Here is a 576,716-nt window from a genome sequence, read left to right as displayed (position 1 = left end):
TTTATTTATTTATTTTTGAGACAGAGTCTCACACTGTTGCCCAGGCTGTAGTACAGCGGTGCAATCTCAGCTCACTGCAATCTCCACCTCCTGAGTTCAAGCAATTCTCCTGCCTCAGCCTCCCAAGTAGCTGGGACTATAGGCATGTGCCATCACACTCAACTAATATTTTTGTATTTTTAGTAAAGACAAGGTTTCACCATGTTGGCCAGGATGGTCGAGGTGGCACTTTAAAAAGAGCATCAGCTGTGGTAGTTTGGAGAGGATCAGGTGGAGGGTGGGGCCTAGAACTCCCAAGAGTATATGCCCTTTGTCTTCACCTACCAGGGTGGTTAAGGAATGACTATCAGGTTGTAGTAGGGCTAGGTATGTCTGAGTTCAGACTCTTCTTGGGCAGGTCTTGCTGCAGGTGCTGTTAGGATGGGGGTGTGGTTCCCAGGTCAATGAAGTTATATTCCTAGAAAGCTTATGACTGCCTCTACTGTGTCATGCAGGTTGTCAGGGAAGTGGGGGAAAGCTGGCAGTCACAGGCCTCACCCAGCTCCCTCACAACCCAAAAGACCAATCTTACTTCTATCCTGCCCCCCGCAATGACACTGAGTCTGTTTCCAGGCAGTGGGTGAACAAGGCTGAGAACTTGCCCCAGGCTACCCACTTCCCAGCTGTGAAAGCAAGAAGGGCTTTTGTGCTTCCCTGCCTGTGGAGTCTGCACACTGGATTCATCCCTTCCCCTGAGTTCTGGCCAAGAGTCTTCTCATTAAATTGGAATTGTTGCAAAGTTCAGCTAGAGGTTTCCTTCTCCCTGTGGCCTTTTCCCAGTACCTCAGGCAGCCTGCCCCAAGAACCCCTGTAAGGCAAGGCAGAAATGGTTTCCTAGGGACCTAGAGAGTCCACAGGTTGGGGATGAGAGTTTTTAAGGACAACTTGGTAGGTGGAGGGAAGCCAGTGATCCAGAAGTGCTGATTGGTCAGGTCAGAGATGAAATCCTAAAGAGTTGAAGCTGTCTTATGCTGTGTCAGTTCCTGCGTGGGGTGGGGTACAAGATCAGATGAGCCAATCTATTGATCTGGGTGGTGCCAGCTGATACATCAAGTGCAGGGTGCACAAAATATCTCAAGTACTGATTAGGGAGGGTCAGAATCTTGTAGCCTCCAGCTGTATGACCCCTAAACCATAATTTCTAATCTTGTGGCTTTCCTAAGGCAAGCAGGGAATTTGCCTTGGGAAAGACCTGTTCTTGTCTTTGTTTTAAACTATAAACTAAATTCATCCCAAAGTTAGTTCAGCCTATGCCCAGGGATGAACAAGGACAGCTTGGAGGTTAGAAGAAAGATGGAGTTGGTTGGGTCAGATCTCTTTCACTGTCTCAGTTACAATTTTGCAATGATAGTTTCAAAGGTACTCATTAACATTAGTCAACCGAATAAAAATTTTAAAGTGAAAGCTATCCTTGGAATCAGTTTAAATATGCATTCCTCAAAATTTGTCTAGATTGTTGCTTTTTTTCCATAATGCTTTCACTTTAAAATTGTTCTTAATATGTAATGTTCATATACAGAATCTTTTAATGGCTTTCTACTTCCTACTCAGTGACTTCATTTGGATTCTGAGGGCTTCAGCAATCTAACTTCAACCTGCCTTCCAGTCTCCATGCCCACTAACTTGCTTCTTTTTTTATAATTAAGACAGATTCCTTACTGACCCCAGAGCACACAACGTAGCCTATTCTCATTGCTTGACTCAAGTTCTCCACACCAAGTGCTCTTATATTCCTCTAAATTCATCAAAATCTCCCCTATTTTTCAAGGCCCAGCTCAAATTCCACCCTCTCCCTAGCAAATTTTCCTCTATAGCACTAGTCTTTACCTGTCTCTTTCTTCTCTGAAATCATTAAATGAGTCATTCAACAAATATTTAGATGTTAAGTGCCCAGCTTTCTGCTAGTATGGAATAAAAATATACTTTACCTGCTTGGTAGTCACACTGCCTAGATTTGATTTCTTTCTATCCAATGTACTAAGCTCTTTGACCTTGGATAGCTGCTTCACCTCCTTATACATCTATTTTCTCATTTTCAAAATGGTATAATAATACCTACCTTACTAGGTAGTTGTTATTATTAAAGAAGATAATTACTTAAAGCTTTGAGCAGGGTACTTTATTTAGTGATATAGTTTGGCTCTGTGTCCCCACCCAAATCTCATCTTGAATTATATTCCCATTATTCCCATGTGTTGTGGGACGGACCTAGTGGGAGATAATTTGAATCTTGGGGACAGTTTCCCCCATACTGTTCTTGTGGTAGTGAATAAGTCTCATGAGATTTGATGATTTTATCAGGGGTTTCCACTTTTGCATCTTCCTTATTTTTTCTCTTACCCTCGCCATGTAAGAAATGCTTTCACCTCCCACCATGATTCTGAGGCCTTCCCAACCATGTGGAACTGTAAGTCCAATTAAACTGTTTTTTCTTCGAATCTTGGGTATGTCTTTATCAGCAGCATGAAAATGGACTAATACATTCAGTAAAATGTTTGGTGAATGGTTGTTGTTGTTTTGTTATATGAGACAGAACTGTGAGCAGGCAATTCGATGTAAGAGTGCTGTGACAGAGTTGAACAGAGTGCTGTGAAACTGCATAGGAGAGGCATCTAATCTAACCTTATTGATCAGGACAGGCTTCCCGGAGGAAGGGATTTCTAAACTGAGGCTTGACGAGTGAGTGAAACACCTACATATGTCACAAAACTGTCTGTAACACTCTGTTGCATGCTTAATTTTGTATGTAACAGCATTTTTTCATAGATGTCTCAAGAAATGCTTTTTCTGGCATTGCATCCTTTTTAACTCATTCTTACCCATAACATCATACACAGAATTCTTCTCCAACACCCACCCTCCAACTCTCACCCAGAATTCTTCAGAATGCTTAAATACAAGATGGGTGATTTCACCATGAAATTATGAATTAGAAGTATGATTAAAATACAGAAATAAAATGTAACCTATTGAGTCCAATTTCACTTTGCAACACATTTCCATAATGGCTAAAACCTAATCTCATCAAATGGCTGAAAGTCATATATCTACTTCATAATTTCATGGTGAAATCACCTATCTTGTACTTGAACATTCCCAAGAATGCTGGGTGGGATTTGGAGGGTGGGTTTTTGGGGAAGGAATAGCATGTATGATTTTGTGTATAAGAAATGGGTCCACAAAGATGTAATGCCATGAAAATTCTCTTTTGAATCATTTGTTATTTATTATTTTTCTTTTTTTAAGACAGGGTCTCACTCTGTGACCTAGGTTGCAGGGCATTGGCACAGTTACTGCTCAGCCTCAACTTGCAGCCTCGACCTCCTGGGCTCAAGTGATCCTCCGGGCTAAACTTTCCTAGTAGCTGGGACCATAGGCATGCACTACCATACCTAGCCAATTTTTAAATTTTTTTGTAGAGATGGGATTTTACTATTGAACTTCTAGACTGAAGTGATCTGGAAATGTGAGTCAATTAAACCTCTTTCCTTCATAAATTATCCAATCTCATGTATTTATAGCACTGTGAAAATGGACTAATACAGATACCAGGAGTGGGGCACTGGTATAAAGATACTTGAAAATATGGAAGCGACTTTGGAACTGAACAACAAGCCGTGGCTGGAACAGTTTGGAGGGATCAAAAGAAGAGAAAACAGGAAGATGTGGGAAAGTTTGGAACTTTCTAGAGACTTGTGGAATGGTTTTGACCAAAATGCTGATAGTGATATGAACAATGAAGTCCAGGTTGAGGTGGTCTGAGATGGAGATGAGGAACTTGTTGGAAACTGGAGTAAAGGTCAGTCTTGTTATGCAATAGCAAAGAGACTGGTGGCATTTTGCCCATGCCTTAGAGATCTGTGGAACTTTGAACCTGAGAGAGATGATTTAGGGTATCTGGCAAAAGAAATTTCTAACCAGCAAAGCATTCAAGAGGTCACCTGGTTGATTCTGAAAGCAGTTACTTATATATACTCACTAAGAGGTGGTTTGAAATTAGAAAACCCCGTTTTCTGGGGAGAAATTCAAGTTGGCTGCATACATTTGCATAACTAAGAGTCAAATGTTATTAGCCATGCTAATGGGGAAAATGTCTCCAGGGCATATCAGAGACCTTTGTAGTAGCCCCTCCCATCACAGATCCAGAGGCCTAAGAGGAAAAAGTGGTTTTTGTGGGCCAGCTGCTCCACTGCTCTCTTCAAGGGAAGCCCTGGGACTTGGTGCCCTGGATCCCAACCACTCCAGTTTCAGCCATGGCTAAAAGGGGCCAAGGCACAGCTCAGGCCATTGCTTCAGAGGTTGAAAGCCCCAAGCCTTGGTAGTGTCTGGTGATGTTTGGCCTGTGAGTATGCAGAAGACAAAAGAGCTTTGAGAATCTCTGCCTCGATTTCAGAGGATGTATGGAAATGCCTAGATGTCCAGGCAGAAGTCTGCAGCAGGCTGCAGCAGGGGCAGAACACTCATGGAGAACCTCTGCCAATGCAGTACGGAAGGGAATGTGGAGCTGGAGCCCCCACACAGAGTCCCCACTGGGGCATTGCCTAGCAGAGCTATGAGAAGAGATCCACCATCCTTCAGACCTCAGAATTGTAGATCCACTAACAGCTTGCACAATGAACCTGGAAAAGCTGCAGGCAGTCAATGCCAGCCTGTGAAGGATCTGTCTAAGGCTTTGGGAGCCCACTCCTTGCATTGGCCTGCCCCGGATGTGAGATATGGAATCAAAGAGATCATTTTGGAGCTTTAAGATTTAATGACTGCTCCACTGGGTTTTGGGCTTTCATGGGTCACATAGCCCCTTTGTTTTGGCCAATTTCTTCCATTTAGAATGGGAATATTTACCCAATTTCTATACCCTCATTTTAACTTGGAAGTAACTAACTTGCTTCTGATTTTACAGGTTCATAGGCAGAAGGGACTTATCTCAGATGAAGCTTTGGACTTGGACTTTTGGGTTAGTGCTGGAATGAGTTAAGACTCTAGGGGACTGTTGGGAAGGCATGATTGGTTTTGAAATGTGAAAAGGGCAAAAAGGGCATAAGATTTGGGAGGGGCCAAGGGCAAAATTATAGGTTTGGCTCTTTGTCCCCACTCAAATCCGATCTCAAATTATAATCCCCACATGTCAAGTGAGGGACCTGTAATCCTCACATGTCAAAGGAGGGAAGTGATTGGATCATGGGGGCAGTTTCCCCCATGTTGTTCTCATGCTAGTGTGTGAGTTCTCACAAAAGCTGCTGGTTTTAATAGTGTTTGGCAGTTCCCCTTTTGTTCCCTCCCTCCCTCCTGTCACCTTGTGAAGAAGGTGCCTGTTTCACCTTTACCTTCCACCATGATCATAAGTTTCCTGAGACCACCCTAGCCACATGGAACTGAGTCAATTAAACCCCTTTTTTAAAATGAATTGCCCAGTCTTGGGCATTTATTTATAGCATTGTGAAAATGAACTAATGTCTAAAAGGCAAAACTTTTTCTGAATATATATCTAATTTTATTGTATATAATTTAACAATTAAATCTTGGAGTATCACCAAAATAGATAATGGAAATAATAGCTACCTGATACTGCTTGGGAGTTTCTTTCTTTTGGTTGACATCAAAATTCACAGTATTTTATCCAAGACCCATTAAAGAGAGATATTTCTCTGAGTTTCAGATAGAAAGCAGAATACAGCAGTTACATAAAAATCAACTTACACATTTTAAATAAGTGGCCTCAGTTAGATCTTACAGATCCACATTACAAAGGATGCTTGCTATAAATTATTTCTTAAAAGTAAATGCTATAATAGTCCTGCATTTGGAATCAATTGAAATGCACAAATGCCATTAGGTTGACTTTTGAACTCCTCTGATTTGTAGCAAAGATAAAAATAAATGATGGAATAATTAATGTGTGCACAAGTTTTAAAGTCTCTATATCTTGACAAGTTAATGAATATGGTAAATGGTCATTTCAAGCTACCTTAAGTGCATTAAGCACTTTACACTCTGTTCAAATCTGAGGTCCTGTCATTGATACTGGGGAATGTTTTCACCTTCTTAGTCTTCTTTGGGACTGTGGTCCCAAGTCAGGCCCTCTCTGATTGTCCATCTTGCTACAAACACTGGCTTGTGTTTATGTCTCCTAACCTTGACTCTTTGCAAGGCTGTGGCCTTGTTTACCTTTCTGATTAGAGACCAATTCCTTATTTCTATAGCTACATGTATATACATATATAATTTTATTTGTGGGTTTGTGTTTGCTGTCGTCAATTGCAGAGAAGTAAAACTAAGATGTATCATCTGCTTCCTGCTTATACTTTCTGTTAGGTACTTCTTTATTTTCTTTAAACTTTACTCCTTGTGAACAGAAAGTTTACTTGCAAAATGAATGTGTATGTAAGGAAATATACATATAGAAACAAATTAGGCAGAGAGGCCACATTAACTTATTCAAAGTTACACATATAAAAAGAGTAGATCCACAATTAATATGCAGAACACCATACCCTCTTCCAGAGATCATTTCTCAAACTCTACTTGCAACAGAATCCCCTCATGCACTTGTTTAAAAAGTACATTTGTGGTTTCCACCCCTGTCTCATAGAAATCTAGAGATGGATCCCAGAAACACTGCCCTAGTATATCCAGAAAGTTCATAGAAATGATAGATTTTTAAGTGATCAAGAAACACTGCAATAAAGGATGTGAAATCCCACTTTTCCACTTGAAGTGTAGTTTTATGGAAAGTGTCAGGCATCTGAATATAAGGGTTTATAGTGACAAATGTCTTTTCAGGATGATTATGGCGTTATACTAAGTTGATACCAATAAATCTTTTCTACAAAGCTCAAGTCTCAGTCCAGGCTGACAGTAAATCATTTTCCCTGGCACCACAGTTTCAAAAGGAAAGCCAGTGAGGACAATGTTATGGATGTTGCATTTTTGGCACTAGCTATCTAAAGATTAGTTGCATCGGAATAAATTTTTTCTCATGACCTATTTTTAAATTAAGAATAGAAAAATATAGTCATTCATCCACGTAGAAATAATAAAGACTGGAAATGGAGAAGTAAACCAGAGACTAAAACTCACAAAAGGAAAGCAGCATTCTATGCATTAAATGCAGTCTTCTTTTTTTTTAATGAATAAAATGAAGGTATACCACATTAACATTCAATGAGACACCAAAAAATGTTAATTAACAAATAAGACTTTATTTGTCTGCTAGTTAGCACTAATTTATGTTATTAAGAATTTCTAGATCAGAACAGTGGCTCAGACCTGTAATCCTAGTACTTTGAGAGGTGGAGGGAGGCAAATTGCTTAAGCCCAGGAGTTTGAGACCAGGCTGGGCAATATGGTGAAACCCCATCTTTACAAAAAAATACAAAAATTAACCTGGCATGGTGGCACACACCAGTGGTCTCAGCTACTCAGGAGGCTGAGGTGGGAGGATTGCTTAAGCCCAGGACGTCAAGACTGCAGTGAGCTGAGATCGTTCCACTGCACTGCAACCTGGGCAATAGTGTGAGACACCTGCCTCAAAAAAAAAAAAAAAAAAAAAAAAAAAGAGAATCTCTAGAGTTATTTGTATCAAAGAGATATGATCCAATTCTTTCTTTCCTTCACTATTTCACTTTGAATCTGGTTTTAAACAACATTGTGGGGAAAACCTACTACTTCCAAAATCTCAATATATGTAAGTGTGTGGAATAAATTCACCATTAAAGAAAGAGTACTTCTGCAAAGACAGTCAGTTAAAAGAAAAGAAAAGTAAAAGTAAAGTATAGTTGGCATGAAGAAGTCGATATCAACAAAAAACGGAGGGAGGAGGGAAGATGGTCCATGGATTGTAGTAAAATAACAATGTAGTTAAGTTGAGATGTTACTAATTGCAGGAAAAGAGAGAGTCTGATATCATGATTGATTCAGCCCCTCTGAAAAAAGCATGAGATGTACATAATCCTATAGCTTTTTCAACAGATTAGGCATAAGAGCCTCAGAGGTAAAGGAGGTTTCTTGATTAATGCTAATTGAAAATAATTATCTAATTAAGAGACATCTGTAATTCTCTTTTTTAGGGATGCATAGGATTAAACTATTCACTGTTAGTTAATATTAAAATTAGTTGGCACCTGGAAGGTCAAGGCTGCAGTGAGCTGTGATTGTGTCATGGCACTCCAGCCTGGTGACACAGTGAGACCCTGTCTCAAAAAAATAAAATAATAAAATAGGCCAGGCACTGTGGCTCATGCTTGTAATCCCAGCACTTTGAGAAGCCGAGTTGGGCAGATTGCTTGAGCTCATGAGTTCGAGACCACCCTTGGCAACATGGTAAAACTCCCCCTCTCTACAAAAAATACAGAAGTTAGTAGGCATGATGGTGCACACCTATAGTCTCAGCTACTCAGGAGGCTGAGGGAGGATGGCTTGAGCCCGGGAGGCAGAGTTTACAGTGAACCAAAATCATGCCACTGCACTCCAGCCTGGATGATAGAGCCAGACCTTGTCACAATTAATTAATTAATTAATTAATAATAAAATTAGTTGACCCTTGAACAACACGAAGGTTAGGGGCACTGACCCCTGCACAATAAAAAATTCCAGGTATAACTTTTGATTTCCCAAAAACTTAACTACTAACAGCCTGCTGTTAACCCAAAGCCCGTAACATAAACAATTAACACATATTTTGTATGTTAATGTGTTATGTATTGTATTCATTCTCACAACAAAGTAAGCTAGAGAACAGAAAATGTTGTTAAGAAAACCATAAGAAAGAAAAAATATATTTACTATTTATTAAGTGGAAGTGGATCATTACAGGCATTGATCGACTTACGACCTATGCAACTTACGACCATTAGACTTTAACGACCACAATCACTAGCCACGACTGCTCCGCATCTGGCAGCACAAACGTTGCCCAGCTGGGCCTACGACAGTGAGGACCAGCTTCCAGCAGCACTACCATCTCCGCGTGCACCATTTCAACTGTACATATAGCCTACTCAACTTACGACCAAATCGTGTTAGGACCGTTCCGCGGTCCCAACCGTGGTTGTTTAAGTCGAGCACTCGCTGCATAAAGGTCTTCATCCTCCTCACTGAGTAGGCTGAAGAGGAGGAGGAGAGGGTTGGTCTTGCTGTCTCAGGGTGGCAGAGGCAGAAAAGATCAAGGAGGTGGAAAGGGAGGCAAGAGAAGCAGGCTCACTTGGTGCAACTTTTATTGAAAAAAATCTGCATATATGTGAAGCTGCACAGTTCAAACTTGTTATTCAAGGGTCTACTGTGTGTTAATTTTTTTTTAACTTTTCAACAAATAGCCTTTCCAAATAGGTAACAGAATTTTATCCCATTCTGACAAGTTGGGGGTGCATGAGAGGAAGAGGAGAAGCCAGCCCTTCCTGGCTCACGTGGAAGGTCTGCAGCTGGGCTTATCCAGTTAACATGGAAAGGACAGATGACAGGCCACCCAGAGTAGAATACAAGAGTTTATTTTAATTAAAGGCTGTATCTATGAAAGAGGTGACAGCAAGGATGGAAACAGTCAAATAACTTGTGTGTTTATGTTAATTCTGCCGCCAGAGGCATCAAGAGAGGGCAGGAGTCAAAAATGGAAACACGGTGTAGTCTGTCAACCCTCACAGCTCCACTGACTCATATGGTTGCCTAAAATAGTGGTAAATGTCTCAGCACTTGTGTATTCTCTCTTTGGGGTAGCTTTCTATATTTCTTTTGATTGGATACTGCCTGTCGTAGAAACTCCAGGGAAATATGAAAAAAAGACAACTGCTGTAACCTGTATATAATATATGAAGACTTTCTGTAGCAATAATTCTATTAGAGAATCAGTTTATAACCCTCACTACCTACCCTGAGCAGTGCAATGAGACTCTCCTTACCCCATATGCACTAATCTGTCCTTTTCAATTTCAATGCCACTACTGATGTTCCTTTTAATGTGATTTTCTCTAAAGAAAATGCTAGAAAAGTGGCACATTATGGGATATTCCACAGGCCCTGATGATGTGGGAAAGGTGGTGTCTGGTCTTGATGGTAGTAGTCAAAATTCGAAACAAGAGTGGGCATCCCAAGCAGGATGTCTCCCTTGTCTAAGGACCAGCCACTAATGATTAATCCAGATTTGCTCTTGGCACCACAAGATTGCTCTTCTGGTCTTCTTTTGTTCAGAACATCCCTAAGAGAGTTGGTCTTTTTTGTAGAAAATCCAGAGATAGCACTTCTTCAGGGCAAGTGGTAATTAATTAATTTGTTTTCTTTCATTCAGACAATTGTTCTTCATTCCCAAGGCCTAAGGTGCCCACCTTAATATTTTAATATTTAGACTGAGTATCTGTGTTTAAGTTCATCTTTTGAAATGCCTACATGTTTAGCTTTTTAAAAAATTTGGTAATATGTCTGATTTTCAAAAAAGAAGTTATCTAGTATATATAATTGACATATTTTTTAGTTTACTCAGCAATATTTTAAGCATGTATTTTTGACTGTACATTCTGATGACAATTCAGTATGGCTGCCCTGATGTCAAATCAATTCTTACATTGGAACCAGTCATATTAAATTACTTTAGATATTGTTTTGTGATTGACATTTAAACATTTGTTTCTATTTAGTATTAAACGGAACAAGAATACGCCCATAAAAGTAAAATATAAATAAAAATTATAAATGTTTATGAATATATGTATGAAAAATCAATATTACCATTTTTCATAAAGAATAAGTGAGTACGGCCGGGCGCGGTGGCTCAAGCCTGTAATCCCAGCACTTTGGGAGGCCGAGGCGGGTGAATCACGAGGTCGATAGATCGAGACCATCCTGGTCAACATGGAGAAACCCCGTCTCTACTAAAAATACAAAAAATTAGCTGGGCATGGTGGCACGTGCCTGTAATCCCAGCTACTCAGGAGGCTGAGGCAGGAGAATTGCTTGAACCCAGGAGGCGGAGGTTGCGGTGAGCCAAGATCATACCATTGCACTCCAGCCTGGGTAACAAGAGCAAAACTCCGTCTCAAAAAAAAAAAAAAAAAAAAAAAAGAATAACTGAGTACAGGAAATATATTTCAGTGGCTCTTAGCATGAGCTTTACAGTCATACTGATCCCCACAGCTGTGCTGAGTACTCTGTGTCCCCTGACCAGTTTAAATCCTCAGTGTTTTAATCTGGTAAATAACAGTACCATCTCCTAGTGTTTGGTGAGGATTGGATAAAATAACATTTGTAAAGTTTTAAGTGTAGTGCATAACATATAGTGATAATACCTGGGAGTTATTAGACATTATGTTGATACTTATAGCTTTGGTTTGGTTTTGTTTTTTGAGATGAGTCTTGCTCTGTTGACCAGGCTGGAGTGCAGTGGCATGTCTCAGCTCACTGAAACATCCACCTCCCAGATTATTTTCCTGCCTCAGTCTCCTAGTAGCTGGGACTACAAGAGTGTGCCACCATACCTGGCTAATTTTTGTATTTTTTCTTTAGAAGAGATGAGGTTTCACCATGTAGACTACGCTGGTTTCAAACTCCTGACTGCAAATGATTTGCCCACCTCAGCCTCCCAAATTGCTGGGATTACAGGTGTGAGCTACCACACCCAGCCTATGTCTTTGTTTTTTGAAGTACATAATCTCTCTCTCTCTCTCTCTCTCTCTCTCTCACACACACACACACACACACACAGATGTGTTGTAGTATTGGAACTCTTGAAAAGCCAGATTATTAAGTATAAAATATCTTCCTTAGGTTAGTTTGATTTGAAAAATACAATACTCTGGAAACCAATAGATCTAATTAAAATAAATTGGGAGAAAAGTACTTAAACCATTAATGATAATAGAATCAAACTTAATATCCATTATGCCCCAAATTAAGCCCTTCTTCTTCACATTCCTACCCCAAATCTGCTTTGCTCATCATCTTCTTCATTTCAGTCAACAGTAAATTTATCATTCCAGGTACTCAAACTCAAAACATCTGAGTTATCCTTGACTCCTGTTTCTCCCTTCATATGCCTCAATCATTCCATCTACAAATCCTGATAGCTCTTCCTTCAAGATATTGGACTACTTATTTCCACCTCCTCTGCTATTTCAACCTGGTCTAATCTTAAACATTTTTTTTTAATCAAAGTTCACTTTGATTTACATTTCTTTAAATATAAATATTAAAATATTTGTTACTGCTTTTTCCAGTTTGCATTTTATATTTTGGGCATGACCTTCCAAAACTTCTAAGTATTTTTTAAATAAAATAAACCTCAAAATAAAGAATGCAAATTATTTTACTGCTTTTCATACAGTAATGCAGTTAAAATATGTCACAAAACTTTTACTCAAAAAAATCATGGTGTAAAAATGCAGTAATTGCAAACCTTTAAATTGTCATTTAATTATCAGTATTTAATTATCAGAGCAAGTTATATCACATTCAACTAGCAAGTTTTGTATCATTAACTGTGAGAGAATTCCGTATTTTGTCAGCATCATTTCTATATATTTTTTGTTTCATTGTTTGCTTTTATTCTATTGGGAAAATTATTAGGACCATGAAAATAAAGCGTCAAAGAGTAGGAAGAAGACATATGCTACTTGGCCTCTTGCACTGATCCTTGCTAACCCATGTTTTCATGAGCACCAGATTCGCCAAGTTTTCAAAGAGGAACAGCAAGTTTTTGATGATGAGGGAAGTTTGGATTTAATTTTCACTTTGAGACACATGGATAGTATTCCCTGAAAAAATGCTGGCATTCTGAAGATGTTCAAGTGCTCTTTCTCCAGAAGCCACCAACAACTTTAACTGTATGTGAGGCTCTGGTGGCTCTGAGCACTGTCAAATCAGAGATGTTAGAAACCAGCTGCCTCCTTCATTCATCCTGTAAGATCAGACAAAGGTGTTGCTGGACTTTCCTGCCACCAATCCTTAGAGCAGCAACTAGCACACAGAATTTGACCTTACAGAAAAGTGATTCCAATTATATGGAGAAAAATATCAGGCAGCAATAAGAAAGATAACTGGTCCTGCACTTTCCATGCACCCAGGACTATTTGAACCATATCTCATGTATTATTTCATTTTGTCCCTAAAATATAAACAAGCAGACAGTTGTGAGCCTTCTCCAAGCAAATAGCTTCAAGTAGAGTTATGAAGAACACCCTAAATCTTCAGGGTAGCTCAAAACTACCTTGCAGACAAATACAGAAAAAACTTAAGGTAGGCGCTTTATAACCACAGTCAATTGTGTATAGGAAATCCTTCATTAATAAATCATAGAAGCCCATTGAATAAACATTGAGTCCAAGATACTCTATGAGTATGAGCCAGAAGTGGCAATAATCTTGTCCTCACCATTGCTAAAATTGTTTCTTAACCTTATCCTTATTTGTCACATCAGAAATTTGAGATGTACTGGATTTTTAAAAAGAATTTCTGCATTATGTAACATTTGCCCTTTTCCATTTTTATGTGTATATTTTTATTTTCTTAGCCAAGAAAAAAATTTTCTGGCTAACTTTTCTTCTGATATTATAACCAACATTTTAATATTTTTCCCCTTAGAATTGGAACAATGATTGAGGTACCACAGATATTTCTTATATTCATTCCAGGGAAGGAAAATATTTAAACTCAAGTAGCTGCTCTTCATCACTAGCTCAGGTGGTGGAAGGAAAATATCACCCCTTACTAAGTGTCTCTTCTTCACCTTTCCATCTTTCCTTTGCAAGTTTTCTCAGTTCAGTCTTTGAAGTGGAATCCACTAACAGAGTTCAGATGATGTCCATTGCATGGTTCGTCTTCCTAAGACCCAAGTTACCTAAACCACAAACTTGAAGTGAAATAAGCAATCTGAAATATAAGCATGATATTCTGTGCATATTTGCTGATTCTAGTAACCTTTTATCACCTTTTGGCTCTCACATCCTGTTATCTTTCAAATGATCACTCATTACCCCTCCAAGCGGTTTATACACTTCAGAAAATGACACTACCTCATATCTATGAATGGCAAGTGTGGCTCAGGCCTAAACTAAATTGCATTAGTCTGGTTTGTAATTGTTTCAGAAAACAGCATGACCTAATTTAGGGCAATAAGAGTGAAGCCTGAGACTGTAAATCAAAGATTGAGAGAGTGGGCCAAATGTAGTATGTTAATGAGAAGCAACAAGGCTTGAGAACTGCTGGCAACAGTTTTCGAACAACCAGGAACAATCTTCTGAAAATTGAGCAGAGCTTTGGGTGGTTGCTTCTTACACAGCATAATCGCAGTGCAAACCTGATTAATACACCAAAGAAAGTAAGAGATCAGGTTACAGGTATCTGAGGTTGAATCTCTTGACTTACCCTCATGTTAGAACATTATAAGCAAAAAGTAAGGTAAGATGCACCAAAGCAAGGTAATGACATTCTTAGTGCTAGGAGAAACAAGTTCTCTTTCTGCTAGGTTGCTAAGCATGGAAAATTTGAACCTGGGACCAGTGACCATCTTCCCAGCCATAATAAAAAGCCTGTTTGCAGAATGAAGCTAAACAGAGACAAACTATGATGAGAGGCAGAGTTAGTAAGAGAGACAGCAAAAAGCAGTAAGTCATTGGGTGCAGTGGCTTGTGTCTGTAATCCCAGTGACTGGGGAGCCTGAGACAGGAAAATCACTTGAACCCAGGAGTTTGAGGCTGCAGTGAGCAATAATGATGCCACTACACTCCAGCCTGGGTAACAGAGTGAGACTCAACCTGTAAAATAAATAAAATAAAATAATAAGTTTTTTAAAAAGGTGAAAAAGCAAAAGAGAAAGAGTGTGAGTATAAGAGAAACAGGAGTAAATGAGCAAATAAGAGAGAAAAAGAAATGGGCCAGGCACCATGGCTTACACCTGTAATCCTAGCACTTTGGGAGGCCGAGATGGGGGATCACCTGAGGTCAGGAGTTTGAGACCAGCCTGGCCAACATAGTGAAACCCTGTCTCTACTATATACAAAAATTAGCTGGGCTTGGTGGCGGGTGCCTATAATCCCAGCTACTCTGGAGGCTGAGGCAGGAGAATTGCTTGAACCCAGAGGGTGGAGGTTGCAGTGAGCTGAGATCATGCTACTTCACTCCAGAGTGGGCGAAAGAGTGAAATGCCATTAAAAAAAAAAAAAAAAAAAAAAGAATTAGAATTAGTTTCACATAGACAAAAATTTAACTTTTGCAGACACATATTTTAGGTAACACTGACTCTGGCAATCATTTTTCAAACATGAAATAATGATAGAAATTACATACTTATTTTTTCAGCAATTCATCAGTGCCAGATACTGTTAGATGCTCTCATTGAAAATCTGCAAGTCAATGTAGACCTTAGGATTGTTAAGGTGAAAATAATTAGCATGTAAAAAATACAATGTATTGTATAAGAGCTGTTATATAGAGAGAGATAATAGGTGCTTTGGGAATATGAAAGAGAGAAAAATTAACTCTGCAAGTAAATGGGAATGATGAAGTAAATGGAAAAGAGTTCCTTTTAGAGGAAGCAAGAAAACAAAGGAAAATAAAAGTTGCCTGGTAAATAGATCATGAATGATGACAAGCGAAAGGTTTACATTGGTATCAGAGGCTTTAAATTTATATAAATTGGATTAATGTACTACCCCTGATTACCAACATCCTGTGTGCTTAAACAGGAAAATTAAAACCTGTATTCAAATGTCTGCTACTAATATAACTCACTGATTTCCTTCAGTCTTTTCATTTTAGTTAAAGGTTTAAATTATGCAAAACATAGTATTGTGAAATGGTCAGACTATGGATTTCTCTCAAAGTCAAAATAAAATCATCTGGTTTAAATTTTGCTTCTATCATTTTACTAGCTTTATGGCCTTGAATAAATACATTTTGAGTTGTCTCAGTTTCCTCATTTTTTAAAAATTTTAGTTTCATAGAGATGGGGTCTCACTATATTGTCCAGGCTGGTTGCCAAGTCTTGAGCTTAAGTGATCCTCGCACTTCAGCCTCCCAAGGTGCTAGGATTACAGGTGTGAGCCACGGTGCCCAGGCTGTTTCCTCATTTGTAGATAAAATAAATATATTTGCTTCCTATGGTTATGATGTATACATTGACTAGCACAGTGTCCATAGCCTGGTTAAACAACCAATAAGTGGTAGTTGTTAATATGAGGGTAAAGAAGAAGAGGTTTTTATTTGTTTATTGGTTTATTTTTGTAGCGAGAGCAATGCGATTCTGAACGAATAGAAAGCACCAAAGGCACACTTTGCTTTTTCTGTGCTTTTGCTTAGGACAATATGCAGATTTCAACTGCAATGTGGCATGCAGTAGTGGAGATGAGGTGCAAATGTATCCCCATGTGTCCAGTGTTTCTGGTGGCAAAAGATCACATGTAGTATATTAATGTTGCATCAACGTCAGATGATTCTTTCTGGATTTTTGCTTTTACTGACTATAACTTCTCTTCATATGACTAGTCCTTACAGAAAGAGGCAAGGGAACTGCACAGGCACTTCAGGCAAATCATTTTAAAGGTGAATATTTACAAATTCTGTATCCTGGACTACTTAGCAAAGCCATGGTTGCCAGCTCTTGTTTTGAGAGCAGTTTATGGCTTTTAAGTGATTTAAAAGGATTTTTAAAAGGATTTTTTAAAATCCTTTTAAAAAAATACATGTACAATGAGTACAAACTGAGCCAGAGTGCTTTTTTTTTTTTTTTTTTTTTTTTTTTTGGCATGATCTCTGCTCACTGAAACCTCTGCCTCCTAGGTTCAGGCAATTCTGCCTCAGCCTCCTGAGTAGCTGGGACTACAGGCGTGCACCACCATGCCCAGCTAAGTTTTGTATTTTTTAGTAGAGTGGAGGTTTCACCATGTTGGCCAGGATGGTTTCAATCTCTTGACCTCATGATCCTCCTGCCTCGGCCTCCCAAAGTGCTGGGATTACAGGCCTGAGCCACTGTGCCTGGCCCCATGAAACTGTTTATGGGACTTCTGACTTAGCAGTTTTAAACCCAATGTTTATCTTTCAAATATGAAATACTCAAATATGCTTTGTGTATTTGACAAGGTTGGTCTCTGCACTGCGACCACACCAAAATGTTTTTGGTTTCCTCATGCTTCCTCTTGGCCTCAGGCTTCACTTATGCTGAGCTGCTGGGAACCCTCTTCCTGCCCATGGCTTCTCAACTCCTAGTCATTATCCAGGTTTCAGTTCAATTACTTCTTCCTCCAGGAAGCCTTCCCTTATGCCTCAATTCTGAATCAGATGGCATAGATTCCTGTACATGCCTCACATTGCATTGTAATTGCCTCTCTACTTAGCTGAATTCTCTACTAGAATGAGTTTTCTGAGATTAGAGACACTGTTTTATTTATAGAGTGCATTAAGAGCTGGAAGGGACACAGTTACTTTTCAATAAGTTTGTTATGGCATATTTTATTTTTGTTAGTAGTCATTCTTTTTGTCCAAAGGTCAGTATATGTTCCCCTCACCCATTAGCTTTGTGTGTGACCCTATGGTTTGGTTTAATCAGTGGGATGTGAGCAGGTCGGCAACATGCCTGGGCAGAAGATTGAGATGCACTTGCATGGTCTGACATTCCTGTTCTCTCTGCTTCCGACACTCAGAAAAACATCTTTCCATTAGTGGCTACTCCTCAGACTCAGTTCAGACAGTGAAGACATGTAATGCAACCTGAGCCAAGGAGAGCCCCACAGAGTCCAGTAACATGAACAACAAGCTATTTGCTGCTGTAAGTTGCTGTAATTTGGAGATTGTTTGTTGCCACAACAGAAGTTGACTAATAAGTAAATTAGTACATAGAAATAAGGAACTACTGTGACAGCAACAACTCAGAAACAACAACGAAACTAAAATATATGGTATTCACACTATGGCTGTTGTAGAAGCTCAGATGTTTCATGAGGCTGAAAAATGACAACCTATACCTGTACTATGCAATGGTGAAAATTTTGGTAAAACTGTCACCTGAGGTAACTTGAAAGGCAAAGAAATTTTAAGATAGAGTGTTGGTAGCCCAAAATTGCTTTTTATGCACTATAAGAAAGAGAAGCTCAGAAAAGAATTGGCCTGTTTACAAATGAGAATGGAAGGGAAAAGGAGAATCTAAAAATCCAGAGACAGAATTGAAAGATACAGGTGTTTCTCATCTCTGTTCAGAGAACTATTTTCAAATTATGACACACTTCAGTCCAAAGACCAAGACAGGGCATGGCTAGTTGTTTTCTAGTTATGTGTACATTTCTTGTATGAAAAAAATTTTAATGATGTTTACTGAATTCAAAGCACATCAGAAATTTAGCAGCTTGAACAAATTCTGAGTATGAAAGTACCAGAGCAATATGTGAGCAATTTTAAGAATAATTTCAAATAAAGTTTAAAGAAAATATTGGGAGAAGTGGACATCTTCATTATCTATTAGCTTTTAGATGCCCACTATAGGAATCAGAAAGTGAGAGCACAGAATTCAAAGAGGTGAGAGAAAAAGTAAATAAATGAAATTTTTAAAAGAAAAAAGGAAATGAGCAATTGTGCAAAGTTCATTGTAAAGTACCTATGAAAACATTGTTAGCATCCCTCATAATATAAAGTTAATCTTTTCATTTTATTAAGGAATGTATACACAATTAATAATAACATCAATAATAATAAAGACCCAATCTTGGGGACAAAGAACAAATAAAGACTGTGATCACCACACCATTCATTAAGACCTCTGATTCTTTCAAAGTGGTCCCCAGTAAATCATTTCACTTGTACAATATGGCTCAGGGTAAAGAGAACATAGATTTGGCTCAATGGAAGCCAACAGAGTACAAATTGCCTGTAATTAAATCTAGAGGAATGTCTTCTGATTGTGGATCTGGCTACTGGCAGGAGGAGCTAACAGGAAATGAAGATATTAAAGAAATGAACAATGTTTTTAAAAGATTTGCAGTATCCAAAGTGCTGGCACTTTGAATTAAACAACTTATGACTGAGCAGTAAAACTACCCTTGAGCTCTCGACTTTCTATTAGCAGACTGAATGCACTCATCTTCTAAGAAGTACATTTTCTCCTAAAAGGCATATTGGAAAAAGAAGTATATCCCAGAAGGTGATGTCGAGAGCCATGAAAAATCATCGACTCTGAAACTACTTTCAGAAAACAAAACTGAGGACTGGTGAAACCGTTTCCTACTCCTAGGTTAGTGGACCTGCTAAAAATAGCTCAGTGGGACTCCAGAATTGCTGTTGACCCAGTAACTGCTAGGTTCTCCCATTCTTCCTGTTCCTAAATGGGACTTTGTAATGGTTTCCCCCAATTTATGTTGCGTATATGTGGTGCAAATAACAAGTCTTTTGGTTCATAGGATTTTGGAATAGGAATTTTCACCATTGTTTAACTACATTTGAGCCTGAGGTATTGTCAAGATCCTGGATTTCAAGTTAGGTGCTGTGATTGGATATGACTTTGGATCTTTGAGATAAAGTGGTTACATTTGATTTACACGAAGGAAGTGAACATTTGTTAAGAAGAAAGAAGGCTGTGGTAGATTTCACTACTTCACAAATACTCATTCCCTCCAAACCTTTGTCATCCTTCATGGTGAGCAGAATCTATTTTCCTGCCCCACTGACTTTGGCCTAGGTCATACTACTTTCTTTGGCCACAAGAATATCTGAGTCGAAGTTTTAAATGTGCTTGCATATTTCACTCAGCTTAGTACTCACTGTTGATTTTGTCCTGCAGAATGAGAACAGCTTGTCCAAGACAGTGGCTTACTCCTTCAGCCTGGGCCATGGAATGAAAAGATACTTGTCATGAAGCCAAGGTCTAACTCAACCAAGCTCAGCTAAACTGGGCAGAGCTACCACCCTCTCAAACTTGAGCAACTAATATGTTTGTTGTTATAAGTCACAGAGATATTAAAGTTGTTTATTACTATAGAAAAAACTGACCAACACAAGTCCTGAATGAATTTGTTGTTGAAAATAAAAAAAGAAGAATTATAGTGTCTCTAAAAATGCTTGGTTTATATACAAAACCAATTAAGGGTCTGAATGTACATAACTAAATAAATTCTTAGTCAGAATTACTTGTAGGTGGAATTTATGGAGATACTAGTTGAGCTACTTGGTTCTTTGGCTACTTAGGCAGCAGTTTCAACCTAAAGTCAAAAGGAGTGACTCTAGACTTAATGGAATACAGAAGATTTTGATTGGATGTTCAGGTGCCTTTCCTTTCTTTAAGGAAAATAAAACAAAAAATAAAAAGCCCAACGAATTAAGAAGTATCTATGGACCCAAAATCTAAAAGAAATACCAGTATATATAAGAAAATGGATAATTGATTCCAAAGATGTTGATACTTTAGGAAGAGCCCTGCAGATGAAAAAACAAAAATTGCCAAAGTTGAATGGTTGAGTTTGATGGCTTAATGCAGGCATCCCCAAACTATGGCCTGTGAACATGCGGCCCCCTGAGGCCATTTATCTGGCCCCCCACCGCACTTCAGGAAGGGGCACCTCTTTCATTGGTGGTCAGTGAGAGGAGCACAGTGTGTGGTGACTCTCCAACGGTCTGAGGGATAGTGAACTGGCCCCCTGTGTAAAAAGTTTGGGGACGCCTGGCTTAATGTATACAACTCGAGTCTTAGAAAGTTGCACTTGGCATGGAACTCAATTGTTTATTTTTTGTTTTTTGACTCTTCTTCATCCTATAGTAAAGATTACTTTTTAGGTGGAAAAATGACAAAGGACTTATGTTTAGAAATATATTTTGAATGATATCCATGCATCACTGAGAGAAGAACTGAATTGATGGACGTTGTGGTAACACCCCAGGGGATTATGAGTTCAGGAGTTAATTAGAAACTCCACATGCAGAAGGAAGTGTCTAAATAGGCTTACGTAGGAAGGTCTATCATCTGACTACAGAGTGACTAACCTCATTATTCATCTTTCTAAATATTTTTTCAATTGTGAGTGCTAGCATCATCAGTTATTTTAAAATTCTACAAAGACTTGGTTATAAGTACTAGTCCCATCTCATGAATTGCTAGTTTTGTAAACTTGTAAATAATTCATCACATTCATAAAAATAATAGAAATGAAAAGAGATTAACATATGTATGTCTACAACTGTCCTTGTTAAAGAATTAATGTCTTGAGGCTGGGCATGGTGGCTCATACCTGTAATCCCAGCACTTTGGGAGGCTGAGGTAGATGGATCACCTGAGGTCAGGAGTTTGAGACCAGCCTGACCAACATGGAGAAACCTTGTCTCTACTAAAAATACAAAATAAGCCAGGCATGGTGGCACATGCCTGTAATCCCAGATACTCTGGAGGCTGAGGCAGGATAATCACTTGAACCTGGAAGGCGGAGGTTGCAGTGAGCCAAGATCACGCCATTGCACTCCAGCCTGGGCAACAAGAGTGAAACTCTATCTCAGAAAAAAAAAAAAGAAAAAGGAATTAATATATTGAAATGTCAGTGAATCCACTTATTGAATAAGTATGTATTGAGTACCAACTGTATGCCAATCTATTTACTATGGAAGAGTATTTTAAAAAGGACCATCTATTCCAGGCACTCGTAATACAACAAGTCTGCCAAGATTCATGCTTGTGAAATGATTAACTAGTAAACTCATGGTGGTACATAATTCTTGTGTTAAAAATAATAGTTCTGGAAATAAAGTCTTTGGACACTTAAAGACAGATTAATAAAAGGAGGGCTACATAGAAATCTTTACAATCTCATAGGGGAGTTTGACTTAAGAGGAACTTGATCTTACAGATGAGTGAGATCTAAGAGCAAGAACAAAGGCGTAGGCATAGCTAAACAGTATAATAGAGTAACTACATTAGTATCTTAGGATACTAAATTGCTGAGAGGCTTAGTGCTAAAGGATATGTAAGTTATGTGAATATTTATACTTGAAAACTTCTGCATGTTTCAGAGACAGTCATGTTACAGAGACTATGGCTGGTACAAGGAGGATGAGGGTAAGTCTGTCTGTCAGGGTCACAGGGCCTCCAACATCTTTGGTATCTTTTACTAGCTCAGTGAATATCACAGTCAGCTAAAAAGAAGCATTACTGGGACTTTAAGGACTTGCCTTGATTTGAGGAGTTTGAGTAACTTCTGGTTGAGAAGTACCAGACTATGATATCCCATTGTATGAATGAAAATAATAAAATAAGTTTCATGAACATACATTGTCCATGTCTTCACTGACATTGAATACATTCTTTATGTGCTTGAATAGGTAATAAATTTGTAGGTACTAGTATGTTTTGGTTCTAGACAGAGCATAGCCACAATTCTTTAAGCCAATAGCTTTCTGCATTTTTTGACTGTGATCCGTAGTAAGAAATACACTTTAAGTCAAAGTCCAATACATACATTCATAACTATGTCTATATTAATATATACTAAGCATTTAAAATGGTTATAAAACAATAGTCACTTTATATTTATCTAGCTAGGAGTTAGTCTGTGTTTACTGTTTACTGTAGTTGTGGAGCCAGAGGTTGACATTTCCTTTAGTGTCTTTGCTTTTGCCTCCTCTGTTGTCTTTGAGTTTTCATAGCAATTCCTTCAGTAGGGCCTGAATCTTACAGTTCTTTTAATAATAATCCCCAAGGAAGGAAAGCATTTGAGTCCTGTGATTAAGTTTGTCTTACAGTGAGCTTGAGTTGAATAGTTTCTTCCTCCATTTACATTATGATTTAGAAAAACTCCAGCCATTTAGGATCTGGTAAATAGTGTCTTGAGGGTAAGTTTTGTTAAGAGGAACGGAGAACTCTGGATGTATTTCAAAGCAATTATTCTTCCCTCTTCCTGCATGAGGGGATTTTTCATCCATCTTTACAGTGAGAACATGGTAGGGCTCTGTGGAGGTAACACTCAAAAATGTGTGGGAGTCCCCTTAACATTGGATGCTTGAAATTTTTAACTCAAACCAGTCTACACTAAACTGCCAGCAATTCACCAATTACAGTTTAAAATGTACCTACCAATACTGGCTCCAGCTTCTGGCTTCTCTTGTTGAGTTTCTACTCTTGGTAAACTGTGAGTCTGTGTATTTATCTGTCCCTTTAGTTTTTGGGGGAAACAATTTACCTTTTCCCATCAATTCTTTGATGAATCTAAGAAGAGTTGATTTTCAGTTTGTGCAGTTCCATTTTCTTATTGTTAGTATGGGAGTGAAAACTTCCAAGCTCTTTTAATACTTACTTTCTTATGTGCAATTCATGCACATAATATTTTCTATTCTATTTTACTGTGTTTTCATATTTTCTATTCTATTTTACTGTATTTTATTTTAAAAGTTTCTACTTATGACCCTTTAAACTATCCACTCTTAAGGTTATATGAGTACTAAAAGAAAACACAATTGAATATTTCTATAGCCCGAAAGTGGGGAAAACTATGACTCCAGAAGCAATTAAAATAGTAAATTTGATTAGATAATAATTTAAAATGGTATAGTTAAAACAGGTAAAAATAAAGGCAAATGCCTAATTGGGAAAAAAATCCAACAAATGTTACAGATAAAGGGTTAATATTTCAAATATATATAAAACTTTTTGAAATAAAGAAAAAAATGACATTAGAATGAGCCAGAAATATGAACAGAGTTCATAGGGGAAATAAATGTATATGGCTATTAAATGTAAGAAAATATTTTATCACAAGTCATAACAATAGAAGTGCAATTTAAAACTTCACTGTGTTATTATTTCTTTCTTATCAGATTGGAGAAAATCCAAAAGTCTGATAACATATTCTGTTGATGAAGCTGTGATGAAACAGGCACGCTAATACACTGTTTATGGAAATACAAAATGTTACCACTCCTATAGAAGGGAATTTGCAAATACATGGCAAAATTATGCGTAATTAGCAATCCTGTTTCAAGGAATCTACCACAAAGATATACTGGCAAAAATTCACAAAGATAGATTCCTACAAAGATATACTGGCAAAAATTCACAAAGATAGATTCCTACAAAGATATACTGGCAAAAATTCACAAAGATAGGTTCCCAAGGAATTCACTGAAGTACTGTTTGTAATAGCAAAGATTAGAAACAAACCAAATGTTTATCAATAGGGAAGGGTTAAATAAAATCATCCTACATCAACACAATAGAGTAATTCACAGCTATAAAAAGGAATGAATAATATCTCTAGAAATTATGATCTCTAGGATAATCCAAGTATTAAAAGGAATGTTCATGATATGCTAACATCTATGAAAGTGAGGAAGAAACAACAAATTCTGGTGAGAATGTGGAGCAACAGGAATTCTCATTCCTTGCTGCTGAGAATATGAAATGGCAGACCCAAAGTCCTGTCCATACAAAAACCTTCATACAGCTGTTTATTACAGCCTTATTAATAATTGCCAAAACTTGGAAGCAACTAAGATGTTCTTCAATGGTGAATGGGTAAATAAACTTTGGTACATTCAGACAACAGAATAATATTAAGCATTAAAAAGCAGTGCACTATCAAGCCATGAAAAGACATGGAGGAAACTGAAGTACAATTTACTAAAGGGAAGAAGCTAATCTGATAATCTGAAGAGGCTATATGCTGTATGATTTCAACTATGTAAAACTCTGGAAAAAGCAACACTGTGAAGACAATGAGCAGTTCAGTGGTTACCAGAAGTTGGTAGATGGAGAGGGATAAATAGAGCACAGAGAATTTTTAGGGCAGTGAAACTTCTCTGTATGACATTTCTGTCCTGAGTAAAATGATGAGTGCATGTCATTATACATCAAAAACTCATAGAAGGTACCAAGAATGAACTACAACGTAAACTATGGGCTTTGCATGAAAATAGGTCAAAATAGTTTTATTGATTAAAACAAATGTACCATTCTGGTGCAAGATTTTGATAGTGGGCGAGGATATGCAAATGTAGGGCAGGAAAGATATGGGAAATAACTGTGCCTTCAGCTCATTTTTACCATAAACTTAAAACTTCTCTGAAAAAGAACAGTCTTTCTCAAAAATAAAGTCTATTTTTTAAAAAACAGAAAAATAAAGGCATCATAAACCACATAAATGGTTACCAACAACAGAAAAAGAGAATAGAGTGGAGAGGACAGAAATGGAAAATGAATTTCTTTGAAAATTCCTTACTATATACAGTTGATTTTGGAAGTATGTAAATATTTTACATAATTATATAACAAAAATAAATTTGGGAGGGAAAATCAAGTGGCTAGGTGCAGTCACTCACACCTACAATCCCAGCACTTTGGGAGGATAAGGTGGGAGGATCACTTGACCCCAGGAGTTCAAGGCCAGCCTGAGCAACATGATAAAGATGCCATCTGTACAAAAAAAAAAAAATTAGAAAAATAAGCCATGCATGGTGGTGCATGCCTGTGGTCCCAGCTACTTGGGAGGTTGAGCCAGGCAGATTACTTGAGCCCAGGAGGTCAAGGTTGCAGTGAGCCATGATTGTGCCACTGCACTCCAGCCTGGGTGACACAGTGAGATCCTGTCTCAAATAAAAACCTTAAGAAAGAAATGAGTCTAACATATGTAGTTTAATAACATAAATATACATGGAGGAACTATGTCAAGTATTTAAAACACAGTAATTTGACGTTATATCTTTCAGATAACACAGCCTAAGGACAAAGGACCTGCAACAAAAGATATGACATTATTTTATTAACCATAGTATGTGTAGCTAAATTTATACTATTGTTTTTATAGTGTACAAAAGCAAATGAGTATGTTGGCATAAGAGATTTTTTGCATAGAAGATACACATTAAGTTATAGAAGGTTAAGTGAAATCTCTCTAGTCCAGAATTTGAATTAAAAACATCAATATTAACTCATCTGTTTTTTAAAAAATATTTAAAATTTTTCTAGTTTTCTAATTGTGTCTACTACAAAATTTCAGAAACCACAAGCCTAGTGTCAATAAGCACCCTTAAAACACAGAACATGATGTTTTAGCACCATTTTCCAATAAAAGGAACTAGTGCTCCTTGGATAGATGGGTGATTTCATTCTGAAACAGGAAAAGTATTGATGAGCCTGCAACATCTTGTCAAGCAGACAGCAATGAAGTTATCAAAGACTGCTAGGTACTTGATAAAAGAATTCAGGGATCAGCTTGTCCTATTGACTTTGGGCCTTGACCCTCAATAAGGTTAATAACTTCAATGAATTGAAGCAAATCCAATATATTTAAATATATAACCTCAAAATAATATTTCTTAAAGCTTCATCATTAGTATTTTGAAAATAGACCATATATCAGGAAAAACAAATAACTGATGTCAAAAAGATTTGCTTTACAGAGGTATTCCAGCTGATAAATAATCGAATTATGATATCACTATTTTACAACTCCTAATAAATTAATAGATCTAGGCAGTAATCATCAGTGGCTGCTAACATCACTGGAAGTGAGACAAACTCTTGCTAAAATACCAAACTCAAATCTCATAAAGCTCTAGATCTAACTAACAATTTGCAGAAAATAAAGGGGTGAAGGAACATGTTGAATGGCATTATGGAAATATAATCAGAATGAAGGGAATTGGAACTCTACAAGAGACCATCTGGTTTCTTTAATAACAATATGAGAGGAAGAGAGAGAGAAAGAAGAAATCGGCAATAAAAATAATTTAAAAAGAAATCTATATTTTAAAAAGAGAATAGAAAGACATATCAACCAGTTATAATGTGTAGACTTCATTTGAATCCTTATTTATTATTTATTCATTTATTTACAGAGACAGGGTCTTTCTCCATCCCCCAAGCTGGAGTGCAATAGTATAATCACACTTCACTGTAACCACTCAATGGGTTCACTTTGCCCACTGCCCAGACAGAGCCAACTTCTCAAGACCGGGGAAGTGCAACAGAGAAAGAGTAATTCATGCAGAGCTGGCTGTGTGGGAAACCAGAGTTTTATTATTACTCAAATCAGTATATCCGAGCAGTCCATTCAGGGAGCAGAGTTTTTAAGGACAACTTGGTGGGTGGAAGAGAAGCCAGTGAGTCTGGAGTGCTGGTCAGAGGTGAAATCATAGTGAATCAAAGCTGTCTTCTTGTACTGAGTCAGTTCCTCAGTGAGGGGCCACAAGATCAGATGAGCCAGTTATTGATCTGGGTGGTGCCAGTGATCCATCAAGTGCAGGATCTGTAAAATATCTCAAGCATTGATCTTAGGAGCAACTTAGGGAGAGTCAGGATCTTATAGCTTCCAGCTGCATGACTCCTAAACCATGATTTCTAATCTTGTGTCCAATGTTACTCCTACAAAGGCAATCTAATCCCCAGGCAAGAAGGAGGTCTGCTTTGGGAAAGGACTTTGTTTTAAACTATAAACTAAGTTTCTGTCAAAGTTAGTTTAGCCTATACCCAGGAATGAACAAGGACAGCTTGAAGATTAGAAGAAAGATGGAGTTAATTAAGTTAGATCTCTTTCACTGTCTCAGTCATAGTTTTGCAAAGGTGGTTTTGAAGTCTTTAATTCCTGTGCTCAAGCAATCCTCCTGTCTCAACCTTCGGAATAGCTGGGACTACAGGTGTGTGCCACCACACTCAGCTACTTTTTGTTTTTGTAGAGATGGGGGTCTCACTATATTGCCTAGACTGGTCTTGAACTTCTGGCCTCAAGCAATCCTCCTGCCTCATTTTGGTCTTTCAAAGTGCTGGGATTATAGGCATGAACCACCATGCCCAGCCTGGACCTAATTTAAACAAAAAACAATTTTTAAAAATTATATTTGTGAGACAATTGAAAATATTTGTATGAATATTTCTGATATTCAAAAATTACTCGCTGAGATAATATTGAGGTATTTGAAGAAAAAATATGCATGTATACAAATATTCATATATAAACACACAGAAATATTTACAGATAAAATTACAAGAGACTCAGAATTAGCTTCTAAATATTTTAGGGAAGGGGTAGAAAAGAATGTGGGTATTTAGATAAAATAATATTGGCCATGAGTTGCTAACTGCTGAATTTTTGAAACTGGGTAATACATACTGTCTCATTTGTACCAAAGGGATTTTAATTTATGGAGATGACTAAGTGCTATTCCAAAAAGGCTAAAGACATTGAAAGATTTTTGTTACTTAATTTTCTGAAAGGAGTGGGCATGTCATGCCACACAGGGCCATAGGGGAAGCATCAGTGTGGTCAGGATGCAGAAGACAGGAGCAAGAGAAAAATGTAGCCAAGAGCCTTTATTGGGTTTTCCATGGAAAAGGCAAGATGGCAGAGTAAAAAGCTAAAGATTGGTCAGTTTGAATAATTCTGGTGGGCTCTGGGCTATAGAGATAGTCTCTAGTTGACTGGTACCTTGCCTTGGGGTGATTTTGAGCAGGGGAAGTATTGGCTCAATGCCTGAGAGATAAAGAGATGATCGGTTTGCATATGAAAGTCATGTTCCCAAGTAGGTTGCTTAGGACCTTTAAGAATTAACAGGTCTTGGGCCAGCATGGTGGCTGACACCTGTAATCCCAGCACTTTGGGAGGCTGAGGTCGGTGGATCACTAGGTCAGGAATTCCAGACCAGCCTGGCCAAGATGGTGAAACCCCGTCTCTACTAAAAATACAAAAATTAGCCAGGTGTGGGGTGGACGCCTGTAATCCCAGCTATTTGGGTGGCTGAGAGAATCGCTTGAACCCAGGAGGTCAAGGTTGCAGTAAGCCGAGATTGCACCATTGCATGCCAGCCTGGGTAACAGAGCAAGACTCCATCTCAAAAAAAAAAAAAAAGAATTAATAGGTCTTGGGAGGGGCAGTCTCTCCCCAAGTGTGTAAGGCCCCCAAATGCCAGAGTATCAGGAACACAGAAAATAAAATAAAATAAAGAAAGTTGGTCTGGGCTGGCATAGTGGCTCATGCCTGTAATCCCAGCAGTTTGGGAGGCTGAAGTGTGTGGGTCACTTGAGGTGAGGAGTTTGAGACCAGCCTGGCCAGCATGGTGAAACCCTGTCTCTAGTAAAAATAGAAAAGTTAGCTGGGTATGGTGGCACATGCCTGTAATCCCAGCTATTCAGGAGGCTGAGGCAGGAGAATCACTTGAACCTTGGAGGTGGAGGTTGCAGTGAGCCAAGATCACACCACAGCACTCCAGCCTGAGCAACAGAGCAAGATTTCATCTCTAAAAAAAAGTTGGTTCTGTAAGAAATGTATGCCAAATAGACAAAGAACCTAAGAAAACACGACATACATGATGCATGTTATACTGTTTTCTCTATTATTATATATTTTGAGATTTTTCATAATAAAAAGTTTTTATTAAACTAGGCAGAACATTAGGTAGCATGAGTTGACTGTGTTTTCAAAGAGCATTACAACAATAGCACCCTTCTCACACCAATCACAACAATCAACACAGAAGACTGTTAAAATGCGTGCTCTGAATGAAGAGACTTCCCCAAACAGGCTTTGTGTGAGCAACATGGCTGTTTATTCACCAGAGTACAGGTAGGCTGTCTGAAAAGAGAGTCTGCAAAGGGCGGTGGGATAGGAGTTGATTTTACAAGTTTGCCTTAGGGCGGTGTTTTGCAAGCTGGGAGGGGGTGGTAGGTTTGCAAGCTGGGAAGGGTCATAGGTTGATCAAGGTCGGTTACAAAGTCCAATGGCCTTATCAATTGGGGCAGGAATAATGAACAATAGAGAATGTCTTAAAGTTAAGTAGGTACCACAGGGTTTAATCATTTCTTCCCCTTTTCATGATCTTCCAGTTACTTCAGATTTTCCGGGAACTTATCTGGAGTGTCCATGCAGGTCACAGAGGTTAACATGGCATCCATGGGGCCATCAGTTGGCCTAAAAGACCTTACAAAGACTGCCATGATCAAATATGTGTGTGAGTTTCTCCCCTCAACACCAAGCAGCAGATACCAGCTAGGTGTCCTCCAATTCAATTCTGACACTGTTTACCTGGAGAGAGTGTCAGATCCCACAGGCTAGGTTCTCGGTTCACAAGAATACACCTGCTCCCTTCAGACACCAATCTCAAGTTGAGCTTCTGGAAATTCTGACCCACCAGCTTCAATTTGGGGTTCCCATGACCTCCTCTTTGGGTTCAATTAATTTGCTGAGATGGCTCACAAAACTCGGGGAAACACACACTTACATTTGCTGGTTTATTATGAAGGATACTACAAAGGATACAGATGAAGAGATGTGTAGGGTGAGGAATGGGGGAGGAACATGGACCTCCCTGCCCTCCCTGGGCCAACTACTCTCCAGTAACCCCCATGTGGTCAGCTATCCTGAAGCTCGCTGAACTCAGTTCTCTTGGGATTTTATGTAACTTTATGACATCAGCATTCCTTCCCCCAGGGCATAGGACAAGACTCTCTGAGGAGAGTCTTAAGACTAGACTTACAATCAGAAAGGCAGGGAAAGAGTAGAGTCCTGCCTTGGGGCAGGATAAAGGCAGGAAGGAGAAGGTCATAGGCCTGTCCCTCAGGTCTAACACACTCAAGGGTTATGGGGGTTAGGAGCCAGGAACTACAGATGAAAACCTATATATACATACAGGTTTATAGAGAGAGAGACAGGTATAGATATCATAAAACATACTCATTTGACATACTCTTTTGTAATGTGACTGCTGTGGTTTAAATGTCCTCGCTAAAACTTATGTTAAAATTTAATTGCCACAGTAATGGTATTGGGAGGAGGATTTTAAGAGGTGATTAGTCATGAGGGCTTTGCCTATTTTCTCTACCATTGGATATGCACTAGAATACCTATTGTGATCAATGGCAAATGTTATGCTTTGTGACTTTTGAAGCTGGGCCTTAAAAATTATTCTTATTCTGGCCGGACGCGGTGGCTCACGCCTGTAATCCCAGCACTTTGGGAGGCCAAGGCGGGTGGATCATGAGGTCAAGAAATGGAGACCATCCTGATCAACATGGTGAAACCCCGTCTCTACTAAAAATACAAAAAATTAACTGGGCATAGTGGTGCGTGCCTGTAATCCCAGCTACTCAGGAGGCCGAGGCAGGAGAATTGCCTGAACCCAGGAGACGGAGGTTGCAGTGAGCCGAGATTGTGCCATTGCACTCCAGCCTGGGTAACAAGAGCAAAACTCAGTCTCAAAAAAAAAAAAAATAGTTATTCTATTTTTACTGCTTATAATGCAACTTCAGTAAATTCAGCCACTGTGCTGTGAGGAAGCCCAGACAGCCACATGGAGAGAACTCTGTGAAGAAAACCAAGGTCTCTGATCACAGCTCCAGCTGAGTACTGAGTCTCCAGTCAGGAATTAGCAAATCTGCCACCACATGTGTGAAACTATGTTAGACCTCCAGCCATCCCATGTCATGAGGTGTCACGACACCAAGACCCCTCATGAAGAAGAAAAACTAACCAATCCTTGACTTCCTGATCCAAAGAACCATGGACAAATGAACTATTTTTTTTTTGTTTTAAGCAATTAAATTTGAGGTGATTGTTACCTAATAATAAATACTTGAATGAAAATTCTAAGACTATCTTGCAAAGATAATTATTTTTCTATGAGAAGAAAATGAATAACTTTAATACAAGTGTAATCTTTAAGCAAATTAATGAAAATAAAGAATTTCATTTAAACATACATAAAAATTCACTTCAAGATCCATGAAACTGTAGCAGGAGCAGCCATGGGAAATGGATCTCTTGGACACCGAATATAGGAGGAGAGTTTATTCGGCCAGGAGCAAGGTGGCATAGTTGCCTAACAGCCAAGCTCCCCTAACAAAGGAAGGTTCTGTCTTTATATAGGCTTATACTTTAGATGTTACACTTGGAAGAATCTTAGGTTTATAGCTTAACATATGAAAAGGGTTTCAATTTACAGTCTTAGGAATTACATATGAAAAGGGCTTTGGTTTACGGTCTTAGGAATGAAAAGGGGAAGTTTACAGTCTTAGGAATGAAAAGGGGAAGTTTACAGTCTTAGGAATGAAAAGGGGAAGTTGATCTGAGATGCCTGGGTCTCCCTCTTCAAAACATAAGGGTTCAATTTCATTCTTCTGCATATGAAGATCCAGTTTTCCCAATATTACTTATTGAAGAGACTGTCCTTTTCCCATTTTGTGTTCTTGACATCTTTGTCAAAAATCAATTGACTGTAAATGCATGGGTTTATTTCTAGACGTTTTATGCTGTTTTATTGGTCTATGTATGTGTTTTTATAAGATTACCATGCTATTTTGATGACAATAGCTTTGTAATATACTTTGAAATCAGGTAGTGTGATGACTTGAGCTTTTTTCTTTTTGCTCAGTTGCTTTGGGTATTTAAATTTTTCATTGGGTCCACAGATTTTTAGGATTGTTTTTTAATTTCTGTAAAAAATGATGTTGGAATTTTGGTAGGGTAGTATTGGATCTGTAGATCACATTAGTTAGTATGGACACCTTAATTCTTCCAGTTCATGAACACCAGATATCTTTTATTTATGTCATCTTCTATTTTTATAGTTTTTAGTATACAGATCTTTTGCATCCTTGGTTAAATTTACTCCTAAGATTTTGATTTAAAAAATATATATGGGTACATAGTAGGTGTATATATTTGTCGGCTACATAAGATATTTTGGTATGGCATAGAAAGTGTAATAATTATATCAGGGTAAATGGAGTATATACTACCTGAAGGATTTGTCATTTCTTTGTGTTACAAAAATTCTAGTTATACTTTTAGTTATTTTTGGATTTATAATAAATTATTGTTGACTAAAGATACACTGTTATGCTGTCAAAGACTAGATCTTATTTATTCTATATACCTGTATTTTTGTACCCACGAACCATCCCCACTTCCCCAATCCCACAATCCTTCTCAGCATGGGGTAATCATCATTCTACTCTCTATCTTCATGAGTTCAGTTGTTTTGATTTTTAGTTCCAACAAATGAGTGAGAACCTGTGATGTGTGTCTTTGTTCACCTGGCTTATTTTACTTAACAAAATGTCTTCCGGTTCCATCCATGTTGTTGCAAATGATAGGATGTCACTCTTTTTTATGGCTGAATAATACTCCATTATGTATATGTACCATATTTTCTTTGTCCATTCATGTGTTGATGGACACCTAGCTGGACTCTATATTTTGGCTATTGTGAATAGTGCTACAGTAAACATGGGTGTGCAGGTATCTCTTTGATATATTGATTTCCTTTCTTTTCGGTATGCACCTAGAAGTGTGATTATTGGATAATATGATAGATCTGTTTTCAGTTTTTTGAGAACACTTCAAGCTATCCTCCATAGTGGTGGTACTAATTTACATTCCCATCAATAGTGTATGAGGGTTCCCTTTCTCCACACCCTCACCAACATTTATTATTGCCTCTGTTTTGGATATAAGCCATTTTAACAGGCATCAGATAATATCTCACTGTAGTTTTGATTTGCGTTTCTCTGATTATCAATGATGTCGAGCATCTTTTCTTACAGCTCTTTGCTATTTGTCTTTTGCAAAATGTCTCTTCATATATTTTGCCCATTTTTTAATCCAATTATTATATTTTTTCCTATAGAATTGTTGGAGCTCCTTATACATTCTGGTTATTAATCCTTTGTCAAATGGATAATATGCAAATATTTTTTTTCCAATTCTCTGGGTTTTCTCTTTACTTTGTTGATTGTTTCTTTTGCTGTGCAGAAGCCATCTGACTTTATGTGATCCCATTTGTCCATTTTTGCTTTGCTCGCCTGTGCTTGTAGAGTATTACACAAAAATTCTTTGCACAAACCAGTGTCCTAGAGAGTTTCCCCCTAAGATTTCTTTTAGTAGTTTCATAAGTAAAGGTCATAGATTTCTCTTTAATTTATTTTGATTTTATTTTTGTACATGGTGAGATATAGGAGTCTAGTTTTATTCTTCTGCATGTGGATGTCCAGTTTTTCCAGCATCATTTATTTAAGAGACTATTCTTTTGCCAATGTATGTTATGACAGCTTTGTGGAAAAAAATGTTGGTATATAGGAATGCTTGTGATTTTTGTACATTGATTTTGTATCCTGAGACTTTACTGAAGTTGCTTATCATCTTAAGGAGATTTGGGGCTGAGACAATGGGGTTTTCTAAATATATACTCATGCCATCTGCAAACAGAGACAATTTGACTTCCTCTCTTCCTATTTGAATACACTTTATTTCTTTCTCTTGCCTCATTGCCCTGGCCAGAGCTTCCACTACTATGCTGAATAGGACTGGTGAGAGAAGGCATCCTTGTCTTGTGCCAGTTTTCAAAGGAAATGCTTCCAGCTTTTGCCCATTCAGTAAGATATTGGTTGTGGGTTTGTCTTAAATAGCTCTATTATTTTGAGATACGTTTCATCAATACCTAGTTTATTGAGAGTTTTGAGCTTGAAGGGATGTTGAATTTTATTGATGAACTTTTCTGGATCTATTGTGATAATCGTGTGGTTTTTGTCGTTGGTTCTGTTCATGTAATGGATTACATTTATTGATTTCCGTATGTTGAACCAGCCTTGCATCCCAGGGAAGAAGCTGACTTATTTGTGGTGAATAAACTTTTCGATATGCTACTGGATTTGGTTTGCCAGTATTTTATTGAGGATTTTTGCATCTATGTTCATCAGGGATATTGTCTTGAAATTTTCTTTTTTTGTTGTGTCTCTGCCAGGTGTTGGTATCAGGATGATGTTGGCCTCACAAAATGAGTTAGGGAGGAGTCCCTCTTTTTCTATTGTTTGGAATAGTTTCAGAAGGAATGGTACCAGCTCCTCTTTGTACCTCTGGTAGAATTTGGCTGTCTGATCCTGGGCTTTTTTTGGTTGGTCGGCTATTAATTACTACCTCCATTTCAGAACTTGTTATTGGTCTATTCAGGGATTCGACTTTTTTCTGGTTTAGTCTTGGGAGAGTGTCTGTGTCCAGGAATTTATCGATTTCTTCTAAGTTTTCTAGTTTATTTGCATAGAGGTGATTATAATATTATCTGATGGTAGTTTGTATTTTTGTGGGATCAATGGTGATCTCTCCTTTATCATTTTTTATTGTGTCTGTTTGATTCTTCTCTCTTTTCTTCTATATTAGTCTGGCTAGTGGTCTATCTATTTTGTTGATCTTTTTAAAAAGCCATCTCCTGTATTCATTGATTTTTTTGAAGATTTTTTTTTTTTGTATCTCCTTCTGTTCTACTCTGATCTTAGTTATTTCTTGTCTTCTGCTAGCTTTTGAATTTGTTTGCTCTTGCTTCTCTAGTTCTTTTAATTGTGAAGTTAGGGTGTTGATTTTAGATCTTTCCTACTTTCTCTTGTGGGCATTAAGTGCTATACATTTTTCTATATAGTGCTTTGGTCCCAGATATTCTGGTATGTTATGTCTTTGTTCTTATTGATTTCAACTATCTTATTTATTTCTGTCTGTATTTTGTCATTTACCCAGTAGTCTTTCAGGAGCAGGTTGTTCAGTTTCCATGTAGTTGTGCGGTTTTGAGTGAATTTCTTAATCCTGAGTTCTAATTTGATTACACTGTGGTCTGGGAGACTTTTTGTTATGAATTCCATTCTTCTGCATTCTTCAGAAAGTGGGTAATAACAAACTCCTCCAATCTAAACATGCTTCTTCAGCTTAGAGGAGTTTGTTATTACCCACTTTCTGAAGTCTACTTCTGTAAATTCATCAAACTAATTATCCATCCAGTTTTGTACCCTTACTGGCAAGGAGTTATGATCCTTTGGAGGAAAAGAGACATTCCAATTTTTGAAATTTTCAGCCTTTTTATGCTGATTATATCTACCTTTGGTCTTTGATGTTGGTGACCTTTGGATGGCATTTCTGTGTGGACATCCTTTTAGTTGACGTTGATGCTATTTCTTTTTGTTTGTTGGTTTTCCTTGTTGGTGACCTTTGGATGGCATTTCTGTGTGGACATCCTTTTAGTTGATGTTGATGCTATTTCTTTTTGTTTGTTGATTTTCCTTCTAACAGTCAGGCCCCTCTGCTGCAGGTCTGCTGGAGTTTACTGGAGGTCCACTCTAGACCCTGTTTGCCTGGGTATTACCAGTGGAGGCTGCAGAACAGCAAAGACTACTGCCTGCTCCTTCCTCTGGAGGCTTTGTCCCAAAGGTCTCTAGCCAGATGCCAACTGGAGCTTTACTGTATGAGGTGTCTGTCAACCCATGTTGGGAGATATCTCCCAGTCAGGAGGCACAAGGGTCAGGGACCCACTTGAAGAGGCAGTCTGTCTCTCTACAGAGCTCAAGCTCTGTGCTGGGAGATCCGCTGCTCTCTTCATAGCTGACAGGCAGATATATTTAAGTCTGCTGAAGCTGCACCTACAGCCACACCTTCTCTCAGGTGCTCTGTCCTAGGGAGATGGGAATTTTATCTCTAAGCCTTGACTGAGGCTGCTGCCTTTTTTCAGAGATGCTCTGCCCAGAGAAGAGGAATCTAGAGAGGCAGTCTGGCTACAGTGGCTTTGTGGAGTTGTGGTGGGCTCCACCCACTTCAAACTTCCCAGTGGCTTTGTTTATATTGTTTACACTCTAAGGCCTACTCAAACCTCAGTAATGTTGGATGCCCCCCACCAAGCTTGAGCATCCCAGGTCGACTTCAGACTGCTGTGCTGGATGCTCCTGCATCCAGCTTAGTGTCTGCCCAAATGGTGGTCCAGTTTTGTGCTTGAAACCCAGGATCCTGGTAGAATAGGCACCTGAGAGAATCTCCTGGTCTGCAGATTGTGAAAGACTTTAGGAAAGCGTAGTATCTGGACTAGAATGCACCATTTCTCACAGCACAGTCCCTCATGGCTTCCCTTGGCTGAGGGAGGGAGTTCCCCAACCCCTTGCACTTCTCAGGTGAGGCAATGCCTCGCCTTGTTTCAGCTTGCCCTCCATGGGCTGCACCCACTGTCTAACCAGTTCCAATGAGATAAGCCAGGTACTTCAGTTGGAAATATAAAAATCACCTGCCTAATGTGTTGATCTCATTGGGAGCTGCAGACTGGAGCTGTTTTTATTCCACCATCTTGCCAGGCATGTTGAACCATTCTTGCATCCCTGGGATAAATCCCACTTATCATGATGAATGATTTTTTAAATAGTTGTTTAATTAATTGTGCTATTATTTTGTTGAGTATTTTTACATCAATGTTCATCAGGGATATTGGTGTATAGTTTTATTTTTTTGACATGTCTTGGTTTTAGTATTAGGGTAATGCTGGCCTCATAGAATGAGTTTGGAAGGATTTCCTTCTCCTCCATTTTTGTAAATAGTTTGAGTAGGATTCATATCAGTTCTAATTTAAATGTTCAGCAAAATTCAGCAGTGAAGCCATCGGGTCTGGGGCTTTCCTTTGCTGGGAGACTCTTTATTACAGCTTTTTTTGTTGTTGTTATTTTGATTCTACAGTAAAAACAAAATAAACAGCCAAATGACTCAACTGCAGTTGTACCAGAGAGAATCTCAGGAGCCTAGCAGAAGATTACGCTGGGAAAAGTTCAGGGAGCTAAGCTGAGATTTTTTGCTGCCCACCACAGGTAAGAGAAATTTTGGAGTTTAAATCTAACCAAGTTAGATGGGCTTAATAAACACTTTAGGCTTTCCATTGGATTAGGAATGGAGACTACATGCCTCAAAGGAGCACCAAGACTAAAACGTAGACTTGTCTTAACAAGGAAAACCAGGTCTCCCAAGTTAAAAGCAACCTATCTGTAATTCAAATGCCTGCTAGAATAAGACTCACCACTTTTCTGAGGAAGATCTAGAGTCTCTGCAAAGTGTTACTCAAGGCATAACAATAAAAAATTACTAGACATGTGATGAAATGGGAAAATGTGACTTATACTCAATAGAAAGTGACCAACCAAGGACCTAGGTGTTAGAATTGGCAAAGAGAGACTTTAAAATAACTATGACAAATATGTTAAAACATCTACAGGAAAAGATGGATATAACATATAAAGAAATAGGTAAATGAAGACTAAAGATTGGAAAAGCAGAAATGAAACTGACTTTATTAACAGACAATATGATTCTATATGTCTCCAAAAATCTATTAACTCTAGTAAGTGAATTCAGCAAAGCTGTAGGATACAAAGTCAGTATTTCCATATTGTTTCAATGACAGCTAGAAAATGACATTTAAAAATAAATACCCTTTATGATAGTGTCAAAAATATAAAAATTCTAAGAATAAATTTAAGAAAATATATAAAAGATCTCTACTTTGAAAACCACAAAACAGAAAAAAGAAATTAAGAAACCTAAATAAATGTATGCGTTTGTCATGCACTTGGTTAGTTGCAAGACTCAATATTGTAAAGCTGTTCTTCTACCCTAAGTAATCTATAAGATTGACGTACTTCTAATTCAGAATGGGTTTTTGCTGGAAATTAATAATCTAACATGAAATATTATGTTATGTGCAAATGCAAGGACCTAAGAGTCAAAATCTTGAAAAAGGTAAAAGAAAAATGTTGGAGTACTTAGGATAACAGATTTTAAGACTTATAGCACTACATTAATTAAGATACTGTATTATTTGCTTAAGAAAAAGCAAATGGCTGAATTACACAAAAAAGAGAATCCAGAAATAGGCCTTCCTATATATTCAGCCAATTGACAAATATATTGGCAACTCAACAGGGGAAAGAATATCTTTTCAGCAAATGATGCTGGAATAACTGGATATCTGTACATTTTGACCTGTATACCACAACATATTAAAATTTTACCTAGGCCAGGCACAGTGGCCCATGCTTGTAGTCTCAGCACTTTAGGAGGTCCAGTTGGCAGGAATGCTTGAGTCCAGGAGTGCAAGATTAGATGGGCAACATAGTGGACCTTATCTTTTAAAAAAAAATAGCCTCAAGTGGACTGTTAACCTAAAAATAAAAGAGAAAATTGTAAATTCCCTAGAAGGAAGCATAAAGAAGCATTCCATCTTTGCAGTCATGGAATAGGCAATGATCTTTGGTATATAAAAACACTAACCATAAAAGAAAAAAAATGATAAAATGGACTTTATCAAAATTAGTAACTTCTGCTCATCCAAAGACACTTTTAAGAAAATGAAAATGTAACTCACCACCAAGGCTTAGCAGAATTGTATTACATAGGTTGGATGTAATGAGGAGATGGGTTTAATGAAGGTCTCTTCATTTTAGATTCTTGCAGAAGAAAAATAAATATGATAAATCTAAAAAGTTTAGAAGGTGAGACTTGAAAAATGGGCAAAAGGGGTGAAAGTTTGAATAGTAATGTTAATACCATCTTACTCACATGAAAAGTGTAGAGATAAATCTGACAGTTGATGTTATGAATAAACAGTAGGAATTTCAGTATAATAAAGCTAGAAAGTAAAAAATAGAAATCAAGTAGTAATATAATTATTAAAACTGATAGGAAGGAAAAAGAAATAGGAAGTAAATGAGTGAACTAAATCTTTACTCTCTATAGCTGGGAGTCAACAAATGATATTCAAAGTTGGTAAACCAAGACAATATCAGTAAAATCTTGTTATTTGAAGTTATCTGTATAAATAATTGAGTGAGAAAACAAACATTTAACCTCTGGAAAGCTGGATTAGGAATGGAAAAGAACAGAGAAGGGAACTTTGCCTTTTGTTTTATGTCATTCTCTAATAATTAGGGTTTTTTTCCCCATGCATGTGTATTTATTGACTTTTTAAAGACAAAGATGGTAGATAAATAGATAGTAGGAAGGGAGGAAGGATAGGATGGAGAGAGGAAAACTTACATACCTAGAAGTTATCACTGCATAGTGAGATTTTAGGTGATTTTTTTTCTTCATTATATCTTTTTGTATGGCTTGGATATTTTACAATGAGTAGGTAATATTTTTGTAAACATAAGAGGAAAATAAACTGTTTCCTCCTTGTAAAAAAGAAAATCTTAAATTAAAACAAAAATCAACCTTGCTGAGTATTTTATTGCCTCCTGGAAAATAACATCTGGTGGTTTTGGAGCTATCTCGTGGGAAAACACTTTTCATAATGTCAAAGTATTATTAACTTCTTGATTTACATCAGTATGTTACATTGAATACAAACCACTGTTCTTTCAGTGGATGAAGTCTGGAGAGTTCTCAGCCTCAAAGTGCCAGGTAGGACTGAAGAATAGTTGCCTACTACTTGAGCAGAAAGTTCTCATGATAATAGAGTTGCTGTCAAATAACATGAGTTCTTTGCAATTGCTATGGAAGAAATTCAAAAAATACCCTTATGGTAGTGTCTTTACTATTTGTACTGACATAAGCTCTTTTGGGATTCTTCTCTAAGATTAGGTTTACACCCATAATTATGTCATCATCTATGCAGAAGTGTCATTTTTTTTGCTCAGTTCATGTAACTTGTTTATAAGCCTGGAAGAGCGATAGCCAATGGTGATGTTCAGAGCCATCTGCCACTTAGATACCAAAACCTGTTGTAGTGTTCCCACAAGAGCTGTGACGTTGGTTCATCTATACCTTAAATTAGGTGTGTAGGGAGTAAATTACAGGCCCATAGGAATGCATTTTACAGCAAACAGAGTAGTACTCCAAAAACTAGTCATCAGGTTATCTTGGCCATTGTAAATTGAGCACATCTGGGAATTATTCCTAGGAAAACGTTGGGTAGAAGCTCTGACTAGTGGCTTGAACTTTGTTTACTACTGCAAGGACTGGAAAAAAAATAAAGCACATATAAAGCTACAGTGTGTAATCTACCAAAGTTAACCCCAAGATATTAATACTGAAACTTTGTTCATGAATTTTCATTGATTTTGTTAGATTATATTAATGGGTTATGATAGACTTCTTCACAAATGGCATTAAAATGTTTCCAATTCTCCAATTTATTTAGTCACAAATCTGGGTCAGGTCTATACAAGACAATTTCTGCTACAGATGTGCATTTTTAAAAATTGGAAGTTAGGATTCTCTAAGAACCTTGCTTAAAGAAATATAGCAAAATACTTAAAAGGAGGGATTTTGAGGTCAGACTACCTGGATTTGAATCTTTTAAGCTCCATTTGCTGTAGGACTTTAGTTCACACACTCAATGGGAACCTTTTTCTTTACTCCCATTTTCCCATTTATAGATGAGTTTTCTCATCTCAAATGGGAATAAAGTATAACTTATAGAGTATTATAAAATTAAATGTAATTTATCTAAATCACCTAGGGTAATGATTCCCAAGTTTTGTGCACACAGGATTTGCCTGAGGAGTTTCAAAACATATTGATCTCTGTGTCTCATCCCAAGTGATTGTGCTTCAAAATTTTCTTAAGGTCCTCAAGTGATGCTACTGTGCAGGCAAGTTTATGAATCCTTGACCTAGTGTATACTACTACCTACATACAGATGCATATGGTCCAAGTGTTTTATAAACCTTACCTAATTTAAATTTTTGTAACAACCCTAACATGCACCATATTATTCTCAATTTCCAAGTGATAAACTGAAATTTAGAGATATTTGATAACATTTGCAAAGCCAGATAGCTACTAAAAAGCAGAGTCTACATTTATAAGCAGTTCGTCTGAATCCAAAGTTCAGACTCTCAGTTATAATGCTGTCTAGCCCCAAAAGAGTTTCCTATTCGTAAATTTCACACACTCAACTGAGGTAGAATATATTGACAGTATCAGCTTCAGAAAAGGAAAAGAAAAATTCTGAGTTGGTAGTACCTACTCAGTAAGTCATAGAAACAACCAACTTTTTTTTTAATATTAAGTAATTTAATTAATAAGTTTAAAGTAGTATTTTATATACATGTTGAACTTGGTATCTTACAGAGAATACAACTTTTCAAGCACTTACAGAATGCTGACAAAGATCATTCTCTAGGTCACAGAAAAACCTGCAACAATTTTTTTTTTATTATTATACTTTAAGTTCTGGGATACATATGCAGACTGTGCAAGTTTGTTACATAGTTATACACATGCCATGGAGGTTTGCTGCATCCATCACCCCATCGTTTACATTAGGCATTTCTCCTAATGCTATCCCTCCCTAGTCCCCAACTCCCTGACAGGCCCCAGTGTTTGATGTTCCCCTCCATGTGTTCATGTGTTCTCATTGTTCAACTCCCACTTATGAGAGAGAACATGAGGACAAACCAACTTTTTAATCACTTTTCACAGTGATCTCAAGCTAATGGTCAGCCTGAAAGAATGGCAAAGACTACTGAAAATTGTTGGCAGAGGAATTGGATAATAAGATTAGCTATGTTTCTCATTTATTAATGTCATTTCCTTTTACTAAATAATCCTCAATTCTATTGAGTTTTTAATGGACTTTTGCATTAAAACTCCCTCAAGTTTGTTCCTAGATGCTTCAGGGACTCAAAAGACAAAAATAACTTCTAAAAATTATACTCAGCACTTAATTTCATGTATCTATTCTATAGTAATTAGTATTTGCTGTGAACTGAACTAATATGGGGTTCCAACCACAATAATTGACACATGGTCTATGTTCAACAAAGCCCAAGATACAAGTAATAAAACATCACCATCTTTTACCTGTGAGCACATCCCTCACAGAACCATCTTGAACTGAATTTTTGATTCCATCTTCTCAGGGCCAACTAGAATAACTGAAAGATAAACATCTTTTCTATTCTCTGCCATAATACTTGGATAACCAACTAAAGAAGAAGAACAAAGTTGGAAGACAAATACTATCTGGTTTCAAGGCATGATGTTACTCAAGATAGTACAGAATTGGCATAAAGACAGACAAACAGATCAATGGAACAGAATAGAGAACCCGGAAATAAACCCACACATGTATCGGCAACATTTTTGACAAAGGTGCAAAGGCAATGCAATGGAAAAGAATAATTGTTTTCAACAAATGGTTCTGAAACACTTGACTATGCATATGCAAAAAACCTACTCTGATTCGTACTCTTTACCATATACAAAAATTAAAATTTATCAAATATTTAATGTAAAACCTTAAAACTAAAAAAAGACTTTTAAATAACAACATACGATAAGACCTTTGAGATATTGGGCCTTGGGTTAGACAAATATTTCTCTTTTTTGAAACAGGGTGTCACTCTGTTGCCTAGGCTGGAGTGCAGTGGTGCAATCACAGCTCACTGCAACCTCAAATTCCTGGGCTCAAGTGATCCTCCTGCCTCAACCTCCACAGTACTGGGACTACAGGCATGTACCACCACACCCACCTAATATATTATTATTCTTTGGAGAGACAGGGTCTCACTATGTTGCCCACATTGATCTTGAACTCCTGGCCTTAAGCTCTCCTCCCACCTTGGCCTCCCAAAGGCACAATCCATAGGAGAAAACAATAAAATAAAACTTAATATGTGCAAATCATGTATCTGATATGTGATTTATAGTCAGGATATAAAAAGAACTCTCAAAACTCAATAATAAGAAAACACCCCAATGTTAAAAAAAAAGAGCAAAGAGTGTGAACAGATACTTCATCACAGAAATATATGAATAGGAAATCAGCATATTAAAAGATGCTTAATAGTATTAGTCTAAGTGCAAATTAAAACCACAATGAGATACCACTGAACACCCAACAGAAAGTCTACAGTGAAAATAACTGAAAGTTTACAATGAAAATACCAGGTATTGGTGAGCATGTGGAACAATTGGAATTGTCATTCACCACTGATGGAAACTGAAGTGTCTCAGCCACTCTGGAAAAAATTTGGACAGCTTCTTAAAAAGTTAAACACACATCTACTGTATGATCCAGCCATTTTACTCCTAGGTATTTACACAAGAAAAATGAAAACATATGATAGAGCAGAACCATACAAAGATTTGTATACAATTATTCACAGCACTTTTATTCGTGATAGCCAAAAAGTGGAAATCATACAAATGCCCTATGAACAGGTGAGTGGATCAGCAAATATAGTGTATCTATTCTTCAGGAATGAAAAGTAATAAACTACTAATGCATACAGTAACATGAATGAATCCCAGAATAATTATACTGAGTTAAAAAAAAAAAAAGCCAAACAATAAAACAGTAAATACTCTAAGCATAATTTCATTTATATAAAATTTTAGACAATGCAAACTAATATATAGTGATAGAAAGCAGATCAGTGGTTGCCTGGCTGGAGAAGGGGAAGTAGGAAGAGTTAAAAAGAGGCATGAGTATTATCCGAAGCAAAATTAATGCAGAAACAGAAAACCAGATACCACATGTTCTCACTTGTAAGTGAGAGCTAAACAGTAAGTACATATGGACACAAAAATGGGAACAATTAACACTGGAGATTCCAAAACAGGGGATAGTATGAGTGGGGGAAGGGTTGAAAAATTACCTGTTGGGTATTATGCTCATTACTTGGGTGAACAGCTCATTAGAAGCCCAAACCTCAGCATCACACAATATACACATGTAACAAACCTGCACATGTCCCCTGAATCTGAAAATTATAAATAAATAAATAAAAGAACATGAGGAAACTTATAGAGGTAATGGACATGTGTTGTCTAGCTTGTGGTGATAGTTTTACAGAGGTATGCATACATCAAAACCTATACACTTTTTTTTTTTTTTACTTTATTGTGGTAAGAGCACAACATGAGATTTACCCTCTTAGCAAACTTTTAAGTGTACAATATATTAATATTGACTATTATATACTTTTTATGTACTCAAATAAATGCAGTTTGTTTGTGTCAATTATACTTGAATAAAGCTGATGAAAGTAAAATTTTAAAAAATACTCTTTTTTGGCCAGGCATGGTGGCTCAAGCCTGTAATTCCAGCACTTTGAGAGGCCGAGGCGGGTGGATCACGAGGTCAAGAGATTGAGACCATCCTGGTCAACATGGTGAAACCCCATCTCTACTAAAAATACAAAAAAGTAGCTGGGCATGGTGGCACATGCCTGTAATCCGAGCTACTCAGGAGGCTGAGGCAGGAGAATTGCCTGAGCCCAGGAGGCGGAGATTGCAGTGAGCCAAGATCGCGCCATTGCATTCCAGCCTGGGTAACAAGAGCGAAACTCCGTCTCAAAAAAAAAAAAAAAAAAAAAAAAAAAAAACAAAAAACAAAAAACAAACTCTTTTTACTTAAAAACTTCATTAGCTTAATAGAGGAAGCATTGGCAAGTATGGTGAGGATATTTTTGTTTTATATTTGTTTCTTTTGATCATAAACTGCAGTGCTTTTTGAAAGAGATTTCTCATTTTTCAGCAATAGAAGATTACTGTGTTAAAAGCCTGTTTTATTATTTAAAGACACTACAAATATTTTAATGAATTGTCTGGGAGAAAATAGAGACTCCTTCTAACTCAAAAAGAAATTAGATGTACCACATATCAAAGAAGATTGCATAAAATCTTATGATGCCAATTGTTTTAAAATTCAATAATTGGCAAGTGTATTCAACAATTTAAAGATTTATCTCAGATACTCTGACCCATTTATTAAATCAGGCAGTTATAAAACAGCACCCCTGGTGAAGACATGCATTCTCATGAATAAAGATATATCCACCACACTCAAGTACATTTAATATCAGAGCTTCAATTTCTGAAGTTTCGTTTGTCCTTTTTGGCCTTTCTTTTTGAAAGGTAAATGGCACAGCAGATTTTTTTAAAGACAAAGTTACATTTCAATAAGCTACTCTTGGGATTTGTTCATGTTCTGTGCTTACAGTTATTTATTGCTGTATAAAGGTTACAGGTAGGTAAATATGGCTAAAGGTCAATAAAACAGAACATTTACAGAGCACCCTATTGGTTTAACATACTAAAACTTTTAGCATTTAAAATTATTTTAAAGGATGAATATCTTAGAATTATGAGACCAAAGATATTCATAGCATATCTAAATGGGAATAGATGTTTTTCAAATATTGACAGAGAAGATTCCATAACTTGCTTTTGTACTCTAGCTTATGGTAATTCTACCCTAAAAGAAAGGTTTAAAAGTAAAATCCTGCTTATTCAGAATTTTTAGTAATGAAATTATAATAATTAAATACTGTAGCTTATAGGAATTGCCATATATTATATATCTGGATTTCAAATTTTTGAAATAAGTCAAATATAAAAGGCACTAAAGTGAGACTCTACAATACCTAAAAAATTTTTGGAAAAAAAAGATGAAGTGAGAGGAATCACTCTACCTCAATATGAGACCTAATACATTGCTATGGTAATCGTCATGGTGTGCTATTGATTGAGGAAAATATGGGTAGTTTAATGGAACAGAATAAAGAACCCAGAATCAGACCTATCCTACATCAATAGCCATAGCCTGGTTAGTATATTACAGTTTTGCAAGCTATTGCCCTTGGGAGAGACTAGGCAAATGGTACAAAGGATTCCTCTGTATTATTTCTTAAAACTGAATATGAATCTCTAATTATCTCAAAATAAAAAGCTTAATTTTAAAAAGATAACAATAATAAACAAAATATGTTTCTGATTTGTTTTAAAATAAAATACAAGATTTTATGGTTTTTGTTGGGGCTTTCTTTATGAGGACGAGTTATACATAGGACTATAAAAGAAAAAAAACATTTTTTTTTTTTTTTAGACAGTCTCGCTCTGTAGCCCAGGCTGGAGTACAGTGGTGCAATCTCGGCTAAATGCAACCTTCACCTCTTGAATTCAAGCAGTTCTCCTGTCTCAGCCTCCCAAGTAGATGGGATTTCAGGTGCATATCACGCCTGACTAATTTATTTATTTTTTTTTATTTTATTTTATTTTATTTTATTTATTATTATTTTTTTTTGAGACGGAGTTTCGCTCTTGTTACCCAGGCTGGAGTGCAATGGCACGATCTCGGCTCACCGCAACCTCCGCCTCCTGGGTTCAGGCAATTCTCCTGCCTCAGCTAATTTTTTGTATTTTTAGTAGAGACGGGGTTTCACCATGTTGACCAGGATGGTCTCGATCTCTCGACCTCGTGATCCACCCGCCTCGGCCTCCCAAAGTGCTGGGATTACAGGCTTGAGCCACCGCGCCCGGCCATTTTTTAATTTTTAATAGAGATGAGTTTCACCACGTTGGCTAGGCTGGTCTCAAACTCCTGGCCTCAAGTGATCCACCCACCTCAGCCTCCCAAAGTGCCACAGTTGCAGGCATGAGCCACTGTGCTCAGCCAGAAAGGTCTTATTTGAAATTTCTAGTTAATTGGGTTTTCAATGAATGGGCATTACCATACATATAATTACATTAATAAAACCTCTGGTAGTTCCAGCAATTACCCTGTAATCTTTTCCAGAAGCCAGGAAGGTGAGCCTTAGTTAGTTGTCAAACTGGAAAGCTGCTGCTGTCTTCATGTGCAACCCGTGTGTAGGTCATCTGTACAGTTATCATGTAATATGGTAAGAAAAAAATATTCTTTATCACAGCACCAGAATACTTAGATTTTGCCTGTATCTGTTCCATAGTCTTGAAATATACAAGAACATTGTCAAGAATACACAAAATGGAAACAACTCATTAAAATATTTACATGAAATTACTTTTGCACACTGTGTAAGCAAGTAATTCAACCTGAAGTGTTACAACGGATATTTGTGAAGGTTTGTTTTTTCTCTAAAGTAAGATCTTTCCTGTGTTTTAGAAGAGATTAATATTATAATAGTGAGCTGGTAAAAATGCAGTACCTTTTGAATTAGATAAAACGTTTTCAAACATAATCTCATAAACTTTTAGAGCTTTGGAAGCTTACAGATTGTTGGAAACATTTCACAAAATGCTTTTTCAAAACAAAGTAGTAAATGTAAAGAAGATAAATAAAAGTTATCATTTTTTTCTGTCACTCCATTCCCATTGCAACCATCTTGATTCATACCCTTACCTCACTTGACTTGTCTGAACAATTTAAGCAGCTTAATGATTGTTTTGCCTCTGACTTATTTCTCACCTCTCACCCCTAATCCATCCTCCAGATAATCCTGAGTGATTTTCCTAATAAGCAATCTGCTCACACCCTCTCTGATGGAAAACTAGTCATTGCTTCTGATTGCCTAAAATACAAAGTCTTAACTTTGCTTCACATTTGAGATTCTCTGAAATCTAGGCCCAGCTTACCTTGCTCGTCTTATATGTGCCAATCCTAAATGCCCTCCCATACTCTATGCAGGCCATACTTTGTCTTCTCAGAACACACCATGCTTTTCCTTGTGCAAGTTCTTCCATCTAGAATGTCCGTCTTTGTCTCTGCCTGGTTAATTATCTCACTTCCTCACTGAAGCTGTCCTCAACATCCTAAGACAGTTCATCACTTCTTTCTGCTCTCATAGGATTTTATATGGAATAATAACTACTATTTATTGAGTGCTTACTAGGTACCAGGCACTGTGCCTAACTAAGCATTTTACAGACGTGATCTCACTTAATCTTCCCAGCAGCCCTGTGAGGTAATGTGGACTTGTAATTGTGTCTTCTCATTCATTGTTTTCCTGTCTATATCCTCATTAGAAGAGACAAATCTTCCTCATCTTATCTGAACCACCTCCTACTATAAAAGTCTGATCAAATTAGGCACTCAATAAATGTTGAGTGAGTGACTGATGGAATGAATTTAGTAAAATACATAAATTCAACAGGGCACTCTAAAAAGTAATGTGTTAGAGAAGATTGAATTTACCATACTCAAATGCAGCCAGAACCCTGAGAATATGCTTCCTAATCCAAGTAGCTCTCTCTTTGCCTCTGGCATGCTGCTTGAAATCCCCACAGTTCTCAAAAATGCCTTCCATTTCTTTATTTTCTATTCTTACTGCCACCAACCTATATTAGACCCTGTCTTTTCTCTTACTTGATCTACTCATTGACTTTCAGAATCTCTTATCTTTATTACTTTATATCTTAGAAAAGGTATAAAGCAATACCTTAGAAAATGTATAAAGTAATATCCTCCTAAATACAAGTCATATTATATATTGCTTAGCCGTGGGTGGTGACATGTACCTGTAATCCTCATACTTTGGGAGGCCAAGGCAGGCAGACAGCTTGAGCCCAGGAGTTCAAGACCAGCCAGGCAACATGACCAAACCCTGTCTCTGCAAAAAACACAAAAATTAGCCAGGCATATTGGTGGGCACCTGTAGTCCTAGCTATTCAGGAGGCTGAGGTGGAGGTGGTGAGGTGGAGGATCACCTGAACCTGGGAGGTCAAGGCTATGGTGAGCTGTGCTTGTGCCACTGCATGGCAGCCTGGGTGACAGAGTAAGAGAGACTCTCACTCAAAGAGAGAGAGAGAGAGATTATGTATTTATCTTGCTTAAAAACATACCTTTTCTAGAAGGAATCTTTCCTCCCAGTCTGAATTTCAGAAATCTCCACAGTCTGGCCCCAAATTTATTTCCCACTACATTCTAAACTGTATAGTCCAATCAACCTGAGACAGTCCCCATTCTTACCTCTGTGCCTTCATTTATTGTAATCATTCTGCCCATCTGGGCTGCCTCTTTCTCCACATTGTTTATACAAATTCTATGTCTTCCATTACACTTTTCTAGAACACACCAGTCAGATATAACCTCTTTTCTCCCCATATGCTTATTCCACTGACAGCTTATAAGAGACATTTTGAATTTTAAAGTGTTTGCCATAGGCAAGAGTTAGCTCTTTGAGCAATCAAGTAGACCTTTTCGTTAAGTGCCCTCCTCATAAATGATCTTCTTTTGAACGTGTGTTCTTCCCCATACCAGGTGAGTCCTCTGCAGCTGTGCTTCTACCAGATTAGCCTCTTTCTTGGAACATATTCAAGTTGATCGTGAATGGAAACCTAATCATGCTGGGCTAGCTAGATTCTCTCTCCAGAGACTATGTACTTGGGACTAAAAAAAAGCTTTTTAAGTGTGTCTCCTAAATGGAGGAGCTGGGAACGAGAGAATTGTTGCCCATAACCAGTAGTGATAAACCTGTGAAGGTGGGTCCCTCAACACTGACCTCTTTGCTTACATTAGTAAAAGGCAGCCCTGGCCAGGTGCAGTGGCTCCTGTCTGTAATCAATCCCAGCATTTTGGGAGGCCTAGGCGGGTGGATCACTTGAGCTCAGGAGTTTGAGACCAGCCTGGGCAACATGGGGAAACCATATCTCTACAAAAAAATGCAAAAATTAGCCTGGTGGGTATGGTGTCATGCACCTGTAGTTCCAGCTACTTGGGAGGCTGAGGTAGGAGGATCACTTGAGCCCAGGAAGTTGAGACTGCAGTGAGCCGTATTTGCACCACTGTACTTCAGCCTGGATGACAGAATGGGATCCTGTCTCAAACCAAACCAAAACAAACAAACAAACAAACAGCAAAAGGTAGCCCTCTAGGTAGGTGCAGCTTCAGATGGTGGGCTTAAATGTATAATGTATGCAGTGACCTTGGGTAGCCATAGCATTGTCCTTTATAGCTAAACAGGCAGAGAAAGGATAGACCAAATATGTGGGGGCAAAAACAAAGAATAGGCAGAGAGAGGGAGAGAGAGAGCACATGAGAGTGCAATGCTGTGGGTTCCTGTCAGCTTTTCTGATACTAGGTTAGACCCTATAGAAACACCATTGCTTGTGTTTTTCTTGAGGAAATCCAGTTTTCTTTCAGCAAACTCCGTTTTAGGTTCAAGGGCAAAATACTTATTGTTTTAGGTGTCTAATCCCTCAAGGTCCAGCATAGCTTTTTAGAGTAACTAGGAATGCCAGGCACCTGGTGGACACATGCTGAATGTAGATTGGACCACTGGTTTTTAACCTTGACTATACATTAGCAATACCTGGGATGCTTTTAAACCTACCCTTGGCTGCATCACACTGGAGACCAATTGAATTCAAACCGGGTTAGGTGAGAGGACACACCCACTGGTATTTTTTAAAGCTTCCTTTAACCCACTTGAGATCAGGGTTTATCTTCATTTGGTTAGATGTTGTAAAACTATATATACTGAGGGGCAGCTGGTAGCATACTAAGCCATTTTCATTTAGTAACTCATTATCATTTACTAACTCATCTATGTTGCATCAGTGATCAGATTACATCATCTTGAGAAAGAAGTGAATAGTTAGGTTAAGGACTGCATTGGGAGTGGTGGAGGAAAGTTTATAAAAGAAAGGAAGGACATGCATTGAGTTTAGTACATATTTGTACCAAATAGCAAATTACCAGGGCACAGGAGTAGCTGCATAAGCCAGCAACTGATCAAGCAATAGGAAATGGGGTTACCATGGTCTATTTCATTTTAAAAATATTAAATTTGAATTTTTTTCTTTTTTTATTGAAATTTGAATTTCTAAAATATTTTATTTTTTAAAAATTTGCTATAATTTTAGTTTGAAGGTCAAGCCAAGACAATGTAACATCCTAGTAAGATCAGCATAATCTCTAAGTCAGCGTTAAAGCCCTATGTCTAATTATTAGTTCTATATTAATAATTTAATGAGAAATGATATTAGGAGGCAGCATAAACTTCTAAGAATACTAAAATGTGTATTTCTAAGGCTCTTTTCTTGATTTTTCCACACCTCTCTCTGAAAGCAAATATGACTATATCCTGCTTAAAATGTTGGTACTATACCAGCTTTTCAAGAAAGCATTAGGGACACACATTCTTCTCATCTTTCTGCCTCTTCTGTCCTAAGTGTTTAGCCTGTCACTTCATGTTCACAAATTACCTGCTGCACCTCTAGGCACTGCATTTGTTACAGACAAGAAGGAGACAGGTTCAAAAGATCAAAAGGGGTTGGGTGTGGTGGCTGACGTCTGTAATCCCAGCATTTTGAGAGGCCAAGGTGGGAGGATTGCCTGAGCTCAGGAGTTCAAGACCAGCTTGGGCAACATGGTGAGACCTCATCTCTACAAAAAATACAAAAATACAACAACGAAAATTTAGCCAATTGTGGTGGCACATGTTTGTAGTCCCAGCTACTTGGGAGGCTGTGGCAGGAGGATCACATGGGCCTGGAAGTTAGAGGCTGTAGTGAGCTGTGCAATTGCACCACTGTACTCCAGCCTAGACGACAGAGCAGGATCCTGTCTCAGAGAAACAAACAAAACGAAACAAAAAGACCAAAAGGAGCATTCCAGTCCAGTCTATCCTAAAAGTTTTCCTTCAGTCTCAGCCAATAACAGCTCATTGATCAGAACTAGACACATGATATCTCCTGGGCCAATACTGGGAGATGTCTAGGAAGAAAGAAATTATGGATAAGGGTTGGGTCAGCCAGAAACATTGTGCCACAAGGTTTGATTTTAATTGGAGCTGAAAGGAATATTAAAGATTACTTGGCACCCCCTACTGAGATCTGACAGTTGAGAAAACAGAGGCCCAGAAATGTCTGAGATCCATAGCCAGGTGATGGCAGAAGAGAAACTAACCAAAGATGCAGTTATTATAATTCCTAAGCCATTTCACATTCCATATATCTGTACATGGACCATTAGAAGTACCTATTTTGGAAGCTAAAATTCATTTCCAAAGACAGAATTTAGAACATTGGAACTTTATTTCAGATGTCTGCAAGATAACCTTCCCCTTCCTATAAATCTTCAAAGCAGCAAATAGGAAGAAAGATCCTTCAGTCTTTTGACTTGAAAGATGGAAAAATAAACTGCTCAAAATTTCTGTAGGACATGTCCTTCATCAGTTGTCCTCTTGCTCTTTATAATGTGAGAGATTGTTTGTAAAATCTCGAATGCATAAGAAATTCAATAAACAATGAAAATCCAAAAGTGTTCAAATATAATCCCAGTTTTCTCTTCTTCCTTATTATACACTGCCATTTTTTTTTCCTAGAAATTTTTTTTAAAAACTTATTTTGCTGTCAAATGACTTTAATCCTAGTCCTTGGCCAAAAATGAAACAAAAAAGCCTTTGCTAAGTGTATACCATTGCAAGAATTATCAATCATAATTTTTCTGTTTCCCTAAATGACTGGTTCTAACTCCCTAGGCATGATATTCACATTGCAGCAAGAAATATAAAAATGTATCTCCATTTTAAACAACTAATGTTCTACAAAAGTGTTGATTATTACTTCTCTATAGCTACGTGATTTTTATCATTATAAGTGTTCATCAAGTACCACTTATACATCTTTCTTTGGGAAGTATGATAGTTTCAGTTCCTATCCTTTAAGAGCTTACAAATGATATGTCAGAAATAGAAGCATGCAAGCTAAATTTAAACTGGGCATAGTAGAGACTCTATATAAATATGTCATTGGAGGCTTTCCTAATACCACCATTTTAGGCTATCACTGTTATAATAAGCTTTTTTCATCATAGTAAAAATGAGTCAATAAAGTGAGGTTCATACAACTAAAGTTTAACGCTACTCAGACCAAGGTTCACTTCCCATACTATAGACCAGGATGACTTGTTTCTCTGAGATCAGTTCTCATCTATAGTGGTGGTAAAAATAAACGGCTCCAGTTATTGAATTACAGCAAGAATTAAATAAAATAAGCTTAACATAGTTTCCCACAAATAGTAAGTGCTGAATAAGTAATAGCTATTGTTAAGTTTAGGTTGATATAATTAAACAGCAAGACAGTAGTACATGTCTTTGAAATAATAAATCATGTTAAAACAAATAAGTTGTATTTTTATCATGTTTAAACATATTTGGACCTAGATTTTGTGGACTTATAATTTTTCATAAATATGTCAGTAGCCTTATACATATGTGTTTAGCATATATGTTTTTATATCATTCATCCATCTGCTGCAATGTGCAGCTATTTTATATCACTTTAAGGATTTATTCAGCAATAATCTGGCTACCACCACCAAACTCTGTTAGGGAGAATGGTTTCTATGAAAATTTTACTTCATAGGCTATCACTTTAAATAGAGGGAGGTGCAGCAAAAAGATGTTTTATCATAAATTTTGTAATAACCCTACATAGTTTCCCTAAGTCAATTTTAATCTGTTTGGGGTGTGTAGTTTATCGGTTATATTTCAGTTTCCATGGCAATAGATGCAATCATTGCATACACATTCTGCAGCTGGGTAGACAGGCAGTCTCCTCTGAGACTTCAACTTGCAAATAAAGCCGTGTGTGAGTAAGAGGCAAGCATTCTTCTCCAGGAGACTTAGCACTGCACTTCTAGGATACAAGGCTCAGGTGATAGCCAAAGCAAGGCTTCCAAATACAACTCTTTCTCCAGTTTTCTCATGGAACAATTGAGATGTCTTTAACCAGAGTATAAAGACACTTCCACTTCTGCTTTTAGAATTTGGTACTTAAGTTAAATAAAACACAATGAAAAATCGTACACTAAGTACCTGGTTCTAATCCATCTCTTAGGATTTCCTGTGTTTCTGAAGTGGAAATTTATAAAAACACAGTTAAGCCGTTCTGAAAATAAAACTTAGATGGTGAAAAATAAAATTATAGAAATCACCACGAAAAAGTAGGAACCAAAGAAACGTCTGAAACAAAAATTACCTAAGATTCTTTGATGATACTGTGAAACTGAGATTCTGTATTCATTTGAGCTACTTCTTCTAAACACAGTGAAATGTTTTATACATAACTGATGCCATTAAAAAAAATTTTAACTTTTTGTTGTGGAAAATTTTAAACATACTCAAAATTAAAGAGAATAATGCAATAAGCCTTTATGTACCCACCTTCCAATTCCTCAATTATCAATATTTTGGCACTTGTTTTATCTATATACCCTGCACAAATTTTTTGCCAGATTATATTAAAGTAAATCATGTAATTTTATTCATAAATATTTGCATCTCCAACTGATAAAGATATTTTTAAAAAGTAACAATTATGCTGTTATCTATAACAGCTAAAAAGTGAACAATACCTAAATATTTTAAAAGTCTATTTTCAATTAATAATATAAAAGAGATTGATGTTGACAGTTGTATATTATTTTAAAGTCTTATAAATTAACTACTTCCATAAAAAATTTAAATCATTTATTTTTCCCATGGAGAGCAAAATACTTTGTAAACATTCTTTGTTGTCCTGAGTTTTTCTCACTCTCTTTCTAGGGGAGACATATGTAAACTTCTAGTTAGTTCCTATCATTTTACAATAATAAGGATACTCATTAAAGAAGTTAATCTTTGTTAACTGACATAAGATTGGGGTTTCTCTGATTCAGTCTTCAGTTCCTCTTCAGTTGGCCCAGAAATAAGTACTGAGAAGTTATCATTTCCATGTGTCTGCCATTGCTTAAAACTAGCTAGTTTGAGCAGGATGGTGGCCATGGAAGTCAAAATCTGCTAAGGAGTCTGTAACAACCCACCTGCCAAATCAACTGGAAGAAGAAAAGAAAAGAGAAAACAAAAAAGCAAAACTTGCTAGTACGTTCATGAAATCTGTCTGTTTCATTAAAGGCCATTGACCAAGCTATTTTTCATGAAAACCTTTCTCTTAGAATGACTCTTGTTCCATTTGTGATGTACCAGTCTGTCTTTGCCTTTCCACTTATCAACTTCTATGAGGGTCTTTCTGATATTTCCCTTGTCAATTTGTTTGTGGCTTCTCTGCCTCTTTCTCTAGCTTTGGGGATGTCTTTACCTGCCTCATTTTTCTTTTTCTCCATTTTCATCTTTTGTTTCTTCTCTAATCTCTCTGCCTCTCCTTCCTACTTGTAAAATTTATGGACTATACGGTGATATTTCCTATTCTTTATTTTAAAAATAGATGACCGAGGATAACAGACCTAAATGTAAAATGCAAAACTACAAAACTCCTAGAAAATAAAACAGTAGAAAACTTAGATGAACTGGGGTATGGCAATTACTTCTTAAATATAACACCTAAGGCACAATCAATGAAAGAAATAACTGATAAGATAGACTTCAGTAAAATTAAAAACTTCTGGTCTGCGGAAGACAATGTCAAGAACCTGAGATGACAAGCCACTGAATGGAAGAAAATATTTGTACAAGGCATATCTGATAAAGGACTGTAACCCAGAATACACAAAGAACTGTTGAAATTCAACAAGAAACAATCTGATTTTAAAATGGACCAAAGACCTTAACAGACACCTCACCAAAGAAGCCATATAAATAGCAAATAAGCATATGAAAAGATGTTCCACATTACATGTCATTAGGGAAATGAAAACTTAAAAATGGGGTAACACTATATATCTATTGATATGGCCAAAATTCAGAATACCAATGACACCAAATACTGGCAAGTGGAGGAACAGGAATTCTCATTCATTGCTGGTGGGAATGCAAAATGGTGGAGCCACTCTGGAAGAAAATTTGATAGTTTCTTACTAAACAAGCTTTACTATATGATCTAATAATCATAATCTTTTGTATTTACCCAAAGGAGTTGAAAAGTTATGCCCACACAAGAATATTTACAGAGATATTTATAACAGATTTATTCATAATTGCCAAAACATGGAAGCAACTAAGATGTCTTGTAGGTGACTAGATAATTGGTAATCTATGGTACACCCAGACGATAGAATAGTATTCAACACTAAAAAGGTATGAACTATAAAACCCTTAAAAGACATGAAGGAAACTTAAAACACGTATTACTAAGTGAAAAAAGCCAAGCTGAAAAGGTTGCATACTGTATGATTCCAACTGCATGACCTTTTGGAAAAGGCAAAACTATGAAGACAGCAAAAAGATCAGTGGTGCCAGAGTTTGTAAGAGGAGGGAGGGATGACTAGGTGGAGCACAGGGTATTTTTAGAGCAGTGAAGATTCTCTGTGGTGTGGGATACTATAATGATGAATACATATTATCAGACATTTTTCCATAGAATGTATAACAATGAGAGTGAATCCTGGGGCTTTGGGTGGTTGTGGTGTGTCAATGTAGGTTCATCATTTGTGACAAATGTTCCAGTCTGATGTGGAATGATGATAATGTGGGTTGTGGTGCATAAGTGGAGGTAGGAAAGTGGAGGAATTTGTATAAGAGATCTCTGTATCTTCTTCTTCATTTTGTTGTGAACCTACAACTGCTCTGTAAAAGTCTTTAAAAATAAGAAACAGATAAAACGAAGTCCTTTAAAAAATTAATTTAAAAATAAATGAGAGAAACATTTCGGGCTTCCCTAAAAGAATATAAAATTGGTTTTTGCTTAAGTTTTTTTCTTCTTTTAGACTGGTAGCTCTCTTAGCATGTTTTTTTTTTTTTTTTAGAATACATATTTAAGCATTCTAATAGCTAGCTATACATTGTGTGTTTACTGAAGATGATTTCCAAAGAGTTCTAAGCAGTTTTGTAACTGGGAATTTTACTAATTCTCATGGCATGCATGCTCATAGGATAAAATATAATGATGCTCTGAAATTTGGGAAGGGTCATATGGTTTAGAGAGCTTCAAAACATCACTCAGCAGACCACTTGCTAGTGCTCAGTTTTACCTAGAAAATTTATTGTTACTCTAACTGGATTCTGTCACTAAAAACAGATTTTGTCAGCCTTGTGAAAGCTTTAAATCTAGAAGGCATCTTAGAGACTAGCCTAAAATTCTTTCATTTTACTCATTGGGAAATTAAGACTAAGGGAGGCCAAGGGTTGCCTAATAAGTTAAACATGGATTGAAAATTAGAACCTCAGTTTCCTGACTACCACTCCAGTACTTTCTAGAACTTTCCCTATAATTTCGGGAAATAAGGACTATGTCACGTGGTGTGAGGGCAGTGCTCGCTCACCTCAGTATAAGATACTCTGTGAGTTGTTTTTCCAGGGTCCCTGATCCTTCCACACTCTTTGAGTCAATGGGATCTAGAACAATGGATCACATTAGGACAGTGGCTGGAACAAGAGTATGATGAAAGAAGGTTGAATTGGCTTTTATTGGCATCAGTGATTCAATGTATTTGTTGGCTTAATACAGTTCCTGTCATTTTTATTCTATTTCATTAGTAAGTTCCCAAAGAGCTTGTCACTAGATTTGATTATATGGTGACATGTAAATGAGAACATATGCCACATTCATTTTTTGTGGATAAAGTGCCTTGCTAATAATGATGATTGGAAAAATAATAATATGCAGGCCCTAAATACTTGTCGAAGTGCTTTAATGCCAATGCCTTTTGCTCTCCAAAAGCAACCTCAGGACATATGTTTTGGTTTTTCAACCCTCAAAATGGTTAAGTTCTATCTTAAGGCATTATTAGCTTTATTTATTATTATCTCTTTCTTGCATGTATTTTCAAAATTATTAGCTTTATTTATATTTATGTTTAAAAGAACTCCCTCTAATAATATCATTTAAAATATAAATACAAACATAATAATAATAAATGATACAGTTTCTTTGAGATAGTAAACAGTCAACAATTCACTGTAGTTTTTCAATGGTTTAGAATTAGAATTACTCATGAAAAACCACTGTTCTTCATTCTGTGTGTCCAATGAGAAAAACAAATCAATATTAGAAAATGTCACTTTGGTGAGGTTATTAACAACCTTAAATTACAGGGAGGTTCCTCTAAAGAGGAAAAAAGGATGATAAAACACATCTACTTGAAATGGCTTCATAGTTTAAGCAAACAGCATAGCCAGAAAATGTCCCACCCAGCAGGAAATGGTAACAGCCTTAAAATATTCCAGAGAAATAGACTGTTTCAACAAAAAGTTAGGGGGAAAAAATTCAACCCACGACATCAATTGAATTTTAACTGAGACTGTCAAAGACTTGGGCTGGAAAAACATAACGCCAAGGAATCTAAAATCCTTAAACAGCATTGGAAAATGCAGACCCTTGAGAAAAAAAATGTAGGATAATGCATAAAAATAAGGTATGGATACTGATCACATGTTGTAATTCAGTGTTTTTCTCCCACATTAAGCTTTAAGTATAAAACTGAACAATGTCACAATATAGCTAATTACTACATTCAATCTAACCAAAATACACTCACTAGAACACACTTCCAGATCTTTATACTTCACATCTAACTCATGCTGTGAACTACTGCAATTATTTTTACAAAAACATCCCTGACACCCTGAAGAATGTTTGTACTAGCCTCCCCCTTCCATTATAATATCAAACAACCAAGAAATAAAAATAGTATGTAGTCATAGAAGTTGATATAATTGAAAGAACTGAGAACTTGAAAGTTGGTTTAAATGTTTATATCCTAGTTGCCAGTCCAAGGCCTGGATAGGCTATTTAGCTTCTCTGAGCCTCAATTTTCCTTATCTATCAGGTGAAACTAAGAATATTTACCCTATTGGGTCTCCTTTACCACTTAGGCAAGATTACATATATCTTAGTGCATGGTAGATGCTCAATTAATGTTTATTTCTTCCATTTTTCTGATTAGGATGCAGCTTGAATTAAAACCTAGAATTTTTTTGTTTTTGTTTTTGAGATGGGGTCTCGCACTCTTGCCCAGGCTGGATTTAAGTGGCATGATTTTGGCTCATTGTGACCTCTGCCTCCTGTTTTAAGTGATTCTTTCCCCTCAGCCTCCCCAGTAGTTGGGACCATAGGCAGCACCACCACACCTGGCTAGTTTTTGTGTTTTTAAGTACAGACGGGGTTTTACCAAGTTGCCCACGCTGGTCTGTAACTCCTTAGCTCAAGCCATCCGCTGGCCTTGGCTTCCCAAAGTGTTTGGATTACAGGTGTGAGCCACCACGCCCAGCCTAAAACCTGGACATCTTAAAAAGCAGGCCAGTGCCCTTTCTCCGCGGATTACACAAACTGTTGTGATAAGCTGGAAAGTTACCCTGGGAAGAAGGCTGGGGAATAAAGATTTGTCTAAAGAAAAAGAAGTCCTAATAAATTTTAGACTGTTGAGATGGATAGTGTGATAAGCAAAAAGAGGGCTGTGTATGTACTAAGCGTGGAAATGATGTGGCACCCCCTCTGTCTCTGATGTCTAGTGTATCATAGGAATCTTGGTGGGTACACAAGTATTCTAACACACTGGGCTGAATTGTGTTCTGCATTGCATTTTAATCTTTTCTTGCAAATCTCAATTTTTCTCAGTGAAGCCTGGTAACTCTTTTTTTCTGGGGTTGGGGGAGTCTTTAGCAATTTAATTCTCAATACATACTGTTGTGACATTTGTTTTACAAAATGTACAGGTAACAGTTAAGGTACTAGTTAGCATTTGTACGGAATACCGCCACCTTTTGGTTAGATTTCATTGAGAAAGGCAGATGCTTGAAGTGAACCCTCTAAAAATACGTTTTTATAAAACTGATTGGGTCAGGCAAGAGCTATATCAAATATATTTACTTCTATTTAACAATTTTATTAGTGGTTGGCTATAGTATTGTCTTGTCAAGTTAGGAGTGTTCCCTCTTGTTTTCTACTTACTCAGTTTTCTGAAAGTGCTCTGAGAATGCCACTCTTTTGGCAACAACTGGGCAAGTCTAAATTCATAGTTGTTGTCCCATGATATAGAAGGTTAAAGTCACTGAGGATGGCCATTCCTACTTAAAAGATGATGTTTTGAGAAAACTAAAATATCCTCATCAGCTAACTGAAGCTTTACCATACTTAATGCATGTCATCACCCAGACATTTCCATCTGAGGTTTGTATTTTTTAATTTTATTTCTGGGCCTATCTTTAAGAGCTTGCTTTACATTTATTACCAGCTTTTTACAGATGAGAAAATTTCAACTTAGGTTAAACACAGAAAAAGTCACCGCTTGAATGGGGCAGAGGTGTCCTGGAAACTGTCTGATCACTCCAGAAATCATTCTCAGAAGACTTACACTGTATTCCTGAAATAGGAAATAAATAAATAAAATAAATAATTTATTTCCCCTGATGTCAACTCATCTTCTAAAGTAGAAAACAAGAACTGCCATGGCAAATCAGCAGGAGACTGACCCTATATTCCGTTCTTTATTCACCTACCCAACTCTGGAAATTCCATGTCTTCAGTGACTTCAATCTACCCACTTACTCATCCTGCAATCCCTACCTTAGCCTAGCTATCTCTCTCTCTCTCTTTTTTTTTAAGACAAAGAGTCTCACTGTCACCCAGACTGGAGTGCAATGGCATGATCTTGGCTCACTGCAACCTCTGCATCCTGAGTTCAAGCGATTCTCATTCCTCAGCCTCCCCAGGAGCTGGGATGACAGAAGTGCACATGACCACGCCCAGCTAATTTTTGTATTTTTAGTAGAGACAGGGTTTCACCATCTTGGCCAGGCTGGTCTCAAACTCCCTAGTTCAAGTGATCCGCTATCTGCAGCCTCCTAAAGTGCTGGGATTACAGGCGTAAGCCACCGCACCCTGCCCCTTAACCTCTCTCTTAAATTCAGACTCCAAACCTACATCACTGACTTCTGACTAGCATATTTCATCATCACAGAGATGAAACTTGACTAAGATGGGTGCTCCTTTTTCTGAAATAATTTTCCCTTTCAGACCCTCCCTAAATCATTCCTGATTTTTCCTTCTTCCTCTTTCCCCACATCATGTCAATTACATCCAATTAGTTGGTTAATCGATTTAGGTCTTGAATATTTACTGGATCCTCATTGTGTTCCCAGGCACAGGGCTGGGAGCTAAGAATTTATCAACATAAATCCTTGCGCTTGAATGGATTTCAGATTCTTACTTAATGTCTTTCACATTCAGTATTTTCTTTCCATTCCCACTGGCAGCGTTTTAATCTAACTCGCAGTCTTGTCAGGCCTGGACCCCGTCAGTAGTTTCCTGGCTGGTGGTTTATCTGCTTCTCTTCTCCCTGCTTGTCCCCAGGCTCGAAACTTCCTCACACAGTATCTAACCTTCCTATTTGTTACCAGCAGGAGACTCTTTTTGAGCCCTGCTTTGCAATGTTCTTCTTTGCTCATGTGCTGTTAATTGTTGTTATTGCTGGCAGAATTATGTTCAAACCTATTAGACTTTGTTTTAAGGATTTTTATAATCTGCTCATCCATTTTCAGCTCTACTGCTTACCATAGGAACAGTTCTTAAAGCATGGTCTTAGATTCCCTCGATCAGAATCGCATAGGTATCTTACTAGAGACACAGATTTGTTGTCTGTCAGTGAATCACTGTCTTGTGTTACATCTGAGAAAATGGAAAGCAGTCTCTGACATCCAGGAGCTGGCCGGGCTTCACAGTGAATCCATGGTGTTCTTCTGTTGAACACAAGTAATTTCACAGAATGCCAACATTAGACAAGGCTATTTGGTGATCATGATGACCCATCTGCAACCAAGAAGAAACAGACAAAAACAAGAACGTTGTACAAACCGAAAGAACAGACCAGTATCCCCCAACCTGGCAAGTACAACTGCCTGTTGCTTCTTTACCAAATACAGTTTTAACATTTTTTGGTTTGTCCCCACTTCTAGGTAAAAATTATTAAGGTAATCATAGAAGCACCTCTGCTTCCTACAGCACCTAATCCAGAGCAAAAGCCTGCTTCCTTGGATCCTCCTCAAGTTCACCTGGCACAATTCCAAATCCTTTTTAACACCTTTTTACGAAGACACTCCATGGGTTCTCCATTGTATGTAATTTTTCTCTTTGTAGTTAATCCTTCAACTACATATATGTTCCTAGTGGTCTTTGACTGGAGGGTATTTGACAGATCACATGAATTTTCATTTTACTGAGCTCCTAAACTAATTCTGAAGCTGCGATTGAGAACACTGCTATAACCAAGCTGTTGTCTATGTTTTTCTATAAGCAAGTTGTATGCATTCTTACTTATCTAATCCTTCTAGTCTTCAAAGATAACTTACTGTTTGTTTTGTTTTGTTTTGAGACAGGGTCTCACTCTGTTACCCAGGCTGGAGTAAAAATCATGGCTCACTGCAGCCTTCACCTCCCAGGCTCAAGCCATCCTCTACATCAGCCTCCCAAGTAGCTGGGACTACAGGTCTGAGCCACCAAACCTGGCTAAATTTTTAATTTTGTCTTTTTTTTTTTTTTTTTTTTTTTTTGAGACAGGATTTTGCCATGGTTCCCAGGCTAGTCTCCAACTCCTGGGCTCAAGCATTCCTCCCATCTTGGCCTCCCAAAGTGCTATGATTACAGGTGTGAACCACCACGCTGTGCCCAAAGATAACTTATGTCTTCCTTCATCACTGAGGCTCCCTGACCTGCCATCCCACGTCATCTCCCCTTCACTGAACTCGTACCAGTGACCTCCACTTGCAACAAGTACAGATATTCTATTGCTCCTCACCCTTTAACATTCAGTGCACTTCCTTCCTCTAAAAACCTATGACTGTTCAACATCAGACCTTCAGAGAACAAGCCGTTCCAATCACTATCAATAGAAGAATCTTCTGAACCCTGCTTCGCAGAGTTGCTTTTTTGTTCATGCGTCTTTTGTGATTGCTATTGCTTTCAGAATAAAGTTTAAACATTTCAGCCTGTTATGAATGAGCAAGCTGTGTTGTTTAATATCAGACCCTTCAGAGCAAAAGATAAGAAAGAGAGTGAGTTCCATAAATACTGTCTCTCTGCCAAGGCCAAACCTAGGAAGAGTCCCCCAGGAAGGTTCCAGAAGATAAACAGGAGAGAAAAAAGTCTGACTTTGATGAATATGAAGGAGAAAGGTCATACGTGAAGAAATGAATGAAAAATAATTAATGAATGCTTGTGCTCCTCCGGACCTAGTGAATTATTTATCATCAGACAAGCTTAGCACTACATGCTGATTTCATTTCTTTCAAGTGTTTTACATTTTAAAAGAAATCATGTGTGTAATAACTGGGTTGGTTGGTTGGTGGTGGTTGTTGTTGTTTAATAACCCCTTTTCACCTCCATTTACTTACTCCTTCATTCATTCCACAAATATCTGTAGGCGACTTTTCATGTGTGAGGCACTGTGATAGGAACTGGCAGTACACATTTAATCAAGAAACGTCACTGCTGTCATTGAAAGCCCAGAATTTTTTAGTGGAAATAGATAATTAATTATGGAATTACTCTAAATTGTGTTTAAAAAACAACTATTCAACTACATGGGAGGGACTCCTGGAAGAAATTACTTTAAAGGGACACCTAATGAATTAAGCATTAGTAATTTTATAAAATTGTAGTGAATCATATTTAAGATTTGTGTTAAGGTCTTTTTAAAATATGCAGTATATAGCCACATGTTCAAATGAAAATTTTTAAAAACCAAGGTTTTAGAAGTTATTTTCTAAGGTCTTACCTCCCTTCGGTATACTGTGACAATTGCTAACTGCCTGTTTTTAAGATACTGCATTTTTGTCTCTCCAGCATTTTTGTGCTTTGAATCCTTTTATGTGAGTGTATTTTTCTATTTTGAAAAGCATTCTACATAAGAAGATCCTATGGAGTCTTCTTTAGTAAGGAATATTACTTACTGCATAGTCTCAGATCAAAAAATAGGTAATCCATTGGGCAATATCATGACACATCACTGGTTTTGCCTTCAAACAATTCCGGAAGATGCCACAGCTTAAGCATACTATTGTTCAATTACATTTTTTTCTAGTACTGTACAGACTATGTGAGTAGAAAATAAGTAGAATGCAGAATCCTTGTCTATCTATTCCATGTCAGCATGTCTCTCCAACACATAGCACCATTCCTTGCACCACATGGGTAATATTCACAGCATCAAAAAAATGACAATACATCTCCATGAGAACTGGAAAGAACATAACTGATAGTCTAGAGAGGCAGAGGAGGGTAGAAGCAAATAACAGAGGACCCTGAATCTCACCAAAGATAAGACGGTGGCAACTTGAAATGATTCGTGCATGGTGATCCAAAATTCTTGTGGTTTCAGAGAGATATACAGAAATAATTCCGTATAGACTCACATTTCAAATAAGAATAACTTGTGGTTGGAGGGGGATTATTGAAGGAGACATGATCCTTTCCTTAAGTAGCCTACAATCTAGTTAGGAGACAAGACTAAAGAATGAGAAACAACCTGGTAGCAATTAAGGGCTAAGCACGAGGTGCTGAGAGCTCAAGCTAGGCATTGGCAGAGAGAATGATGAGGAGGAAGAGGAACATGCTTCTAGAATCTGGAGTTAAATCCTTTTATATGCTTGCCCATATCAATGTATCCATTTAAAATATTTCCAGAGGGTAGTAAAGATGCATATTTAACTGATTGAATGCTGAGAACTGTAACAATTTCCACATAATCTATCTTATGGAGTGTCCCAATTTGTAAGGTAATTCTAGCTTCTCTCTACCTCTGTCCATGCAAACTTTAAGATTAAATACTTAGGTATCTTCTAAAGGGTGCCAATTTTGCTGGCTCTCTGATCCTGCAGGACTGACATGCTGGCTATTAAGACCTACTTTAAGTGACCCACTTAAACATAATATGTTTCTGTCTAGTCCTCTCACTGAAGTGAATCCCTCGTTATCCTTTCCAGGATGGAGTGCCAACAGCTTAGTTGTGTGGTTCTGGTTCAGTCTATCATGAGTCCACAGTCAAACTGACATTTGGGGCTGCAGTCATCCAAAGGCATGAATGGGCCTGGAGGATCCACTTCTGAGATCACTCACATGGCTGTTGGACAAGAGGCCTCAGTTTCTCAATCCGTGAGCCTCTCCATAGGATTGCTTATGACCAGGCAGCTGGCTTCCCCTAGAGTGAATGATCTTAGAGACAAAAATGGAGAGAACGAGAGAGAGACAGGGAAGGAGAGAGAGAGAAAGAATATAATTCCTTTTATGACATATACCATTAGTTCTGCCTTATTTTATTCATTCAAAGAAAATAAGTCTAGCCCACGCTCCATAGAAGGGGATTACACAAGAATGAGAATACCAATAGTCCAGGACCACTAGGAGCTGTTCTGGAGGCTGTATACAAAACACCCTTTATAAAGTGACTGTTCAATTATTTATTTGAAGTCATTACCTTCATTTTCACATGCATTTATTAACTCCCTCGTAGAGTTAGAGTGAATGCTAATCTGTCTGCATGTAAAGCTATATGAAATTAACAGTTTATACTTTAATCTTAAAATAAGAGTTTTTCCTCCTACTGACAGATTTTACCCTTTTGAAAATGAAAATATACTTGTCTTTTTCCCCACTTATTATCTTCCACTGAAGGCTGTAGGTTACCATTTCTTTCTTATTTTGATTTGTAAGGTTGTAAGGATAACAGCACAAAGCATTCCTTATACTCACAATGTCAGAAAGAAAGTAGAGAATTCTTTCTCCTCCTTACTGCCAACTGAAAATATTCATATCCAAATCCCTCGCCACTCAGTCAACAAGCCAAACCCAATTCACAGTAGAAGTGAACAACTGCCAACAGTTTATTCATTTACTTGTATCAAATAAATAAAGAACTATACTAACCTGAGCATTGGTTTATTTCTTAAATAACTGAAACAATTTGGTGCTTGAGTCTTCAGTGTTTAAAGGAAGCAAACATTCACCAACTAAAACATAACTTATTACATTTTACCATGGTTTGACTCTGGGCACTATTTTTTTGAAGCCAGAAAGAAATTGGATATGGGAAGTCAAGGTCATGACCTCTGCCACGCAGGAGTTTATAGTCAGTGAACATATTAGAGTTTGGTTCCTGAAACCATAACTATTGTCAGTAAGAAAGCAAAGACTGTTGCTTAATACTTTATTATGAAGAAAGAAAGCAAGAAATAAACCGAAGACTGGTCTGTTAACACTCCTCATGCCTTCAAGGAGGCTGTGTAGATTTTGTCCTTTCTTAAATGCATGTGTCTACTTTGACAGCACTGAAAGAATAGTCTGATGAAGAAATAATGCTAAAATACCTATTATGGAATTCTCAGGCACACCTCTCCTGTGTTTATAGATTTTACTTAGAGTCAAGTATATGAACAGATTGAAGACAGAACTGTATTCCATTCTCAGTTCCATCGCAGATGTGCTTACTTTGGCAACATCTCTGAGCTTACTTTCCTTAAGAGTGAAATGAGAATAATAAATATCTGTGCTTGCAAATATATTTTGATGATTGAAGTGTATTAAAATACTAATAATGGGCTGTCACATAGTAGATATTCAAAAAATGTTGCTTTTTCCTTTTGTATCTTATCAAAATGTGCTGAAAATAATTCTGCAAGAGAGATTTTCACGTAGCTGTTGCTTCATTTTCTGGCTCTGCTGGAGAATATGGGTATGGAGAGGAGCTTTTCTACCTTCTGCATCAGGACATTACATTGTTAACTGTATTCTGAACACTTAAAAGAGAATTGGGCTGAATATTTTAGTACTCCCCAAAGTCAGTGCAAGATTTAGGAAATTATGTATATTAGAATGTTATGCTGCAACATGATACATTAAGTCCCAGTGAAGCTGTGGTTCCTAATTCAGACTGTATTAAGTTTCTCTGCTTAAATTTTATTATAGTGTAGATCATCGATATCAAGTGAATCAAGCCAACTATGAAAGCATCGGTAATAAGAGAAAAACATTTTAATGTATTAAGAAACCACTCTGAAATTTTAAACAAAACACACTACTTACTTCAGAGACATTTGCTAGAAAGTTGCTAATGTTGAGTTTTATACTAATTTATGTTTACCAAATGCTTTGCAATCACCTTTATTACTCATCTTCAAAGACTTTTGGCAATGGATCAAACCAAACTACCAACCTGGAGAAGCGATTTTGCTAAAGTGGAAGACACCATTACCCCACATTAAAATTGAAAATTTAGGATAACTTGGTCTACAGTCTTTCATAGAGCCCCTTTCACTGTCAGAATCACCAAGCATAGTCTTGAACCTTTTCCCAAACATTCTTTCTGTCTCCAATTAATTGAAAAACCATATTATATCCTAAATTCCTCTTTGCCCACAGAGCTAGGAAGAAGATTCAGCACACTCTTTACACTTTCTGCTCCTTCCAACCTATTATTCCACTGGAAACTTTCACTCAAATGCTGTTCCTACCAGAACTTAATGTAATCCTCTGCTTGTCATACCATCTTGGTTTCCTTGTTACAGCCATGCTTGGTATATTTTTAAGCAATAACCCCAATTCTGCTCAGTGTTCTTTATCTCACATTACTCAAATTCACAAAGGAACAGTATATAAATCATGGTTCAACCTTTAAAATTCACAATGATACATATGACTATAAAGAAAACAATTACTTATTTTAAAAATTGGGGCATTTAGTCTATACATACCGATTTATAAAGAAGCCTCCGTAGAATCACAAGGTTGTTTGGTGTACATAGAAGCTGAGTAGGTAAATTAGTTAGATGGTATTTCTAGTTTACGTCTTTCAGCTATAATTGTCTGGCACACCTCTTCACTAAGGACCATGCTACTAACTAGACTGGATATTTGACCAGTTTATCAGAAAGCAATGTTTTATAACTATTCTGAAGGTACACAAACTTCTATAGTACTTTTGCCTCCCTCTTACTAGACCTCATATGCATGCTTGAAAATATGTAATATATTATTTAGCTATACCTTGTCATATTTTTTTTCTCTTTCTTTCTTTCTTTTTTTTTTTTTTTTTTTTTTTGAGACAAATTCTGGTTCTGTCACCCACACTGGAGTGCAGTAGTGCAATCCAGGTTCACTGCACACACTACAGCCTTTCACTTCCAGGCTTAAGCCATCCTCCCACTTAACCTCCCAAGGAGCAGGGACTACAGGTGTGCACCACCATGTCCAGCTAATTTTTGTTTTGTTTTGTTTCGTTTTTTATAAAGACGGGATTTTGCCATGTTGCCCAGGCTGGTCTTGAACTTGTGAGCTCAAGCCATCTGCTCATTTCAGCCTCCCAAAGTGCTGGGATTATAGGTGTGAGCCACTGTGCCTGGCCATTATTTCTTTTTCAAAAATAATTTACTTGATTTTAAGTTCAGAGGTCCATGTTCATGTTTGTTACATGGCTATATTGTGTACTACTAGGGACTGGGCTTCTGGTCCATTGTACTGGATAGGTAATTTTCAACCCTCCTCCCCCTCACCCTTTTCCCTTTTGGAGTCCCCAGCGTCTACTATTTCTGTCCTTATGTCTATGTGTGCCCATTATTTAGCTCCTACTTATAAGTGAGGACATGAGGTATTTGGTTTTCTATTTCTGACTTAGCTCACTTAGAATCATGGCCTCCAGCTCTATCCATGTTGAGACAAAAAACATTATTTCATTCTTTTTATGGCTGCATAGTATTCCATGGTATATATACATACCACACTTTCTTTATCCAGTCAACTGTTGATGGATGCTTAGGTTGGTTCTGCGACTTTGCTTCTGTGACTAGTGCTGTGATGAACATAGGAGTGCAGGTGTCTGGTTTTTCTTTTTGTTTGTTTATTTGTTTGTTTTTTGTAGGCAGAGTCTTGCTCTATCCCCCAGACTGGAGTGCAGTGGTGTGATCTCAGCTCACTGCAACCTCTGCCTCCCGGGTTCAAGTGATTCTCCTGCCTCAGCCTCCTGAGTAGCTGGGATTACAGGTGCCTGTCACCATGCTAGGCTAATTTTTGTATTTTTAGTAGAGATGGGGTTTTGTCATGTTGGCCATGCTGGTCTCGAACTACTGACCTCAGGTGATCTGCCCGCCTTGGCTTCCCAAAGTGCTGGGATTAAAGGTGTGAGCCACCATGCCTGGCCAGTGTCTATTTTATATAATGATTTCTTTATGTTTCTTTTCCTTGGCTGGATATCCAGTAGTAGGACGGCTGGGTTGAATGGTAGTTCTGTTTTTAGTTCTTTGAGAATCTCCACACTGTTTTCCACAGAGGTTGAACTAATTTATATTCCCACCAGCAGTGTGTAGTATATCTTGTCTTTTCTTGGAGTTAGGCATTCTTACTTATACTCACCTTGATAAATCTTGCATAGTGCTGTATCACCTTAACTATTCATTTGCAGGTAACCACATCTATTGATGGTTATGTCGTGTATTTTTAAAAGATTCATCATGACAGAGTGTTGAGACACCTCTTGTGCCCTACCTCACATCCTGTTAAGGTATTTCTAGCCCAGTTGTTGCTATGACAACCAGCTGTGCAAAAGTATGATGTGACAGCACCTTGTCTCCACTGCAGTGAAAATTTCTTGTTTTCTACATCAGGGAATTTTTGTTGTAGCACCTGTGGAAACCTGTTCAGCTATTTAGACTCACACGCAAAGTTGAAAGTGTGAATGAGTTAACACAATGAGGGACAAGATTTCCCCTCATCCATCCCATGATGGATAATGCTGAGGTGAGCTCCACACAGCTCCTCAAACTGACTCCATATAATAAAACCATATTGGCTGATTGCCATATTTCTTAAGATGAGTGTATTTTTCCTCAGCTGAAAAATGTAGGATTTAGATATATTTTTATGTCCATTTTCACACTGGCAAGACGTGCCATCACGACTTTTAGAAGTGTTGCATCAGATTTCAAATCAATATGAATATTTTTCAAAATACTTAAGCCAATATAAAATATTTGGGCAATTTAAAACATAAACACAGCATGAGAAAAAATTTACTGAGAAAAATAAGTAAATTGAATGTTAAATTATCTACATAATTCTCTTTTGTTCAATGTTTTCACATAAAAAAGTGAAAAAATTGGGAGATTTGCCCTTAGATATTTTTCTCCTTTTAATTTATAGAAACATGTTATAGAAATTAGTCACAAAATAAAATTACTACATTGTAAATATAAAACATATAAAAGCCATAGTACATGACATAGTCTTTGAATTTGCTTCAAGATGATTTTCTATTTAATACTTTCCCTTAAATATTGATAGAAAAATCAGAGGTCAGCCAAGCATCTTGGCAATGCTAAGAAATTATATTTTAAATACAGTATGTAAACCCTCATTTTCATTTTCTAACCTTAATTCAGAGAAGATGGAAAATACAAGTATTTCAGTCCCCAAAGAAATATTAACTCCTCAAACTGGGCTGCTTTGGAATAAAAGTCCTGCATGTGCGCCCTGTGAACTCAGTTAATATCACTATGAGTACTGCAATTTTTGCATTTCCTGATTTGTACTAAAATTGCAAGTATATTGATTTAATATTTTATAGGGGTTTTTTAAGACTGGTCTTGAAATTTTCAAGGTATAGGGTTGTCATTTCTCTGGAAGGAAAATTTCAGCATCTGACAATAATTCTCTGTAATCTTTCACTTGGCTGAAGGCTCTGATTGGTTATAGCTGTGGCTTTTCCTCACACACAAATTGAACAATTTCACCGGAGGTTCACTTTTGCTCAAAATAGCAAAACTATATGACATACTATCCCCTTGTCTTTGTCCTTGTTTCACAAAAGTAAAAGGTCTAATCCTAGGTGTCTTGATAGTTACCCCATCACCATAGTTACTTTTAAACAGGAATAGTTTTTATCTGAACACTCTACTTGGGTTTCATGCTCTGCAACAGTTCTGTAGACCTTATTCTTTGTTCTGTGTGTTGTGGTTGTTTGTATTTTGATTTTTTTGGTTTCGTGGCCCTACACACCCACAGGGCATTCTGGTATTGACTACTGACAAAAGTCTGGTCAAATAATAAACCTTATCATACTTCTAAATTGTTTGGCGTGGAGGGGTGGAGGATAACAGGTTTTTATTCAGAGTTATAAACTGGCTTATATAACCTCTTCCCTCCAAAACAGTGTATGTAACTACCTTTTTCTTTAAGGTACCTTCTCTCCCTCTCTCTCTCTGTCCCAATTATAGAAAAACATCCTAAATAGCATCCATATTTGCAATCTTTACTTTCTTTTCTCCTATTTCAGTCTTTCATCACCTCCACTCCACTGAAAATACATTCTTCAAGGTCATCAATTCTTTTTTTTTTTTTTTCTTTTTAGAGAGAGAGACAGGGCCTAGCTATGTTGCCCAAGATAGTCTTGAACTCCAGGCTCAAACAACCCTCCTGCCTCGGCCTCCTAGAGTGCTGGGATTACAGGCATGGGCCACTGTGCCTGGCCATCATTTCTTCAGCTGGACAATGGCACAATCACAGATCACTGCAACCTCCAACTCCCAGGTTCAAGAGAGCCTCCTACCTCAGCCTCCCAAATAGCTAGGACTATATGTGTATACCACCATAGCTGGCTAATTAAACTTTATTTTAGAGATGAGGGTCTCACTGTTTTGGCCACGCTGGTCTCAAATTCCAGGCCTCAAGTCTTTTTCCTGCCTCAGCCTCCCAAAATGCTGAGACTATAGACATGAGAAACTGTGCCCAGCCAAGTTAATTAATTCTTACTGAATCTATTAGTCTATCCTCGTCCTTAACTTATTGTACCTTTCCTGGAGCAGCATTCCATAATAATTGATCAAATTCTACTTCTTGAAATGCCCTTTTATTTTGGCAATATTACATATTTTTGTTTTCCCTTCCCATAATTGACCATTTCCTTTTTGGTCTCCTTTTCTAGCTTTTTTTTTTCTCTTCCTGGCTACTAATTTTTTTAAATGCCCTAAAGATTGATCTTCACTGAGATTTAAGGTTTCTTTATTATTGTAGCATAAATCTCTGGGCACTATGGATCTAGAGATTCTGCTTTCCAAAAGAGAACATTTCCACTAGGGATGCATCAAGAGTCCAGCTGAACCATGAGACAAAATTAACTACTTTTAAAAAAAATATAAATCACCCAGTCTCAGGTATTCTTTTCTAGCAACACAAAAACATATTAACACATATGATATTTTATGTGGTCAACAATCAATCTCTATCTATATAAATGTTTGTTTGTTTTTTAACACACAGGGTCTCCCTCTGTTGCCCAGGCTGGAGTGCAGTGGTACAACCATAGCTCACTGCAGCCTCCAACTCCTGGGCCCAAGGATTCATCCCACTTCAGCCTCCCAAGTAGTTGGGATTACAGGTGTGAGCCACTGCACCAGGCTTAACAAATGTTTTAAAAATGAATGAATGATACAGAGACAGACTTCTGTATGTCACAGGCAAATATGTATGTGGTATGGATTTGAAAATATGGATTTTGGAGTTAGACTGTTCTGGAATAGAGACTTACCTCTATATTTAACAAGAGCTTTATGAAATGACATTAGGCATATTTCTTAACCACTCCAAGCTCATTTTCCTTAGTTAAAAGATGGAAAGGATTTTTCATAAGATTGCTATAATAATTAAAATAATACTCATAATGGACATGTTATCATTAAATATCAGCCTCATTTGCTGCAACAGGCAGAAGGCAGAATGCTGAAGACTTACCTGTAATTCTTATTCAGTCCTACAAACAAATCTGATAAGTTGATGTTAATTTCATGAAGATTAAACAACAAACTTAGACTCACAGAATTTATTTTACTCATGTGATGATACAGCATGTTAGTTCGTATAGGTTATGCCAAGATGCAGTAATGAACCAACCCTAATATTTCAGTGGATTAACTAATAAAGGATTGTTTCCAACACACCCAAAGTATGCTGTAGGTCTCATGGTTCTTCTGAGTACCTTCAATCCAACTTTTCTTCAGGGATCCAAGGCTGCAGTGTCTTGCATCTAGACCATCTCAAACACATGGTTCTAGTTCAGGGAATGAGTGACCTGGGGAATTGTATTTGGCTTTTACATGTATCAGTCAACTGCCACACAAAGTTCTAAAACCTTAGCACTGACCAGAACTAGTGAAATGGCTCTGCCTAATTTTAAGGAAGCTGCAAAATGTGGGGGAACCTAAACCTATTTAGTGAATAGTAAATATTTCTGCCACACCTGGCTGGTAGACTGGATTCAAAATGGCAGTATATATGCTTCATATCCTCCAAAGGTATGTTTGCCAAATAAAATACACAACACCCAATTACATTTTAATTTCAAATAAATGATGAATAGTTTGAGTATGAGTATATCCCATGCAATGTTTGGAGCATACTCAGAGTAAAAAATAAGGTGTTATCAGAAATTCAAACTTTTATTAGCTAAATCTAACAACTTTACCCAAGGGCCATATGTTTCATATGCTACTAAAACCTGTTGCTAATATAAAGTGAAGAATTATTGCTCCTACCTAAAGGTATTTACAATCATATTTTAAAATTTCCAGCTAATGGGAGCACATCTGCAGATTGAACTTTGCTAGCCACTTGCCAATTCAGCTCACTATATTATAAGGGCCTTTTTAAAGACCCCAAATTTAAAAAAAAAAAAGACTTTCATCTCCCTAACAACCTCCATCACCAACTGAGGATATAGGTAGTCTTCTGCAACTTACTTAGGTTGCCTAAGTCACCTCTTTCTTTATTTGTAAAATTTGCCTTAAAAATCATCAAGGATAGCTTCTTCCTCATAAAATCTATTATCCTATGACTCTATTGTGTTACTTCCTAGTATCGTATCAGGATATTAATAAAAACATACTACAAATAACACTCTGAGTATTCTCTTTTTCAAAGTAATCTCCTCAGGGGGCTACATGCTTATTCTGATGATTATGCTCTAGCTGAAATTATTTTTAGAAAATGTAGCAGCATATTCTTTTGAGTATCTTCCTCTGGTGGCAAATTATTTTTCCATAAAAGTAGACTTGATTTTTGGAACCAAACAGAAGTTACTCAAAGTCAAGACTAATAAATGGTCAACTTGAAAAATAAATGTACATTATGGAATAAAAACAAGATGAGTTTATCAAATAAATAAAACTGATTTATTTTTGAGACCCTTTAAAGCTCCATTTAAAAGCAGTTAGTTTTAAGGCAGAAGTTTAAAAGTTAGTTTTGAGCAATGATGACATCACTGGAATAAGTGCATTGCTTCTGCCTTTGAAGGACTCACACTCAGTGGGTTAGTAGTTCTATTAGTTGGTTACAAAAAGTAGCCCTCTATCAAGAAACCAGTGATAGATTGCTATTCATGATAAAGTATTGAAAATACAATTACACATGATTTATTATCTAAATGCTCTTGAAAATGACTTTTATTCTGGGACAAAGCTCTTTTCTGGTGAACTTTTCTACTATGTTTAAGAAAAGAAATACTCCATACTGGTGGTTTTCCACCTCCCAACAAAATACATACATATATACACATGTATAAAGCTTTTCTGATCTTATTCATGAATTTTTTAAAAATTCAAAAATCCATATGTCATAAAGGTTATGTGACAAATTAACAAAGCAGAAAAAAAAAGTTTTTTTTAACATGGAAATGTTAATTGGTTATAATTGAAGATTAATTATTTCACACCAAAATACAAATATTTAAAAAATGAAACATATTTCTAGAGAGAAACAGACAGATATAAGCAAATAAATCAAAACACAAGTTTAGCTATTTCTCTGGACATAGACCAATTAAGATATGTTTTATTGAAACCGCTAGTAATAGTACTTAGATTATCAAGGACACCTCTGAGAGGGTCCTACCATGGTTTTTCTCATTTGTCCCTAACTCCAACTTTCTCTTTCCTCTTTGCTTTCCTTTTTTTATTTTATGGAGGCACCTATGTTATTGCATGGCATCTATGCATTTGCACACAGCACACACATATGTTTAAGAGCATTAAAAATTCTATTCAAAGTCATTTTGGAGCACAATTCTAAAATATTTGTCTTAATATGTTTAAATTTTACATACCATGAACTAACCATTCTTATTTTAGGAATTTATCTTCATAAAACTGTAGTGGGCTAATTGTGTTCCCCTAAAAGATATGTCCATGTTCCAACCCCAAGAATTTGTGAATGTTACCTTATAAGGAACAAGGGTCTTTGGAGATATCATTAAGGATCCTGGGATTATTAGATCATCCTGGATTATTTGGGTGGGTCCTAAACCCAATGACAAGTGTCCTTATAAGATTAAGGCAGTGGGAGATCACACAGACAAATGAGGAGGAAGCAATGTGAACAGAGAGAAGATACATCCACAAGTCAAGGAATGCCAACAGTTATCAGAAGCTTGAAAGTGCAAGGAACGTTACCTTTCCTTGAGTCCTTGGATTAGTGTGGCCCTCCTAGATTTCAGATGTTTAGCCTCCAGAGCTGTAAGAAAATAAATTAGTTTTTTCTACCCATCAAATTTGTGGTACTTTGTTACAGCAGCCTCAGGAAGCTAATACAGAAATTATCCATAAAATTAATAAATATAATAGGCATAATTTTATTTATAATAGCAAAATGAAAATGTCTACTGTAGAGACAGCACTAAAAACCATACTATAGATATAACAATATAAATCCTGTAGTAAAATAATATATTCAATATATATACAATGAAAAAATAGTTTGCAAAACAGCCTGCAAAGTATAATTTCATTTGTTTAAAAAGATATATTGGAAGGGTTAATATCCGGGACACATAAAGAAATTCTACAACTCAATAACAACAACAACAAAATAGCCTGATTAAAAAATGGGCAAAGGACTTGAACAGGCATTTCTCCAAAGATGATATACAGTGCTCACTTTGGCATCACATATATCAAAGATGACATAAAAATGACCAACAAGCATAAGAAAAGATGCTCAATATCACTAATCATCAGAGAAATACCAATCAAAACCATAATAAGACATCACCTCACACCCATTTGGATGTCTACCATCCAAAAAGAAAATACCCAGAAAATAATAAGTGTTGACAAGGATGTGAAGAAACTGAAATCTCTGTACACTGTTTGAAGTAGTGGAAGATGGTATAGTCACTATGGAAACAAGATATTTTCTCAAAAAATTCAAAATAAAATCACAATATAATCCATTGATTTCATTTTTTGATATATTTCCAAAAGAATTCAAAGCTGGATCAGAAAGAGATAGCTGCCCACCCATGTTCATTGCAACATTATTCACAATAGCCAAGAGATGGAAGAAACCCATTGTTCATTGATAGATGAAAGGATAAGCTAATTGTGGTATGCACATAATGGAATATTATTCAGCCTTAAAAAAAGGAAGGAGATTCTGACACATACTGCAACATTGATGAACCTTGAGGACATTCTGCTAAGTGAAATAAGCTAGCCACAAAAAGATAGATACTCTATGATTTCTCTATCAAAAATAGTCAGTTCATAGAAACAAAAAGTAGACTGGTGATTGCCAGAGGCTGAGGGGAGGGATAAATTGGTTGTTGCTAATAGGTAGAGTTTCAGTTATGTAAGATGAAAAGTTCCGAATATCTGTTACCCAACAATAAGAATATACTGAACACTATTGAAATGTACACTTAAAAATAGTTTTTGAAACTTACTAAATTGTATATTTTAAATACGTGGAGTTTATTATATCAATTACGTATCAGTAAAGCTGTTTAAAAATATATTGGTGGCTGGGCATAGTAGCTCATGCCTATAGTCCCAGCATTTTAGGGGGCCATGACAGGAGGATTACTTGAACTCAGGAGTTCAAGATCAGTCTGGGCAACATAATGGGACCCCATCTCTACAAAAATATCTTTAAAACATTAGCCAGGCATGGTGGTGCACACCTGTAGTCCCAGCTTCTTGGCGGCTGAGGTAGGAGAATAATTCAAGTCCAGGAGGTTAAGGCTGAGGTGAGACAAAACTGTGTCACTGCACTTCTGCCTGGGCAACAGAACAAGACCTTGTCTCAAAAAAGAAAAAAATATATATATACACACATATGTAATTGTAACCCTAGCAATTGGTTAAGAACAAAAACTTCAAAGTCAGACTGCCTGGCCTCAAATTCTAGCTCTACCATTTACTAGTGGTATGACCTTGGATACTTTATTTAACTTTGTTTCTCCACTTTGTCCTCTGTAAAAATGGGTTTATAACAGTAATACCTAGATGAGCTAGTATTCATAAAGCAAGGTCTGGTCATAGTTTGTGCTAAATAAATGCAATGACCTATCATTCTCACTCTTGATGTATTTTTAAAATACAGATGAACCCTGACTTATAGTGGTTCAACTTATGATTTTTTGACTTTACACTGGGTTTATTGGGATATGAATTGCATTTTTGATTTATGATATTTTTTACTTATGATGGGTTTATCAGAACATATTTGTCAGGACATACCTCTACTGTAACTTGGTATTAGTGATTATCTCTAAGTGGCTGTTCCACTAGAGACTTTAATTACATTCTTCTCAGCTTATCTTTTTATTACATACATGTGTGATTTTTATAATAAAAGCTATACAAGTTTCTTATGCATACAAAGTAAGTCAGATAATCCATCTAGCATAGAAATTTGTCTCTTTTGGTGATGCTAATGGAATACTATCTGGACAAATGGGCCATTTATTATATTTCAGAAGTCCTTCTAATATTGTTAGTACTATTATTGAAAAAGAGAAAGATGTTACATTTATATGAGGAAAACAGAGTTTATAAAGACAACTGCAACTGTTATGAAAATTATGGTTGACAATCTCCTGAAATTTTATAGTATATCATTAACTATTATACTCACTTTCTAACTATGTGTAAACAATAGACTGGGTGATGGAAGAAGTATTTCATATAGATGCCTTATTGATCCATTAATTTTGTAACACTGGAAAGAGCCGTGGTAGAGTTGATGTTGATCCTGTTTTTCCCTCCAGACAGGGCCAGCTCTGGCCTGCTCTATCTCTCATTACTGTGATGATGGCTGTATCCAGATGCTAAACACTCCAGAGACACTCCAATGCAGTGTTAAAGACTCTGAACACTTCATCTCCAAAGAATGTAGCATTCCAAGAGAAAACAGGCCTCCTTCTGATGCTAGTAAAATTGTGAAGGTGTGTGATAAATCAGGGATCAAAATGAGAAGCCACAAATTCTCTGAACCTTAGAGTGAGTCCTGCTCTTCTCTTTTCAATACAGTAAGTCATATTTTAAAAATAATAATAATAAAGCTTGTACAGACACACTAATGAAAACAATGACAAAATATATTCAAAGTAAAGTGTTAAAACAATACCTAGAGACTATTCTAGATGGGAATCAAAGAATAAATAGCTGGGATGTAACTAAGGATAAAAACATATGAAATGTCTTGGGCTATTTGAGGGCATTAGTTTTGAGAGGGTGGGCAGGAACAGTTTGTCCTTAGGACAATGGTTGCTTCCATTTTCTCTCCTTCCATCTTTTCTTCCCTTCTTTTTCTTTCTTCTTTTTTCCCTCTCTTCCTCATTTCAGTTCCCACCCTTCCTTCCTTCTTTCCGTTCTTTCTACAAAAGTTTGAATTTCTTCACAGTCACAAAACAAAGACTACAGGGTGTTGAAAGTAACATTTACTTGACCCAACAACCTCCTAAATTTTAAAATGTTTAAAATTTAAAATAATAAATGTTATGTATATCAAAGAAAACAAAATTGTGGCCAAAAATTTTTGGCTACAAATTAGAATTCTTTTTTCACTAACAAATCAAGTGTTTAACTCAAAACTATGTGCAAGATTGTTTCTAAAATGACCACTGCCCAAGTCTGCTAACAAAAATGTAAAACAATCTACTTCAGTACAGTAGAAATACATAAATTATAGCCACAAGTGTTCATTTAAAATTTCAAAACAATAAGTTTATTTGTTTTGTTAAAGCATTATGTAATTCCTAGCATTTTTGTTTCTTCTTGCTTTTTAATGAGATGTCATTTATATAAAGTACACAAGTGTACATCTTGATAAATCTTTCCATAATTTACAGCCATGTAACCACGAACCAGATCAAGACAGAGAACTCCTCAAAGACAGTGTTTCCAAGTTGAGGCATCTAAGACTCTCCTGAGGATGATGTTTAAAATCTGGATTCCTAGGTCACAATGCCAGAGGTTCAGTATCAGTGGGTTTAGGGTAGGGTCTCTGAGACTGATTATTTAATAAGCACTTCCACTTTTGAGAAACTCTGCCCTAGAAGGAAAACTAACTTAAATCAATGGCTCTAGAAGTTCTATTATTCTCTACTTTAAAGATAATTTATTGTGAAACCTAGGTGCTTTCCTACCAAGGAAGAATATATATGACATTTGCTATCCCTATGTAATTTTAACTTTTAGCATTGTTTTTTCTTTCTTTGAGCCAGAGTCTCCCAATTGAAGTTTCCACCAGTCAACGGAAAAATGAAAATTAGCAAGTTATTCATAAAGGTAGATGCTTCTAAAGAATTGTCATTTATTTTCAGATTATGTTCTTCCTACTTTCAGGACTTTCAAATGCTCTATTCTTTACAAAATGATTCTAACAGTAAAATAGTAGGGGCTTTTTCCCTATTAATTTTGAGAAATTAAGAGATAGAAACACTATATTGTTCAAATTTGAAAAATCTGGGCTACCAAGCCTTCAGGTCTGCTCCTGAAATTTGAACCCATTGCCATCAGGGTAAGTAGAATACTACAGCCTATATGATTTCAACTGTAGGGGCATTTTTTTCTTCCAGAGCATGTTAAATTTAACTGCAGATTTTCTACTACTATCTTGTGTCACTTAACAATGAGGAGAAGAGGATATATTATGAGAAATGTGTCCTTAGTCTAGTTCATCATTGTGCTAACATCAGCGTGTACTTACACAAACCTGGATGGTAGAGCCTACCACACACTTAATGCTAGATGGTATATATCAGGCGTCCCCAGACTTTTTACACAGGGGGCCAGTTCACTGTCCCTCAGATCGTTGGAGGGCCACCACATACTGTGCTCCTCTCACTGACCACCAATGAAAGAGGTGCCCCTTCCTGAAGTGCGGCGGGGGGGCGGATAAATGGCCTCAGGGGACCGCATACGGCCCTCGGGCCATAGTTTGGGGACGCCTGGTATATATAGTCTGTTGCTCCTAGGCTATAAACCTACACACTATGCTATTATACTTAATACTGTAAGCAGTTGTAACACAGTGGTAAGTATCTGTGTATCTAAACATATCTAAACATAGAAAAAGTACAGTAAAAATATGGTACTATAATCTTAGTGGACCAGGTATACTATATGTGGGTTTGTCACCGACCAAACCATCATTATGTGGTATATGACTGTACTCTGAAAAACAAACTTACCTTCTTTTCTCTCTATATAAGCAATATATGGTCTCTGTAAAAAACTTCCAAAGAATGGAAAAAATTAAATCAAAACCATCAAACCATTGTTAATATATTTATTTTTTCCCAATCTTTTTCTATGTACAATTTTTTTAAACAAGTCGGAAATGAAATGAAGATAGAAAGATAGATCTATTACCACCTGATATTTTTCTTCAGCAGTTTCCAATGTCATTAAAAATCCCTTCAATGTAGTGTTGTCTGTATAGTGTTCTATCTCAAGAATGCATCATTATTTATTTATTTATTTATTTATTTATTTATTTAATTTTTTGAGACAGAGTCTCACTCTGGCATCCAGGCTGGAGTACTATGGTGTAATCTTGGCTCACTGCAACCTCTGCTTCCCGGGTAGCAATTCTTGTGCCTCAGCTTCCTGAGTTGCTGATTATACAGGCATGCACCACCATGCTAAGCTAATTTTTCTTTTTTTTATATATATATTTTTACTAGAGACAGGATTTTACCATGTTGCCCAGTCTGGTCTCAAACTCCTGGCCTCAAGTGATCCATCTATCACCTTGGCCTCCCAAGGTGCTGGGATTACAGGTGTGAGTCACCACACCTGGCCTCATAATTTATTTTATTAACAACCTTTTACAATTTTTAAATTTAGAGGTTGTTTCCACTTTGAAAAGATGTAAGCTGGGCACAGTGGCTCATTCCCGTAATTCCAGCACTTTGGAAGGCTGAGGCGGGTGGGTCATTTGAGCTCATGAGTTCAAGACCAGCCTGGCCAACATGGTGAAACCCCGTCTCTATTAAAAATACAAAAATTAGTTAGGCATTGTGGTGGATGCCTATAATCTCAGCTACTCAGGAGGCTGAGGCAGGAGAATTGCTTGAACCCAAGAGACAGAAGTTTTAGTGAGCCAAGATCATGCTACTGCACTCTGGCCTGGGTGACAAGAGCAAAACTCCATCTCAAAAAAAGAAAATGTAGACTGGGTGCAGTGGCTCATGCCTGTAATCCCAGCACTTTAGGAGACCAAGGCGGGAGGATCACTTGAGCCCAAGAGTTTGAGACCAGCCTGGACAATAAAGTGAAACCACATCTCTCTATCTATTTATATTTTTAAAGTAAATAACATTGCAAGGAATATTTTTGTACTCCCTTAAAAATAATATTTTGAATGTATCTTTAAGATAGATTCTTTTTTAGAGGAAACTGGTACAAGGGATATACAGATTTTTTAAGGCCTTTGATGTATTGTAATTTAATGACCCGTTGCTGTTTAATAAAATTTCTGCAACTTAGTGGCTTTAGTATCACAGCCTTCATGCCTTTCTAAGGAAGTAGTAAAAAAAGAAAAATAAGTAATAGCTATATATTATGTCTCTGTATGATGTTGACTGGGGTCACTCATGCAGGTGCTTCAGCTGAAGGCTCAACCAAAGCCGGATGTCTAAGATGACTTCACTCACATATCTAGCACCTTAGCTGCTATATTAGTCAGTTCTTGCACTGCTATAAAGAAATACCTGCGACTGGGTAATTTATAAACAAAAGAGTTGTCTCATGCCTTTAATCCCAGCACTTTGGGAGGCTGAGGCAGGCGGATCACCTGAGGTCAGGAGTTCGAGACCAGCCTGACCAACATGGTGAAACCCTGTCACTACTAAAAATACAAAATTAGCTGGGCATGGTGGTGCATGCCTGTAGTCCCAGCTACTCAGGAAGCTGAGGCAGGAGAATCACTTGAACCCGGCAGGCAGAGGTTGTGGTGAGCCGAGATCACCCCATTGCACTCCAGCCTGGGCAACAAGAGCGAAACTCCATCTCAAAAAAAAAAAAAAAAAGAAAGAAAGAAAGAAAAGAAAAGAGTTGCCTCACAGTTCTGCTGGCTATAAAGGAAGCATAGCAGCTTTGGCTTCTGAGGAAGACTCAGGAAACTTATAATTATGGCAGAAAGTGAAGAAAAAGCTGATACTTCCCATGGCTGAGAGCAGGAGGAGGTAGGGGGAGGTGCTACCCACTTTTAAACAACCAGATCTCGTGAGAGCTCACTCACTATTCAGTACCAAGGGGTTAATGGTGCAAAACTGTTCATGAGAACTCTGCCCCCATAATCCAGTCACCTCCCACCAGGCCTCAGCTCTAACACTGGAGATTACAATTCAGCATGAGACACAATTCAGGGACACAGGTCCAAACCACATCAGTTGGGATGATTGGAATAGCTGGGAGCTGACTTGGCTTCATCCTGCATAGACTGTCATCATTCAGTAGTCTAGCCTGAACGTACATATAGGGCAGCTGAATTCTATGAAAGTAAACGTAGAAGCTGCCAGGATTCTTTAGACCCAGACCTAGAAGTCAAAGCAAGTCATGAGGCCAGCCCATATTTCGGGGAAAGACAAATAGACTCCACTTTTAAATGGAGAAGATACAGATTCAGATTGCAGAAGGAGACTGAGGTAAGAAGAATTGTTGTGGTCATCTTTGGAACGAATGGACCACCTATCACCGTATTATCATTTTATATAACACCAAATAAAAAAGTGTATGCAACATATACTTTCATCAGAGTGGCATGAATTAAAAAGTGTGTGCAAGGATATGTAGCAACAATAACTCTTATATACTCCTGGAAAGAGTGTAATCTTGAATGCCCACTTTAGAAAACTGTTTGGTATTAACTGCCAAAGTTCATAGGTATATACCTGAAAAAATGGATGCACAGGTAGACTAGAACATATGTACAAGAAGGTTCCTACCAGCATCATTCATAGTTCAGTACAGCCCAAAACTAGAAGCCCTAAACTTCATCGAGTCTAAAATTGATTTTGTGGAAATGTGAAATATTATAAATCAGTGAAAATGAGGAAACAATACATTCAGCAACATGAATGAATCCTTTTTACATAATGTTGAACATAAAATTCAAGTCACAAAAGGATGCATACTGTATGTTTCCATTTATGTAAAGTTCACAAACAAGCAAAACGAAACCATGTTGTTTAGAGATGCAAACAAATAATGTAACTATAAAGGAAAACAGAGAAATCGTTATTATTTTAAAGCTAGAATAGTAATTTGCCCCAATAAGGGGGCGGGAAGATGGTGAGGAGAATCTAGGTAGAGAAAACAGCATAACTGGATGATGGAAAGGAGCTGGTTAAATTTAAGGAAATTAAAGAAAGCCCGTACTCAAAAAGAAGAATAGGAATTTACAGGCCAATTTAAGGATTTTCAGGTTTCATGCTAAGAACAACAAAACGCCATTGATTGGTTTTAAGCAGAAGATAATATAATTAGGTTTTCATATTCAAAGAGTAGTTTTGTTTATCCGGTGTAAATTGATTATAGAAAGTCAAGAATGGATACAGGGATATAGTTAGGGATCTATTTGCAGTAGCTTCAGGTGAGAAATGATATGGCTTCAACTGGTGTCATGATAGTGGAAAAGGTGAGAAAAGAATAAATCTGAGGTAAACTTGGAAGGTGGGATTAACAAGAGCTGATGTTTGGCAAGTTAAAAAACAGAATGAGTTAGTGTGAATTCTATTTTCTGGCATGATCAAAAATTCTATTTTCTGGCCATTGATCAAGAAAGGGCACACTAGCAGAGGGCTGGACCTTGATTTTGGATTCCTGGGAGACATGCAATTGCAGATGTTACTGAACAAGCTGAATAAATGATCTGGTGCTCAGATGAGATGCTTGAGTCAGAAAGAGGAATTTGGAAGTCATCAGCACTGATATTTTTCTCTTTTAATATACCATGGCAGTAGATGAAATAGGGCATAGCTAAAGTACCAAGAGTGGTAAAATGACTCAGAAAGGACAGGTAGAAGCAAGAAGCAGTGAAGATATTAAGATTATCTATGTGCAAGGCACTGTGTTTGATGCTGGGGGCACATAGATGAATAAGATATGGACCCTAGTTTATTGCCAAGTAGAGGAGATGCACATTTTAGCATATCACATGTATCTTACTTGGTAAGTGACAGAATAAAGATAAGTACAAGAGACTGTGGGAACTCAGAGAAGGGCAGTGAAGCCTGGAAAGTCCAGTAAGAATTAACCAGAAGAAAGGTAGGAAAGGCATTTCAGGCAGACATACTAAGACACACAAAAGCACTGAGGTGTAAAAGAATGTCATGTATGTACACAATCGCAAGCAGACCAGTACGATTAATGTACAGAGTTTGAAGGCTAAGTGACAGGACATCAGAGCAAAGAGAGTGAAAGACCCCAGTCATGGCGATCTTGCATGCCCTGCCAAAGAACTTGGTATTGAATCAGTAGGAATACAAGTGACGTGGTCGTATTTGCATATTAGAAAGATTACTTAAACTGTGAGTGAGGGATGAGGGTAAACTGAACACAGCTGAACTGGTTAGGAAAGAAATAAGTGGCTGAATGGGGGTGCTGATAGTATTTAGGACTGGTTTTTAATTCAAAGAGCCTTTCCAGAAGGTCATAAATGGTCATTTCTAGTTTGTCCCAGTTTTAAAAGCAGTTGACTGGATTTGGGAGACACGACGGTGGCCCAAATTGTCAATCTCTGAATTCCACCCCCTCCCCCCACACACAGCGCAATTAGATGGCAAAGCCAAAACACCTAAGCAACATTTATAATAAAGCTAGGGGACCTTGAAATACAAGCAGGTGGTGGTAAAGTCCCTCCCCACCGCCATTGCAATCACAGACTGTCAGGGTCTGTGCAGGAGGAAGAAGGTAGCCGTTAAGCTGAGCACCCAGATTGCTGCCCAGAGGTGAGAACAGGGGAGGGCAGTAGTGCCAGCAGCCATGGGCTCGCAGGCAGCCTGTTAGGAGGGAGCACCTTGTCCACTTGGCCAGGGTGGCACTCCTGCTGGCAGACTGCAGGCAACAGAGCAGTCTAGCCTGCCTGTGACTCCAAAACCTGTGACTAGCAGCTGCTGCCTCCCATCTGGGACATGGCCCACCCTGAGAAGAATAATCTGCTACAAACAATCCAAAAAGGCACTGGGACAGATGGGATAAAGGAAAGTAAAGGTGCAGTGGAGAGGGTTCAGGGCCAGGGAATCCCAGAGAGCAAGCCACTGACGCTTTGACCGCTATGGAAAAACAACAAAAGGGGGAGCTTCTTAAAGTCAGAAAATATTTCCTCCATTCCACCCCAATGTAAAAATTGTGGGAAAACTAGAACTGAACACCAGGAGAGTATGGAGGGAAAATGCCATACACAATTATTATTATTATTTTTTTTTTTAAAGGAGCAAATGAACATCTCTACAGTCAAGGAAAGCAGGCCAGGAAGATGTGCCTACAAAACAGCTCAAAATAGTAACCTCCCATTTTAAAACAAGTCTAAGAACATTAAGAAAATTATTCAAGGTGTTTTGTGGAAGAACATCATAAATTGCAATCAGAAAAGCTCAGCATTGAGGGAACAAAACAACAAAGAATTAGAGATAGAAAGAAAATATTATTTCCAACATAAAGATGAAATGAAAAGGAATACCAGAGAAAATAAACACAATAGATAATGCCTGAAAAGAAACAGGAAGTAGCCAGGTGTGGTGGCTCATGATTGTAATCCCAGTACTTTGGGAAGCTGAGGCGGGCAGATCACTTGAGGTCAGGAGTTCAAAACCAGCCTGGTCAACATGGAGAAACCCTGACTCTTCTTAAAAAACATAAATTAGCTGGGCTTGGTGGCATGTGCCCATATTCCCTGCTATTTGAGAGGCTAAGGCAGGAGAACTGCTTGAGCCCAGGAGGCAGAGATTGCAGTGAGCTAAGATTGTACCCCTGCACTCCAGCCTCAGAGCAAGATCCATTTCAAAAAAAAAAAAAAAGGAAGTGAAAAAGGAAATTTAAAAAAAAATTTAAAGCAACCTTTTTAAAATAGAAATGAAGAGATAAAGATTGTTAGTGAAGCAAGTATTATAGATAAACCTTTTCCAGCAGCTATAGACAGAGCTCTGCTTTGTATCTGTTGCTGCCTTAAAACCAACCTCTTGGCTGGGCGCGGTGGCTCACACCTGTAATCCCAGCACTTTGGGAATCCGAGGCGGATGGATCATGAGGTCAAGAGATCGAGACCATCCTGGTCAACATGGTGAAACTCCGTCTCTACTAAAAATACAAAAAAATTAGCTGGGCATGGTGGTGTGTGCCTGTAATCCCAGCTACTCGGGAGGCTAAGGCAGGAGAATTGCCTGAACTCAAGAGGCAGAGGTTGCGGTGAGCCAAGACCATGCCATTGCACTCCAGCCTGGGTAACAAGAGCAAAACTCTGTCTCAAAAAAAAAAACAAAAACCCAAAAAACAAAAAACTAACCTCTTAGGCATCTTTGTATCTCTGTGGCCTCACTTAGTTCTTGTCACATGACAAGAAGGTGATGAGAAACTAGGGAAGCCATTCTACATAGGAAAGTCAGGGAAGACTTCTCTAACCATATCCATAGCCTCACATTATCAGATTAGTTTGATATGTTAAATTATTCAAGCACCTTCCCATGAATCCCAGTTGTTCCCCTGTGAACTACCTACAGGCCTCCTTTCCTTCCTCTTTATTTCTTCCAAAAGGTGCATGGAGTATAGTTACAAATACACCTAATTCCAGACCTCGTAGAACTCATAGTTTAGTGGAAGGGATAGATGGGTAAGTAGATAAATACAGCATGACAAAGGGCATAGCACAACTCTGAACAGTATTCCTGGTCTTGTTAACTCTTCTGCCTTGGGCCTCTGAAGTCCCTGGAAAACCCTGTTTTCCTGTTTGAGTTCCAGGCTGAATATCTGCCTGGCTCCCGACATCATTTCAATATTTACTTTTTATTTTTTGGCTAGATCAGTAACTTGACATGCATGCAATACTAGCTTAATTCCCTCATAGCCAGTTGATCATAGCATTGGCTTGAGATACAGGACTTAATTTAACATGACAATTTTATTTTAAAATTGCTTTCTTAAAGAGTCTGTATTTACCCCACCAAATATTTCAAATAAATGCTAAATAAGATTTTTGGCCAGATAATTCAAACTGGCTACTAGCCAAGAGAATGTGTTCACTAGGTAACTGTCATTATTAGAAACCTATGCTGCATTTCAGTATCACTGTATTTCTATCAATAAGCACGATCACCAACCACTTAGTCTGATAATCAGGCAGGGAGTGTTTATTTGTACTGCAGGAATTTTTAAAGACAGATAACACAGACAGAATATTCTATAAGAGACACACAAAATTAGAAGTATTTAAACAAATACATAGGTATTTAAATTATGTTGTGAATGGGCTAGCGGTTTATATTAGCTTGTCAACTCTTCTAGCTTCACCACAATTATTTTAGATTCCTCTGAGATACTCCCAGTTACTGGAAATTGCTACTTTCCACCCAAGAATGGGATAGCCACATTCCAGGGCCTAGTGTTGGGGACAGATGAGAAAGAACAGTCACGGTTCCCCTTTCCCAATATCCTTCACTTCACATGTTACGAGGCCTCAGAACTAGAGTAAAATTAGCTGTCAATCCTAGCTTTATATGAGGTGGTAAGTGAAGAAAGAAGGGGATTAAAGTTCTCCAAAGGCACCTTCTCTCCATGTGATTCTTTAATGAGGATGACAGCAGGATTGAGGCTTCTGGAAATTCTCATGCAAGCATTAGGTGTAATCATAGGGAGTTCCAATAAGGTCCCTCAAGAGCAAGAGAATAAGGTCAAGAAAAAGTCATCTTCTAAAGATATACACTCCAATAAACAGTAATTATTTTACAAAAAGACATAGAAAACACTTAGATGTAAGATATGTCTATATTTTCATCTAATTAAATAACTCTGTTAATACCTCATATGCATCTCTATGGTTGTATAATGTGATAACATTGCAGCAGAATTCTAGGTTTTTACATATCTGTCCCTTCTGCCTACCTGTGAGTTCCTTTACAAAGGAACAGTATTTCAGTCATTTTTTTTTTTTTTTTTTTTTTTTTTTTTACCCTGAGAAATTAGCACTGTGTCTGGCTCAGAAGAGGGAGGAAACAAATGTGTGTTGACTAAATGAACTGGAAATATAACCAAGGAAGGCAGACATTGAATTGTAATAGGGATCTGCATGTAGTATACAGGAAAGGTTATCTGATTAAAATGTTAATGTTATTTAGAAATATCTGAGATATATGGAATCAGCAGACATGAACATTCTGATAGCTAAAATATGTGCACCACAGTACTGGTGGGTATTCATTAGACTATTCCAAAACATAAGCCAATTTCTTTCAAGAACACATAGTTCTAGATATCCAGGTTTTGTGCATATTCATTTTTTTTCTATTTAATACCTTTTAAAAAATTTTATTTATTTATTTATTTATTTAGAGATGGAGTCGTGTTCTGTCACCCAGGCTGGAATGCAGTGGCACAATCTCAGCTCACTGCAACCTCCACCTCCTGGGTTCAAGTGATTCTCCTGCCTCAGCCTCCTAAGTAGCTGGGATTACAAGGTAGACACCACCATGTCTGGCTAATTTTTGTATTTTAGTAGAGACAGGGTTTCACCATGTTGGCCAGGCTGGTCTTGAACTCCTGACCTCATGATAAACCTGCCTTGCCCTTCCAAAGTGTTGGGATTACAGGCGTGAGCCACCGTGCCCAGCCTACTGACTACCTTTTATGTGCCATGTACTGAGATGGGAACTGTAACTATAATAACAGATATTCATAGTCTTTGTTATCAAGATATTTGGTAGGAGGAAACAACAATAACAAAAAAGATGAACTAAAATGTTATAGCCTCTGCAGCCAGATGCTGTGGCTCACGCCTATAATCCTAGCACATTGGGAGACTGAGGCTGGCAGATCATTTGAGCCCAGGAGTTTGAGACCAGCCTGGGCAATATGGTGAAACTCCTGCAAAAAATATAAAAAATAGCTAGGTATGGTGGTGAGGGCCTATAGTAGTAGCTACTTGGGAGGCCAGGGTGAGAGGATCACCTGAGCCCAGGGAGACCCAGGCTGCAGTGAGCTGTGACTGTGCCACTGCACTTCAGCCTGGGCAACAGAGTGAGACCCCATCTCAAAAACAAAGCAAAACCAAACCAAACCAAAACCAAAAATAATGTTATAGGCTCTGAGATGAAAGTTTGCTGCCAGTAGAGAGTGGTAGAAGAAGAGATTGATTACTTCAGATTAGCTTTGCTAATGGGAAATACAGAATAAGGATGATGCTTCATCCAAATCTTAAAATATGACAAGGTGGTCAACAGGGTGAGGACAGAAGGGCATTTTAGCCTGAAGGAGCTTTATTGGAGAAACAATAAACTTGGTGGCTTATTTGAGCAGAGCTTACCATGGAAGGGTTATAGGATTCCAGAGAGATGAGGTCCCAAAGAACTTTATTTCATGGGCTAAGAAGTTTTGACTTTATATTACACAAAATAGGAAGTGACAGAGTATATTAAATGCTAGAGCCACCATAACCAAATGCCACAGATTGGGTGGGTAAAACAACAGAAATTTATTTTATCACAATTCTTTAGGCTGGAAGTCCAAGATAAAGGTGTTGATAGGGCTGTTTCTTCCAAGGCCTCTCCTTGGCTTATAGATATCTGTCTTCTTCCTATGTCTTCACATGGCCTTTACTCTTTACACATCTGTGTCCTAATCTCCTCTTCCTCTTAGCACATCAGTTACATTGGATTAGGGCCCACCCCAATCATCTCATTTTAACTTAATCACCTCTTTAAACACTCTACTTCCAAATACAGCTACATTCTGAGGTAGTGGAAGTTGTGACTTTGACATATGAACCTGGAAAGAACATAATTCAGCCCTTAACAGGGTTAGATCTAATTTAGATCAAGACAGCAGTGTGGACAGATGCAAGACCAGGGCAGCGAGACCTTTTGGAAGACTGTTGCAGCATTTAGTCTGTATAGGTGATGATCCCAAGGTTTGTTTTGTTGTTGTTTTTTCCCTGTTATGGCTGATCATCTGAATTTTGAACAAAAGACACAGTGGGAAGCATGGCAAAGGAAGAGTCAAAAGGGTCAACAGGAATGCCGTATTAAGAATCACTATCCTGCAGGATAGAATTCAGACTCCTCGGCATAGTCCACAGGCTTCAGACGATTTCCCTCTGATCTTTCAGTGCAGCAGACTCTTGTCCTGCCACTTAACACAGTGCACACCCTGCCCTCTAGCCGTAAAACCTCATAGTCTCTAATCACACTAGGCTTTTCCTCAAGGCCAAGCCTGTGTGCCTGCTCTGCCCTCTGCCCTCTGCCCTCTGCCTGAAATATTCTTTCTCATCTTCTTAGCCAAACATCTATCTATTCAACCAGAAATAGTCGAATGTTGCCTTCTTCATGAAACTCTAACGTTCTCTGGCAGCAAGGAACTTCCTCCCCTAGACTGGCAGGAGCATTCTCACTGGACACTCTCATATGGGGCTATGATTAGTTTACACTTTACACACTTGCTAATCTGACTGAACTGTAAACTCCTTGTGGGCTGGGACTTGATTCCTTTGTTTCCCCAGAGCTCAACATTGTGATCAGCAAATGAGAAAGTCTTCAATAAATATTTGATAAATGTGTGAAAATCAAAGTCTACATTTGATACCACCTAGACACTACCAGGTAAGGCTTTGGCTGTGCTTTCTCTGTGATATCTCTTTTTATCTAAAACACTAGGAAGAGATTAAAGAAAGTTAGATTTTCCATATTTGGGGCTAAATCTCTCTTATAAAAAGAAACAAGATATTTTACAAACCAGCAAGGAAAATTCCAGGGGAAAAGCCAGGGGAATCAGCAGAGTTTCCAGTCTGTCATCACTTTAATCCATCTTGTAAATCACTTCCAGTTTAATTTTAAAGGACAAAACACCATTGTCTTCATGTCTTTTTCTATTTAAGAATTTAACAAGTGGCTCCCTTTGCCTATCTGATCAAATCCAAGTTTCCCTGTCTGGTTTTGAAGACCTTCCATGGTGTGGCTTCATTTTGTCCGTCCAATCCACTGTCTACACAACTGTCAGAATCACCTTCTGGAAACACAGACAGGATTACTCACTCTCATACTCAAAAATACTTTAAGGCTCCATATGACCTAAGATAAATCATCTCAAATTCCTCACACTAGTTTTCTACTCTAGTAAGCCCTCACTTAACGTTGTCAATAGTTTTTAGAAACTGTGACTTTAAGCAAAATTAAGTATAATGACACCAAGTTGTTGGGTTTATTATCCTCATCAATATTATAAGGAAGCAACCTTGAATTTAATGACATTATTGGAAGACCTGCTGTACTTTGTTTCACTTAAGGTAGCAGTTTCCAAGAACCTATCAACAACATTAAGTGGGGAGTTAATATACTTGGCCCTGGTCTTTCTTGTCCAGGATATTCTCCCATATAGACTCCAGTCATCAGCTCACTTCCCGAGTTGTCCTTCACAACTATTTCTTACATTTTCCTGTTTCTGTGTCTTTACAGTGTTCAAGTTGTTTCTGAACCACCTGTACTGTTCTCTTCCATATCTGTAGTACGAGTTAGCAGTCTTAATACAAAATACTTCCAATCCACTAAGCTTTCTCCATCTGCTCTATCTCCATTGATAATCACTTTCTGTTTGGGGTCAGTCTTGAACAGAAATTCTGTTCTGTTGCACCATCTGACATAATTAATTGCTCTTTGCTGCTTGGATCACTCTCCTCCTTTGGCTTCTAGGACACTACTTTCTCTTCCTCCTCCTCTTCTCTCTTCCATGAACTGGCCAGTCCTTCTTTAGCTTTTTTATTTGATATGAATTGTCCCAACCTATCCAAGTTGAAGTATCTAAGATTTAACCCTCCTCATCTCTTTTCTAAATATGCTCATACTCAGATTTCATCCAGTTCCATGGTTTTCAATTTCAACAATAGGTTAAAAAAAAATAATTTTCTATCTTCAGCTCTATCTCCTTTCCCCTGATATATATTCCAGTGCCTAATCAGTATCTCCACATGGATATCAAAAGGGCATCTCAAATATAATATGGCCAAAACTAAATTATTTATTTCCCTCTTCCCTAAAACTTGCATCTACATATCCTTCCTCATCTTAGTAAATGGCCCTCAGTTCCCCTAGATCTTACAATCATCTCTGACTCCTCTCTTTCTCATGTAATCCATTAGCAAATTTTACATTGAAAATATGTCCAGAATTGCACTACGTCCACAACTCTTTCACTGCTACCACTTTGGCCCAAGCCACAATTATCTCTCTTTTTTTAAAAATTATTTCAGTAGCATCTTTACTGATCTCTCTGTCCCTCCACCCCTAACCCTCAATGTGGTCTTTTTAAAGCAGAACACTGATTATGTAAACTCTCTGCTCAAAACCCTCTTAGTAGCTTCCCATCTCATTTAAAATATAACCAAAGTTGTTACCATGGCCTACAAAGCACAATGATATCTGACCCACCATTGCTTCTGAGTCCATTTGTTACTACATCTACCCTTAGCTCTAGCATTTCTAGCCTCCTTGCTAATTCTTACAGGACTCCAAGCACACTTCTGCTTCCATATCTTTATACTTAATATTCCTTCACCAGGAATGTTCCTCCTCCAGATAGTCACAGGCTCTCTCACTTCCATCAGGTTCCCTTTTAAATTCTACCTTATATGTCTTGGTTTAGTGGCTTATGCCTGTAACCCCAGTACTCTGAAAGGCCAAGGCAGGAGGATCATTTGAGGCCAGGAATTTGAGATCAACCTGGGCAACACAATGAGAACCTGTCTCTACAAAAACTTTTTTTTAAAAAAAGTAGCCAGACATGGTGGCACATGCTTGTAGTCCCATCTACTCAGGAGGCTGAGGCGGGAGGATCACTTGAGTCCTGGAGGTCAAGGCTGCAGATCAAGCTGATACCATGCTGCTGCACTCCAGCATGAGTGGCAAAGAGAGACCCTGTCTCCCAAAACAAAACACAACACAGCACAACAAAAAATTCTACCTTATAATTGAGGCTTTCTCTAACTACTTTATATACATTTGCAACCTTTCCCCCATCATTCTCTAGTCTTTACCTTATTTTTCTTCATATCACTTATTACCACTTAACAAAGTATATATTTCTATGTTTTTATCTACATTATTCCACTTGAACGTAAGTTTCTTTAGAGAATATTTTCTTTCCTTCTGTATTCCCTGGACCTAGAATAGTGCCTAGCATGTTGTATGCATTTAGTTTACATTGAATAAAGTAATAATTGTCATCGACAAGACTAAAAGCTCCTGTGGCCATGGACCAACTCTTATTTTTATATATTCCCAGTAACACCTACCTTAGTACCTTGCATATGGTATAAGTTCAGAATGTCTGTCAAACAGAATTGCTTTTTTCTCTCTGCTTCTCAAAGATGCTCTCTGTTCCTTTTTGGCAAGTTTTCATACTGCTACCTGCTTCCTCCCTTCCTATGCCCTACCTCACTTCTGCCTTCTTTCCTGTTTATGTTTTAATACAACTTCTTGGGATTCCAGGAAACTTCAAGTTACAACTGTTATTTCTCAACTCTTAGAGGCCACACAGACTATGCCCCACAATTTAGCAGCTTATACTAGCATGTATCCTCTGCTTCATGGGCATTCAGCCTTGCTGAATAATGGAATGAGCATTCCATTAACAAAAATATCCCTGCTGTTGCCTGCCAGTCTCACTTCCCTCCCACCTCACATCCTCCTTAACCCTTGGCAATCACTAATCTAGTTTCCATTTCCACAGTTTTGTCATTTCAAAAATATTATATAAATAAAAACATTAACTGTGAAGCATTTGGGAACTTTTTTTCACTCAGAATAATTCCCTGGAAATTCATTCAGGTTGTTGTGTGTATAGCTAGTCTCCTCTTTTTTATTGCTGAGTAGCATTTCTAGATATTATTTTGATTTTTACTCTTCCTTATTCATCATATCCAGTCTAAGAGCAAGTCTTGTCAGTTCTACCACCAAAGTCCATCTTGGTTCTTATCTCTTCTATTTATATGAATATATTTGTCTATACCATCATTAGCCCTTGCCCAGTCTGAGAACATCAAACTGATCCTGCTGCCTTCACTCCTGCCCCTTCACAGTTAATTTACCACATAATAGGCTATGTTTTAACTAAAAATCTTTACATCACTCTCCAAAGGCCTACTTCCTTCTTTCAGCCATATGCTCATTCAAAAATATTTATTGAGTGTCAACTATATGCTGGTCATTGTTTAGACTTTGAAGAAGCAGTTACTATATTTTAAAAAATGACAAAATCCCTGATCTTGTGGCATTAATGCAGTAGTCAGGGGAAGCCAAAAATAAAACAAGTAAAATTCAGTAAAACAAAACAATAAAATAAAGCAGGAAAGCAAGATGAGAAGTTTTTGTCGGCAGGTGAGTTAAACTTTTAAATAGACTGGTCAGGGAAGGTCTCACTGAGCAGATGACATTTAAGTAAAATATGAAGGAGACAGAGAAAGAGCTACACAGATAACTGGGTGAAGAACATTCCAGGTAGAAGGAATACCAAATGTAACAGGACAAGATGAAAGCAGGGTGGATTTATCTGAGGAACTGAAGGAAAATCTGTGTGGCTGGGGTCAAGTGAGCAAGAGGGGAACATTTAGGACATGAAGTCAGAGAGGTAATGGGTCCAGATGATCTTCCGGCTTTTTAGGCCATTTATAATACCTACTACAGCATTTACTCTAAATGATAGCAAGCTTTGGAGAGTTTCAAGCATAATTTGACTTTAATAAATTCACTCTGGCTGCTGTATCAAGAATAAAGCACAGGAGGAAGAGGGGAAGCAAGCTGATTAGTGAAGAGATGATTCCAAAAATTAAAGCAAGGGATGGTGGTGGTTTGCAGTAGAGTTGTAACTTTGGAGGTGGTGTTAACTGATTGAATCTGAATATGCCTTAAAAGTTAGAATTGGAGGGTTTGTTGGTAGATCTGATGTAGAGTGGAAGAGAAAAAGTCAAGAATGACTCTAAGGTTTTGAGTCTGGGCAACTGTATGATGGAGTGACCCATTCACTGAGGTGAAGAGTACAGCCAGAGCAGGTTTGGGTGAGCTACATGGGGAAGCTTGGTTTGGAACAAGCTTATGTTGAAATGCTGGGTACATTTGAGTCTAAGGCTACTAGTCAGTGTTGCAATAATTTGGGAGTTGTCTATGTGCAGACTGCATGTAAAGCCATTAGACTAGATGTTATCATTTAGGACATTGGTCTAGATGGATATGTCCAAGATCTCTGGGGCTCTTCAAAATGAAAAGGCCTAAAAGACGAGAAGTAACTAGCAAAGAACACCGCAGAGGACTTAGAAAAAAACCCCACATTCCTTACTATAATCATGACCTGGCCCTTGTAAAACTCTTCAACCTTACTTCCAGTACACAGGACACTCAGTTTTTGAAATGCACACACTAAGTTCCTTCCTGTCACATGGTCATTGTCTTTGCTGTACCTTCCAACAAGTATTTTTACCCTGGCTCTAGTTTTAATGACTCAAACTAGAAGAGTTCTCTTACTACAACTCTCAGCTAACTTGTTACTCTATCAGACTTTTCTCTCATTTCCTTAATTCCCACCTGAGTTTTCTCTAACCATCCTAATTAGGCCCAACCCAACTCTCCACCAAATTAAGATTCTTACTATATCTGAAAATTTTTTCACTTATTTTCTGCCTAGAAACCCACTCTCACTTTAACGATAGCTTACGAAATGATTAGTGCATGCCAAATGAAAAAGCCCAGCTACTCCTCCCAGTATGCAACTTCCTGGAGAGCAGGGGCCCCCTCATCTTGTCCTTTGCCGCATCCCAATGCAGTCACATTGCCTGAGCAATCAATTCTGAGCTTTCAATAGTTATTAACGGAATAGTGTGGAAGCCACTGACTGTTGATTGAAGACCAGCAATATAAAGAGGATACCGACAAACGTACACACAGAGGAAACTGCTTTCGGTCACTCGCGCCCTAACGCAGAGGGAGGGTCAACCCGCGCGCATGCGTCGTCGTTCTCTGCTCTCCAGGCTGAACCCGCCCCTTTCTGTAGGCCAGTTTTACCACTGCACATGCGCAGTACGGGATCCGTCTGTTCGTTTGTCGGCGCTACCAATAAAGTTTTGGTGAGCACAGACTCCCTTTTCTTTGGCAAGATGGCGGAGTACGACTTAACTACTCGCATCGCGCACTTTCTGGATCGGCATCTAGTCTTTCCGCTTCTGGAGTTTCTCTCTGTAAAGGAGGTGAGGAGGTCTTTGAGCGCGAGGAAGGCGTGGGAACCGGTGAGGTGCTGAGTGAGGCCGAAGGGCGGTGGCTGTAACCCTAGGCCCGACACGTGCGAGTCGGTAGCGAGTTTGGTTCCTGGACTGACAGCAATGACCTTCTGGTAGTTTAGCGTCGTCCCAGTTAAGAAGCACCTCAGTATTCGGCAGTGAGGAGGAGGGAGGTTACGGAGAGAGAAAAGACGTCTCTTGTTTTACTTACTGAGGTGTCAGTGCCGGAGGGACGTTCGCATCAGTTCCTCTCGGAAGTTCGCTGGTTTCGCTAGAGAACCTTAGATCTGCACAGGCCAGATTCTAAAAGCAACTTGTAGTGTTGTTAGAGTTTTTGATTTTTCTTTTGGGAACTGTGGGAAGCCGGGGTTTGGCTATGGTTCTGTGCATGTCGAGTCGTTTGGAGTGATTATTTTACATTTAAATTAAGTAGAGCTTTAATTTCCATGACTTTGTGAGTTCTTTGCGTTGAGTTTTCCTTGTCTTTGATAAGTAAGACTTTCTAGAACAGCACATTTTGTCAGATGGGGACGACGTTTCCCCGCACCCCCTCCCAAAAAACCCCCCACAATCTTTAAATGTCTTTTTCCAGTGTCTGTGTTATACTGACTTAAGGTGATTTGAATGGTCGTTAATGTTCAATTACCTACTCAAAATATCGTGAATAAATGTGAAGTTCTGGAACTTCATTTTAAAGCTTATCCCACTCAGTCTTCAAAAGTTTTATTGGACTTGAAAGTTGGGGCTAAAAGAAAATTGAGCTTAATTATGTCTTGAGTTTATTGGGAATTTGATGGATTTTAATAATTACAGTAAAGTACTTTGCTATAATGAAGGAATTCGGATTTCGGCCAGAAAAATAAGTGGAATTCTTTTTCTGGAAGCAGATCACAATGTAAGTCTACTTAGGGCACTCTATTTTGGGGAGTGGATTTTGTGTAGCAAAAACCAAAAAGCAATACAACAACGTCCTACAAAACCAGCTTCCAGGTGGTTGGGGCTCATTAGACAGGTATAGTCTTCATATTCATTCATATGAACCTTTTCTGAACATAAACAACTCAAATTATTGATGATAGGAAACCGCTAAGATCATTTTCAGTAAATGTCCAAGAATGTCTTGTCATGTAAAACTTAATCTTCAAAAAGATATGTTTTTGCTTTGATTATTCTTTTTTGTATTTTAGACCTGGAGCAAAACATTCCCATCTACATTGTTTTCTTTCTGGAAAAGTGAGGACAAAAGATCTAGTAAAAGTGCCACGTTACGAAAGTTTTTTGACTTTTGAAATGCGGCACTTTTACCAGCTACTGGTAGAAGTACTTCTGAAGTAGCTGAACTTTATATATTGTGTGTTCTTTATACTTTCATTTTTTTATGGCAGACAGAAAAGGAGAAATATGTAAATGTAAATTAGATTTTCTTAGGGCTAGACGAATACTATTAATTGCAGGCAGTTGAGAATCAGTGGGAAAAACTGCCCAATACCCACCTATTTGTAAGACAGCTGTCATACACCAGGAGAAAGACAGGTGCTGGAGTATTTACTTAGCAGTTACTAAGTCCATTTGACTCTTGGACAATACAGGGGATAAGAACACTGACCTCCTGCAGTCAAAAATGCATGTATAACTTTTGACTCCCCCAAAACTTTACTGATGCCCTAAGGTTGACTGGAAGGCTTAGTGAGAACATAAACAGTCCTGTTTACTATGTATTATATACTGTATTCTTACAATAAAGTAAGCTAGAGAAAAAAATGTTCTTAAATCATAAGGAAGAGAAATTATATTTACTATTTAATAAGTGGAAGTACATCATCATAGAGGTCTTAATTGGCTTCATATTGAGTAGGCTGAGGAGGAGGAAAAGGAGGAGTTGGTCTTGCTGTTTCAGGGGTAGCAGAGGTGGAAGAAGTAGAGGAAGTGAAAGGGAAGTCAGGAAAGACAAGCATACTCTGTGTAACTTTTATTGAAAAAAAATTATATAAATGGACCTGTGTGGTTCAAACCCTTGTTGTTCAGGGGTTACTTGTATAGGGCCAGATAATTGTGAGAAAGCCAAGATAAAACCCAGACATCTCACCACTAAAAAAACTTATCTATCCTTTAGAGTTGAATTTTTGTTTTGTTTTGTTTTTGAGATGGAGTCTTACTCTGTTGCCAGGCTGGAGTGCAATGGCATGATCTTGGCTCACTGCAGTGATTCTCCTGCCTCAGCCTCCCGAGTAGCTGGGATTACAGGTGCCTACCACTATGCCTTGCTAATTTTTGTATTTTTGGTAGAGGTGGATTTTCACCATGTTAGTCAAGCCAGGTCTCGAACTCCTGACCTCCTGATCCACCCGTCTTGGCCTGGCTCAATGTTTTTGATATAAGGCAAAAAGTAATAAATGTTGGAGAGGTACTAGTAGAGTGCTGTCAAAATTGAAATTCTGTTATCTTCAGCGAGCAAAAAGGACTTTGAGGAGGTGAGGCTTTGAGTCTTGAAGGCTAGATGGTTAGGATAGAATCAGTGATCCTACTATGTGAGGATACAGCAGCCCCCCCCCCCCCCACATACCCTTAGCAGTTTCAGTTTCTGCAGTTCCAGTTAATTACGGTTCAAGAATATTACATGGAGAATTCCAGAAATAAGCAGTTTGTAAGTTTTAAATTGTGCCTGGAAAAGTTAATTGTGTGTATTTAAAAAAAAAAACAAAACAGTAAATATAGGACTGGGGCTATCTGCTGTTTCAGGCATCCCCTGGGGTGTCTTGGAACATGTAGCTCATTGATAAGGAAGGGCTATTTTGCACCAAGAGAAAAACAAGTTCATCTGTTTGTAGTACGTTGGAGAATATAAGCCTCTTGAGAGGGGAAGCTTCGTTGTGCTCTCAGCCCATAAAATGGAGTCTGGCATAGAGGCTTTTATACTTCTTAATAAATGATTGCATGAATACATGATTGTGTCTCACTGTTCTTTACTTTCGTGTGAGGCAGAAGACCAGATAGTAAAATATTTAGGACCTTTGAGCTCTGAATTGGACCCTGGATTAGAATCGTGTCTCTGTCATTTAATACCTCTGTGCTGTCAGAGCAGATTTTTTTACCTTCTTAACCTTTTCTCATGAATAAGATGTTAATACTACCACCATTTCATGGGGTTAGAAAAATTATGTGAGATAATTCGTGTAAAGCACTTTGCTCTTCTGGGATAGAGTGAGTACTCCTAAATGTTTTCTTTTTTGAGACGGGATCTCGCTTTGTCACCCAGGCTGGAGTGCAGTGACACAATCTTAGCTTACTGCAGCCCCGACTTCCTGGGCTCAAGTGTTTCTCCCACTTCAGCCCTCCAAGTAGCTGGGACTACAGGTGTGTGCCACCACTCCTGGCTTATTTATTTATTTATTTATTTATTTGTATTTTTTTGTAGAGATGGGGTTTTGCCATGTTGCCCAGGCTTGTCTCGAAATCCTCAACTAAAGTAATCTGCCCACTTGGCCTACAAAAGTGCTAGGATTACAGATGTGAGGCACCACCCTGGCCCTAAATGGTTTTTATTTTTGGAAGATTAGGGCATTCTATATTGGTATGGGATGAGAGAGGGAGACAGTGAGGGTTTTGATGAGTAAGGTAAAGATTGAAAATGATCAATAAGAAACTGATCAAAGAAAAATACAAGGATTCGTTAAGTGTGGAGGGTCCAATTGAGATTGGAATCATACCTTATAGAGCTAATAATGATGGTCATTCTCAGGGCGGGGAGTGGTAGAAGGCTATGGGAGTAGTACAGAAGTATTTAGGGGTAGGCTTGTACAGAAATGTCATTTAGAAAAGCACAGATGTGATCAAATAACATTATTGCCTAATTTTGAAACATTTTTTAGTCTTCCTTAGCCAGAACCTAGAGTAGATGACTTTTTTTTTTATAGCTAGTTATTAACACTACATTTTATATAGTTGGAGAAAATAGTTTGAAAGAATCACTGATAGAGCTAAAGGGAAAATCTTTGAAATAGCTAAAAATAATATCCAAATTAAGGTAGAAAGTGGCATCAAAAACGGTGTTACAGGAATTGGAAAGAGCAGAAAGTCTGAGGATGATGAAGATTTTAATGGTAATGCTGGGAGGGGTTGTCAGTTTAAGTTGGAATTCTTGGAGATGAGATACTTGAACGTTGTTATAATTTGTGGGATAAAGGAATTTTAGTGCTCAAGCTTTTAAAGAGTCATCAATATGGCATTATGTTTGTGTAGAATGACAGCAGAGGAAGAGATGGCAAAAAAAAGATTATTAATCTGTTAAAAAGTAGTATGTTTTCAAGAGGTTGATAGACCAGGGATCAGCAAACTATAGCCTGGGAATCAGATAGCAGCCTTTTTTTTTTTTTTTTTTTTTTTTTTTTGTGGTTTTGGGGATAAGAATAGTTTTTAACAGAGGAATATTTGCAAACATTAGCAGTTATAGAATATTGACTTTATACCCCAATTAAATGAAATGTTTTCTCCTAAAAAAGCATTCTATTCTTCTTAGTAGACCTGTATTACAAAAATTTTTACTGTTACTATTTTTGTTTCAAAATTTTAAAAAATCGTGGAAATTTTATTTTCCTTTTTCATGTGAGTACTTATATAATATTTTCAATTGTTGCTTCTTGATACACAATTTAAAGTGTGTGTGTTCTGCCTATAAGGCAGAATTGAGAGGCAGGTGTAGATTTGCGAACAGGCCTTCCTTCACACAGCATTGTCTGTGAGTCATGTTTTTAGGATAGCAGTAGTAGTTCATTGATTTTTTTGGTGAAAATAGCCAAATGTTAAACTATTGTTTGTATGCTGTAGTTTTCTCATTTTAACATTGATAGACGTGGCTATTACAAATAGTGCTCCTGTGTACATTTTTGGAAGTGCACTTTGAATATATGCACCCATTTCTTTTGGGTGCTTGGAACAGAATTGTTGGATCACAAACTATGTTTTGCTTTGGGAGATAAAAATCGTACAAAGTGATTGTGTTGTATTCCTGCCAGAAGAGTGTATGTTCCAGCTAGTCTACATTTGTACCAACACTGGTATTGTCAGGATTTTTAAAATTTTTGTTGCAATTTTTAATCTTCATTTCCTTTGTGATTAATGAAGTTGGGAATCTTTTCATGTGTTTATTGCCCATTTGGTTATCTTCTTTTGTGAAGTGCCTATCTTTAGCCATTTCAGTTGGATGATCTGTCTTGTCTTAGCTCTGCATGTAATTTGGAAGGTTCGGTTTTGCTCTCATGGCTAAATACCATTTGACCACTTTCATCTTTACTTCTTGCAGGCAGTGAAGTATTGTGGCATTTTCCTGGATTTTTCTTTCCTTGAAAAATTAAATTCAGTACAGTAATCTTTTCTTTTGCTGAAGCATTTCTGTCCCTGAATATTGTGTAGAATCCTTACATGTTAGTCAGTACACTGTAGGTTTATGTGAGTTTCTGTATTTATCTATTTGCTCCCTGTACTATAGGTTAAACTCTGTTTCGTGGACTCTTTGCAAAGCAAAAACCTGATGTAACATAGTTGGCTTAAAAAATGGGTGTAGTTTTGTTTCAGCGATGTGGATGGAGAAGCATATAAGAGTTTATTCCTGATGACCTGATTATGGAGAGGTGACAGCTATATGTACTTTACAGAAGAGATGGTGTTGGTTTTGTTTATTTATACACAGCCTTGCCTAGAAAGGGTAAGATATGATTTTTAGGGACACGTGAAAAATAAGATCGTATAAATCAGAAGTAGGGGGGACTGACTATAGTAATTCTCTTCATTTAAAATTTTCAGGTAAGTAAAATATTTTTACATCTGTAGGTTGGTTACTTGCTATATTGCTTGCCATTATTATTACCAGAGGGGGTAATTAATATTTTATAGTGTTTTATAAAGTATTTCTTGAAATATATTTCCAGATAAATTAATCTTAGTATTAATCAGCTTATTTGGGGAACTTAAATATATTCATTAGAAAGTTATTTTCTTTTGCAGATATATAATGAAAAGGAATTATTACAAGGTAAATTGGACCTTCTTAGTGATACCAACATGGTAGACTTTGCTATGGATGTTTACAAAAACCTTTATTCTGATGATATTCCTCATGGTAAGTTTTGTCATTAGAACTGAAGCTTGTCTTGTGACTTGATGATGTGTGTATTAAAGTTTTATGATTTATGAAAGAGCTTTAGCCAAAAGGTTTAATTATTATTTGAATGTTAATGTTTTTTGAGAGAGGTTATATAAAGATCTCATGTATTCTAAAGTATATTGTTTTCTCCTTGTGAAAGATGTGGAACTACTTTAAAATATGGTCATCAGATGCCTTCAATCATAGTATATATCATTAAAGTTGTGCTTATGACTCACATTCCTTACAGTTATCTGAGAATATTTCAGTTCTTTGGTTGCTAACATTTTCAGTGAGTGCATTGTGTCCCTTAGAGATCTTTTTTTTCATTTTGAGGTATCTAGTGTAGACATTGTTCTCCAAATATTGTTCCCCCGAACCAGCATCATCAGTTCACCTGGGAAAGCTTGTTAGAAATGCAGAATTTGGGCCACACACTAGAACCTACTTAATCAAAACTGTTAAGTGAGGCCTAGCACTCAAGTTGAAGAATTACTGTGGTACGATGTTTTCCAAATCCTTGCTTTCTGTGGTAGTAGATGTTCCTTAAAAAAACAACAACAAAAAAGTGGTCCCATAAGTTTGGGAAATAATTTTGTGTGTCATTTCTTCTACGCATATTACATTTTTAAAACTTCCAAGAACTCTGGCAGTAGAGAAATACGGTATACTTTGTTTAAATTGACATTTCTCAAAATTTAATCATAGATGATCTGTGTTTGAGAAAGACTATTATAGAATATTCTTTAAATATATAATGCAGAAATTATTACATTAAACATAATCCACCTGTTTGACTTACAGTTCCCTGCAATAACAGTGGCTCTTCATTAATTTTAGTTTGTCATGAAGAAGTAAACAAAAAGGAAACTTTTTTTTTTTTTTGAGTCAGAGTCTTGCACTGTCACCCTGGTTGGAGTACAGCGGCACCATCTCTGCTCGTTGCAACATCTGCCTCCCGAGTTCAAGTGTTTCTCTTGCCTCAGCCTGCTAAGTAGTTGGGATTATGGGCGTGCACCACCATGCCTGGCTAATTTTTGTATTTTTAGTGAAGATGAAGTTTCACCATATTGGCCAGGCTGGTCTGAAACTCCTGACCTCATGATCTGTCGGTGTCAGCCTCCCAAAGTGCTGGGATTACAGGTGTGAGCCACTGGGCCCTGCCAGAAACTTGTTTCTTAGTTTCTTAATAAAACATTAAGTTGTTACTAGGGTTCGCTATGTGCAAGTTTTCTCTACCTTTTCATAATACAGTAAAAAGGAATGATAGAATTTGGATGGAAAGATTATAGAGCTGGATTTATAGTTAAAAGATTATTATTAACTGAATTTAAATTCCATTCAACCTAGTTGATAACCTGTAATAGTAATTTGTAAACCCCTCTGAGTTTTTGTTCAGAAACTCTGGGATAATATTCATCTAAGAAAATTAAATGGGAACAAATAAAAACTCTTGGAATGAAGTCTCTGCAATGGAGAATTAAATGAAAATAATTCTGTCCTATCCCTACTTTTTTTTTTTTTTTTTGCCTCCCTACTGTCACCCTAGGCTGTATATTCTCCAGTTTCCCTTAAGAATAAGAAAAGGATTCAGAAAAGGATTACCTTTTCCTTTTTGTGCCTTTATATTATTAAAAGAAGAAATTAGGGATCTGGGGACATTACTGAGTTAGTAGCCCCTGGCATATGAATATATTGGGGGTAAATAAATGTATATATAGTTTAAATGGTTCAAAAAATTTCCAGACATTCTCATGAATGAGAAAATGTAGCTGGACGTGGTGGTGTGCACTTCTAGTCTCAGCTACTTGATGGCTTGAGCGCCGGAGGCAGAGATTGCAGTTAAGTCAGTACCATACCACCTCATTCCAAAGTAGGCGGATGTAATGAAACACAGTTTAACATTCCTTAACATTGTAGTACTCTTCTGCATTTTTAATTAGCTTTGAGAGAGAAAAGAACCACAGTTGTTGCACAACTGAAACAGCTTCAGGCAGAAACAGAACCAATTGTGAAGATGTTTGAAGATCCAGAAACTACAAGGCAAATGCAGTCAACCAGGTAAACTCTTCTTAATTTTGAATTCTAAAAATTCTCTTTTCTGGATTAATACAAATGTTAATTCAAACTTGATCCAGTATCCCATAGTAAAAGTTCATGGTTTAAATTAGTGCTTTATTCATTTTTAAATTTTTACTTATCCTTATTTCGTAGGGGCCTGTATTAATATTAAGACTAATTTCTTTTTTTAAAACTTATTTACCACTTATCTATACTGATTATGCTACAGAAATTTCGTCTCCTATTTTCCCCTTCCCGGGGACATTTGGCAGGGTTTGGAGATACTTTTGGTTGCCATAGCTGGAGGGGTGCTTTTGGCACCTAGTAAGTAGAGGCCAGTTATGCTGTTAAACATCCTACAGTGCGTAGGACAGCACCCCTCCTGCTACTCCCCAACAAAGAATTACCCAACTCAAAATGTCCATTAAGAAACCCTGTGCCAGGCCGGGCGCGGTGGCTCAAGCCTGTAATCCCAGCACTTTGGGAGGCCGAGGCGGGTGGATCATGAGGTCAAGAGATCGAGACCATCCCGGTCAACATGGTGAAACCCCGTGTCTACTAAAAATACAAAAATCAAAAATTAGCTGGGCATGGTGGCGTGTGCCTGTAATCCCAGTTACTCAGGAGGCTGAGACAGGAGAATTGCCTGAACCCAGGAGGCGGAGGTTGCCGTGAGCCGAGATCGCGCCATTGCACTCCAGCCTGGGTAACAAGAGCGAAACTCCAACTCAAAAAAAAAAAAAAAAAAAAAAAAAGAAACCCTGTGCCGCTGCATTATGGCTCATGCCTATAATCTCAGCATGAGATTATAGGGAGGTGGAAGCAAGCAGTTCCCCTGAGCCTACGAGTTCGAGACCAGCCTGGGCAACATGGCGAAACCCTGTATCTACCAAAATAATAAAACCTACGAAATATTAGCTAGGCATGGTGGTGTGCGCTTATAGTCTCAGCTACTTGTTACTTGGGCGGCTGAGGCGGGAGGATGACTTGAGCCCAGGAGGTGGAGGTTGCAGTTAGTTGATAGCATACCACTGCATTCCAAAGTAGGCAATGTAATGAAACATTATTTCGAGGGGAAAAAAAAAGAAAGAAAGAAATCCTGTGCCCGGGCAATACCTAAAGCCCTAGAGCACATGGGTATCTCCTTATAAGAGAAACCTGAGCTCACTTTATCACCGGCTACATTCTCTCATATTCTTCCAAGCTCTATTCCCAGCCCAAGGAGTGTAGTTTTGAGCTGATAAGATTATTTTATTCCTAACTTCCCTTTAGCTAGAAACAGACTTACTGTTTCATTTACAAAGAAAGCATGTGCCTACTTAGTCTTAACTTAGTACATGTTACTGGTGGAAGCCCTTTGGGTTATTAGAAACATTTAAAAATAAAATCTCCTACTAAAATTGAATATTGTCATTTGAGATAAATTCTAGCCACCAGTAAATTGCTTGAGGAATTGCTGGATATTTTGCCATGTTATACCTTTAATTTCTGTGTGTTCACACGAAATTTTGGAGATTGACTCTTAAGTTTTCCTTTGTGATTTGAGAAGGTATTACCAGATATTTTTAGAAAATCAGTAAATACAAAATTACTGTGACATATGATGGCATACTATACTGTACTATGACATATAGTACATATATATGCAGATATAAATGCAGTCAGCTGTCTGTTCTGCATCTGTGGATTCAACCAATTGCAGATTAAAAGTATTCGGGAAAAGCACCTACAAAATAACAATACAACAATAAAGAATAATACAAATAAAACTATAGTATAACCACTAACAACTATATGATACATTGCATTAGGTATAAGTAATCTAGAGATGATTTAAAGTATATGGGAGGATGTGTATAGTTTACATACAAATACTAAGCTATTTTACATAAGGGACTTGAGCACCTGCAGATGTTGGTATTTGAGGGTGCTGGTGGGTGGGGGATGGGCGAGGTCTTGGAACTAATGCTCTGGGGATACTAAGGGATGACTGTATACACGTGCACACGCGTGCACACACAGATATATATACACACATTGCATGCATAGGCAGAGCTATATGTTACGCTAAATTACTTGGATGCTTTTAGAATAAGTAATTCTAGATCTTCAAGTCACATGTAGGTGATTACCAAGGGACAGCTGAAATAATCCAGATGTTAGACTACAACAGAGAATTTAGAATGCTGTAGTTTAGTTACTCAAAGACTGGGAAGTAATGGGATCAGAATATGAATAAAATGAATGTAAATGTGTTCAGCAGTTAGTAGAAAAAGAGAATCTTGTAGCTTAGGAGGCACTGAATTTGAGATAAATGAAAAGATCATGTGTTAAAAACTTGTAATCTTACTATACTTACAAACTACCTATTTTTGGCATAGAAACCTTTTTCTGACAATTCCCCCTTTTTAAATTTCATTGAGCATATTGTATTGTACTTACATTTTCCCAGAAATAATCAGCCAGAGGACAATGATTTATACCTGAGTGATGAAAGTACTGCAATACAAAGTTACTCACTGTGATCCACTGCCAGCGTTCAGTTTTTGTTGAAATTATTTTATGTTGGAATTTCATGTACATTTTCATATTCAGTATTGTAATACACCTATATTAATTTTTATGGGGCCATATCTTTGCCCCATGAAATCAAGTAAAATTATTCTTCCAAAGACACATTACAGCATATTTCTTCTTGTGAGAAGGATAAGAAAATGTTTTCATTTTGGAAAATGCAGTCGGATGCAGTGACTCACGCCTGTAATCCCAGTGCTTTGGAAGGCATAGTGGTGCATGCTTGTAATCCCAGCTACTTGGGAGGCTGAGGCAGGAGGATTGCATGAACCTGGAAGGCGCAGGTGGCAGTGAGCCAAGATCATCCCACTACACTCCATCCTTGGATGACAGAGTGACACTCCATCTCAAAAAACAACAATAACAATGAAAATGCTCATAAGGTGGACAACTATATTCATATATCACCTGTCCCTTGATGTCTTTTTTTTACCAGTCTGTCAACATCTCAAAATAATGCAAAGCTAATTTAAGAAACATTAAATTTCACAGTTAGTTACATGTAATGATTATATAGTGTATGTAGCATAGCTGTTATGTACATCAGATATTTATTTATTTATTTATTTATTTTTGAGACAGAGTCCCACTTTGTCACTCAGGCTGGTGTGCAGTGATGCCTTGGCTCACTGCAGCCTGTATCTCCCAGGTTCAAGTGATTCTTCTGCTTCAGCCTCCCTTAGCTGGGATTATAGGCATCTGTCACCATGTCTGGCTAATTTTTATATTTTTAGTAGAGATGCGTTTTCACCATGTTTGGCCAGGCTTGTCTCGATCTCCTGACCTCAGGTGGATCTTGGCCAGGCTTGTCTCAAACTCCTGACCTCAGGTGATCCACCCACCTTGGCCTTCCAAAGTGCTGGGATTATAGGCATGAGCCACCGTGGACAGTCAGGCATGGTTTATTAATCTTGTAAGTTGGATTTTTAAAGTTTGTAGTTCCCTTTGTATACTTGTATTCAAAACATGTAGTGTCCTGCTTATTTTATTCTGGAAGTCTTACTTAAAGCATTTAAGTATTTATTTAAGGTGGTTTTGTGTAGGTAATGACTTAGAAGTTGGATATGCTTATTTTGTTTTCTATGGCCTTTAAAATACAATTTTTGTTTTTTATTATTTAGGGATGGTAGGATGCTCTTTGACTACTTGGCGGACAAACATGGTGTAAGTGTTTTAAAAATATTTCAGTGTTGTCATGTTTTAATAATGCTGACTAAAGACTGGTTTGTACAGATTGGCTCATGGCTTGGCTTACGAATATAATTTCCAGATTAATGTATTATAATATCTCGTTATGTTTTTAAAACTTCAGTTTTTATAAATTGTTGCTGATAGGAAAATATATGTTAACAGCTCACCTTTAGATAACAGAAATTCTCAAAGCTTTCATTTATTCCAAGTCATAATAGTTGGCAATAATTGTTGGCATTTTATATTCATGTCAACAGCAAGCTAAGTATCATAGGGCATAGGATGCCTTTTCTTATGGATTAACAAGTAAGGCAGACAGAATTAAATTTGAATTAAAAATGCTTTAAGCAATAAAATTAAGTAATATTTTGGCTGCTTCGTAGAACACAATAGCCTTTGGAATTATCAAGGTCTTTATAAATCTCCAAATTCACAAATAAAGAAATGTCATAAGCTTTCCTAATTGAGATTTCTCTCAATCTCATTTCCTTCATGTCAACTCAAAGCATGAGTGTTTTCATATAATTAATTATTTAAGGGATTCCCAACCCTCAGGTCATGGAATAGTACCAGAAGGCCACAGAGCAGATGATCAGGTGAGCAAGCATTACTACTTGAGTTCTGGCTTCTGTCAAATCAGCGGAGACATTAAATTCTCATAGGAGCAAAAACCCTACTATGAACTGCACATGGAATTCATCTAGGTTGCACACCCCTTATGAGAGTCCAACTGATGCCTTGATATCTGAGGTGGAATAGTTTCATCCTAAAACTACGTCCCATACCCCAGCTCCCTTTAGTTTACTTCCTTAAGTAACTCCAGAGGTCACTTTAGAATAGTCTCCCAAAAGCTGCCACCAAAAATCAATACCATAATCAGAGATAGGTTTGATTTGTAAAATACACATTAGATTGGTGCATTCAACATTCACAGTTTTGACCTCAAAGACTTATGAATTGCAATGGAATTTTAAGACTCTAACAAAGAGAACTTAATCTTTTTTTTTCTTTTTAGTTTAGGCAGGAATATTTAGATACGCTCTACAGATATGCAAAATTCCAATATGAGTGTGGCAATTACTCAGGAGCAGCAGAATATCTCTATTTTTTTAGAGTCTTGGTAAGTATAAGTACTCAATTTTTTTGTCTTTTGTAGGATTCCATTGGTTCTTCAAAACATGTCTATAGATTTGGGTCTCTGTAAGTTTTCAGCGGTCATTGGCAAAAGAGAAAAGAAAACCTTCCCACTCAAAAACAGAAACCAGAAACCTTGTTTCAGGGTCTCAAAATTTGGAGGTTGATTTAACTTGTCCTTGAAATCTAAAGTAGGAACCGCAAATTTGTTGTTTTTGGTATAATTTTATGGTTTTTAGCATTAGCAGTATCTTACCATGTAGTGGATTTATTATCATACAAGCACAGCAAATGGCACGTTGTAGGTGCTTAATTAATATTGATGAGTAAATCCATTATTCCTGATTTATATATATATATATATATATATATATATATATATATATATATATTCCTTGAACTTGTTCTAAACAACTGTGGAATCCTAAGGGTGTGTGAAATATTTTTTGCCTTAGCAGTAACTTTTTTCCAGTTATGCCTGCCTTCAGCTATTAGAATATAGAGATCAATGGTTTCTTCATTACATGAGGTGTAGATGAGTTTAAATGGTACTGTTATAAAGTATCCTGTTACCTTATATTTGACAGGCTTCCAGATTTAGCGCTTTAGTTAGAGAAGCAGAGTTGTGTGAAGCCAGATTAGAAATTAGACATTGGCTAGGCACGGTGGCTCACGCCTGTAACCCTAGCACTTTGGGAGGCCAAGGCAGCGTATCACCTGATGTCAGTCGTTAAGCCTGGCCAATCGTGAAAACCTGTCTCTACTACAAAAATTAGCCAAACATGTGGCATGTGCCTATAATCCCAGCTACTTGGGAGGTTGAGGCAGGAGAATCACTTGAACCTGGGAGGTAGAGGTTGCAGTGAGCCGAGATGATGCCACTGCACTCTAGTTTGGGTGACAGAGTGAGATTCCATCTCAAAAAATAATTGAAATAAAATAAAATAAATAAAAATCAGGCCTTCATATTGATGTACTTCTTTCTTACTCTGTCTTCTGTTTAGGAAAGTGTATTAGGTGCCTTCTAGAGTTATCAAAACATTCTTGTATTGACTAGCCTCTCATTTGAGAAATTGTAATTTGTTACTCACCTTTGACTAGCAAGTAGGTACTGAAAATCTTTTTTTTTTTTTTTTTTTGAGACGGAGTTTCACTCTTGTTACCCAGGCTGGAGTGCAATGGCGCGATCTCGGCTCACCGCAACCTCCGCCTCCTGGGTTCAGGCAATTCTCCTGCCTCAGCCTCCTGAGTAGCTGGGATTACAGGCATGTGCCACCATGCCCAGCTAATTTTTTGTATTTTTAGTAGAGACGGGGTTTCACCATGTTGACCAGGATGGTCTCGATCTCTCGACCTCGTGATCCACCCGCCTCGGCCTCCCAAAGTGCTGGGATTACAGGCTTGAGCCACCGCGCCTGACCCTGAAAATCTTTTTTTTTTTTTTTTTTTTTTTGAGACAGGGTCTTGCTCTTATTCAGGTTAAAGTGCAGTAGTGCCATCATAGCTCACTACAGTGTTGAACTCCTGTGCTCAAGAGATTCTGTTGCCTCCTAGGTAGCTAGGGCTGCAAGTATGCATCACCACACATGGTTAACTTTTAATTTTTTTCTGCGTTGGAGTCTTGCTGTGTTGCACAGGCTGGTCTCAAAATCCTGGCCTGGAGTGATTCTCCCTCCTCAGCCTTTCAATGCTTTGGGATTTATAGGCCTGAGCCACTGCACACTGCCTGTCTAAGATTTCTCTAGTTAATCATAGAAGTTGGAAAAAGACCATAAAACAGAGACTTTTTGTCTTCCAACCTTGGAAGAGTTTGTTTGTTTTTACCGTTATTTTCTGCTGCTTTTTCTTCACTTTTAGCTCCGCATGTCACAAAATAAATTCTTATGGCTGCTGTCTGTGGTTATTTTCTAGGAAATTAAATTTTCATTTTTTGGGGAGGGAGAGGTTAGTATTACTGATTCAGGTAATTTCTACATTTAAATTACATAGACAACTTCACTTTTTGAAACTCCACTGACCAATAAAGAAAAAGATTTTATGTTTATTTCCAACTTTGCTTAAGAAAAACAACTTTTTCTCTTGCTCCCATTTGTAGATGAATTCTTAATTTACAAATTAGCTGTGGTTCACTTGCAAGTGCATTGAAGGTAATCAGTGATGCTAAACTTGTAGTAACTTATCAAAAAATTCCATCAGTTTTACTTTTAATATCACAAGGGATTTAGGAGAGCAAAAGTTGATTACTTTGGAAATGTAAACAGCTTAAACCAGGATTGTAAAGTCAGAAGCCTGGTATGATTACAGGTATGTGAAAAGACTTGGTTATTTATATCATTTGTTAATGCTGGGAGTGAATTTTGAGAATGAAGATTTAGTGTCATGTTAGAGTTCCAGCACAGTAAATTTATTGTTGCTGGCCAATGAGTGAATGTGCCATTTTGCTAAGACATGGAAACTTAAGGTAACTGCTGAAAATCCAGATATTGAAACTCTTCTAGCATATCCACCCTTGAAAGCAGGTTGGTATGAAGAGCCAACTGTAATGACATGGAGTTTAGCCAGAGCAGTACACATGAACCTTTTGAGGATTGAAAAACTTGCTACACTGTTACAAAAAACTTTTATTTTAACACATATAACACATTCTAGTGTTGATAGTATCATTATATTTATGTAGTATGGTTTTATAATTGGTCTGAAAATTTCTGCAACTGACAGGTTTGTACTTAAAAGTTTGGTGAATTTTTGTTTACTTCTTTAAAATAAGAAGATACAAGTTAATTCCCTATCTTAAAAAAAAACTGGGGGGTTAATTTTAAGCTTTTGCATTACCCCTAACAAATTTTATACTGGAACTCAAATGATATTTTAATTAAGTGATTGAACACTATGATATAAACACTAAATTAATATGTTTTACATCAAGAGCAATCAGCATATAGTTATTTGAAATTCTTAGAAGTTACATTCAATTCATTTTAAAATTTTTGTCGCATCTTGTGCCACAAAACATTTGCATTAGGTACGAGTTTGTTGCTTCTTATTGGCATATTGGCAGGCTAACAGAGCCAAGTTTAAAAGAATAGATTACATTACTTATCTTTTTCTTTTGATTTGGATAGCCAGTACCATAAGATCTGTATTTGTCTGAAGTTTTGTTTAATAGCAAATCTAAAAATCTTGTTTGGATTTGTGATGAAAAATGTCAGTGTTTTACTTTAGTTAATTAATTTTTTGCAGTGGCCTTTTTAAAATTTCTAAATACTTTTCTGGTGGTTGATTATTCTTTGAAATCTATGGTTAGGGAAACATAAGCTATGAAAGAGCCATTGTAACTATGATCTGAGATTAGAATTTGACTCTCTGAATGACCTATTGTAGGTCAGTGTTGTATAAATTAAAGCCATGTGACCCTAGAATCTGCCCCTTTAAAAAAAAAAAAAGACTGGGATTTTAGAATACATTGAGGAGTGTTTAGGTACACTGGTTGTGAAACTTCTTTGATTTATAATCCAAGAAATGTGTTAATTGAAATAAAACGATGAAGCTGGTTTGGTGGGAATTTTTGAACACTTTTGTTCTAAAAGTTATTAGTACTACTGATTATTTTGTTAAAATTTTCCATCATTGTGGCCTTTGATCTGGCTCCAAAATATACCCCATTCCCTCATTCAGCAGCATTTTGAAATAAAAGTGATTTTAGTTCATAGGACTATTTGTTGTCATATTTTTGGAGCTATATCTTTGCTTCCCTCAGGATATAAAATGTATTTTCTTTTAAAAATTTTTTCTTTGAGGCTCAAGATGGTACGAATAATGATAATTTTTGGAGGCATTAAGATCTTGACTGAAATTTTGGCTCTGATGTACCCTGACTGTAAGAATTGTGCTTTTAATATTGATTTTCAAGCATAGTTTTTCATATTTTAACATCTGAAATCAGAAAATGTCTTAATTTACTAGGTTGTTTTTGGTTTTAGAAACATAAAATAATTATGTTAAAATTGATGGCATCTTTGACTTTATTATATATTTTAATATTCAGATGTCTTATAAGAATTAAACATTTTATCCTTTGTAATTAAAACAATTATTTTATGGATTTTGATATATCAGTTTTTAAACTTTCAATGAATTTTGAAAATCTTGTATGTTTGTGTGGCTACCATTAAATCAAGATAAGGAATATTTCTGTCACCTCAAAGACCCTTTTAGTCCTTTTTGTGGTCTGACTCCACTGATGGTCCTGGGCAACCATTGACCTGCTTTCTGTCCCTATAGATTAGTTTTGCCTGTTCTAGAATTTTATGTATGTAAGTGGAATGATGTAGTAAGTATGTTTGTGTTTAGCTTATTTTTAGTAGCAAGTTTTTGAGATTTATTAATGTTATTGTATGTATCAGAAGTTAGATTCTATTTATTGCTCAGTAGTATTTCTGTGAATATACCATGGTCTGTTTCATATATTCATCTGTTGGTGAATATTTGGATTACTTTTAGTTTTTGTCTATGAAAAATAAAGTTGTTATGAATATGCATGTATAAGTTATATTGTGAATATACATTGTGATAATAACTAGAACCAGGAGTATCATGGGTATGTTTCAAAATTTAATTTACAAATCTAGTCCCTGTATTATTTGCCTGCTCTTAGCGTGTGCCAAATATTATTCAGTACTTTGAAAAAGAAGAATCTCAGTATAGGCTGTTGTATTGTAGTCTCCAATGTTTAGATTATCTATCTGTAAATATGTATATAAATGTACCTATATATAAATCTATATACGTATTTCTGTGATGGTTTTCATCATTATTTCACTAACTGATATTTACCAAGTTCTTTACTGTATCAGGTGATAATTGTAATCTCTGCATGTGTTATGTCACTTAAACTATATAACTGAGGTGGGTTCTATCCCCATGTTGCAGTGAAGAGGCTAAAGTATAAACTCTAGTTGTTAAATGGTAGAGACAAAATTCTTTATTGGATTTCTGACCCTTGTAATTACCTTGTAATTACGATAGCTACACTATTATGTAAAAGTGCTTTTGTGAAAAATTAAAATTGAAATTTCATCTTGAGGTGTAGAAATGTATTCTTCCCTCGCTACTACCATTACTTCCTTCTACTGCTTTAGTACATCTGATGAGTTCAGAGTCAGTTTACTCACTTCTACTTTGTTTTGAGGGAGTCCAGCATTGCTCTTTGTTATTAGCCTGATCTCCTTAGATGTTTTGAGTTTGTGACCCTCTTTTACTAGTGCATAGGAGTGTTAAGGATGACCCTTAGTCTCCTTTTTTAGGTTACGATTGTGGTATAAAATTTATAGCTTTCATGATTAGAAGTGTAATTTGGGGCAAGTTACAATTTATATGTATTAGTTCTCCTCTTGAAAATGGGGATAAAAAATGGGGATAAAAATTTGTTAGGATTACAGGTAAACACTAACTTGTATTGCTAAGTACATAATTTATCAATAACTATTAACTGTCATTAACCAGTTAGCCTGTTTTTTTCCCTGTCTCCGTCTCTCCATAACTTCCATTTGTGTCATAATTTGGAAATATTTTTTGGTTTTCTACATAATTTTTCATTATACTGTAAATGAGACTCACAAGTCTTGATTTTCCACATCTTCATTCTAGTGATTTTAGTGACAAATTACATGTGAATCTAACTTGGTTTCTAAAGTGTTAGGTGCCTGAAATTTGATTAGTTGTGTATAAATTATCTGAAGTGGGTTACAGTAAGACGATGCTACTGTTTTCTAGTTATAAAAGTTATCCTTTATTTTCTTACCTAGACTGAATATTGAAGACCTGAATATTTTTAGCAAATTAAGTTTTTGGAAACAAACCAGTGTGGTCCAATAAGGACTTAAATAACTACAGTTTTGTGTAGAGAGCTATAGGTCTTTTAGTAGGCTAGAGGGGTAAGGTGGGTATTAAACATACACTTTGTTCATTCTTCAAGAGTATTCACAATATAATTAATTATGGTTTCTTAAACAGGTTCCAGCAACAGATAGAAATGCATTAAGTTCACTCTGGGGAAAGCTGGCCTCTGAAATCTTAATGCAAAATTGGGATGCCGCCATGGAAGATCTTACACGGTTAAAAGAGACCATAGATAATAATGTGAGTTAGAGTTTTTCAGTTATTCTCTGAAGTATCTATGTATCCTTCATATTTTCTGATAAGAACAAACTATGCATTGGGGAAATAAAAAAAGAATGACTAACAAAAAATTTTAAAATAGCTTTGGTTGACCTTACAAAAATCATAGTGGATTAGCGGGTTGACTAGTTTGAATCTCCTTAAAGGAAATTGTCAAACTTCATTTGACTCTTAGAGAAAAAACATAGCCTTCATTTCTGTTAAGCTACTGTGCCCTTTTTTTCCTATGCCAGTGAAAATGAAACTATGCTGTTAGTGCCATCTTTTATTGCAGAAGACAGTTTTCATCTGCAATTATCTAATACTTACTATGAAATGTTCACTTTAATTCTTTTAAAATGTTTTCTGAAATGATTATAATTTATAACTTCTGTGAGAGTTTATAAATTAGAACGTCTTCAGTGAACATCATTGAATCTGCCTCTAAGAACAGGGTAATAATTTGGAATGTTGAGGGATTGTGCAGAGAGAAGGCATAGAGGATCAGACTTGGATCATAATGACCAAAGTCATGCCTTAAAAGGGGCCCATTTTTAATTACAGTTTGGAAGTTAGTGATGTTTGTCCTCTTGCCTCTTTCTTGTATATTAATATTTCTTATGTATACCTTTCTGAATCCTTCAGTCTGTGAGTTCTCCGCTCCAGTCTCTTCAGCAGAGAACATGGCTTATTCACTGGTCCCTGTTTGTTTTCTTCAATCACCCCAAAGGTCGCGATAATATTATTGATCTCTTCCTTTACCAGCCACAGTAAGTTATTTTACTGGGTAATTTTGACTGTATTTAGATAAAATTATATGAAATTGTTTAAACTTAAAATATACTTTTCTTTATCATTTGAATTTGTTGTCACCTGTTTTTTTTTCTTCGTGTAGTAGATTTGTTATTGAAAAGCCTGCATGTGACTCTTAAGTAAATTATTTGACAAAGTGTACTCTAAGCCTTTTAAAGTACAGTCCCTGGGCCAGCAGCATAGGCATCATACAGAATCTTAAGACTCACTCTAGAACTAAATTATAATCTACATTTTAACCGGAGCCCAGGTAACTCATTTAAACATCAGAGCTCTAGAAATAAGGCTCTAAAACATGCTACTTGAAAGGATATGTGCGTCCTGGGAAAGAATCTTTTTATATCATCTTTGCTCTGTCTACCAACTTTTTGTTTAATCTTTTAGTGATGTGAAATTCACTGCTTATGAACTGGACTATTATGTTGTTAGCTAGAAATTATTTTGTAAAATTTACTCTTCCAGTGGAACTCAAGTACTTCTGAAACTTCTGCCTGTTATTTCTTGTTTGTTTGGAATGACGGGAAACAAGACTGCTTTATGGGAAGTCTTTAGGTGTTTGAAGATAACTTTTACTCCTCTCTACTTCCTTCAGGCTAAATATCTCTAGTTTTATTAAATATAGTTTTTCAGACCCTATAGTATTTTGATTGTCTTTTTAGATAATTTCTATTTATCTTCATAATTGACATTTTATTCTAGGATTGTCATCTAAACTTTATAGACTACAGTGGCAGTGTTAGCTCCTATTATTTGTACATATACTTTTTATAGCCTAAGATTGCAATAGCATATTTTAACAATTGCTTCATGTTATGAGTTACATTGTATTGACTATATTATTGGGAAACTTTTACAACACTTTTTTTTTTTTTTTTGAGATAAGGTCTGGCTCTGTTGCCGAGACTGGGGTGCAGTGGCGCTATCTAAGCTGACTGCCACCTCTACCTCCCTGGCTTAAGCCATCCTCCCACCTCAGCCTCCCAAGTAGCTGGGACTACAGGCACATGCCACCATGCCCAATTAATTTTTCTCTTTTTGGTAGAGACAGGGTTTTGCCATGTTGGACGGGCTGGTCTGAAACTCCTGAGCTCAAGCACTCCACCTGCCTCAGCCTCCCAAAGTGCTGAGATTACAGGCATGAGCCCCTGAACCCAACCCTGCATTAACACTTTTGTTTCTTTTATTTTATTAATTGTTCATCTGAATGAAGATTTTTAATATTTTCAATACATTTTATCTTACAGAAATGGAAATGGCTTCATATGACAAATGAAATGATAAAAATTTTAAATCTTGACTGATATCCTCCAAAATCTGAAATACCCTATGTGCCATTATCAGATCAGTTACTTGAGGGAGGATTGGTGGGCGGGGGGGTTGCTTAGATTTTAAATGATTCCATTTAAAAGGATTTTGGGTCCTGATGAATATATTGGTTAGTTTTTTAAAAGTATGAGTATATGGGAATATATTCTAACTTTGTGGCACCAAAAAAACCCCTATTTGAGCATCCAGTAAAGCCTTCCTCCTCAAACATTTAAATTAGATATATACCGAAAAGCCATTGGATATTTAGAAGGAAGAGAAAAATGACATTAAAATTATCTTTGGGAGCATATTTACAGGCCAGTGGTTCTTAAACATTTTGATCTTGGAACCCATTTACACTATGAAAAATATTGAATGTAATTTTCTTTGCATTGGTTTTGTCTCTTGGTATATACAGTAAGTACTCAGTGTTGTCTCTATGCTAGAAACTGCAACTCTAAGCAAAACAATGAATAATGAAACCGTTTTTTTTCCTCATCAGCTTCGTACTGAAAGAGTGTTATTTGCTTTTAAAGTTGCGGTTTCCAAGAACATACCGATGATGTTAAATAAGGATTAAACTGTATTAAAAATAAAAACAAATTAAAAATTTGCTCATTAATAAATGGTAAATTAATTAGATTTAGCACGTGATAGATTTTTAAATGAAAATAACTTTAAAAACAAAATGTGCATTGTGTGACAAATTTAGTGTGACAAAAAGAGTGACATTGCTTTACATTTTTGCAGACCTTCAATTGCTGGGTTAATTGACAGCTGGGTTTTCATGAAATCTGTTGTGATGTGTTGTTTAACTGTATGACGAAAACCTAGCTTCACACGTATAGTTGGAAAAGAAATGTTTGTTTTGTTAATATCCTTTTCTGATAGTTGTGAAGATTCTCTTTTGAATATAGTAAAACTCAACAAGAAGTAGATACAATAAAACTCAACACATAGCCGGGCATGGTGGCGCATGCCTGTAATCCCAGCTACTCAGGAGGCTGAGGCAGGAGAATTGCCTGAACGCGGGAGGCGGAGGTTGCGGTGAGCCGAGATCGCGCCATTGTACTCCAGCCTGGGTAACAAGAGCGAAACTCCGTCTCAAAAAAAAAAAAAAAAAAAACAACAACAAAAAAAAAACTCAACACAGAGTAGTTTATTATTGTTATTATACTTTAAGTTTTGGGTTACATAGGCAGATCGTGCAGGTTTGTTACGTAGGTATATACGTGCCATAGTGGTTTGCTGCATCTATCCCCCTGTCATCTACATTAGATATTTCTCCTAATGTTTTCCCCCCCATTCCCCACCACCTGCCGACAGGCCTCGGTGTGTGATGTTCCACTCCCTGTGTCCATGTGTTCTCATTGTTCAACAACCACTTATGAGTGAGAACATGTGGTGTTTAGTTTTCTGTTCTTGTGTCCGTTTGCTGACAGTGATGGTTTCCAGCGTCATCCATGTCCCTGCAAAGGACATGACCTCATCCTTTTTTATGGCTGCATAGTATTCCATGGTGTGTATGTGCCACATTTTCTTTATCCAGTCTATCATTGATGGGCATTTGGGTTGGTTCCAAGTCTTAGCTATTGTAAACAGTGTTGCAATAACATACATCTGCATGTGTCTTTATAATAGAATGTTTTAGGAAGTAGTTTTTTAAAAGATGGTTTTTAATATAGAATCTGAAGCCATGTCGTTAAAACTTTTTATCCTGCCGGGCGCGGTGGCTCAAGCCTGTAATCCCAGCACTTTGGGAGGCTGAGGTGGGTGGATCACGAGGTCAAGAGATCGAGACCATCCTGGTCAACATTGTGAAACCCCATCTCTACTAAAAATACAAAAAATTAACTGGGCATGGTGGCATGTGCCTGTAATCCCAGCTACTCAGGAGGCTGAGGCAGGAGAATTGCCTGAACCCAGGAGGCAGAGGTTGCGGTGAGCCGAGATCGCGCCATTGCACTCCAGCCTGGGTAACAAGAGTGAAACTCCATCTCAAAAAGAAAGAAAAAAACTTTTTATCCTAAGCTATACTGATATTCTAGACAATATTGAACTATCTTGCACTTGGAATGGATCTTTTACTCACGCATGATTTTATAGCATCATTCATTGGTTTGGGAAATATTTACTGGTCTAGAGAGTTACGCAGATATTCCAGTGCGTTGACATTATACACCACCAGAAAAACCACATTCATTAACATTACTACCAAACCCATTAGAATAGGCTTTAAGTTATTGGAAAGCTTTCATGCTCCCAGTAGCTGATACAAATTTTCCAAAATTCTAGTTTTTCTTGAAAGCTCTAATGTTATCATTTGTTTTTCTTGAAGGACAGTCTCACTTCATTTTCTCGAAAAAGTCTGCCAAATTCCCAACTCTGAATGTCTGAATAGCTTTGGTTTGTCTGTCATTATTTGAAGTAAAAGTGTTCTGTGAGAAAAGCGGCTGGTTTGTCCTGTTTCTAAGTTGCACAAGTGCTTTTCCTTAGGGACAACCATGACACTGAAGTACAGATACACTAGAGGCACTTTATGAATACTTCCCATTTAGTCACACAAAATATGAGAAAGATTAGTACTTACAGGTTGAAATTTTTTAAAATTAGTAATTTGTGCTACTTGATTCAAGGACATAGTTGAAAGTTTTTGTGTTTTTTAAAACTGCAAAAGTGCGGTGGTGAAAAATATAGGGACTGCTACTGTAGTTTGATGTCACTACTTTGATTTACTCTGATGTCCAAGAAGAGTTTCTTTGTTTATAATTTAGTAATTATTAGTAACAAATCAGTTTTAGAACATTTCTATTGCCCCAGTAAGAGCCATCATGCCTGTGGAACTAGTTTTTAGAACAGAAACAACCTTTGGAAACGAAAACTATTCAGTAGTATGATGACTTTTAATTGTTTGCAAAAGTACTGTGTTACTATTTTCACTTGCTATAGAGTCAGATTGCTGTCTTATTTTCTGTCTTGTTAAGTCGTCTTAATTTGATTTTTGCTTGATTCTAACTTTTTTCCTAATGGAAATATACCCAGTTCACTTGACTGATCATTGTTACACCCATTTCCAGGACTTCATGTTCTTTAAGTGGGAGAGCTGCTTACTGTTGATATTGTGTGTAATCTGCACATGTATGTCTAGAATCGGTATGTGTTTTTCAGTTGTCTCTGATAAAGATTTATGAAGAAAGTATTTTTAATTTCTTTTAGCATAGTATGTGGTTGGTTGACATCCAGTGGATATTGAATTGCACACTTTTTTTAGAATTTATTTTTTATATATATTTTATGCCTCTTTGTGTTCTGTGGTACATGTGCAGAACATGCAGGATTGTTGCATAGGTACACACAACACATGGCAATGTGTTTTGCTGCCTTCATCCCCCCGTCACCTATATCTGGCATTTCTCCCTATGTTATCCCTCCCCAACTTCCCTACTCATCGCTGTCACTCCTCTGTTCTCCCCCAAAAGACCCCAGTGTGTGATGCTCCCCTCCCTATGTCCATGTGTTCTCATTGTTCAGTACCCACCTATGAGTGAAAACATCGGTGTTTGATTTTCTGTTCTTGTGTCAGTTTGCTGAGAATGATGGCTTCCAGATTCATCCATGTACCTAGAAAGGACACAGACTCATCGTTTTTTATGGCTTCATAGTATTCCATGGTATATATATGCCACATTTTCCTTGTCCAGTCTATCATCGATGGACATTTAGGTTGATCCAGGTCTTTGCTCTCGTAAACAGTGCCACAATGAACATACGTGTGCAAGTGTCTTTACAGTAGAATGATTTATAATCCTTTGGATATGTACCCAGTAATGGGATTGCTGGGTCAAATGGAATTTCTATATCTAGGTCCTTGAGGAATTGCCACACTGTTTTCTGCCATGGTTGAACTAATTTACACTCCCAGCAGCAGCGTAAAAGTGTTCCTATTTCTCTACATATCCTCTCCAGCATCTCGTCTCCAGATTTTTTAATGATCGCCATTCTAACTGGCATGAGATGGAATCTCAATGTATTTGATTTGCATTTCTCTAATAACCAGTGGTGATGAGCATTTTTTCATATGTTTGTTGGCTGCATAAATGTCTTCTTTTGTTTTCATGTACTTTGCCCACTTTTGAATGGGTTTGTTTTTGTTTTTCTTACAAATTTGTTTCAGTTCTTTATAGATTCTGGATATTAGCCCTTTGTCAGATGGGTAGATTGCAAAAAATTTTTTCCATTCTTTTGGTTGCTGGGATTGTTTCTTTTCCCCATTTGTCTATTTTGGCTTTTGTTGCCAATGCTTTTGGTGTTTTAGTCATGAAGCCCTTGCCTATGCCTATGTCCTGAATGGTTTTGCCTAGGTTTTCTTCTAGGGTTTTTATGGTGTTCGGTCTTATGTTTAAGTCTTTAATCCATCTGGAGTTAATTTTAGTGTACGGTGTCAGGAAAGGGTCCAGTTTCTGTTTTCTGCACACAGATAGCGAGTTTTCCCAACACCATTTATTAAACAGGGAATCCTTTCCCCATTTCTTGTTTTTCTCAGATTTGTCAAAGATCAGTTGGTTGTAGATGTGAGGCAGTGCTTTTCAGGCCTCTGTTCTGTTTCATAGGTCTGTATCTTTATTTTGGTACCGGTACCATGCTGCTTTGATTACTGTAGCCTTGTAGTGTAGTTAGAAGTCAGGTAGCGTGATGCCTCCAGCTTTGTTCTTTTTGCTTAAAATTGTCTTGGCTTTGCGAACTCTATTTTGGTTCCATATGAAGTTTAAGGTGGTTTTGTCCAGTTATGTGAAGAGGATCACAGGTAGCTTGATGGGGATAGCATTGAATCTATAAATTACTTCGGGCAGTATGGCCATTTTCACAGTATTGATTCTTTCTAACCATTAGCATAGAATGTTTTTCCATCTATTTGTGTCCTTATTGCCTTGCGGTCCTTTACATCCTTTGTTAGTATTCCTATGTATTTTATTCTCTTTGTAGCAATTGTGAATGGGAATTCACTCATGATTTGGCTCTGTGTTTGTCTGTTATTGGTGTATAGGAATGCTTGTGATTTCTGCACATTGATTTTGTATCCTGAGACTTTGCTGAAGTTGCTTATCATCTTAAGGAGATTTTGGGCTGAGATGATCACGTCTTCTAAATATACAATTATGTTGTATGCAAATAGAGACAATTTGACTTCCTCCTTTCCTAATTGAAAACCTTTATTTCTTTTTCTTGCCTGATTGCTCTGGCTAGAACTTCCAATACTATATTGAATAGGAGTGGTGACAGATGGCATCCCTATGTAGTGCCAGATTTCAAAGGGAATGCTTCCAGTTTTTGCCCATTCAGTATGATAATTGGCCATGGGTTTGTCTAAAATAGCTTTTATTATTTTGAGATACGTTCCGTTGATACCTAGTTTATTGAGAGTTTTTAGCATAAGGGGCTGTTGAATTTTGTCGAAGGCCTTCTTTGCATCTATTGAGATGATCATGTGGTTATTGTCTCTGGTTCTGTTTATGTTGTGGATTACGTTTATAGACTTGCATATGTTTCACCAGTCTTGCATCCCTGGGATGAAGCCTACTTGATCGTGACGGATAAGCTTTTTGATGTGCTGTTGCAGTCGGTTTGCCAGTATTTTATTGAAGATTTTTGCATCTGTGTTCATCATGGATATTGGCCTGAAATTTTCATTTTTTGTTGAGTCTCTGCTGGGTTTTTGTATCAGGATGATGTTGGCCTCATGAAATGATTTGGGAAGGATTCCCTCTTTTTGGATTGTTTGGAATAGTTTCAGAAGGAAGGAGTGGTACCAGCTCCTCTTGTATGTCTGGTAGAATTCGGCTGTGACTCTGTCTGGACCCGGGCTTTTTTTTGGTTGCTAAGCTATTAATTGCTTTTTTTTTTTTGGTTGGTAGGCTATTAAAAGCTATTTTTTTGGTTGGTATTAATTACTGCCTCAAATTCAGCCCTTGTTATTGGTCTATTCAGAGTTTCAACTTCTTCCTCATTTAGGCTTGGGAAGGTGCAAATGTCCAGGAATTTATCCATTTCTTCCAGGGTTACTGGTTTATGTGCATAGAGTTATTTGTAGTAATCTCTTACAGTAGTTTGTATTTCTGTGGTCAATGGTGATGTCAATTTTATCATTTTTTTATTGCGTCTATTTGATTCTTCTCTCTTTTTTATTAATCTGGCTAGCAGTCTGTCTGTTTTCTTTATCTTTTTTGAAAAACTAGCTCCTGGATTTATTGATTTTTTTTTTTTTTTTTTAAGAGTTTTTGTATCTCTATCTCCTTCAGTTCTGCTTTGATCTTAGTTATTTCTTGTCTTCTGCTAGCTTTTGAGTTTTTTTTTATTTTGCTCCTCTGGCTCTTTCAATTTTGATGATAGCTTGTCAGTTTTAGATCTTTCTTCGCTTCTCTGGTGGGCTTTTATTGCTATAAATTTCCCTCTAGACACTGCTTTAAATGTGTCCCAGAGATTCTGGTAAGTTGTGTCTTTGTTCTCATTGGTTTCAAAGAACATCTTTATTTCTGCCTTGATTTGATTGTTTATGTAGTCAACATTCAAGAGCCAGTTGTTCCGTTTCCATGATGATGTTTGGTGCTGAGTTAGTTTCTTAATCTTGAGTTCTAATTTGATTGCACTGTGGTCGGAGAGACTGTTTGTTATGATTTCCGTTCTTTTGCATTTGCTGAGGAGTGATTTACTTCCAGTTATGTGGTCAGTTTTAGAGTAGGTGTGATGTGGTGTTGAGAAGAATGTATAGTCTGTGGATTTGGGGTTGATGTTCTGTAGATGTACATTAGGTTTGCTTGGTGCAGGTCTGAGTTCAGGTCCTGGATATCTTCGTTAATTTTCTGTCTCATTAATCTGTCTAATATTGACAGTGGAGTGTTAAAGTCTCCCCCTATTATTGTGTGGCAGCCTAAGTCTCTTTGTAGGTCTTTAAGAGCTTGCTTTATTTATCTGGGCACTCCTGTATTGGGTGCGTGTATATTTAGGATAGTTAGCTTCTCTTGTTGCATTGATCTTTTTACCATTATATATTCTTCTTGTTTCTTTTGGTCTTTGTTGCTTTAACGTCTATTTTATCAGAGAATAGGATTGCAACTCCTGCTTTTTTTTGCTCTCCATTTGCTTGGTAAATCTTCCTCCTCCCTTAATTTTGAGACTATGTGTGTCCTTGCATGAGAGATGGTTTTCCTGGATACAGCACCCCAGTAGGTTTTAACTTTTTATCCAATTTGCCAATCTGTGTCTTTTGATTGGCACATTTAGCCCATTTACATTTAGGGTTAATTTTGTTATGTGTAAATTTGATCCGGCATTTTGATGCCTGCTGGTTGTTTTGCCCGTTAGTTGACCCAGTTTCTTTATTATGTCGATGGTCTTTACCATTTGGTGTGTTTTTGGAGTGGCTGGTACTGGTTGTTCCTTTCTATGTTTAGTGCTTCTTTCAGGAGCTCTTATAAGGCAGGCCTGGTGGTGATGAAATCTCTCAGCAGTTACTTGTTCTTAAAGGATTTTATTTCTCTTTTGCTTATGAAGCTTAGTTTGGCTGGATATGAAATTCTAGGTTGAAAGTTCTTTTCTTTAAAGATGTTGAATATTGGCCCCACCCCGACTCTCTTCTGGCTTGTAGGGTTTCTTCTGAGAGATCAGCTGTGAGTCTGAAGGATTTCCCTTTGTGGGTAACCCAACCTTTCTCTCTGGCTGCCCTTAGCATTTTTTCCTTCATTTCAACCCTGGCAAATCTGACAATTATGTGCCTTGGGTTGCTCTTCTTGAGGAATATCTTTGTGGTGTTCTCTGTATTTCCTGGACTTGAATGTTGTCCTGCCTTGCTAGGTTGGGGAAGTTCTGGATATTACCCTGAAGAGTGTTTTCTAGCTTGGATTCATTCTCTTCTTCACATTCAGGTACACTTATCAAATGTAGATCAGGTCTTTTCACATAATCCCATATTTCTTGGAGGCTTTGTTCCTTTCTTTTCAGTCTTATTTTCCCTAATCTTGCCATTATATTTTATTGAATTGGACTTCAATCTCTGATATTCTTTCTTCTGTTTGTTCGATTCAGCCACCGAAACTTACTTGTGTATGCTTCATGAAGTTCTTGTGTTGTGTTTTTCAGTTCCATCAAGTCATTTATAGTCTCCTCTAAGGTGTTTATTCTCGTTAGCATTTCACCAAACCTTTTTTTCAAGGTTCTTAGTTTCTTTGCATTGGGTTAGAACATTTTCTTTTAGCTCAGAGAAGTTTGTTATTACCCACCTTCCGAAGCCTTGTTTCTATCAATTCATCAAACTTATTTTTCATCCTGTTTTGTTCCCTTCCTGGTGTGGAGTTATGATCCCTTGGAGGAGGAGAGGTATTCTGGATTTTGGTGTTTTCAACCCTTTGTACTGGTTTCTTCCCATCTTTGTGGATTTATCTACCTGTGGTCTTTGTTGTTGGTGACTTTCTGATGAGGTCTCTGAGTGGACGTCCTTTTTGTTGATGTTGAAGTTATTCTTTCTGGTTTTTAGTTTTCCTTCTATCAGTCAGGCCCCTTTGGTGTAGGACTGCTGGAGGTCCACTCCAGACCCTGCTTGCCTCGGGATCACCTAAGGTGGCTGCAGAACAGTAAGGGTTGCCTTCAGTTCCTTCTGTTATCTTTGTCCCAGAAGGGTACCTGCCAGTTGTCAGCCTGAGCTCTCCTTTATGAGGTGTCTCTTTGGATATATGGGGTCGGGGACCTGCTTGAGGAGACAGTCTGTCCCTTATAGGAGCTCAGGTGCTGAGCTGTGAGCTTCATTGTTCCATTCACAGCTGCTGGGCAGGTGCTTTCAAGTTCATTGCAGCGGAACTCCTAACCACCTTTCTTCCTAGGTACTCTGTCCTGGGAAGGTGGGGCTTTATTTATAAGTTTCTTACGTGCTGCTCCCTTTTTTTCAGAGATGCCCTGCCCAGCAAGGAGTTAATCTAGTCACAGTCTGCCAGCAGAATTGCTGCTGAGCTGCTGTGGGCTCTGCCTGTCTGCTGTGTTAACTTCCTTGTGGTTTTGTTTACAGAGGTACCATTAGAACTGTCTTGGTAATGGTGGTCTGCCTCGGTAATGGTAGACAGTCTCAGTAATGGTGGACTGCCTCAGTAAAGGCGGTTGGCCTCAGTAATGGTGGATTGCCTCGGTAGTGGTGGTCTCCTGGGTGATGGCTGACAACCTTCTTCCCACCAAGCTTGACTGTCTGGGGTCCAGCTGCACTTGCTGTGAAACTCTCAATCTAGAGTGTTTCAGATTGCTGGTCACTGTGGGTGTGGCACTCACTGAGCATGATCGCCTGGCTCCCTGTTTCAAGCCCCTTTTTTTCAGTTGATTGGGTAGCTCTGTCTCCCAAGCATTCTGGGCGTCAGTTGAGACCGCCACCCAGATTCGTGTGTTTTTGTGTGGAGACCCCTGGTGCGGGCTGAAGTGCTGGAAATTTGTGGTGGTTTTTGGCTCTGGAATCTCCTGGTCTGTGGGCAGTAAAAGGTCATTTGGAAATGTGGTGGTTACTAATCCTCTGCATTGTTCTCACTGGGAACTGCACTCCAGAGCTGTGCCTATTTGGCCATCATGATTTTTTTCTGAATAAGGGTCTTGCTCTGTAACCCACGTTGGGATTGCAGTGGTGCAGTTAGTCACAGCTTATTGCAGCCTTGGCCTTCTCGGCTCAGGCAATCCTCCACCTCAGTTTTGTTTTTTTTTTTGTAGAGACTAGGTTTCACTATGTTGCACTACAGATATGTTTTCACGCTTAAATTATAGTTGCAGAAAGTTTTAGACCTCGTTGCAAATACAAAGGAAATTTCATTGAAAGTGATTAATCTGTTATGTGATGATATGCTAAAAGACAATACCAAAATTATAGAATTGTACATTTACAAATGCCTTTTTTTAAGTGTGCTCAATTAAAATAATATGCATGTCAATTGATGTTTGATGTTTGATGTAGGCATTTACTACTACTGTCTGTGCATATTTTTACATTTCCTTTTTTTTTTTTTGAAGATGGAGTCTTGCTCTGTCGCCCAGGCTAGAGTACAGTTGTGCCATCTTGGCTTATTGCAGCCTCTGCCTCTTGGGTCCCTCAAGTGATTCTCTTGCCTCAGCCTCCAGAATAGGTGGGATTACAGGTGCCTGCCACCATGCTCAGCTGATTTTTGTATTTTTAGTAGAGACGGGGTTTCTCCACATTGACCCAGCTGGTCTCAAACTCCTGACCTCAGGTGATCCACGTACCTCAGCTTCCTAAAGTGCTAGGATTACAGGCATGAGCTACCATGCCCTGCCTACGTTTTCTTATTTTTTTCTTTTTTTTTTTCTGAATCAGGGTCTTGCTCTGTAACCCATGTTGGGATTGCAGTGGTGCAGTTAGTCACAGCTTATTTCAGCCTCGGCCTCCTCGGCTCAGGCAATCCTCCACCTCAGTTTGTATTTTTTTGTTTGTTTTTTTGTTTTTTTTTGTAGATACTAGGTTTCACTATGTTGCCCAGGCTGGTCTTGAACTCCTGAGCTCAAGCATTCCCCCCACCTCGGCCTCCCAAAGTGTTGGAATTACAGGTGTGAGCCATAGCTCTTGGCCGTTTTTACATTTTCAAGGACTAAATATGTAAAATCTTATTACAGATTACATTATCAGAAAAACATTTGCAATACTTTTTAATGATACAGACCTCTATATTTGAAATTAATTAAGAAAAATTATTCCCAGTGAAGGAATTCCACTGGTCTCATTAATAGATCTATAGTTTGGAAATTTGTTTCCCTTCTTTTTATAGAAGTATCTGGAATAATATTTTGAATTTTGTCTCTTGCTCAGAAAGCCAAACATATTTAGTGTCTGGTTCTTTACAAATATTTTACTAGCTTCTGGAATACACTTTCAGCAACAAGGAGTGAATTTCCCAAATAAGTAATCCTCCAGTAAAAATTACGAATATATATATGGTGCAATGGCGTAAACTTAGGATAAAGTAAAAATAAATATGAGTTGAACACTCTATACAATAAACCTATAGAAATATTTGTGTATAAATTGAGTTTAGATAAATTTATCATGAGTCTCATAAATGCATACTAAAATTACCTACTTCAGCTCAGTGCAGTGGCTCACGCCTGTAATCCCAGCGCTTTGGGAGGTTGGGGCGGGTGGATCACTTGACTTGGCAGTTCGAGATCAGCCTGGCCAACGTGGTGAAACCCTACCTCTACTAAATATGTAAAAAAGTTAGCCAGGTGAGGTGGTGTGTGCCGGTAGTTCCAGCTACTCAGGAGACTGAGACAAGAGAATGGCTCGAACCCGGTAAGCGGAGGTTTCAGTGAGCCGAAATGGCACCACTGCGCTCCTGCCTGGGAGAGAGAGCAAGACTTCTTCATCTCAAAAAAAAAAAAAAAAAAAAAAAAAAGAAAGAAAGAAAGAAATAATACAATTACCTACTTTAAAACTGATATTAAGAAAAACAATCATGCTTTCTTGTGTTTGTGCATGATGTCTCTGGCAAGAGAAATAATTGCATTACACATTAAAAAATTTTTCATTTGAAACTTGAGCTTAATTTTTCAGATGATATAACTTGGCCAATGTGTTTTTGATGTCTTTTCTTAGGAATTATTTCATTTTTGAGTGGATATTCTTTTTATACTTTGCCTTGTTTAGAGGGCATTCAAGGTAGGCTGAGTGGGACTATATAGTATTAAGTGTTTGATTCTAGGACCCTGTAAGAGTTTAAGCAATGTTTTATGGGAATCTATAATATAATAACATATAGATTTATTAATCATTGCCTGGGGGAACTTAGAAGATAAGGTGTTGAAGCTGGACTTTGAAGGATGGCTAGGATTTGGGCTTTTAGGGATATGAGCTTGGGAGACCAATCTGTGTGCAGTGAACTTTAAGAAAAGAAAGAGGGAGCTGTCAGTGGTAGTGCAATGGGAGATGGAGCTGGATGGGTAGTTTGTGGCTTCAGTTTTCATTCACCTAAGAGAAAGGGACTTTATTGACAAAAAATTCTGAGATTGGTATAGTGTCTGACACTCAGAGGTGCTAAATTAGTACTTTTGGGTAAATAAATAGGGAGCTATTTGAGGAAATTGAGCAGAAGAAAGAAACATAGGGTAAACACCTAATTACATAGGATGGTCCCAAGTTGATCATCACAACAGCAAGATTTGCTAAATATTAGCCAAGGCCCTGTTAACATTTACCTAACATCTATTCCTTCCTAATTCGTATTAGTACCACTTTAACCAATGCCTTGTAATATTGTAATATTCCTTCTCCCTATTGCTTCCAGTCTTCCATCCCCTGAATTATTTAAGTGCCTGATTTTGTGACTAGTATGAGTGCTTTGCACATAGATTCTCACACATTTTTTCTAATGGGTGAATGAAAGTCATCACTTAGTAGTCTTTTGAAACAGAGTGACAGTATGTGTATGAGCCTTCCAAAATCCTTTTTACTCAAAAATAATAATAGGAAAATTAGCCTCTTGATTGAGTCTTCGATTTTACTCCATGTTAAAGAACTAGTGGCTAGCATTCTCATTTGGATTCCTGAAATTGAATTCTGTTTTTAAATTTTCTTAGAGGAGATGCTCTTATTAGACACTCATTCTTAAGTGTCTACAGTCTTAAGATTAGTGAAATAGTACAATCCAATGGCCTGCTTGAGGGTTTTCTTAACTCACCCTGGGTTAAGTTATTAAATAATTTTTATATTTTTTTCTTAGGTATCTTAATGCAATTCAGACAATGTGTCCACACATTCTTCGCTATTTGACTACAGCAGTCATAACAAACAAGGATGTTCGAAAACGCCGGCAGGTGCTAAAAGATCTAGTTAAAGTTATTCAACAGGTAAAACTAAAATAAATACTGGGTGTTTTAAAAAGCACCTAAGCTTTAGGTCTAACCTCTTTTTCTAAAGTAAGAGTTAATCTTAAGGTAAAAATGCTTTTAGAAATAGGTGGGAGGAATACATGAAGTTTAGAAGAAAGAAGAGCCTCAAATGGGCTTTTGTTGTCCTTAAGTCCAAGATACACAAGTTGGATATGGAATGATTATTACCGTCTGCTAGATGAACACTTAATATACGTTATGTATTTGTGTTTTTATTATTGCAAAGAGTGAAGAAAATCTGGAACCTGGAGGTGGGGGTTCATTACCTGTATCATTATAGATGGCTGAACTTTATATACAATACAGTTTCAACAGACCCAAGTTGGGCAAAAGGTTCAGGCAGCCATGCTGGTTTACATTTAGTGAGCTTATCAGCAAAACCCATAGATTGGAAAAGTAAATATTTAAGAATGAATTAAATACAAAGAAGTTATTGTCATTCAGTAGGGATTGAATACCCTTATGCTTGGGGAAGATCTTTGCTGTTTACTGACTAAGGGAGACTTTTGGTAGTAGGGGAATTTGAAAGGTTTCAGAATGCTTCTTGGATGAGAATTTAAGAGAACTTGGTTTGAAAGACATTATAAGCTTAAGATGTGGTCTGGAATCAAGATAGGGACAAAATTGCTTTAAGAAGATGCTAGGTAATTTGATTAGAAATTAGTGATAAGGAAGCAGAAAACAGGAAGATTGGGAAATTCTGGGGCAATCTGCTAAACAGTGTTGAACCACACCTGCCTTGACCTTTACTTATTTTTACAGGAGTCTTACACATATAAAGACCCAATTACAGAATTTGTTGAATGCTTATATGTTAACTTTGACTTTGATGGGGCTCAGAAAAAGCTGAGGGAATGTGAATCAGTAAGTATGAGTTTTTTACTTACAAATTTAAAATCCTAAATTTTTGGATACTTTAAAGTTAATCTTGCAGTATCTTCATTAAAATAATGAAGTGTAATTATAACAGAAATATGTTTGTTAATCTTAAAATGGCCTGAATGGCTTGTTTATTAACCCTAAAATGACTTAAATGGCTTATGTTTATTAATCTTAAAATAGGAATGTACTAGAATAATGACTTTTTAAATGTTATTGCCATGTGTTTATCCCTTCTGTGAGGAAAGTTTGTTAAAATATTGCAGGTAACTTAAATTCACAGATATATCTATAATTCCACATCTTACCTTGAATGAGTAAATATAATATTTCATATGTATAAGCAAAGTCACTTTGAAGTGCAGTATATGGAGTGTTTTTAATTTTGTTTCATAGGTGGGCTTATCTTTAGAATTTTTCACATGGTTGCATTTGACATTTGTGATAAACCAGTCAATTCATTGTAGTTACGAGTTTTATAACTGCAGTGCCTCCTGTTGTTTAACAACTGTGGAAGAGTTAGATTATAGTTGTTTTCAATAATTAGTTTACAAGTTTGAAGAAACCAAACTAAGAATTTTACCTGCTAAATGTAGTCACACTTACTAGATTCACAAGTTACTGGTCATCAGTTTCATCCTTTGAACCAAAATTGTAGCACAAAATGGGCAATTTTTTAACAAAGATTTTATTTCTCCCAGAAAAAAACTGATGATGCAAATATCATTCCCTGGTGATTTTCAAACATTAGATGGAATAGAAAATTAGAATCCAGATGGTAATTTGTGTTTTTTGTAGTCGTTTCATTATTAAGGTAAACACTGGTATATATTCATTATGCTAAATTTCTAGGTTTTGCTGTTAAAAGACCTAGAGGGCACTTAGTTGCTGTTCTTGAAGTTAAAATGTTCTCTTTTAATTATATCATCTATGGCATAGGAGCCACCTTTCGCATTCTTTTCCTTTCTGATTTCTAAGTGTACTTAAGGTTACAGAAATACTCAGGGCTTTAGTTCATTTATAACTGTTTTAAATAGTTGGAAAAGATTATGTTATCCGCTCTGATTTACGTAGAATAATGGATAGTACCAAACTTTGTTGTCAGAAGGCTACTTTATTACTTAAAGTTATCAGTAGAACAAGAAAACATAGCAGTTTTTAGGTTTTTATTTTGTAGCATTCTTTTACTACTTATCTAAGTCATTAAAGATTCGAAAACAGTATTCTAGAAAGTGCTGTGATATAGAACTCATGATATTAGAATGGAAAAATAAAGTAGACAAAATATTTGATTCAAGTTTCAGGCAGTTGCTTGTCAGCATCATTAATTTTCGTTGTATTTGTACATATAGGTGCTTGTGAATGACTTCTTCTTGGTGGCTTGTCTTGAAGATTTCATTGAAAATGCCCGTCTCTTCATATTTGAGACTTTCTGTCGCATCCACCAGTGTATCAGCATTAAGTAAGAACACCGTGATTTGATTTGTATTTTCTACTTTAAAATTCCTGGAAATTTCCATTTATTGTGTATTTACACTTAATAGAATTCCAGTTAATTGGATTTTTATTTACCTTTGCTTTCAGAAGAGCAATGAAACAATTTGGTAATTTATTTAAAAACCTAACTTTTGCTGCAGGCTCAGATATTTTTAGCTTGTATGTGTATGGCATTTTTCAAAGTCCTAAGTTGAAGGCAATATATGGTTGTCAGTTACCTTCTTGAAGTATAAATACTGTGGTACCTTTACATGAGAAAAATGAAGTAAACATTTCTAAAATGGTTTTCAACAGCAGTTCAAAGGAGATAACCATTAAATCGGAAATTCTGTTGAAAGACCACTACATTTGGTAGACCTTTCCATTTAGTTTGTATTATTTAATTACATATTTGAATTCTCATATAGTAAACTACTATTACATCTTAATATGTTGTAAGATGGAAAAATTATGATGAATTTTAGTTTTAATTTCCTCTGTTCTGTGAGAAAATTACTGGGAAAAAATGTGAAATGTACATAACCTATTAGAAATAAATTGTACACATTAGAGTTTTAAGAATAACTAGTACCCTGTGGGCACAGAGGAAGTCAAACAGGAATGTTTAAAAACCTACTGCTTTAATGTTTGCCTCTGAGGAATAGTGCGTAGAACAAATTCTTTTTCTTTAATGCCATTTGTTTTGCTTATCCATACTTGGCTGGCCTAATTTTAGCGGGTTGTCCATTGAAGTGGTTCTCCAGAGTTAGAAGGATAGTATAATTATGTGATTTTTCCTATGGGAATTGAATCCTTGACTTCAGTTTTATTAGCACTTTACTATAGCTTGCAGACAGGATTTTTTAAACCTGATTCTCTTACAAATTACGTGAAAATTCCTAATACTAGTGTTGGTTGTGAAATAAAGGTATATAGGTACATAATATGTGGGGCTCCGGTGGACAGTGGGTAACTGAATTCTTGGATTGTTTGTTTTTAAGGTTTGTAATTAGAGCTTATGAAAGAGGGATATTAGTATTTTGGTTTCCCTTATGGAATTTTCTCCATTTCTCATTATAATAAGGTCATTCAGGAGTTTTTGGTCCAGAACTGATTTAGCTATGAATGCTGTTGTGGGCCTTTTGAAAACTGACTGTTTGTTTTTTTTTTCATCTTTAGCACCTAGCATACTAACTTTGTAGCAGCTAATATTCTTTGTACAGTATAGTGTGAGAGGATACAATATAAATATTTAAGTAAATTTCTTCTGCTCTTTGTATTAGTGAACTTGGCATTTTTGTCTATAATGCTTTTCTGCTTTGGTACTTGCTTCCAAGGTCAGCAAGATTTTTTCTAGCTCTTTTCTTTTAACTCTGCAACCATGGATTCATTATTTTCTTTCTTGGGATTTAGTTTATTATCTTTTATCAGTGAAATAGATTAAGTATGTGTCCTCCTTAGTGAAGAGAGATGTGCAGCTCAAAGAAGTTTATAGAGTGGGAATGTTTCTATATACTTTTATGTGGCATTACCTAAGAATTTTTCAATTTTTTTTTCTTTCGGTGTAGATTTTTATTATTTCCTTGATCACTGTAGTTTTCTGCTAGACAAAAATCTACAAAACATTTTCATACTAAAGTCCTAGTGACTTTCCAGAGTCCAAAAATATTTTTTTTCTAGTAGTAGCATTTTCTTTCGCTTCAGTTCTTCGATTTTTTTCAAAGTTTTATTAAGATGATTAAGAATACATAGATCAATAATGTGTGTTTTTCTTTTTCTTTCTTTCGTCTTTTTTTTTTTTTTTTTTTTTTTGGAAGCAGAGTCCTACACTGTTGCCTAGGCTGGAGTACAGTGGTGCAAACTCTGCCTCCCGGGTTCAAGAGATTGTCATGCCTCAGCCTCCCAAGAAGCTGGGATTATAGGCATGTGCCACCATGCCCAGCTAATTTTTGTATTTTTAGTAGAGATGGGGATTCACCATGTTGTCCAGTCTGATCTCAAACTCCTGGCCTCAAGTGACCCACCTGCCTTGGCGTCCCAGAGTGCTGGGATTACAGGCGTGAGCCACTTGTGCCCAGCGTTTTTTCAAATACTGTGGTAGAATTTTCAGTCTGAAAGAAATCTTAGGGATCTTCTAATCCAACAACAGAGTTACTTTTCAGTAGAATTTTATGTTGTGATGGAAATATTTTATATCTGAAAATGTATTTATATGTGTTCAGTAGGGTATACTTTAAAGGTGGCTCACATTTCAAAATCTTGAAGCATGGCTTCCAAATCTCTGTGTGTGTGCTGGACTTATTTTCAAATGCAGTATTGTGTATATGAATATATGTATTTATATATGCATATAAGCCGATCAAAGCAGAGCCCATTCGCCTTGCCTATCCTATAGCTCTGTTCAGCTTTTCTCCTGACTACTAGGACACCTCTTTGGAACACAGTTTTACAAAACACTGACTCAGAATAACTGCATTGTTATGTAGCCAGAAAACTTAAGGCTTGAGGACAGTAAGGTGCTTAGGTCTTGATAGAGCCTGGACTAATAGGTATCTGACATTGATTGGACTGTACCTCATTATAAATTCCTTTTTTTTTTTTTTTTTTTTTGAGACGGAGTCTTGCTCTGTCATTTAGGTTGGAGTGTGGTGGTGCAATCTCTGCTCACTGCAGCATCCACCTCCCAGATTCAAGCGATTCTCCTGCCTCAGGCTCCTGAGTAGCTGAAATTACAAGTGTCCACCACCACCACACCTGGCTAATTTTTATATTTTTTTATTAGAGATGGGGTTTTACCATGTTGGCCAGGCTGGTCTCGAACTCCTGACCTCAGTGATCTGCCCGCATTGGCCTCCCAAAGTGCTGGGATTGTAGTAGTGAGCCACTGTGCCTAGCCTATATATTCTTTTATATTGTGAACAATTTATATTTTTAGAAATGTCAGGTTTAGATTAATTTGTCATTTAGTGTATCAGTTGAGTCAGAGGATAAGGATGAAAACACTAAGTCAGTATAACTCTGTTTCAGAATCGCTGTAGAATTTGTTTTACAAACCTCTTGTAGCCACCCTAACCCTTTGAATCAGATTTACTGAGTAGGCTATGCTATGATTTGCAGCAGGGCTGCTGTGCTGTATCTTGAGGGTGGTTATTCTGAAGCACAGCCAGAATGAAAAACCACTGCGTGAGGTCACCATTTTTTTTTTTTTTTTTTTTTAAAGATGGGGTTTCACCATGATGGCCAGGCTGGTCTTCAACTCCTGACCGTAGGTGATCCACCCACCTTGGCCTCCCAAAGTGCTAGGATTACAGGCGTGAGCCACCACAACTGGCTAGGTCACCAATTTTTAAGGTATGTAATTACAGCCTGCTAAAATGAGTGAAAAAAAATCAGTGATTTAATACCTTTGTTGTCAAATGAATTAAGAAGGTAAGCTTCTTGATGTTTTTAAAGATGCTTTAATGGGTTAGAAAGACAGTGGCTGGAAATAATAAGTATTTATGTTGGTACTTGATAAATATAGCTAACATTTTAATTTGGACTCCAAGGACTTGAAATCTAAAATAATGACTAACAAGATCTCAAAGTTACCTTTAAACAATACATAGGAAAAAAAGTACTTGTTCTCTGATCCCGAGGTTTTAAACCTAGCTGTACATTGAAACCATCTGGAGAAGTAAAACAATGAGAATTTAAGCTTAAAAATAATAGATTTCCTGGTTTCGTCCCAGACCTTCTGACTCAAAATATCTGGGATATAGACTTGAGAATCTGAGATTAAACTTCAGGTGGTTCTTTTGCAGTCAGCCTTGGGGAATCATTGCTGTAAATTAGTGATTTTGTGGTACTGACAACACATTAGAATCAAATGGGAAACTCTGCATACTCAAGTAATAAAAAATACTGGATGACTGAGCCTAACGGTTAAAAAACAAAAACATTCTCTGGAGGGAGACCCCAGTGACTTGTGTTTTCAAAAAGATCCTCCAAGGGATTTTGATGCAAGATCTGGCTCTTTTTTAAAAAAAAAAAAAAAGTTAAACTTTATTTTGAGATGATTTCTATCAGCTTTAAGAAATAATAAAGAGACCCCGCCCTGTGTTCTTTACTGTTTCTCCTATTAGTAACATCTTGCAAAACCACCGTAAGATACAGCAACCAGGATGTTGATGTTGATACATTCAAGATATAGAACATGTCTATCACAAGGATCCTTCAAGCTGCTCCTTTATAGTGGTATTCCATTCCCTGCCATCTTCTCCTTAATTTCTGGCAAACACTCATTTGTTCTCCAATTCTATATTTTTATTACTTTAAGAATATGTAAAACATTTTCTAAAACTTAGTGTTAGCTTCCTAAAAGTTAAATATGGTACGTATCATGATTAAGGTGTAATTAATTAATAGCAACCTAACTAGTAGTGTAGCTCTCCAAAGAAAACATTACAGATGTTAATGAGTGCCTCTTTTGGCCAAACACAGAGTAGAAAGAAAGTTATGAGTACACTTTCAAAGAGCTTAAAATCCAGAAGAAGCAGCGGATATTAAATAAGTAGACAAATAGAAAACTACAAATTATTGAAAATATTTGTAATTTTGGGAAATGTCAAAATTTTATATTTGAAATTAAACATTATTGAAAATATGTCCGTATCATTCTCTAGTCACTCTGCTTTGAAGAGCAATGAGAAGAAAATCAGATAGGTTCAGTGAATCCTGATAACTCTTTAAATGGAATTATCTTTAAACTCCAAACTAGACTTTTTACACTGAATACTAACTGTGACAAATTATTCCATTCACTTGTTTATGCTGGCTTATTTTTACCTCTAGTTAAAGTTATTTGATGCTTCTGTCTTTTGGGGGATGGGGGAGGGGAAGGATATGTCTCAGCTTTTTTTTTTTTTTTTTCCCACCAAAGGACACATTTCAAATGCTGAAAATAGTATTATAAAACTCATAATTGATTATTAAACAACTCCATTTGTGGTTTAGAACATTCTCTGTTAATAGATTTCCTGACTGAATGCCTGTAAGCACATGTGATAATCATAGCTTTATAAAAATGCATATTAAGAATTTTTTTATATAAGCCTATAGATATGTAGGATAAGTTACAAATCTGTTTACCATAAAGTATGCAACATCTGTCAAAAAAGATTACTGTGGTGGGGTTTAATTTAGTTTAGCTGAATAGTTTTATCAGCTATGGTATGTGTCTGAAATTTAAAAGCTGTTGTTCTAAAATAATTCTTGGACCAGTTTTCAATTGTAGATAAAAACAAAGTATGGAAGTAATATTTTGAATGTATATGATAAACATGTTGGAGCATACATTAATATAATTTCCCAGTGGGGCTTTCTTTAAGTTTTGAAGTTATTCTACTTTGCTTATTTTGTTAAGTTACATTTTAGGTCTTAATATTTGTTACCTCATAATAATTTATATTTAGAATTACTTACTGATAGTTGGCAGAAATAGAAAGGTATGTTTCCAGATGGAGATAAACAGTTTCAAAGGCCATTATCATTGCATTTTTGCATTATCAATAAGATTTAGTTGATTATAAGATTATAAAGAGATGTTGGGAAGTTCAGTGAGAATTTTCAGTTGTCCCATAAGGATTTAGCATTTCTCAGTTTTCTCCTATTTTCCTCGCAATCATACAGTTAAACAGTTTGTACTTAACACTTAATCTTTAATTAGTTATCTTTAATTAGAAAAGATTTGGATTACTTTTCTTTGGATATGCTGAATAGTTGGCCAACAGTTTTCAGTAAAAACTAGACCAGTGGTTCCTATATCCTAATTGTTAAGTCAGCAGTATTTTGAAATAAATTGTGCCATCATATAAAATTTGGAAAGCCAGGTTATTCAAAGAGGTAATTAATAAGACAGGTGAAATATAGGTTCCCCAGATCCTTATTTTTCCAAGTCTTTGTTAAGAAGACTTTTGGGGGATGGGAGAGGGGAGGGAGGATGGTGGCTATGGGACGGTTCAGAAAAGGAAGACCATTTAAATGATTAGGCAGTGAAAAACTGACAGAAAATCTAGAGTTGAATCAGTTCCCTAAATCAAGACATATATCTGTGTCCGTAAGTGGGATCTCTGGTATTTTTTACTTCCTGAAAACAAAAAAGTATTTCATTTTGTGCTAGAAGTATGAACATGTTTAATTAAATTGAACTGAGGATGAGTTGTTTTGGTTTTTTTTTGACTATGGCTTTTGAAGTAGCCCTTAAGAATTCTCTGCATATCTTATTTAACATATTCGATATTGTGTTTTTTGTGTGTCACTTGAGTAGGAGAGCTACTTAGGTTAAAGATATTTATAAGGGATTTACAGAACATATTTAAATATCTACCTTAAGCTGCCTACAGACAAGGTTGAGATTTTTAATGTAATCTAAATAATCTAGAAATCTTGGCATTCAAAATGTGGATTGAACTAGGTAGGTATTTTTCTCAGAAATTCTGCATGTTGTTGGATTTTGTCTTTTAGTTTGTTGATAAATTGAATTATATTCAGTAACATGAGGTAAGCATTTTTGTCTTTTTTTTTTTTTTTTTTAATTGTTTTTTAAATTTTTTTCCCCCAGCCACTAGACCACCAGGGGGGCAACTTTTTATCTTTTAAGTTTTGATAGGACATTACACTTTTATTTAAAAAATCTGTACTATTCTGTATAAAATTGCTAGATTGGAAAAGAAGTGTAGATTTTGATTATTTCTCTTCATAATTTTTTGCTTTTTGTTTTTCTTTGCTTTTTGTAGAGACAGGGTCTTGCTGTGTTGCCCAGGCTGGTCTCAAATTCCCTGGCTCAAGCAATACTCCTGCCTTGGTCTCCCAAAGTGCTGGGATTACAGGCCTGTTAAATACTTAGTTTCTTTTACTTTGTTTATTTTCATGTTACTTAAAACAAACTAGACTAGTTCCACATTCTTTAATTCAGAGTGATAATCAATAGCTTAGATGAACTGAGATGCCATAAATAATATACTACTATTCCTTGACCCTTATTTCAGGTTTTTCTTTGACTTGATTCACTAAGTAAAGGTCAACAAATAAGTGATCAACAAGAACAGTGCAAAGATCCTACAAAGTATGGATATACAGAAAGAGGGAAGATAGAGAATTCTAGTTGGAGTTATTACATAAGGTGGAATTGTCTTGTCTTTTTTTTTTTTTTTCTTGGAGACAGAGTTTTACTCTTGTCACCCAGACTAGAGTGCAATGGCATGATCTTGGCTCACTGCAACCTCTGCCCAGTTCAAACGATTCTCCTGCCTCACCCGCCGAGTAGCTGGAATTACAGATATGCACCACCACGTCCAGCTAATTTTGTATTTTTTTGGTAGAGACAGGGTTTCTGCATGTTGGTCAGGCTGGTCTCAAAGTGCCGATCTCAGGTGATCCACCTGCCTCGGCCTCCCAAAGTGCTGGGATTACAGGCATGAGCCACTGAGCCTGGCCTGCTTTTTATTTTTTATGGAGACACAGGAACTTGTTGATCTTGTTCTGTCACCCAGGCTGGAGTGCAGTGGTATAGTCATAACTTACTGCAGTCTCGAACTGCTGGGCTCAAATGATACACCTTAACCTCTCGAGTATCTGGGACTATATGTAGGTGCAAGTTACCAAGCCCGTGTGTGTGTGTGTGTGTGTGTGTGTGTGTGTGTGTGTGTGTGTGTCTATGTGCACATGTGCACAGAATCTCACTGTGTTGCTCAGCCTGTGTGTGTGTGTGTGTCCATGCACACGTGTGCACAGAATCTCACTGTGTTGCTCAGACTGGTCTCAAACTTCTGGCCTCAGCCTTCTAAAGTATTGGGATTATAGGTGTGAGCCACACATCCAGCCTAGAATGGAATTTTCATTCTACTGTCTTAAAAATCTAAGAGTAAATACCATTTCCTTAGATAAGCTGTTCCCAAATCTCCAGCTTAGAACTGGTAGACCTTTTTGCATCTCACATAGATAGTTCCTTCCACTTCTTCTTTTTCTTTTTTTTGTTTTTTTTTTGAGATGGAGTCTCACTTTGTTGCCCATGCTGGAGTGCAGTGATACCATCTCAGCTGACTGTAACCTCTGCCTCCCAAGATCAAGTGACGTTTAAGTCAAGACCCCCTTGACTTAAACTCCATAAAGGCTGGCAACAGAGGATATTTTGTCAACAGCATGTAACACAGTTTATATTTTGTTGAGTGAATGTTAGCAAAGGAAAAGGATTGGTTTGGCTGGCATATTTATGAAAGAGAATAATGAGAACTTGGAAAATTAAAAGTATTGAAAGGAATTTGGGAATAAACTGGGTGTAATAGTACCCCTTATCCAAGGGGTATGTTTCAAGACCCCCAGAGGATGCTTAAAACCACAGGTAGTACCAAACCCAATACATACTGGGTTTTTCCCTTTGCATACATACCTATAATAAAGTTTAATTTATAATTTGAGCACAGTAAGAGATTAACAACAATAAATAGAACAATTATAACAAAATGCCAGAATCACTACTCTTGTAATTTAGGGCTGTTATTAAGTAAAATAATGGTTCCTTGAACACAAGCACTGTGATACCAGGACACTTGATCTGTTAACTGGGATAGCTACTACCACTGATGGGTGGGTAGTGTATACAGCATGGATATGCTGGACAAAACAATGATTCAAGTCCTGGGTGAGACAGTAGGACAGCACAAGGTATCATCCTACTACCCAGAACAGTATACAATTTAAAGCTTACCAATTGTTTATCTCTGGAGTTTTCTATTTAATATTTTCAGACTGGGATTGACTGCTGATAACAGAAACCAAGGAAGGTGGAACTACAGATAAGTGGGAACTACTATAGTTGGGTTGTAGAACTAATCTGGTAGCTATGTAAGATAGATTGAAGAGACTCAAGAGGTAAAGTAGTTAGAAGACTAAGAAATAGTAATGGAACCTGAGCTAGGGTAATGGCTAGAATAATCAATCAGACAGTAAAAATTTATTGTCTTCTGTGTACAAGGCATCATGCTGCTAATTGCTGTACATAATGGCAATGAATGAATGAGGACGATACGGTACATGCAGTTTGTTTACATGTATACAGTTTACCTTGGAAACAGATACTCATTAAAACCATTACAAGTGACTAGAATAGGAAACAGTCAGACAGTAAATATTTATTGTCTCCTGTGTACGAGGCATCATGCTACTAATTGCTGGACATAATGGCAGTGAATGAGGAGGATATGGTGTGTGCACTTTGTGTGCATGTATGCAGTCTGCCTTGGAAGCAGATATTCAATAAAACAACTACAGCAAAAATAGGTGCTATGAAAGCACTCAAATGATGTATCACAGATGGGAGAGGTGTTTTAGGAAGTTTATGGAGGGTCTTGTGTTAGCTGAGACTTGATAGTTTCAATGAAGATAAAAGACAGTGTGTATAAACACACATGTATACATGTATTTATACTACATACTCTTGAATATTATACATGCATATGTAGGTACTCTTCCATCAGCTGAACTGACAACCTACTAAGACTGGTGTGTTTTTAATTCTGGTAAATTAAGCATTGCAATGGCCTTCTTCAACCTGATCATAAAATTGAAAAAATACAAAATGCAGATTGGTTGATATCAAAGAGTATTTTACATCAAGACCTTCATGGTCTGGTCCTTTCCCTCTATCTCTTTTATCTGAAATTCAGTGGCCATATAGGCTATATAGTATATAGCTCCAGGGAGTGCCCCCACAGTTTATAGCATAAACATACACATTGCCCCTGAGTTTTACTTATGTTTTTCCTGAGATTATACTTATAACTGATGCTCCTTATAGTAGGTTTACTTTTTCAGTAGCTTTTGGGATACATATGGTTTTTGTTACATGGATGAATAATATAATGGTGAATTTTGAGATTTTAGCTCATAACTTTTAGCTCCCACTTATAAATGAAAACATAAGATTTTTGATTTTCCACTCCTGCAATACTTCACTTAGAATAATGGCCTCCAACTCATCTAAGTTGCTTCAAAAGACATTGTTTTCTTCCTTTTGATGGCCGAGTAGTATTCCATGGTTTATATATACCACATTTACTTTATCCACTTGTTTGTCAATGGGCACTTAGGTTGGTTTCTAAGTGAATTTTGAATTGTGCTGCTATAAATATGTGTGCAAGTATCTTTTTCATGTCTTTTTTATACAAAGGTTTACTTTGTATAACCATTACATAGTTGTCCCTTAGTCCTTGGGTGACTTGTTCTAGGACCCTCCTGGATGCCAAAATTCATAGATTCTCAAGTGACTTAAATAAAATGGCAAAGTATTCGCATGTAACGTATACATATTATCTCATACTTTTAATCATCTCTAGGTTCTGTTAAAAATGTAAATACTATGGGCTAGGCGGGGTGGCTCAAGCCTGTAATCCCAGCACTTTGGGAGGCCGAGGCGGGTGGATCACGGGGTCAAGAGATCGAGACCATCCAGGCCAACATGGTGAAACCCCATCTCTACTAAAAATACAAAAAATTAGCTGGGCATGGTGGCGTGTGCCTGTAATCCCAGCTACTCAGGAGGCTGAGGCAGGAGAATTGCCTGAACCCAGGAGGCGGAGGTTGCAGTGAGCCGAGATCACGCCATTGCACTCCAGCCTGGATAACAAGAGCGAAACTCCGTCTCAGAAAAAAAAAAATGTAAATACTGTGTAAACAGGTATTGTATTGGTTTTTCATTTGTATTATTTTTGAATGGTTATTTTTTATGGTTTGGGTTTCTTTTCTTTTTTTTTTTTTCCCCACAAATATTTTTTATCCATCGTTTGTTGAATCTGAGGATGCGGAACCTGTGGATATGGAGGGCTGACTTTTAATATACCCTTATATAGAGGAAACATCATAAAACCTTTTTAATCCCTTAGAGCATTACTTGTTGAGTATCTGGTATAAATGTAAAGTACTGTTCTAGAAGCTGGAGGATTTCTGTAAATACAGAATATAGTATCCTCCCCTCAAGGATTTTACAGTCCAGTTAGTGAAGGGAATAGGTCATGCATAGTACAGGTCAATAGGCAGAAGCATATGAACGAATCAGACAGTAGGGGTCATGATATGTAAGAGAAGGGTGATCCAGAAGTACCAAAAAGTCTCTGTGCAAAGAGTGAGTCAAGACTGTGTACACAAAACTAAGTTTTTGGGCCCAGTTAATTAACATTGCTGTTTTTACTTTTTCATTAGCATGTTGGCGGATAAACTGAACATGACTCCAGAAGAAGCTGAAAGGTGGATTGTAAATTTGATTAGAAATGCAAGACTGGATGCCAAGATTGATTCTAAATTGGTGAGTATTATGTTAGCGATGCTGTATACTGTCAGTTCCTGATTTTACTTTTAGGAATTCCTAACTAGGACCTTTTATTACCTCCTTTAATAATTTATTTTGTTTAAATGTAAAACAGTTCTTTGAAGGCAACAGCAGCCTTATATTTTTTTCTTGCTTGGTAAATATTGTCATCTCTATACAGTGCATTAAAATATATGCAAAAGTTATGTCATGCTCATTACTTACTGAAAAAGTTATTAACATTGTAGGATCTGTTTCCCTGTTTCCTTTTAGGGTCATGTAGTTATGGGTAACAATGCAGTCTCACCTTATCAGCAAGTGATTGAAAAGACCAAAAGCCTTTCTTTTAGAAGCCAGATGTTGGCCATGAATATTGAGAAGAAACTTAATCAGAATAGCAGGTCAGAGGTAAGAACTACACATTTTCTATTCTGTCTGGGATTTAGCAACCATGTAATTGTTACATGAAGTTTGGAAATCTGTCAATGAGTTGTAGCTGATTTTGTTTTTCCCTTTAAAGGTATGAACATTTTGTTTAAGAAATTACTTAACAGAGATGAATTTTTTCTTAGCTGTATTATATGGATTAAACATGGAAACTGAAAAAGAAATTGTGTTCTAGTTTATTATAACTATTTTTCTTTTGCTTTTACTCTTCCTGTGTGACTTCATTAACTCATTTCCTCAGGGTTTTCAACACATCATTTTGATACTGGCAGATGATAACTTACATATGTAGCCCTCTTTCAAGTGTTCAAAATGTGTATTCTTTCTAAATCTAAAGAAACAGTTATGTAAAAATGTTGATCTTATTATATGTATTAGTCCTGATCTTATACAAATTTCATTATCTTTCATCTGATACTCATATCAAAAATTAATCACCCATTTTGGTAGAGACCCTGCATACTAGATATTAAAGAAACTTGAATGACCTTATAATTTTGGAATCCTAAACTATCTTTAATGTTGTTTAGACATTATGAACATGTGTAACTGGAGAGTGGGAAGTCATTAGGAAACAGTTGTGGGATATGCAGAAACCCTGTTTGACTGAAATTTTAGAACAAATTTGTGTCCGCAGAATAGTCCTTTAGTTTGAAAGAGAGGATGCATTAGAATGCGAATTGCATACTTTAACCATGTTTGGAATAACTGAGCCTGGTAAATAACTTTCATATGAGGTTTTTTTTCTGTATGCTTCAGGATTTATTTGTATTTTTTATTGTTTTAGTATTAATGATACTGTTATTGCTATACATTTTAATTGGCCAAAAACTATATCAGATAATAATTTTGATAAGTTTGTTTTGTCCTCAGTGGAACATCCGACATCTATCTAGTGATCACAGGAGTTGAGATCTTGCAATGGTTTGGCAAGAGTGGTGCTAAAGTAAACGCTTTGTCACTTTCTTCTATGTTAGTTTTTTCCACAAGTATTTTCTTTTTACCCTGTTGATTTCTTTTTGCATATTTTAGGCTCCTAACTGGGCAACTCAAGATTCTGGATTCTACTGAAGAACCATTAAGAAACAATGAAAAAACTGTAAAGGAAAGATGATATAATAAAATTATTATGTAAAGGGTGACCTACATTTTGGAAACAACATATTGAGTATAAATTTTGAAGAATTGGAATAAAATTGACATATGATTCATTTTATCTTGCTGTCAGTTTTCTTGCATGTGCAAGTTTGTGGGGTTTTTTCTTTGTTTTTGTTTGTTTTTTACTTTATTTTGGAATAATTATATATTCAGAAGAAGTTTCAAAAATAGTGCAGAGAAGTCCATGTAGGCTGAACCCAGTTTCCCTCAACTTTTTCATTTTATGTGACTGTGGTACAGTATCAGAACATTGTATCAATGTCAACATTGATGTATGTGAATCTACACATGTAATAAAATGGTATGTGAATAGCTCCATACCAGTTTATTACATGTGTAGATTTATGTACATCACTGTAGCCAAGAGAGAGAACTATCATCATCATGGTCTCCCTTATGCTACGCTTTTGTAGCCATACCTACTCCCAACCAGCTCTAACCCTAGGGATCACTCATCTATTCCTCATCACGATAATTTTGTCATTATGAGAATGTTATATAATTGGAATTACATAATACACAACCATTGAGATTAGATTTTTCATTCATCACAGTCCTCTTGAGAGCCATCCAAGTTGTCATATATATATGTATACACACACACACATATATATGTATATACACATATATGTATACCCACATATATATTTGCATCTACACACAAAATCAGTAGTTCATTTCTTTTTATTGCCAAATTGTATTCCATGGTATTGATTTACCACATGGTTTAACCATTTACCTATTGAAGGATATTTTAGTTGTTTCCAGTTGGAGACCATTTGTTGCTTAATTTCTTAAAGTGGCTCCTCAGTCACTCACTGTATAGTTGTGGAGACTAGGCATGAAGGTTGAATTTTATAAGTGTCTCCCTAATTGTTAAATGCAAACACATCCTGTTAACTGGATACTTGAGGCATTTAAGAGATACAAAGCCCTCATGGGGTCTCTTTTACATAGAAGTGGCTTGATATTTCACTTTGGTTGTTGAACTGACAGCTAGTCAGATGACAGAAACTTGTCACTGTTCTCAAGGAGGAGGTTAAAAGATAAAAAGATACATATATATTGTTCTTTTATTTGATATCTGATCAGGCCACCTTCCATATTCAGTTAAGTTTGGAGACTACAGTAGTTAAGTTGCATCTGCCATTGAAAGAGCATGGAGACCTCCCAATACTAAACTTAGCATGGGGGTCTATAAACTTTTTCTGTCCAGATATTAAGTCTTAGGCTTTGCAGGCCATATGTTCTCTGTTTTAGCTATTCAACTCTGTCATGTAGCACAAAAGCAGCCTTTGTATGTAAATGAATGCTTATGGCTGTGTTCCTGCAAAACTGTTAACAAAAGCAGGCCAAGGGCGTTTGACCTGCTGTGGTTTCCAACCCTTGGCTTGGGGTATTGGTGCTTCTAAGCTTTAGTCTAAGGATTCTGAAACTAGGAAGATTATTGGTTAGGATAAGCCAAGTGCTAATTTTTTATTCATTTGTAACCAGTGTTATGAAAATGTTAAGTATAGGACAGGAAAAAATACAGAAATATAAAGAGGACTCAGTACAAAATGGTGCCAACGTGTGGCGTCAGTAACAAGACAGAACAGACTCTCCATATTTGTAGCAGCTAATTCCGTGAATTATAAGTTCCAATCTTTATTAAATAGAGCCGTAGTTATACAGAACTATATAAAATTGCATAATTACTCAGGCTATGTGTAATTGAGAAAGATGTTCTCAGTTGAGAAGGAAGGAAACAAGACCTCCTCTGTGTTTCCTTCTTCACCGGTAACCAAAGGGCCAAAAGTTATTACCTGGTGACATCATTAATCACCGCTTAAGACTATAGCTCAACCAAGCCACATTAATAGCTAACAAAGGTTTCTGGATGATTACATAGCTCAGCAGTTAAAAACAGTTATTAAATATGCCCTAGTGGACTAGTAAAAGCCCCAGGTAAGAAGAATAGAAAGCCAATAGTAAGTATTTGTTGTGTGTCATAGGAAGCCAGTAGTATTTATCACATGTCAGGCTTTTTCATGTCCTCTGTTTCTCTAAATAAGGAGAAGGAAAGGAGCCTTAACATTTAAATGCCTTGCTTAAGCCTGGAAATACTAAAATTTAGGTGATATTATTTATATATTATTGATGAGGAAGCATGCTCAGATGGTTACCTATGGCAGGAGTCCCCAGCCTCTGGGCTGTGGACTGGTACTAGTCTGTGACAGCATTTGATTCTCATAGGAGCGTGAACCTTATTGTGAACTGAACATGAGAGGGATCTAGGTTGCACATTCATGAGACTCTAATGTGGCCTACTCCCCATCTGGGGATACATCGTCTTCCATGAAACTAGTCCCTGGTGCCAAAATGGTTGGGGACTACTGGCTTAAGGCAATATGTAGCGCAAGTTAAAGTAAGGAAAACACTCTTCAGTTATATCACACTCATCTTCCTTACATCATTCCTTGTTGCTTTATAATTTGAAATTGCAAAGAGTTAAGGGATACATATTTAGTAGGCTGTGTGAATGGATCTTGATCCACCAAACTCTAGGTCTTGCAGCACCATTATCTTCCAGTAAGAGCAAAGGGTACTCTATTTTTCTGCTGGTATAATCACTGGATACTAGTGGCCCCTTACACACAAAACCTATTGGAACATAGAAATCTCTGAAGAACATCTCTTTGATTTTTCTTTTTTCTATTTATACTCTGCTTCTTCAAAATTATATATTTTATTAATAATTAATGCTCACTTCTACTAGTTTTTTCTTTTCACTTATTGCCACTCTTTGAACTTGGAAGATGATGCCACTATGGATCACTAGTATTAATGAGAAAAAAACTACATACAACTAATGGCTATTTTTGTACATTAACAACACTTTTTCATTGTTAAAACATATTTTTTAAGTTTCCATAATAAAAGTTACTTGATTTGGGGCTTAACCTTAAGTTTTGATAACAGGTAGACTGTTCCAGTAAAGTATTGAGCACCAAATGAGTACTTACTAATTTTTTTTTTTTTTTTTTTTTTGCCATTTTGTAGCTAGTACATCCTCCTATGTGTTAGCAGCTTTTATAAACACTTCAAAGAACAGCATTCATGAAACAAGTGAAAAAGAAAAGTTGCTTTGAGTCCTTTAAAATTTTTTCTATGCATTCACAAGCATATGTATTTATCCTTTTAAAATATGAACTATACAAAAGTATATGCAAATGTCCAGTTTTTTTTTTTTAAAGAAAAAATGCATTTGCCCAATACCAGTACTTCCTTTCTGAGCTTAAGAAATAGAATGGTCCTAGTAACTGAAGAACCTCTGAGCCCCTCAGTAATTGTATTTTCTTCTTTGCCCCTAAAAAGTAAACACTACCATAACTTTTGTTTTAATAATTTCTTTGTTTTTATTGCCTTATCGCACACACACATACACATATGCATACCGTATAAACACACCGTTGACCCTTGAACAACAGGTTAGGGATGCCTATTCTCCAGTAACCCAAGAATCAAAAGTTATTACATGAAGTCAAAAATCGGTGTATAACCTTACAACTCCCGCAAAGCAACTAATAGCTTACTGATAATTAATTAACAAATATTTTGTATGTTATATACTGTATTTTTACAATAAAGTAAACTAGAGAAAAGAATGAGGAAACAAGGAGGAGAAAATATGCTTAATATTCATTAGGTGGAAATGGATCATCATTATAAAGGTCTTCATCCTTGTCTTCACGTTGATTAGGCTGAGGAGGGGATTGGTCCTGCAATCTCATTGGTAGCAGAGGAGAAAGTGGAAGAGGTAGAAGGGAAGGCATGAGAGATAGGTACACCTACAACCTTAAGGAAACATTGTAATTCGACTTTTTTGGTTTTTCATTTCTCTAAAAATATCTGTATGTGGTACTCATCCTTTTTCGATCATTTGCTGTAGTTTTTAGTGCCTGTATCAGAGGGGTCTATGCTATAAACGAAGTCAAAAGCAACCGTGAATATTCGGAAGCCTTCTGTCAGATACCTGACTTTAATTTGTGTTCTGGCACTGTTGGTTCTACATTGGCTTATCATCTGGTGTGGTTCAGAAACACATCTTCATCAAGTCGTGTTCTGTTAATTCCTATGGTATGGTGTCTTAGCTCTTGAATTTCTCCAATAGCTGTATCTTGAAACCCTCTGCCCCCCACCTTTTTGCCATATCCATAACCTCTTTCATGATTTCCTTGATTGGTTCTGTTGTAAATCCTGTGAAGTTTTCCAGAACATCTGGACATAGTTTTCTGCAGCAAGAATTTATTGTTTCGGGCTTGATGGCTTTCACGGCTTTTTTTTTTTTTTTTTTTTTTTTTTTTTTTGGTAACAACAATGGTATCTGCAGTGGTGTAATTCTTCCAGAGTTTCATGATGTTCTCTCCATCTGGATTGTCTTTCACAGCATTGGCAATTCTTTCCATAGAGTAAGTACCATGTGCATGGAGCTTTAAAGGTCCTTATAACCTCCTAATTGAGAGGCTGAATTAGAGATAATGTGTTTGGGGGCAAGTAGACCACTTGAACACCTTTAATGTTGAGCCTACAGATTTCTGGTTGGCCAGGGGATTGTCAAATATCAAAAAAACATAAAAGACAGTCTCTTACTGGCAAGGTACTTTCTGAATTCAGGGAAAAAGCATTAATGGAACCAATCCAGAAAAAGGGTTAAAGTTGTCCAGTCTTTCTTGTACAACCAAAAGACTTGCAACTGGTGTTTATCCTCCGTTCAAGCCTCAAGGGTTAGCAACTTTATTGATAAGGACAGTCCTGATCATAAATCTGACTGTATGTACATAAGTCAGTAGAGTCGGCTTTATTTCTTGCTGCCTTAAATCCTGGTGCTCACTTCTCTTCATTACAAATAAGTATACTTTTTTCAAGAATAGGACAGTTTTGTCTGTAGTTATAAATTATTCATGCAGACATTCCTTCTCTTCAGTGATTTTCTTAGTGTATGGGAACTCATCTGCTGCCTCTTGCAGCGGAAGCTGCTTCTCCTATCTTGACACTTTTTAAGCCTGTCTTCTTTAAAATTATCAAACCATCCTTTGCTGGCATTAAATTCTCTAGCTTTAGTCTTTCACCTTCCTTTGGCTTTAAGTTGTCATATAATGACCACTGTCTGGAATCATATTAGACCCTATGACTATGCCTTTCTTACAACAATTCTATACCCACATAAAAACTGCATTTTCAAAATGAGATAAAAACGTATTTCACAAAAGTACAATATTTCTGTACTTGCTTGCATAGCTGCAGCAACTGCTTCACACATTTTCTTTCTCTCTCTCTCTTTTTTTTACAGTAGTTCATATGCTAGATTCATTTATCTTGGAATGGCTAGCAATCCAGCTGCACACCTCAATTTACAGCATATATCAAGCAATTCAACTTTTTCTTGTAATGTCATGACTTCTCTGTTTCTTTGGATTACTTCCACTACCACTCGTGGCATTTTGTATGGGCTCCGTGGTGTTATGGTTTTGCACTAAACATGAAAAACATGAGAACCATGAAAGATCACTTTTTATGGCACTATACAATTTACTGGAGAGATGAACTGCTCACACAGAGATAGCATCACATGGCGTTTTAAGTGGATACTCACAAGACCTCACTGCAATAGGAACAGGGCGTGGCTATGAAATTATGAAGTGATACAGTATTAACTACAGTTAATTTTATGCATGTGTGGTTTAATATTGCATGTTTACATTTGTTTACGTTTCTCTTGACTGGGAATGGGACTATGTCTATAAGTGTGTAAGTTAAAATTGAAAAATTTTAACTTTTTATAATAGATTTGTTTGTCTGAATTTTATGGTAGTAAATGATAAAATAGACTAGTATCTACATATTTTTATATATTCTTGACACCTTTTTCTTAATTTGGTCAATATTTTTAGGCTACATTGTTGCCTGAGTTTTTTCAAATTGTGGTGTGTTCAAGAGTTAATTGTAGTTGGTCAATTCCTGTCCTAGACTGTCATTTTCGTTTATGTATGCTATCTGTCTGGTTCACTACAGAGTCGCTAATGTCTGGCTCGTATTAGGCCCTCAATAAATTACTGAATGAATGAATCAGTGAATGTTCAGAATGGCATAATGGAACAAAAATTGGACTTGAAGGTGAAAGATTAAAAACTAAATGTATCTTTCATAAAACTTAAGTTTTCTTTTCTTATCAGGTGATCATGACCAAAATCATATATTTCTTATTCTCTAATTTCCTAGTCTGTCAAATGGCAGTATTAACTGCTTTGTGTGCCTGGCTATTTAGGATTAAGTACCAATAAATAAATTTTAAAAACCACAAAAATCAAAAACATCACAGCTCTTTCTACATGAGTTCACAGTTTACGTCTGGAACAGACACATGAGCATGAGATAAAATAATAAGTACTACTGCAAGTGAAAACACTTAGACTTATGAAGTGCTTCTGTAAGATACATTTTTTAAATGGTTAAAGTCAGTTGAAGACTTGTTAAAATCATCAAGATACCGCAATGTATGAAAAGTTTCATAAAAATTATCTTTTTCTTGGTCTTGTTTCTGTTTTGGTAATGGTGAATGTAACAATGGAGAGCGGCAGATGCACTAATTATCTCATATGTTTTCCTTCCTCTCAACTTCCCAGTTGTCAAACAAAAAGCTGGACAGCATACAAAATTATTGGACTTAGAATCTTACAATATTCTGACCTTATGTGGTTTGCCAGCCTATGATTGATCATCACATATGACCACTGTTTGCTTTCTAGCCAGTGACTTTGTGAACAAAGCATAGCAGTACAGATATCCTCAAATACCCTCACTCACATACCTTGAAGAGGTCACATAGGTAGTCAACCCTGTTGGTTCTTGTGCCAGTAATACAAGAGCAATTGAGACCCTAAACTGTGTTTGCCTCAGCAATAGAGTCCAGTAGTAAAAACTCAGCCATAAAGACCAGCAGTAAGAAAAGTAGTCAAGGTCAGGGTCAAACTATCTGCTGGAGTGAAATGTTAAAAGCTTCCAATGAAGCTTTAATTAGACGAAAAAACAGCTCGCTGTTAAACTGTTTTGTGTTTCCCATGCATAATTTACTCCCATGCATTTTTAATTCTCTCAGTGATCAAACGTCTTCTGGAAAAGTGCTAACTTCCTGGAGAGGTAGCACAAACACTGTTATGTTTCGTTAATTTTTCATCTCATTTATTTAATAAACAGTTTGACTGTTAGAATATGCAAGAAATAACATTAATCTAAGGCATCTCCTATTTTGGTTCTAAAACCATGACTCTTGTGCTGACTTCCATTTAGTCTGCTGAGACTGGGAGAACAATGCCAGATTGATTCATTTTGTTTTTAATTGTTGTAAGGACCATTGAGGGATAAGGAGAATGTTGTTTGAATTTGACGTTTTGAACTGGGAAACAGCTTGGAAACGTAGGCACAATTCCAGGTAAATAAGCTAAGTATACTTATGTTTGTATGTATATGTAAGTCTAATTGCTTAAAGGTATACCTCTAAGATTCCAAATTGATTGATGCTAGAAGGCAGTTGTTTGAGGACCAGAGGCATGGCTTATGTACAAAGTGATATGGAAAAAAATATAATTGGATCATAGAAAGACAGTGTTATTTAATCAGGATTTGAAATCTGGCAGCTTTCCTAGGAGAATAAAATACTATTGGATTGCATTTATTTGTGGACATCTTTTATCTTTCCTCTACATTGCCCTTAGGCACTGTAACTCCCGGAACAGAAGGCATAATAATAGTTAACTTGGTAGATACCTACTTGTTCACTCTCCATTCATTCATGCAGGTAGACAGGTGATGTTTGGGAAGCATCAAGCTGCAGTCTGGCAGAAAGAACCTGACAGTGATTCACTCTTCTTTCCTATACTGAGGGAGTATGGAGCTTTTCATTTCATTTTAGAGACAAATGATCTGCATAGGAAGGAAATACATGGGTAGCTGTGTCTTTGTTCATTTGGCTAACCAGGCCAGAACTGTGGGTCCATCTCTGCATAAGCCACTTAGTGTTTCTCTACTCCTAACCACAGGTTTGCACTTGAACCTTTGCCAGCTGTTTTCCAAGTGCATGCCATTGGATATAAGGGGGACCTGAAATGAGTGCAGATAGGTCTGCTTAAAACCATCACAACTTTTTCAAACAAAACGCATAAAGCATGAAGTGCTTAATGGCAGATCAGAAGTTTTATCTTTTTGTATTCAAAGGTCAAAACATTTGTAACACATGCGCTGCTGTCAGAGTAAATGCTGTATGATAGGAACAAAACTTAAGCTGTGACAAACTTGAATATTAAGACTTTTGTTATCATTTTAATCTAAAAAATTAAATTTTTTGCTGACAAGTTAGTATAACCAGTCCTAGAAAATAGTGGTTGGAATGAGAATGATCTCATTGATTCAGAAATTGCCAAGAGGTCTACAAAACCAGTATGCCTCCTGTCTTAATAGAGGACATAATTAGAGAACATTCTTAGTTGTCTAGCTTTCTTGCCCTGGGATTTGTGCCTAGTTGTTTGAGGATTTGTAGGACTCTGATTTCCCTAACAATCAACAATCCTTTTTATTTTCTTTATATTTTCACTTTTAGTTAACATCCATCTATAATCATTTATATAATTTTAAATGATCTTGAGAACAACCTTGTAATATAAATCAGGCATTAGTCTTGAAGTTTACTTGGTTAGTCATTTGGTAACCTGTTTTTATCTGACCGTTAGTGACTTAAACAACTCTGAGAAGAACAGTTGACATAAAGTGAGGGGAAAAAAAGCATAGACCTATACTAACAAAATGAATTCTAAGATACTACATTCTCTTATTAGGAAACTGTGTGAAAGTTTAAATATCATTCATCAAAGTTTTTTTTAAAAGTTATACACTACCCCCACCCCCCCCTTCTAGAGTATCTAAGGAAAAAAGTAAAAGAACTCTCTCTGGCATCTCTGGACAGTTGAATAGACAAGGAGGAACTGTAGTCTTTTTTTTTTTTTTTTTTTCAGCTAAATTACCCTAAGAACACTCTGCTCCAAGATAGGAATGCCATGGAACAAGAGATGGTAACACAAGATACACCAGGAGACTCGAGGTTTTGTGTGTTTGAAACTTATATTCTACTATAATGACTAAATTGTAGAGAAGCAAAACTAATGTGTGTGTGTTTTTTTAAGATTTACCCAATGTTTTTTTGGTTCTGTCTTCTAGGAGTGAACAAACTCCTTTTGTTTTTTGTTTGTTTGTTGTTCTTAAATGTTCACCCTCAAATTTTATAAAACATTATAAAATGAGAAAAATTTAAAGTTATACCATATTCAAACTTTTAATGTTTTTATTATATGTATTTGCTCAAAATAGAAATGCCAAAAGCATATAAAGGTACAAAGTGGTATGCAGTTTATGTCCTACATAACTTCTTTAAATTGGTAGGACTATTTTTATCTTTCAACTTTTAATTTTCTTATGAAAATCAAGTAAATACAATTATTAGCTGAATAGCAGATGAGATCTCAGTATTTAAAAGAACAGATTTCTTCTCATAAACTTGCTTTTGATTTTAATTCAATAATAATTATGCTGGGTTCTTACGTATGACTGGAGGAAAAAGCATGTGGTTGTGTGTTTTGGCATGTGTTCCTCTAGATTTTTCAGTGATGCTCATGATAACCAACAAAGAAAACTTAGATTGTAAAGCCTTCTTCTATACCAGATTCTAATCATTGCTCTAAGAAAAATTTCAACACCTATTTGTTACTTTTGCTTGAAGATTTTATGTGTATACATGTTGATGACTTTTAGTGGTGAATAGGGATATGGAATTCAGAAGAATAAACTTTTGGAACACAATCAAATAATACCTGCACAATCTGTGTTTCTTTCTAGCCCTATTGCTGTTGCTTGAAAAAAGATTTGGGTAAGTAATTAGATATTGATTAAAAGTATAACTTTTTTTATAACAGACTTTTCCCCCCATCATTCATGTTTATAGCTGTCTCCTGAGAGAAGAATTAAAATGATAAACCATGGTTTTAAAATGTATTACTACTATAAAGGATAAGAATGGTTGGGCATGAGTACATATCCCACCCCCAACACTTATAGAAAAGTCTAGGTTTTAGTATCAAACAGAGATGTGGGTGTTGTGCAATCAACAAAGCACTGTTGTGCAATAATTAAGGAATTTTTAAACTGAAGATTAAATTGGAATGTTGTTATAAACATAAAGGAAATGGCCAACATTTTTCTTTGTATCAAAAGAAAACTCATTTCTAAAAATAAGCACCCTCTTAGTGATGACCCTTTAGAATAGTTTTAAGTGATTACATCCACAGATGAGCTTTTGGCTCTGCAGTGCTTTGCCATAAGTGCTTGCTCTTTGATCCTGTAGCCTTTAATCAGGTGTGTATCTGAAGAAAGCACTGGCATGGCGGTATCGCCAGCCAGACTTGAAGTCCCTCTGAAAGTGAAACTGGCATGAGTGAAACATGCTGCTGGGTCCTGAAAAGTCTCTTTGGCAGATGAATTTAAAGAAATGAGGCTTAATTTCCCACTTCTAAATTTTATCAAATTGAAACAAACATGGACCTTTCTAAAGTTACCAAATATAGAACATCTCTTGGTGAAAAGATAGAAGAAAGAAAAAGGAATGTGTTTTTGTCATCTTTTGTTTTTCACTTAACTTTCCCAGAAATCGGAATTAAGTGAAAGGAAAGATTGAGAATGTTACCTAGTCTGTTAAGTGGTTGTTACTGACCTTTAGCATTCAATTCCTTTGCAATGAGACATTGATTCAGTGTAACCTAAATGTCCCAATTTTCTTTATTTATTTTTATGAATATTGTCTTTTTTTAAACCCCAAAAGAAGCAGTTTAGATATCATCTGAAGAAGTACAAACACCAAAGAATTATTTCTTTTCTCTTTTTACGCAGCTTCCCCTTTGACTCAATCCCTGTTTCTTATCACTACTGATTCTGTCCTCTGTGAAGACTCCAGGCCTTGCTCTTTTCTTCCCTGTCCTTTTGCACCCCCTATCTAAACAGCCCTAAGCACTGTCTTGGGTTTTTTCTGCCCAGCAATAATTTGGTGATTAAGGACTAGGCTGGAATCCTTCTTCGCCACTTATATATTGGCTTTGGAGAAGTTACTTAACCTTCTTAAAGAATGTTTCCAGTACCTACACTGTAGGGCTGTGGGATTAAATAAAAAAATTCACATAAAGCATTAACACAGTGCCTGCCTTCCTCCTCCGCCTTTTAGAGTAAGTGCTGGATATAGGGTAAACACTCAATAAAGTGGTAGTTTTTATTGTTGTTATAAAACTACTGCCTTCTCTCCACTAATCAAGCCCTCATCATTTCTCCCCTAGAATATTCAAGTTAATTAATTGTGTCACAAGCCCTGTTTATCAGTGTCCTTCACAGTAAAGTTCTGGATCCACCAACTTGAATTACTAAAAGTACAGTTTGTATGTCAACTCATGCATTTAGGATTGGGAAATGAAATATTGCAAAAAAAAAAAAAAAGACTGTATTATCATTTTACTTGCAGATCTAGTTACTATCATCTATATTTAGGTGCAGTCATCATAAATAGATTTATTTTGAAATAGATTTGTAAATAACTTTGAGAATGTATATAAATGATTTTACTTAAGATTTATCAAGGCTTTACCACGTATCAGGCACTGTGACTTAAGTGGTTTCCATACATTATCCTATTTAATTCTCAGTAACCTATGAGATAGTTACTATTGTTCCTATCCAGTTTATTGAGAAGGAAGCAAACGCTGAATGAGCTCAAGGTCGTAAAGCTAGTCAACCGTAGGAAAGGATTTGAACCCAGAGAGTCTCATTCCAGAGCCTGTGCCTTTTAATACTAATCTATATTGTCCCCACACTTCCAGGAATAAAATGATTTAGTAAAGTTTATCCCTGAACTAGAATTTTCTGGGTGCTGGAAGAACAGTTCTTAGAGATTCACTTTTCAGAATGAGTAAGACCTACTCTTTGATAGCACAACAGAGTGACTATACTCAATAATAACTTGAGTGTATATTTTAAAATAACTAAAAGAGTATAATTAGATTGTTATAACAGAAAGGATAAATGTTTGTGGGGACAGATACCCCATTCTCCATGATGTGATTATTACGCATTGTATGCCTGTAACAAAACATTTCATCTGTCCCATAAATTTACATACCTACTATGTACCCACAAAAACTAAAAATTATTTTATTTAAATTCACCTTTTAATATGAAAAAAAAACACACCCAACTCTTTTCTGATAAATAGTACTGAGTCTGAGAATTAATGTTATCACTGGCTTTTCTTCTTTTGTTGGATGATCAATAAGGTTTTCTCATTCACTGATTCTCTGAAGAAAGGGAGTGTGTCTGAAGGATGGCATCTGAGTTGAGGAGAATCAAAATCATGACGTATAAGAAACATTTGAAAAATCTGGAGATATTTAGCCTTGAGAAGACCCTAGGGGAACTAAAAACTTTTCAAATAGTTGAAGGGTTTAGATATGAAGGAAGGGTTAAATATGCTCTATTTTGCCCAAGAGGACAGAATTAGAACCATTTGTTAGAAGCAATTGATGAGAACTTTATAACAATTAGGGCTATAACACTATGGAAACTCTTATTCTGAAAAATACTAATCAGGGTTTAAACTATTTCTACTTATCTCTCAGCTCAAAGATCTCACATTTTCAGGGAAAGGAAAGGTAGCTCATTTTTTGTGAGAAAAAATTATCTGCCCGCCTTGGCCTCCCAAAGTGCTGGGATTATAGGCATGAGCCACTGCGCCCAGCCTCTTTTTTCTTTTGAGACAGAGTCTCACTGTCACCCAGACTGGAGTGTAGTGGCACGATCTCAGCTCACTGCAACCTCCACCTCCCAGGTTCAAGCAATTCTCCTGCCTCAGCCTCCTGGGTAGCTGGGATTACAGGCGTGTACCACCACACCTGGCTAATTGTATTTTTAGTAGAGACGGGGTTTCACTGTGTTGGCCGGGCTGGTCTCAAACTCCTGACCTTAAGTGACCCGCTCACTTTGTTTGTGGTAGTTCTTAAAAATTTACTTTTTATTTGAGGTAAAACATACACATGGTAAAGTATGCAAACCTAAAATGTATACAAATAACACCACAAAATTGTATACATTTACACACACATACAGACATAAACACACATTTGTATAACAACTACCCAAATCAAGATATAGATAATTTACAACAGGGGTCCCCAACCCCTGCCCAGGACAACTACCAGTTGGTGGCCTGTTAGGAACTGGACTGTGCAGCAAAAGGTGAGCAGAGGTTGAGGGAAGCCTTACCGCCTGAGCCCTCTCTGCCTCCTGTCAGATCAGCGGTGGTATTAGATTCTCATAGGAGTGTGAACCCTATTGGGAATTGTACATGTGAGTGATCTAGGTTGTACGCTCCTTATGAGAATCTAACTAATGTTTGATCATCTGAGGTGGAACAGTTTCATCCTGAAACCATACCATCTCCACCCCCATCTGTGAAACCAGTCCCTGGTACCAAAAAGTCCCTGGTACTGCGGATTTACAACATCCTAGGCAAATCTCTCCAGAAGTAATCACTATTTTGATTTGATTATCTATTTGATAATGTACTTGATTTGATTAAAAATTATTTGACTAATAATTTGTATAATATTACCTTTTATTTTTCTCTTGTGACTAGTTTTAGAGAACACTTGTCCTTTTTGGTAACTGCGTCAGTTTGCTAGGGCTGCCGTAACAAAATGTCACAGATTACGTGGCTTAAGCGACAACAATTTGTTTTCTCACAATTGAACACATTAAGGTGTCCACAGATTTGTTTTTTTCTGAGGTCTCTCTCCTTGGCTTTTGGATGGCCTCCTTCGTGCTGTGTCCTCACATGGCTTTTTTACCTGTGCACACAAATGCTTGGTGTCCCCTCATAGTACAAATTTCTTCTTCTTACAGGGACACCAGGCAAATTGGAATACAGCCTACCCTAACAGACTTGTTTTCACTTAATCTCCTCTTTAAAGGCCCTGTCTTCAAATACAGTTACATTCTGAGGTACTGAGGTCTAGGGCTTTAATATAGGAATTTTGGAGGGACACAGTTCAGTCCTTAACAGCCACCCAACAATTTTGACCACCTTTCCTGTATTTTGGGGAGTTTCCCACTTCAGGAGTGCAGGCCTTGAGAAGGTAGGATCCAGAAATTGACATTTCAAGCATATGCCAGAACTCTGCAAAACCCTATGCTTGTTCTGTACAACTTCAGAAGATGGCATGCACATAAACCACAATGAGAAGGATTCCTTGCAGGGTTCTGCTGTGTTCAGCTTGTCCAGCATATGACATAGACCCATTGTTTTTCATAATTTTTAAACTGCTGTCACAAGGCAGATATTGCAGCTGGGCTCACTGGGCAGTGGACATAGTCACTCAAATCTCTGCTTCTAGAAGTTGCACAGTCCTGCTCCCACCAGTATTGACATGGATTTCTGCCTTGTGACAGTAGTTTCAAATGGATTGGTAGATGTAAATGTTATTATCACTGTGATTTTAATTTGCATCCCCTGATTTGTCAATAGATTGAACATCCTTTTAGTTAAATGGTTCATGCTTCTGTAAATTTCATTTTTTTCCATTTTCTTATTAGGTTGTCTTTTGAAAAATGAATCACAATATTCTTTTTAATATAATTTCAACTTTTAAGTTCAGGGGTACGTGTGCAGGTTTGTTACGTAGGTATATTATGTGACATTTAGGTTTGGTATTTGAATGACCCCATCACTCAGGTAGGGAGCATAATTCCCAGTAGGTAGTTTTTCAGCCTTTCGCCTCTTTTCTCTCTCTCCTCTAGCAGTTCCCAGTGTCTGTTGTTCCCATCTTTATGTCCATATGTACCCAGTGTTTAGCTCTCACTTATAAGTAAAAACATACAGCATTTGGTTTTCTGTTCCTGTTTTGATTTGCTTAGGGCAATGGCTTACATCTGCATCCATGTTGTTGCAAATGATATGATTTTATTCCTTATTATGGTGGCATAGTATTACATGGTGTATATATACCACATTTTCTTTATCAAATTCACTGTTAATAGGCACCTAGGTTGATTCCATGTCTTCGCTATTGTGAATAGTGCTGCAATGAATGTACAAGTTTATGCGTCTTTCTGGTAGAACAATTTATTTTCCTTTGGACATATACCCAGTGATAAGATTGCTGGATCAAATGGTAGTTCCATAATATTCTTTATACATCACTGATTCTTCATTGTTTATATATTTTGCCAATGTCTTTCACTTTCTTTATGGGGAGTTTTCATAAATACAAGTTTTTAATTTTAGCAGTCATATTTATTAAACTTCCTTTGATATGTACTTTCTGTGTTTTATCTAGGAAATCTTTTCCAATATGAGACCATAAAAATATCCTCTTATCTTGATTTCTAAAAGTTTTACAATTTGCTCTTCACATGTGACTGTGAAATCTACCTGGAATTGACTTTGCATGTAAAGTGAGGTATGGGTGCTTTGCAACCCCATCTCTGTCATAAAGCAAATGACCATAGAAAGATCTCTGTTTACAGGTTCTTTTGACACTATCTTATCTCACTGATTATTTTGTTTTGGTCATTCCCAGTCTACTTTATTTCTGTTATGGAGCTTTTTTATTTCTAACGTTTCCTTTTGATTCTTAGAGTTTCCATCTCTTGGGTTACACTATGCGTCTGTCCTTGCAAGTTGTCCACTTTTAAAAAAATTAGAGCCCTAAGCATATTAATCATTGTTATTTTAAATTCTCAGTCTGTTAATTACAAAATCTCTGCTCTATCTGTGTCTATCTCTGATGCTTGTTTCTTCTGTTCAGATTGCTTTTTGTTTCCTTGTCTGTTAGCATGACTTGTGATTTTTTGTTGAAAGCTGTACATGAGAAATCTCAGAATAGGTAGTGAGGTAGGTAGGCCTTTAGTTTGAGATTTTATGATTATCTGGCTAGAAGTTGGGTTGTATCTACTGTTTACTATAGTTGTACATGTCAGAGGCTTCAATATTTTACAATGATTTTGTTTTGTCTTGTTATCTTTGAATTTCCCTAAAAACTCTTTCTTAAGTAAAGACTAAGTTTTGTAATTCTTTTGGCAGTAATTCAGTGTTGTCATACAAGAGTCCTATTGATATGATGATAAGCACAGAGATAGTGACATTATATAATCCTATGAAGTCTTCGTTTTTTTAGTGGGCCTTTGCCATTAGGCTGTGACTTTCACAAATGCTCTTCAATCTTTCTCCCCATTATGTGTGATAGGAAGACTAGAAGGAAGGATTTGGAATTGAGTAATTTTTTTTTTTTTTTTTTTGAGGCAGAGTCTTGTTCTGTCGCCAGGCTCCCGGCTAGAGTGCAGTGATGCGATCTCGGCTTACTACAACCTCTGCCTCCTGGGTTCAAGCAATTCTCCTGCCTCAGCCTCCCGAGTAGCTGGGACTACAGTTGCATGCCACCACGCCCAGCTATTTGTATTTTTTAGTAGACAGGGGATTTCGCCATGTTGGCCAGGATGGTTTCGATCTCTTGACCTCGTGATCTGCTCACCTCGGCCTCCCAAAGTGCTGGGATTACAGGCGTGAGCCACCGCACCCAGCCAGAGTTGAGTAATTTCTTATTCCTCAAGTCAGATTCATTTCTAATGAAGTATTTTCCCTTGCTCCATACACCTCTTTGGTGGAGAATGCCCTGAGCCTATTTCAAATGGTTATACTCCCTCCAAACCTGGATGAACACAAGTGTCAACAGTAAGCCTTTAGTCATTTATTAAAATTACCATTTAAGTGTTTCTACCAGTTCCTGTCTCCAGTGACATCTGCTTTGGGTAAGCGGATCTATCTATATATATATATTTTGTCTCTCCAGTTTTTTAGGATGGTGGTTTGTCCTATGGCTTCAATTCTTTGAGGGATGTAAGAAAAGTCATTGATTTTCAGTTTGTTCAGCTCTTCTCTTGTGAAGATAGGTGAGATGACCTCCAAGATCTTTAATGTCAGGGTAGCAACTGCAAGTCTCAACTTTGCCTTTTGACCTTTTGTTTGAAATTTTCATTTTATCATTTATTTTTGCTTTAAAGTGCTTTTTCATATTTTTATTTATCATTTTTAATAACATACTCTGTTTAGTAATTGCAGTAGCTTTTCTTATCCTTTTCCCTCTGAGAAAGTTGTTTGTAGGTTTTTGTTTGCTTAAGTTTTCTTCTGTTCTTTGCTTTCTCTTTTTTGAGGGATGGTTTCCATTCTTCTGTTTTAATGTTGTTATCTGTTCGCTTTTGCTTTTTTTAAAAAAAATTATTTTACTTGCCGAATAAATGGTAAGTGAAACTGTGAGAATGGATGAAATTGCCTAGCAACAGACTGAGAAGAGAGCCTAGCCCTGAGAAACATTTAATAGTTTGATAGTGAAGGAAACAGCTTATTTTTATGGCTTCTTGAATTGAATATTAGTTTATTTACTTTTATTCATCTTTAAAAAATAATAGCAACTATGAATTTGTTCCTTTGGATAGCTGACTGCATTCCATAAACTTTGATCTAATACGAGAAGTACTCTTAATTTTCAAGCTGTTGACGTTTTTTGTTTAAATTTCTATTATTAATTTGTAAGTTCATTGCTTTTAATTTAGTAATTATCCTGATGTATCTTACTTTTGTGGAATATATTTAGATTTTCTTTTTGGCCTGCTGGAGGTCAGAATATCAATTTTGCTTGGATGCTTTAGAAAACGGTATGAAGCCTTTATGGCATGCATAGATACTTTAATTTTTGTTTTTTAGAGTTTTTTCTTTGAGGCATAAATGACAAAACAGTTTACGTTTACAAGTATATATGTAGCTCTCTCTCTCTATATATATACATATATATATATACACATATATATACACACATTTATATATTATATATACACACATACATGTTTATGTATTTTATATATATACACATACATTGTGAAATGATTACCACAATCAAGCTATTTAACATATCTATCGCCTAATACAGTTTTTAAATATGTGTTGAGAACATTTATCTATCATAATCATGTACTATAGATCCTAGAACTTATGTCTAACTGAAACTTTGTATATTTTGAACAATACTACTTCATCTCCCCCATATCCTGAGCCTTTGATAATCACCATTCTGCTCTCTCTTATTAATTTGACTCTTTTAGATTTCACACGTAAGTGAGATCATAAAGGAAATGTGATTATTAATTAATTATTCACATTTCTATGTTATTTGCTTTTTCTATTTGATATGACATAGAATTTATAGTGGCACGTCAAAATTTTCTATATAAAATTTATTCCTACATATTCCTCATATATTTTAATAATCTTTACTTTTTATATTTTGATTCTGTATAATTTGATTCACAGACATTTATAATTCTTATTGCTTTTTGTAATGTATTATTCTCCCCACTCACACACATGCGTGTGTATTTTTTTTCTATTTAGTACTTTCTTCCTTGAATTCTCCTTTTTGTTAAATTAATGTCAACATTTATTTTGTTTACCTAATATATTTTAAACCATCTGTTAACTTTAAACTAGTGTGTAATTTTTTATTTGCTCCTCTTACCTAAAGAATTAGTCTCTTATTTTTATCTCATCTGAAAATCTGTTTTTGGAAAAGTTAAGAAAGTTTCAGTGCAGTTTTTTAAATCTTTTTTTAAAATTTTTGTTTTGGTTTTGGTTTACATAGATTTTTATATAGTTGAATGACTACTATGTAATTTTTTTTTTTACATGCTTCTGGTTTTACATTGTAACAAAACAGTTTTCCTTGTAAAAACTTCTCATAATTATAGTGAATGACATTGATGTAGTATAATTTACTATAATTTTTCTATTGTTAGACATTGGGTTCTTCCTTTCGTTTTGTTTCAAGAAATTCAATGAATTTCTCTGGGTTTTGATTTAGAATAGATTCTCAGAGGTTGAATTAATGAAAAACATTTATAAGGCTTTTGATACATAATTCCACTTTTTATTAAATTTAGTCTTCTGCCATTAGTGACTGAAACTGAATTTAAACAAATATGCCGGAGTTTACACATCCTCTTTGAAGTGTTCTTTTGTACAGATAATTGTTTATATAAAATGCTCCACTGAAAATCTCCTTTATGACTTGCCAGCCTAAAACAACCTTTCACAATTTTCACTGGTGGTAATTTTAACTTTTTAGAATAGATTTGATTTTCAGAAATAGAAGTCTTTTGAATTCATGTCTTACTACTTAGAAGTCAGAATAAACTGGATAAATTGCCTTTAATGAAAGTCTTAGTACATATCTACCTGGATGAGGCAAGATTTTGACCCACATGTGTCTCACTTCCAAGCCCATGTGCTTAACCACTAGGCTTATAGTCAGCAGACAAATATTTATGTAGTACCCACTATATTCTAAGCACTGTGGTAGGTACCAAGCATAGAGTAAGGGCCAAAACAGACATGCTTTTGGTTCTTACACTTCTAAAAGACTAGCTTATAAGAAACTTTCTTCTTTCAGTTATACTCTTTTGAGAATATAAGTAATACAACTTAAAAAAAATTCATCTTGTTAGTTGATAGTATTTATATACATTATCTTGTGGTGTTATTTTCTTAAAAGCATAAGGCATTACTTATTTTTGTCTCTCAATTGCTATGCATTTAGTATTGCTTAGCTAGTACTTGTTCTAATGAATGTTTGATTTTATACTGATAGCTTTGATTCAAATTCATTTTAAACAGAGCGGCATTATAAGTTGCCATCTAAGCTGTAATATCTAATTGCCCTAAATTTAGGTGGTGTGTTAGAGAAGGTGTTTTGACAGGGCAGTATACAGTTACTTTGAGGATACTTAAATGGTAATAAGAGGATAGAAAAATTAATCTGATTTTAGAGGACCTCAAGGTAAATTTCTATCTGTGTAAAAAATCTTGATTAAAAAAAAGTGGAGGTTTAATAAATATTTCTTAGGACTTCTTTTATTCTGCCATTTTTATTTTATTACATCAGAATTGGATACTTATAGCCATGTCTTAAAATACAGATCAATCTTTTTTTGAATCCTGTACAGTAGTAGTATTGCTTTAAACATTATGGAAGCAGAAATTGGTCCTGGACTTACAGAAATAACTTTGTCATAAGTTTGGAACCTCCAGAAAGAAGATGGGCATTGGGCATTTTCTGCCTCATTTCTCTTGGCATTTATCATACATACTAGGGTAAATAAACAATTTAATGTTAATAGCTTAGATGCTTAAATCATTTTTTTGATTTAAAATGTCCTATTTTATTTTTCTCAAGTCAATGTGAGTGTATGAATCAATCACCAATTTTAAAGGACATCTAGAAAACATTTGGTATTTCCTGAAATTTCCATAATTTAATTCAATTAATTAGTTATTATTATTTATTATACTTTAAGTTCTGGGATACATGTGCAGAACGTGCAGGTTTGTTAACATAGGTATACACGTGCCATGGTGGTTTGCTGCACCAATCAACCCGTAATCTACATTAGGTATTTTTTCCTAATTCTGTCCCTCCCCTAGCCCCACCACCCTCCAACAGGTCCCAGTGTGTGATGTACTCCTCTCTGTGCCCATGTGTTCATTGTTCAGCTTCCACTTGTGAGTGAGAACATGCAGTGTTTGGTTTTCTGTTCCTATGTTAGTTTGCTGAGAATGATGGTTTCTAGCTTCATCCGTGTCCCTGCAAAGGACATGAACTCATCCTTTTTTATGGCTGCATAGTATTCCGTCGTGTATGTGTGCCACGTTGTCTTTATACAGTCTATCATTGATGGGCATTTGGGTTGGTTCCAAGTTTTTGCTATTATGAACAGTGCTGAAATAAACGTACATGTGCATGTGTCTTTATAGTAGAATAATGTATTATCCTTTGGGTATATACCCAGTAATGGGATTGGTGGGTCAAATGGTATTTCTGGTTCTAGATCCTTGAGGAATCACCATACTGTCTTCCAAAATGGCTGAACTAATTTACACTCCCACCAACAGTGTAACAGCATTCCTATTTCTCCACATTTTCTCTGATATCTGTTGGTTCCTGACTTTTTAATGATTGCCATTATAACTGGCATGAGATGGTATCTCATTGTGGTTTTGATTTGCATTTCTCTAATGACCAGTGATGATGAGCTTTTTTTCATGTGTTTGTTGGCCACATAAATGTCTTATTTTGAGAAGTGTCTGTTCATATCCTTTGCCCACTTTTTGATGGGGTTCTTTGTTTTTTGCTTGTAAATTTATTTAAGTTCTTTGTAGATTTTGTATATTAGCCCTTTCTCAGATGGATAGATTGCAAAAATTTTCTCCCATTCTGTAGGTTGCCTGTTCACTCTGATGATAGTTTCTTTTGCTATACAGAAGCTTTTTATTTTAATTATATCCCATTTGTCAATTTTGGCTTTGGTGGCCATTGCTTTTCGTGTTTTAGTCATGAAGTCTTTGCCCATGCCCATGTCCTAAATGGTTTTGCCTAGGTTTTCTTCTAGGGTTTTTATGGTTTTGGTCTTACATTTAAGTCTTTAATCCATCTGGAGTTAATTTTTGTATAAGGTGTAAGAAAGGGGTCTAGTTTCAGTTTTCTGCATATGGCTAGCCAGTTTTCCCAACAGCATGTATTAAATAGGGAATCCTTTCCCCATTGCTTGTTTTTGCCAGGTTTGCCAAAGATCAGATGATTGTAGATGGGTGGCATTATTTCTGAGGCCTTTGTTGTGTTCCATTGGTTTATATATCTGTTTTGTTAACAGTCCCATGCTGTTTTTGTTACTATAGCCCTGTAGTATAGTTTGAAGTCAGATAGCATGATGCTTACAGCTTTGCTCTTCTTGCTTAGGAGTGTCTTGGGTATACAGGCTCTTTTTTGGTTCCATATGTAAAGTAGTTTTTTCTAATTCTATGAAGAAAGTCAGTGGTAGCTTGATGGGGATAGCACTGAATCTATAAATTACTTTGGGAATTATGGCCATTTTTATGATATTGATTCTTCCTATCCATGAGTATGGAATGTTCTTCCATTTGTTTGTGTCTTTTCCTATTTCCTTGAGCAGTGGTTTGTAGTTCTTCTTGAAGAGGTCCTTCACATCCCTTGTAAGTTGTATTTCTAGGTATTTTATTCTCTTTGTAACAATTGTGAATAGGAGTTCACTCATGATTTGGCTCCCTGTTTGTCTATTATTGGTGTATAGGAATGATTGTGATTTTTGCACATTGATTTTGTATCCTGAGACTCTGCTGAAATTGCTTATCAGCTTTGGGAGATTTGAGGTTGAGACAGTGGGGTTTTCTAAATAATCAATCAAGTCATCTGTAAAGAGAGACAATGTGACTTCCTTTCTTCCTATTTGATTATCCTTTTTTTCTCTCTCTTGCCTGATTGCCCTGACAAGAACTTCCAGTACTATTTAGGAGTAGTGAGAGAGGACATCCTTACCTTGTGCTTGTTTTCAAAGGGAATGCTTCCAGCTTTTGCCCTTCAGTATAATATTGGTTATGGGTTTGTCATAAATAGCCCTTATTATTTTGAGATATGTTCCATCAGTATCTACTTTATTGAGAGTTTTTAGCATGAAGGGCTGTTGAATTTTATCAAAGACGTTTTCTGCATCTATTGAGATAATCGTGGTTTTGTCATTGATTCTGTTTATGTGATGGATTACATTTATCGATTTGCATATGTTGAACCAGCCCTGCATCCCAGGGATGAAGCTGACTCAACCATGGTGGATAAACTTTTTGATGTGCTGCTGGTTTTGATTTGCTATATTTATTGAGGATTTTTGCATCTATGTTCATCAGGTATATTGGCCCTGAAATTTTCTTTTTTTGTTGTATCTCTGCCAGGTTTTGGTGTCAGAATGATGGTGGCCTCATCAAATGACTTAGGTAGGAGTTCCTCTTTTTCTATTGTTTGGAATGGTTTCAGAAGGAATGGTACCAGCTCCTCTTTGTACTTCTGGTAGAATTCTGCTCTGAATCTGTCTGGTCCTGGGATTTTTTTGGCTGATAAGCTATTAATTATTGCCTCAATTTCAGAACTTGTTATTGGTGTATTCAGGGACTCAACTTCTTCCTGGTTTAGTTTTGGAATGGTGTATGTGTCCAGGAATTTATCCATTTCTTCTAGATTTTCTAGTTTATTTGCATAGAGGTGTTTATAGTATTCTCTGATGATAGTTTGTATTTCTGTGGGATCAGTGGTGATACCCCTTTATCATTTTTTTTTTAATTGTGTCTATTTGATTTTTCTCTCTTTTCTTTTTTATTAGTCTGGCTAGCAGTCTATCTATTTTTTTGATCTTTTCAAAAAACTAGCTCCTGGATTTATGGATTTTTTTTTTTTTGAAGGGTTTTTTGTGTCTCCATCTCCTTCAGTTGTGCTCTGATCAATTAGTTATTTCTTGTCAAATACAAAAGCCAGACAAAAACATTATAAAAGCACACAACAGACTGGTGTCTCTCATGAAGCTTATCTCAAAAATCCTCAACAGTATATTAACAAATCCAGCAACGTACAGAAGGATAATATATGACCAACTACGGTTTATTCCAGGAATGTAAGTCCATTTCAACATGCAATATTCAATCAATATAATTCACAGAGTGAAAAATGAAAACCATATAATCTTCTTGGTAGTTATACAAAGAGCACTTGGAACATTCAACAACCTTTCATGATAAAATTTCACAACAAACTAGGAATAGAAGGAAACTTTCTTAACTTGACAAATGGCAAATACTAATACTAAAGCTAACATATTAATGTCAAATGACTGAATGCTTTTCCTTTAAGGTTGAGAACAAGTAACAATATCTGCTGCTATAACTCTTACTCAAGATTTTTCTGGACATCTTTGTTAATACAAGAAGATAAGAAAAAGAAATGAAAAAGAAATAAAATGTGTACAGGCTGGAAAGGAATAAACCTAACTGTATTTATTTAAATGAGTTTATCAAGCTGCGAGATACTAGGTCAATATATAAAAATCCATTTTACTTGTATATACTATCAATGAACGATTGGAAATTTTAAAAACTTAAATGTATCATTTACAGTAACACTGAAAACAAAACAAAATACAATAACACTGAAAACCAAACAAAAAAATGCTTAGGTATAAGTCTAGCAAAATATATGCAGCATCTATACTCGAATTATTTGTGAAAGAATTCAAAGAAGGCCTAAATAAAGATATAAGCTGTGTTTATGGATTAAAAAATTTAATATTAAGATGTCAATCCTTTCCAAATTGATTTATAAATTCAATGCAATTCTAATCTATATTCTATCATGACATTTTACAAATCTTGACAAACTAATTTTAAAATGTATATGGAAAGGCAAAGGATCTAGAATAGACAAACAATTTTTAAGAAGAATAACATATTTTGGGAGGCTGAGGTGGGCAGATCACAAAGTCCAGAAATCGAGACCATCCTGGCCAACATGATGAAACCCCATCTCTACTAAAAATACAAAAATAGGCTGGGTGTGGTGGTGCATGCCCATAGTCCCAGCCACTCAGGGGGCTGAGGCAGCAGAATCACTTGAATCGGGAAGGCAGAGTGAGCCAAGATCGTGACACTGCACTCCAGACTGGTGACAGAGCAAGAAAAAGAAAAGAAGAATATTGCAGGATCAACGCTACCTGATTTCAAAGCTTTCTTTAAAGCTGCAATGCTCAAGACTGTGGTATTTGTGAAAGAACATATAAATAGATCAATAGAACTGAAGAGAGTCTAAATATAGACCCATACATATATGGTAAAATGATTTTTTGCCAAAGATGTTAAGGCAAAAAAATAATTTTTGTTTTAGCTGGATGAGGTCTGAAAAATAATCTTTTCAGCAAGTCCATTCTAACACTCAGCCATGTATATGCCAAAATAATTCACCTTGACATATATCCAAAGCTTGATACCCATTTTACCTTAAATTGTACCATAGACATAAATGTAAGAGATAAAATTATTAACATTTTGGAAGAAAACATAGGAGAAAATTGTTGTGTCTTAATTTTAAATTTGAGCAAAAATTCCAGACACACACACAAAAAAACTATTCATAAAAAAATTGACATTGAGCTTCACCAGTATTAAACATTTTTACAGTGTAAATGACACTGTTAAGAAAATGAAAACACAAGCCATAGACATGGATAAATTATTTTGAAAATCTCATATCTGACAAAGACTTTGGATCCAGAATATATATCAACTTTTAAAACTCAAAAACAAGAAAACAAAGAATCCAATTTTTAAATGGCCAAAAGATTTGAACAGACAGTTCATCAAAGAAGGTAAACAGATGACAAATAAACACATGAAAATATGTTCAACATAATTGATCATTAGGGCTATACAAATTAAAACTGCAATATAGCATCACTACTCATAGATTGGAATGGCTGAAATCGGAGACTGGCCATTCCATGTACACTGGAAGGATATGGAGCAAGTGGATGTCTTACACGTGGCTATGCTAATGCAAACTAGTACCCTGGGAAAACAGTTTAACAATTATTTGTAAAATTAAACATACATTTATATATTACAATCCATCATTCCACTCATAGTCATTTAACTAAGTGACAAAAACACTGACATTTACGTAAAAAACTGTATGTGAATGTTTTATAAATGTTCCTACTCACCAAAAACTGCAAATAATACAAATGTCCCTCACCTGGAGAATCGATAAACAAGTGGTGGTACATCCATGCAATGTACCATATACCAATTTTACTCATCAATAAAACACATCAACATGAATTAATCTCAAATTCATTATGCTGAGATTAAACTAGATTCAAAACATGATATTCCATGCAATTCCATCTATATGATATTCTGGAGAAGTGAAACAATAGGCAATGAGAACGGACCAGTGGTAGCCAGGAGCCCAGAACTATAACTCGAGGAATTTGTGGTGGGGTTGATGGAACCATTTTGTATATTGTTTGTGCTGGTAGTGAAACAACTCCATGCTTTTGTCAAAACCCATAGAACTGTTCACCAAAAAGAGTAAATTTTACTGTTTAGAAATTAAATAGAAAAAAAGTGCATCTGCGTCTCTAGATTTTTAAACTTGTACCATACTCTGGTCGTTTCTGTGGAGACTTTTTTTTAAATATTAACTTTTAAACTTCTCCACAGATGATTCATAAAGGAGCTTGTCAAGTGGAACCTCTATTCTCTCAGTTTACAAATTACTTTGCAATAATATAAGCAACAAAACAAAACAAAACAAAAACCAGGTACCATTTTGCAGGCTAAGATTTAGCTACATTTGATCATTCTTACTAAAAGTGTAAGATTTTAATTATTATGTTATAACCTATGAAAATAATATTGAATTGTGATTGTAATTATGCTTACCACACAGTGGTTCAAAAAATATTGTTTTGCTTTCAACAGTTAGAGCAATGAATGTAGTAGCAGAGAGAACAGAGAGAGATCTAATTGGTAACTTCTACTCTCAGGAAATAAGAAGTGAGTCATCTGAAGGACTAAAGGGAGAAGAGAATATCTTGATATTTGCCAACGAGTTTTCTGAACAGGGCTATTAGCCACATTCTATTTTTCTTTCTGTACTATATCCAGTCACTTATGGTGACACAGAGAACAGGATAATATGGATAAAAAAATTCCCATGGTGCATCCTTTACCGTCACTTCAACCGGTGATGACTCTTTTTTCTGAAGATCATTGCAATTTGAAAAATCAAACTTCTTAGCTTTCGTTTCCCATCACATCCTGTAATGAGAAGTAATAAAGAAAAGAAAAGAAATTATAATTTAACAAGGAAAAGCATCAACATCACAGCGATGGTGAAACCTATAGAGAGGCAGCATGGTATTACAGCAGGACACAGATGTTAGGATTGTAAATACAGTATTTAGGTTCAAATCCTAGCCTGTCACTTACCAGCTATTTAGGTAAATTACTCAATCCCTATGAGCCTCATTTTCTTCACTTTTAAATTGGAAAAATAACACTCATCATAATAAATTTTGGGTGAGAATTAAGATCACATAATAGATTGAATTCAGTATTTGGGAATACAGAACAAGAAATAGTTGTTAGTATTGGCTGTTATTATTTATAATTATACATTTCTAAAATCACTATGGAGTAATGGAGTTGACCATATTTAAGTTTCTATCATCCCTTCTATTTTAACACTTACTAACTGTATGACTTTGAGCACATTATATAATTTCTCTGGCCTTAGTTTTCTTATCTGTAAAATGAGGATAAGTGTAGTATTACTTATTTCATAGTATCCTTATAAGGATTAAATAAATTAACACTTCTAAAGCTCTAGATAGACAGTGCCTGGCACATGATAAGTATGCAATAAGTGTTAGCTATTACTGCTACTGCTATTATTATTATCGTTATTGTTATTATTCTCAACCAAAGATTAACAAATACTAATTGAACACTATTATAGTGACAGTGTTGGTAAAAGAAAAGATTTGTGAGTTATACTGAATATTAAACTGCAGTATTGACTCTAAATTTGTAGAACTAAATGCTCAAAGTAGTTGACTGATTACTCAATGTATGCATTAGCAATTCAGAAAATGGACTGTGAACTAGTCATTAGTCAGGAATAGTCAGAAAGAACAATAGTCAGTATTTTAGGATAACTGAATACATGGGGGAAAGAAAAGAGTTTCCTAGGCTGGGACAAATAGAGCAAAGTGCATTTGGAAAAAAACGTGTCCACTATCAGTAAGATAAACACAAGAGATTGCAAAATAGTAAAGTGATATAATGGATTTCTATACAGCAGAGAACATTTACTAATTATACCTACATATCAATGTGAGAAATCTCACAAACAGAATATGTAGTGAAATATACACATCACAAGAGAAAAATGATATTATTCTACTATAAAATTCTAAGGCAAAATCAAACTACATTGTTAAGGAATAACATGTAAATAATAAAAACTATTAATAATGATTATCACAAAAGTTAGGACAGTAATTACTTCTGGGAAAGAGAAAGGAAGGGAAGAGAAGGGCAGAGAATTAGTTTCTAAGAATATTAACAATGTTAATTGTTCTATCATTTCAGTGTGTGTGTGTGTGTGTGTGTGTGTGTGTGTGTGTCTGTGTGTGAACTTGAGTATTTGCTTTGCAACTGTTATTTTAACAAGTAAAAATGTGAATGAGGTCCAGGAAGTCAGCAAACTCAACCAGAGGGTACAGTATGCTGTGGAGTAGCAGGCATTAAAACAAATAAGGTGATACTCAATCCATTTCTTTGTTACTGCTGAGCAGCATCCAATTCGTTGCTCCCCCACCCCTACCCCCAGTAAGCTTAAAACTCTCACCTTCCTCAAAATCCAGAGATAAATAATGAAAGTCATCAAACAGAGTCAAGGGATCACCAAGGAGGGTATTGAATCCTCCAAGAGGAATGCTACCTCTGACACCTAGCTAGCTGGGCAGGGGTATCCGGCACAGGGTAAGAGTGAGGTGTTGATAGCCAGAGGTTGTCTATCAACATTAAGGGCTTCCCCCTTACAATCGAAGTCCTTATTCCAGTTGACAAATGACACCTCACTGAAAAGGACGATGGAATTCATTTTGCTATCGAGGGTATGGCTGAAGTAGGTCTGATTAGTCCTCAGTGGGGAAATGGAAAAGATCGAGTGAGGATAAACCAAAGGAATGTACTTTTACCGTGGAGATCAGAATGAGACGCAGGCTGATATACGTGCAAGTTTATCTCCTGTGCCCGAAAATCTGTCCCAGACATTCCATTGCTCATTGCTGTCTTTCTTTTAAACCTGTTGTCAGGGAAATAAGATGCAAGCTGAGCAGGTGGGAACAAGAAGCAAAAAGTTTAATACTGTATTTGAATGCTGTTAGAATCTAGTGAGCCACAGAAAGATTCATTCTGAGCTCTTATTATCTTTTAATGGCCAACCAGGTAAAAACTGGATATTTGTAAGTATTTTTGTGTTATTTGAGTTCAGTTAAAGCCAGTCTGTCTCTAATAATTATTCCAGGAACAAGGTAAATGTCCAAGACTAAATAAAAGTAGAATACCATAGCAGGTAAGTCTTGCCTTGTTGTGAGACTTATTTTATTATTGATGATGTAGTCTATAAAGTGCTAGATACTTTACATAACCCCTCAACCACCTTGAAAATTTTAGTTTTTAGATAAGATAGCAGAGGCTTTGTGAGGTTAAATAACTTGACTAAGAACGTATAGTGAAGCAAGGAGCTAAACTCAGTTCTGTGTGAACTCAAAGCAAAAACGAGAGGTGATAGCTACTTTCTTAAGAAGAGAAAGGAGATGACTTTACACGGAATCTTATCCAAGCTGGTCAGAAAGGTTAAAGGCCAATTCCCAGAGGGATTCCTATATTTAAGGAAAGTCTTTCTTGACTAGTGAAAGACTGGAAGATGATGCTATTTACTGGGAAGAACAAAGTTGCGACAGCTTCCTAAGAGATAAAAAAGATACAACCCTTGAAAGCACTGGGAGAAAGTGGTAGTGGATCCCCAAACTGGAAAGACTCAATACAGTATATTTGGATAGTCATCTGAGATTTTGATTATGGTCCCATTTTTGCCACTAAATTGAACTTTGGGCAATCACTTCACCAACTTGGCAAATGTAAACTGCAACATACTACAATGTATTGAAGTTGAAAATGTAAGATAGGGTACCTAGCTTAGATCCATATCAGCCTGGCACATGGAAGGAGTAAAGATATCACAGCAAGCTAAATTTAAATGTTTATATGTCTTATTTTAATTTATTCTTACCAGATAAAAATGAACGTAAAAAGTAATGCTAACATTTTCTTCCTGCACTTCATTGTATTGTTTTACCACCCCATGGCTTTCAGGGACATGGGCTGAATGAAATAAATGATAAGGCTTGGAGAATGGCAGTTCCAACTGGAGGCCTCTACCTTGGCAAAAGATCAGCCAGGTCAAATATACTGAGAAAAGTATTGACTTTAGAAATACTATAAGACAGGTGGTTAGGAGACAGAAATGTTACAGTTCTGAACTATAGCTCTTCTGCAAAAATGCCCTGTACTTTTGAAATGTAGAAACCTTTGTTTTGGCCAGGCATGGTGGCTGACACCTGTAATCTGGGCACTTTAGAAGGCCGAGGTGGGAGGATCACTTGAGCCCAGGAGTTCGAGACCAGCCTGGACAATATAGTGAGACCCCAATTCTACCAAAAAAAAAAAATTAGCCAGATGTGGTGTTTACACCTGGTCCCACCTACTTGGGAGGCTGGGTGGGAGGATCCCTTGAGACCCAGAGACTGAGGCTGGAAGGACTGTGACAACACCACTGCACTCTAGCCTGGACAACAAAGCAGGACCTGTCTCAAAAAAAGAAAAGATGTATCTCTATCTATATCTGTATCTGTCTATCTGAGTATAGCTATGATGGACACTACAAACTCAAATTCATAAAGTGATCTCAGTGAATAAAATGGGTTGAATGAAAATGGCCACCCAGTCCTCTTGTTTTCTCACTTTGATAGGGAGTATGATTCTACTATACACCACAGCATGCACTTAAGAAGATGTCTGGCATGGAACACTCAGTCTCAGTGCAGGACAAGAGGGGAATGTTGTGGATGATGTGAACTGGAAACCGGGGCAGTGGCTACTCATGTCTTGTTGATGGTTGTAGTGTGGGATTTAGATCCAGTCTTGCTAAATTTCTTATTTTTCCGAAGAGGCCAGAAATCCAACTATTAGGTAAAGAAAAAGTCTTAAAAAAAAGACTACCTTGTGACTAAGTTTTTGTAAAACATTGTCTAAAACATCGTAGGGGCCACACAAAACAGGCTATCAGCCTGATCTGTTCTGTAATAGTCAAATGGTTTGCAGCCTGACTTATTCCAGTGCCAGAAACCTGGGCTTGCAAGTGGTTTTCCTTTCCTCCTCCAGGGGACTGACTAGCTGTGACTTCCTCAGGGATGGCTTCCCAGCCAGGTTGGCTATCCCAGTGGTATTTTCTCTAGTCCTCTGTGCATTCCCATCCTTCGTCTCTACAGACTGTTTTTTAATTACATGTTTGATGCTATTTGTTCCTGCTAGCCTGTAAGTTAATGAAGGAGGAAACTATTTCTGTGTAGGTTATTGTCATTAGGTTTCCTGGAATCAGACAGTAGTGGACTGGGAGTTATGTGAAGAAGGTTTAGTGGGCAGTGCTCTTGAGAACACTGGGTGCGTGAGGGAACGGGATTGGGCTGGGAGAGAAGTGGTTTGAACAGCTTTTTAGAGATACAACCTGGGACATAGCCATACATAATATAGAATAAATAATTTGTGTGTTATGATTTCAACATAAACATATTTAAATCGGCATATCTTTGAAATTGTATTAAATTTTGTATTACTTACTTTTCTGATATAGAATTGCTGTCATTTAAGCCAAAACAACGTAACTAGTTAACAATGGCAATTCGTAGTAATTAATAGTAGGACTAATTTTAAAAATCATGGTGAGGAAGATTTAACAATATTTTATAATATTTCTTTCCTCTGAAACAGTGATTTAATTCTTGTCATCTCTTTATTTGATAGTAATAGATTTAAGACTGTATTAGTGTGTATTTTATGATCCATACTAATTAAACATGTAGTGGTAATAGTGAGTAACAGTCAGATGCAAAATTCACTTAGCCTTGCACCACTGCTCTTATCAAGCCCACAAATACACTGATTCGTGGTGTCAAGCTACTGTGATGACATTGATGTAAATGTATTCTCAACAAAAGAATTTTAGTATTGAATACCTTGGGATTTCACTCACTAGCAACAACAGATTTTAGACTTGTCAGATTTGTCTATTCACTTAGTGTCTGCAGACTTGTTTTGGTAGACCAGCTGCTTATCAGTCAGGTTTTTTGCATCTAGAAGTTAATCATATAGTTTATCCATGTCTAAATTGTCCATCAGTCTTAAACATTCTTAAGCACATTGGACATTATCATAAGTTAAACCTCTCTTTATCTGGAAAAAATGATTTTAAAGAATAGAGGTAATTTTAACTTGTAAAATTGAAGATGAATTCCAAATAAGGTGTAGTTTTAGTAAAGAAATGAGAAAGCTCTGTTTAACTTGGCTACCCTTTTTTGAGTTCTAAAGAAAACTTATTTTATTTATTTATTTTTTGAGATGGAGTTTTGCTGGAGTGCAATGGCGTGATCTTGGCTTACTGCAACCTCTGCCTCCCAGGCTCAAGCAATTCTGCCTCAGCCTCCCGAGTTGCTGAAATTACAGGTATGTTCCACCACACCTGGCTCATTTTATGTTTTTAGCAGAGATGGGGTTTCTCCATGATGGTCAGGCTGGTCTCGAACTCCCAACCTCAGATGATCCGCCTGCCTCGGCCTCCCAAAGTACTGGGATTACAGGCATGAGTCACAGCACCTGGCCTAAAAAAATCTTATTTTTAATGAAAGGAGTCACTTTTTTTCACTGTATGAAAAAAATATGATGTTGTTGCAATCTCAACAGCTTTGAGCAGTAATGGCAGTCAGTTCATCCTTTGCTATCACCTCTTCAAAGGTCATTGGTTTTGAAGAGACAACATATAAGTTAATGTTTTACTATAAATATTTTTCTCCATCCTCACCCTCAATGCATTTTCAAATTAGAGAAGGACATTCTTCTTGTCCCACACTTTGGAAATATAATTTATGGCAGGCTAATATTTTAACATCTTTTTACAGCTGGCAACAATGACATACATCTTGTAGCCCCTGTCTAAAGAAGCAAACTCCCGTTCTTTTCTCTAAAGTAAAAAGTCTCATCAGATGTTTCTCTACATTTTGAGGAAATTGAAAAGTATTGAGATTTTTATGATGAAAGCCTCAATATTACACGTAAGCATGCCACTCCTCCTCCCTCTTTTCAATAATGTTGTGTACAAGGCATGTAGGACATTTAGCAGGTGGGAGCTTGTTGTTTTCTTTGATAATAAGTTTACAGACAGTGGAATTTTCCAAAACTTACATTTGCACAGAGCTGAATCTGTAGATAGATGAGCAAAATCTGGTTTTATGTGGACAAGATAACAATCTTTTGTATTTTCTGTAGTCTCATTGAAATCTTCATAGAAATCAAGAAAATGATTTGAAACTTCACTTTTCAAATTAAAATTCCTAAGAGTCAGAGGAAACATTTCTTTTCTTGCCATTATTCAATTAATTACATATACTATAGAAACCATGATCACTGGTAAGATCTGACAGAATCAACTCTACTAACGGGCCAACACGTGTTATCAAAATTCCCCCTTTTGTTTGACCACAAGACATTTCAGTAGGAACCTCTGAATCAGGACGTGTAACTTGACTCAACGTCATAAAGCAATTAAGAGAATGACATAAATGTGTGTTTATGGAGTATGCCCAAGCTAATTCAATAGCCACTGTTTTCTTTTTTTAAAAAAATAAATTAACTTTAAGTTCTGGGGTACATGTGCAGGACATGCATGTTTGTTACACAAGTAAATGTGTTCCATGGTGGTTTGCTGCACCTACCAACCCATCACCTAGATATTAAGCCCTGCATGCATTTGCTATTATCCTGATACTCTCCCTCCTGCTGCCTCATACCCACCATGACAGGCCCCGCTGTGTGTTGTTCCCCTCCCAGTGTTCTCATTGTTCAGCTCCCACTTGTAAGTAAAAACCCACAGTGTTTGATTTTCTGTTTCTGTGCTGGTTTTCTTAGGATAATGGCTTCCAGTTCCATCTGTATCCCTGCAAAGGACATGATCCCATTCCTTCTTATGGCAACATAGTATTCCATGGTATATATGTACAACATTTTCTTTATCCAGTCTGTCACTGACAGGCATTTAGGTTGATTCCATGTCCTTGCTATTGTAAATAGCGAGGCCATGAACATACATGTGCATGTATCTGTTAATAAAAATAATTTGTATTTCTTTGGGTATATACCCAGTAATGGGACTGCTGGGTCAAATGGTGTTTCTGGTTCTAGGTCTTTGAGGAGTCACCATACTGTCTTTCACAATGGCTGAATTAATTTACATTCCCATCAAGAGTATAAAAGTGTTCCTGTTTCTCCACTGCCTCACCAACATCTGTTGTTTCTTGACTTTTTAGTTTCTGACAGGTGTGATATGGTATCTTATTGTGGTTTTAATTTGTATTTCTCTAATGGTCAGTGATATCGAGCTTTTTTTCATATGTTTGTTGGCCACATAAATGTCTTCTTTTGAGAAATGTCTGTTTATTTCCTTTGTCCACTTTTTAATGGGGTTGCTTGTTTTTTTTCTTGTAAATTTGTTTAAGTTCCTTGTAGATTCTGGATATTAGACTTCTGTCAGATGGATAAATTACAAAAATTTTCTCCCGTTCTGTAGGTTGTCTTTCACTCCGATGATAGTTTCTTTTTTTTTTTCCTTTCTTTTCTTTTCCTTTTTTTTTTTTTTTTTTGACAGAGTCTTACTCTGTCACCTGCTGAAGTGAAGTGGCACAATCTCGGCTCACTGCAACTTCTGCCTCCTGGGTTCAGGCAATTCTCCTGCCTCAGCCTCCCAAGTAGCTGGGATTACAGGTGCCCACCACCATGCCTGACTAATTTTTGTATTTTTAGTAGAGACGGGGTTTCACCATGTTGGCCAGGCTGGTCTTGAATTCCTGACCTCAGGTGATCCACCCTCCTTGGCCTCCCGAAGTGTTGAGATTACAGGCATGAGCCACCATGCCCAGCTGATGACAGTTTTCTTTGCTGGACAGAAGCTCTTCAGTTTAATTAGGTCACACTTGTCAATTTTTGCTTTCATTGCAATTGCTTTCAACATTTTCATCATGAAATCTTTGCCTGTGTTTATGTCCTAAATGGTATTGTCTGCGTTTTTCTCTAGGGTTTTTATAGTTTTAGGTTTTATATTTAAGTCTTTAAAATCCACCTTGAGTTAATTTTTATATAAGGTATAAGAAAAGGGTCCAGTTTCAATTTTCTGCATATGGCTAGACAGTTTTCCCAATACATTTATTAAATTGGTAATCATTTCCCCATTACTTGTTTTTATCAGGGTTGTCAAAGATCAGGCAATTGTAGATGTGCAGTCTTATTTCTGAGATCTCGATTCTGTTCCAATGGTCTTTGTATCTATTTTGTACCAGTATCATGCTATTTTGGTTACTGTAGCTTTGTACTATAGTTTGAAGTCAGGTAGCATGATGCCTTCAGCTTTTTTCTTTTTGCTTAGGGTTGTCTTAGCTACATGGGCTGATTTTTAGTTCCATATGAACTTTAAAGTAGTTTTTTTTTTTTTTTTTTTTCTAATTCTGTGAAAAATGTCAGTGGTAGTTTGGGAATAGCATTGAATCTATAAATTACTTTGGGCAGTACGGCCATTTTCCTGATATTGATTATTCCTATCCATGACCATGGTATGTTTTTCCATTTGTTTGTGTCCTCTCTTATTTCCTTGAGCAGTGGTTTGTTGTTCTCCTTTAAGAGGTCCTTCACTTCCCTTGTTAGCTCTATTCTTAAGTATTTTATTCTCTTTGTAGCAATTGTGAATGGGAGTTCATTCATTATTTGGGTCTCTGCTTCTTGGTGTATAGGAATTCTTGCGATTTTTGCATGTTGATTTTTGTATCCTGAGATTTTGCTGAAGTTGCTTATCAGTTTAAGAAGCTTTTGAGGGGAGGATCCAAGATGGCCAAATAGGAACAGATCCAGTGAGAACAGTGCATAGTGTGAGGGCTCACCACATTTCCAAACAAGTTTTCACTGTCCACAGACCAGGAGATTCCTGGGCTGAAAAGCACCACGAGTTTTCAGTATGGTGGTTTCAGCCAGTGCTGGGTCAGCACACAGAAACTCACCCAAGTCTGGGCAGTCATTTTGACTGGTGCCTGGAATGCCTGAGAGACAGAGCCACCCATTCAACTGAAAGGGAGGGGCTGAGACAGGGAGCCAGGTGATCTGGCTCTGTGGGTACCACCCCCACAAAAGAAACAATCTGAAACGCTCTGGATTGAGAGTTCTGCAGCAAGCACAACTGGACCCAGGACGGTCCAGCTTAGTGGGGGGATGGACATCCTCCACTACCGAGGCAATCTGCCACTACCGAGGCAGTTCACACTGCAGCTGCGCAGAGCCTGCGGTAGCTCAGCAATGCCTCTGCTAGCAGACTGTGACTAGACTACTCTGTGCAGGGCTGGGCATCTATGAAAAAAGGCAGGAGCATGACAGGAACTTATAAATAAAGCTGACCTTCCTAGGTCAGAGCACCTAGGAAAAGTGGTGGTTATTATTTCAGCTGCAGCAGACTTAAAGGTACCTGCCCAGCAGCTCTGCATGGAACAGCGGAGCTCCCATCATAGCACTTGTGCTCCTATAAGGTACAGACTGTCACCTCAAGTAACTCCCCAATCCCCAAATACACAAAGAGACACCTCATAAAGGAGAGCTTAGGCTGACATCTGTCAGGTACCCTTCTGGTACTAGGATAGCAGAGGAAGAAACCGGTGGCAACCCTTGCTGTTCTGCAGCCCCTGCAGGTGATCCCCAAGTGAGTGGGTCTTGAGTGGACTGCTAGTGGTCCTGCAGCAGAGGGGCGACTATTAGAAGGAAAACTAAGAAGCAGAAGGAAATCGCTTCAACATCAATGAAAAGGAGGTCCACTTAGAGACCCCATCTGACCAACTACAAAGACCACAGGTAGATAAATCCACTAAGATGGGAAGAAACCAGTGCAAAAAGGATGAAAACACCAAAAACCAGAATGCCTCTCCTACTCCAAGGGATCACAACTCCTTACCACCTAGTGATCAAAGATGGATGGAGAATGAATCTGATGAATTGACAGAAATAGGCTTTAGAAGGTGGGTAATAACAAACTTCTCAGATCTAAAAGAACATGTGCTAACCCAATGCAAAGAAACTAAGAACCTAGAAAAAAGGTTAGATGAGATGCTAACTAGAATAAACAGCTTAGAGAAGAAAATAAATGACTTGGTGGAGCTGAAAAACACAGCATGAGAACTTTGCAAAGAATATATAAGCTTCAATAGCCAAATCAACCAAGCAGAAGAAAGAATATCAGAGATTGAAGATCAACTCAATGAAATAAAATGAGAAGGCAAGACTAGAGAGAAAAGAGTGAAAAGAAATGAACAAAGCCTCCAAGAAATATGGTATTATGTGAAAAGACCTAATCTATGTTTGATAGGTGTACCTGAATGTCACAGAGAGAATGAATCCAAGCTTGAAAACACTCTTCATGATATTATCCAGGAGAACTTCCTCAACCTAGGAAGGCAGGCCAACATTCAATTCCAGGAAATACAGAGAACACCACAAAGATATTCCTCAAGAACAGCAACCCCAAGACACATAATCATCAAATTCACCAGGGTTGAAATGAAGGAAAAAATGATAAGGGCAGCTAGAGAGAAAGGTTAGGTTACCCAGAAAGGGAAGCCCATCAGGCTAACAGTGGATCTCTCTTTAGAAACTCTACAAGCCAGAAGAGAGTGGGGGCCAATATTCAACATCCTTAAAGAAAAGAATTTTCAACCTGGAATTTCGTATCCAGCCAAACTAAGCTTGATAAGCAAAGGAGAAATAAAATCCTTTATGGACAAGCAATTGCTGAGAGATTTCATCACCACTAGGCCTGCCTTATAAGAGCTCCTGAAAGAAGCACTAAACAAGGAAAGGAACAACCAGTACCAGCCACTCAAAAAATGCACTGAACAGTAAAGACCATTGAAACAATGAAGGAAATGTATCAACTAATGGGCAAAATATCTACATAGCATCAAAATGGCAGGATCAAATTCACACATAAAAATATTAACCTCTCCCAGCACTTTGGGAGGCTGAGACAGGCAGATCACGAGGTCAAGAGATCGAGACCATCCTGGTCAACATGGTGAAACCCTGTCTCTACTAAAAATACAAAAAAATTAGCTGGGCGTGGTGGCACATGCCTTTAATCCCAGCTACTCAGGAGGCTGAGGCAGGAGAATTGCCTGAACCCAGGATGCGGAGGTTGCGGTAAGCCAAGATCACGCCATTGCACTCCAGCCTGGGTAACAAGAGTGAAACTCCGTCTCAAAAAAAAAAAAAAAAAAAAAAAAAAAAAAAAAAAAAAAATTAATCTCAAATGTAAATGGACTAAATGCCCCAATCAAAAGACACAGACTGGCAAATTGGATAAAAAGTCAAAACCAATCAGTGTGCTGTTTTCAGGAAACCCATCTCACATGCAAGGACACACATAGGCTAAAAATGGAGGAAAATTTATCAAGCAAATGGAGAGAAAAAAAAAAAAAAAAAGCAGGAGTTGTAATCCTACTCTCTGATAAAATGGACTTTAAACCAACAAAGATCAAAAGAGACAAAGAAGGGCATTACATAATGGTAAAAGGATCAATTCATCAAGAAGAACTAATGATACCAAATATATACACATCCAATACAGGAGCACCCAGATACATAAAGCAAGTTCTTAATGACCTACAAAGAGACTTAGACTCCCACACAATAATAGTGGGAGACTGTAACATTCCACTGTCAATATTAGACAGATCAATAAGACAGATCAATAGAAAATTAACAAGGATATCCAGGACTTGAACTCAGATCTGAACCAAGGAAACCTAATAGACATCTACAGAAATCTCCACCCCAAATCCACAGAATATACATTTTTCTTAGCACCACATCACACCTAATCTAAACTTGATCACATAATTGGAAGTAAATCACTCGTCAGCAAATGCAAAAGAACAGAAATCATAACAAACAGTCTCTCCGACCACAGTGCAATCAAGTTATTCTGAATTCTCAGAATTCAGAAACTAACTCAGAACCACACAACTTCAGGGAAACTGAACAACTGGCTCCTGAATGTCGACCGGATGAACAATGAAATGAAGGCAGAAATAAACATGTTCTTTGAAACCAGTGAGAACAAAGACACAATGTACCAGAATCTCTGGGACACATTTAAAGCAGTGTCTAAAGGGGAATTTATAGCAATAAATGCCCACCAGAGAAGAGAGGAAGGATCTAAAATCGACACCCTATGATCAAAATTGAAAAGAGCTAGAGGAGCAATGTCCCCTATTGACCCACGGCCCATGACCTACTGACCCATGAATCGGCCCGGCCCTCCAGTACACCATGTCTGGCTCCTTCAGCATTGCCACTATGAAGAAAGTGGTTCAGCAGCTCCAGCTGGAGGCCAGGCTCAATAGTGTAAAAGTTTCCTAGGTAGCTGCAGACTTGAAACAATTCTGTCTGCAGAATGCTCAACATGATCCTCTGCTGATTGGAGTATCTTCAAGTACAAATCCCTTCAGACCTCAGAAAGTCTGTTCCTTTTTGTAGTAAAATGAATCTTTCAAAGGTTTCCCAAACCGCTTCTTATGATCCAGTGAATATTCAAGAGAGCTCCATTTGAAGCCTGTACAAAAGCTTATTCCTGTAACACTTGTGCCATAATATACAAAATTCTACTTCTGTCAGTCCTTAACATCTACCTCTCTGAATTTTCATGAATTTCTATTTCACAAGGGTAATTGTTTTATATACACTGGCAGCAGCATACAATAAAACTTAGTATGAAAGGGAAAAAACAAAAAACAAACAACAAAAAAACCTCAAAAGCTAGCAGAAGACAAGAAATAACTAAGATCAGAGCAGAACTGAAGGAGATAGAGACACACACACACACACACAAAAAAAACCTTTAAAAAATAGATAAATCCAGGAGCTGGTTTTTTGAAAAGATCAACAAAATAGACCACTAGCCAGATTAATAAAAAAGAAAAGGGAGAAGAGTCAAATAGTTGCAATAAAAAATGATAAAAGGGATATCACCAACCAACTCCACAGAAATACAAACTACAATCAGAGATTACTACAAACAACTCTGTGCACATAAACCAGTAACCCTGGAAGAAACGGATAAATTCCTGGATACTTGCACCCTCCCAAGCCTAAACCAGGAAGAAGTTGAAACCCTGAACAGACAAATAACAAGGGCTGAAGTTGAGGTAGCAATTAATAGCCTACAAACCAAAAAAGTCCAGGTCCAGAGAGGTTCACAGCTGAATTCTATCAGATATACACAGAGGAGCTGGTACCATTCCTTCTGAAACTATTCCAAACAATCCAAAAAGAGGGAATCCTTCCCAAATCATTTTATGAGACCAGCATCATCCTGATACCAAAACCTGGCAGAGACTCAACAAAAAAAGAAAATTTCAGGCCAATATCCATGGAACTTAGATGCAAAAATCTTCAATAAAATATTGGCAAACCAATTACAATAGCACATCAAAAACTTATCCATCATGATCAAGTAGGCTTCATTCTGGGGATATAAGGCTGGTTCAACATACGCAAGTCTATAAATGTAATCCACCACATAAAGAGAACCAAAGGCAATAACCACATGATCATCTCAATAGATGCACAGAAGGCCTTCAACAAAACTCAATAGCCCTTTATGCTAAAAATTCTCACTAAACTAGGTATCGAAGGAACATATCTCAAAATAATAAAAGCTATTTATGACAAACCTACAGTCAATATCATACTGAATGGACAAAAACTAGAAACATTCCCTTTGAAATCTGGCACTAGACAAGGATGCCCTCTCTCACTACTCCTATTCAATATAGTATTGGAAGTTCTAGCCAGAGCAATCAGGCAAGAAAAAAAATAAAGGGTATTCAATTAGGAAAAAAGGAAGTCAAATTGTCTCTATTTGCAGATGACATGACTATATATTTAGAAGACCCTATCATCTCAGCCCAAAATCTCCTTAAACTGGTAAGCAACTTCAGCAAAGTCTCAGGATACAAAATCAATGTGCAGAAATCACAAGCATTTCAATACACCAATAACAGACTAACAGAGAGCCAAGTCATGATTGAACTCCCATTCACAATTGCTACAAAGAGAATAAAATACCTAGGAATACAACTAACAAAGGATGTAAAGGACCTCTTCAAGGAGAACTACAAACCACTGCTCAAGGAAATAAGAGAGGACACAAACAGATGGAGAAACATTCCATGTGCATGATTAAGAAGAATGAATATTGTGAAAATGGCCATACTACCCAACTAATTTATAGATTCAATGCTATCCCCATCAAGCTACCAATGATCTTCTTCACAGAACTGGAAAAAAACTGCCTTAAACTTCATATGGAACCAAAGAAGAGTCTGCATAGCCAAGTCAATCCTAAGCAAAAAGAACAAAGCTGGAGGCATCATGCTACCTGATTTCAAACTATACTACAAAGCTACAGAAATCAAAACAGCATGGTGCTGGTACCAAAACAGAGATATATACCAATGGAACAGAACAGAGGCTTCGGAGGCAGTGCTGCACATCTAAAACCATCTGATCTTTGACAAACCTGACACAAACAAGCAATGGGAAAGGATTCCCTGTTTAATAAATGGTGTTGGGAAGACTGGCTAGCAGTGGGCAGAAAGCAGAAACTGGACCCCTTCCTGACACTTTACACTAAAATTAACTCCAGATGGATTAAAGACTTAAACATAAAACCTAACACCATAAAAACTGTAGAATAAAACCTAGGCAAAACCATTCAGGACATAGGCTTAGGCAAGGACTTCATGACCAAAACACCAAAAGCATTGGCAACAAAAGTCAAAATAGACAAATGGGACCTAATTAAACTCCAGAGCTTCTGTACAGCAAAAGAAACAATCAAGACAAATGTACATGTATGTTCATAGTGTCACTGTTTACAATAGCAAAGACCTGGAATCAACCCCAATGCCCACAGATGATAAACTGGACAAGGAAAATGTGGCACATATACACCATGCAATACTATGCAGCCACAAAAAGCAATGAGTTTGTGTCATTTGTAGGGACATGGATGAACCTGGAAACCATCATTCTCAGCAAACTGACACAACAACAGAAAATCAAACAGTGCGTGTTCTCACTCATAACTGAGTGTTGAACAATGAGAACACATGGACACAGGGAGGGGAGCATCACACACTGGGGTCTGTTGGGGGTGGCCCAGGGATGGAGAATGGGGGGGTGGGGAGGTCAGGGAGGGATTTCTTGGGGAGAAATGGCAGATGTAGGTGAGGTGGGGGATGGAGTCAGCAAACCACATTGCTATGTGTGTACCTATGCAACAACCCTGCATGATCTGAACACGTACCCCAGAACCTAAAGTACAAAAAAAAAAAAAAAAAAAAAAAAAAGAAGAAGAAGAAGAAGAAGCTTTTGGGCTGACACAGTAATGGTTTCTAGATACAGAATCATGTCATCTGCAAACTGAGACAGTTTAAGTTTCTCTCTTTCTATTTGAATACAATTTATTTTTTTCTCTTGCGTGATTGCCCTGGCCAGAACTTCCAATACTATATTGAATAGTAGTGGCATGAGAGGGCTTCCTCATCTGTGCCAATTGTCAAGGGGAATGCTTCCAGCTTTTGCCCATTCAGTATGATATTGGCTGCGGGTTTGTCAGTGGTGATATACTCTTTATCATTTTTATTGTATCTATTTGATTCATGGCTATTTTCTTCTTTATTAATCTATCTCTCTATTTTATTATTTTTTTTCCAAAAAGCAGCTCCTGGATTCATTGATTTTTTTTTGGAAGGGGTTTTCATGTTTCTATCTCATTCAGTTCCACTGTGATTTTGGTTATTTCTTGTCTTCTGCTAGCTTTGAGGACTGTTTGCTCTTGGTGCTCTAGTTCTTTTAGTTGTGATGTGAGGGTGTCTATTTGAGATCTTTTTAGCTTTTTGATATGGGCATTTAGTACTATAAATTTCCTTCTTAACACTGATTTAGGTGTGTCCCAGACATTCTGGTACATTGTTTGTTCTCACTGGTTTCAAAGAACTTCTTGATTTCTGCCTTAATTTCATTATTTACCCAGGCGTCATTCAGGAGCAAGTTGTTCAATTTCCAAGTGGTAGCATGGTTTTGAGCCAGTTTTTAAATCTTGAGTTCTAATTTGATTGCACTGTGGTCTGAGAGACTGTTTGTTATAATTTCTGCTCTTTTGCATTTATTGAGGAGTGTTTTACTTCCAAATTATGTGATTGATTTTAGAGTAAGTGCCATGTAGCTCCAAGAAGAATGTATATTCTCTTGTTTTTGGGTACAGAGTTCTGTAGATATCTATCAGGTACACTTGATCCAGAACTGAGTTCAAGTCTGAATATCCTTGTTAATTTTATGTCTAATATAGACACTAGGCTGTTAAAGTCTCCCACTATTACTGTGTGGGAGTCTAAGTTTCTTTGTAGGTCCCTAAGAACTTGTTTTACGAATCCCAGTACTCCTGTATTGGGTGCATATATATTTAGGATAGTTAGCTCATCTTGTTGAATTGATTCCTTTACCATTGTGTTTTTTGACATTTGTTGGTTTAAACTCTATTTCATCAGAAACTAGGATTGCAACCCTGCTTTTTTTCTGCTTTCCATTTGCTTGGTGAATTTTCCTCTATCTGTTTATTTTGAACCTATGTATGCCTTTGCATGTGAGATGGGTCTGTTTAATACAGAACAGTGATGAGCTTTGACTTTTTATCCAGCTTGCCATTCTGTGTGTTTTAATTGGAGCATTTAGCCAATTTACATTTAAGGTTAATATAGTTATGTGTGAATTTGGTCTCATCATCATGATGCTAGCTGGTTATTTTGCAGACTGTTGAGGTAGTTGCTTATGGTGTCATTGGTCTTTATACTTTAGTATAAAGACCAGCTTTTGCAGAGGCTGGTAATGGTTTTTTCTTTCCGTAATTAGCGCTTCCCTCAGGAGCTCTTGCAAGGCAGGCGTGATGCTGACAAATACCCTCAGCATTTGTTTGTCTGAAAAGGATTTTGTTTTTCCTTCGCTTATGAAACTTAGTTTGGCCAGATAGGAAATTCTGGTTTGGAAATTCTTTTCTTTAAGAATGTTGAATATTGGCCCTCAGTCTCTTTTGTCGAGTTTCATCTGAGAGGTCTGCTGTTAGTCTGATGGGCTTTTCTTTGTAGGTGACCTGGCCTTACTCTTTGGCTGCCCTTAACATTTTTTCCTTCATTCCAACCTTGGAGAATCCGATCATTATATATCTTCGAGTTGATCTTGTCATGGAGTATCTTATTAGGGTTCTCTGGATTTCATGAATTTGAATGTTGGCCTGTTGAGGCTAACATATCATCTTGTCTCCTGGATGATATTCTGAAGTTTGTTTTTCAGCTTGTTCTGTTCTCCCATCTCTTTCAGGTACCTCAATCAGTTGTAGGTTCAGTGTTTTTACCTAATCCCATAGTTCTTAGAAGTTTTGTTCATTCGTTTTCATTCTCTTTCCTCTAATCTTGTCTGCTTGTCTTATTTTAGCAAGATGGTCTTCAAGCTCTGAAATTCTTTCCTCTGCTTGGTCTGTTTGGTTACTGATACTTGTGGTTGCATTGTGAAGTTCTCGTGTTCTGTTTTCCAGCTCCATCAGGTCATTTATGTTCCTCTCTAAACTGGTTATTCTGGTTAACAGCTCCTGTAATGTTTTATCATGGTTCTTAGCTTCTTTGTATTGGGTTAAAACATGATTCTTTGGCTCAGTGGAGTTTATTATTACCCACCTTCTGAAGCCTACCTCTGTCAATTCATCCATTTCAGCCTCCACGTAGTTCTGTGCCCTTGCTGGAAAGGTGTTTCAATCATTTGGAGGAGAAGAGGCACTCTGACTTTTTGAGTTTGAGTTTTCAGTGTTTTTCGTGTGGTTTTTTTTTTTTTTTTTTTTTTTTTTTGCTGATTCTTTTTTATTTTCTTGAGTTTATCTAGCTTTGATCTTTGAGGCTGCTGGCCTTTGGATGGGGTTTTTATAGGGACTTTTTTGTTGATGCTGTTGTTATTTTCTGTTTGTTTTTGTTTTGACAATCAGGCAGGTCCTTCTTCTGCATGAATTCTGTGGTTTTTCTGGGGGTCCACTCCAGACCCTTTTTGCCAGGGTCCCTCCTATACCTGGAGGTTTCACAAGTGGAGGCTGCAGAACAGCAAAGATGGCTGCCTGCTCCTTCCTCTGGGATCTTTGTCCCAGAGGGGTACTGACCTGATGCCAGTGGGAATGCTCCTGCATAAGATGCCTGGCAAACCCTGTTGGGGGGATCGCACCTAGTCAGGAGGCATGGGATCTGGGAACTGCTTAATGAAATACTGGCTGCTCTTGGTGGAGGATGTGCACTGCGCTGGGGGGAATCCCACTCATCTGACTGTCCAGATTCCTCAGAGCCAGCAAGGGGAAAGACTAAGTCTGTTGATCTGTAGAGACCATAGCTGCCTCTCCCCGCAGGAGCTCTGTCCCAGTGGCCACTGTTTTCCACTGAGTATTGGTGTGTTTTGGGAGATGAAAGAAACATTTAATTAATTTAGAGGTACTTGGCTGTTTCATTCTGGACTTGTGAGATTTAGTCTCCACATGTGCTTTAACTTCTCTTTCTCTACCTGTCCAGTCTCAAATTCTTCTCTGTACATTGTACTGGTATTGTACGAACCGTATGCTGTTGGTTATTTACCTCCCTAAACCACTTGCCTGTATGCTTTCATCTGTCATTTAAATAACACAGTCATTTAGCCTTATTTTTTCAATAATGTCTGGATTACACTGGAGATAATGTAATCAATCTCATTTCTATTATCTGACCTCTTGTTACAGTAGGTAGCTAGTCAGGCATGAGCAGGGCAAGAGTGGTCTCTCCCATACCCCATCAGGAAAGTCAGATGACCATCAGCTGATGGTCAGGCAGATGTTAACTGTCTCTCTAAAATAATAATTGATTATTATTTTAGCACCAGGGAAAGGCAGTTTCCCAACGGGTGCAAACACCTGAAACTGATAATCAGCAGCTTCCCCAGAAGATCTCAGGAACTGGGTGAGTGGGCTTGAGTATGCTCATTAAGAGGCAAAGTGGTGGGGTTTAACTGGTATATGACCTTCAGGGGTCATTCCAGCAGGACAGGGAAGAACACCTCAGGTGAGCATGCAGACAACTCCAGTAACACCACGCATGCTCACCTCCCAAGTGCTAACAGGCCACTGTGCATGCAGGCAGCTCACCCTAAGGGAAGAGTCAAGGGAAACTGGATGCAAGATGCTGGAAGTAAGCCTGCATATAAAACCCTAAGTCTAAGTTCAAATGGACTTTGAACAAGATGCCCACTTGTTCCTCTTCCAAGTGTAATTTATTTTCCTTGCCTTCCTGCTCTGAAGCTTTTTAATTAACTTTCAGCCTGCTCTAAAACTTGCCTTCATCTCATCTTCAGCCTTATGCCCCTCAGTCCAATTCTTTATCCTGAGGAAACAAGAATTGAGGTTGCTGCAGACCCATGTGTATTTGCTGCAACACTCAGAAAATAGAGTCACAGTATTCACAATGTTAAAAATTAAATTAGCAATGCCTTGATACAAAGCACAACAGTTAATCCACAAAGTTGAAAAAAGACTGTTGTTACTCATGATTACAACCCACTTAGGTTTCATACTTAAGTAGTACCTCTTGGAGTGATATGGATTATCTGTGAACCTCAAATTATGGTTGCCAACGTCAATGGTTGTGGGAGAGAACAGTGACAGTGATTAAGGAAGATAAATAATCTCTGCTGTCTGCATTTGGCACTAAAAACAATGTTGCTTTCAGACCCCAGTTTTTGGGCTGCTGTGTGAAGTTTGTACTTTCTCCTCAACTATCTGGCTCCTTTGTCACTGATGTACTTTTGGGGACTTCAGTAAGATGGTTTTCCAGGTTGTATTTCTTTTTCCCCATGAAGGTTTTGGCCCTTGCACTGAAACAGTGTTTCTTACTGCCCTCCAGAGGTACTCCATTTGTGACCCTTAGTCAGAGACACCCAGGACCAGCACCTCCTATTTTTCTATATTTGTATCTTTGGTGCTGATATTGGCATGTTAGTTCCCTCCCTCCAAGAAGGTTCTTAGCTCATTGTGAGCATTGGTGTCTGCTAGTTAGCAAGGAGCTGAGCTCTGCCTCTTATTGGACAATGTAAAGAATCTTTCCCTTGGAGACCACAGTACTTTCCATTGCCCTTAGACTGGGGCAACATCTTCTTCCCAGATCTATACTTTTATAATTAAGTCATCATGCTCAAATGATTCTTCAGTTCAAAAAAAGAAGTCTGAGGCCAGGCGCAGTGGCATATGCCTGTAATTCCAGCACTTTGGGAGGCCAAGGTGGATGGATTACTTGAAGCCACAGTTTCAGATCAGCCTGGCCAACATGGAAAAACCCCATCTCTACTATAAATACAAAAATTAACTGGGCATGGTAGTACATGCCTGTAGTCCCAGCTACTCAGGAGGCTGAGGCATAAGAATCACTTGAACCTGGAAGGTGAAGATTGTGCCACTGAGATTGAGGTTGGCACTGAGATCGTATCATTGCACTCCAGCCTGGGCAACAGAATGAGCCTCTGTCTTAAAACAAACAGAACAGATCTGCTGTGTGGTGACTTGGTGGTTCTTGCCTTTATGGATCTTTGTCTGGCAGTTTCCCTAAATCCAATTTAATTTCTATCTACTACAAGTTAGGGTCTTTGAGGACATGCATGATGTTCTTTTATCTTTGTAATTTCTATTACCTATACATATTTCTATCACCTATAATAGAAGCTCATAAATACTTGATAAGTGAAGTTCGTGTAGTCTACAGATGCCTTCATATGGATGGCAAAACAGTATAAAACAATATAAAGGTATTTGAAATATTAGTACAGAGGAAAAGAAAATATTTATCAGTTTATTTCTTAACCGAAAACCTAAACTTTATTCTACCCTTGATTTTTCTGAAAGTGTCTGAAGAAAGGTACTATACCTACTAATACTATAAACTCAGACTCTGTTTAGTCTAGGGTTACAGATGACCAGACAGTAACTGTGTATACCATGTATACCTCCTTTACTGGTATACCTCCTTTACATAACTGCCTCCTTTACATAACTTCATTGGACAGTTCATTTCAAAGGGTTATTTGCCTCATCTCCTATCTTCGGTGAAATCTTACGTGTAATTGTGTGTATTTAGTCCACCATGGGAACAGAGAACACCTGCTTAGCGTTGCACTTTAGACTGGTGTCTGTTTTATTAATACAGCTTTGCCACAAATTCTCCTTTATCTTTTAAAAATGTTATAGCTTTAAATTATGACTTATTTTGACTGTGAAATAAATACATGAATAAAAAATAAATAAAATAAATTATCCCTTACATTTTTAAGGGAGATAAGACCACTTGTTACCTGTAGAGAGAAAGCACACATTAAGTAAATAACAGAGTTTAGCTGAATGCTAGAAGAGCAAGACACATATAATGTAATGATGAACAAATACATTTGATGTATTAGAAGAAGAAAGAAGGGCAGTAAGGCACATGGGGTCATCTGGACAGTGAGATACTGGCACACAAGGGATAAGAGAAAGGCAGCCAGACAGGACAAGTTAGGAAAGAACACTTACTTGTTACATGTACAGTCAGTTTCCAGGATGCAAACCAATGGTAAAACCCTCCAGTATTTAAACTCATGCATCAGACTCTAAACCACTGAGGCCATAAAACATATTGCTTTGTAGCCCTGTTACTCTGCATGATGCTGAGCACCAACCAGCACCTTGATGAGTTTGCTGACACATTGAATGGGGACTCTGCCTTTGTCCTTGCAGGAAACTCTCCCTAGAGCCCCCTCCTTTTGGTCTGTGGAATTGTACCCTAGGACCCAATAGCACACATCACTACCTAGGATGTTCATAAAGTACTTCTGACGATATTAAAGCCGAAGCCTTGAGCTGTATTTCATACCCCAAGGCTCTGACTCAACATTTCATCTTCAATTGCTTGATAGAGTACATTCTAATTTTTAGAAAACCATTCAATTTTCCTATATACCACAGGATGAATAGGAAGATCTCCTGCAAGGGAGGCCCTAAGTGGGAATTGCAGTGAGTCCTGGAGTCACTCAATACAATACAATGGAAATAAAAGTCAACTCCCTTCTGTTGTTCCGTTTCTCCTTTTGCATGAGCAAATGGGAAGGGAATCATCTTTAGGGCATTATGTATTCATTGAGGGGCTGTGACCTTAATCCATAAAGCTCTCTACAGTTTATGCTTTGATTACCTTAAAGCCTGCCTCCCACTATACTTGTCCCAGACAATCAAAATCGCCTCACAATGTGCCTGCTAAAGTTCAGTTGCAGTGGGCCCAAGACCAAGCCATCTGGCAAGTAGCGTTTGGCACAGGGCTCCTCTCCTTAAGGTGATCTGACCGTACCACATCGTTTGCCTGGAAATCTCTCTTCTTGCCGTAATGCTCGGCCAGTTTTCAAAACTCATATTATTGGAGAGTACAGTAATTAACAAAAAAAAACTGTAATAATTAATATTATATTATTTTAATTTAATTATTTAATTATTATAATGATTAACTTAATTATTATAATAGTTAAATAAGTAATCTGATGAAACAAAGTCTTCATGAGGAAGTTACACATGCTTCTAAATGATGAAGACGAAATTTATAAGTTTTTTGTTATCGTAAGTTGGTGAAAAAAGTATAAATTCAGCTAGGGGTAGAAGGGAAAGAATAAATATTTTTGGAGACCCTACTATGTGTCAGAAAGTTGATGCGTTTTCTTATCTGACTCACAACTCTATGATGCAGATCTCATTATTCTTATTTTACAAATGAGGAAACTGGGGAAAGGTTAAGTAACACCTCTAAAGGCACATGAGTAGTAATAACCTCAAAATTCAAATCTAAGTGTGCAGGCTCCAGCTATTAGGTCTTTACAGTTTGTGACCTAAATAATCTTTATCTGAACTGTTTTTCTTTACAGCCGTAATTCATTTCTTCTTTATCTTCTTTACCTTGCCATTTTATATCATCTGCCATCTTTTCATATTTCTTCATCATTTATCCTTGAGAATCTCTTTAGTTACCCTTTAAAATAACTATATTTCTAATTTCCTTTCTGATCTCTAACAGCTTAAGCCATTGTTATCTTTTCTTTACCAGTTTATTAACCCCCTAAATGGCCTCATATTTATTCTCTTTGTTCTCTACCATTGATCATTGTTGAGAAAGTAAATTATGCTACTCTCTTGCTCAAAATCCTACAATAGGCTTACATCACAACTTAAAGTAAAATTCCCTCTTTTGGTGGCCAAGAAGGTCCTTTGTGATCTGTGCCCTCACTTTTCTCTCTCCTCTTGTCCCTGCCACTGCCCTGCAAGTTCACCTCACTCCAGCCACACTGGTCCTCCTGCAGGATCTTGCAGGCCAAGCTCATTCCTACTTTTGTACTTGCTTCTCCCCTGTCTTCCCTCTGATCTTTTCTTGGTTCGCTCTCTTACTTCATTCAGAGCTCTGATCACCATTCCCTCTTAAGAGGGAACTCCCTTGATTCCCTATTTCTCAAATAGCTGTCAATTAGTTCCACTCTAATCCCTTACCCCATTTCACTCTTCTTCACAGAACTTATGACAAACTACCTGAGACTGTAGTAGTCTTAACATGAACTTAGTCTCTTTTTGTCTGTCTCCTGTCACTAAAATATAGGCTCCATGGAGAGGGGGATATTTTCTGTCTTGTCTGTCCTGTGCCTCAGGGTCTAGAACAGTGCCTGGTTGGAGTAAGCACTCAGGAGACATTTGTCGAATGAATGAAGATATACTTTCACAAATGTTTGGTAGTATTCAAAATGATCTTAGCAAATTGCCTTTTTGCTCTTTGAATTACTCCTTCTCATTGCTTTGTTGCATTTTTTAGTTATATTCTTACTCTAGCAATTGATCACATACTGCCTTATGATATGTCTTATATTACTTAAATGACTTTTATACAATATTACTATTGTGTGTTTCTGTTTTTTATCTCATTGGCAAGGACCACAGCAACTGAAGCATGACCTATGCTACTCTTGGTATTTCCCATAGCAATGCAGTTTATATGATACCCCATAGCAGAAATCAACAGCCACTTTTATATTTGATGATTAAACTAATAACACATTATTAAATACCTACTATGTGCAACACAGTATTGTAACTCCTGTTTTCATATTATTTCTTTTATCCTTTTTATCCTGTGTAAAAAAAAAAAAAAAAGGCTTGTAATAGGCTCCACAGCTAGGGCATCGCTGGGCCTCGCCTTTGTGCAACCAAAACCAGATGACGGTACTGTTCTCCTCTTCACAAATAGAGCCCACTGTTCTCTTGTTGGTGACAGAAGGAACTAAATTAGGGTCTTCCTTAGTGCCTGAAGCTCCCTTTGGGGGCAGTATATTGTATGGGTCCAGTCCCTTTCTTGCAGACAACATGATCTCCCTCTCCAACCCAGCCACCTGGTGGTCATCACTAGGAACACCACCTGGAGAGGCCATGGAGCGCACCGCGGCCGCACCATTGGGACCGCAAGCCCTCAAGGCCTGCGCGGCCAGCGCTCCAGCTCCGCGAAGTAACCTTGAAGCCATCTTTTTTTTCTTTTTCTTTTTCTTTTTCTTTTTTTTTTTTTTTTTTTAGATAGAAATATTTTCTTTATTAATGACCCCAACCGTATTTCTTTAGATACAGGAGTTTTGAACTCAAATACTTAGGTGAAAACAAGTTAAGATTGCATTATCCTGCAACTCATTACCAGTAACATATTGCAAAGCGAAACAGCTTGGAAAAGAGGGTGGGAGGAAAGGGAAGTGAGGGAGGAAAGATAAAGAAAAGGAATTAAGTTGATCAAGTGGAATTCTTTTTTTTTTTTTCTTTTTTTTTCATCCTTGGGAACTATGAAGTCCTTGCAAGCACAGCTCGTTTCTGCAGATTATTTTCCAAACGTGCACAAAATGGAACCAAAGTAGGAATTCTCATTCTCATTTTGTCGATAAGAAAACAGGTTGTGCAAGAATTGACTTGCTTAATTAGGGCTGTACACATAAGAAAAGGTAAAATGGGTCTTAAACCTAGATATTGACTGGAAAACAGGTGTTCTTTCTGCTAGAGACCATAGGTGGCTTTGCCATATGTCTCTGTTAACATATACATTCACTTATAAAGCTCAATGACTCCCAAACCACAGTGAGCTGACTTGTATACTGTGGGAGAAAAAGAACATGCTTTGTGGAGTATGTTGCCTTTGACCGTTATGTCCTGTGCTTGGTGTAAAGAAGGACTGGAAAGGGAACTGACAGCGCTCAGAAGGCACTTAAAAATGTAGAGCAAGGGGTCACAAAGGGTAGAAAAGGATTTTCATTCCATTTTCATTGTATGTCTTCCCCATTACTTGAGACCAAAGACACACTATGTTGCTTTCCTTCTCCTCCTCATGACCGTTGTCCCTGGTCAAGCCTGAAACCTAGGAAAGTGTAGCTCTGATTAGAATCGAAAAACTCAAGGTAGAGCCTAAGAAGAAAGAGAATCAATGACTAATTAACCACATTTCAAGCCTCCGCTGTCATCCAAACCACGCTATATCCTTGATTTCTTTGCAAACATGACGTCATATAGGCAACCAAGGATACAGAACCCATGCTTAAAAGGCATATAAGGTGGAAAGCGCACACAGCACACAGTATTTTGTGACTTGGTGAAGCTTGTTTTATGAGAATTTTACATTTGCTGTACTTTCTTATTCAAGCTAATTTTTCTTTCTTTTTATTTTTTGGAGACAGGCTGTCACTTTGTCACCCAGGCTGGAGTGCGGTGGTATGATCACAGCTCACTCTAGCCTTGAACCCCTGAGCTAAAGGGATCCTCCTGCCTCAGCCTCCAAAGTAGCTGGGACTACAGGTATACTACCATGCTTAGCTAATTTGTGTGTGTGTGTGTGTGTGTGTCTGTGTGTGTGTGTATAGATGGGGTCTTGCAATGTTGCCCAGGCTGATCTTGACAGTCTGGCCTCAATGGCTTATCTGAATGCCATTATAAATCACTGGCTCTCAAGTTTCATGTATTTAAGAATCTCCAAGGTATTCTATATGAAAAAGCAGACTCTAGGGTCCTCATTGCCTTAGGTAGAATCTGAGAACCTGAGTCTTAAGTACTTAAGTACTCCAGGTGGTGTTGATAACACATGATCCATGGAGAAGTATCAGTCTAAATAACCTTTTCTCCCTCAGATCTTTTTACTCTGGAATTGTGTTTTAAACCTATGAATAATATATTGTTTCTCACATGAGCACGGAGGAAAATCGAATATGCTATTGTATTAACATTAAATCCAATATCAAATCCAAAACAATAATCAGCCAAGAGATTCCTTTTGCGATGGCTTATTCAAGTCTTTTTTTTTTTTTAAGCCTTCTTGGGCTTTTAATGCACAGTCAATCTTTTAAATTAGACATCAGCCAAGCGTTAGCTCACAATCTATATTGCTAAGTACTAAAAGCTGGCCCAGCATTCTGGCAAGAAAGATGAGCTGTGAAGAGTGAGGCTTGACAACCAAAATGGTGTGAAGTGCTTAGATCACCTTGGGGGGAATCTTGGCACTAATGCTGATCTCTATTTCCCAGAAGGTTCCTTTGGTGTCACACAGTGGGGAAACCATTAGCAGACATACTGCGAGAAGATTTTGATTGCTGCAACGCATACATGCTACATTTTCTGGGGATTTCTTTTTACTGCTTTAATTACACTAAATTCTCTAAATAATTACTGAGAAACTATGAGAAAGTATATTAGACTCAAGAAAAGGATACATATCATGGTCCTTGTTCAATATACTTCCTAAGGGCTAGATAGAAGTAGGCTGATATGATAGTAATTATGATAGAATATGAAAGGCACAAAACAAGGGTATGAACAAAGTGCTTAGAGCACAGAGGTTGTGAGGAACACAGGATGATATCTGAGCTAAGCCTTACTGTATAAGTAGGCTTTCACCAGGCAGAGAATAGAGCAAAGGCCTTTCTGCAGAGAGGTGCCATCTTAGGATAAAACAATAATAACAACTGACATTTCTTGAGAACTTATTTGCTAGGCATTGTTATAAGCACCTGTTATGTTTTTTCTCATTTAATTCTCTAAAAAACTCTGTGTCATGGGTGCTGTTATAATCCTCAGTATATACATGAAGAAACCAAGCTACGTGCACATGTGTGGAATACTCTTGGGTAGCACGAGCAGGTCAGGCAATGGCAAATGGTGTGATGTGACCTTGAGTCAACATCAGAGGTCAAAGGTAGGTGGGATCAAAGGTAGGTGGGATCAAAGGTAGGTGGGATCAGGTGGTGAAGAGCCCTCATCACTTAGGTTGATAAGTGCTTTTATTACATGGAAGGCTTTGTTTTTGTTCTTTAAATTAATATTTCTTATTACAAAAGTAACACCTATGTATGATTTTAAAATCTACAAAGAGCATATAATAAAAAAGCCCTGACAGATACTCAGTTCCATAAATTCCATCCCAGGAAACAACCACGGTCGTTAACTACTGACATATCTTTGTGTAAATAGTGTACGTATAAGCATCTCCTTTAGTTACCCTTTGTTGCGTGCAAAGGAAGATACTATACAAATCTTGCTTTGTATCTTGAGATTGGTCCGTATCAGCACATTTAGAGCTACCTTATTCTTTTCCCCAGCTCCATGTTTTCAAATTATGTAGTTGAACCATGGCTTATTTAACAGTTAACTAATGAGACATTAAATATGCTGCAGTCAATAAACAATGCTGATTTGAAGATTTTTGTCTTCAAATATGGAGCTGTTATTTACAGGAGACCCTTCTCAAAGAGGAATTTTTGTGCTTCTAGAAAATAAAGGAGGAAAAGCATGAACAAGGTGGCCTTTTAGAGCTATCAGTCTGGCAGCTGTGTGAAGGATGGAGCAGAGGGTGGAGCAATTAGAAGCAAGAGACTGGTCAAGAGTCTCTTGATTTCTTCCTCTGTCTTCTGCTCCCAGTGAGCACTGCTGAAACTACCAGCTGAAAGTACCAACAATGCTCACTGGGAGCAGAAGACAGATGAAAAGAGTTTATGAATAGAATCAGCTGAGAAAGGGTTTGCACAGCCTTTCTGACTGCTCTTGTTTCTTCTCCCATGCCTTTCTGTTTTCACTGTGCCGGTTTGGGGAGATACCTAGAGCCTATGATCAGAAAGGATGTGTGCTAACATCACCACCTTTGTCTTTCAGGGTAAGACTTCTTAATATTTTGAAATTAGTAACCACAGAAAAGTTAAGGAACCAAATAAGCAGTGGGAATATATGCAGAGAAAACCCCTTTTTTTCTTATAAAAACAGTTCCCAAAGTGAGCATTGAGTTATGTTAATAGTCAGGTGTGCACCCAATTCTACCAGGTGTTAGTGTGGATGAAGCTGTATATATATATATATATATATATATATATATATATATATATATATATGTGTGTATGTATCTTTTATTGCCATCTCCTTTTTCTTTTCTCATACCAATGAAAGCAAACTTGTTATCCTTTCCATTCTAGGGTAACTACAGTACCCTCATTAAGCCCCATGTTTTCTTTCATTCATTGTCTAGTCATAATCTTAATTACCCCTGCTTTAAAAAGCTTAACCTACTTAAAGAAGAAATAACTAATCCTAGTTTGACAACACATGTGCATTGCATCTGGCATTAGGAGCAACAGCGTCTATGAAGCATCTATCACTGCACGGCCTCTGAGGGGAAATGGCCGAGAAGGGGAGAAGGCTTATAGTTGCTGTCCTCTTTTCTCTGCTCTTCATGCATTAAGGCAGCTTTGGGAATAGCTCTACTCACTCCAAGCCTTGGCTCCGGAGAACTCCACAGCCCATATGCCCTCGGGCCATCCAGTCTTATATAATACAGAAATGAAGCAAAACTCCTCCCAGTGTGGTTGCAAGTCAATTAGAATATGAGAAATATAAAACTGAAAGCCAGAGAGTACTGGCTGCCAGTCACACAATGTGCCCTTCTGCCAGGGCATGCCTGCTCCCAATGATATGTGTGCCAATGCTTATTCTTTCTGGCAAAAAAAAAAAAAAAAAAATGCCCCAAGTGGGGCAGCTCCCACTGCTTTGGCTCAGAGGGAAACCTAGCGCCATTACACGCCCGCACTGCACAACCAGCAGGCAGGCTTTGATGACGGCATGGCAAGACAGTAGTTGCTGCTCATTCAGGGGGAAAAAAGTGGATTGTGCAGCTTGGCAGTCTTTTAGGCAAATGGTGTTTGCTATATGCCCAGAGCCTCTTCGTGCTTCCATTTTAATTACTACTGTTCTGCTTTCCTGGAGGAAAAAGAAAGGAAAAGGAGAGTTGAAATGAGACTCTTTCAGGTGGTGGGCCATATTTGCTTTTAGTGAAACTGACTTTATTCAACCCGTTTCTTCTTATTCCTCAGTACAGTGAAATGCAGAGCAAGTGAAGGAGCAGAGAAATGGGAGAAGTGAGAAGGTGATGATGGGGTAGGTTCTCAAATCACTTTTTGCTTTCATGCCTGGAACATTTCTCTGAGGCAGAACTTACCAAATAAATTGGATTTTAGATGTGGCCAAATACTGACCTTTCAGCTCACAGGTGGCAGGGCAGGGTCAAAAGGGGCCTCAAGGTGCCTTTTCTGTGTGGCCCAAGTCACCTTCAAATGTAATGCTTTTCTGTGTATACCAAGATATACAACTTTTGGAGGCAATAAAAAAATACTGTTTTAGAATTCAAGAGTCCCAAATTTTTGGATACAAACCTCTAGTTTTCTAGGATATGTGTGCATATGTGTATCTACATATATATGTGTGTGGTCATGTGTATATATAGAGTTAATCTAGCATAGCAGCTAATAGTATATACTTTTGGAGTCCTGCAGATTTGGTTTGAGACTCAGTTTTGTGCATAGTGTGTATTTTGTGCATATATGTGTATCTATCTATATGTGTGTGTGGTTGTGTTAGTTTAGCATGGCAGCTAGACTATATAGAATTATATACCAAAGTATATAGCTAGTATATACTTTGGAGTCCTGCAGATTTAGTTTGAGACTCAGTTTTACCACTTTCTCACTATGTGACCTTGAGCAGGTTACTTAATGCCTCTGAACCTTAGTTTCCTGGGGAATAAATACCCACTTTTCAGATTTGTGACCTTGGGCAAGTCACTTAACTCTTTGTTCTTCAGTTTCTCATCTGCAAAATAGGATAATAGTACCTACTTCATGGTTTTGCAGTCAGGATTAATATGTTAACTTATATATTAATATATGAGTTAACCTGTCTGTTGATCATACAGAACATTGCTGTTGCATGGTAAACTATAAAAGTGTGAATTATCATCATCATCCTGTAAAGCACTGAGCACAGGGTCATATACATGATCACTGTTATCACAGGCAATATTATTATTTTTATAGTTAGCTGTGGGGAAGAAAAGTGTTTTTGTTACCACCACAGAAAACCAAAATGTGTGGAGCTCTGGAAATGTGGTAGCAACTGCTGAGAAGACAGGAGATAAGACTCTCATCTGGATGAGTCTAAAACACACAATATAGACCATCCAGCAGCATGGGTGGGGGCATGCTCCCCTCTTGTTTGGCTTCTTGTTTGGTCAGGAGTTTCTCCTCTTCACCCTTGTCTTCTCAGCCTCCCTTCATCATATTCCTGTTTTTGTTAATGCACTTATCTACCACTTCTGCCAAAATGAAAAATGGGAATATTTGTGTTCTGTGGATCTCCTGCCAAGGAAGCCATGGCCCTGGGGCTTCCTGGCATCCCTGCAGCTGCTCTCCACATTGGCAGCTGAAGGAAGCCACACTCACGGGGAGGTGTGTGAGGAGTTAGGAAACACTGAGCTGGGCTGAAGCATTATTAGAAACAGAGGAATTACTAACAAGGTGAGTTTCCCAATGAGAAAGTAAAGCAATCAAGATCAGGTCCAGGTGGGTACCCTGTGGGTACACGGGCCCTGGGGTAGATATATGGTGGTGGAGAGTATGGCAAAATGCCCCTCTATGGTCTTCTCTTTGCCATTCATCATCCCATAGCAAAGGCCCATCTGCCCCATTTCTAGAAATAGAGTGAAGCCACTCCCAAGAGAGAAATAAAGTAGGAATCACCACCCCTCTTTCCCCTTATACAATAGCATGACTTGCAAATAGCTGGGAAGGAGGACACAAGTCAGAGCTTGAACACTCACCCAGAGGCCAGTCCAAAGCTCCCATTACAGCTGCCTTGCACAGGGGCAAGGATGGCTAAGTTGGAGTCAGATAGACCTTAGTTGAAATTCCAGCTCTTTGGCCTGGTGTGGTGGCTCACACCTGTAATCCCAGCACTTTGGGAGACCAAGGCGGGTGGGTCATGAGGTCAGGGGTTCGAGACCAGCCTGGCCAATATGGTGAAACCTCGTTTCTACTAAAAATACAAAAATTAGCCGGGCGTGGTGGCAGGCACCTGTAATCTCAGCTACTTGGGAGGCTGAGGCAGGAGAATTGCTTGACCTGGGAGGCGGAGGTCGCAGTGAGCCAATATCATGCCACTGCTCTCTAGCCTGGGCAACAGAGCAAGACCCCATCTCGAAAGAAAGGAAGGAAGGAAGGGAGGGAGGGAGGGAGGGAGAGAAGGAAGGAAGGAATTCCAGCTCTTCTTTTTTTTTGCAACTAAATGATTATGCTCAAGCTATTAACCTCCCTGCTTCTGGAGGCTCTCATCTGATGAGAGTTAAAAGGGATTGCATACATGGTATTGTGCCTCAGTTAACAGATGGGAAAAACTTGCCACAGTGGGGCATGGCATATGCTTAATCAGAAGGAACTACCCTTGTTATTATAAACATGAAAGTCACCCACATACTACTATTTGGTGGGTCCCACTGCCACTGCTAAGACTAAATCATTCATTTTTCACTTTTATTTGTTGGCAGCAGCCTGCTGGCCTTTCTTGACGTTATTCACTTTTTTTTTTTTTAAGTTACAAATTAATTTTTATTTATTTATTTATTTATTTTATTTTTTATTTTTTTTTATTGCATTTTAGTTTTTGGGGTACATGTGATGAACATGCAAGATTGTTGTATAGGTACACACTTGGCAGTGTGGTTTGCTGCCTTCCGTCCCCTCACCTGTATCTGTCATTTCTCCCCATGCTATCTCTTCCCACCTCCCCACCCCCCCACCCCTCCCCCATTTTCCCCCAACGGACCCCAGTGTGTAGTGCTCCCCTCCCTGTGTCCATGTGTTCTCATTGTTCAACACCCTCCTATGAGTGAGAATATACGGTGTTTGATTTTCTGTTCTTGTGTCAGTTTGCTGAGAATTATGGTTTCCAGGTTCATCCATGTCCCTACAAAGGACGTGAACTCATCGTTTTTGATGGCTGCATAATATTCCATGGTGTATATGTACCACATTTTCCCTATCCAGTCTATCATCGTTGGGCATTTGGGTTGGTTCCAGGTCTTTGCTATTGTAAACAGTGCTGCAATGAACATTCGTGTGCACATGTCCTTGTAGTAGAATGATTTATAATCCTTTGGATATATACCCAGTAATGGGATTGCTGGGTCAAATGGGATTTCTATTTTTAGGTCCTTGAGGAATCGCCACACTGTCTTCCACAATGGTTGAATTAATTTACATTCCCACCAACAGTGTAAAAGTGTTCCTATTTCTCCACATCCTCTCCAGCATCTGTTGTTTCCCGATTTTTTAATGATCGCCATTCTAATTGGTGTGAGATGGTATCTCAATGTGGTTTTGATTTGCATTTCTCTGATGACCAGTGATGATGAGCATGTTTTCATGTTTGTTGGCCTCCTGTATGTCTTCTTTTGTAAAGTATCTGTTCATATCCTTCGCCCATTTTTGAATAGGCTTGTTTGATTTTTTCTTGTAGATCTGCTTTAGTTCTTTGTAAATTCTGGATATCAGCCCCTTGTCAGATGGGTAGGCTGCAAAAATTTTTTCCCATTCTGTTGGTTGCCGATTCACTCTACTGACTGTTTCTTTTGCCGTGCAGAAGCTGTGGAGTTTGATTAGGTCCCATTTGTCTATTTTGGCTTTTGTTGCCATTGCTTTTGCCGTTTTGGTCATGAAGTCCTTGCCTACACCTATGTCCTGAATGGTTTTGCCTAGATTTTCTTCTAAGGTTTTTATGGTACTAGGTCTGATGTTTAAGTCTTTAATCCATCTGGAGTTAATTTTGGTGTAAGGTGTCAGGAAGGGTTCCTGTTTCTGCTTTCTGCACATGGCTAGCCAGTTTTCCCAACACCATTTATGAAACAGGGAGTCCTTTCCCCATTGCTTGTTTTTGTCAGGTTTGTCGAAGATCAGATGGTTGTGGGTATGTTGTATTTCCTCTGAGGCCTCTGTTCTGTTCCATTGGTCTATATCTCTGTTTTGGTACCAGTACCATGCTGTTTTGATTACTGTAGCCTTGTAGTATAGTTTGAAGTCCGGTAGTGTGATGCCTCCTGCTTTGTTCTTTTTGCTTAGAATTGACTTGGCTATGCGGGCTCTCTTTTGGTTCCATATGAAGTTTAAGGTGTTTTTTTCCAGTTCTGTGAAGGTCATTGGTAGCTTGATGGGAATAGTGTTGAATCTGTAAATTACTTTGGGCAGTATGGCCATTTTCACGATGTTGATTCTTCCTAACCATGAACATGGAATGTTTCTCCATCTGTTTGTATCCTCTCTTATTTCGTTGAGCAATGGCTTGTAGTTCTCCTTGAAGAGGTCCTTTACATTCCTTGTTAGTTGTATTCCTAGGTACTTTATTCTCTTTGTAGCAATTGTGAATGGCAGTTCGTTCTTGATTTGGCTCTCTTGAAGTCTATTACTGGTGTATAGGAATGCTTGTGATTTTTACATGTTGATTTTGTATCCTGAGACTTTGCTGAAGTTGTTTATCAGTTTCAGGAGATTTTGGGCTGAGATGATGGGGTCTTCCAGATATACAATCATGTCATCTGCAAATAGAGACAATTTGATTTCCTCCTTTCCAATTTGGATACCCTTTAATTCTTTTTCTTGCCTGATTGCTCTGGCTAGAACTTCCAGTATTATATTGAATAGGAGTGGTGAGAGAGGGCACCATTGTCTAGTGCCAGATTTCAAAGGGAATGCTTCCAGTTTTTGCCCATTCAGTATGATATTGGCTGTTGGTTTGTCGTAAATAGCTTTTATTGTTTTGAGATACGTTCTGTCAATACCTAGTTTATTGAGGGTTTTTAACATAAAGCGTTGTTGAATTTTGTCAAAAGCCTTCTCTGCATCAATTGAGATAATCATGTGGTTTTTGTCTTTGGTTCTGTTTATGTGGTGAATTACGTTTATGGACTTGCGTATGTTAAACCAGCCTTGCATCCCCGGGATGAATCCTACTTGATCATGGTGGATGAGCTTTTTGATATGCTGTTGCAATCGGTTTGCCAGTATTTTATTGAAGATTTTTGCATCTATGTTCATCATGGATATTGGCCTGAAATTTTCTTTTCTTGTTGAGTCTCTGCCGGGTTTTGGTATCAGGATGATCTTTGTCTCGTAAAATGATTTGGGAAGAATTCCCTCTTTTTGGATTGTCTGGAATAGTTTCAGAAGGAATGGTATCAGCTCCTCTTTGTATGTCTGGTAGAATTCAGCTGTGAACCCATCTGGACCTGGGCTTTTTTTGGGTGGTAGGCTCTTTATTGCTGCCTCGACTTCAGACCATGTTATTGGTCTATTCAGGGTTTCGGCTTCTTCCAGGTTTAGGCTTGGGAGGATGCAGGTGTCCAGGAATTTATCCATTTCTTCCAGGTTTACTAGTTTATATGCATAGAGTTGTTTGTAATAATCTCTGATGATGGTTTGGATTTCTGTGGAATCTGTGGTGATATCCCCTTTATCGTTTTTTATTGCATCAATTTGGTTATTCTCTCTTTCCTTTTTTATTAATCTGGCTAGTGGTCTGTCTATTTTGTTGATCTTTTCAAAGAACCAGCTCCTTGATTTATTGATTTTTTGAAGAGTTTTTTGTGTCTCTATTTCCTTCAGTTCTGCTCTGATCTTAGTTATTTCCCGTCTTCTGCTAGGTTTTGAGTTTTTTTGATCTTGCTCCTCTAGCTCTTTCAATTTTGATGATAGGGTGTCAATTTTCGATCTCTCCTTTCTTCTCATGTGGGCACTCATTGCTATATATTTTTCTCTAGAGACTGCTTTAAATGTGTCCCAGAGATTCTGGTATATTGTGTCTTCGTTCTCATTGGTTTCGAAGAACATCTTTATTTCTGCCTTCATTTCATTGTTTATCCAGTCAACATTCAAGAGCAAGTTGTTCAGTTTCCATGAAGCTGTGCGGTTCTGAGTTAGTTTCTGCATTCTGAGTTCTAACTCGATTGCACTGTGGTCTGAAAGACTGTTTGTTATGGTTTCTGTTCTTTTGCATTTGCTGAGGAGTGATTTATTGCCAATTATGTGGTCAATTTTAGAGTAGGTGTGATGTGGTGCTGAGAAGAATGTATATTCTGTGGATTTGGGGTGGAGAGTTCTGTAAATGTCTATTAGGTTTGCTTGTTCCAGGTCTGTATTCAGGTCCTGGATATCCTTGTTGATTTTCTGTCTGGATGATCTGTCTAATATTGACAATGGGGTGTTAAAGTCTCCCACTATTATTGTGTGGGAGTCTAAGTCTCTTTGTAAGTCATTAAGAACTTGCCTTATGTATCTGGGTGCTCCTGTATTGGGTGCATATATATTTAGGATCGTTAGCTCTTCTTGTTGCAGTGATCCTTTTACCATTATGCAATGTCCTTCTTTGTCTCTTTTGATCTTTGTTGCTTTAAAGTCTATTTTATCAGAGATGAGAATTGCAACTCCTGCCTTTTTTTGCTCTCCATTTGCTTGGTAGATCTTCCTCCATCCCTTTATTTTGAGCCTTTGTGTATCCTTGCATGTAAGATGGGTTTCCTGGATACAGCACACTGATGGGTTTTGGCTTTTTATCCAATTTGCCAGTCTGTGTCTTTTGATTGGGGCATTTAGTCCATTGACATTTAGGGATAGTATTGTTATGTGTGAATTTGATACTGTCATTTTGATGCTACCTGGCTGTTTTGTTGGTTAGTTGATGCAGATTCTTGATTGTGTTGATTCTCTTTTACCATTTGGTGTGTTTTTGGAGTGGCTGGTACTGGTTGTTCCTTTATATGTGTAGAGCCTCTTTCAGGAGTTCTTGTAGAGCAGGTTTGGTGGTGGTGAAATCTCTGAGTACTTGCTTGTTCACAAAGGATTTTATTTTTCCTTCACTTATGAAGCTTAGTTTGGCTGGATAGGAGATTCTGGGTTGAAAGTTCTTTTCTTTAAGGATGTTGAATGTTGGCCCCCAATCTCTTCTGGCTTGTAGGGTTTCTGCTGAGAGATCTGCTGTGAGTCTAATGGGCTTCCCTTTGTGGGTAACCCGACCTTTCTCTCTGGCTGCCCTTAACATTTTCTCTTTCATTTCAACCCTGGTGAATCTGACGATTATGTGCCTTGGGGTTGCTCTTCTTGAGGAATATCTTTGTGGTGTTCTCTGTATTTCTTGGATTTGAATATTGGTCTGCCTTGCTAGGTTGGGGAAGTTTTCCGGATAATATCCTGAAGAGTATTTTCCAGCTTGGATTCATTCTCTTCATCACATTCAGGTACACCTATCAGACATAGATTAGGTCTTTTCACATAGTCCCACATTTCTTGAAGATTTTGTTCCTTCCTTTTTGTGCTTTTTTCTCTGTTCTTGCCTTCTCTTTTTATTTCATTGAGTTGATCTTCGACCTCTGATATCCTTTCTTCTGCTTGGTCAATTCGGCTGTTGAAGCTTGTGCATGCTTCACGAAGTTCTCGTGTTGCGTTTTTCAGCTCCATCAATTCACTTATACTCCTCTCTATGCTGTCCATTCTCGTCAGCAGTTCGTCCAATCTTTTTTCAAGGTTCCTATTTTCTTTGCGTTGGGTTAGAACATGTCCTTTTAGCTCATTGTAGTTTCTTACTACCCACCTTCTGAAGTCTGATTCTGTCATTTCATCACCCTCCTTCTCCATCTGGTCTGGTTCCCTTGCTGGTGAGGAGTTGTGATCCCTTTTAGGAGGAGAGGTGTTCTGGTTTCAGGTGTTTTCATCCTTTTTGCGCTGGTTTCTTTCCATTTTTGTGGGTTTATCCACCTGTTTTCTGTCTCTGTCCCAGGGAGTTGGAGCTTTATGAGTTTCCGTTGCACTACTGCCTTTTTTGATTTTTCTTTCAGGTCTGACCTGCCCAGCTAGCAGCACGCCTAGCCACTGCCTGCCCACAGGGGCTTTGCTGAGCTGCTGTGGGCTCCGCCCAGCTGTCCTGAGCTCTTCCCTGTAGTCCTTTTTATATGGGCGTAGTTAGAACTGTCTTGGCAACGGTGGCCCCGCCTCTGTTATGGCGGATTCTCTCTGTTGTGGCAGGTTGCCTCGGCAATGGCGGGTTGCCTCGGCAACGGCGGCCTGCCTCCGTAGCGGTGGAGAGTCTCAGTAATGGCAGAAGCCCCTCCCCCATGGAGCCGGACCGTCCCGGTTCAGCTGTGCTTGGTTTGGAGGGCTCAACCCAGAGGGTTTCCAATTACTGTTTTTGTTTTCGTTGTTGTTGGGGGTGGAGGGGTGGGACCAACCGAGCCTGATCATCTGGCTCCCTGACTCAGAGTCTTTTCTTTTAAGTTGAACGACCCCGCGTTCTGGTCGCTTGTTGAAAAGGCGCCGGGATCTCCCATGCTGTGACTCACGGAGTCGGCTCGAACTGCGGCGCCGGCTCCTGGCGGATTTTTTGCCTAGGAATCTCCTGGCCTGACTCGTTATTTCAGATGAATGGGCAACTCTGCCGTCTCAGGGCTCTGCTCGCCCGATAAGAGGGCTCCCAGACCAGTGGCTTTTGTACGGAGAACCGCAGCAACAGGGTGTGGTCACAGCAGCCGCGCGGGTGGAATCAGCCCCGCGGGGGCCAAAACAGCCGCACTGGCTGGGACTGCGACGCTGGCGACCCCTCTGCCTGGGTATCTCCTGGTCTGTGGGCAATAAGAGTTCGTCTGGAAATGCGGCGTCCACTCACCCTCTGCACTTTCACTGGGAGCTGAAGTCCTGAGCTGTTCTTAGGCGGCCATCTTCCCAGCCTTATTCACTTTTAATGCTGCAAACAATTTCACTTATAATCTAGATTTTACTTGTATGCAAGTGCTTGCTTTTTTAAAATACATGTTTCCCGAACTCTGAGCTCTCCTTGAGCCACCCTCCCTCATCAGGAGTAAGGCTGGCAAAGAAATCACAGTCCCAGATCTTTGTCTCCCAGAGATCTCAGTTCCTGCCAAAGTCTTTTTCTGTCATATTCAATCTGATTGAGGAATCTTATAAACTGCAGATACATTCATTGGCCACTTGCTTGGGGCAGGAAAGAGGAACTGATCTCTCTGCATGGAATGATCTCTGGGAGGGAAGGTAAAATGAAGGCTAAGTTACACAACAGGAAAAAGCACATGACATCTTGCTGTCGATAGGCTCCTATTGGCAGTTTATTTTGGTTTCTGGTTTTGAAACAGCTGTGCAAAGTCGGCTGCTGGAAGTTTTTGTTGCTGCAGGAGGATTATAAACCCAACCAAGTTTCTCTCAAGCTTCTCTGGGATGGTTTTAAAGAAAAAAAAAAAAAAAGGAAAAAATGTTTTTGGTACTTTCTCCCTCCAAAGCTATGGTAGCTTCCCCAACAATCATTCTGGATAGAGCTCTGACTCAGTTCCATAAGAAAACAGAAATGAAGATACAAAAATAATCTTTGTGGGTCAACAAAGGGATGACACTGGATGCTACAAACTGAATGCTGACTCAAAGGAACTGAAGCTGTGATATGTGTCTATAATCACCTCCTTGATGATTATAGACACAGGATCTTCTCTGGTCAGAATGAGAAAAATGTAGTTTATCCTCTTAAAAAGAGTGTAAAGAAGGCATCAGGATACGTGAAGAATGACTCCGCAATCAAGGATCCTAAGCCTTAAAAAGCTGGCAGGCATCTTTGGCAGAAAATTTTGCTAGCTTCAAAAAGAAATAAAGAGGAAGAGTTTTAACTCTAGGCAAGGACTCAATTTTGAAGCGGATTGAATGAATGTCTGGGTAACATTCTTAAGTCTGTGTGTTTCCGACACCTCTCTCATTTGCTCCTGAACAGTTTCAAGCGATGTTATCTGGGAGTGTATTAAAATGGCTAGGATATAATTATAGCTGTCTTTTTGGTCCCACCTGAGTGATTCTCTGTGTCTTCCTATATCTAAAGGATTCTTGTCACTAAATTTAATTCCTGGAATTATCTGGTGGTTAAGAAGTCTATAAAGTTCACTGTGCTCTAGACGTATCTAGTTAAAGAATCATGTTTGCTGGGTTGCAGAGCTGCATAAGGCTTTCATCCCCTGACTCAAAGGCATAAAATAATGCAAGCAAAAACATTAAAGAATTCTTTCCTTCCAGAGACAATTTCTATTCAATGCAAGCACCTTTACTTTGATGGCTAAGCTTAGGACAGTCTACATTTTTTCCTGTCCCTCCTGGTATCAGGAGAATTATTCATTAATTCAACAAGTGTTAATAGAGCACCTACTCTGTGCTGGGAACTCTTCCATGTGCTGAGGATATAATAGTAAAAAACTAAATCTGTGCTCTCATGGAATTAAATTATACTTTCAGGCAGTAGATCAATAGCCCAGTGAATTTATTGTATAATGCCAGTGAAATAAGTGATATGAAGAAAAGTAAAACAGGCTATCTAGTAGAAGACTTGTTTGAAAAGCAAACTACTCCTTGGGTAGAGAGAAAGTAAAGCATTAAAATGTCAGATAACATTTATTCTGTATAGTTTTGCCCATATTGCCTTAGGACTTCCAAATGATGTCAATGTGTGTTCAGTAAAAAGAAACACATTGGCGCAGACATAGAGACATATGTACATTTTATTATTGTTGAACATTATATGATGTGTACATGTCATAAAGAAAGATAACCCACTTTCAGTTTTTACTAAGAATTGACTGTCTCATGCAGACCAGAAGTCACCTGAAGTGGGAGTAAAGAGAAATAAGTTTATGGTGTTGAGCTTGACATGCCTGATGTAGTTATTTTTTGGCTTTAAATTTTTAAATTTAAAACATTTTTAATTGTGGTTAAAAAACACATACCATAGATTTATCCACTTAACAATTTTTGTGTGTATCTTACAATATTGTCAACTATATGCCCATCATGATACGGCAGATCTCAAGAACTTTTTTCTCTGTCATGACACAACTCTATGCCCATTGAATAACAATTTCCTATTTTCCCCTACCCCTAGCCTCTGGAAACCACCATTCTGTTCACCGTTTGTATGAGTTTGACTGCTTTTGCAACCTCATATGAGCGAAATCAAGCAATAGTTGTTTTGTGGTTGGCTTGTTTCACTTAGGACAGTGTTCTCGAGGTTCATCATATTATAGCAAATGACAGGATTTCCTTCCTTCTTAAAGCTGAATAATGTCCCATTGTATGTATATACCATATTTTGTGTACCCATTTGTCTTTGTATGGACACATTGTGGTTATTGTGAGTAATGTTGCAATGAACATGGGCGTGCAAATATCTCTTTGAGATCCTGTTTCCAAATCTTTTGCTTACCAGTTTTATTATTGTTGAACCATTATATGATATATTGCCCTGAAGGAAATGCCAGGCTCATTCTCCTTGTAATTTGCAGTGGTGCCCTGGTTTCTCCAACCCCTGTGTATCAAATACCTGCTATCTCCTAAAACCAGAGGACTCAAAGAATTTAAAAAATAAATAAGAGCTAATACTTCTATGGTGCCTACTATGTGCTGGGCACACTTTTAAGTTAACTTTGGGAGATAGGTGCTGTTATTCTCACTCCTGGTTTGAGGGAGAATGCTGAGGCACACAGTTAACTGGCAAAAGAAGGATGGGGTATGGCCCCAGGCAGTCTGGCTCCAGAAGTCTGTACCTGTAACCATCACACCAGTCTCTCCTTTATCTTCCAAGTGTTGAGGGTATGGCAGGATAGGGCTGACAGACAAGGAGATGACTACATTCAACACTCCAGGAATTGCTGCCATGAGGACGGTCAAACCATTTGCTTGAGAACATGGAGGAAGGCAAATTGAACTCTACAAAGTTGGGAACATTATTTTGGAGGCAAAGAGGCTTGAGTCGAATCCTGATGGTACAGTAAAAGAGGGTCAAATGAACAAGGGGGAATTATTGAAAAAAGTAATGGCATTTAAGACCCCTTCCTGGTCAAATAAATCTGTTTTTGCATACCTGCTATGCACATATCTGCATTTGATACCTGCTATGCAAGTTCTTGGTGCATGTTAGACCTTATTCTAAGTGTTTTATGTATTCTCTTATTAATCCCTAACAAGGCACTAAAGGCCAGATATAATAAGCCTCATTTTACAGATGAGGAAACTGAGGTTCGGAGATATTAAGCATGTTACCCAAAAACACACAGCCGAAGTCCAAGTCTGGTTTGTTGGTCTCCTAAGCCAGCGCTCCTAACACTCTGAAAGCATAAAGCAAGGATCAATGATGTGGAAGCCAAGTGCTCTCCACCCTTGAAAAGCCCCAAGGGCACAACTGCCTGGGCAAAGTTGTGGCAGGACCTGGTCCACTTTGGCTCACTGACTGATAAGGCTCAGTAGCGTACATGGCAGGAAAGGGAAAATTAAGAACAGGGGCAAAGTAGCAAGATCTTTCGTTAAAGAGAAGAAAGCTGTGCCTCCTCCTCCCCCAGCCTGGCAGTGCAGCACCATGGTAGCGGGGGTGTTTGGTTGCCTCAAAGTCACTGTGCTCCCAGTTCTAAGGTTGCAGCACAAGGCTCTGTTCACCTGACACCACTGAAAAGCAGAGTGAGTGAAACAGTGGCTTATCACAAGGCACCGGAGGTCTCTCTTTCTGGCTGGGTTCTACGATGGACCTGGCATTCTGAAAGCACTTGTAGATAGACTGCCAAAATGCCAGCTTAAAAAAAATCCAAAGTAGGGTCAAATTTTCTCTCCATCTACCGTCCTCTCCCTCCCTCAGGGTAGTAATCACATCACAGAGAAACCCGAGTGCACTTATTTTTTGCTGCTTGCTCCTGTTTGCCTGGGAAATATGACTTTTGCTGGAGAAGATTCAAGGAGGAGCCTCTGCGTCCTGATTTATTGCTCTTTCCCTAAGAAGTTTTCGCTTCTAAGAACTCTGTTGTGTCACAGTGGGGTGGGATTTAGGCCTTGCTCTGAAAGGATTGAGTCTTGGTAATGAGATTAATAAAAGGCACCCCAAAGCACTGTGATGTGGCAACTTATGAAGAAGAGAGAAGGGACAGTTAACTGTTAAGTTGCTTTACTTTTCTTGTGGGCCTTTCGGCACTTTCCTGATGCACTATGATGAGCAAGCTCACAGGTCCCCCCTAGACTCTGTGTCATGCCTACTCCCCTAACTCCTCACACACAAAACAGCAGATGCCCTTGATGAGGGGAACAGATGAAAAAGTGTATTTTCCCTTCAGTGACAAACATCTTTACTGATGTAGGTGCCCAGTGAGTGCATGTTAAATGGATGATCTGGGATTTGGGAAAACGCTGGGTGATCTGGGATTTGGGAAAACAGTGGGTGATGGGGAATTAGGGGCAAAGGGCTGGGGGAGAGTGAGGAAGAGAATGGTGATCCAAAGCTAGTGTCATAACCTGCTCTGCTCTCTCCACCCCACAAATCCTTTGAGATCCTGGCTTGAACAATCAGAATATGTTCAACATGTCCACACGGAGAAGAGCCTTTCTCTGTGCTAAAATGATTGGGGAGTATTTTTAGGAGAATTTCAATCTGTGTTTATTTTGGTGTTCCAAGAGGAACCCAAATGCAATGACATCTTCTTTTTGTGTGACACAGTCATGTGAATCAGCACTGGTCAGCAATGGTCCCTGGATGGGTTTCTTCTTAGAACTGCCTCAAGGGTATGAAGATAAACCCTTTAACATTTCTTGGATCCAGAAACAATATTTCAGTAGACAAGAAGAAAAGAACATTTTTGAGTAGTATATGATATGATGAAAGAGGATTGCCTTCATTTTGTTTTATTTTATTTTTTTCCTAGTTGTATCTCCACATGCCTTGATTATATGAAAATAATACAATTGCTTTTCAATGACAAAATACACAGTTACAGTTAGGATCATGATTTCTGAATGTGTGGGGTACTTAAGTATATTCTTAGAGGAGCTGTGCTGAACTCTTGAATTCTAATTTAGCTGTTGTAAAAGTTTTCAAGCTTTTTACTAAGTTGGGCGTCAGAATAATTTTATATACAGTTGTGCTTAATACGCCCAGAGAGAGAAAAATGATGAAAAATGTTGCCAGTTTAAAAAAAAAAAAAGGCAGATTTCAGTCATTTGTGGTGGCTGGGAGAGAAGCTGTGCCTTGGGCCTCAGCTCTCCTCCTGCTGTCTCTCCAAGGATGGCCCAGAAGGAGAACACTTATCCCTGACCCTGTGGCCAGCAGACAGCTCCAGCTGGCCTGAGCACACTGCCCCCGCAAATCCTCCTGAGGATCCCCACCAAAACTCACTCAAAACTACAAAACTACATGGGAACTGAGAAGGTGGCTTTAGCTTTAATATGTTGAGACCTAGAGGAACATAAAATGGATTCCGAATCCTAGTGGACTTCTCTTGACAGCAGAGCATGCTTGGAAGATTTCTTGGGGGGATTCTGAGACACTGTAAGGTTTCAAGCTCAAAGTCGGAGTGAGTTGTTCATAGCTCTTGCTCTTAGCTTTATCCACGACGACTAATGAAGACCTGCTACCTAGTGAGGACTCAATCAATAACTGTTGAATAAACCCAGTGAAATAAAATGGGTAAAGTCCATCTGAGACCTGTACTGGGTTAGACACTGATGATTCAGCAGTGAATAAAACAAAATCCCTGCTTTAGGACAGTGCTCCATTCTCATTGTGTAGTGCCAGTGTGGAGAATTTCATCTTAATTGTTACACAGCAATGCATTTTTGCTGAAAAATATTTCTTTCTGAAAAATATTTTTTCTGGAGTGAATTGCACCAAATCAATTTAATTTCTGATCACTTTTCTGCAGAGTACAGTAAAACCACTTCTAATATTCCCAGTTTCATTCTTCTTATAATTATAGAGTGAGTTTCTTACTCCTGAGTTCTAATTTGATTGCACTATAGTCTGAGAGACTTATGATTTTCATTCTTTTGCATTTGCTGAGGAGTGTTTTACCTTTAATTACGTGGTCAATTTTAGAATAAATGTGATGTGGTGCTGAGAAGCATGTGTATTCTGTTGATTTGAGGATAGAGAGTTATGTAGATGTCTATTAGGTCTACTTGGTCCAGAGCTGAGTTCAAGCCCTAAATATCCTTGTTAATTTTCTGTCTCATTGATCTGTCTAATATTGACAGTGGGTGTTAAAGTCTCCCACTATTGTGTGGGAGTCTAAGTCTCTCTGTAGGTATTTAAGATCTTGCTTTATAAATCTGGGTGCTCCTGTATTGGGTGCATATATAGTTAGGATAGTTAGCTCTTCTTGTTGCATTGATCTCTTTACCATTATGTAATACCCTTCTTAGTCTTTTTTGATCTTTGTTTAAAGTCTGTTTTATCAGAGACAAGTTTGGAACCTCTGCTTTTTTTGCTTTCCATTTGCTTGGTAAATATTCCTCCATCCCTTTATTTTGAGACCTGTATGTGTCTTTGCACATGAGATGTGTCTCTCGAATACAGCACACCGATGGGTCTTAACTCTTTATCCAATTTGCCAGTCTGTGTTTTTTAATTGGGGCATTTAGTCCATTTACATTTAAGGTTAATATTGGTATGTGTGAATTTGATCCTGTCATTATGATGCTAGATGGTTATTTTGCCCGTCAGTTGTTGCTGGCAAGATGACTTAATAGGAACAGCTGTGGTCTGCAGCTCTCAGTGAGATCAGTGCAGAAGGTGATGATTTCTGCATTTCCAACTGAGGTACCCAGCTCAGGTCATTGGGACTGATTAGACAGTGGGTGTAGCCCACAGAGGGTGAGCTGAAATGGAGTGGGGTGTCGCCTCACCCAGGAAGCACAAGGGGTCAGGAAACTCCCTCCCCTAGCCAAGGAAAGCCTTGAGGGACTGCGCCTTGAGAAAGTTTGCATTCCGGCCCAGATACTACACCTTCCCCATGGTCTTTACAACTCACACACCAGGAGATTCTCTCTGGCGCCTGTGCCACCACGGCCCTGGGTTTCAAGCACATGACTGGGTGGCTGTTTCAAGCACATAAAGCATTGAGCTAGCTGCAGGAGGTTTTTTTCATACCCAGGTGTTACCTGGAATGCAAGGAGGACAGAATCATTCACTCCCCAGGAAAGGGAGCTGAAGCCAGGGAGCCAAGTGATCTAGCTCAGCGGATCCCACCCCCACAAAGCCCAGCAAGCTAAGATCCACTGGCTTGAAATTCTCGATGCCAGCACAGCAGCATGAAGTTGACCCGGGATGCTTGAGCTTGGTAGGGGGAGGGGCATCTGCCATTACCGAGGCTTGAGTAGGTGGTTTTGCCTTCCCAGTGTAAACAAAGCAATCCAGAAGTTCAAACTGTGCAGAGCCTACCACAGCTCAGCAAAGCTGCTGTAGCCTGACTGCTTCTCTAGATTTCTCCTCTCTGGGCAGGGCATCTCTGAAAGAAAGACAGGAACCCCAGACAGGGGCTTATAGATAAAACTCCTGTTTCCCTGGGAAAGAGTACCTGGAGGAAAGGGCAGCTGTGGGCACAGCTTCAGCAGACTTAAACGTTCCTGAGTGCTGGCTATAGCTCTGCTAAGGCACAGACTGCCTCCTCAAGTGGGTCCCTGGCCCCTGTGCCTCCTGACTGGGAGACATCTCCCAGCAGGGGTCAACAGACCTCTCATACAGGGCACTCTGGCTGATATTTGGCAGGTGCCCCTCTGGGGCAAAGCTTGCAGAGGAAGGAGCAGGCAGCAATCTTTGCTGTTCTGCAGCTTCCTATGGTGATACACAGGCAAACAGGGTTTGGAGTAGACCTCCAGCAAACTCCAGCAGACCTGAAGCAGAGGAACCTAAGTGTTAGAAGAAAAACTAACAAACAGAAAAAAATAGCATCAACATCAACAAAAAGGACGTCCGCACAGAAACCCCATCTGAAAGTCACCAACATCAAAAACCAAAGGTAGATAAATCCATGAAGATGACGAAAAACAAGCACAAAAAGGCTGAAAATTCCAAAAAGCAGAATGTTGCTTTTCCTCCAAAGGATCACAACTCTTTGCCAGCAAGGGAACAAAACTGAATGGAGAATGAGTTTGATGAATTGACAGAAATAGGCTTTAGAAGGTGGGTAATAACAAACTCCTCCAAGCTAAAGGAGCATGTTCTAACCCAATGAAAGGAAGCCAAGAACCTTGAAAAAAAGGTTAAATGAATTGCTAACTAGAATAACCAATTTAGAGAAGATTATAAACGACCTGATGGAACTGAAAAACACAGCACGAGAACTTCATGGAGCATACACAAATATCAATAGCTGAATTAATCAAGCTGAAGAAAGGATATCAGTGATTGAAGATCAGCTTAATGAAATAAAGCGTGAAGACAAGATTAAAGAAAAAAGAATGAAAAGGAATGAATAAAGCCTTCAAAAAATATTGGACGATGTGAAAAGACCAAACCTACATTTGATTGGTGTACCTGAAAGGGATGTGGAGAAAGGAACCAAGTTGGAAAGCACTCTTCAGCATATTATCCAGGAGAATTTCCCCAATTCAGCAAGACAAGCCAGCAGTCAAATTCAGAAAATACAGAGAACTCCACAAAGATACTTCTTGAGAAGAGCAACCCCAAGACACATAATCATCAGACTCACAAAGGTTGAAATGAAGAAAAAAATGTTAGGGGTAGCCAGAGAGAAAGGTCGGGTTACCCACAAAGGAAGCCCATCAGACTAACAGTGGATCTCTCTGCAGAAACCCTACAAGCCAGACGAGAGTGGGGGCCAATCTTCAACATTCTTAAAGAAAAAAATTTTCAAGTCAGAATTTCATATCCAGCCAAACTAAGCTTCCTAAGAGAATGAGATATAAAATCCTTTACAGACAAGCAAGTGCAGAGAATTTTGTCACCACCAAGCCTGCCTTACAATAGCTCCTGAAGGAAGCAGTAAATATGGAAAGGAAAAACCGGCACCAGCCACTGCAAAAACATGCCAAATTGTAAAGACCATCAACACTATGAAGAAACTGCCTGGCCTACATTTCTTTCTTCTACCCATTTAAAATATTTAACATACACTCTTCAGTTAAGTTTTTCCAAAGCCACAAAATATTCATCTTCTTGAAGCAGTTTCTGCCTTCTCTGCAAAATTATCTGAGACAAAGAAATAGTAAGGGCCTGGAAATAGTAAGGGCCTGTATCTGCTTGAAATGGTAGGGGAAGGAAAAATATAAGAAACAAAAATGTGTTATTAGTTGGGGGAAAAATCCTTTCACAATAAAAGGGTGATAGACTGGCTCTGAGACGTGAACTTTTATAAAAATGAAGGGCAAATCTGAATGCCTTGACTCGGGAGACCAGACAACTCTAAGCAATAAAAAAATAGGAAACAAATACTGTCACTGGAGCTCTTGGGAATTTAATAACAAGAAACAGCTAGAAGTGTCAAGAAGGTAGGAAACATTAGGAAGATTTGGCAGAGGGTGGATGGATGGGACTCAGGAGTAGAACACTGGCTTAAGGATGACCAACAGTATCCAGGTGAGACTTTGGCTCTGGAAAAAGAGGACACTGAGTCACCATCACAATAGGATGTTCAAGAAGGAAAAACCTAATTACCAGAAAGAGATGCAAACATTAACCCTGTCCAGTCTGGGTGCAGTGGCTCACGCTTGTAATCCAAGCACTTTGAGAGGCCAAGGTGGGTGGATCACGAGGTCAAGAGATCGAGACCAGTCTGACCAACACGGTGAAACCCCATCTTTACTAAAAATACAAAAATTAGCTGGGTGTAGTGGTGCACACCTGTAGTCCCAGCTACTTGGGAGGCCGAGGAAGGAGAATTACTTAAACCCGGGAGACAGAGGTTGCAGTGAGCTGAGATCATGCCACCACACTCTAGCCTGGCAACAGAGTGACTCTGTCTCAAAAAAAAAAAAAAAAAAAAAAAAAAAAAAAAGATTACCCTGTCCAAAAGCAAGGCTGACTTCATGCTGGGTTGCTGAGTCACTGAGCTACTTGCTTATGGTTTCACAATTCCTCCCCTTATACAAGAAAGCAAGATTGGTCCCTAGGCTGTGGGGAGGGCTAAACTCCAGCCTGCAGCAGAAATTTGAGTTGTCCCAGTGATAGGGATTGGAGGGATGGGGGAAGGAGTGGAGAATGAGTCACACAGGCCATTAAACCAACTCTGGACACACAGTGTTTGAAAAAGACACTGGCATAAAAATTAGTCTTCACACACTTCCCCACACATGGATGCCATCAACACTTAACTTTAAACATTTTGACCTAAATAAAAATGGCCTGCTTTTAAAAAATCGCCACTTATATTTGCTCCTCAAAAGCTCAATTGCAGCAATCCAAGGTAGAGTACATCTCATATGTTGAAAAATATACTGACAATATTGTTCTGATAATGACTGTTACTGAAATCCCAAGAACAAATGGTACATTTTCTGGGAGGATCAGAGAGCATGTCATGGACAATTGCCAGTTTATGAACCATTAATCAGGAAACACTGTGTTACGATAACACTAAGACTTTGAGTTGGGCTACAAACCATAACCGTTGCAGTGAAAGCACTTGAATGTTATTCAGTGACTTCGTAAGCAAATAGGTCCAGTCTCTTTCCATTTTAAGCTGTACCACATTCAGCAACCACAGCAAGCTTTGTTACACTATTAGTTAAATACATTCTTCCCCTTGCTTCAAACTTCCAACAGATTCCTCATGTACTCTATGTCAAGTACAAAGCCTTCTGTCAAAGAGCACCATGATTTGAACTTGCCACCAATTCGCTACTCCCAGGAACTGTCTCCAATTTAATCTGCTCTTTGATTATGTCAGATTAATCATTCAAAATTACATTTCACTTTTGTATATGCTGTTGATACTACTGGAAAAACTGTCTTCTTCTGGATATCTAAATTCTGCCATCTTTTATGATCTCCCTCTTGTTCCTCTTCCTCCATAAGACCTCTTCCAGTAACACTTGCCAATAATTTTCTTCCTTCTTCCAACTCTTAAGATTTCAGCCACGAATCAAATCATCATCCACCTAACATCCATTCTCCCTTTCTTTCTTCTTATGGAATCTCAGTTTTATTCTGAGAAGCTTTTGTTTTCTTTTCTTTTTCTTCTTTTTTTTTTTTTTTTTTTTTTTTTTTTTTTTTTTTTTTTTTTTTAGCAAGGATGTTAATATTCTGGCTACTGAACATAAATGAGTTACTAGGAATTGTTTTTCCAACATAGACCTGGCACCACTTTTCCTCCTTGGTGTGTCCTTTACATTCTTTCTAGCATCTGAACCTGAAGTTACAGATGGAGCTGCCATTTTATGTCTATAAAATAAACAAAGGAATGAGAGCTAAATGCTAACCATGACAAAATGGAAAGAGGGAAGGAACCTTGGATGTTGATGACATCATGGAGGTACTGTCCCAGACTTGTTTTTCTTATCTACAGCCATACTTTTCTTAATATGTAAAGAATATAAAGCCGTAATGGGTAATTCACAGTAGGTCAGTGGATAATTAATACAGTTTGATATAATTTTTATTTAATACCAACCTATATTTAGAGTCAATATCATACCATAAATCAGTTATTCTCTTTTTCTTTCATCTTTGTTAATTTTCTCTTTCCATCTAGATATTATTGCTTTGTAAATGGATGTGATTTTATATGTCTTTATTTATATTTCATCACTATTCTTTTTAGACACAGTTTAAAGAGTCTAATAAATAAATGTTGGGCAAATGCTATTGAAATAAATTATCTCAATCCACCAGTAATGCTATAATAATATGAATTATGTGTCCAGCATAGTGGGCATCATACCAACTTGAGGGAGTTTGAGTTTTGGAATAGTTTTGTTGTCACACTAGAAATCAGATTTTTGCATATGAGTTTTAAAAAGTTTCTGTTTTAAAATGGTTGTTAAGTCTTTTCAGTTACATCTCAGTACTTAATTCTATTATATTTTGCTGTACTTGTAGGAATACTTGTACTTTCAGTAGTCGGTGTTAGGATAATTAGATAAACGATGGAGATGGGTAACCTTATAGGACCTATGTAAACTGTATCTTAGAGTAGTGATTATGGAATGAATAATATAATACTGTGAGGATACTCTAGTAACAAATTTCCAATACAAATTAAAATGAAAATTATTTCTTTAGCTGTGGAAGAAGCTACCTTGCAATTAAAGACGTCAAGAACTTGGACTTTCATAGTCATGGATAAAATGTCTATATGAAGCTAATTTTACCAAGAATGATTAGAATAAGTACTGGAGATGAAAATGGTGAGCCCAGTGCTAATGTGCTTCAAAATGAGGAAGGTTAATTGAAAGGTAGATGGTAGCTGCAAGGAGATTCAGTAAGGAATATTGCCAATGATTATGTGTTGGTACCCAGTATTGTTATTAAAAATATTATTTAATTACAGTTTTAATTTTTACTGAAATATTTTTAACTTTCCAAATCAATGGATTTATTTATTTGTTCTTTATTATTCTTTTTGAATTTTGAAATATTTTGGCAATGTTAAATGCTCTGTAAAACTTGTTGAAGTTTTTTGTTTTTTTGGTGGCTTAGTATATAGTCAGTTTTTGATTGGCATTCCATTGTTGTTTGAAAAGAACGTACAGTCGCAGATTTGAAGATTTGAGGTTTGATATGTAGCTCTTGATTTTATTTTATTAATTATGTTATTCAGATGATGAAAAAATTAACCCTATAGTTTAAATCATTTTGTGCTGAACTGAGAATAATATGTATATACGTTATATAACTAGTTTATGATGTTAAAGGGAATTTGAAATTTTAGAGGATTTGTAAGCTGAATCCTGTGATCCAACTTTAAAAAGGCAATTGATATTAGGTTTGTGATTTTAAGTTAAAAGTTAAGATAACTTACCTAAATTTTAAAACACTACTGGAATATTTATATTAAGAACTTCAGAGTAATGCATTCTTTCTTCATACCCCATACACATAAAAACACACAATTTGTTAGACAAAGGAGTTGTATAAGTTCTAGAAAAGATTTTCTTAGTAGTACTGTATGCTTGTCTACCTAGGGTTTTAAAGTTCCTCAAAAGTAAATAAAATATGCTAATCTAAAAAGTGGACTTTAATACTTAGGAAAATTAATTAAGTCCATAAATTGAACATTTATGTGGAATTTATTCTACTCTAATTAGCCAAACATTAATTAAAGATCCTCCTGAAAGTTATTGTTCTTGTTTTGTATAAAATTTACTACATTTACAGATGAAATAACTTAAAGCTTAAGGAAAATTTGTGGTTTTAGTTGGAAAATTCATTACATAGAATATTTAAATCACACATAATTTGAAATAGTCTTTTCTGGTCACAAAAGACCTCACTGAGCATCAGAAAACTCCCATTGATGAAAACTAGTATTTTAATCAAAATTCCAGAATACAGGAAGTTGAATATGGCATTCTAAACAAAGAGACATAATGGAAGTCTCAATGAAAGACTGGGAAAATGAAAGCATGAACACAGGTATCCTCCTACCCTCAATTAAAAAGAATACAATAATACAGAAATAGAGAAGTTGTACATGAAATTTGGAAGAATGTCATTTATATGCTATAAGCTTTAATGAATTCACTAGATTAATTACAGATGGGAACAAATTAAAAAAAAAAAAAACGTTAAGGGATCTACAACTTTCCCTTTTAATAAAGTAGAGTAATTTCACAGAATAAATGGAACAAATATCTTGGGAAAAAAAAATACTATCAACATCCCCTAATTTTTAGGGGCCAGGGCTGGAATTAGAGAATTCCAGCACTGTGGAATGGTTCAGGGGAATTTCATGGAGAATCTCTTTCACTAGCACAGATTTATACAGTTTGGAAGCAGAATGTTCAATGGCAAATGTCACGCTAGGTAGGAAGCAGATTCTCCCATCATCATAGGCCCCTTTAGGAAGGAAAACAGATAAAGGCTCATGATCTTCCTAAATTTATCACAAATAGTAAAAATTAGTGAACACATATGTGAAGGGGGTGGTGAAATAACCTTGAATAAAAGGGTTTTGGGATCTGGAAAAAAGCTTGAGTTAGGGACTGACTCAGAGTCATAGGGAAAGTAACATGAGGCTCTATTTTTGCCCTGATTTTTTTTTTCCTGCCTAGACTATTCACACTAGAAATTAATGCTTAATATTTACTCTCCTACTTCTTTCTGTGGTTGCAGAGGAGATGTCTAGGACTTACCTCATTAGAGTTCTAGATTTTGGATTGATGAGATTGGGAGGTGGGTGGGTAAGAGGGAACCTGATTTACATTAGACCCTCTTCAACCTTCCGGTTGACTGTAGAATCTACATTCTTCAATGTAGATTTGAGAATCTAAGAAGGTAGGTGATATGATTTGGCTGTATGTCCTCACCCAAATCTCATCTCAAATTGTAATCCCCATATGTCAAGAAAGGAAGATGATTGGTTCATGGGGGCAGTTCTGCCCATGCTGTTCTCAGGATAGTGAGTTTGTTCTCATAAGATCTGATGGGTTTTATAAGTGTTAGAAGTTCCTCCTTCACACTTCTTTTGCCTGCCGCTATGTAAGACGTGCCTACTTCCCCTTCTGCCATGGTTGTAAGTTTCCTGAGGCCTCCCCAGCTATTGTAGAATTGCATGTCAATTAAACTTCTTTTCTTTATAAATTACCCAATCTTGGGCAGTTCTTTATAACAATGTGAAGACAGACTAATACAGTGGCATATAATTGACTTCATTGCATGCTCGATTTGATAGAGTAGTGAAAATTACGGTGTGTAAATCATACAACAGACACACAGAACCACTTCAGCATATGCATTTATTAATGTATACAATATGTCTAATGGGTGGTGGTAAATAGGTAGTTAGGCCAAGAGGGACTTTAAAGAGACTGAACAACATCATTGCACTGATGGTTAATGTTAATAGCAACCAATGGCAGTTTGTCTCTTTGCATGGTAAAACGATGTATGTTAAATTTATCTATCTTCAGTCTTAGTGAATCCAATCTACTCCTGCAGTAAATTACAAGAAGATAACCAATATTATCTTATGTTTGTACTTGTTACCAGATCCTACTTACTACCAGAGAAGCCAATTCACAAGCATTTTACCTAGTATATACGCTACCACTATGGCTGAAATCAGATTGTGGCCTTGTTAAAAAAGATTGGACACATACAGCTATATTTGAAATTGTTAACTGTTCTCTGGCTTTCCTTTACTTCTTTGGCTTAAAGATCATGTGGCAGCTAAAGGATCTATAAATGTAAAATCATGGCCAGTGAGCAAGGATAAACTTCAGGGTAGCAGTGTGGTTTAGTAAGAGGAGCAAGGCCCAGCATTAGACAAATCTGTATGTCTACTCTGACACTATCACTGACTAGTGTATGCTTTTGCACTAGTTACTCAATTTTCCCAGGTCTGTTTCTTTATCTGGAAATGTGGTAACACTAACTAGTAATTGTAAATATTAAATTTGACAGTAAATCTAACATACTGCCTAAAACATAGAAGGTGCTCAATAAATAACATCTAGCCTTTAAATATAGCATATAATTTATTCCAGAGGATGTCAATAGTTTCCATCCTAAGAATAAAACTAAAAAAACTCTCAACTTGTTGATTATCAACTATAGTTGAAAACTCAGCGGCACATGACAGCAGCCAATTCTATGATTCCAATTTGAATGATTCTAAAACTCTGAAAACCCTTCTATTCTTCCTTTCCTCAGTCCAGTATATTTTGATACCTATTTACATTGCAGGGTTTAGGTTAGGAAGTCTCAAAGGCAAATGACATACTTTCATTTTTCTTTAGAGAGATTAAATCTTATTCCGTTGTTTTCTGTTGAATAAAAATCATGCCAGGTATTTTGCTATGTTCTACCTATACATAAGAGATGAATATTAAGGTGAGGGAATTAGGAGGTATAGGAGATAAGGGAAAAATCAAGATGAAAAAAGGTAAAGCAACAAGAAACAGTCTTTATCTCCCATCTTAAGTTATAGACATCCATTCACATATACAGAGTATATGAGAAGGTGGGCTGTATACCTGGCTTCTTGGCATGCACAGTTTGGTAGACTAATGAAGTTAGTCTACTAATGAGTGAGAACAGCCAGCAAATATTCTCAACTCCTCCAGTCTATACAATAATTAGCATATGTGACATGAAGAGCAGGTGGGGAGCATTATGCATGAGACATTGGGGGAAGGCTAAGCAGATCTGTTTTTGACAACTGATTTCTCAATGATCCAAGTTTGTTTATTTGCATTAAAAAATTCCTGTAATAAGCTGTTAATGCACATATTAATTTATTTTTGTTCTTTTGGGACAGAGCCTTGCTTTGTTGCCCAGGCTGGAGTGCAGTGGTCCAATCTTGGCTCACTGCACTCTCTGCTTCCGTGGCTCAAGTGATCCTCCCCTCTCAGCCTTCCAAGTAGCTGGGCCCACAGGCCATATCACCAGGCCAAGCTAATTTTCTTTCTGTATTTTCTGTAGAGAAAGAGTTTCACCACGTTGCCCAGGATGGTCTCCAACTCCTGAGCTCTAGTAATCTTCCTGTCTCTCAGCCTCCCAAAGTGCTGGGATTATAGGCATGAGCCACTGCACCTGGCCTAATACAGTTTACAGATCAGACTCTCTTGGTAGTTTGTAAGCTCCTTAAAGACAAGTAGTATGTCTTATTCCTCTCTATACTCCCTTCCTCTAGCATAGGCACTCTGTAAATGTTTGGTGGATAAATGAGTTAATAGTTGAGTGATCACAAAGTTAAGTGGGCTGCAATTACTGAGCTGAATGTGTTCTAAAATTCTGAGAAGACTGAGATTATAACTTCAGTAAAATGAAAAATACTTTATTCATTTTTGTGTCTACTGAAACATTGTTATAATACTATCATAAATTGGAGCCCCACTGGCTTAGTTGGTAAGCAGGACATGTATGTGTGTATGTCTTTAACCTGATTTGATCATTAAACACTGTATACATGTATGAAAATATCACATGTACCCCCAAAATGTGTACAGCTATGATATATCAATAGTAAGTGCAAAAAAGCTGTTAGTTGGCTACGTGTAGAAATTAGGATATATCACAGAAATCTGGATTTGCATAGATTTTTTATTTAATCTTGACTGATAGACCATTTCTCTTGAAAAATGGAAAGATTTGGCTTCAATAGTTCAAATGCCTATATGAAAAAAAAATTGGTCAGAATAAAGTAGTGACTTTCCTCTATGAATGGGACATGCAATCTCTAATTCACTGTAGTTCCCACGTACTCAATATCCTCATTTATGTGACATATCAGATCCCTAATGGTTGAGTTTGAGACCCCTGCACCAGATGATAACCTGATTGAAAAAAAGAGGAGGGGGGCATATGAGAAAGAAGGGCGATGAGAAGTCTTATTGGACCTGATGTGGTTGGAGTTGGAAGGACCACACACCTGTAGCATGACTGAATTTAAAAGCAAAGCTGATGTAACTGTGCGCTGAGAGATAGAGGGATGGAAGATTCCAAATTCCATTTCTCTTGGCTGCATAATGCTGCATCATAGTAAACAAAGATCAGCCTTTCTGAAGCCAGGGGTTTGCAGTTAGAGAACTTGGTTACTGAAGTAGAAGAGTACAATGAGGGAGGACTAAGATTGTCCTCAGTCCAAACTACCTCATGCAGCTCTCTGGTTCTTAGAAGTCAGCCAATTCAACTTACTTACATTTGGCTTCCACTTTCAGAAACATATACATTGGATGACACAATCTATTACATTAGATTTACTCATATTTTACAATGATGCAGCAAAGAACAGGCCAAGTACCTTAGACATAAGAGATTTATAGTCAGTGATTAATCTTGTAAATGTAACGAACTGCCACAAAAAAAGGGGAAAAGAACAGATTATTTTCCAAACAGGAAAGGAAACCTTAACCTACTCATTTGATGGATGAGTATGTCTTCAAAAAGGAAAAACAACAGCAAACAAATAGAAAACATTGGAATCTAAGAAAAACAAAACAAAAAAACCCCAAAACCAAACCAAAACAAAAAAACTCTCTCTGAGCACCTAACAATCATCATCTTCCAACACCAACTTGGTGGGTACAGCTAGCAAACTGAGTTTGCCCTCTTACCTTAAGAATATTAGCAAATTGCAGTAGTTACTCTTTAGAGGAAATATGATATTCTTGCACTAGGAGTTTCCAGCAGGAATACAGCTTCTATTGTTGGCAGGCTCTAACTGACACTTGCAAACAGGTCCAGTTTGAAAAATGAGGAATCAGGATGCAATGAGCAGCATATTTTTCTTATTATTTTTTATGTGTATTTAGCCTTTTGGAAAAAAAATATATATAAAAAACGTCCCTGGAACTGAAACTCAAATGAATTGTAAATACCATCCCTTCATATTTTCTCTAGTTCTCACTTCTTTTTTCTGTGATTTAAAAAGCAGGGGGTGGGGGAATGAAACTTACTCTTTCTTAGATTTAGAAGAAAAGTAATTTTGATTTTTTAAAGGAGAGCTGTGTAGTGGTTGACTACATCTATACATGTTCATCTACATTCATCTACATGCTGTATTCCTGGTGGTACTCTGACTTAATATCATCTTTTCAAAATGGGAATCATACCTTTTCTGAAATAATATTACTTTTTTGAGCTTTATATAAAAATTCAGGGGAATCTTGCTTCACTGGTTTTTTGGGAAAGAAAACATTTCCTTTGCAGCTTGGAATTAAAAAGTGCAACCATTTGAGTTGTTTTCCTTTTCCTTCCTCTAAAACCAAGAAACATATTTTTCTTTCTGTACTGAGACCATTACTAAACTATCAGATGACCAGTTGAGTCCTGAAATGAAGATATTTATAGTCTGTAAATATTTTCATGGTGGTAGTGGTAAAGAATGGAGTGGTCTCCCCTGTATACACAGACTGCCTTATGATTTTTTAAAATTATATTTTAAGTTTTGGGATACATCTGCAGAACGTGCAGGTTTGTTACATAGGTATACACTTGCAATGGCGGTTTGCAGCACTCATCAACCCAACATCTACATTAGGTATTTCTCCTAATGCCATCCCTCCCCTAGGCCCCCACCCCCTGACAGGCCCTGGTGTGTGATGTTCCTCTCACTGTTTTCATGCGTTCTCATTGTTCAGTTCCCACTTAGGAGTGAGAACATGTGGTGGCTGGTTTCCTGTTCCTGTGTTAGTTTGCTGAGAATGATGGTTTCTAGGCTCATCAATGTCCCTGCAAAGGATATAAACTCATACTATTTATGGCCTCATAGTATTCTATGATGTATATGTGCAACATTTTCTTTATCCAGTCTATCATTGATGGGCATGTCGGTTGGTTTCAAGTCTTTGCTATTGTAAACAGTGCTGCAATAAATATACATGTGCATGTGGCTTTACAGTAGAATGATTTATAATCCTTTGGGTATATACCCAGTAATGGGATTGCTGGGTCAAATGATATTTCTGGTTCTAGATCCTTGACAAATTGCCACACTGTCTTCCACAATGGTTAAACTAATTTACACTCCCACCAACAGTATAACAGCATTCCTATTTCTTCACATTTTCTCTGGTATCTGTTGGCTCCTGATTTTTTAATGATTGTCATTCTAACTGGTGTGAGATGGTATCTCATTGTGGTTTTGATTTGCATTTCTCTAATGACCAGTGATGATGAGCTTTTCTTCATATGTTTGTTGGTCGCATAAATGTCTTATTTTGAGAAGGATCAGTTCATATCCTTTGCCCACTTTTTGATGGGGTTGCTTGTTTTGTTTTGTTTTGTAAATTTGTTTAAGTTCTTTGTAGATTCTGGATATTAGCCCTTTCTCAGACAGATAGATTGCAAAAATGTTCTCTCATTTTGTAGGTTGCCTGTTCAGTCTGATGATAGTTTCTTTTGCTGTACAGAAGCTATTTAGTTTAATTAGATCCCATTTGTCAATTTTGGCTTTTGTTGGCATAGCTATTGGTGTTCTAGTCATGAAGTATTTGCCCATGCCTATGTCCTGAATGGCATTGTCTAGGTTTTCTTCTAGGGTTTTTATGGTTTTGGGTCTTATAGTTTAAGTCTTTAATCCATCTTGAATTAATTTTTTTTATAAGATGCAAGCAAGGGGTCCAGTTCCAGTTTTCTGCATATGGCTAGCCAGTCTTCCCAACATCGTTTATTAAATAGGGAATTCTTTCCCCATTGCTTGTTTTTGTCAGGTTTGTCAAACATCAGATGGTTGTAGATAAGTGGCATTATTTCTGAGACCTCTGTTCTGTTCCATTGGTTTACATATCTGTTTTGGTACCAGTACCATGCTGTTTTTGTTACTGTAGCCTTGTAGTATAGTTTGAAGTCAGGTAGTGTGATGCCTCCAGCTTTGTTCTTTTTCCTTAAGATTGTCTTGGATATACGGTTCCTTTTTTGGTTCCATATGGAATTTAAAGTATTTTTCCTAATTCTATGAAGAACATCAATGTTATCTCGATGGGGATAGCATACTTTGGACATTATGGCCATTTTTATGATATTGATTCTTCCTATACATGAGCATCAAATATTTTTCCATTTGTTTGTGTCTTTTCTTATTTCCTTGAGTAGTGGTTTGTAGTTGTTCTTGAAGAGGTCCTTCCCATACCTTGTAAGTTGTAATACGAGATTTTATTCTCTTTGTAGCAATTGTGAATGGGGGTTCACTCATGATTTGGTTCTCTGTTTGTCTATTATTGGTGTATAGGAATGCTTGTGATTTTTGCACATTTATTTTGTATCCTGAGACTTTGCTAAAGTTGCTTATCAGCTTAAAAAGATTTTGGGCTGAGGCAGTGGGGTTTTCTAAGTATAGGATTATGCCATCTGCAAACAGAAACCATTTGACTTCCTCTCTTCCTATTTGAATACCCGTTATTTCTTTCTCTTGCCTGATTGCCCTGACCAGAACTTTCAATACTTTGTTGAATAGGAGTGGTGACAATGGGCATCCTTTTCTTGCACCAGTTTTCAAAAGGAATACTTCCAGCTTGCCCATTCAGTATGATGGTGGGTTTGCCATAAATAGCTCTTACTATTTTGGGATAAGTTTCATCAATACCTAGTTTATTTTGAGTTTTTAGCATGAAAAGGTATTGAATTTTATTGAAGGCCTTTACAGCATCTATTGAGATAACCATATGGTTTATGTCATTGGTTCTGTTTATGTGATGAATAACGTTTATTGATTTCTGAATGCTGAACCATTCAGAACCATCCTAGGGAAGAAGCCTACTTTATGGTGGTGCGTCTTTTTGATGTGCTACTGGATTCAGTTTGGCAGTATTTTATTGAGGATTTTCTCATTGATGTTCATCAGGGATATTGGCTTGAAATTTTCTTTTTTTGTTGTGTCTCTGCCAGGTTTTGGTATCAGGATGATGTTGGCTTCATCAAATGAGTTAGGGAGAAGTTTCTCTTTTTCTATTGTTTGGAATACTTTCAGAGGGAATGGTACCAGTGCTTCTTTGTACCTCTGGTAGAATGTGGCTGTGAATCTGTCTGGTCCTGGGCTTTTTTTTTTTTTTGCTTGGTAGGCTATTAATTACTGCCTCAGTTTCAGAACTTGTTATAATTCTATTCAGGGATTCAACTTCTTCCTGGTTTAGTCTTGGGAGGGTGTATGTGTCCAGTAATTGATCCATTTCTTCTAGGTTTTCTAGTTTATTTGCGTAGAGGTGTTTATAGTGTTCTCTGATGGTAGTTTATATTTCTGTGCGAGCAGTGGCGATCTACCCTTTATCATTTTTTATTGTGTCTATTGGTTTCTTCTCTCTTTTCTTTTTATTGGTCTGGCTAGCAGTCTATCTATTTTTTGTTGACCTTTTCACAAAACCAGCTCCTGGATTCATTGATTGTTTGAAGGGCTTTTTATATCTCTATCTTCTTCATTTCTGCTCTGATCTTAATTATTTATTGTCTTCTGCTAGCTTTTGAATTTGTTTGCTCTTGCTTCCCAGTTCTTTTAATGTGATGTTAGGGTATCAATTTTAGATCGTTTCTGCTTTCTCCTGTGGGAATTTAGTGCTATAAATTTTCCTCTAAACACTGCTTTCGCTGTGTCCCAGAGCTTCTGGTACATTGTGTCTTTGTTCTCATTGGTTTCAAGGAACTTATTTATTTCTGCTTTAATATTGTTATTTATCCAGTAGTCATTCAGGAGCAGGTTCTTCAGTTTCTATGTAGTTGTGCAGTTTTGAGTGTGTTTCTTAATTCTGAGTACTAATTTGATTGCTCTATGATCTGAGAGACTGTTGCTTATGATTTCCAGTCTTTTGCATTTGCTGAGGAGTGTTTTACTTCCAATTATGTAGTCAATTTTAGAATAAGTGTGATATAATGCTGAGAAGAATGTATATTCTGTTGATTTGGGGTGGAGAGTTCCATAGATGTCTATTAGGTCCACTTGGTCCAGAGCTGAATTCAAGTCCCGAATATTCTTGTTAATTTTCTGTCTTGTTGATCTGTCTAATATTGACGGTGGGGTGTTAAAGTCTCCTACTATTATTGTGTGGTAGTCTAAGTCTCTCTGTAGGTCTTCATGAACTTGCTTTATGTATTTGGGTGCTCCTGTATTGGGTGCATGTATATAAGATAGTTAGCTATTCTTGTTGTATCTATCCTTTTACTATTATGTAATGCCCTTCTTTGTCTCTTTTGATCATTGTTGGTTTAAATTCTGTTTTGTCAGAGACTAGGATTGCAAGCCCTGCTTTTTTTGCTTTCTATTTGCTTGGTAAATATTCCTCCATCCTTTTATTTTGAGCCTATGTGTCTATGCATGTGAGATGGTTCTCCTGAATATAGCACACCAATAGGTCCTGACTATCTAGTTTGCCAGTCTGTGTCTTTTAATTGGGGTATTTAGCCTATTTATATTTAAGGTTAATATTATGGTATGTAAATGTGATCTTGTCATTATGATGATAGCTGGTTATTTGGCCCATTAGTTGATGCAGTTTCTTCAGAGTCTTGATGGTCTTTATAATTTGTTATGTTTTTACAATGGCTAGTACTGGATTTTTCTTTCAGGAGCTCCTGTAAGGCAGGCCTGGTGGTGACAAAATCTCTCAGCATTTGCTTGTCTATTCTGGCTTGAAACTTCTTTCCTTTAAGAATGTTGAATATTGGCCCCCACTCTCTTCTGGCTTGTAGGGTTTCTGCTGAGAGATCTGCTGTTAGTCTTATGGGCTTCTTTTTGTGGGTAACCTGACATTTCTCTATGGCTGCCCTTAGCATTTTTTTCTTCACTTTTACCTTGGTGAATCTGATGATTACGTGTCTTGGGGTTGTTCTTCTCAAGGAGTATCTTTGTGGAGTTCTCTGTATTTTCTGAATTTGAATGTTGGCCTGTCTTGCTAGGTTAGGGAAGTTCTCCTGGATAATATCCTGAAGAGTGTTTTCCAACTTTGTTCCATTCTCCTCATCACTTTTAGATACACCAATCAAAGGTAGGTTTGGTCTCTTCACATAGTCCTACATTTCTTGGAGGCCTTGTTCATTCCTTTACTTAAAAAACATTTATTATTATTATTATTATTTTAAAAAAAAAACAGGGTTTCACTATATTGGTCAGGCTGGTCTCGAACTCCTGACCTCAGGTGATCTGCCTGCCTCAGCCACCCAAAGTGCTGGGATTACAGGCGTGAGCCACTGCACCTGGCTGTTCATTCTTTTTCATTTTTTTTTCTGTAATCTTGTCTTAAGGATTTATTTCATTAAGCTGATTTTCAGTCTCTGATGTTCTTTCTTCCACTTGATTGATTTGGCTATTGATACATGTGTATGTTTCACCAAGTTCTTGTGCTTTTTTTTCAGCTCTATCAGGTCATTTGTATTCTTTTCTAAATTGTTTATTCTAGTTAGCAATTCCTATAACCTTTTTTCTTTCTTTCTTTCTTTCTTTCTTTCTTTCTTTCTTTCTTTCTTTCTTTCTTTCTTTCTTTCTTTCTTTTTTTGACAGAGTCTCACTCTGTTGTCCATACTGGAGTGCAGTGGCATGATCTTGGCTCACTGCAACCTCTACCTCCTGGGTTCAAGCAATTCTCCTGCCTCAGCCTCCTGATTAGCTGGGACTACAGGAGCACACTGCCATGCCTGACTAATTTTTTTTTTCGTTGTTGTTCTTTTAGTATATACAGGGTTTCACTGTGTTGCCCAAGCTGGTCGCAAACATTTTGGCCTCTCAAAGTGCTAGGATTACAGGCATGAGCCACTTGGCCTGGCCTCCACTAACCTTTTTTGAAGGTTCTTAGCGTCATTGCATTGGGTTAGTACATGCTCCTTTAGCTTGGAGAATTTTGTTATTACCGACCTTCTAAAGCCTACTTCTGTCAATTTGTCAAACTCATTATCCATCCAGTTTTGTTCTCTTGCTGGCAAAGAGTTGTGATCCTTTGGAAGAGAAGAGGCGTTCTGGTTTTTGGAATTTTCAGCCCTTTCATGCTGGTTTTTTCTCATCTTTGTGGATTTATCTACCTTTGGTCTTTGGTATTGGTGAGCTTTGGGTGGAGTTACTATGTGGACATTCTTTTGGTTGATGTTTATGTTATTCCTTTCTGTTTGTTAGTTTTCTTTCTAACACTCAGGCTCCTCTACTGCAGGTCTGCTGGAGTTTGCTGGTGGTCCACTCCAGACCCTGTTTGCCTGGGTATCTCCAGGGGAGACTGCAGAACAGCAAAGATTCCTGCCTGTTCCTTTCTCTGACAGCTTTGTCCCAGAGGGGCACCTGCCAGATGCTAGCTGGAGGTCTCTTGTATGAAGTGTCTGTCAACCCCTGCTGGGAGATGTCTAACATTTAGGAGGCACTGGGGTCAGGGACCCACTTGAGGAAGCAATCTGTCCCTTAGCAGAGCTCAAGTGCTGGGAGATCTGCTGCTCTCTTTAGAGCTGGCACTGTGCCCACAGCTGCCCCTTCCCCCAGGACCTCTGTTCCAGGTAAATAGGAGTTTTATCTATAACCCCCTGACTGGAGCTGCTGCCTTTCTTTCACAGATACCCTGCTAAGAGAGGAGAAATCTAGAGAGACAGTCTGACTACAGCAGCTTTGCTGAGCTGCCGTGGGCTCTGCCCAGTTCAAACTTCCAGGTGGCTTTGTTTATGCTGTGAGGGGAAAGCTGCCTACTCAAGCATCAGTAATGGCAGACACCCTTCTTTCACCAAGCTCAAGCATCCGAGGTTGACTTCAGACTGCTATGATGGCAGTGGGAATTTCAAGCCAGTGGATCTAAGCTTGCTGGGCTTTGTAGGGGTGGGATCCACTGAGCTAGACCACTTGGCCCCCTGGCTTCAGCCCCCTTTCCCAGGGAGTGAATGGTTGTGTCTTGCTTGCATTCCAGGCACCACAAAGCTCCTTCAGCTAGCTTGGTGCCTGCCCAAATGTCCATCCAGTTTTGTGCCTGGAACTAAGGGCCCTGGTGATATAAGCACCCAAGGGAATCTCCTGGTCTGTGGGTTGTGATTACCATGGGAAAAGCATAGTATCTGGACAGGAATGCACAGTTCCTCATGGCACAGTCCCTGATGGCTTCCCTTGGCTAGGAGAGGGAGTTCCCCAACCCTTTGCACTTCCCAGGTGAGATGACGCCCAACCCTGCTTCAGCTCGTCCTCTGTGGCATGCACCTACTATCTAAACAGTCCCAATTAGATGAGCCAGGTACCTTAATTGGAAATGCAGAAATCACCTATCTTCTGTGTTGATCTCACTGGGAGCTGTAGACCAGAGCTGTTCCAGGTCTGGAGCTTGCCATCTTGCCCAGGTCTGTCGTGGTGGTGGTAGTGGTGGTGGTCTCCTTTCTTTTTCTTCTTCTTCTTCTTCTTCTTCTTCTTCTTCTTCTTCTTCTTCTTCTTCTTCTTCTTCTTCTTCTTCTTCTTCTTCTTCTTCTTCTTCTTCTTCTTCTTCTTCTTCTTCTTCTCCTTCTTCTTCTTCTTCTTCTTCTTCTTCTTCTTCTTCTTCTTCTTCTTCTTCTTCTTCTTCTTCTTCTTCTTCTTCTTCTTCTTCTTCTTCTTCTTCTTCTTCTTTTCTCCTTCTTCTTTCTCCTTCTTCTTCTTCTTCTTCTTCTTCTTCTTCTTCCTCTTCCTCTTCCTCTTCTTCTTCTTCTTCTTCTTCTTCTTCTTCTTCTTCTTCTTCTTCTTCTTCTTCTTCTTCTTCTTTCTTCTTCTTCTTCTTCTTCTTCTTCTTCTTCTTCTTCTTCTTCTTCTTCTTCTTCTTCTTCTTCTTCTTCTCCTTCTTCTCCTTCTTCTCCTTCTTCTCCTTCTTCTCCTTCTTCTCTTCTCCTTCTTCTTCTTCCTCTTCCTCTTCCTCTTCCTCCTCCTCCTCCTCCTCCTCCTCCTCCTCCTCCTCCTCTGCTTCTGCTTCTGCTTCTTCCTCTTCCTCTTCCTCCTCTTCTTCTTCTTCCTTCTTCTTTCTTCCTTCTTCCTTCTTCTTCTTTCTTCTACTTCTACTTCTTCTTCCTTCTTCTTTTCTTCTTTCTTATTTCTTCTTCCTCTTCCTCTTTCCCTTACCCTTCTTCTTTCTTCTTTCTTCTTCTTCCCTTCCTCTTCTTCCTCTTCCTCCTCTTCATCTTCTTCCTCTTCCTCTTCTTCTTTCTTCATCTTCCTTTCTTCTTCTTCTTTCTCCTTCTTCTTTCTTCTTTTTTCTTCTTTCTTTCTTCTCCTCTTTCTTTTCTCTCCTCCTCCTCTTCTTCTTCCTCCTCTTCTTCCTCTTCTTGCTCTTCTTCCTGTTCATCTTCTTCCTGTTCTTCATACTCTTCCCCTTCTTCCTCTTTTTCTTCTTCTTCCTCCTCCTTTTCCTCCCCCTTTTCTTTCTTCTTCCTTTTTTAACATTTGAAAGTAAAGTCTAATTTTTCTGCAATGAGAGCAAAGCAATCTAAGTCTCTGCTGGGAGAAGTTATGGTGATTCTTTTTTGTTACATTCTCAGGCACTGTAGATCTTTGAATTGATTTTTTTGTCATTCTCTTTAGTATAAAACATAGGTATTGAGAAATAAATAATGTTTATAAAGATAGACAAAATTATATTTCAAATATTGCATTTTTTTTCCTGACTCAACTTAATTTTAGAGCATATAGTCTTGGAAGGACAGTCACTCAGAAGTTACTTTAAAAAAGTAATGATGTTCATGCCTCAAAAGCAATTTAATGATGTATAAGTCAGCTTTGCTGTTGTAACAAATGATCCTTCAATCTCAATAACTTAGAACAACAAAGGTATTTGAGGTTCATTTGTGGCTCTGCCATACATATCCTCTTATTCAGAATAGCAACATTTCATTCTCACACCTAAAGAAAAAGGCAAGAAAAACACCCTGTGTTCTTAAAGCTTCTGCTTGGACATGGCATGGGACTCACATGCTGTTGACCAAAGTAAGTTGCATGGCTAAGACATATCAGTGGAGCAGGAAACTATGTTTCTCCCATAAGAAGTCACTGTTGGGTTTCATGGAAATTAGTAATATTAACAATACTCTAAAGAAAGGGGGAATAAATACTTAAGAACCACAGTGCAATATACCAGGATGATCAAGAAGAATTGCTATAAAGTCATTACCAGTCAGTTTAGGGTGCTTCCAGTCTCAAACCTGCTTTCATGATTTAAATCGGAACTTACCCACCATGAGGAACACATCCAAAGTTCTCTCCTCCTGTTGTTCGGCATGTACTCAGAATAGCTAAATAATAAATTTTATTATTTGCGTAAGCAGAAAAAAACTAGAAATGTCAGTATTCTAAAAGAAAGCATTATAATGCAGTCCACAACTGGAGGCTTTCACAATTCCCTAAATATTGCTTAATGTTTTCAAATTTTTGTACCTTCTCTTATTCTTTTTCACTGTCTTTCTCTGTATTCCAATCTCTTCTTCTCCCTTCTCCCAAATACAAACATTTTCTTTACTGTATTTCTCACTTTTTCTCAATTTATATATATATATATATTGCTATTCATTTCAGTAAATTCATTTCTTTATTCAGTCAGTGCTACCTCCTGGATACTTATAAGATATCAAGAGAAAACTGACATGGTCCCTACCTCAATTTATAAAATTAGAAGTGCTACTCAGTATGTTCAGGTACTTTATAACTCTGAATCCATATGATTATTTGCGCTGAAGCATGTAGATTTGTAGCATAGACAAAGATATAAAAGTAAGCTACAATACAAAGTAAATGTTTTTATTTGATTTTGTAGAGACAGGGTCTCCCTATGTTACCCAGGCTAGTCTCAAACTCCTGGCCTCAAGCAATTTTCCGATCTCAGCTTCCCAAAGCACTGGGATTACGAGATAGGAACCACTGTGCCTGGCCTACAAAGTAAACTGTCTTAAAAGACAGGAAAGGATAATTAATAAGGTGCTATGAAAATTCAGCAGAAGAAGATTATTTTAGGATAGGTTGGCAATAGATCAGTCTCATTATCTAAATTTTCTAATCATTTCCGCATTTAAAATTTTCTTTCTCCTCTATTGACAAACTCTTTCTCTTTTTTTCAGATATTTCACCCTCAGTGCCTAGCTACAGGTTCTGAATATAGTTTTTTGTTTTGTTTTGTTTTGTTTTGTTTTGTTTTGTTTTGTTTTGTTTTGTTTTGTTTTGTTTTAATGGAGTCTAGCTCTGTTGCCTAGGCTGGAGTACAGCGGCATGATCTCTGCTCACTGTAACCTCTGCCTCCCAGGTTCAAGTGATTCTCCTGCCTCAGTCTCCCCAGTAGCTGGGATTCACAGGTGCCTGCCACCATGCCCAGCTAATTTTTGTATTTTTAGTAGAGACGGCGTTTCCCTGTGTTGGCCAGGCTGGTCTCGAACTCCTGACCTTGTGATTCACCCACCTTGGCCTCCCAAAATGCTGGGATTACAAGCGTGAGTCACTGCTGCCCAGCCTGAATATAGTTATTCTATACCAGGACTATTTTGTTTGCAAATTACAGAGCCTCAATTCAATTCAAGCGGGTTTAAGTAAGAGAGGGAAATGTACTAGCTCATAAAATGGAAATGTGTCAGATATTTAGACATAGAATCTAGAAAGAATGTCATCAGGAATCTGTTTTTCTGTTTTATCTTTTCTTTTATTGGTTTTGGTGTTCACAGGTGATGTGGTTAGGCTTTGTGTCCCCATGCAAATGCAAATCTCATCTTGTATTGTAAACCCCAGGTGTGGAGGGAGAGACCTGGTAGGAGGTGACTGGATTCTGGCAGTGGTTTCTACTGTGCTGTTCTCAAGGTAGTGAGTGAGCTCTCACTAGAGCTGATGGTTTAACACAGAACTCTTCCTTCTTTCTCTCTCTCTCTCTCTCTCTCTCTCTCTCTCTCTCTCTCTCTCTCTCCCTTCCTCCCTCCCTCCCTCCCTCCCTCCTCTCACCTTGTGGAGAAAGTGCCCACTTCCCCTTCTGCCTTGATTGTAAGTTTCCTGAGGCCACCTCAGGCATGAAGAACTGAGAGTCAAGTAAACCTCTTTCTTTTATAAATTACCCACTTGTGGGTATTTCTTTCTAGCAGTGTGAAAATGAGCTAATACAACAGGCAAACTCTCCTCATGTCTTCAAGATAGCCACCAGACTCACAACTTACCAGTTTAGTAACCTCAGCAGTTTCAGCTCACTCAAGAGTTCCATCAAAATTTCTATTTTCATTGGTTTGTCTTGGGAAACAGTCTCACTCCTGAATCAATTACAGTGACAAGGAAAATAGAATGCTTTAATTAGTCAGACTGGGGTCATGTTATCACTCTTGTGATCTACAGAAATGTAAGCCTTACTTATAAATGGATGGGGTTGAATGGGTGGTAATTTTAAGGAAAATAAGATTGATTGCTTTTTTAGGAAGGGGAGATGGGAAAGTAGACATGCAAAAGCAACAGATATCTGCTACATAGTAGGGACTTACTAATGCATTTTGATTAAAATGATATTATTTTCTATTCATTATATAGGCATGTATGGATGCAAAGAAAATCTTTTCTTTTCTTCCCAAATCTTTATTGTCCTTAGCCTTTTATATCTTACTTACTGCCGAATCTATTTCCTGTAGGTATCATCAAGCTTCATTTTTACTCCTTCAAATACATTAAAACATGGCTCTTTTAGAGTATGTCTGATGACACCAACATTTGGGATCTTCATGAATCTTTTTAGTTTATGTTTTTTTTACCTATGGTGCTCTTTGTGTGCATGTGTATGGTTATCCTGTATTTTATGCTAGTCATTGTTATTGAAAAATTATTGGCAAGAATGACGGAGTATGAAATTACTTTATTCCCAGACAGGTTTTGAATTTGTTTCTGCCAGCACCTGTGGACACTACCAGTCTAGGATCACCGTAATTTAAATTCAGTGCTTCAAGTTCTCTAAACCACCCAAATGGTATAAATATGGGATGCAAGATGTGATGAGAACTGGTTTACTAGTGAGCTACCTTGACACTGAAGGTATAACTATTGTACCAGTTTATTTTGAGACAGGCCTTCTAGTTTATTCCTCAATTGGTGTGTGTTTCTATTTCTCTTGCCACAAGGGACTTTCTTCATCTTGGGAAAATTAAAATTCAAAATTTCTATCTTGGGCAAATACCCTCAGGATAAAAGTAGCTTTTGTGCTTAGCCACCTTCCTAGGGTCTAGTTTGGCCTGTCATTTCCTAATTATATTAATGGCTTGTTTGGCTGTATTCAGCACTTTTAGTTGTTTTCAGCAGGTGGGTTGATTGAAATAGTCTAGTTTACCATTTCTGGAATCTAGAAGTCTTCTCTCTGAAAGTTCTGGCTTATTCTTCATCATACCTGATCTTTTCTTTCTATTGTCTTCCTTCCCAGTTTTCTGCCCCTATTCTCTCATCGTACTCTGCTTGTGGATAGGCTCTGCTAGGATGAGATACTCAAACCTCAGTTTCTTAATGTGGCTTCATAGATGAACTTTTCATGATCTTTGATGTGAATCTTTCTTTCTTTGTCTTCAGGTTGATAGTAACAGATTGCTTCTTATTTCCACAAAACACTATTGCATCGGTCTATTTGAACTCTGGTATGCTTCTGGAATACCTACTTTTCTGATCTTAAATCATTCTACCATCTGGAAGCATGATAAAAATTACAGTGTAACACAGGCCAAGATAGAAATAATGTTACATATTTAGGATTGTATTACATACATGTTTTCATGTAAATTATTTCCTTTACTTTCTATCCTTATAAGGAAATATTGGCCAGCCTTCTTTACTTATAATTGTCCTTTTAGGTTCTTTAGATTTGAGTATTTCCTGCTAGTTTTCTCCTTGGCTTATTCACTGCTTCTCTTCTTAGACTTACAATTAATTGTTTTTTTCAGGGTTTTCTCTTTGCATTTTGTCTCCATACCAAGACAACCTCTTCCATTTTCACAGCCTCATTGTATTCTATGTGTACTGGATAATTGAAATTTTTGTCTCTAGTAACGGCTTCTGCTAGGTGCTTCAGTTCCACTTTATTCCCAACTGATTTCTTGCTATTTCTGTTAGAATGCTATTCATGTTCCAAAATTCAGCATTTCCAAAATTGTGTTCATTCTCCTGAGTCCCCTAAGACTCTCCTAATCTTCTTCAGGATTAAGTTTTTTGGTAATAACATCAACATTTACCCAGTCTTCCAAAATAGAAGCTTCAGCATCATCTTTGCTTCCTATCTCTCCTATTCTCACATTGAACTGGTCATCTTCCTTCCTTTTCATTTCTACCAATATTGCACTGGTTTAGTTTCATGTGTATGTGTTTCTGTATATACAGTTGGTATTCATTATTTGGATTCCATATTTGCAAATTTGCCTTCTCATTAAAATTTATTTGTAACCCCAAAGTCAGTATTTGTGGCACTTTCACAGGGATTCATGGATATTCATGGTGTTGAAAAATTTGAGAGTCTCCATTTGCACATTTCCAGGGGTTAATAACATACTGTTCTGCCTTCTTGTTCAGCTTTCACACTATAAAAAAGTATCCTTTTTGCAATCTATTTAGTGCCAGGCTTTTTACATTTTTGTGTTTTTGTTGATGCTTTCATTCTTTTTTTTTTTTTTTTTTTTTTTGAGACAGAGTTTTGCTTTTGTTGCCCAGGCTGGAGTGCAATGGCACGATCTTGGCTCACTGCAACCTCCGCCTCCTGGATTCAAGTGATTCTCCTGCCTCAGCCTCCTGAGTAGCTGGTATTACAAGCATAAGGCACCATGCCTGACTAATTTTGTATTTTTAGTAGAGACAGAGTGTCTCCATTTTTGTCAGGCTGGTCTCAAAGTTTCAAACTCAGGTGATCTGCCTCCCAAAGTGTTGGGATTACAGGCATGAGCCACTGTGCCCGGCCAGTGGTTTTATTCTTTAAAATGGTTCCCAACTGTAGTGTTAAAGTACTGTCTAGTGTTCATAAGCACAAGAAGAATGTGATGTGCCTTAAGGAAAAAAATACATGTGTTAAATAAGCTTCCTTCATGCATGAGACATAGTAGTGTTGCCATGAGTTTGGCACTAATGTTATTAACAATATGTATTAAATAAAGCATCTTTAAACAGAAACATGGATGAAATAAGATTATGTAGCAATTTGTTGATGAAAATGTGATCAAAGGCTTGTAGGAACCTAAGCCTGTATTTCTCCTAGGAACAGTGTTTCAGTATTCACTTAATAAGTGTTTATAGTAATTTTATAGAACATATCATCATAAATAATGAAAATCAACTGTAATATATGTGTGTATATATCATATATAATATGGTCACATAATATATAATTAATCATATGATTATATACATGTGTAAATATATATACGCATATATACAAAACAAATGTCTAATGTTCCTAAGTGCAAGAAGAATGTGATGTGCCCTATGGAAAAAAAAAATATGTGTTAAATAAGCTTCCTTCAGGCATGGGACATAGTACTGATGTCTCATGTACATCATGTATATGAGATATATATAGTTTTTTGTAACTAACCTCTTTCAATGCATTCTCAGTATTGCCAGAATAATTATCTTTTTAATGTAGAATCAAATATGTTACAACTCCTGCTTAAAATTGAAAATCTTCATTGCATTGAAGATAAAATTTGTATTTGTTTGCAGGAAAGTCCACTTACAATCTGGTTTTGTAATCTACTTTGCCAATCTAAACCCTCATCTTCCCTTCTTAAGTCTGTGCCACACCCCAATAGCACATTGGTTGGTTAGACAACTATTTGACTTTATATCTCTCTGTTTTCCCTCTTCTATCACTTTTGACTTAAATGCCCTTTCTTACTTCTCTGATAAAATCCAACTCAGCCTTCAAGACCAAGCTCATATATAATGTCTGTAATGCTTTTCTTTACACTTAAACAAAATATATAATGACTCTCAAAATATTTCTTTCTAATTCACATTTATCACTGTTACAGAAGTAGTTACAAATATAGAAAGAAGAAAGGCTAGAATAAACTGAGTGTTGGATTGGAATAGGGAAGTACATAAAGAACTCATGGTTTTAACTCTGAAATTGGGAAGAGCTAGAAGCTATGACACTGCAGCAGCAATGTATATACTCAGTATCCAGATTTTCGTTTCAAAATATAATTCTTCACTAAAAGGAGCCAAGACTGCCTGGAGCAAAGACACATTCCAAGGCTTGAACAGAGAAAAGACAAGATGAGTCTGGAAGTTATGATTGTATAAAAAAGTGAAAATGTATTCAAAGTATGTTGAGAACATATCAGAAGGACATAGAACACAGTTTAAGATTTCCTCACAGGCCAAATCTGGGACAAATTGAGCATCAAAATAAATATAATAACACAATGTAACTCATTAAACAAAATAAGAATCCATGGGTCCATATTGATATCAATCAATCATTCCTGGAGAAGAGAAATCTTCATTCCCACCGTCCCTCCCTTTTTTACCCAGGCCAGAATGCACGTAAGCTATGATATGATCATAGCTCACTGCAGCTGCTAACTCCTGGGCTCAAGCAATCCTTCCACTTCAGCCTCCCAAATAGTTAAACTACAGACAGACACCATCATGCCCAGGTAATTTTTATTTATTTATTTAATTTTATTTCATTTTTTGACGGAGACAAGGTCTTACTGTAATGCTGAGGCTGGTCTCAAATTCTTGGCCACAAGTGATCCTCCTTCCTTGGCCTCCCAAAGTGGTGAGATTACAAGAACAAGCCACTGAGCCCAACTGAAAAAGCTCTTTCTTACAGTAGCATGGCAACTAATACTTGTGGAAAAAATAATATAGTTAGAAAGTTATCACTTGGCAACCATCAGAGCAATAATTGATTAGACAAAAAATTACTAATATATACCCAAATTAGTGGGTGAAATTTTAATGAGAACAAGGACATTTACATAGTCTCAAAGTGTTTTCCATACACTAATTATTAATGTCAAAAGGAAATAGTGACTTTACCATGTGAAATCCTGACAAACAACATCTTAATTAAGTACTGGGCAATGAAACAGATCAACATTCTCTTCTTCTTGACATGATGGGACAGACCAATATCATGTTCCTCTTGATATGATGTCCTATGGCGGATACTGCATCAATTCCATAGAAAGCATAACCTTAATCAGGTTATGAAGAAACATCAGACAAAGCCAAACTAAAGGACACTGGACAAAATGAATGGTGCTTTTGAAAAACACCAAGGCTATGAATGACAAAGTAAGTCTAAGGAACAGTTCTAGGCTAAAGGGGACAAACAGGTATGACAAGTAGGTGTAGTATATAATTCTCAACTCAAGCCTGGTTTGGGGAACAAGTTTGTAACTTATTGAACATATTGGACAGCTCAGGATGTTTGAATATAGACTTTGGATTATGCAGTAATATTACATCAATATTAAGTTTTCTAATTTTGACAGTATTGAGGTTATATAAGTAGATGCTACTGTCTCTGGAAGTATTTAGGAGTAACAGACCATGTTTAAAATTTACTTATCAATGGTTTATATTTTTAAAATGCATAGCTATAAAGTAAATGATAAAGGAAATGAGTAAGTTTTAAGTAACTGGTGACACTTGGAAAAGGCTATTTGGGAGTTTTAAATATTGTATCGTAATAAAAAGTACTAAAATAAAAACCTTGAAAGTCAAAGATAATCTTTTGTTTATTTACTTTTTATTTTTTAACTCTTCTCAGTTGGGATGTAAGTTTCATAAGGGGAAGGATCTTTTCTTCCTTTCTAATTGCTGTATCCTCAGCACCCTAACAATGTCAGTATAAAAGACATAAATAAATATCTGTTGAATGAATAAAGGCAAAACACATGAAGAAAAATAACAATGGAACAGACTTGCATGCCTCTACTTTTGTACTTTCTTGAAACCCCACTAAATATTCAGCAAAATGCTTTTTTTTTTTTTTTTTTTTTTCAAAAGGGGAAGAGTCTGCAAGGAAAATAAGAAAAGAGAAGACAACCACTACCCACACCTAACCCTCCTTGTTACACCAGAAGTTGCCTTTTTGGAAAAATGCTGGCAAATTTTTCCCTGGGAAATCTGATCAACCAGTGAAAACAATTAAATAAATTATATTTGGATCCCCCTAATAAATGTCTTAGTCAGTTTACTTATGGTCCATTTTTACCATATGGTAAAGCTTAAGTTGAAAAGCATCACCCAAGTGTGATGCATTATTAATCAGCCTTTCATATCACTTTTAAATATAAGCAAATATCTAAGGATTACCACATATCAAGAAAATCCTCAAATCCTTAAAGATGAAAGGTAAAGACACAAACAGAGAAAAGCAACTTGGAAGAAACAGAGACTAATACACAGTAAAGAAATTTGTATAAAGAAAAAGAGACTTCTTGCATTTTAACAAAATGGAAAAGCAATGGAAAATACAATAGAAGAGTTGGAGGATAAAATTGAGAGAATATACTAAGAAGTAGAGAAAAAGAGACGAAGAGATGAGAAAATGTAGAAAAATTGGAAGACCACTCCATACGGTCCAGTCAATAGGTGTTCCAAAAAAAAAAAAAAAAAAAAAAAGAAAAAGAAAGAAAATCATCCACAAAACAACTCAAGAACATTTCCAGAATGGAAGGACATAAATTTCCAAATGTAAAAGGTCATCACACTTCCAGCAAAGTCAATGGAAAAAGAATCCAAACCAAAGTACTTTTAGTGAAATTTCAAACCTCTAAGCTTTGGGACAAGAACATAAAAAAGAATCAGTAGTTAGAATGGCTTTTGCCTTCTGCCAAGCAATATTAGAAGGTAAAAAGCTATGAAGAAATGTCTTTAAAATACCAAAGGAGAATGATTTCAATCTAGAATTTTATACACAGTCAAATAATCAGTTGTGAGGGTAGAATAGGGACATATTTTGAATGTGCAATATTTCAAAACATTTATCCCTTTGCAAAATTTTTAGGAAACTCTTGGAGAATATCCTTTACCACACTGGAAGATTAGGAAAAAGGAAGATATGAGACAAAGGAAACAAAGTCCACCAGAGGTAAGAGAGAAAGGGAATCCTTAGGAAGATGGTGAGGAGACATCCCAGAATGAAAACTGGATATCAGGCACAAAGGTGAACTAGGCCAGCTGAAGCATGCCAGAGCCATCAAAAGGGATGTTAAGAAGATGAAGCTGATGGCCTACTTGGTATGAATGAACATATTAAGAGGTTATTAAAATGACCTGAAGAAAGTTTGGGTTGAATTTTTGGTAAGAAAACTCTGCAAAGGAGAAAACAAGGTGATGATAATTCCAGAGAAAACAAAAAGTTGCCAGAAAAGTAACTGTAGTCACAGTTTCCTACATGACTCAGCTCTGAATAACATATTTAGTCATAATAATAGAACCACTTAATATTGATCTAACCATATTTGAAGGATGGGAGGAGGGTGGATAGGGAAGAAGCAGGAGAAAAATAAGTTTTCATTTTTTATAATGGAAAATCAATATATAATATTTGTATCCATCATGATTCAGTCAGGGGAAAAGAGTCACTGGGTGTTATAAATAATGGATTTATGATAGGAATGAGATCTTACAGCTGAGGAAGTAAAGTTCTGAAAAGGGAACGAGAGGATCAGAGGAGCCACTAACATGTCTGAGAAGCCAAACATCCCCAGCCACTATAGTGTGATGGTGACAGAGAAATTTGTGGAGAGTTCTATAGAAAGGTATTGACTCTATAACTGGTCATCTCGTGGTGGCCCTGGCATCTCTGAAGGTCCCCAGGGCCATTAGTCAGAAAGAAGAGCTGGATATCATGCAGAGGAGAATGAGTTTCAAGCTGCTCCCGACTGTAGACCTCTACCGTGTCTCTCATTGCATCTCACTGTGAAATGACTTTCTGAAAGTCTTAACTACTGTTTTATTTGTGCATCTCTACCCCCACCAAATTTTATACAATTCCTCTTTTATCGAACTCTAACACAAAATCATCACACAGCAGGAGCTTTGGGAAATATAGGTCCCACCTGACCCTGGGGGACTCACTACAAATCACAACAGTCCATCCCTTGACAATCTGGCATCCAACCCATGCCTCTTTTAACCACATTAATCCCCAAATTTGTGCTTCCACATAACATGGCACACTTTTCTACACAAAAGCATACTGACTTTCTTCCCAAAACAGGATATACAAAGTTCCATATGCCCATTTATTATTCATCCTGGGGTATTATTCATTCTTTTATCCGAGTCACACTTGCTATTTCATATTCTGTAGTTTAAATACTGAGCTATAAAGGTTAACTACAGTTTTAACACATCATCTTCTTTTAGATAATAGAGGAATATGGATGAAAAATATTGATATTCATTTTAAATCAAGGAGGAAATAATTGTAACTATGGTCTGTGTTTTACAACTAGTCATATGATTGTAGCTGGTATTTATTTAGAGACGGAGTCTCATTTTGTTGCCCAGGCTGCAGTACAGTGGTGTGATCTTGGCTCACTGCAACCTCTGCCCCTGGGTTCAAGTGATTCTCCGGCCTCAGCCTTCTAAGTATCTGGAACTACAGGCACGTACCACCACATCTGGCTAATTTTTGTATTTCTGGTAGGGACTAGGTTTCAATATGTTGGCCAGGCTGGTGTCAAACTCCTGACCTCAGGTGATCCACCCACCTCAGCCTCCCAAAGTGCTAGGTTACAGGCATGAGCCACTGCACCCAGCCTGTAGCTGGTATTTATAACTTATTATTTCTCTAGGATCGAAATAGGTAAGCAGTTTACTAAGGCCTTTCTTGATCAGTATAGCAGAAAACTTCCTTTCTGGCTCGCGGAAGTATAACTCAAGTCACTACAACAGAAAGCCACAGCTCCTTAACCAGTTCCAGACTTGAGCCATTCGTAGCCCCAGTTCATAGCCAGGAGCCCCAGAGCTCCTTGAATGAAGATGTCAAGTCTCTGGAACCAGCATCCTCACTGTAAATCTTTTTCCTGGTCTTCCGCAGTAAGACCTAGGTCCATTTACTTAGATGACTGTGTTTCTGAAAAAGGAAACTAAATGGACTTTTGATTACTAGAGTATTGGCTTGAGCCTGTGCCCTAGTGGGCTTCGTTAATCCCTAAACCTGCCCCATATTTATTTCTTAACTTCTGGAATGAATAGTTAGTATAGACATGCCCAGGAACTAGAATAATTCCTACATTGGATCTCTGACCTGTGTATATATTTTTTCTTTTATCTATAACAAAATTTTTCCACACAATTGCAAGTTAAAAGGGCTTCTAGAGATGCACATGATACTGCAAAGTAGCAAAGTAAAATACATTGCAAATAGCTGAAGAAAATGTGGGAAAGGGAAGATAAGGCTAGAAACATAAAATGAAGCAAGAAATGAAACTAGTCCATAAAATGTGTGACATAAACTTTTGTACATCTGCTGAGGGTGGCTGACAAATTTGTTCTTGAGCAGTAACACAATTCATTACAACTATAAGTTAAAGACAAATGAAATGCTTAGGAGAGGCATATCTATTTTGAATACCGGTACAGAAAAAAGTTCAGAAGAGGATATTTCCTGCCTTTAGGAATTACCTGTTCTATTGTTTATTTCAATTAGCATAGCTAGCTGAGTGTCCACGAACACAGTAACACCAGACATTCTATTCATTTAATGAAAACTCAGCCTAATTCTTAAGAAAAGTGTGAATTTCTCTGTATCTCTTGTTAATTGGGTGGAGTAATGCTTTGTTCTAGCAACCACATTCACACCAAAGAGAATGAAAATGACACATATTACTTTAGTTTTAAAAGAGTTCAGGGCACACAAGATTAAATAAGGGAAATAATTTGAAAACTTTGGGTCAAATCTTGAGTTTTCTCTTTTGAGCTGGCCTGTGTTGGACTTCCTTTGAAGTCAACAAAACTCCTGGATTTCTTCCATGGGGATAAAGCACAAAATGAGAAATAGGCCTTATCACATCAGTCTACAGATGAGTTCTCAAGTGGCAGAAAATAGTATTAACATTTGGAGGAGTCAAATATTTACACATTTTTAAAATGTTAAATAAGTGATTATGATGTGGCTTTTTAAAACAAATTAGCCTAGATAAGGACTGGTCAGTGACCTTGTTGAAGATCTTCCATATTAATATAATTACTTCATACAAAATATAACAAATGAACATAGGCTATCGCATGCAACTAGCAAAACATTCTGCTTATATTTAACAGGAAAAATGCTATCTAGACTGGAAGAGTACATACAACGTCCACAAATATCAACAACGAATAAAAAGATTGTGAGAAATTTCACATCTGAGAATGAATATCAGATAACATAAAAGAGAACTCTAAATCAATTAGCTAATGAAAACAAGAATCAGTGCCAGAGTCAACCAAGTCTGTGAGCATAAATGCTCAAGAAAGATTCAGAAGACTTTATTCTACTATAACCCACATTGTACAGTCATAAAATTACTAACATCCCATGGTTGTTAACATTGAAAAAATATATTAGAAAATTCCTAAATGAAAATCTAAAAAAAAATGGCAAATGGCATGAAGAAGAGCTTTTTCAAGTATAATGCAGAGAAGTTATAGAAGATAAGATTGGCAAACTGCACTACATAAAAGTATTTAAAATTTTTCTACATACTAATATATATCAAAAACAAAGTCAAAAGATGAATGAGAAACTTGGAAAAATATTTACAACTCAAATCACATAAGACAACATCTATCAATATATGTAAAGTCTACAAATAAAAACAAATGACCAAGAACACAATAGAAAAAGAAGCAAATTTTATCTCCAGCGAGTTCATGGAAAAGAAAATACAAACGGATGGAGCATACTAAAGACATACAAAATTTCACTTAAAAGAAAAGAAATACAAACTAAAACTTTACTGAGATACCACTTTTTGCCTACAAGTGTCAAAATTCAAAAGGGGTTAGCCAGTATCTAGAGATAGACTTTTTACATTTTTACACAGTGTAATATGAAAGAAACTTTGTGGAAGTCAATTTGAAGAACACACACACATATATCTAACTGTTTGATTCAACTTTTCTACTTCTAAGAATTTATAATGCAAAGGTTAAATGACACATGAAAAAGTTAATTGAGGCATTGCTTACAATAGATAAAGAATGAAAACAATCTAAATGTGTATTTGTAGGGAGGCTGGCTAAATACAGCCATACAATGAAATAATATGTGACTGTATAAAAAGAACAGGATAGTTCTCTATGAACTGATACCATGAAGATCTAGATAACATTAAAAAAATCAAGGTACAGATTAGTGAATACAGTATTCTAGTTGCCTAAAAGAGAGGGAAGAATATATTATAAAAGAGAGAAGGAAGAATATTATACATATTACATGTATATTACAAGAAAATATCATAAAAAAGAGAAGGAAGAATATTATACATATGTACATGCACATATATAGGCATACATATAACGTGCATATATATGTTTATATATATATACTTCCTTCTCTCCTTGCTTGATAAGCAAAAAGATTATCAAGTTACTTGCTTGATTAGCACAAAACATCTCCTGAAATATACCAAAAACCTGAAAGTTTGTGTAAGAATAACTGATTGGCTCTAAGGAGAACTGGATGCCTGAGAGAAGGAAGTAGGAGAACTTTGCCCTGTTATACTCTTTTGTAAGGATTGAATTTTGAGCTGTATGAATTATAAGTCAAAAAATAAAATACAAAAGTTGTCTCTCATCTATAACATCATCCCCCACTTCTGCCCTCAGTTAATTTTCCATGTCACTAGTGAGTGGTATAGAGTCAACCTCCTTAGTATCCTTCTCTGTAAACAAACCCCAGGAGCAAGTCTATTTACAAAGCCAGTTTAATAAAACTACTATATAAACTCAGTTTGAAGAAAAAGTCCATTGAGTCTCTAAGATGAAGAAACTGTGAGCTGTGAGCTTCAACACCACCACATTCAGAGTTTAGAAATGAAAGGAAGCAGAGATATGGGATTAAAGTTAATGATAGTCTAGGAGCCACTAGGGTTTTATTTTTTAGTAGCCAGAACATTCCTGGGATCTTGAAGTCAGGAAAAATATTCAGTGAATGTTAAAAGAAAAAAAAAAAAAAAGCCCGCATTATCAACAAATTAGTCCCAAAGTGATTAAGTATGAGACTCCAAGTACCCAAGAAGTAAGTCTGACAAAGTTTTAAGGTTCACTGGTGTCCTTTAAGAGGCAGGGAGAGACCAGGAGGGAGCATAAGAAGGAATTGGGAATTTTCTTTTCTTCCAGAGCCTATTCTTTTTTTACTAAACACATTAATCATTTTTTTCCACAGAAGTGGTGCTGTCAAAACTCTTCTTCATGAGTGAAATCTGGGGGTTCACTGAAAAGCATCTCTGGCTAAAAATGCACCAACTGTGCAACAGAAAGGATTAAAATTATGGGAAGTTATCTTTGAAGGGATAAAGGTTGAAAGTGGTCTGTAAATTTAACAATGGCTAACCCTCTTCTTTCTACACAAAGAATCCCTCACTGATGAGTTTGCCCTCACACTGGTTAGATACCATAGCAAAAACTTCCTAATAAAAATAGAAAATTGACTGTATATCAGAACATGGTAGAGGTGAAAGAGACCTTCGGTGGATTTCCTAAAAATACTGCCAAGGAAACTGAGAGCCAGAAAATTGCCCAAAGTTTCCCAGGTGATTAATGGTAGAGCTATATCTGCTTGGTCTTGTGTTTATTTTTGCCTTCAAATATTTTAAAGGACACTGATGACCATTGATCTTGAATGGATCTCAAAGCTTTGTAAGAAGGCAGGGAGGCTTATCTAGGGAATACTTCTTTGTTTTCTCCGTAGATTTAACTTCTCTTTAAGCACAATTCATTTGTTGTGTGCATATATGACTATATTTGGAAAGAAGTAGTATTTATGGTAAAGAGATATTCAGCATCCTATCAAGATGATCAAGGAATATCAAGTTGTGCCAAGCACTGGGCCACTCCCTACACTGAAATGTTTCTAATTGCTTCCAAATTCTGTGATAAAAATCAAGGACTCGAAAGTCGAGAAACAGATCCACTGTTTCTGAAATGTGTTTTTTCAACTCTATTTGTGCCCTGTGGGTCAGTTTCAGGGCTGATTTTCCTTAACTATGAAATGGGACTAGTGACCTTAACTCAGATTTACTTGGGTGTTCTCAGGTATGCATAAAAGATATAATGCTGAAATTCTTACCACATAAATACTGCTATTTAATAGTGAGTCTGTAAAACAGTTATGAACAGGCAATAATAGAAGAGTTAATAAATATAAGTATTGCAATATTCTTATTTTTATATGATTGTCTTTTAAATAATCCAATTTCTGAACATCTTCTGAAACTGAAGGAATAGAAAAGGGAATTTAAATAGTATAAAATGCTATCATAATATGGTAACTGTGGGCATATTTATAGACATTCATACTGCCACAGTTAGTAGGATAGATTCTTATCTTTTGCTTAAGGAATAATACATTTTTTCCTACAGTAGTGAATGTGGACAGATTCCACTAGAATGCAATTGGATGGCATCAAGTCTATTTAATGCAACACTTCGTTAAACAGAATATTTTCACCAAACCCAAAGCACCTAAAAGTTTAATTCAAAAGACTCTGGAAATGGGAGGAGGAGAGAGGGGAATTAAGAATTAAGAATGAAAAATACCTTGGTGGGAAGTGAACTTTTAAAAATTATTTTTAAAGAATCAAGGGCCCAACTTCTTGAGTACTTCAGACAACAGATCACGAGGTTTTGTTAGTTTTATTGGAGGAGAAACAAAGTAAAAACTAACAGTTCTGAGAATAAGCAAAAGATATTGGGAATACCCGTCTCCTCAAACTGAGGCGGGTTTTATAAATAATTTCAGCCGGCTAACATACCTTCCTGCAAAACATAGCCAAGATGTAAATTTAAAAGTGGCAGAGGTGTGGCATGTTGTAAAAGTTTAAACTCTGCTTATGAGAGGCCGCAGTCCCCCTGCAGGAAGGTTGCCGCTGAGGTTGGAACTGACCCTACAGCGCTGGAGAGGATGCTTTGGGAGTGAACGGCCGGGTTCTGGGACCCAGCAATGTCAGGGGTCATCTCCATCTCAGCTTTTCTCCTGCATTTTGGAAAGGCCGAAGCAGAGGATTCGCCCAAAGTTAGGCGCGCTGTTGGCTGTCAACGTTCTTTAGGACCTCAGGGAAACCCGGGCGTTTCTGGCTTTAGGACCCAGGAACTCCGAGGCAGCCTAGACTTAGATGCCTTGGACCACAGCACCACCTACTTATAGAAGCATCCCGAGCCTCTGCCCGTCTGCATCTCTATCGGAAAGTGCGCTAGCCACATCCCTTCGGATCATTTCGTCTTCCCGGGACTGTTCTGCCTTCTACAGCTCGGGAAGAAAGAAACCTTAGCTGTGAAGTGACCGTGGAGAAAGCGCAGGAAGCGGCACAATTGGCTAGGGGCACAGAGAGTGAGAGCCAGCGCACCCCTGGCCCGGGGACCGCACTCGCGGACAGGGACGGAGCATCCCAGTGGCTGCACCCGCAGCTCCGCGCTCCTGCCCGTGGCTGCTCAAATCCCTTAGCTGCCAGGCGCTCCCGGCTGGTCTCGGCAAACTTTTCCCCAGCCCACGTGCTAACCGAGCGGCTCGCTTCCCGAGCCCAGGATGGAGCGCTGCGCCTAGGGAGGCCGCGCCGCCCGAGACGTGCGCACGGTAGGCGACCCACACCAAGGCAGCCGCAGCCGCGGCGCTCGGGTACCCAGCCATGGGCCCCAAATGGCCCAAGAGCGTTCTTTTATCCCTGCGCTCTCAGTGCCTTTGGAGCTCTTTCCTTTCCCGGGAGCGCCCGTACAACGCCCTAATGCCCCGGAGTCGGAGCTTAGGGCTCGGCAGAGGTTGCTAATTCACTGATTGTAATCACCTTCCTCTCGAATTCATCCACAGCTGCACGCTCTGGATTAAGCCGCTCTGCGGCTCTTGCCAGGCACTGGGTTAGCTTCCTCCTTCCCTCTCTTCTTTAAATTGGGACGCGCGAAGGCGCAGCTGCCTCCGCGGGGCTCTCTCCATCCCCCACCCACTCTGTTTTCGCTCCTCGTCTCTCAGGTTCGTGGCGGAGAGATGCTGATCGCGCCAAACTGACCGGTGCGGCCCGAGTGTGAGTGACGAGTCTCCCTGAGTCCTCCCCAGCGGCGCGGCTGGCGCCGGCTCCGTGCGTGAGCCCTTCAGTTCCCCGACTTTGAGAGGCGTCTCTCCCCCGCCCGACAGTCCAGATGCGGTTTCGCCTTTTCTCCTTTGCTCTCATCATTCTCAACTGTATGGATTACAGCCACTGCCAAGGCAACCGATGGAGACGCAGTAAGCGAGGTGGGTCCCTCTCTGCCAAAGGTGCGTGAGCTTCAGGGGTGCGGTGTGGCGGCTTTCCGTGACGCCCTGGCTCCCGGGGCTCGGCTGGGCAGGACTGTGCTCTCCACCCCAGCTTTTGCGGGTCCCCACTCCCCCACCTTTAGGACCCTAGAGTTCTACAGAGCACTCAGTGTTTTCTGTCCCCTGGAGGCGCGGGGAGCTCTGCGAGCCGGGCGCCACTCTGGCGCTTAGGGCTGTCTTGCCGTCCGCACTTTGCTACCGCACCTTCTAACCTGAACTTGCCTCTTGGGGTGTATTTCTTAAGTGGCATGCATTTTGTTTTGTTGTTGCACTTCTGTCTTCTTAACCATCTTCCCTGTAGCTCATTTGTTTTACCTTCCCCATCCACGTGCGCCCCAAACCCGGTCTCATATCTCTTTGGACTTGGCTAAAGAGACGTGGGGTGTGTGGGTGTGCCTGCGCGTGTGTCTGTGTCTGTATTCCGGAGCTTGGGAGGGGTACCAAGTTGAAGGGGAGGACCTCCACTTCCAGAAAAAAGGCCAACATAGATCTCTTCTCTGGAACCTGAGACGAGATAGGAACTTTCTGAATTGAGCAGTAATTCCCGCGCTGGTTTTCTGGGGAGTGCTCGCCTCCAGAGGTTCGTTTTTAAAACAAGCCCCACTTTGCTCTCTTCATTTGCTTTGCAAAAGCAGCTACAGCAGTGGAGGCTTCTGTTAATGAAATTCACTTGCGGCTTTTTAACTGCTCCCTCCCTCTCCATCACTACTGCGTTGAGGGGAAGGCGGTGGAAGCCTCCAGAAAGGTTTCTGGGAACTCGCTTTCCTGCAGATTTAGTGTGCATTTCTGTCTCTGAGTTTGCTGGGGCTGCAACCAATCCAACTGCATTTTAGGAGAAGGGCGGCTAGACACGATTCCATTTTCTTGGGGGATTTAAACATAAACCACTCACCACACACACATTTTATTACCCGCCCAGGGAAGGTGCACAGCAGCCCTTTGCCAGGGACCTGATGAGAGCTATTTTCTTTAGTCAGTTTGTACTTCTGCGCAATTAGAATTTGTCGCCGGGTTCATCAATCTTGACTTTTCCTTATTCTCCAAGATGGAGACGTCTCACTCGACCTGTGATGTGATTACATACTCTTTCTATGTAATCTCCGGTCCTGCATTCATATTTTGGGGAGGACTTTCCGAAATATATATATATATATATATATATATATATATATATATATATATATATATATATATATAAAGGCTTTTTAGGACATCGTTAAACTGGTCTTACCTAGGGGCAGAGATAGAGATTGGCCCACCTGGGCGCCGAACCTTATATTAAGCTTTTTAGGACATCGTTAAACTGGTCTCACCTAGGGGCAGAGATGGAGATTGGCCCACCTGGGCGCCGAGCTCCAGATAACTGATGGTGTGCGACTTCTGTAGTCCCTGCGCTTCAATTGTCTTTGTATCAGCGGCTTGTCTCTCTACCTGCGGCTTATAAGGATAAACTTTCTCCCACTTCTATCCCTCCCACTCCCTCGATTACTGGCTTTTGGAAATCGTTTATTTTTAGAAATTATTCTACTTTAAAATACTAGAGAGAAATTTCTTCCCAAAGTTTTTGGGAGTTTGCTCTTCATAATTATCTTGGAAAAAGTCCCTTTTTGTCTCCTCTCTCTTCCCCTCGTAACTGGTTCTTTTCTCAATCCCCATATTTTTTTCAAGTATTCGGCAAAGCCTGCAATTTTTGATTACACTATGGTCAAAAGTGTTTGGAGAGGCTTTTCCTCTTCTTATAAGTCAAAGCTGCAGTCTACTTAGAAAAACTGAAGTGCTTGAAGTCTGCAAAATATAGAAATATCTAAAATCCTTTGCCAGATCCTTAATTAGATGACTTACTAATTCAGTGAAGCTTTCTGATCCACACTGCCTGTCTCATTGTGGTTGAGTGGGGAAGAACTAAGCATGTTGTTTTAGTAGAACTTAAATGCAGAGATGCTGTTTGGTGGAAAATGACATTACAGCACTCCTGCGGCCAGAAGGAATACTGCACGCCTTCTCTGCAGTGCCATCTCTAAGAATCTCTGTGTGCCTTCTTAGGTATCTGAACCAGAGTCTATTTATTTCAAAGCTTGCTTTTAGCAAAATCTCTTGTAACGATTACCATTCACATCCCCAAACACTGACATTCCAACTCTAAATTGTGCAATAGTAATTTATTCTAAATCAACCTTTCGATTTAATAAAATTCAAATGCTTTCAAGAGCATGTAAATTGGTAAAGGTGTTAAAAAAATCTATCAAAAGTTTTTTTTCTTCTCAACCGATGTCCCTTCACAAATTCCACGTTTCTGGCTAAAATAACTGTAGTTCTTAAAAGTGACCACACTATCTGTACCAACAAAGGGTGTACTGTGTTTTTAATTAAAAATGGAACTACTTAAAGGGCTGGCCAGACAGTGTAGGGTGATAGTAGCTTTTCTACTTTGCAAGGAAGCTTAAGGATTGCATTGTGAGAGTATTGAAATGAATAGAGATCTAACTCAAGTTGTGTGAATTGTCCCTCTTCACAAACTTAAGCTGGTTTTAATTGATCTCATGTCCACTGATTGATCCTACACCAATTGTTGTGCCTACCGAACAATGGGCTTTCCCCAAAAGATTGGTTTCAATTAGTTCCTCAATGAATGCTTGACCACTGGCCAAATCATGTCAGCAGTGACAGGTGACATGCTAGGGCCTATGTGGTACCAACATTTCCCTTTGCCCCTTTGTTTTGGATAGTGGCAGTTAAATATTATTCTCCAGGAAGAAAAGTAATTGGTACTTTTTTTTAAAGGTGTTGTAGCTTAGAAGATTAGTTATTTTCTTGGCTTTGTGCTACAGTGCAGGCGGCAGTGGTACCACGGGATTGGTTAGGCTCACCCCTGGGACCTGATTTTTTTCTTTTCTTTTCTTTTCTTTATTTTTTCATATTCCATCTGCAAATAATCAAACCTTCACTGTGGAGCATTCTCAGAACCCCTTTGGCATTATGTTTAGTCTGCTGTATGATCTCAGATGCTCCATAATATCATTTTTCTTAATGAAATAAAATTCTTGGCAGAGATCAGATAATTTAGTCAGTTAAAATCAATTGCATCCAGTTTGGGATGGAGAGAAAAATATATCATTTAACTGTATATTTTATTTCAAAATACAGCCAGAAGATTGAGAAAATAGGATTTTGACTTTCTCTACTTTTAGGCAAAACTTCATATGGGGGAGATTGTCATGAGCAATAACACTACCCAGCTACCGTATTTTCTTCCACTTATTTTGAAAAGTTATAAAAATGTATTTGATAGTCATTAGTGGGAAATGCTGCAATAATTTTTAAAAAATTAGGTACAAATGCAATACAATACCGAGAATGAATATCTTTTAGAGGGGAGACACTTTCCAACATTCTGAAAAGCTGATTGACAACTCTCATTTTTCTCTCCATGTAACATATTAAGATTTGTCTCCCTGACTCCCCTTCAAAATAGTCATGATTAGCTGTTGTTAACCTCTACTATCTGTCTCGGTCTTGAGACTGCTTATGATTGATTTACATGGGAAGCGGAATTATTTGATTACTTTCATTTTTTGGACTAGTTGTAAGCCACATTTCAGGCTGAATTACTGAAAGGTGGATAGACAAATCATAACTTTATTGTGGTTTCCTGGAATTTCTGGAGCTTGGAACACAATGACTTAATCTTACATCTCCTTCATTCTGTTTTTATATCCTGTGGTATTTTAACCAGGGATTTATGAAAACTTCTTGATAAAACTCAGCGCAGCAAGGTTTCCAAATGTACAATTCATGTTTCTGGTGGTCTGATGGCAGGGGGCGTGCTATGACAGGGGTTTCCTGCTGTAACCTTTTCCATACTGAAGCTTCAGCTTCTCTTTCCTCTAATAACTCTTCGTTTTCGCAAAATTAGATTTAGTTTCTTCCATAAAAATGAAGGGTTTATCACAAATAGTGCGGCATGTTTCTGGTAACAGAGGCTGGGAAAAACATTTTCTCTTAAACCTTTTAGAGCTAAATTAATTTGTGTTTGCATTCTTAAAACTTTAATGAAGAGATTCAAAGATTTTTTTTATACAAGTACTTTTTAAATAATAGTTTATTTCTCCTGATAATCTTTCAAAATACAAAATGACAGATAGGACATACTCACCTACAGTTCAATGAAAACCTTTCGAAACATATTTTGCATGCTTGCTTACTTTAAGTTCCAAAGTATTTCAGAAAAGCTGATGTGATATTTAACTTTGCAACATAAACGTGTTCTTTTCTTTTCTCTTTTTTGATTGGCTGCTTTCTTTTCCAGCATAACTACATAATTTTTTAAGCTAGGGTCTTACCAGTACGGAGAGGTCAGAAAGTTGCTGTGTTCAAACTAACATCTTATTTCGCCACAGAAATTTGGAAGTGACTCAGAATAGGTGACATTCCCTTAGGCCCCAGCTTTATTTGCTTTTAAAATACAGCTTGGGTAGAATCCAGTATTCACAGAAATCACAAATTGGAAATGACACTTCCAGTTCCTTAATGCAAAACCACATTTGATTTATTTAGAGACAAACTGGACAGTTTGTGGAATATCCTGGGTACTTCTTTCCTTCCAACTGACTGCTTTCAAATCATTTCCTTCCTTCTGGAGATATGCATCCCTATTCATCCCAAGCCCAGGAAATAGGTGATAGAGAGATTTTATTTGACATACGCTTGATAACTGCTCTGCTAAAAGGAGGTAATAAACTTTGGGATGACAAAGTTTGAAAATTTCTATGTTTAAGGTGACATGAAGCTTATTAGTTTCTCCATTAACTGCAGCAATCAAGGGCTGATCAGCTGAAGACAGTGTTGCATACCTGTATTTACACATTTTCATATGTTCATCCAGAATAAATGAAAAACATGCTAATTAATACTAACGTATATACATAATATATATTATATATACCAGGGAAGGTATATATGCATGCATATATATGTGGGTGGGTCGGTGGGTGGGTATATATAGGGAAAGCCACGAGAGGCTGGTATAATTATGGAGGATCGGGATTTCAGAACTAAAATTTTCACTCATTTTTTTCTAGTCCTCCCTTTTCATCTTTCTCTTAGGATGAAAAGATGGGGGGAGTGAGTGGGGAAGGTGATAGTGGAAAGAATAAGGTTGGGTAAGGATACTATTTTTATTCTTTCCAAAGCCTACCTTCCACCTGTTTTTCTCTCCTCTAGGGCCTTTTTGGGTCCGTCATCCGGGTCCTCTAATCCCCAAATTTATTGCCTCCCTCTTCATACTGTTCTCCAATCTCTTCTGCTTTCCTTCGCTTCTTCCCTTCCCTTCTCTGGCTTGATAGTCCTGTTTCATTCACTCTTCAGTCTGTCATAAATTGGCTTCTACCTTCACCCTTTTAATAAAAGGACTTTCTTTTCTTTAAAGATATTTTTATGTCTTTACAGATATTAACAAAAAAGAAAAATGATAAAAGTTTTTAAACATTAGACTTATTTTTAAAAGTGCTTTTAGGTTCACAGTGAAATTGAGTGGAAGGTACAGAGATTTCTTACTGGCCAGTCATACTCGCCTCATTGCCAAGTCCAGCATCGTTACATCCTCAGGGACTTGTTCCTATGGCAATAGCTTATCACCTCTTTATTTTGGCTCGTGACACTACACTGGTTTTGCCTCCTATTTTCTGTCCATTCTCTTCTTTGGTTCCCTCATTGAGAATGTAGACTAGTGTTTCTTTACTGTTATTCATTTCCTTGGGCAATTTTACCCATCCCTGTTTCTTGAACATTAAGTTATTTCTACATTAAGTCCTTTAATGCTAGTCTCAATTTTTCTTTTCTTTTCTCTTTCTTTTGTTAGCTTCAGATTATTCTACACTCAGATCTCCCACCTACTGCCAATATGGATAGATATTCCATGCATACTCAAACCTGACAATTCATTTTCTCTTCTGACCCTCTCCCAGATGTGTTCCTCTGCTTGTATTCTTTATTTTTATTCATAGAGTTCTGGGTGCCAAGGCTGGGAGCCTTGCTATAGTCTTTGACTTTTCTGTTTCCTCTTATCAGTTTATTCTTGCTTAAACCATATCAGATTAGTGAGTTTATATACATCTTATCCTTTCCATTCCCAAAGGTATTTCCTAGCTCAGGCACTCTTAGACTCCTCATCCTCCAGCACCTACTTGAATTCACTGACAATGCTCCATCCCTTACAATGCTGCCACATTCCATTTTCTCCACCACAGATCTGATCATGTTACTTCTCTGCTAATAAACCCCAAATCTCCCAGGCCTCCACATTGACTGCAGAATAAATACCAGCCTCTTCTGTAGGAGTCAGTGTTCCCCACCATCTGACCACAGCCTGCTTTCAACCTTCTACCACCTTGAAAGCACACTTCGCTTAAGCTATCCCAGATTATTGCATTTTCTGGAGCACCATGTGTTCCTAAGCTCTCACGCTGTTGAGCATGTGGGTGGCGCCCACCTAAAATGCCACTGCTTCTATGAAGCCTTCCTGGAATTTTCTGCCTTCCATTCTAAAGCCAAAATCAATTATTCCCTTATAGTTTCTTAGCTTTTTGGGCTACTCTTAGACTCTTATGTTTTCCATTTTTCTTGTTATCTTGCCTTGTGTATCATATTTTAAGCTTCTCTTAGGCAGGACCATGGTACATTCATCTTTGTTCTCCTCAAACTAGATCTTTTGGAGTGCTTCCTTCACAAGTTAGAGTGGAACCAAAAGTCATTGCATATGAGATTTTTGTTGTTTGCCTTAAAATTATTTTGGTGATTTAATGAGAAATGGTTTTTTTTTGTTTGTTTGTTTGTTTTCAAATTGAAGTTCTTTGCACATAGTTTTAAGTTTGAATAATTAAATATTACGGGTATTCTCATTATTTACAAGTCTTTATAAAGAAAAAAAAAACAGAGGCATAAAAGCATTCCCAGCCCAGCCCAAATTTCTAATATTGTAATAACTCATTCTGAAGTATTTTCTGATAATTTCAGAATTTCTCTGAGTACACTAGTGTCTGTTTGTATATCTATATACTTGTTTGTTATTTGAATGATTGAGTATCCTAAGTGAGAGGTGATTTGCCGGTAGGCTAGGGAAAACTGGTGGTGGTGGGGTAACCCATTTTTTTTTTTTTTTTTTTTTTTTTGAGATGGAATTTCACTCTTGTCACCCAGGCTGGAGTGTAATGGCGCAATCTTGGCTCACTGAAACCTCTGCCTCCTGGGTCCAAGCAATTCTCCTGCATCAGCCTCCTGAATAGCTGGGACTATAGATGCCTGCTACCAAGCCCAACTAATTTGTGTATTTTTAGTAGAGATGGGGTTTCGCCATGTTTGCCAGGCTGGTCTCGAACTCTTGACCTCAGGTGATCCTCCCCGCTTGGCCTCCCAAAGTGCTGCGATTACAGGCATGAGCCATTGTGCCCAGCTGGTAACCCATATTTTTAAAAACACTTATTTTAGAGAAAAGTACAAGAAAGGAATTTTATCCCCAAACACTTTGACCATATGAATGAATAATAATTTAGGAGAAAATAAAAGAAAGTGGTATTTACCTTCTAAAAAGATACTCATCTTAATAATATGTTAGTACAGGAAAAAAATTAATCCTAATTATTCTTATATTTATGACTTTAATAAATATAGCTATGCAGATATACCCATGAGAGACACAGATGTGTGTGTATTTTAGAACAAGTTCTATAATTATGTAGAGACCACATAGTTCTGTGTACTGCCTTCCAGTAGAACACTGACATTTCACTGTCCTTTGAAGGAGATGGGACCTGTTTGACTTACACAGAGGGTGAGTTGCTTATAGAAATGATGTGTGGTTTTAAAACTAACAGTGAAGAGTAAGGGAATAGAGCTAGAATCCAACTTTCCTGAATTCGCTCGGTTTTCCTGTACATGGTGTACTTTCAACATAAACGTTAATTCAAAGAAAAGAAATTACCTTTGAACCCATTCAAAAGTTCTTTAGACCACAGACTTTATTGAGCCCCAGAACATCCTACTACTCATAATTATGGTAATAAAATAATGGATATTAAATAACTGAAGGCTGAGGGGTGGAGTAATTGAGGGGTAAGACCATAAGCATATTTTAGTAAAAATCTGTGTACTTGCGTTGGTAATTTTTTAAAATTATTGAATATGAATTATAGAAACATTTCTAGTGTTATAATAGCCAGAACAGATGTGTGTGTGTGCCTGTGTGTACTTGCCTGTACATGTGTTCATGTATGTGTGTATGGGCATGTATGTGTATTTTGTGTCTAACACACTTTAGAATAACTAATAAAGGTTAGAGCAAAGGTATTAAAGTTTCTTACTTTTAATATAAAATGTAGAGAAACTGATTATAGGTAGTCTTTCTCATCTAGTCACTTGGGGAAAACTTTTTACAATTTACTTAAACCCTTTTTAGTTTTCATCTCTTGCTGAAAGACATTAAGAGCACGTATAAAATAGAAATTATCCAGTTCAGCACATTTCTTTTGAGAAGGGTTTCTTAACCTGGGGTCCCAAGGTAGGGCTAGGGTTTTTGTAAGCTTCCTGAAATTAGAAGCAAAAACATTTTCAGCTGCATTTTATGATGTAGAGGGATGATATGGAGCTTTCACTAAAGTCTCAAAGAGGTCCAAGTTTCATCTCTTTCCTTCAAGGGTTAAGAAGCATTGGTTGGGGAAAAAAAAAATAGGAGGCGGACCTTTCAAATTAACATGATGCCAAATGGCTGCTTCAAAGTGATATAGATACTTGTTTTCTAAAAGTTTATTTTCCTTGTGTGAGTTTCCAGCCATTTGCCATGTGTATATTTAACATGAAGCCACATTGGAAGCACTATCTCAAGATTTATTTCAGTAAATAATTACTTGGCAAGTAATTCCTTACTCAGAGACAATAGTTGTTAAATTCTAACCATCTCAATAAGCGTTTATAAAAGTGTAACATAAATATACAGTATAGGGGTTTTGCTAAAACTTCTCATGTGATCTAACTTTTATCTCATTAAGAAAACAGTTAATATATAGTTTTAGAATTAGCTGTTGTTGCTTTCCAGCTGGTGACATGCGGTGCTGGCATTGATCTAACTTGAGGCATCATGCTGCCGGTTCATAGAATGGTCAGAACCGGGACTTAGCACTCTTCAATTCTGGCCAAGTGGGCTTTAGATCCTTGTTTCTGTGTTAGCACATTTTAGAATTTTTGTATCATGATGGCCTTTCTATCCTGTTGCTGGATACGATTGCCAACGAATCACCTCAGCAATGAAAATGTATGGACCAATAGAGGGCACACTTTGCATTCTTTTTTCCCTGTGCTTTGTTCTCTGAAATTTTGTGGGATTTGTACTTCCTTTGCTTTGCCCTATTGGTTCAGGGGCCAAACCTGCTCTGCTCTCCTCATGGACACTGCAATCATCTTGATGTCACCACAGAGAGAACAAAGGAACAAATAAAAAGACTGTTCAGTCTTACTGGCATTTCTGGTTTTGATCCCTAACCTCCTTTTGACAACAACTCACCAAGTGGCAAACGTAACCAACCTCACTGATAAAATATCTGTGAGACACAGATGTGAAAGCTACAGATTTCATTAACATGCAGGTAGGTTCTAGCTTCTACAGCCTCTTTGAAAAACATCAGTTGGTTTTATTATTTTTTTAAAAATTCAGATGTTTTCCATGAAGGAATGCCCTAAAATTTAAACAACTGGTCAAGTTTGGAGTTGCCCAAATGACTCCAAATTAATACTTCCCAAATCAATTGTTTTTCAAATGATTTAATCTTTATAGAGAGACCTATTTGTTTTTATGGTTTTCTCATACTTTGGCCCTTTGAGAATTGTAAAAATTGTCTAATATTATTCTGAAAATCCAAAGTAATTTTTTTTAAGTTCTCATTCCCCCTTGTGTAATAAAATATGACTTGGGCTTAACAATTATCTGGCATCTCAGTGTTTTTCACCTCACATGCTATATTCTCATGCCTCTTTCTGGTATTCAAAAGCAGGCTTTTCATGTTGAATGATCTGTGCTGTGTCATCATTAAACTGCATGTTTGGTTAATCACTCTTTTCTCCTCCAAGACTTTGAAGACTTACTTTGCCCTGTTGGTTCAGCTGGAAAACCTCCTGTGCACTCCCCATGAAGTTTAGCTGAATCATAGGGGATTAATATCCTATGACAAAATGACATATTATCTGCCAACCCCCCAAAACATAACTCTTTTAGAGTAACTATGGTATTTGTCGTTCCCTGCTCTTTCACTGTCATAGATGGTCCTTAAAAACTCTGCCCTGGATGAAAGACCTCACTGGTCTAGAGTATTGGAAAGAATTGCTCCTGCAGCTCCCATGTTACCATACCTAAATAGACATTAAATGGAAGCAATCCTGGCCTTTGACTTGTCATGTCTTCTGGGTAGTTCTTGTAAGTGGAAGAACATCTACAAGAACTTAAGTTTGACAGTCGCTTCTTGGTGACATTCTAGAGTTTCACTTTCTTTGGATGTATGTGTTAAAGGGAATTTTGAGGAATTCTTGCTTGTTAGTTCTGAGCTCTTCTAAGTAGATATGAGGAAGCAGGGGAGAATAGCTGTAGGTTGGGTAACGGGAATGAAGAAACAACTAGCTTAATAGTTTTTATTTATCCAGGAATCTTGACATCGAATGACTTCAGAAAATCAGAGCTGTCCTATCCATAGCATTCCTTCCACTGAAGAAAGATGTCTTGTGGCCACCCTCCTTCACCCAGCATAGTGTAATAGAGAAACTTTGTTAGGGTCAAGAAACTACGTAATTTGAAAAACCACTGGTGTCTGATAAGTGTACAGCAGTGGTTCCCAGAAGCACTATTAGTGGGTTGAGGTTAGTTTCTTGTGGTGATAGGGAAGCCGTTTGCACCAGTCCTGGTGGTCAGTAAGTCATCAGCAGCAGTGGCTGATATGATTCTTGACAGAATCCTGTCAATCATGAAAGGTTTTTTTTCCCCCTCATTTAAACAATATTATCCTGAAAATTGATCTAGAGCTTTGGAAACTACCCCTTGAAGACTGATTTCCCAAATCATGAGTTTAGTATAATTTACTTGTTCCCTATGCAGAGGAGAGTTAGTTCTTTGCAGCTACTATGGGTGATCTCATGATTTTCATTTGAAAGTGACTCAAATGAATAACTATTCAGGAGGCTTGGCAAGTTCTGCACATCAAACAGTCATTTTTATTGTTGTTGAATTCAGAGAAAAAAGTTTAAGAAATGAGACAGGCTGGACCTGGGGAAAGGAAAGAACAGGAACAAGATAATTTCCTCAGACTTGAGGTCGATCATGTGAAATATGAATGTGATTTATTCCACTTCTTGGAATTAAAGCAAAATGAAGGTATTTTATGAAGAGGAAGATTAAGGTTTATATTTAGAAAATTATCCACTAATGGAAGAGACCCTTCTTTGGAATTTTTTACTTTGGAAACTGCCTCTTTCCAACAGCAGAGAACATATCCTGAGAGTGTTGTAAAGCTGGTGACTTCACAACAGCTGCTTGAACTCAAAATTATAAGACTCTGTCCTTCCTGAAGAGAGGACACTAAAAAAAACTGCTTTAAGAGATGGGGTCTCAGTGTATTGCCCAGGCTGGGTTCAAGCAATCCTCTCAGCTTAGCTTCCCATGTAGCTGGGACTACAGGCATGTTCCACCACCACTGTCAGCTAAAATTGCTTCTGGACATTCTGCACCCTATGCTTCTGCATCATTGTAAATTCCAGCAGTCAATAACAGGATATTGACTTTCAATCCAAATTTCTAAAAGAAGGCGTATACCTCAATTCTTACATGACCATGATGTCAGTTTGTAGAATGTTTCATTATAAGAAACTGAGAATTTCAATACAAGTATAACCAGCATGGGTTTTGCCACACAAGTATTTTGCTTTCTCTAATGGGTTGCTAGACTGGAAGACAAAGAAGTATTGGACAAAATTTTATCAATATCTGGCACCTATGAAAGCATAATAGGCTTAAATACCCTTTCAGACAAGGTAGAGAAATGCAAGTATATCATCTTATGTTACTTACTTGTGTACTTTCTTGAGTTACATTTGGTAGAGAGTGGGGAGTGATGGGTTGATGTCTACTGTGCAAGAATCCCAGGTGTACTGAAGGACTTTGTCTTCAGCTTTGTCCGAAACATTTTCTTAATGATTTTGGTTGAAGACAGAGGGTAGGCCAACCACACTTTTTTGTAATATGAAGTTGAACAGGACATCTAGGATGTTGGCTGACTGGTTACAAAAAGATCTCAATGGCTGGGAATGACACGATGGATTTACAAATGAAATCTTAACCAGAAACATGTAGCGTTTACTCTTTAAACTCAAAGAACCAACAATGGAAGAATAGCATGTTGGACACAAGAGTTTCCCATTGATTTCTGAGTTATTCTGAGGTTATGACATAATGTAATTGCCAAAAGAATTGGTTACATTAAGAGAAATATTTACCTAGATTCAGGAATAAAGCAGAAGAAGGCCCCTAGCCCATCTTATGTTCTTTTCTAGAGTTCTTACTTTACCAAGTGCATTGGCAGCACACATTATAATACAGTATTAGTTTCCTAGGACTGCTGTGACAAAGTACCAAAAACTGGATGGTGTGAAAGAGCAGAAATTTCTTTTCTCACTCTCTGGAAGCTGGAAGTCCAAAATCAAGATACAAGTAAGTTCACGCTCTCTGAGACTCTAGGGGAGGAGTCTTCCTTGTTTCTTCCAGTTTCTGGTAGCCTCGGGTGTTCCTTGACTTGTAGCACAGAATTCCAGTCTCTGTTTCCATTTTCACGTGGCTGTCCTGCCTCTGATTTTGTTTTTTGTAAGAAAAGCAGTTCTATTAGATTAGGGCCCACCCTCGTAAACCTAATGTTAACTTGATTACATCTGCAAAGACCCTATTTGCAATTAAGGTCACATGCACAGGCACTGACCATTAGGACTTCAACATATTTTCTTTGAGTAAACAATGCAACCCATAACAAATACCATTTGCATCAGACCCTGTAGTCCTTTAAATCCTCATTTTCATAAGAACCCTGTGGAATAAGTATTAATTACACCATCATAATAACTATCAGTAACATAACAGTAGTGGTAGTAGAAGTGGAATACTTAGTAGAGGCAAGATCACTGCATGTACACAGACTGCATATTGCACATAAAGCAAGAATGGTATTAATGGCATCCCCTGGACTTGTCATACCCCGGCCCTGAGGGTGGATGCCTTAGACATGGTTTATAAGTGCACAGTGTTTGGAGTGTGTAACCTCAAGTTCCTTCCTGCCTCTAAAGTTTTGTGGAACTACACCAGGCGTCCTCAAACTTTTTACACAGGGGGCCAGTTCGCTGTCCCTTAGACCGTTGGAGGGCCGCCACATACTGTGCTCCTCTCACCACCAATGAAAGAGGTGCCCCTTCCTGAAGTGCGGCGGGGGGCCAGATAAACGGCCTCGGGGGCCGCATGCGACCCGCGGGTCGTAGTTTGGGGATGCCTGAACTACACAAACCCAAAGAGTCACCTGAGCATCTTTATGACTATTTCAGACAAATCTGTGCATCAACTTGGCTTCTTGCTCTTCATCTCTGTCAGCTGAAGCTGAACATTTGGTTTAGCCGTTTTTTATTGAAGTTTGCTGTCCTCTAAGAGCTGTTGCCACCCTTCATGGAGCATTAGTGAAATCTCAAATTGCCTACTATACATGGCTTCCGGTGTTACAGGTGTCTTAAACTAGTCTCGTCTGATTTTGAGTAGTGTCAAATGCTGGCATTGCCAAACGGCTTGATGTATTCATGCTGCATATAAAGGGCCAGGGAGAACATTCTTTTAAAGCTATTATGAAATTTTTTGAAACATAAAAAAGTAATGTGATGAATCCCTGTGTATCCACCCAGATTGAACAATACTGAGATTTTGCCATACTGACATGTATTTATTTTATTTATTTTCGAGACATAGTCTCACATTGCCACCAAGGCTAGAGTGCAGTGGCGTGATCTCGGCTCACTGCAACCTCCGCCTCTCAGGTTCAAGTGATTCCCCTGCCTTGGCCTCCCGATTAGCTGGGATTACAGGCACTTGCTACTATGCCCAGCTAATTTTTTGTATTTTTAGTAAAGACGGGGTTTCACCATGCTGGCCACACTGGTCTTGAACTCCTGACTTCCTGATTTGCCCGCCTTAGCCTCCCAAAGTGCTAGAATTACAGGGTGTTATACTTTATATTGGCTGAAATGTCGTAAAGAAAATCTCAGATATTACATCATTTCACCCTACAAATTTCTGAGTGTATTTCTTACAAATACTGATTTTCTTTCCAAACTGCAATGTCATTACTTTACCTAACAAAATTAGTTATTCCTTGGTAACACCTTTTAATAATCAGTATGTAATGGATTTCCCCAATTGCCTCAAAAATGTCCTTATACAGTGGCTATGCTTGAATCAGCATTCAAATAACACTTGCTCGTTGCACTTGGTAAGTGTGTCTCTCAAGTTTCTTTGATTCTAGGATAGCACTTCCTTCCCACTCATTTTTCCATGCCATTGACTTACTGAAAAATAAAAAAAGGTCAGTATTCTGCAGAATATCTAACATCTTTGTATTTGTTCTCCTGTTGGGGTTATTTAACTTGTTCCTCAATCTTCTGCAATTTCTGTAAATGAGTTCTCCTTGAAGGTTGGATTAGATTCAGGTTCAACTTTTTTGGCTGGAACAGCTTGCAGGTGATGCTGAGTGCTTCATATTGTATCACACCAGGAGGCACACAATGTCTCCTTGTGCCGTTCTTAGTCATGCTGAGAATAACCAGTGGGTTCATGTGGTACCACCCTGATTACCCTCCATTTTAATGATATTTGCCTGAATAATCAGTTTCATTAGGGGTTGCAATTCTTTTGATTTTTCTTGTTTTTTTTTTTCTTTTTTTTTTTTGAGGCGGAGTTTCGCTCTCGTTACCCAGGCTGGAGTGCAATGGCGCGATCTCGGCTCACCGCAACCTCCGCCTCCTGGGTTCAGGCAATTCTCCTGCCTCAGCCTCCTGAGTAGCTGGGATTACAGGCACACGCCACCATGCCCAGCTGATTTTTTGTATTTTTAGTAGAGACGGGGTTTCACCATGTCGACCAGGATGGTCTCGAACTCTCGACCTCGTGATCCACCCGCCTCGGCCTCCCAAAGTGCTGGGATTACAGGCTTGAGCCACCGCGCCCAGCTTCTTTTGATTTTTCTAATTCCTATTACTTGCACATTTTTTAGCTGAAAATTTTCTATTAAAATGTTCTTTTTTCAGCTACAGATATTTTTGTACTACAAAACACAATTCTTACAGGTAAAGCAGGCAAGCTTATTTTTTTCCATTTTAATTGCTGATTGTTAAAAAAGAGAGTTGCTACATGTTTGGCTGGAGCAGCAGGTGAGCTTCATGTAAGTGAATAAAGTGCTTTGATTTGTGTCAAGCCATTGCCTGTCAGATGGAGGAGGTGAGTCTTCCAGTAGTTTCTGCTTACTGAAACAGTAGTGGTAAAATGACATTTAAAAAAGATTTTTTGGCTTTTGCTAACAGAAATGAAATGGAAACCTCTGGAAACCTGAATTCTATTAGACATCTTCTGATAATGTTTTCTGTTGATAGCTTTCAGAGAAGCTACTCAGTTGAACATACAGTCGCTTCAGGATGGTGTAATCTGAAGCTCTTTGGGTGGAAAAACAGTACATTGTACTACTTTAACATTCTCTGAAAGGCTTAGAGAGGCGAGGAAGGAAAATATTTGAGAACAACTAGTTGTTGTAGAATACAAGTAACGTCACCTGAGAAGGATTAAGTTTTCTTAAAGCTTGTCTTGAATGGCAGCTAGCCACTTAGAATTGGCCCTTGTAGCCCATCAGGGCTTGTCTGTTGCTGTGCAGTTTTTTTTTTGTTTTTGTTTTGAGATGGCGTTTCGCTCTTTGTTGTCCAGGCTGGAGTGCAAAGGTACGATCTCTGCCCACTGCAACCTCTGCCTCCTGGGTTCAAATGATTCTCCTGCCTCAGCCTCCCAAGCAGCTGAGATTACAGGCACCCGCCACCATGCCCAGCTGATTTTTGTATTTTTAGTAGAGACGGGGTTTCACCATGTTGGTCAGGCTGGTCGTGAACTCCGGACCTCAGGTGACCCACCTGCCTCTGCCTCCGAAAATGCTGGGATTACAGGCATGAGCCACCACACCCAGCCTTCTGTGCAGTCTTTAACTTAACATGTAAAGGAAGGGCCTACCATCTCGGTGGCTCATGCCTTTAATCCCAACACTTCAGGAGGCTGAGGTGGGTGGATCACAAGGTCAGGAGTTTGAGACTAGCCTGGCCAACATAGTGAAACCCCATCTCTACTAAAAATACAAAAAAATTACCTGGGCAGTGTGGCGGGCACCTGTAATCCCAGCTACTCGAGAGGCTGAGGTAGAAGAATTGCTTGAACCTGGGAGGCAGAGGTTACAGTGAGCTGAGATTGCACCACTGCACTCCAGCCTGGGCAACACTGTGAGACTCCGTCTCAAAAAAAAAAAGAAAAAATAAGGGGGCCTAGAGACTACACATTTTCTGTGGTCAAGTGACAGTAAAGTTTTTTTTTTTTTAATTACCATTCCTCCTGCTTATTAGATGCAGCTGGCTCTTTCTAATTATAGAAACTTTTCCTTTATTGATTTGAAAACTTTAGCTCATTGCTTCAAATCATTACTGTTGGCATAGTTTTTGTATGATCTGTTGAAATATACCCATAATATGTACATTTAACAGTTTTACTATCCAGTGAAGTCAAAAATTTAATTCACACAAATGCCTATTGAAGATTAAAGGGCTTCTTATACATTTTGACCATAAGTACTATTACTATACAACATTTAATACATGGCTCATAAAACCCTGTTGCTGGAGTAATACAACGCTGGAGGTGTGTGCTTTTCTTACTAGTAAAGTGCCTTCGTAGTACTTTTTTTTTCTTTAAGTTCTGGGATACATGTGCAGAACATGCAGGTTTGTTACATAGTTATACATTTGCCATGGTGGTTTGCTGCACCCATCAACCCTTCATCTAGGTACCATAGCACTCTTAAGACAAACAGTATTGCAAACTGAAGAAACTGGTTATATTGCAAGTTGGGAAATAGAACTAGGAATATATATAGCTTCTTTTACAAATGAAAAGATTCTTGGGATTTTTTTTTTTTTTTTTCTCTTCAACCTGTTTAGTGTTTTTAAGTAAGAAAATAAATGATCTGTATCCACTAATTGGGGCCTGGAGTTGATGTCATTTATATGCCTCCTGCCTTTTAAAATTTGGATTTTGAATTTTTTTTTTGGTAATAACCTCCTGCATTGTCGAGACATTTAGGTGTTTGTCTTGGAAGCAAGTAGTAAAGACTTTACACTGTCCTTGTATAAATAGTTGATTTTTTAAAGCCACTTACTGTAGTTCTTTAAAAATGAATATAACCCCAAAATTTATTCATGGTTGGCAATCTGAAAAATAGAGAATGACACCATGAAGAAAATACAACTACCAATAATCTTTCCACTCAGTGACTGCTGTTAACATTATGGGTTTTATCCTCCCAGATGTTTTTTTCTTCTACATAAATGTAAAATTTTGAAACTTACTGTGTCATAAATATATATTCTTTTTTTTTTTTTTTTTGAGACAGAGTTTCACTCTTGTTACCCAGGCTGGAGTGCAATGGCGCCATCTCGGCTCACTGCAACCTCCGCCTTCCGGATTCAAGTGATTCTCCTGCCTCAGCCTCCTGAGTAGCTGGGATTACAGGCACCCGCCACCATGCCCAGCTAATTTCTTGTATTTTTAGTAGAGACGGGGTTTCACCATGTTGACCAGGATGGTCTCGATCTCTTGACCTCGTGATCCACCCACCTCGGCCTCCCAAAGTGCTGGGATTACAGGCGTGAGCCACTGCGCCCAGCCATAAATATATATTCTTACCAATTTTAATGACATTATTTAGAATGTCTGCATCATAATTTTTCAATGAAATTTTAAAATCAGTTTTATTGGGCAGTTAAACATTTCAGTATTAAAAAGTTTCAAGATTATTATGCTATCCATAACCTTATTTTTTACACATCTTTTTCCTTTTTCTTTTTTTTCTTTTTTTTTTGAGACAGGGTCTCTGTTGCCAGGTTGGAGTGCAGTGGTGTGATTTCGGCTCATTGCAACCTCCGCCTCCCAGGTTTAAGTGATTCTGCCTCAGTCTCCCAAGTAGCTGGGATCATGGGCATGTGCCACCATCCCTGGCTAATTTGTGTAATTTTTGGTAAAGATGGGGTTTCACCATGTTGGCTATATTGGTCTCAAACTCCTGATCTCAAGTGATCCACCTGCCTTGGCCTTCCAAAGTGCTGGGATTAGAGGGGTGAGCCACCATGTCTGGCCCACATCTTTTTTTTTCCTTAGGAATCATTTTTAGAACTAGAAATATCAATTAATACACTACAATCACTTATTGAGCATTTACTATGTGCCAGGCATAGTGCTGGTTTTTTTTTTTTTTTTTTTTTTTTTTTTTGAGACTGGTCTGGCTCTGTCACCCAGACTGGAGTGCAGTGGTACCATCTTGGCTCACCACAGCCTTGACCTCTTGGGCTCAAGTGATCTTCCCACCTCAGCCTTTCAAGTAGCTGGGACCACAGATGTGCCCCACCATGCCTGGATAAGTTTTTGTGTTTTTTTGTAGAGATGGGGTTTTGCCATGTTGCCCAGGCTAATGTCAAACTCCTGAGCTCAAGCGATCTGCCTGCCTCAGTCTCCCAAAGTGCTGGGATTGCAGGTGTGAGTCATCACGCTTGGCTCCAAGCACAGGTTTTTTGTTGTTATTGTTGCCTTTTTAAAGGACACACATATTTATTAGCTTACAGCTTCTGTGGAACTTAAGACTCCAGGCACAGCCTAAGTTAACTACTTTGATGCAGGATCTCGTTTGATTACAAGTGTCCAATAATTTTGTTTTTTCTTGACTACAGTCTCACCATTGAAACATGGTAATGTAATGTATAATCTCTGCAGCCAAGCAGTTTTTAAGGTTACATATTATCTTATTTAATCCTCTGATGACCTTGTGAGGCCGATCTATTTTTCTCCACATCTTCAAGATGAATCTGAGTCACCAGAGGGTGAATAATTTGTCTAAGTTCAGAGCTACTAAGTGATGGAACTAGAATTCTATCTAGGCATTCTGACCCAGCCATGCTCTTAAACACGGAGATGGAAATGTGAAGCTGCCAATCTCACTGCCAGTTGTTCTCCAGGATATTTTGTAGGTGGGAGATGTTGGGCATAATTGCCTTGAGCTGTTAAAATTTTTTTTTTTTTTTTTTTTTTGATATGAAGTCTCTCTCTGTTGCCCAAACCAGAGTGTGGTGGCATGATCTCGGCTCACTGCAACCTCCACCTCCTGGGTTCAAGTGATTTTTCTGCCTCAGCCTTCTCAGTAACTGGGACTACAGTCACATGACACCATGCCCAGCTAATGTTTTTGTATTTTTTAGTACAGATGGGGATTCACTATGTTAGCCAGGCTGGTCTTGAACTCCTGACCTTGTGATCCACTTGCCTCAGTCTCCCAAAGTGCTGGGATTACAGGAGGGAGCCAACACGTTTGGCCAGTAATTCTATTTTTTTTTTTTTAAAGCCTGGTTGGCTGGTTCCTGTTGTGGATAAAAATAAGCATCTCCCTTATCCCCAAGAAATTCAGCATTTAAATGGGGAAATACAGCATTCTTTCCCATATATCCTGGCTCCAAATAACATTAATACCTACTTAGTTGCTTAAATAGTCCTTGTTTTCTCCTCAGCGCCTATTGTTTTTACACCCCTCTTTCAGTATATTTTGAACTCCTTTTCTTCTAAGTAGGCTGCCATTTGGTAGGCCAGGCTGTTGCCATCTTCCTCCTGATCCCGTCCGTGGCCTTCCCACTGATCTTTCTGTGATCCATTCTCCTTAGGGCGGCCAGAGAATTGCTTATAAAATGAAAGTCAGCACATTTGGTTTCCCACATTTAAATGCTTCAGTGGATTTCTATTACACCCAAAATAACACCGGAACTCTTCACCCAGCGCAGAAGCCTCTGTGTGTCCTGTCTGCTGCTGCCGCCTCCAACTCTCCTGTTGCTATCTTAGTCCTGCTGGGCAGCTTTCTTTCTGGCTCTCAAACACACTAGACTTGCCTCTGTCTTAAGACCTTTGCATTTGCTGTTCACTCTGTCTAGAAAGCTCTTTCCTTATCTTTTTCACAACTAGTTCGCTCCTTTCACAGTAACTATCTAAAGCAGCACATTTTGATCTTCCATTTTATTTTCTGTCTCTTTTGATAGAAGGTCTTGCTCTGTCACCCAGGCTGTAGTGCGGTGGTGTGATCTTGGCTCACTACAGCTTCAACCTCATGGGCTCAAGCAATCCTCCCACCTCAGCCCCTTGAGTAGCTGGGACTACAGGCATGCACCACCACACCTGGCTAATTTTTCTTTTATTTTTTAGAGACAGAGTTTCACCTTGTTGCCCAGGCTTGTCTTGAACTCCTGAGCTCAAGCAATCTGCCCACCCCAGCCTTCCAAAGTGCTGAGATTAGAGGCAGGAGCTACCCTGCCCCAGCCCTTTCCCATTTTCTGTAGTAAACCATCAGGACCAGGACTAGGGTGTGTCAAGAAGGGGCCTTAGGGCACAGAATGGGAGGCATGTACTTGCCAGCCTGAGAGCTGGTACCTCCTTGGATTTTACACTCTAGACGCCTCACTTATCACCCCTTACACCCAGCTCTCCTCTGTTGTATCCTAGAATTCTCTTTGTTCCTGTGTGTCTCTCGAAATCCTTTCCTTTTGCCTTTTGGGCATGTAGCTAGACAATGTTTCCTAGCTTCTCGTGGAGTTACGGTGGCTTCAGGCCTGAGTTTTGACTCATGGAATGTGGGTGGAAGTGATATATTTGCTACTTCCAGGCCTGGCCCCAGTAAACCTCCTGTGGAAGAGTCTCTCATTCTTCTTGTGTTTGCTACCTTGGTGCAGAGGATCTAGCCCTTTCTCTGAGCCTCTGTAGGATGATGGGGCCACCAGGTGAAAAGACTTGGGTACCTAAATGCTTCTGTTGAAGTCTTCCTGCTGCAGATCTCCACTGGCCTCTTCTTGAGCAAGAAAATAACTTTTGTGTTAAGCCATTGAGACATTGAGGCTTGTCCCTCTAAGAAGCCAGCCCTGTGTTCTCTAACCAATACAGGCTCTCTTATCTCCACCAGAGTTTCTGAAACATACGCTCTAAAAAGGTGACAGTCTTGTTTACATTATATCATCAGTGCCCAGGAGAGTGCCTGTTGCAGGTATCCAGGAAATATTTTTTTCAACAAATGCATCATATGAATACATAAAAACAACTCAAGACAGTACTAAAGGAATGATATAGATAGGAAATACCTTCGGGGTTCAGAGGGGAAGGAGCACTGTGGATATCATGAAAATGGGGACTTGAGTTAGCTTATTTATTTTAAATTTTCTTTGGTAGAGACAGGATCTCACTCTGTTGCCCAGGTTGGAGTGCTAACTCTTAAGTATATGGTATTCACTGTATATAAAGTGGTTCTTAAATTTCTTAGCCAAGAATGTTTTGAAAACATATTCCAAAGGCATAGTGCAGTGATTTCACACCAAAAGTATGGAATTTTAACAACATGTAGGCTTTTTAGACTTTTAATAGGATTTTAAGCACACATAAGCCATTTTTGTAGTTACATGCCTGTAACTAGAAAATATTAAATTTCTTCCCTTATTTCTTACTATGTCCAGTATATTTGAACTTTTATTTAAAACATTTCTTAAATGATTCAACAGAAGTATTTCATTATATTGTGTAATTCATTGACTTTTTCAAGATTCAGTAGCTTGCTTTGCATGCCTAGTTACAGAAATGTTAGATGGGGCTTGGACGCATTCCTTCTGGGATTATCTGTGGGCTCTAAGGAGAGGGCATTGTTTGGCTTTGAACTGTTGATGATGGGAAGGATTTTTGGTCAAGAGGAAGGATTTCCAACTCTTTTAAGAAGAGCACCTGTTTTTAATTTCTTGGAAGCCTTGAGATTCTAGGCATAGAGGAAGACAGGCCAGAGGAGATAAGGACTTCTACTGATGAAGTTTCTGGGTGGGTGAGGGTCAGGAGTGCAGCACTGCCACCTGTGAGTGCCTTTTCCCCAGGAAGCTCTCTTGCAAATCATGTTAGGACAGGCTGTGTAGTGGCAGCAGATGACCTAAGTTGTACTATTTATCAGATCAAGATACGCACATTCAGCTCCCCGGTTGAGACCTAGAATACATAAAATCCAAGACCTTTACTCTGCTTATATCCTGAAGTCACTGGTAAAATAATGCCCTACCTAAGTTAGCACTAACAACTCCACTAGCTCTGCCAAAAACTGTACATATGTGTGAAGAAGAGAGAGAGACAACTTAAAGGCACCTTTTGACCGTGTTTCCTGCCTATTCAAAAAAAAGTTTGGACTAAATGATCCCAAATGATCTTCTAACAATAGAATTCATATTTCTATTCTTCATTTTGTCCAGATTCTCACGGTCTTTTAATAATCTTCCATATCTTAATTGCATAATGTCGATCCAATTATTTCATATCTCTGTGCCTCAGTTTTCCTACTTTTAAGATGGGAGTAATAGTAGTTATCTAGTTTATAATTTTGTTGTGAGAATAAGGTGGATGGCGCATACCAAGCCCTTGGAACACGGCAAGCATGCAGTGACTATTAGTTGCTGCTGGTTCAGTTTCCCAGTTGCTTACTCTGTGGACATTTTCTTGCTCATATTTGCTTCCCATACCAGGTTACTAATAAATTCTCCATGCTTTGGAAAGATTTCCTGAAACACTTTAAAATTTATTCTAATTCCAATCAACTACTAAAGTAACACTTCTGAAATATGTAGGAATTTGAGAAAAGGTAAAATTTTATTAATGTGTTAAAATATTAAGTATTAATATAGCATATATTGATCATGGTGCTGAGGAATACATCCCTGTTGGAAGTCTGTGTCAAATCATGGGTAATTTTGAGCTTCTCAGAAAAAAAAGATTTTACTTTTAAACTGGCTGCTTCTGGTGAAGAATAGAAAATGTGCGTATATAGAGAGGCCAAATTTTGCTAGTTAAGGTGCAAAATGCACTTCATAAAAAGTAATCAGTTCGAAGAAACATGCAAATCTAGAACTCCAATTCTGCATACGTTTTATTTCCTGGCTTTCCAAATGATCCAGTTTCTGTATGATCTAGCTTTATATAAATAGGTTTGTTTCACTAGGAGAATGAGTCATTTTAGAAATATTCCACCAGCTGAAAAAGCTAAAAGTTTTCTTTTCATAGTTATTATCATAGCATTTTCACTACTTAAATATACATGCAAACCAATATAACATGTGCCATTGCTTAGTTTCGTACAAGTAACCAATAAACTAGAATGGAGGTGGAAATCACTCCCCCACCTCAAAAAACAAAACAAAACAAAACAAAAAAAAACCCTTAAGAAACAAATTTACTTAACCCTAGTTGTGCATGTGACTTGAGTTCTTTGGTGATAGTCGAGTTGAAAGTGCAGACTTCAGAGGCAAGAGTCTTGAGCTGGAGTCCCAGACGGGAGTCAGCTCTCGTCATAACTAAAGTTTTCAAATCTTTCTGGGCCTCATGTAGAAGGACTGGATCTGAGTATTGGATTGATACTCTGTCCTCTGTTTCTGAGTATTCATTGTCTGTATTTATTTACTGGGATTACGGTATTCAGAACTATTGCGTTTAGATGCTCTACTTGTCCTTTCATAGTGTCTTATATCCCAGTTCTGATAAGCCCCTGAGTCTTCCGCCCTGCTCTCAAACCATTCATGCATTCCTATTTTTATTGCAGAGGCTTTTAGGTAATTGGTAGTGTTTTTAACATTGCTTTTAAATGATTTGACATCTCCTAGTCTACACATCTTCTGACACTGCAGGAACCAGCCAGTTCCAAAGAAAACATTTTTTGTAGCCTTTTCTTCTCCCCTGCTAGTGGAACTCCATAACCCAAAACCTTCACTATGCCAAATTTGGAGTCTTGATTGCTACCCCCACCACCCCCACCCCTCCCCACCTTTCTAGCTACCTTTGTCATGCTCACTCTTAACTTCGTGACTGCCAGTGGCATGCCGTCCAGATTATTTTATAGTAATAAGCATCCTATTTTAACATTTAGATGAGCTTTTAAAAATATCAACTAGTTTCTATTCCCTCCCTTACAATTTCAATTAGTTTTTCTCTTTCTTCACCATATGCATTAATTTTGAAGTTAAAGCATTCAGTGGGCTGGAGAAGACTTTGCTCATTGCCTAAAGCCCTGCCGTGTTCTTCAGCTGTTGCACATATCCTTACACATGGTTTTGATTTTATGGTATAAGAGGGTTTTTCACTTCTTGATTCATTTGTGGCATGTTGCTGTAGCCATCACTGTAATTAATCTCCCAGGAAGAAATCTGAAGGTTCAAGTCAATTTAAAAAAGTGAACCCAGGAACAAGTAGCTTAGCAAAATTTCCCCCAGCCCAGAGGATTCTTTTGTCCTTGGAGATGGAGGTAATCTTTCTCTCTGATCTTGAAGAGCATATCCTGCTGCCGATTTCCCTTCCCCGCCCTGTACACCCCACTACCAACATAGAAGGTGGTGAGATGGAGGCAGACTGTCAAGGCCAGCCAGATTTCAGGCCCTGTTCAACATTTGCTAGGTAGTGGCAGCAGTTTTACCTGAAGACTGTTTCATTTATTCATGCTTGAAACTTATTTCTTTGCTTTGTTCATTCCAAATGGGATTTATTAATGCCATCTTGCCTCCTTTTGTTACTTCAAAATTAAAAGTAAGTTTTATTAAACTGGAAATAACCAGAAACATAGCATAGTACAATCTACATACTTATGGTCTAGAATAAAAAATTAACATATTGCCATATTTACTTTATCAATCTATATATACCTACCTACATTACTCATTTTTAACAGGTGAACTATAGATATTTAGAACAGTCCTGTGAAAGAAACAAGGGCTTATTCAAAAGGATGAGTTTCACTCTTGCACAAATTTTTAAAATTAAGCATTGTTATAATTAACTGATCCATACCTCAAGTCCAAAAATCTTACAAAAGCCAATATTTCAGAAACTTGTTTTCATGGGAAGTCTTTTTCTAGGACTGTGTAAAGTTTGAAAATGCAATAGATAGAAAACAAATAGATCCTAGAAACAAAAGTGATTTGAAGGATTCTGAAGATTCCTAATGTTGGCTATTATAGTAGAAAAAGTAGAAAAGTGAGTGGTCTAGTGATTCGCCTCATCCTTCCCCCACAAGAGATTATGGAATTATGTAAATAGTAGAGAAAATTTAAGTTTCATAATTCCCAGCTTAGGGTTTTAAAAAAGAAGAAACAGAATGGAAATGGTTTTTAGTGGTTCTTTTTTTTTTTTTTTTTTTTTTGAGATGGAGTTTTGCTCTTGTTACCCAGGCTGGAGTGCAATGGCGCGATCTTGGCTCACCGCAACCTCTGCCTCCTAGGTTCAGGCAGTTCTCCTGCCTCAGCCTCCTGAGTAGCTGGGATTACAGGCACACGCCCCCATGCTTAGCTACTCAGCTAATTTTTTGTATTTTTGGTAGAGACGGGGTTTCACCATGTTGACCAGGATGGTCTCGATCTCTTGACCTTGTGATCCACCCGCCTCGGCCTCCCAAAGTGCTGGGATTACAGGCGTGAGCCACTGTGCCCGGCCTTTAGTGATTCTTTCTAAATATTACAGTTTTAAAAGTATAGTAAAGCCTAAGCTATATGTAATTCTATAGAATGTGTCATTTTGCCCAAAGGATTATAAATCCTTCTACTGTAAAGATACATGCAGATGTATGTTTATCATAGCACTATGTACAATAGCAAAGACTTGGAACCAACCCACATGCCCATCAATGATAGACTGGATAAAGAAAATGTGGCACATATACACAATGGAATACTATGCAGCCTTAAGAAAAGAATGAGTTCATATCCTTTGCAGGGACATGGATGAAGCTGGATGCCATCATTCTCATCAAACTAACATAGGAACAGAAAACCAAACGCCGCATGTTCTCACTCATAAGCGAGCATTAAACAATGAGAACACATGGACATAGTGAGGGGAACATCACACACTGTGGCCTGTTGGGGGTGAGGTGGGGGCAAGATGAGGGAGAGCATTAGGACAAATACCTAATGCATTCAGGGCTTAAAACCTAGATAACGCATTGATAGCTGCAGCAAACCACCACAGTACATGTATGCACCTAGGTAACAAACCTGCACATTCTGCACATGTATCCCAGAACTTAAAGTAAAAATTTTTAAGAAAAGATGTATCTATTAAAAAAAAAGAGTCCCAGCCAGACAACAACAAATTATGTCACTTTGTAAAGCTAAGATTCCAAGTAGAGGAAAATGAATATTTTAAGTGTTGGAACTTTAAGAAACACGTAAATTTTTTAACATTACTAAAGTGCTGTAGTTTTAATACATGAGAGTAAGAATCACTGAGATTACTTTGTGACTTTGTTATTTCTAGTTACAGCTATCATGCTATTGTGCAACCTAGTGAGGGATGCAAAGGCCAGTAGAGGTTGACAGCTTAGCTCCACTCCACTTTGTCAGTGTTCTGGAGTTGGCTTTCTTAAAAGTCCCCTAGGACTTTCTTACAAGTTGATGTGAAACATAAAATGAGAGGCAAGGTGCTTACTGGATAGCAACCGAGGTCACAGCTGTGTGTCTTAAAGGAAGTTACTCAAACTCTCTTGGCCTTAGTTTTCCCACCTGTTAAATGAATGCTAATAGTACCTACCTCCTTAGGATAATAGTGAGGATTCTATAGCAATACCTAAAAAGCACCAGACATAGTACTTAGCACATAATAAAGGCAAAAATTTCTGTTAATAATCTTCTGCAGGATTAGTTAACAAATACACCAAAACAGGTCCTTTGCATGTAGATATTTGTTCTTTAAAGAATAAAGAAAAAGTTTAAAGAATAAAGACAAATTATTTGTGTAAAACCCTTAATTTGCTCCATTACCTTGAATGAATGAATATTATAGACACAGTGGAATCACAGACTTCTTTCTTTTTTTTCCCCTGAGACAAAGTCTCATTCTGTCACCCAGGCTACAGTGCAGTGGTGTGATCTTGGCTCACTGCAACCTCTGCCTCCCAGGTTCAAGTGATTCTCCTGCCTTAGCCTTCCAAATAGTTGGGACTACAGGCATCTGCTACCATGCTTGGCTAATTTTTCGGTATTTTTGGTAGAGATGGGGGTTCACCTTGTTGGTCAGGCTGGTCTTGAACTCCTGACGTCAAATGATCTACCCATCTCGGCCTCCCAAAGTGCTCAGATTACAGGCATGAGCCACTGTGCCTGGCCATAGGCTTCTAAAAGGCATCTACTTACTTCACTTGAGTGAATAGAAGTGCTGCTCAGCAGCCTTTCAAGAATTTTCCTGAGCATGTCTCTGTACAATTTTAATTTTTTTATTAAAAATAATCTTCCCAAGGTGTTTTGAAGAGCATATATTGTAAAGTGTGACAAATTTTCATCATCACGAGATAGCACTTGTGCCAAGACATGAAGTCACAAAATCCCCAGTGTTCCCCTGCATATACTAGGCATGGCCTCCTACGTATGAAAGACTAAGAATCGCAATTTAAATATGTATAACAAGATTGAAAGCTTTGAATCATGTCTTTTGGTACATGATTAAATGTTGCTTTCATTAATACTTCACATCCTGGATAATGCTCATAGCAAGTATTATAATATTGAAGAGCAGGAAGGTGATAAAAATATTACTAATTGCTAGTCCTGCTTCTTTGGAGTGACCCCTGGCAAGGAAATGGCTTTCTGGCAGCTCAGCCCTGCTTACCACTCATGCCTTAACATGCTCCTTTCTGCTTCTGACTGATGGAAATTCGAGGCTCATTTTTATGACTTTCTCCTTTCTCTCTCTTTAACCTTTCTTGATTTTTTTCCCTCTCCAGATACTTGGAATCAACTTTTGTCCTTGGGAATCATTATATATTTTTTCAGTTATATCTTCTTACTGGGTAAAAGGTGTTATGTCTGCACAACTGAATGGTTTATTTTATTTGTGGAAAACCTGTACTGTGGTTTCCTACCACCACAGATTGGGGGGCAGATTATGGATTGCCCTTAACAGTTGTGTTGGGAGGGGGAATTCAAAGGGTGATATTTAAATTATTGTTTATTTCATGTGTAACTTGGCAAAATTGTATACCCTGATATGACTTGAATTATGGACTTGAAGCATGCATTATTTCAGACCACTAATGTGCCTGCGTAGTTAATAGAGCAGTTTTTTTTCTTTTGGTTGTTGCTTGTTTGCAAATGGTGTTTTTGTTTCAAGGTGCCCAACTGCAGCCCAAGAGAAAAGTTCACATAGCTGAATATGTTACCAGATTATTCCTTTCCTAGAGGAATGTTGAAAAAAACTCAGTGACCATTTTTGTTGCTAGTCTTAGTTCTCGTTATTTTTCCCCTTTATTTTATTTATTTATTTTTTTTTTTGAGACGGAGTTTCGCTCTTGTTACCCAGGCTGGAGTGCAATGGCGCGATCTCGGCTCACTGCAACCTCCGCCTCCTGGGCTCAGGCAATTCTCCTGTCTCAGCCTCCTAAGTAGCTGGGATTACAGGCACGTGCCACTATGCCCAGCTAATTTTTTGCACTTTTAGTAGAGACAGGGTTTCACCATGTTGACCAGGATGATCTTGATCTCTCTACCTCGTGATCCACCCGCCTCGGCCTCCCAAAGTGCTGGGATTACAGGCTTGAGCCACCGCGCCCGGCCCTTTTCCCCTTTATATCATATCATATTCACATCTTAATGGTGTAGTCTACTACTGAATATATCATTTTCTTCCTTTCTAATGTTTTCAATAGTCTAAAAGAAGTACTTGTTAAATGTTTCACGGTGTATGTGGTGTGAGAAAAATCTATAAATTTGGACATTTCACAAGGCAATCAAACCCCAGATATTATAAGCCAAGATAAATGATAGCACACTTTATCTTTGCATTTGTGAAATCTTACTACACTCTTCTGCAAATGTATAAACGTTTTCTTTTCATAAAGCCGCAGGGCTAAATTATAGCTGCTCATTAACAAATGGTTTCCATACTCTGAAATTTGTACGGGGAAAGCCTTATTCAAGCAGCCGCCGCCATCATTTGCATCGTCTGGAGTAGTAGTGGGTCATTTAGCATTTAATGATACCTGTCTTGGCTTTTTGCCTCTGTAAGCTAAGAGGTGTCTCATATTTTATTGAATATTTACTTATGTAAGCCTGATATGCAGAGATTCTCCAATTCTGTAAATAAAGATGACAAGGTAAAAAGGAAAGACCTAAAAAGTAGCTATGTTTTATATTACACAGTTTAATTCCAACCATATATGTGGTTAGAGATATATCCCAGAGTGTCGACTCTGTGGCTGGCTGAATGCAGTAAGCAGTTAGCAAATTGTTCACGTTTCCCCCTGCAACACACTTACGTAAAAGTCTTTTAAGATGTACATATCAGTGTAACATACAGACAAGATGACTGTCTTTCAATGTCTTGAAAAGGTGAGCATAACTTGGTTAACCTTGTGTTGCAGCTACATGTGGCTCAGACATTTCTGCCCTTCCAACAAAAAAAGTTGTAATACTTGTGAGTTTCAGTATTTGTGGATAGTGAATGAAACATATTTCTTTATAATCTTGATTGTATCACGTTATATAAAAAAGGGAGAAATAATTAATGTTCTCAGAATGTTTGGATTTTGAACCTGTGTCTAATATATGGAATAATGATCTAATAAAATGATCTAATAAAAATATTAATGTTATTTCTTGACCTATACAGAAATTTTGACTTTGTAGTTATAGCCATTCTGACTGGTGTGACATAGTATCTCCTTTGTGGTTTTGATTTATACTTCTCTGATGATTAGTGATAGCATTTTTTCGTGCTGGCCACTTATGTCTTCTTTTGGTAAATGTCTGCTCATATCCTTTTTCCATTTTTTTAATGAAGTTATTTGTTTTTTGCTTGTTAAGTTGTTTAAGTTCCTCATAGATTCTAGATATTAGACCTTTTTCAGATGTGTAGTCTGTATTTTCTCCCATTCTGTAGGTTGTCTCTTTACTCTGTTGATAGTTTCTTTTTCTCTGCAGAGGCTCTTCAGTTTAATTAGGTCCCGCTGGTCAATTTTTGTTTTTGTTATAATTGCTTTTGAGGCCTTAGTCACAAACTCTTTGCCATGGCTGATGTCCAGAATAGTATTTTCTAGGTTCTTCTAGGATTCTTATAGTTTGAGTTCCTACACTTAAATCTTTAATCTTTCTCGAGTTAACTTTTGTATATGGTGAGAGGTAGGGGGTCCAGTTTCATCCTTCTGCATATAGCTAACCAGCTATCCCAGGATCATTTATTGAATAGAGAACACTTCTACACTGATGAAGTGTAAATTAGTTTAGCCACTGTGGAAAGCAGTTTGGAGATTTCTCAAATAGCTTAAAACTGAACTATCACTTGACCTGACACTATCATTGCTGGGTGTATACCTAAAGAAAAACAACTCTACAAAAAGACACATGCACTCGTATGTACATTGCAGCACTGTTCACAATAGCAAAGACATGGAATCAACCTAGATGCCCATCATTGGTGAATTGAATAAAGAAAATATGGTATGTATACACCATGGAATACTACACTGCCATAAAAAGGAATAAAATCATGTCTCCTTTGCAGCAATATGGATGCAGCTGGAGGCCATTATCCTAAGTGAGTTAGTGCGGAGACAGAAAACTAAATTCCACCTGTTCTTATTTAAAAGTGAGAACACTGGGTACACATGGACATGAAGATAGGACAATGAGAGTGGGGAGAGAAGGGTACGGGTTGAAGAACTACCTATTGGGTACTATGCTCACTACCTGGGAGACAGGGTTATTTGTACCCCAAACACCAGCATCATATAATATATGCATATAACAAACCTGCATATGTATACCCTGAATTTAAAGTAAATTACAAAGAAAATACAAAACCTCTTCCCAAAAACTTTTTCCCCATCTTGATCACTTTCTAAATACACATAGCTTTTTTTCAAGACTGCAGAATTAGTGATATTTTATGACTGTCTATAAACTCCTTTACGTAGGATAGTGGCATAACCGTTGGACCAATAAGTTTTTCATGAAACTTTGATTCATAGAACAAAAAAATCTATTAAGCTTCTACTGGGTGTCAGGCATTGTGCTAGAAGTGATTATTATTTATAAGTCAGTAAAAACTTTGCTTTTGTATTGACTTTTTTTTTTTTTTTAAGTAGAAGCCTGAGGTGGTGTTATTATTTTTTGTTTCTAAAGCTGAGTTTCATAACAATTCGTGGTCATTAAAACAATGTTTTGCACAAGTGGCTCTTTTATTTTACTGTTCTTGCCCCTCAGAGACTTCTTTCCTTTCCTCATCCCTGCTCGGACAGCCAGAACCATCCTGCAGAACTTTCACATTCCTTTGCTTCTTGCCTGGCTATCACAGTTGTAAAGTTCAGCCAAGTTGCCATAGGTATCTCTTTAATATTTTTTCAAATTGAACATGGAATGAATGTTGGCATGTTTCAGGACCAGAGGTGCTAAAACTATCTTTTGGGTTTTTTCCAAGATTCTACTTTTTTTTTCCCACCCCAACATATATGAGAGAGAAAAAAAAACAAAAAACAAAAAACAAATCATTCTGTAGCAACTTAGCAAAAGAGTAGATACAATTTTTTAAAAATTTCCTTTTGTTTCTTAGTATGAACCAAGTATGACTTCTCTGGCACTGTTAGAGAAACAAAACAGATGAAATGTAATCCTTTACCTTCTCAGACCCAGAGAGACCACAATGGAGGTCTCTATGTGGGCGGACCAGTGCTTCTCACTGGGTTGCTGCTTCTGCTTTTATCTTTCTCAGGCCTACACCAAAAAACATGCAGGATTTTAAAGTGACAAACATTAACATTCTATGTAAACAGAGCAAGTATTTTAATCAAAACAAACTTCCCACTACAAATTGAGTACACTTACCCTAAAGGTTTAAAAGCCCCATTTATCAAGGCCCTAGCTGTTCCTAATTGCTCTTATCTTCCTCACTCACAAGCTGCCTGAGGCTGTTTGCAGTTTCACAGTCTGTATCTGAGACTGTTTAATGCTTCTTCCTCTCCAGTAGTAATATCAATGATTTATTTTTGTTGTTTTTTTTATACTCAGTATATTTCAGCCTTGTGCTTTACAAGCATTTATATCATTTGCTCCTTGCAAAAGCAGTATATAGTTGGTATGGATTATGAAGCTCATAGGCAAGGGATGAAGGGAGCAGAGAGGTGAGGTGAGAAGCTCTTAAACAGCTATCATGAGAGGGAACTGGTCTAAAGCTGGGCCTGACTCCAAACGAAGCCTTTGATTCCCAGTTCCCAGTTTTGAGCTGCTTGCTCATCTGCCACTTTCATGCTTCCTTCATCTGTGACCCTTCATTGTTGTGTCATTGTTGCCCCAGCCATAAAGACATTGTGCACTTCCCACTAGTGCATCCTCCTGAAGCACTCATTGGCTCCTTACTTCTCCCAGTTCCCCAGTTTGTCATTTGGGTTCCCTAGGTGTCAGCTATGTTAATCACAAAGTTGCTTCAATTTTTATTTATTTATTTATTTTTACAGCTAGTTAGTTTATCTTATTACCATTCTAATTAACTTGGCAGTTAATGAGCACAGGTGTTCAGCTGCAGTGAGATTTAGGTTGCTGGAAAACATGACTCTTTTCTGGAATCTTCCTCTTGTGGATACTGCTCCTCTCCTATCTCCAGATTTCCTTTAAGGGAAGGGCTGCTTCTTATGACTCTGTAGCCCTTCTTAGTCATTATTTCCCACCGTCATTATTGGACAGTCTCCTTTACAATCTGCTGCGTTCATTTGCGCTGTTTTCCCCCAGGTTATCACCAATCCACAGACATTCGGGGTCTTCTTTATGATCCTGCTTTATCGTCCTCACCTGTAGCTCCAAAGGGTTTCTCTAAATTCAGCGCCACTGGATATCACGTGGGTGACTCAGGAGAGCTTGTCCTTGATTCTCTCTTCTTCTCAATTACCTGACAAAGTGACCTTGAGACCTTCCCCCTCTTCTCAAGTGTGCTTCTCCTCTCGAATACAATTCACATTGCTCAGCTGTTCCTTTCCATCATTTAGATGCACTTGTTCTTTGGCCTTGTTGTAACTTACAGATCCTTACATTTCATTCTGATTATTTAGTATTTTTACTTTTTTTTTTAACACTGTCAGATATTGGTAGGCCCAGGATTCTAACTGGACCCCTGGGCATCTTCCAGGCTGCCATCTTTATTACCCTACTCCCTTCCCTTTTGATGCCAAGCCCTTGCTGCCTAGGGAGGTTTAGTGTGCTTGGTTTCAGGTGGAATTTACTCATTGGAGCCTCATTTTCCATCACTGGTTTTGGACTCGGTTGCATTTCCCCAGTAGTGACTCTTCCAAATGGTTTTCTGCAGCCTCAATCTTTATTCTTTGGTATCTCTTATCACTCTGAAAACAACCCTTATTAATTTACTATTAAGATTAAAGGTGTTCACTGAGAGCTCACTGATCTTTTCTCTCTTTCCCACCACACTTGTATTTTCCTGTTGATATACCCCACTGTCTTCTTAGAAGCTGCTTTATTCATCAGTTCTAAATTTATTTTTTCTTCCTATCAGATGAAGGTGGGGCCTGTTGATTTTGCTTGTCCTGTTGGTACCGTCTTCCCTTCTAAACTTTGTTCTCGAATATGATCTCTTCCATGTGTATCTTCCATCTCTCATTCCTCAGCACCATCTGCCTTTTTGTTTTCAAAGAATTTTAGACGTTCTTAATGTCATACATTAAATAAAAATATCCTTTGACTCTACAGTCCTTAAAATGCAGCATATTTGCTCTTACCATTCTTTTCTTTGTTCAGTTATTTGCGGGGGAAAAGTTATTATCCTCATAAGACTCTTCTTTCTTGCCACTTTTTTTTTTTTTAACTCTTTCTAAAATGTTGTGAGAAGAAACCTGATTTTTGTTCACATTTCAGGGCTCTCCTTCTAAATTGTTAACTTTCAAATCTCTCTGTAAACTAGCCTCACATTTTCATTTGATGCTGGAAAGTTCAATGTACTTGGTCAACTTGTCCTACAATGATTTTTCTGTACACCCTGCCCCAGCCAAAACCAAACAAATGTAAAAACCCATGTCTCCAAATTACTGTTCGCTCGACACTGGACTTTGCTGTTGATTTACGTTATTCTTCAGTTCTTTTCTCCAGGTTGGAAATTTAATATCTTCAGATATTCTGTTTTAGACCTCCACACTCTGTCTGTTACCAATACCTGCTAGGTTTTGGTTCATGAGGAATCAAATCCACCTTGTTCCAAATTTCACCTTATCAACACGCCAGCCCAGGTCGGTATTTTAGCCATGATTATTGCAAAAGGCTCATAACTAATTTTTCTCTGTATTCATCTGCCCCCTTCCTCCATTAGTTTTACACCTCAGACCACATTAGTCATCATCTGGTTACTCTTTGGTCATGCTGTTCTTTTGCTCAGGTTTTGGATCTTTTCAGTGCATGGAAGATAATTCTCATTCTCAGGGTCATATTTTATGTTCTGCCTAGTCTGGACCCAACTTTTTTTCTGAGACCACTGGGAATTGATTTACTTTGGGCATTGGCTGAACTGCAGCACTTACTGTTCCGAAGCCTGCCTTGGGTTTTCTTCCCCCGTACCTTTTGCATACATGGGTTTTTTTCTTGCATAAAATGTCTTTCCTTCTCCTCACCTCCCTTTTGCTTTTGGAAGTCTAGCCTGTAAGACCCAGTCTAAGTGCCTTCAGTGCAGAAGTTCATGGATTAAAATAGGGATTTTCAATATTTATAACACAGTGTCTGTTAATGTAGCTATTTTAATGCCTGTTTATACAACCTTCTGGTTGGGTGCTTTTTGAGGACTTCAACCTTATCTATTTTCCTATTTCTCAGGGCCTTCTAGAAATGGGTGTTTAGTATTATTTTTCTTGATTAACCCCTTGATTATACTAATTATTATTTGACAGTGAGAAAGGATGTTTTTACTCAGGCTACTATAAAAAAGTACCATAGACTAGATGGCTTGCCAGCAGCAGAAACTTATTTCTTACAGTTCTGGAGGCACAGGAGTTCAAAACTGGGGTGCCAGCATGGTCAGGCTCTGGTGAGAGAGATTTTGGTTTGTAGACTGCCAACTTCTTGTATCCTCACATGGTAGAAAGACCGCTTAATTAACTCTGTGGCCTCTTCTTCTAAGGGCACTAATCCCATTCATGAGAGGTCTACCTTCATGACCTAATTACCTACCAAAGGTCCACGTCCAGATACCATCACATTGGGGGTTAGGTCTTAAGAATGGAAACTCTGGGGAATACAAGCATCTGGTCTATAACAATGGATACATGTACTTGATAGCTCAGTTTTCACTAGGATGCTCCTAAGGGTAATGGGAGGAGACAGAGTCGAGGCCAGCCCAGAGCAGAGGCTGAATGGATGAGCTCAGGCCTCTTCTTTCTGGGGCTCTTTTTCCATTTTGAAAGGTACCTTAAGATAAACCACCTTTCAAACATTTTTTTCTCTTTTTTATTCGTATATATATTTATGAAAATACACCTTAAGCATTCTTTTATTCTAAGCACTAAAGCCAGATTGCCTGGGTTTGATACCTGGCTTTACTACTTAGTAGCTGGGTGACATTGGGTAAGATATGGAGCTCTCTGTGCTTCATTTTTCACCCTCTGTATAACTAAAATAATAGAATCTCATAAGATGGTTATGAATATTAAACGAGTTAATACCTATAAAACAAGCATATTAAACAATATGGCATATAGTATATTCTCAATTACTGGTAATTCATATTGCTATTAAGTAGTGAGGAATTGCTGCAAGTAAAAGGAGGAGGTATTAGAACTTGTAATTTCAAATTAGCTTTCCAGATTATTAAAGTGTTGTGGTTTTAATATATGAGGATGAGAATCACTTGAAAAATACAGAGCATAGTAAAAGAGAAGAAATGAAAATGTCAGGAAAAATGATTGAATCTAGCCTGTGTTTGTTTTGTTGTCATATACGCTAGAAGGCTGATCTATTGACTTAATTATTTAAGCTGTTCAAAAATGTGGATGCTAATTTGTGATGTCTCCTAGGATCTTAGCAAAACATGTATCAAATAACTTCCTAGGTGCTGGTAATATAAATACAGGCATAATTCAGAGATAATGTGTGTTGTGTTTCAGACCACCACAATAAAGTGAGTCACACAAATTTTTGGTTTCTTAGTGCATATGTTTACACTATGCTGTAATCTATTAAGTGGGCAATAGTGTTATATCTAAATAAACAATATACATTCTTTAATTAAAAAGTACTTTATTGCTAAAAAGAACCCACTAACAGTTGTCTGAGCCTTCACTGAATTATCATCTCTTTGCTACTAGAAGGTCTTGCTTTGATAGCCAGGGACTGATCAGGGTGGTGGTTGCTGAAGGTGGGGGTGGTAGTGGCAATTTTTAAAAAGAAGATAACAATGATGTTTGTCACATTTTTGTAATCTTCCTTTCATGAAAGGTTTCTTTGTAGTATTGTGATGCTGTTTGATAATGTTTTATCCATAGTAGCACTTGTTTTAGAATTGGAGTCAATCCTGTCAAACCTGGCCACTGCTTTAACTAATCAACTAAGTTTACATAACATTCTAAATCATCTGTTGTTGTTGCCCTGATGTTTATAGCGTTTTCACCAGGAGTAGATTCAGTCTCAAAAAACCACTTTCTTTACTTATCCCTAAGAAGCATCTCCTTATTCATTCAAGTTTTATGAAATTGTAGCAATTCAGTCACATCTTCAGGCTTTACTTCTTAACCCAGTTCTCTTGCCATTTCTACCATATCTGCAGTTACTCCCTCCATTGAAGTTTTCCACCCCTGATGTTATACATGAGGAATGGATTCTACTTCTTAACTCCTGACAATGTTGATATTTTGGCCTTCTGCCATGAATTGCAAATGTTCTTAATGGTATCTAGAATGGTGAATCCTTTCCTGGACGTTTTCAATTTACTTTGCCCAGATCCATCAGAGGAATCCCTATCTATGGCAGCTATAGTCTTATGAAATATTTCTTAAATTATAAGACTTTAAAGTTGAAATTACTCTTTGATCCATCGGCTACACAATGGGTGTTGTGTTAGCAGGCATGAAAACATGAATCTCCTTGTACATCTCCATTAGAGCTTTTGATTGACCCAGGAGCATTGTCAATGAGTAGTAGGTCTCAACAGTGGACTTAAAACCTTCAGTAAACCATGCTGTAAACAGATGTGCTGTCATGGAGGCTTTGTTTTTACGTTTATAGAGCACAAGCAGAGTAGAGTTAGCATAACTCTTAAGAGCCGTAAGATTTTCGAAGTGGTAAATGAGCATTGGCTTCAACTTCAAATCACCAGCTGCATTAGCCCCTAACAAGAGAGTCAGCCTGTTCTTTGAAGTTAGACATTCACTTCTATCTAGCTATGAAAGTCCTGGGTGGCACCTTCTTCCAATAGAAGGCTATTCTGTCTACATTAAAAATCTGTTTTTTAGTTTAGCTACCGTCATCATTTCTTCGTTAAGTCTTCTAGACAACCTGCTGTAGCTTCTACATCAACACTTGCTGTTTTACTTTGCACTGTTACGTTATGGAGATGGCTTCTGAAACTTCATGAATCAACCTCTGCTAGCTTCAAATTCATCTTCTGCAGCTTCCTCACCTCTCTGTCTTTATAGAATTAAAGAGAGTTAGGGTCTTGCTCTGGTAGGCTTTGGCTTAAAGGAATGCTGTGAATGCTTTACTATCCAGACTTCTAAAACTTTCTCCACATCAACAATAAGGCTGTTTCAGTTATTTGTGTTTTCAGCAGAATAGTACTTCTAATACCCTTCAATAACTTTTCCTTTGCATTCACAAATTGGCTATTTGGCACAAGAGGCCTAGCTTTTGACCCGTCTCGGCTTTCCACACACCCTCCTAACTAAACTCAAGCAATTCTAGTTTTTTTATTTAAAGTGAGAGACATACAACTCCTCCTCTTGACTACTTAGAGGCCACTGTAGGGTTATTAATTAGCTAAATTTCAATGTTGTTGTACCATAGGGTATAGGGAGGCCTGAGGAGAGAGGGAGAGAGATGGCAACAGTTAGTGGAGCAGTCAGAACACAAAACATTTATTGAACAAGTTTGCCATCTTACGTGGGTGCAGTTTGTGGTGCCCCAAAACAATCACAGTAGGAACATCAAAGATCACTGATCACAGATCACCGTAACAGATTAATAATAATGAAAAAATTTAAAATGTTGCAAGCATTACCAAAATATGACAGAAGAAATGAGCCCTTGTTGGAAGAATGGTGCCAGTAGACTTGACGTAAGGTCACCAGAAACCTTTAATATGTAAAACAACAACAGCCTTCCTCCCACTTCACCCCAACAAGAATCCTGCAGTATCCGTGAAGCACAATATAGTAAAATGCAAGAAAATGAGATATGTTTGTAACACGTGATCTTTGTTTTGGGAATGCTCAAACTTGTGGGACAAATGGGTAAGCGTATAGCTACAGCCTAACATTGAAAAGCACCGTGGACACAGGTATCACACAGGTATCTAAGATGTGCCACAGGCTTCCTAGCCTGAATGACAGTTCAGGTCTTGACAGGAATGGTTGTCATAGGTACAGAAACTTGAAAGATAGTCAGAGTTTTGCAGAGGGGACAGAGAGGACCTTTTGCTATAGATATTAGAATATTTTCAGTGAACCATGCTGTAAACAGATGTGCTGCTATCTAGGCTTCGCCGGTCCATTTATAACACACAGGCGGAATAGATTTAGCGTAATTCATAAGGGATCTAGGATTTTTGGAATGGTAAATAAGCATTGGTTTCACTTAAAGTCACCAGCTGCATTCCTAATGAGAATCAGCCTGAAGTAGGGGTACTTTTTAGGTTTTGGGTTTTATTTGCTTTACCAATATCCCTGAAGATAGCAATCACCTGTGTTGGTTTACCTGGCATGAAGGAAATGCCCATTGCTAATGCTACCAAGATTTCAAAAAGTACTTTAGATTTTAGAACAAACTGAAAAGTTGCTGTCTAGTACTTGGTGGACAGTAAACCTAGATTTGCAAGATGCCTCTGGGTCTCTACCTTTGTAACATACCAAAATTATGAAAAATATTTTTATTAGCCAGCATATAGATAGACTTGATGGTTGCAGAGCTGAAAATGGTGGGTATAACCCAAAGAGCATTTGGTGACTTGAGAGCCTAGTTCCTAATCCAGGGAAACTGAAACTCTGGGGAAGCTCAGATTCTATGTATAGGAATCAAAGTTTAAGAACTGATGAGGAATCAACATTCACTATCAGCTTGTGCTATCGATGTGGAAACTACTAATTGTGTCTGTTACTATTAATAATTCATACCCAAAGGTGAAAATAAACACAGAGAACCCAGAAAAAGAGTTGATGCTCAGAAGGAAGTATCACCAAATCTTTGACATTTTCTTAACTGGTGGCTTACTTATACTAAGAAGGAGCCATCAGAGATAGCAGTTTGAAGATAATAGTACAATTCAGAAAATGATTCTACAGCTCTGTTGCTACCTCTAGATACACAGGTAATCATTTGGTCTTTTGTCTCCATTATGTTGTTTTCTTGGAAAAGAATTCAATCTCTTTGTTCCTCAGCTCTTTTTTTCCCTCTTCCTACTAATAAGCAAAGGTCAAAACTTGGAAGATGTATTTTCCTGGAGAGAACTTTCAATCAATTTTATTAGTTAATGTAAAACATTTATGTGTTATGATGGAATGGAAAGCAAAACAATAGGAAAAACAGTAATATTACTCAAAACATGCAGATAATAAAGCTTAGCTTCTGTGTAGCAGTGCAATTGGTCATAGGTTGTCACAAGATCAAGTGTTCTGTGCATGCACACCCATTTTTCTTGACACTTAGTGTACTTTACAGACTGGCTATTTCACAATTTGATTATCACATAGCTCTGATCAGAACCAGGGCACAGGAAAATCTCCTATTTTGATGCTACTGTGGACCCACACCTTCTTGGCTGGGCCTCTGTAATTGTTATTCTGAGTCTTAAATAGAAGGGACAAAAGAGGAACTGAGAATTTTATTAAATATTTCAGTCAAACCACAAATAGGAGATTCCTCCTACACCCATCACTCAGATTCAACGTTTTAAAATATTTTTCTGAATATGCTTCATCTTCCCTCTCCCTTTTGTCTCTGGTAAAGCATTTTAAAGCATATCTCTGATATCATGTACTTTATCCTAACATACTTCCTTCTTTATTTATAAAATGTCATTTTACAGCCACAATGCCATCATAACACTTACTATCAAAATTAACAGTAATTCCTCAGTGTCACTGAATACCCACCACAACCAAATTTCTCAGACTATTTCAAAGGGGTGTGTGTGTGTGTGTGTGTGTGTGAGATTTAAAATAGTTTATTTGAATCAGAATCCTAGGTGGGAAAAAGGACATTTTTAAAGACATATTTAAAGAACACTTTATCCCTTATGTAACTAAAACAAGTAAGGAAGGGAAAAAAATCCCAGAACCTCGTGGGATTTCTTAAGTATTTTGTGGAAGGAACTAATACTTTCTTTCAATTTTCTGTCCTTAAGGAGCACTATGATCTATCCCCTGAGAATGAGCGATCCGATGCACTTTTTAAACAATGTAAACCACAGTTTCTGGTTTAATGAGAGATTACTTTTCACATTGCATTCCATGTCAGCGCAGATGCCATGATTTCATGTTCTAAAGTTAGTCCTGCAATTACTGTTTTGATTGCTCTTAGAAAAATGCACACAAAGAATACAGTGACTCAGCGAAGGGTGTTGCCAGTGGGTTGTAGTTTCTAGCTTTCAGATATAATGGAATTGCATAAAGAATGTACAACTTGGTGTTGCATTTTTCTGCTCCCCATGCCTTTCTTTCCACACATTGCCACCAGCACCAAGCATGCCCAGCTTCCTTTCCAAGACATTGAAAAGTGTCGGGAAAGCACAGTATATGAGTAAATTATATAAACTCCATAGCAAGAGCTGCTTCTTAATAAGAAGTAAGCTCTCAGTTCTTTCGTCATCATAAAGATTTGTAAAGCTATGCTTAAAGATAATTCAGTGACTCCAGAGAGGTCTACTTTTGAAAATAAATTGATGCCATGTGGTACCTCAATCTTTGGGCTAATTGAATATTTTTATTGCAAATATGAGAGAGGACACTCTGACTTGCAAAAGACATGGCACCTGCCTCTGAGGCATGCCTGTCTTCCAAGGGGTGATGAACACAGGGTATGGGAAAGATTAGTGGCTTAGAGGGAAGAAGGTAGAATTTCAGAGGCCACCTAGATAGTCTTCCAGTGATCCAGGCACAAGTTAATTAGCAGTTAGACTGGCATCATGGCATTGGGCACCAAGATGAGATGCTGGAAAGGTTTAGAAATGTCAGCTCAAATTAATAACATACTGGACCTTGGAGATGAAAAAAGAAAGAAATCTTTTCTTACACAATAAGAAATGCTAGGTTGGGTGCAGTGGCTCACAACTGTAATCTCAATATTTCAGGAGGCTGAGATGGGTGAATTACTTGAGGCCAGGAGTTTTAGACCAGCTTGGGTAACACAGTGAAATCCTGTATCTACAAAAAAAATTTAAGAATTAGTGAGGCATGGTGGTACACACCTGTAGTCCTAGCTACTCAGGAGGCCAAGGCAGGAGGATTGCTTGAGCCCAGGAGTTTGAGGCTGCAGTGAGCTATGATGACACCACTGTACTTCAGCCTGGGTGACAGAGTGAGGCCTGCCTCTTAAAGGAAAAAAGAAAAAAAAAAAACCCTGCTTATTATGCTTCTGAAAAGAGATAGCAGATTGGTAGAATGAGGCCAATTTTTATTTATTCTAGTATCTTAATTTTGAAATAAAAGACAAGGGGAAATATTCAATATGTATCTAGGGTATGTGGCTAGGACACAGTAGAAACTGGAATTACTGATTTGGAAAATAAGTAAAGCCATGTATCCATTTATTCATTTATATTACTGCATTAATATACCAGAAACCATATTAAGGTGACAGAGATAAAACTGTAAGAGTGTTTGCTCTCAAGGAGTTTATCATTTAGTGAGAACAAAGATGAATGAATGGATCCTCAGATAGGCAATCTGGGAACTATGTGTATTATTAAATGTTTATAATTACATATAGTGATTTCTAAATTTGGCAGGCTCAATAGATGTTTTTCATGAAACTTCCTTTCCTCTTTGCTTTCCTTTTCTATTCTTGTTTTCCTATCCTATTATTTTTCTTTTTAAAAAATCTTAACTTTACAGTAGGACAAGTGTGTAAGATGTTATACTGAAGTTGTTGAATTTAAGAGGCAGGATAAGGTCAGACTTGTATTTGGTCTATATTCCTGTGGTCCAGCCATAGCTGTAGCTATGGCTACAACCTGTACAAGCTGTGTGATGACGTATTGGCTGACAACTTCCTTCTCCTCTACCCCCTACTGTTCTCTGCCAATCTAAGCCACCATTGTAGCTGGTGGGACAATTGTGTTACAGTTAAGGTGTGGAGCATCCATCCTATTCTATTCCTCTTATTTTCCGCTTGTGCTAGAAATAGAGAAAGCTAGTCACTATATCCAAAAGATTGCAAATAACCTCTGCAAACAGATGCATCCCCTGTTCAAGGTCACTTTTTTTTTCCTTCACTTAGAGAAACAAAACGGAAACAAAGTTAACTAACCAAAACTTCAAACTTTAACATTCCTTGTATCAGGAAGTATCGCTTTTAATCTTTTAATTAGTGATTGATATTAAATCTTCAGTGTATGAAGTTACGGTCTTTTACCATTTTGTTTTTTTATGTAATCTCACCCAGAAGATACTTAATATGTACATTTATCTTATCTTGAAGGAGTTTTTGCAAATGTAAAGTTTAGTTTTTAGGAAGATGAACTGACAGTCTACTTTGTGAGTTTTTCAAAGTGCATGGGATGTATAGTATTTTTAATGATTAGTAATAAACATTACATTTTTTTTAAAGTTGGTAGCATAAAAAGACCATTTAGTTATACCACAAGAAAGGAAAACTTATAATGGACTCCATCTGTTTACTCTTACAACTTCCTGAGTCACGTTTCCTGCACCATATAATGGTGATCCATTAGTGAAGCAAGATCTTTGGGATCTTTTAAGTACCCTTTTTATAGCCACTATTTGAAGGAAAATTAATCTGGTAGTAGGTTCAAGCCTATAACACCATGATTTATAAATAAACTGGTTCAAGTTATGCTTGTTCCAGTTTAGAAGTGTAACTTAGATGCATATCTTGTGAGACACAAGAATAATTTAACAATGGAATTGATTGAGCCTGATCAATGGGAGACACTTTCTCTCCCTGGTTGTATAAAATGGTCATCTCAGTCCTTAAAAAACACTACTCCAGTAATATAATCGTCAGTGGCAAAATATTTGCCATTTTTTTCAGGGACCTTGGATAGCCTTCAGTGATTTCAATTAATGTGAAATATGCTTGAAAAATGTATCCTATTGTAATACTATACCTTCTGAAGGAAGCAAACTCAGTAGTTAACAGAAATGTATGAAAGGAAACAATTTCATAAACAAGAATGGATTTTCTTATGAGTTTCTTTTTTTATTGCATTTTAGATTTTGGGGTACATGTGAAGAACATGCAAGATTGTTGCATAGGTACACACATGGCAGTGTGGTTTGCTGCCTTCCGTCCCCTCACCTGTATCTGCCATTTCTCCCCATGCTATCTCTTCCCACCTCCCCACCACCCCCCGTCCCTCCCCCATTTCTTATGAGTTTTAATTGGGCTTTCTTAGAGTTCTGATTTTCTTCAACTGGCTGGATTAAGAGTCCCTCCCTCCACCCCTGGATCTGCTGATTTCTCAATGATGCTTGGATATACCTTTATCATAGCATTTACCATATCATATTGGTTTTATTTTCATAGGAATCCTAAGTGAGTAAGGCATACTTAAGCCAGCAGATGAATGATTAAAAGACTGTGTAGGTTCTACCTCTAGTCAATTTCCCTAGTAATTTCTGGGCATCATGTGCAGTCATCACATGGCAGCCATGGTGGCTTTCCTCCCTTGCTTGGGTACCCACTAGTCAATGTCTGTGGCCCATGAAGTCATTTGGGGGAGCCCCATCATGGCCACCACTTATATATTACAGATACCAGACAGGCAGCACCAGAGTCTAGCTTCTGAAATGTCCCAAGTTGCTAATGCCAGAGCCATCCTGGCTTCCAGATTGAGTCAGAGACATTGGCACCCTCCCAAACTTGAAACTGTAGTTTGGTCACATGAATGAATAGTGCTTGGGTTTTTCCAGCAGAGTGTGTCCTCAACCAGCTCATCCAGCTGCAATTTCTCACCCTCCTAGATTGGAACTGAAATCTAATCCAGAGGGCCTGGCTAACATCATATACCTAGCTTTTTTTTTTTTTTTTTTTAATCTATCCCAGGACCCTACTTTAGAACTTCTCCCTACAATCCAGGTGCCAAACAAAATTAACATGGAGCCCAGACAAAGGAAGAGGGTCATTTCTGCTGTTATTAAAAAATGTTTGAATTCTGGCTGTTAGAATTTAGACAATCATTTTTAAATACATGCTTATGTTCCTCACTAGATTCTGAACTTTACAAGGACAGGGACTATCTTTATCTTTGACTGTGGGCACTTAATACAATGTTAAAAGAGTCAAAGTTAATTGAAAGATGAATTATTGCAATGTCTCAGTCAGACTTAATAGTTTTCACAACTCATTTCAAGCTGTAATAGCTCCTGTCGGTACCCTCTGTTTCTCATTCGCTAAAGGATATTAATTATATAAATATTCTTGTTGCTCAAATTCTATTTCAGGACTCCTGTTAGTGGAAAAAATGTTTGGTGCATTTTTTATTTCCTTTGAGTCATCATTGTTCTTCTTTGGAATGCTGTGATAAATGTTGTCTTGCAGATTCTTTGCAGTGAAAGAGCTTTGTGGTAGGTGATGCTTCCTGAGCCTCCAATCTTGTAGCAAATTAAATTGATTTTTGTAGGTTTTTTTCCCCTCAACTCTTCTAGGTGTGGAATATATGAGTAGAGCATGTCTTAGCTGTTGGTTTTTGTGTGCTCACAGGAACTTACTTTCAAAAATATTAATTTGCATTTTGCTATGATATTTAAATCGATAACAGCCACTTATGTGGTAGGTGCTAGCAATAAACAGCCTCTATCCATTATCCTTGCCACAATCCTTAAAAGGGGGTTGGATAACTTTGTAAAGGGCCAGAGAGGAAATATTGTAGGCTTTCAAGATCATATGATCTCTGTGCTAGATCAGCTCCTCAATTCTGTTATTGTAGTGCAAAAGCAGACACAAACAATATGTAAAGGAATAAGTATGGCTGTATTCAGATAACATTTTACTTAAAAACATGTGGTGGGCCAGATTTGGCTGGTCGATTGTACTTTGCTAATCCCTGTTGCACAGAATTTCCTTTTTAGGCAAAAAACAAACAAAAACTCCGCAACTCATGTTAAGAGTTACCCAAGTTTGTCCTGCTCTAGTAAGTACCAGCACTAGAATATGAACTGACTTCACTATGTCATGATTTAAAAATCAGTAAGATATTTATATTTGTTCACTCAGTTATAAGTGTTTGCTACCTACAAGGCATTGTACAATGTGCTATGAGAGTGATACAGGCCAAGTTTATAGCTTCCTATGGTTTACTGGGAAAGGTAGTCCATAAACAGTATTCCTCTTACTTGCCCAAGTTAGGAAGGATGACAAGGCATCATGATTTCCAGATGACAAATGAACACTTCCCTTACCTGTAAAGTTAGTAATAGACAACGTGCTACAACAAATGAGACAGGCTGGTCTGGCTAGGCACAGACAGATAGATCACCCCAGGACTCCTCGTCGAGGCCAGCTTCTGTAACACTTCAGAAATGGCAAGCAGATTGCAAAGAAGAAAGGATGGAGAGAGCTGCTGGTCCACCATGCACAGTTCCTTGTTCCAAATTTCCCACACAGAGAACTGTCTGCTCCTTTGGAAACATTAGTGAGAGGGAGGAAAATGTGAATAATATGTGAACAGATGTCCTTACCCCATTAAGGAACGATCAGGAGTGGGGAGTAAGTGTCCTGCATCCTCCTGTGCGATATAGAGCAAGCAACAAAAGGGATGGAATGACTAAGTTGCTTTGGGATTTACAATGAAGAGGAATTACTTCCAGGATTGGAGAAAAGGAAGCATTTGACAGAGAAGGTAGCATTTGGACACATTCTTGAACAATCTTCACTTGTATATGTAAGGTGAGTGGGGTAAGTCAGAGAAAGGGAATGTCAGAAGCAGTTTGGGGGGATCAAGAAGGTTAGTTGCTAGGTCAGAGTTAAGGTGACCAAATGTCCTGATTTGCCCAAGACTCTGCATTTCATTAGTGAAGATCTCATATCCTGGGAAGCCCCCAGTCCTGGGTGAACCAGATGGTTGGTCTTTTGAGTATCAGCCTAAGAACTTGGAACTCCATTTGTTGGGTGGTAGAATATGTAGAATGGCTTCATGTAGGGCTGGTAAAAGATACCACACCCTGGATTTATTGATATGGTTGCTTCCTGAGATGACACACAGGGCTGAGAATGAAAGGTGAGAGGCCAAAATGCTGTTCATAGACTTTGGGAACCATTGAAGGTTTTTGAAAGGTATGAAGGTTACATTGACTCTTAGAGTGTGGAAATGTGTAGGAAGAAGCTTGGGGATTATTTAATATAAAACCAGAGGAGAACATATTAGGGGTGAAATATAATATTAAGACATATTCCCTTTCTGAGAAGGATGAAAAATAATTATTAATCTCTTTTTATTGTCCCATCAGGCTCTGACAGGGTTATTTAGAATTCAATCTCCAAAACTATCCTGACATGTTCATTCTAATGGATACTGTTGGGCTTGGAATGAATAATTATATAATTGAACTTTTTTTTTTTTTAAATATAAATACTTTGCTCTTGTATTTTCCCAAATAAAAATGCCTTGGTAACCAAGAATGCATTTCTGGCAAGATTCTTGAAATTTTTGCTTAAGGATTGTTTTAGTTATCATTATTGTATGTTCTACCTGAATCTGGTCATTGTACCAATAGATACTTTATTTTGCAAAGCCCATTGGGTAAAGCTTGTATGGTTGCTTGTTACTGGCACTGAACTAATAAACAGAATGAACCGGATGTAGATGTTATAAGTTTAATCATCTAGACAATGTATTTCATTCAATAACTACTTGTTAATGAGTTAATCAGTTGGATAAATGTATCTATTGAGAATCCCAAGAGGAAAATGTGGTATGTTTGAGCATGTATGTCTTAAGGATGAGCTTTATTGTTTAGGAAATAAAGAAGTTGAACTTATGAGGTAATCAGATGTTTTATGTAATATAGAAGTAACGTAGAAATCTGATGATTTGAAAAAACCAGGAGCAGTTTCACAACACTACTTCATATTAATTGCTATAGGTTCTTATAGGAAGTTCTGTCAATTATTTTGAAATGGATTGGTTAGTTATTGCTTTTTCTGCCTAAACTTGGATTGACTATATTGTTTACTTTTTTACTTTGAAATAACTTCAGACTTTATAGAAAAGTTAAATTATACACATAATTCTTGCATACCCTTTATCCTTTATCCATATTCCTTAATTGTTATTTTATTTTATTTTATTTTATTGAGATGGAGTCTCACTCTGTCCCCCAGGACTGCAGTGGCATGATCTTGGCTCACTGTAATCTCTGCCTCCCAGGTTCAAGCAATTCTCCTGCTTCAGCCTCCCAAGTAGCTGGGACTAGAGGCATTCCCCACCACGCCGTTAATATTTGTATTTTTAGTAGAGATGGATTTCCTGTGTTGGCCAGGCTGGTCTCAAACTCCTGACCTCAAGTGATCTGCCCGCCTCGGCCTCCCAACGTGCTGGGATTAAAGGTGTGAGCTACCACGCCCAGCCTTGTTAGTATTTTACCACACTTTATACTTGCTTTATTATTTATTCTCTATTTTTGTGAAATTTTTAAGTTGGAGACATGATTCTCAATATCAGTGCACATTTCCTAAAAACAAAAACTACCTTATTTATAACCACAATAAATTTATTAAAATAAAGAAATTAGCAGTGGTACAATACTGAAATCTAGTGTAGATAACATTCAAATTTTGCCAATTGCATCTCTAATGTTTTTTATTAGTAAAAAAAATGTTTTAGATCTAATTCAAGATCATAGATCACATTTAGTGGTCATAGTTTATTCCTCTTTTATTTGGATCAATTCTTCAGTCATTCTTTGTCTTTTATGATCTTGACATTTGAAGAATACTGTCCAGTTATTGTGTACAGTATTTCTCAACTTGGATTTGTCTGCTGTTTATTCATGATTTGATTGAAGTTATGTATTTTTGCCTGGGATACAACAATCGTGCTATTGTGTTCTTTTCAGTGCCTCATAGCTGGAAGCACATTCTAGTGATAATAACTTTGATCACTATGTTAAGGTTTCTTGTTGGTAAAGTTACTGTATTTCCCTGTGGAATAAGTATCTTGTGGGAGAAACTTTGATATGATAGAAAACCTCGTTTCTCTCTGTATCTTGTTACTCAATGGTTTTAGCTGGTACCTGAAATAATTATTACTGTAATTATTGCCAGTGGTGATCTTCTGATTTCTCATTAAATTTATATTCATTAACTGGAATTCTGCAAGGAAGAGCTTTTGGCCAAGTGTGGTCGCTGACACCCATAACTTCACCACCTTGGGAGGTTGAAGTGGGAAGATTGCTTGAGTCTAGGAGTTTGAGATCAGCCTGGACAACATAGTAAGACCCTCTTTCTTTCTACCAAATAATAAAAAATTAGCCAAATGTGGTGGGGTGCATGTGTCGTCCCAGCTATTTGGGAGGCTGAGGTGGGAGGATTGCTTGAGTACCTGAGGTTGAGGCTGCAGTGAGCTGTGATCATACCACTGTACTCCAGTCTGAAGGACAGAGCAAGATATGTCTCAAAGAATAAAACATCAGAGCTTTCTCTTGTGCTTGTTTCTTTATAACGGTATAGATTTGTGGTTTATTTTATTCCATGAATTTTAATCTCTTACTGTCATTTATTCTGTTGCTGACATTGTCCCGGTATGGGCATGGAACACTGGGACCTCCATGAAACTTGCCTGTTTGACATGTTCCATCATTCTTTGAACAATTCTGTTCTCTCTGGCACAATATTTCTTAGGTGGGTTTTTACTTTCCCTGATCTAGTCTTGGAATAAGCATTTCTCTAAGGAGCTCCTTTCAGTTGAGAATGGTATTTAGAAAACAAAATCTGGATGCTGGATATGCTGATTGCTATTGGGGTGTTATTATTTCTATGCCTTCTCAGCAAACAGCTAGGAAGTGTAAGTGTGTATATGTATGTTCGCACACACATGGGCATGTGTGTATACATTTATACATATATACACTTATAAATTTATTCCATTTTTGAGTTGATTCTTCCCTATCCTTGCTTTATTGAGACAGGGTCTTTCTTGTTGCCCATACTTAAGTACAGTGCCATGATCTCGGCTCACTGCAACCCCTGCCTCCTAGGCTCAAGCAATCCTCCCACCTCAGCTTCCTGAGTAGTTGGAACTACAGGTGTGTGCCACCACACCTGGCTAATTTTTGTGTTTTTAGTAGAGATGGTGTTTTGCTATGTCACACAGGCTGGTGGTCTCAAACTTCTGAACTCGAGCAATCTACCCACCTTAGCCTCCCAAAATGCTGGGATTACAGGCTTGAGCCACCATGCCCAGACTATACTTTTTCTGTTATTATTTGTTGAGTATGTCAAATATTAACATGATTCCGAAGGTTAAAACAATAGAAAGAGGTGTGTGTACTTTCCATAGCCCATCCCTTCTACCCTGCTCACATTTGCCTCTCACTTGGTTTCCACCTGCTGGCCATAGGCAACCAATCTCTTTTCTTTTTCATTTATTCATCTTAGATATCTTTTTACACAAATTAATAGATGTGTATATTTTATTTCCCTTTTGTTCTGATATCAAAGGTAACATAACGTTAGACACTCACTTGCACTGAGCTTTTTTTACATAGCAGTATATGTTGGCAGTAACTCCATATCAGCGTGTAGATTTTCCTCATTATTTTTTAATGGCTTTGGCTGCAGTGTGCTGTGCTGCATGGATGTACCACAATGTATTTCATTACTGTCCTGTGTATGGGCATTTAGGTTGCTTCCAGTAGTTTGCAGGCACAGACTGCAAAGAATAACTTTGTACAAAATTTATTTTCAGGTTGACATTTTAATTTCATTGAAGCAACTCAATTCAATTTCTTTAAAGTCATCCTTGGAGAGAATTGGAGTTATGTATATGTCAACCTGCTTTTATTTCTGTAGAAGTACCTTCTTTTATTTCTTTTGAATACCTTTGGAATACAATCGTAAAGTTCCCCTAATTTTAAATACTGAGACACACCATATTTGGACAACACACCGTGAAATTTTAGTAATTTAATTCATGTTTAATGTGTGGTCAAGAGAGCCCTTATGCTTCCTGGCTTTTTTATTATCTTAGGTAATCTGAGTGGCTTCTAACGAGAGGTTCTAAAAGAATTTGGGTAACTGGTTTTATAGCTGTATTGCGACATAACTCTGCATAACTCCTTCCATCCACCACTTCCTCCTCCCCATACATTATACAGGCCTTAAAAAACACAGGCATGGCCATCTACTTCTCCAAATTAATAGTTGCTCTTTTATTATCAGTAGCTTTAGAGACAGTGTATTTTTAAAACACTGGTTTTAAAAATATCTGTTGCCTGTGGGCATAACAGAGTGTCCTATTTAATAGAGCTGTGTAGATTACGGATTTACAAATAAAGATATTTACAGGGCTGCTCTGCAACACCTTCAGTAACCCCACTTTTCTGTTCAACTCTCACTACCTAAGAGGAAGCCAATCTTAATTTTATTTTTACATCCTCTCTTGTGTGTTCGCATTCTGCTGGTTTCTTAACTCTGAATCAAAAATCAAAGCATATCATTTTAGTTCAGATGCCATGTGTTGTGTTTTATCTGATCCTCATGCACTTGAACTCGGGTTTCCTTGACAAAGACTCTGTTGTTTCTGGGTGGATTGACTTTAACCAGAAGCTTGTGCCTTTCTAAGCTTCATTTGTGAATGGGTTCTGGGGGTAACGTGGCTTGCTCCTCAGGGATGCTTAAATACTGGGACTTTTTTCTCAATGTGGAATTTCCTGAATTTGATTAAAGTGATATAATTTTATTCCCTTTGATAACTATGAAGAGAAATTGTTCTAAGTATTTCTGAACAGTAAATTAATAGTATGTGAATGCTAAAGGAGTTTAATTTGAAAACTTGATTGAATCATTTTATTATAAGAAATCAATCAATGAATCTCCCTCCATCCCTCCCTCTCTCTTTATTTTCATTTTAGTTACACTCGTAATGCATAAATACATCCTCAGGTGTGTGGGGCAGGAGGAATATAAAGCATCTCTCTCATGTCCCCTTTATTTCCCTCTCCAGATGCAGCTATCATTATTTTCTTAAACTTATTGTTCATATTTAAGATGTTCAACATGTTTTGATATATAAATAGAGTGAAATTATTACTCAATCAGATTTACATATCCACCGAACTTATGGTATTTTCTCTGTGTTTATACCTACACACACATATAAACTCTCATATGTGTTTGGGGACTTGGGGATTAAGAGGAAATGCTTTTCTTCTCCAGAGGCAAGGGTGACGAATTGAAGAAAATTACCCTACATTTTGGTGCCACTATTAGAATGGGGAGAATAGCCATTCCGTCTGTTGTTGGAAATCAACTTAGACAATTTAACTGTTGCTCTCTCTCTGTGCTATTTTAAAAAGAGAAAGGAGACCATGAGATGGGGACCGCCTCTAAAGATGCTAAAGATGGAGAGTGGCTGTTTGACTCCAGGGTGGGTGAGATTGGGGATTATAGTCTTGACAGGACTTCTGTAGCATGGTGGGGAGGTGACCACTTAAAGCATGTATCTGAGTAAAGTCTCAGTATTGCCAGCTGTATGTCAGCTAGAAGATGTGGCGGGAGTTTTGTTAATCGTCTGCTAAGGCCTAGGGAAGTCATTGTGGATGGCACTTCCTCTCTAACAGGGTTCTTTTTAATAATACAGGTGACGAAGCCACCTCCCTTCTTTCCTCCCTCCCTCCCTTCCTTCCTTCCATTAAGAACATGTGCAGAACATGCAGGTTTGTTGCACAGGTGTACATGTGCCATGGTGGTTTGCTGTACCCATCAACCTGTAATCTAAGTTTAAAGCCCCACATGCATTAGGTATTTCTCCTAATGCCATCCCCCTCCCCTTTACCCCAACCCCAGAGAGGCCCTGGTGTGTGATGTTTCCCTCCCTGTATCCATGTGTTCTCATTGTTCAACTCCCACTTACAGCATCATCTTTTCTTTCTTATCCCATTGGCAATGAGACCATTAAGGCCACCAAGGAAAGGGCTAAGTCCTTACCTTTTAGGTGGAAGATATGTGCTCTTTTCCCCTCTAGCACACGGGAGAATGTTAGCACATCCCTATAATCTCCATGTTCCCCAAGCTGTTTGGAATTAGACTTTGCCCACCTGTGTTGCCAGGAGGAGAGGTTTTGCGTTCAATTTACATTGATGCCTAAACTGAAAAGGAATGGACCTTAACTATGCAGGAATAACTATAATAAATTCCTACTTGCTTTCATTTATAGAATGTGCTCATTCTACTTAGGTCACTGATACCCATCTGGGAAGTAGGGTAGCAAAGGGGTAGCAAAAGGGGAAAGGTTTTGAGAAAAAAGTTCATTTATTTACATATTCCAGTGAGTCAAACTGTCTCAGTAAATTAGTTAATAGTTTGTTTGGCAGAGAAGTACAGTTGATTTGCTTTTCAAGTCAATGATTTATATAACATAAGATTGTTCAAAATGGTTGAGACTAAGCCTTAGGGATCTTTAAATTTATTAGTGTTGCACTAAATTGGGGATATTCTGCATAAGTATCTTGTTAAATTAGATTGCATGTTCCTAGAGACCAGGAACCTTATTTTATTTTCTATGGAGCCGGCTAAAAGTATGTGCTAAAACTTGCAAATATCTATACTTGATACCAAGTGCTGAAGTGGACTCTGGGCACATCAGAATGTATAGGAGGTGATATCTGTTTTTGGGGAGCTTACTGTCTACTAGGGAAGACATATGTATAGATGGATAATTTTATAATGTAACAAATATAGAAATAGAAGACTCCAGGATGCCTCAAAGTGATACTGTAGTGGCTCTTTGCCTTTAAAAGTGATTAGAGTATCAGGGAAGGCTTCCTGGAGGAGATCGTGTGGTTTTTTTTAGGTCAAGGACTTGTATATCATTTTAATACTTATTATTGTGTTCCTAGTATGTAGGACATAGTAATCATAAATTTTATAAATGAATAAATGAATGTACAAAATAGAGCTTCAAATGAGTCTTGACTTATGAATTAAAAAACTAAAGCAATAACATTGCAGGTAAAGATATTTTGGGCATGGATGGTTATGAGCAGAAACAAACTTGAATTCAAGGCTGCTATTATGTGCAAGATGAGACACAGCTCAGACTGGAGACTAGACTTTGTTCTTTAGGTAGTAGAGACCACAGTGGATTTTTAAACAGAGGAAGTGATAGGATTTTATTTAATTTCTTAAAAGAAATCACAGTGACAGTTTAGTGAAGAATGAATTAGATGGATAGGAGAGTTGGGAGCATGAAAGCGTGTACATTGGTAGAGGTGCCCAAGTTTTGGTGTGAGAAATGTGATGAAAATGCAGAAGCGAGAACAGGGTGAAAGACGCTTTGGAGAATGCAGATTGGTAAGAGCTGCTGACTGACTGTGGTGAGGGATGAGACTCTGGGATGGATGTAAGGTTTTTGTTCCCTTAGAGGTAGCAGGAGTCTCCTGGAGAGGGCTTCTGGAAAAGCTACTGTTCTATTTTTAACTTTTATGAAAAAATAGATCAACTGGCGTCTGGCATACACCATATTCCCATTTAGAGCGCTGTGCAACAAATGCCTTCTAACTGCCAGAGGGTATGAGAAAGCAGTTTTCTTCTGTCAGGCGTGTTGCTGCCCTGAAGAAAAGGCGAATCCTGAAGGAAGAGCAGCCACTAGGAGTGTCTGATGCCAAGTTACCTGCTAGTCTTTCTACTGCTAGTAGCACTAAACAAAAGCACAGACTCTATCCTTTTAAAGAATGTTTGGAGAAAACCATCATATACCCATAAGGGACTACTGTTCTCGCCAGAAAAATGCCACTATTATTTCTTTAAAAAGCACTCAATCGGCAGGTGCTTGGGCACTTTCTAAAACTGACTGGTGTTGTTGTCACACAGGTTAACAAAAAAAGGGGGGGAAAAAAGGAGGCAATTGTGGTCTTTTTCACCCAGCTTGATTTGAGGGCAAAGTTCTTTTTTTTTTAAAAGAAATCATTAAAGGAAAGTTTAAAAGCAGTGTGTAAACATGTGACTGAGAATTGGCTCTGACTGAAAGGCTGAGAGAAGCCCTCAAAGCAGCACGCCTACCTTGGAGCATGGGTCAGCTTTGCAGAAGATGAGATAAACATATAAATGGGAAAGGGTTTTTATGGGTCATATGTTTAATTTTAATTTCTTTACATTAGTTATTATTATTATTATTATTATTGTTATTGAGTTGGAGGCTTGGTCTGTCACCCAGGCTGGAATGCAGTGGCGTGATTTCTCATTGCTGCAACCTCCACCTCCCAAGTTCAAGCAATTCTTGTGCTTCAGCCTCCTGAGTAGTTGGAATTACAGACGTGCACCACCACACCCGGATAATTTTTGTATTTTTAGTAGAGATGGGGTTTCACCATGTTGCCCAGGCTGTGTTTTGTTTTTGCTTTTTTTTTTTTTTTTTAAATAAGAATCATGTTGTGTAATTCAGAGTTTTGAGTAGAATTCATTTTATTAAACTTGGATATATTTGAGTCTTTGTGATTCAAGGATCAGAAATAAAATAATCTTTACCAAATTTGCTTCTATATACGTCTTTTTAGTATTTATCTTTAGAATGATCTATGTTGTATTGGCTAACATAAATATAGTGCTACAAGTCAGGTTTTAAAACTATTACACACCTATGTAATAATATATATGTAGTTCTTAGGTTGGCATGAAGTCTGTTTTCTTAAAATATGAATCATTAAATATAAAGGCCAAATTCGCTAAAAGACTGTGAAGATATGAAATTCAGAGTACTGGCACTCTTAACTCTGGGTGTTCTATGGGGAAAAAATCTTAGCATTTGGTAATATGTGCATTTATTTTTAATATTTATCTGGATTTTCTGTCATGTGCCTCCTGCCTTTCTGTTCCTATTTAAGATAACATTTGGCAAAGAGGAACAAAGAGATTTAATTCTTACTGAATATGAAACTCCTTAGGCCTGGATAATGTCTGTATTTTTGCTAAGTCTGGAAAGATGTACATTTTAGCCAATGCTGGAATAGCTTAAACTATTAAAATCATACATGTATTGTTTTGTCTCTTACGTAGGAAAGTACTTGCGTGTGGCCTGGTTTTACTTGATGTGGTCTCAGTTAAGCTTGTTGGCTGCTTGAGGTCTCTTGTGTTGACCTAAGGGAGGTTTGGGAAATATTGGTTAATATACCACAGTGTGAGAAGGATTTATTACAAGTTCCATGTGTCATATAGGCATTCTTCCCTTGTTAAACCAATACTTTATATAAGAATGTGTCATGATAACTAGGATTAACTTTCTTATTTTTCCTGGGTAAAATAAGACACTCCCAAAAGGGCTTACCTTAGAAAGGTGAATCTGTGTGTCTGTCTTAACTCAGATTGTTTTCTGCCAGATTTAAGTGAAGCCCCCTTTTAGCAAGAAAATATTAATATGAATTGAGAGGATAATTTTATCTGCCATTAAGTAAATAAAAATATTACACAAAATAATGTGTTTTTTTTCTACATCAAACTAGTTAAGTTTTGCTCAATTGATGAATGATGCAACATTCTGTAGACTGAGATTTCAAAATCTAGGAAGGTTTTTGCATTGGTAGCAATTAGGAAAACAAATCTAGGAATTTAAAGGTTGTAATGTTAAGTGCTGACAGCCCACAGACTATTAACATTCAGCTGTATATTTCCCTCCCTTTGATTCTCAGAGGTTCCATGTAATTGAATCTTTAGTTTGAAATTTCTTTCATTCCATAAGGTTGAAATTTTCCCAAGATAGGCAAATCGTTCATTACTAATATTAAAAAGAAATAGCCATATCCTTTGTTTTAAAATTTTGTTTTTATCAAAGTTGTACATGGTTTACCAGGCCTATAATGAAAAACTGTTCCATTCCAGTGCCTTCTTGTTACTCCCCGAGCCCCCCTTGACTACTTTCAGAACCTTTGGGTATTTATGTGCATATCTTTCCATAACATGGTTTTATTGCTTCTTCTCTGGTTTTTAATTTAGGGCATTATGTGCTAAATTGCTACTATGGAAGAGAAGTATTTAGCTTACTTAAACTGGTTCCCTTCCTCACTATACAAGAGCCCACTTCTTTTCCCCATTCTCCTGGTAGAGTTATATTGTCATTTTTTAAGGCATGAATAGGTGGCATTTATATTCTTACAACCATTGTATTAGGCCATTCTTGCACTGCTCCAAAGAAATATCTGAGACTGGGTAATTGATTTTTTTAAAAAGGTGGTTCAGTTGGCTTGTGGCTTTGCAAGATTTATGGGAAGCATGGTGCTGGCATCTACTCAGCTTCTTGGGGAGGCCTTAGGAAGCTTTTACTCATAGTGGAAGTTTACCATGGTGGGAGTAGAGGTAAAATGTCCAGAAGAGGTGCCACACGCTTTTAACAACCATGTCTTGTGAGAACTTACTGTCACCAGGACAGCTCCAAGCCATGAAGAATCTGTACTGCTCACTAGGCCCCACCTCCAACAACTGGGGGATCACATTTCAATGTGAGATTTGGCAGAGACACACATCTAAACCATATCAACCCTGCAAACGAACATTATCCAAAGCTGAGTCACATAGTGTAAGTATATTTTAAATATTTGTTGCATTTCCTATCCTGCACAGTTATTGTTTTCTCTGGAGGTGGCTTTTTCTCTGTGTATGCTTCTCTAATTCAACTCTAAATGTTCTTCAGTTTGCTAAATCCCTTTCTAGTATGTTAGAATGTATTAACTGTCTTATTTTATCTTTTTGGATAAATACCTTTCAGTATCACTGGTCTGCAGCAGTCTAGAATGGATGTTTCATAGCATGCTTCACAGGTGTCCTCTTGGGATTTCCCATAGTCTCATTTTGGGGAATTCCTTCTGCCTCTAACTTGTGCTGGTCACTCTGTTGCCTGGATTGTATCTTTTCCTGTTTTTTTTTTTTCTTATTTTTTATTTTTTTTTAATTCCATTTTTGTGGAGCATACATCCTTTAGTAGCTTACTAAGAAAGGATACCTGGGATATATGTTTTTGAGACCCTATATGCCAGAAAGGACTTTATTCTGCTTCACAATTGACTGTTTTGGATGGTCCTGGATTCTTACTAGAGATTTTCTGTAGCCATTTTCTCTCTCCCAGATTTCAACCTCAGGATGGTTCCTTCTCTAGCATTCATTACATCTAACTCCTAATTTCCTCTCCATTCTTCTCCAGCACCCAAGTGGATGGTGTAAGTTAGGAGCTTGTGCCGCCTGGAATAGTATCTTTTCTTTGTCTGCATTCTCTCACCCTCACCTTCAAAAGTTATAGGTACCAATAGTTGGTGTCTTATTTTTCTTTGTGGCAGTCTAAGAGAACCAGAGCCAGACAGTAATGAAAGTGATTATTAAAAACAGATTTTATCCGGTAATTATTGCAATAGGAGGAAAGATACCTCAGTATAGAACGGGGCTCAATTTCAAATATGCAAGGAAAAGTGGGGATTTATGTACAAGGAGTGGGACTGGGGATATTTGGATAGAAAATTACTAAGAGAAGACTTTAACGGTAGGAGGACTCTTGCTAAACTGACTTAAGATCAGATATCAAGGGTTGGGAGTGAGGCATTTGATCAGCTATCAAGAGTGATCAGAAATCCAGGGTGGGCCGCTCTGTACACTGACTTAGCAGGATTCTTGCTAGGTAGGCCCAAGAAGAACAGGGGTCACAGTTGAGGCCTAGTCCAGAGAAAAGGGCTTAGAGCAACCTGACTATCTTTGCTCAAGGAGAGAGTCTTTGCCGTGGCAAGTGACTATGCCACATATGTTCAGGTGTTAGCAAAAATTCTCAAGATAGGGTTTGTGACACTTCTCTTACTAGTGTTGTTTATTTGTGTGCCTGTCACATATCATTAGAATGTGAGATAAATAACAGTACTATTGACATTTATATAACCTGCTCAGGAGAATGATGATATGGTTTTTTTTCCCCCTCTAAGGCTAGTTATACACAGCCATTAACCACATTAAATTATCAAAATATATATGTCACAAGAATGTGATATAACTTTATGTCTAAAAGCACTTTATCACCATAGACTTGGAGGGTGTAATTATGCTGCTGCTTTTATGGCTAACAAACCAACTTATGAATCACAGGTATAATGTGGGGTATTTTTCTACAAAGGAAATATACACAAGTTGAACATCTTAAAGATCAATGATCATTGTAGTCTTAAGTCAATTTACTATTTTGAAAGAGTGTGCAGCAGATTTCACTTTTGGTTACTAACAGTAATCTCTCCTGAGTGGCAGAAGCTCAATCCAATGGGAAGAAATTGGAGGGCAAACCTTTTATTAACAATGGTTTCTGCACAGAAACAGGCAGATGAATTTATTAACAATGGTGAAAAAGTATAAGGGCGAGTGTAAAAACCAACCAACAATAGAAACAGAAAAAGCAATGTATAAATAAGAAGTTAAGTTTCTAGTTTAAGTTACTAGTATTGATCAGAGGTCACAGAATCCCCTGAGGATTTTGATTGAAGTTTTTTTTTTTTTTTTAAATTTTATTTTTTTAACTTTTATTTTAGGTTCGGGGGTACTTGTGCAGGTTTGCTATATATAGTAATTGTATGTCATGGGGGTTTGGTGTACAGATTATTCTGTCACCCAGGTAATAAGCCTATTACTGGTAGGTAGTTTTCAGTCCTCTCCCTCCTCCTTCCCTCCCCACTCAAGTAGGTCCTTGTGTCTGTTATCCCCTTCTTTGTGTCTGTGTGTGATCAATGTTTAGCTCCCAGTTATAACTGAGATCATGTGGTATTTGGTTTTCTGTTCCTGCATTATTTCACTTAGGATGATGACCTGCAGCTCCACTCATATTGTTGCAAACAATACGATCCTGTTCTTTTTTATGGCTGCATAGAATTCCATGGTGTATCTCTACCACATTTTCTTTATGCATTGATTGAGTCTTGACTCATCAGGAAATGAATTTTGAAACATTCTCTTATCTTTGAATAAATTAATGGTATATCCCCTCCTTATTCTAGACTGATAATCCCCTAAAAATACATATAATAGAATTGGAGAAGACACAAAGAAGATTATAAAACAGGATAAGGAGGTAACTGCTTGCGAGGAGAAATAAAAAAAAAATAGGGATATATGTAGAAACAGCTCTGTAAGGAAGATATGGTCACTTGTTTTTGACATTGTGGTTGATATAAATAGTATGGATAGTTAGAATACTGCCTTATTCTAAGGTTTGGTGAGCAGTGGGACTAGAAAATTTCACGTTACTCAATGAGCTTGAATTTATGGAACCAATTAAGAATTAGGGGTGAAAAATAAAAATAACCTCAAAAATGATTTCAGTAAATTTGTAGATGACAGATCCATAATAGGTTCTTGCAGGGAACTAGGATGTGTTGGGTACACTCCTAACCTTTGAGGCTGATATCAAAGAACAGCCGTTTTTCCCATAGCATGTCTCTTGGTACCATCATCAGAATCCTGGACTAGAAGAATTGGGACCCTGATCCAATGTGGGAAGACCCATAGGCTCTGATCTGTGCTAGGTCTGTGTGGGTTATAAATTTAGGGTAAATTCCAACATGAGGATTACAAATGTCAATGAATGAAAACTTGAAAACCTTAACTTTTATATATCCTAATCTCCGTTAATTCTTCTTCATGTAGTATACTCCTAAAGCTTAAACTTTCTTGAACTGTCTTTTTTCTTATATATCCCATACTTGACTATGGTGATACTTCTTGAACTAGTAGTTTTCTACACTATGGTTGAATAGGATTAATTAATTAGCTAGTAGTTTCCCATACTATAGGTTGAATAGGATCAATTAATTCCAAGAGTAGAGTGCTCACTTTTGGAATTTCTCTTACATGTCACTCTATCAATTTGCAGTTTGATATTATAAAAGAAATTTCTACTTCAGTTATGACTCTTGACTTTTCTAATAGAAAGATATTTATTTGAATGGTTTTTCATCTATATATAGGAAAACACATATAATTTTAGGGTTTTGGGGTACAGATTATCTGTTTTCCTTACTACTATTTTGAGGAAGAAGGGCTAAATTCAAAGCTTTGATCTGAATGCTTTATAGCAGTGTGTAGGAATCAACTGAGGATCTTGTTCAAAAGCAGATTTGGATTCACCAGTGAAGTGAAACCTGTGATTCTACAATACATGAGATGTGGGATGAGGAAGGTCTGAAATTCAGCTTCTAGGTGAGCTCATGCAGCAGGTTTGAGGACCACGTTTTGTATAGCAAGACTTAAAAGGATTGCTTGCTAAGTTAGTGCTGTAGTTTCAAAAACCAATCTTGGTCTCAGCTTTTCCACCAACTGTTTCGTAAAGGAATAATGAAAACAAATTATATAAACAGTGTCCAAATACTATAGTTATTTGGATGTTGAATTCATGTAGGAATATTTTCTTTCCACCTACTCTGAATTCTTCCCAGCTCTCTTCCTTTTTCTTTTCATTCTGTATTAAAAAATGGAGGCTTAAGTGACACAAATGTTTCTTGATTCTATTAAATTTAAACACACATACTCTTTCAGTTCTGTGTATTTTACTTAATTACTGGCAGTAAAACTCAGTAAAGGGATTTAAGGCTTATGAATGTTCTACTTGGAGGAAATTGTAATTAAGGCAATTAGGGCCTTTAGGTTCCTGTATTTTAAGCAAATTAAGATTTTACATGTTTTTTAATCAGACAGTAACTCTTCGCTGCCCAATTATTTCCTCTGCATGGATGAGCTTGTGCATTCTGTGTATGTGGTTCAAATGACACACATCCTACTTTGTTATTTCAGGTAAATCATGGATTTACACTAAGAACTTTTTTCTTAATTGGCATATATGAACCACTGGACAACTTGAAGCAAAAACTCGGAAATAATGCATGTACTTTGATACCAAAATTATTTTAAAAGCCATATTCTTCTTTAAAAACATTTTAAGAGAGAATAATTGTCATTTACCTTTTATTGCAAAAACACTCTGTTCTTTATTAAAGCAATATGAGTTCATTGCAAGATGTTTATGAAGTACCAAATACAGTAAAGAAAACTGATTCACGATTCACACTACCTTGTAGTAATCACTGTTAATACTTTTGTCTTCTTTTGCAAGATTTTTTTTTGCATCTATGTAAAAGGTAGAAATTTCCTAAGACATATACCCATGGATACAACCGAGTCACTTTACTTCTTCTTCTTTTTTTTTTTTTTGGCGACATAGTCTCACTATGTCACCCAGGCTGGGGTGCAGTGATGTGATCTCAGCTTACTGCAACCTCTGCCTCCTGGGCTTACGTGATCCTTACACCTCAGCTTCTAGAATAGCTGGGACTATAGGTGTGCACTACCACACCCCACTAATTTTTTGTAGAGACTTCTTTTTTGTAGAGACAAAGTCACATATATTGCCCAGGCTGGCACTTTGCTTTCTAAACTTGAATTAGTTTCTATCTTGGTCTGACTTTCTCTTAGTCATGGAAAATGAATTTTGGTAAATTAATCTTGTGTTTTTTTTAATGAAATGTTTTCCCATTTTTATTCCTGGGTATGCTCTTCCTTCCTTTCCTGCCTTTTCACCAAGGCTTGCATCAAGTTTTGCCAAGGGAGGAAAAGTGATGGAGACCTCGTATCATCCTGACGCTCTTCCCCTGCATGTGCTATCCTTACTGATCTTCACTCTTCTGCATCTGCCCGCATGTCATCCCCTGCATATCACTCATTCATGAGGGCTCTGTTCATCTGTCCAGGCTCTCTCTATCTCTGTCCTGACTGGGAAGCTGTCTTCACTTCTTGCTCTCTCTCTAAGCCATCTCTGAACTCTTCTTGGAGTGTAAGGTAGTTTGAATGGCCCCTTATACTGCTTTGGGCTCAAGAAGACATCTTGCACCCTCTTTGCTCTGAATGTCTTACTACCATGGCTCATGTTCTGCTCGTGTAAGTGTCTGGGATGGAGGAGCACCCCTGGATGCTACAACTTCCTTGGGCTTTGTAGCTATCTTCCTGCTTCATTTCCCAAATTTGTCAGGGTGGAATATGCATTATCTTTTATTCTATTTCCTGAAGGTTATGACACACGTAACTTTGTAGAGATCCACTCAACCAAAATTCAGTGTTTTCTTCTCTCTCCCCCTCACAACTTGCTGCTGATTCAGTGGGTCTTATATTTGTCTAAGCAGATAATTGTCTCTGAAAGATTACATAGCCCTTTATGTTTATTTATGATGAACTTTTGCTCTGAGTCGGTCTTTTGGTCTCTGGTTTTTGATACTTATAATTCAACATATTTTTTTTAATTTTTATTTTTAATTTTTTTGTTTTTAATTTTTATTTTTTGAGACAGGGTCTCATTCTGTAGCCCAGGCTGGAGTGCAGTGGCGCGATCTTAGCTCACTGCCACCTCCACCTCCCAAGGTCAAGTGATCCTCCTGCCTCAGCTTCGCAAGTAGCTGGGACTACAAGCGTGTGCTACCATGCCTGGCTAATTTTTGTATTTTTTGTAGAGATGGAGTTTTGCCATGTCACCCAGGCTGGTCTCAAACTCCTGGACTCAAGTGATTTGCCCACCTTAAGCTCCTAAAGTGCTGGAATTACAGGTGTGAGCCACTGCGTCCAGCGTATTCAGTGTCTATGATGCAATAAAATTAAAGGAAAGTAAAGATTTTTGTCTCTTCCAAGAGTTCTAAAATTCTGTTTGGAAACTCAAAATTTGAGCATTTGTAATTCTTTTTCTTGAGAAACCTTCCTTTGAGCCAGTGAATTCCACTTGAGCATTTGAATGAAGAAAAAGCTGAGAGCTAAAAATAAATTTTAGAATTATGAGTTAATATTCAAATATTTAATCACATGCAATATATGTGACTTTAAAAAAATAGGATCCTAGACTGTATTTGTAATCTGTCCCCCATTCTGTATAGAGCCTCGTCTGTATGCTAACTAATGCTGCTGTACATAATCAATGGTTCTTTGTAGTCAATATTTTGTACCTAATATAAGTTACTCAGTATTTTATTTGTGGACCTTTAGGATGTTTACTATCTTTTCACTAATAAAACAAATGCTGTGATATAAATTGTATATATTTCTGCATTGATCCAATTCTTTCAACTAGATTCCTAGAAGTAATATGAAGTTCACATGGAATTTCTATGAAATTAGTATTTCATAGAAGTAATATTACAGAGGAAAAGTTCAATATTTCCAAATTGTATTCTAGGAGACATATACCAATTTACATTACCTCTAGCAGTATATAAGATGCTCACTTCCTGAATGATTATCAATTGTGAAAATCATAAATCCCTTAAACCTTAATTTAGTGTAGGTGTGAGTCTATTTTGATTTGCATTTTGTCAGTAATGAGATTGAATATATTATATATCTTTTTATGTCTGATTAATTTCTACTTTTTTTTTCAATAGCTTATTTACATTTTTTACTTCCTTTTCTGGAAGGACTTTTCTTCATTTTGATTTGCCAGTATTCTCTATACAGAAAAATTTACCATTATTGTATGTTTCAATGACCTTTTATAGTTTCTTTATTATATACTTCCCTGCAAAGAAGTTTGTTGTTTTAGTCAAATTTACATTTTTATTTTATTTTTTATGTTTTGTAGTTTATGACTTTTTTACATAACCTTTCAGGAGACTCTTTACCCCATGAACATAGACTTTAAAACTAGCAAACCATTGTATAAAGTATATTTGATATATTATGAAACTAGGGTACATTTTAAATGTGTTTATACTAGCTTAATATGTATTCATACACATAATTTGAACATATTACTTATAACATCAATATTTTTATGCAAACTCTACAAGGCTGCAATTAAGAAACCATAATTTCATGATTAATAATTCACAGTGAGGAGGTTGCAGTGGTTTGTAAGATGACTGCAACCTCTCCATGGGTTGAGTGAGCCGGATGCTAGTAAGAGGCTGTCTAAGATCATATGAGCTGTGGTGTCTTGTGACCTTTGTGGAGCCTAATCCTCAGAGGCCTAGCAGTCAGTTCTGTGAGTGAGGAAGGCCACAAGCCACTCAACAGTGATGAACTCCACATTAAATGTATTCTAATACAGGCAGCTGCTATTCAGCTCTGATTAATGATTATCAAGCAGGGATGTGGGCCATGCCATCTGATTATTACAGGAAAAGGAAGAAATTTGAGTTTTCATATTAAAATTTTTCTAGAGGAAATATTTGGTGCACATAAGACAAAATTGAGTTATTTAGTTCTTAAACATATATAGTGGCCCTAGAAATGTTTGCATACAAAGATGATGAAATGATCTTTCCAGAGAATAGCTAATTTCTTCTTTTACTCCACTCCCTTGGGTGTATGTGTGTGCAGGTATGTGTGGGCTGCATATTTGAATACCTGTGTGTATGAACCTAATGATCAGCTATGTTACTGTTTTTGAGACAGGCCAAGGTGTAGTTAAAAAAAATTTTTTTTAATAGATATGGAGTCTTACAATGTTGCTCAGTCTGGAGTGCAGTGGCTATTCATAGGCCTGATCATGGTGCGCTGCAGCCTCAAACTCTTGGGCTCAAGTGATCCTCCTGCCTCAGCCTCCTGAGTAGCTGGGACTACAGGCATGTACCCAGCTTGATTAGTGCTAATGTTGAGCTAAACCCAAGCTCCTCACAGTCTTTATTTACTGGCTTTTTATTTTCCCCTTCTGCCACATAATTTTTAAAAAATACATTGTTCTTGAGAGTACTATGAATAAAAATGAAGAATTTTTAAAGAGGAAGAAATAGGGTTTCTACAATATCAAGTTCTGATACCTGAAGATGAAACTGGAGACTTAGTGATTATGAAGTAACTGCAAGAGTGTGTCTGTTGGCGAGAGTTCTCTGCAGGTGTGTCCTCCCTGTCACATCACATCAGGAGGCATGTGATGCAGTTTGTTTCATTATTGGTGATTCTAGTTTTGATCACTTGGTTAATGTAAGTTTGGCCAAATCACTCCATTATAAAGGTAACTTTTCTCATTTGTGATTAATACGTAATCTCTTGGGTGATATAGTTTTTCCCAATAAACTTTCACCAAATGGTGTTTGGATGGTGATGATCTCTGCCTAAGTTACTATATTAGTTATGGCAAAATGGTGATCTATGTGGCCACAATTATTCAAATGTGGATTGTAAAATATTTTATAAGACAACTAGCCTGGACTCTAAAAATCTCAGTGTCAAGAAAGCAAAAAATAATGGAGGAAATTGAAACAAGACTGAACAAAACAAATGCAATGCATGGTCTTTGATAGGTTTCTAAAGATAGATGGAAAAACAATATTTTTTGGAAGAAATGAAGAAATAGGAATATAAACAACATATTTGTGATACTTTTTTAAACCCATGTTAAATGTCTGAGATCTGGCAATGGTATTGTGGTTATGTAAAATGGTCTTCTTATTTTTAGAAAGCACATGCTGAAGAATATAGAGTGACATATTGTGATGTCTGCAATTTACTTTCAAATAGTTCACCAAAATAATTATCAGTTTGCATTTCTTCATCTCTACCTTTAGGTCTGTGTGTATATAGATAGATATAGACAAATATAGATGTTGACATATACAGAGGGAGAGAATGCAGGGGAAATTATTTTTAAAATAATGTTAGTTTTGATATGACTTAGTGACTTACACCAGGTAAGGTGTATATGAAGTGTTTACAATCCTGGTGTCCTACAATCTCTTTCAGAATTTGGAGTTTGTAAAGTTCCCTTTTCCCAGCATATTGAAAATCAGATATTCTTCTGTCTTTTTGAATTCCTCTTTTTTTTTTTTTTTTGGAATCAATTTGCCAGTATTAAAAAAAAATCTATAAAAATGTAACTAATTAGAGCCTTCTTTTCTGTCTTATATTTTAATATCTTTTCCTTAATCTATGCTTGATCTTTCCCTTTTTACTTTGAAGGTCCCCATTTTTAATAGACAAAAAAAAAGAAAGTAAATAAAAAACCCATAGTCTTCCCATCTTTCTCATCTGCTATTACATTATATATTAGTAAGTGAACTTAATTTTTAAAATTAAATTTGCTTTAAAAATAACTTTACATAAATGTTAGGTAACTTTAATCTTCACGTTTCTTTTGATATTACTTTTCCCCTGAATATATCCTTTTTTACATGTTGTTTAAAGTGTTTGAATTCATCAGAGAACTTTCTGTGCAACCATGTTGAATTCTCTAGAGTATCACTCATCTTTTTCCCTTTGGGATTATGTAAAGATGTTCTTATTTTGTAAATAGCCTTATCATTTATGTTCTGATTTAGAAACTTTGGCTGCAAACACAAGCCTGTTTCTTTTGAAAATTATGTTCTTAAAGTATGGGATTATACTGCTAGGATCACAGTCTCTATATGCTATTCTAAAACAAACCATGATAACATTTAATTTTCATATTAACAGTTCTTCCTTGTATTTAAGTATTGAATGACTCCTTTTGTTTTTGCTATTGACCTGAAAGATAAATGGCCAATTCAGTCAGCTAAGGTTTATCAGACATAGTGAACTTTTTATCCTTGCATTCCCCAAACCTGCACATATGTCTGTATGTTCATACATATGCTCTTCCTTGGACTTGGAAATTTTGTTCCAACAGGCAAACTCCTGTATTCTCTTCAAGACCCAATTCTTGTCACTGCCTATTTTTTAGCTCTTCCAGAATAAATTACATCTCCTCCTCTACCCCAAAGCACTTGATAGTATGCACATAAAATAGAACTTTAAAACTACAACATTTTGAAGAGCTCTTACTGAACGAATCTAGAATAATCTAAGTATTATATGAAGACTATAGCCCATTGAATAAAATTTATGAGTACCTTTCCCTTCTCCCTCATTTGTCTGTCTGCTTGTTTGTTTATATAAAACAAATGAGGGAGAAGGTAAAGGTCTCCCCAACACCAGCATGCCCACTAATAAATGGAAAGGAAATGATGGAGTTAAAAAATTACCTTTGACAACCTGACGATAATAGTTCATTTAGGCAAGAGTCACCAATGGATGTCAAATCAGTGTGTGAAAGTTTGAATAGTAGGATATTTATACAGTTTTACTATGTCTTCTCTCAAAATACTTATCAATTATAGAAGAAAAAATAGCAACTTTATAGTATAGAAACCTGGCAGACGCCACGTTAACCAAGCATCTAAGTTAGCGTCACCAGTAATGCAACCAAAATGTCATTGTGTGCCTCTTAACATGATGCACAGAAAAAGACAACCTCGCTTCATACATTATCCCCCAGATATACAACCAATCATGAGGGAACATCAGACAAACCCACACAGACATGTTGTAAATAACTGACCTGTTCTCTTAAAAATTGTTAAGCTCATGAAAGAACTCCAGATTAAAGGAGACTTGGAGGCACAATTTTCAAACCTGTCATATTAGGTTAGATTTCAAATCTAATATGTATAATCCTAAAAGGGATTCTAATCTAGGGAAAAAATTAAGACTATAAAGGACATTGTTGGCATAATTATGGAGTGAGGATTAAAAGATAGTATATAAAATATGGTTGATGTAAAGCAATGTCTTTGTTTTTGGAAATACTTTTTACTGAAAAATTTAGAGATATGAAGACAGAATATCTGCAAATTATACTTAAATGACTCAGAAAAATCATATGTATACATTTGTATGCACACATATATTACATATGAATGTACCTATATGTCTATATACATATCTGGCTACATACGTATATACATATAGATATCTGGCTACATACATATACACATATACTTTTGACACTTTTTGAGAGTGTACAGTACCATTTACAGTTTTCCATGAATGAAGATGCAGGTTGTTTTTGGCTTCCAAGAAGTGGAGAAGGTAGAGGAGAATCATGGTCAGTAGGCAGTGACAAATTCCTCTCCAAAACTGTTCATTCAGTTCCTCTGGCTTTTATGCATTTGTAAAGTGTAGTTTTGATCATTTGAGTGGTATACTCAGGCTTTCTAATTACATAGGTATGCTTGCTGTGTGACTTCAAAGGCCCCTTAGCCAGGACAGGATCTGTCTTCAAAGACAGTGAGGAGAGTGGCCCATTTGCAGGAAATTGCATGGTTTGGGGGTGATTGTTGTTTTCTTTGAACTTGTCAAGTGGAGATCCCTCTTTTAAAAGTGCTGGCCTTTTGCTGAATGTTCAAACAGTAAAAGACTTTCCATTTATATTTCTGAATTTAACCTCTGCCAGAGGAAACTTGTAACTCAGTTTCCCCCATTAGCCCTTTTGATGGATCAGCAGTTTTACTCTGAAGTGTTTTTGTGGGTAACATCTTAATTTTGTTGGCTTATAGTTCTAGCTGTGTTAGAAAAGATTAGCACAGTATTTTTAGTAACTAACTATCAAAAGGAACTTTTATTATTTTGTTGCAGCTAAAAACAGAGGAAAGGGGCAGTGAGGGAATTATGAGGGTATAGCCTAATTTGAAAGAAAGTTCTCGCAATGTAAATCATGGTATAATGCATTTCTTCCCCTAGGTGCTGTACATATGTTGTTTAATGAGGACATAAAGAGCCGGGATTTTGGAGTTAAAGGCCAGAACTGCATTCACATTTGTCACAAACTGTGATCTTGGAAAGATTATTAAAAACTCTCTGATCTGTTTATTCACTTTGATAAATGGAAATTATATATAAGAAGTTTAATTTCAAAAGGTATGAAAGCACGTAGACTGCAATCTGTCCTGTGGCATGTTCCCCAGAGTTATTTTTTTTTCTTTTTAACCCTCATTTTGACTTTCCTCTTTTTTATTTCTTCTTATTCATAATAGACAACCTTCTTAGAATAAAGACAGTTAAGCAAGTAGATTTCAAACTGGGTCTCAGGTATGAATGGCTGTGAACTTAGCAAATCAACAAAGCATGTCAAAATAACCTGCTTATGAATGCTAAATGCAGACCCTTGGTTTAAAAAATTACTGAGTTTTAAATTCTGTGTAAGTCTGGAGATTTAGTAGTGAATCAGTGTGATTTTTCTTAACATGTTACTTTTACCATCAGTGACCTACATTGCAGAAAATAAAACTGACTTTTTTTGCAGCATAGTGTAGTATTCCATAATAACATTTGTCAACTTTAGGTGTCTGTTAGTGTGCTTTTTATTAAGGCAATTAAAAAAATCATCTTTGTATAAGAAACCTTTCTCTAGAATAATGTAGCTAACAAGAGCAGCCATTCTCAATTTTAAAACAGTGGTAAAACCCATGGGAGTTTCCACATTTAAAACACATGGAGTCTTTAATCTGGTTAGTTGTAACACTGATTCTTCTTGAGGGCTGTGTTTATGACATGCCACTAAAAAGTCATCTAGTTTGTTTCCATTTATTGTTTTAATACTAAGACAGTGATATAAGCAGGAGTGACCAACTAGTTTCTATTCTAGGAAGCAGGTGGTACATGAGGGGTAATTGAATACCTTAAGCACAGTGATAATTATATGTTAAATAGAGTCCATCTTACCTCTTTGTAAACACAATTTAATTTTGGATAGGCATGAGGGAAAGATTTTCCTACAGGCAGTTGGATAGGTCAGACACTATGGCACTTATGCTCCATTTCTTAGGAAGTATGCAAAACTGTTTTTAAATTGTGTTAGTGTAAGAAGTATTTAAGTACTTTATGGAACAAAAATCTGGCTCTGTTTGTGAGCAGTTTGTTTTCTTCTTTTTAAATAATTGGATTATCTCTTTGTGTAAACATGGAACTATGTGAGGGTGGTGGTTTTGCAATCTTCATAAATGTATATATTTAGATCTGCTCATATTGGGGTTAATATTAGCACCAGCAGCCTGTCAACATTTCCACAGGGTCTTTTAAGTATGCTATGGAAGCTCTAGCCAAAACTTGGCATAAGTAATCTGTACTACACAGCAGTTTCAAGCTAAGGCTTATAGGATCGCACGCATGCTTTTTAAAAATTATTATAGTTTAAGTTCTGTGATGCATGTGCAGAATATGCAGGTTTGTTACATAGGTATACATGTGCCATGGTGGTTTGCTGCACCTATCAGCCATCATCTAGGTTTTAAGCCCTGAGTGCATTAGGTATTTCTCCTAATGCTATGCCGCCCCTTCCCCACAGTACCCAGACCGCCCCAGTGTGTGACGTTCCACTCCCTGTGTCCATGTGTTCTCCTTCTTCAACACACACATACTAACTTTTAGCATACTTTTCTTTTGGCATTTGAAGAATTTTATGGAGTACGTTTATTTTTTTCTCTCACTGATTCAAGCAGGTGGCTTATTTTATAGAACTTAGGATATGATTCTTTCCTTGTTTCAAAAACATCATCTCTTTCTGGAAAAATAAGCAACATTCAGCCATCCTATGTTTTGCTTTGACTTCATCAGCTAATTAATGTTATTGGCGTTAGCGGTTGTACAAACTGAGGCGCTCATGATTCTGGTGGCATATTTTCCCACTTAAAGAGTTTAATTTTTGATGCATGTGTTGTGATCCTTAACTGTATACTTTTTTTCATTACTTGTCAGAATTAATGTCTAGTGTTGGGATATGCATTAAGATTTTTGTGTCAAAACAGTTTCTAGTGGGGAAAAGGAGGAGTAATTCTTATAGGACTTGGTTTCCCAAAGTATTAATTTTGGGAAGGGCTTCATCATTTGGGGAACTGTTTGTTCTAAATTGAGATCACACGATTTAAATTTCTTATTGGGGCCTATAGGTAACTACTTTTTTTTTCTTGTGTTTTATCTTTTTACTTGATTTGGCATATTCATGACTGTTTTTGAAAATGTTCCCTTGAGAATTTCTAAATCCCAGTTATTTCAATTGAATCACATTCTACTTGAGCTTCTCACTCTGACTGGCTCTCAGCTGGCCAGGGCATAGAACTGGCTTTGCAAAGTGCTAAATTTAGCTTTCTTTGAGCCTCTCTCTGTGGTGCTAAGCCCATGATTTTTAAAAAAAAAACTCAGACAAAAAATACAAAACTCTCAAAAGTATCTTGCATTGCTATTGATGTGCGTGCCCCCCCCACCCCAAATATGTCTCAAAAGTACCTTGCATTGCCATTGATGTGCATCAGCAGCTCCTTTGGAATGTCTCTGACTCTGCCACCAGATGCACAAGCCACATGTACTGCTTATGTTTTGGGTGAAAAATGTTGAAAGGGACTCTGTCAAAGTAAAATGTATTGAACCAAAGTTATTTTTCCTTTGATGACCACTGTGATTATTTGCTTGGGGGTGTATCCTTTCAGTCTCTTTCAGTTTGGCAGATTATCTCAAATGTTAATGATGTCTGTAAATTTTGAGAAGGAGAATGTGTTTATCATGTTCTGGACAGGTCCATTGTGCCCTCAAACAGAACCACTTGAGACTCCACATGTACTTTGCACCATATCTCAGTTCATCGTCTTTCCTTGACCCATAATTATTAAGTATGCTGAGCTGCCCTGTGGCATCTTAGTTAAATCAGACTTTGAAGCATTCATGACACATACCTCATAGATTCTTTCTGTTTTTTTGTTCTGTGTCAAATATATATCTTTTTACAGTGACCTACACTATGACCATAGTTAATCACGTGTGATTAATCTGAGGTGCCAATGTATGAGGATTACAGCTCGAACAGTGCTGGCACTGGAGAATATTTAAGGGCTTATAGTTCTGGTAATTTTCTTCTTCTTCTTTTTTTTTTTTTTTTTTTTTTTGAAGATAATAGCTCTTCATGTGTTAAAAATAGATCTGTGACTCTAACTCTCTCCATCAATATTTTAAATTTTCTAGGTTTAGTTAGGTGCAGTGGCTCATGCCTGTGATTTCAGCACTTCGGGAGGCTGAGGCAGGTGGATCATTGAGGCCAGGAGTTCAAGACCAGCCTGACCAACATGACAAAATTTCATCTCTACTAAAAATACAAAAATTAGCTGGGTGTGGTGGCACAAGCCTATAGTCCAAACTACTCAGGAGGCTGAGGCACAAGAATCACTTGAACCTTGAAGGTGCAGATTGCAGTGAGCCAAGATTGTGCCACTGCACTCCAATCTTGACACAGTGAGACTGTCTCAAAACAAACAAACAAAAACTCCTTGTTTTACCTAGTTTTGAGTCTTTGTACAGTGAAATATGTATTTCAATAGGAGAAGCCAAATGATCTGATTAAAGAACTTTAATCCTGATGTCATTAAAAATACTCATTTGTAGAGATGATTTCCATATTTGAGGGGCTTACAAATGTTTAGAAATACTATTTTCTCAAGGAAAATAGTAGACAAGCATATGCTAAACAAATATAGGTCCAATCTTTCATTCCTAACTGATATGATTTATTAACTTTTAAATAATATTGTTAGGTAAACAATGAGTTTCTCAAAGGTAATGCTTCTTGGGAAGTTAAAGCTTGGTAAGTCTTGTACCTAAAAATATCATTCTCTATTAAAGAACACATGACAAAAGATAAAAAGATTCTGAGAAAATATGGTTTAATTTTTTTTTTTTTTTGGAGGTGGAGTCTCACTGTGTCACCCAGACTGGAGTGCAGTGGTACAGTCCCAGCTCACTGCACGCCTCCCTCCTGGGAGGTTCATTGTGCTCTTAAATAGAAGCAATTCTCTTTAGAGTTCAAGCGATTCTCCTGCCTCAGCCTCCTAAGTGGCTGGGATTACAGGCGTATACCAACATGCCCAGCGAATTCTGTATTTTTAGTAGAGATGGGGTTTCATCATGTTAGCCAGGCTGGTCTCCAACTCCCGACCTCAGGTGATCTACCTATTATAGCCTCCCAAGGTGCTGGGATTACAGGCATGAGCCACCACACCCACCCATTAATACAGTTTAATTCTAGGGGTTCTGTAATTTTGAAATTTTTGCACAAGCTTTGCTCTTCATTGCCAATTTTTTTCTATATTAAATTTATGTTAATATAGTCCTTCTAAAATTTTAAAGGAAATCTAGAAATTTACGTTTAGGCTTGATAAACATTTTTAATTGTAGTATTTATTTTCTGTCTAAAGCGTGATGCTTTTAATGGTGATGGTCTAGTATTAAAATTTATTTTCTTTACATTCACAGTTAGACTACTGGGTTTATGATATTTAAATATTTATACTTTTATATAAAACTAACCAAAATGTCTTAAGACAGTATTTGGCATTTTGGTCAAAACTTGTGTGGCACATTAATTCGCTACCTTACTTGCTTAATTGAGTTTGAGCTTGGTAGTATACATGATTACAGGATTTTTATCCCAGTGTTGCCAAGCTCTAGTTGAGAGAATGTATCCAACTTGATTTGTATAGCATCTGACATGCAAGTTCCCTGTTACTGGTGCCAGAGGTGGGATTCCCCCAAAATCCTTCTCCTTTTATCTGTTTTTTTTTTTCTTCCTTAAATACATATCTTGAACTTGATGTTAGGAAGAGACATACATTAGCAATTTTATGGTATTGATTGATGAAGTTAATATTCATTTAAAAGATGGGTTGAACTTGCAACATTATTTGACCAGCAAATATAGAGTGAGACTAAGATGCCAACAGCCCATTGTTCAATCTTATTATTTTCAAAATTAGAAATCTGTACCTTTGTCAGGATGGATGCCTTTACCTAGAAGGAATTCAGATTTCTTCTTGCTTGGCAGGGGCCTAGCTGCAGAAACAAGGGAACACATTTTTTAGAAGTCAGGAGTATGTTAGAAACACATGGGCATTCAACACCTACATAAAATGCTCTAGGAGATAAATGTGAATAGCTGGATTTAAAAAAGGAACAGACTTTAAAATACCAGAATTCATGAAAAGGCTAAACTACTTTGCAAGTTAAGGGGAAAACAAATCAACTAATTAGAATTAATAATAAAGAGTTCTACTTATGCTGTCTCTCTTGGTAGAACTGTTTGTAATATAGGTATTGTTACCTTGTTTCATCCTCATGGTTTTTGTTTGTTTGTTTGTTTGCTAAATCCCTGTAATATTTCTTTTCCCATCCAGGGGATATGCGTGGGTTTGTGCTAGAATCACTGTTTATCAGTGTTTTGAGGATTTTTCATGTTTTATGAGATATATTTCATCTTTAGAATTTTGGGTGCGTCTAGATTTAGAAAAGTGTTTTGGTTGGAATCATGAGGCTCTGGATCTCAGCAGGCTTTAGTGTTGGAAAAGTTGAAGCTCACAGAGAGAGCAAATAAACATGGTCATCAAAGCTGAGAATTAAGATCTGTTTATTCACCTGCATGCTTGAATTAAATCTCAGAGCAATGGGCAGAGCCATTCAACTTATGAAGATCCTGACAAAATAAATTACTCTAGTGATGTTTAAACGTCTATTTTTTTGCCTGTGTTTAGACACAGAAGTTGGTGTAGTGACCATATGGTAGCTGGAGAATTTCTTGTGGGATTACTAAGCTATTGATTTACAACAGGGAGAAGGCCACTAAAATAGTGGACAATGGTTAATTAAACGGAAAAGTCTGTTTGAAGTTTGGGGCAAGAAGCTTCAAATTGTAAAAATCACATGGGCTCTCGTTCTTCAGCATTGAGCAGCATCATGACTGAAGATTGGAGAAAATGGGGAGAGAGTACTTAGGTTAGGTGGGGCTCACATCATTCTTGCTTTAAGAGAATTCCTCGTGTGTAGGGTTATAAAGATACCTAAGATATGGACTTGGGTAAGTATTTCCTAATTCATTTTCATTAAGTCTGTTGAGGTTCAAGTAAATAAAGCAATGCTTTTAATAATATCTTTTTAAAAAAAAAAAAACTAAGGCGCAATTTGTTGACTCTGAGATTTTTATGGTCAAGATGAAAGTTGGCTTCTGATACATAAAAACAAAACAAAAAGCCTTTTGTGTTGATTCTCTTGGTTCTGTAATTCTCTTTTCTCTATACTTCTTACTGTGGAGCGTGATTTATGGTGATAAAGAGCTTTGGTTTAACTTTTGAACTGAAAGTATAGCTTCAACTTCAGCATGTAATGACTGTGAGACAGTGAACCTCTTCCTTAAACATTCTGCTGTGTACTTGTAAACCTTCCAGGATCTTCCTTTATTAAGCAAGGTTTGGAGTGGATACTTTCTTGGATAATTGCTTGTTCTTGGTTTTTCAAATTTGTGTATAAATTCTAGAGCAGAAGGTCGTCAACATGTTTCAGAGGGCTTTGTAGTGTGGGACTGCTTCTGATGTAGCTCCAGCCAGCAACCCCTGCCCTTGTCTTAGTCACTCAGTTTTTTATGTTAAAAAGATGGCTTTTTTCATGAAAGAGTCATACATTGTTTCTGTAAATATCATTCCATAGAGTCTTTGTGCTTAAGGTAGGTTGCAATCTTGGACAACTCTGAAAATGAAAAAGAGTTGGATTCTCTCTGGTTACCTTTTCCTCCACCATAGCCATTTCCTCACACAGCCTGTCAGTATTCCCACTTTCTATTGCTCTTCTTCAGCTTTTCCCATCCCCTCAATTTTTTACCCTTTCTGGCACAGAGAAGTTGAATGATATCCTAATTTTTTGAAACTTGCTCATTTACACCCTACTCAGTACACTAAGGATGATACTGGTATAAAACCTCTTCAGAAGGCAGCTAGAGAAAATATTGATAGTATAAGCTTATTTTTGGTCAGCTATGCAAAAATTATTTATAAATCATAATTATGTAGGCAGATGAAGGCATAACAACATAGTACAGTGAGTATAAAAACAGGAAAATTAGCAATAGAATGTAGCGTGAAGTAGGGAGAGGGTAGATCTAGGGTTGGAACTTTATAATCACCCAAATGAGAAGTGATAAAGGCCCAAATTATGAGAATACTCATGGAAATCATATGGGTGAGGGTTGGAATCAAACCTGTAGGAGGCAATATTATCATAGAAACTGGAGGAGGAAGAAAACTTTCAGCAACCTAGGCTATTAGAATTGTGAGGATTAGAAATTGAGAATGAGATCTTGAATGAATGATGAGACTACTGGTTGTGGTCTTCATAAAAGCAGTTTTGGAGATAATTCAGCAGAAGTTAGTGATAAGTAGAGGCAACAGGGTTGATACTTCCAAGAAATATGATGGTGACATTGGTTTAGTTCATTGTTATGGAAAGTTGCTAACAACGTACTGAAATTGAACAAGCTATGACCCAACAGGTACAGTATGATATGTATGAAAAATACAAATTGTATATTTTATACATGTATACATATATAAAGGAATATTTGGAAAGTTGTTTGCCAGAATTTTATGGGTAACTGTATCTAAGGGGATGATTTTTCATCAGAATTGGTTCCCTAGCTCTCCCCTGCAATAATTGCAGATTTAGGGAAATAAGATATTAAATGGGAGACTATTTGGAAAGCATAGATAGGTTTTCAAGTGAGAGAATGTCCATGCAATAGGCTCAACATGCAGATAAAACAGTTGATAGAAAAAAAGTCCTAGAATAGATAGGAAGAGGTAGATCTTTCTGGCCAAATCAAGGGGCCTTGATTCCTGATCCTGAAGGGCCTTGTTTCTTCTTCAGCCCCTTTGGTAGAGAAAGCCTTAGTTTTGGGACCCCTCACTGGACAAGAGACTGTAAGACCACATCAGGGATATGGGAGCTTGTGGGAGGAAGAAGATTCTCTTGTGGAACTAAAACCTATATAGATTTGCTACACGTTGCTATAATTATAATGACCATTAAATTATTATAAGTAAAGGAATGACATGATATACAATGTACTCTGTAGAGCTGCCAGCCAGACCACTTACTGCTCAATATTAGTTTTATACTCAAGAATGATTCTATGGAGGGCAAGCAATATGTAATCTCAAAGCTAAAAGTTTCAATAATTGATGAGTTTTCTATTTTTTCTCTCTTCATTCTCTTTTGGGTTAACTCAATAAAATGAAGTTGTTGTGACCACATGTATTCTGTTGTATTTATGACTTTAATTGGTGCAGTGACAACTGACAGTTACATGAATTTTTCATATTTTAGAAACTATAATATTTCAGGTTGTATCATTTCTAAATTATATACCAGCTATAGCAAGAGTATTTTACATGTTTTCTTTCAAGGTCCCCATCAGATGCAGTGAACTTCACATGGTTCAGGTATTAACTTATTTTAGATGTGATTTCAACATTGGCTTAGTACTGTCTTCTCCCACCTTGTCCCATCAGTAGACTAATTCTGTTTGGAAAAAAAAAAAAAAGTAAATAGTATCTAACAGGTAATTTGGGGCATCTTTAAAACAGATGTAATTATAAGTAAGTATCCTCAAATTAGTGCATAACCTTTATATGCTTATTTTTTTAAGAAAGTGAGATATAATTTACTTGTAAATTATGCACATTAATTATGTAAATGTACAAGTATACTTAGATGAATGCATAGTTTTATGAATTTTACAAATGTATACATTTGTATAACCAATATCCAGGCAAGATATAGCACATTTCCATCACCCCCTTTAGCAAATTGACTAGTACACTCCCACCCCACCACCCCAATTCATGTCCTCCTAGAAATTTTAGAAGGTGACCTTTTTCGGAAACACGGTTTTGGCAGATGCAACTAAGGTAAGGATGAAGATGAGATTATATGGGATAAAGGGACTTAAATCCAATGGGAATGTTGCTGTAAGAGACAAAAAAAGACATGGAGATACGAGAGAAGAAGGCATGAGACAATGGAGGGATTGATGTTGTGTAACTATGAGTCAGGGAGTGCCCTGGGTCACCAAAGGCTTAAAGAGGCAAGACACGATTCTCCGGCATCCTTCAGAGGAAGCAAGGCCCTGCAGAACTGATACTGGAGTTTCAGACTTCTTGTCTCTGGAACTGAGAGAATAAATTCTGTTGTTTAAGCCACCAAATTGTGGTCATTTGTTACAGGAGCCCAAGGAAACAAATATACCTCCTCCAGCCCCTACAAATTCTATTATGCCCCTTTCCAGTCAGTCCTCACTCCTCAAAGGCATGTAGCATTCTTATTTCTGTCACCATAGATTAGCCATGCCCGCCTTTGACCTTAATATGAATGAAATTATATGGAGCATGTTCTTTTTTGTACCTGTTTGGATTCTTTTGATCAGCATAATGTGTGTGAATTTGATTCATGTCATGTGTATCTGTATTCTTTTTATTATTGAGTAAAACTCAAATAGTTTGAATATACCATAATTTATCCATTCTGTTCATAGATATTTGGGTTGTTTCTTCCTGCTCATATTTCATACATATATTACATCTTTTGTAGCTGTCACTGGTTTAGAAGTTATGTATTCTATTATTGTTTTTGCAGTTGGGGCCTTAAGGTTATAGTAGTTACATTTTACTTTAATTTACATTGGTCTTCCTACTAGTAAAGCAGAAACTTTGAATGCTTTAACTTTGGCTTGCTTCTCAAGTCTTCTGTGTTTTTGTGAACATAAGATTTATTTTCAAAACTTGAAAATCATTATGTATGTTTTTTATGTTCTATGCTTTTGTATAGAGAAACGAACATATTTTTCAATTGGTGTGATCACTAATGCTTGTTGCATTCTACTTCCTCTGAGCTGTGTTTTATTGTCTCCAGTACTTTATTCTTTTAGTGAATGCTTTTTAAAAAATTAAGTTCTTTGCCTTTACTTTAGCTACAGATATCTTTATTTTGCTCACATTGCTAAACTATAACTGCTTATAGAATTATAGTGTGACAATTTTTTCTCAGCATGTTGAAGATAGTATCTCAGCTATCTAACCTTTATTTATTTATTTATGGATTATATGTCTGCTGTCAGTCAAAGTTTTATTCCTCTCTAGATAATCTGCAATTTTTCTCTGGCTTGACTTTATTCTTATGGTATGTAAATATACTGTGTTTAGATGTAGACTTGTTTTGTTCAGTCTGTTAATTTTTTTTGAATCTAAGAACTCATGTCTTTAATTCTGGAAATAAATCAGTCATCTCTTTGAGTAGTGTGTTTCATTTATTATATATGTATATACACTTTTAAGTTCAGGGGTACAAGTGCAGGTTTGTTACATAGGTAAACTTGTGTCATGGGGGTTTGCTGTAAAGATGATTTCACCTGCCAGGCATTAAGCCTAGTACCCGTTAGTTATTTTTCCTCATCCTCTCCTTTCTTCTGTCCTCTGCCCTCCAACAGGCACCAGGGTCTGTTGTTTCCCTCTATGTGTTCATGTGTTCTCGTCATTTAGCTCTCACTTACACGTGAGAACATGTATTTTGTTTTATGTTTCTGTGCTAGTTTGTTAAGGATAACAGCCTCTAGCTCCATTCATGTCCCTGCAAAGAACATGATCTCATTCATTTTTATGGCCGTTTGATATTCCATGCTATACATATACCACATTTTCTTTATCCAATCGGTTGACGGGTATTCAGGTTGATTCCGTGTCTTTGCTATTGAGAAATAGTGCTGCAGTGAGCATATGTGTGTACGTGTCTTTATATTAGAAGGATTTATATTTTTTTGGGAATATACCCAGTAATGGGATTACTGGGTTGAATGTTATTTCTGTCTTTAGGTCTTTGAGGAATTACTACCCTGTCTTCCATAATGTTTGAACTAATTTATACTACCACAAACAGTATATATGTGTTTATTTTCCTTCACAACCTCACCATCTGCTATTTTTTTGACTTTTTAATAATAGCTGTTCTGACTGGTGTGAGATGGTACCTCATTGTAGTTTTTGTTTGCATTTCTCTAATAATCAGTAATGCTGACTTTTTCATTTGATTTTTCGCCACAAGTATGTCTTGCTTTCAGAAATGTCTGTTCATGTTCTTTGCCTGATTTTTAATGGGTTTTTTTCCCTTGTGAATTTCTTTAAGATCTTTATACTGCTGAATATTAGACCTTTGTCAGATGCATAGTTTGCAAATATTTTCTCCCATTCTGCAGATTGCCTGTTCAGTCTGATGATAATTTCTTTTGCTGTACAGAAGTTCTTTAATTAGATCACACTTGTCAATTTTTGCTCTTGTTGCAATTGCTTTTGGCATCTTTTCCATGAAATCTTTGCCTGTGCCTATGTCCTAAATGATAATGGCTAGGTTGTCTTCCAGAGCTTTTTTTTTTTTTTTTTTTTTTTTTTTTTTTTTTTTAATATAGTTCTGGATTTTACATTTAACTCTTTAATGCATTTTTAGTTCATTTTTATATATGGTATAAGAAAGGGGTCCAGTTTCAATCTTTTGCATATGGCTAGCAGTTACCCAGTACCATTTATTGAACAGTGAATCTTTTCCCCATTGCTTGTTTTTTGTCAGGTTTGTGAAAGATCAGACAGTTGTAGATGTGTCATCTTATTTCCGGGTACTCTATTCTGTTCCATTGGTCTATCTGTTCTTGTATCAGTACCATGCTGTTTTGGTTAATGTAGTATAGTTTGAAGTTGGGTAGTGTGATGCCTCCATCTTTGTTATTTTGCTTAGGATTGCCTTGGCTATTTGGGCTCTTTTTTGGTTCCATGTAAATTTTAACACATTTTTTTCTAGTTCTGTGAAAAATGTCAGTGGTAGTTTAATGGGAATAGCATTGAATCTACAAATTGCTGTGGGCAATATAGCCATTTTAATAATATTGATTCTTCTATGCATGAGCATGGAATGTTTTTCTATTTGGTTGTATCATCTCTGATTTCTTGGGTAGTGTTTTGTAGTTCTCCTTGTAGAGATTGTTCATCTCTTTAGTTACCTGTATTTCCTAGGTATTGTATTCTTTTTTGGCAATTGTGAATGAGAGTTTGTTCATGATTCAAATTTTGGCTTGACTGTTGTTGGTATATAGGAATGCTAGTGACTTTTGCATATTGATTTCATATCCTGAGGCTTTGCTGAAGTTGCTTGTCAGTTTAAGGTGTGTTTTATTCATTCCCTTTACTCTTTACTTCTGTAGTAACTACCAATCATGTATTGGAACATTTCTGCTTTTTTGTTTTCTTACATGCTTATTACCTTTTTATCTTGTTTTGTGCCACAGTTCTTTAAATGTGTTTTTGGTTATGTCATTCTCTCTAGCCTACCATTCAACTTCTCTGTGAAATTTTTTTTTCTTAACTTTTAGATTTTTCATTTCATTCTAATGTGTACATTCTTGCCTTTTCCCATGTGATTTCTTGTTACTTCTTTTTCTCTTCAGTTATCTGGTAGATATTCATTTTAAAGACTCTTTCAGAATGACCTTATTTCTGTTTTTTTAGGTATGAAATTTTCTTACTGATACTGGTGACTATTCCTTATGAAGGTTTGCTTGTTCATGTGATTTATTCATTTTGATGTTAGGGTAACATTTCATCAAAGTCCAGATCTCAGGATTGTAAAAACATCTAGACCAGTCGTCCCCAAACTACGGCCCACGGGCCGCATGCGGCCCCCTGAGGCCATTTATCCAGCCCCCCGCTGCACTTCAGGAAGGGGCACCTCTTTCATTGGTGGTCAGTGAGAGGAGCACAGTATGTGGCGGCCCTTCAACGGTCTGAGGGACAGTGAACTGGCCCCCTGTGTAAAATGTCTGGGGACGCCTGATCTAGACAGTAGTTCTATATTTATATTTTTTCTTTGTGGATTTTCCTGGATCTGAACAAATTCTTATTTTAAATTGTCAACACCATATAGACCTCAAACTACATGATAATTTTAATTTAGATCCCATCCTTACAGACTTGGTGTTCCTACGCCTCATGAGTTACATTTTCTCTTGTGCTTACCCGCTCTGTGCTCCCAAGCTAGGGTCAGCCTGCTCTGCTCTGGCTAGTTAGGGCAGGGGGTCATGAACAAACAGCCCTCTTGACTCTATCTACATAAAGGGAGCTAAGTGCCAGATCTTTACATGAGTATTTCTCAGCCTGGGTCAAGGATGTTGCCCTGAATTCTACCTCTGTCTGGTCTGATATCCCCATGAGCCATTCAGCTTTAGCTTCTGCCTCAACTCTGCCTCAACTTTCCTCTTTGTTTTTAAGTTTGGTTGTGTATTAACCGCTTTTTGGGTAGGGGAGGTAGAGGGAAGAAGGGGAGGGATATTTTATTTAGTATTTCTATGTGAGTATAGCAGAAAAAAGAAATTTGTCTCTTCACCAGGATGTATTTACCAAAAGTCTGATTATACTCATAATTAAAAACAATTTTTGTTTTTCTTTTACAGCTAGTTATGCATCAAATCCCATTTGCAAGGGCTGTTTGTCTTGTTCAAAGGACAATGGGTGCAGCCGATGTCAACAGAAGTTGTTCTTCTTCCTTCGAAGAGAAGGGATGCGCCAGTATGGAGAGTGCCTGCATTCCTGCCCATCTGGGTACTATGGACACCGAGCCCCAGATATGAACAGATGTGCAAGTGAGCATTTGGCTTTGTCTATCCTGTATTGCTGGATATGCAACTTAAGAGAGGAGCTAAGTTGAAGATTTTGACTGATTTTTAAAAAATATATTTGTAATAGGCAATAGAAATAGTCTAAGCTTGTTGGATGTGGTGGCTGACTCCTGTAATCCCAGCGCTTTGGGAGGCCAAGGTGGGTGGATCACTTGTGGACAGGAATTTGAGACCAGTCTGGGCACTGTGGCAAAACCCCATCTCTACTAAAAATACAAAAATTAGCTAGGCGTGGTGGTGCGCACCTGTAATCCCAGCTACTAGGATGACTGAGGCACTAGAATCTTTTGAACTTGGGAGGCAGATGTTGTTGTAAGCTGAGATCTCTTTGCTGTGCTATAACCTGGATGACAGAGTGAGACTTCATCTCAAAAAAAAAAAAAAAGTCAAAGCTCGAACTTGCAAAAATGAGTGTGGTAGGATAAGAGCACCTTTAGTTTATATTTTGTATAGAACTGTAAGACACAGTCACACATACACACTTTATTTTAGATTACATAAATATTTTAAATCGCAAGGATCTCAAGCACAATATTGTTTGATAGATTTTTGTAAAGAGGACCTACTCAGTGCTTATAAAAAAACAAACGAAAAAACAGCAGGTAATTTAAGTATTTATACTGAGAACAATCTCTCTGGTTTACCAGTTTCTATAGCTTCTTTGTCTCTTTTTATTTGAGTTTGTGATCCTGAGTTAGTCTAACTTGCAATTAAATACATGGTAAAGGTGGTTTCTTTAAGAACCATTATTAATATAACTAAAAAGTTTAGGTTATTTTAAAGTAATCTGAGTTGCACGTTTAATAACTATTTAAAAAAAAGGTTAAGGAATGACATTTTGTACATAGGAATGAGGGTGCAATTTTTCATCTCTTAATCCAAAAATTGCTTAAAGAATGAGTCTAATCTTCTAGATAAGCCATATAAATTATGATTTAAAAAAATAAGTGAGATAGCAAAGGAACATCCCTTTCTTGAAGGAACTCAAATTTTAGGAGATAGAAAGGATAAGAAAAAGGGGACCACAGAATAAAATGACAAATGGTAAGTAGTTCAATCATAACTTAATATATTAAGTTCTATGTCGATAATAATTAAATCACTCATATATGTGTGTATATATATGAGATCATTAAACCTCATATTTATGAGAGTGGTTTAAGGATCTCCCATTAACACACTATGTATGTGACTATTCAGGCAGGACAGTCTTCAGATAAGAAGAGAGTTTGAATTACATTATCCAACGACAATATTATTTTGGAAGGAAGCAGAACTAGTGGGGGCCATTTAAATGAATTCTAGAAGGAAGGAACCACATATATGTAAAAATAAGGTGTTTGGGGCACAAGAACTCTCACCTGGAGTGTTCTTTGGCATTTTGGCAATGCAATTCTCTGTTTAATGGGACCTGTCCTACATTGCTGGACACTCAACATCCTTGGTCCCTACCCATTAAATGTCCTTTTTGTCTTCAAACTACTGTTATAAGCAAACATGTCCCCAAACATTTTTAAACACTTCCTGGAAGAGCAGTATGGTAGCTGGAAGAAAACCATTGAAGAGCATGTGCCTAGTGGGAGGTGTGGTTGGAATTGAGGATGGAAAGGGAGGCTGCAGTGCAACGGATAAAGATGTTGCCTGACACACTAGGAAGTCTTGATATTATCTGAGGGTATTGAGTAGGCAATGAGCTAAAGAGATTGCTTTAAGATAATTCTAGCAGAAGTGAGGGAGATGAATAGGAGAGGAAAGCAAAGCAGAGGAAGACTGTCGTAATGATTGCAGATTAGAAATCTTGTTCTGATTATTTTTTTGTGAGTAATGAATTGCTGAGTCTTTAAAAATAGAACCAAAGGGGCCTGGTACTAACTGGACAGGGCTAAGAGAAAGAATCAAGCATGATCTTGAGGTTTTCTAGCTAAGGTACTGGGTGAAGTTAAACCATTAGCAGAGTAAGAAATATTTAGGCTTGGAGGAAACTTGGATCTACCTTCATTTCGTGGAATTGTTTAGATTAATATTTAAAAGACACAGCTCCCTACCAGTTAATAGAATGGCTTGCAAATATTTAGCAAATATACATTTTGTTCTTAAAGTATATGATTTAGCCTACCTCCTAATTTATGTCTCGTGGTTTATATACTTCCAGAGGCGGATAGGGTCCACCTTGGCAAGGATTGCTGTTCAGATTGCTGTAGACCACCGACAGAGGGGGTGGTTTGAGTCCACTTTATTCTTTTTATTTATTCCAGACTATCAGTGCACAAGGATAACAAGGCAAGAGTATAGACGGATAGAGGCATTTATTCCAAGTTCTAGAGCTAGCATTGCATGTACTGTATATGGACAATAGGCTGGCCATATAATATATTAACTCAGTGTGGGACACTGGGAAATGAAAGGGCTGCCATTAACAACTATGTGGGGAGATTGGATGGAAACTGCAAACTGGTATGAATGGTCACCCCAGCGATACTTTGTAGCATATCAGTGGAGTCTTCCTTAGAGGGACTCTCAGGCAGGAGTTAACAGCACATTTTGGCTAAGTTTTCTTTTCTCAGAAATGGAAAGGAAAGCAGTGACTGTAAATCAGCCTTAGAAAGAAAATCTGCATATGGGAAAGGGTTTGCTGTGGATAGCCTTCTTGTAAGTGAATACAATCAATGTTGGAGTTTACTGACCTAGGAGAAATCATTACCTGGTAAAAGCGGGAAGTGCTATTAACAAGACCCCATTAAAGCAAAGTGAAAAATGGAAAATTACTTCTTAATTCTCAGTGTATGATAATCATTTTTTTCATACCAATTGTTGCTCTTTTTCATAGGGCTTTGCGTATACTGCATTGATGTTTATATTTTGTTCAGGGTATGATATTTAAATTGTAAAGCTGTCAGAGACTTAGAATTTGAAGTCATATCCACTTTTTGCTTCCTTAAAAGATAAGTGCTCAATAGTAGAAAAGAAAATTATACTTTCAGCAATAGTAGCCTAAAAAATCTTGTAAGTGAAATTTACTCATCTGTTTCCTAATCACTATAGTACAATTTCAAATGTAAAGCAATATTCTTATTTTGAAGGAAGACTTGCTCTCTAAAATGTTGTCTGATGTTGGCCTCTTTGTACAGAGTATGAAGCTTATAAAATTCAACCATAGTTAACGGAAACCAATTCAATAACCATCTGAGTAATTCTGTGAATACATACACTAACAGACACTAGAAACTGCCATTGTCGCTAATACTATGTTAGATGTTATTTCACTCATATTTTTTTCTCATTCATTCATGAAACTAGTTACATAAAAGTTTATTTTTTAATTTGTTCTACATAGTCCTTGTAGAAAGCTTAGGAAAGTGCATAGGAGGCCTAAAACAAGCAAAAGCAAGCACTTGTCTCAGAGATAACAAAAGCAAACAAAAGATTTTGTCTTTTCTTCTTGACATTATTTCTATGAGTATTTGTGGTTTTCCTCACCTTACAAATGTATCATTGTGTTTTGTAACTTGTTTTAACTTAATAAATTATAAACATATTTTCATGCCATTAAATATGGCTGCATATATTCTGCATGGTTATACTATATTTAGTTAATTGCCTATTGAAAATTTGCTTTTAGTTTTTCACAATTATAAGCAGTTCTATGAAAAATATCCTTATATATAAATTCTTGCTCTCTCATATATATATATTTCACATTTGCCTGTTTTTTTTTTTTTAAAGATGAACTTTTAAACATAATAAACGTTTTGAAGGTATGTATTGCCAGTTGGATTTCTAGAAAAGTTCTATTAGTTTACATCTTCACTAACAGTGGAAATTTTCTCTTGCATTTCGCTGGTTATTAATGACAAGTAGAAAACTGCATTTTTGTCTTAATATGCTTTTTCTTTGATACAAATGAAGCTGAACATTTTTTTGTCACAGGAATATTGGCATTGTAGGATGTTTACCAGAGTTACTACCTCCTCTTTTTCTATTTGTACAACTGTCATGTTTTTAGTAATTAAAAAACGTTTTGAAGTATCATGCAGAATTCTAAATTCACAAATAATAAATGGAGAGTTTAATCAACTATTACAAAGTAGATACATTTAACTCCCACTGAGGTCAAGAAAGAATGTTAGCACTACCCACTCACTAACTTCCCATGCGCCAATGTCTTCTCCTTTGGCATAACTACTATCCTGACTTGTAAACAAAACACATAGAAAACATTATTCATGGCAACACTATTTATACTGATTAGAACTTGGAAACAACTCAAATGTCTAAACAGTATAATATCTAAAAAATACAGTATATTAATATTGACATTTAACAAAAAGCAAGGAAAAGCCAATGGAGGAGGCTGTGACCAACTCACTAGGAAAACAGTCAGGATGATGTCCCAGAAGCACAAGTGGGAGGTCTTGAGAAAAAGCAAGTGGTCAATGTCACTGTTGCACTACTGTTTAAACAACAGAGCTGTTGACTTTCATGTGAGTCATTTCATTGTTTTTGTTGGGACACCCACCGTCCTGATTGCTATGGCTTTGCGGGGGAGGGGGCAGTACATGGAGTCATAGGAAAGCACCCAGTGATTACATACACTCGTTTTCTTCTTTCACTTCTCCGCTAAGTGTATTTAAAACGAGTATCAGATGGGTAAGATGTGTATGTTTGTGTGTGTTTGTATGTGTGTCTGTGAGTGACAGGAGACATAAGTAGGAAAGAGCCAGCTGAGGAGGATAGACAGAAAATAATGAAGAAACAAGATCCCTGAAGGGACGGAAAAGGATAGACTCCAAAACATAGGTGGGGAAATTCACCTTGGACAGCATTCATTCAGCAATTTATGACGTCTCTACCTCATGTCAATCAAGGTTAAGGATTCTTTTTTGTCATATACTAGGAAAGTATCAGAAATAGGCTGAAATTCAGGAAAAAGGAGCAGTAAACTTTTTTAACCTCCAAATTTATGTGTAAGAGAACAATATAATTTTGCCAGAGACAGTATTTTTTAAAAATCATCTGTAAATAAAATAAAGAAATGAGATATTTTATAATTCTGGATCTGTGAATTTGCTACATTTTAACTACTTCTGCTACAGTTTTTGATTCTACCCTTGTTTTGGCATTTTGTGAAATACAAGTTTAGGCTAGGAGAACACTACATTTTGTTTCCTTTATTCTTCCATTTTGTTTCCTTCTTTTTTTTCTGTTGCACAGTTACAGCTCACTGCAGCCTCAATTCCTTCTGGGCCAAAGGGATCCTCCCGCCACAGCCTCCCCGTTAGCTAAGACTACAGGCATGCACCACTCTACCCAGCTAATATTTTTAAGAATATATTTTTAGAGATGCCTGGCTGTTTTTTATGTATTTATTAATTAAGATATTTTTAGAGATGAGGTCTTGCCATGTTGGCTGGTCTCTAACTCCTGACCTGAAACAGTCCTCCCACTTCAGCCTCCCAAGTAGCTGAGATTACAGGTGTGAACTGTTACATTTTGCTTTGAAATGAAACTACACACAGGTTTTAAAAACTAGCAATTTTTAACATATAAGAATAGAAATCCCATTTGACCCAGCAATCCCATTACTGGGTATATATCCAAAGGATTATAAATCATTCTACTATAAGGACACATGCACACAAATGTTCATTGCAGCACTGTTCACAATAGCAAAGACCTGGAACCAACCCAAATGCCCAACGATGATAGACTGGATAGGGAAATGTGGTACATATACACCATGGAATATTACACAGCCATCAAAAACGATGAGTTCACGTCCTTTGTAGGGACATGGATGAACCTGGAAACCATCATTCTCAGCAAAGTGACACAAGAGCAGAAAATCAAACACCGCATGTTCTCACTCGTAGGCAGGTGTTGAACAATGAGAACACATGGACACAGGGAGGGGAGCACTACACACTGGGGTCCGTTGGGGGGAAATCGGGGAGAGACAGGGGGGTGAGGAGGTGGGAAGAGATAGCATGGGGAGAAATGATAGATACAGGCGAGGGGACGGAAGGCAGCAAACCACACTGCCATGTGTGTACCTATGCAACAATCTTGCATGTTCATCACATGTACCCCAAAACCTAAAATGCAATAAAAAAAAAAAAAAGAATTACTACATATCATGAAGTTTGAGTGCCTTTAGAAACACCTTTTTTTTTTTTTTATTATTTTATTTTGAGACAGTCTCACTTTGTTTCCCAGGCTGGAGTACAGTGGCTCAGCTCACTGCAACCTCTGCTGCCTGGATTCAACCAATTCTCTTGCGTCAGCCCTGTGAGTAGCTGGGACTACAGGTGTGTGTCACAAGCCTGCCTTTTTTTTTTTTTTTTTTTTTTTTCGGTATTTTTAGTGGAGATAAAGTTTTGCCATGTTGCCCAGGCTGGTCTTGAACGCCTGAGCTCAGGCAATCCACCCATCTTGGCCTCCCAAAGTGCTAGGATTATAGGCATGAACCACTGCGCCCAGCCTGTCATTCTTGAATAATGTAATTTAATGATGCATTTGGAAAAAAAATGTCTAGGTATTTAGAACTGGGATATATTTGAAATGTTTTTAGTCAAATCTGGACAACTGGACACATAATTACTCTAATTATCATAAATTCTGTATAACACGTTCATAGATCTATAAAGATACAGACGTCCAAATACATTGATATAGTTCCAGTATGTTTGGGATTACATGAGAAATAAAATTAAAAATAACAAGTATCTTTATTTGGAAGATACTTAGACCATTATGTTGGAGACCATCAGGTTGCATATGAAACTGATACAGAATTAGACAACAGTGTTTGAGAGCATCATTACATAAAGTGCTGCTAAAGCCCAATGGGCCATTAGGGTCAGTGTGTTGCACAGCTATGGAAGGAATCACTGAAGGGAGAAGTTAGTGATTACGTTAGAACAGTCATGAAAAATCGTGGGCTTAGCTGTATCCTTCTCTTCCTTCATCATCTAACCTGGGTGGCGAGGGTGTAAAGAGTTAAGAGAATTCTAGGTTTAGAGAAAATGCAGGAACATGAGGGGTGAAAGGATCAGTGACAAGACCTGATAGGAGACCTGGAGACAATGATTGATGCTGACAAACTAAAGGTAATAGGATTCAGATTTAGGGAGTGTATTCTGATTATATTTAAACCAGAAATGTTCTAAATCATGTATTAGAGTTATTTTACTTTAGGTTTAATCTTTATCAAACCAGCACATGGATAAGGGCTACATTTTAGAAGCCTATAATATTCTTTATTTTGGAATACAGACAGTGCTAGAAATAAGGAAGCCTGATGAAAACAGCCACTTGCATGGTTTTTCCAACAGTATTACTAGGTATTTCTCTCATGAGGAAAGAGAGGGGAAGACTGTAATTTAGGGGATGGCTTAGGCTGCTTAATATAGCTTACACATTTAGCAAACATTTACCGCTTATGTACTAGGCAGGGTCAATGTGTGTTTTTACAAAAAAAATGAAGGGAATTGAATGTGCTAAGAACTGTGACAGTGACACACTGGCTGCTCAGGGAAGTCATGGGGCATCAGCTAACTTGCCCTTGGAGATGGGTGAGTCTTCAGATTTCCTAGAGAGTGTATTATAAAACTATCTTGAAGGAGGAATAGGGTGAGAGCAAGAGGGTAAAGGGTATTCATAGCAGAGAGTCACTTGAGCATTGGAAAACAGTGTGACAAATGGAATCTTGGAAGCAGAGGCTGGAGGAATTATAAGCTGGGAAGACCTATGATGTTCTTGTTTTAAAATATCATCTTATGTCAGCAGGGAAAATAGGTTGAGGAGAGGGCCAGGGAGGAGGCATAGAAACTGTTTAGAAATCTGTTGCTCTAATCCCAGGCCAGAAATGAGGACTTCAGCTAAGGCAGTGGTACCTGAGGTGGGGAGGAAGAGACAGATTCAAGAGATTAGAAGATAGAGCCATCAGAAGGTGGTGGTTCACTGGACACAAGGGTAACAGCGAGAAGAGACCTCAATGACTCGAAGGTTTCTGCTTTTAAGAATTGTACAAATACTGGTGCCACTCACTGGAGGAGAATACAAATGTGAGGTAGGTTTGAGCTTATTGGATATTATTACTGATTTTTGTTTTGATTGACAGCAAAAGGAGTTGAGGTTTAGAAATGTTGACTTGAGTAGAGATGTGCTTTGGAGAATCAGAGACCTGAGTCTGTTTTAGATAAAACCCAATTAGGATCCAGTATCTCCTTGTTATCCTGCCATATCTGATGATCCTATTAATAATGATCACAAATATTGATCACAGATGCAGATATTACCAGGGATATTTATGATGCTTAAATGCTTACGAGGATGCTAATATATGGTTAAATCTGATTGTTATGGGAGTCAAACTGCTGCATCATCTATCTGTGGCAAAGATGTATGATACTTCCAAGAGTCCTTCAAGCACAGGGCCATGTGTTGGGAAAATTATTTTCCTCTACGGTGAATGGCAAATAGGACTACCCCACACAAATTTGTGTAGTTTGTTACTTATGTTTTGTGTCTGTCTCTCTCAGCCCTACTCCCCTAAACTTTACCTGTATCTTTTATTGGTCATGACCCTTTCTCTTCTACTACTGACTATGTATTTTCATCAGTATCCCATCTCCATTCCAAAAGATAGGTATTGTTCATTGTTGACACATAATGCTTTGAAACCTCTTCATATTAGAATGAAGTGGTTCTCACAGTGTGGATCAGAACCACCTGTTAAAACACAGATTATAGGATTGCACCCCTGGAGTTTCTGATTCAGTAGATCTGAGATGGAGCCCAAATTTGCATTTTTAACAAGTTTCTTGGTATGGCAGACATGGCTGGCTCAGAGATTACACTTTTAGAATCACGGCTACTGTGTAATAATTATGCCACTAGGTATGGAATAGAAGACTTCATAATTAATGGAAGACAAGTTTCAGTACCTTCTAAGCATATGAGGATATTATGAGGAAATGTTTATTTTCCCCCACTTCCCTTATTCACACACATCTGTTTATGGGCTGTACTGATCATGAGCTGATCATGATAGAATGTGCTAGAATATGCTGGCTTTTGGGACAGGCTTTCACAATGCTTGCCTCTCCCCTTCCCTAACTTTTTTCTCTGCCTCTCACACTTCCTCATAACACTCTCTTCCTTCTCAAAGATTTTCACTATGTGTTCTGGAACATGTATTTTAATTTGTAATTGTGTCTTGTATCTTAGAATTTATTCTATTTTGCTTTTTGTTGATAAAGTTCTGATTGAACTATAGCTTCTATATGAATAGAAGCATTGTAAAGCTTTATTTTGTGCTACAGTTTTAGAGTAAGGAAGTGGAGGGGAGTGTTTGGGGACAGAACAGGGATCACGGTGGATTGTGCAGACAGAGTCCTTTCTTGCTCAGTTCACAGCTGGCTTCCAGGCTAGAGACTGGACAGGTGCCTTAACTTATTCTTTGACAATGAGTGAACTACATAGTCTCTGAGCCCCAGTGTCCTCATGTCTAAAAACTAATAGAGACTATGAGATCATTGCTCTAACATTCTGTGATTCTATGAATGCCTCCTGAAGTTACTGCCTTTTGATATTCTAGACCAGCCTGTCTCCTCAAACTCCAGATGGAAATGTCCATTCCATACTCTCCTAACCACAGTGTGATGTAGGCAAACATTGCATTCTACCCTGTAGTATTTGTAAACATCTACATTGCACAATTGAAAAGACAAGCTCAGAGAGGTTTACAAACCTACCCAAGGACACACAGTATGAAGGAAAGCTAACAATAGGATCTAGGATTCTCTCTAACACGAATGCCCATGTTCCTTTAATTAAACTATGCAGATTCTCTTGGAGAAAACAAAATAAAAAAATATATCATTGGTCCATGTTCAACTGCCTATCATAAAAAAGAAATAACATCCTTGGATAGGGTTAGGATTTTCTCCCCTTTGGCAGAAGGTGGGACGGGTAGATCTTCACTTTGAAGTGGTACACCTTCAGTATTCTTTTGTGCTGGTTTCTTTCCCAAATTGAGAGGGACCTTTCCTACAGGCCAGTCTGCAGAAGGCACTCCATGGGTTAATAGGCTCCTGCCAGCTGGAGCAAGCTCATTGCCCTGAAGTGGCTTTACATCACTATGCAGGAGTTGCTACCAGCTGGTTAATACCCTGGCCATCACTTGGTGAGGTGGACACCCTACTATCCCCTTATTAGAAGATAACTGGGGCCAGGCGCGGTGGCTCAAGCCTGTAATCCCAGCACTTTGGGAGGCCGAGGCGGGTGGATCACGAGGTCGAGAGATCGAGACCATCCTGGTCAACGTGGTGAAACCCCATCTCTACTAAAAATACAAAAAATTAGCTGGGCATGGTAGCACTTGCCTGTAATCCCAGCTACTCAGGAGGCTGAGGCAGGAGAATTGCTTGAACCCAGGAGGCGGAGGTTGCGGTGAGCCGAGATTGCGCCATTGCACTCCAGCCTGGGTAACAAGAGCGAAACTGCGTCTCAAAAAAAAAAAAAAAAAAAAAAAAAAAAAAAAGATAACTGGATACTCTTACATGCTGAGTCTCTGAGTTATTTTATGCTTTCTTCTGGAGAAAACCCATCTTTGCAAGGTAGCTGGCTGTATTTGGACATACTTATGACTGGGATAAAACAAAACATTTGTCAGTTGATTTTAGTTTTAGGAGATTATATCAAAAAATGTGACCTCACCAGGGTCACAGTTAAATTGACTGAGGTCAGCCAGTCAAGGGCTTGGCATCTCATAAGTTCTGAGTACATATTAGTTGAATGATTAAAATGTCCCAGATGGCTTGGGGTCCCTGAGAGTAGGAGCGAGAGCTCATTGTGTTAGTTGCTCTTTTGTGTCAGATACTGTGTGGTGCCTTACTACTTATAAACACCTATTTAGCACTTTGGGGATTAAGTCCTTTCTACAAGTTATTCAGTAGACACAAGACTACCAGAGGCAAGTGAACTAAGGCCTAGAGAAGTTAAATAGCTTATTGAAAGTCAACTAGTATGTAGCAGAGTTAATACTAGAATGTGTTTGGCTGATGACATCCTTCTGTGTTTGGCTGTTGTCACTGAATTATTAATTTCCTGGAATGCTTTTCAGTTTTGTTACAAACAGATAACTGTAAATTTGTGGAAGAGAGAAACTATAAATTGCAACTATTTTTACATTTAATGAAGGCATTCCTATTAACTACTTTTAGCATTTAAAATCATGTAAAGATAATAAATCTCTTGATGCCAAGATACTAAATATGCATTTTCTAGGAAGGTGATGGTTCAGTGGAAGAACCCGATAGGATACTATGTATCATGAGACAGTCCTTTTCAATGTCTTCATTATTGTTTTAGAGAGGTAGTGTGAACAGTGATAATCAGGTGATTCTTTTATTTAATAGGAAATAGTCGACAATGTATCAAATCTCTGCATTCTATAAATTGAGTTCAGATGAAGATAAGCAGTAGCTTACTGCATCATGCCAAAGAAAATAACAACACATTTCAAATAATTCTTAAAATAGAGGATGTCTTGTTCAATTAATAAACACTTTCACTGATCAACCTGTGTGTGTTTGTGTGTGTGTGTGTGTGTGTGTGTGTGTGTGTGTGTGTGTGTTCATTCATAACCTTGCATGACCTTTGTCAGGTAGATGCTCCTTTAAACTAATTAATTATATACATAGATCTGGAAGAGACTTGATTATATTTTTCTCCTTCTTCTTCCCTCCTTGGTTTTTCCTGTCCCCTTTCTCCCTGTCTCTCTCCCTTCCACCTCTCTTCCCTCAACAAATGTAGATACTGAGATAAAGGAGGCGTTTCTCCAAAGTCACACAATTAGTAGCAGAGTGGCCTTGATGTCTAAGAATACTGATATTGCACTGGAGTAAAAGTCTTTCTCTCCTCTTTTACTCTTTCTTTTGGTTGAAACAGGGTCTCACTCTGTTGCCCATACTGGAGTGCAGTGGTGCGATTTCAGCCTATTGCAGCCTCGACCTCTCAGGCTCAAGCCATCCTCTTAACTCTCAGCCTCCCAAGTAGCTGGCACTACAGGTGCCTGCCATCATGCCCAGCTAGTTCTATTTTTTTGTAGAGATGGAGTATTGTCATACTGCCCAGGCTGGTCTCAAACTCCTGGGCTTATGCTACCCTCCTGCCTCACCCTCCCAAAGTGTTGGGTTTACTGTCATAAGCCGCTGCACCTGGCCAGAATGCTGTTTTCATTATAGAGTCCTTTCCCCTTGGTATGTGCAGAGGATCAGTTCTAGGACCACCCTGGAACAGCTGGACCTGCAGAATTCAGATATGAAGTCAGCAGTTCCGTAGGCATGTTACCCATCCAGCAAATGCAGTATTTTCAAACTATGTTTTGTTGAGGTTGTGAAATGAGCCAATATAGAAGCCTGACCATATTTATTAAAAAATCTTCATGTAAGTTGTAAATCAAAAAGTGACTAAGGCAGGTCTCAATCAATTTAGAGGTTTATTTTGCCAAGATTGAGGTTGTGTTTAGGAAAGGAAACACAAGTTACTGTAGGATCTGTGGCCTATGCTTTTTCCAAAGAGGGTTTTGAGGACTTCAATATTTAAAGGGTAAAGAGCAAACAGGAGAGGAGCAAGATGGGGAAAAGAGGAAGAGATAGGCAATAAGGCAAGTGGTTATGTTTTGCAGGGTTTTGACAGTGCTCAGTGAATCTGTATCTTTTATGTGAGAAGAGGGGTTGGAGGTAAAGTCAACTATACATTTGTCTCACTCTCAGTAAATCTACATTTTACACAATATAAAGTCAGCATGTGAAATTACAGCTGTTTTAGAACAACGGGAGCAGTTTTTTTGTTTGTTTGCTTGTGTGTGTGTGTGTGTGTGTGTGTGTGTGTGTGTGTGTGTGACTCAGTTCTCAAGCTTTACTTTCCCTTTGGCATAGTGAGTTTGGAGTCCCAAGCTTGTTTTTTCTTTCGTAAAGTGGACCCATGCAGGTCAAACTGGCATTGTTCAAGGGTCCACTGTACCTTAAAATAAACCATGTAATATAGACAAAACTGCTAAGCAGTTATAAATTCAAGTATTAGAAAAATCTGAATTTTGTTCATTGGTTTTTTTCTTAGTTTAAGTGTGTTCAAATCCCATTAAAAATATCAAAACATTCAATTTTATCTTCTAAAAGGAGAAATCAGTTTATGGTAAATTCTATGTCTAAAAGAACATTGGATTGGAAGAAAAGGGCTCCGATTTGAGCTCTGACATTACTACCTTTGTAAGCTTAGACAAATTAGGTAACACTCTGGAATAATAGCATTCTAGTAACTTGGGTCTATGAAAACATCATCAGCTCACTGCAGAGGAATATCTGATGTTGGCATTTCCTTTTTACAATCTTGATCTCTTTATAACTTATATGTATTTTAAGTCTAGTTTCTTTAATGTTCAGTCTCTTCCTCCTACACTTATTTCTACTTCGTTTATGGTTAAGGACTGTGCATACCTTTTGTTTCTTAAAGAAAGACAAAACATGAGACATAAGAGCTTTTACATGATGTTTAATAATTTGGTACCTAATTTGAAAATGCAGCACTATATAATCTGAAGTATAATTATGCCGTTACACTAAAATATACAAAATGGGTTGGGCACAGTGGCTCACATCTGTAATCTCAGCACTTTGGGAGGCTAAGGAGGGTAGATCACTTGAGGTCAGGAGTTAGAGACCAACCTGGCCAACATGATGAAACCCCATCTCTACAAAAAAAGACAGTGTAGTGGCAGGCACCCGTAATCCCAGCTACTTGGGAGAGTGAGGCAAGAGAATCACTTGAACCTGTGAGGCAGAGGTTGCAGCGAGCCGAGATTGCACCACTGCATTCCATCCTGGGTGAAGAATTATCATAGGTATTTGGGTGCTGGGAGGGCATGGGATGTTTTGAAGAAACTTGACACATGTAACTGAGCATGTCTAAGGGGGAAAGGTACATGTGGAGATGAGGCTAGGAAGGTAGAGAGACATGCCTAGCAAGAAATATCTTGTGTTTTAAAATCAAGGGTTTGAACTTGATTCTGCAAGTGACAGTGAGCCGTTGAAGCATTTTAAGCAGGGAAATGACATGAAAAATGTGTGTTTTTGAAAGATCACAGTGTTCCTCTTGTAGCTGCAATAAAACAGTCTTAATTTTGTCATTGTGATCTGTAGTATCTGTATGGGTAAACCACCAAGGATTTCAGTAGGCCAGATCAGGGATGACATTAACAACTTCAGTAATGGTTATTCACCTGCGCAGTGCATTGTTCAATGTACTGGTCCACAGTTGCAATGCAGTAGCTGCCTGCTGTGAGCTATAGACCCTGTTTGAATTCATTCCATTACCTTTTATGGAAAACTCAAAGAGCACTCTTTCTCCTAATTTGTCCTGGAAGATAGATTATGTCAAAATAGATATTCTAAAACCTAGAATAAACATTTTTTCTCTCTGTGACAAAGATAGCTATATGGTTTTCAATACTCTTTACTAAAGATTTTGCTTTTATTTTTAGTAATGGTACTAATGGTTGGAAAGTAAAAATCCTGCCCTTCCATTTAATAGAGGACATTTTATTTTCCAAGCTTACATTTAAGTTTCTTGTGGATTTGGTAGTTCTTGTAAATGAGCCTGTTACTTCAGTAGAGACTCCACTTAGGCGACCCCATTCTATTATTATATTTCCAAGGCAGATGCCACCTCGTGCTGTTTTTCTTTATGTAAATAAAGCATATACCTAATACTTTGGTTTTTAAAATACTTTCACCTACATCTTTTGTTTTGCATCTGGAAATCCTGCAAGGGAGGTAATATCCTCATTACAGAGCAGGTAACAGGCATTCTGATAAGTCCATTAACTGGCCTGAGGCTTGCCTGCCGCTGCATGGTACAACCAAGACTGTATCTACTTTTATCATCAGTCTAGATTGGCATACATGACAAAGCCACCCTCACAAACAGAACAATTAAACATATCAAACTATAGGACTGGGAATAAATGGCAAGCTAGTTTCAGCCAAAACACATTGCTTTGTAAAATTCTTCTTTCTTCCTTTCTTTCCAACCAGCAATTTAGTTCAAAAGTCAGTGCCACATCAAGCAAGAAGTTAGAAGCTTATTAAAATAGGATGGCATATTGACTCATTGATGACTGACCAGGAGTCATCATTCTTGATTTATCAATACAGTGTGAATAAAATTAAAAATATTAAAATAAAAGTATTCTCATGTCAGGATAACTGAATTACAGTATCCTCATGCTCATCTGATGTTTGTCTTATGCCCATAGCCAGATGGAGTATGTAAAACATCACTAGGCCTCCCTAAGCTTAAATGCTACTGTTTGGTGTTTTCAGAATAAAACTCTTTATTTTTTTTTCCTTTTTTCTATCAAGGTACCCAATGGATTTCAGTAATTCTCTAGCCTAGGGGTCAGCAAATTATGACCCAAGGGCAAAATTTGGACAGCTATCTTTTCTGTAGTGCCCTTGAGCTAAGAATAGCTTTTAGATTTTTTTAAGTGAGATTTAAAACAAAAAATCAGAACAATATTTTATGACACATGAAAATGATACTAACTTTTAAATTTCTATCTTCATAAAGTTTTATTGGAAAACAGCCATGTTGAATCATTTACGTATTGCCTATGGCTGTATTTTGTGTTACGACAGAGATGAGTTGTTTAGACAGAGACCGTATGGTCTGCAAAGCCTAAAATATTTACTATCTGGCTTGTTATAGGAAAAGTTTGCTCTAGCCTATTTGGAGTGTAAAGGGATTAAGAGATTCTTCTTGTTTTCCTTGGATAAAGGTTGAGTGGAGGGTAAGACATATATTAGCTTACATATGCTTTTCCATTTAGTTGGGTGGAGAGATCTGCATTTTCCAACATTTGGAAAAATCCAACTAAAGACGCAGGTCTGAAGTTTATTAAACTGCTGTAGTTCAACCTTAATATAAAAGGGTGACAAGTTACCCAAAAAGGAAAAGCACAAGAGCTAACCAAGATGAGAGTTATAATCATGGCAGGAATTTAATATTTGATAGGAGATACTAATTTGGCTTATAAGTTTTGAAACTTTTCATTACGATCACGTTCATTTCCTTTTTTATTTTGAGGTAGTTGTCCTTCTCCCACTGTTTCTCACCTCTACCATGGGAAAAAAAGTTCCCTTTAAAGCATTTCACATTCCTAGCAAATGTGTTCATTTTAATTTCATTTGTTTTGAGAATGATTTCAAATGTGCATCACTTGAATATATGAGAAATAAAGCCAATATTTTCAGAGTTCCTTATTATTTGACCACATGATTTTAAACAAACCTCAATGTTTCTTCATATTTTTTGTATGTGGGTGCACAAGATAAAATATTTAAATATTCAAATATTACAGTGAAGCAACTAGCAGCATATTTCAAAAGGTTTAATTTGGAGTTTTTAAAAAGTAAACTGTTGGAACACTTCAAGTTAAATATTTTTCCCTGATTTTTGACAGTGTATATATCCTCAGAAGTTAAAAGATTGAAAAGCATATAAGAGAAGTCTATAGCTGTCTGAAAAACAGTATGTAAATTTCTAGGTAGAGTCCACTAATTCTACCTAATTGGAACTTGAGGATTTAAATCACAGGCTAGGTCAGGATTTTACTGTATGATATGGGTAAGTCAGGTATTTCACACTTTTTATCTGATGGTTAAGGGGGTAGGGAATAAAGACAATGTGATTTCTACCCTCTGTCCCCACCAGGTCAAAATTGCCTTTAGATCTTAGTTTCCTAACTCCTGGTTCCTAATGTTCAAAGCAGATGATTTTCCATTTAGGTGCCCAACAAATGATTGTGATCAATTTGCTAAGCTGTGTGACCTAAACAAGGGTGATGGCACTAAGTTTACTATAGACAGTGGGCCATGCCCTTTATTGGGTAATGCCCTTTATTTGAGCAGTGCATATATATGTATTTTTATTAAAACTATACGCATACAGTGTATTAAAATTATATCTAGTTTTTCCACGTGGAGTTTCCTGTTTGAGCTTCCTTCCATCTACCATCTTGAGCTGCCAGCCTTTTGTCCTAGTTGTTAGATTAAAAATGTTTTATTCCGGCCGGGCGCGGTGGCACAAGCCTGTAATCCCAGCACTTTGGGAGGCCAAGGCGGGTGGATCACGAGGTCAAGAGATCAAGACCATCCTGGTCAATGCAGTGAAACCCTGTTTCTACTAAAAATACAAAAAATTAGCTGGGTATCGTGGCGTGTGCCTGTAATCCCAGCTACTCAGGAGGCTGAGGCAGGAGAATTGCCTGAACTCAGGAGGCGGAGGTTGCGGTGAGCCGAGATAGCGCCATTGCACTCCAGCCTGGGTAACAAGAGCTAAGCTCTGTCTCAAAAAAAAAAAAAAGTTTTATTCTATTTATTATTGATATTTAATAGTTGTATGTATTTTTAAGAGTACATGTGATATTTTAATATCTGTATACCATGTGAAATGATTAACTCAGAGTAATTGGGATATCCATCACTTCAAACATTTACCTTTTGTGTTGGGAACATTGCAGTTCTTCTCTTCTATTTTGAAATATATAATAAATGATTGCTAACTATACTTTTACTATTGTTCTGTTAAATACTATAACTTACGTCTTCCATTTAACTGCATGTTCATAGCCCCTGACTAACTTCTTTTCATCCACTTCTCTTCCTAGTCCTTGGTAACCACAATTCTATTCTGTCTTCATAAGATCCACTTTTTTAGCTCCCACAGGTGAATGAGAATATTTGATATTTGTCTTTCTGTGCCTGGCTTATTTCACTTAACATAATATCCCCCAGTTCCAACCATGTAGTGGGAAATGACAGGATTTCATTCAATTTTTATGGCTGAATAACATTTTATTGTGTGTGTATACATACATTTTCTTTATCCTTTCATCCATTGATAGGCACTCAGGTTGATTCTCTATCTTGGCTATTATAAATAGTGCTGCAATAAACGTGAAAGTGCAGACATCTCTTTCATTGCCCTTCTTTTGAATATATACTCAGCAGCAGGATTGCTGAATCACATGGTAGTAAATTTTTATACTCACAAAAGCTGACTTTTTGATAGCTAATGACACAGCAGGTACTGTGCTGAGATCTTTGCACTTTTTAAGCCTCTGAATCCTCTTAAGCCTATGAGATAGAGGCTGATGTTACCTTTTTAAAAAAAATATATATGAGGACATTAAGACAAAGAGTGCTTCACTGACTTGACCACAGTCACACAGTAGTAAGTGGTCCAAGATTCTAACCTCAGATCTGCTAACCACTGTACTACTGGAGTGGCCACTGTATTCTCAACATAGTTCTTATTTCCTGCCCCTTACTCTTATTCTAAGGGTCCTGTTCTGAATTTGACATGATTCAGTTTCATCCTATTCCAACTATCCTAACTAATTAACTCTTTTATTTAGGTTGAAATATAATGAAGCTTCTAATGAGCTGTGTGTTAACTGACTGTATTATAGAAAATGTATTTTTAGCTTAGGATTAATAATTTTTATCAATACATAGTCTAATGGAGTTACTGCAATGGTAAATATTAGAAATGCATGATTTTGGTAATGTAAAGCTTAAAATATAGGGATATTTATAACCCCATTGCAAATTTTGAGAAGAAATGTTAAATAGTAGTATTTGAAATTGTTAGATAAGCCTAAAATATGTAATTTTAAAAAACCTCATATTAGGTTTCATAATCTAGAGCTTTCCAGGTGAAAATTTGCTAAAAGTCTAATTTTGAATGTTTGGGGAACAAACTGTGCCTTTAATTTCTGTTCAGTTTTAGTACTCTGTGGGGAGAGAAATCTGTAGAGGTTTCTAGGGGTTGGCTTGATGTCCTTTGATTCTTGCATCTGCTACTTGAGAACTAAATAAATGCCCTGTTGTGTGTCAGTGACTGCCACATTCTGAACAGAGATGCTATTTTTAAATAAGAGCTGCTGGACAACAAGCAGTTGGATTTTCATGGTATGCTAAGGAAGTCTGAAGTCCATAGCCCTGATGGGCATAAAGAAATAAGAGAACACAGATTCCTAGAGGTGTTTGAGGTCCCTTCTACCTTATTGACTTCTTCCCTTTCTCCAATAATTGATTGTAATAAATATAATTACATTTTTAAGCTGCATTTAACAAAGGTTGATGTTCCTCTGCTTTTAATTTGAGGATTTACTTTTCTCATTTGTATGATTGACCATGCTGAGATATTCAGTTAAGAGATGGTTCATGGACACGGGGAGGGGAGCACTACACACTGGGGTCCATTGGGGGGAAATGGGGGAGGGATGGGGGGTGAGGAGGTGGGGAGAGAGAGCATGGGGAGAAATGACAGATATAGCTGAGGGGAAGGAAGGCAGCAAATCACACTGCCATGTGTGTACCTATACACAATCTTGCATGTTCTTCACATGTACCCCCAAACATAAAATGCAATAAAAAAAATTAAAAAAAAAAGAGATGGTTTTTGTCATCTTGGTTTTGCTGGGAAGAGAAATGAAAGGAACTCTGTCCCTTTGCCAAGTGCCCTGAGAGCACTGTGAGACCAAAGGAAAGTGATAGTTGTGTGATGAAAACTGCTTCTCTCAGTTTTTCATCTTCTCCTTCACTTGATTTGTTACTTTTATGGATTGATTGTAACTCCTCTCCCCAGTACTGTTAGTTCTTAGAGGGTTGAGCCTCCTGTTGGTTTTCCTGACCTGTACTCTCTTCTGTTTTCAGGAAGGTTAACTTTCTGACCATGTTCACTCCCCAGATCGCTCTGTCTGTACTTCTAGCTAAGAGTAGCCACTTTATTCCCTAATTACCTGTCTGTGGAGCTTTCCCTTCAGTAGACTGAAGATCCTGAGATGTAAGGACCTTGTTTTCTCTTCTGTGCTTCTGTGTATCTATCAGGATGGTTGGCCCATAGGGGCTGTTACCTGTCTCAATGAGGAAACCCAGTGAAATTATGCTCATGCCCAGAATCTACAGGGACTAGTCACTGCTAGTCAGACCCAGCCCCTAATCTTAAACTGAGCTTCATTTTTATCAATACTAATTATTACTTATATACTTAAAACCACTCAAAATATGAATAATTTGTAATCCCTACCCACAGCCTCTAAACCCAAGTATCCATTCCCATCACCTAACCTCCACTTCCTCCAAGCCACTCCTCACTGGGCCCATCACATGCCATGGGGATTTTCTTTATTGCCTCATCACGAGGGCAGCCACCCTTGCCGGGACTTTGCTTCTTCCTCTCTCTCGAAAACTTGCTCATCTGAGGTTCCAACTTTCATAGCACACGTCACCCACCTTCCTCTGATAGTTATGTTCTCCAGTATAATTGTTTTCAGGTGTTTAACCGTTGGTTCTTCCACATAATTTGCAGTTCTTTACAACAAGTATGGCTTTTTAATATTAGAAATACTTACAGTGCATGTGCAATCAATCTCACTAAGCATGCAAATATTATGGAAATCGAATTTTAAAATGGCATTCGTGTTCATTTACTTGGCAAGCATTAAAACTCCACCATGTGTCCAGTACTGTGTTAGGACTGGGAATTCACAGATGGGGGAAAAAAAACCAGCTTTAACGGCAGAACAGAAATGGGTCCCTTTTTTGTCTCTAAGGTACCCAACACATGCCTCTAATATCTCCTGTTACATTTTGATGCCCTGTTAGTGCCACATGGACCCCTCTGGCTTAGCACCTCCAGGATAGGGAGTGGGTTTAGATTCTCAGGGTATGGCACATACTAGATTCCTGGAGAATGTTGGGAATGAACCATTGAGCTGGACTACAGTGTAATTTGAAAACTGTTACATTAGAGCCTGTAAAGGTACTGTGGGAGGATAGGAGAGAGGATACTTAGCCTATTTTTCTGTTTCTTGGCCAGGGTAAGCCCTTCTTGCCAAACGACAGCCTTGTCAGACTGCATTTGGATGCAGTTTCACTTGGACAGTAATGTTACTTAAACCAATATTGGCAGTCCTCATTTGGTCGGTTATGTTTTTAAGGAGGTACTGTAATTTAGAAGCATGTAAGTTGGCTAAACTAGGGTCTTTTATTTGAACAAGGACTTAAAGCCCATATTTTTATAGAAAAGGCCTATGTTTAGTAAATTTTAATATACCTATTATGTAGTGTCAGTTTTCTAAGGTTTAACAGTCTGTTGTATGATCCTACTGGTGTTCTAATGGTGAGTAACTCATTTATTTATAAGACTTACATAGAGGTTTTCTAAAGTGTATGGAAGAAACTGTTAACACAGTGGCTATTTCTTGGGAGTAGGCCTGATGTGCCATTCAGGTGAGAAAAAGGATTTATATTTTTTTTCCTGTAAACCTTCTGTACTGCTTTGAGTTTTTACTTACAATGAGAATGCTTTACTTTTATATAAAAATGAGTTAATAGAGTTGATAGGAATCCCAGTTACGTGACAAAACGCTTAAGCAGTGTTTGGAAAACGGCTACAAGCTGGGGGAGGACATACAGGACGACGAAACTTCACAAGTTTTTTTTTGTCCCTCCTCCCCACCCCATACACACCAAGCAGAAGAGTTACCTCCTGGAGAAATGACTGAACAGAGCAGGGCGTTGTGGTTGGATTGGCAGCTGCTGAGGAAATGTTGTCAAAGGCTGTGAAGCATATCAAGTAGGAGAGTTCCTAGATTAGGTGGTTTGTGGAGCTGCTTGCTTTAAAAAGTGTTGGATTTGTAGATGTTTGGGAGTGGATGAGCTCTGTCAGTGCAGGCTGCTGAATGCATGGGCCGCCTGCATTGGTTTTAGGTAGTGGCAAAGAACAAATGAGGCCAGGAAGACCAGCACAGCTTCAGGTGCTAGGACTTGGCACTGATCAAAGCTTTTAAAAGAAATACTTTATTACAGAGACAATATTTTATTTAGTTTTATCCCTTACAATTTGAGTGAAGTAAAAAGCACTACTATTGAACGTGCGAAAACAAAGGGTACTGGAAAGAGATGGCTAATGAAGGTATATTTTGAAGATTATAGCAGGTTCAACATTATTAAATCAGGAGTATAATTCATGCACCCAAATCTGAAAATGTTTCAGATGTGATAGATGCCTTTATTCTTGCCTGTTAAAATAAAAAGAATTTATACTTTGGGAGGCCAAGGTGGGTGGATCACAAGGTCAAGAGATCGAGACCATCCTGGTCAACATGGTGAAACCCCGTCTTTACTAAAAATACAAAAAATCAGCTGGGCATGGTGGCGCGTGCCTGTAATCCCAGCTACTCAGGAGCCTGAGGTGGGAGAATTGCCTGAACCCAGGGGGCAGAGGTTGCGGTGAGCCGAGACTGCGCCATTGCACTCCAGCCTGGGTAACAAGAGCGATACTCCGTCTCAAAATAAATAAATAAAATAAAATAAAATAAAATAAAATAAAATAAAATAAAATAAAAAGAATTTAATTTTACAATGTTAATGGAGTGGCGCTTTTTTGAGTAAACTTAAGTAGGTCACAAATATATATTGTAATAACCTTTTCTATGATACTTTAATTACATAAATATAATTATAAAGGATATAATTCAGAAAAATCACTCTAACATATTTCAAAATTCTACCATCCCCTCCCCAGATGATCTTCTCTAAGCTATTTCATACACATGAACACATGCATGCATAGTTTTATTGTGTCATACTATATATATCTCGCAACTCTGCTACTTGCCTTTTTTTTTCCTTTCTGAGGCAGGGTCTTACTTTGTTGACTAAGCTGGCGTGCAGTGGTGCAAACACAGCTCACTGCAGCCATGACCTCCCGGGCTCAAGTGATCCTTCTGCTTCAGCCCCCTCCAGGTAGCTGGGACAACAGGCACACACTACCATGCCCAACTAAATTTTGTAGAGATGTGGTTTTACCATGTTGCCTAGGCTGAACTCGAACTCCTGAGCTCAAGTGATCCCTCCACCTCAGCCTTCCAAAGTGTTGGGATTACAGATGTGAGCCACCATACCCAGCCAACTTGTCTTTTTTGTTGTTGTTGTTAACTTAGTTACGGGTTTTCCAGGTCATTACTTATAATTCATCTTGTACTTTTAAATTTGAACATATCATATTTGTATTCTACTTAAATTTGAGAACTAATAATTAAGCTTTCATCTAGCAGGATTTATATTTGAAGAATGTTAAAGAAACACTTTACAGAGAATGAGAGGTATTTCAGCAATTTCATATTCTATGAACTGGTATTAGGAGCATGGAATGAAATGAGGAAAGGGAGCTACAAGTTACAATAAAGATCAGCAAAGGACCTGGTAAAATTAATTCCAAATGCTTGTTGCTGTAACTTTTTGACCAAAAAGCTTATTGGTATGGGTATATTTTAAAGAGAAATCAGGCCTTGTAGATGATAGCTGATTTATGAAGTGTACAGTCCTTTTTTTCCTCCTCACCCATTAGTTCTGCTTTTTTTTCCTCCTCACCCATTGGTTCTGTTTTATCCTTTTAAATGTTCATCACTATTTCTTGGAAAATAACTCTACAGCAGGAAGGGCTGCTTGTTTTTTTTAAAAATATAGCAAGAAAACTAACAATTTGTGGACATAATGGTCATGTATTTTGACCATGATTAAGAGGTTATTGACCAGCTATGGACCATGGTTTTATTAAAATATAGGTTACAGCAGTTAACACTACAAATGAACCTTTTATGGGGTGATAAACTGTTTTTCCATGCTCACCATTTCCCTCCCCACCAAAGGAGCAGTAGAGTAGATTTGCATGTGGACTTTAACTCACACATATTTGGTGTTTAGTTTATAAATTTGGTAACATTTTAGAAGCTGCATTAGCTGCTTCATAGTGGTCATTTAATACAAAAAGCCTGTTTAGACTCAAAATTGAAAGGCAGAGAGTTGGCATTTTTAAGAGGTCTAGACACAGTCATTTTTTAAGTGATCTATTTTAATGAAATTTATTTTTAGCCTTTAAATTTGCCTTTAAATCACTAAAATCTTCAGTGATTTCATATTTTGGCTACATTTTTTTACCCCTTTATCTCTTTGCTTATAGAACTATATGCTTAAAAGATTTTCTGAATCCTTAAAGCACACAGTATAGTTCTGGAGGCTTGCTAAATGAATACATGTGATGTCATGGAGTTTTCATAGCAGGTTATGTGCCGTTATTTGCATCAGTTGAAACTGTTACAAGTAATAATGTATTACAATCTGTTGAAAATCTGACCTTTCAATTTACTCATCCTCCAAATTTCTTTACTTTCCTTGAAGAGTAGTTAAGAGTGTATTTATTTTCACCTGTACATGACAAGGATTTCTGGCTCAGATGTTACTGGCCTACCAGGGAATCTGATCTAGAATACAAGCCTATAAATTATTGCTTCTTTTTATATCTTATTGTAATGTGTGTGGTTTAGTGGAAATATACATGTTTCTAATTCACTGTGGCTTCTATCTGCAGACTACTTATTATGAGCCTATCAATTTACATAAATTATTACAAAACCTTAGAATAGTTTTGTAAGGTCAGTGTTACCCCCTGTTTCATACAGGAGGAAATAGAGACTCAGAGAGGCATATAGTTATCCAAAGTTACAGAGTTGGTAAGGGCCGAGCCTGGTATTCACACCCAGATGTAACACACCTGAAAGCACATCCATTTCACAAACTTGTAGCAGACTTCAGTTAATGAGTTATAGAGAGAAAGGTAATGGATTTAAAAGGCAGATGGTTTTGATGGCTTTCAGAACGAATTCAGCTGCTACTATGGGATTTTCTGTTAGTTCAAGATTTCTTATTTGCAAAGTGGAGATTCTATTTCCCACTGTGTAGGATTATGGTGAAGAGTCAGTGGAAATACACATAAAGCCTTTGATACATTGTAGGTTTTCAACAAAATGACCCAAACTTCCACCCACCCCCAAGTCACCCTCTGATGAATGTAGGTGCCAGTGTTCACCAGTGCCCTATAAAATAGACCATGCATTTTAAAACATTTTAAAAATTAAATTTCTTAACTCATTTACTATACCCAAACACTTATTACAGTGTTCCCATTGTAGGCCTTTTGAGGGCAGACAGATTTCAATAGTGGCAGCAAATAATTTGTAGAAGGAATATTTTCTTTTTCTTCATAATTTTTGTTGTAATCCAATCTGGAGATTAACAACATTTCTGAAAGTTCTCATGCTGCCTGGGGCCCTGGGCTGGCATCCTCTCTTCGATTATTGATGTGGTAACATGTTTGAAGACACAGGAATGATTTAGAATGAGATGGCACTAAAACAAATGAATTAAACAATATTTCTCTGACCATGAGTATTTCAAATGGGCTAGCCAGTGAGTTTATAAACATTTTATTTGTAAAACAAGTACATTTCTTTGACATTTTCTTTTTTCTCTTTAAAATTGCTTTTAGGATGCAGAATAGAAAACTGTGATTCTTGCTTTAGCAAGGACTTTTGTACCAAGTGCAAAGTAGGCTTTTATTTGCATAGAGGCCGTTGCTTTGATGAATGTCCAGATGGGTTCGCACCATTAGAAGAAACCATGGAATGTGTGGGTGAGTAGTTTTTAATGTAACTCTCTCTTTTTTTTTTTTTTAATGTAACTCTCAAACTGAGACTTTTAACAGCTTTTCCTTGAAAATAGGCATGCTGGATATATTTAAACTAAAAAACAAATTGGTTCTCTTGTTCATCAGAACTGAAAATTACATTCTTTGCTGACTTTGAGTTAAGTATCATGACAAATTGGACAGTCTCGTATCTTGGTATAAAATTTGCTAGTTGTGCATTTGCTAGGTTAATCTACTTAAGTGTTGACTAAGTTTTTTTTAAATCACCTGCGTAATACATCCATTTCTTAATAAATTATTAGTAACTGTTAGAGAAAAACATTTTGTTTAGAAGAAAATTTTTCAGCAATACCACGTGAAGCAACTAATTTATTGCTTGTGCTATGTGTAGAAATTCCAGAGCTGCTTGCTTAGCTGTTTGTGTAAACGGAAAAGAATTGAAATTATTTGTGCCATATTTTGTTGATTATTTGTTACAAATGCATTAAAACAATTTTACTAAATTTCTATACCTAGAATGCATAATTTAATAAATATACTATTTGTGAAAATGGTAATACAGGTTTTATAAATTTTATATCTTCTGAGTGTTAGTAAAATACGTTGGCATTTTTATACCACTGATTGAAAGGTAAAGATCTGTCAGTGGCTACATTATGAGGAATCTCTTAATCTAATTATGGATATATTGACAGAATTTCATTTGATGTTATATATCTGATATGATATACAACACAGCTATGTGTTATAGACTTTACATCTCTTAAAATGGAGACTTAGAAGAAAATTGACAACGTTTTTCTATAAAAATTTTAAAGTAGTCTGTAATTGTACATTTGAGAGCTTTCAGAGAAGACATTTAAGTAGTTTTTGAAGAAATAGGTGCTTTCATGTTTCTACTTATGTGCGAGTTAATACATTTATATAGGCACCACAATTAAAATAAGAAAGTCACTAGAATAACATATTCAGAATGTTGAATTTGCTTTTGAGAGGCAGGACACACACATTACAAATGTTCAGTGGAAATGCTGAAATCCTTAACTACAAACATATTATAAATAGAGTCTGATGCATTCCTTGAATGAAAAAATCTTAATTGACTTTGAAAAGTCTAAGAAGCAGCTGTGATACCCAATGATGTCTAGAAGGCAGAAATATTAATGGTATGCGGACTCTGGGCCTGAACCCTCATTCAGTAGTGGGAAGAGGAGTTTTAATGGTGAAGTGGTTGAGGAGGTTTAGCTTTGTATACCTTTATCCTTGTTTCTCTTCTCCCTCTCTGGGAAGTTGGGGGTTAGCATTTTTTCTACTATGTGGACTTAACATGGGGGATGCTAAAAGCTTTTATGTATGTAGTAAACACATATATTTTAAATGACTGATCACATCTGTTTAGTTTTCAAACTGTAGTAATGTACAGCACCAATATGGGGAATAAGAACTGTGGTCTCCAGACACCTGTTGAAAGAACAGAAAAAATCAAAATGCAAAGCAAGCTCCCCGTATTTCTCACCAAGTGCTTCCAAAATTAAATACATTTGTGAGTTTGGTGGAGGCACATTCAGAATTAGCCTGTAAAATTTTGTCTTCTGTCGTGATAGGAAATAGTGTCTTCTACTTTAGGTTTCAGCTGTTGACTCTTTTAAAAGTTACACATTTCAGTGTTATTAGAACTATTCATAACAGCAAAAACATGGGATCAACTTAAATGTTCATCAGTGATAGACTGTATAAAGAAAATGTGGTACATATGTACCATCAAATACCATGCAGCCATAAAAAAGAATGAGATCAAGTCCTTTGCAGGGACATGAATGGAGTTGGAAGCCATTATGCTCAGAAAACTAATGCAGGAACAGAAAACCAAACACTTCATGTTTTCACTTATAAATGGGAGCTGAATGATGGGAATGCATGAACACATGTAGGGGAACAACACACACTAGGGCCTGTCAGGATGGAGGTGATGTGGGGAGGGAGAGCATCAGGAAGAATAGCTAATGGATGCTGGGCTTAATACCTAGGTATTAGGATGATCTGTGCAGCAGACCACCATGGCACACTATTACCTGTGTAACAAACCTGCACATCCTGCACATGTTCCCCGAACTTAAAAGCTGAAGGAAAAAATATAACTGACCAATAGCACCCTTTGAAAACTGAACTGAGACAAATGGAAAGTAACAGCTTATCAATTACTTAAGGGACATTGGGTTTTTTGTTTTTGTTTTTTTGATAGAAATACCCTATGGTTCAAAAAATTAAAGTTCCAAAAGGCAATTATAGGTCTTCAAGGGCTGTACCATTTAATTTTTGGTATCTGAAGGCAAGGGGAAGGGGGAATGAAGGAACCCTGCTATCTAAATTTGATGTCGGTGAAGCAAATGGATACTAACTTACGTGTTTGTGTTTTTTTCTTTTTCTAACCATCTTTACTAGAAGGATGTGAAGTTGGTCACTGGAGTGAATGGGGAACTTGTAGCCGAAATAATCGCACATGTGGATTTAAATGGGGTCTGGAAACCAGAACACGGCAAATCATTAAAAAGCCAGCAAAAGACACAATACCGTGTCCAACCATTGCTGAATCCAGGAGATGCAAGATGGCAATGAGGCATTGTCCAGGAGGTAGGTTCGGACATACAATCACCACTGTGCACTGTGTGCTTTCTGAGTTCTCCCCCTTTCTACCCACCCTGCCTTCCAAAAATGATTATCTATGAAGGAAGTCCGATAATATTGGTGAGAGGATAAAGTTTTGTTGTACTTATTTAAAAACATGCTTCAGCTGTGATAAATACTAAGTGCACATTTTATTACTTTCATAATACCTTAAGCATAATTTAGGAGAGTACCTTAGCAACGAGCTTTCTAAAATGAGATTTCTAAATGTGTTGTAGTGGCTTTTTCTGCAAATGTACCATAAAAGCGGGTCCTTACGAAATCAGGCCTTTGCAGATGTTGCTCTGAGGGAAAAGCGGCCAACTTTCAGTTGAGAAGAGTTTAGATTAGAAAGGTTTATGGAGTCTGTAAAATCATCTGCGTCGTTACTAGTTGAAGATGACATCTTAAAATAAACTCGCCCAAACACTGGGAGGAATAAACATTGTCTTAATGTTACCACGATTAGCTGTTTCTCTGTGTTTTGATGATAATTTGTAGAAAACAGCTACTGGTATGTGTGTGTTTATTCACATCTTTGTAGTAATTGTGCTGATTTGCAGTAATTATTCTGTAATAACAGGATTAGGTCCATTTAGAAATTGGAAGAGTACACAGCTGAGGTGCTGGCCGACACGGAATCAGTAAGTTGAAATGCAGGTCTGAGCCCTGTCACTGCGCTGTCCCTAAAGCAGTAATCACTGGGTCACATTTATTTTATCACTAGTAGATGCTACATCACCATTTGCTCAAAATAGAAGAGCAAAAAAGAAAGTTGTGTTTGGAAAACTGCTCTGTAAAATAATTATAACTTTTGTTTGCCTTCATTCTGTTTTTTGGTTCATAGCTTTTCAGCTTTATGACCAAAGCCCAGAAACAGAATATATAACTGCTTAAAAATGGTTTATAACTGTGTTATGCTGCCTCAGAGAGAGTGTCTATGATCCATGGATAAAGACAAAACTTTTAAGACTGGAAGACTCCAGTTGGCCTTTGAGAACTATTAGATCCAGATTCGGAAGCTACTATTAGGAAAGCAGCTTTTCCTCTTGAATTAGTTTTGCTTTTCCTTACTGGATCTTTGAAACAAACTTTTTGTGGGTCTGCTTTTCACTAACAAGGATGGTTTTGTTCACTTAAACCAGGTATTTTTTGGTCAAAATATAAGAAAATATTTTCTTAAAAACTAATAAATCACTTCTTGGATAGTTGAGAACATTTAAGCTGCAACCTTCTCCCTAAAAACAAACTTGATGTATTCAGGTATTGAAAATAAAGACTTTCTTTGTTGTATATTGTTTATATAACTAGCCCCTCCCCCATTCCTCTTCCAGCAATGAGGTCCCCCAATTGTGGTTTACATTAATAGCAAAAATTAACCTGAAAATGCTCCTATAACAAACACGCTTATATGTAACAAGAGCCAACACATTTCCCTTTCTTCCAAACCCTTTATTTTGACGTAGTCTCAGTCTTGCTTGAGAATTTTCTAGATAACAGCTAGATTGTTAACCATAATATTTATTGCATTTGTATTTTTTATGTTATCAACAACAACATACTATCTTAATAAAATACAACTTGATAGTGTCAGCAGTTTAAATTACGCCAAAACAAATGCTTATGTATCATCTGCTAATCTCCGTTTGACAAGCAAACCAGTAACAGACTTGATTTAATTCTTACTGAAGTTTTACCAAGTTTTACTTATTAGGTAAGACTAGCTATAGCTCTAATTCTTGCATCTACATTTTCAGTTTAATCAAATCCATTTTTATAACCTTTAAATAAGTTTTCAACATTATATTAATTTTTTTACTGTTTTATTAAAAGGAAACTAAATATAATTGTTGAGAGAAATGGCAAATTATTCTGTAACAAAGCAACTTATATTTACAAATGTAGGGGATGAAAACTAGAAAATTAGCTTTGTAACTCGAGCACGTATTGATAAAAATTGGCATAACTTCCTGAGGAGTATCCCACCTTGCCTTAGGTGAGAGAGGGAAAAGTTCCTTTTTTCAATAGGTCATGGTGACTAATGGAAGAATGGAGAAGAAAGCCACTTTATCCCTTTTTACATCTTGATTTGATTTCAGTGATCTGCTGTGACAAACCATGCAAAAATGTAAGTCGTAATCAGGTTGGGAATACAGGCATTTTTAAGATCTTTGCAACATATGTATGGATTTTTCTCCTGTTGGAGCCAAGCTTAACCTGATTGCACACAAACGCAGTCTTAAGCTCCTTCACACTAAAGCAGCAGCACATTAGAATCAGCTGCTTTCGATTACTGAAAGGCATTAAGTTAGAGGTCAGTGTAATGGTATAGTCATCACTATGTATATAAGATATTACATTGAAAACTATTAAATATGAAAACATAAATGGCTTTAAGAGTTTTTAAAAAAAACAGTGTAATGCTTAGCCTAGTCTTTCCTTAACTATCATATGCTTATTTGCTTTCTTTTCTTTTTTTTTTTTTTTAAAAAAAAGAATATCTGGAAATATCTTTAGCAGATTGATTTACACTTGACGTACTCAGTGTTCATTCCCAAACTTTTCCTTTAGATCAGTTATCTTGTTCTTTCATTTTTGATAGCATAACCTGTAAGGTTTCCTGGGCTTTTCCAACAAGTCATTCTTCAGGGTCCTGGTCTGTAGAGATATCTGGGTCCCTACATCCTGTCAACTCATTAATTCCATGAGTCCTGACAAGTCACTTAACCTCTCTTGGCCTCCATTTCCTCATTTTTAAAATTGAGGGTTTGTAAGGTAGGTTATCTCTGAGGTCCTGTTCTGTTCTAAAATCTGATGATTTTAGGATTAATTGCCAAAAGATGCAGGCAAGTTCTGTGGCTGTCATATGAGGTGAGGAAGAGACTTTGGAAGGCCAGGAGCATAGTTTCACAATGAAGGATCTGAACACTTTCCCAGTAGCTGTCCCCCTGCAGTTGCCAAGCCTTCCACATCCAGCAGCTTCCAGCTTCCTGCTTCAGGAAGGACTCTGCTTTGGTCCTTCAAAGATTAAACAAGATTCTTTTAAAATCTGTGCATGACCTGTGACTTAGCTACCAATATAGCAGAAGTATCTAGAATGACAAAAGGGAGCATAAAAGACCATGGAAAAAAGAGAAAGATGGAGAATGAATGAGAGAAAAAAATATTGTATAGTGAGTATAGGAAACAAGTGAAAAAAAGAGTGAATTACTTGAAAACAAAAGCTGTACTCATTGCAGATATAACTGTCTCCATTCCCTTTGCCCTCTCTCCAAGTGTACTAATTAATAAAATTAATCATATTGGGACTAACTTATGAATATATAACCTGAAGCTTTAAGTGGAAAGAATTTCAAGTCTGGGCCATGTCATACATTAGGAAATCTTAATACAAAAGTATAAACATGTTTTTGTTATATGTTTAAATGATACATGGAAGAACAAATTTGTGGTTGCTAAGGTTTGTTGTTGGAGGATGCTCATGTACAGGACAAAATATCATCTGTAGGTGGCTGTAGTCTTCTCCTCTTTCACAGGATGTACCAACATCATGATCTCAACCTGAAAATATTCTGTACTATCTGTATGGGACTCTTTTCTTTTTTGTCAAGCTCCATCACAACTTATTTTGTTAATTTACTTCATCAGATATTTGTCAAGCACTGCTATGTGCCAATCATATATCTAGGCATGGGATTGCTCAGAGTCCTTAGCTTTTTTCTAGCAAGAATAGCTGCAATAAAGAAGTAGATGAGTGTGTTTAATCTCATGTGGAGACAAGGGCTGTGATAGGGAGGACAGGGAGCTAATGAGTGGGTCAGTATATACTATGTTATGTAGGGTGATCATGAAAATTGAGGGTTACATTTGATGAGAGATCTAAATGAAGGAGATATTTTGAAGCTCTAAAGGAAATTATTTTCAGAGAATCCTTGATTCTTCTGCCATATTTTAGGGAAGAGGAAAGAACTGAACTCAGTGGAGGCTCTGATTGGTCCAAGGTGATACATAACAAGTTATTAGTGGTAGAACCAAGAGAGTAGGACCATCATCTTACTGCTTAGAAAACCTGTTTTCCTGTGCTTTTTCCTTGGTCTTTATGATAAAGACCTAAGATAAAGCCATGGTTGTTCAACATTAAAGTACCCAACTTTTAACTATTTCTCCCTCCATGCAGAAATATCATTTTACTTTTGCTCTACAAATGCTTTTAAACAACATAGCACCCTGCTATCGCCACCCCTTCCAATTTGGAATCACTGGTGAAACATATCCCAAAGGGCACTGCATCAAGGCCAAAGTGTGGAGCCACTGGCTTTGCTTTGATTCAGCTTCCCCTGTGAAAGCCCTATTCTCCTTTAGAGTCATTGGGCCTTGGTTGGCAGGGGAAAAAATGTGGCTTCGATTGTGGTCGCCATCCTTAATCTTTCAAAGCCCGCCCTCTAGAGGAGAGTGCTTTGTGTGGAGCCAAACCCAACAGTCGTCTCTGACCATTCTCCTTGGCCTACACAGAAGCCCTGGGTAACCTGATCCCATCCTCACATCAAACGGCTCTGTACCCAGCATAGTTTTTTCTTTCTGACGCATTTCAACTATTGGGCTCAGAGTAATTAAGGCGATGGTTTAGCATATGCTGGGGTAGCTTTTTGAGTCTTTTGCTGATGGCTGCCTCAACTCATAGCAGTTCTTTAAGCTTCAGTCACATTTTGTTAGTACTGGGCTAAAATTTAAATATGAAATGTGCTACTGTATGCTATTTTAATTTTATATGCTTTTTTTTTTCTTCAAAAGTGGTTCTTGGTAGGAAATGAAGGAAAATACAAATTTGCCACTTAGAACCTTAATCTCTGGAAAAATCTACCTTTTAAAAGGTAATAATAAGACTAATCTACGTTTTGTGTATGTGTGTGTGTGTGTGTGTGTGTGTGTGTGTAACTGACAACAACATGTGGACTAGGTACTTCATAGTATAACCAAAGATGGTTGTAGATTGTGATAGATTAACCCTGGAGCAGGAAATAAGCACATTTTTCAATGGGACAGGGTCAATAACATATGCTATGCACATATGTTCTATATTTCTCTACATTTTGTTTACCTTTGAGTTGCAATTTATGTGGTCTGCTTTATACATGTCACCCTAAAGCAGGTGTCCCCAAACTTTTTACACAGGGGGCCAGTTCACTGTCCCTCAGACCATTGGAGGGCCGCCACATACTGTGCTCCTCTCACTGACCACCAATGAAAGAGGTGCCCCTTCCTGAAGTGTGGTGGGGGCCAGATAAATGGCCTCAGGGGGCCGCATGCAGCCCGCGGGCCATAGTCTGGGGACGTCTGCCCTAAAGAGTAGTTTGGAAGAGAGGAGATAAGAGAGAACCTCTTTTCTTTTAGAGTTTGTCAAGAATGTCTGTATTAAAATTTTTATGTGAAGAAGAGAGCATCTAAAAGGAAATTCTTATTGCCTTTCTGTTTGCTATGCTTAAAGTGTTATGGTGTCTCTCTGAGAAATAAATGATTTGTGTTAGTCATTTTAAGTTAAGCAAGTTATACTATTTTCCAGGTACTCAGGGTACCTGGAAGCTAAATGTAGTGTTTGTGTGTGTGTGTGTGTGTGAGTGTGTGTGTGTGTGTGTGTTTTAAGGGAGTATAAACTGGGAGGGTTACCCATAAGTAGCCACTCTAAAAATGTTAATGTATTATTATTAAGTTGATGTTAAACAAAGATCCACTTGCCTCCAAACATCCCTTTCAGTAACTGAAGTGTCTGAAATTCCTGCTTCAGGGGTCTTAACAGACTCTTAAGAGGAATCCCTTTTCTCCCCCAAGCCCATATATTAATATTTTTATTCGTTTCCTGAAAGTGGGCAGAGGACAATAATTGGCACCTGGTGGTGGTGGTGGTAGGTTTTCTTTTCATGGAATGATTTCTTTCAGATTTACTAATTCTCACATACTGGAGGGTAAGGGTCTGAGGAAATGCACAGAAAAGGGGGCTCCAAATTAAGTACAGTCTTGGGCATATACATAAACACAAACATAAATATAAAGGGGTGAAAAACACTCATAACATGAGGGCTGAGGGGGTGGACATGAGACAACTTCTTGTCTCAGTTTCATTTTGAGCCAATCCTAGTGCCAGCCTTGCTTGCCAGAGGAGGCAGGGAGTGAGTGAACTAGAGGAAGAAGCCTCACCTTTGTGCTGTTCTCTGAAGCTTCCCATCTGGAATCTCTACCAGCCCCATTTCAATGTAGTCTGGGGCAGCACATACTAGTCTCTTTTATGGGTACTTGTAAAAAGAATTTCTCAACTACATATGCCACTGAAGACCCAAATTTCTATGCAGTAAGCTACTCTTATGGTCATGTAAAATATATAAAATGATTTTTACAACACTCCAAAATAAAAACAACTTTAATAGGACACACATGGTGTCATTGGTATATATTGTCCCTCCTCCATATGAAGACTCTTTTTTCCCTTTTATAAGATAAGAAAGTCTTAAGTAGAAATGCCCTAACCATTTCTTAGAATAACTTATTCTCAGCCGGGTGTGGTGGCTCACATCTGTAATCCCAGCACTTTGGGAGGATAAGGCAGGCAGATTCCCTGAAGTCAAAAGTTTGAGACCAGCCTGGCCAACATGGTGAAACTCTGTCTCTACTAAAAATAGAAAAATTATCTAGGTGTGGTGGCACACACCTGTAATCCCAGCTACTTGGAAGGCTGAGGCAGGATAATCTCTTGAACCTGGAGGCAGAGGTTACATTGAGCAGAGATTGAGCCACTGCACTCCAGCCTGCAGGACAGAGTGAGACTCTTTCTCAAAAACAAATAAACAAACAGACAAAAACAACTTATTCTCCTCATCACCTCATCAGATACTTCTCTGGAATCTTTAAATATTGTTGATAAAAAGAACAGTCAGTGTATATGTGCCATATTTTCTTTATCCACTCTATCATTTGATGAGCATTTGTGTTGGTTCCAAGCCTTTGGTGTTGTGAACAGTGCCACAATAAACACACATGTGCATGTGTCTTTATAGTAGAGTGACTTAGAATCCTTTGGGTATATACCCAGTAATGGGATTGCTGGGTCAGGGCATGTCCGGGGTGAGGGGTGGGGGGCAGGGGAGAAATAGCTTAGGAGAAATACCTAATATAGATGATGGGTTGATGGGTGCAGCAAATCACCATGGTACACATGTATATCTGTGTAACAAACCTGCACATTCTGCACATGTACCCCAGAACTTAAAGTATAATTTAAAAAAAGCTGTTGGGTTGCTCATTTAGATTTCCTGTAATACTTCTCTAGCTACTAGATTGAACTAGAGCTGTGTGTGTAGATAACCTTCATGATCAGAAGACAAACACTTTAATGAAAAGGATGACAGAATTTTACTAAAATCTCAGCATGTTTCATGTTGTCAGCATATAGAAGTAGTTAAAATTACTTTGTGTAACAGGTGGCAATTTTTTTTGATGAATTTAACCTAAAAATGTTAAGGCAGTAGTTTTTGCTTTACAACTGACCTGTTAATATGATATTCAGACCTAATGTTACTTTGTATTAATATTATCTTCTTGGAGATGATCCAAGGTGGCCAAATAGGAACAGCTCTGGAGTGCAGTTCCCAGCAAGAATTCAGAGGGTGAGTGATCACCACATTTCCAAATGAGTTTTTACTGCCCACAGACCAGGAGATTCCTGGGCAGAAAGGCACCATGAGTCTCTATGACTATTTCAGCTAGTGCAGCAGGTTTTCCCCACATAAAAACTCACACAAATCTGGGTGGCCATTTCAACTGGTGCCTGGAATGCCTGGGAGACGGAGTTGCCCATTCAACTGAAAAAAAGGGGGCTGAAAGAGGGAACCAGGTGATCTGGCTTGGCAGGTTCCACTCTCACAAAGACCAGCAACTGGAAACACTCTAGATTGAGAATTTCACAGCAAGCACAGCTGGAGCAGGACCGTACAGCTCTGTGGGGTGAAGGGCATCTGCCATTATGAGGCAGTCCACCATTACCGAGACAGTCCGCCATTTTGAGGCAGTCTGCCATTACAGAGAGAGTCTACCATTACTGAGGCAAACCGCCATTACCGAGGCAGTACTAACTATACCTCTATAAACAAAACTGCAAGAAAGTTCACATAGTAGCTGGGCAGAGCTTACGGCAGCTCAGCAACACCTCTGCTGGCATACTGTGATTAGGCTACCTCCTTGCTGGACATGACATCTCTGAAAAAAGGCAGCAGCATGTCAGGAACTTATAAATAAAGGCCCACCTTCCCCGGACAGAGCACCTGGGGAAAAAAAAGGAGGTTATGAGTTCCACTGCAGCAGACTTAAACATTCCTGCCCAGCAGCTCTGAATGGAAAAATGGAGCTCACAGCTCAGCACCTGAGCTCCTATAAGGCACAGACTGTCTCCTCAAGCAGCTCCCTGACCCCTGTATATCTAAAGGGACATATCATAAAGGAGACTCAGGCTGACATAAGGTGTGTATCCTTCTGGGACAAAGATAACAGAAGAAGAAACTGGCAGTAACCCTTACTGTTCAGCAGCCACCACAGGTGATCCCTAGGCAAGCAGGGTCTGGAGTGGATCTCCAGCAGTCCTACAGTGGAGGGGCCTGACTGTTAGAAGGAAAGCTAAAAAACAGAATGAAATAACTTCATCATCAACAAAAAGGAAGTCCACTCAGACCCCATTCAAAAGTCACCAACTACAAAGACCACAGGTAGACAAATCCACAAAGATGGAAAGAAAATAGTGCAAAAACGATGAAAATACCCAAAACCAGAATGCTTCTCCTTCTCCAAGGTATTACAACTCCTCACCAGTAAGAGAACAAGACTGGATGGAGAATGAGTCTGATGAATTGACAGAAACAGGCTTCAGAAAGTGGATAATAGCAAACTTCTCTGAGCTAAAAGAACATGTTCTAACCCAATGCAAAGAAACGAAGAACCTTGAAAAATGATTTGACAAAATGCTAATGAGAATAAACAGCTTAGAGGTGAATATAAATGAATTGATGGAGCTGAAAAACACAACATGAGAACTTTGTGAAGCATACACAAGTTTTAATAGCCAAATCGACCAAGCAGAAGAAAGGATATCAGAGATTGAAGATCGACTCAATGAAATAAAATGAGAAGGCAAAATTAGAGAAAAAAATATAAAGAATTGAACAAAGCCTCCAAGAAATATGGGATTATGTGAAAAGACATAATCTACATTTGATAGGTGTACCTGAATGTGATGGAGAGAATGAATCCAAGCTGGAAAACGTTCTTCAGGATATTATCCAGGAGAACTTCCCCAACCTAGCAAGGAAGGCCAATATTCAAGTCCAGGAAATACAGAGAACACCACAAAGATATTCCTCAAGAAGAGCAACCCCAAGGCACATAATTGTCAGATTCACCAGGGTTGAAATGAAGGAAAAAAAGCTAAGGGCAGCTAGAGAGAAAGATCAGGTTACCCACAAAGGAAAGCCCATCAGACTCACAGCCCATCTCTCAGCAGAAACCCTACAAGCCAGAAGAGAGTGGGGGCCAATTTTCAGCATCCCTAAAGAAAAGAACTTTCAACCTAGAATTTCATATCCAGCCAAACTAAGCTTCATAAATGAAGGAGAAATAAAATCCTTTATGAACAAGCAATTGCTGAGAGATTTTGTCACCACCAGGCCTGCCTTACAAGAGCTCCTGAAAGAAGCACTAAACATAGAAAGGAAAAACCAATACCAGCCACTCCAAAAATGTACCAAATGGTAAAGAGCATTGACACAATGAAGAAACTACATCAACTAATGAACAAAACAACCAGCTAGCATCCAAATGGCAGGGTCAAATTCACACATAACAATATTAACCTTAACTTCAGGCCAATATCCATGATGAACATTGATGCAAAAATCTTCAATAAAATACTGGCAAACTGACTGCAACAGCACATCAAAAAGTTTATGCATCATGAGCAAGTAGGCTTCATCCCAGGGACACAAGGCTGGTTCAACATATGCAAGTCTATAAACATAATTCACCATTATAAACAGAACCAAAGATAAAAACCACATGATAACCTCAATAGATGCAGAGAAGGCCTTTGACAAAATTCAACAGCACTTTATGCTAACAACTCTCAAGAAACAAGGTATCGACAGCATGTATCTCAAAATAATAAAAGCTATTTATGACAAACCCACAGCCAATATCATACTGAATGGCAAAAACTGGAAGCATCTCCTTTGAAATCTTGAACGAGACAAGGACTCCCTCTCTCAGCACTACTATCCAATATAGTATTGGAAGTTCTAGCCAGAGAAATTGGGCAAGAAAAAGAAATAAAGGATATTAAATTAGGAAAAGAGGAAGTCAAATTGTCTCTATTTGCAGACAACATGATTGTATATTTAGAAGACCCCATTGTCCCAGCCCAAAATCTCATTAAACTGATAAGGAACTTCAGCAAAGTCTCAAGACAAAATCAATGTGCAGAAATCACAAGCATTCCTATACACCAATAACAGACTAAAAGAGAGCCAAATCAAAGGTGAAATCCCATTCATAATCGCTACAAAGAGAATAAAATACCTAGGAATACAACTAACAAAGGATGTAAAAGACCTTCTTCAAGGAGAACTGCAAACCACTGCTCAAGGAAATAAGAGAGGACACAAACAGATGGAAAAACATTCCTTGCTTATGTTTAGGAATAATCAGTATTGTGAAAATGGCCATACTACCCAAAGTAATTTATAGATTCAACGCTATTGTCATCAAGCTCCCTATGACCCTCTTCACAGAACTAGAAAAAAAACCACCTTAAACTTAATATGGAACCAAAAAAGAGCCAAGACAATGCTAAGCAAAAAGAACAAAGCTGGAGGCATCATGCTGCCTGATTTCACACTATACCTCAAGGCTACAGTAATCAAAACAGCAGGGTACTGGTACCAAAATAGAGATATAGACCAATGGAACAGAACAGAGGCCTCAGAGGTAATGCCACACATCTACAACCATCTGATCTTTGACAAACCTGACAAAAACAAGCAATGGGGAAGGGAGTACCTGTTTAATAAATGGTGTTGGGAAAACTGGCTAGCCATGTGCAGAAAGCAGACACTGGACCCCTTCCTGACACATTAAACTAAAATTAACTCCAGATGGATAAAACACTTAAACATAAGACCTAACACCATAAAAATCCTAACACCATAAAAACCCTAGAAGAAAACCTAGGCAAAACCATTCAGGACATAGGCATAGGCAAGGATTTCATGACTAAAACACCAAAAGCATTGCTAACAAAAGCCAAAATAGACAAATGGGAGCTAATTAAACTCCAGAGCTTCTGCATAGCAAAAGAAACAGTCATTAGAGTGAACCAGCAACCAACAGAATTGGAAAAAATTTTTGCAATCTACCTATCTGACAAAGGGCTAATATCCAGAATCTACAAAGTACTAAAACAGATTTACAAGAAAAAAAGAAAACCCATTCAAAAGTGGATGAAGGATATGAACAGACACTTTTCAAAAGAAGACATTTATGAGGCCAACAAACATATGAAAAAATGCTCATTATCACTGGTCATTAGCAAAATGCAAATCAAAACCACATTGAGATACCATCTCACGCCAGCTAGAATTAAGGTGATCATTAAAAAATCTGGAGACAGCAGATGCTGGAGAGGATGTGGAGAAATAGGAACACTTTTACACTGTTGGTGTGAGTGTAAATTAGTTCAACCATTGTGGAAGACAGTGTGGCGATTCCTCAAGGACCTAGAAATAGAAATTCCATTTGACCCAGCAATCCCATTACTGGGTGTATGTCCAAAGGATTATGAATTGTTCTGTTATAAAGACACATGCACACATATGTTCATTGTGGCACTGTTTACAACAGCAAAGACCTGGAACCCATCCAGATACCCACCGATGATAGACTGGACAAGGAAAATGTGGCACAGGGTGTTGAACAATGAGAACACATGGACCTAGGGAGGGGAGCATCACACACTGGGGTCTGTTGTTGGGGGGACTAAGGGAGGGACAGCAGGAGTTAGGGAGTTGGGGAGAGATAACATGGGGAGAAATGCCAGATACAGGTGCTAGGGATGGAGGCAGCAAACTACATTGCCATTTGTGCATCTATGCAACAATTCTGCATGTTCTGCACATGTACCCCAAAACCTAAAGTGTAATAAAATATATTTTAAAAATATATATTATCTTGTGTTTGAAGACTTTGGAAACTAGGGACAAAATAGTTGAGCTCATCAAGAGACTTTTAATAACTGATGCTGTGTCCATATATCCTGTCCATTTCTCAAAGGATTTAGTGATAATGTACAAAGACATAAGATAACATGGTAAAACAATACCAAAATATAAACTATCAAAACCAGGAATAATTTAAATTAGAATAGGAGCTTAGGCTGAAAAACAAAATAGGCTATTTGGATCTATGTTGGTTGAAATAATTGAGCCAAAAATTTGATTTTAGATTCACTACCACACAAAGGGAAAAAGTAGACATGGTTCTGTGTTGGTTTAAAATACGTGATTAATTAAAAAATAGCTATTTATTAGCTTTTAGAGGGGAAAATCACATATATATGTATCTATGCACAATACATATTTACACATGTACATGTACACACATATATGAATACTTCAATTTCAGACATGTTAAAGTGCACATGTGTTGGGGAAAGTTAGTATGACTTACGGAATTGAGGAAGGTCTCACAGAAAAAGAAAATAGCTCAGCAGGGGGGAAACACTAAACACATTTCTGCAGTATTAGACTTCTCAAATAGGGAATCGTAAGGTGGATGATGTCCTTAAAACATCCACATCACATCCATGCTTCCACAAGGAAGAAAGCAGCTTGGTGTTTATACCTGGATGAAAGCTGAGGGTGTGATTATGACTTGACTCAATAGTGGCATGAGTAATGCTGATTCAGGACCTATCAATTTAAAGGGTACAGTACAGGTTTGCTGGTGTATTGCATAATTGTGAAAGTTAGCCTCTTAGTGTAACCATCGACCAAATAATGTACATCGTATTCATTAGTTCCCATTTTTTACCTCCCAACTTCCCAGCTTCTGAATCTCTGGTTTCCAAACTCTGAGTCCATGTTTACTGGTTAGTTAGCTCCCACTTGTAAGTGAGAACATAGTGTTTTCTGTTTCTGGATATTTCACTTAGGATAATGGCCTGCAGTTCCATGGAATCAAAATGTTTTGACTTATCGGTTGTTTTTGACTGTAATCACCCAGTAGGCTATTTTAGTGAATACTGAATACTTTTGGAACTTCGTGGTATCTAATGAATCTAGGAAATGTGAAGATCTACACTTACAGCAGATCTGTTACAATTTGAAATTGCAAAAATATTGTACCAACCTAAATGCCCATGAATGAGGGGATGAAGAAAATGTGGTTTAAATACATCATGGAATACTACTCAGCCATAAAAAGGAATGAAATAATGGCATTTGCAGCAACCTGGATGGAGTTAGAGATCTTTATTCCAAGTGAAGTAACTCAGGAACAAAAAACCAGATATTGTATATTCTCATTTACAAATAGGAGCTAAGCTACAGGGACACAAAGGCATATGAATAAAATAACGAACTTTGAAACTTTGGGGCGAAGTGGGTGAGGGATAAAAGACTACACACTGAGTACGGTATACACTTCTTGGGTGACAGGTGCACCAAAATCTCAGCAATCACCACTAAGTAATGTATCCCTGTAACCAAAAACCACCTATTCCCTAAAAACTACTGGAAAAAAAATCTCCTCAGGTGATTCTAATATGCAATAAAATTTGAACCAATAAAAGTGTAGACCTATTATATTGCAAGGGTCAGTTACCATTCAAATTTGTCAATAAAGATGTATTTTCTAAATAATAAGATACTCTTAAATAAAATCAGGAGTTGCATATTTAGGTCCAAAGTTGTTTCTGGTGGTTATCTCAAGGCCTGCATTAATATTTTTAGATAACCATTTGCATTTTTTTGTTGTTGTTTCTTTTCTAAGGCTGGCCTTTGATCATCTTAATCTGTGTCAAAGCCATTTGTTATGAGAGAACCAAGTGGATTTTGAGTAAATGTTTACCGAGTTACATTGACTTTAAAAAGATATATTATGAGATGCCTTCCAATTTCTCTTGGAACCCACTTCCCCAAGATAATCCAGTGTTGGAGCTAGGATTCTAAGCCATCTGTGATTTTTCTATTGCCATGTCTGTAGGTCCATCAAATCAATAGATAAGCATCATTACTTCCTATGTTCTAAAGCAATGGGAAAATTGGGAGGAGGGTGTGATACAAACAAGAGAGTTTATAGCCAGGGTAGGGAATTTTTAAAATGCATGTTAAAAACAAAAGAGGCAAAATTGTAATTATAAATTCTTGAGTGTCAGGTAAGTATGACATTGTTACAGGCTCTGATACTGTAGAACAAAAGGTATCGATTTTAGCTGTTATGGCCAGGGAATAGTCCCTGAAGAGCAAAACTTAAGTTATATTAAGAGGGTTGGGTAGAAAACAAGTTTAAAAAGGGACATCATTTTAGACAGAAAGAACACTGTGAGGAAAGATTCAGCAAAATGTGCCTCATGCACCCAAGAGAGGGTGAGCAAATGAACCTGGCTGAAATGCAGAATTTGTGAACTGCAGTCACAGAGGCTCACAGCAAAAAAATATAAGTTGCAGCTTGACTGAAGTGTGTCCGTAGAGAAGACAAGGATTTTGAATTTTACTTTGTACACTGTGGAGAGCCATGATACTTTTGAGTGTGAAGATGTTTCAGTAGAAAGCTGCCCGAAGATGGAAGTGACTGAATATGGTGTTGGTAATATGTTAGGAAGATGATCAAGTGCACATCCTGATTTAGGCCAGAGCATTAAACAGAGTCTGAGTTTGATGAGAGAATTAGCAGAGAACACTTATGAGTTCTGATGTTCATACGTTTTTCTGTTAAGTTTGCTTTTCTAAAGAGTCGATAATTTTGCCTTGTCTTACAGTCCTCTGTGACCCCTGTATCTCTTTTTGCCAGCCTTGTAAGCCAGGCCATTGCCTGGTTTGTATTTGTGCAGTTTTTTCTTTTCCTTTTTTTGAAAATTAGGCACAATTTTTTCACCCTAAGTGAACTATATTTGTTTCTAATTACTACGTTCATCTGCCATTTACCAAGATCCTTGGATGTAGTATTTCCTATTTTCTAGCTTGCCATGTTAACCTTCTAATAGGTTTCCTGTACCCGCGAGTTTGGAGTACTCTGAAAATTTAAAGCATGCAAATAAAATATTATTTAGGTCAAGGATGAAAATGTTCCTACAAGGTTTATTTTGAAGTGTATAATCTAAGATGGTTTTATCTAGCATATCGCTGACTAGCAGTATCCTGGAACATTGGGTTGTAAAGGATTCCGAGTTAAATGCTGGGTTTAGGAGACAACCATGCAGCTAATCAGTTTGCAGTTTGTGGCATGAAGTGGGAAGCAATGTATTTTGTATTTATTCCTCTTAATTCTAAGCCCTTGACCTTAGAAGTCTGCTTACAACTCTTCCTGCTGCCATCTCTCCAATCCTACCCACAGCAGACACTTGGACATCTCTGATAAATAATCATCTAGCTGTATTTTTCACCTTAGTGCTGGTGGATGTGTTTGCATGTTGGAAAAAAACAGAATCAGAAAATTTAAATGAGGTTTTAAATTTGGTATATGGCTGGTCTTGACCACTTATGGGTTGAATGACAAGTTACTTAATTTCCCAAAGCTTAGTCATGTATGACATGTTATCATCTCAACAAGATTGTTGAGAGTACTAAAGGGACATCCATGCAAACAGGCGAGTTGTTATTATTCGGCTACATTTTGTTGTAGTCCTGTTGTTAATTATGCAGTATTTTTTTTCTTATAGCTGGCCTGTTATTGCCTCTTCACTATTCTTTAATTGCAGCCTTCCTCATGGCTTCAACTATCATCTGGACATGCACCTTCCCTTTGAGCCCCAATCCCACAGATTTGCCCATTTGTGGGCACCTTTCCCTAGAAATCCTGCCAGCATGTGCAACTAAGCATAGCAAAAGCATAGCTATGTTTACAAAATCCCATTTCTTATGGGATAGCCCTCCTTTCCAAAGGCATCACTAGTCTTCCAGTAACTCAGGCTTGCAGTCCTATCTTTGAATCTTTTCCTCATGTTCAGACAGATTAAGACGCAAAGCTTTGCCCAACCACCTAAAGATGTGTGAACTACAGAAATTTACTTAATTTCTCTGAACTTCGGTGTCAGCATCTATGTTACGGGGATAACAGGTGCTTGCTTCATGGGGCTGTTATGAGAATTAAAGGATATCATTCACACTTTGCCTAGCACAGAGTGAATGATCACAAAGTGTGAGCTCTTTAAATAATGACCCACCCAGTTTTACATCTCAGCTCTCCACACATCTTCATTTTTATTTTCTCTACTCTCAAAGACTTAATTTTCTTTACCCAGACTGCTGCTATAACTTACGTTAGGAAGAGGAAGCAAATGTTAATTTGCATTTCAGTGAACAGATGTGTCAACATGTACAAAGGTGAACTCTTTTTCCCTCTTCTACAGTGTAATCTAGATGGTAAAGTTGAAACTTTAAATTTAAAAAATTGTGGAAACAGGCGCTGAGTCTCCTGATCAGCACTAGAACAGAGGAAGCCACAAATATTGAAAGGAATGAGAATTGCAAGATGAACAGGGCAAGCTAATGGTGGCTGCGGAGGTGAGACTTCAAATATAGGCCTGGAGTATGGGACAGTTGAATCAGTGAAAAGGAGGATGAAGGGAAAAGATAACATGAGCAAAAATATGAAAATATGGGATGTATACAGCCTAACATTTATATAAATATGGAGAATCTGTTGAAACAATGCATGTGTTAGGTAGTAAAAGGATAAAAATTTGGGCAAAGACTAGAAAGAAAAAGAATGAATTCAGGACATAAATCAAAATCTGTAAGAGTTACTTACCAAATTGAATCTCATAGATTGGCCATTCCAGAAGAATTTGAGGTTTACAGAATTCACACAGGGAAGAAAAAGTTATTATTCATTTGTGATGACTTATTTACAAGGATATTTTTCCTTTGGAAATTTAATTCCTTAAACTATCATATATTACTAATTAAATCTTAAAGATAGTGTGTGGTTTGTGGAAGAGAAGGAAACTCAGATTCTGTAAAGGATCTAAAACTAGATTCTGTAAAGGATATCATTGTGTATGGGTTTTTCTCAGAGTTTGGCGAGAGGCCTGGCAGGTAGGTATCTGGACTCTCATCCTTGGTTGAATAAGGTAGTTCTATTTTTTTCTCTTTGACATTTCAGGGGTTCTGTATGCATGAGTAAAAAGAGCATATCTTCCTATAAAAGCAGAACTTCAAGATGCACTCATTTGCATCCCTTCCCTTATAGATGGGAAACTAAAGTGCTGAGAGGTGAAAGAGTGAATTCCCCATGATGATGGTAGATGATAAAGCAAAGCCTAATTCTTGATTTGTTGTTAAACCTAGAGCACTTTCTCCCATACTGCTTCTTTGTCTTTCAAACCATAGTAATCCTTGGCAATTGCTCATATGTAATGCAATTAAGATTTTTTTGTGTTATGATATAGAACTGCTGTGGTGATTGGGCTATTATTTTTACAGTGTTTCCTCTCAAAAAAGAGCAGTATGAACCGGTCACAGTGGCTCATGCCTGTAATCCCAGCACTTCAGGAGGCCAAGGCAGGTGGATCATGAGGTCAAGAGATTGAGACCATCCTGGCCAACATGGTGAAACCCTGTCTCTACTAAAGAATACAAAAATTAGCTGGGCATCTTGGTGCGTGCCTGTAGTACCAGCTACTTGGGAGGCTGAGGCAGGAACATTGCTTTAACCTGGGAGGTGGAGGTTGCAGTGAGCTGAGATCACACCACTGCACTCCAGCCTGGTGACAAAGCAAGACTGTCTCAAAAAAAAAAAAAAAAAAAAAAAAAAAAAAAAAAAAGGCAGTATGAAACTTGGCATGGGCTGAATTCAATAACATGTCTCCTATTTGTGGTGGACTCTGCAAGATTCTATAATAGACCAATAAAAAATTATCTTTTTAAGTAGCTCACAATCTTTCATTTGGATATACCAATTATTTATACTTAAATATGGCATAAGGTAGATAAGCACATGATATGTGCCTCAAAAAAACTTTGTTTTATCTTGAACTGCCCCATATTTAGCAGTTACTGTGTTTCCTTAGTCCTAGGAGAAAATTTTCACCGAAGCTCTATCTTTTCTACTCACTTTTTGGTGATACAATCCTATTAGTCATTGATGTAATCTTAATTTAGTTACTAGAATGTCTAGTCCAAGATAATAAAACTAGAGTCTTGAGTTTTAAGTCTTATTATTACCATAAACTTAGAAAACATATAACAGACTTTGGCTTATTTAAAGCGTCCATTTTGCAAAATACTGAGTGCTTACACCTCTTTTCTCAAAAATTCTGAAGGAAAGGAACCTCCAAATAAATGAAATGCTGAAAGCAATTGAGTACTAATCCAGGTAAGATGTGTACTGTGTAGGCCCCATCCTCCGCTCCCTCTCTTCTTCTTTTCATCTATGGCAAAACCTGTGGAAGAAAACCACATGCCTCTGTCTTGCATCTGTGCACAGATTCCTTGTAGTATTCTTGTCTTTTACATGGTGAGAGTGGTATTGCTAACTTGAGTAATTTAAAGTAATTTTGGCCTCAAATGTCAAGTGTCTGTTGCATTTCAGATCTTCCTCTATTTGGTATAATTGTCAACTCTAAGTGCACAGATTGACTTAATATAGTCATCAGATACGCTTTGAATTAAGCATTATTTGGGTTGCTTCTGTAGCTCTGTTTGAAGCAGTGTACTCTGTGTTGCTGTTACCAGTTCGCTTCTACTTTATCAGAAACATAAGACCTGGATATCCCAAGAACCACTATGTGAAATCTCCCTACCAGGCCGATGGCACGTGAGCATGTCTGGTTGAAAAACTGTAACATCAGTAGTAGCCTAATTTGTTTTTATAATAGCTGACATTTATTAAGAACTTGCTCAAAGGAGTTCAAGCAAGGGTGGTTATCTCTTAAACACTAATATTTCAAAAATTTTTTTTAACCATACAGTTCTCAAAACGCTGATATTTTATGTAACTTTCAGTACTTAGTAACATTATTCCACAATCAGTATTATGCAATGAAAGCATAAAGATTGAAAGTTAAAAATATGTGATCACTTATTCTCGTGTGTGTGTGTGTGTGTGTGTGTGTGTGTGTGTGTGTGTGTATTAGTATTTTCAGCACTGCATTTAAGGAAATGTTCAATGTTGGGCTCGGCATTTTGTTTGACAGTTGTCACATTGTTTTCATTGTCTCTCCGCTTTTGTTTATTTCTTTGCTTCTTAAGCAGCCTGATGAAATCTCATCAGCTAAGTGGGATTGAATTTTGATGAGTGCCAAGTTGCTTTGATGAAATCTACTGTAATTGTCTTAAACCCAACTTTATTTGGCTTTAATGCTGGCATTTTCCATATTGAGAAAATTAGTGCATTTGTTCGCTACTGGAGAAGGAAGCCCGGTAAAGAAACAAAGATAGTCAAATAAAAAAAGCAACCATAATTTAAGTTCATTGTATCTTTGAATGCATGGACAAACTAGCTTTGAAAAAAACTTTTTTTTTTTTATGTTTTAGCATCTGTTCCTTTTAACAACAACAGCAACAAAATCAGAATTAGTTATTAGCCAAAAGTATCTTCACCCATGAACAACTAGAAAAAGCAAATGTGTAGTTTCTGTTGACCAGAAAAAAAAAAGCTTTGCCGTCCTGTTTCCTGGATTTTCTTAAGAGGGGCAAAGATGATTCTAGTATTTTATACTAACATTCAAGGTATTTCATTTTATGAACAAAGAAATAATTCAAGACGTTTTATGAACAAAGAAAAAATTTAGTTTAAATTTTTTTACTTTCTAGTGCTATTTCAGGCTCCAAAGCCAGTACTATAAGAGAATCAAAATATCCTAAACTTAGATCTTAATTTCAGATACTTTAGATATAGAAGAAATTAAGCTTATTGAAGTTTTATATAATGAAACTATGTGATAACACTGTATCTCTTAAGAGATCATGGAGACAAAGGTCTTTATCACTTAGGAGATCATTGTGACAATTTCAAGAGGCTTGAGCATTAGATCATAGCACTGCAAATAGATTTTAAAATGTTCATATAGGCTGAAATGAGATATTTAGGTGTGCAACCAGTGCATTTTGCTCTCCTAATACAGGAACTCAGCAACCTTCTGCTTTCCATAGGGCTTCTAAATCAAATTTGTCCTGGGGCTGGAATTGGAAGAGAGACCCTACTTTTAGGGTAACCATGGGCAGTTGAGCCATCCTTGAAGGTTCTTGGGGAGACCAGGGCTGTTGTCTGGATACTTAGAGATTATTCAATGCTTATCTCAGTTTTCTGGTTTGAGTTGATTCTCTTAAGTTACTATTGAATCTTTACCCTCAAAGACTGGCATATAACATCCCCACTCTAAAACTCCTACAGATGGTAGAAGTTTAGTTGAAGGCAGATAGCTGGTGGCAGTTCTGTGGCCATGGGATAAAGTTATATGTATTTCTACAAAATCATGAGATTTTTTATGACTTAATTCAAATGTCTTTCCCTTTTCATGTCTTTTTTTTCCTTTGTCAGTTTTCAGTGGGCGTAACCTGATTTATGAATCACTAACTATAAAGAATTCACTTCATAGTTTTACTACATTGTTTATAGAGTGTTCAGTCAAGAAGCACTTCAGAATTAAACCATTAGCAAATCTGCTCACTGTGAAACCAACCAGCTTCCTGCGTATGAACAGAATGGGATCAGCAAAATGCTGACTCCTCACTGGTTAGATTTATTCATGGTCAGAGTGATCTCTTATGGTGATATAAATTTCATTTTATATTTTAAGTAATTCATGATAGTTTTTATTTATGTTTAAGTATCTAGCTGAGGCTATGAATTTTACAGAAGAAGCCCAAAACTCAAAATTAAAAATGGTCTACATTTATTACATATAGAATATAGAAATTATGTTTACATAAATAACTTCAGAATCTACATATTACAATGATCTATTTTTGGCACCCATTTATTATTTATTTTAATCTAGACAAAGCACCTAAGGTCTATTCTAATACCCACATTCCTAGACGTTCTTGCAGTTTTATTTAGAGTAAGGCCACTACAGTAGATAATTTCTAGAGACAGAATTTAGTTAAGTGACTTCTAACAGCTCTGTTCTGAGCCTCATTTCTGGATTCTGACTGATTCGTGTCACAGCCCCAGATGAATCTCAAATAATTATTTCAGAGTCTGGATATGATTGGTATAAGGTCCCTGTCAATCCACAGGCTTGAAAAAAATAATCAGTGAACTATATATTTTTCTGGGATAATATGTATGGTTTTTCATTATTAACAAATATGTTTAAACCATGAGCTGTGATAATGAAATGATTCCAGATTTGAAGAGGTATGTTAGCTGCTACAACAGAGGTTAAAAAAAGAACCAAATGCTGACAGCAGGGAACTCCAGGCACTGTAGGAAATCACTGAGGCCAATTGTTTGAGGAGTTCATAAAGGGGAGATATAAGAAGTCTTTCTAAAACAAAAGAAAAATACCATATCAGAAGGGAGCTGTGATTGATGTTTTCATCAATGGCTAAAATGGTTCCATGTATTCAATTTTCCCTTATTCATCTATTGGTTAAAATTTTGCAAATAGCTGTTTCCATAAAATGAATTTTCTTTAAAAATTGTGCTTTGGAGGGATTTTTGAGCTCTCGAAGTTCTTTGGTTTTGAGGACTTGAATCTCCATTACTTGCTAGACTCTACCTCAGGAAGGAGTTTGTTGAGGCAGATGCTAAATGGCCTTGGGCCAAGAAGTTATGAGTGAAGCATTCACTGGGAGTTGAAGCTTTCCTTAGAGAAACAGACCATCTGACTTTTTAATTAGAAAACTGCTCCAGTCCACACCTCAGTGTCATCTCCTGGGACTCCTAAACCAGAATCTAGGGTAGCTTTACTAGTGTTTTTCTTTTTTAAAACATGCAATAAAAATGTAGAACCATAGCCAGGGGAGGGATGAAGGGTAAGGGGTATGTCTCAAGGGGTTGATAACAGGATTAGAACTTTGTAGAAATAATTTGCATTTCTGGCTAGTGTCTTTTATGAAACACACATACTTAACTTGGCTGGAGTTAGGAAACCTGGTGTTTTACATTTTGAGTTCCTTTAAGGCAAAATCCAACACTTTATCTGCTAAGCAGAAATGACCACCTCTGAGAAAACTTAAGAACTAGCCCTCAGCACAGGAAGAAGGAGACTAGTATGAGAGGAAATCCACTTGAGACGAAGCTCTTTCTTTAGCCAGTTCAGTGGCAAAAGGCAGAACTTTCTTCAAATTTTTGGTTGGTGAAATTAAAGATGATATTATAATAGCAAAATCAAAAGGTGCTGGGGTGGCTGCAGTCTATAACTTTTGAAGAAGATATGTTCTGCTCTGTTGACTTACTAAGGTGTCAGTTTGGATCTGTTGGTATTAGATATTTCCTTGATGTTACCTCTGGTTCAAAGATGATATTAATATTAAGCAACTAAAATTTTTTAGGAGAGATACTGTTTAAAATAAACCACACTTATCTAAAAGGGGCACTTTACTTGCTAGACCACAGAAAAATCAAGGATTTTTTTTTTAATTACCTAGATTACCAAGCTAGTAGCACACACTAGACTTTGAGATTCTAGATTTTTTTCCCTTGCTATTTTTTTTCCCTTGATAGAGTACAGGCAAAATGCTTGGCATTAGATTTGGAGTCTTCTGCCTATGGTTCTATACACGGTAAGAAGGTGCTTTATGGGGTTAATACAAATATTACAACAAACTTCTGAACAGTTACTACTTTACTCCCAGCAATTCAAGCTGTGCTCTTGCAAATATTCTTCATTTGGAGTTACTGAACAGCAGAACAAAGGCAAAAGCACAGTAGAGACAGCTTTAATGTAAAACAACAACAACAACAACAAAAACCAAAAAAACAACAACAAGAAGATAATTTAGTTTATTTAAATTGAAGTTTGGTATAACTGGCCCATAATAACATTTTCATCATTGAGCCCTTTGGTCTAGTAACTTTTCTATATTTCCCCCCACCCTCTTCTCTCAGCTTGTGATAAATCAGCTATACCACCAGGCCATCAAATGTATTCAATTCTGGAAGAAAACACTTCATGGTTGTTTAAAAATCCAGAGTATTCACATGGGGAAAGTGTGGGAGGTTTCAAGTTTCTGAAACATTCTGCAGAAAATGAAGTGATAACAGTTCCTGCCGGTGGCCATATGACTCAGTAATAACTGGAAGGAAAAAAGATGTTTGTTTAGACTTGGCTGGAGTTAATAACAAGCAAGAATTATCTTATTTTTGCTCATAAACATGTTTCCTATCTTCACAATCCCTTTCCTCATCTTTTGTAGATACTCGAGGCTCTCCTGACACCTGGCTTCGCTCTTGGAGGGATGTTCAAAATGTATTTTGTGCTGATTCAAGGCTTTATTTTGATTCCTACTATTCATTAAAAATACAATAACAGAAAAGTCTCATTCTTCTTGCCACAGTTAGCCTGTGCTATGGTAAAATGTGGGTAGCCTTTGTAGTAGGCAGTCCAAGCAAGACGTTTAGAAGGTTTTCGTTTTAATTCCAGGACTTAAATGCCTCAGTTCATCAAAATGCTTTACTCTTTATGGTTGCAGAATGCATTTGGCACTAACATGTGCTAACATGAGCTTTTGTTGTGTTTAAATTTCTTCCCAGCTTGGCTGGCCAGATCTTTATTTTATTTTGGTCCATAGGCACATCTGTCACCTGTCTCCTCAGAGGTTATATGCCTCTCGGGAGGGATTCCTTTTTCGTGAATCTGTGCTTTATGTTTAGCTTCCAAATACCTTACATGTTTCTATAGTCATCGTCAGGTGAGCCACCCAATATTTAATCGAGTTGGTTGATGGGCTGGGGAATTACTGTGTGTTTTATTGTATTTATTTATTTTCACTAAGTGGGTGGGATATTACAGCTTTAATAAATGACCTTTTGTGTTGTGAGCAGAGAGAATATATATTTTGACAAGAAAAGCTTTTATTTCAATATGTTAAGTAATTCTGGTAGGAATTCATAAATGAAAGATTTAAGATAGCGCATTTGAAAGAAGGAGGCTGGAGCATTTGCCTGGGAAAAAGTGGATAGTTAGGATCTATCACAAGGCTGAAATTATATGAGTATTTCTGGGTGAATTTTAATTTCTTAATATTTTAAAACTCTAACAAAGACTTCACTGTAAAGAGAGGCAAAATATTTGATAAGCATGCCAAGAAATGTAGCAAAAATAAAATTTTTAGCTTAATGTGGCAATAAGATTCCTAATTTTATTGATTTTTTTAAATCTTAACTTGAAGTTTAAACTCTAATGTCACTAAGTTTTTATTAGAGTGTTGTTTGATACAGCATTACTGTGCTGCAATTTCGTTTCAAGGAGATTATTGTGGACAGGTTTAGGATTGTAAGTAGACTAATAAGAAATATCTATATATACCCCATTTGTTTAATGTGTGTGTATATGAGCAAATTGTATATTTTCATAACTAGTCTGCTGAAAATATTGAGGGGGAGTACTACCTGTATATAGATCAAATTCATTTGGTGAAGCATCCAGTTACTAAAAGTCTTGGTGAGAGTAACTTAATAGAAAAGCCATAATGTAGAATTGCAAATTTAGACATTTGGGGTAAGAATTATGGTGATTCTCTTGTGAATTACCTTTAGTTCCTTGATGACCTGGCATCTCTAGTTGATGCCAGTCTGTTCCATTCTTGACACCACCACATCTTGGGGCTCCACTTCTGGCCACCTTCTGTTGCTATTTTCTTTCTTCCCCCAACCCCACCTCAAATGATGGAAGGTGTAATGGAAAGAAATAAAAAGAGCAAGGGCAGTAAAGCCCAACAGAGAGGAAAAAAATGTCTTGAGATTTTCTCCCCAGGGCTATCAGTTATTAACTATGTGGCCTTGGACACCTCTCTGATACTATGGAGACAGATTATGAAACTGACGTTGCAGGCTTGTGAGGTTTAACATTACCTGACTGCAAGATATGTTGCAAGTCCATGGTAACCCAAACAGCATGTATTGCCGTAAAAACAGATTCATAGACCAATGGCACAAAATAGTCCAGAAAGAAATCCACAAATTTACATATAACTAAGTTTCAGTATAAGTGCTAACAACATACACTGGGGAAAAGAGAGCCTCTTCAACAAATGTTGCTGGGAAAATTAGGAATCCACACGCAGAAGAATGAAACTGGACCCCATCTCTCCCCATATACAAAAACAACTTGAGATGAATTAAAGACTTAAACTAAGGCCTGAAACCATAAAACTACTGGGGAAAAAACAGGGAAAACACTTTAAGACATTGGTCTAGGTAAATATTTCATGACTAAGATCTCAAAAGTACAAGTACAAAAGAACTGTAACAAACAAAATATATATAGTTTTATATATACAACTATATAAGAACTATAACGAAAAATAGACAAATGGGACTGCATTAAACTAAAAAGTTTCTGCACAGCAAAGGAAATAAAGTGAAGAGATGACCTGTTGAATGGGAGAAAATATTTGCAAACTATTCGCACAATAAGAGACGAATATCCAGAATATGCAAAGATCTCAAATAATCCCATTAGAAAATGGGTGAAGAACATGAATAGACATTTCTCAAAAGAAGACAAATGCCCAACAGGTATATGAAAAATACTTTACTAATCCTCAAAAATATGAATCAAAACAAACCTGTGCTTGTACCTCTGAACATAAAAAAATTTTAAAAATATAAAAAATCCAAAATGAGATATCATCTTACCCCAGTTAGAATGGCTATTATTAAAAAGACAATAACAAATGCTGGTGAGGATGTGGAGAAAAAGGAATGCTTACATACTACTGATGGAAATGTAAATTAATACAATCACTATGGAAAACAATATGGAGATTTCTTAAAAAACTAAAAATAAAACTACTGTATGACCCAGCAATCCCACTGCTGGGTATTTATCCAAAGAAAAATCAGAATATCAAAGGGATACCTGCGCTCATGTGTTTATTGCAGCACTATTCACAATACCAAAGATATGGAATCAAACCAAGTGCCATGGATGGATGAATGAATGAAAGGATAAGGAAAATGTGGTATATAAATACAATGGAATACTACTTGGCTATAAAAAAAAATGAAATCATATCATTTTGCATAACATGGTTAAAACTCTTATGACCTCCAGTTTTAACCATGTTACTGCAAATGTTAAATAAGCCAGATAGATAAATGTAACATGTTCTCATATGTAGGAACTAAAAAATTGATTGTATGGAGATAGAGAACAGAATGATCGATATCAGATGATGGGAAGGATGTGTGGGTGGGAAGGGGGATGTAGACTTTGGCTGGTGGATATAAAAGTATTTGTAGGTAGAAGAAATAAGCTTCAATATTTGATAACAGAATAGGGTGGCTATAGTTGGCAACATGTATATTTCAAAGAAGCTAGAAGAGAGGCTTGAAGTGTTAGCAACACATAGAAATGATAAATACTCAAGTTGATGGATACCCCAAATACCCTGACTTGATCAATACACAGTCTATGCATTTAACAAATACTCAGGTGTACCCATAGATAGGTAAAATATTTTGCTATCAATAAAAAATATAGTGTCTGCACATGGCTAACATTTGCTGAATGCTTCCAGCTATTTAATTAGTGTGTGTTTGGCAACTCTTTCAGCGGACCCTGGGCGACTTGCTAGAGCTCTTCAGTTTCCATAACGTAGTGTCATTCCAGATTCCTAGCTCCTCTGTTAGACAAGTGAACCTAGGTCCTTTATTCATGAAGGGTGAAGGGCACCATTTTACCATCGAGTAGAGCACAATTTTGTGGCTCTGTGCGTCGTCCTGAGCCTTCGTGTTTTCTTATTCTTCCTCTCTGATTTATGTCCCCACTGGCTTGGGCAGTTGTCTCTGATTTCTGTTAGAGACCTGACCATGGTTTCCCCAGATCCTGACAATCCTCAAAGGAGGATAATAATTTTTTACAGAACCCAGTAGAAAGACATGAGGTTGCAAAATTCTAAGATAAATATTCAGATTGTATTTATTTTTATTCTTACCTCATAATGCCTAACTTTTGGGTTATTAATATATATCTTCTGAAAGAGGTTTAAAAATCATTAGCTTGAAGATTTGCAGTAGTATGTAATTTTTGCATATCTGTCCAGATATTTCCTATGCATATATTAGTGTATTATATAAAATATACATTAAATATATGTATAATTCCTTTATAGAACTGAGAAGAAATAGTAATTAGTCTGTTTTTTTAAATCATACCTAAAATTTTGAAAGATTTTAGTACATTCTTTATTTTGGATTATTTTCTTATAGTAGATTGAATAGTAGAATTACTGTATAAAATATTAACTTTTTGCTAATATATTTATATTGTCAAATGGCTTTTTAAAAAGCTTGTATTTGTTACTATGCTATCAGCATAAGTACTAGCCTTACAGCATCTTTCCAAAACTAAATTTTGTATTCTAAAACATAATTTTATAAAACAATACTTGATCTGTTTTCAGTTATATTTATTTATAATGAGGAGGATTCCTCTTGCATTTCTTTATGAGTTGCACTTCCTCTTTTATAAATTATCTTTGTAACTCTTGCCCACCATAGGCAAAGAACATGCATTCCTTAAAAGGTTGAAAAAATACATTAAAATGTGGTTATTTTATTTTTTAAGATGAGTGTCCAAGACTTCCACAATGACAAAGAACTTTGAACTGTTCACAGTTGGATAACTTAAAACTAATTTATTGGGTCCAAGTACAAGGTCTTTAATTTTTAGATGGGTTGAAACAAGTCCAAAGTCATACTAAAAATACTGAATTTTTAGCCCATTGTATTGTACAATGATAGTTTTAGCTTCTGTTCTTGAGTTCTAAGCTTTCTAAGTCTTGAGTGTTGCCAGCTAAGGCAAATAGAATTAAGGACATGTCAACTTGTTTTTGAAAAATTGCTTTAAGAAAATGAATTTTAAAATATTTCTGAGGTAAAACTTGGCATATATACTCCACCAGAAATCTGTTCATGGGTTTCATCATTTCTTAAAGTTGTTAATGTGGTGGTGCTTAAACATTTTTTACATAAACATATATATAGCAAGAGAGAGAAAGAGAGAAGGGGGAATTTATATATATAAATGGGTGATAAATTTAAGACCAACATTTTTATGAGCATAAAAGTAAATGAAAGAGAACGGATAAGTTAAATATGTGTATATTTCATACGCAATCTTTTTGGCCAGTTACTTTTCAAAAGTTGACTATTTTGTGTGTTCTTTTACTTACTTTTATAGCAGGCTTAACATGTGCATGGACTAGTTCGTAATGCTAGAAAAATGATGCCATCTGATCTCTTATGCTGATAGTGACATGGTTAATTTAAATCAGCATCAGACTGGAGAAGTATATGTATGTATAAGGAAAGACTCCATTAGGCAGTGTTGATAAGAAAGTTGCATCATGGCTATTAACCTTTCTATGATGGAGTAACATACAAAGGCTGAGGAAGTTGGGCTGGTGCTTTGGTGTCCTATAGGGATAGAGAGGGCTCTCCAGGATCTGTCCCTTGAGACACCGACACAAAGTAGATATGAAAAGTGTACTAATTTCTCTCTTCTTGCCACTTAGCCCATCCATCCCCTTTAGTGCTTCAAGGTTTTGCAAGGCAGATTTAGCATAAGGTTGTAGAAATCACAGACTGTATGGATGAGTGTCCTTAAAATCTCAGCTGATCCCTCAGGCCAGCCTAACCTTTGGTTACCTTGCTATCTCTCTTAGCTCTCTTTCTCATTTGGCACAGTAGTTATTCCAAACCTTGACTGTTCCTTCTCAGTAGACGATGTTGTCTTCCCTTTATGGCAGACAGTGGAAGTCCGCACCCTCACCTTTCTTCCCATCTGTATATCTTGAAGCATTGTACCAACTTGTATTTTCTCGTGAAAGAGACAAACTTTTTTCTTCTAAGGCTACCCCAGGCATTCCTAGGCCTTAGCCCTTCTTTTCCAAGAGGATCTTATTTACCTGTTGTGACCTTTTTTTAGTGATCTTTCCCTCCTTTTCTCTACCAGCTCTTTCTCCATGCTGTCATTGCTCCAGCGCCCGACCTTCACATTTCTACCTCGTTATTCCATATGTATTGCAAATTTGAAATAGCTAAAATGACATCTAATTTTCCGCTCAAGTGGGCTCTTTAGCCTACTAAGCCCTGTTTTAGAAGGTGGCATCACCTCCCTACTCACTTTAGCCAAAACCTAGAAGTCACCCTAAACTCTTCTATTATCCTTGTTTCCCATGTACATTTGGTCACCAGTTCCACTGGATTCTACCACCTTCACAACTTGTTGGCTCCTTCTTCTTTTTTCCTGGCTCTACTCTTTTCTCTCTTTGCCTTCCTTTATAGTGGTCTCTTGAGTGATTGTTTTTCTAAGACCAACGGTACAAGAGTAGGTATTTATTATGCAAAATTATAATCTTTATTGGGGTATTACCTTGAAACAGTCAATTATGCACCTATATTATGTTGCCAAAAATTTAAGCATCAACTGTATTTTAGTGATAGTCTTCTTTAAAAACATATGTTGCATTTATTCTATTAATGGTGGTCACTTTACTGTAAATTTTCAGGTAACTTGTTAATTTCTTGTTAATTAAGTAACAAGGTTGTAGATGCATATGGTAATGTATAATATGGGATCTTCTTTTGCCATTCTCAATCCCCTTTCTGTTAAATACACCTCGTACATACACAAGGAACAGCTTATATTTGTGTATATAATACCCTCTTTTTCAAAATTATACTTTAAGTTCTGGGGTACATGTGCAGAACATGCAATTTTGTTTCATAGGTATACATGTCCATGGTTTGCTGCACCCATCACCCTGTCATCTACATTAGGTATTTCTCTTAATGCTATCCCTTCCCAATTCTCCCACCCCTGCTATCCCTCTGCTTGCCCCCTAACCCCGACAGGCCCTGGTGTGTGATTTTCCCCTCCATGCATTCTCATTGTTCAACACCCACTTATGAGTGAGAACATGCGAATACCCTCTTTTTAATATTTAGGCAGGTTAGAGTTGGACTTCAGATTTAATATCTGGCTATATGGAAGTTGTTGTGATGATGAAAATTAGATAAATGCACTTCTGACAGTTTTTTCTAGGATTTTCCCTGCTCTTATGGTACAGACTACTAAGTAGTAAGTGCCATTAAATACTCTGAAACTTACATCCGTTGGTTGTTTGATGTTGGTTGCTCCTAGTTTTGTGTAACTGGACTTCCACAAACTTCATTTTACTTGATTTTATTTTTCTATTTTTTTTTAGTACAGTAATTCTTCCTGTGCCTTGATACAAATGATTCAGTTAATTTTGTGAGCACGAAGTGTCCAAACATAAAGTCCTATCTAGTGATAACATTCCTGTGTTTCAATGCCATTTAAAAGGAAAATGGAAGGGGCTTGTGTCAAATGTGTATTACAGATCTCAGATTACTGAGAGCTTTACTGGACTTCGGCTATCTTGGAGCCAGAAGTACTGCAAGGCTATTAATATGATCTTGAGGATATGGGGAGAATAAAGACATAGTTTATATTAAGTAATACTTCTTTTTACTAGAAAAGAAATAGCACTAATTTGAGGAGAGCTAGTTTACACAAAGTAACTCTTGTCTGTTGTTGCTATCAATTTTTAGTGTAAGATTAATAAGAATTTATTAAGCAGTTTAAAACTTAAATTTTATGCCTATAATTAGCTTAATTTCACATCATAGGTTTTTATGTCAGTAACTGAAACTTCTAAATTCACTAGCAAAGTATATTATTTTTCCAGCCCGGGTAGAAAAACACTGGATTTTATGTATTCCCTGAAACAAATTAGCACAATTTGGTTAAAACAGCTGCCTAAATGATGAGAAGCAAATTGGATTATAAAATCCTACTTGATAGTTTAGCATGTCAGTTAAGTAAGGATTCGAACCATATTACATGGTCATGGGATGAAAAATGACACACAGCAGTCAAGCCAAGTGTCTGGTAATTGGGCAAACCTCAAGCCTGGCTCTGCTGTTGATCTGGGGGTGGTATGTGTGCCTTTCTGACAATAATTCAGTTTCTGCAAGTGTGAGATCATAGCTGTATATTTAATAAGGCTTTACTGAGTGCCCATCATGAGTTAGATGACTTATTTAGGGATGAAACAACATACTTTGAAATCATTGCAAAACCATGACTATATAATTTTATGGCACTGCTGTTTGTTATTCAACTTTGTGGTTGAGAATGTATCTGCATATCATGAAAAATCCTAGTGGCAATATGGTGTAACGAAGGTCAGATGAATGAGTAAAACTGCAACATTCATCACAGTCAGTCAGTAGTTGAGGAAGCCTTGCAGCTTCAGAATTGGAGGTAGTGAAAATTAGAGTGACAGAGATCTGGCTAATAGAGCTTGTGAAGTTTAATTTCTGTTTATCTTCAACCTTATTGTAAACCTAGTTCCCTACATTCCATTTCTACTTTATTTCTAATCCTTTCACATTTCATATAACCAGGCAATACAACACACTGTTAAAGAGTGAAATCTTTGTGGTTTATAAGCTTCTTTGCTTAGTAGCTTTGTGACCTTTACAATTAAGTGATTTCACCAACCCTTGGTTTCCTCAATTGTAAAATAATATCTAGCTCAAAACTTGTAATGAATACCAAGAAAGTCAATACATGTGAAATGCTTGGTGTTGTACATGGGCATGTATTAATGTTAATTAGTAATGATGTTGATAATGTCAGTCCACTAAGGAATGTAGATAAAATGATCTTAATGGTACTGATCTAGAGAAGTGTTTCCTAAACCAGGGAGAACATCAGAATCACCTGAAAAGCTTAAAGTAAGTAGGCAGATAGATGCATAGATTTTCTGTATGAATACTAGAACTGAATTGGGGTGAGGTAATCCAGTCTGTCAGACATTGTGCCTTATACCATTATTTCTTTAAAAATTAGAGTTAAAAATACAGATGGAATTGTTTTGCATTTTTCTTCATGGTAGAAAACCTATTTGGATAAGCAGAAAAAAATAGAAAAGCAGTTACTGAAAAAATAAAATCTCTATCTGTTCTAAGTGTCCTATAGTGTATCCTAGGTAGTTCTAAGGTGAGAGAGACAGACACTGACACTGTGTTTCAAAGTATCCTTCAGAGATTTTGAAGACTTAATTGAATGTTTTCTTCTTCGGCAGAAACTGAACCCGTTTATCTGCATAAGCTCTCCAAGCTCGTACCTATTGAAAAAGTTCTCTGTCCTCTCTCTCTCAATTCTTAGCCAAGATCAGCGTGCTTATTATTTGCTTACTTGGGTGCTGTTCTGCGAGTTCGTGTATTTAAAGCTTGTGAGAGAGCCAAGCCACAGGATCTGGCTGGCTTTCAGCTGCTAAACAGGGGGCATGCAACTTGCCATTGGTCCCCAACTGAGAGAACTGTGGATGTAATTTCTTTTTGGTAAACATCCATCCTGAAGTGAATTTATCTCCTCTACACGTTTGTTTTCCTTTGGGTGTTTTCCTTTTGTTGATGATCTTCACTTTGTTGAACATGAGTACTTCTGTAGTGTTACTTACCCTCTCAAAACAATGAGAAATGACTTTCGCAAAGCTGTTTAAGTCAGAGGACGTAAAATGGATCCCATCCAAACAAGCAATTACTGTCCATCAGAGGTAGGAAGAGAGACTTCTGTTACCCGCCAGACAACTAACAGTCCATGGCGTGCCTGAGCTGTGGCAGCAGCCGTGGCACTGGCCTTGAAACAGTGTCGGCCTGTGGTCCAGCCTTTCTTGTGGTTTGGCTCTGAGTTAGATTGTTTTATATGGTTGGTTTAAGGAAGGCAAAGAAGATCTATTTTTGTTCTTTTGGTCTCGTTGACATTCTCTGTCACTGTCATTGTTATTATCACCACCAACTACCATCACCGCCACCACTAACATGTACTGATGCTCACAATGAAGTGGACTAAACTTGTACTTCCTTATTTAATCATAATGCCAACATTATCTGGTAGGAACTACTATTTCTCACACTTTACAGATGAGAAATTGAAGGCCTAAAGAAGATACCAGCTATGAAGCTTTGGATAAGTTACAGTGGCAGAGCTGCGGCTGAAACCAAGTCTCAGTCTCCAAAGAGCATATTCCTAACTTCTCTGTTACATTGCTTTCCTGAACTAAAATGATTGTTAGAAAGCATCCACTTTAGGAACTCACCACTTTTAAACATTCCACACATCAAAATTTGGAATGGCATTTTTCTCAATTCTGTTACTTTTATATAATCTAAGTACCTTTAGTAAAGGGAATCAAAAGTTTAAGCTAGAAGCACGGTGCTGGAGAAATCTTTACAGTGTAATCTGGAATACTTTGGCAAGACTAAATTTTTAGTCTTTTGTTTAAAATAAGTATGACATTTCAAAAGAAGAATAGGCAGTATGTGTTTATATAAAAAGCTAATTATTCAAACTTTGTCAGCTAAGCAGTGCATCTGTTAACTGTATACTTTTTAAAAGGGTAAAGGATGATCTAATAAGGTTTAAGGAACATAGAGATTATATGGAACCTGGTGGCCAACTGTTTTCCTCTCTGAGAAACTGTACCTAAGTAGCCACAGAAGGGATTTCACAATTCAAATAATCAAGATCTTCTTGGCACTTAAGGTTATTAATAATACCTAAGTATTCTCATGGGTCTCTTAAAAACTTTTTCCAGGATAAATGCATGTAGACACATTTTAAGGCATATATACAGAGCAGATGAGCCCTCAAGGTCTTTAACTGCACTGTGATTTTTTTTTTTTTTGGTCTACATTTAATATTTCCAATTAGTTAGGAGTTTTAGAATTTGCTATTTGCCATTGGTGTAAACAAAAGAGATTTGGACTTGTGAGTTGTTCTCCATTATGTAAATCTTAGTTGCACATCTGTGATACAGAGTATTTGAACATAGGGTGAATGATCACTGGCCTCTAATTTAGAATGGTAGTTAGATGGATTTGCCTTTGCCATACCCTTTCTGACTTCTCCTAAAATACTTAAAAGGATGCAATGGGCAACACTGTAAACTAAAACCAATCTCAACCTATTGTCAGGATCTAGAAGTCCAACAACTAAATACTGAAAGAACCAATTCAAAAACATAAGTGGAGGGTTATTTGCTATGCTGCTGAGGAGTTAGAGGGCTTAATTAGAGGAGTTAAAAAATAGCTTTCTTCACTCCTAATCAACTGTCCCTTCAGTTAAAATGAAAAATCATAAGAAAACTAGACAAGGTATCTTTTGTTGGATGGCCTCTGATTTATAACAACCACAGAATGATAAATATAACTAATAGTGAATATTGATAATATTCCAGGCATTGTTTAATTATTGCAGCAATTGTGTAGGGTAGGTACTATGGTTATTCCTGTCTTCCAGTTGAGGTAATAGGGGCACAGAGATGAACAGTATTAGCTGTGTGGTTTGAGCAAGGTAAGGAATGGAGCCAGGATTTGAATCTAGACAGTTTGGCTTCAGAGCAAATGCTCCAAATGACAAGAATAAACTGCCTATGAAGCTGTATTCCTCATTATTACATGAGTCTCTGTAAAGCCTAGTGGTATTTCTCTGCCTACAAATATTAACCAACTCTCAGAAAAGAAACACATAAGAAGTAGACACATTGTATCTTGGAACATGTGGTTCCACTGAGTACTATAAATGAGGGAGATGATGGAAGGAATCCTGGTGGGAGCGAATGCTAAAAATAATTTATTTCCCTTTAGTGAGTTAGAGATTCAGAGTAGGTAAGACTGGTTTAGCATAGACGTGGTAGAGAAAAATTATGTAAACACTGAACTCAGTAGGGGGATGGACAAGTCAAGTGCCCTTCATCTGTTAGAATGAAAATGGAATTTAATCAGCTCCTAGATAAGCAGAAAGATGGGGCAGTCCTCACAATTCATCTGCTGGTTATGAGCAGAATTTTTCTTGAGGAAGAAAATAAAATTAAGGAATAATTATTATAGAATAAGAAAATCATTCAAAAAATTTATCAAAGTTCAGATTTCTAATATTGTTGCATATGGTACATATAGCAATAGAAAACTGCAGGAGGAAAAAGTTTATCTGCAATAGAATGCAGGGTAGGCATAATATTTATAAAATAGGTGGGAAGCAATAGTGAATAGTCTGAGATATAAAGGGACATTTTAATCAAATTAGTTGAGGCCTGGTGAAAGAAATAACTGAAAGAAACCTAAACATAGAATGACCAAATTAAATTTGAGCAGTGCCAAGTACAGAATTGTTAATATGAAAAATTGAATAATAATATGGAAGAAAAACTTGGGAAAGTCAAATACGATTTTAGAAGATAAAATCATAAAAATGACGATGGAAAAGATGATAGATATTAATAACAAGAAAGACTTGATTTGAAAAATGCCCAACAGGGGTTTATGGAAAATCTTTACTTTCTCAATTTTGTCATGAAATTAAAACTACTTAAAAGATTTCTTTAAAAATAATTTTAGTAAAATGACTTAATTTTTAAAATGCCCTGGGTTTGTAGAGTACAAGGACTCAAATGTGATAGAGGTATCTATGTAGAGACCTGAGCCTGGCAGAAAAACTGACTGCAAAGGATAAAGAGAAAATCCTACAGGCATATAGAAGGAAAGCACTCTACAGCCAAAGAATAACAGTCAAAATTAAGCTGTCCTCCGACTTCTAGTTTTAGCATCCAATAAAAGAAAAAAAAAAATGACAGTGGAATAGCATCTAAGTGTTGAAAGATGGAGAATGCAACTCTATAATCTTGCATCCAGTTAAGTTACCTTTACTGGTGTTCCATGCTGCCTGAACTGTAGCTACTGCATTATCTGCTGTTACGCCCTACCAAAACTTTACTCCAGATTTATTATTCAAATTCTATCATAATGGGTACATGTGCACCATCAACAAAAACATTTAAAATAGAGTGTGAGCCCCAGAAAGAGGATGTGCAGTGCATTTCCCAACAGGGTGGTGTCTGTTGTGGTTGTCTATTACTGCATGACAAACATCCCAAAACATAGTAGCTTAAAATCACCAATTTTAGGCTGGGTGCAGTGGCTCATGCCTGTAATCTCAGCATTTTGGGAGGCCAAGACAGGCAGATCAGCCGAGTTCTGGAGTTCGAGATTAGCCTGGCCAACATGGTGAAACCCCATCTCTAGTAAAATACAAAAATTAGCCAGTGTGGTGGTGCACGCCTGTAATCCTAGCTAGTAGGGAGGCTGAGGCAGGAGAATCGCTTGAACCCAGGAGGTGGAGGTTGCAACAAGCTGATATCGCACCACTGCGCTTCAGCCCGGGTGATATAGAAAGACTGTCTCAAAAAAAAAAAAAAAATCACCAATTTTATCATTTTGCTGTATCTGAGAATTGTTGAGCTACAGGTAAGCATTCACTTGAGGGCACCCATCTTGTTGTGTTTGTTGACTGCTGAAGATAAATCCATCTGAAGGCTTCTTAATCATGTTTGGCTCCAGAGCTGGTGTGGAAGAAACAACTGGGTGTTGGCTAGGCATTCCTGTATCCGCATCCTCTCCTTGTGGCTAGCTTGGGTTTCCTCACAGTATCGTGGGGAGCTTTATAAACACTGTCCTAATCTTTCTGTAATTCCTTTTTCTTTACAGTTTTGAAGACATTTGTTTTATGCATAAATAGTACACAGTTTAGTTTTGTATATGTTTTAATTTCTGTGTAAATGGAGTGATAAGGAATTTTGATTAAAATATTCTGGATACAAATCCTTTGTCAGTATTGTCTGTTTCAAATAACTTCTCAAAGTTTGTCTGTTTTATATCTCTTTTAAAGTTGTTTCTTATCCCAATAGTTTTTGGGGTACAGGTGGCTTTTGCTTACATGGATATCTTCTTTAGTGATGATTTCTGAGATTTTAGTGTACCTGTCACCTGAGCAGTGTACACTGTTCCCAGTATGCAGTCTTTGATCCCTGACTGCCCCCAACCTTCATTCCCTGCCAAATCTCTAAATCCATTAACTCTCTCTGAATGCATTTAAAAATGCATTCAAAAAAGACAACTTTATAACTCAATTAAAAAAAAACAAATATTGTATGTTCTCACTTATAAATGAGAGAGAGCTATGAGGTTGATTTAAATGCAGGATATTAATCTTATTATAATTGTATATACTGATCTTTTAGATTTGAAGAATACTTCCCTACCTCTATATTCTCCTGTATTTTGTGCTAAAAGCTTTCTTCTTCTTTTTCTTTTTTCTGAATGTGTATTTAAACCATAAATCTACTTGAGAACTGGTGTGTGTGTGTGTGTGTGTGTGTGTGTGTGTGTGTGTGTGTGTGTGTGTATGGTGAGAGCTGGGAATGCAATTTATTTTCTTTTCCTTTTGGATAACCAGACATCCTAGCATGACTGATTTAAGATCCTATTCTTTTTCCACTGCTCTGGCACATGAGGCTTCTATATATGCATGGGTATGGTCTCTTTTCTGTTCAACTGGTCTGTTCAACAAAAATTCATCAGTGCCATACTGCTCTTAAATACTATGTATTTATAATAAATTTAAAATTAAAAAAAAATTTGGTAGAACAAGTTTCCTCACTTTCTTTTAATTCAGCAGCGTCTTGGCAATTTTGGCTCCCTGATCTTTCATAAAAATGTTAAAACCAATAGAGGTACACAAAAACCTTTAGGGATTTTTATTGGAATTGCATTCGTCTTCCATACAATATAGGGACTTTCACAGAGTTTAATACTGATCCCCTCCTCTCTCTTTTCAAAGAATATGTTAATATTGTGCAGTACGAAGTTCTACCTTATGTTGAATCCTCATAGACACTTTTTATTGTTTGATATATGCAGTGCTTGTTTTGATGTATCTGTATGTTCATGTCTCCCTCCCGTTTTTGTGTCTCATACATATTTTTGTGGCCAATTTCCTACTTTCTGAAGCACATCTTCAGATGTTCATTTTAGTGAGAGTTTGTTTATAATACACTCAGTTTTTTTATGTTTTAAAGTATCTTAGTTACATTCACTCTTTTTTGTCTTATTTTTATGTTCAGAGGTAAATGTGCAACTTTGTTATATGCATAAACTTGTGTCAAGAGTGTTGTTTGTCCAGATTATTTCATCATCCAGATACTTAGCCTAGTACTCATTCGTTATTTTTTCTGACTCTCTCCCTCCTTCCACCTTCTACTCTCCACCCTCCAAAAGGCCCCAGTGTCTATTGTTCCCCTTATGTGTCCATGTGTGCTCATCATTTAGCTCCCACTTATAAGTGAGAACATGGGGTATTTGGTTTTCTGTTCCTGCATTAGTTAAGGAAAATGTCCTCCAGCTTCACCCATGTTCATGCAAAGTACACGCTCTTATTCTTTTTTATGGTGGCCTTGTATTCTGTGGTATAGATGTACTACATTTTCTTTACACAATCTGTCATTGATGGGCATTTGGGTTGATTCCATGTCTTTGCTGTTGTGAATAGTGCTGCAACAATCATATGGGTGCTTATGTCTTTATGATGAAACAACTTATATTCTTTGGGTATATACTCAGTAATGGGATTGCTGGGTTGAATGGTAATTTTGTTTTTAGCTCTTTGAGGAATCATTACACTGCTTTCTACAATGGTTGAATTAATTTATACTCCCACTAACAATGTATAAGTGTTTCTTTTTCTCCACAACCTCACCAGCATCTGATATTTTTTGACTTTTTAGTGATAGTCATTCTGACTGGCGTGAGATGGTATATCATTGTTTTGATTTGCATTTCTCTCATCAGTGATGTTGAGCTTTTTCTCATATGATTGTTGACCACATGTATGTTGTCTTCTGAAAGGCATCTGTTCATGTCCTTTGCTCACTTTTTAATGTTTTTTTTTTCCTTACAAATTGGTTTAAGGTTCCTAGAGATGCTGGATATTAGTCCTTTGTCAGATGCATAGTTTGCAAATATTTTCTGCCATCCTATAGGTTATCTATTTACTCTATTGATGGTTTTTTTGTTGTGCAGAAGCTCTTAAGTTTTGTTAGATCCCATTTGTCACTTTGCTTTTGGTGTCTTTGTCATGAAATCTTTGCCCGTTTCTATGTCCGGAATTGCTGAGGTTGTCTTCCAGGGTTTTTGTAGTTTGGGATTTTACATTCATGACTTTAATCTATCTTGAGTTGATTTTGTATACGGTATAGGGAAGGAGTACAGTTTCAATCTTCTGCATATGCTTAGCCAATTATCTTATTTATTGAATGGAGTTCTTTCTCCATTGTTTTTGTCAGCTTCATCAAAAATCAGATGGATGTAGTTGTGCAGTCTTATTTTGGAGCGGTTTCCATGTGCCTGCTTTTGTACCAGTGCCATGTTGTTTACAACTGTACAAAAACAGACACATGGAAAAATGGAACAGACAGCCCCCGTAGTATAGTGTGAAGTCAGGTAGTGTGATGCCTCCAACTTTGTTCTTTTTGCTTAAGATTGCCTTGGCTATTTGAGCTCTTTTTTTGGTTTCATATGAATTTTAAAATAGTTTTTTCTAGTTTTATGAAAAAAATGTCATTGGTAGCTTGATGGGAACAGCATTGAATCTATAAATTGATTTGGGCAGTATGGCCATTTTAACAATATTGATTCTTCCTATAGTTTCTGCCCTGAACATGGGATATTTTTCCATTTGTTTGGGTTATCTCTGACTTCTTTGAGCAGCATTTTATAGTTCTCCTGGTAGAGAGATCTTTCAGCTCCTTGGTTAGCTGTATTTCTAGGTATTTTATTCTTCTTGTGGCTATTGTGAATGAGACTGTGTTCCTGACGGGGCACTCAGATTGACTGTTGCTGTACAGGAATGCTAGTGATTTTTGTATATTGATTTTGTATCCTGAGAATTTTCTGAAGTTGTTTATCAGGTGAAGAAGCTTTTGGGCTGAGACTATGGGGTTTTCTAGGTATAGAATAATGTCATCTGCAAATAGGGATAGTTTGACTTCTTTTTATTTGGATGTCCTTTATTTCTTTTGCTTGCCTGATTGTTCTGGCCAGGACTTCCAATATTATGTCAAATAAAAGTTGTGAGCAAGGACTTCCATGACTTGTGCCAGTTTTCAAGGGGAATGCTTCCAGCTTTTGCCCATTTAGTATGATGTTGGCTGTGGGTTTGTCATAGATGGCTCTTATTATTTTGAGATATGTTCCTTCAATGCTTACTTTATTAAGTTTGTAATGTGAAGGAGTGTTGAATTTTATCACAAGCTTTTTCTGTATCTATTGAGGTAATCATATGTTTTTTGTCTTTAGTTCCATTTATGTGATGAATCACCTTTATTAATTTGCATGTGTTGAAACTTGCATACCAAAGATAAAGCCAACTTGATTGTGGTGAATAAGCTTTTTGCTATGCTTTGGATTCAGTTTGCCAATATTTTGTTGAGGATTTTTACATCAATGTTCCATAAGAATATTGGCCTGAAGTTTTCTCTTTTTTGTTGTGTGTCAGCTTTTGTTATCAGGATGGTTCTGGCCTCATAGAATTAGTTGGAGAGGAGTCCTTCCTCCTCAATTTTTGGAATAGTTTCAGTAGGAATGTTACCTGCACTCCTAAAAGTTAGTTTTGCTGGTTATACAAATCTAAGTTGATAATTACTTTTGGTATTTATATTTTCTGGCCTCTGCTGTTGAAAATTCAGTAGTCCATGTAAGAATAACTTTTAAAGGTGATGTGATACAATCTAGACAGTACAAAAACTTAAAGAAAAACTTACCACTTCCTCTTACCATGGAATAATAAATAACACATTTTTCTTCTCTTCTTTTTTCCTAAAGGGGAGTGTGTGTATATAAAATCTGCTGATTGAAACAATTTTCTGTAGTCTTAGAAACTTTTAAAAACTTACTTTCCATCAGAAGTGTGTTTTCTAGTCATTAAAAGTCACTATAGACAACAGTAATAGCTGTATAATCTATTTTAGGGTATAATGTACCCATCAAATATTTCCTTCACTGTTTCACATAGGTTGAGTCCATGTCTGATTATATAAATAAATCTGCAGTGACTATTCGTGCTAAAATCCTTTCCTGTCTTTTGAATATTTTTCTCATGGTAGAGTCCTCTAATCGCATTAAAAAAATCAAAAGGTACACACTTTTTGAAAAAGTTTAAAACAGCTGTCTATTGCATTATAGAAAGGTTGTACCATTTAACCCAGATGTATACGTGAAAACTTCATTATTTTTAATCTACTTTATATTTTACCTTCTTGCACTTAATTTTGAATGCATACATATACAGGTAGTATGTAAAATTCCCACAGTGGCATTTGGGGAAGAAACTCATTACCTGTGTAACATTATGCATTCATAAACCCTTAATGGGGACTTGTCTTAATTTCTACTTCTAAAATAAAGTCTGGTACTGGAAAACACTCATCATTTTAATGGAAAAAACACAGTATTTCAATCACTCAATGTACTCAAATTGTGAAATGCACCATTTATGGAGTTCTATGGAATAAATATGTAAGGGGATTTATGCTCGAATCCTACTTTTCTTTTTACTTGAATGACTTAAAGTGTCATATGATCCAAATATTGCAACATTTAACATTTCCACTGAAGACTTTCCTAGAGGATCATGTTTTTAGAACCTCCTTATGATTTAGTCTTTTTGGAGTTGGTTTTATGGAAACCTTTTGGATAAGATCAATGACAAAGCAATCTTTATACCAATTTATAAGCCCTAACAAGTAATTTGAAAGCTCACATCCTATCATGAATAAAATGTTTACCTGACATATTTGTGATCTCAGTGAATTACCAAGTGAGAAAGTATTTATAAAGTGATGCCCTAAGCCAATGAATATTAAGTAGTAGCCATAGTAATTACAGTGTCATCCTTAAGAAAGTCAACTCTTCACATCTGGCAGGCATCTTTCTTGCTTCCTTCTTCCCTCACTCCCTCTTTATCTTCCTGGTAACACATAACCTGCCTCATCCATATTTTTGGTCATTTCCATATCTTGTTTATATATACAGGTACTTGGAGAGAGACGTTAAGTCTTGCCCTGATCCTAGCTAATAGGCATTATTTCATCTTATTTTGTGGCATAAAAAACTAGACCCTTGAAGCTTTGCTGTTCATTGAAAAATGTTCTTCATCAGATCCAGAAAAGTAGCAGTGATTAGTTTTGAATCTCACCCATAAACTTTACTATAGCAATTCTGCAACTTTTCTTATAATTTTTATTTTTTAAAATTTTGTAACTTTGTGTTTTTTTTGCAGAAGAGTGGAGTTTTATTATTATTCAAATCAGTCTCCCTGAGCACTCATGGATTCGAGTTTTTAAGGACAACTTGGTGGGTTGGGGGAGCCAGTGAGCCAGGAGTACAGATTGGTTAGGTCAGAGATGAAATCATAGGGAGTTGAAGCTGTTATCTTGTGCTGAGTCAGTTACTGGGTGGGGGCCACAAGGTCAGATGAGGCAGTTTATCAATGTGGTTGGTGCCAGCTGATCTGTCAAGTGCAGGGTCCGCAAAATATCTCAAGCCCCAAACTTAGGAGCAGTTTCCAAAGGATCAGAATCTGTAGCTTCCAGCTACATGATTCCTAAATCGTAATTTCTAATCCTGTGGCTAATTTCTTAGTTCTACAAAGGCAGTGTAGTCCCCAGTCAAGAGTGAGGTTTGTTTTAGGAAAGAACTGTTACCATCTTTGTTTTAAACTATAAACTAAGTTTGTCTCAGTTAGTTCACCCTAGGCCCAGGAATAAACAAAGGTATCATGGAGGTTAGAAGCAAGTTGGAGTTGGTTAGGTAAAATCTTTTTTACTATCTCAGTTATAATTTTGCAGTGGTAGTTTCAATCCCTCCCTTTGGGTTTTATAATGCCTTAATCTTAAGGTGTTGGCTAAAGAAGATAGAAAAAGGGTGACAACTGCTCTAACTTCTTCCTGCTCATCAGGGGCTTAGTGAGGGTAGATGTTGACCCCAAGATGAGAGGAGTGAAACCACTTTGTAACTTGTCTGGACAACTCATGCAGTCCGGGCTGCGTTTCCAAGGCCTACATGGCAAAGGTGTTAGTATTGTTATCTGTAGTTTTAGTACCAACTAGGGTAAGAAGTGCAATTCCCAGTTTTAAAAGTAAAGATTTGAAGGCATTGGTCTGGGTACTCAGAGCCCACAAAGAATTTAGGATTTAGTCCAAACTGCAAAAAAAAAAAAAAAAAAAAAAAAAAAAAAAAAATTCAGGAATAGCTAACAACAGGCATACATACTATAGTTTTTCTTTTGAAGCATATTTTTTCTCTCTCATGTCCTCATTTTCTATTAAAAACAAATCATGATGGAACTGATTTGTTTAAAAAACAAACTTTAGTCTTATTGCACTTGGTCTGATTATGTGCATAAGGTACAGTAAGAATAATTATTTTTTCACATAGGCTTTTAAAATGGGCTTTAATGGGACTCTGTTCCGTAAGAAATCTCAGATAAGACTTCTTAAAAGCTGAGGCAAACCATGGGTTTGTATCCTTAAATATCTATGAGTTGGGTAAATTCCTCTCCTCTTGATGTTCCAAGATAACTTGGGGCTCCTGGTCCTGCTAGAAAGTGACATTCTTTACTTATCACAGGTCAGAAACCTTGTACAGTGACTGTACAGACAAGATATGAGGACAGATTTCTCAAGGGGCTCTTATTGACTCTATGACTCAACTCTTATTCTTTAAAGAAAGCATACCATTCCAGTCAAAGCCTTGGTAAAATAACCAATTTCTCCAATTGTATCCTATTATAAAAGAAAACATATTTTTATGGCACTTCTGAAAACAACTATACTGCCATATACCAGGAACACTAGTAAATAGTTTCCAAATTCTGGAGGAACCAGGTAGAAAGAAATAAATATGCTCCAAGTTTTGTTCATAGGAGTATATTTTACTCAATTGTTAAAAACTGTACATAGCTCAAAAGACATTTTCTTGGCTCTGGAAAACAAAAAGGATCAACAATGTTTTAAGCAAAAAAAGCATTTTTTTTTTAAGTATTACTTGTCTATTAGTTCAGTCCATTCAGTTAACTCCTGTTCTGCTTGACATTTATGAAGATTTCAGCTCTCCATGAGAGTACCAAAAGTCTTTTTCTCTATTCTAATGTCACATTCTCCAAAGTTAGTAGAAACCTGCATTTTAAGAGCACCCATCGAAGTCCTATATCTGATTATAAACTACCTTTTGAAGAGGAACAAAACACCAATTGTGGATGACAAAAAGTCTTAGAACAGTCATTATTAAAGCCACAGTTGATTAGGAATTTTGGTTACTTCTGTGGCATACAACAATTTTACATAACAATTGTAACTATTAATAACATGCACTAAGTCATCAGAATTATTTTGGAAGATACAGTAGTAACACATTTACACAAATATACCCCAAAGAAAGCCAAACATCATTTCCTATTTGACACTGCTTCCTGTATGATTTTTATACCAAGTAGTCCAAATACGTGATACATCATTCTCAGCAAACTGACACAAGAGCAGAAAATCAAACACCGTATATTCTCACTCATAGGTGGGTGTTGAACAATGAGAACACATGGACACAGGGAGGGGAGCACTACACACTGGGGTCCGTTGGGGGGAAATGGGGGAGGGTCGGGGGGGTGGGGAGGTGGGAAGAGATAGCATGGGGAGAAATGACAGATACAGGTGAGGGGATGGAAGGCAGCAAACCACACTGCCATGTGTGTACCTATGCAACAATCTTGCATGTTCATCACATGTACCCCCAAACCTAAAATGCAATTAAAAAAAAATAGGCCAGAAAATGACATACTTAATAATTTGATTTTAGAAAGGCTGTCAAATATCAAAGATTTAAAACACTGGATTTCACAAAATAAGATCACAGATTATTCAATTATCTGGAGTGGTAACTGAAAAATTTACTTTTAATTTTTTCGAGATGGAGTTTTGCTCTTGTCACCCAGGCTAGTGTGATCTTGGCTCACTACAACCTCTGCCTCCTGGGTTCAAGCAGTTCTCCTGCCTCAGCCTCCTAAGTAGCTTAGATTACAGGTGCCAACCTCCATGGCCGGCTAATGTTTGCATTTTTAGTAGAGATGGGATTTCACCATGTTGGCCAGGCTGGTCTCAAACTCCTGACCTCATTTGATCCACTTTCCTTGGGCTCCCAAAGTGCTGAGATTACAGGCACGAGCCACCTGCCTGGCCTCAAAAAACTTGTAAAGGCAAAAAGCTCTACTCTGATAGAAGAGACTTGGCTTTCCAAACAAGACCCAGTGAAGATAGCATACGGCCAACTGAATCTCTCTTCTCTCTTTTTTTCCCCTAGCTATTTACCCAAAAGGGCAAACAAAAACCTTTCATAATCTTTTAATATTGCATAAACACCTTTCAAAAGGGAAAACAAAATTGTCTGTTTACGTTACTACATCTTTAATGCTAAAGCTAGTTTTTAAATAAAATTTTACAAATCTATCCAGTTTTAATTAGTTTTACGATAAGGTAAGATTTTCATAAACTTTTTAGAACTCTACAATTTTCTGTTAAACAACAGATTAATTTTTAAGAAAACCATGTTATTTGGGCACATGGGCTGAGATTCTGGCCCCTCATTAGTGTGCTTTTATTTTAATGTTTAACCTATGGAAAAACAGTTAAACAGTTCCCTTCAAATCTTAGCCCACTTGCTTATACCCACAGAACTTTCTTTACAAGAGCAACTCTTTTCTCTTACTCAATTCTTCAGTTTTGTCTCGTTATTCTTTTAGGTTAAGACATCTTCAAAACCCTCTAAACTAGATAAAATTATATTTCCTTTAACAAAAGCCATATTCCCATGCCTCCTTATAATCTTTTACCAAAAACATATTCTACTTTGTTATACACATTGTATGTAAAACTGTTTCTCAGGTAGTTTCAATTACGTGTTACAGTGTTAACTGTTATCAGGTCTTCACTGAAATTAAAAGTTGCTAAGTAAGTGATTTTAATTATATACTAGGTGTGGGGCCTAGGACATCAGGCAGATAAGGTCTGATTCTTTCCAGCATGGTAACTAGGTGGAGCATGGCTAACTCCACACGCCACTAGGTCTCATCTAGAATCTAATGCTCCATGGTAAGTAAATTGAACAATTTTTGAAAAGTCAGAGGCAGGTTATGACTTAAAGCATTTAGCAAGTCTGATATCTGACCTTAATTTAGACCAACTGTCTACACTGCAAAGTCAAATGAACAAAAAGGTATTAAAGTTTCTATTTTCTTTTGACAAAATACTTGATATAAGGGCTTATTTTTCTAAGCCAATTAATCAGAGCTTGTTTATATATAAACATCATATACACACACAAATAGAAGATCCAGTAGTTGTACGATTTTTCATTTGCCAGTTTCTTAGTTGGATTCCTGGCTTCAGGGTGAAGCTCTTAGAGAAACAAGGCCAGGAAAGCATGCAGTTTATAGGGCCTAATAAGTAGATTCAGCTGGAAGGCAAAGACAGCTCACCAGAGTTAAGGGTGCCATTTTATACTGGATCCTGGATCCCCAAAAAGGAGAGAAATATCACAGGAGAAGACAATGTAATATAATGCTTCTGCCATGCATTTCATTGCAAGGCAACCAAAAACCAGCCCATTTTGTAATCAGCTCATTCCCCATGGGAGTCCAATCTCTCAGTGGGGGTTGGGGATGTTTCTATACCTTCCAAGTGGCCGAGAGCATGCTCCTCTAATCAAAACATCAAAGAGCCAAGTATTCCCCTCATAACTGCCATTAGCCATCCCCAAAAGCATATTTCCTACCTGCTTATTACACATCAAGGCTAAAAGCTCTCCCATAATGCAAAGTAATTTTTGATACCACCTCCAAATTCAAAACCATCAGATAACACAATGCAAAATAGAACAGACACTTAGATTTTGAGAAGGATTTTTTTTTTTTTTCAATTCCTGGGGTTCCATGAGGAAAACAGGAGTTTTTCCGGAATGGGGTTAGTGGTACATCTTCTGCTTTTCTCCAGGAATCCAAGGCTGTTAGAATTTATATTAGGTTCTCTCATGTTGACATCAAGAGTGGCAAGAAGACAAAATGGAGAAAATTCAGTCAACTGAGGAGAAAAACTTTTTTTTTCTTTAGAAAAATAAGATACAAGAAAAGAAAAAACATAAAGGCCTTTTAAATATATCTATAGACTGGATATCCAATTTTAACTAAACTGATTTTAACCTTAGAGCTCTATTATCTATAAAAAAATCCCTTTAAATCTCTTATTACCAGATACTAGCCAGGCCAGCCTATTTCTGGCTTTTGAATTCTACCACAGGTAACTTCCCACATAAAACTGGTAAGTTTTAACTAAGTTTATAACTTAACTATGGATGCATAAGGTGTCTCAAAGAGATGGTTAGCAGTTTTCTTTTTCTTTTTTCTTTTTTTAAGAAAAACAAAACAATATTTAGATGTCTTCAAGGGTACTACAGAGAAAGGAAAATTCAAGACGGGAAATCAGAAGCCATCCATGGAGGGAGAAACCCGCAATAAATGTAAAAGTCACACAATAGCAAACCAGAAAGGAATCGTTCCAGAAGCCAAAAATAGAAACTAGGCCACCACTGTTAAAAGACAAAGCCTTAGCTCCTGAGCTACACAGCACTTAGCTGTGTCCACCACTCTTGCCAGAATAAATCTAGAGCAGTCCATTTTGAGCTTGCAAAGGCTTTTAACTGCTCAAGATAATTTGTAAGGCTAGGACATAAACCCCAAAATTCCTGTCTTCTGGATGTTGGAAACCAAGGGAAAGTATGCTCAGGTGGTCACAAGGTTAAGTTCTTAAAGACAGAAAACAAGACAGAGAAATTTTATCTGGTGTTGGTTTCAAGGATCCACAGAAAAGTTGGTAATTGACCAGTCTGCTGGGTTGCCTTGAAAAGCAGGCTTATAGGGTCCCAAACCCACGTTCTATCTTGTGATGCCCCTCTCTCCATTACGGAAAGACAGATTCTTAGCACAAAATGCACCAGATTTGCCATAGCCTAAGACTAGTCTCACAAATCTTTTTTTTTTTTTTTCTATCAAACCCTTGTAGAGGAGACAAATAGTGATGTTTACTGTACACATAGCACAAGAAAGCAGAAACTTGACTGATAAGAATTTTTTTATCCTTTTTTGCTGTCATACTGAGTTTGTGGGTTTCTATTGTCTATAGCTTCCAGAAGAATGGAGCAGCTTTTGATAAGTCTGCTCACTGTGCTGTGTTTGTGGGATTCAAGACACTTTACAACCTACCCTTTTCTGTTTTATGGAACCATAGGCAAGATTATCAGTTTTGCAAGATGTTGCCCAACGGGACGTGTGGGGAATCACATTAACATTTTTCATCCCAACAAAATACATGTAACAAAACAGACACTAGTCACTGCGAAGAGTGGATAGTCACCCCGAGACAGACCTGCTGAGGTCTCTTCAGGGCTCACAGAGTGTGACCAGACAAATAAGGAGGGTTCTCTGAGTTAGACCTGCTGAACTGTCAGCAGTTCCTTCTGAGATCCGCTCCACATATACAAACACACAAAGATGAAAAGGTCAGAGGCCTTCTAAGAACTCCAAGAGTACCCCCTCCAAACTGTCCTCCTATTCTCCATCTGAGAAATCGCCCTGAAATCTTCCTGTGTGAGAAGTCTCTCAAGCCATGACTCTTTCTACTAGTTAGGGAGAGCCAACTGAGACCTCCCAAAAGCCATACCACGACAGAAGACAGACATCCTTCTCTGGTCTACAGATCCAGTCAGAAGGAAGGAGGTCTTGGCAGAGCCTAGGACACTCGCCAGCCCAGATACCCCAGAATGGAGCTACAGACAGATACCCTTTAATAGGGCTATGTTTATGGGATGTCTCCTATAATCTTTAAATCTCTAGAATTTTTGGCCTTAATATTTAATATTTGCAGTTTGTTAGTCATAATCCTAAAATTATAATTCTATTTACACATTTATGTAGAAGTAAACTGTCTTCTCAACAATATGCCTAGATGTGTTCTATGGAAAAGTATATTTTAAATGCACATGCACATATGAATACACAAAAGCATTCTATGGAAAAGTGTATTTTAAATACACATGCACATATGAATACAAAAAAACATACACATCTCAGGGAAACTGTGCATAGTCTCCATAATTTTAAGGCAATTGTATAAGGTCTCCTACTTAATTGCTGCTGAAACTCAGTGACCCAGAATTTAAGATTCAATGAAAGTCCATTAAAATAGCTGCAGTTGTCTTTCAAAGAAAGATATATGTTAGTCAAATTTGGCTGTTAGAACCAGTTTGGCTATTAATAAAACATTTAGATGATGAATCCTGGGCATTGTATTACTGGAATTTAAAATTTTGCTACAGGAATATTAAGAAAACATAAAGGCACCTAAAATACATTTACATATTGATCTTCTTTGCAATTTAGTACCCACAAATTCTGTCTGTTTTGTATTAGAATCAAATTGATTACAAGCAATTTCCAGGTTTCTTAATTCATTAATTCATTCCTTTTGATTTCTTTTCTTTTTTTCTTTCTTCTTGAGATGGAGTTTTGCTCTTGTTACCCAGGCTGGAGTGCAATGGCGCGGTCTCAGCTCACTGCAAGCTCTGCCTCCTGGGTTCAGGCAATTCTCCGGCCTCAGCCTCCTGAGTAGCTGGGATTACAGGCACGTGCCACCATGCCCAGCTAATTTTTTGTATCTTTAGTAGAGACGGGTTTTCACCATGTTGAACAGGATGGTCTCGATCTGTTGACCTCGTGATCCACCTGCCTTGGCCTCCCAAAGTGCTGGGATTACAGGCGTGAGCCACGGCGCCCGGCCACTCCTTCTGATTTCTAAGCTACTGTAATGAAAATAGATACCTGATTTTTGAAAATTCTAAGGAGGAAACTTTTTTTTTCACATCTGTTCTCAGAAACTCAGTCTCTAGCTTTCCTAATACAGAAAAGCATTACTATGACTATGTTACAGCTTTGTAGTTGCAATTCTGTTTTAGATTAATGACATGGTAAACAGTAGAAAACATTTCTATTTTTATAATAGAAATGTTAAAAGGTATTTTTTTAACCTATTCTGTGAGCAGTGACATCTTTTTTTGTTTCTTGAAATGCATTCTCTGTAGTCTTCTCAAAGTGCCTATGATTATTTTGATTTTTCTTGGTACTCTTATTTGGATCTGCTGCCTTAAATCATCAAAAGCCAAATAGAATGCAGTATTTGAGCATGGTGAATATTCAGTGGCCATCTTGTTTCCACAGCACACATCTTATTTAGACTGTTCCTGTTCACTGTTACTGGCATACACTTTTAACTCAAAGGCACTGACCAATTTAGCTCAAGTTTCAGTACACGTCCTTGAGCCTGTCCTGCTAAGATCATGGAAAATTTGTCTTGTATTCATCATAAGTCACTGATGTTCTTTATATGTCAAACTCCAGGTAATGTCTTTTACTAAAATTACGGTAGTTTGGAATTTGAATCTCTTGTTGGACACCTCTGATTCAGTGGTGATTGATTTTAAATAATTTTCATTACATTAAAAATTTCTAAATGTTTCTAAACTTTTGGTTTCTCATGCTTTAACACCTGAGTTAAGTAAAATGGACAAGAACATACTGATAGAAGCATGACAATAAGCAATACTTGGAAAACGTATTTCTGTAAATAAATAAAGATATTTATTGCATTTTTATGTGTGGGTATATGTGTGTGTAGTAGCGTCCTTTGATTTTGGTTTCTATTGTATGTTTAACAATCTCTATACTTTTTGTGGAGAATAGAATGTCATTTTCAGTTGAGAGGACATGAACTTATTTCATTAAATTATGCTGTTTGTAAAAGGTAATTAACGATGTTCTCCTGTTTTAAGATTTGGTAGTTATAGACAAAGATATTTAGGATCAAGATAATCCAGCAATGTTGTAGATTTTTTTAAAACCTTGAAAATGTGATGTCTCTAATAATCATGAGGTATGCCAATCATGCTAGAGTTCCATTGCCTCTACTTGTGTGGTTGACAAAGATTCTAAAGTGTCCAAAAGATTTGTCTCATCTTGTGGATAGAGACTATTTTGGCAAATGTTTGTTACTTTTTTTCTCTTGTAAGAGTAACAAAATATACCACTGGTTATCCTAGTATCAAACCACTAATGGCCCAGTCTTCATTTTATGAATTTAATGGTTCAGCCACTTAAAGGAATGACCAGTTCATGGGATTTGCAAGAGTTTATTTATTTATTTATTTATTTTTTCAGAGTTTAAAGGATATTTATTTATTTATTTATTTTTAATTGCATTTTAGGTTTTGGGGTACATGTGATGAACATGCAAGATTGTTGCATAGGTACACACTTGGCAGTGTGGTTTGCTGCCTTCCGTCCCCTCACCTGTATCTGTCATTTCTCCCCATGCTATCTCTTCCCACCTCCCCACCCCCCCGACCCTCCCCCATTTCCCCCCAACGGACCCCAGTGTGTAGTGCTCCCCTCCCTGTGTCCATGTGTTCTCATTGTTCAGGAGGCCAACAAACATATGAAAAAATGCTCATCATCACTGGTCATCAGAGATTTGCAAGAGTTTATGATTGAAGGGAAGAGAGTAACATTGACCTTTCTTTTCTCTCCTTCCCCTCAGGATTATACTTACATAAGTATTATAATGGACAAGAGGGTAAACTTTGGGACCGGACTGCATGAGTTCAAATCCCAACTCTACCACTTACTGCCTGGTTTACCTTAGGTTTACTTTACCACTCTGATCCTTAGGTTCTTCTTCTGAAAAGTTGGGACATCTTTCACTTTAAATATTTATCTCAATTACCTTTCTTTGATTATATGAATCTTAAATTATCACATGTACTATGAAAATATGTGCAACTCTTATGTATCAATAAGTAAACTTAAAAAAATAAAGGAATAAAGTATTTCATAGGGATATTTTTAATATGAAATGAGTTATTTGGTTCAGCACTTGGTACTTGTCACACTACTTACACTTATTTGATTATTTAATAATTTGGAAGAAATGCATCTTTCTAAAAGAAAAAAAACTTGTAGTGGGCTTTTCTTGACTTTTTTTCTGCAATCCAGCAGGTATCTTGATAGCACCAGTATTTGTGTCACAGGGACTGAGGTACTTTTCTCATTTTTCCAGTTTTTGAAGGGCCAACTCTGCATCCCCTAATTAGACAGAAGCCCCAGACTTGATTATAAATTGGATCTTTTTTTCAACTGCAATTTTCTTGGTCTCTTTAGAATTTTTGCAGACGAATTAGATAGCCTTTCAAAAAGAACCTGTTCATTGAATAGAGATACTCTGTAGAGTAACTCCAGTTTCTGGAATATGTCCACAGAAGAGATGAATCTGCTACAGCACAAGTGACCTGCACCACCTCAGACAGAACATAAAGATAAGGGTTCTATCCCTGGGTGTGCACCTGCCTCCCCACACTGGAAGCTTCCTTTCTGCTTGCTTGCTTCTTGGAACATCGCATACAAACAGATCCCAGGGAAGGGAGTCCAGGCAGAAAGAGGTTTGCACACTCTTTTAGCAGTACTTTATGCTCTAGAATTGTATGCAGTTAACATTGCACTAAGTCATCTGTAAAACTGAAAAAAAATTCTGGGCTTTCAGGAGTTGGCACATGGCTAGGGCATCTTTTTATGTTCCCTGGAGGATTATTTTACCTCTGGCCTGCGAACTGGCTTTTGGAACCACAGGTCTAAACTTTTTCTGACTTTGAGCTGAAAAATAAGCATCCTGTGGTTTTGAGTTTTGCCACAGGCACACTATTGATACTGAGTTGGAGCTGCTAAATGTGTTGCTTAACCCTGGGAAACTGAGGCTTTGAATGTCATAACCCCAGGGAATAACTGATTTGAGAAACGTGAGTTGTAGGCCAGGCCCATCAGGGATCTAATGGGACCCAAGGGAACCCTGATATTGTGTGGGATTGAGCAGGGAGGCTGATGCCCTTCTCCAGTCTACTATTTACTTATTAATTTGTTTGTTCAGCAGTCATTTAAATGATTACATATCAAAGACATTTTGCTGGGCACAAGGGATCCAAAGACTATAGTGGAAAGAGTACAGGTTTTAGATTCTGCCAGATGTTGGTTTGAATCACTGCTGAGCTATGTGATTTTGTGCTATTTACTTAACTACTCGAAGCCTATTTCCTCATTGACAAAATGGAAATAATGCTTGCTTTGTGAGTTGCCATAAGGATGAGAAATAATACAAGTAAGGCACCTTACATAGTGCTATAGTTTATTTAGCATTTGTGTGCCAGGTATAATATGTGAAATTTTATACATATTCTCTTTCATTCCTTATAGCAAGGCTGAAGCAGGCACCATTGCTACTACCAGTTTATAAATGAGGGAACTAAGGGACTAGACTAGAAAAAGTGTCTAGTCCAAGATCTCTAGTATCTCAGTGGCATAACTCTGCTTTGAATCTGGGGCTGGCTCCCCAAACTCATGTTCTTAACCTTGTATTCTAGATGCCTTCCAAGGCTAGAATCATGTTATATCCTGCTGCTTCTCCAGGTTAGGCCTGGGAGTGATTCATCCAAGAGCTGTTCAGGCATCCATGGCTCCGTGGCAACTAAAGCATGTTGAATTCCTCTCTTGGGAATATACCATTGGGACAAAAGAGGACTGAGGCTATTATAAGAGGGAGGTAGGCCGAAAAGTCACAGGGTTTATCAGGGATAGAGTGTAGCCTACACAGACCATGTACAAAGCTGAAGTTGAGGCCAGAAGCCATGAGGGGACCTTGGGAAGGAAAGGAGAGTTGATTTTATAATAGATGTCAAAGACCCTGTGGCTTTGGTTCCTGACCACTTTCAATGTTTAGCTGTAACCCTTATAGCTTTGCTCCAACTCTGAGTTGAAATGAATGTAAATAAATATCTGTAATTTGATTGTTGGAAAGTCTAATAAGGATGCTATGGCACATTAAATTGTATCTTTTTTTTTAATTAAAAAAATTAAAAAATAAAGATGGGATATCCTTATGTTGTCAAGGCTGGTCTTGAACTCCTGGCCTCAAGTGATCCTCCCACCTTGGCCTTGCAAAGTGCTGGGATTATAGGCATAAGCCACTGCACCCCACCTATTTTTAAATATTTACAAACTAGTAGCCATGATATACAGCCAAACAAAATTGCAATTGAAGGTGGTAATTATGAGAATGAGGACAGTCCAAAGTGCTACAGGGCACAGGGCAGGGAATGCATTTATGATCCTTGGTGGAGCATACATCCCCTCATGTTATCCTGTGTTGACTGTGTTCATGTAAGACCTGCCACTTAGTTGAGTGTTGGCTTGGACCAATAACCATTGCCCTTTTCTTTAAGAGATAGGGTATTGCTTTGTGACCCAGGCTGGAGTACAGTGGCATGATCATAGCTCACTGCAGCCTCAAAATCCTGGGCTCAAGCAATCATCCTGCCTTAGGGTCCTGAGTAGCTAGAACTAGAGGTGTGTACCATACCCAGTCTCATTATCTTATATAGCTGCAATGTATAAACCACTATTTTCTTTTCACTTGTGTGTTTTCAAATTCCATAGAAATTGTGCTGAATTCATATTAAATAAATGCTTGTAATATGATGACATTTCTACATGTCATTTCTTGGGCTACTACTTTTTGTTTTTCATTTAGTTAATGGTTATTGATTTAAGACCAAGAGGAAGGTATTACATTTTCTTGTTCTAATGGAATTATCTTAAAAGGTACCTTCCCTTATAGTATGAAGTCAGCCATGGAGGAACTTAATTCTTTTCTGGTTATCCCATACCTCCTAATCAAATGAAAACAGTTGAATCATTTTCTCTGCAAACCTGATGTTTTTTCTTACTTATTTTAGGTGTGCCAAATGAGCCTGATATTTAAGGCAGGTAGCTGTATGACATTCTGGCAGCACAGTTTGAGTACTTACTGATTCCCCCCTCCACAACATTCAATTAAATGAAAATGCAAAAAAAGCACTTACAGGGCCTGGTACAAAGTAGGAATGTTCATGATCTCACCTTACTTTAGGAAACTTGGTAGAATGCATCTTGCTAAGATGTAAGAAAAAGAATAAGCAATGAATCAATGCAGTATAAATTTATAGAAAACATAAGTTATTTATAAGTTGTTATTTATGCAATATTTATCAGTTGATACAGAGTTTCATAGTTAGGATGAGGTCAATGACTTTTTTTGTGTAATTCTGTTAGGGTAATACTATCTTCAGTGCTTCTCTGCCTTCCTTGCGGAATGACTCTAACTTGAAAAATGACTCTCTGTTCTTATCAAGTGACCTTTAGAGTTGGGAAAGTATATAAGAGAGTAGCATGACTAGGCTTGGAGCACAGGGTTTTCCTTCTAATTAGCTGTAGGAGCATGGGCAGGTCACTCTAGATCTTCTGTGCTTCCAATGCTTCATATCTAAATCACCTTGCAGAGTGGACTACAGCAGGGCATACCAAATGCCTAGTATATTTGCTGTCTTTCCACCCTCACCAGTGCATCCAGCTCATTGTGGTGCTGGTAGGTCAACTTGTCAGGAATCACCACCGAACAACCAGCTCTCATCCTTGATGTCAAATCTATGTGATAGCGTCAAATCTTTGTGACTTTCTGCATCAGAAGATAGTCAAGATCATTTGCAGTTTTATTCCTCTGTTCTTATAAATAAGGAATCCAAGATAAGAACTTGTTATTTGCAGGTAGCTTAACTGTCCATTAAGAAAGTGAAAACTGGCCGGGCATGGTGGCTCACACCTGAAATCCCAGCACTTTGGGAGGCTGAGGCAGGTAGATCACAAGGTCAGGAGATTGAGATCATCCTGGCCAACATGGTGAAACCCTGTCTCTACTAAAAATACAAAAACATTAGCTGGGCGTGGTGGTGCACACTTGTAGTCCCAGTTATTCGGGAGGCTTAGGCAGGAACCAAGATCGTGCCACTACACTCCAGCCTAGTGAGAGAGCCAGACTCCGTCTCAAAAAAAAAAAAAAAAAAAAAAAAAAAAAATGGAAAGAGACAACCAGAATTTGTGAATAAATGCTTTTCCCCTAAATCACTATTTGAATAGCAGACTTAACATCTTAATTTTCTTCTCTCATTAGTGCAAATATCTTTTTAATAGTGGTGCAAGTAAATTTTTTCCTTGTGCAGCTCTTTGGTCTTGTTACTTAATCTTTGATCCACTAAAGCGATTACCTATGGTTAGAAGAAAGATAAAGCCTCCAATGGATGTTCAAAAAGGTATTTAAGAAATTAGAGCCCCAGAGTTGCCCTGTACATTAAAAACAACAACAAAACCGTCTCTTCACCAGTACTCTTACAGTAAAAGTGAATTGTTGCCCCCTTGTGGTAAAATTGTGCATTTAGTTTTTCACACAGAAATAGTAAAGTCTTATTTTATAGTTTCTACTACTCGGAAAACTTTGTCCTTTACAATTAACCTAAAGTATTTATGAAAATAATTTCAGATAATTTTAAAACTATCTCATTTGTGCTCACCTATGTGAAACACCATAGAATCCTGTCTATGTTTTATGTTTTAAAACTGTTTTATGTTTCTCTTTGAGGAACTAGAGATTTGAGAGTTTACGTTAAATCAACTAGAGTGATCAACATTATAAGAAACAAGCCCAAATCCCATTCAGATTCCCTTCTTATGGTCCCTATGCTTCAAGAGAGCTGAAAGAGATTTTGGAATATTCTTACTGCCCCTTTAAAAGCCATGTCATATACTTGAACAGTGATTTTCCTCAGAGCTGTAAAATGAGGAATTTTTGAAATGCCATGTGCAGGAAACCTTAGTGGTGATATAGCGCATTAATAAAGGTTCAGGTGATCTTCAAGGTTAGCTTTTCTTCAATTTCCATCATTTTGAACATGAAATAAAATTTCAAAACCAAATGGGACTTCCTGTCAACAAAATGAGTAACAGATCTAACTCCTAATAAAATGTCTTCTATAAGAAGAATTGAAGTCTTAAAGACAAAAGAAACCATTTCATACTATTCTGTTTAGGCCAAAAATATGGTACATTTTCACAGATGAAAGAATAGTAACAGTTAGGCTTCCCATTTAAATTGGCTTATTGAATTAGTTTTACAAATTAGTGTAAACCTATGCAGGTAGTAAGTATTCTGAATCCTGATATTCTGAATGATTGTCACATTTGTATATTTAGAGAAGTCATTTATTTTGGACACTTGTCACTCAACCAATAGTCTTGTAAGAAGAACAGCTCTTGTAAGTTATCTCTAGATAGTATGTAGATTTTTAAAGCACATGCTCTTTTATGAAGATTAAATGACTAAGTGACTCTTTGGAAAATGTTCTAAGTTATTACTTGACATTCAAGATGCCCAGTAAACTATCCTTAGTAGGTGGCTTGTTATTATTTTTAATACTTTAATGTTTATTGCTTTGTCTCTAGATTAATTTTTCTTAAAGAAAATGATAGCAAACCATTATTTAAGGATTAGATATTGCCAGTCCTTTTAAAACACAGCTATCTGTGAAACCTTTTTAGTGAAAAGAAGAGGTGTATTTCTAGAGAACCAAATGGTTGTTACTGAAAATGCCTCTTAAGGAGCTTTGTGCTGTCAGTAAAGAGCCACAGTTGATTCATTTCCTTTACTCTTTCTACCTTACTCTCTCTTCTGACTACAGAATTGATGTAAATAAGTAACTGTTATTTTATTTATGTATCATATTATGTAAATAAGTAAAATAAAAATAATTAAAGTAAGTAAAATTAAAATATGCCCATTTTATATTATGTAAGTAAAACGTAAATTTAAAAATCAGCTCAATTAATCATTTCACATTATATACAGACATCACAATATCACATTATATACTATACAATTTTTACTTGTCAATTAAAATAAATGTGTTATTCTGAACTATTATGGACAGTGGGGGGATTTTTATCTTAGGCTACATAGGACATAGTGTGGTAGATCCCAGTCCCGCTCTTTGTATTTGCCTACTTGGACTGCTTTCTAAATGGAAAAAAGCTTCAAGAAGTAACCTCCATTCTTAATGTCTGAAGTGGTTAGGCCAATAATTTTTAAGCTTTTATATCTCAGATCTAATTACAAGTGATCACTCCACAAAAGAATCTGCTTACTATCATTTCCATCACAGTACGAATGCTTTTGTACTACGGCTTTTTCTTATATCCATTTATGATAAGTTTCAGTGATATGCAACAGTAGTATTCCTGGATATAAAGTTAATTGCTATTACTTAAAATATAAAATACTTAAATTCATAGTTGAAAACACTTTATTCCCTCAGTAATCATAAAAAGAGGTCATGAAAAAGTGTAGTCAGGACATTTAAGTATGCTACAATTTTTTCAGTATTAAAGATCCCTGTGAATAAATCTTTGTCCAAGTTTAGATTATGTTCTGAGGATAGAATCCTAGATCTGAGTCAAAAGTCATGAATATTTTTAATACTTTTGTATACATTGCCAGATGGCATTTCACAAAAGATGTATCATTTTTATATTCTCAATGCCTCCTGTTGCCTGTCTCCAGATATTCTTATAAGTGTTAGGTATTTTTACTTTTAAGGATCTTTGTAGTGGCATCTCATCTTATTTGGAAGTTTCAATTGTGAGATTTGATTATTTAAATATATTACCTATTTTTATTTTTTTATGAATTGTGTTTAAGTCTTTTGTCTATTTTTATATGAACTTGAAAAAATTTTGGAAACCAGTTGTTTTTCTAGACAATTGCTAATCTTAAATAAATCTCTCTTGCTACTCATTCTTGGGCAAAATCAAGTTGCCCATATGAAAAAAATAAATGGTCCAATGCTATTCATCGTTTACTACTCAGTCCTTGTGACTCTAGATGTGAAAGTAAAACATTCCATGTTTTGCCTCCAGCGGGTTCTCTGAAATATGCAGTATCTGCCAGGTTGCTGGTTACACAGGTTTCTTGTCTCTAAGTTTTAGTGGCTTTGAAGAATGACTAAATCTCTTTGAGGTGATTTCCAAGTCTCCATGATGAATTTCATAATGCAGTGAAGCTCAGGTTTCAAGTCAGAGCATCACAAACTTTTGTCCCAGTTGTGGCTACAACAGTAATTTCAGTTAATTACATTTGTCATAAATGTGCCTTACCTTCCCTGGCTTGTGTGTTTATATATGTACATATATATGTGAATGTATTATGTATACACCTATATTTAGAGAGAAGCTTTTATCTCTTTTATAGTCAAAGCTACTGAAGTTTTTCTTTAGTTTTCTTCCAATATATTTACCCCCAAAGTCTTTCTTGAAACACTTAGCATTATGGAAACTCTAGACAGCCTCTGTGCCTTACTCTCAGGGGTGTACAAGAAAAATTGTTCCAAAGATGGAAAGATTCTTACCTAAACCTAGTGAGAGGAGAAAGCATTTGAAGACTTTCCTTGACTTTGAGAGTTTATGGAAGAATGAAATCGGTGTCTGACTGGCAGTGGAGCTGGCATTTGCATAGCTTCATGTAATTTGTGACTAGCCTATATATTGATTTAAAATAATCTACCCTATTTCTGATTCTAATAGCAGCAATTCACAGCTGGATGGTAGCAGTATTTCCGTAAGGAATTGTTCATCTTTCTCTGCAGGAGAGTTGATAGGTTATGCTCTTGGACCATTTCCACATGTAAGCAAGTCAGTGTCATTACAACAGTTAGAATGTGGCTTTGACATAGTATCTTTCTTATTTTGTTCATTTTGAGGATAATCTTGTCTTGCCAGTGATATTTTACATATCTTCCTTTCATCCTAGGGACATAACTTTTTCACATAGTGTCTCATAACTTTCTACAGTGAATGATAACTGTAGTATTTTCATTCAACAAACACAGAGACTAAGAGTCATGCATATGCCTTGCCAGACAGACATCTCAGTTACAAGACGTCTCAGTTACAAGACTGTGCCTAGCTACCAGGTTTTCTTCTTCCCAGAAGTAGCCTTTCTCTAAACCACATTGCATTGCCTTCCTTAAAAACGGTAATAACCGGGACCAGTCATCTTCTTGCATCTTTGTAACAGTGCTGAAAAGATCTGCCCTGATTTTAAAGAGATTCCCTTAGGTATGATGTGTCAAAGCCACTGCATTCTCAAGACACTAGGGATAAAGATATGCAGACTTTGTCATTAGAGTTGGATATGTTGGATGTTGACAATCTCCTAAAGCTCAAATCTTTTTATTTTTATTTTTTTGATCCTGGGCAGTATCTATTCCAAATCTTCTTTTGTGAATTAAAATGAAAGTTAAATTCATGACGTGAATTATGCCTTGCGTGACTGGCATCATATGTATCTTTAAATACTTCCTGTACAGAATACATATGCTTGGGTATGTGCAGCAGTTGAAGTCTAGAAGTCATTCTCCAAGTCTAATCCGTGTCCACAGAGGTAAAGAAATTAAGCAGAAACAGATTCGCATGCTTGTATGTCTAATGTAACATATTTTCAAATACATAGGTAAAAATGGGGATATATTTTCTGTTAGCTTTAATCGTACTGGTTTCTTTTCTCATGTTTGAAAATCTTAGAACCTGAAAAATATGTATGAAAGATCCTTTCTGTATGTTATGCTGCATTTTAGTATTCTTTTATTACTTTGAGCTGGGCTTCAAGTCAGAACAAACTACTATGGACCACAAAATATTTTCAGTTAATTTAGGCCTGTCTGTGGTCAAATCTTGGCTAACCATCTTAATTCCTCTGTATTTGCAATATATCTTATGTGAGAAATGGGACTGGCCAAAAACAAAACCAACCAACCAAACAATAGCACAGAGGTGTCATTCAAGAGAGACTTCTGAGGAAAATCTTTAGGTTTGTAATTAGGGCCCCCAAAACATTGCTTGTTGGAATTGGTACCACTTAGCTTACTGCCAACAGAATAATTGTACAAGAAAAAATCATTTTACATTAATAAGCTTTCAAAAACATTGCTGAATTTTTGGCCAGGATACCAACTGTTTCATGCAAGTATTGAGTAACTTCCCTATTACACAATATCGTATCAGCCAGCAAACCCAGAACCATTTAATATTGACAGTTTTCAGAATAATATATAGGGTAAATGACATAAAACTGGCCATCTTAAAATGAGCTTTTCCTGTTATTTTGCATGGATTTGCTGTTCGTGGAAGTAGTACATATTTAACTTTCAACTACATAATTTACATGAAGGACTGAAATTGTGAATGTGAAAAGCTTTCTTTAAATAACATATATTCAGTATATTTTTATTCTGGCAGAACACATTTTAAATATCTAGCGATATAAGCTTTATTTTTCCATTCACTTAATTTCGATTTGCTTTTAAAATAAATTTAAGCTTTATATCAATTAAGCTTAAACCAAATGAATTTAAAATGTAGTCAGCAATGATTTTTTAAACTAAAGATTTGTTATTTAGAGAACATACAGAACTAAGAAACTTCTTCATAACACTTTATAATTAAAGCTTTTAAAATATGCTATTTTATATTAAGTATTTCATTTTCTGCCCTCCTTCTGTGTGTCTCATCATTAGAGATAGTGTTACTAAATAGTTGTAACTTTACATTGCTTTGATTAATGGTGGCTTAAACTAAGGTTTCATTGGGTAGGATTAACTATGTTTCAAGATGGCAAAATGCCATCATAACATTAATGCCAGAATTTAATGAGAAGCAGAAGTTAGCTTTAAGGACCTTTATAATTTAATATGGGGGCATGAATATATTCTCATTCTTTTAATGCAGTGTCCTAGTAAACATAAGTTATTCTTTTAAATCTTTTTTTCTTTTGATAAAAAGTTTTGTTCAGCAAATGTTTATTGACCATCGACTAAGTGCCAGTCACTGTACTAAGGTCTTGAAGAGTTAAGCCTGTTTTCCATCCTTAAAACAGAACCTTTCTGATCAGAAAGAACAGAAATAAGAAACGTCAACCTTATTTAGAAATCTTATGGCCTGCCTTAACCTCGTATGACTCTGGTTTCCTAATGCCTGTATCTCCATAGACTCTGGTCTGTTTCCTTTTCGTTTTTGACATCAGCCTCCTTCTCCATTGCCTAGATTGAAAAATTGGCCAGCTATATGCCTGGAATGAAAGGGTCTGGGATATGTAATGTTACAGGTATGGGAAGGATGGTGAGCACAAAACTGAATGTCCTATTCCCTATTTGTATTACTGATTACTGTGGCATCAAGTAGCTACACCGTACAGGGAAAGGAAAGTTTTGTAGAACCATGAGATAAAATTGAAAATAGGGCAAGTAAGAGAGAAGAACAACCAACAGGATTCTGTCTTGTTCATTGAGACAAAAGTCTCCCTGTACTGAAGGTGTGTAGGGGTGACTTACTTTCTGCAAAAGGCAGGAGACCATTCAAGTCCTTTTCTGCTCTTAAAAAAAAAAAAAAAAAAAAAAAAAAATCCTACAATTTCTGTGTGTTTAGAACTCAAAGAGGGTGGTAGACCTAGGACAGATGTCTCATGTTCTTTTATTCTTTTTTCTCAAAATCTTATGTATACATATTTAGAAATGTTGAGACCTTATAAAGTAAAACTATGAAACTATAACTACAGATGGAGGAAGTAAAATTTAGCAGAAGCAAAGAAATAGCATCCAAAAAATTCCTGATGCAGGAAAACCTCAGCTAGTTAGCTTGTAACCTGGGCTTCCTGACAGCTAAGGCAAAGAAGAGAAATAGGGTAACTTGGTGTGATTGTCCAGTAGATATATATCACCAGTTCATTGGAAAAACATAAGCTTTCTTCTTGCTCTCCATTAATAACAACAACTTGTTCAGGTGATTTGGATAAGAAGCCATAAGGTAGATAATGATGTCCTCATGAATTTTTATAGAATAAATGATTGTACATATGTCATTTTATACATTGGTATTTGGAACACGGTGGAAATAATGTTAAAAGCAAGACTCCTTTCCCCCCATGGGGAAGGGAGAGAGGAGTTTGAAACTTCTGGTATGTTTGCTATAGATAGATGCTTATTTTCTTTTGACCCACTGACATATGGAGCAGTAGAAAGATGTAAATATGTGTAGTAAAGGGTAGCATTGTTAAAGGTAGGAGGGAATAAATGGAATTTTTGTGGCAGGATGATATTTGAAAGACGGATCAGGCTGCTGGGAGGTGTTTCAATATGCCAGTTCCCTGTAACAGGAAGATCAGTCTCTGTTTTAGACAGCATATCCAATTTAGTAAATTATTATTATTCTGTCAAAATTAATGTGAACAATTTTCTCTTTGAGGCTGCTTTTTCCATAGGTGATGTTTTCCAGATGGGCTTTGTGCAGTACTCCCAATGTTTTTGTGTTTTCTTTCCTAGAGAAAGAGCCGTTTCTGACATCTCTTCATTTCTCTTTCCTCCGTTGTAGGGAAGAGAACACCAAAGGTGAAGGAGAAGAGGAACAAGAAGAAGAAAAAGAAGCTGATAGAAAGAGCCCAGGAGCAACACAGCGTCTTCCTAGCTACAGACAGAGCTAACCAGTAAAACAAGAGACACACCTACTAGATTTTTGGGGGTTTTTGTTTTTGCAAAAGTGCACAAAGCTACTCTCCACTCCTGCACTCTGGTGTGCAGCCTTTGTGCTGCTCTGCCCAGTATCTGTTCCCAATAACATGGTGAAAGGAAGCACCACCAGCGTGGCCCCTGTGTTATTTATGCTTTGATTTGAATCTGGAGACTGTGAAGGCAGGAGGAAGTGCACAGCCCATGACTTGGCTCAGTGTGTGCTGAGAATCCGTCCTGGCGCCACAGACAGGCAAGAGGTGTGAAGCTTCAGGCCACCACTGGAGGACGGACTTGTGCCTATTTATGTGAAAGAAGATGTGTGGCAGGCAATGTGCTATTCACTTGTGACCTTTATTTCTCACGTTGTGCATTTTCAAAGATACGTTTATGTGGATATCTGCTTAGTGTTACCATGTGGTATTCTCAGCATCTGTTAACTTCACACTGTTGTGCAATGAAACTGCTTTTAGCTGAGGATACGCTCTGGAAATTCCTGCTTAGTTTCACAGCAGCCCTAACATGTATATATTCTGCAGGGACTACATAACAAGCCCTTACTTACTGTATATTTATGCTTTCTTGTGTGTAACAAGTCATACCTGATTAATATGATGTCACTTTTTTTCTAGTGGTTCCTAACCCATTGTCTGGTAATTACTTTTCTAGTTTGGGCAATTGACAAATGTTTTGTTGCCTCTTGAAACTCCCCCCCACCCCCATTGTGGATGTATTTCTCATTGTAAGGGTAGGATAAACTAGTTTTTGTATATAGATCAAATGACCAGCGTCAAATAATTTGTATATTGGATAGACCTTCCCCATTCCACATGTCACACACGTAGATGAAGCAGCAGGTGGCATATGCCAATCAGAAGCCCAAACTCCCTTTTGAGTCTAAGATGTGATCACTTTGATGAAACACAACTGAAAACATGAGGGACTCCATGTAGTCACTTGTAGTTCTTGTTATGGAGTTTTACAGGCCATCTACAGAATTTTCCAAACATTATTTGACTGACTGTAATTTTTTTTTTTTTTTTTTTCAAATTTAAAGCAATCCCTGACTTTCAATGACAGGGCATTTATCAATGTTCTTGGGTCACTGAAGAACTTACTACCATGAGCCTGTGCATAGAATTTTAGGAGAAAAAAGGATGAATTTCTATGAGTGCTCGTCAGATTGTAACAGGTCTCTTTTGAGCCAGAATGTTTCAGATTCGTGATGGAGAGGAACACTATGGAGACTTCCTTGGTGACTTTCAGAGCAGCTGTTTCAAACACATCATTGTCCACTTGGGGGAACCAGTTTTTAGAAGGTTGGGAATTGGCTTTTTCGAAAAGCATCATTATCTTCCTGGCTGATCCAGGAGAAAATTAGAGAAAAATAATGGTTGTGGATTTCTGAGGAAACAAAGCAAGGTAAAACCTTTTTTTTTTTTTTTTTTTTAACCTTGCATTGGCAAAACTACCTCTTCAGCATTTTTGTTTAACTTTGGATTCAAAAGCATCTTACCAATAATGATAAATGTCATATACATCATTAATATTGCTATAATAAGCCATATATGAATGTTGCATACAACTTTAGAGTTTGCATTTAATCCTGAAGTGATCACCTCCTTTCATGTCTATTTACACTATTTTCCCATTTACTAAGTGGGGAGGGGGCTCCTTATATAGTGCTTCATTGTTAGTAAGTCAATACCTGTTGTTTCTGGGATGTTCTTTTTGTGCATTAAAAACTTCAAAATTATTTTTTGTGGAGTTTTTTTTTGTTTTTTTTTTTTTTTTTTTACTTTGGAGATAAATTTAGGAATAACTTAGGACTTTGTTCTACTCTCAAAATAGCAGTCCTTTAAAAACGATCTTTCCTGAGATGCAAGGCTGGATCAACATGTACAAATCTATAAATGCAATACATCACATAAACAGAACAAAGACAAAAACCACGTAATTATCTCAATAGATGCAGAGAAGGCCTTCAACAAAATTCAACAGCCCTTTATTCTAAAAACTCTCAATAAGTATCAGTGGAACATATAAGAGCTATTTATGACAAACTCACAGCCAACATCATACTGAATGCCAAAAACTGGAAGCATTCCCTTTGAAAACTGGCATAAGAGAAGGATGCCCTCTCTCACCACTTCTATTCAACATAGTATTGGAAGTTCTAGCCAGGGCAGTCAGGCAAGAAAAAGGAAGCGTATTCATTTAGGAAAAGAGGAAGTAAAATTTTCTCTATTTGCAGATGACATGATTGGATATTTAGAAGACCCCATCATCTCAGCCCAAAATTTCCTTAAGCTGATAAGCAAATTCAGCAAAGTCTCATGATACAAAATCAATGTGCAAAAATCACAAGCATTCTTATACTCCAGTAACAGACAAACAGCCAAATCATGAGTGAACTCCCATTCACAATTGCTACAAAGAGGATAAAATACTTAGGAATACAATTAACAAAGGATGTGAAGAACCTCCTCAAGGAAAAATACAAACCACTGCTCAAGGAAATAAGAGAGGACATAAACAGATGGAAAAACATTCCACATTCATGGTTAGGAAGAATCAATATTGTGAAAATGGCTATACTGCCCAAAGTAATTTATGGATTCAATGCTATCCCCATCAAGCAACCAATGACTTTCTTCACAGAATTGGGAAAAAACACCTTAAACTTCATATGGAACCAAAAAAGAGCCTGCATAGCCAAGGCAATCCTAAGCAAAAAATGAAAAGCTGGAGGCATCATGCTACCTGACTTTAAACTATGCTACAAGGCTACAGTAATCAAAACAGTATGGTACTCGTACCAAAACAGAGATATAGACCAATGGAACAGAGGCCTCATAAATAATGCCACTCATTTACAACCATCTGATCTTTGACAAACCTGATAAAAACAAGCAATAGGGAAAGGATTCCCTATTTAATAAATGGTGCTAGGAAAACTGGCTAGCCATATGCAGAAAGCTGAAACTGGATCCCTTCCTTACACCTTATACAAAAATTAACTTCAGATGGATTGAATATTTAAACATAAGACCTAACACCATAAAAACTCTAGAAGAAAACAGGCAATATCATTCAGGACATAGGCATGGGCAAAGGCTTCATGACTAAAACACCAAAAGCAATGGCAACAAAAGCCAAAATAGACAAATGAGATTTAATTAAACTTAAGAGCCTCTGCACAGCAAAAGAAACTATCATTGGAATTAACTGGCAACCAAGAGAATGGGAAAAAATTTTTGCAATCTACCCAACTGACAAAGGGCTAATATCCAGAATTTACAAAGAACTTAAATAAATTTAAAAAACAAAACAAAAAAAAACCCCTCCATCAAAAAGTGGGTAAAGGATATGAACAGACACTTTTCAAAAGAAGACATTTATGCAGCCAACAAACATATGAAAAAATCATCACTGGTCATTAGAGAAATGCAAATCAAAACCACATTGAGATACCATCTCATATCAGTTAGAATGGCAATCATTAAAAAATCAGGAGACAACAGATGCTGGAGAAGATGGGGAGATAAAGGAACACTTTTACACTGTTGGTGGGAGTGTAAATTAGTTCAGCCGTTGTGGAAGACAGTGTGGTGATTCCTCAAGAATCTAGAAATAGAAATGCCATTTCACCCAGCAATCCCATTACTGGGTATATACCCAAAGGATTAAAAATCATTCTAGTATAAAGTCACATGCCCATGTATGTTCACTGCGGCACTGTTTACAATAGCAAAGACTTGGAACCAACCCAAATACCCATCAATCATAGAGCGGATAAAGAAAATGTGGCACATATACACCATGAAATACTATGCAGCCATAAAAAATGATGAATCATGTCCTTTGTGGGGACATGGATGAAGTTAGAAACCATCATTCTTAGCAAACTGGCACAAGAACAGAAAAACCAAACACCACATGTTCTCACTCATAAGTGGATGTTGAACAATGAGAACACATGGACACAGGGAGGTGAACATCAAATACTGGGGCCTGTTAGGGAGCAGGGTAACTAAGGGAGGGGATAGCAGGGGGTGGTGGGATTGGGGAGGGATAACATTAGGAGAAATACCTAATGTAGGTGACGGGGGATGGATGCAGCAAACCACCATGGCAGATGTATACCTATACGATAAACCTGCACATTCTGCATACGTACCCCAGAACTTAAAGTATAATTTAAAAAAAATCAAAAAACAAATCTTTAAAAACCTATGTTGGTAACTACATCTAGAATACAAACTAGTTTATCTACACACTATATAACTATAAACTATAGTGTAGTAGTTAATAGTGGGGATTTTAGAGTCCAAGTTCCTGAGTTCTAATCCAGACTGAGAGTGGCCTGTGAAAATTAATCTCTCTACTCTGTTTTCTTATCTGTGAAATAGGGATTACATTATCATCTTCCTGTAGAGGCTGTGTTTTAAGGACTAAATGAAAATATATAGGGTTGTACTTTAAGGATATAGTTAGGTAAAATGTGTAAAGTGTGGTCAGCACAGCATTCTATATATAGTTGGTCACCTATGACATCTTTCATTGGATATTTAGATTCTTTTTAAAAATATTGATTTCTCCTTATTCACAAAATAGAACATTTATGAAAAGTATCAGTACCCTTCAATCTATTGCTTGGTGCCAGGGCATTATGCTAAAACATTTACATCTGCTTCATTTCTGAGTCTCCCTGTTATAAGCAACATATGCAGATACACACAAAACTGAATTCATCCCTGTATCAATAAAAGTGCAGTCAAGAAAATAAACTAGTCAAGGAATTTCAAACAGGGAATTTAACACCAAGAATTGGTTATACAGGTGACAAAGGAGACGTGAAGCCAAAATATGTTGACAAGATGACCCAGAGATAAGCAACAGCATGGGGCATTATTTTAGCCCTAATGCAAGAGGGATAACATGAAGAGGTGGAGTTTCCAGAATCTAGAAGCTGATGCTAGAACTATAACCACAGAAGGCACTGGAACTGAGGACATAAAGCTTGTTTGGTAGGAGCTGAAATATTGGAGATGATCTGGTCACTGTGAGAAACGTTACTTGAGGCAAATTCACAGAGGAAGCAATACCCTGGCTTCTCCCTATCGCCCATCCTCCAGTCTTCCACCAGTGCTGGCCATTGCCCAAAGCTGCCCAGAAGCCAGTGGGCAAGGGAGTCTGGGTAACAGAGTTTTTCAAGACGCAGAAGAGCCTGAGGGAAGGGCAGAAGGTAGATCTAAGAGCAAACAAATGATCTGCATAATCACTGATACCTGCCTCCAACTGTTCCCCTTCCTGCTTTCTTTATTAGAGAGTTAATTCTTTACCGACTTGATTAAAGGCTGTTGTATTTATCATTTACTTCCTTTGTTCCCTACGCCTAGTCAGTTACTAGTATCTAATGAGTTTACCTTGGAAATATCTCCTGATTTTCGCCCTAACTCTTTACTTTCTTTGCTCGAGGCCTGGTCCTCTTTGTCTCTTTTCTGGACGGTTCCACTCTTCCTAAACATCATTCTTGCCCCCAGCTTCACTCACTCCAATTGTCCCTTTGTATTTCTACCACTTATTTTTCAATTAACAACTTTTTTCTGCTTTCTTAAAAAAAAATACTTTCCCATTCACTATAGAATAAAATTTTACAATTCTTCACATAGAACACAGTATCCTTTTAATGTCATCTTCACTCATGTATATTACAGAGATCAACAAAAGACTGAATGAGGTGAGATGACCTGTGGGAAATCTTGAAGGGTTCCCTATGGTAAACTTTGACATGCTCACCGTATTACTTGATACCCCTTGAATCACAAAGACAGAAATAGAAGGGCGGACATGGCCTTAAAAGTAGATGATATTAGCATGTGTGGTTTCTGATAAAGTAGATGATAAACATTAAATCTTTATATTTCTAATTCTTCTTTTAATTCTTGTTAAAACAAAATAGATATTTTAGGCCCAACCCGAAAGTGAAATAGTAAAAAATCAAAAAGCAGTTTTTCTACATACAGTCTCTCTAGGTTCATTGATGTAGGAAGCACCACTACCTTCTAGCATACCCTAATCCTTGACTGAGAGGTTGAGGAATCTGAAACATGTGTGTGATAAGTAAAGATTTGGTAGATTTCCATATTCATCTCTGATGAATCACCAGAGCAAACTGCCACGTGCCACCTCCTCCTGCTCTAGCAGACATTGTTACCCACTCACTCTCTACCTCGGAGCAAGACACATGGATTCAGAAACCTTCCTAACAAAGGTGTTCCAAGAAAACACTACCAACAGTTTGGAATGGACAGGGGAATTTTAACTTTTTGCTTTCCAGGTTCAACTTAATGCCCTAGAGAGTGACATGTGTCTTCACCCAGAAACACCCTTTGGAACACTTCATGACATATATTTCAAACCTTTCTGCTAATATCTTTACAGGCAGAGAAGAACAAATTTATAACTCTGAAATTATAACCTGAAACAGCCTCATTTTAATCCTGATTTTAAAATAATTCATGCACCTTTTGCATTCTACTCAATAAAATGGCTAATTGTCAATACAGAATTATTCCCCTATCCTTTAACATTCCCTCCCAAAACCTTGGAGCAAAATCTCATTTCAGGAAGATGTTCCATGTTTATTCAGTCCTGGGTTTTATATACTTCTTGGCAAGTAGTTCCTCATCCCCGGAAAAATGCATATCTTCATTTAAGAAGCTGAACAGCAGTTCTTTGCTTGTGTTTGCAAATGGCTTTGCCAACTAACTCCTTGTTTATGACCTCAGCTTCTGCAGTGCATGCTCCGCAGGTGCACGTTCAACTTTGATTCCCTTCTACTAGCTTCCTTTCTCCTCCTCTCTAGTTTAGTTGTGATTCAGCCACAAGCTGCCTTCTCTACATCTGTTTTTGAGAAAAGCCATCAGCAATCATTTTCTGTAAAGGATCGGAGAGTAAATATTTTAGGCTTTGTGGACCTCACTAGCTCAGTGGCAGCTACTCGGCTGTTACAGCAGAAAAGCAGCCATATTCAGTATGTACATGAATGTGCATGATTATGTTGCAATACAACTTTACATAAACTTAAATGTGAATTTCATAGTTCTCACATGTCATAATATATTCTTTCAACTCTTAGCAACCACTCAAAAAGTATAAAATTGTTAGCTAGTCAGTCATGCAAAAATAGGTGGCCAGTCTGAATGTGACGCACAGACTGGATTTGTTGATCCTGAATATACAAGATAACTTGGGGTTCATGAAATGTCTTTGCAAACTGTGAGAGCCTGTCTCTAACTCTGTCTCAACTACATATACTCTGCTTCTGGTAGGAGCCCAATAACTGTGTTGAATGCAGATGCCATTTTAACTACCCTGTGTATGAAAATAAATTCCAACTTTATAATGCCATTTTTAAAGCCTCTAGTTCTTATTTGGATTCTTCTTGGCCACAAGATATTATATTTATTTTGGGCCCAAACCTTAAGTAAAATGTTAAATATTTAAAAAGTGAAATTTTCTTTTCTGCATAAGTCCGCCTTTCTAACTTCTTCATTGATGTAAGCAGTACCACTGCCTTTTAGTGTACCCTGCCCCCTGCACTCCAAATAGAGAATAGCTTCTATCTCTTTATTATCAAGACCACCCCATCCTTTCTGTAATATGTGTTAGTGGTGCAGTCTTCTCTTGCTCTTGTAGCCCAATTTACATGAATTAAGGTTATGGACTCATTCACAGCGAGAAAATTCTTTTTAAAAAGTATTTGAGGCTGAGCGCGGTGGCTCACGCCTATAATCCCAGCACTTTGGGAGGCTGAGGCGGGTGGATCACAAGGTCAAGAGATCGAGACCATCCTGGTCAACAAGGGGAAACCCCATCTCTACTAAAAATACAAAAATTAGCTAGGCATGGTGGTGCATGCCTGTAGTCCCAGCTACTCAGGAGGCTGAGGCAGGAGAATTGCCTGAACCCAGGAGGCGGAGGTTGCGGTGAGCCGGGATCGCACCATTGCACTCCAGCCTGGGTAACAAGTGCGAAACTCCGTCTCAAAAAAAAAAAAAAAAAGGATTTGAATGCCCTTTCTGGTTTCCTTAATTCCTTATCCATTTTCCCCTTTATCTTATTATCTTTTCATTATTAGAGTCTGGCTCCCATTTTATGACTAGCCTATGAAAACTGACTATGCACTGAATGCCTTTTAAGAGTAAAACCTTATAGACAATGGTAGCAGTACCACCATTCTCTGGCTTGCTCATTTCATCTGCTAGGCAATTTTTAGGTCAATGTCTTGTGTCATCTTGAGCTCTTGTACTACAGAGACAGTAGAATAGGTGATGTGATAATGCAGGAGGCACCAAGGAAGGCACCTCTGGGGAGGTGTTAATTTGCATGAAGCCTAAAAATGAATGTATAAAAATCTAAGAACAATCCAGACACTGGAAACAACCTGTGTGAAGGTCCCGAAGTGCAAACAGGGTCAGCAAGATCAAAGTGTAGGCAAAAAGGACGAGCTGCTAGAGTAGTCAGGAGGAGAATGGGACCAACATGAAATCAGGAGTAATCAAAAGCAAGGTCATGAAGGGCCAGGAAAGCTGTAGTGAAAACTTGGACTTGATCTAAGGGCTTAGAGAAGTATGGGAGAATTTTAAGCAGGGGAGCAATGTGTTGATTTCTGTGCTGTGTTTACTCTGGCTGCTGCGTGGAAAGTAGATTTTCAGAGTGAAGGCAGAAAGACAAGTTAGTAGGTTAGTAGTAATCAGAAAAGAATTAGTGCGACATGAGCTGGTAGATGGTGGTAAAGAAGGAGAGAAGTGGCTAGGTGCAGTGGCTCATGCCTGCAATCCCAGCACTTTGGGAGGCTGAGGCAGGTGGAGGATCATGAGGTCAGGAGTTCGAGACTAGCCTGGTCAACATGGTGAAACCCCGTCTCTACTAAAAATACAAAAATTAGCCAGGCATAGTGGCATATGCCTGTAATCCCAGCTACTCAGGAGGCTGAGGCTGGAGAATTGCTTAACTCTGGGAGGCAGAGGTTGCAGTGAGCTGAGATTGCGCCACTGCACTCCAGCCTGGGCAACAGAGCAAGACTCCATCTCACACACAAAAAAGGAGAGAAGTAGTTGGATTCAGGACACAGTTTCTCAGAAGAGCCCATGAAACTTGCTGATGAGTTAGATGTGGGATAAAGAAAGACAAGGACTCAAAGACATTTCCTAGGTTTCTTGTCCTGAGCAACAAGTATACAGGGAACACAGGGAAGACAGGATAATAAATAAATCCATTTTTCACATGCTAAGTTTGAGGTGCCTATTGGATATCTATGTGGAGATATCAAGAAGGCAGCTGGATGCAAATCTGGAGTTGAGGGAAAAGATCAGGGCTACAGATACAATTTTGGGATATAGCAGTGTTTAGATAGCACTTAGAACCATGGAAGTTTATGGAATGACCTAGAGAGAATATTCAAGGGGGAGAGTAAAGACTTAGGGACACTCAAACCTTAGACATCAGCCAGTAGGTAAGGCACCAGTAAAGAAACTGAAAAAGTGTCTAGAGAGGAAAACCAGGAGTCAGGAGTCACTAAGGGCAACTAAGAGCTGGGATTCAATGCTTACATAATTGCCTTCTCCTTTATTTTACAATAAAAATATCAGAAGAAATGAAAGACAATTTAAAAAAAATTGTAATGACTTCAGGTTTTGGTCTTAACAATAGTTTATAATCTCCTTGAAAACAGTTTTCAGGTAGAAAGAACATAAAATAAGTCAATGTTCAAAAACTTTAGAAATGACTGTTTGTATAAATGTGTTAATGATACTTAATTTCAGGTTACCATATCACCTACCAATTTCATCTACATTTATGATGAAATAATTACCTAATGACCCTACAAATTTTTTTCTTTCAGGTTTAATAAAATACATCGAGTGAACAACAACACAAGCATTCTGTGAATTATAGTTCCTTGGGTTTGTAATTTTCAACACAAGGACTTTTAAAAAACTTGTAATTACTAAGGTACTTTGGTAGCAGCTCTCTGATGTGATGGCATACATGTTTGAACAGTTAGGTATTGTACACACACACAGTTACGGTATTAAACTGGAAAGCAAGATCATAGTAAAAGTATTTTTCTCAGTGTTTGCTGTTTAAAATAAGAAAACTAAAGCTTTAAGTACTTACATTTCATTTTTAAATTTAAATTATAATTTTTAATATTAATATTAATTTTAAATTTAATAAACATGTCTCTAATCTTTCCCCCATCACACATGCTTTTTCCCCATCGCACATGCTTTACTTGAGTTTCCTCTCTCCTATGTATACTATTTGGAAAAACTAAATATGGCAGAGACTTCTTGTACTTATTTACTCCACTTCTCTCCTCTCTGACCATGCAGCAGCATCTTATTTCTCAGTCCTTTTGCAATTAGATAGGTCCTTGTGACCGATTTTAACCAATGAGATTTGTTACTTCAGGGCTGGGGCACTTGAGAGCAGGGACATATTCTAGATAATTTCTTTTCTCCGTTGGCTATAGCCACAAAGACAGAACCACAGGGTGAAAGCAGCTTGGATATCTAAGTTACTGTATGGAAAGATGTTGCCTGGAATGGTTGCCCAAACTAAATAGAACTCTGAGAAAAAAAAATGCTTATTATTCTAAGCCGCTGAAATTGAGTAATAAGTTACCTTTGTAACTAATAACTCAATACAGAGCTTGTCATTCTCTGTATTACAGACTTTCAGTTTGCTTTTTCTTGAGATCAAGAAACTATATGACTTATTAATTGAAATCTGATCAATAGATACAGAAAAGCAGAAGAGTCAAAGGATATTTCACCAGAAAAAAATCAACGTATATAAAAGAATTTGAACAATGACATTTATTTTTAATGAAGTATCTAATTTTGATGAAAGACATGGGCAAATATTCTGATAATGGTGACATAATAATCTGTTGTCAAATGTCTTTAAAGATTTATATATCATTAGATAACCAAGGGAACATGATCTCTATGTTTTTCCATGTGCCTATTCTATGCAATAGGTATAGGCAACCTACAGAATTGTATTAGTGACAGCTGATAATTATTCTGTTAATGAGGCTTATCTTTGTATTCTCTCATATCATATCACTGACCACCCTCCTTACAAAACATAGCCTCATGCAAATTCCGTCTGTCATCAACCAATTTGTCTTCCTCACCCTCCAAAACCCATTGTTGAAGCTCTAACTCCCAGTGCAATTGTATTTGCACAAGTATCTCCTTCTGCCTTTCTTTTCTCCCTTCTCTAGGACCTTTAAGGAAATGATTAAGGCTAATTAGATCATAAGGATGGGGTCCTTTTTCAATAAGACTGGTGTTCTCTTGAGAACAGGAAGAGACATCACGAGTATGGATGCACGGAGAAAAGGCTTTGTGAGGACACAGTGGGAAGATGGTCATCCACAAATCAAGGAGGAAAGCCTCAGGAGAAACTAAAGCTGCTGACAACTTCATCTTGCATCATTTAGAATTAAGAGAAATAAATTTCTGTTGTTTACACCATCCAGCCTGTGGTCTTCTGTTATGGAAGCCTTAGCAAACTAACATTTTAACTGTGGTCTTCTGTTACGGAAGCCTTAGTAAACTAACTAACGTTTTTCACAAAGTTCCCCAGAACCACCACCTTCTTCATGAGCCATACTGCCCTGACTTATCATCACTGATATCTTCCTAGAATTTCTACAGTGAATATAATTTGATACCTAGTAAAACATTTAAATAAAATGCTTTAACTTTCATATTTAATAATTGAATAATTCTTATCTCACCTGTAAACCCCTTGAAGTGGGAGCTGTATGCATTGTGTTCCATCTTTTTATTCTTCAAAATTGCAAATATTGTAGCAATAGAGTAAAGGTTCAGTTATTGGTTAATTGAAAGCATATTAATGGTTCAATATTTTCTTCCTGATTTTTAAAACATTTATTTTATTTTATTTCATTGGGAGATGAAGTTTTGCTCTTGTTGCCCAGGCTAAAGTGTAGTGGCATGATCTTGCTCACTGCAACTTCTGCCACCCAGGTCCAAGCAATTCTCCTACCTCAGCTTCCCAAGTAGCTGGGATTACAGGTTTGTTCCACCATACCTGGCTAATTTGTGTATTATTAGTAGAGATGGGGTTTCACTATGTTGGCCAGGCTGGTCTTGAACTCCTGACCTCAGGTAATTCACCCACCTCAGCCTCCCAAAGTGCTGGGATTACAGGCGTGAGCCACCATAGCCCAGCCTGATTTCTTTTTTTAAACCTATAACACCTGCTATTCCTGGGCTGTCTATCATGCAAGTACTAATAGGCCCAACTCTCCTTAGCTTTTGAGAGCAGATGAAATCAGGCATGTTCAGAATGGTATGGCTGTAGATCTTTCTTATTTTTATTATTTCTAAAGTCTGAATCAGCCCAGAATCCAAAGAAGAAAGGAAGGGTTTTTTTTCAGTGTCAGGGGAGATAATATATATGTTTTTTGTAAGATTTTTTTAGTTATAATATTAAATTTCTCTTAAAGATGTGACTGCTACAGAATAAATTGCTTTCTATTACTTTACAATCCAATTGTACTTCTCTGATTTTGCTCAATGTTGAAAATGAATAGCAAAAAGGAATCAGGGCAATGTATCTGTTTAAATTTATTTCATATTTATCAGATGGGTTCTCAAATCAGTGTAGTTTGCAAGGTGACACATGGTCAGTTAATGTTTTAATTAGGGATGTAAAATTTCCATTACTTCAATTTTGTGATGAACTAAATGACTTGGGATGAATCAATATAGGTTTCCTTCACAGGAAGGAAAAAAATTGGGCTCACTCATGTGCAATCATGAGCTGTACTAAGAATGATACTGAACCACTCTGAGCTCTTTCATACATGCATTCATTACCAGTAAAGGATCCTATGTGTGTTTCCTTGACTCTGTTTTTTGTCCTCATGTATCTCCTTCTGCCTTTCTCTTCTCCCTTTTCGGATTCTATCCCTGCCCTTTTGGTCCTGCCAGCCTGTGTCTGTTCCTGAAAACAGAAATTGTTTCTCCTGTATTTCTAGGCAAAATGCTCCTGAAAGTTCTTAATGTCTTCCAGTTTGTTCTGAAATTATATTATTAAGAGCTTACTGAACAAATCTCAACATTGATCAAATGGAAAAAGGAAGCACCACGAAGTGACTGCTCCAAGCAAAACCACTTTATGTGTGTGTGGCTGGGGTGCACGTTAATGACACCAGTGCCCAGGTGGCCAAATTTATGTCCACCCTCTTGATCTGATAATACAGAGCAGGAGGATGAATTGGTAATGAACCAGGCTGAAAACAGATGGTGACTCCATGTGTGTATGCTGCTGAAAAACCTACAAAGGGAAAACATTAAATATGTGTCTTTAAATTTAAATTAGTGCATTTCAAAAACAGACAGTTGAGCTTTTGAAAATAGGCTGCCTGAATGTGTTTCATCTTATAGTTTTGAACTCTGGTGTGTTTTGTGGGATAGCAACAGACAAAATAGATGGTATGTTAGTTATCCTTTCTTTACCTCCTCAATATCAGTGGTGTTCCACTGTAATTAGGTGCTGTGTGTAGTTCTTTGTCATTAAATTTGCTACACCCTAATTAGGAAATTTAGAAAATTCAAAAGACCACCATCTAAAAATTGGCACCAATTATTAAATCTATTTTTCTCTGATTATATGATTTTTTTTTTGCTCCACAATACTGATTGAGTTTAGTGCTGAAATGATTTCTTTTAAAACATGTTCTTGATGTTTGCACAAACAATATTTTATCAAAGTAAACTAAAATATACAACATTCTACTGGCTATATATATGTTTGTGCTGTATTGGAGATATTTGGGTCTGAATCTATCCAGAAATTATTTCTTTGATTTTATACTCAGTAACAAATAAAACTGGTACTCAAATGCCAATCTAAACACATCCCAGAATAATTTGGGGAAAAAGCTACCACAAGCTTACCCTATGATTCTGTGAGGGCCTTGGGTGGTTTAATATGAAACTACATAAAAATAAGTATAGCTGAATGTTAGGTAAAGTTTACAGCTAGTCCACAATTTGGTCTAGACTCCCCAAACAATGGAGTTATAGGGAACTGGGGTCCAGATAAAAGAAGGGTGGGAGTGATTCATTCTGTACCTCACATCCCACATTTGCCCTAGCATAAATCATTTCCCCAGGCTGTTATTACCCGAGCAATTTATTCTGTGTTCCTCCAGGTAAAACTCAAATTGTCCAAGTTCAAGGCAGATTTAATTGACATCTTTGGCATGTTTGAGTTTACTCAGAGTGGCAGGATTTCTTAGCTGTGTCCATTCTATACTACTGTGTAGACCTTTTAAACATAATCTCACCATTTATTTTTGGTGGTATTGATGCTGCTGCTGCTGCTGATTTGGAGAGAGTTTATTATAACTTTTATTCCTCTTTTGTACAAAGATACTGAAATCTTTAACAAATGTCTTCATCCAGGAAATAAACTGAGTGGCAAATACTGCTACAACCTAGAGAAAAAGCGGAAAGTGAGATAGCTAAGAGAGGGGGCCCTTTTCATAGGGTCCTGGTTCTAGTCTCTTTCCCTCCGTATGCTCTACTTCCTGCTTCTCCCTTTTGTTTCTTTTTTACTTGCCCATAGTCTGTTTCAACTTTAGAAATACAATTTAGGAAAAGTAAAGCTCCATGATTTTCACTGGAAATGATATGTCATTCACAACAGAACAAACTAAAAAGAACAATAAAATTCCTTGCCTCTTGTCACTGTGGTAAACGTGCAAAATAGCCAAACTTAAAGTTAGAAACTGTTTGAAAGTCCCAGTAGCTGAAGGTGCAGGTACATAAAATCTCCAACAGGATGAGAGCCTTGGAAGATTCATTGTGGTGATACTTTTGCTTTATGGTTCAAAAAAACCACTGGTTTCTCCTTTTACTAGACTGAATTCATACACAGATTATATGAAAAATACTCTGAAGACAGGGCTCTTTGGTTTAAATCATTGTTTTCCAAGATCACTTAATATAGTGTTTTGCATATAATAAGTAAGATTTCTATAGTGGTTTACAGTGTTTGGCATTTTTTTTGGTAATTTGGCCTCTATTAAAAAGGGCACAAGAGTGGCAAATCCCACAGACATACACTTGTAAAACTGACTACTGAATTAATAAAAAAATGACAATAGAAATGGTAGCAGAATATTTTGTTCATAGCTCTATTTTTAGTGTTTTGTATTCCAAGTGCCCAAGTATGCCTTTGCAGCTCTGTTTTCTTCAAAAATTAGGAAATTCAAGGCAGTCATAGCATGCAACAAGACCAAGATGGGAGCCCTGAGATGCATAGGCCCTGTGCAAATGCAAAAGTCATCAACCAGGAAGCCAGTCCTGAATGTAAGCCTAATGTAAGTCAGTTCAAGATGGTAAGTGCCTTAATGGAAGTGTGTATTAAATTATAATAGGAACACAATGAAAGTGGCACTTCCATCTTGACAGTTCTAGCAGCTCTACCATTTGAGAGATCAAGATAAATCTGACTTAGCAACAAATTGCAGACAGTGACATTTAAAAAAGTAGTTCTAATTGCAAAAAAAATTAAAAAATGAAATAGACTTATTTGGGCCTGCTGTACCCTCTAACCATGTAATAGGTATAAAGTACTGTTTCAGAGACTGAATCCAACATTTGGAGGAGAGAAGAGTCACTTTCATATATGAAGAATAGTGAGGCAGACATATGGGATGAACACCAAATGTTTGTAATTTTGTTCCCTGATATATGGGAGCCAAGGAAACTCACACTGTACTTTTTTCCCCTAATCCACACAAGACAATATAATTCTGAGAAAGCAAACAAAAAAAATTCCAGCACAGGACATCAATCGTTTTTTACAATAAGAGTGAACAGACCAACAGACCTTTTGGCTTTTCTTATTTGGATTAACTTCAATGTCTAAAAGTTGCTAAGTAACACTCTTAATAATAAGATATTTCAAGGCCAGGAAATTAATGGTCCATGACCCTATTTAAGAGAAATATTAGTGCATCGTAAGGCGAGATGGCTGAATACAGTAATGGGAACTTTGGGTAATACACTTAACCACTTTCATGTGCTACTTTTTCATTGCCGCTCACAGTCAATTTGGCAGACACGATTTTTTTTATTAGACCATTTACTAAGATCATTTCATCATTATCTCAAGTTAGCTAATTATTACACCAGAAAACAATGAAATAGAGAAAATAACCATTGTATAGTTGTGACTATTTTGAAACAAAGTTGTTTCTAGATCTGATAAATGTAAATGTTTAGAACACACTAAATACAATTTAACTTTTTCAATATGCATCTCATGGGTTTATTTTAGCAAAACCAAACCAAATCATACCAACACACACACACACACACACACGCACATGCACGCACACGCACACACACACGCACGCACATATACAACCAAACCTCTCACAAACCTTTTCCTGTGCTGGAAGTACTTATCCACTCCGCCTTGGACTTGAGCAACTTGGTCCTTCCCATAAAATTTAAGCTGTAGGCTCAACTGCCACACAAACAGGACATAACCTGGTGAGAGACCAACCTCTAAAGGTCTCCTGAAGACAAACTTGGCAAAAACCCTCTCAGGTCTGAGCAAAAGGAAACTTCAAAGGAGTACACAATTTCTGCGGATTAGTGGCCATAGGAGCTTTCAGTTTGAATAAAACTCTCAACTGGAATAAAAAAAAAATGGCTTGAACTAATTTACTGAAAGTACAAAGAGTTTCAGGGGGAAAGTATCACCTTTTAAAACAAATGCTTAATTCCTTTATAAAAGACATTGAGTTTTTCATCTTAGAATCTTCTTCGAGGGGCAGGGGCAATTTACCTTCAAGCAGTGGCAGTTAGACCATTTGAGGTCACATGAGACTACTCACGGCCTCTGAGTGGAGACCTTGGAAGAGCTGGGAATATTTTAGGAAGCTCTGGAAGAAAATCCTGGAGACACTTCTTTTGGCTAGCGTATGAAAGGCCAGGATCCCAGACCTAGCTTTTTTGTTGATTGTTTCTTGCGGAAATGAAAAGTGCTTGCTCACAAATTATCTAAATCTTGAGTTTTACTGTTTTTGTGATAAACACAGAGGGTTGCTACTTAAAAGTGACTTTTTCTCCCTACCAATATCCAGAAAAGAATGGCTGAGGATCATGGCATAGGAGACTATAACTATGAGTAAGTTATTCCCACGATGAGCCTCAGGTTTCTCATCTGTGAAATTGTTTAAGAGCCTGTCAGGAGTGTTGAGAAATGCAATGAGTTAATGTGTAAAGTAATTTTTTTTTTTTTTTTTTTTGAGACGGAGTCTCACTCTGTCACCCAGGCTGGAGTGCAATGGTGCGATCTCAGCTCACTGCAACCTCTGCCTCCCAGGTTCAAACAATTCTCCTGCCTCAGCCTGCTGAGTAGCTGGGATTACAGAAATGTGCCACCATGCCCAGCTAATTTTTGTATTTTTAGTAGAGACAGGGTTTCAACATTTTGGCAGGCTGGTCTTGAACTCCTGACCTTGTGATCTACCCGCCTCGGACTCCCAAAGTGCTGGGATTACAGGCGTGAGCCACCGCGCCTGGCTAGTAATTTCTACATAGTAAATATTTAACAAATATAAATAAAGGAATATTTTTTTAATACCTTACATTGTATATTATAATACCCGAGGGCCTTAAAACAACGTCTAGCATTATGCATGACTGACAAGGCTTCATAAGAAATTTTTGGTGATCAAGTCCCAACTCCCTCATCTTTGTAAAGCTTGTGTTCAGTACCCCGTATGACAGACAGGTCCAGCTCATAAGACAGTGGCCCCCGAGACAGCTGTGTGGAAGAACAGCCCTAGCTTGAGCCATCCGATGACTGAAACCACCTATGCTCAATTTTCTCTGCAACTCTCTAGCATCAACTATCTTTTTCTCTCTGTTCAAGGGTAATGAAAGCCTCTTGATTGATTCTGATCTTTCTCTTCAAAACCTTCCACAAGACCCTAAATTTTACTCTTCCTACTATACTCTTCCTCAGTACACAGCCATAATTAAAGAAAAACTACTCTATGAATTGCTCTCAGTTTTCAAATTTGAAGAAAAGTTAATGACAAAGAGGAAAACCAGGTGGTTGGGAATGAGGGCAGTAAGAAAAATTTTATTTAAGATTTCAGAAAAGCTCAAGTATATCCCATCAAAACTTTAATTTAAAATTGGAGAAGATAAATAAGTGAGTTATTCTGATGTGAAAATGCTTTGAGGACATGAGCAAAAATTATTCATGGAAGAGGAAACCCTAGTGACCACTAAACTTGTGAAAAGATGCGGGCCGGGCGTGGTGGCTCAAGCCTGTAATCCCAGCACTTTGGGAGGCCGAGGAGGGTGGATCACGAGGTCAAGAGATCGAGACCATCCTGGTCAACATGGTGAAACCCCGTCCCTACTAAAAATACAAAAAATTAGCTGGGCATGGTGGCGCGTGCCTGTAATCCCAGCTACTCAGGAGGCTGAGGCAGGAGAATTGCCTGAACCCAGGAGGCGGAGGTTGCGGTGAGCCGAGATCGCGCCATTGCACTCCAGCCTGGGTAACAAGAGGGAAACTCCGTCTCAAAAAAAAAAGAAAGAAAGAAAAAGAAAAGAAAAGATGCTCAACTTCACTGGTAATAAGGAAAACGTAAATTCAAACCATATTGAAGTACTATTTCACGCCCTTTCATTTGAAAGCATTTTTATATATGATCTTGCCAGGAATTAGTGAGAATGTGGAAGACAGGAATTTATATGCTGCTGGTGGAAATTTACATTGCTATAAAGTTTTGGGGGAGTTATTTGGTGACACCTATAAATGGAAGTTTTGCATATTTGCTGATGAAATAATTCCAAGTATACTCCTGAGAGCCTTTCACACATGTATATGTGGCACTCTGTATAGGAATGTTTACAATGGTGTTATTGAAGCATCATTGTTAAAAAGTCTAACAACCACAGCATAAATAAGTCATGGAATGCTCATGTGATGGAAACACATGAACAGAGGAGTGATCAAACTAGCTTTATACATATCAATGAGGATGAATTGTATATACCTGTAGAAAAATCTGGTTTCCAGAAAACCCAGAGTATGGCATCATTTATGTAAAGTTTAAAAACAAAAAGCAACATTGTGTATACACACACACACATACAAATACATAAAACATATGTATACAATGTAGAATAGAATGCATGGAATTGATAGAAGCCAAAATCAAGGTAAAATTTACTTCTTTTGGAAACTGATATGTCTAGATAGGAGATGCAAGCATTAGGTACACAGTAGATGCTAACTGTTGTTGATAATGCTTCATTTATGAAGCTGGGTTTATTATTTTATTATTTACACTTTTGTATAAAATATTTCATAGTTTTTTCTAAAACTTACTTACTTACTTTCTTTCTTTCTTTCTTTCTTTCTTTTTTTTTTTTTAAGACAGGGTTTCACCTTGATGGCCAGGCTGGTCTTGAAGTATAGGATACAACAAGCATTTTGCCAAGTCTAATTGACTTCAAAGAACTAGACCTAGGATTCCAGAGAGAAGAGAAAAAGCTCCAACTCCCAGAAAAGTTATTGAGGACACCCCATAATAGAGGTCCTGGCAAGTTTTCCTTCTTCTGCTTTACATTGTAAGTTATCGCCTCTTGCAATTTCCTTTCTTTTTCATTTTCACGGTTGTCTATGCCTAGTGGACAATGCTATTCAGGTATTCAGACTCAAAGTCTATGTCTGATTCATTGTCCTAGCCTCATGCTATGGTTAGTGCTCTGCACATAGTGGGTGCTTAATACATGCAGGGTGAGTGAATGAACAGATAATAACATAGATGGGGCAATATGATAATACAGAGACAATCTCATCATTCATTGCTATGACTGTAGTGATTTCAACATGCAAAAATCAGCACAGACAAGAAAAGGTAAATCAAAAACAGAATACTTGGGCTCAGCTGCAAAATGAAAGGGAGCTACATGTTCTATTACGGGGCTTAAGGTAATTCCCTTCAAAGTGGTAATTACGGGAGATGATTCTAATTTGAAACTGGTTTTCTAATTGGTGTTTGGCTTTTAGAAATCTCACAGGCCTTTAATTTATATATATTTTGCTTAACTCTTCATAGCTTACCCCAACCACCAACAACCCCTCAAATTCTTTCTTAAGATCGAGGAGGTGAGTCACATAAAGTCCAAGAATTACCAGTTACTATACAGAACATTATGTGTTATCCAAAATTTTAAAATGATAAAATTATTAAAATATATTTAACAAAAGCATTAACATTATAAAAAGTGTTTTCTGCTAAAATGCTACCTGCCAGTTCTTCCCTGACCATCTAATCTAAAATAGCAACCCTTCCCCAAATATTCCTGTCTATCTCTTTTTCTGTTTTACTCTGCCTGACAATCACATAGAATCAATTTATGTCTGTGGTGAGCATGTCTTCCCCCTCTCCATAAAATTTATGAATAGTTGCTGACTCCCTCATCTCTAAAAAGGATGGGAACTTCACCTGCATTGCTCACAGATATATTCCTGGGACCCGTAATAGTGCCTAGATGATAAGTCCCCATAAATATATGTTGAATAAATGAATGAATAATTAAGTCCATCTTACATTTGTGGTAATAAACCTTAGCCAGATTTTTAATTTAAAACATATGACTTCCTCTGAGACCCTACTAATTCACATGGTCAGTGTATTCAAATACAGTGAATAGTAGAGGTTTCTTTTCTTCCCTCCTTCCTTTCTCTTTCTTACATTTTTTTACAGCCATATTGAGGTATAGTTGACATACAAAGAACTACATATGTTGAAAAGGTAGTTTGATAAAGTTTAACATATGTAAACACCCATGAAATCATCACTACAATCAAGATATTGAACATATCCATCACCTCCAAAAATTTCTTTGTAGCCCCTAATAATCTTTCTTTGTACCTCTATCTGTCCTTAGGCAAACACTCATCTGCTTTCTGACACTATAGATGAGTTTCCATTTTCTAGAATTTTATATAAATGGAAACATACAGTATATAATCTTTATATCTGGCTTCTGTCACTGAGCATAATTAAGACTTATCAATAAACAATAAAATACTGGCAAACCAAATCCAGCAGGAGATCAAAAGCTTATACACCATGATCAAGTCAGCTTCATCCCTGGGATGCAAGGCTGGTTCTACATACATGAATCAATAAACATAATCCATCATGTAAAACAAATGACAAAACCACATGATTCATGATTATCTTAATAGATGTGGAAAAGGCCTTTGATAAAATTCAACAACCCTTAGGTTAAAAACTCTCAATAAACTAGGTATTGATGGAACATAGCTCAAAATAATAAGAGTTATTTATGACAGACCTACAGTCAATATCATATTGAATGGACAAAAGCTGGAAGCATTCCTTCTGAAAACCAGTACTAGACAACAAAGGCCTCTGTCACCATTCTTATTCAACATAGTATTGAAAGTTCTGGTTGGGCAATCAGCCAATAGAAAGAAATAAAGGATATTCAAATAGGAAGACAGGAAATCAAGTTCTCTCTGTTTGCAGATGACAAATAGAAAATATAAATAATTTTATATTTAGAAATCCCCATTATCTCAGCCCCAAAACTTCTTGAACTAATAAGCAACTTCAGTAAAGTCTCAGGATACAAAATCAATGTGCAAAAATCACAAGCATTCCTTTACACCAACAACAGACACCCGGAGAGCCAGATGATGAATAAACTCCCATTCATAATCACTACAAAGAGAATAAATTACCTAGAAATATAGCTAACGGATGTGAGGGATCTTTTCAAGGAGAGCTATGGACCACGGCTCAGGGAAATAAGATAGGACATAAAAATATATAAAAGCATTCCATCTTTATATATAAGAAGAACAATATTATGAAAATGGCCATACTGCCCAAAGTAATTTATAGATTCAATGCTATTCTAAAACTACCATTGACATTCTTCACAGAATTAGAAAAAAAAAAAAAACTATTTTAAATTTCTTATGGAATCAGAGAAGACCTCGTATAGCCAAGACAATCCTAAGCAAAAAGAACAAAGCTGGAGGCATTACACTGCCTGACTTCAAAATACACTATGAGGCTACAGTACAAGGCTACAGTAACCAAAACAGCATGGTACTGGTATCAAGACAAATGTAAATAACAATGCAATGGATCTGAAACTTCAGAAATAACACCACACATCTACAACCATCTGATCTTTGACAAACCTGACAAAAACAAGCAATGGGGGAAATGGTCCTGAGAAAACTGGCTAGCCATATGCAGAAACTGAAACTGGACTCCTTCCTTATGCCTTCTACAAAAATTAACTCAAGATGGATTAAAGATTTAAATGTAAAACCCAAAACCATAAAAACCCTAGAAGAAAACCTAGGCAACACCATTAGGACACAGGCATGGGCAAAGACTTTGTGACAAAAATACCAAAAGCAACTTCAATAAAAGCAAAAATTGACAAACGGGATCTAATTAAACCAAAGAGCTTCTGCACAGTAAAAGAAATTATCATCAGAGTGAACAGGAAACCTATGGAATGAGAGGACATTTTTGCAATTTACCCATCTGATGAAGATCTAATATCCAGACTCTACAAGGAACTTAAACATATTTGCAAGAAAAAGACAAACAACCCCATCAAAAAGTGAGCAAAGAATACGAACAGATACTCTGCAAAAGAAGACATTTACGTGACCAACAAACACATGAAAAGAAGATCAACATATCTGATAATCAGAAATATGCAAATCAAAACTACAATGTGATACCATCTCACTCCAGTCATAATGGTGATTAAAAGGTCAGGAAACAATAGATGCTGGTGGGGCTGTGGAGAAATAGGAACACTTTTACACTGTTTGTGGGAGTGTAAATTAGTTCAACCACGTGGAAGACAGTATGGTGATTGCTCAAGGACCTAGAACCAGAAATTTCATTTGACCCAGCAATCCCATTACTGGGTATATATCCAAAGTAACAGAAATCATTATACTGTAAAGACACATGCACACGTATGTTTATCATGGCACTATTTACAGTAAAAAAAAAAATGGAACCAACCCAAATGCCCATCAATGATAGACTAAATAAAATGTGATATTTATACACCATGGAATACTATGTAGCCATAAAAAAGAATGAGATTACATCCGTTGCAGGGACATGGATGAACCTGGAAGCCATCATCCTCAGCAAACACAGGAATAGAAAACCAAATACAGCATGTTCTCACTCATAAGAGGGAACTGAACATGGAAAACACATGGACACAGGGAGGGAAACAACACGTACTCAGACCTGTTGGCAGCTAGGTGAGTGGAGACAACTTAGAGGATGGATCAATAGGTGCAGCAAACCACCATGGCACGTGTATACCTATGTAAGAAACCTGCACATTCTGCACATGTATCCCAGTTTTTTTTTTAGAAGAAATAAATTACCACAAAATGTTTTAAAAAGACTTATCTATGTCATTATAATTGTTTATTCCTTTTTATTTCTGTATAGTATTCCACATATTAAAATACCACAATTTGTTTATCTGTTTATCAGTTGAGGGACATTTGGGTCATTTCCAGTATTGGGCTTTTAAAAAAAGCTGCTATGAACATGTGTGTATAAGTCTTTGTGAGGACATATGCTTTCCTTTCTCTTGGGGAGATTCCTAGGAATGGAAGAATTAAGCTACATGGAAGATGTATGTTAAGGATTTTTACAAACTGACAAGTTATTTTCCAAAGTGATGGTACCATTTTATATTCACACTAAAAATACATGAGTTCCCGTTTATTCACATCCTTACTAACATGCAACATAGTAAGTCTTTTTAATTTTAGACATAATATATATATAGCAATATATGATCATGTTTTCATTTATATGCTGTTAGCATATATTCATCTCTTATTAGCTATTATGTCACCTTTGGTGAAGTATCTGTTCAAATATTTTGCCTATTTAAAAAATTGGATTGTTTGTTTACTATTAGTTGTAAGAGTTCTTTACATATTCTGGATACAATTGCTTAATAAGATATGTCATTTGCCACTCTTCTCTCCCCATCTGTGGCTTGTCTTTTCATTCTTTCAGCAATGCCTTAACAGAGCAAAATATTAGGGTTTCTTTATTGAGCAAATTTACTAAATGCAACATTTAGTAATTTTAGTAAAACTCTGTGACACAGAGTCACAAGGGTTTGTTGTACAAATTATTTCGTCAACCAGGTACTAAGCTTAGCACCCAAGAGTTATTTTTCTGATCCTCTACTTTCTCCCACTCTCCACCCTCATGTAGGCCCCAGGGTCTGCTGTTTACCTTTTTGTATCCATGTGTTCTTATCATTAAGCTCCCACCTATAAGTGAGATCATGTGTTATTTGGTTTTCTGTTCCTGCATTAGTTGCTAAGGATAATGGCCATCCATTTTCCCACAAAGGACATGATCTCATTCCTTTTTATGGCTGTATTGTATTCCATGGTATATGTACCACTTTTTCTTTATTCAGTCTCCCACTGATGAACATTTTGGTTGATCCCATGTCTTTGCTATTGTGAATAGTGCTGCAATGAACATACACGTGCATGTGTCTTTATAATAAAATGATGTATATTCCTTTGGGTATACACCCAGTCATGGTATTGCTGGACTGAATGGTAGTTCTGTTTTTAGCTCTTTGAGTGACTGTCACATCATTTTCCACAATGGATATACCAACAGCGTATAGGCATGCCTTTTCCTCTGGAACCTTGCCAGCATGTTATTTTTACTAATAGCCATTCTGACTGGTCTGAGACAGTATCTTATTATGGTTTTGATTTTCATTTCTCTAATGATCTTGAGGTTTTTTTCATTTGGTTGTTGGCTACATTGCATGTCTTTTCTTAAAAAGTTCCTGTTTATGTCCTTTGTTCACTTTTTAATGGAATTGTTTTCTTATAAATTTAAGTTCCTTATAGATGCTGGATATTTGACCTTTGTCAGGTATATAGTTTGCAAATATTTTCTGCCATTCTGTAGGTTGTCTGTTAACTGTTGATACTTTATTTTGCTGTGCAGAAGCTATTAAGTTTGCCTAGATCTCACTTGTCAATTTTTGCTTTTGTTGCAATTGCTTTGGCATCTTTGTCATGAAATTATTGCCAGTTCCTATGTCCAGAATGGTATTTCCTAGGTTGTTTTCCAGGGTTTTTATAGTTTGGGGTTTTAAATTTAAGTCTTCTATCCATCTTGAGTCGATTTTTGTATATGGTGTAAGGAAAAGGTCCAATTTCAATCGTCTGCATATGGTTGGCCAGTTATCCAATTTTTTCAATAGCAAGTCTTTTCTCCACTGCTTACTTTTGGCAACTTTGTCAAAGGTCAGATGATCAGAGGGGTGTGACCTTATTTCTACGCTCTCTATAAGGGAACATTAGAAATATTGAGCCAACTGATTTGATGATTGATCAATTCTAAATGCTTGAGAGACATTGTACATCAATGGAGGCTACAAGAGTTTGTGCCAAAATTACTGAGAGAATAAAATAGTGCTACTGAATAGAAGTGAAGGTTTCAGAAATAATACTTAGTTTTTAGTTAAAGACAAGTTTGAATAAATAATTTTGGGCAGACAGCAGGACATCAAAGTGGAAATGACCAGTAGGTATGCTAAGCATGACTGGCTAAAATTGACTGGCTTGGAGTCATAGTTAGGAGTCATTTGCTCATGAGTCATCAGCACCAAAAAGGTGAATCTGTGAGTAGATACATTTTTTTAAATATGTGGAAGAAATGGTGAGTAGAAAGTAAATGCTGGGAAAATGACATAGGATTGTCATTCCATAGAATCACTGAGTTTAAAGTAAATTATTTCAATCTCTTCTGCAATTGGAAAAAAATAACACTTCATCTCTACTGTGGTCATTAGGTATTTGGTTAACAAATGAAGTATTTGTATGTTTTCAAGATAGCCTATTTCACTGTCTGAGAATTCAAACAGCTGGAAAAAGCCTTTTTTGTACTGAGCTTGATATGACCAAACTATTATATTTGACCTTGATTTCTGCTGCTGGCAGAGTAGGCACTCAGGCAATGTTAGCTAGATGTCCAGATGGTTCTTTCTGTGTTCTCAGCCAATTCATTTAGTCTACTCTTTTCCATGTGTGAGCCAGATGGCTGCACTGTTACATAAATTTTTAGCTGTATAAATTGAAGTAACTTTAATCATTATAATTTTCAATTGTGTGCCCCCCTTGTATTTTTATTTTGTAAGGTTAATATTCTAGATATACAAATTAAATTCTCTAATGCTATGATATTCAGGCAGATATTTTTGAAGAGGATAAATGAAGAAATATATCGTATGACTCAGTTCTCAGCAAGAGTAGGTAAAGTTACTTGTTTGGTATGAAATTGTTGAGGAGAGTGAAGGTTTGGTATAGTGTATATAAATGAGGGTACTTAAACCAGCAAAAGATGTATAAAAAGATTGTGGAATAGCAGCTAAACTGTATGTATCGTGGATTTTCAATGGGCCAGTTCAACAGACATTGTAGATAGTATGTAAGATGTGAAACTGAACTATTGAAACCTGAAAGCTCTCCCTCCTCAGGGTTCTTCATACCAAAACCCCATCTCTTGCTCCTTTATCCTTCAGTTCATTAACAGGTTATGCTAGCCATGAATGGATCACTGTACTGTGCAAAGCCAGGAACTGCATCCCTGGTGAGGAATGATTTAAATATTCCTGGGTTTAGGTTTTTATAAAGCAGATGTTTGATCACCAGAATCCTCCATCCTCAATTAGAAATGGCCACAAATAAACGATCTCTCTTTCTTGGATAGTTTCTGCTACTTTGAAGTATTTCCTGTCTTGGGAAAGGAGATGGACAAAAAAAATTATGGCTTACATTTATAGTTTCCCTTCTGGCTGATTACTAATATAGCACAGTGATTAAGAGCATGGGCTTGGGCGTCAAAGACATCTGTGTTTAAATTCTGGTTTTGCTGCTTACTAGTTTCTGTGAACAATACCATATTAAATCTCTGATTACTCAGTTTTCACCTAAAGTGAAAATGTAATATTAAATTTGTAAGGTTGTTATAAGAATTAAATGAAATAATACATCAAAAATGCCCAGGCTCATTGGCTAGAACAATGAAAAAACCAAAACAATTGTTATTGGGTTTCTGGCTTTCTGGCCTGCCAGAATTCCTGACCTTCCTATTACATGGGAAATTTATTTTCTCTCATTCTTGCTTTTTTTTTTTTTAAGTTTTAAAAACTTTATATGTACATATAACAATTTCAGACAAGTTCAGAAATAATTTGGAAAAAAATTACAAATTATATATTGACAGTCCAATTAATTTGACAAACTGAATATACTCTTGGGACGGGCAGTCAGGTAGAGAAAGGGAACATGACCAGCATCCCCGAAGCCCTCGTGATGACTCCAAGGATAACCATTATCATAATTTTTAACACCATAGAGTCATTTTTCCTAGATTGAACTTTATGTAAATGAAATTATACGCCGCATACTCTTTCGTATGTGGCTTCTTTCACTCAATCTTATGCTTTTGGAGTTCTGTACTGTTTTTTTTTTAATTTTTTTTTCTTCTTTTTTTTTTTTTTTTTTTTTTTGAGACGGAGTTTCGCTCTTGTTACCCAGGCTGGAGTGCAATGGCGCGGGATCTCGGCTCACCGCAACCTCCGCCTCCTGGGTTCAGGCAATTCTCCTGCCTCAGCCTCCTGAGTAGCTGGGATTACAGGCACGCGCCACCATGCCCAGCTAATTTTTTTTGTATTTTTAGTAGAGACGGGGTTTCACCATGTTGACCAGGATGGTCTTGATATCTTGACCTCGTGATCCACCCGCCTCGGCCTCCCAAAGTGCTGGGATTACAGGCTTGAGCCACCGTGCCTGGCCCGTATTTTTTTTTTCTTTTTTTTAATTGCATTTTAGGTTTTGGGGTACATGTGAAGAACATGCAAGATTGTTGCATAGGTACACACATGGCAGTGTGGTTTGCTGCCTTCCTTCCCCTCACCTGAATCTGTCATTTCTCCCCATGCTATCTCTTCCCACCTCCCCACCCTCGTCCCTCCCCCATTTCCCCCCAACAGATCCCAGTGTGTAGTGCTCCCCTCCCTGTGTCCATGTGTTCTCATTGTTCAGCACCCGCCTATAAGTGAGAACATGCGGTGTTTGATTTTCTGCTTGTGTCAGTTTGCTGAGAATGATGGTTTCCAGGTTCATCCATGTCCCTACAAAGGAAACGAACTCATTGTTTTTGATGGCTGCATAATATTCCACGGTGTTGGGAAAACTGGCTAGCCATGTGCAGAAAGCAGAAACAGGACCCCTTCCTGACACTTTACACCAAAATTAACTCCAGATGGATTAAAGACTTAAACATCAGACCTAACACCATAAAAACCCTAGAAGAAAATCTAGGCAAAACCATTCAGGACATAGGTGTAGGCAAGGACTTCATGACCAAAATGCCAAAAGTATTGGCAACAAAAGCCAAAATAGACAAATGGGACCTAATCAAACTCCACAGCTTCTGCACAGTAAAAGAAACGGTCAGTAGAGTGAATCGGCAACCAAAAGAACGGGAAAAAATTTTTGCAGTCTACCCATCTGACAAGGGGCTGATAACCAGAATTTACAAAGAACTGAAACAGATCTACAAGAAAAAAACAAACAAGCCCATTCAAAAGTGGGCAAAGGATATGAACAGACACTTTACAAAAGAAGACATATAGGAGGCCAACAAACATATGAAAAAATGCTCATCATTACTGTCATTAGAGAAATGCAAATCAAAACTACATTGAGATACCATCTCACACCAGTTAGAATGGCGATCATTAAAAAATCTGGAGACAACAGATGCTGGAGAGGATGTGGAGAAATAGGAACACTTTTACACTGTTGGTGGGAGTGTAAATTAGTTCAAACATTGTGGAAGACAGTGTGGTGATTCCTCAATGACCTAAAAATAGAAATCCCATTTGACCCAGCAATCGCATTACTGGGTATATATCCAAAGGATTATAAATCATTCTACTATAAGGCCACATGCACACGAATGTTCATTGCAGCACTGTTTCCAATAGCAAAGACCTGGAACCAACCCAAATGCCCATCGATGATAGACTGGATAGGGAAAATGTGGTTCATTCTTGCTTTAAGGGATGTTCCTGATCTTGAGATTTAGAAATTATGTAAATAATTATCAATCAGAACAGCAAGACATTTTAGATCTTATAGATAACTATGATTTGAAGAGTCTTAAATTTGTTCCTGGCTAGCCTGGAATGTGGGAGAGGTTTAAGAGAGAGAAATCAGGAAATGAAACAGAAATGGGTACATGCAAACTAGTGATACTAAGGGAGAAGTTGAGTTTACCCAAAGTTGCGGACAAAAGCAGCTGCAAAAATTGCAGACTTCCTTACCTTCACAACTACCTGCCCTTGCAAGTTCTGAGATTCTCTTTAAATTTCTACCTACAAGAGACCAGAGCAGAAAAGCATGTGTTTGGAGGAATATACAGGTATGAAACACCCTGAGAGAGTGAGAAAGAGCAAAGAAGGAGCGAACGTTCACATGCACAGTGCTCAGGCATTCTTCAAGTTTTGAAAAGAAGTATGAATGAAGAATGGGAAATTGTAGAACACTTTTTCCCAATTCATCTGTGCGGACTGGAATTCCTGTTTATTTTCCCATGCAGAAATGCAGATGGTTTGAAGAGATATCTACTCCTACACTCACATGATCAAATGAGGGTGACTCAGAAGGAAGAAGAGACCCTTTCATTTTCTGATTCTGTTCATTGATCCTAACTGGTAAAGACATGGCCAAGCCTATTCATTTAAGTATTAACTGTGGCTGCTTTCAGACCACAACACCAGCCATTGTGACAGAGAACATACAGCCCACAAAGCCACAGAACATTCCACTAACTGTCATTTTACAAAAAAAAAAAAACAAAAACAAAAAAAAAACAACAACAAAAAAAAACAATTGCAGAGCCCTGATCTGGATCAATCACCCAGGTGGCAGTAGGATACCGTTTTCTTTCTATTTTTCAAGTAGCGTAAGAGGCCCCAAATGTCAAGGGGGTTGGTCTAAGCTCCCAATTCAATGCAACAATGGCTATGTCCCATTGTGAAAGCAATTCTTTGGGTGCTAAATTCTTCAACCAGCAAAACCCAGAATTTTGAAGACAGGAATAAATTTTTTGTAAGTGGGTAATAAGGTACAATAAGGGGAGGTGTCACATCTACATCAATCCCTTGGTTTCTGGACCCCATGTGTTATAACTGTGGGAGAAATTGCATGTCATATCAGTCCCTCATCAGGATTTATGCTGCATCCCAACCTTGTGAAGTCTTAACTACCAGCTGGCACCATAATTATTTGATAAATCTTGTTTTATGTGGATAATGAGCCACATGGTTAAAATAGTGAGCTCTGTGAGGATCAGCCCACTGGCTCACTTCTTTTGCTGAAAGATGGGTTTCTTGCTTAACATGGGTTTCATGCAGAAAACTCTAACAGAAGTTATGCATGTTATTTTTAGCAGAAGTCTTGGTGATGAGGTGATGCAAACCCAAATGCGTAAGTACCTATTTCATAAAGACAAATCATAGTTTCTTTCATGAAGGTAAGGCTGCAATATAATCAGCATTTTCCAGATAGCTGGCTGGTACTCCAGGGATTTAATGCTGTTTTCTATAGAATATTGACTACCCAGAAGAAGGAACAATCTGACCAGCCTTGGTGAGAGCATTCTATGTTGCTTCCGTTACATAAAATACACTTCTGCTTTCGTAACCACATTGTTTATGAATCTACTGATCAAGCATTAGGGAGACTGGGAATGAGACTGACTTGATATACATGGGATGAATCATCTTGTTTTTGTTCTACAGACGAGAGTTTCAGTGAACATTCATTCACATATATTATTCTTTCAATCTGGGCCTCTTCTGAAGGGGCTATCCACATAAACCTCCCCAAGATCTCTTTGTTACCAATAAGAAAACATTCTTCCTTCTGAGTCTCTGTATGTCCAAACTGTGCCTAAGGATCATTATCAATCTATAACTTAGGCCATCTGTCCTCCAAGGCAAACAGGACAACCAATATATCCACAGTCCTAATTTTTCATAGTGCTAAGATACATAGATTTCAATTATTATGGTTTAATTAAATAATACCAGTATCTTAACAGCACAGTTCACATTTTAGTAACCATGATTTATTTACTGTGAAAGGTTAAATGAAGCACAAACTTTGCCGCAATCTTTTTCGTCCACAAATCACTTTGTAAACAACGGATGTAGATTCTGGGAACAGATGGTGGGTAGGAGACAGGGCTAACATGCAGCCCCCACTGGGATGGACAGACAAGTGAATGTAGAGTCATACTGCAAACCTTTGCTCCAAGAACCAGCACAGGAACATACCAGGAAAACCAAAAGAATTCACTGATCCTTTGAAAGAAGCTGCATGCTGCTGCAAATTCCATGAGACAAGCAAAAAACTGAGAGCTCTCAAAGTGTGAGGGGGGAGAACCTGCCTTTGAACACACATCCCCACTGGGGAATCTGAAAATCCACATCACAGCAGAAGGATTTAACCTTACCTGAAGCTTAAGTGGATGCAATATAAAAATAAAAGCAGCAGAGCTTATAGGCACTCCCAATCTCCAGCTGGAGCCCAGGGAAGCCATCCCTGACTATGTCTCACAGGAGCCCTTGGGGAAGGCAGCTAGTGGAATTGGGGAGGGGTCAGAGGGTGTAAGAAGCTTCCAGCTGAATTTTACAATAATTTTAGTTGGGCACTGGAGAGTAGGAGGGAGGGTGGTGCAAATGGGAACTGCTTCAGGTAGGAGTGGAAGCCATAGCCAACACTGTGGGCAGATCGGGGAGCGGTGAGGCCCAAAAGCCCAGCTTGCTTGCTCAGCAGGAAAGCTCATAACCTAGGACAAGGTCTGAGTTTCATGCAGGCTACCTGCATCTCAACTCAGCTGTTAGTGGGGTACTGTGGGAGTAAGACTGGCCTTACCAACTGAGGGGGAGCTGGGTGAGGTCTCTTGCTACCAGTTATCCCTCACTTCCCTGGTGAACGATATGGAACAGCAGAGGCAGACATAACCCTCTCTGGAACATAATCCCATTGGCATAAGAACTAACACCCCATCCTCCACAGTGGCCACAGTGAGCCCAGCCCAATGGGAGTCTGAGCTCAGACCTGCCTAACCCTGATGGTATCTCTCTACCCATCCTGGTAGATGAACACAGGAGTCATATACTCTTGTGAGCCTTACAGCTCTGCCCATCACCTGATAAACCAGAATAACTTTCTTAGCCAACTTAGGGCAAGTTTATATCCCACTGCTAATACCACAGCTGGTGCTTTCTTGCAAGTGCTACCTTCTGGCTGGAGGCCAACCAACTCAGACCATTACAGCAACTCATGACAGAATAATCATGCCCCTAAGAAGGAGAAAAAACAGCTAATACCACTGCCTGCAACATCCTTGCTCACCAGAGGTCCTGAGTCTATCCATGTGACAACTTTACTGCTAGCATAACCAGCATTTAAGAAGCCAGCACTGTAACAATATCTACAATCAAGGATTCTCACAGAATCTACCTCAATCCCCTACTACCACCACTAGAACAGGTGCTGGTATTTATGATTGGAAGACCTGAAGATGAATCAGATCACATCACAGGACAATCATTCCCTAGCTCCAGCCTGGAACCTCATAGCCCTACTGGTTGGCTATACCCAGAAGAGCAGTAACAATCACTGCAGTCTGGCTCTCAGGAAGCCCCATCCATAGGGGAAGGATGAGAGCACCACCTCAAGGGATTACCCTGTGGGACAAGAGAATCTGAACAACAGGCCCCAAGTTCCAGATCTTTCCACCGGTAGGTAGTTTTTCACAGCAGAGACACAATTGTAGTGGGGGATGCAGTAGGGAAACTCTGCACCTATACTCCAACAGGCAGGCAGTCTCTGTGATCATGAAGGGCCTTGGAGAAGGGGTCCTTTTTCTCCTCTGGCACTCCACTGCAGACACAGGCCTCCTCCACAGGAATCCAGTGTGGAGGCACCTATAAACAAGGATCCTCTAGGACCCTATGGAATAAAACTGGAAATTAACCCCAAAAGGAACATTCAAAACTATACAAATATATGGAAATTCAATAATTTGCTCTTGGATGATCTTTAGATCAACAATGAAATCAAGATGGAATTTTAAAAATCCCTTGAGCTGAACGATAATAGTAACACAACTTATCAAAACCTCTGGGATACAGCAAAAGTGGTGCTAAGAGGAAAGTTATTGGCATTAAATGCCTACATCAAAAGGTCTGAAAGAGTAAAAACAGACAATCTAAGGTCACACCTCAAGGAATTAGAGAAACAAGAACAAACCAAACCCAAACCCAGCAGAGGAAAAGAAATAACAAGGATCAGAGAAGAAACAAATGAATTTGGGACAAACAAAATACTATAAACAACGAATGAACCAAAAAGCTGGTTACTTTTGGGAGGCCAACCAACTCAGGCCATTACTACAAATTATGACAAAATCCACAGACCAGTAGTGAGATTAACCAAGAAAAGAGAAGTTCCATATAAGCTTGATTGGCAATGAAACTGGAGATATTGCAATTACAACTGATACCACAGAAACACAAAAATCACTCAAGATGATATGGTTTGGCCATGTCCCCACCGAAATTTCATCTTGAATTCTATTTCCCAGAATTCCCAGGTGTTGTGGGAGGGACTTGGTGGGAGATAAATGAATCATGGAGGAAGTTACTTCCATGCTGTTTTCATGATAGTGAATAAGTTCTTATGAGATCTGGTGGCTTTATAAGGAGCTTCCCCTGACCTTCACTCTGCATTTCTCCTTGCTGCTGCCATGTGAAGGAGGTTGTGTTTGTTTCTCCTTCCACCATGATTGTCAGTTTCCTGAGGCCTTCCCAACCATGCTTAACTAGGAGTCAATTAAATCTCTTTTGTTTATAAATTATCCAGTCTTGGGTATGTCTTTATTAGCACGTAAGAACAGACTAATACACAAGGCTATTATGAACACCTTCATGTACACAAACTAGGAAATCTAGAAGACATCGATAAGTTCCTGGAAATATACCCTCCTAGATTAAATCAAGAAGACATAGAAACTCTGAACAGAACAATAACAAGTAGCAAGATTCAAACAGTAATTTAAAAAATTGCCAACAAAAGAAGTTCAGTACCAGATGAATTAACAGCTGAATTCTATCAGGCATTCAAAGAAGAATTAGTATAAATCTTGCTGAAACTATTTCAAAAGACAGAAAGAAGGAATTTTCACTAAATCATTCTATGAAGACAGCATCACCCTAATACCAAAACCAGGAAAGAATCAAACAAAAAAAGAAAACTACAGACCAATATCCCTATGGATATCTATGAACATAGATGCAAAAATCTTCAACAAAATACTAGCTAACCAAATCCAACAGCATATCGAAAAGATAATATGGCATGATCAAGTGGGTTTCATACCAAGGATGTAATGACGGTTTAACATACGTAAGTCAATAAATTGTGATACATCACATAAACAGAATTAAAAACAAAAATATCACAATCAGCTCAATCGATGCAAAAAAAAAAAGCATTTGACAAAATCAACCATCCTTTATGATTAAAAACACTCAGCAAAATTGGCATAGAAGGGACATACCTCAAGGTAATAAAAGCTATCTATGACAAACTCACAGCCAGCATACTAAATGGGGATAACTTGAAAGCATTCCTCCTGATAACTAGAACAAGACAAAGATGACCACTTTTACCACTCCTATTCAACATAGTACTGGAAATCCTAGGCAGAGTGATCAAACAAGAGAAAGAAATAAAGAGCACCCAAATCAGTAAAGAGAGTCAAACTATCACTGTTCACAATGATATGATCATATACCTAGAAAACCCTAAAGATTCATTCAAAAAGCCCCTAGACTTGATACACGAATTCAGTAAAATTTCAGGATACAAACTCAATGTACACAAATCAGTAGTACTGCTATACACCAACAACAACCAAGCTGAGAATCAAATCAAGAACTCAATACCTTTTATAACAGCTGCAAAGGGGGAAAAAAAAAGGACTTAGGAGTATACCCAGCCAGGAAGGTGGAAGATTTCTATAAGCAAAATTATAAAACACCGCTGAAAGAAATCATAGATGACACAAACAAATGGAAACACATCCCATGCTTATGGATGGGTAGAATCAATATTGTGAAAATGAACATACTGTCAAAAGCAATCTACAGATTCAATGTAATTTCTATCAAAATATCATCATTATTTTTCACAGAACTAGTAAAAAAATCCTAAAATTCACATAGAACAAAAAAAAAAAAAAAAAAAAAAGAAAAGAAAAGAAAGAAAGAAAAGAAAAAAAAAAAGCCCATATAGCCAAAGCAAAACAAAACAAAAAGAACCAATCTGGAGGCATCACATTGCCTGACTTTAAACCATATCACAAGCTCTAGTTACCAAAATGGCACAGTAGTGGCATAAAATGGGCACAAAGACCAATGGAATAGAATAGAGAACCCAGAAATAAAGCCAAATATTAACAGCCAACTGATTTTAGGCAAAGCAAACAAAAACAAAGTGGGAAAAGCATACCCTATTCAACAAATGGTTCTGGGATAATTGGCAAGCCACATGTAGAAGAATGAAACTGGATCCTCATTTTTCACTTTATGCAAAAGTCAACTAAAGAGGGATCAAAAACTTAAATAAAAGACCTGAAACCCTAAAAATACTAGAAGATAACATCAGAAAATCTCTTCTAGAAATTGACTTAGGTCAGAAAGTCTCTTCATGACAAGAAATCCAAAAGCAAATGCAATAAAAACAAAAATAAATAGATAGAACCTAATTAAACTAAAAGACCTCTGCACAGCAAAATAAATATTTGGCAGAGTAAACAGACCACCCACAGAGAGGGAGAAAATATTTGTAAACTATGTATCCTACAAGAGATTAATACCTGAAGTCTACAAGGAACTCAAATCAGCAAGAAAAAAGAACAATTAATTCCATCAAAAAGTGGAACTCAAATCTACAAGGAACTCAAATCAGCAAGGAAAAAAAATAAAAGTTAATTCCATCAAAAAGTGGCCAAAGGACATGAACAGACAATTCTCAAAAGAAGATATACAAATGGTCAACAAACATATAATAAAATGCTCAACATTACTAATTATCAGGAAAATGCAAATTAAAATTACAATGAGATACCACCTTACTGTTTCAAGAATGGCCATAATAAAAAATCAAAAAATAATAGATCTTGGCATGGATGTGGTGAAAAGTGAGCACTTTTCTACTGCCGACGGGAATGTAAACTAGTACAACCACTATGGAAAACAGTATAGAGATTCTTTAAATAACTAAAAGTAGAACTACCATTTGATTCTGCAATTCCACTACTGGGAATCTACTCAGAGGAAAAGAAGTTACTATATAAAAAAGACACTTGTACATGTGTGTTTATAGCAGCACCTCTCAATTTCGCAAAACATATGGAACCAGCCTAAATGCCCATCAACCAACAAGTAGATTAAAAAATGTGGTTATATATATTTACTATATTTACCATGGAATACTGCTCAGCCATAAAGAGGAACAAAATAATGGCATTCACAGCAACCTGGATGGAGTTGGAGACCATTATTCCAAGTGAAGTAACTCAGGAATGGGAACCAGATATCCTATATTCTCACTTGTAAGTGAGAGCTAAGCTATGAGGATACAAAAGCATAGGAATGATGTAATGAACTTTGGGGACCCAGGGGAAAGGGTGCTGGGGTGAGGGATAAAAGACTATTATTGGGTACAGCAAACAATGCTCAAGTGATGGGTGCACCAAAATCTCAGAAATCACTACCAAATAACTTACCCATGTAACCAAAAATCATCTGTTCCCCAAAAACTACTGAAATAAAATAAAAATAATAAAAAACAGATGCATATAATGATCAGTGACCAATACATGTCACTTCTTGCAAAGCGTATCAGTGATTGGTCATTACTCATCTGTTATTCACACACAGAAGGCAAAAGTATTGTTTTGTTGCTTTGTTGTCTCCCAGTGTTAAACTCATGTGACTTTTACAACAATGAATAATTGCAAAAGAGAATTGGCTCACCAGGACAAAATTGCAGCAAAAAACAAAAGGTAAGAATCCTGGAAGTGAAATTTAAAGAAAATGTAAGAATTTAAGAAGTAAAATAGCTGACTTTGGGAACAATTACACTTTTGACTCTAGATATGTAGCCAGAGAAATTTAATAAAATAAATGAAAAAAGTGGTTGTAACAATAGATCAAGATATTCCAAAGAAAGTCATATTGACAAAAAAAAATAATTCTCAAAGATATCTCATAATATTGAAAACGTAAGGGATAAAATGTTGGAACCAGATCCAAACTTAGAAAGGGTATAGTAATTCACCAAGGCATAGAAAAAATGCTTTTTACATTTTAGATTATATAACAAGAAAGAAGCCATTACTGTTTAAACTTCTTGATAAGTTATTTTTTATTACAAAGAAATAAAACAGTTTAATTCTCCATGTTTCTAATGTTTTAAATTGTAGTGTATGAAATAATTAATTTTACTATTTTTTATTTGCCTATGCACTTACAATTGATAGTAAGAGAATTCTTGATGTTTGGCAACAAATTTTAAAGGTCACAGAACAATTACATATTTTCATCGATTAAGACTGCTTCTTCAAAATTATAGCTTGCATGGTAATTTTTACAGTCCCAAACTACTGTGCAGAAAAAAAAGAGAGAGAGAGAGACATATTAAGAGGATTCTGCTTACAGATTTTCCAAATCTCATCCAAGGTCATTTCTTTCCATTTCGAGCTAATTCCAGCCTATTAGGCAGGACATCTCTAAAACAGGCTCATTTTTTCCTCCTCTTTGGTAATCTGTCATTAAATATTTTCCACGAGGCTGTATAGAGACAGCAATGCTGCAGGAGTTGTTTCAGTGGAAATGTAAGCTACCTGTTTAAACAATAACATGTCCTGCCCAGTTACGCTTTCACTTAAAGATGAAGCACTGTAGTAATGGACAGCTTTATCTGTCAGTAATATGGATAACATCCCATTTTCTACAGACAGCTCAATTTGCATGGACATCTTATTTTTTACAGTTGGTCTCTATCAGGGGCTCAACTTGGAACCAAGAGTGGTTTCTCCAAAAGAGGAAGTAGTTACAGAAGAGTATAGTTTTTTCTTCAAAACCTCACTATGAACCTCTTTTTGGGACATTCTAGACACTTCAAAGAACTTCCTGCTCTTCTATAAATCCTTTAATCACTATTGGTTTCACTGGGCTTTATTAGTCTATATCGTAGACAAGCTTCAGAGACTCCCTGGCTTCAGTTTCTACTCAAAACTAGCTGCCTTTGGGATCATATGATAAATTTTTCAAAACAGTAAATTTCCAAAATGGTAAAATTTTCAAAATAGTAAACTCAAATAACTCCTACTAATAGTAAACTCAAATACCTCCTGCTAATAGTAAACTTAAATAACTCCTGCTAATAGTAAACTCAAATAACTCCTGCTAATAGTAAGTTTAAATAACTCCTGCTAATTTCTGCTCTCTAGATCCTATAAACATTGTGTCACAAATGTAGTGGTTCAATTCATGTCCCGTAGGATGCTATATAATCAGAGTTCTCCAGAGAAATAGAACCAATAAAAGATTATCTATCTATCTATCATCTATCCATCCATTCATCCATATCTATCTAGGAAGACATTTATTATAAGTATTGGCTCCTAGATATATAAGGATAATATATAAGATGGTATAAGTCTTCCTAGAAAGTTTCCAGAAAGATAGCTGGTATCTATGTAGGAATAGATTTATTATGAAGTATTGAGGCTGAGAAGTTCAATGATTTGCTATCTGCAAGCTGGAGATCCAGGAAAGGTATAATTCATCCAGAAAAGGTGTAAGTCGAACTGACACTATAGATTCTAGTCTGGATCTGAGGTCCTAAAAACAGGGAATGCTGAGGGCAGAAGATCAGTGTCCCGACTCCAGCAGAGTTAATTAAACTTTTCTCTACCTTTTTGTTCTATTTATGTCCTCAACCTGAATAGATTAGATAATGTCCATCCGTATTGAGAAAGACCATCTGCTATTCAGTCCACTGACTTAAATGCTAATCTCTTTCAGAAACATTCTCACAAACACACCCAGAAATGGTGTTTCACCAGCTATCTGGGCATCTTGTGACTCAGTTAAGTTGACACATAAAATTAACCGTCACAGATGCTAAGACAGTCCAATTTCTTGAAGATTAGATTATGGATCAAAGTTGAAAAGTTGACATAATTCTAGGTAAAATAGGAAAAGTTACTGTAATCATGGCCAAATGATAGCAAATTGCTTTTGGTATATTTTATTTGTTGAGCTAGAGAGAACACTTTTGCTATGTTCAAACCAGATATTAGGGGTGATGTTGATCTATACCAGCAGAAACATCTGAACCAATAGCTGCAATTGGATTTGACTACTTTAATTCTCTTTCTAATACTTATTCCTTTTATTTCTTTGTCTGGCCCACTGGGCTGAGATGTCCACTAAAATCTTCAATAGCAGAGGTAAGAGTGAATATCCTTGCTTTGTTCCTAATCGTAGAGAAAAAATGTTTAGTCTTTTTCTTTTGGTACAACATGAGTCTGCAGTAGGATTTGTATACATAAACTTAGAAGTTTAAGAAAATTTTCTTCTATTTCCAGTTTGCTAGTTTTCTTTAAAGTCAGAGTAAAATTTTATAAAATTCTTTTTCTGCATCTGTTGATATAATCATATGATTTTCTCCTTTTATTCCTGGCAAGGTGGTAAGTTATCCTCATTAATTTGTTTTTTAAAGGAAACTCAACCTTGTATGCCTGGAATATATCTTCTGAGGTTGTGATGTCTTATTCTTTTACAATTTGTGGAATTTGATATGTTAATACATTGCTAAATATTTTTGCATCTAGATTCATGAGGGATCTTGGCTGCAATTCTCATTTCTTATAATGTCCATGAATAACAACACTTTGCAAATATTTTTTGAATCATTGAATTCAGTACAAAATATAGAACACAAAAATATGATATACTATTATAACTAAAATGAACACAGGACACACATTCATTTGGAGAGAGGACTCAGAAAGACTTCCCCACTGGCAGATGTACCCTGCTACAGTCCATTCCCCATAGTGTGGACAACATAATCTTCTTAAATGTAAATGTTGTCTCATAAATCCCTTCTTAAAAAAATCTATCCATGGCTCCTTATAACTCTCAGAACAAAGTTTAAACTCCTTAGCTTTTTAAAATTCCCCATCTTTCGCATTGTGCTTTTGTTGTTTCTGGGCTTCAGCAACTTGCCAGCCTCTGTCAGGAACCCTTTATCTCTCCTCTCATTTATGTCTTCTCATTTTCCTCCAGCCATTGCACGGGTGCACTTGTGCATGCGTGCACTCACACACACATAGACACACACACACTGTCATTTGCCTGGCTAATTCCAAAACATTCTTGTGGTCTCCTCTTAAACATAATTTTCATCATTTCCACTAGGAAAGATCTATATCAATTAGATATTCCTCATCATGCACCCTAGTTGGTGGGAAAGAAGATAAAGCAGGCTTTGTTAGCTTTTGTCTGTATTCAAATCTCAGGCCTGTCATTTATTATCTAGGGACATTGCACAAGTTATTCAACCTCAGGGCCTCATATACCTCAAAACGTACCTAAAATGGTTTATTATGAGGAATAAATGAAAAGGATATATACTGTATATGTGTATCTATTTGGCACAGTGCATAGGATACAGTAAATTATCAATAAATGGACATTATTGTTATTTTGCTATGTTATTTTTACTATCACAGAACTTAGCACCATATATTATAGTTCACATATTTTTCCAATTCTTTTATGAGATAGTAAGTTATTTAATGCTTTATTTGCTGTTGTGAATTTTAGTTTTTATCATAGTAGTGGAAATATAATAGGTATTCACTAATTGTAAACTTGCTATTATTATAAAACTTAGAGCTAGATTTTTGTAGCTGGGGTGGTCTTGAGAGTTGACCAGAGAAGGAAGTTTTGTTTGAGTAATAAGTGGAATTGCTTGACACTTGAAGGACAGAGGAGTAGCACATGGAACCCTGCAGGTAACAGAACTCATATGAGCTGATCATATTAATATTCAGGGACTGGTATTAACTATAGCATTAAGCACCATGGCTTTAGGAGCCTAGTTGAAATAGGAAAGTGTTTTCAAGTGAGCCATAAGGGCTTGTTCAATAAGAAATTGTAGAATAAAATTCATAGATATGGAGACTTCTTTTCACCAGGAACTACCCAGGACCCTTGGACAGCTATAGGAAGGAGAGGCATCACATAAAAAAAAAAAAATGACAGCAATTGGATATCCTATGAGTTGCGCAGGGCTGAGCTAGATTTTCAAAAATAAAGACATCAGCATAAATTATTGCCAATATCACACATTAGTGGGGTTGACAATTCACATAGGTGTATTCTGTGAGTGGGAGCCAGGAGGTAGACAGTGAGTTGAAAGAGGAGGATGTAAACACAGGATGCTGAGGGGCAGTCTTCATGCTATAGCCTGCTCATCACTAGTTCTTGACCTAAGCTAAGTTGGGTAGGAAAAATTTGGATCAAAACAAGAACCTGCCGTTCTCCTTTGGTCACCCCATTCTCTGGCTTCTTCCTCTGTGGTTCTGTGGGATGAGGGAGCTGTGGGGAGGGGGTAAGGAGTTCTATGGCTGCCATTCTTTTACCTTGAACATCACGGAGAAAATTCATACTGATTTAGTGCCACTTTATATTTTTCTGGTTCTGTTTTTTACTTACTATTAATGGACTTTTAGCTCACCTCAAAGACTCCCTAGTTATTTTAGGAGAACCTAGAGAATTCACAAAGTCCTCTGAGCTTCTCTCAACTGTCCACATTGCTACTAGTGCCTGCCAACGATTGGCTCCAACTATTGCCCTGATCAAGACCTTGAGGCCGCTTGCTCACCCTTGAGCTAATGGCCTCCACTAGTATATTAAGCTGGTACTAGCACGGACATTAGCACCTTTAGTGTGAGCACTGGCACTATTAATGACCACGAATTTAGGAAAATAAACACAAAGCTGTGCCAAAGCAATTTTGTTAAAGCAAAGAGGACCCTTTCCTTCATTTTTGTAACATGTTTTATTTCTTTGATTCTAGAGCATCTTTGTGGTCTTAATGGACTCAGCAGCTTTCATATTTTTACACCTAAAAATCATTAGTTGATTTCCTTTTGAGGAAAGCACACACAAATGGTGAAAACAGATCTTGGGGGATCTGGGAGGAGCACCCACAATGTTGCAACAATCATATCATCTCAGTGTTGTGCCATGCACTCAACACAACGCTGACTTTACCTGCATTTTCTCATTTAACTTTTACAACTACCCCGATTTTGCAAATATGTAAGGAATGTCAAGATTACATAAATGAGGAAACCTGCCCAAGCTGACTCAGAGCCCAGTATTTTCTGAGATTCTAAGGGTGCCAGTGGTAAACATGTAGCCTGAGAGACTGGAATAGAGGCAGTTACAGTAGGTGTCCCAAAGGCCTGGGACATTTTGAGCTGAGATTGTGGGTCCCTTTTTGTCTGGCTACCTGCATTAAACAATTCCTATTAAGAGTGAGGAAACACAAACAGATGAAAGGTCTTCCATTTGACCTCTGTGTAGTCCCATATGTCTAGACCTCGCCTGTGGATGTCTAGCTATGAGCAAGGCTGTGAGTGTAATTAGCTTGGAGGGTCAGGGAGGAGATGAACGGTAAGAAACTAAGCGGTCCTGATGGCCAGCAGCTGCAGATATTTACCCAGATCATCACACACAGCCTCTTGTCATTAGAGAAAGAAGACTTTGGAATCAGAGTTTTCATATTGTCAGGGGTGGGGCAGTTTAAGTTAAACACTTTCAACAGTATTTCAACAAAAAGAGCTCAATGGATGAAGAAATAAAAATTTAATGAGAAAGAAAATACTTCCATACATAGGGTTTTGTTCTGAAAACTGACAGGAAAGGATTCCATAGCAATTGCAGCCCACCCAGGGATGCCATTTAATCAGACATTTAGTGGGCAATTGGGAGCTGAGACCTAAGGGTCATAATAGGATTCATACGTTTTCTCTGAGAGCCAAGCAACACACCTCCTGCCCCCCTACCTCTCCGAAACGCACAAGGTTGTGCCGCAGAGGCCAGTAGACAATTGAGCAACTGTCTGGTGGTCTAGTTTGTAACTGGAGCCTTTAAGAACATGGTTTGTTGACCCTTGAAATTCTACCCACTGACCTGGCATGATGAGCTATTATATTTGTAGCTTGGAGTTTGAGTGCCTCTGTCTATAGGAATGGTGGAATGACTCAATATGCAGGAGCATGTTTGGGAGATACTTTTTCATTTGATTCTCTCTCACATATCTCACTGGTCCCCAATTTTTCTCCTAGTGGAGTTGGGGACTTTGATCCAGGACTAATTGTGAGGTTGTTTTTCAGAGTGTATCATGGTCACACTGGGATTCTGATTTGCTTTGAGAAGAAAACCCCGTTTATGCCAATTTAGTTACAGAGTTTCCCAAACTCACTGTAACTCTCCCAGTTGGAGCTCATCTGTATTTGTGGTCAGGGCCATTTCTCTGCTCCATCCTCAGGACACCGCTGCTCTGCATGGGAAGGAGCAGAATCTTGCAGGGGCTCTTTCTGTATGTGAAACCCAGGAGGTTAACAAAACACCTAGCTTCTTGAAGGTAATTATAGACTTGAGATTCTACAAAATCTAGCATGCATCAGTATCACCTGTTGGGCTTGTTTAAAAACAAGCTGCTGAGCCTAGCCTCAGAGAAACTGGAATGGACTCCAAGAAATTGCATTTCTAGCAAATTTCCACATAATACTGATGTTGCTGGTTTAAGGACTGTACTTAGAGAATTCCTAAATGGAGAAAAGTTTAGACACGAGTGGCAGAATGTAATGCAGTATGCTGAGTTGCATATTGATGACACAGATTACAGGACAAGGATAATTGTTGGTCAAGCATTTGGTATATCAGGTGAGGAAAACAAAAATGAGAAATTTTGATGATTCTAGCTTTATTGCCTGTATTCCTAATTTCTGGAGAATGGCACCAATATTACACATCCGAGAACTAAAAACACGATCATTATCCCATTAGCTTAGGCATGAAATCCAGGCGATTTCACTTCTAAACATCTCTCCAATCTTTTTCTTCCTTCCTTTCTTCCTTCCTTCCTTCCCTCCTTCCCTCCTTTCGTCCTTCCTTCCTTCCCTACTTCCTCCCTCCCTCCCTTCCTCCCTTCCTTTTTTCTCCCTTCCTCCCTTCCTTCTTTCCTTCCTTCCATTTTCTTTCCTTTCCTTCCTTCCTTCTCCTTCCTTCCTTCCCTCCTTTCTCCTCTCTCTCTCTTACTTTTTTTTTTTTTTTGAGATAGGGTCTCCCTCCTCTATGTCTTACGATAGAGTACAATGAAGCTCTAACACTTGGCTCACAGCCTTGAACTCCTAGGCTCAAGAAATCTGTCTGCCTCAGCCTCCTAAATTACTGGAATTACAGGCGTGAGCCACTGTGCCCGGCCTCTATCTAATTTTCTTCATCTTACTGCGACTTCCTAGCTCACTCTCTAATCAACTTCTGCTGTCTCTATTCTCAGTGAATTCTCGACACAGCTGTGGAAACCATTATCCTAAATACAAACTTGATCACCTATTTATATTACCTTTAAATTAATTAATAATTTATATTATTACCAAACTAAGTTTAAAAGCTTACTTCTCATACTGTCCTGCACATCCCTCATTCTCAGCAAACTTCTTACTTGCATATTGTACTTTCCAACTAGAGTATCTCAAAGCAGGGATGACGTCTCTTTTTCTTTATATTGTTAGCATATAGACAGGAATCATAATCAAAGTTATAATAATATACCAAGAACTTTATCTCATCTTTCAACTTTAAACTACTTGCAAATTAGACATCATCAACCCCTTTATTTTAAGGAAATGAAGGCTTTGCAAGGTTAAGAAACTTAGGATGGCATAACTAATGAGGGACCAAATTGAGATTTAAGCCCAGCTCTGTGAGACTCAAGGTAATATCATCCCATATGCTTTTCTTTTCTTTTGCTGACACATTGTCTTACTTTGTTTCCCAGGCTGGAGTGCAGTGGCACGATCTTGGCTCACTGCAACCTCTGCCTCCTGGGTTCAAGCGATTCTTCATGCCTCAGCCTCCCAAGTAGCTGGGATTACAGATACTTGCCCCGATACCAGGCTAATTTTTGTATTTTTAGTAGAGACAGGGTTTTGCCATGTTGTCCATGCTGGTCTCAAGCTCCTGACCTCAGGTGATCCACCCACCTTGACCTCTCAAACTGCTGGGATTACAGGAATGAATCACCACACTCAGCACCATATACTCTTTCTGCATGGTGGCTAGAGGAGATAAAAATCATTCTTTGTTTCCTGAACAGAACTGCTGCTAATCTCTGTTACTAAGACTGGCAGATGAGACTAGCTGCTTGCAGAATTTGAAACGCTCTCTCACATATCTATGCCTTTGCTCAAGCCAATCCCTTTGCCAGGGATGCCCTCCTTACCATTCTGTTTGCTCATTCTTCAATAATTAAGTCAGCCTCTCCGTTCCTAAAACTTTGCTATCCTGCCCCTGTGTTTCCATAGCAACTTGAATCAATCTCTGTTTTGAAACTTATCACAACTTTACTTGTCTGACACCCTTTCCCCCACCATGAGTCACTGAGCTTTTTGGGGAAACTTGTCTTAAATCTACAATGCCTGGCATAGAAGATGTGAATTAGTTAGGGTATTTTTGGCTGAAAGGAACAAAATTCCCAACTCAGTATGGCTTAAAGAAAAAGAAAATTTATAGACGCACATAACTTGAAATCTAGTTCAAAAACATTGCAGAGATTTTGTGAGGACTGGATATTTTATGCACATACATATAAAATATCCAACATTTACTGCATGTGTAGCATAGAGTACGCACCAAGTAAATAGGAGCTGTCATTATCCTTGGATAATTAATTTATCCGTATCTGGGATGACATATGTCAGTTTTATTTGTGAAAACTTCCAAATTCTAGACTGCCTTTTCTAGATGTCTGTCTCTTCCTAAACCTACTGACTTGGTAGAGGCTCCTAGGAATCTGGAGAATTGGGTCCAACATCCTTATTAATACACTCTGCCAAAAGTTCTTTTTTTTAGTTTTCTAATTTCTTATTTTTTAAAACTTTTGGTATAGTTTCAGGGGTACATGTGCAGGTTTTTTATGTATGGGGGTTTGTTTTGCAGATTATTTTGTCACCCAGGTATTAAGCATAGTACCCAAAAGTTATTTTTTCTGATTCTCTCCCTCTTCCTACCTTTTACTCTCAAGTAGGCACCAATGTCTGTTGTTCTCCTCTTTGTGCCCATGGGTTCTCATCATTTAGCTCCCACTGCTAAGTGATAACTTATGGCACTTGATTTTTTTGTTCCTGCATTAGTTTGCTCAGGATAATGGCCTCCAGCTCTATCCATGTTCCCACAAAAGACATGATCTTGTTCTTTTTTATGGCTGCATAGTACTCCATGGTAATGTACCACATTTTCCTTATTCAGTCTGTCACTGATGGGCATTTAGGTTGATTTCCATGTCTTTGCTATTGTGAAGAGTTCTGCAAGCAATTCTTATTCAGGTCTGATGTCCCCTCTTTTCTCATCCCATAATGGAATAATAGATTCTTACTTTATTACATCTGGGAAGACTCTTTCGTTTACAGGTGGGAAAATTGAGCTCCTGGATTGGAGAACTGACTCTGCAATTAGCTCCACATCGTGGATTCATTTGTTGATCTTCTCTGATCCTCCATAGCCTCCAGCATCTTTTCCACATTTTGGCTTGTTGACATCTTCACTGTCCACTTAAATCTTTGCTACTCAAAGCATGGTTGAGTAGCAACCACGAGCATCACCTGGAGCTTGTTAGAAGTGCAGACTCTTGGACCCTGTCCATGACCCACTGAATTAGAATCTGCAGTTTCACCAGATCCCCACGCCAACCCTGGTGTTTCATGTGGACATTACAGTTTGGAAAGCACCTTTTGAAGGTACCTCAGAGATTCCCAAAGACTTTCCAGGTTTGAATCCTCATATTGCAACCTGCCAGCTATAACAGGGCCAGTTATTTAACCTCTCTCTCAGTTCCCTCACCTGCAAAGTGAGGATGATTTAGATTCAAGAGTTCTCGTGAGTATCAAATGAGACAGGGCACAAAAACTATCTGGTCCACAGTTAAAAGTCAAAAAATGTTGACTATTAGTCTACCCTCAGTGAGTATAATTATGCCACTTTTGAAGATTGCACTTCAGTTTTCATGTGCTTATCTTCCGTTCCAGTCTCTGAAGTCACTGTATTTTATCTCCATGGTGGCTGGCCCAATACCTTTTCTAATCTTTTCAATATATATTTATTACATTTAGTAGTTGTCAATGGTTTCATTTTATTTTCTAGATGCTCATAGACCTATGTCAGAGTACCAGATTAATTCATTGTATTTTAATAAAGTCCTGACATTGTGCAGAATCTTCAAAGAGGCATAACATATGGGCAAAGGCCCTAATTAAACACTTGTTGAAAGTAAATTAGTTAATTAGAGTTGACTGCTACTTCCCATAGAGGGTAATCAACACAAGGTCTGCAGAGAGCACTGACATCCTGTGGGGGCAGAGACAGGGCTTGTTTTCAGGCAAAATTATGTCCTTTAATAAATGCTTTTATGTGCCTCATCCTGTCTAAATTAGAAAAAAAAAGTCACTAAATCCACACAGAAAAATAAAATGATAATAATCCAGAGAATTTCTCACTTGGTTGTTTCTGACATTAAGGTATCCCTCACAAAAGGTGCTATCATTTTTTTTTCTCCAAGGATGAGTGATTTTGAGAGTTAGGGACCCAAGGTTTCCTTTTATTTTATAAAGAAAGCTCCATTCTTTGCTGGTCCCCTTACTAGCAATAATGGAGGAAATAACTGGAATATGTCATCAATCACTGGAATTTGCCCAGCATCTAATGGAGTAGGCTGAATTTCTGGATATCTCTTGTTGGAGGTGGAAGGGTATATTTAATTTTTTACCAGTACAATAATTTTATTCTAAATAAAAATGAGGGATCTACTTCAGATAAAATAAAAGTGAACCTAAGCCATCATTCATTCACTCTTTGCACTAAGTTCAGGCCATTTCTGAGGTTTTTGGATTTATGTTTATTTTCATCTGGGTATGTAGTTTGGGTTTTGGCAAGCAGCAGCAATGGAAATACCATGAAGAAAAGAAAGTCTCAAAGCATTTTGGCCTTGACCAAACCTGTTGTTTCATGAAACCGAAGTTTTGACATTAAACTTTCTGGAGAGCAATTGCCAAATAATCCTGGTTTAGGTCATAATAGAGCAATAAACAAACAGTTTTCCTCTTCTATATGGCATGGTGGAAGTTGGCTAGGAGCAAGGAGAGCCCAAAGCTGAGATTTGAGAACCTGAGTTTTGGTTTTGTCTGTCCTTTGTTGTGCTGACAGTCTGCCTTTAATGCCAAGGGTACCCTAGAGGTACTTAGAGGGGGATTCTATAAGGTACACCTAATATTTGTCTAAAAAATTGATGATGACAATTCCTTCTTTTTTCTCTCTTCATCTCCCCTTTTTCTTTTTTCCTCCTTCTCATTTCCTTCATTCCTTCCTTCTTCCCCTTTCTCCCTCCCTTCCACCTGCCTGTTTATGTTTCTTGCTGGTTGTCTTTTTCTCTGGTTCTTTTCTTCTTTTTAGGACGTTTCAGTGAGCCCATAACTCAAAGGCAAAACAGTATCTCAAATTAGAGATGATGGTAGCTAATAGTTTGTGCATGTATGTGTGAGTGTGATTTATTACATTTTGCCTAAAATGTCCAAATTAAGATTGGTTCTAGGATGAATGATGACTGCATTCTGGATGGAAGAAACTGGCCAGGTAAGCAAGGAATGAAGAGGGGACACTTTGACAAAATAGAAGCATGGCGGTCCCCTTGCTTGACAGTCGTTGGTGGTTTTGAACACATTTCCTGTTTGTCAGATCAGCTACATGGAGCTTAGTTTGAGTTGCTGTTCACTTAACCCAGCCACAGAGACTCCCTGTTTGAAACCACAAATGCTGTTTGTACTGAGAAGGCCATCCATGGCTTCTGAAACCCAGCTATTTCATTGGCACTTTTTCAGCTCTATGTTCTTCCATTAGGAACTGGTTCTTCAATTAGGGGTGAAAAATGCAAATGCAAATATGCCTCTTTAAAAAAAAAACCTGAAACATAGAGAAACTTCTGTAAAGAAAGCTCAGTGTTTGCCTTATGTTTTTCATCCACTTTCTTGTCCCTTCAAATACCTAAACAGACCCAGTCAATTCAGATAAGAACAAATACATTTTCATGTAAGAAGGAAATCTCCTCTTTTTGAGGGGTAGAAAAAAGACTAAAATATCATAGATTTTTCCCTATGAGTAAAACTGTCCAGTGTTTGTGTTATAAAAGTATATTTCACTCGGTGTAAATTTTATGGTTGTCTAGGACAACTTAGGTTGGAAAATATTGTTTCTTTGTTATTTTAGTTATAGATCTCTTTTGTTTCTCCTCTTGCACACTATTCTTGGCCTCTGATAGACTGACTCAGGGCTTTGTTGAACTTTGGGAGAGATTGGTTGGTGAAAAAAAAGGGTACTCATGACCTCCAGTAGCATCTGCCAGGTTCCAGAGAAACTTGTTTTATGAAGATGTAAAAGAAGTATTTCCTTCAGGGCTGAGTTCTCCCAACTCACTGTTGGATGCTAGTTATAAGGTTAATATGTAAGAGATTGTAGGAAGTTTTGAATAATGTTTAGGCACACAGACTTTACAAACCCCGTCCCCAGGAACACCCTTATCCCCAGGGAAAACAAAGTGTATCCACTGGGATGAACATAATTTCCTCTAGAATTGCTAGTTGTGTGCTTGGTTTTTGTAAGTCATAGCCCTGATATATTGCACCAGTGGCTCATACAGCATTTGTTAACCTTGGTTTCACGTCAGAGATTCTTTTTCTTCTTGCCTTAAAGTTTATCAACATACTATTATGTGATCTTTCTGCCAGACATATTAATATTATATACATTTGTTGGCAAACTGATAGAAATTTTCTTTACTGCTTGTGTATTTATTATACAATTTCACTCCTACTTAATGGAATAATTAGATTTGATTTAAAAAGTATTACTATCTGAATTTCAGATCTTCTGAGACCAGACTATTAATAACTTTATTAGAGTGTGAGCTTCCCCAGGGGGAAAAAAGGCTCATATGTCCTGAAATATTAATTAGTCCCTGGTACATAGCAGTAATTAATAATTGTTTATTGGGTTCAGGTGAGGTGGCTCACCCCTGTAATCCCAGCACTTTGGGAGGCCTAGGTGGGGGGATCATCTGAGCTCAGGAGTTCGAGAACAGCCTGGATGAGATGGTGAAATCCTGTCTCTACTAAAAATACAATAAATAAGCTGGGCACAGTGGTGGGTGCCTCTAATCCCAGCTACTCAGGAGGCTGAGGCAGGAGAATCACTTGAAATCAGGAGGCGGAAGTTGCAGTCAGCTGAGATTATGCCACTGCACTCCAGCCTGGGTGACAGAGCAAGACCCGGTCTCCACAAAAAGAAAAAAAAAAAAAAAGACGTTACTGGTCTTAGTTTCAGTGAACTAGGCTAACATTGCGTTTTTCTATTTTAACTACTACATAAGGCATCATGACATTTTTGTGAACATGTCATTTTGTCATTATGAAACAAAAGTAATAAATACAATCTATTTAAGCTATTTGTAAATTTCAGCATATCTAAATATTGTTTAAAAATTTTTAAGGCATATTCCCTGGCTTCTTACTCTCAGACTCAATAGTACTGAGTGGGGCCTGGGAACCTATATTTTTAAAAGCACAAGCAGTATTTGACTGAGGTGGTTAGCACACTACAATTGGAGAAACTCTAATCTACAGTGTACTCGGGAATGTTTCTGTGCATTAATGAGATTTTTAAAAAGATTTGGTCTATATCAGTCCTCAATTACATAGAAATTTAAAAATACATATTAAGTGTACACTCTAAGCATAATGAACAGTAATATTTTCATAGAAAGTCACCATAAGCAGTAATTACTGAGTATGTTTTTAGATGGTTTCTTGTGTGTGTGCATGAGACTCATCTAGTCAGTCCTATTAATGTAGCAAATATTTGTTAAAATTTTATGAGTTGCCAGATGCTTTCAGTGAGCTTTACATGAATTAACTTATTTGAAGCTCCAGACAACTGTATACGAATAAGTCGTATTATTAATCACACATAACAGTTAAGAAAACGAAGGCATAAATAAGTAATTTCCTTAAAGTCATAAACTTTGTAAGTTGTTAACAGCTCAAAAATAGTTGATTTTGGATTAAGGCAAGGCTTACATAAAAAAGTAGGTACAAAGTGCTCTTCAAAATAAATTAGGGAGATCAAAGTGAAATTAAGTTTGTGAGTATCTGAGTTTGATAGTAGGTAAACTTTCTACAATTAATTTTGTAAATAGTATACCAATATATTATTTTACACTGTAGTTTCTAGAATGATTTTGAGTCTGTTATTTTAAAGTGATCAAGGCAAAACTAGGGGCAATATTTGTTTCAGATTTTCTGACATTATTATAGAGGGAATATTAATTCAGATTATTCCAAATCTCTGACGTGACTCCAGAAACCACAGGTAGAACAAAAGTTACTGCAGCAGGAGCTGTGGCTCTGGGGTCCCAGGGAACAGAGTCACAATGAACAACTATCTGAGCCTTCTCCACCTGGAAACAACCTGTTAGACCTGGAAACCTTCTATGCAATACTGTCATTGCTTTTTTTTTCTTTTCAAATTTCTCAGCAAGCATTGACTGAGGACCTACCCAATACCAGAAACTGCTAGCTTTTAAATTATATATAATCTTATTCCATCCTTACAATCATGCTCTGTGGTATGCTATTCATTATTGAATAGCATAATGTGGGACATTTTATGTATTTGAAAACTGAGGCTTTGTGCAATTAGGTAAATTGCTAACAAGTGGCAGACTCAAGATTTAAGCCCAAATGATTCAGAGTTTAAGATTTCAGCCCATCTATAACCATCTTAAAAAGTGGTATTTGGTTTTGTAATGATGACCGAAAGTTAGAGTCCTTTGTGGGTTTCATAAAGCAGAACTTAAAGACCTCACAAAAGCTTTAAAATGGGTATGTTCCCCACTACTCTTTCAGCCAATATTCATATTCACTAAAACAATGTGTGGGGGTGCTGGTAAGAGGCATATTCATTCTTTCAATAGACTGAACAGCACTATATACCAGGCACAGTATTAGGTACTGTGCTGCTAGAAATAGAACAAGGTAGACACGGAGCTTACACTCCAGAAAGAAACATACATCAAGCAAATAAAGTTGTAATAATCACTATGTAGAAGAATAGGGTTTTTAAAAATCTAACATAACATAGAGAGCCAAACTAGCCAAGACAGTGGTATTTAAGGTGAGACTGAATGAGAAATGTGAGGTAGCCAGGCTAAACAATAAATAAGTAGAATTTTTCCAAGAATATTTTCTTCCTCATAATCTCCTGCTTTAGTAGGTTACACAGTTTTGCTTATGATGTGATCAAATTTATCTCACAATTTATTGTGTGTCTACGACCTTCCCAATCAGCTCAGAGTGATTTCTGCACAGGGAAGTTCTAGGAACCAATATTTTGAATACAAAGTAAATCAAGGAAGCCTTGGAAAGTTTAAATGCTTTTTCCCCAAACATTGGCAAGCACATCAAATGTACCACATCTACCTTTAAGAAAAATTCAACATTTCGCTTACTTTTTATGATGTTTTTGAAGTCTATAAATCTCCATTGTACATTTTCCACAGAATCCACTTCAATCCCATTGATATTAAGGAAAGTACATGAAGCACTCTGGCCCACTAACTGGGGAAATCAGAATGCAACGGAAGAGTGGCCAAGACTCAGAGTTTCCATTCTCTTCCAAGGGAAACCAAATGAGAAAAATAATACATCATAAAAGCCTGAGTTCTGATTACAATTCTGGAAATAGGGATGAAATAAGATATTTCATTTTAAAAATGTGCCTTAAATTCCAAGCTCAATCTAAAAGGTTATGCAGAGTGCACCCTATCACCCTTCAATTTCAGCTCCTCTAGGGTTCCTCCTGCTGTTCACCACCTGCCCATGTGGACATTTAGAGAAACTGAGTCAGGTACCTTTGTACAGATCATGGGTTAGGTTCATTACTCATCTGCTCAATTTAGATGTACCTGTATCTTAAATTTTGATTTTCACAAAAAATTAATTTGTCAATATTCTCCCAAGGCAAATGTTTCCCCTATATTGTGGCCTCCACTGTAACTGTGATGTGACATTGTGGATAGTAGGTTAAGAGACAAGAATCTGGCTTCATTCAGAGAGAAGTTCTATCAGAAAATCCTAACCAAGCTTTGAACTTTAGAATCATATGGGCAGCTTTAAAAATACTCCATGCCCAGCTCCCAGCATCAGAGACTCTGATTCAATTAGTTTAGAGTGGCATCTTGGCAGCAGTTTTAAAAGGACTCTCAGGTGATCTAATGTGCATCCAGGTTTGCAAACCAGTTTTATGAATTTTGGCAAGTCCTTTAACACTTCTCGGTTACAATTTTCTCATTTATAAAATGATTCTTAAAGCATCTTTTTTTTTTTTTTTTTTTTTTTTTTTTTTTTTTTTTTTTTTTTTTTTTTTGGAGACGGAGTCTTGCTCTGTCACCAGGCTGCAGTGCAATGGCACAGCCTTGGCTCACTGCAACCTCCACCTCCTGGGTTCAAGCGATTCTTCCGTCTCAGCCTCCCCAGTAGCTGGGACCACAGGCACGTGCCACCATGCCCCGCTAATTGTTTCGTATTTTTAGTAGAGACAGGGTTTCACTGTGTTGGCCAGGATGGTCTCCATCTCTTGACCTCATGATCCGCCTGCCTCAGCCTCCCAAAGTGCTGGGATTACAGGTGTGAGCCACCGCGCCCTGCCAAGCATCTTATTTTTTAAGATAAATGAATAATGATTATACATGTGGCCACCGTTTGGATTTTTTTGTGTCAATTCTATCTTTAATGAATACTAATTATTTGTGAACTGATGGCACTGAGCTCGAGTTAATATGCATACTATCTGACCCTCTCTCTGGTCTTTTTACTGAGATTCAGTAAATACGATGATAGCTAACATTTATGGAGCGTGTGTTAGTGCTAGACATTGTGTAGTGTTACTAAAGTGACCTGTAGACCAGAGCACATAAACTGTTACAGGTGACAATGAGATACTCACAAAAATTAGTGATTAGTTACTTTTATAGTGACTTGGCCTTCTGTTTGTATTCATTTACCTTTTTAATTTCTATTATTTTACCACATTCTATAAAAATACCTGTACGTAGCTGTTTAGGAATTTTTAAATCCCTCAAAACTAGACTTTCATCCTAAATAAGTGTGAGAGGCAGTGGCATCAAAGCCCTTACTGCTGTTATCTAATTCAGTTATCACTGGTAATTCCCATGAAGCAGTTGTCATTTTATAAGTGAGGAGGCTGAGGATTAAAATGATTTGCTTAAGGTTGCACCATTAGTTTGATTTATAAGTCAGAAAAGTTTGAACTCAGAAAGCTCTGAATCCAGAGCCCAGAGCCATGAATGGACTTGGAAATTACTTCCAATCCACTTGATCCTGGCATAGAGGGACCCAGTGCCAGGAAAAGCCACTTTTGCACAGAGTGACCCAAAATGTTCTGTGTTGGTTTTAACCTTTATGCATAATTACAATTTTCTCCAACCTTGTGAACTTTAATTAAGAGGCTGTAAGAAGTCTGAAATTTGGATTGTCTAGATATGCTTAGAAAACTAAATCAGAGCTAAATGAAAAGAGACTGTTTTAAATGAAGAGAGTGGCCTTTAAGTGGCAAGTCTGAATTGTTTTTCTGCTACTGGGAAGATGAAATTAGTTTAAAAAAATAAAGAAATTATTTTTCTACACACTTGGTCATCTATATGTTAAATTTTAAGCTTCCTAACGATGTATGGTTGGGTCTTTTTAAATACTCTTTGTAGTCTGAGTAGGAAGAAATAACCTCTTGGAAAAGTTTCTAGACTCTTACCCCAAGAAAATAGACTTTTTACCCTAAGATATTTTCCTCTAGAACTCTACTTATTATCTAAAAGATGCAATATAAAAACTACTGGATTTCTTTTTTAACTTATTTTAATATTTTTAGTTTAATATTCAATTTATTTTAACATTTAATATTGAGTATTTAATGTTTAATATTGCAAGACCATGTTCACTTTCATATACAGTAATTTATTAAAAAATTAAACAAGTTCTATCATGCATCTTTTGAAATGTTGTTTAAAATCAAGTACTCTTTCCTACAGCATGAAATATTTTAGATTTGGTTTGTATATACATTTTCAGAAATGTTCCTATTATGTAGAGTGAGAGGTACTAGTAATGTCTCTACTAAAAAATACAAAACTTAGCTGGGTGTTGTGGCACACACCTGCAATCCCAGCTACATGGGAGGCTGAGGCAAGAGAATCACTTCAACCCAGGAGGCAGAGGTTGCAATGAGCTGAGATAGTGCCACGGCATTACAGCCTGCTGACAGAGGAAGACTCCACCCCCACCCCCCCCAACCCCCACAAAAAAGAAGAATCTTTGTATTTGCCTGTCACAGAATTTAGTACTGGAAAAGAAGTATAAGAAATGGTTCTTTTCTAGAGGTGAGGCACAATCTTCTTTATGCAGGAAGAATTCTGAAGCATGTGGGGAGCACGTAGCAAAATTTCTCACAAATGGCATTGAGAGAAGTGAGGAGGGAGTAACTAATGCTGCCCCCTGCAAGCCACTCAGATCTTCAGTTCCCTTCTTTGTAAAGACAGGGATAATTCCATTTACCACACAGAGTTACAGCAATAAATTAGATGGGCTATGGGTAGGAAAGTGCTTTAAAAGTGTACAGCAATGTTTTTATTTATGTTAATCACTTTAAAATATCTTAAGGCTAGAATGATACATTTGTAAGTGTTTACAATTCACTGTGGCTGGGAGGAAGGTTGTACTTGCTGTGGAATGGTGCCTGTCAAATTTTGAGGTATGGCCCTTGCCATTGCCACTCCCTCTATGATGCAGTGGCATGAGTGACTTTAGTTGCCCAGTGTGGCCAAGGCATTTCACATCTCCATACCTTGTGATGCTGAGCTGTTCCACCTGTTGGGAATGCCCTTCATCCCTTTTAACTTTTGTCACAGTCTGCTCAGGCTGCCAAAACAAAATGCCATAGACTAGATGGCTTAAACAACAGGAATTAATTTCTCATAGTTTTGGAGGCTAGGAAGTCCAAGATGAAGGTTTCTGTAGATTTGGTTTCTGGTGAGGGCTCTCTTCCTAGTGTGCAGATGGGTGCCTTCTTGCTGTGTGCTCACATGGCGGGTGGTGGGGGAAGGAGAGGGGGGAGAAAGAGAGAGAGAGAGAAAGAGAGAGAGAGAAAGAGAAGAGAGAGAGAGGAGAGAGATGGAGAGAGAGGGATGAGAAGGATGGAGAGAGAGGGATGAGAAATATATAGAGAAAAAGGCAGAGGGAGAAGAGAGAAAGAGAAAAAGATGGAGAGAGAGGAGACGGAGACAGAGATGAAAGAGACAGGAGAGAGAAAGGAGAGAGAGGGAGAGAGAAAAGAGGGAGAGAGACAGATGAGAGAGATGAGAGGGGAGAGAGACAAAGAGAGAGAGAGCAAGAGAGACAGAGAGAGAGAGCAAGAGAGAGAGAGAGAGCTAGAAAGGGAGAGAATGAGAGAGAGAGCGCTGTTGTTTTTCTTCCTCTTCTTATAAGGGCACTGATCCCATCATGGGAGACTCACCTTCATGACCTCATCTAAACCTGATCACTTTCCAAAGGTCCCTACCTTCAAATGCCATTATATTGAGAGTTAGGGCTTCAATATATGAATTTGGTGGGACACAAACATTCAGTCCATAGCCCCTTCCCAGTAGGTCTGTGAAACACACACATCCTTTAAGATTTTCAGATGTCTTACTGTCTTTAAAAACTTCCTTTATTAATACGAATAGAGCTGATTACTCTCATTTTGTCCCATCGGTGAAATAATTACATTCAATACAATTCTTGATCCTATAAATATTTGTTGTGGTCACCTTGTACAAAATACGCTTGTCTTTTCATCTTGGTCTTCACTGCACCAAGTACCATGCTTGCATATGCATGCAAAGCAGGTTAAACATTTTTAAACAAATTGCTGTAAGAAGGTGGCTCACTAGATAGCAGCCAGAAGGAGTAAAGCAGCAGCTGGTGAAGTAGGATAGGGATCCAGCATCTGTTTATCAACTATGATGACTTACAAGAATAGGATTAAGAGAAACATCCTAGGCATTTTTCTTGAAGGTCTATCGCCTTGAAAATATATCAGCAGAAATTTCTGGGAGATAATGTCAGAATAGTATTTGAACCAACCGTGCCTTAAGGAGGAGAAAGCTAAATGTATTTAGCGTGATTTTAAACAGAAACACAGATTGCCTTTTAGGACTTGGAGTGCTTGCTAACGGAATGCAGTTTTATTTCAAAATTTTAAATTTCAAAATGGGCTAGATTTGAAGGTATGTTGATTCACTGGGTATTCAATCTACAAATACAATGGCTTGTTAAATTTGCCCAAAGTTATTTTTTTGTGTTTCTCCACCTGCAATTTGTATTGCTGAAATAAATATTACCAAGAGTTGACCTCTATTTGGTGAGTTCCCAGAATGTAACTGTTCTAACAGGACCCTGTTGGATTGTCTATAGCTCTACAATTTTTATTGGCAGTTAAAGGAAAAAATGTAATAGTCTAACTACCTCCTGCCCATATCCCCTTTCACCCTTTCCAACAATCAGCCCGCTGTAGCAGTTTGGACCTGGAAGAAGCAACTATTGCAACTTATCCAGGCCATTTGACCAAGAAGTGAGTAACATTGTGTGAGACGCAGAATGGACAATGCCTCAGAACCTGAGATGAGAAAGATCAGGCCAAGAGGAGATTTGGCAACAGGGAAGTTGGTCTCTTGGAACACATTAGAATTTCCAAGGAACAAATTAAATGTGATTTAAAGAAATTAGGAGTGTTCCTCTAATCTGGACATGAAGTGCAAATTGCAACCAGGGTTAAAGGCCGTGGATGGGACTCATTGTGGGCTCCGTAGAAGTCAACACTTTACCCAACAAAGACTGCAGAGTGTTGTTCCAGGGTTTTTGTTTGTTCAGTTACTTATATCTTGTTTGTTATGCCTCACAGCTCGAGACTTTGAAGACATGCATTGGATTTCAGTATCTGATGTCCAATGAATGTGCAGAAGGGAGAGAAAAAAGGTAGATTTTATCTTTTCTAAACTTTGTAACTGATGTCAGCATCAGGCTGTCCTTGGCTCCACTTGTAGCTAGTGCTAAATGACCCTGAAATGGTCGTCACCCCCCACTCTGGCTGATATAATGTATTCATTCACCGGCCTTCTAAATTTCTTCTTTACCACAATTTGGCCCATTTGACCTGCAGACTCAGTCTGACCTCAGGCAGTGGGACCCGTCCTTCCTTGCTAGGAGGGATTAAAAGGTGCCCGAGTCTGGTCCATGAGGCAGCTGGGCATGAATCGGCCCTATTGTTAATGCCTTCCTGAGCTTGTGCTCTACTTCTGATAACTGAGCCCTTACCCCCAAATTTTCTTGATAACCAGCTAAGCTGGTACTTCCTCTGGATCTAGACCCCTATCTTTCTGCCTCTGCATCCCACAGTTGAATTATAGTATCTACTGCAAATCCTCCATTGATTTCTATTTTCTGGCACCACTCCTCCTATTTTGGTCAATAGTTGACCAAGTTGTCCATGGTACCTGCTCTGCTTGCTTACACCTCTCTGGAGTTCCCACTTTCATTCTCCTGGGATCAGTCCTCAAGCTCAGCTTCTCCCTGATGGCTAAGACCCTCTTGGTGCCTGGCTTCAGATGGTCTTGCTTCTTAGCCCCTGAAAACTCTTCCTGACACTTTAGGAAAGTCAAGAAGAAGAAAAGGCCTCTGCTTTTTCACCCCCTGAATAGCTCATGGATCTGCAGCGAGGTGTTGATAAGAGACTGACTTGCAAGGTCCTTCTTTGCAGCATGGAGTGAGAAAAAGTTTCGTGAACCTGCCAGAAAGAAGGGGCTATAGCAGCGCCTTCAGTGCAGAAAGAATGCTGCATTCTGAAAGTTGAAGAGGAAAAGAAATGTATGGTTTATGTAAATGCTCAATAGACCAAGAAGAAATATAGTTCAGCATTTTTCAACAACAGGATAGTTGGAGAGCAGCAGCAACTACTGACTCAGGTTAAAAACAAAGTTAAAATTCCTTTATTTTGTATTTAACCTCACCATAATAACTGATTAGCTTCCTACAAATTTATTTATATTATTTCTGCTAATTCTTTAAAGAACAGTGTATGTTCTGTTTTCACTCATAAGTGGGAGTTGAACATGTGAACCCACGGACGCTGGGAGGGGAATAGTACATAATGGGACCTGTCTAGTGGGGGCAAAGGGAGGGAGAGCATTAGGACAAATAACTAATGCATACTGGGCTTAAAACCTAGACAAAGGGTTGATAGTTGCAGCAAACCACTATGGCACGTGTATACCTATGTAACAAACCTGCATGTTCTGCACTTGTATAATGTAAAATAAAACAAACAAACCAAAAAATAGTGAAATAGTATATGCTCATGGTACAAACTCAAAGAAACCAAAAGAATATAAAGTGAAAAGTAGCTTTTTTTCTCTTACTCATGGCCCTCCAAGAAGTGTGATTTCTAATTTTTTTTTTTCATAAACATGTACTTTTTTTTTTCCTTTTAAGATAGAATCTCACTCTATCACCCAGGCTGGAGTGCAGGAGAGCAATCTCAGCTCACTGCAACCTCCATCTCCCAGGTTCAAGCTATTCTCATGCCTCAGCTTCCTGAGTAGCTGGGACTATAAGTGTGTCCCAGCTACTCAAGAAGCTGAGACATGAGATCCAGCTAATTTTTTGTATTTTAGTAGAGGCGGGGTCTTGCCAGGTTGGTGAGGCTAGTCTCCAACTCATGACTTCAGGCCATCCACCCACCTCCACCTCCCAAAGTACTGGGATTACAGGTGTGAGCCACAATGCCTGACCAAGATGTACTGTTTTTATAATTTAAAATGTATATTTTAAATACAAACCAGATAAAATATATGGACCCATCTATGACTTATTTTTTTAAACTAATATAGCTCAGGCATCATTCTACTTGAGCATACATATTGTTGACCAAATACATTATTTTTAAACAACTCTTCAGTATTCTGAGACCTGGATAATCCAGTCCACCAACATACTTTAGATTCTGAATTCAAAAAACTACAGAAGAAAACAGAAACTGTAATTTGCTTGGAGACAAGTGTGCCAAAGGCCAGAATGCCTGAGTCAATATGCAGTTTTAGCTGGCTCTCAGTAGAGCCAATGTTTGAGAGAATGAGTCAAGAAAATGCTGACACCTAAGGAAGGAGAGAAAGAGGGTACATTTGAATTAAAGACCAGAGGGAGGGGTGTGATTGATGCAAATGAGTTGTTTGTTCGTGAAGAAAGGATCCAGGTTCTTTTCCAGTAGTTTCAAGGTTGGGATACAGTTTAACCTCCCAGAGGTAGAGGACAGATTTTGGTTTTCAACCAGAAAAGCATGATTAAGAAACAAGGCTAAGTATCATGGGATTTTCTTTTAAGTCATGATTAAAATGATGCCATGCTTTAAGAGAAAAGCCAAGACAAGAATGATTTTATGGATGTATCAGCAAAGCAGTATCCATTCTCCAAATACGAAAACCCTAAGATTTTCTACTACGCAAGAATTTTTTAAGAGCCTAGCTGCAGCATTTTTTGTTTATTTATTTAGAAATCTCAGAAAGAAGAGTCTAGTACTGAGAGAGCACATTGTCCCTTTGTGTTTTTGCGGCAATCCTGCATTAACGGAAGCCATGGGTGCTGCATGTGTCACAGACTCTGGAAGCTCAGCTATGGGCAGAGTGCTCAGGAGAACTCTCTGCATAGATGGCTATCAGCATAGATGTAGACTGCATGGAAGGAACAGCTGGCTCTCACAGGGCAGCAGCCAACAGCAACGTCGTGTTTCATCATCCCTCCAAGTCTTCAAATCTGAGTTGTGTGTGCTGCCGATTGTCCTGGATGAACTTCTTGCTGGAACAGAGTGTCTAAATGTGTCTTCTAAAGTAAGAGAAAAAGGCTGTTAGGAGAGCACTTGCAAGGGGAGCAGTTTCTTTTGGAAATCCAAGGAAGGGAAACGATTTCAAAAGAGTTTAAGTCCAGGGCAAGAAGCTCACCAAAAGACAGACATTGTAGATGAAATAAGAGCTTTGTTCCCATCAGGATGGGGAACCGAATGCTTCTTCAGGAAATGAGATGTTGCTGACATGGAGAGATGCTGTCAACCGCAAGCAGATTCCTTTACTAGGACCCTGTTTCTAATGATAATGTTTTCAAGGGAGGGCATTGAATAATTTTCACTTTGCCACTGTCTGCGAGGCCTGGTTCCATGGGGAGCTGGAGTGTTGCTAAGGCCAATTGCATGCAATTATCTACAGATTCAGAGAAACCTTAATTGAGGATTGGAGGAAGCAGGAAAATGGACATGTCCTCCCGTGGAATTTTCCTCCATGTTGATTTCAGATTTTGAGGATCCTAGGCTGGTCATTTGACATATGTGTGCAGTTTCTTGTTCCATATTCCACAAAAGCAGGAGGAGCATCAAATCTAGGCTTTAAAGTAACTTGACTGATTTGGGACCAATTATTAAGTTCTATGTAAAATTTCCACACAGATCTGTCTTAATCTATGTATAAAGGAGAAGACAGCTCATGTTTTATATCACCCCAGGGACAAATAAATTTTTTAATTGCTCAGGAGATTCAAAATTGCATCCATGGCTGAACAGTGTCCCGCCTTTTGGCTTGTTTCTGGTAGGTCTGTCTTAGGTAATGTGGCTTTATTTAATTTGGCATAATATTCTGTTGTTGCTGAACAAGAGGGAAGTCAGGTTTCTGATAAAAAAATATCATATTATATTCTGGGAATATTCAAATGTCAGTGAAAAAGAAGAAATGCAGGTGGTGTTAACAGTAAAAATCTTCACATTTTACTCTTAAGAACTGCTACCACTCAACAAGCGAGTGGTGTCATGGAAAATTCACAGACTTTGGATTCATACAGAGGAGTATTCATATTCCACAATTACCGAGTCGTGCAAATCCAAGCATATTTTTCTAAATCTCCTAATCTCGATTTCTTCCTCTGTGTGGTAGTGTTCATAACAAATGGGTGTTAATCATTATAATGCTTACAACATGCCTCATTCATAGCAGGGGATCAAAATATTGGTGCATGTCCTCTCCTTGGCAGATTCTCCTTTGTAAAAAAAACAGTTCTACGACCATCTGTGATACTTAGGTCCTCTTCACTTCAGACCCAGGATAGGATATGGGAGTGAAATAACTTCCTTTTATACACACTTATCTAACTGACTAATTACCAAAAGGACAGTGAAGTAGTTATTTTTTAAATACATAATAGAAGTATTATAACCCTGTAAAGGACAGTATAGTTGTTAAGGCATGGAATTTGGGCTTAGGCAATCCTGAGTTCATAGAGGGGTTAAATGACTTTTCTGAGATCAAACCTGTATAAATTACTTAGCACAAGCATGCCTCGAAAAATAGCACCCACATTGCTAAGTTGTTCATTCAGTTAAAAAAAATTTATTGTTATAGGCTCACAGCAGCAAGCTAATAAAACAGATACAAATCCTGTCTTAACTGGGGCTAGCACTTGAGTGGGTATATGAACTGACATGTAAACCAATGAATCCAGAAGACAAATTCAGATAATGCTAGCTTATATGAAGAACACAAAATAGAGTGATGGGATAGAGGGTGACCTAGGAGAGCAAGGAGACAACATGATAATTTAGCTAGGATGGTCCAGGAGGGCTTCCTAGAGAGAGAACACTTCACCTAAAACCTAAATGGTCCAAAGGAGGCAATCTTGTGGTAGAGTCTGGGGAAAGAGAGTTCCAAGGATGATGGAAAGCCACATGCAAAAGCAGTGAGTTGGGAAAGAAGTTAGGCGTTAAAGAAAAAGAAGGCAAGCCATTGTCGGCAAGGGAGACACTAAAGGTTGGTGATGTGGGCAAAAGGGGAGATCATGGAGGACTTTGTAGGCCATGGTAAAAGACTGGATTTTACTCTAAGAAAAGTATTTTAAGCAGGTTTATTGACCAGATTTACATGTTTTGAAAGATGACTCTAGATGATGCATGAAGGATTAACTTTAGACTTGGTATATAAATGAAATTAGCAAATGTACATAAAGGTCTTAATGCAGTGCCTGGCATACAGTAGACACAATAAATGCTTGGTATTATTAATTATTGGCACTGACTGATTGTAGCTATGAATGTGATTGTTCTACCTAGAATAAACATGAAATGGTTAAAAACCAATACTCTAAACAATGTATTGACATTTTAAACCTGAACCTTTTGTTCATTATCTTTATAAAGTCTGGAGTTAAAAGAGCCTCTTGGGAAGCTGAAGCAGGAGAATCACTTGATCCCAGAAAGTAGAAGTTGCAGTGAGCTCAGATCATGCCACTGCACTCTAGCCCAGGTGATAAAGTGAGGCTCTGTCTAAAACACACAAACAAAACAAAACAAACAAAAAACCCTCTAGTCTATCATTAAGAAAGTATACCTGAATCAACTGGACCCAACTGTCATTTGTATCCATGGTTCTGATGCATAGAAATAACTTGCGGGCAATATCTCACAAAATTAACACAAGCAAAAATTGGCAAATGGGACTATGTCCAGCTGAAATTTTCTGCACAGCAAAGAAAACAATCAACAGAGTGAAGAGAAAACCTACAGAATAAAAGAAAAATATTGCAAACTATTTATTTAACAAAGGATTAGTATCCAGAATATACAAGAAACTTAAACAAGAGCCAAAAAAAAAAAAAAAATTAAATTAAATTAAAAAACTAAGCCGGGCGCAGTGGCTCAAGCCTGTAATCCCAGCACTTTGGGAGGCCGAGGCGGGTGGATCACAAGGTCGAGAGATCAAGACCATCCTGGTCAACATGGTGAAACCCCGTCTCTACTAAAAGTGCAAAAAAACTAGCTGGGCATGGTGGCATGTGCCTGTAATCCCAGCTACTCAGGAGGCTGAGGCAGGAGAATTGCCTGACCCCAGGAGGCGGAGGTTGCAGTGAGCCGAGATCGCGCCATTGCACTCCAGCCTGGGTAACAAGGGCGAAACTCCGTCTCAAAAAAAAAACAAAAAAAACAAAAAAACTAAGCAAATGATCTCAGCAGACATTTCTCAAAATAAGAAATACAAATGACCAATAAATATGTGAAAAAAATGCTCATCATCACTAGTCACCAGGGAAACACAAACCAAAACCACAGTGAAGTATCCTATTACCACAGTTAGGATAGCCATTGTTGTCAAAAGGACAAAAAATAAAAAATGCTGGCAAGAATGTGGAGAAAAGGAACTCTTATACATTTTGGTGGGAATGTAAACTAGTACAGCCATTATGGAAAACAGTATGACGGTTTCTCAAAAAGCTGCAAATAGAACTACCATATGATCCAGCAATCCCGCTACTGGGTATTTATCCAAAGGAAAGGAAATCAGTATACAGAACAGATCCCTGCATTCCCACGTTATTCCAGTTCTATTCGCAATAGCCAAGATATGGAATAAACACAAGTGTCCAACAACAAATGAATGAAGAAAAGGTTACTCTCTCTCTCTCTCTCTCTCTCTCTATATATATATATATATATATAATGGAATACTATTCAGCCATAAAAAATGAAATCCTTTAATCTATAGAACATGAAGAAGTCTAGAGGACATTAAGTAAAATAAGCCAGGGACAGAAAATTATATACTTGCATGTTCTCACTCATGTTCAGAAACTAAAAACGTCGATCTCATAGAATTAAAGAGTAGAACAGATCTTTGTATCTTTTAACAGATTTCTCTATTTGCCTCTTTGCCCTACCCTTCCCAGCTTCCCTACAATAGAAACTGGGAAAGGTAGGGCAAAGAGGCAAATAGAGATCTGTTAAAAGATACAAAATTATAGCTATATAAAAAGAATAAGTTCTAGTGTTCTATGGCTCTGTAGGATGACTATGGTTAACGATAATATATTACCTATTTTCAAATAGCTAGCAGACAGGATACTGAATGTTTCCAATACAAATAAACGATAAACGTTTGAGATGATGGATATGCTAATTACCCCAATCTAATTGTATGTATCACAACATCGCCATGTTGCCTATACATGTGTACAATTATTATATGTCAATTAAAAATACATAAATAAAAATATTAAAAGCTTTTGTCCACATGAATGTTCCCAAAGCAGTCACTCAATAAACATTGGTTGAATGTCTTGGGTGCTTGGGTACCAGAAAACAGGCATATCTTTGTTTTGGATCTGCCCTGATTCTCAAAAATGGGGCTTCCTTCTGACCCACTCAACATAATGCTGTCAGATGATGAATTGTTCCAATTCAAGTATATTCTTTGTGCCACAAATCTTTCAAATGCAGGCCACTGCTTAAAAACTTGGGTCAAATACTCATCCTTATATAATAAGCCCTTTCCTATCATATTTATACTTCTCAGTCCTATGACAAGAAGAGAAAGGAAAACAGAATTGGGAGAAGGGGAAAGGGAGGAGAGGAGAGAACAGAAAAGGAGGTGAGAGAAGGGGAAGGTAAGGTAAGGAAGGAATGGGAAGGAAGAACTTTCCATGGTCAAGGTCAAAAAACAACATATCTTGTAGTAACTTTTTGTAGTAACTTCTCCATTGGTGCTAGAGTGTCCTTTAAGCAGTAGGTAATATTGGCTCAGCATCCTCTTCCATTACTTCTGGAGACTTTAATGCCTGTTCCAAGTCTTTGGTGACCTCACAGGGGATTTATATTCCCATAGTCACTCTTGGCTCAGAGATTCTCATTCTCCTAAGTTGGTTCAGCTTTCTGAACATCCTATTCTGATTCTACACAGCATTTAACAAAGCCTTTTACTAGGATTTCTTGAGAAAATTGCCCATGTTAATTACATTGTACAAATGACCACAACCATTTCCCTTCCCCCTTGTATCTACCTGTTTGCAAAGTGATGTTGCAGCTATTTGCATCAAATGTGGAGACAATTTCCTCACTTTCTGGATCTAGGCTACATTTGGGGCTTGCTTTAGCCAACAGAAGGCAGGAAGGTTATAATGTGACAGTTCAAGCTTAGGAATTCAGAGGCCTGGAGTGCTTCTACTCTCTCTTTTGGAGTCTTGCCAAATCCATGTGAATGAACAAGTCTGGTGTAGTCAGCTGGGGAATGGGAGATGGTACAATACAGAGATGAGCCATTCCAACTGAAGCCATCTTAGACCAGCCAGGCCCCAGCTGACCTAGCAGGTGACTGATACATGAGCTAACTTGTACATAAGACCTTCGTGTAGCACAGATTTTACTCAAGCTTTTGGGGAGATGAATTTTATACATTGTCTTAACACAAACAACTTAAGATCAAATGTTAGATGTTCTTGTTCTTAAAATTGTACTATGCTGCTGGTTCACCACCCCACACCCCTACCATCTCCTCATTCAGAGGAGGCAATCCTCCACCCTCTCTTTCTCCCAAAGTCCTTGCATCTTTGAATGCAGTGTAATCCAGCCCTTTCCAATCCCTGTCACCAAATCCACAGAAGGACTTCACTCTGCATATTGAAAGAGTCACCTCTGCACTCCATTAGATTTTGTTTCTATTCTCTCACCCTTCCTCCCTCACTGCAAGCTCCTTTCAGTGAAAGGGAGAAGCATATAACCATGTTCATGTTCTATTGCTGATGGAAATTATGACAATTAGGACACAATTAGATGTTTTATAATTAAATGCTACCATTAGTTACATTTCTATTAAATGTATTAGTATTTTAAAGTCTTCGAGAAGTCCTGCAAGAAAGACATGTGTTTTACTTTGGTTGGGCCAACATCTCACTATCATTTGACCAAGAAATAAACCCATCTCCACTTATCTTCAGCATGTATGTGTGTGAAACACTGTATTATTCTGCTAAATTACCTTTTCTCGGAGTGCATTTTGCAAAATGCTGTCCTTTCCAGCATGGTGTGATCCTCGCTTCCTCACTAGTGTTAAGCCCAGCTCTGGCAAAGCTCCTAATTTCTCAAACAGATCATTCTCGTTTCTATCATGTTTTAATAATTCCATGTGTGGAATGTTCTCTCTTCAAGACTCATCATAATTCCCATGACTTCCATTTAATGTTTCTCCATGTTTCAGCCATGCTGACCTCTTCTTTCTCTGACGTCTTCTATCTACCCCCACAACTCCCAGTGAGACGTTTTCCTAGAAAGTAACACATGGCTTTCTTTTCTTTTCTTTTTTTTAGAGACAGAGTCTTGCTCTGTTGCCTATGATGGAGTGCAGTGGTGCAATCTTGACTCACTGCAACCTCTGCCTCCCAGGTTCAAGCAATTCTCCTGCCTCAGCTTCCTGAGTAGCTGAGACTATAGGCGCATGCCACCACATCTGGCTAATTTTTTGTGCTTTAATAGAGATGGGATTTCACCATGTTGCTCAGGCTGGTCTCAAAATCCTGAGCTCAGGCAATCCACTCACCTCAGCCTCCCAAAGTGCTGGGATTACAGGTGTGAGCCACCACCCTGCCCTGCCACACATGGCTCTTTCTAGGCACTGCAGTTTCTTTCCATAATTAAAGCTAACAACTAAATCATAATATTTCCCAGGACAGGGACACTATTTTATATTTCTTCTATGTTTCCCACAGAAAGGACACTTAGCAGGCCCTAGCAATCTACTTACTGAATCGAACTGATAATAAAATAGTGAGAATCATTATTTTATTGAGCACTTCAATGTGACTGGCTTTATACTAAGTGTATATGTTATCCTACTTATTTTGAAAACAACCTCATGAAATATTATCATCCTTATTTTACAGATGAGAAAATTAAAATTCAAAGAAATATAAATAATTTATTATTAAATGGCCAGATCACCATTCAGACCAAGATTTGATTCCACAACCAGTGTACTTTAACCCCTATGACATAGTGCCTTCCAATTACTATACCTTTGTTAACCAAATTTTAAGGGCATTTCACGCAGCCGCAGATGACTGCAGTAAATGTGCACATGACTTATTGAGTTACTAGAATTCCAAGTTTGAGACTGCTTACTTTCCTCCCTGAATCACAACTGCAATTTTCTGCATAGCAGCCTTGCATAGAAGCAAGGTGGCTGTGAGATAACAAGAGAAGGGGAAAATACCATAACAGAATTAGAGTAATCATTAAAAGAAGCATTAGGAGTTTATTATGAGCCATAACAAGGAAGTTCACAGCCCACAAGCTTAACAGGCCAAGCTATACTTGCTATAATTATATCAGGGATGGTGATAGTTTGCACATTTATTGTATTATACTTTGAGATCATGTACAACATTTAAGTAAAGAAAGGTTTTTAGGAATGATATTAGTTTCAGTCTAAATCTAATTTTTGAAAAATAAACAATGCACAATACAGCTAAACCACACTTAAAAGTGAAAGTCATTGCTTTGTATCTACTAACATATTCTTTCCGAAACTTAAAAATCCAACCTCCCACTACCCGCATCTCAAAAACTGATCTTGATTCAACTGTGGCTCTGACACTCAGCTCTTTAATTTGGTCTTTGCTGACAGCTGACTTCAATTTTTGTCTGTTTATGGAAGTAAATTAAAAGAACACACTGTCTATGATCCAGTGGCTCTTTGTGGTGGAGTCTTATTCAGTTCCCAAATCAAAACCCAGAGTTGTCAGGAGGACTAATCCTTATGTAAACATGATTGCATTTGTAGTGTAGAGCATAGAGAAGCTCCAGGAGGCCAGGAAGAAGTATGTCACTTTCCCAGGTACTTCATGGAGCAATGTCTTTTGTTATTTCAATTTCAAAGTAATGAATTTAGACAAATTCAGATAAGATTCAGAAGCTTCAGATGGCTGATGTTTGGGTGGTGGATTTATATAAACATGAAGAGTCCCTACTATTTACTGATTGCTCAAGAATGCTCCTGGTGTCAGCACTTGCGGGTGGGTACGCGGGGGACAAATACCTGAAAAGAAGACTCCAAAAAACTTTAATTCATATAACCCCCTTCAAATTCAAGAATGCTTTGGTAAAAGATGGGATTAAATCTCAGGAAAGGAGACTTGATTTTATGTACATATAAACTGATGGCATTGCATATGCTGTTTCTAGGTTTTCTAAACAAATGAGCAAAACCAAAAATACAATTTTACTGGATGTTGAAAGCCCTTATTAAACCTATGCAACTTCTTATATGTTCCTTCCAAATCTAGGAAGCACCAGGTCATAGTGACTATCTCTTCTCCCTGAGATACTGTCTTTTTGAAAATACAGGCATATCTCATTTTGTTGTGCTTCACTTTATTGCACTTTGTGAATGTTGTATTTTTATAAATTGAAAGTTTGTGGCAACCTTGCATTAAGCAAATCTATTAGCACCATTTTTCCAACAGCGTATGCTCACTTCATGTCTTTGGTTTTTGTGTCACATTTTGGGTAGTTCTTATTTAGATTTTTCATTATTGTTATATCTGTTATGGTGATCTGTGATTAATAATATTTGATATTACTATTGTAAGTGTCCTGGGGAACTATTAACCATGACCACATAGGATGATGAATTTAATTGATACATGATATGTGTGTGTGTGTGTGTGTGTGTGTGAGAGAGAGAGAGAGAGAGAGAGAGAGAGAGAGAGAGAGAGAGATAGATTTGGGAGCCTCACTCTGTCATCTAGGCTGGAGTACAGTGGTGCAGTCTTGGCTCACTGCAACCTCTGCTTCCCAGGGTTCAAGCAATTCTGGTGTCTCAGCCTTGCAAGTAGCTAGGATTATAGGCGCCCACCACCATGTCTGGCTAATTTTTATATATTGAGTAGAGATGGGGTTTCGCCATGTTGACCAGGCCAGTCTTCAACTCCTGACTTCAGGTGATCTTTGTATAGATATAATAAGGGGTCCAGTTTCTGTTTTCTGCATATGGCTAGCCAGTTTTTCAAGCACCATTTATTAAATAGGGAATCCTTTTCCCATTGCTTGTTTTTGTCAGGTTTGTCAAAGATCAGATGGTCATAGATGTGTGGTGTTATTTCTGAGGTATCTATTCTGTTCCATTGCTCTATATGTCTGTTTTGGTACCAGTACCTTGCTGTTTCGGTTACTGAAGGCTTGTAGTATAGTTTGAAGTAAGGTAGCATGATGCTTCCAGCTTTGTTCTGTTTGCTTCAGATTGTCTTGGCTATATGGGCTCTTTTGGGGGTCCATATTAAATTTAAAGTAGTCTTAAATTTAAAGTACTTTTAACCTCCCAAAGTGCTGAGATTACAGTGAGTGAGCCACTGCACTTGGCCAATGTGTGTGTTCTGACTGCTCTAACAAAAGTCCATTTCCTCATTTTTCTCCCTCTTTGGGCCTCTATATTCCTTGAGACACAACAATATTAAAATTGGGCCATTCAGTCATGCTACCCAAAGTAATTTATAGATTCAATGCTATTCTCATCTAACTACCATTGACATTCTTCACAGAATTAGAAAAAACTACTTTAATTTACAAAAATTTTCTCCCAGTCTGTAGGTTACGTATTCACTCTGAGGATAATTTCTTTAGCTGTGTAGAATCTCTTTAGTTTAACTAGATCCCATTTTCAATTTTGGCTTGCATTGCAATTGCTTTTGATATTTCTGTCAGGAAATCTTTGCCCATGCCTATGTCCTCCTGAATGGTATTGCTTAGGTTTTCCTCTAGGGTTTTTATGGCTTGGGGTTTTACATTTAAGTCTTTAATCTACTTATCTGACAAAGGTCTAATATCCAGAATCTACAAGGAACTTAAACAAATTTACAAGAAAAAAACACAAACTACTCCATCAAAAAGTGAGCAAAGGATATGAACAGACACTTCTCAAAAGAAGACATGTGGCCAAGAAACATATGAAAAAAGACTTGACCAAGCACCATGCTCATGCCTGTAATCTCAGCATTTTGGGAGGCCAACACAGGTGGATCAAGAAGTCGGGAGTTTGAGACCAGCCTGGCCAATATGGTGAAACCCCATCTCTACTAAAAGTATAAAAAATTAGCTGGGCATGGTGGCATAGGCCTGTAGTCCCAGATACTCAGGAGGCTGAGGCAGGAGAATTGCTTGAACCCAGGAGGCAGAGGTTTCAGTGAGCCGAGATTGCACCACTGCACTTCAGCCTGGGTGACAGAGCAAGAGTCTGTCTCAAAAAAGAAAAAAGGCTCAACATCACACTGATCATTAGAGAAATGCAAATCAAAACCACAATGATATAGCATCTCATGCCAGGCAGAATGGTGATTTTACAAAGTCAAGAAACAACAGAAACTGGTAAGGTTGTGGAGAAATAGGAACACTTTTACACTGTTGGTGGGAATGTAAATTAGTTTGACCATCATGGAAGCAGTGTGGTGATTCCTCAAGGATCTAGAACCAGAAATACATTTGATCCAGGAATCTCATTACTTATTATATACCCAAAGGAATATAAATCATTCTACTATAAAGACACATGTGCACATATGTTGATTACAGCACTATTTACAATAGCAAAGACATAAAACCAACCCATATGCCCATCAATGATAGATTGGATAAAGAAAATGTGGTACATATATATCATGGAATACTATACAGCCATAAAAAGGAATGAGATCATGTCCTTTGCAGGAACATGGATAAACCTGGAAGCCATCATCCTCAGCAAAGTAACACAGGAACAGAAAACCAAATACCTCATGTTCTCACTCATAAATGGGAGTTGAACAATGAGAACACATGGACACAGTGAGAGGAACAATACACACTAGTGCCTGTTAGGGGGTGGGGAGTGAGGAGAAGAGCCTGGATGACATATTAATAGATGCAACAAATCACCATGGGACATGTATACCTATGTAACAGTCCTGCACATTCTGTTCATGTATTCCAGAACTTAAAAGTAAAATTTTTTTAAAAAAGGAAAAAATAAGTAACTACTAGATATTTGGATGTTAAGCCAACTTTTATGACTTGGATTAACCCAACTGTCCAAAGTGTATTATTCTTTTAACATACTGTTGGCTTTTATTTATTAATAATTTTTCCAGATTTTTATATTACTATTCAAAATACCAACATGCACTCTTTTTTCTTTATTCAATTTTATATTACTAAATAATGATATAATGATAATATAAGGATAATATAATTATATAATGATGCTATTCTGTCTTTGTAAATTCAAAGACTTTACTTACTTGCTTAAGCTCAGTAAGATCTGTTTTTGAAATTAAAAATAAAGTAATAAAATAAAATTAAATTAGTCCATTTAGTGATCATACAATGAATGGCCTCTAAGTGTATTCAAGTGAAAGGAAGAGTCACACAACTCTCACTTTAAATAAAAATCTAGACAATCATTAAGCTTAGTGAGGAAGGCATGTGAAAAGCTGAAAAAGGTCAAAAGATAAGCCTCTCTGCTACACACACAATTAGCCAAGTTGCGAATACAAAGGAAAAGTTTCTTGAAGGATATTGTAAGTGCTATTCCAGCAAACAGACAAATGATAAGAAAGTGAAACAGCCCTATTGCTGATATGGAGAAAGTTTTAGAGATCTAGATAGAAGATTAAATCAGTCCGAACATTCCCTTAAGCCAAAGCCTAATCCAGAGCAAGACCTTAACTGTCTTGAAGGCTGAAAGAGGTGAGGAAGTTGTAGAAGAAATGTTTGCAACTAGCAGAGATTGGTTCATGAGATTTAAGGAAACAAGCTGTTTTGATAACATAAAAGTGCAAGGTAAAGCAGAAAGTACTGATAGAGAAGATGCATCAAGTTATCCAGAAGATCTAGCTAAGATAATGATAAAGGTGGCAATACTAAGCAACAGATTTTCCTCATAGATGAAAAACCTTCAATGGGAAAACGATGCCATCTAGGACTTTTATAGTTAGAGAGAAGTCAATGCCTACCTTCAAAGCTTCAAAGCACAGACTCACTCTCTTGTTACAGGCTAATCTAGCTGGTGACTTTAAGTTAAAGCCAATGCTCATTTACTATTCTGAAAATCTTAGGGTTCTTAGGAATTATGCTGTTTTCCTCTGTCTTTGCTCTATAAATGGAAAAACAAAGCCTGGATGACAGACATCTATTTATAGTGTGGTTTACTGAATATTTTAAGCCCATTGTCTGTTGTTTTCATAACTGGGATAGAACACTCATTCTGCAGCCCATGAATCAGGAAATAATTTCAAATTTCATGTCTTATGTTTAAAAATACATTTCATAAGGCTGTAACTGCCATAGCTAGAACTTTGATAAAACTGTCATAGAATTTTGAGGTGTTTGAGACTCAGTGGAGGAAGTACCATCACATGTGGTAGAAATAGCAAGAGAACTAGAATTAGAAGTGAAGTCTAAAGATGTGTCTGCATTGCTGCAATCTCATTAGAAAACTTTAATGGATGACGAGTTGCTTCTTATGGATAAACAAAAAAAGTGTGTCTTGAGATGAAACCATCTCCAGGTAAAGATGCTGTGAACATTGTTGAAATGACAACAAAGGATTTAGAATATTTCATAAATTTAGTTGAGAAAGCAGCAACTGGGTTTGAAATGATTGACTCTAATTTTGAAAGAAGTCTACTGTGGGTAAAACACTATCCAACAGCATCACATGTTATGAAGAAATCTTTCATGAAAGAGTCAATGTGGCACACTTCATTGTGTCTTATTTTATGAAACTGCCACAGCCACTCAATCTTAGGAAATCACCACATCGATCAGTTAGGAGCAGTCAACATTGAGGTAAGCCCCTCTGCCAGCAGAAAAGATTACAACTAGCTGAAGGCTCAGATAATTATTATTTTTAGCAATAAAATATTTTTGAATTAAGGTATATACATTTTTTAGACATAGTACTATTGAATACTTAATAGACCACACTATGTTGTAAACATAACTTTTATATGCGCTGGGAAACCAAAATATTTGTGTGACTCCTATTATTGTGATATTTGCTTTATTGCAATGGTCTGGAAGGCCTCAGGACATACTGAGGGTCTGGTTCCAGACCACGGCAATAAAGCAAAACACAATAAAGTGAAGTATGCCTGTATCTTCTTCTGGGGCTTAGTTCCATGGATTTGAAGCAGATCGGCAAGCATAACCAAAAGTCCTGAGCCAGGAAGGAGGAACTGAAACGAGGTTGGTGAGTTTGAGACAAATAAGTGCAGGTGAGAGTGCAGGAGCTGAGATGGTAAAGGTTGGCAGCAGTCGGGCGCAAAGCTACGGAAAGACTTCAGAGGCTGTTTTAAGTGCAATGGAAAGTGCTATGGGAGGATTTTCAGCAGATCATTCTGACTGCTCTGCGGAATAGAAGAAAGCAGTGTGGTTGAGGGGAAACAGCTAAAGAAGCTTTTTTGGCCGTCCTGGGAAGGAATGAGGGGAGCTTAGTCTAGGGTGGCCAGTGTGAACAGAGATGTTAAAATGAATTCAACTCTATTTTAAAGTTTCTATATGATAGGTATTATGCTAGAATGGAAAGATAAAGTGATAAAGGACATTGTATGTGTGAATTTTAATTTTCAGGAATCTCAGTGTCTATTAGAAAAATTGACAAACAGAAACTTGTACTTGAGAATGTTAAATGTTAGCATAAAATCAAACAGAACACTTTGGAAAGCATGTAGGATAGTAAACCAATCCATAGGAAAACCTCAGGTAAAATGTTGGTGATTAATTATCAACTATTTATTGAGAAAGCAATTGTGTGATTGAAGTTGCAGCACTATATTAGAGAACTTCCGAGTTATTTCTACAGTCCACATTTCTGAATGTATTGATGAAGAAACTAGGGTTTTGAAAGATTAATGGTCTTGACTAAGAACATACAGATGGGTGATGACCAAATCAAACATGCAGTTATTAATGACTTATGTTCCTGGTGGTAAATAAGAAACATGGTTCTTCTGTTCTAGCTTTCCTAATTAAGACAGAGAAATTGACAGTGACTACGAAGTTTCTTGATTGAGGACCTGAGTAAACGGAAGTGTCATTGGTTGAAATAACCAAAAGTGTGGAAGGAACAAGTGTTGGGGTGTAGGAAGGACACAGAATGGAATGGATTCAATTTGGAGGTGCCAGTGACATTTTCAAGTGATATTAGCAGGGAGAATCATTTTAATAAAAGGCCAGCCTCGTGACATCATCTCACTTTAATCCCTGGTACAAATTAGAGCTAGAGACAAATTGCTTCTAGATAAAATAGTTATTTTAAATAGGGATATTATCATTGAAAGATTATTTACATTCTTACATGTGCTAACTACTCCCACATGAAACAGGCATGGTGTTTTATCTCCTGAAAGCATAAGGAAAAAATTATTTTTGTTTCTTTGCTCATTTTGGTTAAACTTATAAATCTGAACAGCAGACATTGTATATTGTTTTAATCACCTATAAAGAGAGAAACATGCATAGCAGAATTTATTACAAAAAAACTTTATACCTTCTTCCAGAATTGTTCTAAGTACTAGAATTGTTTAAAAATACAAATCTTGAGTCTGCTCAGTTCTCCTTTCAGTCCAGCTCATTCAATATTCAAGGAATGTTTTCCTGGAGGAGGATAGTAGCAGTGACAGGCTAGAGAAAAGAGGGACACCAACCCACAACAGGATAGATACATCCATCCAAGGAAATAAAGTTCTCAATGCGTAACTAATTAATTGGCTCAGTTAATTTTGATTAAATAAAACAGTATGGCAATCTGAAACATACAACCAGAATCTCTGCATTTGAATATTAACTTTCCTAAAAGTGAGGCAAAGTCACAAGAAAACAAATTGACAGCAGAGATTGTCAAGTGAACACATAAATAAACCAATATGGCCACCACCAACATGACAATTTTTTGATACGTTTTAGAGCTAGCATAATTCAAGCATCCTTTGATAAAAAGCATCAGGCTAAGTATTCCTCCTATGCAATTAAGGGGGAATGCCCCTTTGTAAAGGATGAAACTTCCACTGTCACCCTGCTTTATTCTGATTGGAAGAAATGACTGAGGGGCAGGAAGAGGAGGGGCTCTACTTACTAGAAGAAAAAACAGGGGTCACACATGAACACACCTTCCAGGTGCATTTGGCCATATGAAAGAGTTGAATAAAACTTAGAAGGTGGACAGAAGGGGCTACTTTTGAGGTGTTTCTTTACCTGTCTTTGTGATCTCTCCGTGGAAAAAAACAGATGACTCAAATTGAGAAGAACTGTGATTGGGCAAACGGGGCAGGAGGTGGGCAAGGGGCTGGGGGAAGGGCTGGATTCACTGTACTTGATTATCTTCTTTGATGTTTGCAGTAAACATATCAATCATATCTCAGAAAGGGTTTAGGTCCAACACTCTGAAATGCATCTGGTTATCATTCCCAAGGGAAATTAGCCCGTGCTGTGTCATTATCCTGTCAAGAAATCAAAGGCCCTCTTCCTGCATCAGGGGCTGTGGTTTGCCTTTGTTTGTCCATTTCTTTGTGACCCTCACCTGTGATTGGCTCGCAGTTGCCTGAACATATAACTATCACCACATAGCCCTTTTCTGGAGGCTGATTGGCTACATCCACTTCTCATTTTGCAGGGAATAGCCTCTCTACATACATTTTGTGAATTTAATAATTTATAATGTTGTTATAGGGAGATATATTCTGTACTTTCCAAGCCATTAACTTGAAATGATATTTCTATCACCCAACTTATATGTGAATCAGCCACTTTTGTACCTATGTAGCTTAACTTCCTATCTCTTCTTCATCAAGAGTATAGCACTCCAGTGAGAGAGGAATGTGGACCTTATACAAGATGACATGAAATTAGCATAAAGATATCTTCCACTGAGTCTTAGAGCTGGAAGTTATAATAAAGTCATATAGTAAAATTTTCTCGTTATATTTGGTCAAATTGTAGCCCAGGAACTCATAATTGGAATGATCATGTAACTTACTGTCCAATGTAAATACTTTCAGAGTGCTGGAACTACAGGTATAAAATGGGACAATGTTGGGTGCACTAAGACACATATCCCATTCATAATCAAATTTGTTCAATGTGGTGAGTTAATGACAGAGGTAACATTATAAACCTGAGCATACTAAAGGAATTTGTTCTTATAGTACACTGAATAAAAAGAAATATGATTCATGCAACTTAAAGAGATTTTTCATTAATAGGTTTTTCTATAATTCTGCATTAACACAACAAAAAACATATTTTCTATGTTAATTTGGTTTTATACTAAAGTTAATTTTCAAAACATATTTGTTACTGTTTAATAATGATAAAATTCATGTTGATGATTATAAAATTTATGAAGTTTGGTTTAAATTAAAATACAGAAAATATACTCTTCCATATTTTGAGTAGTTATGAGAACCAAATGGACCTGAAAATTCTTGGCAAAGTATTCACCTATAACAAAACCAAATATCAATAAATGCTTATGAGATATAAAATAAAAATCAGTAAAATCAAAGAAAAATATCATAAAAGAACAGCTAGTAAGTAACAACCATAGAGCTTTCAAAATTATTATCTCATGAGAAAATATATTAAAAAGTGGTAAAGCAAAAAAAAAGTGGCAAAGCAAATTTATTTTAGAGAATACCTTTATTGACAGATCCTAGCATAAACACTGACACATTCTAAACTATCACGATTGTAGTCACTTAAATTTTAAGCTATCTCATGGTTGCAATAAGTTACCTTGAAAGCAAATAAGTTTGAAGTGACAACTAGTGAAAACTGGAAGAATAAAGATACCAGGGTCATAGTCCAACTTCTTGAGATTCCCTTTCGTAGACCCAAACCATCGACTCTTAGCAATTAGAGTTAAGCATTATTTTCCATTCCTTTGAAGTACCTGGCAGCTGACCTGGTGGCCAACTGAAAATAAATATTTCCATTGCCTTATTCAAAAAACAATTCCTTACATTAGAGCTCACTATAAAGCAGAAATCACTTACTGCAATGTGAGATGCAAACTTGGTATTTGGCCAAGTAAGTGAATTATAAAAAAGATTGTGGGTTTACCTGCTACGATTTTAGTATTTGTCCCCTCCCAAACTTATGTTGAAGTTTAGTTGCCATTGTGGCTGTTTTAAGAGGTGGCACCTTTAAGAAGTGATTAGATCATGAGGTCTCCACCCTCATGGGCAGGATTGGTGACATTATAAAAAGGTGAGCTTGGCCCCCCTCTTGCTTTTCCCTTTCTCTGTCTCCCTCTCTCTTTACCTTTTCCTCTGCCTCTCTTTTCCCTTCTAACTTTCTGCAATAAGATGACACAGCAAGAAGGCCCTCTTCAGATGCCAGCACCCTGATGTTGGACTTCCCAGCCTCCAGAACTGTCAGCCAATAAATCATTATAAATTACTCAGTCCCAGGAATTCTGTTATAACAGCACAAAACAGACTAAGACATTACCTTAAATCAGCATGCAAAAACAGTCTCTGGAAGATCAAAGCACCTAATAGGTTCCTAGCAACACAATTATTTTTCCACAATAATCAGGTTGATAAACAGATCCAGGATGCTTGATATCTGGATAGGAAATGTACCTCTCACATTTTTACTATCACTTTTTAAATACTAATTTAAAGAAATAGTTATGGACTTAGGGGAAAAAAAGGACTGCTCCACCACGTTAAAAGGTCAAAGTTTGATATTAGTATTCCTTGAAAGTGAAATATCCATTAGAATTATTTGGGGACTTTGCCATTTTTCTGGACCTCACCCACAGATATTCTAATTCTGCAGGGCTAAAGTGGAGGGAGACCAGGAATCAGCACTTTGGGGAAGTACTGCTGAAGTTCCATTCTGCAAGGTGATTCTGATGAAGATGGTTCATGCACAGTGGTTTAATGCAGAAATAGGAAAGTGCTTAGCCACTATGGCAAGTTTACCTGTCTGCTCTGTACAATATTTGCCAACAGGTTTTCTTCTAAGATTTTATACATTATAAGAGATTTTTAAAATATATTTTGTTAATTCAGGGTAAAATATTTTAAAAGGTTATTTTATTAGGTATTATAATCATGGGAAATACAAATATATAAACTATGACTATTTTGTCATACAATAGGAAGTGTGTGTGTGTGTGTGTGTGTGTGTGTGAGCAAGCTGAACGTTTGGACACACCCATTAATTTTTTAAAAAGTAAATCTCTGGTAAAAGTTGATTCGTAAGTAGAAGAGTAGTGGTTTAGATATTCTATCCTCAAATATACTACTTTTCCATGGACTTTAAAAATATGCTTTCTCCTTTAAAAATGGAAAGAAAGCATTTGGTTTTTCTTTTAACTATATAAATCTCTCCTCAATAATAATAATAAAACATTGAAAAGGATAATGAAAAACAATGGAATATAATCTCAAATAACTGACTTTTTAAAAAGAAATCAAAACTGGTATAGATAAGAATGAAAAGTGATTTTGAAAGTTCTACGGGAAAGTCCTAAGAACTGGCATTGTTTAGTCTAGAGAAGGGATTGTTAGGGAATATTTTAATAATATTTTTATAAAAAATGCAATTAAAAAAAGACTAAAAGCAGGTTATAATGGGAAGAAAGCTGAAAATTATTCATCTTAACTGGACAAATAAAGTATGCTTCTTGGTGATTTTAGAAGCATTATTTTTATCTTCTTAATAGAAACTTCCTCTCTAATTTCTCTCCTTCTTCCTTTTCTTTCTTCTTTTCTTTCTTCCTCCCTTAAATAACTATTTAGCATCTATTATGTGCCAGGCACAAAGGAAATGCAGTTGGTTTAAGTTAAATATATTTGCTTAGGGAAGAGTTCATGGAGAACATTGGCTATTTTAATGTTTTATAAGAATCTGCATATAAAACAACTCATGGCATACGTTGTAGGGAGGTTTCTCACAAAGACCACTTAGTTTGGGAAATTTCAGTCTACTCTTAATTTTGCTAATCTCTAACAAGAGATTTCAGTAACATAATTCAATTTCAGAGTGTAAAATGTGATAGAAATTCTCAATTCCAGAACAGTGGAGAGGCTAGTCAAATTTTTTTTTTCTGTTACTAATTTCACTGATAGCACTTGGGAAAGATTATGAAGTCCATTTGGCAGGCTTTTCTCTGTAAACTGCTACTCTGTTCTTTCATTTAATGATCAAGGAATACTACTGACTAAGTATAGTGCCAAATCAGGTTTTAGTAGTGTCCAATTCTACTTTTAGTGGTTATTGATGAGAAATTAGTCTGAGTTACATCTCTTCTTTCTCCTTCATTGGCCTTCTTATAACATATGTACTCTGCTGTATTAGTCAGGGTTCTCCAGAGAAACAGAATCAATAGGATATACACAGATATATAAGAGGAGACATTATGGAAATTGTTTTGCATGACTGTGAAGGCCAAGAAATTCTATTATATGCTGTCTGGAGCTGGAGAACTGTGAAAGCTGTTGGTGTAATTCATTCCAAGTTCAAAGGCTTGAGAACCAAAGGATCCCATGGTTTCAGTTCAAGTCTAAAGACCTGAGAACCAGGTTCTGCTGGCATAAGTCCTGGAGTCTGAAGGCACAAAAATCAGGAGGTCTGATAAATGATGGCAGAAGATGATTGCCCAGGTTCAAGAAGAGGGAGCAAATTTGCACCACCTCTGCCTTTTTGTTCTATCTGGGTCCTCCATGGATTGGATGGTGTCTGTCCACATTGGTGAGGGTAAATGTTCTTTACTCAGTTTATCAATTCAAATACCAATCTCTTCTGGAAATAACCTTATATATACACTCAGAAATAATACATACCAGCTTTCTGGGTATCACTTCACCCAGTCAAGTTGACACATAAAATTAACCATCACACCCATTTTTAAAGAAACATCCCTCTCATATGTAGGGGCTCATTTTGGCTCAGGCTAGAGCGTAGATAGAGCATTCTCCCAGGTGCTCTGATGAGAAATGACTTTATTAGGCCAGTGTATTAGTCTGTTTTCACACTGCTATAAATAATTGCCTGAGACTGGGTAATTTATAAAGAAAAGAGGTTTGATTGGCACGCAGTTCTGCATGGCTCAGGAGGCCTCAGGAAACTCACCATCATAGCGGAAGGGGAAGCAGGCACCTTCTTCACAAGGCGACAAGAAAAACAGCGAAGGAGGCACTTCCAAATACTTATAAAACCATCAGTGAGAACTCACTCACTATCATGAGGACAGCATGGGGGAATCCGCCCCCATAATCCAATCACCTTGCTTCCTTACACATGGGGATTACAGGTCCCTCCCTCAACACATGGGGATTACAGTTCAAGATGAGAATTGGTTGGGGACACAAGGCCTGACCATATCAGTCAGAAAATTGCTCTGCTCCAAAACAGCAACAACCACAACAAGGCTTTCTCCTTTAAAAATTAAAGTAACACAGTGGCAAATATGCATCATTGGCTATAGAAGGATATAGTAGTGAACGATCCTGAAAGGAAGCAAAGAATGTTGGAGAAGGTGACAAGAGATAATAATAATTAGAACCCAAGAAAACTGGTAGTTGACATTGAAAAGTCTTGTGAAGCAATGACTAGAATTGGGTTCGTGGAAGGAAGACGGGCAGGGCGAGGAAGTGATAAGCAAGGGGAAATGGGCTAGGGAACAAAGCCTTGTAGTCAACTGAGTGTTTGTCTTAGGACTTCTAGACATGAATTTGAGTGAATCAGTAAATGTGTTTTAGAAGTAACGCACACAATTTAAGCATGACTGTACTACACTGCATCCCTTTATTTGTGTAGTACAACAAAAGGTTTTCACTAACTCAAGCTTCCTCTGCTTCCACTCCGAGTCAGACTTTTAACTTGGTCTGCAGCCTCCATTTCATGTCATACTTTGCCATCTAGTGGCTGGTCACAGTATAAGGCAATAACTAATTCTAAACCAAACTTAGATTTCCATATGCTTTGTTGAAAACCTGAGACATTCAACTTTGCAAAATGTAATATCTTATTTGCTTTCATTATATGCTGTCTTGCTCCAAAGAGAATACAATGGTGGTTTAGCTTTGGGGTTGAAATTTCAGATTATGACAGAGCTGGGCAAGGTTGAGAGAGTAAAAACAAAATTATAAATAATCACATTATTTTTCTTAACATTAAAACATCACGTTCCTTGGTGTTTCTCTTCCATGCAGAGTTTATATAAACTGAAATCCAATAGGATTTTCCAAGCTAGTTATTCTGGTTGGTTTATTTTATTATTGTGTGCTAAAACCAACCTGACTTTCATTTAATTATGTCAACTGGTATATATGATTTTCCCCATACTTTATCAAGCTTTTCTTTCTTCTTCTGTATTCCTCAGTGAAGGAGATATCATTTGACATTTTTGCATCATTAAAAAAAAATCTATGGTTTCACTTCCTGTTGCCTCATGTGAGACATGACTCTGATCATTGTTGAGTTAGCTTATGATTTACACAAAATATTCAGGAAACTTTTATCCTTGCTTCTACTCAGCATCACGTCTCTTTAGGGCTGCTTAATGCAACGTTTGTACTGCCAGGAACACTTGAATGACAATTCACATTTAACAGTTAGTGTATGCTGTTAAACTAACTAGTGTATTTTTTCATGGTCAAACATATGAAGAGGGAAATCTTTGTGTTGAACTATTTAAGTGACAATCTGAGAAGGACACAGTCTAATTCCAGACTACATTTGGAAAAAATGTTGAATGCACAGGGTTTTGTTTGGTAGTTAAGAGCATGCTTTGGAGGGAATAGACAAATTTCTATTCCAGTTCTTTTATTTTTACTTTTAAAAAGATGGGGTTTTGCTTTGTTGCCCAGGGTAGTCTTGAACTACTGGGTTCAAGTGATCCTCCTACCTTGGCCTCCCAGAGTGGTGGAATTACAGGCATGAGCCACCACACCTGGCCCATATTCTAGTTCTGATACTTACTAGCTGTGTTGCCTTATTTAAGTAATTTAATCCCTTTAAACTTTATTTCATTTATCTGTCAAATAACAAAAAAAAAAATGTACTTGCCTCATAAAAAACTTGGGAGGATTAAATAAAGTAACTTACGATAGCTTAGTCTTAGGAGAGTGTCTTGCACACAGTAAACAATAAATAGAAGTTGTTATGATGATAGTGCTAATGTTTGGCCAACAATCTAGGTTTTGCCATTAATTTCTAATTCTGCCTAAATAACCTTTTGTAATGTAAATCCTTGGTTTACTGTCATGTATCTGTGAAATTCTCCTTGGGAAGGCTCTGCAATAAGCACTGTAGCCTGAAGAGTGATTAGCATTTGATGGTCAAAGACATTTCATTCTAAACAAGAGAGGAAAATGTCTCAAAAAAGAGTAGAGTCCAAAGTCATGCACCCCGTTTATTCCAACACTGTAGGTCCTGGCTGTGCGAATGGGAATTGCCCATGGCAGGGTGGTATGCAAGGGAGGAAATCCATGTTTCAATCCTCAAAATGTGTTCTCAGTACCAGGGGATCTTTGATTTGGATCAAGGATTAAAACGGGAACAAGAGCAACCTGGTTTACTACAGTAAAGAATGTCCATTATGGATTTTGCAGGCGATGGGAGCAGGGCGGGGCGGGAGATGAGAGTTTGAGACTAAATGAGCAACCAAAAGGCAGATTAGCACCTCCATTCCACCATTTCCCAGCTAACTTGTGGCAAGTAAGTGAGTACTGTGGGGTCTCTCTCTCTCTCTCTCTCTCTCTCTCTCTCTCTCTCTCTCTCGCCCTCTTTCTGTCTCTCTCTCTTACAAGGTCTCCGTCTGTTGCCCAGGCTGGAGTGCAATGGCACAATCTTGGCTCACTACAACCACTGCCTTCTGGTTCAAGTGATTCTCCTGCCTCAGGCTCCTGAGTAGCTGGGATTACAGGCAGCCACCAGCACACCCAGCTACTTTTTGTATTTTTAGTAGTAACGGGGTTTCACCATGTTGCCAAGGCTGGTCTCGAACTCCTGATCTCAACTGACCCACCCGCCTTGGCTCCCAAAGTACTGGGATTACAGGCATAATCCCTTGATCCCAGTTTGGAATCTGTTTCTTTGATATTTACAGGGAATAATGTGGACTTTGGGGCATATCACAATGTAATGTGGAGTGTGTATCTGTGAGATTTACAAGGAATGATGCAACCAAAAATGCTCATTGGGTTGCACTGTCCTGTGAATGTGAAAATGTCATGACAGTAGCACCAACCTGTCCTGCCTATCACTGTGGTCTCTGTGTACTTGGCACAATGCTCTGTAAATCAGTGTTCCCATATTATTTGTTGAAAAAAAGAGTGAGCCAAAGTTACTTATTGCATTTCTCTTCCTGAACCCCAGACATGTGTCTACAACTGCCCAAAGGACATTTCCAACTGAATGTTTGAAGTGTTGCACGAAATCAGTGGGCAAAACTGATCTCTTGCTTTTTACCACTACAGCCTAGTTCTTCTGTGAATGGCACTGCTAACCACCTTGTTGTTCATGTCAGAAACCCAATGTTCGTCCTTTTTTTTTTTCTCTCTTTTTTCTGAACTCCTAGCCACATCTGGAATAAGTGCAGCTTTCTCGACCTCCTCTACCCTCTCTGTTTCAGAACTCTGGACTTCCTTGAATCACTACAACAACATTTAAGATTGCTTTCCCCACATTCACTCTTGTTCTCCTCCATTTCATTCATGATGAATGACAGACCTCTGAAATGGAAACATTCAAGGGTACAGTCAAAGCTGAAGAAAGGAGCCATGTGTTATGGCAGGCAGAGTGCTGGGATGGAAGAGAGGGCATCTAAGTTCTGGTTCTATTACTGCCCGAATAAGTGAATTTGGACATCTCTCTGCCTCTATGGCTACTGGCTTTTTTGTCTACAAAATGAAAACTTTGGATCATGTGATTTCTAAAGATATTTATAACATGAAAATTTCAATGCTTTTGTTAAAACTTTCTGGAGCAAATGCCTTTTATGATGTTTTAAAATTGATTTTAATAATAGAGCTGGTTGCAAATGACTTTAAATATGTATTCCTTAAAGGCTTCTCTCCCTGGTAGTTACAAACTGAATAATCCCCTAATGGGATTATGATTACAGATACAATCTGGTCATTTGTTCATGTTAAACTCCAGTTTTTCTTATCTCATTTTACAAAAGTTGAATGAGATCGATCTTTATGTGCCTCTTTGCTTGTAATATAAAGACCTTCCAGGAGTCTTTAATCCACTCAGGAAAGAAGTTTCTATATATTTCTCTCACAAAATAACAATTAATTAGAAATTACTTAATTGAAAATAATATGCCCCCAGTTATCATTGATTAATTTAATTAATTAAGAATTAACAGGATGACATGGTTCCCTTAAATGTGACTGCACCAATAGGTGTAGAGGGATAGAATAAAGAAAATAATGATTTCATGTTATTCATTGCTTGGGTGATATCTGAAGTTACTGTGTTAAGTCTGAGCATTGTATTTTAGTGGGCACATTGACAAATTACAATGAGTCCAGAGGAGGAATCTGTATTGTTATAGAATCTGCAAACCCTATATGAAACACGGTTGAAGAAGCCAAAGATATTTAAGCTAGAAAAGACAAAAATTATGGAGAACACCAGAGACCTCAATTTTCTGAAGGACTGTCAGTAGCGTAGAGATTTGGCTTCCTCTAGTGCTTCAGTGACTAACACACTATTCCTGTGTGTTAAAAACACTCCCGTGACTTTTCATTATTCTTATAAGAAATTCCAATCTTCCTATTCCAGGCTTTCACCCACTTATGTCCCTATGCCCATCACTCACTAGGGTTAAGACCTGTTTGGTTTTGGCTTTTTGTTTTATGTTCCTTCAACACAAAATTCGAATCCACCTCAGATATCTTCTACTTGCTGTTCTCTAACTAAACAAGAAACTACATGAACAATTAAATAAAGCATTAGTAATGGGTACAGGTTAAAGACAGCAGATTCTACTCAGTACAAGAAAGAATTGAGCCTCAGAACCCAAAGCCCAGAGTCCTAGTAGAAAATGGAGATCTGTCCATCTGGAATAATTAAAGAGAGTGCTAATCAACTCCTGCCAGGGAAGTTGTAGAAGGTGAATTTGTTGCTTTGAGCTTTATTGGACAGAAACTCATCATAACTTGCCTTCTGCCCAAAGACGAATATCCTGGTTTATATAACAAAAGAGTCCCAACATGGCTAAATCCAGGTAATCAAATAATGTCTGCAGGAACATTATTTGTTCCAGCCACAACCTCTGCTTCTCTCTGCGTTGGCCTCATTCTCAGGCAGGCTGTCTCTAAGAGGAAGAAATGTGGCCTCCAGAAGTTTCAGGACTATATCCTGCCTGATTAGCAACCCCAGAAAAAAAAAAAAGAGAGTTGCTATTTCTTAAAAAATTCCAGCAATAGTCCCAGGATTAGCTATATTTGGTTTGTCTTGGGCCACATGTTCACCCTCAGCCAATCACTGCAGTTTGGAGAAGAGATCCTTTCAACTGCCACTTTTGAGACTAGTGAAAAAACATACCTCTCACAAAAGTCAGAAATAGAATCAGCTTCACCGAAACAACATGAAATAAAATTGTGGGAGGCGTAGTTCTTCAAAATAAAATAAGGGAGTAGCTCACAAAATAAAGGGATGCTGGAAAAACATGAAATCTCTATTATAGATGATGCTTTGAATCTACAAATTACTCTGGGCAGTATGACCATTTTCATGATACTGATTCTTCCTAACCATGAGCATGGAATGTTTCTCCATCTGTTTGTATCCTCTCTTATTTCCTTGAGCAGTGGTTTGTAGTTCTCCTTGAAGAGGTCCTTTACATCTTTTGTTAGTTGTATTCCGAAGTATTTTATTCTGTCTGTAGCAATTGTGAATGGGAGTTTGCTCATGATTTGGCTCTCTGTTAGTCTGTTATTGGTGTATAGAAATGCTTGTGATTTCTGCACATTGATTTTGTATCCTGAGACTTTGCTGATGTTGCTTATCAGTTTAAGGAGATTTGGGACTGAGATGATAGAGTCTTCTAAATATACAATCCCCATCAAGCTACCAATAACCTTCTTCACAGAACTGGAAAAAACCACCTTAAACTTCATGTGGAACCAAAAGAGAGCCTGCATAGCCAAGACAATTCTAAGCAAAAAGAACAAAGCTGGAGGCATCACGCTACCTAATTTCAAACTGTACTACAAGGCTACAGCAATCAAAACAGCATGGTACTGGTACCAAAACAGAGAATTAAATCAATGGAACAGAACAGAGGCCCTGGAGGCAATGCCACACATCTACAATCATCTAATCTTTGACAAAACTGACAAAAACAAGCAATAGGGAAAGGATCCCCTGTTTAATAAATTGTGTTGGGAAAACTGGCTAGCAGTGCACAGAAAGCAGAAACTGGACCCCTTCCTGACACTTTACACTAAAATTAACTCCAGATGGATTAAAGACTTAAACATAATACCTAACACCATAAAAACTCTAGGAGAAAACCTAGGCAAAACCATTCAGGACATAGGCATAGGCAAGAACTTCATGACTAAAGCACTAAAAGCATTGGCAACAAAAGCCAAGACAGACAAACGGGACCTAATTAAACTCCAGAGCTTCTGTACAGCAAAAGAAATAATCATTAGAGTGAACCAGAAACCAACAGAATGGGAAAAATTTTTTGCAATCTACCCATCTGACAAAGGGCTAATATCCAGAATCTACAAAGAACTAAAACAGATTCACAAAAAACAAACAAACCCATCCAAAAGTGGGAGAAAGATATGAAGAGACACTTTTCAAAAAGAGACATCTATGAGGCCAACAGACATGAAAAATGCTTATCATCTGATTATTAGAGAAATGCAAATCAAAACCACATTGAGATACCACCTCATGCCAGTGAGAATGGTGATCATTAAAAAATCTGGAGACAACAGTGGCCAGAGAGGATGTGGAGAAATAGGAACACTTTCACACTGTTGGTGGGAGTGTAAACTAGTTCAGCCATTGTGGAAGACAGCGTGGTGCTTCCTCATGGACCTAGAAATAGAAATTCCATTTGACCCAGCAATCCCATTACTGGATATATACCCAAAGGATTATAAATCATTCTTTTATAAAGACACATGCACATGTATGTTCGTAGCAGGACTGTTTACAATAACAAAGACCTGAAACCAACCCAAATGCCAATTGATGATAGACTGGACAAGGAAAATGTGGCACATATACACCATGGAATACTATGCAGCCATAAAAAATGATGAATTTGTGTCCTTTGTAGGGACATGGATGAATCTGGAAACCATAATTCTCAGCAAACTGACGCAAGAACAGAAAATCAAACTCTGCATGTTCTCACTCATAGGCAGGTGTTGAACAATGAGAAAACATGGACACAGAGAGGGAAGCATCATACATTGGGGTCTTTTTGGGAGGGCAAGGGAGGGATAGCGGGGGGGTTGGGGAGGTCAGGGAGGTATAACATGGGGAGAAATGCCAGTTGTAGATGACGGGGGATGGAGGCAGCAAACCACATTGTCATGTGTGTACCTATGCAACAATTCTGCATGATCTGCATATGTACTCCAGAACCTAAAGTATAATTAAAAAATAAAAAGAAACAAATAAATGATGCCTTATTATGGATGTTCAAAATTTATATAACTGCAAAATGTTTGGATTGTCTGACTCCTAAGAATGTGTTTGATGCTCAGTGTTCTATGATAGAGTTACGGGTTTTCATTTATTTATTTATTTATTTTCTTTATCTGTTGTGGTCCATGTCTTAAAAAGATCCTGTCCTATCTAATGGCTTGAGATAAAGTCAGAATTATCTGCTCAGGACAAATGCAGAACAGGTATTAGGGAGGAGAGAGGTCCCTGGAATCTGACCGAGACTTGAATGCGTATGAGTTATGGAACTTGGCTCAGCTGCAGAGACTGATCTGGAGGTTCCCCTCTGTGGGCCAATGAAAAAACACTGTCCTCTTCATCCAGAAATAATTGGAATCAAACAGTCGGGAGTCCTCATGTTACTCCTCGGCAACCTAGAATTTCTTACTCTGAAGCTAAATCTGTCAATGATTTCTTTGAACACTGCTACCTGATCAGGGGTTTACTTCTATAAACTTCTGTAAAATGTATCCAAGTCCCAGTCTGTGAGGACCTTGCTGTTTTCCAGATACTCTCAGTGTTAAATGGATAATAGCATTTTGATATACTATCCTTCTCAGTTTAATGCCTTTAAATTTCAGGATATCTCTTTGCCAGAAGAGTGTTCCAGCTGAATCTGAACTGGAATTCATAGTTTAGCTGCAAATGGTAAAATCATGAATGGATGATCCTCTCTTCACCCTACCACCAGGAATCTCTTTGCATAAAACAATGAGAAAGCTTCCTTCAAGAAGGATGTTTTGGGCTAGTCCCAGGAAGTGGGGGGGTGGGGGGCGGGGGAAGGAGATGGAAAGGGCTTCGTAGTCTCTGGCCCAGCTTGGCTCCAGGCACTATGTCTGACCTGATAGAGATGAAAGTTGTGGATGATTTTTATGAAGACCTTTGTGATTTATGGGAATATTTATCCATGGTGTTGCTGAGCCCAGGTGACAAAGTGAGATGAGTTGCTGTAGTGAAGTGAGAAGCATTCCTCAGTTCCAAAAGGGACTTTGGCCTTGGGACACTGTAAGAGTTGTGATGTCTTTTCTTTTACTGCTAGCATGTAAGGGCATTGTTTCAGCTTTTATGAAAGATTTCATTTCGGAGCAATGGTACATATGAGTTGATTTGCTATTTAAGTTTGTTTCTGATAAGCAATTAAGAATTGAGAGAGTAAAGGGACAAGGTGCACGTTTACACTCCTCTTGCTATGCAGAGTCACTGTGTGCAGTCCCTTTCCTGATGGAAACGTTGCCGCAGTTCCTTGGTTCAGCCTAATTATTTCAAATCTAGGCTCATTCCTAAAGGCCAAAGTTAGTTTCAAGGCCAAAGTTACTTTCAATGCCTCACTCTAATGATGAACATTGATGGGAGCTTAAATTAAGGCAGCTACACTTGGGATAGAATGAAGTACCCCAGGGACTGCATAGAAAAAAGGGAGGAACCAGGTGCAAAAAGTGAGGAGGAGGGAAGACCTGGTGGCTTCTCAGTTTTGGTTTGAGTATCTGGGCAGATGGAAATGATGAATGCCATTTACCAAGTTGGGAACTACGGGAGGAGTTTTAGGCAAAAATCTCATTATTTGAACATGTTTATTGGTCACTATTTGAACATGTTTATTTCTATAAACTTCCAGTGAGTTTAGTTTTCAAGTGTAATTAAGATTTATATCCAGGAAGTGTGTCTGAGTCTCTATCTCTGTGTGGGCCTGAGTCTGTTTCTCTGTGTGTTTGTGGGTTGTTCTGTGTGTATAAAGCTGGTGGGGTCTACAACGAAGGAAGGCTGAGGAAAACTTGACACCAGAGAGTCAACTGGCGGAGCACCATTAGCCAAATAAGCCCATAATTCATTCCTCAGTGGGCAGCAAATATTCTCATTTGGGCAGTAGGATATTGATGAAATCAGGATATGAGATAGATATGAAAGTGATAACATAATGAAGTACTTCAGTTCCTTAGGTTATACCTTAGTTTTTTACAATGCTACTTACTATGTCCACAAAAACGCTCAGTGCCAACATAAGAAAAGTTTTCCAGTTTTTCAAAGAATGGTTGTGGCTTTGGCTGTCTTTGTGATCACTTCATTTATGCCACATTATTTTCATAAGTAAAAATAAAAGCCTTCTCTTTTAACTATACATAAACTAGACAAGGTATTTCATATCTGATAGAATTATCACTACAATACTAGCTAACATTCATTGAATGCCTACCATGTGCCAGGTACTATTCTAGTTTTTTTAAAAAAATCATTTATTAGTAATTTAATCCACATTAAGTCCTTGAGAATAAGAATAAGTACATTTAACATTAATAGTTTCATTTTACAGATGAAGAAACTGAGGAACAAAGTACAGTAACTTGCTGAAGATCCCATAACTAGCAAATATAAAGCTAAGATGTGAACCCAACTGATCTGACTGCTCATCCCAGTAATCAATCTCATCAACATAAATGAATGTAGTAGGCAGCCTCTAAGATGCCACAAATGATTCCTTCCTCCTGGTATTCAATCTCTTGTGTAATCCCCTCCTCTTCCATATGGATTATGTCTAGAAAATTGCTTCTAAAGAATAACACACAGCAACAATGAGGGATATTTCCAAGAGTAAGTTCTAAGAAGACTGTGGCTTCCACCTTGCTCTCTCCTTCCCACTTCCTCTTCCACTCTCTCTTTTACTCATTTGAAAAAACAAAAACAATGAAAACCTGACACCTTCCTGTGAGCTGCACAATGGAGATACCTATAAGGTAACTGAGGCTCTCAGTCCAATACCCATGGGGAGCTGAATCTGCAGCAGCCCCAGGAGCCAACTAGGAAACTGCAGCCTTAGTTGGGTCCTGAGATGATGGCCACCTGGCTGACAGCCTGACCACAACCTCAGGAGAGATGTTGAAGCAAGAGGCACCTCACCAAATCACACCCAGATTCCTGACCCACAGAAACCGTGGGCCATTGTATTTGTTGTTTTAAGCCACTAAATTTTAGACTGACTTATTACCCAGGAATAGATAATTAACAAAACACATAATAAATGGAAATTCTGGTCCCTAACTTTCTCCCTGAGCCTATATCTTACTTTGGAGAAAGAAGAAATTCTTGTCCCTAGCTATCTCCCTGGGCTTCAAGTGCTGTCTGCCTTACTTTGGAGAAAGAAGAATGACAAACAACAACAGCTCTGTAGCCAGTTTATCTTCCTGCCATCATCAGCATCTGCCTGTTAATATTATCCTGCTAAGCACCTAATTTTTTTTTTATTAAATAATGATTTCCTTCCTACGAGTCACCCTCTGAAATAATGACCATTTTTAGCTTCTGACAGAAGCAGTTTTAGAAACATGGACTTTAGATTTAGACAGACCTGGGCCCCATGGAGTCATGAAGGAGTCTTCACCTGCCACACACCATTGTCACTGGAGAAGACTGCTAAACATTTTTGAACCTCAGCTTTTTCATTTGTTAAATGTGATAATAATATTAAAGTTAACATATTTAAAAACTGGTGTGTGTGTGTGTGTGTGTGTGTGTGTGTGAGAGAGAGAGAGAGAGAGAGAGAGAGAGAGAGAGATTGATTTGTGTTTTGTTCTTGTTGCATTTGCTTTTCCTCCTCTTCAGCTCTGCTGGAGAAAGGTAATGAGGATCATTGTATTCTCTACCCTTAGGGAGCCCAGCTCTGAACTTCTGGAACACAATCTCTTTCAATCTTTTCTGAAAGCCTCAGCTTATAAAGAGAAGACTGTAAATGTCCCTAGAGAGAGAGGAAAGCAGGTAGCTGGGGAAGCCCCAGACTTCAGTATGGGAGCTGGTGTGCCCACTTTGGAAGAAGCCATTGGGAGAACATGTGTATCTGAGAAGCCTGTGCAGAGGAGCCTCCCAGCTCTGCAGGGAGTTATGTAGCCTGCTTGTCGGGGGCGGCCCAGATAAGCAGAATAAACCGATTTTCAGGATACCACTGGGCATCTCAGCTGTAACCAGGGTGGCCCTCCTGTGTCCTTTGCTCTGCTGAAGAAACTCAGTACTTTTGTATCACTTAGAGCAGAGGTCCCCAAAAGTTCCTAACAGGCCATAGCACAGACTGGTGCTAGTCCATGGCCTGTTAGGAACTGGGTGGCACAGCAGGAGGTGAGCAGCAGGTGAGCGAGCATTACGCCTGAGCTCAGCCTCCTCTCAGATCAGCAGTGGCATTAGATTCTCATAGGAACACAACCCCCATAGTGATCTGCACATGTGAGGGATCTAGGTTGCGTACTCCTTAGAATCTAACCAGTGCCTGATGATCTGAGGTGAAACAGTTTCAGCCTAAAACCCCTACCCACCCCATCTGTGGAAAAACTGTATTCCTAAGAAACTGGTCCCTGGTGCCTAAAAGGTTGGAGATCACTGACTTAGATACAAGTAAAACTGTGAGAGAGTTAAATATGGATGGAGAATTAATTTCCTGCTATTTGGGCTGCATAGAATCTTGGAGCTAGAAGTCTGAATATGACTTAAAGATAGTAAAACAATAAGATACTCCTTATACACAGAAATGTTGTTTACAAATCCACACCTTGCAGACAGATGTTGAATTTTCTTCTGGTTAGTACTGAGAGCCTTGGAAGAAGATTCAGAGAAGCCTTGATTGACAGGGCATCATTATTGCTCAGGATGCACATTTTCATGGAGGAACTGCTGTACTGCTCTTATTCGCCGTGCAAAAGCTGATTATATTCTCCCTAGGGCTTGAGCATTTTTTTAAGCTTTATTTATTCCTAGCCTGATAGTTGAACAAGATATGCTTGCTCAGATAAGATAAATGTGACCTTGTCCTGGGACTCAAATATAGAACTTGTGATTTTCATCACTCTTTGGGTTGCCATCTTTTAGGGTGAAGATTTTCCGAAAGGCCAAGATATCATTCTGTTTAGTCTTTGGCTTAGGATGACTCCCCAGAGGCCCATCATGGATTCCAAATAGAGTCATTGATTCTGCTTTGGGAGCTGTTTGCAAAGCAGCTTTAATTAGGTGCTGAGCCCTTTATCAGTTCCTGGCAACCCAAATTGGACATTATGTTCCCCTGAGAGCACTTCCTCCTAAATTCTCAGCTTCTTCCCTGTTCTTAACCCCCAAAGGCAGTAAGAGGTTGTCCTCTTTCGGGACCAATAGCTCTGCTGTAAAACTTGTCTTTGAGTTCTCGGTGGTTCTAAGTCATGTTGCAGTCTGCAAGCTGAAGTAAAGTTAATGACCTGATTTTTATAATATTTAACAGGCTTTAAGAGAGTTAGTTATTCAGAGTTGAATCTGGAAGCACTTCAACTCAGCTATTTTTCAAAGATGTTTATTTTCTGTATTTTTGGCAATGTTTTGCTTAGGAAAGCTGCTGACACACTCTCTCAGTGGTGGCATTCCAGACCCCTGCAGAAACCCCTTACATGAGAAAAATAAAGGCTGCATCAGACAAAGGTCAGACTTAAATAGAATGCTCGGAATTTAAATCAATGTAAGCACATTGGAGTGTGTAACAAAATGAGTCTTTCTTCTTTGCAGTGCTGGAAAATGGTTTTTACTTCTAGGAATAAATTATCAATATTTCTTTATGAAAAACAGCCATTACTTAAAGGGAAGATAAATGGAGATTTTGTTTAAAAAAAAAAAAAGAAAAAAAGACTGAGGCAAGCTAGACCAAGGACTCTTATCTTTAGAAAAGCTTTGAGGTCTAATACTTAAAAGGATTATCAAAAGGAGATGGAATGATTTTAAGGTCTAACCCTGAAGTAGAAGTTAAAGAAAATGTAGGTGTTAAAATTGGCTTTCAATACTATGTAATAAATGTTTCATAGCTTGAAAATTATTTTCTTAGTTTCTACTTTTTCCTTTTAAAGGAAATGGGCAAGTACTCAATTTCACTTGCTAGTATCTGCCTGAATGCTGTATATATTGAGTGAAGGCTTTTTACTGTCTATGTTATTAGGCTGAAATGAATGGCCCTGTGTCTATTCAAATTTGGAGACTCATCTTGATTCTTTCTGGCTGTTTGAACTTGTCACATTACTAAAATAAATTTATATACTTTATTTGATAATCTAAGTCAACGAGTTTTTAGAGATTACATTTTAAATTATTTTCTCTGAAACTGTTCATTTTCAAGTGGATTATTACAACTTTGATCTGTACATATTTTCTTTTGAATTTGCTGATGTAAAGGAAAATTAGTAGTTACTATATTTTTCTCTTAAATATTTGTCTTTCTAAACTGATTTGAGAAAATGTTAAGAACAGGGGTAAGAAGCCAAGACTATTTAATATTCTTTGTTTCACTATAGGTTACTTACTGGGGTCATATTACATATTATACATTTTTTTGAAAACAATAATTATGTTTAATAATGCTTTACAGTTTAAGATATTTCACATTATTCTTACAGCATGTACAAAAACTAGACCCAGAATTAGCTGACTCTTCAAAGGCCTCTCAAAAATTTAATAGCAAAGTCAAGGCTTAAGCCAAATATCTCCTTCCCTAATTCTACTATGAACTCCATCTATTGATAAACAGCCCTGCCATTCTCCTAGTCACTCAAACAGAAACCTGGAAGGAACACTGAATTTTTTTTTCTGTTACCTTCCCTATTCAAGGGACATTGTCTTCACTGGCCCCCTTCCCTCTATCACTGCTACCACTTGACCATTATCTGGGCCCACACACTGGTGTCCTCTCTAATTTTTCTGGCTGGAGGTACTCTTCCAAAATTACACATCTGATTAAGCTATTTTTTAACTTAATTTCCTTTAATAATTCTCTGTTACCTAATTCCTGAATATCATTGCCTAATTGGGTAATATTTTCATACTAACTCGTTTTTCCTTTTAAAAGAAAAACTTTGCCATGTGAATGTGTTCAAACAATGAAAAGAGAGAGAAAATAGTACAGTAGTGGAGTGAACTGTACAATGAATTCATGGGCTATCTCAGAGGTTCAACAAACAGCTAATCTCTTTTCATTTGTGCTTCTCTACACCCCACTGCTAACTCCTTGCACCCTTTGCTCAATTAACTTAAAGCAAATCTCTGGTTTTGTTTTGCTTTACCAGCAATTTTCTCCTTGTCCTTGACTTTAGACATCAGTTGAGGGAGCCCCAACTCACTGCCTTAGGTGCATTTGGAGACTTATAGACTATCTTATTCAATCTCAAACATCAACTAAGCCTTAGACAAGATTTTTTAGTTTCAAAAGATGTTTGTTAAGAAAGAAATCTGGGGTGGGGAGCTAGGGGAGGAATAGCAGGGGTACGGGGATCGGGGAGGGACAGCATTAGGAGAAATACCTAATGTAGATGACAGGGTGATGGATACAGCAAACCACCAACATGGCACGTTTATACCTATGTAACAAACCTGCACGATCTGCACATGTATCCCAGAACTTAAAGTGTAATAATAAAAGAAACCTGGGAAGAAGAGATCACAATATAAAAATTACTTATTCTGTCTTTGGCTTCAGAAGAAAAAGGCAGTTAGAGCGTGCACAAGAGAATCTAGATGCCTGTGAAATCCCCCAAATGGTGGCTGCATCCTGTCCCTGGGCAAGTCCTGAGGTGAACACATATTAGAAAATTCCCTATTTAGGAGTATGGGGGCTTTAGCAGAAAGGATACCCATGACATTAGGTTCATCTACTACTACCCATGACATTATGTTCCTCACACTACTGTCTCAGAGGCACTCTGTGACACCACGTTGCACAAACAGTAATGTGGGGATGTTTGCATGGCATGCTGGATCAGAAATACAGAGTTTTCTGGAGGACTTAGGTATTGTCAAGAAAAACTGGAGAATCTGGAGCAACTACAGGGAGGAGACGATGAGGACAGAGAGAAACCTGTGTAGACAGAGAACAGGGACTCCACGGAGAAGTGGATTTCTCAGAGGGCACAAGCAGAGAGAGGCTGAGCAGCAAATGTCCCCTTTGAATCAACCCAAAGGAAAGGGGATTAAGAACAGGCCTTGAGTTGACTAATACACTGAATTGTCTTTTATTTATTGTTTTGTCACCAGGAAAAACAATAGTAAGATAGACACTGCATTTACTTATGTGAATTAGAGTGCATTTTTACCCTACCAAGTTTGTACCCAGTCCATAGAGAAGTCATCAGCACTCAAATGTTCTCCTTTTCTTTTCAGCTGGGCTCCACTTCTGGAAGATCAGGTAAGATCCTGGTGAGTGGTGGCTGCTGGAAGCTTCAGGCACACATGCAACTACTAGCAACTCAAGAGAAAATAAAGCACTTCTATGCCAATAGCTCCTCTCAAAGTGCCAGGGCTGGCTCCCATAGAATTGTTTTGCATTATATCCCTGAACTAATTACTGTTGCCATTAAGATGGGATAGGCTTATTTGACTAGCCTAGGTTGCATGACTACATTGAAATTGCGGGGTAGGGTCAGCCAATCTCCATTTCCTAAGAGAAAAGGAGGATGATGTTCACAAGAAGGCAGAAAAATACTGGACAGGCTGAAATAACAGAAATCCATCATGTGGGTATTTAATAAATATTAGCTTAAGTGAGTGAAAGAAGCGGTCTTCAATATCAAAGATGAGAACTATTATAACCATGCTACATTGCCTCTACCTTTTCTCCATGGTTTATATTCTAACATTCTTCACTGAACAGGCCCTAAGTTGACAGATATACTGAATTGTCTTTATTGATTGTTTTGTCACCAGCTGAGAAGAATAAAATAGAAATAGCATTTGCTTTTGAAAAATAGAGTAGTACATTTTTGCCTCACTGAGTTTGTACCCACTCCATAGAGAAGAAATTATCTGCATCTGGCCACCCTAAAATGATGTTAGCTCTGTTAAATGGTAAATAAGCCATCTAATTATGACACATTATGAATTTTTAATGGTGCTTCTAAAATATCTAGCTTTCAAGACTTATAAAAATTTAATAATGAGCTTGTAAGTAGTAAGTGAGTGGGAGAAGTAAGGTTAAAGGTTGCATTTCAAGGTAAGCTAGTAAGCAATCTGGCCAGTGCTAAGTGGCATGTGAATTTTAGAATATATAATCCTGAAAAACAGAATTTCATTTTCTCACAAAATTTACCACTTACAGTCAAGTGCCTGATGGGGTCTATGAGTTAGTGAGTCACTTTTGATTATTCCCTAAGATAGACTATAAGCCCCATGAATGCAGGGGCCATTCTTATATTGTACCACCCCCTCCCTAGCACAGGTTGGTCACATGGCAAAAATCTCATTAAAATACCTACTGAATAAATGATGTATGAGCAGTGGTTTCAGTGAACAAAAGTAGTACAGACATCTGATTTTGACCATAGAATGTTTTCTAAAAATTGGATTTTGTTTCAATATTTTATGTGGATTGATATTCAAATTACATTGTGTCCTATATTTCACCTCTCATGATAGTTATTATGCTTAATATAATAGTCAATGTATACTGAATCTTACCATGTACCAACTCAATCCCTGCAAGAACTCTAGGATGTACCATTATTACACACATTTTTTATGACAGAGCTCATTGTTTACCGAGTGGTAGAATATGACCAGGGCAGTTGGATTTCTAAGTGTGTACTGTAACTTCCAGGATTTTTCTAAGTACTTGTTTGATATCTATTTTCTCTCACAGGATGTAAGTTCTATGATAGTCTTATCCACCACAGGACTTTGCCTTTGCTCATGTTGGAGTGCTTTGAGTGAAAGAAATTAGTTAGCTAATTTCCTTAGCACACATTGATTGATAGAAAAAGAGTTAAAAAGTGTGTTATGTCACCATAAAAATCATAGAAGAAAATCTAGGCAAAACCATTCAGGACATAGGCGTAGGCAAGGACTTCATGACCAAAATGCCAAAAGCATTGGCAACAAAAGCCAAAATAGACAAATGGGACCTAATCAAACTCCACAGCTTCTGCACAGTAAAAGAAACAGTCAGTAGAGTGAATCGGCAACCAACAGAACGGGAAAAAATTTTTGCAGTCTACCCATCTGACAAGGGGCTGATAACCAGAATTTACAAAGAACTAAAACAGATCTACAAGAAAAAAACAAACAAGCCCATTCAAAAATGGGTGAAGGATATGAACAGACATTTTACAAAAGAAGACATATAGGAGGCCAACAAACATATGAAAAAATGCTCATCATCACTGGTCATTAGAGAAATGCAAATCAAAACCATATTGAGATACCATCTCACACCAGTTAGAATGACGATCATTAAAAAATCTGAAGACAACAGATGCTGGAGAGGATGTGGAGAAATAGGAACACTTGTACACTGTTGGTGGGAGTGTAAATTAATTCAGCCATTGTGGAAGACAGTGTGGCGATTCCTCAAGGACCTAAAAATAGAAATCCCATTTGACCCAGCAATCCCATTACTGGGTATATATCCAAAGGATTATAAATCATTCTACTCTAAGGACACATGCACACAAATGTTCATTGCAGCACTGTTTACAGTAGCAAAGACCTGGAACCAACCCAAATGCCCATCAATGATAGACTGGATAGGGAAAATGTGGTACATATACACCATGGAATATTACGCGGCCATCAAAAACGATGAGTTCGTGTCCTTTGTAGGGACATGGATGAACCTGGAAACCATCATTCTCAGCAAACTGACACAAAAGCAGAAAACACTGAATGTTCTCACTCATAGGCGGGTGTTGAACAATGAGAACACATGGACACAGGGAAGGCAGCACTACACACTGGGGTCCGTTGGGGGGAAATGGGGGAGGGACGGGTGGGTGGGGAGGTGGGAAGAGATAGGATGGGGAGAAATGACAGATACAGGTGAGGGGAAGGAAGGCAGCAAACCACACTGCCATGTGTGTACCTATGCAACAATCTCGCATGTTCTTCACATGTACCCCAAAACCTAAAATGCAATTAAAAAAAAAAAAAGTAAAACAAAAAGTGTGTTATGTATCAAAGGGTTAAAAAATATCTTAGACAATGTATAGAGCATATAATACATTATAGCAAATAAGACTAGCTGAATATTTAATGGAATATGTAGACAGGTAGTTAGGTACAGATAGCATTTATAGTCTGTTTTTACTTAGACTCATTTTTTCCCCTTTGTCTTAGATTTGAAGAATAAAATCCTACTTTAGGATGGGGTTGTTTTTACATGTAAATTAATCAAAATGTTGACACCTTCATACAGAAGAAAACTATTTATACTTTGGTGTCATCTGTGAATTATTTCTTCTAAGTGCACTTTTAGACCCAATGGAATAGAATAAATATTTCTGTGAAAGTATTTTCTAGACCTTAAATACATAAGCCTATTATAACTGACATTTTATTCTGAGGCATCAGCACTTTACAAATTAAAAAAGCGATGTAATAAGTTATGGGGAATATTGGCATCAAACTCTTTTCAATATTCATGTTTATTAGCCATTGAGCACAACAGTCTTCAGCATTTCCTTAGTTATGCTAAGTATAAGTGAGAACTACAAAAATAAATCAGGGCAAGGATTACACTAATGGAATATTTCAAAATTGCCTTAAGATTTTAGTTGTTCTTTAGAGCTCAATTCTGTCAGACAGGTATTTTTAGCTATCATGTGTCTCTAGCTACACATCTGTTTTATTCATATTTTTTATGGGGACTAAAAGGGAATTATCTTAACAGGTTCAGAATAAATTCTACATTTAATTTGGATCAATCATCCAAAACGATATTGGCTGTTCATAAAATTAGGTACTTAGTTCGTAGAATAGAAAAGAAGAGGAATTTGCAATTTCAAGGAATCTCCTCCAAGACTACAGATGCTAGAATTGAAATATAATTATGGGATTTAGTTTTCTAGCAATTACCAGCATTTTGAAGAGCCCTTTCTTCTGCTAAGATAACAATCTCATCCGAGGCAAATTCCACAACTTCTCAGTCACTTTCTTTCAACATCTATCTGTGGACCAAGGCTTATAGGGTATACAGGCGGGAGGGTACTGTCATCCTCCACTCTCCTTTTTCTGTGTGCCTACTCCTCTGCTGTTGCACTGGGGAGGAGGTTAAAGGTGAATGATGTTTCATTATGTGACTATTGGGGTAAGGTGGGACCCTTTTAATTTATTTTAAATTCAAATTTTCTCTATTGATTTTCTTTCTATATGACCTGTTTAAGACTGAGAATGAGATGCTGAAGTTTCCTACTATTGTATTGAAGTCTATTTATCTCTTCAGAGCTACTAATATTTGCTTTATAAATCTGAGTGCTTCAGTGTTGGGTGCATATATATGTAGAATTATTATAATCTTTTGCTATGTTGGTCCCTTTATCATTCTATAGTGACCCTCTTTGTCTTTGCTTTTTGTTTGTTTTGTTTTGTTTTGATTACTGTTCTTAAAGTTTTATATAAGTATAGCTATTCCTGCTTGCTTTTTGTTTCCATGTGCATGGAATATCTTTTTCATCCTTTTACTTTCAGTCTCTATGTGTCTTTACTGGTAAGGTGAGTTTCTTATAATCAGCATATAATTGAATTCTGTCTTTTTTATCCATGCAGTCATTCTATATCTTTTAAGTGGAAAATTGAACTTTTAACATTCAAGATTATTACTGATATATGAAGCTTTGTTCCCATTACATTGTTTTTTTCTGCTTGTTTCATGTATTCTGGTTGTAAACTTACTTTATTGGTCACAAAGGTAATTAGAAACCCACTTCCTGGCAGCAGATACCAAAATAGAAACTATGGATAATAACAAGCTAATGACGAATGCACGCATTTCTGTATTCCAAATAACTTGCTAAAGAAAGAAAAAGCCAGATTCATTGTTCACATTTCTTCTTTAAATTGTAAAGACACATACATATGGACTACACATCCTTAGTTTTTCCAGTTTTGGTTTTCTTCAACTTGTAAAATGATTCACACCTTGGAGAATTATAACTAGCCTTTAAAATACATATATATATATACAAATACACACACACTCATGTTTATATACATACCTAAAATATATAATGTATACTTACATATATCATGTACATGTGTATATATGTGTGTGTATATATATGTATATATATCAAATGTGTATGGGCAAAGTTATGTGAAATATAACAAGTCAACAGATAGCAATAATGTTATCATTTAAATCAGACTGTTTTAGAAAGTTGGAAATCAATCCTTGAAAGTAAATTTTATGCAACTTCTATGTAACTTTAGCCCATAGTTTATTTCATAGAGAAAATGAACAATTTAAAATTGTTATTCTCAACTCTGAACTTATCCCATGGGAGAAGGAGAAATATTTGACCATGAACTTTCCAAAGCCATGGTCAATTTATTCACATCATATTTGGCCTGGTCATGGCATTTGATGCTCTCTAGCCACTTTGTCATGTAAAAACATTCACTCTACTGTCTCCACCCATGAATGTCTCTTTAGTTCAATTGGATTGTCACTGAATTAAACAGAGAAGGGTGCTTTCATTGCAAGTCATTAATATAAAAATGTTTGGGATATCATATCCTAATATATACAGATACTGAAGAGAGCCATTTTCTTTGTCCCATGCAGTTTTCAGGTAAATGTTGGTTTAAGTAAACAGAACCAGGAGACAGATGACTATAGGGCTGTGCAAGGAAAAACCCATTTCAGCCAGACAGGGGAGTGGAGAGTGAGAGGGGAAAATCGGTGAGGCCTGAGATTAAGGCTGAAAAAACAAAATGCAGCTAACTCACTGAGAAATTTGAATTCCAGGGTAAGGAATTTAGACTTTACCATATTAAATACAGTTGATCCTCATTATTCAGGAATCCTGTAGTTACAAATTTGCCTACTAGCTAAAGTTTATTTGTAGCCCCCAAATCAATACTCATGTTGTTTTCACCACCATATAGTGATATGTATTTGGGTCACCTGATATGCATGTTCCCAGCTAATGTCGAATTAATGCTTTTCCTTCTTGTTTCAGCTCCGGTACTGTACATAAGGATCCCTTCTCAGGTATATTTAAAGCCATGTTTTTAACATTTTTGTTCTTTTTCTTGGTGATTTCATGTTTAAAATGAGCCATAAGGGTGGTGGCTGAACTCTTGCATAAGGTTCTTACGTGAAAGAAAATTGTAATATGCCTTATGGAGAAAATACATATGCTAGATAAGCTTTGTTCAGACAAGAGGTATAGTGCTGCTGATTGTGAGTTCAGTGTTAATCAACAATATGTATTAAATAAGATGTTTTTAAAAAGAAACACACATACACAATGTTATATATTGATCAATCAAAGAAAATGTGACTAGGAGCTTGCAGGAATGTAACCTCGTATTTTGCTTAGAAAGAATGACTCAGGGCCGGGCGCGGTGGCTCACGCCTGTAGTCCCAGCACTTTGGAAAGCCGAGGTGGGCAGATCACGAGGTCAGCAGATCAAGACCATCCTGGCCAACATGGTAAAACCGCGTCTCTACTAAAAATACAAAAAAATGAGCCACACGTGGTAGCACAAGCCTGTAGTCCCACCTACTCAGGAGGCTGAGGCAGAACTGCTTGAACTCAGGAGGCAGAGACTGCAGTGCACTGAGATCATGCCACTGCACTACAGCCTGGGTGCAACAGTGCAAGACTCCGTCAAAAAGAAAGAAAGAGAGAGAGAAAGAAAGAAAGGAAGCAAAGGAAAGGAAAGGAAAAAGAAAAGTAAAGGAAAGGAAAAGAAAGGAAAAAGAGAAAGAGAGAGAGAGAAAGAGAAAGAGAAAAGAAGACTCAGTATTCACTAATTCAGTGTTCCTGGTTATTTTATAGAAAATAACTGCTGTGATGAATACTAATTGCCTGTAACTTTTTTTTTTTTTCTAAATGCAAAGGGGAGTCACCAACTGGTTGAAGAACATGTAGCATGCATGTGCATGTCTTTTCACATTTTGATATAAGACAAGAAATAGGTGCCTGCATGGTTTGAATAAAACTTACCTTAGGAGCTGCTCAAAGTTCTGTTACATAGAACATTGCATTCTAGAGTGTGTCCAGTATTTTTCCTAATTGTAGTACAAGTGTGTGTGCATACATGTGCACATACACACACACATAAGCACATAAAATACTGCGCACCTTAAACATGGGGACCCTACCCTGAGCTTCATGCTTTAGGGGGCCCCATTCTGGCTCTATTTCAGTATGCCAGTTCCATAATGTTTAGCAGTTCATGGGGCCAAGAGGATGTATCCATCTGGGGCTCATGCAATTACCTTACCCAATTCTTCCTAGCATACCCATCAGGTTAGAAAGCATCTAGATTTTCCTGTCCAAATGAACCCAACCCCCTCTCTCTTTGCTTTGTCTATCAACTTGGATGCTGGCAGTACTGCTGGTGTGTTCATACTTGGTCTGATGGGTATGTGTGGACAGAAGTTTGATGTGAGAACTGGATATAGACATTTGTGTATCCCTGAAGTGAGTGACAAAGATGGGATTGGGAAGCAAAAGCAGCAGCCACGGTCAGGGGCCAGGAGTCAGCAAATGTCTCTCCCCAGCCTGCTGTGTTCTAGAGAGGAATTTGAAGGGGTCCAAATATTTCAAATTTATATTTCAACCTCTAAGATTTATTTTTTATGGGAGGAGAATAATATTAAGTTATTCATTAACTTGATTTATAGTAAATATTTACAAGTACCTATGCTATAGGGGCTCCATTTAGCCTTACTCTGGCCCATAAATGTTATCGGCCACTCTGTACACATGTACACACACAGACACATACACACACACACACACATCTGCCCTCATTTAACTAGATGTAGCCATTTCTATAGCTGTATTATTAGTTCATTCAACAAATATTTCTGAACACCTTTTATGTGCCAGGTATAGTTTTAGGCACAGACAATTGAAGACTAGACATAAAGAGAATCCCTCCATCCACAGAGCTTATGATTTAGTGCAGTAGTTCTCAATCCTGGAATCACATTAGAATTTTCTGAAAAGCACATTAAGAAATCTGATACTGGGTCTACATTTGGTCTCATTCCAAAACCAATTATCTGGGGATGAGACTAAGACATCAAGGTGGGTTTTTTTTGAGGTGGAGTCTTGCTCTGTAGCCCAGGCTGGAGTACAGTGGCACCATCTCAGCTCACTGCAACCTTTGCCTCCCAGGTTCCAGTTCAAGAAATTCTCCTACCTCAGCCTCCCAAGTAGATGGAATTACAGGCACAAGCCACCATGCTCAGCTAATTTTTGAATTTTTTAGTAGAGACAGGGTTTCACCATGTTGGCCAGTCTGGTCTTGAAATCCTGACCTCGTGATCCACCCACCTCAGCCTCCCAAAGTGCTGGGATTACAGGCATAAGCCACCATGCCCGGCCAGCATCAAGTATCTTTTAAAGTCGACCAAATAATCCCGATGTGTGGCCAAGATCTAGAACAGCCATTGCCACATACTAACAAGCACTTAAAAGGTGCTTATTCCGTGTCAGTCTTAGTTTTTATTAACAACTTTATTGAGGTATCATTGGTATACTTTGCATATGTTTAAAGTATACAATTTGATGAATTTGAACATATGAATATACTCATGATACTATCACCACAATAAAGGTAATAAGTGTATCCATCACCCCCAGGTTTTCTTGTGTCCCTTTGTGCTTCTTTCCTCCTTTCCCTTCCCTTCTTTCATTTCTTCCTTCCTCTTTCTTTTACTCTTTTCTTTGTTTTGTGCTAGGAACACTTAATATGGATCTATCTTTTCCACAAGTATTTAAGTGCACAATACCATACTGTTAACTACAGGCACTATGTTGTACAGCAGATCTCCAGAACGTATTTGTCTTGTGTAATTGAAACTTGAAATGCATTGAGAAACAATTCCCCATTTCCCCTCTCCCCCAGCCCCTGGCAACCACCATTCTGCTATCTGCTTGGTGAGTTGACTATTTTAGATAGTTCATATAAGTGCAATCATATAGTATCTGCCATTTGTAACTGACTTATTTAAATTTATGTAATTTTCTCCAGGTTCATTCATGTTGTAGCAAATGGTAGAATTTTTTTAAGGCTGAATAATATCCTGTTATTTGTATATACATTTTAAAAATCCACTCATCTGCCAATGAACATTTAGCATAGTTTTAAGCACTTTACATATAGTATTTCTTAATTTCCACAATAAACTTCAGGACAATGTAACATTCTTATACATTATATTTCCTGTGTGTTTCCTTTATGTTCCTGTAACATTATTATACATTACAGTTGCTGTGACCCATCAGGAAACTGACAGACCTGGAAAGTTAGGATTCAGCGTTCCTGTTCTTAACTGTTACTCCAAGTTTCCTCTCACCACACCTGGTTGGTCCAGGTGTGGACCCTTGACTCAAGGTAATCAGTGCCTTTCCCTAGGAATTGTAAGTGGTCGGAGCGGTGGAAAAGGGGAGCTAGGAAGCTGTAGAGGGAATAGTGTCTCCTTGTGAAGGAAAATTTTATAGACCGTAGATAAAGCTGTTATGAGTTGAGAAGCATAGCTCATGAACACTGTAAGCACCCAAGACCTTATTTTACCTATTTTTAAGGCCCAGTGAGATCCCCTATCTTCTTGTAGCTTTGTTTTATATACGGCAGTTGAATTCTATTAACCATCAAATTCCCATTTTGCCTAAATTAGTTCAAGTTGGGAGTCACTTGCGAATTAAAGTTTGCTAATACACAGTTGGTATTTGTCCGTTCTCATACTACTACCTGAGACTGGGCAATTTATAGAGAAAATAAGTTTAATTCACTCACGGTTCTGTGTGGCTGGGGAGGCCTCAGAAAATTTATGTAATCATGGCGGAAGCAAAAGCAGGCACGTCTTCCCGACGAGGCAGGAAACAGCAGAAGCAAGCAAGCGAGGAACTTGCCAAACACTTATAAAACCATCAGATCTCGTGAGAACTCACTCACTATCGCGAGAACAGCATGGGGGAAACTACCCCCATGATCCAATCACCTCCCACCAGGTTCCTCCCTCAACACCTGGGAATTATAATTCAAGATGAGATTTGAGTGGGGGTACAAAGCCAAACAATATCCATAGTCCATTGGGTATATTCTCCAAATGCCACATTTAAATGACTTTATCATGAACTCTACATTCATAACTGCATCATGACCTGAGATGTATCTTAATTTGTGATGTTTAGACAGTTGCCTAAGTCTGCACTGTAAGCAGCAATGTCTTCAATAGTGGCTGATTCTTTTTGTGAAATTAAAATCTCTCAAGAGTGGCTGATGATGCTCATGGGATGCTGGCCTTCCCATAATGCCATCCTGTCAGTGAATATTTTAGGCCTTGCTGAATCCAGGACCCTGAGAAATGTTCTAGCCTAGGATTTGATTCTATATATGGTCAGGAACATATACAACATACTTCTGCATTGAATCTTTTGGTGTTTTTTTTTGTTTGTTTTGTTTTAATTTTGGATGAAAAGCTCTCCACATATTAATTCCAGAATATACACTGAATGACATCAAGCCAATCCTTGTACTTTAAGGCTATTGTATGTAGCATGGAGTCTAATTAATTTAGAATTGTAGAATGTATTAATTTGTTTCCTGATGGCATTTAGGAGTGATTTTAGATTACATTCTCTTGCTCATGATTTTTTTAAAAATAAGATTTTATCTACTTTAGATGATGCCGTTTTAGATAAACAGTAAAATGGGAAAGAGATGAGCAAGTCTTCAGTGGAACATGTATTTAGTAGTTCAAATATACTCTGATAACTTTATCTTCTGTCACGGCATGAACAACTATAGGATTCCAGAAGATCCTGCTATAGATATGGAAGCACTGCATCCCATGGTATTTATAAAGCCTCCTAAGTATTAGCTTCATTCTGGCTCCATCCTACTGACCTCTGGTATTGTAATCGTCATCATTTTCCTCTTTCTATAGACTTCTCCCCCAGTACATTCAATTTCATTTGTATTTAAAACATTATCCATATTTTACTGGTCACCTTTTAAGACTGATATTCCAAAGGGGCTTATCTTTGCACCTTGAGATCGATACAGGCTGTAGTGAATTAAAGCATACATTTTCTCTCTCACTGGCTCAGTGCACTAGGAATCGATGCTCTCCAGCAGGTGGCAGCAAAAATAAATAAATAAGCTAAACAATGAACTATAAAGACCCAGAGAAAGAGGGCCCCTTATTTAAGCTTTATTGCAATTTCTCAACCTCCTATCTTTCTCATTTCTGTTCATTTTCTCTGATTTTGAAAATATGGAAGAATTGATTTGTTGATATAACAATATGAATTTTAATTTCATTGATGTGGAAGAATTAGAAAGAATAGAAACCCAGTTTTATTTAATTGTTTGCAGTTTTCCTGCCTGGGTGCTTATCTGCCTCCAAGAGATAAGCCTTCCAGGTGACGCTAAAGACAGTATCTCATCTTTGGTTGCAATGAAAGCTGGAACTCATTAAGGAGATTTGTGTGGGTGATCCAGAAGAAGTAGGAGAAGGAGGTGTTTGGGAGGTATAGATTTCCCAGGACTAGGGACAGGAAGCCTGCAGGTTTTGGGAATAGTGGGTACCTGTGATCCCCTCACATGTTATGAGAGGGTGAAGACGGAACCCGTGGGCTTGGATGTTGCTAAGTGTCAGGGGAATCAGGGAGGATGGATAATTGGAGGGGCCATTCCAAATATTTTATCCCACAGAAGATTTCTGGGATCTTGATCTGAACCTAGGGTAGGAAAACCCCCAGAATAATAACAATTAAAACTGACTGTCATGATAACTCAATGTGATATGTATTCAGATTCAGAGAATATAAAGTTGAATAACATTTTAGACCCTCAAGTTTCTAGTGCAGGTTCTTTCTTTGCACGATCTTAGGGTTTTATTCTGCAGAAACAACTTGTTCCATGATGGTTAGGATTGCAACTTTGTCCTAGAAACTGCCTTTCTTGATGAAAAGTGGAGATATTTCCAGCCTTTTATTGTGTGACAGAAGCTCCGTCCTGTCCTATCCTAGAGTGACTAATACAAATTGAAAATCAAGAAACGTAAATCAAGATATGAAAACCAAGATATGTATCAACAAAGCTTAAAGATAGATTAAAGACATCTATTTTGGTTGTATAGAAATATAGGGAAAAGGCAGCAAAGCACACTGCCATGTGTGTACCTATGCAACAATCTTGCATGTTCATCACATGTACCCCAAAACCTAAAATGCAATAATAAATAAATAAATAAATAAATAAAAGAAATATAGGGAAAAAATGAATCACGCAAGCTTTCTGAAAACCCACTGTGAATGTTTCTCTTAAAATCTTAAGACAAAGATAATTTACAGTCTGAGTAGCACTCTGAAATCTAGCCAGTAGAGGGCAGTCAAAGAGTAGTTCATAGAATTCAAAGGCTCCGGGTTCTTTCCATACTTCTTGTAAATTCCTGCCAGTAAGCTTTTCTGACTTTAAAAATTCAAGTGCGTTAATTATATCATTTCTGGATTCTGGATTCATGTTACCATTATAACAACCTTCTCCTTACAAGTGTTGGTTTCCTTTAAATTATTCAGGATCCGAAGTTGGCAAAGTCTTACTAGCTGGATCTTCCTTAATTAAATGTGCCCTAAATTGCTTTTTATAAGACTCACTGCAAAACAGAGAATAAAAATTTTTTTTCTATCTGTGAAAAGTCTGAATATAATTTAGAAATGTTGAATGAAGGATTTATCTACAGTGGGAGTGAGCATAAATATAAGGAGTTGCCAGATAAGGAAAGATAAGCAAACCTTCCAGTATTTAGAGTCATATCAGAAAAGTCAAACTCTTGGTTTTAATTTCCCAGTTGCTCAAACTACTAAATCCCCCTGAGAAACAGTGGGATGGAAATGCCCTTTTGGGAAGAGTTTCTGGTACTTTCAGGGGAAAATTGTACAGAAATAGGCATGTTTGCTGCCTTGCAGCCTCAAGTCATTCCTAATTCATACCCAGCCTGCCCCCAGGAAGTGGTGAGTCAGTGATGCATCAGAACCAAGAACTTCACACGAACACGTATGAAGTTCAGTTTTAAAAATGGGTGAAAGTTCAAGAGTGACGTTTTTTCAATTTTTTCAAAACTCATTTCCATATTTTAGTTGGAACAGAGGTCAAGCAACATTAGTGTTCAGTTCAATCCAGCAAACAGTTTATTGCCTCTGCATGCACCAGACCCCGTACCCATCATGAATGGAGGAAGGGAAGAGAATGCTACCAGAATGAGCAAGCTCCATTGTGGAAGTTGTAGTGGAGGATACTTCCTTCTCACTCTTAGGAAATGTGATGTTCTTGACCATTTTCTGTGCCTTGGTTCTTCATTTGTGCTCTTGCCACCACTCCACCATCCAGCCCAGTAGCATCAAGGTCACCTGGACACTTGTCAGAAATGCAAACCTGTGGTTTAACAAGGCCCTCCAGGTGATTCTGTTGAGCACTCAAGTTTGACAACTAAGCTATTCCCTCTGGGCAGGCAGATTAATGTACTTGATACATCTGAGGACAGAAATGGGCATGCTTAGCTCCCCCACCCTCTTCTTCCTGGGTGAAGTGTAGCAGGGAGCATGGCTTCTCAGCTGTTCCTCTAAGCAGAGGCTCTTTCCAAAGTCGGAAGATTTAGATTCTTGAGCTCGGTATCACATTTATGTGCAGATGAAAGTCACATCTTTCAGCCTAGTTTTGTCAGTAATAAAGATAATATTTTGGTTTCTACCAGTCCTATTCCTTGTCTTATCTTTCAGTTGTTAAGAATGCAGGCAGGGAAGAGGGATTCGTTAAATGAACCCCCTTCAGGACTCCAGTGAAGTTCAGGATCTGGCAAAGGGGATGGATTTACATAGAAGTAGGTTTATAATAGTGTACATTTCATAGTCATAACATAATTCCCACCTCTAAAAAGCTTGTCTGTCTCTTGGCAGGATGTTATCTTTTTTTTCTGCGTTTTTATATATTCTTTGATTTCAGAAAGAGCAACTTTATCCATATAGCAAAATTTGACATTTTATAATGAAATACTGAGCTAATCAGACATCATTTAATTTAACAACGTAGTTCCAAAATGTCATAAGAAAAGTCATAGGGGCTGGGCCCGGTGGCCCACGCCTGTAATCCCAGTGCTTTGGGCGGTCGAGGCAGGTGGATCACGAGGTCAAGAGATCGAGACCATCCTGGCCAACATGGTGAAACCCCGTCTCTACTAAAAAAATACAAAAATTAGCTGGACATGGTGGTGTGCGCTGTAGTCCCAGCTACTCGGGAGGCTGAGGCAGGAGAATTGCTTGAACCCGGGAGGCGGAGGTTGCAGTGAGCCGAGATTGCACCACTGTACTCCAGCCTAGTGCCTGGTGACAGAGTGAGACTCTGTCTCAAAAAAAAAAAAAAAAAAAAAAAAAAAAAAAAAAAAAAAAAAAAAAAAAGAAAGAAAGAAAAAGAAAAAAGAAAAGGAAACTTATAGGATGGCTCCATTTAATATTCATGTAAATATATTGTAAATTGATAACTCAGAGTGATTTCAGTGATTTCTTTTGGAATCTTTGCATTATAAACAAAGCACAGGTTTTTACCTGTAGCTGAAAATTGAAATTCCTGTCTCTCTTCTCTTTACTTACCTCAGTCTTTCCTCCCTTACTGCCTGATTTGTGTTACTTTTCCTTGTCTGCCAGTGTCATCAGAGGCCCCTTCCTCCTTGAGTGCCCATAGAACTCATGTCTTGGTCTTCTTCGCTGACAGTTTTTGCTTCTGATTTATTCATGTTGTTTTCTCAAATTCTTTCTGAATATACAACATCTTACTCTCCTTTATAGTCTCAGCACCACCATAGAGGGTATATACATACATGTTGATTATAATATTTATTTCTTATACATTTTTAACATTTTTATTTCTGAGTGTTCAAGAAATGATTCAAGTTTTAGTTACAAAACGTTTATATACTCTATTATAGCATTTTAACTCATGTATTGATTTAACCTTTGAATGCTTCATTTAAAAATGTCTCATAGGGACAGAAAGTAAATTGTTGGTTGCCTAGGGATGGAGAATTTGAGGGAAAATGGGTATGAGGTTTTTATGGGGGAGCAATAAAAATATTCTGAAATTGTTTGTGGTGATAGTTGCATAACTGTGAAGATATTAAAAATTATTGAATTGCACATTTTAAATGGGTGAATTATAGGGCATGTGAAACATATCTCAACAAATATATTATTTATAAAAATCTTGTATGATAAAGGCTAGAGTGACAGAGCTGTCAGAAAAAGAGATGAGCTCTTTTCAGTATTTTGACTTCGATGCTGATAGGTTTGTCTCTTAACTTATAAAAACTTATAGAGCAGAAAAAAAGATTAAAGCCATGATAATCTTTATGAAAAATTTCTATTATAATATTTTCCCTTTAATTTCTTTTTTCCACACATATATGAGATGTTCTAAATCTAACTCTTGTTCTAGGCAGATTTTATTATTGAATTCCAAACCATTTTCACTTCCAAGAAAGGAAGTTCCTAAAAAATGGACTTCTGACTTGAAATGGAAGGCTTGGCTCTTTACAATAGCAAAGATATGAAATCAACCTAGGTGCTCATCAATGGTGTATTAAAGAAAATGTTCATCACGGAATACTACACAGCCACAAAAAGAACAAAATCTTGTCTTTTGCAGCAACATGGATGCAATTGGAGGCAATTATCCTAATTAACACAGGGACAGAACACCAAACATAGCACGTCTTCACTTATAACTGGGAGCTAAAAATTGAGTACGTGGACATAAAGATGGAAACAATAGACACTGGGGTCTACTAGAGCAGGGAAAAGAGGAAGGGATTGGGCTAAAAAAATACTTATTAGATACTATGCTCACTACCTGGGTGAGGGGACCACCCATATCTCAAACTTCAGCATCATTCAACATAGCTGGATAACAAACCTGTACAGGTATTCCCTGACTCCAACATTTTTTTTTTTTTTAAAAAAGAAGAGAAACGGAAGGATGGGTGACATGTTTTAAAACCTGCTAAAGAAATGAAGAAGTTGTATAGTGTGTTACTAACAACTGCAGTGGTCTACTTTGTTATTAACAATGGTTGAAACTTACTGTTTATTTTCTTTGTTATACAGGTGAGGCAACTGAGGCACAGAGGTATCAAGCCCAAGGTTACTCTGACCATGAATGACAAAGACAGTTGTGAGCAGCCTACAACCAGAGCCTGGGCTCTTCAATATCAGGCTTTGCTGCTTCTGATGAGTAGATCTTTTTTTTTTTTTTTTTTTTTTTTGAGACGGAGTTTCGCTCTTGTTACCCAGGCTAGAGTGCAATGGCGCGATCTCGGCTCACCGCAACCTCCGCCTCCTGGGTTCAGGCAATTCTCCTGCCTCAGCCTCCTGAGTAGCTGGGATTACAGGCACGTGCCACCATGCCCAGCTAATTTTTTGTATTTTTAGTAGAGACGGGGTTTCACCGTGTTGACCAGGATGGTCTCGATCTCTCGACCTCGTGATCCACCCGCCTCGGCCTCCCAAAGTGCTGGGATTACAGGCTTGAGCCACCGCGCCCGGCCGAGTAGATCTTTTTATGAAGTCAAGTTCTTCCCCATTGTCAAGACACATCTCCTGTATGGATAGGAAAATAACACAGCACTGAAGTGTCTGCTAGGATGGAAGAGTAAATATTAAAAAACCAAGACTATGACAAAATGCTGGATTAGAGTATGTTCAAATCATAGCTGCTCCATAGCTCAACCAGTGTGAGCACTGTTCCTAGTTGATGAACCTTAGAAGCACTTTCTCCACCTGGAGATCTAGTGCAGATTCATCATAATAGTTTGTGTGAAAGTGCCTGTTGTCCTGTAGAGACCCAGTAAATGTTTAGTTTATTGAATAATACAAGTTGGTGCATCTTGACAATCATGTCCTACTTTGTTTACATATAATGCTTTAAGGCAGAAATTTAAAGTGCTTCATGAATGTTTTCTTATTTCTCATAGTCCAGCTGCAAAGCCTTGATAAATAATTTGTCCAGGTTGGAAAAAGTTTGTAAGCTTGGAGAAAACAGAATTGAGAAAGGACAAATAATAAGTATAAAGAAGGAATCATTCTTATTATAGTGTTTACCTGTGGACAAATGGTATTACTAGTGTTCGTATTATAGTTTTCATTACCCAATCAATTAATTCAGTAATATTTACTACATGCTGTCCTCGGTGTCTGTAATTATTTAGGCACTAGAGATAGAGCCAGCCATGGATGAGACAGATCACAATCAGGTCTGTCCCGGAGTATACCTTTTAGGAGATGGAGAGAAAGACAATAAACAAATAAAATAAACAAATGAACTAGAGAAAGCCTGGTAGTGTTGAGTACTAATGCGTTAGCTAAAAGGATATGGTTTAGAGTGGGATTAGAACTAACCCTCAGAATTTATTTTGCTGATCCCAAAAGACAACTTGACACTTACAAACTATTGATCTTGCCACAGAAATGACAACCGTCTTGCTGTAGAGAATCTCGAATGAAGTTCTTTGTGATTGGAGGACTATATAATGATGATCAATTTTTGCACAGTGTTTTACAGGGTGGACAGCACCCTACAGGGCATGGGCTAATAGAATGACTTGATATTGTTTTTGTTAAAGGGCAAGGTGGTGGACTCAGCAGGACTCTCTCAACAGTCCCTGCTGAGCAGCCATGATCACTTCCAAGCAAAACCTAATCCATTAAGAAAGCTTAATTTAATCGTATAGTCACTCCTCTGTTCTTGCTAGGTAAAAGGTTCTCATTTTTTGCCCTCATCTTTTCTTGAGAGGATTTTTATTGTTTTTCTGACTAATTGTTTGTTTATCCGGTAAGTTTCAAGCTGCAGGTACAGCTAGGGTGGGTGTAATGTGATCTTTTTAGTCAGATGCACCTCTGTGTCCTCAGAAGGATGGTAATGATGTCCTCTGAACTTAAAAGACGAATTCAGTTTTGTGCCCACGTGGTTCTGAGATTTTTGTTAACTTTGAGTGACTAATTTTTGTGATTTTGTATAGTCATTGTTGGGTGGTGGGCATGAATCTATGGACTCAGTTAAAATTTAGTCCCCAGAGATGAGAGGTCAGTACACACCTTCTATTTTATGCCCTCCTCCCAACATTTGTACAATAGACAAAAGGAAGCTGTTCTGAAAGTAGGCTGTTAAAAAACAAATCTCCAGGAACATCAGCGTGAAGCTTAGGAAAAGGATGTTTTCTCCAATTTATCACATGAATTTACTTTCACTTTAGATGAAAGTACACACTTTTTACTTTGTATATTTATTTTCCAGCTTTCTGTATCTTGCTTTAAAAAAATACCATTTTAAAGACATGAAATTAATGGTCCATAATCAGATCCCACTGATGTAAATGTAAAGGTTTTCAGATTACTGATTTTATGAAATAGTATGTTAAATTTTCAAAGTTGAGTTTTTTTTTTGTTTGTTTGTTTGTTTTTTTTGAGGCAGAGTCTTGCTCTGTCACCAGGCGCCAGGCTGGAGTGTAGTCGTGCAATCTCGGCTCATTGCAACCTCCACCTCCTGAGTTCAAGCAATTCTTCTGCCTCAGCCTCCTGAGTAGCTGTGACTACAGGTGCGCACCACCATGCCCAGCTAATTTTTGTATTTTTAGTGGAGATGAGGTTTCACCATGTTAGCCAGGATGGTTTCGATCTCTTGACCTCATGATCCACCCGCCTCGGCCTCCCAAAGTGCTGGGATTACAGGCATGAGCCACCGTGCCCAGCCACAAAGTTGAGTTTTATAGGCTGAACTATGTAGAATTACAATTTTGTAGGTAAAAAAAAAAAATGTAGAATACTAACAATTTTATATGGGTTAAATTAACCAAATAAACCAAGGTAAGTTTTTCAGTTTTTGTAAAGACAGACATCTGAAAGTGACCACATGAAGAAAAATAAATGGTAATCTCTTCACGTTGTGTTTAGAGTAAAAATGAATGGACTTCTCCCTCTGTTACAGTTTAGAAAGTAAGGATAGGATGTTCCTAGAGAATCCAGAAGGCAAAATTTAGAGAATAGGTGATTAATGAGTTATTTCATATTTGATTTTCCATTTCTGATTACCTCAGCTTTATTTGTAAGGAGATAGCACTATGCTTTGCCAACAATTCATGTATATATCCATTTGGTCAATCTGAAAGAGGTATTTTTTTTTTAAATTTATGCATGAACAACAGCTGGCCTGTGTTCTTGAAGTTAAGAAAATGCTACTGGATATTGAGTTTGATAGAGATTGTGATAACTAAGGTAAATTCAATTTGTATAACCAGAAGTCTCTGCAAATTAGGTACTGAATTTGATAATGAGGCTTTGATAGTCTCTGAACGAAGACTTATCTCTAAGTACGGAACTCTGGCTAGGTTATTCCTGCCTTCCCCAGTATAGGTCTTTGAACTTACTGAGTACTCAGTGTTCATTGGGTTTGAATATTGAAGAGAGATCATTTGTAGGGCACAGGAAGGCAAGGTAGCACTTAATAAGATAAAATATATGATATACTGAGAGAATAAGATGATTGAAAAGCTAGTATTGTTTGAAATTTAAAAATCGTCTTCTCTAGCAAACCAGATAAAAACCACTTATCTGAGTTTTATCAAGTTATTGCATTCTGAAAGTGTTAATTGGCACCTTAAATTGGCCAAAGATTTTTGGAATAACTAATAACTGTGTTGAAACCTCACCAAAGGCATGCAGTGTGCAAAGCTGTGAACAAAGTTGGTATTTTATCATACTTGGTGCCGTCACAATGCACCAAGCAAGCATTTCTTAGTTTGGTTACAGTTGCTTTTTAGTTCTGCCTATTATTGGCATAAGACATGTGAACTTAATTTTTCTTGGCAATTGCTTTTGCAGTTAAATAATGCTGGCTTTTGCTCATACTCTCTTTTCTTTAACATAGTTTTAACTATGTACTGAGATGTACCAAAATGATATATAAACACTGTCTTTAATTAATTGTGCTTACAGCTAGCATCTGGAAAGCATAATAGAACATCTGCTTTGCATGGAGTCACCTAAGGATCATTAAAATCTGATATTTTAAGTCTTTTTATATTGTAAGTACCATGTGTTAGCCACACTCAGATACAAATGATTTGAAAAGAAATTAAGCAAAATGGCTGTAGTTCAGTGCTTTAAAAGAAACAATCAGGACATCAGATTAGGTTTTATTTTATTTTTTCAATTAAGGGAATATATCCTTTTCTTGGTTTACTTTGGATAGGGTGGAAAGTGTGTAAAGGTTATGAGAGGGCAGGTGGAGGTTATAACATGGATGATGATCATCTGCAGAGTAAACACAGCACAATATACATTTCTTTGTTGGAACTAAATGAAGATGAAGAAAGCATTATCAGCTAGTTGGAAGCATTTTTTTAAGCCCTCAAATTACATTTGGGATCTTCTTGATCCAAAAAAAAAATTTGTTGCAAGACAATGTCTATTTCACAAATGTGTATTTCCACCTATGCCATCTTCTCATTCTTGTTTGATGCATTCCTTTAAAAAGTGCAGCTCCAGGAAATTTTATAATTATGTGATATTTTAAAAATTTTGGGTTTATAACTGTCAGTAGTGCAAAGGATGAATATTCCTGTTTTTCTTGTCATGTCAGTGTTTACTAACAATTTTTATTTTACAACTTGGTATACCTACACATACAGTTTATGTCTATTTACCCTATCTTCATTTTGAAAGCCATGAGGAATTAAAATATCTTCTGTGTGGCCTTTTAGAATTAAGCAAAGTAAGTGGTATAATAATTACGTTGTCTTAATAATGAAAGGTGCTTTGTAAGTGACCGATTCACATAGTAATCATATAAGTATTGATTTAACTATTAATGGACAAAAAGGCACACATGAAGTTTGTGTGATTTTTAAATAGCTAACATTTAAAAAGTTAATTGAGAAATTTACTTTACAACATTAGTTTATGCCATTTCATAGATGTAGACTAATTTTCTGACTGTTCAGTCACTGCAAATAAATGGATTGCTTAAAATGAACTCATTTGTATAAAAGAACAAGAACAGATGCTGTACAGATAATGGTCAAGGAATACCATCCCCCATAGGAATGAAATCCATTTTTGGAGTACAGAAACTGCAAATGTCTTTTGCAATTAGCAATCACAATCATAATGTGAATAACAGCTAATATTTGCTTAGCTCCTGTAATGAGCCAGGCACTCTGCTAAGTACTTGATCAGTGTTTCATATCATAATCCTGCGTCAAGTATAGTTACTATCCCTACTTTATTGATGAAAAAAAATAAACAAGGCTTAGCTTAAGTGACTTACTCAAGATACATAGCCAGTAGGTTGCCGTACAAGGCTGCTCCAATATTGTAATAAAGAGACATCACTGAGGGTTATTTTCCTGAATTTTTAACAATTCATACTCATTTAAATAGTAAGCAAAATGCTCAAAAGTCAGAAATTTTAGCATTTAACTGAGTTTTATTTTTTTACAATAAAGTTTAGTATACACAGGGCCTAAAGCAGAAGCCAGTAAAATTTGAAAAATATCTAAAGATAATCCTACATGACTTGAGACTTTGGATGTAAATTCTACCCTCCAGTCATTTTTCAGGTGGCTTGTTTAAAGTTTTCTTGCCTTGCTTAGTATATATTTTTATATTATCCAACTCACTTTACAAAGCCTTGAGTCTTCTATAGATTTAAAATAAAAAAGAAAGAGGAGAGGACACAGAGAGAGACACACACAAAGAGAAACACACACACACACCACACACACACACACACACACACACACACACACATCATACACATAGAGAGAGGTACACAGACATAGGTATGTCCGTTGACTCCACTCTTCAACATAAGATAAACTTGCTGTGATATGTATATTTTGGTATATTTTCTTGTCATCACACTGAGAAGAAGAAAGCCATTTGGCTAAAATTCTCTTCTGGTTTGGGAAATGTTTCCATGAACTTAGAATTGCTTTCAATAGCCATCTTACCCAGTTAAAGACATAAGCTGATTTCAGATTTTCTGTGAATTGTTTCTTGGCTTCCATTTGATTAGAAGGAAGGGAATCGTGAGATTTGAGGAGAGGATGGGCTAGTCCCATGGCTAGAACCCTGCCATCATGGACTCCACAGGAATTGTTTAGTGTTTGAGTTCAGTGGCATGTAACAGAAATCCCAAATAACAGTGACTCATGCAAGTTATTAATATATGCTTTTTCCCTTATCTAAAAGTATGAAGGAAAGTGGCCCAGGGCTGGCATGGCTGCTCATGTCCAGAAGCAGAAACGGCTACTTCTCTGCTTCTTGCATCTATAGCATAGGTGCTGTTTCCCTTATTTCATGGTCCAAGATGGGCTTCATCACATCCACATTCCAGGAAGCAGGATGGAGGGAGTAGAAAACAGGTTACAGCCCTTTCCTTTAAATGATGTATCCTGGAAGTTCAACACATTACTTTCCTCTACATTCTCTTGGCCAGAAGTTAGTCCTGTGGCTATGCTTAGTTGAAAGGAAAACAGAGAAATGTCATTTCTATTCCAGGTAGTCATGTGGTTAGCTAAAATTGAAAACTTCTAGTGTAGGAAAAAAAAAAGGGAAAACAGATATTGGGGGACAATGTGCATTTGCCATCATACCATTTTTGTAAAACATTCTGCTCTTTTTAAATTTTTTTGATAATTTGGGAAGTATAAGATTGGTTTTCATTGGTTCATTTGACTTCATTCTTTTCCTAGATCATTTTAATCAACAACAGTTTCTCCTTAAAGCTATCTCCAGAACACATCTCGAAATGAATTCCTAATTGTGAATGGAATTCATAAATAATTGTGTACTGAGATTTTTTTCTAAAAATGATCTTCGGGTTGCTACATTATGAGATTTTCTTCCCTTTCTTTACTTCAATATTGTTTAGCCTTCTCTTCAGAAGCATTTAATCAAATGCTGGAGAGAAAAAGATGACGAAGATAAGGTCTTCTCGGCTGGGCATGGTGGCTCACTCCTGTAATCTCAGCACTTTGGGAGGCTGAGGCAGGTGGATTACCTGAGGTTAGGAGTTCCAGACCAGCCTGACCAATATGGTGAAACCCCATCTCTACTAAACTAAAAAGAAAATTAGCTGGGCATGGTGGTGCATGCCGGTAATCCCAGCTACTTGGGAGGCTGAGATAGGAGAATCACTTGAAACTGGGAGGTGGAGTTTGCAATGAGCTGAGATCACGCCATTGCACTCTAGCCTGCACAACAGAGCGAGACTCCTTCTCAAAAAAAAAAAATAGTAAAAATAAAAAATAAGTTATTCTCCCTGGGAACATGGCATGATAGAGAAAGCAGTAGGATTGAAACCCATGCGAGTCTGATTCCAAAGCCTAAATTATACTTTTCTTGCTTGTGGAAGGAAGTGTGTCACACAGTCTTTTTGAGGGTTAGTTTTCCCATGGACATAAATAGGGATAACTCTTAGGGATGTTGTTAGAGTGAGGGGCATTAAATACCTGTTTTTATATTGTCTATGCCTGTTTTTGTATTTATTTTATATTTAAATTTTTACATTTAAACATATTTTATATTTATATTTATTTTATATTCCCTGTACCTGCCTTATGTGCTAGACATATACAAAAATACTTGTTTTATAATCTATTTATAAAAATACTTGTTTTTATGTATGTCTAGCACATAGCATGTGTTTATTTTATCTCCCACTTTCACTTATTCCAGTTGGGTCCTGAATTTAACTAATTATTATCATATTTTTTTAGAGACAAGGAAATGCTCTGTCACCCATGCTGGAGTGTAATGATGCAATCATAGCTTCCTGCAGCCTTAAAGTCCTCTTCAGTCCTCTCGCCTCAACTTCCCAATGTGCTGGGTTTACAGGCATGAACCACCACGCCCAGCCCTGAAGTTAATTTTTTAGATGTAAGAAGAGAGGGTCATGGTTGGACTACTTTTCCCAAAATAATACTGAGTAATTATATTGTGGTCTAGAACAGGGTCTTGATAAGTTGTCAATAAATCTAAAGAGAAACAATGATTAAGAGATGGCTTTAAAGTTGTGCCTCTTGACCTGCTATCACTAATCACACATATAATCAATGCCATGAATGCTGGTAAATTTCAAATTGCAAATATAGTTTTCCCCCTGAATTTATTCTTTTGACCTCTTTTAGTGTTGGGTGTCTCCAAATAGAGAACAGAAGTAATACTAGTTTGGGGACATGGCTGATAATGGAATTTATGAAATGAAGTAACATATATATTTCAGGCATGTGCTGGGTGCTTTTTCCATAGGTTAGCTCATCGGGTTCATTTATGCCACCATATAAAGCTTGTGATTACCTTTCAAAGTTACAATAAATAAAATACCCTAATATCAAAACTAAAAACATATGATTTTTTATTTTTCTGGCCTCATACTTTGCCTTTTGTAACATTATTAATGAATTTACAGTTGTATTAAGAAGTTTTTAAATGCTAATATATTGAACAGTCTGGATTTTTTTTTTTTTTTTAATAGTTATTATGTTTCTCTCTGAGACAACTTCTGGTATTCTCAGAAAGAGCTTCCTAAAATTCAAATCTCCTCTGGTCATTTTGATAGTTTTTCATTGCCTAAAGTATAAATCTGTTGTGATGGCTTGCAGTTTCTCCTGCAATCTGGTTCCTACTTCCCTGCCCAACCTTATCTTTCTCCCTGAAAGCTTCTCCTGCCCATATCTTACCATCCACCTCAGCCAAATCTGAGTTCTTTGCAGTTCTAAGAACAAGCCATGAGGGTTTATGCCTTCATATTTGCCTACACTGATCTCTTCCTGCCAGATTTTCTTGACTGCAAGGACAAAATTGAAAACATATAGTTTGGTGGGAAAAATTTTGGTTTAAGATAACTTTCTGGTGGAAATACATTTAAAAATGGTATCTTCTGTCATAGGTTTTCGTTTTATTTTGATTTCTGTTTTTTTGTATCAGCACTCTTGGGACCCTGCAAAGTAATTTTGCAATCTTTCGGCTTGTAAAGCATTTTTTTATTGTTATTTTTCAAAAATTGCAGCCTTTTTTTGCATAAAAAATTTTAAATTTTTTGAATGGAAATATAAAATATAAAATACATCTTGGCTTTTTGTAATGCAAAGTTTAGAAAAAAATGCTCAACTAGGTAATCTCTTCCTTTTTAAAAGAATCAGGGCCTGGGACAGGCTATTTATTCTATTGTTAACACTACCACCCACCCTCAGCTCTGTCTTCTTACTACCTTCAGTTGTCTTTTAAGTCTCGGCTTAAAAAGTCAGCACTTTTGAGAGGCTTCCATTGACAGCTTCAACTTAAATTTGGCTTTGTGTACACATATTTTTGTAGGTGGTATTTTTCTTTATATAATTAATCACAATTTACAATGATTTGAGAGATGTTTGTAGTATTTAAGGATACAAGCTCTGGAGCCAGAGTGCCTGGGTTTAAATCCCAGCTTTGCTGCTTACAGGCTGTATGACCATGGGCTGCTAATGACCTTCTTTGTTTTTCAATTTCTTCTTGAGTGAAATGGGGCTAAAAACGACCTCATGATGTTATAAAGATTGAATGAGATAATATATTTAACTACTTTGCACAGTGTACTGGCACATAATGAAAAACCACTTTTTAATTTATGTGTGTATGTGTGTGTTTAATTATTGAATGTAAATCTTTCTCATTAGACTATAAGATCCATGTTGGTAGAGACCATGCTTATGAACCACAGCACCCAGAGATAATAGGCATGCTGAAACATTTGTTGAATGAGCTAATACTATGATAATTTGAAAGACCTTAGTATGTTTGACTACAAAAACATTTTTATTATTTTAATTATGCCTAAAATTCATACTTTTTGATTGTCTGCTGCCATGTTTAAAGAAAACATGAAACCAGGAAAATAACTGTGAAAAACTTGGAAATTTTTCATTTAATTAAAAATGGCCTAAAATGCGATAAAAAAGATAATATGTTAAAAATAAATAAAAAATAAAAATGGCAAAAATGTAAGTAGCTAGCTTTCTGATAAAATTAGATCAGTAGCTACTTGTGTTAAATTTTCGTCTACATTTTCTGTATACCTTTTTCATTTGAAGGCTTATGACATGAATATTTCACTTATCCAGTTGTCCCTTTATAATATGTATTTCAAAATTATCCTATGGAACATTTGTTTTTGGCAAAGGGTACTTTGACAAGAATCTTAATTCATTGAAATGGTAGCTTTAATATGGAATTGGTATTTCAAACTCATATTGAATTTGTCACAAGAAGGCAAATACATTTTAACAATGTTAAGTTAATTGAGTTTATCCTGACATAGTCACAGTTGTGGCAATTGTGTCAAAGAGATTTATTTTCATTAAAAATGCAATTAAAAATTTTACACATAAGAAAGTAAAAGGTGCCTATTACTAAAGTGCAAAAAAAAATGAATATAATTTTAATTTGTACATAAAGGAAAAGTGAAAGTAGCATTTTACTGGGCCTTGTCTCATTTTCTGTTCAATCCAAATGGAAACAATGAAGTCCTGGATTATTATGCAGAACCAGATGCCAGGTCTTAGAGAATGCTCAACTTACATTCTCATTCTATTGTTCTTCTAAGTAGTTATTTTCACATTAAGCTTTATTTTTCTGTATGATATATATCATTTTAAAAATAAACCACATGAAATTTGAAGCAGTATCATTTTGACAATTTACATTACATCACAAACTGAATTTTATGCCAAATCTGATCCATACAGGCTGCAACTATGTTCAGCCAGTATTTGGTCTAGTTTAAATTTAATACCCAACTGGCCTAAATCTGACAGAGCTAATTTTATTAATTCAAGAAAGTCTGCTCTGTTTTCCATATATGCCAGAAATGATCATGGTTCATTGAGAAGACTGAAGGGAACACTGTGGAATAAACCTTTATTAAGTATTAAAATGAAGGGCCACAGTGATAGGAACTGATACATTAAATGTTACAGATTTTATACTGATAAAAACATCTAGAAAAAATATTTTTACACTCTTTGCAAGTTATTATGGTTTAAACAGCAGGACCTAATTATAAGAAAGCATGCTGGGCTCATTTGTGTTTAATAGAATAGGAAAACTCCATGAATTGGTTTGAATTACCGGAATATCTCACATATGGCAGTGCCCAAATTAATTACCTAATGGCTGGGCCATCAAATTGGTTTTCATTTTATGGATCTTGCCTTCCCTTTGGCTGGGAGTTGCCTTAGTCAGATGAGGCTGCCCTAGCACAATACCATAGAGTAAGTGATTTGAACAACAAAAATTTATTTTCTCACTGTTCTGCAGGCTGGAAGTCCAAGACCAAGGTGCTGGCAGGGTTGGTTTCTTGGGAGGCCTCACTGCTTGGCTTGCAGATGGCTGTCTTCTTGCCATCTCTTCTTATGGCTCTCGCTCAGTGTTTGTGTGCCCCTGGAAATTTGTGTGCCCAAATTTCCTCATCTTATAAGGACACCAGTTAGACTGGATTAGGATCCACCCTAATGGGCTCACTTTAACGATTTCCTCTCCAGGTAAAGTCACGTTCTGAGTTACTGGAAGTTAGCACTTCAAACTATGAATGAATATTGGGAGGCAAAATTTAGCCAATAACATTATGATATTTATTTCCCAATACTGGTATTTTGAATCTCTAGTGGTAAGAGCCACAACATAACATAGATTTGCCACCAGCATACTGTTAGCATCTTAAACTATAGCAGTTTTACCCCTAAACAGCTGCTTTTCCTGCAATGTGTGTTTGAAGTTAGATTAAAGATGCCAGAAATAGGGACTTTTTTTATTTTTTATTTATTTATTTATTTATTTTTTTCCCAAGAGTAAACAGAACTAAGGCAAATCAGGCCAACATGTCCTTATAATCTTTTAATAAACCCTTCTTCCCCAGCTTGTCTGTAAGGGCTTAAGGGTCCAGGTTTGCCTATATCTGCAGTACCTAGCACATTATCAGACACAGAGTAGGAAATTATTAAGTATGTATTTATAGAATGAACAAATTAATGATTTTTCTAATAATGTATAATTGTAAATCATAAAAAAGGATATAATCTTTTCCAAAAGTGGCTAAGTTACTATAAATATGATCTACTAAAGGTTTCTTAAGCTTACACATATAATATTCATGTTTAAATGATATCAACTGATACAAAGTTTAAATCTACAAAAGTTAAAAATTAATTAATTTTGGACAGATTTATTTCAATCCTGGTAAATTATGCCTCTAAAATTCTTCTCACTGGTGACTTGAACACCTATGTGACTTTTCTAAGTGGAAATCAGTTCTCCAGTTCATTGAAAAGAGATAAATGTGACTGTGGTTGGTATGTAGGCAACTGTATGAAATTCTGTGAAGATCAGGTTACCCTCTGACAAAAGTTATGCAATAGTGATGGGATTAGTTAGGTGTAGGAGCACCACATCCTCAGAGAAAATAAAAATAGAAGCCTCAGACACTTTATGGACATTCCAGTTAAGTAAATTCATCTTCAGAGTAGTCTTCAGGAAGAAATGTAGAATGTGAATGTAACTAAGGAAGCTAATTGTTTTTGTTATTTTTTTCTTTTTGAGACAGAGTCTTGTTCCGTCACCCAGGCTGGAGGACAGTGGCACAATCTCGGCTCACTGCAACCTCTGCCACCTGGTTTGAAGCAATTCTCCTGCATTAGATTCCAGAGTGGCTAGGATTACAGTCACCCACCATGCCTGGCTGATTTTTGTATTTTTAGTAGAGACATGGTTTCAGCATCTTGTTCATGCTGATCTTGAACTCGTGACCTCATGATCCACCTGTCTCAGCCTCCCAAAGTGCTAGGATTACAGGCATGAGCTACTGTGCCTGGCAGAAAGCTATTTTTTATCCTTTGTTGTCATCGTTGTTGTCTTTGTTTGTAGAAATTATGGAGTAGACAGAAAGGAGCTGGGAAAGATGAAACTGAAAGAATGCTGATGTGTGTCTTCAGCATGCTCCAGGAACAAGAGTTGATCCTTCCGGCAAGTACATCATATGATGGAGGTAGTGCATTACGCTGGAATAGTGTGTATATTAGTTTGCTAGGCCTGTCTAAAAAAATAACATTTTATTTTCTCATAGTTCTGGAGCCTAGAAGTTCAAGATCAAGGTGCCTACAGGCTTGGTTTCCTGAAGCCTCTCCATGGCTTGCCGATGGCCACCTTCTCACTGCATCCTCACATCGTCTTTTCCCTTACTACTCTCTAGTATCTCTCTGTGTGTCCAAATTTCCTCTTCTTAGAAGAACACCTGTCAGATTGGATAAGTGCCCACTCTCATGTCCTCGTTTTAATGTAATCACCTATTTAAAGGCCCTAGCTCCAAAGACAAAGGCATTCTGAGGTGCTGGGAGTGAGGACTGAAACTTGTGGATTTGGAGGGGACACAATTTAGCTCCTAACAGCTTCATTATTATATACAGACCTGCTTCATTTCATGCTTACAAATGACCTCATCTTTATACATTGACTTTCCACATTTTCATATTGGGATACACTAGGTTGTCTGGATTTCCTTGAAGCCACTGTCTTGAATATACCTTTTCTCAAGGTTATTAGGATATTCCTCAGTCATTTCCAACTCAACATGTCCTCAATGAGGATCATTAATGAGTCCCCGAGATTTGTACTTTCTCTTGTGATTTCTATTTTTACTTGATGCCAGCCTCTATTCACCCAAGATTGGATCTTATTGACTGTTTTGTCATCATCGCTTCCTTCCCTATCATAAATTTGGTCAACTTTACCCTCATAATCTCTTTCCCTATGCATTATTATTTCATTGCTTTTGTTAGGCATCTTATCTTATTTTGTCTTGGTTGCTGCAATAACATCCCTTTGACCTCCATCCCATCCACTCCATCCTTTATATACAGCTGTCAAAATTTTTTCCCTAAAATGTAAGCCGGCCATTTAATTATATCCTTTAATTTCCTCAATGGCTCCAATTGCCAAAATTCAGCCCTATTATAGTGGTTCACAGGACCTCTGTCCATTCCTATAAACCTCTCTCTATCTTGACCCTCAAACACATCAACTCCAGATAGAACATGTTCTCCCTAAATATTCCATTTCCTTTTTTCTCTTTAGCTCTGGCTATGCTTTTATCTTTTACTAAAGTGACCTTCTCTTCCCTAAATCTTCCAATCATATTAACTTGGTAAACTTTTATCCATCTGACTTTGTTCTGATGTTACCATCTCAGGCACTAGATGCTTTTTTTTCTGTTTTCCCTTGAGACTTCTGCCACCTCTATTCCACTATTTATGAGGCTGCTGTAATTGTCTGCTTTTCTGTCTGTCTCTCTTTCCTGAGAATCCCTCAAGGAAGTAACAGTTTCTTAGCAATCAGTTATCTTTCTAGTGAATATAATGGGATTTGGAGCATTGCCTCTAGCATCTGACTGCCTGGGTTTCCTTTCAACTTAATGTGTCACCTTGCGATGTTTAAACCTGAAGCAAAGTAAATAATACATACTCTTGTCCTGAATTATTGTTTACTAAAGAAAGAATTAATACATGTTTTAGAGAAAGTGGTAGATTATATAGTTTTCCTGAATGCTATAAACAACTCATCACCAAAAAGTAGCAAAATCAAAACCTCTTTAGTTGCCTTTCTTGAAAATTACAGAAAGCTATGAAGAGTGTCTGAGGTTATAGAGGTTAAGTGTTAGGATTATGGATATTCATGCTTACCATCTTGTCATCTTAATTTTACATTGACTTTCTCTTAGCTTTTTTTGACAGAATCATATTAACATATTGTCTAGGGCAAATAAGCAAACTGCCAGCCCCATTGCATGCTCAAACATGATTTAGAGAATAAGAGAGCTTATATTTAGGGAAAAGCCTAATAACACTATCATTTAAGTGCCCCCATCTACTAGTATTTTATAATTTGCACATGGAATTATTCCCAAATATTATTAAATGTATCATGTATAAACATATCAATTAAGAAGATATATAATCATTGCTATCAGTTTTCTGGCATCAGACATTTCTTGATTTTAAAGAAAATATTCATTATATTACATCCATCTCTTTTTTTTTTCACCAAAAGAAAAATGCAATTTGAAGTCTTTGGACCTTCATTAGTTTTTTATCTTAGAAATACCACCCTTTTTTCGAATAAGCAAAACATGAAGCTAATGATTTAAACATCATGGAAATGGGACATAATGGGCATTTGATATATATTTGTTAAATGATAACACATTTAAAATACTGATGTCATAATTTATAAATCACACAAATAAGAATAGTTTTAGATTATTTTTGATGAGGAAGAATTTCCAATCACCAAAGGAGATTAACTGAATCCTTATATCAGTAGTTGAATTCAGATCTAGGAATATAGTTCATTTCGTACTTTGGGTTCATATTACAGATCATAAATCAAATTTTCTCTAATCCTTTAAGTGTCAAACAATTCTGTGAAAATAAGCCAAATACATCCTTCTTTTACCTAATGGAATGTGACTTCAGATAAACATTGAAGCACATAGATAGGAAATAATGTTTCATTAAAGGAAATAAAAAAGAGTTAAATGTGTAATGTTTTAATAAATTTACTTATGCTCAGAAAGCAGAATACAGCCAAAGAGCAAGGCATAAAACTTTTTCAGAAGTAATAACAAACATATTGCTCAAAAAAAGCCCCAAGGCATGCCCTTTTCCTATCATAATAAAAATGCAGCATTAAAAATAGTGCAACAAAAATAAGGAATCCCTCAAACACAAATGTGATTTTTTAAAATAAAAAACTGGAATGTCTCAGTTTATATAATTCTCAGGCAACCTTTTATGAATTGGAACATCAGTGAAGTGATGTGGATAACAAAATGCTTGCATATATAAATTAATTCTTACTTTTAAAATTAAAATTATACCCTTAAAATGAGTTGTCTATGTTCACAATTTTGGATTAAAATCTAGGGGTGAACATTATGTTAAATACTGAAGCATGCCTTCACATAATCTGCATGTTGATTTGCAAGTGTAAAACCTACAAACTTATTTTTGCATGGTTGGATTAACATATTTTGGAAGGAAGGTAGTAATTTAAGACCATTATCAAAATTCTATCACATGCTTTTCTGAAAAAAAAAATTGAGATGTTAAAAATACTTATGCTTTTGATTTTATCTCATTTAAATAGTGCTCCGTTAAGAAAGATACAAATAAACCAAGAAAAGCTTTGGGATTTTTCCTCCTCCCAGTCTAAGAATATAAGGAAGACAGGCCAATAATGGAATATTCTATGCAGTGAAACATCACCCTTGCCATATTTTCTAACTGAAGTTCTTCGAGTAAGTCGATATGCATTTGGACTACAGAAATCAATGTACCTAAATAAAATAAAGTCAACTTGCCATTGGATTTAAGGATGTGTTTGCTTTCAATGTAAAACTGGCTAAAAGATGTAAGTTAAAATTAGAGATAATGGGGAATGCTTATATGTAAACATGTCCCTTAAATGTCTCTAATGGAGTATAATAAAGACCAATGGAGTTAAATGTAAGGGAATTTACTGAAATATAAGCCAAACCAACAAACAAAAATACCCCCAAATACCTGTGAAAGGAGCATCAGAAAAACAACTGCATATTAAGTTTTATCCATATTCTAAACATTTGTAGCTTAAAATTTGGCATGATGGAGGTCTCTCTTCATTAATTTATTACTCTGTCATCAGCTACAGAGCTGTTTTCTTCTTCCTATGTTCATGACAAGTCAGAAGCACTTTGGATATTTTAATTTTATTATTATTTTTAAAATTTTTGTGGGTATATATTAGGTGTATATATTTATGGGGTACATCACTTCAGGGTAAATGGGGTATCTATCCCCTCAAACATTTATCCTTTGCATTATAAGTGATATAATTATACTCTTTAAGTTATTTTTAAATGTACAATAAATTTATATTGACTGTAGTCTAGCGGTTGTGCTATTAAATACTAGATCTTATTCATCCTACCTATTTTTGTGTACTCATTAACCATTCTCACATCCCCTCCCCCCACAACTACCCTTTGGACATTGTATTTTAATTCTCAATTTATATTTCTGTTTCCCACCAGAGGGTGAGCTCCTTGAAGAAAGGGACAGTGTATGACAGACTTCACATCTCCTGCACCCTGAACAAAACGCAGCACTTAAGAACATCCACACACACCAAAGTTCACTGAATGGTTTAAAGAGACCCCAATCTATTCTAGAACTTGCTTTACATTGTACCGTATAGTGAGCAACATTTCCTTATGATGAAAAGGCACTTTTCCTGATAGCTCAATTTAGAAAATAAACTGATTATTTCTATATTTTTTAAAAAGTTATACTTCAGGAGTGACATTCCTTCTGTTCATTTCAAAAGTTTTTAGAGGCCTAGACTTTAAGTCGTCTCTGATAGGATTGAAGGGGTCAGCCTAGGAACAATGAACCTCCTGCTCATTGCTCTCTGGTAGCTGGCCAGAAGTAGGAAGCGGAAGGAAGAGACGAGCCCTGTGGCTCCTCTTCTCCTCTCCATGCCTCACTGCACAAGTGGAGAGGAAGGAAGGAAACTAGAAAGGTATCCAAAAGGGGTGTCATGAAGTCTATGAGCATCCAAATTTGATTTTTTCAGCTAGTCACAAATTTTACCTAATAACCTAAAATTTAACTTGAAACACAGAAAAAGCAAATACCATTTTAAGAAACATACTGTTAAATGATTACCTTGTCTATTTAAAATCCTTACTGACTGTAAACTCTTTGAACAGCAATTTTGTGAGCCTTATGTGGCTTTTCATCCTGGGTCTTAGCACAGAAAAAGCATACTCATTGAATGACTGAATAAATAACTTTAAAAAATACTTAGAACTAAGCAAGCAAACATACTATGTAGGCATTTATTAATATGCAAATAAATGGAACTGCCTGCTGCCTGAAATTCTTTGAAGAATGAGAAGAAGATATTTTAAAAAATAGTAAATAAACATAGGTTGCAAGATGATTTTTGGAACTCAGAATTTTCCATAGGAACATGTTACCCACAGTGACTAGCCAAAACCTCAAATCCTAGTTTACTAATACTTTAATAAGCACAGAATTTACTGATCATGTCTAACAATATTTCTTTAAGACAATGCAAGTTAACTTTCAATTGGAAGGCACTGGCTATGACTTCAATTCTTCTTAAAGGGAAATTTTGAAGAGTTTATTGATATAAATATGAAAATACATGAAAAACTGTTCAGCATCATTAGCCATTAAAGAAATGCAAATTGAAACTACAATGTGATAGCAAAACACACCTATCAGAATGGCTAAAATTTAAAAAAATGTAATCTAATTTCTGGTGAGGATATGAAGAAGGTAAATCCTTATCCATTGTTTGTAGGAATATAAAATTGTACAGCTGTTCTGGAAAAGAATATTGCAATTCCTTATGTACTTACAATCAGTTGTGTTAGCCACAGATTATAAGATGGAAGGAAAAATATGGAACCACCAAAAAAAACAAGACACCATAAACTACCTACTCTGCTACTGCAGGATAAAATGTGTGCTGCTAATTTGTATTTTGATTTCAGAGCTCTTCAACGATGTAGTCTAACAAATCAAACTATCAGGAAGAATAAATAATAGAAACCCTAAAAAAATAATGAAACCCTAAACTGCAGTAGATAGGGGCTGTATAAAATTACACATCCACCTGAGAGAATAGAGTATGTGAAAGTTGTAGCTGGTGTTTTCTCCAGGAAGCATTTGTGGGGAATTATATGGAAGAGAGGCAGTTTTAAGAGCAGAGGAAGAATTCATTTACTAGAATTAGGTCCTAACAAGATGGAACTGCTACCTCACATAGCTCATGCATAGCACCGTGGAAATATTTCATGAGTGTTTTATGTTCCTTTGCTCACTGTAACATTTATAAGTTGCTGACAAAATAATTTGGAGTTAGATCAATTATTAAAAATACATTATGATGTATATATTTTATGGTGAGACATAGTGCTATGGCTGAATAAGAAGGAACCATGGTTAGGTGGCAGCTATCTAGAAAACAGTGCTTCTTGTTTTATTATTTGAATTTTCCTATGTAATATTGAGGTTGACATATTAAGCAGTATGATTCTGAGAATTCTGAAGAACTATGACTAAGCTGATTCTATCTGGAAAAGTTTGGCCAGCTGTAACTCTTATGAGGTGGTCTATATTCAGATACTATGCAACTCCTTGGAGTTTAGAGAAAAACAACAGAGGCTGCTCCAATCATTTGGTCAGAGCAGTGAGATTTTTGCATAAAGTGCTCAAATCTTGGAGAGGTTATTTAGTATCTCTGTCTCCATTTTCTCACTGGTAAAACAGAGATTAGAGTATCAGCTTCTATGGCTGCTGTACAGCTTAAAATGAGGTAAACCTGTAGTGGACTTTAAATAATAACTAATGTGCCTTAAATGTTCTACAAAAGCTGTTATTGTTATTGTCACTAAGGCACAAACTTGTAGCATACAGGAGTGTATTAGTCTGTTTTCACACTGCTATAAAGAAATACCTGAAACTGGATAAATTATAAAGGAAAGAGGTTTAATTGACTCACAGTTCTACATGGCTGGGGAGGCCTCAGGCAATTTACAATCATGGTGGAAGGCCAAGAGGGAAGCAAGGACCTTCTTCATATGACACAGGAAGGAGAAGAGAAAGTGAAGGGTGAAGAGCCTCTTATAAAACCATCACATCTTGTGATAATTCATTCACTGTCACAAGAACAGCAGGAGGGAAAGTGCCCCCATGATCCAATCACCTCCCTTCATTTACCTGTAGAGATTACAGGCCTCTGGTTCCACACGTGGGGATTGTAATTCGAGATGAGGTTTGGGTGGGGACACAGAGCCAAGTCATATCAGAGTGTAATGCCTTGCTACTCAAAGGATGTGTGAGCTGTGGACAAGTAGACCTGACATCGCCTAGAAGCTTGTTAGCGGAAAGAAATGTCCAGCTCCATCCCAGGTCTACTGAATCACAGTCTGCATTTTAACAAGATACCAGGGTATCTTTATGCCCAGGAAAGTTGGGAAGTGCTAATTGGCATAGTGGACTCACACACTGAGGTGTTTCTCCAGCTTATTTGTTTATGTATTGATTTACTTACTTACTTTGAGGCAGTCTCTCCCTGTTGCCTAGGCTGGAGTGTGGTGGTGCAGTCTTGCTGCATTGCAGCCTCTACCTCCCAGGTACAAGTGCTTCTCCCACCTCAGCATCCTGAGTAGCTGGGACTACAGACATGTGCCACCACACTTGGCTACTTTTTGTATGTTTTGTAGAGACAGAGCTTTGCCAAGTTGCCCAGGCTGGTCTCAAACTCCTAGACTCAAGTCATCCCCCTGCCTCGGTCTCCCACAGTGCTAGGATTAATAGACATGAACCATGGCCCCTGGCCCTCTCCAGCTTCTATAGAATGCTGTCTGACTCAATCCTCACTGCCTCCTGGAAGCTGGCTTAGCTCCCTGGCCATAGGTGAGTGGTCTAGATATGCACATCTGCCCACTTTGTACAAAATAATTATTTCCCTCTCCATGATTCAAACTGAATGAGACATAGAAACCGGGAATACTGAATTAGGTCAGCAGCATGATTCTAGAGGGAAGGTCTACAGCCTCCAGCAGTTGAAATAACAGGAGGGGCCTCAAGTCCTGCTCTTGTCCTCTGCTCTCCTGAAGTGCTTGCTGGTTTGTCTTTCTGGACAAGCCACAGTAGATGTACCCTCATGCATTGATTTGGTTCTTGTTCCCAAATCAACTCACTGCCCCTGGTTCCTTGGAAAAATAATCTCCATCTGTCACCAGGGTTTTAGGGAGATACCAAAATGTTCCCCAGGGAGCAAAGCATCACTCACCTCACATTTGCCTTACCTCAAGGGGTCCACTTAGCATTCTGAAACAAACAGTCGGGGCCAAGCATGGTGGCTCATGCCTGTAATCTCAGCACTTTGGGAGGCCGAGGTGGATGGATCATGAGGTTAGGAGTTTGAGACCAGTTTGGCCAAAATGATGAAACTCCATCTCTACTAAAAATACAAAAATTAGCTGGGCATGGTGGCAGGTGCCTGTAAACCTAGCTGCTTGGGAAGCTGAGACAGGAGAATTGTTTGAACCCACGAGGGGGAGTTTGGAGTACAATAGTGCCATCGTACTCCAGCTTAGGCAACAGAGTGAGACTATGTCTCAAAAAAGAAAGAAAGAATCAGTCTGAGTCCATTGGGCAGAGAAGTGGCTAGCAGCCTCTGTTCTCTATCACCATAAAATCCCAACTTGCTGAAAATAAGTTACTGAGGATTTCACCCTACAGGTCTCTTGTCTTCATTGGAAGAAAGTAAATAAAGACAATGAATGAGCCAAAAAACTAGAGCTTGAACAAATAAATAATTGCTGCCAATCCTGCTCTCAATCTTTAGGCATACATGTTGAAAAAATCGATTATTTGCAATACATAGAAGATAACAATTCTGCCCAGAATGCTTTGTTTTGCACTAGCTAGAAAGGGGTAAACCATCAAATTGAATTCAAAATAGAACTGAAACAGGAAAAATTCCCTTATCCCCCTTGCAGGGCATGAGATGGGGGTGTGGCTTGCTTCTTTGGTGCCCTGCTGCTCAAAATCCCTATGGGCAGGTCGTGGAGCACTTGGGCTCTGACCTCACAGCAGTGTCTAAAGGTGAATGATTACAGCTCCTGAAGCCCCAGTGGGTGTGTGTTATAGTGTACTTTTTAAGTTTTGCCATTTTAAGGCAGCTTGCATTAATCAATTCAGTTAGATCCTCTGCCGTACCTCAAGGTCAGAGGAATTTCTGTATCCTGGGGTTGCCTTGGTGTACCAGAAAAATCAGTTCACATGTGTGCTTGGAGAATGAGTGCAAGGTTTTATTGAGTGGAAGTAGCTCTCAGCAAATGGATGGGAAGCCAGAAAGAAGATGGAGTGGGAAGGTGGGTTTCCCCTGGAGTCAGGCCACTCAGTGGCCAGACTCTCCTCCAACAGCCTTGGGCAAATTTTCCTCTGCTTGGGTGTCAGGCATCATTCTGCTGGTTGATGGCCTGCCAGCATCTTCTGGTGTATTCTGCTGGTGCATTCTTCTGCTAGTGTCTTCTTCTACCAGTGTGTTCCTCTCAAGGTCCAGCCGCTTGTGTCTTCTTCCACCCACTGTGTCTTCTTCCACTAAGGTCTCGGGGTTTTTATAGGGACAGGATAGGGGTGTGGTGGGCCAGAGTAGTCTTGGAAAATGCAACATTTGGGCACAAAAACAGGAGTACCTGTCTTCACCTAGGTCCATGGGCACAGGCCTGGGGGTGGAGCTCTAGCCAGGGACTATGCCCTTCTCTACCCAGTGCTTCCCTGTCCCCTTCCTGTATTAGAACTGTATTCAAGTCAATATGGCTGACTAAATGAAGTTTCAGGTGCAAAACCTTCTAACTATAGCATTTTAACTGGGCTTTCTTGAGACATAACGTGATTACTCATCACAGTGTCAGCTCAGGCTGTGAGGGTGGGGTTGGGGGTGGAGAGTGGAGTTTCCCAGATCAGGGAAAGCTGGCACTGGAAAACACTGCTGGGTCCAGCAAGACTTTCAATAGGCTATGTTCTGCTTGCTATTTTCAGAGGAGAAAAAAAAATCTGCTCATCAATTGCTTTTTATTGACTATAATATTTAATTATCATTATATAAGTACTGGAGTTTCCATAAGTCAGAAACATTGTTTCCAGGAAGTACACATTTTGAATCCCTGTCTCTATTCTTACACATGCTCTCAATCATGATGCATGAAGCTTAATACAAAAATCAAGCTGTCCTCTCAAGTATTTCAGCACCATAAATGGTTTGCATGGTCCTGTGGGTCATCACTTTCTTAATTTACTGAGAGTGCATTTAATAATTGCTGGACATCTGAAGCCAAAGCTAGTCAGTACTGGTTATTTACTTCTCTTTTTCTCTATGGCAAGGGATAAAGCTAGATTCCCATAGTTGTTCCAGCTCTCCCCCTCCCGAATAAAGCTTCTGCCAAAGCCGATTTTCTGCAGCTTTCCCTGCTTCGGAGCTGCCAGTTTTCCTAAGTGCAGAATCAAAACTAATACATCATCCTTGAACTTTAAATTTCTGATGTTCCCTGACATTTGGAATAGCCTAGGAACCACAGGGAGAAGAAGGAAGCAGCGCATTTTCCTTCTTTAATGATTTATGCCTTATTTTTGATCTCCTTTTGCAGTTCAGTGCAGCTTGCTGGCATTGGTCCATCTGAGGCACAAAAAAGGAGAAGCCTAGGGTGGTCTTCCTGTGGTTTGGAGGAAAGGCAGGCATACATACGTTGAGACTGTCCTGCAATTACAGACTTTCTATATTTATCAAGAAAAGAAGAATAGTAATTTATTTCCAAATTTTAAAGTAGAGATATAGGAAATTGGGTGAACTTTTAAGGGATCAGAAAGAATGAGATTTCTAGCTATCTTCTTCTCAGTGAGCTTCTGCTTAATTCTTGAATCGAATTTGAATTATTAGCTTGTTTAACAAGGAGCAAGGACCCTGGGTTCTAATCAGAGCACCAGTTATCACCGAGAATTAATAGAATTGTGGCTATGTTTTTATGTTGCCAAACATCAGCATAAATCTTAAGAAAAAAAGGAAAATGTGCAAATAGCAATAGAAACTATGCTTTTTGACACTCTCTCAAGTATCAAGCTGGATGGATGTCAGAGAAGCAAATGTCTTAGTAAAAAGTAGCAAGTTACCTAGATGCTGAGGTTGAGCTTCAAGAGACTCTTTGTCTGTGTTAAAAATATACCTAGTCATCTAGGAACAAGAATTATCTTTCTGTTTTACTAAAGAAGCTGCTATCATTTTGTTAACACCACTCTGGATTGCTTGGGCCACCCAGAAGTAAGATGCTGCAATCAATTCTTCTCTGTGGAGAAGTCCCATGAGATAAGAACAGAACTGTTTTATCAATTGTCTTTCTGGGACCTGACAACTAAAAACTTAACTTTCTACATTAAGGTGCTATTGCAGTAGCTATTTTGCCATAGTAGATAAACATTGAAATATTTAACAAATTAACATCTAAAACATTGGAAGATAAATGATTAAAATGTTTAAACTAAATAGTAAATAATTATTGCATATACATTTTATTCTGATATTAGAGAACATTTTTGATGTAAATATAGCCTGCTTTGAGTTTGTCTCTCAACTCTATTCCTGCAAGTAATATGCAGAGAAGGTGCCTCAGTGGTATCTCTATATTTTTCAGCTTTCCACTTCTACTCCTCAGACACATCTAAACCAAAGAGAATTCAAACTTTTGCATGTGTGCATAACCAACAATGCTAATCTTGTCATTTTATAGCTGGAGGTATCTTCAGCACAAGCTTTGAGGTCAGACTACCTGATTTGAATCCTGCTTCAGGTACTAAGCTAGATACGCAGTAGATCCTTGGGCCAATTATCTAACTTCTGTCACCTCCATTTTCTCATCTGTAAAATGGGGATAATTACAGTATCCATCTCATAGTATTGGTTTTGAGGAGTCAGTGAGAACATACACAGAGAGCACTTAGAATATATTGAAACTAACATAGTGAACACTAAACTTTTAGTACTTGATGTTAGCCAAATGTGTTATTTTACCATTGAGGGAACCAAAAAGTGAAGTTAATAGCATTGAAGTTGATCTTGAAATTTGTTTTACTTCACCCCTTGTACCTTATGGATAATTTATGGCCTGCAAGTTTTCCTGTAGCTGTCCTAGTGCTAATTCTTTCTAACGTTCCCTTGAAAGATACATGTTCTGAGAGCACTGAAAATATCATATTCCATAAACTTTCATCTCAATCTTGTGACAGATACAATCTTGTAACCCAGATATTATATACAGTCTAAACACACCGTGAAATTCATCCCTTTGGGTTGACTAGTTCTGTATTTCATGTGTATCTGATAATTAAACACAGGGAACACTGGATAAAACGGTCTAATCTCTCCTTTTAGTTTTAATGTTTCTTATCCCATTCTATGTATCTCACCATCCTCTTTAGAAAATCTAATTCTGTTAAAATGGTTTTGAATAATTCTATGTTACTTTGCAAATCCTTGAGTTAATAAAATATAACATTCATAATGCTAGAAATGTTATCCTTGGTGAATTATAGCATTGATTTTGATGATCATTTCATGATTTATTCTCAATTCATATCCTTTTTTCCTTCACTAATGGACTAAAAAAAACCCATGGAAATATGGTGCTTTTTTCTCCTGCTTCTCTATCCCACACCTCTGGAACATTGACTAAATTGCAAGTGCTGGCTTCCTAAGGAAAAAAGTGCTTGTTAAAATTCAGCAACTGAAGTGAACAGTAGGCACTTTTAATCTGAGTAAAACAATTATAACAGAGAGTGCATTTCCAAGAACGGCGCAAAAGCTCTTGGAACCCTGGCTATGCTGTCAGACACCTATCTTTAAATTACCTCCTGCCAAATGATGACTGTGGCCCTGTCACCCTGGCCAGCCCCATAAGTCTCATTCACACTCCTTCTAATTGGCAGGCCCTCACTCTGGGCACCTCCATGGCCCTTGTAACATTTTTTAGGCAGATAACTTGACACTGTAAATTTGGCTGGGAGCCTGCTACTGTGGGATTTCTTTACATCTGCCCTCGATGGTCACGTCAGTTCATATCCTTGAAGTTCCAGCCTAAACATTTTGCAAATTAGATTCCAGGATAGAAAGATGTGGTTGCATCAGAGCTGGCTGGCCCTTTCACCTGTTTGAAGAAGGAAGATTTGGTTACTGGGAAAAGAAGGGTTGAAAAGGTGTTTTCCATGGACAAGAAGAGGAGGGAGAGGACTATCTTCCTATCAGCTTTTGAGGACTTGAGGAAGCCCAGAGTGTGTGGCATTTGGTTTCCAACACAAATGTGGCAGCAGGCTGGGGAAACCTGATAACAGCTTTTGTGACCTCTGGGTCTGGAAACAGTTTCACTGATTGAAGTCATATAAGTTCAGCTAAATTTGAATGTGTTGTAAATATTTATCTGGCAGCCTGACATACAGTTGTTCCTGAAATTGTAGGGTAGTCTTATCTTTCCCAGTATGTAATTTTTGAAATACTCTTCTGCATGGCATTTCAGATGATAAATATAACTGAGTTATTGTTTTATGCTAAGGTTTTCTCAGGCTTTGAGCCCTCGTTAAAAGAATAGAGGGTGTTTTCTGGCAACTTTGTTTTCCTAAATATATTGGAGACTGCAGTAAAAATCTGCTTAGAAACTAAGCTTTGGTTAAACATAAACAGTCTGCTTTAGCTAGAGCAATACATTTTCCCTCACATTTCCAGAGACACTGGTATACAAGAAGTTAGATCCAATGGATATTTTATGTGAGAAAACTGTTAGTATGCAGCATTCCTTTCCCGTGAATTATTGAGTTGGGTAGCAGCAAAACAGCAGGAGAGAAACTAGTCTTCAATGAAATAATCCTTTGTTGCTTCAAAGGTGACTCTGAGCTTGCTCCACACTCAGACACTGCTGCATGTAAAACAGCAGTAGCACAGACCAGAGCAAGTGCCTTGACAGGCCTTCCATCACTTCTTCACTCCTCTCCCATTAACAAACACATCTCCACCAGCCAGCCTGTGTCCTGTTCTTTGGGGATTATGTAGGGACAGTCAGTGGCAGGCCGGGATGAAAGAGGAGTGACAAGAATGAAATGTCCAGGGTTAAATTTAAGACCAAAGGTGATGAGGTGCAGCCACTTTTGATGGCCTACGCCTTGATCTCATAGTTCTAGTTGCATAAATAATGACAACTCATTTAATTCTTTAACTTTGTTTTCCCAATCCCAAGCATTTCTACTAGCTGAGACCACTCCAAGTTTCATTAGAAATTCCCAATTTGCTTTGGAGGTGCCATTGGAGAACTTTACCATCTGCTGTAAGAAGACAGTCAATATGTGGCCAGCTATTACACATATAAAACGACTACACTGGAAGACATCCTACAGTTCTGCTACATAAAGAGCAAAGCCTTTGTCATGCTGTCAATTCCATTTGTAGGGTTTATCATCAACACTCATTTATTCAAGTTGTAGCACATATCAATGTCTGAACTGGTTCTGGTGCCATAAAAGTGAATTCACCATAGATCTTACTTTCAGGTAATTCACAGTTTTATAGAGGAACAAGGCTGAGGAGATTCTCCCGTCCAACCTACTAAGATATAATTTTTAAAGTAACATAAGACGTAGTGAAATGTACTTGAGACATGGCCCAGTAGTAATGTCATCAGATGTCTTAGCAGGGGTAATCAGAAATTATAATCTTATTATGGAGTTATTTTTGGCAAGATGGGGTGTGTTATGCAATGAACTGCCTAAAATAGCAGATTTCCATTTAGGGTCCTCTATCCTGTTTGTCCAAAGATTGAATGAAAGTGTTGAGTATTTCAAACTCAGGGCAGATGTACATCACATGCAGAAACAGACATTATAGCACAAGGCAGGGCCAATACATGGCACTTGTGTTTATACTAGTCCCTTTCATGCCCCTACAGATACGTCTGTCAATCATGGCTGTCTTTCGGAATGATCTGGATTTAGCTTTAGACTCTTCACTATACATAGGCTTCCAAGGAGTCATTACTAATCAAACCTAGTGTACATAATAGATGAAATTTATTTTACCATCACATATACAAATATTCTCAAATTCTCATGTGGAGTCCATTTTATTTGCTGACTAGTAATTCTTGAGAATGAATTTAGAGTTTCTACCTTTCACTATCATTTGTCAAATATTTTAATTCTATCATCAGAAAATAAGTCAAATAATAGCAAAACAGGTAAGAATTGTGTAGGGTTTTAATAAAGCAGTTCTATATTGCCACAAAACCTATTTAGGGTTAGTCGATTCTACTCTGTACCATACCACTGAGGATTTCAAAAAGGACCATTGTGTTCATATGTGTAAATTAAAAATACAGTAATAATGAAAATTATAAGTAAATCTAATGAGATTCAATATTTTCTTACATATTATTATGGAATCAGTTCAGAATGTGTGGAAGCTCTAATTACTGATTTAAGCAATCTTTTCAATTTATTTTAAAGTAATGTGATCAGGTATTAGTCTTCTCTAGACCTAATGTGCCTGTTTTGGTCACAATAGCATAAGTTATGTAGTAGTAATGAACAATCCAGATTTCAGTGGTTTAAATGACAGTTTACTTCTCTTTTCATGAAAATCCTCTGCAAATCTTGATCACTCTGTGGGGCTGCTGTACTCCCCACGAGGCTCAGTACTGCTCCTTGCACATTAGCACAAACATCCCTGACTGCCTCAGTGGGGGAAGACAGAGGCAGAGATTGGAGAACTGGAAATTAAATGGCTGTATCTGGAAAGTAGATGCATCGCTTCTTACTCATGAGGCAAAGCAAGTTACACGCTGTAGCTAAGTTCAAGGGTACGGGAAAATAGAGGATTTCTATTGTGTCCCTGCTAGAGAGGAAAGCAGAATATTAGTGAAGAGTAGTAATATCAGCTGCAGTGCCTCAAGCCTTTCCCATCTCTTAAACTTTTGTCTTAAGAGATATATGTAGGGAATCTTAAAGTTTGAGATTCAGATAATGGGGCAAAGTCTATATGGTTCAAATAGTCATATACTTTATTAGGTGACATCAAGTAGCTCATAGACTTCCTAGAAAGGCCAGAGAGTCAAGCTTGGAAGATCTGAAGACAGGAACAATGCCCAACCACAGTATGAGTTGGCACAAGAACAGCATGGTCGCCCCTACCAGGACAGGAGGCAGGTCCATAGCTGCCCTTGCTGATGCTTGGGTATGGATACTAGTATCTTCAACATTGCTGCTCCCCACCCTGCCCCAGAATAAGTACTACAGCCACACTCTTGCCAGAAAATGACTTCTAAGCATAAGTGTTGTGTAGGTACAACTCATGGGTGGAGCTGAGGTCATATGACCTCAATGAGCCAAGGAGGACAGGGAAGGGAAGTCAGGCTTCTCTCTTACAGGAAAGATGCTCAAAAATGCTGGTTGTCCACTAACATGTCAATTGTCCATCACAATAACTTTCCCTGTAGATACCACTTTCTTATTTTGTTTTTGATATTGCTAACCTTCTCCATAATAAAGAGAAAATTTACCTTTTAGCATAAAATATATTACAAATTCATATTTTCTTCAGTCCTTTTATGGTTAGTTGTTTTCCCTTTTCTACTAGACTTTTAATTCCCCAAAATAGAAACCATTTTCTTTTCTTGTCCAATAAACTAATTGGAGTTTTATGTAGAATATCTGGTCTGTACACAGGGTAGTCATTAAAAAATGCTTAGAGATTGCATATTTTAAAATAATAAAGGTAAATTGATCAATTTGCAAGTTCTACTGTATTCATTCTAACAACAATATCTTTATTCCAGGTGGTATACTAAGTGCTTTATGTGTTTTATTTCATTTAATTAATACAGGAACAATGAAGTAGACATTTCTATTTCTCCAATTGTACATATGAGAAGATAGAGGCTCAGAGATCTTAAGCAGCTTGCTCTAGATTACATAGTTGGGTGGTGGCTAAATTAAGATTCAAACCTAATCAGAGCAAAATCCAGAATTGAACCACTATTTTATATGGCTTCCATATCTACTTTAAGTATAACAGATTGTACTAGAAAGAGGCCCCAAGATCTAAGGAGAAAAATCAATAGATCTGGAATAATTGACTTTACAAAAGGAAAACTGACACCTAGGCTAAAGGAAGTATAGCCATTGTATTCATTCATATCGTATATCTCTTCTAAGCCAACATTAAAGGACTTCTGCTACACATTGAAGAGACTTAGTGTAGAGCCTTCTAATTTTAATATATTTCACATTTCAAGATCAATTTTCCCAGAAACAACCAGAACTGTGTATATTAAAAACTTACTTTTACAATTATTATTATTATTGAAATATAAGCCCAGTAATGAAAGATTGATTGTATTCATATTTATCAAAAACAGAAATTAAGCAAGATATTGCCTTTAATCAAACTGTTAGGAACATGAAGTTTAGTATGTACAGGTATTAGTTATGTCTACTAATGGTGGTTCTTGTATGAACTTGCAATAAAACTATTAGGAGTAGGTAAAGAACTAACCTAATTTGCAAACTTTTTATCAAGGAGATGACATTTAAGCCAATACTAACATTCAATGTGATGGGAGTAACAATTTATACTAAGGCTACAACTTTTGGTTGCATCATTTTAACATGTCAGACTTTGATTTAACGTCATTATGAATAATCTCTTGCAATGATAAGGTTTAAGAAAATTTATAAGAGTTTATGGAACTTCAAGGATTTTCATTGAGTTAATTATGATGGGGAATTAATCACCTCTATATTTATCAGTAAGATATACAGAAAAAGCCCCACACATAAGCATATATATATTAATGATAGTTTTACAGAGTTCTCTATTAATAAAATTCCATGTTCAGCAGAATCTTATCAATCTCTAATACACTTCTTTGGATTTGGAGCTATTTTAGGAGAAATGTTGGTTTTTGATGTGGGATAAGTATCTTCACCTTCAGAAGTTAAATAAAACCTTTAATAGATGTAAAGAATGTTTATAA

The 576,716-nt window shown here is 37.4% G+C and overlaps 2 protein-coding genes and 2 pseudogenes across 12 annotated transcripts; 3 read left to right on the top strand and 1 right to left on the bottom strand.

The window, feature by feature from the left end:
• The first annotated feature begins 96,958 nt into the window (after positions 1 to 96,958).
• Positions 96,959 to 146,762, top strand: EIF3E (eukaryotic translation initiation factor 3 subunit E). Its single transcript, XM_010349271.2, has 13 exons — positions 96,959 to 97,079; positions 103,110 to 103,224; positions 105,192 to 105,309; positions 109,005 to 109,047; positions 110,090 to 110,194; positions 116,221 to 116,346; positions 117,010 to 117,134; positions 131,235 to 131,361; positions 132,166 to 132,267; positions 133,635 to 133,744; positions 144,994 to 145,096; positions 145,373 to 145,507; positions 146,579 to 146,762. Exons 1-13 carry the CDS (start codon positions 96,990 to 96,992, stop codon positions 146,615 to 146,617), a joined length of 1,338 nt encoding a protein of 445 aa, XP_010347573.2. The 5' UTR covers positions 96,959 to 96,989; the 3' UTR covers positions 146,618 to 146,762.
• A 32,265-nt stretch (positions 146,763 to 179,027) lies between these two features.
• Positions 179,028 to 434,353, top strand: RSPO2 (R-spondin 2). Of its 11 annotated transcripts, XM_074387046.1 has the most exons (10): positions 179,028 to 179,114; positions 199,563 to 199,680; positions 200,953 to 202,024; positions 203,232 to 203,295; positions 247,547 to 256,331; positions 256,722 to 257,003; positions 340,126 to 340,314; positions 365,812 to 365,955; positions 368,413 to 368,601; positions 432,464 to 434,353. In XM_074387046.1, the coding sequence occupies exons 6-10, from the start codon at positions 256,889 to 256,891 to the stop codon at positions 432,577 to 432,579; spliced, it is 753 nt and encodes a 250-aa protein (XP_074243147.1). In that variant the 5' UTR covers positions 179,028 to 179,114; positions 199,563 to 199,680; positions 200,953 to 202,024; positions 203,232 to 203,295; positions 247,547 to 256,331; positions 256,722 to 256,888; the 3' UTR covers positions 432,580 to 434,353. The 11 variants fall into 11 exon arrangements, with proteins under 11 accessions (XP_074243147.1, XP_074243149.1, XP_074243148.1 ...); XM_074387048.1 differs by lacking the exon at positions 200,953 to 202,024; XM_074387047.1 differs by having other exon boundaries at positions 199,563 to 202,024; positions 247,547 to 256,088.
• LOC141581477 (guanine nucleotide-binding protein G(I)/G(S)/G(O) subunit gamma-5 pseudogene) lies at positions 179,714 to 188,868 on the top strand (annotated as a pseudogene).
• LOC101050604 (cytochrome c oxidase subunit 5B, mitochondrial pseudogene) lies at positions 197,928 to 198,374 on the bottom strand (annotated as a pseudogene).
• Positions 434,354 to 576,716: the final 142,363 nt, after the last annotated feature.

This window comes from Saimiri boliviensis, chromosome 15 (genome assembly GCF_048565385.1).
Source record: "Saimiri boliviensis isolate mSaiBol1 chromosome 15, mSaiBol1.pri, whole genome shotgun sequence".
In the NCBI taxonomy this organism is placed as follows: Eukaryota; Metazoa; Chordata; class Mammalia; order Primates; family Cebidae; genus Saimiri; species Saimiri boliviensis.
Note: the sequence above shows the minus strand (reverse complement) of the source record. Positions and strands in the feature narration are given on the sequence as shown.

Bases quoted from the DNA above. Each gene is read 5' to 3' on its own strand.
- EIF3E (XM_010349271.2), top strand. From the start codon at position 96,990: ATGGCGGAGTACGACTTAACTACTCGCATCGCGCACTTTCTGGATCGG. The intron at 132,268-133,634 runs GTAAGTATGAGT...TTGTACATATAG, and splicing joins AGCTGAGGGAATGTGAATCA to GTGCTTGTGAATGACTTCTT. The intron at 145,097-145,372 runs GTGAGTATTATG...GTTTCCTTTTAG, and splicing joins CCAAGATTGATTCTAAATTG to GGTCATGTAGTTATGGGTAA.
- RSPO2 (XM_074387050.1), top strand. From the start codon at position 256,889: ATGCGGTTTCGCCTTTTCTCCTTTGCTCTCATCATTCTCAACTGTATG. The intron at 340,315-365,811 runs GTGAGCATTTGG...AATTGCTTTTAG, and splicing joins AGATATGAACAGATGTGCAA to GATGCAGAATAGAAAACTGT. The intron at 368,602-432,463 runs GTAGGTTCGGAC...CCTCCGTTGTAG, and splicing joins AATGAGGCATTGTCCAGGAG to GGAAGAGAACACCAAAGGTG.